The sequence below is a fragment of the Tauraco erythrolophus genome, chromosome 4 (assembly GCF_009769465.1).
Source record: "Tauraco erythrolophus isolate bTauEry1 chromosome 4, bTauEry1.pri, whole genome shotgun sequence".
Taxonomy (NCBI): domain Eukaryota; kingdom Metazoa; phylum Chordata; class Aves; order Musophagiformes; family Musophagidae; genus Tauraco; species Tauraco erythrolophus.
In genome coordinates this window covers 2,861,369-3,438,084 of record NC_141468.1, presented here as the reverse complement: position 1 = coordinate 3,438,084, position 576,716 = coordinate 2,861,369, and the positions used below count along the sequence as shown (strand labels likewise).

The 576,716-nt window shown below is 46.5% G+C and overlaps 1 protein-coding gene across 1 annotated transcript; it reads right to left on the bottom strand.

The window, feature by feature from the left end:
- Positions 1 to 90,193: 90,193 nt before the first annotated feature.
- Positions 90,194 to 541,796, bottom strand: PLXNA4 (plexin A4). The gene is made up of 31 exons (XM_086611134.1): positions 540,618 to 541,796; positions 519,719 to 519,901; positions 329,602 to 329,733; positions 253,478 to 253,578; positions 210,620 to 210,743; positions 207,108 to 207,261; positions 203,831 to 203,930; positions 201,506 to 201,620; positions 184,178 to 184,378; positions 176,116 to 176,212; positions 172,581 to 172,771; positions 166,445 to 166,596; positions 165,679 to 165,796; positions 159,632 to 159,768; positions 157,788 to 157,955; positions 151,411 to 151,504; positions 146,171 to 146,410; positions 145,485 to 145,631; positions 138,639 to 138,873; positions 138,090 to 138,232; positions 134,851 to 135,119; positions 131,451 to 131,517; positions 128,641 to 128,787; positions 121,320 to 121,479; positions 112,931 to 113,034; positions 111,079 to 111,178; positions 108,153 to 108,343; positions 104,332 to 104,501; positions 101,507 to 101,719; positions 91,036 to 91,186; positions 90,194 to 90,289 (listed from the first exon to the last, which is right to left on the bottom strand). Exons 1-31 carry the CDS (start codon positions 541,794 to 541,796, stop codon positions 90,194 to 90,196), a joined length of 5,679 nt encoding a protein of 1,892 aa, XP_086467260.1.
- Positions 541,797 to 576,716: the final 34,920 nt, after the last annotated feature.

The following is a 576,716-nucleotide window of genomic DNA, read 5'->3' as shown; positions in this document are numbered from 1 at the left end:
TTGGTTCTGACTTTTTTAAAGAGGCAATGGCTTTAAACTGAGAGTAGATTTAGATTAGATATAAGGAAGAAATTTTTTACAACGAGGGTGGTGAGGCACAGGCCCAGAGAAATTGTGGCTGCCCCATCCCTGCAAGTGTTCAAGGCCAGGTTGGATGAGGCTTTGAGCAAGCTGATCTAGTGGATAGTGTCCCCGTCTGTGGCAGGAGGGGTTGGAACTAGATGATCTTTAAGGTCTCTTCTGACCCAAACTATTCTATGATTCTATGATTCCAATATCTCACCAGGCAGAAAAAAATTTAAGCATTGCTTTTTCTTTCTCTTGTGCAGTGTCAGTGGCACTTCTCTGAACTAAGGTCCCTCAGGGCTGCTGAGAATTTGCCTCTCCTCTATCAAATTCACCTGACTTCTTATTTCAGAGCTTCTCTTATTAGAACTGGCTTCGACAGCAGCTGTCAATGGTTCTTGTTTAACTACAGGGGAGGGCGAAGAGGGGAGGTCCTGGGAGAGTTTAGGGTACAGAGGCTTACCAAAATCTGAATGAAAGGAAAGAATAAAAGAAACAAGATGTACTGAGCTTGGCATGAAGTTGGGCAATAGTTACCCTGGCACAGAGTGTGCCTAAACATTGTAAAGCAGCAGTCTGTTAAACTGTCAGCATGCATTTCTGTGATCCAGGATGATATGAAACATTTCCTTGCAGCCTGGAATTCGAGAGAAAGGAGTATTTGAAGTGTTGAAGAGATCCTTAGAAATCAGAGATTTCACATCCATTGTGTTGTCTAAAGTCACTGTGATTATCTTCAGACAGTGGTATTGCCAAGTGGCCTGTCCCCCCATGAACTTTGGACTCCATCAAAGTGAAGAAACCTGAGTCTCTCACGTCAGACCATGGTTCAGCTCCTGCCTGGATCCTGGCTCAGGGTTATATTCCGTGCAATGTCCTAGAGGGACCTGACTTGGGGAATAACATCTTCAAGCAAGCTTCACGCTCCTACCTTATCACTCTGCCACAAACCAGGACCTCTCCTATTGATTTTTAAGCTATCCCTTTTCCTCATCAAAACCCAGACCCCATGCCTGCCACCTCCTCCAGCCTTCCTACATCACCATGTGCTCACTCCAAATGCTATCCCAGCACAGGACTTACTGGTGTGCTTGGGAGACTTCATTTAGGTGTCTCCTGGGGTACTCATCATGACCTAGAGCTCTCCAGAGTCCTGGGGGTAGCCTAGGAGCTGCTACATGGTCACAACTTAGTTGTACCAACATCCTTGCCATTCTTTCTGGCTTCTCTGATCCCTGAGCATCTGTCTTAGGGAAGGTGAGAACATCCAATTTTGCTTTCCCATGTCCCTGTGGGAGAAAAGATATCAGTACCATGGTGGGCCTGGGGAAAACCCCTATCCAGGGAAATTCTTGTACCCTAGAAAGCCACAGACCCCAGAGCTAAAGCAGATAAACACCATGGTGGTCGTGCATCAGGGCACCTCCTGTCTCCTTCTGTAGACCCTTCAAAAACACAATTCCCAGCTGCAAAAAATATTTTTCTCTGTGACGTGATCTGCCCCCAGGCTCCTCTGCTGTTCGCTGATCACATGTAGGGTTTCCAGCACGTATCAGTTGAGACAAGCCATGAGGAATCTCTGCAAAATATATGAGCATCAGCTGTCTTGTCTATTTAGCCCAGAAGCTCTTTTGGCCTCAAATCTCACTCAATGCCTGTGTAGCACCTAGTACAGGCAGCACAGCTCTGCTTTTGGCCAAGAACGTTACCATACTGATAATGATTAATAATAGTATGGGGCTAAGCCCAGCACCCTAGCAGAGCATTGACTGCAAAGCCAGCCACACAGCCAAGAATGAAGATTAAAAGAGGGGAAGAAATCTGGCAGAGAATTACTTAATTTAGTACATTTGAAATCCAATAATTATTTCTTTAAAAATAGAATTTGCTGAAGCAACTACTAGCTTCTCATTCTTTCCTCTTTCTTTTTTTTTTTTTAATCACTGCATAATAAAGTAATTAGTAATTTGTGTCACTTCTGTAATTTTTTTTCCTTAGTGTAATCACAAGGGGTGACACATTTCCACAGCACACTTAAAAAAATTCTAATAAAGAGAGGGAAAAATCAGAGCTGGTGTTTGAACCCTATCAAAGTAAGTAATACATGTTATGCTTCCTCAAAACGATGATTACATCACCACCGACAACTTATTAATTATAGAAACCCTGGATGGTGGAGCAAGACAAATACTTTGCGACAGATTCTGGTCTCAACCTAACCCAAGGAAATCCAACGACTTCCCCAGGGTGAGGCCAGCAGATGCATGGCTCCACACTGATAATGGTTTCTTGACTGTATTTTATTTGGATGTACAAGACTCATCTAAAGTGTCCCTGTTGTGCTAGTTGTTGGTGTTTGCAACCAAAGTGAAGAAGGAAGGGAGAAAGAGAGAAAAGTTTGGAGTGAGAGATGGGGAATGTGATCTCCTTTGCAGAAGACCATGGAGGTGAGCCTCAGCCACCTGCCTCCTCATCTCAACCAACTTGGAAGATCCACAGACTTCTCTCGACCTAGTGCCTCACTTGGGCAGATGCATTTGTGTGGCAGAAAAGATGATCTGCTGTTCACCTTCCTTCAGCCCATGGCTTAGAAAGACCCTGCTTAGGGGTCTCAGAGGGATTTTGCAAAAGTTTAGTAAGACCCTTCATCTTCTCCATGCAAGTCGTGCGAGCTGCTCGTCCTATGCATTCTGATGTCCTCTTAATTCAGTATATATCAGCAGTTGGACAAGGGGCAAGAGGATTTTCTTTATGTGACTTTGTGGCCACTCCAGGCTCCCTGGTGATTCAGGACTTGCTAATTACTCGTCCCCGCTATTGGGCATATCTACTTTGCTTCCTGGTGCTCTGCAAAGCCTCAAAGGCAGCTGGAACTGTTAAACTGAAATCGAAATAGTTAAAAATTTTCTTAATAACCAGTGCTGTTAAAATGACGTCTGTAAAGCCCCATCCTTTAGAACAAGTTAATAATTTACCTAGAATAGAAAAGTAAATAGCAGAACACCTGGCAATGTGGTTTGTACCAAACAATGTGATTTGTTTAATACACAGTTTCCCTGAGTGATGAATATCAAGTGTAGTCAAGAAACCAGAAAGAAGAGCCTGGAACTGCCAAGGTAAAAGAAAGGTAATTCCAGCAAGGGGAGATTGTGACCACCGACTCGTTGACCCAAATGATACCACCTACTCAAAAGAGAACAATAGAAGGAAACTGAGCATGTGTTCTAATTTGCATCCTAGGAGAAGAAATTTTAACCAATCATTTAATAGAATAACAATGTATATGTATTAGAATAATGCATATGTTAATGTTTTATGTATAAATTGATTTGGAACTGCAGTGTGCTGTCTCTGGACAGGCACCCATATATATGTAATAAAAGAAAATACCTTCACTCTGTGCGTGGATTGGCGCATTGCACACCAAGCGAACAAACCCCAGGTTTTGGGACAACAGAACAAACCCCACAGCTGGACCCTGACTGACTGCAGACACAGAAGCAGGTCTGTCAACCCAGGGTTTGTAGTACCCTGCCAAAAAAAGTTTGCAGGGTATCCCCAGGTGCACACTCCCTCCCTGGCCTGAGGTGGCTATAGGTCCTATTGCTCCTTTTCCCCAATATGACACCAGGCTGAAGGCTGATGTGGGACCCTTTTCCACAGGGAGGGACATGGGACCCAAAATCGGAGTATTCTGGCTTTGTGACACAGCGGCAAAGCAAGATTCACTCCTGGTTCCTTTTCCAAACTATGCTTATGTTTTTTTCCAATGACTCACTCATGCAAAATGCATAAGCAGTGGATGGAGCAAAAGTGACCCCTCTGGATTTACCCCTTGCCCCAAAATGGGTGTGAGAGAGACTCCTGAGCACTACAGAACCAAAATAACGCTGACACTCTCCTCTCTTTCTGAGCCCGGCTCGTCTGCAGACCAAGGCTGAAGCCCTTCAACGCTGATGGAGTAGAATTCATTCAGCATCCTACCTCTCTTAAGACCAGTCTTATTACGTACAGCTTAAACTATGGTCTCCACAGCTTTTTAGACTGCTTTTGTCTGGCTGAGACCTCCCTGAGTCCTCTTACCCCTGCCAAGGAGGCAAAAACACAGAGCTGAGAACCCCTGCCGAAAGGAGGTACCCCTTGCTCACACCCAGGTCAATGCTTATCCCTCCAGTTTCTCTCCATAATGGTCACTGTCCTCCCTTTCTTCTCATCCTGGCACGATTTTAGAAGATAGGGCAATAATACCAACAAGCAGATAAACCCTGAGAGACAGCTTTTTCTCTCCAGCAATCCAGCTTTTCCAAAATTATCAGAGCCAGGAGATCATGAAGGAGCAGCATCCTGCTACATACATATTATAGCTGCCTTTAATCCCTCTCAGTCAATTTGGAGGAGCTAAGTGGGAAGTTTGATACCCTCAGGCTGATGGGTTGCTTATTCCTATCCCTCTGTGCCGAGTCCCCATGTTTGTACTATCACCTACAGGTTCCCCCAGCTGCCAGACATCTTCAGGTAACCTTCTTGCCCATTCCCTGGCCTGATTTCTTCCCTATCATCACGCAATAGCCACCACGTTTTCCTTCCATCAGAATCTCAGATGGACAAGTCAGACTCCTTTTCACCTGGAATGTCCACATTGGGAACACACAGTTTGGACATATGTGGTAACCACGTGTTTTTGACCCTACTTGTTGCGGAGAGCAAGAGAAGAATCTTCCTATCCTTCCCTCTGCCAGAGTGAAGCACATCAACTTTTCACTTCAGTGACTGTTTTTTGGGTTGTGGTGGGTGCTGCCACTCATATGTAGATCGCTTAATAATCCAATGTATGAATGTTTATTCTGAGTGTCAAGGATTATTTCAGAACCAGCCTTGTGGAAAACGGTGTCAAAGGGAGAGAGGGAGAGAGGTAGATCGGGAAGGGAGAGATACTTTGGAACAAGAAACTAGAGAACGATAGATTTTCTTTTTTTTCATCAAAATTGCTGGAGGCAACTGGCTTTGTCCCACCCCATGAGCTGCCATCACCAGCGCTCCTCTGTTCCTCAGAGTAGCTTTGGTGGATAAGCACAGAGGCAGGTGCATCTTATAGGCTGCACTTTTGAGTTTCTTCTGAGGATAAGCACCATTAGCACCAGTTGGAAGGTAATCCCACAGTGGAATCCTTTTTGTGTTGTCCTTACAGTGTTTACTAAGTGCACACATTTCTGTGTGAGTCTTTTATATTGCAATGCTCTGGATTTCTTTCTCACTCAGTTATACCAACAGTCCAAGAACTCCTCTGTCTCCTGCAGGGACCCGTGTGAAAGGCAAAGGATGCACAGCCATGTTTTGGTACATGGCCTGCACCCTTATCGCACTCTGGGTGACTTGTCAGCTCAGATGTAAAACAACCTTCATCCACCTTACATTTGGCTCAGGCTTTTCTTGATGACTCCATTGGGGGTTCGATTTAAACCCCAGGGAGGGATTTTGCTTAGCTGTGTAAGCACACAGAGCTCTCCTGGCTTCCCTACTGCTGCCTCTCAGTCCGTGCTTCAATGCCCTTCCCCTTTACAGTCTGTAGTCATGCTCAGAAATATGGTATATTGAGTATTTCGTGGAGGAGAAGAGCTGAAGGAAAGGGAAGTTTCTCTCTCACACTATGCACATATCATCCCTCTCCACTGTTGGCCAAACTTAAGTCCAAGTCAGTTCTGAAATCCAGATATGTGATGCTCTGGGCTACTTACAGCCAAGGGCTCCTCAGGCTAAGCATGGATGGTTGGGCAGGGTCAGGTCTCTCTGTGCCACATCTTCATTAAGCAGCGACTGTCCTGAGGTCAGTTCTTGGTCCAATTTCAGGCTGACCCAAATTGCCAACAGCAGTGTGGACTGCAAGGGGGATGAAGGCAGCCAGTTTGAGTGAAGGCACCCATCAGCTGGGATCCCCTTCACTACGCTTTCTTGTACAAATTTCTCACCTCAAAGGTAATGCAGACCAAACATGGATAATTTAGCTTTGGGGGATTGCTGGGGGAGAAGGAGAGCAATTTGTGTAGCTAATGAAGGAATCTGATGCCTGTTTCTATGCTGTGTGAACTTTGTGGCAGAAATCTGAACCATTTCAAACAGAATACTCACTTTCTTCCTACAAGCTTCACTGCCGACAGTTGCCATGGGAACTCAGCCCACTCACCAGCCAATCACGTGAATAGATTTGTTTTGTTAGTAGTAGTAGTATTAGCATTATTTTTGGTACAAGAGACTGATCATTGCTACCACTTATGTTCAAATAACCCTTTACTGTAATATCTTTGATGGGATGTGTGCACGTGCCCGGTGCTGTCTGGATAAAGAACTGCTGGTAAATGTGCCATTGGTGCTCAGTGGCTAAGAGAAACCTTTCCTTCATTAGGAGATGATCTATTTGCCTGTTCCTGCTAGGTCCTGAATCCCTGTGCTAGGAGGGAGGGGAGCGAGCTATGAATCTCGGATTGTCATTTGAGCAAATCTGATACCAGAGCCACAAGAAAAGGCAAAACGAGAGCAGTGGGGAGGTAAAAGTGGGAGTGAGTATTGTAAGAGCAATAGAGCTAATGGGGAGAGTCGAGGGACTGAGGAGGAGAAGATTAATACTGAAGGGAAGGAGCCCGCACCGAAGTGCAGTTTGTCATGCTGTTTGCAGATCTGGTCATGCAATTTGCAGATCTGCTCATTGGCCATAATAAATTGAGCATGCAATACATCATGTCTGGAAGAGCAGATCCCTTTGCAAGTGACAGCCACAGAGACCCCTTGTTAGCAGAGGAGGGCTTGAGTAAAAAAGGCAAGTTGGAAGCAAAGGATGATAAACGAACAGTCTCTAAGCAGCAGAATAAAGGTTTATGCCATGTTGGACTGTGTGCTTCCTACAGAGAGGCAGAGGACAGGTGGGTATCTGAGCACTCGCAATCTCTTTAACTATGCTAATATGCTGTCACGAGGGCTACTTCTGTGCATGAAAGAGGTGGGTAGTACAGTCTACATTTACAGGAAAACTAAAGAGCAGCATTCAGGATGAATTCACCTTGCGTGAATTATTCCATGTTTACAAGCGATGCCTCTTCCAAAGTATCCAGAGGTCTGCAGCATCATGGCCGGGAAAAAAGGGTTCAGGAATGAGAAGTCAGAAATTTATGAGTCTGCTGCATTTTGTGGTCATCAGGATCTGATGTGATAGACTTGTGATCCAACCTGTGCCTCCCAGGTCTCTTTGTAGTACTTTCCATTTTCACATGGGAAAATCTTCCTCTGTTGTGAGAAACATCTATAAGTGTGCATGTGGATGAGTGGTGTATGTATATATGGGATGAGAAAGCAAGCACCAGTGAGTTGACATACGTGCCTTCCCCATCTCTCTTGCCAGCCAGAAAGCAGAAGGAATATATCCTTAGTCCAAAGACTCAAAGCAAAATGGGACTGCTACAGTAATAGTGCAGGCAAAGATAAGCTGTTCTTCGTAGCTGCCAATGATTCCTGAGCTCATGCTCAGGCACAACAGCATGATGTTTTGGGAGATGGGATGTGTTTTCAGGCTTCACCAGACCAGTTATGAGTCTCTTATCCTGCAACAACTTTTCCTGTTGTTTACAAACCATTTTGATATCATCAGTGTGACAGCTATGAAGATAACATCACTCATGAAATGTGTCTTACTGCTTTGCCAAAGTCTTCCCAAGCAGAAGCGCAAGATCTCTCAAAATATTTGTCAGGCCATTAACCCATGAAAACGCCACAGATAGATCCCAAATACTCTCTGCTTTTTTTATGGAAATAGAATAGTCTGTGATAGTGACGTGTTGATTCAAAAATTCTGGTAGCATCAATGTTATGGGATACATAGGCTGGTGACTTACCTCCTTTGGATTTTTCTCCTTCATTTGTTAGCCATCACAGCATCATGTCTGTTATTCTCATGCTTGGTAGAGTTCCCAGTGTTGTCAGACTTCCTAGCTGAGATTGAAGCGGTGTCGCATACATTCTGCCATCCAGAACATGGGATGCTCCAGAAGAACCTCACTTTCAGAAAGCCTGACTGGACCTCTGCACTGCTCCAAGGTAGCTAGATGTGACTTCAAGGTCGCCGGCTGCTGTAAGGGTCTCTGAAGGACTTTTTGCCAGTGGCTGTTTATAAGGACAGCAGAGGGGATCAAAGACCTGGACATCAGCAGCATGAATCCTGCTCTAGATCGTGCATCCTGCAATGAGATCATTCAGTTACCCCTTGTATCAAATCTGTATTAGTGCTTCTTAGAGCTTTGCCATAGTTACTAATCGATAGCAATACTAACAAACATCTCCTCTGTCTGACTAGAGTATACTGTCATTGTTTTCCTTTTTTAACCCACAAACCAGATTATTAAAGTATTTTTTTTTCTTGTAACAGGGGAGCTTTCATACATAATTATACCCACTATTTAATTTGTGTCAAGTGATATTCCCAGGTATAAATCTCCTCTTTTAAATTTATTCCTGCAGAATGAAAAAGAAACCTCAGTCGGGTCAATGTGGTGTTGAGATATAAAGTACAAAATGCTTTGGTTTCCTGGAGGAGCTGCTTGCCAAATTTGATGCTGTTTGATGCTCTCTTTCTAACAGCCTGTTGTTTGATGCAGATGATTCCTCTGGTACGAATTTTTTCACAGGGAAATGTGGGAACCTAATTTACTAGAGACCTTGTGTAGTACACTATTGAGCAGAAATATTTTTAATCAGATTCCTAAAAACAAAGGTTGTGTGATCGGCCCAGATGGAAGGGTGGAGCTCATCTCAACTAACTACAGGTATCTACAGCTGGACATTATCATCTGAACTTGTAATCCAACTCTTTTTCTCCCACAGGAGAAAAGCTACTTCGAGGGAAACATTCATCTGACTTATTCTAGGTATCTGCTTTAGAAGACAAGGTCATGCCTGAAGCACTTTTTTCTTTCCATAGACTATAATCTAGACCACTAGATCACAAGGAAAGGTCTACTCTGCAGACATCCAACGGGAGGTGAAGTGAGTAGCTATTCCGAGACCAGAGAGGATCATTAATAACTATCTCACCTATTAATAACTGTCTCACTCAATCACAGTTTCATCCAATTTGACCTTGATCAACTTTGCTGCAAATCACAACATTTGATTAGATGTTGGCTCCAGTCACACTAGATGAACTTTGTCTTCAACGTAGTATGATCATGTTATTTGATAGAAAACTGGAAATGCTTATAGGAGGTAATTTTTTTTTAATTAAAAAAAGAGAAAAAGCATTGTTTAAGAATGACTGAAGGATGCATGGCTCTTCTAACTGTTCATCTAGTCAAGTGACATAGATAACTATTGGCACGTGTCAACATACAAAATGATGAACAGCTGAAACTGTTACTCATGGAGATGGTCCTGAAGAAGCCATATCTCTTAAAGAGGCTGAAAGACAAATAATTATCATCCAGTAAGCCTAACTGGAACCTTCCATAAAGCAAGGCTATAGGGAAAGGCTATAGAAACTTCTTTAATTAATCAAGTGATCCACATGATAATTAAACCAAAAGCAGAAAAACAATTATCTGGGTAACTGCTATTTAGAGGACTGACTTTGTTCTGTTCCATTTTTAGTTGCGATGCACTAGATGAGATGAGCTAGATATAAGGCTTTCCTACGTAATTCTAAGCGAAAGAGTGCTGGATCGTCTCCGCTTAATGGTGAAAATTACAGGGAGAGTGAGAAAGATAAGTGTGTGCAAAGCTGTATTCCCACATATGCACACTTTTTATTCTCCATCCCCTGCGTATGCCATTAAAACAAAGTGCTCCAAGTGTAAAACAGTGGAGCATTAAAAAGCCATTAATCATTGCTTTGTATTCCTTGCTGCTAGATGTTAATTTCAATTTACAGTCACCTATTCAGTTCCCCTTCAGCGGAGTGGCTGGCTCTATTCTAAAGGCCGGGACAATGAGGGAAGGGGGACGAAGTCACCTCAGGCAGAGATGGGGGGACGTGGAGAGGCTCCCTTGGGACACCATTCTTCTCTTCCCTCTTTTCTCTCTATTTACATTTGTCCAGATGGAGGAGCTTTCAAACTCTACTGAAGGAGACAATGACATTTCCCAGCTGTTCTTAAAAAAAAAAAAAAAAAAAAAAAGGAAGGAAGAAGAAAATTGCTGATTAATCATGTCTGGCCCATGGGTTAGCAATTATCATCATGATAATTGGGGAAGATTCAATAGTGAGGAAATAAGGACAAGATAGCCTTGTCTCTTGTCAGACAGTTTCCACCTTTTGTGGAACTACAGCCAGTTGTGGGGACAGAGTCATGTGTCAGCCATGTAGAGAGGGTCACAACTAGAACCACCCCACCAGACTTGCAGGTGAGAGAATGGAGAGCTTCAGTGGGTTGTGCTTTATGTTGGGGCCCACCTTATCCCTCCTGGGATGTTGGAAAATCTGGAAGTGACAACGGTCCTGGTTGAAACACCTCACTGCAGTGCTTGAAAGAAGCTGTGGTGATGGATCACTCCGGGTCCACGAGGTGAGGTGTTAACAGATGTTTCAGCTTGCTTTCTCCCAGTATATGACATCACTCATATTAAGTCACAGGGTAAGGGTTTTTAACGTCTGGTCATTACATGAAGGAATTGTGGCAATGGGCTATAACAGGAGGAAGAAAACACCATCAGACTGTATTTCTTTAATACCAAAGCCCAGTTTTGGTTATTATTAGAGTATCTACAAGTTCTGTTGCCTGTCCCCCCTGTCCCTCATTCCCCTGGGGACACTTTATTCAGAGGATTCCTTTTTTCTTGAAGTTATAGGGTCTTATGATGGGGTTCAGGGTTACTCCAGTTTTCCCAAAGAAGGCATCCTGTTTTTCTCAACACTGCAGGATGAAACCCAGGCTTGCAAGCAAGCAGGAACACCAGGAGTTGTATGAGACCTCCCCTCCACATTACTGGTTCCAGCCTGTCCATAGCATGACCATACAGCATCCACTCTGTGTTTAGGAAGGCATGAACATGGCACTGAGATGTATCATCGAATCATAGAATGGTTTGGGCTGGAAGGGGTCTTAAAGATCATCTAGTTCCAACCCCCCTGACATGGCCAGGGACACCCTTCATGACACCAGGTTGCCCAAAGCCTCATCCAACCTGGCCTTGAACACTGCCAGGGATGGGGCATCCACAACATCTCTGGGCAACCTGTTCCAGTGCCTCACCACCCTCAGAGCGAAGAATTTCTTGCTTATATGTAATCGAAATCTCCCCTCTTTCAGTTTAAAGCCATTGCCCCTTGTCTTATCACTATATACCCCTGTAAAAAGTCTCTCTCCAGCTTTCCTGTAGGCCCCCTTTAAGTACTGGAAGGCTGCAATAAGATCACCCTGGAGCCTTCTCTTCTCCAGGCTGAACAGCCCCAACTCTCTCAGCCTATCTTCATAGCAGAGGTGCTCCAGTATCTCACTATACCTCATTGCAGAAGAAGCAAAACCCTTCTATGTCTTCTGGGATCCCAGAATATATTCAGAATATATGTCATCTCATATTAATAAATATAAATATATATATATATATAAAATCCATCTAGCACAAATGGATGAGGTGAATAGCAGCAGGGTGAGATGCTGAGAGTCCTAAGCCTCTTGTATTGTAGATGGATTGGTGGGTCTCATCTCAAAAGTAAAAGTGACAGTGCAGCGAGCAGGCAGACCAAGGAGGACAAGATCCGTGTGTTCAGGGGATATGAGCATGTTCAGAGGCAACATTCCTTTAGGAGGAAGAAAACTTCCCTGTGATCCAGCTCTGACTTCTGCTGGGCCATGTGTAGGAATAGCCACGACATTGCCAAAATATTTGATCCTGGTGAATCTATGCTGCTTGGCAGCAAGGTATGTCATGCCCCTCAACATGTTATTTTCAAAACTTGGTGCCAGTGTATGTGTTTTATGACCTGGAGTGTGACAGAAACTTGTCTGAGTGAGCAAGGCTTGTTGGGACAGCATTGGACCCAGGTAGTGCAGCATGAGCATCGTGTCTTTCTGGACAGGATCCCAGTGAAATTGTCCTGTCAGGTTGCCCAGATTTCTGCCTGCAGTGAGCCACAGGTTCACTCTGGAAGGGAGCCCGTGAGCACACGTGCAGGATGGATGCCCAAGAGACCAGGCACTTCGAGAAGTGAGGCAGAGTCCCCACTTGGCTGTGTGCATGCTCTGCTCAAGAAGAAAGAGCTGAAGCACGTCCCTATCTCCAGTGCCTCCTCCTGTGAGCATCTCTTCAGATCCAGCAGATGGGTCCAGCATGGCGCAAAAACAATCAGGAATAGTTTTGGCACAGCTCCCTGAGTGATTTCAGACTGTGCCTTCTCTGGCCGTGTCGCCAAGCTGGAAGAAGTGTTGGAAAAAGTCAACTCTCAGCCTGCAGAGCCAAGATCTCATTAGGCATGGCAGAGAGGAGCATGGAAAACAAATACCTGGCACCACGATTTCTCTTTAGTAAGAAGGAAATAGATTCTGGGCTAGAGGCAAACATAGTATTTGCAACAGATCCTCCCACCTGTCATGCCCTGGTGCTGATAGAAGGTCTCATTAAAGTAATCAGCTGTTGAGATGACAGTATTTGTGCTCTCAGCTTAGGCTCTGAATTGGTATCAGGGTCTCTGAAATAGGCAGGCTGGTGTGCATGAGCCATAAGAGGGGTCTGCTATTAGCAGAGACATTTGGGGAAATGAAAGTGAAGAGAGTGGAGAAGAAATAAAAAATATTAAGCCCAAGCCAGTGGAATGTCTCTTGCTTTGCCTGGTGCTGAGGTTTAATCCAGCAGGCAGCTAAAAACCGCACGGCCATTCGCTCACTCTCCTTCCTCCCAGTGGGACGGGGGAGAGATTGGGGAAAAAAAGTAAAATTCACAGGTTGAGATAAAGGCAGTTTAATAGGACAGGAAAGGAAGGGAAAATAATAATAATAATAATAATAATAATAATAATAATAATAATAATAATAATGATAAAAGAATATACGAAACGTGATGCATAATGCAATTGCTCACCACCCAATGACCGATGCCCAGCCAGTTCTTGAGCAGTGGCTCCCCACACCCCCGCTAACTTTCCCCCTAGTTTATATACAGAGCATGACATCATATGGTATGGATTATCCTTTTGTCCAGTTTGGGGTCAGCTGTCCTGGCTGTGTCTCCTCCCAGCTTCTTGTGCCCCCCCAGCCTCCTCGCTGGCATGGCAGCATGAGAAGCTGAGAAGTCCTTGACTTGCTGCGAGAAGTGCTCAGCAACAACTGAAACATCAGTGTGTTATCAACGTTATTCTCATCCTAGATCCGAAACACAGCTCTATACCAGCTACTAGGAGGAAAATTAACTCTCTCCCAGCCAAAACCAGGGCACCTGTTTTTTTCATTGCTGCCTGCTTCCTTATTTACTGTTTATTTACTTGGAGATGAGGTGACCTTCAAAGCTGCTGCTTGTCACTAGCAGCCTCTTGGTTGCAAGTCGCATGTTAATTTTGGCTTAGACACTCAAGCTGAGCGTTCTAGACATACTGAGGTGGAATCTGTGTCTCTCATTTTCTATGCTATTTAAAAGCAGGGGTCCAGTTTGGGTAGCCAGGCTGGATTTGCAGGCCTAAACAATAAAAGGCTGTAGGAAACGTGAGGGCCTGAAGATGTAAACTTTCATCATTCCACCTCAGCCCACCCATATAAGTGATGATATGACTGCCTGACATAGAGAGACTTTTTGCAGGTCTCGTAGCAGATGTGGAAATGTTTTCTGCCTCCAAACTCCACCTTCGCAGGGAGCAATCATCCGTCTTCAGTGCAACAGGGTTTATTTTCCTTTTTAATGGTCTGTAAAACCAGGCATCTTTCCTCCATCCTTTTCCACCTATCCACACAAGTCTTCAAGATGAGTTTATAGCTTTCAGAGCAGCAAGGTCACCGCAACGACAACCACAAACTCATCCAAATTGTGTCCGCGGAGGCTGATCGACCAAGTGACTATACTCATAGTGGCATGATGAAAGGAGGGACTTCCAGGGCAGGAGCCAAAGGAAAATATCAGATGTCTGTGGGTTTTGTATCACTGCCAAAACGAGAGCAAGGATTTGTCGGTAACCATATACGTCAAGCCAGGAACTTGCAAGCTGGGCATCTTGTGGCAGGGTCTATAATGTGCCCTGGGTATGTCCCATTTGGGACCCTTCTCTATTTCTTTATTATTCCAAATAAATATAGTCCTCCGCTTAGTGTCCTAATTAATGCAGCCTTCTCTGAAGCAAGGGCTGACTCGGGGCTATTCTGAGCAAATAATAACATTTCCCTGTGCTGTTAGACAGATGCCATACTTCACCCAGAGACAGATTTTTTTTTTTTCTGGGAGTGAAAACTTATCACCCTGGGTCTCACTTGCACAAACAGAAAATTTTGCTTCTTTGAAAAGCAGAGGAAATGAAGGAAGGTAAAAAAAAAAATAAAGACAGGAAACTGGTTTCTTGAAGGGGAGGGGTGTGAATGGTATTAAGTCTTCCTTTTCTAACCTTCAAAAATAATTACGGAGAAAATTGTCCATAATTGGAGAAAACGGTGGAAATATTTCATTCAAGATATAGGTGCCTGTTGCAAACATGCAACCTTAACTTGGTGAATCTTACCCAAATTTTAGGATGAACAGTCCTCTAGGAGGAGCTATTTCTTTTCCTTGGCAACTGGGTCTGCTTCAAAGATAAGAACAGACAGATGTAATAAGGGAAAAGGAGCTCTACACCAAATATTAGAAAAATGCATTACAACAGATGAATGGCAACACAGACACAGGTTGATTTCAGCTAAGCTCTGATTTCTAACCAATATCTTGAGAGCCTACTGCTGATACAGAGAAAGAGGGAATCTCCGGCAGAAAATCGGGCTATTTTGGGTGTCTCTGGTGACTACAGGACAATCTTAGAGACTGGGCTCCAACGAGAGACACTTCAGCTCCATGCCTTGATTTAGACAGATGATGCCAGGACACAGAGATAGCTGGCTGCAAAGGTTTGCTTTTCTGAGCAAAGAAAGCTTGGAGCACGGGCAGGAGGGGGAGAGCCTGTGCTGGAAAACAGCAACTCCAAGAGAGTGAAGTAGGTCCAATATTTTGAAACAATGTCTTAGAGCAATGCTCTAAATTCATCAGGAGAGCTAATGCAATCCTTGGATGCATAAGCTGGGGCATGTTGAGTTAGATGAGGCAAGTCATTTTTTCTCTGGGTATGCAGGAAACAAGGAGACCCAGTTCTGATGTCCATGCCTGCAAGGGAACATTCAATGCTTGAAGAGACATCAGAAGACAGCAGTAAAAATGACTAAAAAGTCTGGAGGGAAATCTCTGACCAAGAACGTTTCAAACACCCTGCTCAGTTTGTAAGAATGAAGTCTGAGAGGTTGTCTCCTTGTGGAGATGGGGGAGTTTCAGAAAGGAGAATGAAGAAAAGCGTGACTGAAGCCAGGCTAGAGGAAACAAAGACTAAGGTGAAAGAGGGAGAGGAATTAATGCTCCAGAACGAGCTCCCAAGGAAACTGGTGACTTTTCAGTCCTTCAGAACAAAGTCTAGAAGTTATGCTTTTATTCAACAAGGCACTGGACACTTGATGAGAGCAAGTTGGAGGGAAAACTAGTGAGTTACCATACAAAGATACGATTAAGTAAACTTAAAATCACTAGTTACTTTTGAGTATATACATCTGCGAAATGAAGTGGATGTTCAGGCCAACAGAACGATGGTGGAGACGTTTCCGGGTTTTGGAGCAAGGTCTCCAAATGTACTCAACCTAAATTGTCTGAGTACATTTAAGGCTCCATCACTCTGCAAAATTTAATTTTGCAGCCCTATTCTGATAAAACAGGGGATAAATGGTTCTAGTCATGTAAAGTGAATAGGATGGAGCAAGAAGTGGAGGAAAGTCCTGCAGACTAAGCTGTGCTGCTACTGCTATCAGGAAGAAGGACAACAGTTGTTTTGTCAGGAGCAGATACACTGATTCCAGGAGTTCCCAGCACCCAAATCTGAGTGAAGGACCTGACTTCCTAGAGCCCTGGCTTGAGCAATGCAGACAGTGGTCTGGTTTTCTCTGCTACGCAGCTGCCTCTTTCACCGATTCCTAGGGATGGTCCTGGCAGTCAAGAGCTGAGCTTAGTTTTCACCTCTTTCCTTTCCCAGATTTCAACATGGGGGTTTTCAGCCTGGGCCTTCCTGTATTTTTTTTTTGCCAAATCACCAGCTCCTCTCTCCCACAGATACATATTCTTCTCTGACCCCAACTGGCTTGCAAAGATCTTGTCCGACCTCTGCAGCCCTGCCAGGCTCATCTAAGGCTTCATGATCTGCTGTCAGAAATTATAAAGACATTCCCAATTTCCAGGCTGAGCAGCCAGGATCACATTTGCAATCAGTTTTAATCACAAGTGTAACTGAGTGGATTGCAAGTGATAAGCCCTGTCTGCAGACAGCTGTGATGTAATGAATATGACAGTTCAGAATTGGGTCTGAAGGTTATTTTTGGGGAAGGCAGAGAACCACAAAATTAGACTCAGTGCAGGGGAAAAAGAGAAAGATGAAAAGAGAGCCAGTGTTTCAAACTCACACTGCTAAGAGATCCCCTTTCCGCCAGAGAGGACAAGCTTAAATAATCAAAATTAATTTGTGGAGGAAAGCAGCCACTCACAGAGAAATCAAACAGGTGATCACAGCTGGCATGAAATTTCACAGGATGAGAAGGCAAGAGGGCTGAAAAGAAATAGCTACCAGCTGTCCCTGCCTTCATGAGCCTAGAGGAATAGAGCCCCCCTTTCTCAAAATACTCAGATGCTGAATACATGAGAAACAGCCCTTTGGAAGAAGGACCAGGAAAAATCACCTGGGAGCAAACTTGGTGTCTTCAAACCTGTTCTTGATTTTTGCTAAATGCGAGTTACAGGTTGGCCAAGTGGCACATGTCGAGTGGCAGATACCTTGGGCTCCTGCCTCTGTTTGTCTTTTCCATGGCCACAGATCTGCAGACCAGAGTCCTTGCCACTGCTTCTCTCCTGCTCTGATGGCCACGTGCTAGATCCAGCCTGGTCTGAGGTCCAACAGTGCCCTGCATCTTTAGACTGAGAATTGTCATAGAATCACAGAACAGTTTGGGTTGGAAGGGACCTTAAAGATCGTCTAGTTCCAACTCCCCTGTCACAGGCTGGGATACTTTCCACTAGATCAGGTTGCTCAAAGCCTCATCCAACCTGGCCTTGAACACTCCCAGGGATCAGGCATCCATAACTTCTCTGGGCAACCTGTTCTAATGTTTCACCACCCTCATTGTAAAAAAATTCTTCCTTAGATCTAATCTAAATCTCCCCTCTTTCAGTTTAAAGCCATTGCCCCTTGTCCTATCACTACACTGCCTTGTGGAAAGTCCCTCTCCAGCTTTCTTGTAGGTCCCCTTTAGATACTGGAAGGTTGCAATAGGATCACCCCGGAGCCTTCTCCTCTCCGGGCTGAACAACCCCAACTCTGTCAGCCTATCTCCATAGCAGAGGTGTTCCAGCCCTCAGATCATCCTCGTGGCCCTCCTCTGGATGTGCTCCAACAGCTCCATGTCCAGGGCTCCAGAGCTGAACGCAGTATTCCAGGTGTGGTCTCACAGGAGCAGAGTAGAGGGGCACAATCCCCTCCCTCAACCTGCTGGCCACACTGCTTTGGATGCAGCCCAGGACGCCAAAGATACAGTTGGCTTAGAAGTGCAACAGAGCACTGTGGGGCAGATGGTGCCTGCTGGGGAGTTTCTTTCCCATCACAAGGCTTGGCTCAGCCATGAACTTAGTCATCTCACCAGCTGTGCTCCATTGCCCTGCACCAGGCACAATGTTTTTCCTGAGGCTTTGAGTCATGCAATAATAAGTGTTCTTTGCTGAAGCAGAGATTGGAGTAACGGGAAGGAGTTTCCTGATTTGCAACAGAGGGGAGGAGAGATGTTAGTCCATCAATTAAGTGCTGTCTTCTGGTCACAGAATCCATGGACTTGGGAAAAGGAGGGACTCGATTCCTGATGTCATAAGATCTCACACAACAAATCTGCAATCACATCATTAGCTAAGGAAGGTTACTTTGGATTCATCCCTTTGAAGCTGGAACAGACACAGACCAAAGGTTTTTACCTCCATCTATCCTGCCCTTGCTGGGTCATTTCAGGCCATTGGTCCATCCATCCGAAACTCTCCTCTTGTCACAATGGATCATGGCATCACCCATTTCTGCATCCTGTGTCCTGCTGTACCGCTGGTGTGCTAGCTCCTGGCCTGTCAGATCAAATCAATGGCTTCTCCCGCCTCTAGCCATTGCTAATATTCAATGAGTCAGAAAGGAGCTAAGATCAACTTGACCTTCATCAATAGAATGATGTCGCATACTGAAAGAAAGACATGATAAAGGTAAAAGCAGGCAGTCTGATATCCCTCCTGATTTCTGTGTCCAGAATTGTAAAACACAATAGAAGTATCTGTTTCTAATGAAAATTCAGCTGCCTCTGCTGACCTCAGTCTGCATGCTGCATGCTTGGATACAGGTATCAGTCTGGAGAACAGCAACCTTCAGCGTGTTCACTCCTTATGTAAGCTCTTCTCTAAAGCTGAATTGAGTGAAGGTCAATCTGAGCGGAGGGAAGGAGAAAAGCAGTCAACAAATTTCAGTTCAATCTGTTTTTATTAAAAATGTACCTGGTGCCTTTTTGTCCTAAAATCTCAGGAATTTGGGAAGTAAATCCAATCAAACTGTTAATGTGGATTAGCGGAACTGCAAGAAAGCATAGGTATTTTTATTTAGAGTTACAGCATCCTTAGTCTGACTCATTCTGATCCCTTTGGGAAGTTATTTTCCCCACAGATGATAATGCTGTTTGACTAGTCCACCAGTCCATAGGTTATATTAACCATAGATTGTCTCTTCCAAACTTATGTGTCCAACCCCAGCTTGCATGTTGCTTGTGCTGCTCTCCAGCCAAGGGCTGAGGGATGCATTAAGAAAGAAGGGCAGGTCTGATGGACTGTCATGCAGGACACATGGATTGAATTTCCACAGGATGAGTTACCTTAAAGTTATTGAATCAACCTGCGCCGCCTTGTCTCATGTGTCTAAACACAGCATTGACGACCATCTGTTCTGCCTTCACACCCAACCCACATGTTTCTAAGATGCTTTTGGCACAAGCCTGGGTGGTTCAGACTCTCTAGTGCACGTGGCCCCTCATCACCACTGCAGGACTGAAGATAAGGAGTTCTTCCACTGTTATGGTGATGGTGTCCTGGCTTGCAAACGGACACCGTGAATCCATCGTAACAGCTGGCCTCTATCTCAGCCAATGCTTCATGTGAGATAGAGAGGGAACGAGATGGGGAATTTGTAGGACACTAAGACAAAGACCTGTCCACAGTTATTCCATGACCCAGTTGGATTACAGGACTTGAGCTCCAGCATTTCTATTCATTAAAAAAGGCTCTGCCTTCTTCAAACTATCTTCTGCCTCACCAATAAAAGTGTCCAGCTCTGTCCTTAGCAGACAAGCTTCCCTTTGATTCTTTTGCCACTGGATGCCAGTGAAATATTTCTGAATCTTCTGCCTGCCTATGTTTCCTCAGACTAGTTCACTAATAGCCCACAAGTGAGTGCTTTTTTTCCCCTAGATTAAAAGAAAAGAAACAAAAACATGACAACAATTCTCCTTAGGGACAGCAGTATGGAAAAAATGGGCTGGCACTTTTTTAAATCCCTCCAGAGCAAGAATGTTTCAGCACCAGGATTTGTGTCTGATGACTTTGGGCTAAGTTAGCTCTCCTGGTTCAACTGGCGTTTTAAAGACATTTTCAGTGAATAGGAACAAGCAGTTGATGAAACGTCATCCACTGGAAGCTTGTTTGTCATTCATGAAAATCTGAGCAAATGCAGACATCTTCTGTGCAAGAAATGCAGTGTGACGTCAGACTGATGGTCTAGCTAGCCTGTCTACCTCAGTGGCCATATGAGAAGCCAGTAAGGAGCGTGTATAAGCCAAACTACTTCTCATAGTTCATTTCCTTTGTAAGCCTCCATCATCAATATCTGCTACATTCTTGATTTTAGATGATTTCCCTTTGCATATCCTATTTATGAGAGTGGCCATGTGAAGTGATCATTCACATTTAAAGCCAGCAGATAAATACTAATATTTTCAGGAATTTATTTTGGGGTCTTTCTCCTGAAATGGATGCCTTAGGCTAGACGGACTATGCCCTTTTAGTCCTCTGACTGTGAGGCGAGTGCAGGGTAACTAGTACATACGTTGACAACTACCTTGAAGTTGATCAAACTGTGGTGAGATCTCCCAGTCCTGGCAGAGGTGAGCCCTTTTGGCTCCTAATCAATGGCTCATTCACTCTGTGGGGGTGTAAGCTGTTGTTGGATGGAGTGGTGACAGTGCTTCTTAGATGCTTCAATCAAGTGATAAATGATAGCTGAGATAAATTAAGAACTCAGAGTTTTCCTGACCGGTCCCATTCCAAGCATTTTTTGCTTCTGAAACCTCTCTTCTCTTGTATTGTGTTTACTCTGGAGGAGTTATAAATCCTCAACGATCCTGGTCTGCATCTGCACAGACAGCTTCAGCTACTGCCAGATTTCAGAAGAGATCCTAAAACCCTTAACACTAGCACAAAAAACAGTCTCCAGCTGTTTCCAGCCCTCCAAGAATAACCATCTGGAGTTGGAGATCAGAGCCCTGGCATGTCACCCAATAGCATATGGACTTTAAAAATAAGGCCTCAAGGCATAAACAAGGTCAACTCCTGAATTTTCACTTTCACATGAATGTCTGGTCCAGAAGCTGAAGATCTGTCAGCAAATACTTTCTCCTACTATTTAGCCAGACTTTGCACATCCACCAAGTGCCATCAAGTGATATGTGCTGCTCTGCTCTGTGCCCCTGGATTTCTCCTTCTGTGATCCAGATCATACCCTTTGTGACCCTACGCCTTGGAGACCCAACAAATCCCTTTTCAGACTGATCATCCACCAGATGCTGGTGCTGTGAATTGTCAAAAAATGTTGATCTCCTCTGATCTCCTGGTAGGACCAAGCTGCTAAGTTTTTTGAACTAGTCTGGACTGAAACTGAGAGACTATAATGACTGTCCTTGTGGGTATTATTGGTATTGCATTTGACATGTGTGGATGTGAGCCATACTTAAGCTAAAATGGTCATGACATTATCAGTTTTGGCCATCTTTTAACTCAATTCTCCTGAAAGAGGGACAGTTTCACCATAAATAAGAAAGCTTTGCTATATATAGGGAAGCTGAAATACAAGATGTTGTGTCATGGATAAGGTCATACAGAAAAGGCAGCAGTGCAGATCTCATGCCCTTTCCACTGTGACTTTATGTCTGATGGAGCCTTATATGGTCCTTTGTAGAGCTGAATTCTGGCGTGGTCAGTGCTCTGTTGTGCTGTTAAATCCTTTTCTTTCCTGATCTGACCATAATACTGAAAGGCAATGCCAACTGCATAGCACAACTGCAAAGCAGTGAGGTTCGATTCATGGTGATACCTCTAAGAACTTCAGAAAATGTCTAGGGGTTCAAATTCTGCCTAACACCACACAGTAAATGTGAAGAATCAGTGTATAAAAACCTCTTCAGGAGGCTTGAAGCTGATCCAGAAAAGATGTCAGAGTCCTGCCTTCCTGAAGAGCCACTATGGATTCCCAAGTCCTTAAACATAAGCACTGAGGTGCCATCAGGAACACAGGGGACATAGGTACAAGGTAATGAAAAAAAGAACACTAGGCAAGCTGTTCTGTGTAACAGTCTACCACAGAATGTGATGGAGCATCCCAAGAAATTTGTGCTATAAGGAGGATGGACATCTGTCCTGGGTTTGGCTGGGATAGAGTTAATTTTCACAAGAAGCTGAAAGGGGACACAGCCAGGACAGCTGACCCAAACTAGCCAAGGGGATATTTGTCATATCATGACCATATGACGTCATGCTCAGTATGAGAGCTGGCTGAGGGAAAGGGCTGGGCATTGGGTGCTGGGTGGTGAGCAATTGCATTTTGCATCACTCGCTTTGTATTGTTCTTTTGTTACCTCCCCTTCTTCAGGGGAAGGACTCCTTACACTCTTTCCTTGCTCCGACATGGAGTCCTTTCCCACAGGACACAACACTCCAGAAACTTCTCTGATGTGAGCCCTCCCTGTTCTGGAGCAGTCTGATGAGTAAGGTCTGATTCCCATGGAAAGGACTCACATTGGAGAAGTTCGTGGACAGCTGTCTCCCTAGGGAAGGGACTCCATGCTGGAGCAGGGGAAAAGTGCAAGGAATCCTCCCCCTCAAGAGATGAGCATAGCTGAGAGAGTGGGGCTGACTATGCCAATGACAGAACGGAGATTCCATCCTTCAGAGAACCTAGGAAATCAACGTGATGGTCATTAACGTAATGTAAGCGCTGATAACATCCATGGTGGATCACACTGTAGGTCTACCTAGCCCAGTACAGGGAAGAGTGTAAGATCAAGGCTGGGCAGAGAATGGATTGAGAGCAGCCCTGAGGAGAAGGACTTGAGAGTGCTGGTGGATGAGAAGCTCAACATGAGCCAGCAATGTGTGCTGGCAGCCCAGAAAGCCAACCGTGTCCTGGGCTGCATCGAAAGCAGTGTGGCCAGCAGGTTGAGGGAGGGGATTCTGCCCCTCTGCTCAGCTCTTGTGAGACCCCACCTGGAATACTGTGTTCAGCTCTGAAGTCCCCAACACAAGAAGGACATGGAGCTACTGGAACGAGTCCAGAGGAAGGCCACGAAGATGGTCAGAGGGCTGGAGCACCTCTGCTATGAAGACAGGCTGAGAGAGTTGGGGCTGTTCAGCCTGGAGAAGAGAAGGCTCCGGGGTGATCTTATTGCAGCCTTCTAGTACCTGAAGAGGGCCTACAGGAAAGCTGGAGAGGGACTTATGACAAGGGCATGGAGTGATAGGACAAGGGGCAATGGCTTTAAACTGAAAGAGGGGAGATTTAGATTGGATATAAGGAAGAAATTCTTCACTGTGAGGGTGGTGAGGCGCTGGACCAGGTTGCCCAGAAAAGTTGTAGATGCCCCATCCCTGGGGGTGTTCAAGGCCAAGTTGGATGAGGCTTTGAGCAACCTGGTGTAGCAAGGGTGTCCCTGCCCATATCAGAGGGGTTGGAACTAGATGATCTTTGAGGTCCCTTCCAACCCAAACCGTTCTATGATTGTATGATTCTATGATTCTATGATCAAGCACAGAGTAATGCTTATATTTTTACAGCCTCTGATTTTATCAAATCATAAATATTCCTAAAGTATTTTTCTATTTACTAGGAATTCCATGAATCTTTTTCCCATTTAGTTGGTTAAAATTTTTAGATCAACTAAACTTTTAGCCCTTGCAGTATCCCTTGGCAAGGGGGGATTAACTGCAGATTAACTGCACATTATGTGAAGCAGGTTCTTGGTTCTGACCTGCTATCATCTCAAGCATCTTTTTTGTCTTTTCAAAGAAACAAAAAATAGTTTCTCCCTTTCATCCTCTTCATGCCACTCATAATCTGATAGACCATTATCATACTCTGCTTCTGTCATCTCTTATTCAGATGAAATATTCCTGGAGTACTTTGTTGCTCTATACCTTTGATCAGTCTATTGCCCTTCTACATATCTTTTCCAGTTCTGCTGCATCCTTTCTGGGAGGGGGGACACCAGAGCTACCCAAAACGTTCAAGAAGAAGGCACACATTGAATTTACCCAGGGACATAATAATGCTTTCTATTTTGATCTCTATGCCTTTTCTATTAATTCTTAACATTCAATTTGCTTTTTGTCACTACCATTGAGCACTGAGGTGACATATTCATAGAACTACCTATTATAAACACCAACTCATTCCTGAGTAAGTAATAATCCATTCAAAGCTCATCACTGTATGTAAAGTTAGGATTGCTTTTTTCCCCCATGTGTACCACCCTATACTTATTTCCACTGAATTTCAGCTGCTGTTCTATCATAAAATCACTCAGCAGTGTGATGTCCCTCTGCAATTCTTCCACATCATCCCTCATCATTACTACCTTGTATAGCATCACCAGAGGATTTAAGTCACCTTATTACATCACTCAGCACCAACACACCTGAGTTAAGTCTCCCTGAGGGGTATTTGCCCACCTCTCCATTTTGATGAGCAGTCTCTGCTGGAGGTAGCAGTAATGCAAACTCCTGCAGAGAAGACACACTTATGTTATTTGTTTCTCTAAGTTCTTGAGCACAGGCAGGTAGCACTGACACAAGTAATGGCTTTGCCTTTATCTGTGACTGGTGAGTGCATGTACTGAATTCAGAGCAAGCTGTTTTGAATAGGCTGCGAAACGGGAGCCTCTGTGTGTGCTCGCCTGTGTATCTTTTCATCTTCTTCTTTTCACTGGTGCGCATGTGACTTTGTGTGTGGCCTTCCTCTGAATTTATTTTACTTGCTTTTCGATTGCAATAATAATACTAGTGTTAAAAAGAAACCTTCTCCTTTAAATTCCCCGATGCCAAGAAATGAACTTTGAAATATGAAGGTTAGCAAAGACTTTGGGAACAACTTTGAAAGCAGCTAAGCTGTAAGCGATCGCCTTGTCTTTTAATCAGATGCTCGGCTTTGCAGCTCCAGCCATCTTCACGGATTAACTCCCATGAACTTTCTGAACTGCTTTCATGGAAAAGCACATCAAACAGATGACTCTGCTAAGAAGGAATTAATCAATTAAGCAGAAGCAGAGAAGCCTACTCTCTGCTGAGAAACTGGTCTACTGCCACCTTCCCCCTTCCCACCTCCTCCCTTTCACCTTGCTCTAAAACTTGTTTTCTTTATAGTAGATGAAGGAGACTGAAATTTAGATGTAGGCTCACCCCACACATAGCTTCCCTTCCTGCCATTTTTCTTCTAAGATAAATAAATTTTGTCTAGTCTGTAGTTGTGAGCTCTGTAGGAACCAGTGGTCTCCAGTTGTGCCAGTATCACTGATGTGCATCTCCTATTGAGCCAGGATGAGTAGACTGAATGATCTTGTGATGCCTTGGGTCATGAGCATTTGTGTCTCTGTGGTGGAGGGCTGCAGATTTTCTGTCTGTATCTCCAACAGGAACTATTTAGGATCTGGAATTTCCATAGCTATCTCAGAGGCCAGCTGCGTGCCCCAGTAAATCAGTGGGGTAGTATCAACAGTGTGGCTAGTACCCCTCAGTCTGAGTGGGAACCAGGTGGATGCTAAAGCGGTAATGGGGTCTCCTAGCAGATTATCAAATGTCATGCCTAGGGGAGGACAAAATGAGCTCAACCATATTGCTGCTGCCAGGCATGGGAGGAAGCTATAGGACAAGGAGATTCAAACAGTGCTATTCGCCAGCACTGCTTGGGCAATTCCCTGCTAAAGACTGCTAAGTTCTTCCTGAAAATCTCAGGGTTTAGCCTCCAGAGGCAGCTATGAGCTCATGTGTTCTCGTTTCTGGTGACTGAGAAGCTATGGGCATTGTTGAGGAAGCTGACCGTGGTGGCTGGGGGGCTTGAGATGGCATCAGCCAGCTGGGATGCAGCTCAGTTCTCCACTTCTGTGTGGTCTTGGGTGGATTGAGTAGGCTTGTAGGCTTAGACTCAAGGTGCAGCTTTAACCAAATAATGGGCATCTGGTCTTCTAGGGCCTTTCTATTGTCAATGGAGAGAGCGAGAATAACTTCCTAAGAGGAAGTTGTCCCGTCTTGAATTAAGTGTGCAAATCAAGTAGTATGAAGTGGTCATTGCAGGTATGAAGGAAGGAACCCAAGTGACTTGCCAGCCATCATGCTCCTACATGCCATCATAAGTATCTGTACCTATGTAGGGCACCCACCAGTGTTCTAAAATTGAATTCACAGTATTTAGCTCCCCTTTGTATGTCAATATAGAGACACTAGGGATGCAGGCTCAGATTTCCTTTTTTCTCCTTCGGATCAGGCTTTTTTTGACTTGAAAAAGGATGATCTTTCATGACAGAAAGAGTTACGAAATTATAGCGTTGCTGCAGATGGCATTTAAGAGAGGTTCCTCCCATCTGTTTGCTCTTGAGAGTGTCAAATTTGTGGTGTTATGGATTTTTGTAAAAGACAAAGCATATTTCCAACAACATGAAGTCTGAGCTACCATGTCAGTCTTCACAGACACCTGGACAATAAGCATGGATGCAGTCTGCAGAAACTTGGCTGTATGACCTCTGTAAAAGCAATTCTGCCTTTCTTCTGCAAGATGAAGTGACCTCGTCCCAGGATGAATCTATCTACAGCTTCAGGGGTACTTGGAGTCCGAGTCATAGCTTTTGTTAACCAGAGAGTTGGAGTTTCTCTTGCAGAAATGAGATCATTCCTGTAGTTCTTTTTAAAATAATCCTTGTAATCTGGACTAGGATAGATTGTGTCATCAGACCCTTCTCTCCTGTGTCACATTCACTCCATCATACCAAATGATTAGGAGACATCTTAATACTTCTGGTTTTGTCTGTACTGGTCCCACAGGGAGGCTGATCTACAGGAGACAGTGAGAGGTTTTCGTTTAATTCCCACCCTAAAACAATTCCTGGTCTATTAATCCTCATTTTAACTCATGTTAGCAATGTCATTTTTCTTAAATACTTTTTCATCCTTCCTATTGCTTACCCTAGGTATATTTAGAAAAGTATTTTTATAAATGGAAAAGATCTGCTGGTTTTCAACTTATTTCCAGCTGGGTAGGTGTTTGAAGAATGGCTGTGCATATCTCAGGTGGTAGAAAGACAGAAATGTATCAAAGAACTAGTTAACATCAAAGCAACTCCTTCACAGAGAGATCTTTCCTTCTTCCTAACACTACCTCATTAGATACTGTAAAATATCTCTTATCTCTGGATACCACAAGAATGCCAATGGTTTAATAACTTCTACTAGCCACGCATGGCTACTTTCCTCTTGTCACCTACCTGGCTCTATAGATGACTCAGCCTTTAGGATACGATTTGGGATATAACTCTAGTTTTTCAACTCAACCATTCCCCAGTGAATATAGAGGTGCTGGACCTTCCTTACAAGACTGATAATCTCATTTCAAACATGGGTGATTTCCACGTTTATGTCTAGACCTTGGTATATACTATGAATGTGACTTTGTGCCACCGTCTCCAAGGCAGCTGGGAAACCAAACACCTTCTCCTGATGGGATTTTTCTTGGTAATTGTCTCAAATGAATAAACTGACATCTGCAGACAAACTGCACTGTCTGAACAGGTAATTGTGAGCTTCAGATTAAGCAGAGTGTGAGCATTACTCTTCCACCCCAAGAGCCCATGGCATACACAGCCTTCCAGCATAGAATCATAGAATGGTTAGGGCTGGAAGGGACCTTCAAAGGTCATCGGTGGAGGAGGACAGAACCACAGAACAGTTGAGGTTGGCAGCACCTCTGGAGATCATCTCGATCAACCATTCTGCTCAAAGCAGGGTCATCTAGAGCAGGTTGATCAGGCCCTTGGCTGGTTGGGTTTTAAGTATTTCCTGAGATGGAAACTCCACAGCGTCTGAGAGTAACCTGCTCCAGTGTGCAAACACCCTCACAAGAAAAAGTTTTTTTAATTATTTTAAACATAATTTTTGTATTTTAATTTGTGCCCGTTGCCTGTTGTCTGTTCGCTGGGCACCACTGAGAAAAGTCTGCCTCTATCTTCTTTACGCCCTCCCATCAGGCATTTATACTCAATGATAATATACCCTTCTTAAGATGAGCCTTCTCTTCTCCAGGCTGCAGTCCCAGCTCTCTTGACTTCTTCTCATATACCAGATGTTCCAATTCATTCATCATCTTTATAGTCCTTTACCGGACTCTGTCCAGTATGTCCATGTCTCTCTTGTACTGGGGAGCCCAGACTGGAGATAACCCTCCAGATGTGGCCTCACCAGGCTTGGGCAAAGGGGAAGGATCACACCCCCTCAACCAGCTGGCGATACTCTTCCTTAAAAAAGTCCTTCTGTTTTCAAAAACTGAGATCTGAAAGCAAATCTGTGCTGTCTGTTTGAGAGCTACAGCACACAGCTGAGTGGTTTCAATGCCCAGCACATTTAGTCTTCAGCTAAGATATTTTTGTAACAGGGAATTCCGAGAAAGTTAGGGTATCTGCAGCATTTTTAAGGTTTGTCAAGATCTCTCCTGCAGCAGTAAGCACTGATGCAATGGCTTGTGAAGAAGCAAAAGGGAGAGGAAAAGGCACCTTTTATTTTTGGATCGAGAGTTAAGTCCTTTCAGATAGTACTATTTCCTGACTTTAATGAGCAGAGTATCTTGATCCGATCTTTTTCATTGCATTTTTGTCCCCCAGTCGTATGATTTTTATTTTAAAGGACACAAACTTGAAAAAAAATGTACCCAGCTCTGCTTAAGCCTTCTGGAAAATAATATCCCAGTTTTGGAGAGGATTGAAGAGATCAACTCACAACAAGACTGGGAGAGTGATTTGTATTTTCATGTCACTTGGAAAAAGAGAAAGTGACTGATCACAGAGAGGAGGCTCTGCAGGCTCAGTGCCCCTCCATTTTGTGGCACTTAAAATCTTGTTACCTACAAAAAGGACACGCTGTATCTTGTAGGAAAAAAACCACCCTCTTGTTAGCCTAATTACATTCTCAACAGCTGGATCAAAATATAACACTTATTATTGGTCCAGTTACACTAATACTAACACTCACAGTCCAACGTAGCGCAGAAAGCATCATTAGTAATAAAGGCAAAATCATTATGAAAAATAACTTCCCTTTTCTCTGGTGTGATGCTTACCCTGCTAGCATCCCTCCAGGCCCTACAGCCGAAGGCACCAGTGTGCTACAGCAGAAACTTGAGAGCTGTCACTGTAGGTTTCACCACCCTGAGGTCTTCTCTGGCAGGAGTGTGCAGTTCTTGGTGGGGTTTCTTCCTCCTCACTCTTGGGTCTCCCCAGGAGTATCTTCATCTCTCCTCTCCCCACTGCTCTCTCTATTCAACCTGGTCCTCAGTGGCAGAGCTGCCCAGTGCCCAGCTTGAGCACGCAAAGGGCTGGTGTTTGCCAGGCAGTGTCTGCCCAAGTGGTAGCCCTTGGCTATGCAGGGTGTCCCCAGTGCTGAGCTCAAGCACGTCAGGCATGAGTCTTTGGCCATGGGTCAATTGTGATCACAGGGACACCCGGCTCAGGGCATGGCAAGCCCAGAGACATCCTGAGACCTTGCAGAGTTGGGTCAGTGCAAAGTCCATGGCCTTCTGCTAGTGATGGTCAAAACCATACTGAATGGGCTGCAAATCATTCATGGCTTCTAGGAGGAAGTGGGTTTAGGACCTTAGCTGTACTGTGCAACAAATCAGATTAAAAGACTCGCTTAAAGGATACTCTTCCTTAGCTGCTGGTGTCATAAGGATACATTGCCATGCAATATTGGTCCCCTCTCCCCAGCAGAACAGAGGAGACTCTACAACTAAGCAAGAGTCTGTGCTCGATCAATCATGACACTAAAATTGAACACAGAAGGGTCTGAAAACCAACATGTGTTTGTCTGGAAAAATCCTCTCCCTCTTTGAGCAGAGTGTTGGACTGGATGATCTCTGGAAGTCCCTTCCAACCTAAGTTATTTTATTATTCTATGAATGAAGCCTTATTATATGGATGACATCAGTACCTAGAAAGGAGCATGCACATGCCTGAAGTGAGTGGAAAACAATCACCTCTATAGGGGACAGTGCCAGGATCTGCACTGGAACATTCAGGTCTGATGGAAGAGAGCAGTTGATCTAGAAACAGACACACATACATGTCTCTATCACGATTGCAAGGCATTGCTGACACCTAAGCATGGTGGGAAAGGTCCACAACCAGCTATCCAGACTGAAGAAGCTCCACTTGAGCCAATCCCATGGGGACAGCGAGGGCTCAAGATGGGAAATCCAGGCTTCTGCAGGTACCAGCACAGCAAGACTGGAAATGAGATATGAGCTTTTTCTGCCTTATGGCTATGCAGACGATGCCAATCCCTGTGCTTGGTTGTAATGATGAAGGAGAGCACAGCCATGTCAGCACATAGTCCACTCTTGTCTCCAGCAGGACCTCAAGTTCTTCTGCATCACCATTTCTTCCACACCCCATACTGCAGTAGAGGCAAGATCAGCTATCCTATTGCTGGGACAGAAGAATGGAGGAAATAGATGAAGATGGATGAAGGCTTACACTGAGACAACCAGCTGTGCTTTAGCATGGCTGTAATGCAGTGGGTGGGATCCAGTTGCCTACACAGACATTGAGTATCATTTGAGATGTCCCAGGGTGTCCTGCCTGGCCTCTACTACCAGCCCAGAAGGGCACAGCTCTCCAGTTGGTCCTGTGCCATATCTACCAGCCTCAGGCACTCCAGGGCATCTCAGATGGCACATGCTGATACATTTAGAAAAGTGCTTCACAACTCCTCTGACCTCCAGGCCGGGTGGGCTGTCTGACATCTACTGCTTTTCTAAATATAGGCAGGTACCGGAGGAGCTGTCTGAACTCTACTGGGTCTGTTGTCTCCAAACTGTTCCAAAGTCAGAAATTAAAGAAGAAAGAACATTTCTCATTAACTGTTGGCCTCAGAGGCCTGTTCATCTCGGTTTCGTGAGAACATAATTGAAAGCCAGGCTGTTTTTCACTTCACTTTGTGTTTGGGCTCATCCCCTTTGCCACAACTTCCCACAGCCCTTTTTAATGATGACCACAAAAGTCTGTTTTCAAAAAACATTTTTTCCTGTGGTTTTGGTCTTGTGATGTCCTGATGACAGGAGGCACGAAGCAGCACATAACACATCAGTGTTTGCCACGTGGTAACGGCCTCCTCCTACTCTCTTCCTTAGTTTAACAATTTCTTAAGCCTCCTTTCCCTTTCAGGTATCTTATAGAAGAACAGTACATAGGATCTGTGCTTGCTGTCCTCCTATAAAGCCCAGAGGATGCCCTGTAGAGGTCTATGATCAATGAGATGTCATGCTAGCATGTATAGCTGAGGTTTACTACCAAAACATATCCTGCAGATATTTATCAGTAGGATTCCATCTCTTAATGGAGGTGCAAGACTCCAGCACTTGTTTCTGAGCTGGTGGATGGTATAATACTTTCCCTGCCATCCCTCACCCAGGGAACTGGTGCCACTTGGTGTTTTCAAGGGGTTTGACTTGTCTAAGTAGTTGTAAAGTTGTTCTTATTTTCAGCTGTTTGTTTTTGTTTTTGTTTTTTTGTTGTGATCTCACCTCTGACAGCGTTACAGTTTCCCTCAGCAGCATGGTAGGCAAACAGGAAAGTCCATCTTGTTCTTAGTGGCTGGGATAAGCTTCGAGCTGGAAATAAAACTGCACCATAAAACATGCTGTCCCCAGAGTACAATCCTGGATAGACCTTCTGAATCTGTCCCCAGAGTGAAATTCAGCTTTTCTGAGTCCACAAATCTTCCTGTGCCTTGCAAATAAACATGAGACTGAGCCTCCCTGAATCTGTTATAGCTGATGTGCTGGTCTGGTTGCTGAAGCACTCACCTAGCTTCTGCCATACAGCCTATTTACACACGAGATGGGGAACCCTTCCTGTGTTTACAGGGCTTACATTTTGACTGGATTAGAAAGGTCTAATTACAGCATGTTTTACAAGTGCTGCTCAGTTCAACGACTCCAGAAACACAGAGACGATCTGTTACATCACCTCATCTCTCACTAACGAGCTTTGCTTCACTCTAGACATTAGGCCTGACGATTTGCAGTGGTCATTGCCATACTCTCCTAGCTGAAGCACGGCATACATCAAGACCTGTTGACAAAAAGGACTTCTTGCTTGTCGGCAACTTCTCAGCCTTCTCTGAGTTGATGAAGCAACAAGTTGTCATGGTTCAACCATGAAGTGCCTCCAGCCGGGCTGCACCATCCATCTGCTCTGGAGTAGTGAGAAGGACAATTACCTGTATCTACTGTTGACCTCTGAAAGCCCATCAGCTGGAGTAGGATAGAAAGTCATGGTCAGGGCACTTGCATACCCAGTGGAGAAGTAGAGAAGAGGGAAGAAAGTGAAGAAGATGTGCCACTGACCCTTATTTGCAGATGGATCCTCTGCACTTCTGGTTTCTCTAATTCAGGTGTGGACGTGTTGAGACATCTGGTCTGCATAGGTGTGCGTGGGGAGGGTTGAGACATCCTAGTGAGACCTTTCTTGATTGACTCACACGTCAGCAGGGAGGACAGCAGCTGGTAGGTCAGCAAAGGCTGCAAGGAAGATAAACTGCCTGTAGTGTAAAAAATTAGGAGAAAACCAGTGTTGAGGGAGGTTGCATGACCTCAGCTCCCTCTCTCAGCCCTGAGGGGATGTGATACAACTGCAGCTTGATGAGGCATTAGTTAAGGAACCGAAGGCATCTCTTTTAACACCTGCTTTATCCCATCTTGAAGCCTTTAAGAAAGTTTTTCTGGTTTTCACTTGCAGGGTATTACTTCTGGTCCAGTCTCTTGTATCTCTCCCTGCCTTATTCCCCTGCTGATGGTGCTGGCTGCCCTGTCATGTAGCCCCTCTTCTCACAAGCTGCATTCTGAGACCATCTCCCATTCCCATATCGCTTTCCTGCACCAATGGTCTCTTTACATTCCAGATTTCACCTTAATGGTGTTGGAGTCTACTATGCAGATTTGATCTGGATGGATTAGGGACTGATGGGCTTTATTCCCTGATGGATTAACTGCTTTCTACCCTTCCGTACTGGAGTAATTGTGAACCACAACCCTGGTGGAAGGGCAGGTGAGTTTGGGTTGATTTTTCCCTTCCCCCCTGCTTCTTCCTTCTAGTGACAAGAGAAAGGAGGGAACCGCAGAGGGAATAATAAGTTCCTCATCTGACAGTACCCCTGGAAGGTCATGAAAACACCAAACTGTGATGAGACTGGCACATTTTTAATTCTCTCTCATTACAGACTCTGTTAAAGCTACATTACAATAATTGCTTTAGTTCTGCTATGGTATTTTCAGGTCTCTTAATGTAGCTGTCAGCTCAGTGTGCAGGGAATTAACACCAGCAAAAAGGAGAGGAGAGGAGAGGAGAGGGAGAGGAGAGGAGAGGGAGAGGAGAGGCTCAAAGGAAAGTCTGGTAGACTAGCAGAGAGGGTCCAGGACCGGGCCAAAGTTTTTGGTGAGACGTAGGAGGAGGTGAAGTCCAGGCTTGCTGGGAATGCTGCTTAGATCCTGCTGCTGAGAGACCTCTGCGGGCTGGAGACAAGGTCTGGGTTCTCACATGTCATGCAACAGTTTCCCAAAACCAATTTCTGGTCAGACAAATAATGGGGTTTTACACTCCACAAGGTCTGGCAGAATGGGAAGGGGACACTGCAGTGGCATTTCGCATTTACTTGCAGTGTTTTGAAGCACCCCTCTGTACCTGGGCCACTATGGGGCACTCAGTCTAACAGCCTTCTCTTTTGGGCAGCAATCTGGGATTAAGACACCTCTATGGATTCAGTGCAGGATAGAGATTTAATCACAAGACACAAACCCCAAGTGTCAGTGCATGGACAGGGAGGGTTCCTCATCCACTCTGAGGTGCTTGCTTAGCTCAGCAGCCCTCCCAGTAGCTGTGCTCTCCATCATTTCAGCCTTGGTCTCTTCTGCAGCTGCTCCTGGCTTTTTTATTGCCATTCTCAGTCAAGTGGATCAGCTCTGGCTGCTCTCTCCAGGTTTGCACTGCCTTGGTCACCCCACAGCCCCTCTCCTTGCAGCCAGCCAGCTTTGCCTCCCAACTTCTCATTCTCCTCCACATCTGCAGCAACACCCACACCTCGACCCTCAACTCATCAGCTCGTTGTGCAAACCCTCTCTCCCATCACAAGAGACACACATCAACCTCCCCACCCTTAAAAATGCTGCCTTAACTTCCACTCACTTCAGAAAATCACGAATACAACATAGACACATCCTTGAAAAAGCAAGTATTCCTCCCCTCCCATACAACCATGCTGCAGCTGTGGGCAGCACTCTCTTTGCTTCCAAGTGTACTTTCCTCCCCACATGTGCTGTGCATTCAAAAATAAGTCCACCATGAAGACATGCCCCTTTCTCAAACCCTTCTGCACACAACACAAACACACGGTCTTGCACTTTCTCCATTCCCACAGCCATCCCTTATTCATTAAGGTCTCCATAGGAATTTTTGACTATGTGAAGAATTGTTCATAATTAGTTAAAAAGAAAGAAAAATAAAGTCTCCTAAGCCGTCAGCAATCCTCCAGAAAACCAGCAACAGATCTGAGCACCATTTGGTCTAATTATTCTTGATATTTCACACAGCGTATTTCTCAATTTTTGGTGAAGGGGATAAAAAAAAAAATCCTATGAGGAGAACAAAGGGTGTATTTTTGTAGAAGGATTCAGTGGCAAAGCCAAAGGGAACTCTTCATAAACAAACATGCATTTATATTCCTTTACTGAATCTTTCACAACAGCTGCTTCATCTTCCGCTTCTATGGGGCATGTGCAGGCCTGGGGTGGAGCCAATCTGCAGCTGACATGAAGCAAAATAGTTCTTTCCTTTATATATACTTCTTAATTTTCTCTCCTATGGTGAGGTTGAAAGTCATTGGTAATCAGCCTGCACCTCTCATCCTGCAGGATGGTGGTTCTGTTGGTGGAACGGTGCTGAGATACACTGCAGAGGATCCAGCTGGGTCGTGCTCATGTCAACACCTTCATTGACCTCCATAGTCTGCAGCAAGAGTTGGGCTCTGATGCATCTGAACAAAACTATACAGAGTATGTGAAATCTGCCTCTACAGACAGGTACTTCTCAATCCACACACAGCCCCTCCAGGTTTGCTCGCATACTTGCAGGAGTCATTGGCAGAAAGCCAGTTTTTGTGGATAACCAGCTCTAATTGGCCATGGCAATGGTGATGTCCCATGGCTTGAAGCAAATTAATAGGTTGTCTATTTGAGGTGTGCAAGAGCAGAGTGTCTGCGTCCCCTCTGCAGTCAGTAAAAAGAGGATGGGTGTCCTCATGGTGTGAGGCATCTAAGATGGAGGTGTGGACTCACCTCCCATAGGTGTTGGTCTCACCAGTGATTGTGGAAGGAGTCTAGACAATCACAGAATCATAGAATCATAGAACGGCATAGGCTGGAAGGGACCTTAGAGATCATCTAATCCAACCTCCCTGTCATGGGCAGGGATGCCTCTCAATTAGATCAGGCTACTCAAGGCTCCATCCAACCTGGCCTTGAACACCTCCAGGGAGGGGGCATCCACAACTTCTCTGGGCAATTTATTGCAAAGTCTTACCACCCTCGTACTGAAGAATTTCTTCCTAAGATCTAATCTAAATCTGTTCTCCTTCAACTTAAACTCATTTCCCCTTGTCCTATCAGTGGACACTCTTGTAAAAAGTCCCTCCCCATGGACTTGTGCACCTTCAATCATCTAGGGATAGTAGTCAACGATTACAACGCAGAATCTGTCTCTGAGCATGTCATCTTCAGCTCTCTTTATCAGAAGAGATAGCCATTGTGGGCAATGAAATTCAGTGTGATTCATCTCTTCCAGAGATGACATCCACTTTTCATCTGTTGAATGACAGCTTAAACACCACTGATGGTATTGATTCAATCTCAACTGTTTGCAAGTGGAGCTGGGACACCTAGCTCAGGCACAGGCTTGTGCATTAAAAATACCCAAGGAGAGGACAGGGATTTAGGTTGTAAACAAAGATGTTCAGTGGCATTTGCAATGATGTAGACCAGGGCTGATATACAAACAAGCCCGCACGTATGTTCATGACCCTCTCATCACTAAAGTCAATGAAGCCTAGAGCTTGTGAAATGCTGGAATCTACTGTGGGATGAGATAAAGTGCTTTTTAGTGGGTTTAGGTTTTTGGTGGATTTGGCAGGAGAATGAACACCTAGATCTTCTGGAGACCCATGCCTCACAGACTCCAAAGCTTAGGTGTTTGCGGCTGAAGCTGACTTCTACCCTGAAAGTTAAGTGAGACAAAGCCCACCCATAGGAGCTGTCTTAGGTGGAAAAAGTCATCTGAGATGAACCTAGGACTCAATGTGCACCACAGAGGTGGAGGGTTAGAGTTCAGTGAACTGCAGACTCCAGATTGTCTAAACATTGGTCATAAGAATACAACGGATGGTTTGGGAAAGTAATACACGGAGATATAATGTGAGCATCCAAGGTGTATGCTGATAAACATCCTGGCAGCCTAAAAACATCCTAAAGTAACTGACAGTTCTGATGAACTTTTAGCTAAGGAGCTGTACAAAGGTTCCCCCAAAAAACAACCTTTGAAGGAAGTCTAAGTAAGATCTACAGACCTCACAGATCTTATTCTGGGGGCTTCAAAAGGAGTTGAATTATACTCCCAAAATATTTTCAATTGATTTTTCAGTGATTTTTCAAAATAGTAAAAAAAAAATAAATCAAACCGTGCCGTTACTTGAACCCTTGTCAGCTCCCGAAAAACTGTGACATGGGTTATGCCAAACCTTGGGAAATCTGGGAGAAAATCAGTCCTAGGATTAACTCTGCAACTTGACCCTCTGCAGTGTGAGGTCTGAAAGAAGCAATAGATCTACAAGTAAGTAATGGGCAGCCTTTGACATAACTGCTGAAAAATAAACCTTTTCCATCCTAGAGGGATGGTAGGTCTCATAGGACTTTGAAAACAGAAGCAACACAAATTTATTTCTCCAGACAGAACAACTGAGACCCAGACATGAGAAGCCACCAGTAAGGAATGATGTTGATGTCCTCCCATCCCTTGGCCACCTGATGAGCCCAGCACTCAGCATGCCAGGTTGCAGAAGCAGACTAGCCCCCAGCCTGTGAATACTCGTGACAGTCTTCTATTCCCTCATGAAGTAAGCACTGGAATAAGGTCTTCTACCATCAAATCAAATCGTGTATCCTGCCTTGGGATCTTCGGATACTGCAGTTTTTAGATAGCAGGTGGAAAAGACAAAAGTTACAAACTGGCAAAGTCACATTTTCCAAAGGGTTTTCAGTCCTATTTTTAAGCGTATTTCAATAGTTAAGAGTAAAGATGATCACTCAGTGGTATTTTCAAGGTGTTTGGGCTGTTTTAAAAATCTCAACCTTAAACTCTTAAGACTTATTACCACCTTAGGATTCCACTGTCTCCTGATAGACTAATAATCATCAGTTCAAGAAGCAGGGTCACAGGGTGAGTGAGATGGAGACAAATCTAAAGATTTCTCCATTCGACCTTAAATATGGGAGAGCAAAGAGGAGCTGACTGTTCTATTCAGAGCCTTCTACATGGCACTGGGGAAGAAGGAGAGGGTTTTTGTGAAAGCAGAGGCATTAGCAAGCATCTGGGTTGGAACCTGACTGCAAGTTTAGCAGCTGTTCTTACCAAATGGGAGCAAACTTCTCCCAGAACAAATCAGCCTTGGCATATGCAATGTTCAATCCTGAAGGAAAAATAAAAGAAGATAGGTGAGATTTAAAACCAGCCTGCTCTCACCATCAATGATACTGTAGGAAATTTTGCAGTTGTTGAGAGGTTAATCTGGGTACTGACTGTCCACCTGACTCAATCTCCCCGTTCCTCTGCAGTGGATACAGTAAACTTTTCCATTTTCTGTCCTCAAGTATGGTATAGCACAGCTAGAGACCAGTAATGGATCTCAGCAGGAAACAGCTGTGTTCATCTATTGTTTCGTGGAAGAAAAAATATTGCCTAAAATGCACAGAAGAAACCTAATCCTTCCTCACTGAAAACTCTTTGTGATACCCTATGCAAGGCAACTTTTCTGGCTCCAGTTGGGAAGACCCTGAGGTTGTAAGAGGAGAGATAGAGCAGTAGAAGAGACACCACACAACCATTGGTTGAAGGTATCACCCAGAAATGCCATCACTACACTTTTACTCACTCCATCCTCTGGCAGAAAAGCCAAAGGTAGTCCCTAAACATCAATTGGTGTTGCTGTCCAATACCGGAGGTGGTAAATGAAGCCTCAGACGTGCAAGTGTCTGAGATGCGTTAGGGGCTGGACGCAGCATCAGCCACCACCTCTGCTCTGGTACCTGGGGTGGCTAAACCATAGCAATACGTGACTGCACTTAGCTGCATAGCCTCATCTGCTAGCCATTGTTTAGGCCAATACTGGGAGAACTATGCCTTTGTGGCTTCTCTGAGACCACAGAGTGGTTTCTGCTCCTGGCCAGAAGACTCAACAATATGGTTTTGGCCTTGCTGCATTTGGTCTTGAATGGTTCAGGGACATAGAAGAACTGAGGGACTGAAGGCAGGTAGTTGTGCCTCATTTTGGATGAGGCACATGGATGAGGCCAGGATGAGGCACATGGATGAGGCCCTGAGCAACCTGATCTAGTTGGAGATATCCCTTTTCCTTGCAGGGGGGTTGGACTAGATGATCTTTGAAGGTCCTTCCAGCCCTAACGATTCTATGATTCTATGATTTTGTTTGCACGGGCACATGTTTTTGAAGCAGTCCTCTCGAAAGTTGCACTCATAAAACCAAAACTGCTCCCCAGTGCTCCATGCATCTTCATCAGCTTTGCCTGTGCAGCTCTGAAGCTATATCATCTGCCTATTCACTCTCATGAATGGAGTCCACCTGGGTTGGGCTGTCATGGTATCTGAGCTGTATCTCCTTGGCGTTCCTCCCTTGCAGTTTGACAAGCAGCAGGTGCTTGGAAAGATCTGCAGAGGCTTTACTCTGTCTGAATGGGATCTTCTGTGCTACAGCTCTAGGTATGAAAGGGAGTCTGACCAAACAGCACAGCAAAGAAAAGCTCTTCACTTGGTTTCACACCTGCTTCTAGGATTCAGATCTCCTCTACTGGAGCAGAAAGTATATTTTTATAGTTACATTTATCATTTCGTGCCGTCCAAGCACTAGAGAGAGATGTGACGCACTCTGGACCGGACTGGGCCACAGAAGGCCTGGCTGTGGCAGGATCAGTCCCTGATGCAGTCTTGGGAGCCAGTCACAAAAAAACACTTGAGCACAGGACTTCCAAGAACCCGAGACTGCTTTTCAGTACAAAATGCATACTGTCCTTTTTCTCCTCTTGTTCCAGTTAGCCATCTGCATATGGGGAGAGTCCTTTTTACTTTTTCTTCTTCATCTTCCTCTTCTTCTTCTTCTTCTTCTTCTTCTTCTTCTTCTTCTTCTTCTTCTTCTTCTTCTCCTTCTCCTTCTTCTTCTTCTTCCTCCTGTTATGATTATTATTGCTATTACTATTGATATTATTATTATTGTTATTGTTCTTACCTTATTCATTAAGAACAATTCAGAATAATTCAGAAACAGGTAACAATTAAAACAGAGATGGCAACCAGGAAGAAGAGACGGTGATAGCGGAGAATGGACAAGGGGGGGAAAAGAAAGAGTTCAGATATTCCCAGGGGAGAATACAAAAAAAAGACTATTTAATGGACTTTTGAAAGTCAATCTTACGTTGCTTTCCAAGACCACCTGGAAAATGCAAGCATTCATTTCTTTTGGAGAAATTCAAACCCACAGGATCTGTGGGACAGACACCCCAGCCTGGGGAAGTGAAATTCTGGTGCCAGACTTCCTTGGGATGCTGGCGCCTGCTTGGGTCTCCTGTAGAGGACAAATCAAGCAGAAAGGAGATGAGGGTGAGATGGAGATGTCTCTCTGTGCCCTTCTGCTCCCGTCTCTCTGGGAATCGGTTGTGCTCCACAGTGGATGGATCCCTGCTGAGGGCATAAAAGCTTCAGGTAGCCCAGGCCAGACCTGGTGTAAACAAAGGACTGGCGAGGAAAGGAGCGAGAGTGAGGACTATGGTGCTGATGAAAAGCTATATTTTCTGATTTTTAGGTCGTCAGGGCCAAAACTTCCTTTACTGTCCCTCCAGCTCAGGACACATCCCTTCTTCATCCTCAATGACAGGCTTAACGCACTACATGAGAATTGTCCATCTCTTTCCACTTTCCATGGGAGCAGCATCAAGAAACCCAACCTGAGAACTCATCTAGTATTTCATCCGGGTCTGCAGCCTGGTGGCTGTCCACCCACAGCAACACCATGCGATGGCAGCTGGTGCAGCAGCACCACCCGTGCGCACAGCTCCAGCCCAGAAGAGTCAGGCTGCTGAAGGCAAATGCAGGAGGCCATAGAGAGAAGGCATTCATCCCACATGGCTGTGGAATGATGTTACCAGAGCAAATGCCATGGGAACAGCCTGGAGCCTGAGAGTCTGAAAGGGCTTTTCCATGTTTCTGCCACGCGTCTAGTAGCTGTAACTCAATTTATACAAGGAGACAGCTTTCTGATAGAGGCATTTCCTTCTACAGTCATCCAGAACTGTAAAAAAAAACAAAACCATTGCATGGGGAAAATGTTCTTTCTTTCCTTCTTTCCTTCTTTCCTTTTCTCTTTCTTCCTTCCTCTCTCTCTTTCTCTCTTTCTCTCTTTCTTTCTGTTATTTTATGTTTTATTTAATCTTTTTCTATCCCTTGTCCCTTTTTTTCCCTATCCTTCTTACATGTCCCATAAAGTCAACTCTGCCAGAGGATGTGTCGACAGTCAACAGGGCACACCAGCCATGGTCTTACCCAAGGATTTACCTACCACAGGGGCTGTCTGTCTCCAACACAGCTTCCCACATCACTGCTGCCTCCTTCCCCGAGGAGGGGGAGATGGACCGAGTGCTTTATGTGCTCTTGTCACCAGCAGATTAATGAAAGCTGGGAGGACAGAGGGGGGTGGCAGCACACTGAACCGTGACCAGATCCCACTGCCACCCACCCCTCCGACACAGCAGTGATTTCTAGCTCAATCTCTCACCCTGCCAAGATGCACAACAAATGGTGGAGACTGGTGATAAAAATAACCCTGTTCATTAAACAAAGGGCTATCGTAGTCTGTATCTGTAAGATGGACTCATCTCCCTGGCTTTTTCTCCACAATGGGGTTGTGGTGCCGAAGAGGGCTGGGTATGATTTGGGCTTTCCACACCTTTAGGCCAGCACAGCCTGGCTTTATTTTACAGCCTCCTTTCATATAATCTTAGAAAATAGATCTTCATTTCTAGCCAGACAAGTATGATGTGTTTCCTTGCACACAGGCATTTTGTGCCGTTTGAGATGATCGAAGCTAGCAGATGTGACACAGCCTATGAGACTCCCAAACCCTTCAGAAATGATACTGGGACCAGGTAGGGAATGGGATATCTAAAATAGAACCCAGCACCTATTTGTAGACAACCCAAGGGCCTGGCTGCTCCCATGCTCAGCAGGGGCCCTGTGAATTCTTCCCTCTGCTGGAAAATCTCCCACAATTTTGATTTGCACAATATCACTTCAGATTTCACAGTGCCTTGCAGGAGAGAGACCTGAAGCCAGCCATGAAAGTCACAACAACTTTATTCGCTGAAAAAGTGCCATCACCATGGCTATTTTCAAGACTTTCTGACAATGAAGAAATGAAAATATCAGGGAGTAAGAAGTTATTCTAAATCACTAAGATCCTTACTGACATGGAAATTGATATAGTAAACTAGGATGAAGTTGTGATGCTTGTCCAGATTCTCTAGGCTGTTTTGAGGCGTTGCCTATACCCCTTCACAGCATTTTTAGATTCAACCAAAATTTATGCAGAAAAAACAATCTGTACTGTGACACAGTGGAAGAGCACAGAGAGAGGAGGGAAAAGCTTGACATTTAGGGGTTTGTTTGGGTAAAATGATGCATGTTTGACTTTCCCTTGGAAATCTGCAATTTATTGTCTCTGTCCCAGATGTTAGCTGTCTGGAAACTTGAGAAGGGATTTAGATGTCTTGCACCTGGGGAACAGGTGGGTTTTGGAAAGGGCATTGAGGTGACTGAGGTGCTCCCAGGACTCAGCCCAGTCTCCCAGGAGCAACTGATCACACAGTACAAGACTGAAATTTCAGTGGAGATGGAAGCAGTAGTGGAACTGAAGAATGAGGAATTGCAACAGAAATTAGATGAGGAGGAGGAAAAAAAGATAATCACCAAAGACATTTTCAATTTGCACACCTGTTACGAGGGAATGTGGAAAAGATAATAATAATTGCAATAATAATAATGATGATGATGATGGTGATGAAGAAGATGATGATGAAGAAGACGATGATGGGCATGAGAGGATTTATTGTGAATTCTTTCCTCAGCACCAAGCGAGGAGGCAGTTACCCAAAGCGGCTGCACTGTGACTCTGTTGCTACTTGACTGAGCTGGGCAATGGCATGCTGCTGGTCCTGGAAGGAGAGCAGGTACCACTGTCCCTACCACTCCTGTTTGCTGGTGGTATCGGGAACAACCCTCCTACCATCTCCTGCCTGGCTCCAAATCCCTCCTTTTCACCCTTTTCCTTCTGGCAGAAATAAATTGGCTGATGCTCTGCTTCCTGCCACATCCCAAGCTCTCTGTAAGGAAGGGAAAGATTACTGGTGACTCAGAGGTTTGCAGAGAGCAGCCAGGGTGACAGATGCAACAGGAGAGTTGAAAGAATGAAACAATTTGCTCAGCAGAGCATCAAAGGCAAATATTCCTTCTCCTCTCTCATTGATTCCACACCTTCTCCAAAAGTTACTTACCGTCATTTAAATCACTTTATCCTACTAACCCACCAAAGGCAGGTGAGATCAGGATGAGTTAGCACGCAATTGCAAATATATTATTGGGATATTTTCTGTGAAGACAAATAGACCTTAAAGCACCTTAGTGTGTAATGCCAGAATGCTGTGCTTAATTAAGCAGCTACAGGGGCCATTTACAAATGTGATTTCTGGATTGATTATCTATAACTCTCTTTGCAGCCCCTATTAACAGCCTCCTATGAATAGACTTGTTTCCTATAAGTGCCTCATCCAGGAAGATGGGGTGACTGCATTGGCCAAGCATCTTATTCCAAAGGATCAACTTGAAAATATCGACTAATCAGCAATAAGCGTTGATAAGGGCAGAGAAGGAGGTATAAATCTTCTCGACTGCTTGTAGGGGGAGGACAACAGTGATGAATCTGCAGATTAAAAGGCTGTTGCACTACTGTTGAGGAAAGGTGCAACGTGTGTGTGTGTGTGTGTGTGTGTGTGTGCATTATGCCAGATCCAAAGCTTGTCCTGTGCGTTTGTGTAGGAGGCTTGATAAAAAGCGTGTCCAAAGTAACAGAGTGAGATTGGTGCCCTGTTGAAATGGTCAGAGTCGTTAAAGTGTCCAAACGGGAGGCTGAAGCAGAGGAAACTAGCAGAGGGAGGACAGGCTGGTTGTAAAACATTTCCCAGGAGGATCTCAGAACAACATGCAACACCTTCTAGTGTAACTTTGCATTGATTTTTATGGAGCTATTCTGCTATAAACCACCTGTTTTCTGCCCTTAAATAACCAAGGTTCATAACCCCCCTGTGAAGAGGGATAGCCAGGAATAGAGCTTGTTCTTTGTCTTTCCATCAGCAGCTCCTGGCTACCTCTGGTTACGTGCATTTTGAAGAACAAGATTTAGACAAAATTGTGCAAAAGCTTGTTTCCAGCATGGCAAGAGCACTCAACCAAATGGAGAATCCAGCAGATACCTGTCCAAAGGATGACGACAGACACAGTTATGTGGGAATACAAACAACTCAACTTTGTGTTGTGCCATCCATGTTTCCAGAGTTTTCTCAAAAATGCACGCTAACTGGCAGAGTGACTGAAGTCCTGAGGTGTTGCAATGCAAATTTAGCTGATATTCCTGCCATGTCAGCTCATCACTCATCTGCATTGCATAGTCTGTTCATAGCACGGAGCTGCTGAGCAAGAGAGAGCTGTTAGCAAGGGTGTTGTGACAACGAGGTGCAGCATCAGGTTTTATGGCAGAAGCAGACCAGCATCATTAGGAGAAACTTCACAGCAACGTGGCATTTGGGCTTCACTCCTACTCCAGGATCCCACAGGATAGCTCAAACTGGCTTTACAATGTGTGCAGGCAAGAAATCATGGCTTTGCACACATGCCGCCCTGCTAATTACAGGATGGCCATCATCTCTAGCAATGAAAATACCATGAATCATGCAGAGAAAAGCCTCCAGACCTCCAAAGGTAGTTTCCAGAGGGGAAAAAAAGGGGCATACTCTGCTCTGGAAGAAACAGCTTTGTGTCCACCTGGGTCAGTGCAGCAAAGGCATCATCTCACAGCTGAAGGATGGCACCAGCCCCTCTCTTTTGGCTTCTCCTGGCTATAAGGTAAGAAGGACCGGGGAGCTGCCTGGGGATGGGATCTGCTGCTTCCTGGCTCCGCGTGTGCCCTGGGGAGGAGGGAGAAACAGCAGCACACACACAGACACACAGAAGGAGAAGAAAGGGAGGGAAAAAAAAAAGAGAAGAAAAAAAAGAAGAAAAAAAGAAAAAAGATTTCAATAATTTAGGAGACAAAAGCTTCTGCTGTGAAACCCAATCTATTTCAGGCGCCTGCAGCAGGTTTTGGACACCTTGATTAATCATAACTCGCTACATATTATTTCCCTATAAACAAACTACAATGTTACCGATATAAACAGCTTTATCTTGACAGCTGCAAAATGCCAGGATTTAATGTCGAACGAACAGAGTTTCACCATATGGTACCACTTCAGGCCTGAAACGTTATAATCCTCAGCATATTGTCTTTTGGAAACAGCCATTACAAGGAAGGCCTCTCTCCCCTCTCCTTTTAATTGCATTCGTCGTCTCTAGTTCACATTGTCTCCTCTTTTTCCTAATAGCTTTGAATAAATCAGTCTCTCAGGGAGGACTTGGGTTGGGTTCTTTTTTTTTCTCAGTTTCTGTTCTTTGAGGAGGCACTGAGGGTTTGGGTAGTGTTTCGTAGGGCTCAGGGTTGCAACACCCATCCTAGCTGATCTCATCTCCCATCCCGCCAACCCACAGGCTGGAGTATCAGAAAGGGCTTCGTGATTATGTCTACATTAACTGGAATTGCCAGATGGCTCATGCAGTGGAGACTTTTCATCTCCTACTTGCTAATCCCCTTTTCTTTGATAAAATAACATGGAATGGTAATAGTAACTTTCGATTTTTCTTGCTTTCTGTCTGAAACTAGAGGACCTGAATCAAATTCTCAACTCCTGGGGACTCACTGTTTGTGTTTTCCCTGTAAGGAGATGCAAAGGTAGATGTGAACACAGACAGGGTGGCTAGGAGACAATCCCTGGGTGCAAGAGGGTACAAGCTGTGATGCTCTAATGAGAGCTTAGTTTTTCCTTGGGCTCAGGAGAGGAGAAATTGGTTGTTTTACATGTGTCCCTGCCATGATAAAACTTCTGCTTTGGCTGTCACAGACCCAGACTTGTGCTCTCTCTCAAGACCTAGCCCCATTAGTGGAGTGTGTGGAAAATGCAACAGTGCTGCTCTTTGGTCTTGGGCAGGAATCAGATGATACAGGCACCATCTGGTGTGTTGCTGGGCAATAAGTGAGGGAAATCCACTATTTTCTTCGTCTTTCAGCATCAGGTAAGACAAGTCTGGAATTCTAAGTCAATCCCAGCTCTGAAGCAGTACCCAGGGAACACATGACTGTACTAAAGAGACCCAGGCTAAGTGGAAACCAGCCAGGCAGCTACCTTCCATGCCAAATCTGACATAGAATCACAGAAACATAGAACCATTTACGTTGGAAAAGACCTTGAACATCATCGAGTCCAACCGTAAACCTGACACTGCCAAGTTCCACTAAACCATGTCATAGAATCGTAGAATCATAGAATGGTTTGGGTTGGAAGGGACCTCAAAGATCATCTAGTTCAAACCCCCCTGACATGGCCAGGGAAACCCTCCACTACACCAGGTTGCTCAAAGCCACATCCAACCTGGCCTTGAACACTTCTAGGAATGGGGCATCTACAACTTCTCTGGGCAACCTGTTCCAGTGCCTCACCACCCTCAGAGTGAAAAATTTCTTCCTTAGATCTAATCGAAATCTCCCCTCTTTCAGTTCAAAGCCATTTCCCCTTGTCTTATCACTGCGTGGTCTTGTAAAAAATCCCTCTCCAGCTTTGCTGTAGGCCCACCTTAAATACTGGAAGGCTGATATAAGATCACCCCGGAGCCTTCTCTTCTCCAGGCTGAACAGCCCCAACTCTCTCAGCCTGTCTTCAGAGGAGAGGTGCTCCAGTCCTTGAATCATCTTTGTGGCCTCCTCTGGACTCGCTCCGGCAGCTCCATTTTCTTCTTGTGTTGGGGACCCCAGAGCTGAAAACAGTACTGCAGGGGAGGTCTCACAAGAGCAAAGTAGAAGGACAATGTCCTAGATGTTTCTGCCTGTACATCTGTATTTACTGTCCCTGGGTTTTGTGCAGGTTTCAGGAGGGCAAGGGAGGGAACTTTCTGTAGTTTTGTACTTTTTGCAAATGTTTTATTTATTTGAATGTTTGATTGTCGTTTGCAGCTGCCAGAAAGGAAGGAAGTTTTTACAACTAATCCATTACAACTCCTCTAGGCTCTCCGAAGAATTGGATGCAGTTTCTGGTTCTGTTGCAGAATTCCTATGTGACCCAACTCATGCAATTTTTATAAGTTTCTGTTTTTCCCATCTGGAAAAGGAAAATAAATGAGATATACCTGTTTTTCTCTCTCTTCCATTGCTCTTCATGCGTACCTGTGCTGGTTCCTACGTATTGCTCTGACAATGGCAATGTTACATCCCTTTGGGGTGGATATAACCCCAAAATTCAGGTCCATTTCTGTGGCAGTGATGTCCACCTTACAGTCCCTTCTAATGCTATAAAAGTAGGAATCTGCATGACCATTGGAGGAAGGACAGGAAAGCCATGGGGTCAAATTGCAGCCTTGATATAAGGAAAAACTTGCTAAGCGTAAGGAGAAATTAAGAAGGTTACTCTGATCCTTGCAGAAGTCCTGGTCACTGCTTTGACAGGGAGCATAACCATCACCGGGAACAGTGCATGGACAGGTAGGTGGGAAAATCCATCCTGGTGCCGGCAACTGACAGTGGATCAGAGACAGTCAATAGCTTTTGCGTTTCAGCAGGAAGCACCTTGTTCATGAAACAAAGCCAGACATTAGCAACATGCACAAAATTCAAGGAATCATTGAGAATAGGGTTGAGCAGGCACCCACAAGGTCATCTAGACTCCTCTTGACTTGAGCCATGCTCTTAACCATTGTTTGTCCAGCTTCTTTCTGGAACTCTGGTGATAAAGGCGCCTTACTCAGTTCCATCACCCTGATGCCCTTGTCCTTAACTAGTCTTTCCTCATCCACTAAACCTCCCCTGCTGCAATGTAAGCCTAGGCTTTGCTCTCTCATCCCCAGTCTCCATGAAAAGGGTCCACATTGCTCACATGAAGGTGCCTGAGAGCAGACTGATATATGGCACATTTTGTAAGTCAGATCTAAGTCATGAGTCAAGCAATGGAAAGGCAGATGTTAATACCTTGGGCTAAATAGGGGGAAAGAAGGTGAATTGTCCACTTGCCCAAGTGGAATAGTGGTGGTATTCATCTTCCTGCATTTCAGATGTCTAACAGAAGTTAGTATTTAGAAGACATGTATTCACAACTCAAATACATGTCTTTTATGCAAAGGTGTTGCTGCACAGCTCATATTAGGAACACAGGCACAAACATAAAGAACTGGAAAATCGCTGGGACCATTTTCCTACCTTAAAAGAAATGACATCTTGTTATTCTCCTGCCTCCAGATGTGGTGCAATGGCTTTATCTGTACCCAGAGTGTGAGCTGCTGGGGTGGGTGTAGGGTGTGAGTTATGACAGCTCATAATGTAGAATCTAATCTGCACAACTGCTAAGGAGTGTTTACTTCAAGACCAGTGAGGTACCTCCAGGTCCTGGCCCTCCATGAAGCATCACATTTGCTGATGCCTACTCTGCCAAGGGAGCAGCAGAAAGCCAGAAATGGACAGGTAACAGCACAGATCCAAACAGAAACATTTCAAAAGTGAAATATGGCAGGTTTGTGAGACCAGCCACATTGAGATTCAAAACAGCCAATCCCACAGGCTGCAACCGTGAAATTCATGCTGGGATGCAACCAAAACATCGAGTTTATGGATAGCCATTACACTGGATTTATGTTTCATCTGCAGGATGGTGCACTAGAAACCTGGCTGGACCCTGGTCCAGCACTGACGTTAAAAGCCTTCAAGCACTACAGCAGCTAGGAGCTTCACCACTGAAGAGATAAGTGCCACTTTTCTCTCAACACTCTTAAAAACATTGAACAAAACAGTTCTGCTTGGCTAAAGTCTCCCTACATCACTGTGGCATTCCTTCCTTCCTCATCTCTTTTGATCTAATTTATGAAGAGTAATTAAAATCCACAGTGAAAACATGAATTGTATGACAGCCACGTGTACTAGCAGGTAAGAGCAGAGATTTGAGTGCTCACCAGCAGCCACAGCTGATGAGACCACCTTGCCCATATGCTTTATAACCCTTGTAGCTCACTCTTTAGCCATCCCAATCTAACCAGCCCTGGGTAGATCCCCCAAAATACCTAGCTTGGAAGGGTGTTGAGCACCCCAACACCAGCTCAGCACCAGGGTAAAGCAAGCCCTGAACGTGGCTGCTGCTGCGCTTCTTGGGGAACTTCCATTTGCCCATCAGTTCCGGTTTAATTAACAAGTGACTCTTAACAAAGCCAATCCTTGCCTGGTTACTTGGACTACCCTTGTAAGCAGTGGGAGAAAGGAACACTTTCAGACACCTTTCACCTCATCCTGCAGTGACTGCCTCAAGGGGAAATGATGCATTTTGCCTAATATGCTGGAAGGTCTGGGGGTGACTCGTTCAGGCATAGGCTCTACTTTTTGGACAGATGATGTCTAAGGTTAGACAAATGAATTCCAGCTGTAATAACCATGCTGGGCTACATCCACCCTCAGCTGCACTCAACACCTGAGCTGCTGCCCAGCCTTGCCAGACAGGTTGTGGATAATTGTCCAGGACTATTTTCAACAATTTTTATGCTCTTTCCTCTCTTCCTGGCAAGAAGTAAAGTTGTTATCTTAAGCATAACACATTTGCACACAAATGGAGGTCCATGTTATGAGCAACAAATCATGTCTTGGCTTAACAAGAGTAAATATACACATGCCTTGTAACTGCTGTCCCTGGGGTATCCACAAATCAACGACTGCCAGCTATGTAAAAGTGCCTGTATTTGAGCACATTGTGGGAAAAATACTGCCTGTGACCCACATGTAGGCAATTCTTGTTCAATGGCATGAAACAACGTTCAATAAAGTTCATCCCTCTCCCCCAATTCACTTGCCTGCAAGCAATATACTTCACCATCATTGAGAATGTTAAGAGCCACAGCAGCCTACAAACTGTTAAACTTTAATTAAAATTGAAAAAAAGTTTCTTTGAAATGTATAAAACTTTAAATGTAGAATCCATAGATGCTATAAATTATACAAAATATTGTGTGTCTAGGTACGTATATTTAACAGAAGCATTATTATAGCAAATTACCTCACAAATCTTTTAATATAGCAGGTAAACTATTTATACATTTTATGCATAATATACCATTAATTCAGCATCAACTCAGTCTGCACACATGCCTTCAGATTTGCTTTCATTTGCATGTTCTTGAATTTACACAGTAAGTCTTGCTAATTAATTTTTATCAGGAACCCTATAAAGCAATGCTGTATCCTCACTCCTCCAAGGATGCTTTGTGCAGTTGTCCCCTCCCAGGGAATGATTTAATAAGAGTGAACACTTTTCCTGGGAAAGCTAATGGGGCTCATAAATTCAAAGCTAAGAGCCTTCCTTACGGCTTGGGTGGCTTAAACAATGCAAAAGATGTTCTCTAGCCTTGACTTAACACAAGGAGTGAATAGATAGCTCTCTAAAGAGCTTCCTATGAACAACAGAATCTCATCTGATTGCAACATCACCATTATGAAGTCTGAAATTTTGTTCTGATGTTTGGTAAAGCATTAAAAGTAGCAGTAGTCCAGGCAGAAAGGTAAAATAATCCTCCAGGTTCTTTGAATCTTTTTATTGTATTTGGAAACTCTTAATCCCATTGTAGACTCTCAAGGTTGAACATTCAAAAGAAGTTGCTTGTGTGTTAGCTTGTAGAGGCCAACGTTGTAATCCTGTGGTATTCAGCTTCGAATTCATCATAAAATCTAGGGGAAAAAATTGCTTTAACTGCCAGAAGAGTTCCCATTATTCTCTTCATAACCAGTTTAGTACAGTTATGCAATCAACTTACACTTTAATGCAAGCTTTTAATAGTAATTTCATCCTTAAAACTTCAGCAAAATCAGCTGAAATCCTTGTGAATTAGAACAGTGCAGCTTTTGGAGAAGGATTCTCCTTCTTTTATGATTGCAGTTAATTAACATAAGGCACTTTCTTCCTTCCAAAATGTTCATTTTATCCACCCCCCTGAATTTTGCAACAATTCACCAAATATTAATCACTAAAAGTAGAATTTCTATTTAAAACTAAATAAGCCGGTGTCATTACAGCTTCCCAAACACTACTGTTAACAGTCAATACACACCAGTGAATCTTGAGCTGAGTCTCACCATGGGACTCAATTCATAGACGCTTACATGAGAGTAACTTGAGTCAAGCTCTTACTGCCATTAACTTCAGCTGAGCTAAACATTCCTCTTACAGGCAGTGGAGTAACAACATCTGCCCTAATCTGTAACTGCATTCAAGTGAGATGAATCATGCCCTGGAAGTGCCAGGGTCTCTCCAAAGACTACAAAGGTAGTCTAGAGAACTGACTTACCTGTGATCTTCTATAGTTCAGATGTCTACATTCAGTCAAATGAATCCCATCTTGGTCTTCAAAGGAGATTTGTCCTCATTTTTCTCTATCTGAAATTACAGGAGGACCTATAAGTCTTGCAAGATTTCATCCGGAGATGATGGGCATCCTGGGAGATAAGTTTTGAGCAATGTGAGTAATGCCACGTTGATGACAGAAATGCAGTCTTATAGAATCATAGAATGGTTTGGGTTGGAAGAGACCTTCAAGATCAACTAGTTCCAACACCCTGCCACAGGTAGGGACACCTTCTACTAGACCAGGTTGCTCAAAGCCTCATCCAACATGGCCTTGAACATTTCCAGAGACAGGACTGGCACAACTTCTCTCGGCAACCTGTGCCAGTGCCTCATCACCTTCACAGTGAAGAATTTCTTCCTTAGATCTGATAAAAATCTCCCTTCTTTCAGGTTAAAGCCATTTCCCCTTGTCCTATCACTGCGTGCGCTTGTAAAAAATCCCTCTCCAGCTTTCTCGTAGGCCTTCTTGAAGTACTGGAAGGCTGCTAGAAGCTGTCCCCGGAGCCTTCTCTTCTCCAGGCTGAACAACCCTAACTGTTTCAGCCTGTCTTCAGAGGAGAGGTGCTCCAGCCCTTGGATCATCTTCGTGGCCCTCCTCTGCTTCAACAGGTCCATCTTCTTCTTGTGCTGAGAACCCCAGAGCTGAATGCAGTATGTCTTCTTCATGCTGTCTGAGCTGCACTGAAGAGCTCAAAGTAAAAAGGGAAGCAAAAAGCTGACCTGTCCCAGTCCCTGATCCAGATAAAGCTACTCGATGCTCCCTTTGTCATGCCGAGCATGATCATGCTGTGAAACGCCAGTGTTTTCATCACAACCAATCTCTGTAGTTGTCAGGTGGCATGAGATAGACACCTCGATGCCTGCTCCTTCTTCCCGGACTCCTCCCTCTCAACTTTGTTCTTTTCCATGCTTTCTGACTGATGTTTCTCCTTGGTTGATCACTGATAGGAATTTTGAATTGGAGCTTTTTAACTCAGAGCACTATGGAGCACAGCAGCGGGTGACCCATTTTTGGCTGTGGTGGAACTATGGATAGATGATACTAGGCTTAAATTTGGATCAGGAATTGGGAAGTAAAGGTTATTTCTTTAGATGTCAGTGAGGAGAATGAATCAGTCACAATTGCTTAAGGAACCTCAGGGAGCAGTTCAAGCATATGCGATGCATGAAGGCAGATCTAATTGGGGTGATGTTTTGGGGAAGAAGTTCATAAAAACGTGCCTGTCTCCATGGTAACCGAACACGAAGGAGTGCACTTGGTCTGGCTGATCACTGGAGTCCTCAGCATGTGACTGTCCATCTCTTAAATAAGGCTTAATTGGTTGTTTCTGATCTTTTTTCTTAGGCAGACGTCCGACTCTCTTCTACGAATGTTACACATGAATGATTTCTTCCACCAAAATGCAAAAATCTGTGCTTTCCAGAACAGATCCGGTCTGCTGAAAGAAGTTCTGTGAGGATAGCCTTAGACATTCAACCCCTTGGTCTCCAAAGAAAACTCTATCTCACATGTTTATCATGCACTAAATCTTGTCCAGATGTGGCATATTTTCTAAAAATCATTGGACCAATACATACAGGGCGTGAAGCAAGCAAAGCAATCACAACCTTGCATTGATCTGAGTACTACATGCATGTTTTTCATTAGTTAATTGAATTATATCTCCTCATGGATCACGACCATGACTGCATTAGTCTCCATCAATCAGCAAGTCAAAACACACTCAGCCAGTATCCTTTCGAAACGAACGGAAATAGATCAATAAAGAAAGCAGAAGGCTAACTTCTGCTTTTGCAGATATTGTTTCCCAGTTTCTTGATGTGGACTGGCAAATACAGAAAAGCTTGGAAATATAAAAGATGATAAAAATAATTCTATCGCAGTTTCTAAAAACAAAACTCTTGAAACATTTTTGTTCTGGAGGAGCAACAGAGGTGCATTAAAGTATTACTCATAGCTCTTCTTATAGATCACTGGATTGTGGCAGTTAATTATTTTTCAAGATTAGCCCATAGATAAAATCATAAAGATTTAGAGGACGATGCTTTGTGTATTGCCGACAATATATTAGTTCCTCTTTCAATTGATAAATTAATTAAGGGGTTGGTTGAAAAGGGCATCTTTCTCTCTGTGGCCAGTGGTGCCTGAAAGCATGAAATTTCAAAATGTTTCCAATAGTTGTTCATAGAAAGGAGAATAATCCATTTTCTGCCTAATTATTTTCAAGAGAGCAATAAAAACTGTATTAGGAATATTTAAAAATGTAAAAAGTGCACTACATTCAAATGGTTTGAACTTTGGCAAGGGATCATCATTTGCAGATGATAATGAAAATGTTAACCTTGGGAAGAACCATTTTGTCTACAAATTAATGACAAATAAGAGGAATATTAGCTTCAGACTAATTGCCAAATTCTTATACTGCTTCATACAGCAAAGTATGCTATATATAAGTTGTCATTTGGTTCTGCAGGTTATATAACTAAGTTTTAAACCACTTTTCATCATCTGGCAAAGGTTTTCAAAATGACAGAAGCTCTGACTGTAGAATATATGAAAACACTGAGGAATGCCACTATTAAATGGATGGCTATAAAATCTGAGTGGATCTTAAGATGTTTTCTAATTATTAGAAATTAACTATTATGGCAGAAGAAGATTGCTCAGTTATAATTTTCAAATTCCTGAAGGATGTTGAAGATGGGGATGATACTTTCAGGAACAGAAAACTAACTCCTTTTATTTCCTTGCACAAAAAGTTAAAAAGTTTTTTGGTTGTGAGTTTTTTCGTGATTTTTTTTTCTTTAATGGCACAGTCATAAAAGTAAAACAATCTAATCTTGTATAAAAAGAAATTTATGATATAAAAAGTTCGCTGAAGAGTAAAGTTAAAACAAAAAATGGTGAATCCTTTAGTCACACTAGTAACTCCTATCAGAAAACAAACCATGACAAAGTAGAAAATATAGAAAAGGATTTTACTTCTCTAATGCTTGACTTCACAATTTGATTTCAGCAAGTAAAATCACATTAATCAAGAACGTATCTTTAAATCACATTACTCTCCAGCTATTTTTAAATCTAAGTTCTCTCTGCTGCTCAGTTATATCCTAAATGCAGCATGGAAAGAGTGGGTTTTGTGTGCAAAAAGCCCTGCTCTGGGCTTGCCGTGCCCTGAGCTGGATGTCCCTGTGATCTAGTTAGACTAACTATAGACTCTTGGCTCCAGAGATATGGTGTGTCCCTTCAGCCCATGATAAGATCTTGAGCGTAGCACTCCCTGACTCTGCTCTGGACCACCTTGTCTTGCTCTTTTCAAGATTTGCTATCTCTACTCTAGAAGCAGTTAGCCCCAAGCAATGTGACCAAACCAGTTAATGCCACCTTTGCAGGGCAAGAATTGATATGTGGTTGTCTTTTATTTATGAGCATAAATTTGGAAGGTTTCTGGATAAGTTTGTGGGTGCAACGGAGTCTACGCATTTGTCTTGCACTCTAAGCTTCTCCTCTACTTTGATGTTAGTGTATCTTATGTGTGAAACCCATCTCAACACATGGTAACATTTAAATGGCGACCAGCAGTCAGCTGTCCAGTGCATGGCTGGATGAGAACTGATGCTGACTTGAATTAAATGTATGCTAGATGTTATCAAAACATAAGGCAGCAGCCCAGTGCCAACAGTGCCAAGCCATGAGGCTCTCCTGTAGATGTTTTCTGCAAGGGCAGAGAAGGAGCTGGAGTCCAGCAGCCTAGCGATGGGCATGCAAGCTGACACGCCAAGCTCAGCTGAGGTTGGTGCTTGTTGGCAGTGCCAGGAGGATGGACAACTTGCTTTTGTTTCACTAGCACTGAGACAGAGTTAGCTGTCCTGCTCAGCAGCTGCCTCAATGCAGAACATCTCCTTAGCCTGAAATAGGAGAGACCCAAGTCAACTCTATGGTGAAGACCCACCTGGCCGGAGAAACACACTCCTCTTGCCTAATGGCTTAAACAAATGGACTACAAGCCCAGACTATGGCAAATGAGTAGCAAAAAGCATTGGAATTAATCTTCTACAGTGAATGATCAACACAGGTACTGTAAGAACAGTCCCCAGCCGCTGAAATGACTCCTGCTAGGATGTGAACACAGCACCATTTGGGAACCTGGAAAAGTTTTTGTCCCTTGTCTTGCCCTTTGCATCTCAACAAGCACCTTTTTGAATGGCATTACTGACCAAAGCAGCTCTCCTATGGATTTGTGTTTCATAGCGGTTTATTTTGTAACAGAAGGCTGCACTGTGAGTTGATCATTAGTCAGCTAGTAGGGCATCTACTCAGGCCAGACCCTCTCTGCCTCCTTTAGACTTAGGAGTGGAATCTCTGGTGCTAAATAGCTGCAAATTGTGACTAATGCTTCTCACACAGCTGGGGCATCAATTGCTCCATAGAATCATAGAATCATAGAATGGTTAGGGCTGGAAGGGACCTTCAAAGGTCATCTAGTCCAACCCCCCTGCAACAAACAGGGATATCTCCAACTAGATCAGGTTGCTCAGGGCCTCATCCAACCTGGCCTTGAACGTCTCCAGGGATGGAGCATCCACCACCTCTCTGGGCAACCTGTTCCAGTGTTCTACAACTCTCATGGTAAAAAATTTTTTCCTAATATCCAATCTGAATCTACCTCCCTCTATTTTAAAACCATTACCCCTTGTCCTATCACAACAGGCCCTCCTGAACAGCCTCTCCCCATCTTTCTTGTAGGCCCCCTTGAGGTACTGGAAGACCGCTATAAGGTCACCCCGGAGCCTCCTCTTCTCCAGGCTGAACAGCCCCAACTCTTTCAGCCTGTCCTCATAGGAAAGGTGCTCCAGCCCTCTTATCATCTTCGTGGCCCTCCTCTGGACCCTCTCCAGCTGGTCCATGTCCTTCTTGTGTTGGGGGCTCCAGAACTGGACGCAGTACTCCAGGTGAGGTCTCACGAGGGCAGAGTAGAGGGGAAGAATCACCTCTCTCGACCTGCTGGCCATGCTCCTCTTGATGCAGCCCAGGATGCGGTTGGCCTTCTGGGCCGCAAGAGCACATTGCCGGCTCATATTGAGCTTCTCGTCCACCAGTACTCCCAAGTCCTTCTCCTCAGGGCTGCTCTCGATCCATTCTCCGCCCAGTCTGTATTTGTGCCTGGGATTGCCATGACCCAGATGTAGGACCTTGCACTTGGCCTGGTTGAACTTCATGAGGTTGGCACGGGCCCACCTCTCCAGCCTGTCGAGGTCCCTCTGGATGGCATCCCTCCCTTCCAGCGTGTCGACGGCACCACACAGCTTGGTGTCATCAGCGAACTTGCTGAGGGTGCACTCCATGCCACTGTCCACGTCACCGACAAAGATGTTGAAGAGGGCCGGGCCCAACACGGACCCCTGAGGGACGCCACTCGTGACCGGTCTCCACTTGGACATCGAGCCGTTGACCACTACTCTCCGAGTGCGGCCATTGAACCAATTCCTTATCCACCGAGTGGTCCATCCATCAAACCCATGCCTCTCTAGTTTAGAGAGAAGAATGTTGTGCGGGACAGTGTCAAAAGCTTTGCACAAGTCCAGGTAGATGATATCTGTTGGTCGACCCTTGTCCACCGATGCTGTCACCCCATCATAAAAGGCCACCAAGTTGGTCAGGCACGATCTGCCTTCGGTGAAGCCATGCTGGCTGTCACCCACCACCTCCTTGCTCTCCATGTGCCTTAACATGGTTCCCAGGAGAATCTGCTCCATGGGAGCAGATCCATCCTTCATATGGATTATATTTGAGGGTCTCACAAGGATCAAGCTCATATTGCTGTAACAAACTTTCTCCTGCCTGTGCAGCAATGTGTTTCCACAAAACCATTCGTGATATAATGCCTGCAGGACCTGAGTGTTTGAGTTGAGGACACCAGTATTCTCCAAGTGAGACAAAGGTGAGTAGATTTGGTGCTTCAGCTGATGGATGAAAGAGGTGGTAGTTGGTAGGAAAATTTTGAATTTTAATATCCCCAAGGATAGATATGGGCTTCAGCGCTAAACTGTCTTCTGTCAAGGCACCTCCAAGAAGTAAAGACTGTGTAGAAAGCCAGGAAAATATCTGTCCTTTTGCTAATTGAGCCATTCAGTGAAAAAGAAGACTTTCCACATAATTTAAATTCTAGGTAAATAAGTGGTTTGGGGTTTTTTGTTTGTTTCTTTTCCCTGTTCATTTTTTTTGCTAGTTGTGTTATCTAGTTTAGATTTTGTAAATGAATATCTTTATTTATCTTCTTCTGGAGGTTAGTGTAGTTGTAAGATAACATCCCAGCACTTTCTCCTTAGAGGAATTGTGATCCTAAAATTGGGTACAAACTACGAAGAGCTCAAAGCTTTAACATTGGCTATAAAATACTTCAAGAGATAATAAGATATGCATCCAATTTCTCTGCATGAACGAGCTGGTACTGCAGAGGTCAGAAGAAGGAGAAACGTTTTCTAATAACCAGGAATAAGCAGGAACGCTCTCTGTCATGTTGCAAGGTAGACAGGAGCATGCCTAAAACGTTAGGGTGCCGAGAAAAGGCTTGACAGGAAGGCATGAAATCACATTTACTCTTCAAGCAGAAAAGGGCAGTAGAAATGGGGCTGTGGGCTGGACTGGACGATGAATTCAATGGCACAGCAAGAGAGAAGCTGACTCATAAAGTTAATTGATAGCTGGTTGGTTTGTCACTTACATTTTTCAGCCAGATCCCCTCATGGAAAAAGAAGGATTCTTTCTCTCATAGACATTAAATGATTGTGAGATTAGTGGCCTAGGAATTATGAAGTCCTCCCTTTGACTCCCTCTGGCTCTAAGCATTAATCAGATAATTGTCTGGGATGTGAGACACTTCCATCTGCTTCTTCCTCCCAAACCTTGGTACTAAATCTTACCTCCGCATTGGGCTGACTTCAACAAGGCTTTGTTCTGCTGCTGTAGATTTTGTGCCTCCTTTACTGTGCATAATTACATGGAAGAAGAAGATGGAGCAGAGAGAAGAGGAGTGGTTTAGGAACACAAGACCAAGTGAGATGCCTTGGTCCACTGCTAGTATAAAAGCTATGCTAGATCATCTCTCAAACAAGAGCATCAAGCTGCATCCAGCTTGACTTCTTGTCTCATTTCCTCCTTTGACCACATACTCTAAACCTTCTGGTTCTGACAGTTTGATTCTTTTTTCCTAATTTTCAGCCTAAATGTAGTTGCAGATTCTCTGATCTTTCTCATTACGTGTCCTTGGTCTCTGCAGTCCTGCCCTTCTTTTCAGCTAGTTGAAGAGGTTTTGCCACCTTCCCTAGTTTTTATGCTGTCCAGTGAAATTTTTCTGAGTGATAATTTGCTTCAGGAAATGAAATGTGGTGAGTCTTCTCTCCTAAAATAGGTTTTGCAGCTCCTCAATCATCTGATCAGCCCTTAGTAGTGCTTGTTCCAAGATAAGTTAATTTATAGAACATGAGTGTCTCAAATTGCACATTGCATTTGCCTCCCTACCAACTCGAGACAAGATTGTGCTGACCTGCAAAGAAACTCGATTTCACATCAGTTATAGCGGAAGAGGTAGGTACCAGGGTATATATGGGAGGGGAAAACAGATGGAAGATGTTGGATATTATTCCCAAGATCATGCATAAGACAGGATCCATTGCTTCTCATATCATAATGAAGCATTGCTAGCACAACTTTAGCTCGCAGAAGTCCCTTTTATGCATTTTTTAATCAGCATAGAAACAACTGGCAATCATGACATGTAGCACAGCTTAGAGTTAACAACCCCTTGAGATGAGTGAAGGCAGCTGTGCCTCAGAGATGTGTATTCATGCCCTCTGCAGATGCTGCTGTCTCTGTTTTCATCTGCTTCACAATTGCAGTTTCTCTGCCACCGCAATACCTGCCTGAAATTTCTCTGGCTGGATGTGGGCACCCATGGGATGGGCATCTCTCTTTGGTCTAGTCACCCTCATCTGCTTTTAGAGCTGGTGGAGTGAATGAGGCTTCTCAATTTATGACCCAAAAGTGCTTGCTGTTGACTATGAAGAGTGCCAAGGATGACATTCAGTCATGTGTCCTGGATCTGGCTAAAGACAGTTTCGATGAAGCCTGTTGTTATTTTCCTCTTTAAATGAGAGCTAAGAGTGAAATGAAAGGTAACAACATCCACAGAAAAGGACTGTCTTCCAGAGACTCAGTAAACAAGACCTGCTGGAGCCCTTATTCTTCACAGCTGCCTTTCTCCATATCCGTGTACTATCCATAGATCCCGGAAATAATTTATATGCACATGACATTTCATAGAATCCCAGAATGGTTTGGGTTGGAAGGGACCTTCAAGATCATCCAGTCCCAATTCCCCTGCCATGAGCAGGAACACCTTTCACTATACCAGGTTGCTCAAAGCCTCATCCAACCTGGCCTTGAACACTTCCAGGGATGGAGCAGCCACAACTTCTCTGGGTAACCTAGTTCAGTGCCTCACCAACTTCACAGTGAAGAAGTTCTTCGTAATAGCTAATCTCAAACTCCCCTCTTTCAGTTTAAAGCCATTACCCCTTGTCCTATCACTACACACCCTTGTCAAAAGTCCCTCTCCAGCTTTCTTGTAGGCCTCCTTGAAGTACTGGAAGGCTACTAGAAGGTGTCCCCGGAGCCTTCTCCTCTCCAGACTGAACAACTCCAACTCTCTCAGCGTGTCTTCAGAGCAGAGGTGCTCCAGCCCTTGGATCATCTTTGTGACCTCCTCTGGACTTTTTCCAACAGTTCCATGTCCTCTTTGTTTTGGGTACCCCAGAGCTGAACACAGTACTGCAGCTGGGATCTCACAAGAGCAGAGCAGAGGGAGATAATCCCCTCTCTCGACCTGCTGGCCACACTTCTTTGGATGCAGCCCAGGACACGGTTGGCTTTCTGGGCTGCCAGCGCACATTGCCAGCTCATGGTGAGCTTCTTATCAACCAACACTCCCAAGTCTTTTTCCTCAGGGCTGCTCTCAATCCATTCTCCACCCAGCCTGTACTTGTGCTTGGGATTGCCCTGACCCACGTGCAGGACCTTGCACTTGGCCTTGTTGAACTTCATTAGAATCTCACAGGCCCACCTTTCCAGGCTGACAAGGTCCCTCTGGATGGCATTCTTTTCCTCCAATTTGTTGACCACACACCTTGGTGTCATCAGAAAACTTGCTGAGGGTGCACTCGATCCCACTGTCTATGTCACCAATAAAGATGTTAAACAGCACCGGCCCCAGTACTGACCCCTGAGGAACACCGCTCATCACTGATCTCCACTTGGACATCGAGTCGTTGACCACAATTCTTTGAGTGTGACCATCCAGCCAATTCCTCATCCACCGAGCGGTCTATCTGTTAAATCCATGTCTCTCCAGTTTAGAGACAAGGATGCTGTGTGGGACAGTGTCAAATGCTTTGCATACATCCAGGCAGATGATGACAGTTGCTTTTCCCTTATCCACCAATGCTGTAACTTCTTTAAAGAAGGACACGAAATTTGCCAGGCACAATTTGCCCTTACTGAAGCCATGTTGGCTGTCACCAATCACCTCCTTGTTTTCTATGTGCCTTAGTATAGTTTCCAGGAGTATCTGCTCCATGATCTTGCCAGGCACAAAGCTGAGACTGGCCTGTAGTTCCCTCGGTTTTCCTTTTTTCCCATTTTAAAAATGGGGTTATATTTCTCTTTTTCGAGTCTGTGGGAACTTCACCAAACTGCCACAACTTCTCAGATATAATGGGTAGTGGCTTAGCAACTTCATCCACCACTTCCCTCAGGACCTGCAGATGCACCTCATCAGGTTCCATGGACTTCACAGTCCATGGAGGAATTGGACTAGATGATCCTTTGAGGTCCCTTTCAATCCCTAACATTCTGTGATTCTGTGTGTGACTTGTGCACCTTCGGGTTCTTTAGATGGTCTCAAACCTGATCTTCTCCTACAGCGGGTGGTTTTTCATTCTCCCAGTCTCTGCCTTTGCCTTTTGTGACTTGAGTGGTGTGGCTAGAGCATTTGCTAGTGGAGACCGAGACAAAATTTTTTTGAGTACCTCAGCTACATAAATGAGTTCATTGCTGATTTGTAAGCAGAGTGCATTTGCGGAGGAGGAGCTGTAGGATTTTCCACTGAAGGCTCTTGACAGCTATGTCTGAACGCAGCTGGCAGACAAAGAAAAATGAAATCCAGTGCTAGGAAGGAGAAGGTGGAAGGATTTAAAATGAAAATAAGAAACAAACTTGTAATGCTTTTCTGATGGGATGGATCACCAACAAAACAAATCATCTTGGGGGGCTGTAGCTTCTCCCTTTGAGATCCGTACAAGCAGAGTGATCTAAAAACTTTACCCTGCCTCACGTGCTAGCTCCTGGGCTAAGAGTGAGTGGTCAGATTTCCCTGGAGATCAGACAGGATCAGAATCTTCCTCTGGTCTTAATGCCGAGGCATCTAGCCTTGCAGAGCAGAGTTAGCATCCGTGTTTATAAACAAGGAAAGCAAGATAGAGGAGCAGTAAGTGGTGTACTGAGAACTTACTGACCCTGCGGTGCTGGTCACTGCCCCTTTTTAGGGAATGGCTTCTCCCACTGCTTGCTTGGTGTATGGTGGTCACAGCCCCCCAGTGGGTGCAGGCTCAGTCCTGCTGCCAGTGTTCAACTGTGCTCGGATGTCCATAGGGGCAACGCGAGGAAAGCTGCCTGCTTGCCTGTCAGTGCAGGAGTGATGGTGAGCTCACTCTTCTGCTGTGAAATAAAATATACGGTCAGAGGTAGAACACGGGTCCTTTGCTCCCATCCTCGTGTATCTGTCATATCACGTGAAGCATGCTTCACTGGCCTGTTTTATACACCAGCCACAGGTCCTGTTGCTCTGGTGTAACCTTCCTCCTGCTCCTCCACCGGGAAGATCCAGGTTGAGATGCTCAGAAAGGAGAATGTTTTCCCCAACTCTCTGATCCATCCATGTGAATTCTGGGACTGACTCGATGTGGGATTCAAACACATCATATCTCATAAAAGAAACTTCCCAGAAAATACGCAGAACTTTCCAGAGGGGAAAAAAAAAGAAAGAAATTCTGGCTGACACAGCCCTGGGAATCTGTGAATGTTATCATTACTTGCCTGGTAAGGAGTCAGGACCATGCGGGGATCTGTCACTGCCAGAAGGCTCTTGAACATCTGTTGCAACCGCAACAGCATCAGAATGAGGAGGAAAAGATTAATCATGCTCTGGACGTCACTGGTTAATGCCTCTTCCCTGCTAGCCTGCAGCCAGTGGCAGGGGTGTCCTGAACTATGTTTTGCAGTGGGCTCAGCAGGGACACCTAGACAGCTGGGAGGCTCTGGCCTTAAATGGCTTCATTTAAAAGTTGCTCTCTGGTTACATTGCTTTTGAGTGTTTCCAACTTCTCCCATGTTTTTTCCCCCTCAATCCCAACTTTAAGAGGGAGGACTGAGCCTGGAAGTGGATGTGAACAGAATTTGGAGCTGAGATGAAGGCTGGCTTCCTTTGAACAAAGCAATCATCACGGCCTGTGCAGCTGCTGTGGCTTTTGGGAATGGAAAAGGGGGATGCAGGTGCGGTTCTGACACACATAAAAGGCCTGTTTAGAAAAAGGTGAAAGTAGAAAGCAGTTACAGCCACTACAAACTCTCCCATGGCTGGATCAGCCAATGCACGTTTGTTCAGGGGGAAATATTTCTAACACAGAATCACAGAAAAGATTGAGTTGGAAAGGACCTTAAAGATCATCTAGTTCCAACACCCCTGCCATGAGCAGGGACACCTTCACAGGGAGCAAATCCCCTCTCCTGCCATCAGAACCCCTTTACATCAACCCACCACACACCAGACCAGGTTGCTCGAGGCGTGCTCTCACCATGCCTTCAGGGGCTATCATGTGGAGGGAAAGGCTGCTTCTGTGCTCAGTGATGTGCTTCTGCTCACAGCAAATTTGTCTGCTACATGTCTGCCTCCTCCACGGGTCATGGCTGTCGCCCATACATCAGTAAAGGAAAATGGAAGGGAATGAACTAAGTCCAACTGGCTTTTCTGCATGCAGGGTGTAGGTAAACATCATCACCATGATACTTAGGCCACTGCTTGTATGGCTGAGAGCCTTATTGAGCTGTCTTCATAGAAGGATTTACTGCCTATGGCTAAATTCTCTTATTGGTTCACAGGTCTTTTCTGTTCCCCTTTTTTTAAGTTGGTGCATTACGGGCTTTTAATGTCACCTGAAGGTACTGGGGAGTCTTCTGTGGCTCATCCTAAGTTAAATGGATGGTTGTTTTGTGGACCCTTCTGTTAAATTGCTGCTGGACACCGGCAATGATGGCTCCATGATGCAGAAGACCTCCTACAGACCCAGTCCCATTCAGATAGTTTTATGCTATATCAGAGCAATTGGGTTTTGCTAGACAAGGGCTGCCTGGAAGGCCAAGGTAACCTCCATAGTTTCATCTCACACCTGTAAGATGCACTCAGTTCTCAGCATCCCTTAAAGACTTCTCCTTTCTGAGCCCTCTGAAGAGGATGCAATTGCACAGATCAATCCCAACCCCATGTTAGGAATAATCAATCTGTCCGTGCAAGTGAGGAGCAGCAAATAATTCTGTGAAGACGTCAGGGTAAGTGCCAGTAATGATGATTAGATAAACTCCCAGGTGCTGAGATGATGGAGGGCAGAGTCATCTTGCCGAGCGCAGGAACAGACTGTGAAGGCAGTACATTTCGGTACCACGGCATTCCACAGCTCCCTCACATTTTTGTTACCTCACAGATTCGTGGTGAAAATGGGTTTTTATTCAGTTTTGACAAGATCATTTCTCCCTCTGCAAGACAGGCCATTTAAGAAATAAACGCTGTATAACAGTATTTATTTGAAGGCTGTGGAAGAAGGAAATAAAATAGAAAAGAAGCTCTGTCTGACTCTCCAGGAAGACAAAGCTACAGAAAGCAAAGACCAGATTCAGCCAGCGGTGTCTGCTTAGTCCTGTTGGTGTCTCCCACTACCTTCAGAGGCCTCCAGAGGTGAATAGGCAACCAGAACCAGTGAGAAACATTGCGAGGTGTTCGACAGAATTTAGATCAGTGAAGTCTGACCTCATGGAGAAGAGATATTTCCAGATCTAGAGTAAGATCTAGATATTTTTATTCCAGACCTTATGCCACGTTTGCTCCATCTCCTTTGATGAACCAGAACAAAGAGTCTGTCCAGCTGCTTGGCCATCCCACCACTGGACGGGACACGGTCATCCAGCAAAAAGTCCTGGGCTCTGGATAGGAGCATCACCCCAAACCACAGCTCTCATGGAGCACCCAGGAGAGATTTCAAAGTCATTGAATCTTGGTTGTGCAACGACTGAAGAGCTGTTGGCAGTTTCGTGACTGAGCTCCACCATTAAAAATCTCCCTGCTCCCTTGAATGACCTCCCTCCTTTCTTCACAGAGGCAGACTGAACTGCAATTAGCATCTCTGCCTGCTCTCCGAAGCAGCTCAGCGCGAGAGCGAGCAGCGTCTCAGGCCATTAGCCCTGGCGTCATGCCACGGAGCCCTTCCGCAGCACGTCTGCCACCGTGATGGATGGCGGCACGTTTCAGAGCTCAGCTTGCTCCCAGTCAGTGACTTACGGTAACTTACTCCGGGGGCTGAGGGTAAAGGAGGAATAAATGGTGCATGAAACATCCATGGGGGAAGGAGACAACTCCAGGAGGAAACTCCACCACTGCACGGATGTATAACATCCCTCCCTGACCACCCACGGACACCAGCTACCACATATTGTGGAGCTGGAGGAATGACAACTAGAGGTGGTAGCCAGGAGAAGGACCATTCCCTGGAGGCTGGAGACACAGGCTAGAGGTGTGGAGCATGTTTGTGGCACAGGGGAAAGTCACTGGAGGTGCTGGGATGAAACGGAGCTGGGAAAGGACTGCAGTCAGGTAGATGCTGGGGATAGTGCAAGGCAAGAAGGAAAGTGGTGTTGGAGTAGGGCTAAAATGATGGGTCTGACCCTATCTCAGCCTCATAGAAGGGAGAGGTGGCCAGGTGACTATCACAGCCTGATAAAGGCAATTGCTGCAAGGTGCCAATACCTTGCTAAGCCAGAATCCCAAATAAATGCAGCTGCATTTGCAGTGCTGAAGGTATTTGCCCCAGGGAGTGGTGGCCATGGTGCAGAAAGGTCATGTTCACCTTGTTTGGGGAGGACCTTTCCAGGCCATCACTTAGCATAGCACTTGGCTATGGTACACTGTGGCCGTAAGATAGAATTATTCTTTTTACTGTGCTTTTTCCAGTTCAAAGTGCCTGACACACCACGTGTAAGTGTACAGGAGCCTTTTATGGGATCAAGAGCTGTGGGGATAGTTTAGGGCTGTGTGGTGAAGGCAGACAAACTTGGGGAAATTTTGGGTATAAGAGTTATCCTGAGTGAACAACCCTTGGATTCTTCATTTATGAGGAAACTGAGACTGATCTAACATACACACTGGGCACAGTTTGGGGAACCAGGACCTGGAAATGATCTTAGCAAACGCAGAAACACAAAGGTTTGACATTTCCTCATACCAAGCTAACTTGCTTAAAGATGGCCACGAAAATCCTATGCTTCTTCAACTGCTTATTGAATACAGATCGACAAAATCCTCACGGTGAGACGTGATTGCATCATCCTGTGAATCATTTTTCCTTCTCTTTCCTATGAGGAACCCTGTACAAGCAACTGCGGTGCAACAGCAGTCTCGTTACGCCTCCGTTTCAGTGATCCTGATTGTTATTAATGATAATAACAGCACTTACGGGTCCTAATCAGGACCAGCACTAGATGCCATATACGGGATGGTTCCTGAAACGCCATACAAGCAGTATATAGACCTCTTATACATCCCTGTTCTTTTGTGAAACTATGGGAAGGTGTAATTAATCTGACATCAGCAAGAAAGCGGCTTCTTGTTACGTTCCCAAATTTGTCATTTTCCAAACAATATGTCCTTAATTTTCCGTATACCATGCATTTCTCTAGAGACCAAAAAGCTGTTACTCCCTTGAAATACTACTAATGCTACTCCAAACACCAGAAATTTTGGTTTTGTCAACTTTTATAAATTGCTACCCAGTATTTCAGCACCCACTTGATTTGTGTAATTCTATCAATTTTATTCTAGTTTAAGCCCTGTGAGTTATAAAACCAAATGCCTGTGATGTGCCGTAAATTTGAAAGCACATGAAACATTTGTGCCCAATTTAAGAGCACGATAAAAGATCAAAACAGTTTGCTGCACTGGAAATTCATGAAAACTGCACAAAATGCACTTAGTGAAGAAAACTGTAAATGGAGAAACTACATATACATTATAATTTTGCATATATATGGGGTGACGTGTTTCAGAGGTAAAGAAAGTGCCTTGCAAAATTGTCAGAGGCTATGTGAGTTTATCAGATCGTGAAATTAGGCTGTCAGAGTCCTCTTGGCTACTGAAAATACTGTATAATTCAGCATCTCCAAGAATCCAATGTTGCAGGGAGTGAGCCCTGTAGGCTGCTTGCGGTATACAACGGGCAAGTTAATGGCCACGAATCCAGAGCAGCCCTTTGCAGCTGCCTTGCTGAGAGATGACTAGGAAACCTAATGAAGCTGCATGAAAGATCATAGAATCATAGAGCGGTTCAAAGATGCTCCCAGGTGACCAGCAAAAGGAAAACGCTCTAGATCCACTGCTAGAAGTGCACTGAACATGAAATGCCTTCCATTAAGTTTGATTCTGATACTGATATCCAGAAGACCCAGCTTGTAGCATCCAAGAAATTATTGTCTGCCCAGTTAGTGAAGACCATGTGTCATCCCATCACCTGCGCTGTGATTTCACCTTCCTCCCACCTAGCCTTGCCTCGCTCTGCTAGATTGGAGGACTCAAAGCCCACGAGCTCTGCTTCTGTAAGCTGATGTTCCCAAGAGCTAATGAACATGTTTCAAGCAATCAGTCATTATGAGCCTGTTTGCTTCCACTTGTGCTACAGCTGAGTCCGGGGTCCTTGGGGAAACTGTCTCGCTTGATTGCCACGGAGTGCACGGGTGTTATGTGACCTTGCTAATATTGTGGATCTACCTAAAAAGTGTATAATCATTCTGCAGGCAAACTTCCTAGGCGATTTCTTAGCAAAAGCTGAAACATTTCTATGTTGGTCTTAAATTGCTTCCTTTCCTTTTCCCATCTGGGAAATAAACAGATTTTTTTCTGTTTGTGAGGGGAAAGCAGTCTACTTCTCGAAGCTGAACTGGGAAGCCAAACATACCCTCTTCAGTATTACTGCTGTCATCTCTGTTGTCCCCATGGGGCTTCTCTCTGCCATCGCCCATCCCTGGCAATTTTTCTGGACCGTGAGCACGGAGCTAGGACAGATCCCTTAGCACAAGTGCAGTTTCCAATATACAAAACACTGCAGTGCGAAAAGTAAGATCCCTGCTGCAGTGCACGTTCCCTGGGCAGAGAGCAAAGCTGTGTGGGAAGCTGAAGAAGAGAGGACCTGGCAAAGTTTGAAGGAGAAATTTTTACCACAGAATTTTATGTCCTATAGCCTTCTGGATTCCATATATTTTGGTTTTTGTTCTGCTTCCAAAAGGTGCTGTTCATCCCCTGTTTTTCAGTGTATATAGTGCTGAGTATTATGAACTGTATTTGCCTTCTTTTTTGTTGTTGTTTTTTGTTTTGTTTTGTTTTGTTTCTCGTTGTAAAGCCATTCACAGCAGAGGAACGTAGAAGAGGATAACACTTCCCTGGAGGTGTTCAAGGCCAGGTTGGATGAGGCTTTGGGCAACTTGGCGTAGTGGAGGATTTCCCTGCCTATGGCAGGGGGGTTGGAAGTAGATGATCTTTGAGGTCCCTTCCAGTCCTAACCATTCTATGATTCTACGATTCTACGATTCTATGATAATTCTTGGAATTCACTTGCTTATCCATTTTTAACACCCTAAATAGTCTGCCTGGCCTCCAGGTGTGACTGCAGAGAATCACAGATTGCGGCTTCCTGTATATCCCATGTCACCTTTACCAGTCCTATGTGGGACTGTTGGCATTAAAATATCACTGTTGAATGCAGCTGAAGCATCAGCCTCGCTGAACTGAACATCATTGTTTCTTGTGTTCAGGAGAAGGTGATTGGGGTGTCAAAACAATCAGAGAACTTCCTTGTTCACTTGCAATAACTGACCCTCTGCTTCAGGATCCAGGGCAAGACCAAGGACACATTGCATTTCACTTCATAATGACATAAGAGGATGGAGAGCTGAGGAGATGGGAGAAAGGGCAAGCAAACACCAGGAGAGGTCTGAAGCAAAGAAATCCACCAAAGAACGTGGGATAGTCTGGGTACCAGAGCACACCATATCCCTTTTCTGCTGGCTTGAGACGGTCTCTGGGAAGGTGAAGATGGACTTCAGGAGGTGTTATCAGGTGTAGGTTTCCACCACTGCAGGATAAATAGCTTGTACTTGTGTGCTACGGGCAGCTGCGGGAGTGCAGGCAGGCAGAGATACATCACAGTCAGGACAGGCTTGCCTGTGATCTCAGGGCACTTTGGAGGATCATTGAAATTAGCTGCAGATGGATGCTGTGTGATAAGGTGTACAGGTTCCTCTGAATCAAAAAAAAAAAAAGCAGTGGAGCAATGGGATGTGCAACAAGAAGAAAGAATTTCCCCTTAGTCTCTTGCTGACCATGCATCTGAAACTGATGTGGCTCAGGTACTTATGGGAACAAGGAGAAGGCAGATCATCTGCCCTACCTGACTTCAAGGTGCCGGGCATATCTAGGAACAGCCAAGTCAAGAAAGCACCCCTTCCCCTGGACCTGTGGAGGAATATTTTTAATTCTCTTCCAGCACCTCATGTACAGGGGCCATGGGAGAGAAAAGAGATCAGTTTACAGGACAGGGAAGAGGAGAAAAGCGGCATGTCCCAGCATGCCATGGACTCAGCATAAGGAAGAGTAAGCCCTGGAGCAGTACCCTAACATAAACTATTCCCACTTCTCTATTCTTCTCTCTTTTCCTAATTTTCTTCTCTTTGATCTTGCTTTGTTACTTCTGAGACTTGCATAATTTCACCCTTGGGCAAGTGGAACAGATGCAAAGCTTCTCTTTCCTTCCCTAAGACACAACCCACAGGCAGTTTCTGAATTTGGGTGCCTGCAAACTAGATCTGCCTTCCATCGTCAGGTCACCTCTGATCTGAGTTTTTCTAGGGTGGACCAGGGAAATTGCTTCCAGTGAAGTTGACCTCAGAGGATCGGCCGTGACAAGCACAATGTGTCCACCCCACAATTGGTGTGGATCTAAGTGCCTTCTGCAGGGTAGTCATCCTCTTTACTTCAGAGGCCATGTGCAGTGCTGTGTCTTTATGCTGCTGATGGTTAGCAAGTTTGGACATAGCCAAGACAGTGTAGTCATGGTATCTGAGGTTTAAGATCCCATTTCAGTTCCTTCCTCATATACCCAAAAGTATCTGCTGATGTCTTAGAGCAAAGTAATCCATCAAGGTTACTTGGGCTTGAAATTAATTGAGTTTGAAAGGTATTTCCACGCATTGCTGAGCTCATGGCATCATGGAAAGGAGCAGAGCTGAGGTACTTCGGTTCTGCAGGGCTCATACTGCAGATGACCCGTAGTGATTTCCGTAAGACTTTTCTAGAGCGACTCTAGGAAGCATTAGTACAGAAGGATAAAGGCAGACAACAGGAATTCTTTCCTGGGATCATGCTGTGACTGGAAAAGCAAATACTGCTCCGCTAACACTTATTGTCCTCCCAGTGTTAAGAGTTTTGGGATTTTCACCTTCTCTCATGTCATTGAGAAAGGACAGAATGAGACTTTTTTCTCAGCAAGAGGGAGTGGCCAGCAGCAATAATGAATAATGATGGCTGAGCTGAGCTCTCTTTGCAGTGCCTGAAGGGTTAATGTTGAGCTTAAGCCTACCCATGGATCCTAATAACCGGCTCAGCAGGCCTATGGGTAGCTCCAAAATCTTCCTCGTCTTCAATCTTCTCCTGCTGACAGCATCTCTCCAGGTCAATACATTCTCTCTGTGTGACAGAAGACAGTGGTTTCCTTTCCTTTGATGACACTATTTTTAGTTACACATTGTCCCCTCTCTTCTGAGATGAAGATGAAGAGGGATTCCCACCCCATGACAAGGAAATACCTGCTGTTCTTAAAGAACCCAGAATCTAATGCTGAGAAAAGTCTCAGGAAAGAGTTCAACCTTCAAAAACTGCTGCCAGCCCCGTGCAGGCTTGATGTCTGTGACTAGGCAGATTATTTTGGAGGTTTAATTCATCCCACAGACTGAGCATTTGTCATTCTTTTCGTGAATTATTTCGTATTCCCAACCAACTATTTGTTAGTCACATGCTTTCCAGCACTTCTGTGAACAAGATTTTTAGGCTCTGAATTGCTAGGAAAAGTGATGACTCTTTGTTCTGCATGTTTTAATTATGATTGTTGTTTCTGCCTTCCAACTGGACAGATTTTTTTTCTCTCTTCTCTTTGCTGGTTATGAATGCTAATAGATACCGGCCAGGTGGCTGGAGCTGTGCATCCACAGATTTTTCTGTTGCAGATATCTATCCTGCAGGAATTTAGCAAAGGAGATGTTGGCAATAGTACAAACATTCAAGTTAACGTAGACCTACTCTCAATTAAGTTGATTAATAAAAAAGAGAGAGAGGGAGTTGACTACCAGAACAATGTTTTCAGTGTCAGAATGCCCATTCGCTTGCTACAGTGATTTAGGAAATATGATTTTGAAGTTCAAATCTGTCATAAACTGGCTGTGTAAGATGTCTCATTATCAGCTCATGCCTTAAAAATAGATATATTATTTTCTTCATCACTTTTATCTAGATTTAGATGGCAAATGCTGAACGGAAAAACCTTGTTGGAGAATAAACTATGCGTAGTCTCCTGCAGAGCTGGAGTTCAGACCTCCAGTTCTACCTCCTGATGAGTTCTAACAGTATGTCACAAAACATGCCCATATATACCCTTCTTCATTGGAGTCAGGGTCTGCAGTGGTTTCATTGGTGGTATCAACCCTTTCTCCTAGAATATTCGCTTCCTGCTGCCAGATCGTTTTGGCCGCATGATGGCATCTTTCACTTTGCATGATCCAAGCTCGTCTGAAATCATTGCCGAGGAGCATTCACGGCTCCTTTGAGCCTCTGGAATAAATTAGCAGGGGCTTTCTCAGCATCTCCCTAACCCCAACACTGCTGAGGCCACTCTGCAATTAACCAGCAATTGTGACAAAGCAAACCGATGGCATTGAAGATAACCAGATGTGAGCAGATAAAGGTGATGGTGGAATTCGGGCCATGTGTGTCTTATCTCTGAAAGCCTTCAATAGCTTCTCCAGCCCCCAAGTTCAAACAGCAGTCACAGGCCTGCAGTGCCTCATGCCAGCATGTTTATTAGGGATCATTCCTGGTGATCTAAGCCCTCTCAACTTGATAGGTGACTGAGAAAGGTCAGCAGCGTGAAGGTGAAGGCAGAGTTGTGTACTGTCAGATTCTTCTAGTCAGAGGACATCTGCTCTGGCTCATTCTTCTGAAGGAATCAAAGCACTCACAATGCAGGACCACCAGGACCTGAGATAAGGATCACAGCAGCCATCTTGGCCAACCGTTGCGTGCTCATTTGCCTCTGGTCACATCAGGTATGGGGGCTAGGAATGGATATGGCACTGCAAGATGGCGCTGAGTAGACCCAGACAGACCTTCTCTCAAGTGGATTTTCATTCCTCACTGCTGAGGAGTGACACTACCACTCCAGCCTGGCACGTGCTGCTCAGGTGGGTTGGGGCTAATCATGTTGTCCCTTCATCTGTGGCTGTGAGGGAGGGGAAATGTAGCTCATGAGAAAAGACCCCATCACATCAGTTCCCCCAATTATTTTTGTAATTATTCCTGACGTCTTTTCCTAGGAAGTATCCATGCTGAAGGCCACAAACACATCTTAAACTCCATACAACTCTACATACAACTCTACATACAACTCTACATACAACTCTACTGATGCAGAAATTTCAGCAATGTGGTCTTTCCCCCAACCTCCCACAGACCAAACATCAACAGTAGTACCAGCAATGCAGCATACTTCTGATTAACTACCAAGATGAATCCTAGCCTTTCAGTGGAAGGGAATTTCATTGAGGATTAAAATGAAGAGCTGTCCAACACATCGGATAGTTTAGAGGCATCAGGTAGAATTGAAATCCCATACAAATTTTGAAAACTATCCTCCTATATCTAGATATAATCAATCAGCAATGATGTGTTGGTGCTTCTAACACCCTTCACAAGTGAGCCATCAACAGGGTCAGATGCAAAAAGGGGGAAGTCTGTCTTACCTTGAAACTCTTGATTTTTAAGAATCAGAAAAGACCAAATGAACACTCCTGTGTGCTCAGGGCATGGCTGCTCTAGAGCAAATCTCAGTGTCCTTTGCTTCACCTGGGTTTCTGTAGCTTTCATGGTTCTCTTTCAACCCTTTCATCCCTCTCATGAGTGAAGGTTCAACATAAAACTCTTTCAGTCATCTGATGAAAACATCCACCAGGCTTAAAGGTGGCTATAGACTACACCTAGAAGTTTATTTAGACATTTTCTCAGTCAGATCCAACAGTTTTGGTGTCCTTAATATACTGTCTCTTTTCTTTTATCATCCTCTTTTGCAGTTGAACATAGCAATTCAATAAGCAACCTCCTTCCCACCCCTTTCATTCCCTCTCTGAAAGGCAAACTGATTTTTTTTTTTTTTGAAGAGTAATCTAAGCTTTATAAGACCTCTACTGTCAGGCTATTTCAGATATTCCATTGACAACTCCCAGCTAGATTTATCTCCAAGGATATTCAGTACCTCCTGATAGCATTATTCTTCTGCTAATTGAAATTCTGTCCTAAGGAAGAAAAATGAAAGATTTCCAATGGGGGTAAGAAATAACAAAGCAAAAAAATAAACTTAAGGAATCCTCTGAGGCAATTCCCTCGACTAGAAATCTGGAACAATATTTCATGCCTTTCTCTTACAATCAACTTCCCAAAGGGGCAGAACTATCAAATATTACATGGGATAATCTTTGTAATTAAAGAATTCTTATACATATATGAAACACCACAATGGTGAACAGAGGGTACAATCCAGTTTGCAAAGTATTTTTCTGCTGGGATTCACCCAGACGCTTGCTATTTTATTATGAGTTGACTTCTTTAAAAGATTGGCATGTTTTAAATCTATTTTTTCAAGATGTTTTGCCTCGTAACATTTCAGATTTTACTATACGGCTCTTATTTGTTTGCCCAGTCAATTTCTTTCTCTGTCTCCCTCTTGCCCGGCTCCTTCTCCCTGTATTTTAGTATGTGACTTTTGGAATGTGATTGCAGCAGAACCTTGCACAGTAGACCGCTACTACAGTAATCTCCAGGAGACTGCTTGGAAGAACATCAAAGAAACCTCAAGTGAAGAGCAGAAAGATCGGAGTTAGTCATGTGAGGCAACTTTCACAGATGAACAGAAAACAAAGAACCAACAAACCCAACAAAACCCAACTCTTGAGGATTCAATCTGACTGAGAAAGCAGAAGTTCAGATGACAAACCTTGCCATCCTGGTTGGCCAAACTAGAAGGAAAAGTCTGTAGGAGGATATTTCAAAACAAGCAGTCAGAAGCTGTCTTTATCTGTTGTTGGAAATCTCCCTTCTTATGGAGTCCATGTCCCTGACTTAAAGTCCATGTATGACCCTATGTGTATTTTTGCATTGGAATATTTTTCCTTGATGAAACAACTTTCTCCAGTGTGCTAAGACTGTGTTATCACAGTGAATAATGGAAGACACCGTCAAAATTGGCACTGCTTGTTAGGAAAAGCTTTTCCAAGGCTTCTGGAGCTGCTACCTAAGTCAGAGCAGCATGAACCTTTTGGTTTTTAAGCTTTAAACTCACATAAGTATGTAAGTCATCTCGGCTTAAATAAACATGACAAGTATGCTAGGGATTTCGCTGTGGTTTGACATTGGTACAACTCCCTCCTGACTTAAAGGGAGTTTGTGATCATTTATATCATAAAATATATGAAGAATAATGAAAATGACAGATAAGACCCAGAAATCTCTGAGCTAGTGAGAAAAGGTGCCCTCCCATTTCTCGTATATGGATGTCCAGCACTTCCAGGTTGTGCTTCTTGATCTATCATATCAAATTCCTAAATTCAGTGAGCTGCAAAAGTTGTGGTGGAAGGAGAAGAGGAGATATTGACATAACGTAAAGTGCTCCATCCCATTTTTTTCTTATTTATGCGCACTGACCAGCTGGTCTGTTAGAAGAGGTGATGTGATCTAACGCATCACCCAAGCTTTGGACTAGCAGGTTCTAGTCCCAACTTTCTGTCTGACTCTAGAAAATGGCTTCCTTTGTGGAAGATCCAACCTTTGAGTCGGCTTTAGTTGCCTCTTTCTGAACTTGTGCTGAGGGTATGTTATGATGCCTGCCAGCTTTACATTACAAGGGATTCACAGTCTGACTGTTTATCAACCACTGAAGGCAAGCTTTGGGAAGCATGGATCACCTCTGAAGTTCAGGCTACCCAAAATGACTCACAAACAGACCGAGGTTGGAATCACTTAACCTTGTCTAATATGTAATGCTGAAATATTCCAGACTGGCTTTCTGTTTTGCAGGCTGAATGTCTGCATGTACATGCCAGCAAAAATATAAAGGGATGGAGTGCCCCCTTATCCCCTAAACTACCAAAAAATGTAATTAAGGGAAACTACCTAGTTCAACTTGAAAAGAACCAGGATAGCCCTGTCATTCATAAGGTTTAACATGGGTCAAATGTTTGCAATATGGCTTGTGCTAGGGAATGGTTTGTGGATAAAAATAAGTGAGAAGCAGCCTGAGTGTTGCATTTACTCTGCAGAATGAAGGAAAGGGGATTGGATGTGAGTGGTTGACTGGCAGATTGGTCTGCAAGACAGTGACTGCTTTTATGTCTCTGTTAAGCAGGAGAGAAAGGGGGAAGGAGATGAAAGGAAGAAGATAGGATGGGTGGGGAAAGTGAGGAGACGTGGGTGCAGCCTGGAAGCATCATGCTGCGAAGTAGGAAATGGAAGAATGGCAGGAAAATGAATGGATTTACAGCCTGACACCCCCACAGATGGCTCCTTGCATTTGTCCTTTTGCAGACAAACAGACCCCACTTGAATTATGGGGCTATAATTCTATTTGTGGATGGTGGACGGGAAGAAGGGGGGAGGTTGTGAGAGCTGTTTGGTGGTTTATGACCTCCCCAGAAGCCCTTGATGGAATTCCAGCCCCATAACTCACAGCCACCTCTTCTGGATCTAATTCACCGGAGGTCTCTGATGTGGTAGTTGAGATTGAGTTTGATGTTGTGTCTTGCCCCTGCTGGGGAGTTAATCAGATTGCCTTTGCTAATCCAAAGCAGGTCAGTTTTATGAGGCAGTCACCCTGGCGAGTGCATTCTGATTTGGCTTGGGTGCTGTGAAAGCAGAGAGCAGACTTAGGTACATTTAATGTAGTCGACTCAGTGTCTGCAGCTGTATTTCTTTCAGAGTCATTCATCAGAAAGAAAGAAGAGCATAGGACCAGAGCCGTGGCATGGCCATCAAGGCAACCCTGGTGTCTTGAACCCTAGAGGTTTTCCATTTGGCTCTCTGTAGTGACACCAAAAGGTTGTAAGCTGCCTGCAGGTCTGCCCTGCACTGCAGCTGATGAGTGAGACCTAACTCAGAACATGAGATCCAGCTTGTGTTCATGCCTGTAGACCCGACCCATAACATCACAAAGAAGAGGTCTTGAGAGTATCTCAGGGACTTTACTTTGGCACCCTGGTGCTCCTCCAGCAAAGGGTTAATCTAATTCGACAGGGCAGTATTTACAAGACGGACTCGATGCCGGTCAGCAGTGTCTGAGAGACAAAGCTGGGATGTCCTGAGATGTACCACTTGCTGCACTTGATAGATTTCTCTCTGGCATCATCTCTCTTCCCTCAAAAGGCCTTGTTTCAAAATTCAAATCTAACTTCAAAGCCAACCACAAGCATTTCTTAGGACATTCTCCTATCCCCATGTACAAGCCCTGAACAATTAAGTGTCACACTCTCACAGTCATAACAGGCTGAACTTTTAAAGCAGCTTCTTTCCAGTATTTTATTACAATCATCTCCTGACCCAGTAGACCCTTTTCCCAATATGCCTTTCTTCATAGAATCATAGAATGGTTAGGGTTGGAAGGGACCTCAAAGATCATCTAGTTCCAACCCCCCTACCATGGACAGGGAAACCCTCCACTACACCAGGTTGCTCAAAGCCTCATCCAACCTGGCCTTGAACACTGCCAGGGATGGGGCAGCCACAGCTTCACTGGGCAACCTGTTCCAGTGCCTCACCACCCTCAATGTAAAGAATTTCTTTCTTATATCTAACCTAAATCTCCCCTCTTTCAGTTTAAATCCATTGCCCCTTTTCCTATCACTACACACCCTTGTAAAAAGTCCCTCTCCAGCTTTCCTGTAGGCCCCCTGTAGGTACTGGAAAGCTGCTATAAGATCACCCCGGAGCCTTCTCTTCTCCAGACTGAACAGCCCCAACTCTCTCAGCCTGTCTCCATAGCAGAGGTGCTCCAGCCCTCTGACCATCTTTGTGGCCCTCCTCTGGACTCGTTCCAGTAGCTCTATGTCCTTCTTGCGTTGGGGACTCCAGAGCTGAACACAGTATTCCAGGTGGGGTCTCACGAGAGTTGAGTAGAGAGGCAGAATCACTTCCCTTCGCTCTAGCTCTGTATATTGGGCCCAGTGAAGCAACTGTGTCTGAGAGCCCATAGGGCTGAGGGAGACAGGCTGGATGCAGTTTTATCCACGAAGGTAAAAAATCCCTGGTACTTGCTCTTCCCAAACTGTGCCTGGGCATTATCTGGAGGAGAGTTAGCTGGCACTGTCCAAAATTGTGCTGGAGAGCATGCTAACAGCTAAGCATCACAGATCATTTCAACATAGTGCTTGATGCTCCACCTTGCCCTTCTTTTATTTACTAGCACAGATGTAGCCAGGAAAAATATAATGTCTCATGGTGTCATGTACTTGTCATGCTCCTGCCCATGAAATGGTTTTGTGTCATGAATTGTGACTAACTGGTGATCTGCTTGCCTGTGTTGTAGGAACAAGGGCTGCGTCCCATATGGCGTATGGAAAGAAAACTGGCCTGTGAATATGTCTTGGCATCATGTTTGGTTTTGGGAGTTGAAAGGTCACTGAGTACATTTCCCATTAGAATTTGTGAGAAGGCAGGAAATTCAATAATAATAATAATAATAGAGTTTTTCTCCTTCTTTTTTTTTTTCTCCTTGAACATCTTAGCTGAAGGAAAAGGACCAAACTGATTCCTGCTTTCCTCCCAAGTGCCTGCTGGCTTGTGAGAACATGCAGCACATCACAGAGGAGTTCAGGTCTCTGCTGCATATACAGCAAGAAACATTCTCTTTTCTAAAACAATTACAGCAAGAAAGGTCAAAGCAGAACCACTGTTGGGATTCATCCCACCTGGCTTTAGAAAGGGCTAGTGCAACCATCTGCAGCTGGGAAAGCTCCCCCCATCCTCCCTGGGGTCAGCAAGAGGAAACAAGCATTTACCTTCGTCATTCACTGATCTATTTTAGCCATCGAGGTTGCAATGAGATGAATCGTATCCTGAAAAGACCCATTTTTCACTGGTGACTGTGCAGGGATACAGGACCACTAGCACAAAAGAAAAAACCCACAGCCACTGGGATAACTCCCCAGCACAGGGAGAGGTGATTTTTGCAGAGATCCTGCTAGGATGGCTCTGAATAAAACCTCGTTGATCCCAGAATCACTTTTTTTTGGTGCCATGCAGTGTGCTGGCACACCTTGATACTGAAGCCATCAGGTCCCTGCAGGGCAAGTGACTCAGAGTTATGGTCCCCATCGCTCTCACTGCCTTGGTGAGGATAAAGAACCGGAGGCCAAACGCAAGTGTCGTGGTTTTTGGACTAAGAGTCGAGACAAGAACCGAGAGGGAGCACCCACCAACCATGGTCCCGGGCAAAACATGACTCAGGCTTTCTTCTTAAAACAAAAACAATTTATTAACAGTTACTTAACAGGAGACACAAGGGAACGAAACTGGTTACTTGAGAGGAGAAAAGAGAAAACAAGGCCAGATCTTAAAACAACACCTCCCCACCCCCTATTTCCTTTTGTTCCTGGCTCTACCTCCCCCCCGGCGGCACAGGGGGACAGGGAATGGGGAGTGCAGGTCAGTTCATCCATGCTGTTACTGCCGCTCCTTACTTAAAGGAGGAGGAGTCTTTACACCATTTTTCCCTTGCTTCGGTGGATCCTCCACTCACGAGGAAAAAAAATCCCCAAACTTTTCCAGCGTGAGTCCTGCCTGCAGGATTGCAATCCTTCCCCATGGATGCACCAGTTCGGGCTTTACCAGTCTCGGCCTCTTAGGGAGCTGCTGCCACTCGCGTCGGCGTGGGTCATCCCACGGATTCCAGATGCCTCCACAACCTCGTCGTGCATTCCATGCCCATTATTCACAGTACCTGGTCGCGCATCCCCTGCTCCACGACCTCTCCTGGGCTCAGGCATCTCTTCCCCGACGTGGGTTTCTCCACGGGCCACAAGTGGGTCTCTGCTCCGCCGAGTACACCCTGGCTGCAGGGGGGCCACCTGCCATCTCACACCGATTGCAAGGGAAACCTCAGCTCCAGCACACCTCCTCCTGCTCCATCTTGACTGACCTGGTCGCTGTGGTTGTTTTCTCTTAGATCTTAATCCTCTCTGGGGGAGCTCGGCCTGGCGGGCACCCCGGGAGCGAGGTGCTTCCCGAGTCCCCCATGCGGCTCCCCCGGAGCCATCTTGTGCACGTGGCGCCGGCCCGGGCCCGAGCGGCCGCCTGGCCAGGAGCGAGGGCAGCGCCCTCCTGCTCTCTCGTCGCTCCTGAGCAAAAGCCCCTTTCCCGTCCCTTTGTCCCAACTTAAATAGGGCAATTCGCAGAGGCGCCGATTTGGCGCAACCCCCCGGGGGGGGATGGGACTCAGATCTGGTGGCACAGGGAGCAAATCCCCTCCCCTGCCACCAGAACACCCCCCCCATCAAACTATCACTGCAAGGAAGGGAGAGTCTGTCGGTTCCCTTGTACAAGTGATACCCAGTGGGCACAAGAGAGCTGATGCTGGAGTTATGTGCTCTGCTGAACCAGAAAAACCTCCAGGAAGGGGGCTGGTGGGCGACAGGAGGAGAAGCTTAATACAATGCAGGCAGCCGAACCTGCAAAACATCAGAAAGCAGGTGAGGGAACCAGGAAATAATAAAGGCAAATGGAATTCTCTCCACATTGCTGGAAATAATCCTTCTCAGCTGACAGCTGGGATTGCTTTGGCAAGCTGAGCTGCAGACCAGCTTCTAGCTTTCCTTTGAGAGCTGAAGACTAGCTCCTAGCTTTGCCCTGCCCTCTCCCCTGCCAGGTTTTTGAGGGGCACTTGGGGGATGTTATTTACACTGGGGATGTCACAGAGCTGGATTGAGATGCAGGAAGTGGACATCACCTTTTTCAAATCAATAGACAAATGGGCATCACCTCTTGTGGACAGTATGTACAGGCAAGTTTTGAAAAACCTCTTTTCTGTAGTTTGGGGGTGGGACATCCCAACAGGGAGAGAGAAACATCAGTGGGCTTGTGACGAGATGGGAAAATGGCTCCTGTTTGCTTTGTAAATAACTGGTTGGCCTTGAATAGCCAGCTTACCTCATTTGGGAGCTGAGAGTCATTTTGGAGGCTGAAACTGGGAGAAGTGGGTGGTGCCTCCAGCATAGTTGTATTGTCTCTGTCATGCGCTTGCAAACACAACCAACAGGACCTGAACTGAGGTCTCTCAGGATCTCCAGAGTGCCCCAGAAGGCACTAGACTGATGATGCCCCGTCCTGTTGTAGACATATCCATGTCAGAGGTTTTCCTCCTCACGCCTACTCTTGCAGCTCTCATTGGGTCAATAGGTGAAGTCTCCACTAAATAGTAGCAAGCCCATACATGTAACCCCCTTGAAAGCAAATATTTTGAGCTTACAGCTGAGAACAAGGAGTTACCACAAGCCTGGAATGTTTGTTCAACTGTGCTAAGTAATTGCAGCCCCATTTAATGCTTGGAAGTGTGTTTTTACAGCAATAGTTGGTGGTGTATTGTTTCTCACTCTTGGCACAGAAGACAAGAGGAAGCTGTGGTCCAGTACGTATCACACATGAAGTTTAGTTACTGGATTACAGTGTAAGTCTCAACCATGCCCTGCCCTATGGATTCTCACAAACATGCAATACACTGTGGTGTACAACTGCAAAAATAGTGACTGAGTTGATGGGTACTGGGCAAAAACAGGTTGCAGAGACCTCAGCTTAGCCTCTGAGCTGCTGGGTGACTGTGGGCAGCTCCTTTTGCCTCTTTGTGCCTCAGCTTCCTCCCCACCTCTTCCTTTTCCTGTCTGGTCTCACTGACATGGAAGCTGTTATTTCTACAGGGACACGCTCTCTCTAGTTATGCAACGTCTGGCAGAGTCTCAGCCTAAAACTACTCTGGTGCAAATGTTAAGTACAACCACTTGGTCTGGAAGGAAACTTTCGTGAGATAATTTGGTTTAAAAAGGCCCCGAAAAACAAAAGCCTTCATAACTCTTTTTTTTAGAGGTGTGTTTTGTTGTTTTTTTTTTTTTTTCCCCCTAAATACACCGATAATTCAGAACAGCTGATATCTGAAGCACTTCTTCACACACAAAATTTTCTAGTGTCGGTTCATGAAATTCACCCTTCTGGCCCAAAGGGGTCTGATGGTGATACCTACACAGGCAACGCACTGCTGAGACTGATTGACCTGCTGCTAGGATGTGCTGGCAGACCTTTTGAGTGACAAGGACTTTTCCTCTTCTGTGTCCCAAGGAGCAGGTGGGCAGAGATGTCTCATTTCCATGTCATTCTGTTGGTGTACGTACGCTGTTCATCTGTAGATACCCAGACACTTGCTAAGCGACATCATGTTGAAGCCTATTGCAAAAGCTGCCAGAGCTTCATCTGACTCCCTTCCCTTTTTGAAACTCATTTCCTTACTTCCTTTCCATGCTCTCCATGGATCCACCGAATTCAGCAAAAAGGTGTTTGCTTTCCACAAACCTGATATTGGCACCGTGGTTTGCAACTCCTATAAAACCTGCCAGCTATTTCATTGCTCAGTGAGCAACAGAGGCTTAACCCTTCAGAGCATGGCAGGAGTTGCACCAGCTCCGAGCATGCAACCCTGACTACGTTCTCCTCTCTGCTGAGTGAAACAGAGAGCAGTGGCACTGGGCGAGGAGAAAGGGAGCAACAAGAAATTCTGGGGACATACGCAGGCAGAGCAGGCTGGTTAGGATGCTGCTGCTGCTGCCCAGCTCTTGGGATGACAGTGAGAGTAAGAGCTTTGTCCCCACTTTGCGGGGAGAGGGGTCTGGTGGCTATGTGCAGAGTCTGCTGCACATGCGGGACATGAGGAGGGAGCAGGTACACGGCTCTGCTCTCCTCTGCCATGTCTCATCACTGTGAGAGCAGTGAATTATGAAAGGTGGCAGTTCCCATAGTCTCCACCACTATATCCCCTTTCCATCTCTGAAGGGACCTGGCTGTGCTTGTATCAGTTTGGCTTTTCAGGAGCAGAGGCAGCGAAAAGCACCTATGGATCTTTTATCTCCAGTTTGCCTCTGGCTGAGATGTCTCAGGTCAAGTTTCCTGTCCTTTGGGGTATGTGATGAGGCTGATATGTTAAACCATGGAGACCTGTGTCAAGGCAGTGCAAACCCAGCTCAGGCTTGGCCAAACCCGTCATCAGTCCCAGGGAATCTGACCTGCTTCATTAAAGATTTAGTCTTTGCAGCAGATAGTATCATGAGCTATTAACCATAAGATAAGGGGAGAACAGAGGTTGGGGAGCAAACGTGGGAAAGGGAAAAAGGATTTTCCCCTCTTGCTTTGAGCTAAGCCATCTAGAACCTGGAGTGTCCATCAGCTGCTCCTTCTTGCCATGTGTGGGAGGAGAATAGGGGTAGGAGGCAGGAGAAGAAGGGATGCTGCATTTCTCACTGCCAGGAGAACGTTTCCAGCTTTGAACATAGATGCAGAGAAGAGAGACCATGCCTGGCGGTGAGAGGGCTGCAGATCTGCCCACAGGCAGTTGATCCTTACCTCCACCTTGGAAAGACATCCATCTTCTGCCTCCAGCCAAGGATATAGATGTTGAGGACAGATGATTCCTCCTTGTTTGTATGGCCAACCACAAGTGCTGCCCCAGTAGCAGCCTCAGGCCTGGCATGACATCCTGGGAAAAAAGGAAGTGGGAAGGGGTGTTTGCTTGTCCACTTAAGGCTGTCTATGACTCTTTCAGGTTTGAAACCTGGTGTGATGACTGCTACTCTACTGTAATGGCCAAGGAGTCAGAGGCTCCCACTGAGAACTTTCAAGAGCCATAGGATACGGGTCCTTCAACAGCATTCTTAAATTCATGGTCTTGTCAATCAATCATCTTCAAAATGCACAGGCGACGACACTCCAAAGGCAGATGGAAAGGCATAACCTGTCTGGATCCTGCCTTTCCAAAAAAATTTCAAACAACCCAATAAATGGGTTCTTGCATGAGAGAGAAGTAGAGGAGGGAGGCTGAGGTGAGATGGAGGGAAAATAGAAGAAAGGAAGGAAGGAAGGATGGATGGAGGGAAGGAAAGGAGTAGATTGGTGGAAGAAAGCTTTTCACAGTTGTTTGCCCGCATAAGCATGCTGATCTCCAAGCTTTAGCTCTCTCTGTACACAGAGCTGGGGTCTGTTTAGCTGGGATGCACTTCCCACCACAATTCACCAGCCCAGCCCAGCCCATGGGCATGACTCTCTGGAGCACTACGGAAACTCTAGAGCATGTACTGCGGATGGTGGGGGAGCCTGAACCTGGGAGAGGGCTCTGATGGTGTAGATGTGAACTTGCTTTGAGTGCTTACATGGTCTCCAGTCTCATGCTTCCCCATTTCTCGAATCCCCTCTCTCTGGCTTCATTTGGCTACAGGAAGCAGCAATCACAGTCTGGGGCATTTTTATTTCTTTATTTTTTTTTAATAAACTTTATTCTATATTACAAATAGGTTTTTTTTTTCTTTTTTTTTTTTGTTCTGGACTGCAAAATAGGAATGCCTTATATTTACATACACAGGTATACAATTAATTATAACAAAGGTACAGAAGCTTTGCCTTTACCAAGTAACAACGGGATTCCAATTTAAATAGTATAGATTTTATTTATTTTTTTAACTAGAATCAATTCAAAATAAAATCAAACCAACAACAACAACAACCTAAGAAAAAGGATCCCAACCTCCTTTCTAATGCTGTCTTGACATCTCTTTGAGGCTGTTAGTAACACTGTAGTGAAAGGATATGTCTTTACATTGATTTTGTATTTAAAGTGGAAGCTTTAGCAAAACAGAGAATGAGACTTCTGGGCTCACGAGTATGTCCAAGACACAGGGTCAGACACTAGGAAGGGCCTGTCTTGTGATGTTGAATAATCCAGTCACCTCTCATCTTGATTCCTTGGGGAAAAACACTGGGAACATTTAGCTAGCACCTAATCTCTCTGCTTCCTTACCCTACTCTGGGTTGGATAGTGGGTTTTCTCCAGGGACTGGAGAAAGCAGCGTAAACATTTTAAATAACACCAAGTTTCTCTTAAGATACTTCAGAAATAACCAAAAGCCTGGGCATGTGCCTTGATTCCTCCAACTGGCTCTATCTGAAAGTCAACAGCAACCTCTCCTTGACTCTTGACTCGTCTCTTGTCTCTTGACTCTTGACTCTCTCCAGAGTCAAGGAGCCACACCAGACCACACCAGCAAGAGAAGGGAATGCTGAAAAAGCCTAAATGTCCTGGTTTCCCCCTCGTTTTCCACACCCAGGTTCTCTTTACTGAGCTTCCCTGCCCACTGCTCTCTGCTGCGAGTGTCTTTGAGGTGATCTGTTTCCAAGCAGAAAGAATTTCTTGAGGTAAACTCTCCATTTTTAGAACAGAAGATTAGCACACAAAAAAAAATTAAAAAAAAAAAGCCAATGAACAAACAACGACAACAACAGAAATCACACACGTGACAGATTGATTAGACTAAGCAGCTTTATATCCTCGCTGGGGTTTTTTTGGTGGTTTTATTTTTTCCAAGTGTAAATCTTTTTTTTTTTTCTCTTTTTTTTGACATCCTTCTACAAATTAATTCATTACTGTAAGCCTGTGTCCCATTGAGTGAGTGAACTGAGCCATTTCAAATAAAACATGGCTGATAAGCTCCGTTTTCCAAGTATTCTCCACAAAATGGTGTTTTAGAGGAAGGGGCATTGCACAGTGACAGAGGTGAGGGAAAACTGCAGGACTGCATGGACCCAATGATACCCTGAAACGGGAACTGCATCAGGGGCAAAGTAGGAAAACTCAGGCTGTGAAGGGCCAGAAGGCTGAGGTTCACACCATGACGTTGAGGTTCATTCACTTCCTCAGTTGCCTGCTCCACAGCATACCAAGTTCAGATGGTAAGAGCTAGGACATCCCAAGACCTCCATCTGCCCTGGAGGACAACTCTTTTGCTACTTGTCAGATGCACAGAGAAAATTGTACTGGCATCACTGAGGCTATGCCATACTTCTCTACCCAACAGCTGTCATGGTGAGACATCTGTCAACAGAAACACAATCTACTATGATTGTGTAAATGATCATAGCTCCCTAGTTTGGAAAAAGAGATCCATTCCTGGGCTCCCATGGTCATTCTAGAAGAACTTTTCAGAGGCTCAGAGAAATTCAGACAACAGCACTGCTTCAAGAGCTGGATTTTTATACTGATTTCTTAATTCAAGGTGAAGGATATGCAAACTGGGATTCCTCGATGTAATTCTTGATGAGCACTCAAAACCACACAAGCCTGGTGGGGCCAACATGCACGTTTCTATACGTTGCCCTCTGGCTTCTTCAGCTAAATGCTCAACCAAGGAGAAGAAAGGGACTAAACCCACCTTGTTGAGACTGATGAGGTTACAGTAAAGTGCTTATCTGATCATGGCATCTTTCCACATCAGCAACGGCCACCGCAGAAAGCAACAGATTTCTGTGGAGGAGCAAACCTCTTACATGCAAGACACGCTAGAGCCTGTCCCAGGAGTCTGGGAAGCAGGATGAGTTTTCTTCTTCTCTCTCATTCCTTTTACAGCGCCAAGCAATATCTCACACTATCAGATATCTCTACTTCATGAACAATTTTTCTACAGGCTGCTGGGAAGGGTGAAGTATGACTTGTCTTACTGATGCCTTGGTGGTGTGAGAGAGTAGTCCCGGTCATTTCCAACAGCTCAGACTTTTCTTTTTGGTGTGAAATTGTTCTTGGACTTGAGGGTCCTTTGTGGAGACACAAAAGTATGCCTCACTAAGAGGAGCCCTGGGACTTAGTCCTTTCAGGTTTCCAATCTTCCTTTGGAAGAGTTTTCTATATAACAGTATCTCTTTTCAAAGCAATTCACTAAAGCCTTGGGGAAGGACAGATCTACATTTTGTGTTTTGGCTTACTTTTCAATAATTTTCCTCTTGATACTAGCTGGTTTGTGTCTGGGTTGTTACATCATAGAAATCCTGGCCTTAGGAAATGTGGAAGGATGAGTAATCTCTGTGTTGGCTGATTCAACAGTGAGAGTAGCCAATGGACTCTTAATACTCAATATCTACCAGTTTTCAGCAGCATTATTGACAATAATGACAATTACATGATTTGCTTGGTCCTTCTCCCTTCACGGTAAACACTTCCCTGTGGACTAATGCACAATATCTGGAAACTTTGGTAATCACTTTTCAGTTAAAGCAAACACCAACCAAAATACTACTGGTAAATCTTCTTCACGTCATAACAATTTTTTATGGTCTCCAGTGTCAAAAAGGTATGATAAGACAACTCTAGATGAGAAAAGTGGCGTAGCCCTCTTACCTAACTGGTGTTAGGTACCAAGCTACCAAGGCTGGTGTATGCTGGATTGGACCAAACCTTCAGTTATGTTCAGGACGGAATGAAGAGTGGGCAGACAAGGACTGGGACATGTTGGGAGAGGAAGGTGCCCTTGGGTGGCTTCATTTCTCCTTTTGATCATTCTTCTGTGGTGTCTGTTTAAGCTCTAAAAATTTCTACCACCTTCTTCCAGATAATATGCAACTTTTCCCACGACAGTGTTTACCCGAAGGCTCAGTCTGTAAAAGCGCATGACGTGATGGATTATGTCTCAGATCACTGTGACATTGATAGGTGAGCACACTCACAGGGAGGATACGATGTGTATGCAGAGGGACTCTTCTCCTTTTCTTCCTCTAACCCAGATGCAAAGTCCCAGAGCAAACTGCAGTGAAGAAATAATCAGCTCTCTCAGTAGGACCACAGAGAGTCTTCATGAGTTCCCTTCCTCTGTTCCTGATGGTGCTGCAAGTGTCAGCATTCATTATCTTGATTGCAGTGTTTGAGAAATACCCATAAAGACCAGCCTATCATCTGTCATATTCTGGATATTAGGAGCTTGTCCATTGACTTCTAGGGACTTTGGCTTCAATTTTCTTTGAGTGGCTTGAAAAACAGTGTGGAATACCACCTTTTGGGCATTTTTAGTCAAGTGCGGAAAGGGAGGTTGGGGGAAACAAGTCAAAGGAAGAGGAAAAGAACGCATCCTTGTTGTAGTAGGGCTCATTCTTCTGCTTGTGTCTTTGTTTTTAGTTGTGTTTTACATGCACTTAAAAAATAGTTAGCTCAACAGGTGAAGCTGGGAAGAAAGATGCCAAGACCTCTCATAGACTGGGGGATGCTGGGACAGTGGTTGGAAATGAGGAGGGCATTGAAGGGGACAGGGGAGGGAAGCCCACGCATTTACATCACGATTCTGGCACATTCTCCAAGCAAAAAACAAAACCAGCTCAAGCACAAAATAAAAGGGAAAAAAAAAAAAAAAGAATAAGGAGGAGATGAAAGAGAAGCAAAATACAGATTTTCTTTCAAATCCTGGGGACGGGGGAAGGAAGAAGGTGGAAAGAAAACGGAAATGCCTAAATAGGAACTTGGGAAGGGTTAAGACACCAATCTCATGGCACTTCCTATTTCCCAAGTGTTTCATTCTCAGTGTCTCTGAGGTGTTCAAGTTTTTCTAGAAATATATATATATAAAACAGATGAAAAACTCCGTACCAGCAAGAAGAAATAAAATAATAACAATGGAAAACAACCGTAATAAAATGAAAACAAAGCCCTGAAAACATCAAAAAGAAACAAGGTGAGTCTCAGATTTCCCCTGTGGTGTTTCTCTGACTTCAGTAACAGTGCAGGATTACACCAGTTCATTTTGACACTTTTTTTTTTTTTAACAGCTTCTTCATCCTTTCATGTGCGCATGTCCAGGCAGTATAGCCCATCACTCATAACAACTTCCCTCCAAGCCAGCTATTTGTCCTTAGACTCCTACCATCCAGCTGTGAGTACAAGGCATGACAATAGGGTCCATATTTATCTTTTGTGGCACTTTGTTTGTCAAAACCTTTGGTTTCTTCCTTTTTTTTTTTTTTTAATTTTCCTTTTTTATGTACTTTTATAAAAAATATTGTGTTTGTGTTGTTGTAATTTTCTTACCACTGGCTCTGGTGGGACTTCCACCCCACTTTCACAGCCATAATCAATGGATCTGGAACATGCGCCGACATTACTAAAAGGATCAACAAAACCATGGCAGAACCAACCAAACCCAAACCATCCCCAATGCGCAGGCCTCTTAAAAATGCTGAGATGTCCATAAGGTGCATGATGAGTCCATCAGCTCAGCAATCAAACAGAAAGCAAGCAAAATTAAAAAGGAAATAACGCACACGCGCACACAGATACGCACACGCACACACGCACACGCACAAAATAATAATAATTATAATCAAGAGAGAAATGTCTGGGGTTTTAAAACCAAGACGTGTCCCTAAGTTTGCTGTTTCAATATGAATCTTGTGATATTCTCCCCACAGACACATCCAGTTTTGGACTGCTGTTCTTTAAATGGTGTTTAGAAAGACTTGCCTACATGTGTATCTGCTTGGCTCAACAAACCCCACACGCTGACCGACTCCTGTTTGCACCACATCCCCCGTTAGATGCGCTCGTGACCCGTCACTCTGGAGAGGTTCTGGTTTGCTAGCAAGAGGCATGAGTGAAACCAAACGCACTCGTTCTGTCATCATTTTACACACCCTGTCTTTACCCCTTCCTCCCTCCAGGTGCAAAGTAGATCCAGGCTGTAGTTCCGAGGATGGCGTGAGAAGGATGTGGGCTGATACTCTGTGGCGTCATGCCGCTCCTCCAGCTGTTAGTGAGCACTGTTCATTTCTGGTGAGATGAATGCAGACCCAGCTCTTTCCTCTATGATGTACAAGATGAAAGGTTCTCCAGATCCTGAGGGTCTCCCACTGCACCGAACCATGGTGTTATCCAGGCTGGCAGCTGTATTAAACAAATAGAGAAATGCAGACAAGACACAGGAGCTCACTCCTCTTTGGTCGGCCGTGAAACAGGTTAAGATGTTGTTCTGGAGGAGCTGAGCAGAGGTTAGGATAGAGTAATCACCCACAATTGTCCTATGGTGACAGTGATCTCTGAAGGGATAGGAAGTGCAAAGAGAGATTAAATCCTTCCCAGGCAGCAGCTGTGCCTTCAGCAAGGCCTGTTGGTTCCAGAAATGCAGAAGAGGAAAGGCCAGGAGTTGGCACCAAAAGGCATATGAGCTTACAGCAGTTCAGAGACCTCCAGAAGACATGCAGTTTGGCTGGGCGTATCTAGGTAGAAGAATATCTTGCAGTGTTTCATTTGGATTTCCTTCCAAAATGTGTGGTGACATTTCCTCTCAGGAGTGGCTTTGAAGGAAGCTTTTACCGTCAGTCCCATATACCACCTTGCTTCATGGCATGCCCTTCGGTATTCTTCTGATATTCCACCATATTCCACAACAGCTTTGTTCCGCTTGAGGAAACAAAATGGAAAGAATTAACAGCTTTAAAAAAATCCCTCTGGTTGGTTTTTGAGGCTGAGCTCCTTGCCAGGAACAAAATGAAACTTGCAGCTTTTGCTTTCCAAGCTGAGGTGGGAACAAGGGAGATACTGTGCTGTCCATTGCCAGAAGGAACAGAACTACCACCGACGGGATGCCACTGAGCAGAGAGAGCACTTCTGCCGCAGCGCTATGACCAACAGGACACAATGGGAAAGACGGAAGGGGACACAGGTCTCTTTGAAAAATAAGAATAACCATATGAAACACATGGGCAGGGGAGCTTCGGTCCCCTCCTCCCCTCTTGGCCCAAGAGAGCAGCTACACTGTGGTTTGCCCAGGCAGGTAAGAGCCACAACCATCTCACTCTGGATGGAGCCGTGGCATTTTTCAGAGAGCTTTGGGGTTCCTCTCCCAGTGGGTCGCTATCAAGAGATAGATAGAGTTGCAATGGCTCTGCAGGAGAGGATCTCGATTTGCTCCTGCCCTCCAGGATCCCTGCAGGCAAGCTGCCTTCCCCTTGGGGAGACTTTTAGTAATACTGAGTTCATTTCGACGTCCACTCCAGAGGCTACAGCCCGTGGAAGGCAGTTAAAGCAGCATGACAGAAGTTACCTCCCAATTTCCCATCTGCAGAGTGACGAGGTGATGTTGTGGGGAGGGAGTTTGTGTGTAATAGTTTTTTTCTCTAGGGCAAAGGCAGAGGGGAAGCTGTGAAAAGGAGAGCTCCACCCAAACGTCTTGATGCTCCCAGAGTCAAGATTCCTCTGCAGTCTTTTATTTTAACCCCTGGGGCTTGGTAGCCTCGTCCATAGATTTTGAAAGAGAAAGAAATGAGAGAGAGAGAGAGAGAGGAGCGCTGTTCAGGTGACTCTGCTTACAGCCCATCAAAACTTGCACTTGGTAAAGATGATGATCTTGAGTGAGGCACGACTTGGTTTATCCCTCCCAGGATGTCCCTGGCAGGACAGTTCTCAGCTGTCTATGCTCATGAGGGTTATGACTTGTTCAAGTTTGTAGGCAAGTTTCTGTTTACCAGCCTGGTCATCTTGATCAAGGGCTCCAAGAATCTGGAAAAGGAGAGAGAAAGAAACAATAGGGATTTTTTTTTTTTTTCCCCAAAAGGGCTGAGTTCAGCATCTTACAGCAGCAGATGAGGGTTAGTTTTCTCTAAAGTAGGTCCCAAGCTTAGCTTAGATCATGTAAAGCAGGTCAGTCAGACATCAGGGAACTAAGCAGACAGTTTGCAGTTGATCTGACTAAATGCAGACCTCTAGACTGGAACTAGTCAAATGGGTTCTTATCTTGGAGATCAGTTATTTTGTAGCTTTGTTCATCACCTTGCCATGCCACTTCAGATGCCCTAAGGTATCTCACCTGGTCTTTAACACACAGAACCATGCTGGTCACCTTTAAGTCCTGTGTCATGTTTGCTGGACCATTCTTGGGTGCTTTAGGGTATCTGAAATGGCAGTTGGCATATATGCTTAAAGAATTTTTGGCCACATGTGATGCAGAGCTCATGCAGGGCTCCCCTGTAGCAAGCTAACATTCAACTGTTGACTACTGTAAGCCACCTAAATGATTGATAAATAATAGGAGATAAAAATAGCGGATCCAGATGGAAAAGTATTGGGGACACCAATAATTCCAGACCTTCCCTTTCCAGACTCCAGGCTTTGCTTTTCATTCCTTAAATCCATCATCTCCCTAGCCAGGATGAAGATAGGTAACTGTGACACGTACTGGGACCTGGGAATAGGTTGGCTGTCCCATGGTCCTGCAGAACTCCTCTTCCCCTCTCCAAGACTCTTACCTCCTCGCTGTACTTGCCAACGTAGGAATATATCTCTGAGAGCGCACTCATGGTGTTGAACTCATTCATATGCATACGAGACTGCTCAGCCAAGTATGCATTCATGTCCTGGTCACTGATTGCTGGCATTTTGGCGATGTCTGAATAGTACCTGAGAGAGAGAAATATAGGTGTTTCTTGAGGGGAGAAGTAGGGAGTCAAGAGATGAAAGCCATCAACAATAAGGAGAAAGGGCACACTTAGCACTCTTGGGCTCTTCTAATGCATCAACGATATACCTGGTCATGCTTTTCTTTTACAGGAAGGAAGATGACTTAGCCAAAAGTGGAAATTACTGAAGCACTATTCTTGGATACCAAATGTGTGTTGTATTCACTCAACCCTGTTCTGAGACTGAAACCCCAAAGAACATCCCGTAAGCTTTCGCCATGCCATCAAAGAGGTAGGCAGTACCTATTGATGCTATATTCCTTTGTCAGATCTTTAAAGGCTCCGAGAACTACCTCCAATCCCACAGAGAAGTCCTATTGATATTGCTGCCCACTGAGAGCTCAGGATTTCAATCCCGTAGATTAAAAGCTATGGGAGTAAAATCCTGAGCTAATCCCTGAGAGGGTAGATTTAGATTAGATCTAAGGAAGAAATTTTTTACAATGAGGGTGGTGATGCACTGGACCAGGTTGCCCAGAGAAGTTGTGGCTGCCCCATCCCTGGAAGTGTTCAAGGCCAGATTGGATGAGGCTTTAAGCAACCTGGTGTAGTGGAGGGTGTCCCTGCCCATGGCAGGGGGGGTGGAACTAGATGATCTTTGAGGTTCCTTCCAACCCAAACCATTCTATGGTTCTATGATTCCATGAAAAACCTTTACATGATTCCTTGCACCATTCACACTAGTACACCTGCATCCATTGCTGACACCATCCACCTCCCACACTGAATCCAGTCTATCTCAGAAACTCCTCTGATGCTCAACACCTTCCTTTTGCCCCAAATTTTAGGCTGGCCTGAAGTCACAGTTTGTGGCAACAGCATTCAAAACACTCCCATCCCACTCTGACTGAGGAAAATCTGCTTCCCTTAGGAGTCAACAACATTCCCCTTGACCTCAAGAGAACTGGATTTATCCGTTGGATATGGAGCCCCCAGAACCATTGCCCATCAGGCTTCATCAGCAGAGCAATGTCTCTTTAAGGAAGTTGCTATTTTCGATGTCCTTCGTCCCCAGGGTAAGGCAGGTCTTGGAGGACAAGGTTTGCGGAAGGTAATCAGTCACTGTCACTCGCAGCTGTGCTCTGCTGTCAACTGGTTAATTAGACGCCATCATTTACATTTTTAATTTCTGCAATTTGACATTTTGTGCACAAGGAAAAAAAAAAAAAACAACCAGAAAAAAAAGCTCATAGCTGCAGCAATCCACAATTTTATAATTAGGAGGCAGAGGGGACAGGGAGCCAAAAGAGCTGACAGGTGTCCTGCAAACAGCGTTGAGACACCTGCTGAGATGGAGGCTGTTTTCCACTGCAGAGAAATTGGACGCTGAAGTGCTGTATGATAAGGATCCTTCAGACAGACAAGTGGGAAAATACTCTTTATGACAGAGTGGGACAAGCAGCTGCCGAAGTCTCCTATGAAAGACAGCACAGTGCAAGAGCGCTGGGAGGAAACCCCTCCGCACCAGAAGGCTCCAATTTTGCCTCAGTCTGGGATTTTTTTTGTGCCATATTCCCATCCTGATTTATTGCAATGGGTTGGTCTCTGTTGCTGTCTTGGTTTTGAAGAGAGAGCTTGATGTAACCCTTGGGAGAGAAAGGTATAGGAGGTAGAGGTCCTTCTCCCAGCTCTGTGCATAGTCTTCCAGCCTGACTGCTTCCAGAGCTAGACTCTGGCTCGTCATAAAAACTCATGCAAACCTCATTAACTTCACTGCAACTTCTAGTATGCACAATAATGTTAATCTCCCTGGAGTCCTAGCATCTTGTCTTCTGGGCTCAGGACCAGCCAAAAATCCTGGTCTAACTCAGTCCCATGGTCTAAATATTGCCCATTCTCAGTACTCCAGTGATGAGTGGTCTGGGCTTGATTTTGCTTTATGCTCTGCCTAACCCTCAATCCCCAAGTGGACCTGAACAGTCGTCTATGAATAAAGCAGGCATCTGGAAACCCCATGAGGACCTGTCCTGCAGAACTACCTCCAAGGAAAGATGGTGAGCAGGATGAATAAATATTTCTAGACATTTGCCATTCCCAGAAAACTCAAACCGATCTCAGCACCAGCAGCTGGACAAAATCAGACCTGCGCTGCACAGAATTCTGACAAGAGAAACTGTCAGGGACTGGTGGCATCCATGACAGTGCTCTTGCAGGCTCCCCAGAACCAAAGCACATTGTTGAGAAACAAGAAGTCTTAAGCAAAAAAAAAAAAAAAGTCATGCCTTGGCACCCAGAGAAAACTACATCCATGTGCAACCAGCACAGTTCAGAGACTTGTAGGGAAAAAGAGCCTGCAGTGCAGTGAAATGCATTGATTTATGGTGCCGGAGAAGAACCCATGGAGAAGAGCCCAGCTCCTTATGAATATTGCATAGGCACCTTCCTGCTGGGCGGAATGAAAAGTGAAGCGAAAGTTACATCACGGCAAAAATAAATGAGGCCGGTGGAGGAAAGTAAGGGTACTGCGTTGTATTTGCCAGTCTGGCTCTGACAACCAGTTCAAATGCTCCTTTTCCTCCTTGATTTGGCTCGTCATCAAACGGTGGCAGGATGGTGGGTGCAGGGATGGGACGTTTCTAAAAAGTAAAACACTGACACACGTATCGTCTGCTTCTCCGAGGTTTTCCTGTCTCCTTCACCTGTTAGCAATGCTCTCCTGGGTCTGTGACTCACAAGGGTCTGAAAGCTCCCTGGTCTCTTTCCAGCCCTGCAGAGATGTTTTCCCAGCAGCATAACACTCCCACGACTCATCTGAACAAGGAAAAGCAACATGTGATGGTCCCCGGAGCAAAGGACAGGATACAAGAATCTGAGTTTCGGGGCTTGGAGGTCTCTCCAGCCATGACAAACTCTCAAGCTGTGATCTCAGTAAGCTGGGTTCATGGGCCATCACCCACTGCCACGCCAAAGTGTCCTGGTCTCCCCCAGGCTCAATTCCCCGGCCATCATACACCTGAGCACTCATTTCCCATTAAGACTGCAAACCAAGATACTGTGGAATTGTGTTTTGCAGGAAAATTAAAAGCAAAAGAAGGAAAAAAAAAAAAAAGCATGTACAGATAATCAAACGTAGCTGCTAGTACAGGGAGAAGACATATAATATCTCCTTCCATCAGAACTCTGCCATGGCCAAATGACTTATTTATACAGAAGTGTTTCTAATGAAGCCATCATCGCACCATCTAAAGAAATTATGAATGTGTATATTAAAGCATCTTAGCAGGGAGATGACAACATCCCTGCTGAGTCTTTATTTACCTTCGATTTGAGCCCAGATCCTCAGAGCTACTTAGGGCCTCTCTGCCATTTACATATCCCTAATGTTTTCAAAAGCCACTGTGAAGCTGTCACGGAATCCCAGAGGTCTTTACATTCTCACTGCTGGCATTTGCGAGGCTGCCGGTGTATCACTTCCCTTCATCCCTGTAGCCGACAGGTCTTACTTGCACCACAGCTGAACTGTGAGTCCACGGAGGGGGAGCGAGATGCTCCTGCACTGCCCTCCAAAGCTGAGGGCTGCCAGGTGTCACCTGGGCGGATCATCACCCTTCCATGGCTCCAGAGGCTGCATTAGCCAGCAGGAGGTTGGGAATAGAAGTCTAAGCTAGATTCCCTCTGAGTGAGATAGAAAGGGAGCAAAGTGGCAAATTGAGCTTAGCCAGCCTGCAAAGGTTCAAGACTGGGAGTCCAATGTAGAAGATGGTGACTATTTGGTCAGACATGGACCACTTGCTGTCCTGCTGCTGCGGATTTGCTTCTTCTTCTGTACTCTAGTTTTGGTTATTTCCAGTGGGTCCTTTCTCAGCTGTTTCCAGGAGATCCTTAGAAGCACATCAAAAGATCCTGTCTGATGTGCTTGAGTTTCTCCTGAATCATGGGAGGAGACTGAGTCCATACCTCAAAGCTTCTCATTCTCTGTTGTGGCAGGAAGTTTATTAGACATCCGAAGCAATAAACCCCTTGTGAAATTTGGGTAAATCCCTCACTCAATCACCTCAGCAACTCAGATGGAGGATGTGAGGATTCCTAGACTATAGGATGTGACTTTATAGGTATCAACAGAGCAGCTCACCCCAGCCTGGCTTGAACAGGAGAGCCTGTGAGACCATCCACTGCCACTATTGTGTGGGGAAGGATTTTGGATGCATCAGCATGTAGTAGTGCTCCCTCTTATTCTCAAGAAATAATTATTCTTATTGCTTTCACGTCCTCCCCTTTCCTTGGGTTGCCTGTATTTTGTTTTGTTTCGGTTTGTTTGGTTTGTTTTCCCAAGGAAAGCAGTCCAACTGTGACTTGGTTGGACATCTTGCCCTCTGTTTAGCCAGGGGTAAGTGCTCTTGCCTTCTTTACCAACCAGGAAAGGCTCCTTAGTGGAGCTGCTTCACCAGACTGACTGTGCCTGCTGCCACTCACTAACTCATTAACTCATCAAAAGAGAAGAGAAGAGAAAAGCCGCGTTGCCAGTGCTTCCTCTCCAGTCTAAAATTTTCCAGCACAGCCTGTGGTGGAGGCAGCTTAGCGTGGAGCTAATTGCCTTCCAAAAGATCTTTTTGTCATGGCTGTTGTTGTGCCGTTGCTGGGTTGGGACTACACTCATTAATAATCATTTTAGCATATGAAAAGCTTGTAACGAATCCATGTGCTGCAGACGGCAGACGCAATTACAGCAATAACATAATTAGGGTTATGCAATAGCCGGCTGTATCCAGACCACTGAAGGAGGAAGAGATGTATGAAAGGGATACCAGGGACTGCTATAGCAGAGAAGGGCTGAAGGAAAGCTTGAGAGGAACCCAGCAGCCAGCTTTTTTATGGGATGAAGTGAAACCATGCAAGGACATGCTGTCAGTTCTTCTGTTGACACGGTGTGGCAGTTTTAGTTTGCTGGGAGGCACCTGAGCTGCAAAATTTGCTTTTTTGCTGATTCAGCTACAAACAGCCGCAAGACTCCGTCACTCCAGACTGATCCTATTTTGGAGAGAGGTTCAAGGCCAGGCAGTGGGACGCTGATTGGGCTTTGGCAGTAATAGCATGACAACTAAGCAAAAGGTACCGGCTGTAAAGTTAGCTGAAGATTTGTCAGTTCTTCCAGAGATTTGCCTTGAAGAGCTTGAGAGAACAATTGTGTCTTTGTATTTATCCCCTAGCCAGGGCAATGATTTTATTTTGCATGTGTATGGCTTTTCCTGCTGCTTTTCATCTCAGAAAAAGACGGGCGGGCAGCACTGAGTCAATATCTGAAGAGTGAATCAGTGCACAGGTGGTTTCTTGGTGAGAAGATACTGTTCAGCATCATCTCAGTGCAGAAGATGTGAGGTTCTGAGGCTGTACCCTCTGAATATAGACATGTTTTCATCTTGCCTGCTGAAAACTGCACTATATAAATATAGTGATTTTGGAGACTAAAGGTGAAGACAAGTGAACAGTCTTCAGACACACCAAAAGATGGAGCAGAGAGACAGGGAATGAGCCGTACCCCACGCCTCTGGGGAGGTCATGAGACAGCGTGGGCTTTAATTACAGCCAGGGAGATTTTGGCTGGCCATGAGGGAAAACACTCGGATGGGAAGGACAGGGAAGCACAGGAAAGGATTGCTTGAGGAGAGCAGAGACTCAGTCATTGGAGGCCTTTAAGAAAGGGGTAGACAAGCATCTGTCAGGAAGGCTTTAGGCAGAGCTGATCCTGCCTTGAGGCAGGAGATGGTTGGATTGACCTCTTGAGGCCCCTTCCAGCACCAGTTTTTATCTCTACTGAAAACATTCCCTTACCTTGACCCTTGGCATGCTGTACCTTGAGCCTTGTTTCTGGCAGGGAAAGGAGACACAGAAAACTGCATTTTTTGAAGTAGAGCCAGGACTTCGACCTGCTGCTCTCTTTTAGAGCCCTCGGATTCACAGCAATGTTTCTGGTTACAACCTCAGTAACTGACAAGGTTAGGGTGCACGCAGCTTATAATCTTTATCGCACTAAACTAGTCCAATTTGTCTTTCTTTCTAAAGCTGGCTGCAAGGTGGTCAACAGACATCACAAGCACCGCACTGCAAGAGACCATCTATTGACTACAGAGTCCTGGAACCACAGGCTGATGAGTTACGTAGGCTGGATCCCAAATGAGGGCAGACTATCCATTCCACATATTCCAAATATACTCTCGCAGCATTTTCTAACAAGCAGAAGACCTCAACATCTAGAGGCTAACGCCATGCAAATCATACTTGCTTCAGGAAAAGGAAAGAGGTGAGATCACAGACCCAGGACTTGGGTCCCAACAGTTTGTACTCAGATTAACATAATAAACTGCAGATGTCATAATTTTGAATCCCACAGATCAGGTCATTTTAAACCTCTTTTAGTCCCAAACCTGGCAAGACTATTTTGAATGGTCTTCATTGAAAGATTCTCGAGGTGTTAAGAATATTTTCAATGTCTCCGTTGACTTTCAGCTTTACTTTGAGGGGCTTTTTTTAATGCACAATAAGCAGTCATAAGGAGACTAGGTCCCTGCAGGGATGAGAAAAAAGCACCAGTTCCTCTCCTTGCAGCACTGCAGGTATTTTGGGCACCAGTGTGCAATGGAAAAAGTCTTTGGCTTCTGCTTTTTGTGCTCTGCCCCTTTTCGGTCTCTCATATCCCTGCCTCCATGCCAGGCTTCGGTAGGGAAACATCGTATTGATTGTGATGCAGGCAATTAAACGGTGTTAATGAAGTTCAAACAAGTGTTATCATAAGCTTGGCAGCATGGAGAGAAATGAAAGGTCAGCCACAGCCCTTTGTCATCTTTTCAGTGTGGTGTTGAATGCTAATGAGACAGTCCCAATTAGAACAGGCTCCCCTTTGTATTGCTTGGGGATTGCATCAAATGCTCCCAAGTTCTCCAGATTTCTAGGCTCAAAGGGGACATTTGAAGTAAACTTGAAAAGATGCAGATCTGAAGCGACTCTAATGTAAATTCAGCAAAGCCTATGGAGTTTTACTAAGAGAAGTCAGATGAGAATCTGGTCTACTGTTCCGATTCTTTTCCTCTTTTTTCAATAGACTCAGATAATGATAATTGAAAAGCCTCCACCTTGTTTTAGAACTACGGTCTGGCTCTTCACAGCTTCAACAAAAGCCAAAAAGTCTGTCCCCATTTCCTGGGTTAATTCTCCTGCCTCAGTCAGGCCTCATCTTCTGCCACAGGAAATCCAAGTCGTGGCTGATCCTCGGTACTTTTCAGCCATGTGTTTTCACAGTGAAAGAGCCCTGGGTGTATAATTTGAATGCTGAACCTGGTTTTCTCCAAAAGTCAGGATTTCTCAGTGGGATTGTCTCAGCAGGCAGAGTCCACCTCTGCTTCTAACAGCGTTAAAAAAGACTGTTGAAATCACTGGCAGTTGACTACCACGTGGTGATAGACCATTGATCAGGCTGGAACCTGTAGCTATTACCTTCCCACCAAACATTCACACTCCGAAGAGGTGGAAAACTAATCTTTGAAGGATTGGAGTTATGCACTTTCACCCATGCTGACTTCTCATGCCAAGGTCATTCCCTGTTTTGAGTTTTGTTGAGTCCTAAAGTCACACTCTACACCGAGAAACCAGGAGTTGCAAAGGGAAAACTTGGAGTAACCCAGCTCAGCTACCATTTCAACAGGTCTGCTAATAGACAGGAGCTTGTCTTTACTCCAGAGTGCCTTCAAGTAGGGTTACAGTCTACCACTGCCTGATTGCCCTCTTAGAGATTCTTCTTCATCAAAGAAGTTCATTTGATTTCAGGTTCTTCTGATTTACTCAACTGCTTCTTAAACCCCACAACTGAAAGTCTTTTTATCTTATGATTTGCTCTTTGAAGAAGTCTAGTGGTCTTGAAGTGTACTGTTTTCAACTGATGCTGACAGAAATAGCACCAACCAGTACTGGAAGCCATTGGAGTTGGAATAACTCCTTCAAAGTACAGTTGCAGAATGGAGAAAAGGAATTCATTAACTCAGAGTAGAATTGAAATTATATTCTATTCATCCTTGATATGTTTTTTCTTTGATCTACCACAGCATCCAGGTGCTACTGCCTTGAGTCAGTGGAACTGACACACAAAAATATAAGCAGGGCAGAAGCTCTAACCATATTCCAAAACCCACAGCCTCGCCTTAGGCTTCAATTCAAGTTGTCAGACATCAGTGTAGATAACAACCCAGCACATGCTGGGCACAGAAATCCAGTGCTGTTTACCAGCAGCAGGAAGTGTTGTGTACCTCGTTTGCAAACTCAGTTGTTCAGGAAAACTTCCAGGGAAATGCAGCACCTATTGCTGAAGATCTCTGGGCAAAAGGATTTAGCTCTAAAAAATTGTAAAGTGAAATCAATACTGAAAAAAAAAAACCAACCCTGGAAACTGCAGCCTTCTGTTTATCCAGAAAAAAAAAAAAAGATATGTTGATTGAGGAAATATCTTGTTCTCCACCTACGTACCTCAGTTTGTCACTCAAAGGTACCATGCCCAAAGATAAAAAACCAACCAGGGTCATATGTAAAACACAGTATTTGTCCATAGAAACCACCCACCCACTATACACAAGGTCGCTAAAGTGTCAATAGAGTTGACATCAATGACACCTTTGCGTCGCTGTTGCTGCAAACTTCGATTTCTAAACAAATCTCAAACACCTCTTTCCCCCTATCCAGGTCAATCCAGCAATAAACCTCAATATATACTAAGGAACTTGGACACAGTACCAGAAGTAGGTCATAATTAAGCAAGGTAGCTTGTAAGAGCCTCACAGGTTGCCTAGAAACGACATTTGCAGAAGTGTTTAACCACATCTAAAAATAATTGTCCAGACAAATCAGAGACCAATGGGAGCATTATTGTAAAATATGTCACCTCATGCTGTCTAGGGGACAGAGTGCGTTGATCAGCCGTGCTCCCCTTCCACAAAATGAGAGAAAACCATCCCCACCAAAGGAAATTCCGTGGTTTGCAGCACAGTGTACCTATAGTAGCAGAGGTCTCATATAACCTGCATGACGTGGTATCAATTTTAGATGGTGTTTATGAAGTCATTCAGACAAATCATTGCTTAAAACTGGATGGCATTGCACAGGAATGATCTGTAAAATAAACCCATCTTTGTATGTACAGAGTGGTAATCATTCTCCATCTATGCAGTTCCCAAAGCTGTCAATAACGCCAAGCAAGCAGAGCATATTGGAAAACAAAGCACGGATCAACTTCTGCAAGGCTTGCTCCAGTGGACAGGCTCCTGCTGAATGGAGTGCAAGAGAGGGACTTTTGACAAGGGTGTGTAGTGATAGGACAAGGGTTAATCGGTTTAAATTGAAAGAGGGGAGATGTCAATTAGATCTAAGGAAGAAATTCTTCACTGTGACAGTAGTGAAACATGGAGAAGGTTGCCCAGAGAAGTTGTGTCTGCCCCGTCCCTGAAAGTGTTCAAGGCCAGGTTGGATGAGGCATTGAGCAACCTGATCTAGTGGAAGGTGTCCCTGTCCATAGCAGGGGGATTGGAACCAGATGATCTTTAAGGTCCATTCCAATCCAAACCATTCTATGATTCTATGTGCTATTTTCTTGTCCTTAAGAAAATCTTACAGAAACTGAAGCCCCGAGGTACCGCGGCAATAGTTGCCTTGGTTATATTCCCTGCAGAGTAGGTTTGCCAGATATCGACCTTCAGCATGGCAGATTGAAGAGAACAGTTACAAGTCTTGCAGATGTGGATAACATACTCAGAAAGACCTCTGACCTTTCAGAAAATACCTGCAGAGCTTTAGTCACCATCGTGTCAATCTTATGGCATCTCATTCAAAGCACAGAAGAGCCTCCAAGGAAAGCTACTGGACTGGCAATAAGAGGAGATAATTGTATGACCCTTGGGATCTAGGCAGTGTGGGGACTGTCACAAAGATGCTGAGAACAGCAAACCACTTCTGGTCTGCATGGAAAGACTTAGAAGCCTACACACTTCACAGGGCTCAAACACATCACCTCCCCTTCCTTCCTCCCTCTATCACTTCTCAACACTTTCTTCTCAAGAGAAACAATGATGGCAAACACCTTTAGTTCACACCTCTAATTAAATTTCCATCTCTGCTGCAAGGCATGTGAGAACAAAAGGATACCATGAAGCCTTCTACTTTGGCAATAACCAAAAAAAATAGGTACTAAAAGTAATACTGATGATGGCTTCTACCTCCATCCATGAAGCAGAACCTCATTGTATCACTTGCTTAGGTCATTCCTATTTCTAGAACTAAAACTCACCTTTCCACCCAGTTCTTGTAGCTGGGGATGTCCTTGGCATAGAGAAGCTTGTTGGAGGGTGAGTCTTTGCCCAGACGGTGCTCTGAGGTTGAACAGGAGTCCATGAAAGTCTGAGCCACTACAGAGAGGCAGGCATCTGTGATGCTGTTCTTGTGGATGTCGAAGACAAACTGCGGGTTCTTGATCATGTTAACCCAGAACCGTAATGGCAGGCTGCAAGAGAGGTGGGAGGGGTGGAAGAGATGAGTCCGTCATTGCACGGTTCATGCACTTTGTTATGTGAGGTTACAATGGTAAATGGTAGATGGGAATCAAAGATCATGATGTGGAGATAAGGATTCTGGGGTAAGCTTTGATACACAACAAATTCCTCCCCTACAGGACTCTAGGGACAGCAGCGGAGTCACCTTGGGAGTGACTTTTGTCCCTATTATCCTTACAAGCCAGATTTTGTCAGTCTTAAAGCCAAGGCCATGGTATTGGAGTTGCACATAAATTGATAGGATTATAATTGAGGTGATGAAAATGGCTCCTAACTTCTCTACGTTAGGTTGTAACGTGAAGTTCCACCTGTTGGCTGCTTCGTCAGACAAGGACAAGCATTGCATACACAAAACTTATGGTGAACATTTGTCATTGAGGGACTTGGCTTTTAGCCCTTATAGCAAGCCCATGGGAAGAGAGGTAGGTAGAGTTCCCAGGTTGAGCCTAGGAGTGTTAATGGCATGGTCTCTGTGCTGTGGACAACGTGCACTGTCATGCTCCACAGCTCAAGCCCAAGCTCGCATACGATCCCAGCACATTGTTCATGAAGCAGTCGTGACGTGACAGGGGAAACCCTGTTGCCTCAAGGAAAAAAAAGGAACTGGGGAACAAGCCTTGCAACCTTTGAAATGAAAATATATCTGCCCTAACCAAGGAAATGTTATTCCAATTCCAATCCAAAGCCCTTTTTTCCTCCTACCTTTTTCTCCAAAGAGCGGCTCATTTGTATGAGATGCCCTGAGGTATCTACCTCCAGCCTTTGCCCCAAGTCTTTTTTGTCAGGGCAAATGCATTCATAGGATTGTGACCGAGGAGCTGAGATGTGCCACCGATCACAGAGTCAAACTCTTATCTCTCTGTCAGGTAGACTGTTGAGTCTACCTTCAGTGTCTGCACCTTCCCAAGAGGAGGTTATTCTTCAGCTTAACAAATTCCCCTGAAGTTCAGGCTAAACTGCCCAATTCCTCCCACCTGCTCATTACCCCCATGTGTTCACAGCACCCCAAAAAATTCATCTCCAAGTCCGATGCATTTCAGGTAACAAAAGGTACTTTATTTAGCATGTCCTGACAGAGGGATGATGCCACATTTCCTAAACCACTGTATGTTCTCCTGAGCCAGTGAAATTACAGAACGAATGTCAGGGAAGGCTCACACAGGTAATCCTATCTGCCAAGTTCAGGAGAAGTGGTGGACGCCGGCAATGAGACCTGACAGAGTCGTGGAAGGGGAATATTTTAGGCTGGGGATGGAGGTTCATCTGCTGGGGGACAAGGTGGATGAGTGAACTTGAAGAACTTCTGCTGCAGGTGTTTGGATGGTAAACACAGCCATGGCGAGGACGAGCGGAGAGCGCACTTACGTGCGCCGGAGTGCGCGGCCGGGCGCGGGGAGGGGCTGGGGGGACGATGTCCCTCGCTGGGAATAATGAAGCCCGTGATGTGACTTTGAGTTAATTTAATCTGATTGAACAGATTTCTCCATACTGCCCCTTTTCCCACGTACACACCCGCTCTGCCATCCCCCCTCCCCCCTTAAATAAACCTCCTGCTCGTTTAGTCTGAGTGGCTGCAATCAGCCTTAGATTAGTGCCACAGATAATGTTAATAATATGCTAATGTTTCATTAGTTGAAAGCCTCTTTGGTGCATGGGGTTTCTTTTTTTATGTCACCGCGCTGTGACGATCTGCCATCAGCATGGCTGCTAAAAGGAAAAAATGCATGAGCTGGGAGCCCCATGGCTCTCCTCTGCTCTTCCTTTTATAGTCCCTGTATTTGCACAGGAAAAGGGGAGGGAGTCATTCCCCAGGGAACTCTTCCCAACAGGGAGACTCAGCGGAGAGAAACCACAGAGATCTTTTCTTTCCACCGATCCTGGCTTCTCTCCGCAGCCCCATTCCGTGTTGGAAGGAGGGCTGATGCCTGGCAGCCAGAGCAGGGGGCTGATGTCAGACTTTGTCACTCGCTCCGAAGGAGACTCACATCCAGCTCCAGAGCCTTTAAGTGCTTAGTACTATTTGAGATGCTCTCCTGGCCTCCAGCTGCCAGCCCAGGAGGGTACAAGTCTCCTGTACGTGCTGCACATCCCCTGTGGATGTCTGGGATACCTTGAAATATCTCAGATGGCACTACATGCCCTATGTGTGGGCAAATAAATGGAGCCTTAACCCTCCTCTGACTATAGTGGGAATTCAGACACCCAATTTAGATGAAGACAGTGATGCTGAATCCTCTCCTGTGCCTCCCTAGATATTCCAATGGGCCTAGGCACTGCAGCAGTTAAACACTTCACCATTTTTCCTCATGAGATCCCTCAGAAATACTGCCATCCCCATGTAATATAGGGACTTGTTTAGCCAAAGCGTTCCATCCTTGAGAGCATCCTTTAGATTCTGGGCACTTCTGACTTGCCCATCATCTTGGGAAGACTCAGCCTGGTGCTCAAAGCCCCTTGCCAGGCTCCTCAGCTTCCCCAGCAGCCAGATCCCAAATCACGTGTCCCTCTCCTCTCTTTCCAGTCTAGGACCTGGTGCTGGACTGTACTGTGGTGTCTCACTCACCAATTGCTCTTCCAGGTGTGCCGCACGTGGGGGTCATGGATGTTGTGCTTGTCAGCCTGCTCATCCAAGAAATCAAACATGTATTTGATAGCCAGGGGAAGCGCGCTGCCACGGTGGGCAGTGCTGAAGATGGTCTCAAAGAGGTCATCTACAAACTTCTGGAGGGTGCCCTGTTGGGAGAAGGAAAGAAAGAAAAACATGAGAAGTGGATGTTGAATTTTGGTACTTGACTGAAAACAGAGTATGTCTGTGGATCAGGCCCTGGAAGTGTGATTGAAAAGCTGGAGCCATCTAATATCTGTTAAATGTAACATGTTTGGAAATTTCAATACGGATGTCTTTAAGCAGGCACGTGCATCTTCACAATATCCACTACATCTGGTTAGCAGCCAGGTGGGGTAGGTGAAGATGTTACCTGTCCTCTCTGCTACCAGCACCCCTGCCAGGGATAGTAGCTGAGCTGTGGTGGGATACCTTCCTCCATCTCAGGTATATCGTGATAGAGAGGCCCTGATCTGTTCCCATCAAGATTCCTCTCCTCTGCATCCTATTCTCGACTGCTTTAGTGCATGCATGAGACAAAACCTAACAATTTTCTATGCTGGCTTTCATCCAGGACCGATTCTTAATCTGGAAATAGAAGTCAGATGACTGTAGAGCAGAGCAGAAGGTGTCATTGAGACAAATGGGACAAGAGTACCTGGAGAGAGATGGCTGTTTTATAAGTGTGAGTAGTATAATAAATACCACAAACTTCATCTTAATTCCCAAAAGGCCTCCTCATTTATTACTACCCATAGGCATGGGACTGAGGCAAACTGAAGCAACATATAGATATGCCAGGTACTGCTCTGCAGACCTCAGTATCGTCCACTGTAGAGACTGCAGAGGTCTCCTTATGCTCTTCTGGAGGAGAATCACAGATCCTGTGCTTGATGAACTCCCCTGGACAAGCCGGTGAGGACAGTTGACCTTGAGCAAGAAGGTGAAGAGCTGGAATATCAGAGGGTGACCAGGCCTGGAGAAGGGGACAGTTGAGGAGCTGTGATAACCAGATGAGATGCAGGCTGGGTTTGGGGGGGAACCAGGCAAGGCACGTTTTCTCTGCTGGATGAGGAGCTCTAGACCACATTTGAACCTCTGCTCTTCCACCAGAGCTGCACAGGCATTTATATGTGAACAAACTATATGGCTGCTAAAATAACCAAAAAAGCAACATTTCCTGATATGTAAAAATTTCCTCTTCTGAAAAATAAACCCCTCCTCTTTCTCTGCAGACCCAAGAAAGAAATTCTCCATACTAGAAATGAAGCACCAGGTTCCACCAGTGCGGCTCAAGTTTACATAGCACTAACAAATACTTAATTAGAAAGCTGGTGTCTCTTGCTGATTCACCACTTGATTTATTCTTTGGGAAGCAAACGGAGGTACCTTTTGCTTGTGAGAATGGCTCCAGGGTGGATAAAGCCCCGCAGCACATGTCTGACTCAGAAAGGGTCCCCGAAGGAAAATCTTGTTGGGCTGACATGGAAGAGCTGCCCTCAGGTTCAGCTTCTGGAGGGAATTAGTTCTCTACATGCTCACCCACACAAACACAAAGAAAACCTCTGAGGCTTTTCGGCAAGAGACTCTAGGTCTCAGAGGTCAGGGATTTACCAGAATAAAAATCCTTGTCGGTTTAACTAAGTATTCCCTGGGATTGTATTACCAGCAATTGCTCTCTCTCCTCTTTCCCTCCCTCAAATGGTCATGATGAGAAAAGAAAATTGCTCAGCCCAAGAGGGGAAACAATAAACCCTCAGCCTTTCTACCCTCTCTGTTGCTGTGCAAGTTTAGCAGCTGCTTTCCTGCCATCTCCACAAAAAAAAAACCCAAACTAGTGTTGAGTTTGTGATCTGGAACAGAAAGCAAAAGCGATTCAGTGGCAGGGTAGGGGACACATCCCCAGACAGCGTAAATCAGCAGCGGTCCAAGGCTTGCTGGTTTACACCAGCTGGGGCATGAGCCCTAGGGAGCATCATTTTCTTTTTACGTTGTGTGATCCGTGAAAGCATCTTGATGCCAGGGAGCTGGGTATGTTCCAGGGGCTAAAGACAAAGCCACTTTATCTCCAAATCCCACTGCAACATAGACAGAAGCTGCAGGGAGAGTCAGACATCAGAGACAAAACGATTTGAGGAACAAATGAGCAGGTAAAACTGTATGGTAGGACTTAAGCATGCGATGGAGACCTGTCTGATGGGCGAACACAGATGGTGTTTGCATGAACGCACGAAATTGTGTTCGTGCTTATGAAAACCCTGGAAAGAAATGATAGTAGTCAAAACTTCAGAGAAGAGAGGAAGTTTGGGCTGTTTGATCCCTGCTTGGTATAACCTTGCTCAGAACCAGGTGAGATAACACCGTGATCAGCTGCACCTGAGCCTACAGTTTCCATTTCTGGGATGTGTTGAGATAACTCTTATGTTAGAGAGATTTGAGCACAGAGAGGACAGTAGAGCTGCACAGGGAGCCTGTCTCTGATTATACTGCCTTTCTCCCCACCTGCCCTAGTCCCTGCTGGGGTGCAAAAGATCGTTGCAGTTTCTTTATTTATGCAGGCTTCTCCAGGGAGACCACCATCCACAGGGTGGAAGAGCAAATAAATGTAAACTCAGACATGTGCTTTTGCCCACACTGCTGCAGAGACTTTAGAGATGAGTTAAGTGGAGAGTATTCTCGGTCAGAGATGAAAGAAGGTGAAAGACCTGAGATCTTTTGTCAACCACAGAGTGAACCAGCTACAGAAATAATCAGCCACCCCCTTCGCAGGGAAGGGACATCGTGGTGGTGAGTGACAGCGAGTTCTTTCTGTGCAGACAGCTACAATTAAACCACTTTCTGTGGCTGTCCCAGAGCCAAAGTCCACTGTAGTAAGTTTTAGACCTGTCAGTTAAAGTGATCTCCATTTGTGCAAGTGTCCTCCCCACAATGCTGCATCCCCAGTTACACTAAACACATATTGCTCCACTAAAGAAGTTCTGCAGGCTCTGGCAGACACTCACATAGTAGGCTGGTTTCCAGCATATTGGGGAATATAGATTGAGCAGATAGGATCTTACCAACTTCCTAACACAGTCTTCACTCTCTCTGCAGAGACTTGCCGTGGGCCACCTGTGATGTGTGAGACATGTCTGGAGATTCAGTTCAGGATGTCCCTGCTCTGCCTCCACCTGACTTAATCAGTATTTTCTCTTTGGAGAACCTGAGCTTCCTATGTCTCAGTGGGGATGGGCATCTAGCTGTGTTTGCTCTCCTTGGAGCTGGCCACCTGTTAGCCACATCACATTCAACTTAACCTCCTGCCAAGTCATCAGCACAAGAGTCTTTATGGGCCATGGAGAAAGGTGGAGAAGAAGGACTTGTACCACAAAAATCAGGGTTCTGTGGCAAAGCCTATTTCAGACTGAGGCTTGACACATCTTTGGAACATGATTTGGGCACATTTACTCCCTGGCTCTTCATTTGCTCAATTTTGGTACAAGTTACAAGCCAATATAATCAACAACCCCAACACACACCTACCTGAGTGCTGACTTTCTCCACCAGTTTCATGTCCCTCAGTGCTTTACTCCTCATTGCTCTCCAGTGTCCCTTTTCTGACTCTGCTTTCTATATTCGAGCTCCTTCCCTCCATGGTTAGAGCACTCTTATTGCTCTATTTTCCCTCTTTATTGCCCTTTGGTATCCTTTGAGCAGTCTCTCATTTCTTGTATGAAAGAAGTTCCACTGCAGCCTTTAAAAACCCATTTCTTACCCTCTTCCCCCCACAATTCATGTACCTTGGTGGCAAGTAGCCTTGTCAAGTAGATCTCAGAAACCATCTTGCTACCCCGATCACCCTCTTTTTGGTCACCATGCTCATGGTTCTTCACCAAATGCCACATCTTGACTCCACTCTCAAGGTCAGGGGTGATCATGGGTGTGCGGGAACGGAGGCTATCCGGGCTGCCCGTGTAACGGATCATGTTTTCTGCAAAGAGAGATGCAAGTGTCTCAGTCCTAGTAGCATTCATACTGGGATTAATGGGTTTCACCAAGGAAACAAGCTAATGACATTCCACCTGATAGAAGTTTGTCATCAGACAGGCAAGAAGTAGACCTCTTCTGTTTTGGTTCGGTAGCAGGTACATGGAGTGGATGCTCATATAGATTCTGATGTGGGGCTGAGACAATTACAACTGGTGAGTCCACCCTGGGGAGACATTGCTTTGAGTCTCCAAAGTGGGAAGGCTCCAGCAATACTGCGATGTCCCTGCTCTCACAAGCTCAACATTTCTATATTAGTATTAAATAAATTTCCATCAATAAATTTGTAACAATAGGCAGCAAGGGCGTATCTCCGGGCGCAGCTACAGTGTGAGGCAGAGAAGCCCCCAAAGCAGCTGTATGGACCAGACCTTATTATCAAAGCATTATTTTATGACTGAGTGATTTGCCCAGCAAAGACAAGGGATGCCAGCCAAGCCAGATGTGATGTCAATGTCTACATTACTAAATGTCTCTTCTCTCATGTTATGGTCTCTTCATAACGTGGTCATGTCATTCATAAAGTGGCCTCTTCTCCCATGTTATGAATGACAGGACAAGAGGGAATGGCCTCAAGTTGCACCAGGGGAAATTTAGGTTAGATATCAGGAAGAATCTCTTTCCAGAGAGGGTTGTGAAGTATTGGAACAGGCTGCCCAGGGAGGTGGTGGAGTCCCTATCTCTGGAGGTGTTTAAAAACTGTGTGGATTTGGTGTTGAGCAATATGGTTTAGGGACCCTGACAGTGCAGGGTGAATGGTTGGAATTGATGATCTTAAAGGTCTCTTCCAACCAGAAGATTGTATGATTTTATGATTCTATGAAATGAGGCTCAAGCACTGACTTTCAGTTGCCCATGCTCTTCACCTCTTATCCTCTTCCTTGGCAAAGCTTCAGCTTGGGACAACTAGTGCTGTCAATGTCACACACTGCCCAGGACTAGTTCAGGTGATAGTACCAGCTACTCATTGTAACCATTATGGACAAGTACAACTTGTTTTGCCTGTAGGGATGTTAGTCATACCATGCCATGCTGCTTGGCATTATGGCCAGAGAACAGATCATCGCCTTTTTGAGTAGTAACACTGGTGTAGATAATGTGAGCTCTTGCCCAGCTCCCCAGTCCCAGACTTCGGAGAAGCTGCCACTCTTCCGCCCTTTGGCACCAAAGCAATCCAATAACTCCTGCCCAATCATCTTCTTCACACCCTGCTCCAAAATCTTGTTTTGGCAGAAAGTAAACCAGAACCCTGGATGGGCCTGCACAAATTTCCTCTCCGGGGACACCTTTAGCCTCCAAATTTTACCTCCCTTTGCCTCTGAGTGATGGCATGAGGCATTCCCCTCTCCCTGACCTTCCAGCAATGCTGCAGATAGTCTTTTCCAACCATAATTAACAGTGTTGCACCTTTCTGTAGCAAGATCTGAATCAGCCTCATTAATGCATTACCAATCTCTACATATTAATTATTAGATGGAATATCCTTTTTCTCTCTGGATGCTGTTTTCTTAATTGCAATTAGCAATCACTTCTGACCCACTGCATCTTCTCCTCCCCCTGCATTCTTCCCCACTCCCTCTGCCTGAAAAATCAAATGGCAAAAGAATTAAAGAAATCCAACAGAAATTAACCCCCCTCAAGTCTTCCTTTTCAAAGGTCACTGTGTCTTTCGGTAATTGCAACAACATGGCAAAGAGGGTGAATATTAATAAGGTCTGGTGGACTGCTTGTGCCCTTGGAGATAGAGGAAGGGGGCTCCTCTGGACATTGAACGATTGTACTTTCCCTCAAGCTAAAGGGAATAAGAAGGATAGGAGACGCTTTCAGAAATTAAAAAACACTAATAAACTGATACGACAGCTGCAACCAGGTTGGAGGGTGGTTTTGCAGCACTCTGGTTACACACTAGAGATGTTTAGCTTTACCCTTTGGCCTCACCGTAGTGTGACATGTCCTGGGCTGCAATTCTAGCACAGGGGAAAAAGGTGTATGATGGTGTGAGGGGCACTCAGGAGGTCTCCGTTTGGCTCTACAGAAGAATTTCCACCTGGTCTCTACTTCACAGCTCTCTCATTCTTAGTTGTCTTATGGGTAAGGTGGGAACAACAATCCACTGCCTTGAGATATACCGATGTAAGACCTCAGCAAGCCATTTTTATTATTATTCCAGGTGCAAATTCCCTTGGGATAATAAGATAGCTGGGTGGGACACACAACACCCACACCGAAGTATAACATGCTATGTCCTACGTAGATTGTGGTTGCTTATAGCCCCAGAGGCTTCTCACCTGTGCCACAGATTCATCTTCACAACAAACTGTGCTCCAAGGACTTTGCCCACCAGAACGACTGAGCCCTTGCCTCTCCCCGTGCAAACCCTAAGAGTGAGATTAAACAACCCGAAACATAGGCAGCTAATTATATAGGCTTCTCCTTTTGTTAATGAGGGAGGAGAAGTACTTCCTAAGAGCAATCCAACCACTTGGATCAACAGCTTGGACTGGATGCTAAATTTTTAGGTGGCTAAATCCTCTCCTTCTGACATTTCTCAAGTAATCATATCAACTAGTCACCTGCCTATCATTCTCTCTGCTGGTGCTCAGTATGTTGTAACCACCATGATGTTTGGGATCTTGCCTCCAGTGTTCTCTCAATCCATATCAGCACACAGGCCCTTACCGTACTTGCTGGCTGAGGTCCGTGAGACTGTGGAGTTGTTGACTGCGTTGTAGGCAGTGACTTGCTTGGAGACTAAAGCTACCACAGATCCATCTGGCACCTGCAGGGAAAAAGAGACTTTGTCAATAAGCTTTTGAGAACTGAGTGAGGAGCATGCCAAGGGCAGCAGAAACTCAAGCAGCAGAAACTGAGCTGTAAACCAGTGTCACTGTAGGTAGGACACTAGTTTTGGCCCGGAGCTTCAAATGCTTTCTTCAGTGGGTCTATGAACAAAAAGGGACAGAACCTCCTGTTATACTGTTATTGCCTGGACCTGGGCAATGAGACAACTGATGACAAAGTAGATTCTGCTCCATTCAGGTCCTGATTCAAAGCCCAGTCACGACAAAGTGAGTCTTTGCATTAACCTCAGTAAAGTTGGCAGTAGCATCTTCACAAGGAAGCTCTTATGCAGGACAGGAGCATGAGAAGAATAAAATCATCTGAGCTATTTCAAACATCAAAGATAGGATGTCCCATAAGGATGATAAAACTGATGTGAAATTTTCTATTCCTTCCACCTCAATTGCAGGTGATATCTAAGTGTCTAGCTCAGATATGGATATCTACATTTTCCACCTTGACAGATGCTGTCAAACTCTCCATGCACAGTCTCATTCTTCCATGTGACAAAAAAAAATTCTGGACTGAAGTGACTACCACAACTTCTTTCTCTTTGCTGTGTCAGAGGGTCTCAGAGAAGTGAAAGCAGTAGGTTTGGAGTGGCTATGCTCCATGATGTCATGGCGTAATGTTAAAACAAACAACAGAGCTTTCTAAAATGAGCCAGACTTTCCATTTCTATAGGTAGGTGATTCATGTGGGTCCTGTATCAGAAATATTAGCAAGTCAGTGGCTCAGAGGAGCCGTATCAGGAATATCTGTCATAAATAAGACATCATAAAAAGGAGATGGCTGAAAAAAAACCTGCTAACAACGTCTAACTCTTGTCTGTGTAATAATAATAATTAGCACTTGCATAGAGTTTTTAATCTTCAAAGCACTGCAGAGGCTAATTAAATAGCCCCTGAGCAATCATGGAAGGCAATAATTGGCTCTTTGTAGTTTTACCCGCACATTACAGATGGGGAAACTGAGGCAACAGGAATATCAGTGTCTGTCCCAGCACGCTCCGTGTCTGCCCTCAGGATAGCTGGGGTGAATGGTGTAGAGCTCAACACCCTGGCAGCTGAGACCTGTTCTGCTCCAGCTCATCACATAGCTGGGAGCTCATTGCCTGAAGCAGACAACTGGAAAAAGCACAGAAGGGAAAGAAAATTGTGCCTGGTTTGTTGGTGAAATAAAATAGAAAACATCCCTGCTCCCCCTGAAAAAAAGTGTTCTGGAGTCAGCCAGCAATGCTTCACTCAATCTGAAGTGAAAAGTTTTGTTTCCTTTTCAAATTATTGCTTGCTGCCTCCTCAGGTCAGCTCTTAAATGAAAAAAAAATCTTGTTATGAAACATAGATTGCTAAGGTGTGATTGAGGAAATGACAAAATTGTCAGCATCGGGTTTAACTTAACGAGGTGCTCTTTTTTGGTGAGGATGGAAAAGAGTGGGGACTCAATTTTTCATGAAATCTATCACTTGCGTAAGATATTTTTGGACATCTTTAGCCCTCTCTTATGCATCTCAAGGTTATGGAGAGATGGATGTCAACAGGATGGACGCATTCAAAGCAAGGGCTCTGCCCAGTTATTGCCCACTCAACCATTGTTTACCTCTGTGTCTTAGAGAATAACACTTTGCCCTTCTGCTTTTCACTTTCTTAGCTGATCTACCTTCTACTTTCCCATCCTCTCACACAGTTACCTGATAGTGTGCCAGTGTGTTGAGTCTCTTCCAGTCATTCTCTATCTTTGTTGTGATGTCTTCATCCTGAAGGATCATCCTTGCCCCGCTTGCTTGCCGCCACTCTGCAAGGAGAACAGGGACACTGAACTCTGCTGTGAAGAGCCTCTGAGATAGAGGACAGAGCCCTGGTAATCCTTGTCCCCACAACCCATGTGTCACATAGGTAGAGGCTGCATCCATGTAGCAGCATGTCAGTCATTGCCATTACGCTCTCTCAGATGCCTCCAACTATGTACAGATGCACAAATGTCCAGAGCCCATGAGAGAGGGAAAGAGGAGGCAGATGAATCATCTTTACCCTTGATAAAATGATACGGCTATCATGAAACAACTTTTGCACAGGAAACACCCACTCCTTTAAAACACAGATCAGAACATGGAGTAGTTTCCTACAAAGATGAGAAGTCCAAGGATAGGGCACAGCAGCACACAATGGTGAGCTCTGTACAGATAAATAAAGTGATGACCAGAGAGCTGTTGATCCGTTGGCAGAGCTGAACAGGGTAAGGCCTGGTGCCTTAACACCCTGATTATTCACAGTGCTTAACTCTAGGCTGGCTCCCTGGCTCTGTTCTTGCTCCAACGTGGTTGTTTCCAAGACCAACCTGTCCTTGTGTATATTAACCATCACCATGGGACAGGAGTAAATGAATGTCACTTGCGTCGAGGATATAAATGAGTCCCTGGCCCTCTTTTCTTTAGCAGCATAGACACAACCTTCATCAATACCTGAGACATGTCTAACTGCCAAGCCCTAGTCACAGACAGGATTCTCCTGGGCAGAGCAGTGTCTTGTTGAGCACAGCACTGGACCCTGTGCTGGGCTTGGTTCATCTCCATTGCTGGTCGCACAACACTTCTTGACACTCAAATTAAGAGAGCAGGAAACCCTTAGCTTTGGGCACAGTAGAGGCACAACAGGGAGAAGATCGAGAGATAGAACTAACACCCTGCTCCATGGAGCACATAATCTCTACCAGCTTTTAACAGCATGCCTGTGGGCGGAAGGGCTCCAGTTTCTGAACACATCCAGTTCTCCAGCCTCCACCCTGATATGAGGAATGCTTCTCTCCTTCTGCAGGACTGGAGCACCTCATCACTTCCCAGGGTACCATCCTTTGCTCACATCTTGAGGGATGCTCCATGTGGAGGGTTGGCATGGCTTTCCCCACAGAGGACTCACAGACTTGCCTATCAGCAAGGAACACAAGAGCAGGACTGAAAAGAGAGAAATGTACTACAACTTGGTGGCACCAGGGAAAGCTATGACTTAACCACAGATAACCTGGACCATCCGAAGCTTCCTTTTTAGTTGTCATGCCTCAGTCACATACAGTTTAGTCAGAGTCACAGCAGAAAGTCTTTTCATTTGAAGGAGTTAATTAGAATGAACTCTTTGATACAGAGACATCACCTGCCACCCCTGCTTATTTCTGCTAATACAAAAATGCAAGGACCGTTGCAAATTTCTTTTGGTTTCAGCAGTTTTCTTATCACATAATTAAAATGTATTGGGAAAGCCGTCCTTGCCTTTATTATTCATTTAAATTAACAGGAAGAGGTCAACTGCTGTGTTTATTGTTGTGTGTTGCTTTCACTGGAGTCAAAGTAACTTCAGAGTCAAAGTTACTTCGGAGAGGAAGCCAAGGTTATGTTGGCTAAGCCTGATCCTGAACTGCCCTTCATTTACTCCAGCTCCTTACATCCTCACCTACATTATCCTTGTGATGTCCAAGGATGATGCTCTTCGTTCATTCCCACCTGGACCAGATTCCCAGAAGCTAACTGATTCCAGAAGTTGTTTGGAAGAGCACAAAACGCTGAAATTTGGGGCTGGACTGGGAAAGGATACTCTTATAAAGTTTCCTACAGAGTGCCAAAGCCACTGCTACTGTCTCTTACATGCCATCCTCATGGTCCCTCATGGACAGCGTCTCTGACCTCTTTCCTTCAGGGCTCTGCATGTTCCTATGGTCCTCCTCTCTCCTGACTCACCTTTGGGGAGCGACACACACCCACGGAGTGTATCGAGAGGTACACACAGGTTTTCAGAGTTGCACTTGGCTCTGATATGAAGGGTAGGCACAGCTTTCCTCATTCTGTGCTTTATTTGTATTCCAGGGCTGGACAGAGTCCTCAAACCAGCAGAAACTTTCCCTCTGCTCCAGGGGAGCTGAGGACATCATGGGATGTCCCCTTGAGCCTTTGATGCTCCTGCAGACTCAGAGGATTGCCAAGCCCTTTCCCCTTGGCCTTCCTGCAGAAAGGGACCACGTGAGGAAGAGGAAGGGCGAGTCTGACTCGGCACAAGACCCACTCCTGAGCAAAAGAAGGGGGAAAACACTCTTCAGGGCAGGTTCAGAGCATTTGGCTTCAGTTTTGCAGCCCGTTTGCCCTGCCCCAATATGAAGCACTTCATCGTGCATCTGAGCAACGACAGGGAAAGGACCCCTAGTTATGGTCCCCCAACTCTCTGTAGTCTCGCTTCCCTTCTCCACCAGCACCAGCTGAGGTAATCCCACACCTATCTGGAAGGAAATGTGATGGCAGCAAGCAAGGGAAAGGGAAGGGCGGGCACAGAGGAGAAAAAGGTGACCCTGACATCCATATTCACAGCACTAAGTGAAAACCGTTGGCTTTGTCCTCGCTGGCAGCACTCTGTCCCCTCTCTCATCAGATCTGTGCGCTCCTCTGCGAGCTGGCACAAAGAAGAGACATACTCCAATCCAATTTGTTACACTTCCACCTTCCGGAGAGAGGGAGGGAGAGGGGGAGGGAGGTAAAAAAAATCCCATTATCTTTATCAAGCCTTCCAATCAGGACCAGCGGTAAATGCAAACTCAGGAGACAGCTGCTGTGAAGCCTTTATATTTCATTCAGTAGATAGTGTATCTTTTTATTGCACGAAGGAATTACTTCGTCTTCTTTTTTTTTTCCTTTCTTTTCTTTTTTTTTTTTTTTTAAGAAACAACCTTTCTGTTCAACTTGACTGGGAAAAAGGAGATTCCAGGGGCCTTTGACAAAGAGGTGCTTCTTTGAGCTGTAGCAGTGCCTGGCTAGGGAATGACTCTACAGGGACATGAAAGGTGGGGAGATGTCCTCCTGCACCTCAAATCCTACAGAAAATGTTGCACCTCCCTTGTGCCTCCCTCTAATCCAGGTCACCCTGAAGACGCCCGTTGAACAAGGGAGAAAAGTGTAGCAGAGAAAACATTTTTTCAGGGGCAATTGAAATAGCCAGGTAGATGGAAGACCTGCCAGCTCACTCCAGGTGCCTTCATCTGAGCTAGTCATCATCATAGAATCATAGAATCATAGAATCATAGAATCATAGAATGGTTAGGGCTGGAAGGGACCTTCAAAGGTCATCTAGTCCAACCCCCCTGCAACAAACAGGGATATCTCCAACTAGATCAGGTTGCTCAGGGCCTCGTCCAACCTGGCCTTGAACATCTCCAGGGATGAAGCATCCACCACCTCTCTGGGCAACCTGTTCCAGTGTTCTACAACTCTCATGGTAAAAAATTTTTTCCTAATATCCAACCTGAATCTACCTCCCTCTATTTTAAAACCATTACCCCTTGTCCTATCACAACTGGCCCTCCTGAACAGCCTCTCCCCATCTTTCCTGTAGGCCCCCTTGAGGTACTGGAAGACCACTATAAGGTCACCCCAGAGCCTCCTCTTCTCCAGGCTGAACAGCCCCAACTCTTTCAGCCTGTCCTCATAGGAAAGGTGCTCCAGCCCTCTTATCATCTTCGTGGCCCTCCTCTGGACTCTCTCCAACTGGTCCATGTCCTTCTTATGTTGGGGGCTCCAGAACTGGACGCAATACTCCAGGTGAGGTCTCACGAGGGGAGAGTAGAGGGGAAGAATCACCTCCCTTGACCTGCTGGCCACGCTCCTCTTGATGCAGCCCAGGACGCGGTTGGCCTTCTGGGCCGCAAGAGCACATTGCCGGCTCATATTGAGCTTCTCGTCCACCAGTACTCCCAAGTCCTTCTCCTCAGGGCTGCTCTCGATCCATTCTCCGCCCAGTCTGTATTTGTGCCTGGATGTTATCAGTTACCCCATCCTTCACAGGCACTTCTAGGTCATGAAGCACAAAATCTATTTCAGTCAACTGTTCATGCCATATATTGTGCTTCCCACCCTTTTCCTAAAGACCTTAAATCTCCCATGAAGCACTGTGAAACTGTGGTGGACTGGGCACACCAATGGCACATGGAACAAATGCACATGGCTTACCCAGGCTTGATGCCTATTTCATGACCACTTGTGCTCATGAAGGATTTATCCAAAGAACTGGGGAGCAGCCTTTAGTTCTACGAGCATTTTTTCGCTTCCCAATAATTACCACGTGAGAGACAGATTGGCACAGGAAATAGAGGAATAAATCCTTTGTCTTTATGCTGCCCACACCAGTACAAACAGGAGGGTAGGAAACAAAAATGGGTAAATGTCTAGTATGGGATGACCTCTAGGAAGAGAGGAGAAACTCAGCTCTGCTTCTGGGGTGGAGAAAGGATCACTGTGGTTGGGAGAAAAAAAGTTCATAATAAAACTGTATATATACTTGAGTTAGACACAGTTTAAATGGCTCCTAAAGGTTGAACCCATCACCCTAGAAAAGCAATCTTGCCCTGACGTGGTCCACAATGGTCCTGAGACAGCATCACTATGTGCAAGACAGTCCACCTAGCAGCTCCCATCACCTCAGCAGTCCATTTCAAAAAGCAACCGAAACACAAGGAAGAGTGAATGCCTCAGCAGGAAGCCAAATTCCTGTTTCGTGATCCTCACACCCTAATGCTTTCCCCAAGATGAGATATTTTATTTATGTCGAGGGCTTTACAAAATAATAATAATAACAAAAATAGCCACCACAGAAAGAAGCCTTTACTCAGAGGGCTGCAATTTGGGCTTTGGACTAAAATGTAACCTCAGGGTGTCCAAAATAAGTGCTTTCAGCTGACAACCCCCTCCATGAGTTGTCTGGGTAACTGCAAAACATTATGACATTTGTGACACGTACAAGTCACTCTGCCTGCGGCTAGGCTGCATTTAACAACTCCAAATAACTCATTAGCTTGTTTGCTTTCTTCCATGTGAGCACTCTGGCCTTGGTATGGCCAGAAAGCCCAGAAAATTGTAATGGTAATAGAAAACCGGTGTTGCTGTTCAAAAAACCATCGATTTCAAGGCCAGATGACAGTCATCTGCTCTGACCTACTGTTCAGCACGGGCTGACGGAGGTGAGCCAGCTGCCTTTGCAGTTCTGAGCGTTCAGCCTGGGGCAGGTTGATCCTGAGAGCCCTGTGCTGCTTTCTAATGGCCAGCAGTGCTTTCTGCTCTCCCCTTGCTGCCTTTGCTGTCACCGAAGGATGCCAGGTGCCAACAAACATCTTTTCCTGCAAAGAGGCTGGGCTGGAGCTGCGGCTGGATGTGCGTATCTTCTTGTTCCTGCTTCACCCATGCCAGTCCTGCTCCTCCCACCTTGTTAGCTTCTGTGCTAAAGGAGCCTGCAACTATATTGCTGCTGGCAAGATTCTTCTACAAGAAAGATGGGGAGAGGCTGTTCAGGAGGGCCTGTTGTGATAGAACAAGGGGTAATGGTTTTAAAATAGAGGGAGGTAGATTCAGGTTGGATATTAGGAAAAAATTTTTTACCATGAGAGTTGTAGAACACTGGAACAGGTTGCCCAGAGAGGTGGTGCATGCTCCATCCCTGGAGATGTTCAAGGCCAGGTTGGATGAGGCCCTGAGCAACCTGATCTAGTTGAAGATATCCCTGTTCCTTGCAGGGGGGTTGGACTAGATGACCTTTGAAGATCCCTTCCAGACCTAACCATTCTATGATTCTATGATTCTATGATTCTACTAGATGAGGGCTTTTTTTTTGTGGTTTATTTTATTGTTTTGATTTTTTCTACCCAACTGCATCACCAATGCTATTGACCAAACAGCTGCTCATTAAGCAGTTTCCCGTCAGTATGGACGAGTTGGTCCTGTGAAGGGTGTACAGGCTAATAAATACCTTCTGGAATGTGCTGGTCCTCAGCACCACTCAGCAGGTCAATATTTCTTAAAACAGCAACAGTTCTGGATGCAAAACTGTCAGGCTCCAGCTGGGACCTTGCACACATACACAGTTCTGTATCTGTCAGTCGTCAGAGCTACAGTAAAATCTGTGGACTCCAATTTATCCCTTGTATTTGCAACACACAGGTAAAATTCCTGCCTCCCACTACAGACCAATCGTCTATCCCCACAGCAGAACAAAGTACTTTCCACTCATACTCAGTACGAAATTCAAATGTAATGGGCTCTATGGCCACCATCCAGTATCACATAGGTGAAGATGCAGAATCATAGAATCATAGAATGGTTAGGGTTGGAAGGAACCTCAAAGATCATCTAGTTCCAACTCCCCTGCCATGGGCAGGGACACCTTCCACTACACCAGGTTGCTCAAAGCCTCATCCAACCTGGCCTTGAACACTTCCAGGGATGGGGCAGCCACAGCTTCTCTGGGCAACCTGGTCCAGTGCCTCACCACCCTCAATGTAAAAATTTTTTTTCTTGTATCTAATCTAAATCCACCCTCTTTCAGGTCAAAGCCATTGCCCCTTGTCTTATCATTATATAACCTTGTAAAAGGTCCCTCTCCAGCTTTCTTGTAGCCCCTTCAGGTACTGGAAGACTGCTATAAGATCACTCTGGAGCCTTCTCTTCTCCAGACTGAACAGCCCCAACTCTCGCAGCCTGTCTTCAGAGGAGAGGTTCTCCAGCTCTCAGATCATCTTCGTGGCCCTCCTCTGGACCTGCTCTAGCAGCTCCATGTCCTTCTTGTTTTGGGGACTCCAGAGCTGAACACAGTACTCAGGTGGGGTTTCACTGTAAACTCCACTGCTCTGCTCTGCTGTGCCCTGGCACCCTGCCCTAACTGCCCCCATGCTCACCCTGGCACTCACCATCCTCTGCTGACTCGCAGCAGCTCCAAAATCATCTTGGGTCCTTTCTTGATGATGTATATGACCTGTTCTTTATTGCTGCTCATTTTAACAGCTTGTTTCGTTATTCTAAGTGCCTTTTATGAGCAGGAATCTTGCTGCAATTTCTGTCAGGGATCCCCCTCCTCCCCTACACATACACATACAGACACTTAACTTTAATCCCTGACCTCTCATTCCTGCCTCCATTATTGCTGTGATTTTTTTTCTTAGTGTCAGTCCCTTCCTTCTCCTTTTGGTTCCTCTTCTACTTTGCTGGGTTTTATAGACTCCATCATTTTCCACTCAAGTCTCTTTCACTGAAGGTCACTGGGGGCAAATTCTGGCAGATACAGCCACAGCACAATCCCCAGCTCCCTACCAGACACCTCAGCAATGCTCCAAGCAGATTTTTCTACATCCTTTCATAGTAGCCTCCAGGTGCAGTATCTCATCTATCTCTGGACCCCAACTTCCGACATCTCACTCCTCCCAGCATCCTTGCTCCAGATTTTGGGCAGAAATAGATTTTAACCTCAGAAGCACCCTTGCACTGGGCTGTACAACTCCCTGTGTGTCCCAGAGCTTGACAGCACAACTGCCCAGAAATGAAAGTGAAGCCGGTGCTGCTCTTTCGAAACTCCAAGCAGAGCAATGCACAAAGGAGCAAACCACTAAGAAAAAAAGCATGAATTCATAAACAGAAGGACTAATCTTTCCTTAAGGCTTCCTAGTCCTCTGCAGCACAGCAGCTCCCAGCCCTGCTGGTGGTGGTTGGGTGCTGGCAGGAGAGGGAAGCAGTCAGGGGTGAGATGGACGCAGCCCACTGAACGGAGGATGCTTCATCCCCTTTCCCCTGCCCACATGAGTAATTAATACAGCTTGGGCTGTGACAGTCTCAGCGAGAAGATACATATAATCCAAAGCCTCACTATTCAGGCAAGAGCTAGAAATAAATCTCTGCAGCCTGAAAACTGCTGGCAACATCACCCTGGGCATTTGGTACTCTTTTTCTGGGGGTCTTTGGCAGGACAGTGAGAATAGCCCCAGTCATGCCTTTCCCATACCCTTGTCCAAGCTGAATTCTGTGGGCAGAAAAGCAGGATGTCTACTGGTCTTTTAAATCCCCAGGGACAAAGATTTCATAAGCCAGGAGCATACGCATCAACTTCATCAGTCTCTTCTGCTCTCTCACCATTGCTGCGGCTCTGTCTTGCACAAGCACCAAGGGTACACTTGGTCTGGAGAGGTGGCACCTGTCCCAGCAAACACTGTCTGGATTGAGTCTGGCTGCCTCTTATCTCCCCTCTCCCCTCTGTCTGGTGGCAATTGGGGCCCTTTGTGCACTCACATACCCAAATCCATATCAGCAGCTTTGGGTCGGTGGGAGCAGGGCACGTTCTTGAAGATGGCATCGAGGATCTTCTCCTTGACCTGCGTGATGGTGTCACAATTCAGGATCTTCACCGGGATCTCGGGGCTGTTCACGTTGTCGGGGTTCACGCAGCTCAGTACCTGAGAGAGAGACAGTGAGACCCACCACACATTTCACAGCAGCATTGGTACCCTGCGTCTTCCCTTCTTGCAGGTCCCTGTATCCTACAAGCCAGAGGGATCTAGGGTGCAATAAGAGGAAAAACGTGTACCAAGAGTATTCCTTCCTAAAAGAGGGCACCAAGATCTGCTGTCACGGAGGGGGATTCCATACATCCACACCTGTGCTGCTCTCAACCCCTTACCACTCTCTGTGCCCAGTGAATTAAAGGTAACTCAGCATTTGGCTCTCAGCTAAATGCTGTGGGCTCCCAGATGTTGCAGTCAGTGGCTTTGGGCTGAAGGGAAGGTTTTTCTGAACTTGTGTCTCACACTGCTTGTTTCTGTGAGGTGAAACTACTATACCTGTGGGAACAGCCCCTTAGATTTGAGCCTCACATCCCTAGCATCTTCACTACACTTAATAACAGAAAGCCCATGGATACAAGCTCAGGTTCTGGTGCTTTCTCTAAAAATGTCATTCCCTCAAATGGTACCAGACAATGGTCATTGACACCCTCTTTTCACTAAAACAATTAAAAATGCAAGCAGATCTGACCCTGATTGGAGCTCAATTGATACCCAAAAGGCTCTCCAGAGCTTTCCTTGGCCTCTGGTCCATTCCATACTGGCAAGGTGACCTAATTCTGCAGTGGCCTCCTTACATTACCACCTGACTTTGACAATTCAGGTAAAAGTGCTCTTTAATCAGCCTTAAGCTTGTCCATCTTCTGCACAGCCACAGGACTGACCCAGACCCCTCTCAGAAGAATCTTACTGATTTGAAATGCGGAGCTGATTAAAAAATGAAACACAAATCAACTTCTGCTTTCACACATAAAACAAGAAAATTGACCCAACTAGAGGCCTCTCATTTTTCACAAGGAAAATATAATTTTCTCCAAAGACTCTGTCCAAGAATAAATGCAAAGCATATGAGGTGTTGAGGGAGGGATACCTTAAACACACACACAGCCTTTAACAGCAATCTGCCTGCTAACTCTTGGCCATTAACTGAGCATTCTGCTCTCTTCTGGTTGTAGGAGTCTGAAGTCTATAAACTTTTACAAACTTAGCACACCTTGCACTTGGAAGGAGTGTTCGGTGATGCTCCTGGCTATGTACGGTCATTAAAGGTTCCTGTGCCACCTTTACAAGCACAGATGTGTTAGTTTTGGTGCCTTCGACAAATTCTACCTAGGCTGTAATTCCCTTCTGTAGTACACAACAGGTACTGGACTCTCCATCACTTTCTGTCTCAGCCTATTAAGATGCAGTGGGATCTCAAAGCGGCTCGAAACTGGGTGAAAACATATCAGTATAATTATATATTGGCTCATCAGGCTCCCTTTGGTGCTGTTACGTTCAACAAAGAGGGGCTTGTGAAGATACTGCTTACAAAGAGCTCTGTGATCTTTCTGGATGAAAGGGGAGATGTAAATATGAGATATTGATTAGATCATAATGCTATTATTTATATGTCACTTCCAGGAGTATTGAAGAAGCATCAATTCAGATAATAATAACAACGGCACAGATTTACAGTTCTGTGGCATCTTTCATCTCAAAGGATCACAGGACTACACATAAAAAGCACTGTTGAAGTGCATCCAATGTTCAGGTTATTAGTTGACCCCCTCCCATTACACATCTGTAGGGAAATGAAGTGGTGATGGCAGGCTAGGACAGCTCTTTTGAGAGTGCTATGGTTCTGGAGACCAAGTTACTCTGAGGGTCTCTCTCAGTGATCTGAGATCAGCTAAGGCAGACTGAGCTGGTGCCAGTCAGAGCAAGCTCTGTGGGGTGGTTCAGCTCTGATGCAAATACCTGGGATTCACTTCATCTCCCCACATGAAGGCACTACAAGCTATTTGAAATATTTTGATCTGCATTACCAGGCATCTAGCTCCTAGTCCAGAAGGGTCAACATCTCCTGCAGATGTTGACCAGTGCCCCATTGACAGCAATACCCATCATGCAGTATGGACCATCATCTGCCTGGAAGCTGACAACAGTGATTTGCTCTTAGAACTTGTTTGTCCTTAAAATTCACAAGGTGCCAACTTTGGAAAGCTTGAATGAGACATGATCATTCACATCCTGACTACAGTAGACCTTGCTTTCCTCTTTTCCAGCTCAGTTGGAAGAGGAAGGAGCAGGGAGGGGAATATTTCAAAGAGCTGCGCAGAGAGGTTTGCTCTTGGTGGTCTCAAGCACAGAGTGACACAGCTGGTAGTAGCTGCCAAGCCCTGGACACCAGTATGTTCATTTCAATGATAGCCAAGAGGCTCCTTTCAACATTTTTGGTAATTCAATCATCGTTTATAGAAAACAAGACCCTTCCTAGAGCACAGGGGCTTTGATGTATATGGCCCATGCTTCACAGCAACTCTCAGTGTTTTCCAACTATCCTCTTCTGGAGCACTACATTTTTCTCCGTACACAGACCTCAGGAATTCTGCAGGGTGTATCTGTGTATTGCACACACTAAGTGGCAATTCTTTGGAGATTGCCATGGGCCCTATAGAAGTCATCTTTACAACACAAATTGAAAATCTTTGCTCTTCTTCCAGCAGACTGAAGCTCCTAATCATAATGAAGTGCTGGAATTGGAGAGAGGGATTCCTACCACTTCTGTGGGAATCCTCCTAAAGTTTACCTCTGTTGTCACTCCAGGCTTCTCTAGATTGTCCCTCATAGGGGATGACCAGGAGAAAAAAATCTAAGCATTGACTTCACCCATTTAGCAGAGTTCAGATGCTCCAGTCTCACTGGAAGATGCCCTGTGCTTCCATCAGAGCTGTCCTCATAACAATCAAAATAAGACAGAGAACTAATCCTATTGTTCCTGCAGTGCTTGTCAGCTCTGTCCATGCAATCTTTGGTGTCAACTGGAGAGGAAGAGACCCCTAAGATGGCCTGCGTTGTATTCCTACATGATTAGTCACTCTGAGGGAGGTTTTGTGATGCTGATCTCCTGAATGCACTCACTGCTATTGCTCCATCAGCCACCACCTGCCTTGGAGCCCTGTGGGGCAGAGCTACCAAGGTAGATCTCAATGTCACTCAAGGAGAAGCTGAATGTTTTGCCACTGAGAAGACACCAGCATTTGGCACCTCTGTTCTGCCATGCATTGAGTTCTGTGCAGCATAGCATAAGGACGATGCCAGTTGTGGAATTAACATGGAAAGGTATGGGACTGGGAGCAAGTGAAGTAGTAATCTCTGAGCTCTGCTGTCCCACTGACTGTGTATGACCCTGGGGCATGTCCTCTCACTGGATTTGTGTTTATTGACCTTCTTCTACATCCTTGGGCTTTTTTCATCTGCCAGCCCCTCCAGCCATGAGCTGTCTCTCAGTGTACATATACACTCAATGCTTAGCACAGCTAAGCCCTGATCTCCTCTACAGATTACTGGTATTTAAATAATAAAGGCACAGCTTGTGATTAATCATATGGCGACCCTGGCTCTGAGTTCTCTGCAGCGTTGGAGTGATCTGTCCTGAGACCAGGATGTTACTACAGTTTCTGTCCCAGAGACAGACATCTTTCTCTCCCTTCTAAATTGGGCTAAGGAAGGTTCAAGGGGAATAGCATACAGTGAGGCTTTACAGTGAACAAGGAGGATAAGAACCCCCAAAAAAGCCAAGCACAGGAGAGTTTTCTCATATCTTGGTAGTGACTTCCTCTCTGCCACCAAAATTCCCTGAAAATCCTTATCCAAGGGCAACCTAAAGTATCTTTATCCATCTTGAATATGTTGTCAGGAGAGATGATCCAATTAGGGTCTCAGCACTGGAGCTGCCGAAGTGTGCAGGGACCACGCAGGGCATGTCACTGCCCAAAATGTACCGGGCAGCAACCACCTACTACCCCCAAGCACTAATTAGCCAATTCTCTTGACAACTTCTGACACACATCAAGGTCTTTGCTCCCCTGCATTATTTGCATCAAGAGAAATGAAGCTGATGCAGGGGATTGATGGTCTTTCATCTCCCAGGGACAGCGGAGCAGTGGCAGTAGGGAGTGAAGTTTTTGCGTCTGGACTCTGGTTTGGTGAAAGGTTAAACAATCATGGATTCTTGCAAAGAGAGACGGCAGTCAGCAGGGATGAGATCTTCTTGTCTCTCATAGACAGAATAATCTGGCTGGGTTTTTAATAATGCTGCAGACCACAGACGATGAGCACTGACTGCTCGTGAAGACATTAACGCAAGAGGGTGTTTCTATGAGGTGTAAAACTTAGGAGAAGACCTACTGTTTAGTTGTGACGTATTTATTCCAGCAAATCACATCTGTAACTTAGTTTCTACTGTACCAAAAAATCCCTTGTAAGTACAGAAATTTTTATAGACTGCAAAGACCCTGGGACATTGACACTGCTTCCCTGGAGAACCGTAGGACCTGGCAGATGGCAAATCGGAGCTATCTGATTTGGAAAGAAATCAGACCAAAATAATGTAACTTCAGCAAGATCAGTAATTCCAGATGTCTGAAAGTGCTGTGTCTTCTTTTTTCTCCCTGGATAAGTCAATTTCTTTGGATCTGCTTTTCACTCAAACCATATTCGAAACCATGACTTAAAATATTTGGTCATGATTAATGAAGGCTAAAGAACAAACACCTTCCAAAAGAACCTCTGGCCTTGTCTTCCCAGAAAAAAGACAACAAACAGCCTGTTTCAATGTGCCACACTGCTGGAATCATGATTTAACTCACTCAAGCGGTCATCTAGCACTCGTGAAACAACCCAATGGATATCAGCCACACACATTGCGAACTCACAGTGGTGACCAGGTGCGTTCGGTAGAGAGCAGGAGACATTGGGGGCATTCCTATATCAAAAACACTGAATCAGTTCTTACTTTATTTCATTAGTATACATTTTTAATAAAAGATGACAGACTGCTTAAGGAAGGTAAGCAGTTTTTTTCTTAAGAAATAAAGAGAAACAGAAAGGAAGAACAATCCTATTCATATTCTGCTTCTTCTTAATCTCCTTCACCGAAGCTGATCTCTGTAAATCTGCTGAGATTCCTATCGGGATATATTTGTCTGCTCTTGAGATGTAAGAGGGAGAGCTGATTAACATCAAACGACACAAAGCAAATGGAGAAGAGCTTTGTTCAGGCTGATGTATAATTACTACCCTTTGCTGGCTGCTTTATATCAAGCCTAAAAGGATCGGAGGGATTTCCTTTGGTGAAAGCGATCACTCTGTGTTTGTATTTTTCCTTCTTTTACTTACTCTCTCCGTGTGAGAGCAGGTCTCCAAATTGCTAGACAGCCACACATAATAGAAAAGAAACACTATGCTTCTGTTTTAACAGGAAAGTCATGTTTTTAATATCGGATCGTAGAATCATAGAATCACAGAATGGTTTGGGTTGGAAGGGACCTCAAAGATCACCTAGTTCCAAGCCCCCTGCCATGGGCAGGGAAACCCTCCACTACACCAGGTTGCTCAAAGCCTCGTCCAACCTGGCCTTGAACACCTCCAGATGCAAAATAAAATTGTGCTCTTATTTAAGAATAAAGACTACCCCCTCATCAAACTTGGAATCAATCAAAGCTCAGCTCTAATCTGATAAATTCAGGGCACCTTCTGATCATTCTAAAATTTGGGGTTGGGGTTTACCAAGAACAAAGATGGGAAAAAAAGAAATTACAAGGATCATTGAAGACTTGGAAAGTGTTCTTCATCCTGTAGAGACTTAGAAGGTCAGTGGATTTGGTTTATCCAGGAAAATGTGAAGGCCCACAAACACACTAAGAACAGATATCTAATGCTCTTTAATTGATGCTTTTTAATTAAGCAGGAAAAGGGTGTAATCTCAGAGTAGAAGCTAAAGCTGGACATACACAATGTATACCTTCCACCACTCAGACAATCACATTTTGAAGCAAACGACTCAGTGACAAGGATTAATTTTCTTATCCTTGAAATCTTTAAATCAAGTTCACTTTTCTTTGACTTGCACTTGCTCAAAAGGAATGGCTGCATTAGCCCTAGGGAAGACCTAATAAGTCCCTCCACTTTGTGCCTCCAACATATTCCTTGATGCTGAAACCTTCATACGAGTAATAGATTTTTTTATTATTTCTTTTTTTCTGGTGAGGATTATTCTAGAGAAGATCCTTGCAATATAGCCTCATAAAAACTATTTTTGCCATCACTAGCAGAAGACCATGGACTTTGCACTGACCCAACACCACAAGGTCTCAGGACAGCTTTGGGATTGCCATGCCTTGAGCTGGGTGTCCCTGTGATCACAAGTGTCCCGTGGCCAAGGACTCGTGCCTGACCTGCCTGAGCTCAGCACTGGGGACACTCCACATGGCCAAGAGCTGCTGCCCTGATCAGGCACTGACCAGCAAACACCAAATCTTTGTGTGCCCAGGCTGGGTGCTGGGCAGCTCTGCCACTGGTGCTGGAGACTGGGGAGAGGCAGCAGGCTTTGGGGAGAGGAGGGATCAAAATACTCTCAGATGGTCCCAAGAGTGAGGAGGAAGAAACCCCACCATGAACGTCACACTGCTCCCAGGGAAGGGCTCAGATTGGTGACAACTTGCAGTGACAACCCCACCTTTGTTACTTTTGACTGAAAAGTCAGAGGGACATCGGAAGGGTGAGCATCACTCCATGGAAAAAGAGTAGATACTAGGAAGTATTTTGTCTAAGAGAACAGACAAAATTGCCCCTATTGTCTTCACATTCGCAGGTATGTATATTCATGACACAAGGTTCACACTTGTCTTCCAATGCTCCCAGATCTCACCTAATCCAAGCAATGGTAGAGGATTGGCACTGTCACCCTACCCTGCAGTAGTTCAGATGCTTTCAGAGAACAGGCAATGCCTTTGGGAGCTGGAGATGCTCTGGGCATGGGGCAGGGCACAACGGAAGTAACTTGGAAGCAGCTGTCCTTGCAAACATGCTTTGAAAGCAGATGCTTCAGCCACAAACCTTACTGTGTCAGGGGATGCAACTAGTCAGTCTTCACAAGGGTGACTCTGCTGATTTGTGAGAATAAATTGTCCCAGAGGGTCAGCATGCCCATCACTGGCTTCTTTTCTCTAAATCGCCTTTTGTTAGAAGAGGCTGAACAAGCCTACAAGAAGGTGTGCTCAGAGCACTCACCAATGTCTTGTAATCGATCTGCTGTCGGATAAGCTTGTCCTCACTCAGTGAGTACCGGGCCTCCCCAGTGATCGAGTCGATGGGACCCTTTTCCATCTGCTGCTTGATGGCACAGAAAAGGGAGAACAGCGGTTCGCCAGCACACTCCTGCAGGGGAGAGAGACAACCATGAGGTGAAACAGGTGGAGCAGAGGTGAGAACTCAACTTACGTAGCATCTCAATGACTGCCATGGCTTGCCATCTCCAACCACTTGGGACAGATGAGTCAGTGGGAATAAGTCTATTTCATACAGCCCTGGAAAAAAGGTGACCTTCCACTTCCACAGAGTGCAACCAGCCCTCTCGAGTGTCATACAATCATAGAATGGTTTGGGTTGGAAGGGACCTCCAAGATCATCTAGTTCCAACCCCCCTGACATGGGCAGGGACACCCTCCACTACACCAGGTTGCTCAAAGCCCCATCCAACCTGGCCTTGAACACTTCCAGGGATGGGGCAACTGCAACTTCTCTGGGCAACCTGGTCCAGTGCCTCACCATCCTCAATGTAAAAAATTTCTTCCTTATATCCAATCTAAATCTCCCCTCTTTCAGTTTAAAGCCATTGCCCCTTGTCCTATCACTACACACCCTTGTAAAAAGTCCCTCTCCAGCTTTCCTGTAGGCCCCCTTTAGGTACTGGAAGGCTGCAATAAGATCACCCCGGAGCCTTCTCTTCTCCAGGCTGAACAGCCCCAACTCTCTCAGCCTGTCTTCATAGCAGAGATGCTCCAGCCCTCGAATCATATTTGTGGCCTCCTCTGGACCTGCTCCAGCAGCTCCATGTCCTTCTTGTGCTGGGGACTCCAGAGCTGAATGCAATATTCCACGTTAAGGGACAAAGGTGTCAGTGCTCCCTGGCAATGTAGCAGAGCCTTGTAGGAGCTGTTCCAGTGATTGCCACCAGGCCAGACTTTTACACTGAAGTAGGTGGTGAGATGGGTCCCGGAAAACCTGGAGACAGGTCTGAAAGGGAGATGGACTGCTGCTGTCCCATCCTGGGTGTCTGGGCAGAGTCCACAGCCTCCCTGAGCACTCTCATGCTGGAGGCAAATAGGCATGCTCAGGCAGGAGCAGCTCCGTGATCCAGGGGAGATGTGCCCCTGGGTCCGTACGGTTGCATTGCTGACGTCAGATGAGTGAGGCCCAGCAGGGCCAACAAAGCACACCTCTCCCTAGTTTCTTTTTCCCATCATTTGCACTCACTGCACTCCTCTTCTCACACTTTTCCCAGCCTCTCCTCCCTTTGCACATTCACTGCCAGGCACTCCTCCTTGTGCTTTCTTCAGTTGCCTACCTTCCCCTTCATCTCTCCATCCTCCCTCCCTCCTCCCCACCTTGCCCTCTCCTCTTGCAGCGTGTCCCAACTCAACGAGCAAGGTCATTTTTTCTCTGGTGTAAATCCCAGTAAAAACAACTTAATAATCTGAAGTGAAGTGGCCCCTTTCTCAGTTCCTACACCTGTCTCCCACTTAATTAGCTTATCTACCAGCAGCATATTGCTTCCGTGTGCTTGTCTCTTGCCCTTATCAGGCCTCTGTTCAGGCTAAGGCAAGAAGACAAGTAGCTTGGGGGGGGCGGGGGGAGAAGCCTATTACAAAAACAGTTCTTTAGAAAGTCACCTCCTTATAGCCTTTCCTTTCAGCTGAAAGCAGGAATCTGATACTGGTCACCGAAATCACCTTCCAGGGACCTTCAAACCTTTTCCATGCCTTCATCCTTGGACTGGTGGTTCCTGGGGAAGGCTCAGTCAGGGGAATGGATTGATTTGTAAAGCCTTGAATTGCCAGGCAGAGGCTGGCTAGTGTGTCCCAACGGGGTTGTAAGGTGTAAGGATATCTAGCAACTGCATCAGGAGTGGGAGAGAGGTGCAGAGACCACCAGCTCCTTCCAAAAAGGCTGGCTCTGAGTTTGATGCCTTGGCAATCAGCACGCTTGAAGCTCAGTGTGGGTCCCCAAGAGGCAATTGTCACCACCTAGCAGTCTGTAGCTGGTGTCAAAGGCTGAAAGCTTCTTTTTTTTTTACTACATACTACCCCAAGGAGGTCCTCCAGGAGGAACCAGAGGGCTCAGGGGTGTCTCATCAAGTCTTTTCATTGTTTTGCTGATGAGCATCCTGCAAAGCCAGTGCTATTTCCTACTAGGATACAAAGCAGCAACAGCCTCAGCCTGTGCTTGGCTCTGGATGCAGCAGTCAGGTGTACATGGCGTATTGCACCCACCCCTCTGCACTCAGAGGGCTCATGGCCATGCCCAGGGTAGGCTTGAGGCAGCCTTATGCAAAGAAGAGCTTGGTCTCAGCCCTAAGTTAAACTAAGCAAGGATTTGGTTACGATGTGGGTAAGGCAGGTTAAGTGTGATGGAGGCACTGGGCACGATGGACTTCAGTACTGCCTCTGAACTGGGGTGGCAGGAGATGTCCAGTCACTACACACTGAAAATACGGGTCACCACGCGATGGAGATCTGAGTCTGCTAGTAAAAGGAAAGCACTTTCCATATAGGTCTCCACCGGGCTCTGAAATCCTTTCACGTTTCAGCACTGACCCTTAGATCCCACCTCTGTACAGGAGTAAGACTGGCAAGTAGTGCCCCTTTAACAAACTGTTCCTCTTTGTTCTCCTGGGAGCAGAAAACAGCCCCTCTCCTACAGGGCAGTGAGCTCTCTCCTGGGAAAAAAGCCTTTTCCTTTATACCCAGGAAGTTTTTGTCCCAACTAAACTTTGTCAAGAAGAAATGAATCAGAGCAGCTTTTCATGGTGCTTCTCTTACCTTGAGGAACTTGTACAGCAGGAAGGTGAACCAGTTGGTGAGCATTTTCTCAGCCACAGACTCTGTCCTAAAATCAGCCCAGGAGAAAAAGGAAATTGGAAATGAGTTAGTCATGCTGGTCATATCAAAGGGCTAGTCAAAAGATTGCCTTTGTCCGTCTTATTGCCCAGATCTCTGAGCCCATGCTACCATCAGGATTAAGCGTGTCCTAGCTTCTCTGGTTTAGCTTTGGATTTAGGAAAATTGCAGGCAAATCCTTACTTGCCTGTTGATTCTCCTGGAACTAGGGAAGTCCTCATACATCTGTTTCTCAGTTTCTTCATCAATGAAATGGTGATGACAACATTTCAGGGAACCTTCTCAGAGGAGATCAGGAAGGACAAATCCATCAAATATGAAGAGCTCAGAGTTGAGCCATATGACAAAGTAGGCTACATAAATACTTAAGACAGACAGATCTAAATCACTAGAGAATAGTTATCTGGCACTGATTATCTCCCTGGCATTTGGGAGTGATTATACTCCTCAATATGTCAATGTGGCACATTCACAAAGCTCGTCCTGTTGCCCTTGAACACTCTGTCCTCAATCAGACAAAAATCCATCTCTGGTCTTCAGTGTGAACTTTTCCTACAGAAGGTCCAACTCAGACTTGTAAATGTGGCATGGACACCAGAAGAACCTGTGTTAGCTCCAGTACATGCACTGCTGTTGCTCAAGAGGGAAAGAAGAGTCCCTGCCAGGATGAATCTATGAGTCTTCCTTGTCCTGGCTATCACCCAAGGCATGCAGGGGTTCTCACTGAGGGCTTCAGCTTGCCTTTTAGGTTCTCCAGTCCTTCAGCATAAAGTTGATCTTGCTTCCCCTTGCAAGGGGAAGGGTTTGCATCACTGGAGCTGTATGCTTGGAACCACCCAGCAACCTTGCCTGAAAACTGTCCTGTTACACCAACACAGAGTAAGTGACAGTTCCTTCCCTAGCTAAATCCAGTTGATCTTTAGCCTAGTGTCCATAGGGATTTGTCTGTTCTCACGGGCACATCTCACTTAGATGGTGGGGATGGTGGGGGAAGGAGTGATAATAAGAGTTTGTTGTTTCTACTCTTCTCTTGCTTGCAACCAGAGAAAGAGGTGACAAGGTCCCAGGTTGCTACCAGATTAATCTTGTATTTTCTTTGTCTACAGTGATCATTGCTGTGCCTCTGCCTAGAGACTGCCTCTGTCCAAACCAGCCTGTTTGTCCTTTATTCCCTTCAGTCAACGTCATCTAGCTGCTGTCCTCCATTGGTCAAGGTATGACATTCAGTTCCACCATTCCTCATGCTTATCATGGTCTCAGCTCCTCGCAGCGAATGTCATCCAGAAGAGTTCTTTTTCTGATGCTCCCTGATGTGATACTGAGACCCCTCACATGATGCAAACTTGTCATTACCATGAGAAAAAAGAACTGAAATCCCTGTTGTGCTGTTGCTCTCTGCCCTGATGACTTTGGTCTCTTTGAGGCCGTAGATGTCATGTGGGATGAACACTGGACACAGGAGAGGTGGGAAAATCATTCCAGCCAGCTCTTTCCTCCTATCAAATACCCGCAAAACCAACACTGCAGAAGGGTGTTGGAAGATCCCCTTCCACCCAGAGTCACAGGGAAGGAGGGGGAGCAACAAGTTGAATCCAAATGCTCCAAATAATTGTCTGGGGACATCAACCAACATCTGAATCTCAAGGCACTGGGCTATTTGCATGTTCATCAGTAGACTCTGTTCTGTTGCTGCTCAGTACGGGATCTCCATCTCAGAGTACAAACCACACCTCTGACTTCTCCTTGTATTCTCAGAGCTTGGAACAGTGGATGTGTCTTCTTCGTTCACTGGATCTCCTTCTAAAGGACACATTTAATTTCCAACAAAGGCAACTAGAGTTAGAAAAGAGCTGGAAGAAAGAGGAAAGATGGGATGCTGAGGACAAGACAGGAATGAACAACCATGGAAGATAAAGAGACGGAGAAAGGGGAAGAAAAAAGAGAAGATGAAGGTAGGAGACGTTAGGAAGGAGGCCGTGCCATCCAGCATCAGACGATAAGCACAGAGAGGAAGCCTGGGGACAACTGGAGGGAGGTCACCAGCCAAGCTGTAGGGCTTGAATCACATCAGGGAGGCAAATGACACCAAAGCAATGTCCAGTCTCTGCCCCTGGCTTTACTACCCTGCATGACAGAAAGTGCCTTCTCCTCCTTTTTTTTTCCTGGTTCTCCATAGTGGGCTGTGTGCCAGATGAAAACCCTCCCAGCAGGCAACACAGATCTCTTCCCTGCCCAAGCCATCCACTGTAATCAGCTGAGGTGTCCTCAAAGTTGGCTCTGAGCAGTGGCAAAGGCCATTCATCTCCAGAAGACTCCCCCTGATTTTGTTTAGGGTCCTTGAACCAGAAAGGTTGATTCAGACTGTGAAAAGGAGATGAATATGATCCTAAAGGGAGAAGAGGCAGTTTTTCCCTAGGCAGGGAAAGCACATTAATTACAGAGCAGTAGATTTCTAATTCAAGGGTTGCCACACAACTGTGGAGTTTAGACCTGTCCAAGAAGCATCAACCCAAACTTGTGCCCGATGTGAAACCGGTTCAGCTCAGCTCTTCTGGCTTCAACAAGCTCCCAGCACCATTGCTCAGGGAGAGACAGGAGATCCCACAATGCAGCTGAAGAAGACTCTCCATGTATCCATAGTTAACTTATGAAGAAGAAACAAAGCAAGGCAGTCCACGTCCCAGGCAGGAGAAGGCAGCAGCCCACTTACCAGGGATATAATACCACTTGTTCTATGTGATATACTCACCGGTCCTACACAACACAATTGGAATTTTCTAGTTAAAACGAAACATAAGCATAAATGAATGTCTTAAGCACACGAAGAGTCCAAAATAAGGATTAGGAAGCATGAGCTCTTGCTGGTCTCGTGAAGCTTTCTGGAAGATCCACGTTAAAATCCAGAGGTAGTTAAGTTCTGTAACTTTTAATCACTGACTACTTTTGGGTCAGGGAGGAGATGGAGAAAGATCGACAGATGCACTTGCTGAAAGGGAAGGAAATACCAAGGATGCTGGAAGGAAGAGAAGAGTCCTCTAAGAGAAGGCATACTCTGTCAGGAAGTCTTAAATGAGCAAGAAACCAGAAAGGGAGAGCAATTCAGTCTCCATTCAGCCCTACCTGCCTTATTCACCCCTCTCTGCAAACAGCTTCATGCCAACCCTATGGGGTCACATGAACTGTGGTTGTATACCATCTTGATTTCACATCCTGCTGCACAAAAAAAATCAAGCAAATTCCTCCAAAGATGACTAGCATGCTTATGTTAGACAGCGGGCACAGCCTGCCCAGCCCAGCTCACTCCAGCCCCAGGCATCCTTACCTTCGGAGCAGCAGCTTGGGGTGGTTCTTACTCTCCAGATTTTTGTCTATGAGGTCGGCTAAGAGCTGTTTGAGGACATCAGTAGCGTATTCCAGCTTGCTCTGCAGCACCGTCATGATCAGCGAGGCCACATTACCACGGTCCCGCATGGAGAAGCTGCGCTGGGACTCCAGCGTGCGGATGAAGGACAGCAGAAAAACCTTGTTGTTGATGAGCTGGGCAAAGAGCTTCAGGCCTTTCTCCACCCGTTCCTGCCTATAGCCAGGGACCTGCACCAGAAGAAAGGGAGTTTAAACCTTTCCCTCATTGCCCACTGTCAGACCTCTCCCAAATGGGTCACACACACCTTGTACCTCTCTGCCTTCATCCCTCCAGCTTCTCCAGCTATACATATACATTTTGACATCAAGCAGAAGTCAGTTCTGAGACAAGGGAAAGGGAAAAGCTACTTGAAAGAGCACAGTTAAAAAAAAAATAATCTTAATCTAGCAGGCAGGTAAGTCCCTCTTTCTGTGTCATGGGAGAATCTTGTAAAAAGGAGAGAGTACATACATCATCTGATGACTAGGAAGCCTGAGAGACCTCCTAGCCACAGCCAGATGATTACTTTCCAACTCTGTATTTCCCTCTCTAAGCAGTACATCAAAAAGAGGTTGCTAATGCCGCGATGTGGTACCATACCACATTGTACTTTTGTTGTGGTCAGACTGAAGTCTCACTCTATCTCCACCTAACATCTCTTTTTCATCCCTGCAAGAAACCTGCTTGCAGAGATTTGGGGTTCAGCTTTAAGAAGCTGGGGGAGGCAGTAAGAAAGTGAATGATGAAGACAGCTTGTGGTTAGGTTTTGAGAAGAAGACATGAAGTGAGGCAGTGGCTAAGATGCTAAGCATGGAGCTGGGCCTTGGTTTGAAGAACTAGAAAGAAGAAGATGTGAGAGGACACCCTGAGTTAGGATCTGTGTTGGAGGTCCCACTGCAGTAGGACCCCAAGGGCTTGGGAGGTGAGATGGTTTGGAGACAGAGAGGTTCAAAAGTCTCTAACATATTTCCCAGCTATGAGAGGCTGATGAATTAGTTTCCACACAGAACAATTTAGGACCTCAACACTGGACCCTGGACTCCACAGTCTACAGTGGGCTTTACCCTTTTTGGTCCTTCTGGCTCTAGATGAAAACGAAGCCTAAATAGAGAACCTCAAACTCATTCCTCCATGGTGTTGAAGCCGTTCCAGTCCTTGAAATATCTTCCCTGGAAGATAGAGGGTCTCAACACAGAGCAACACATGTCACCGAGGCATGTATGTATCAATAACCAACCAGATTTGGCACTTTAATCCAAAACAAGCTGGCATGCTTCAACAACCAAGTAATGCAAGGCCCCTTAAAGAGTCATTACTTTTTCATTCTGGAAATTAGAGCTCTTAACTCTTTTTGCATACAGCAAATAAATTACTTGGTAAATAGCTTGAGACAACCAACCAGCCAACCACTACCACCCATCCCGCCAATAATTATTTTTAACTCACTTGCTTGAACATTTAATATTGTCTATCCCCGGGTTATTATGGAGAATTTAAAAAATAACAAGAAAAGTATTTTGTACTGCATCTGGAAGCAGTTAATTAGCAAATTAACTGCAAATAAGTAAGACCTGCTCACTGTGGGATCTATGCTGGGGCCTTTTCCAATAAATAGCAGCTCCTTCTAGGTGTTAGAGAGAAGGGAGCAGAGTGGGAGCTGCCTTCCCTGATATGTCGGGAGCCAAAGATATTGACACTGAAAGAGTTGTTGAAGCTTTACAGAGGATTAAGGGAAAAAAAAGATGGATGAAATGAAAGGAAGAAGAGATCAAAGGTGGCAGACTGAAACATTAACTCCGTGTCTCTCTGCAGTATCTGCACACGGGAGCATCTGTGCTAAAAATTCTACAGGGGTCAGATGCTATTCGGTGGTCAGCCGGCTGAGGTTAACGAATATAGGGATTCAAATTGGCTGTGGGTGTGACAAAAGTGTCTGTGTGTGTGTTTATGCACGTGAGAGAGAGATTCATCACCCCTCGTCTCCTGTGCTCATTTGTTGAAGCTGCTGAGCTGCTCTTCCTGAGGGAAAGCAGCTCGAGGCCACTCTACCTGCACCCCAAAGGCAAATATCTACAGTACTCAATGTGTAACTCGGCCTCCTACCCATTCCCACATGTCCTCATTGCTGACAGATTGGGGGTTTTTAATGATTCTCTCTATATAGCTTGATGAATTTTGGCTCTCCTGATGGAAAGGAGCAAAGACACGCAGGCACCTCTGATTACACAGTCAGCCAAGCACGGTATTGCCTGCGCCAGCTCCTGTTCCTCCTCTCTGCCAACTAACCCCAGTCTTGGCCTCCAGCAATCTCATCAGCCCGTGCCAGATTCTTTCTGAAGCTCAGAGCTTGCCAAAGACTTTGTAGAGAGCTCAGCCAACAACCTCCCTGGCCTTGGCCATGGTGCATCCCTTGCTTCTCCAGCCCAGGTATACCTAGAGTAGAGCCTGTCCATCTGTCAAAGCCTAAAGGAGTTTTGCAGCACGGGCAGACCTCACCTGGGTCAAACTCATTGTTGCCAGTGTGGTAACACAGGCTGTGTACAGAACTCAACAGTGCTGGGCAACGTCTTACTGTCCTCCCACCACTGCCATCCAGTGAGTTGGGGTGGAGGAGGCATATGTGGGCAGGGTATGGGCAGACTGATGCTGTGGTTTTCTGACCTCGCTGCAAACCACAGAGCGCAGCAAAAGTGAACTTCCTCCAGTGACTGCAGGTTATTTCTATAAGTGCTGCCAGGAAAAAAAGGCTTCTGGGTAGCGTTAATGTTGTGCAAAGCTGGAGTGGCACAAGCAAGGATGCTGCTCTGCCATACAACATTTTTCCCATGGCCTCTGCATATCTGTAACTAATCAATCCAGTCTGAAAAACAAATCCCAGCAAGATGAAGAAAAGGAGAAGCTTAATACAGTAGACCTAGTGTGCAAAGATCTATGAGACTCTTCCAAACAGGTGAGTGATCAAATAGAATTTAACAAGTAAGATAGCAGCAACCATCTTCCCCTTTCAACCAGGATTTTTAATGAAGTACTGTTTTGTCCCTGGTAGGACACAGCATTTTAAGCCATCACATCCCCACCACTGACACAACATCTTTTGCATTCAGGGCAGAATAGGAAAGTACGAGAGGAGCCAGAAGCAGGAGATGTTGATTTCTTACCTCCAGATCCCTCAGGACTGGATGATCTTCAATGCCAGGGAAAAGCACCCTCATGGTATAGGTTCGGTAATCGAGGAAGGGGATCCCGGCTCCATCCAGATCACTTGTCAGCTCGTGGATGTCCGTCTGTAGCTCTGCAAAGGCTGAGACAAAAAAGGAACGACTCATGTAGCAATGACAGTCCAGATCTCCTCTACTGTGATGGGAAAAGCCCTCAGACCCATGTTCACGAGACTAAAGTACAAGTAGAGAAGCAACACGTGGAGAAGAAGGTGGTGGACAAGAGCAGTCTCACCTTTCCTACAACACAGCCTTTCCCAAGGGACACATGTCAAGGCTCTCTCTGGACTGTGAGTTAGTAAATACAACTTGGACAGAATGGAGGAAGGTTGGACTTAAGGAAAACAGGCAAAGTCACGTTAGATCCAGGCTTAAGCCAGACCCACAGGATTCAACCCTCCTGTTCCTTAGTAATATTTTGGCTCAAAGCTTTGTGGCTCTCTCTCCTGCTAACACCGACACAGTGTCAGCCTTCCATCCTCATCCTACCTTCTTTGCACTCCAGTGCCACTCTGGACTCCAAGTTGTCCATCTGCATCTGCAGACGCTTGAGGGTGAGGTCGCTTTCTCTGGATTTGCGCTTGTACGCAATCAACACAGCCACGATGAAGATGATGAGCAGGCCACCAGCTACTGCAATGCTGACAATAGCTGGCAAGCTGAGAGGGCTGTCTGGAGAGATGTAGACCATCCCTGGGGAGAACTCCATCCCTCCTACACGAGCCTAGAGGGAAGACGGGAAAAAGTCACACTGAAGCTGCCAAACAAGCAGGAACATAGAGGAACATCATCATCTCCTCGACTAAGACTCATGACCTCCCCTTGTCTCTCAAGCTAAAAAGAGTTTAAAGGGGATATAAGGGAGCCTACAAGAAGGCTGGAGAGGGGCTTTTACAAGGGTATATAGTGATAGGACAAGGGGCAATGGCTTTAAAATGGAAGACGGGAGATTTAGATTAGATCTAAGGAAGAAATTTTTTACAATGAGAGTGGTGAAACACTGGAACAGGTTGCCCAGAGAAGTTGTGGATGTGCCATCCATGTAGGTATTCAAGGCCAGGTTGGATAAGGCTTTGAGCAAGCTGATCTAGTGGAAAGTGTCCCCGTCTGTGGCAGGCGGGTTGGAACGAGATGATCTTGAAGGTCCTTTCCAACCCAAACTATTCTATGATTCCATGAATTACTTGAATAGAGAACGGCTAAAAAACACCTAAAATGTCATGTAAAAGCACCTCTGTTGACACAGTGACCATGAACCCAACCAACAAAGGATTTTGGTGAGACAAATCTCACCATTTCCAATGACCTGGCTATATTGCAGTTTAGGGTTCATTATGGGTTTTCCATTCCCTGTCCCAAACAGTTTTATTGTGCTGTACTGCCTTGATGACACTTAGTCTTCAAATGCACACAGAATACATAGCTCACGGTTATGGTCTGATGGGTCCTAACCTCATAACAGGACAGGGGACATCTGACCCAGACAGCTGGCATAGCAGCAGTCAGGACAGTGGGAATGCAGAAATCAGAGTCACAATTTGCTTTTGACTCTTCAAGTGGAGAAAACTGTATTTGGAAGCCACTGGGAGAGGGGAAAAAAAAGGCGACACAAAACCCACAGAGCCTGGCCCATGCTCTTTACAGCCTCTTTCCTATCCACACGTTGGCAGAGTGGCTGCAGATGCTCTCCAACGTTACAGGATGCTGAAACACAGCCTTCTGCTCTCCATGCACTTCCAGAGGTTCCCACAGCTGCTGCCAACCTCTGGAACAAGCTGCTGTGCGAGGACCTTGCTTTTAACAGCCAGAAAGAAACCCTGCAAGCAGTACCGCTGCAAGCCCAACAAAATGCTCTGCTGAAGCAAGTCTGTTAGGAGGCCATTTTTACATCATAAACATCACTCCCAACAGTAATCCCACAGGGTACTACTCACTCAAGGCTGCTACAAGGTTTTTCAAGGCTATTTGTAGAGTAGGATAAATTTGAGTGGCAAGGGGAAAAGCGTTGCTGTCTAGCTTGATGTATAAAAAAGAAGGCTTCTAGGACTGTGCTGTGCTAGGGGAACACCGGTTATAGCTCAACATAAAGCTAGGAAGATGCCATGCAAAGAGCTTGAAGGATCGTGACATGGTTACGAGCCCCATCACTTCACCCCAGCTGAGCTTTGTCCCAGAGAGGCGTAGTAGGCCTTGCAGAAACTGCAAAGTCTTGCTGCTGGGCAGAAATGCAGTCAAGACCCCACAGCTACGTGCTTTCCCCTCCCACTGCAACTGGGACCGTTGCAGCATCTAGTTGAACCTTTTTCTTTCTCCTTTATGAGGAGCTCTCCCTCATCTTTCCAGCTCCCATAGCAGCCAGTGAAAACATCCCCCACATCTGTGATGGGTGTGCTTGACCTCTTGACCAGTGGTGGTCAAGAGACCAAGTGATGGTCCAGGCTCTGGAGAAGGTGAAGGCCTGAGATGTAGCCAGGCTGTGAGCTTCTCTTGTTTCAATCTGTTCTCTAGAATCCCACAAAGGAGCAGAGTGACACTGTGAGCATCAATGCATATGAGCTTGGAACACTAATTATCTGATCAACACACGAATCACGAGTGGCGTTTCCAAGACTCATTGGGTTGTGGGTAGGAGGAGTCTCATGCGTACCTTTTCCATTGCATGTAATTTGACTATGAGCCAATCACTTTATTCCATAAATATGACAGCCTAAGTGAGTCTTCTTTGAGCTCTCCCTGCTAGGCAGCATGGCTGCATGGCAGTGATCTCCCCTTGAGCTGGGACACCTCCCGACGATGCTCCTCGAGGCAGAGAGACCTTTTACCAATGGCAGATCTTTGGTAAGTGACTAATACCGTGCATAATCTCGTAGTACGTAATTTTAATTTTGCTTTGGTAACTTTCATTGCGTGCTGAACTGATGCTCATGAAACGTTATAAACCTTTCATATATGATCCTTTAGACATACACCATTGACCAAGTCTATGACTAAGTCTGGATCCAGCCACACCTAGACTCCTCTCTGGGAAGGAGTTTAGAAAGCAAGAGGGTCCACTCTGAACCTCGTGACTCAACAAGAGGGTCTTCCTTACCCTTTTATGTCTCCAGTTTCTCTGTGAATCATCCTAACTCAAGTCTATCTCAATTTTCCTTTGTATGTTTCTTCTCTGTCGTCATTAATAGAGTGAACCTTGCCATCAAACTTAGCATGTTGAGTCGCACTTTTACAACATCGTGTTAAACCCATTTTTGCTAATAGCTTTGATGGTGATTCTTTAAGCAATCTAACTCGCCCATTCGCGACAAATTGGTGTATTTGGTAGGATCCTAAATCAGGATCCATGACAACATCCCAGCCTGGTCGCTAGCCTTGTCCTTCATCCCACCAGCTCTCAGTTAATCAGTCTGTCTCCAACCTGCCTGCATACACACTAATCCCAGGCCTCCCATGCCTCAGCTCAAGCACCTACTCAGGTTTCCTCTCTAGGTTGCAGGAGGAAGAAACTGGAGGGAGAGGAAGGATTGGAGCCGGCAGAAGAGATTTCACAGCAGAGAGTCATGTGTTAATGAAAAATTTCCTAGCTGCTCCGGCACCTTATCACCACAGCCCTCGGGGACAGGGATCTCTGTGACGCCACCACCTCCTAGAAATTAATATGACCTCAGTTACAACCTCCAAGATGTCTGGTTTGCTCTAGCACCAGATATAGGCTGTTTTTTTAGGGAGTCTTGGGAAAAGACGCCGAACTGGAACATTATGTCTTGGACAGGACAAAGGTGAATGTCTAGAAATATGTCATTTTCCATCCAGAAGATCCTCTCATGCCCTGAATACTCGTAAGCATTTTGGGATGGGCTATAGAAAGTTATCAATGTCCATGATGAGAAAAAACCCAAACCTAAGCTCATCTGACCAGGTAATAGAGTTTCAAGATGACCATTCCTGTAGCATGACATTGATGACTCATAAAACATCTTCAGTGGCCAAGGAACAACCTAGCACCCATGTAAGCTGAGGACACAGCACTAAGTAGTTTTCTCATGTATTCCAAGATACAAGGCCCCCCTCACTTACAAAGCCTGCAAAGGGTGGAGATTTGTCACTAATATGTGGCATGCCCAACTGAGAAGAAAAACTGCCAAACTCACAAGCTAATCTGCGCACTGAAAGATATTGCCTTTTGCCCTAGACCACTGTCTCAAATCCTCCCAGGAAAATTTCCTCACCAGTTTGCACAATTTCCTCCTTGTCACAGTGAATCAATAAATAGATTCATTTTATTTCGTTTCTGTTTCTGACAGTGGCCTTTTTCGTCTAAGCGCTGCAGTCAGGCGAGTCCATTCGAGGACTATCAGACAAGAATCAAACAACCCTGTCCCAATCCTCAGTGCAGATCCGTCCTCAAAGCTCGCAGAACAGCCCGTCCCCATGGGTGGGATTCCTCTCACCAAACATTCAACATGCACATCTGAGTGAGACATGACAGCATGCTCTCGGAGTCAATACAGAGAAAAAGCACATTCAGAGAGTGATTTATGTGAGCTGCTTTTGACACCTCCTTTGACGTTAGGATGAGACGTTTTATTCAGTGGAAGTTCTCATTTCTCTCCACTAACTATAAGGGATCTAGACTCCTAGAGGTAGGTGTCGAACAAAGTTAGTCCTAGTCTGTTCCTCTCTAAAGGTGGTTTCAACGCTGGGAAGATCTCACAGCCCATGAATCAAACTGTCATGATCTGAGAGGATCTGTCTCTTGAAGAAGAAAGCTTGTAAGACTGTCATACTAGTCTGAGAATTTAAAAGAAAAACAAGCAAATATATAGATATAGCCCTACTTTATTTCTTGGGCCACTGAGTGTTTTTGAAGGAAGCCATTTATACCTTCCAGAAGACTGAACATGAGCCCTCTCTATTACCAAACAACAACCTGGCCACCTGTTAAGCTTATTAATCATGAATTTGTTCTAAATGGCACTATGGCAGAGCCCAGTTTTCTCCAGCAAAGTCTTAGGGGCCATCTGTAGGAGTTTAATAGTTCCTGTTGTGTAAAAGTCATCTATGGTAGTGTCTTTCCTAGTGTAAGTTTGCCTTGGCCAAATATAAGTGTCTACCTTAGGATGACAGGAATTGTGCCCTGAACTTTGATTGCTATATTTGACTGTTTCTCCATTCACTACACAAAGAGTCCAGTGTGAATTTCTGTACGTAAGTGCCCGCATTAGACACCAGCTACCCTTCAAAAGTACTCCACTTCTTCATTGCAGACCTTCTCCAACACAGTTACACATGGATCTTCCTCATGTCTCTTTCTTTTCCTTGGAAAAGAGCTTGCTTCTGAGTTTTAGTCAATCTTCTATAACTATTGCTTTAGTTCTTTTCTATTATTTCAAATATTTAACTGTCATTGTACAAAAGATAGCTGAAATAGATCAAAAACATGTTGACATCAATGTGTGTCATTGTCATTGTTACTTCCCTTAGAAATAATCAGTGTTGCAAAGGTTGATTCAGTCCCACGGTCCCCTCTCAGATCTAGGCCACCTCACTTTGCAAGAAAAGGTTCGTTCAGCAATTTACTCAAGGTCACACAGTAAATTGTTGGCAGAAATAGGAGGAGGACCTGGGAGAGCTACCTGTCACTTATCCTGATCATCAAAGTGACATTCCTGTGAAACATGGGGATATATTTTGTACCAACCCATGCAACAGAGATGCTGTGCCATGCTGGAGGAGGCATTTCCCAGCCCAGCTGTCCCCCTGGTAAGTTCCAGATGCAAAGTCCATCCTTGAGCACGGGCCTCCATCGCAAGTGACCTTCTGTATTTGGTTCCCAGCCCAGACACTGTCAAAGGGTTGCCTCAGTGTTGGCAGTTGAACAAGAAATCTGTAACTTGCCTCTAACACTGATGCTCATTAACAAGCTTCAACGTGATCATCTTCCTATGTTTCCAACAGCATCTCTTGTTTGATCAGCAGCCTCAAAAAGGGATTATTTTTTCCTCTGTGGCTTTGCTTAAGCTGTCCTAAGATGCAGGAGCAGGGGAGGCTTCCCAATTAGTAAGACCTGACCAGATGTTCATCCTCACTGATCCCCAGGGACTGATTATTGCTCACCTGACTTTGAGTTTTCGCTCTCTAGGATTGGCTTTGTCCATCTCTGACTAACCGTATGTTTAATTATATTCATGGAAATGACAGGGAACATACATTGCCTTGTTCAAAAGCTTTGGTATTCACACAGAGAAAATCTCTCACTTCATTATTGCTCCTCTTGGAGTGTCTTAATGTACTTCACAATGAATCGAGAGCCACGGTATATTTGGATGGCTGAAAAGGATTATTACCTCTATTTTCCAGATGACAAACTTTGGCACAGAGAAGTTAAGTAGCCAGTATGAGGTCTCCCAGCAGCAGTCACAAATGAGACCCAAAATGGTCACCACAAACTCCGTTTTCTAAAAGTCCTCAGAAAACTCTCTTTTTAAAGAGCTATGCAGTGTGTCTCCATCAACCTTTATGAGTCTCACTGCGTTGAAATAAATAAATATGTGACAGATACAAATTTGGAAGAGCAACAGAGAAGTGGAAAAAAGTTGATCGCAAGGAATGCGAAACATTGATCATCCGTAAGTCTGATGTCAGCCGTTAGCTTTTGGTGTGTTTCCACCCACAGCTCGGTACAAGTCAGATGAGTTTGCTGATGTGCTGTTTATCAAGCAGTAGCATTGAGGAATGCAAATTACTGAGAAGAAAGTAAAGAAGGAGTGAATAAATCAATGGTGAGAGGAGAAGAAGCTCCCTCTGATGTAATCACTAGGTCCATTTTTCACAGGTTCCAGGAGGGAAGTATACTAAGTTGTGGAAATGTCAAAACCTCAAAGTCCAGTCACGCTATCATCCATATCCTGCTTTTTTTTTCTCCTACATAAATGTAAATTTTAGCCATCAGCATGTGAGTAATTGCTGGGGACTGTGCTGAATTCAACAAAGTAGGTAATGTAGGGAACATGTTACATATATGAACTCGCATAAGCATCTGGGATTCATACGGTCAGTACAAAAAGCAGAAGAGAGACAAACTTTCCTAAAGGGTTTTGATTATGAAAGATTTCTCACTGTCCAGAAAGATCTCCAGGTTACTGTTCTACTCTTCTACTTCTCCAATTTACTCTTAATGGGAATATTGTATCAAGAAGGGGCCTTGATGTTTATGGGATCTACGGAAGGCAAATGGTGATGCAAACTCCTTGGAGATCTCTGCCAGCTCTTCAGCATTGATGTGCCCTCCCAACCCACCTAGAGAGAAAAGAATGATGAGGTTCAAGCAACACTTACCATCACCTTGTGCCGTCCTATGAGGTTTGGGGACTCACACAGTAGCTGTACATCTGATACGGTCACCACACAGGGCTTCTCACCAACCAAAACAGTGTAATTCAGCTTGGCATTCCCTCCTGCCACTGGTGGGATCAGGTTCTTACCCTGGACAGAAAGCAATAGCACCAAATAACGTCTGAACATGCAAGAAGGTATTCCACAGGCACAATCATTTCTTTGCATACGCACCACGTACAAGTGCTGATACGGAAATGCTCAGTCATAAAATTCCTTCTCTTTATAGCAGTCCGGATTACAGAAATGACAAAGGACTAGTGTAGGATCTAACCAGGGGTGAGATGAAGGTCTTGAAAAACCCAGAAAGAACTAGATGTGAGTATTTAATTGCCAGCCTGCTGCAGTGATAGAAAATGTTATCTGGTGAGCAGCAGTGGGTACAAATGTAGGCTGCATGCAGCAGGGGTTTATATTTTTTGGTTATGGGTATTGGCAGATACTGAGCGGTGATTGGTGTTTGCAGATGGTGCCTCTGATATGATGTGATATATATATGCAATGAATGAAGTAAATTTCTAGGATGGAGTTGGGATGCCACTGTGATTTGTGGGGTGCTGGCAGACACAGAGAGGCATTAGGCAGCATGTGTTTGTTCTTCCTCATCCAGGACTTGGTCCTCATCTCACCTTCAGTATGATGGGACTTCCTGGCTTCAGCTCCAGGATCCCTGATGGATTGAAAACCTCAAAGATAGGGTTTGGGTAGTAGGTGAAGTTGGTTTTGTTGAGGATCAGCAGGGACTGCACATTGTCAAGAATGAAGCCAAACTCCTCTGGACGCTCGGCAAGCTCAGACTGGTGATTGGGGTCAACAGCCAGTGCTGGAGCCTGGCAGGTCATCTCTGTGCTGTTCTGCACCTCACAGTTCTGGAAAAAGAAACCCAAAACAAGGAGAGTTTATGGAAAATCATAGAATCATAGAATCATAGAATGGCATAGGCTGGAAGGGACCTCAGAGATCATCTAATCCAACCTCTCTGTCATGGGCAGGAACGCCTCTCAACTAGACCAGGCTACTCAAGGCTCCACCCAACCTGGCCTTGAACACCTCCAGAGAGGGGGCATCCACAACTTCTCTGGGCAATTTATTCCAAAGTCTTACCACCCTCGTACTGAAGAATTTCTTCCTAAGATCTAATCTAAATCTGTTCTCCTTACACTTAAACCCATTTCCTCTTGTCCTATCAGTGGACACTCTTGTAAAAAGTCCCTCCCCAGACTTCCTGTAGGTTCCCTTCAGGTGTTGGAAGGCAGCTATTAGGTCCTCCCAAAGTCTTCTCTTTTCAAGGCTGACCAATCCCAGCTCCTGCAACCTGTCCTCGTAGCAGAGGTGCTCCAGCCCCTGGACCATCTTTGTGGCCCTCCTCTGAACACGCTCCAACAGATCTATGTCTCTCTTATGGTGGGGACACCAGAACTGGATGCAGTATTCGAGGTGGGGTCTCACAAGAGCAGAGTAGAGGGGGAGAATCACCTCTCTCCCAGTGCTTCCAAATGCCCTCAGCCTTCCTGGTGGGCAGAAACCTCCCAGTCAAATGCTAGTCTACCTATTATCAGAGGACAGGGAGGAGCAGACCTCCTTGGTTATGGTGAGACAGGCTCAACTGCTTCAAAACTTACCCCACATCCATCACACAGTCAAGGCTGGAAAGAGATTAGGAAAGCTTTGCGGGGGCAGGTGTGTGAAGCAGTTTGTACTACAACTGGGCATCCTGTGCCTCTTCCCTGAGGGAGCTCAGCCTCTGGGATTTCCAGTGTCAGCATCTTCCCCTAATCTCACTTCCTTCTGGAAACAGAAAGTTCTTACTCTTTTTGTACGGCAGAGACTACTCAAAGCCTCAATACCACCCTGCAATTAGCTATCACACTCTGGGGATCGCTCCAAAAGTGTATGAGCAGTGCATGCTCAGTTGTGCCCAAGATTCCTGTTTGAACATCAGGTTATCTGAAATGAAGCTGTGATGGATACACTTGATTCCTAGATGTACTTTGGTTCAGGCTGACTAAGGAGCAACAGGTCTCGTGCCCTGTGGTGAACCTGTGAGCTGGAAAGTTCTCAGCTCACGTACAAGGGAGTGAAGATGCCTCAGAAAAATATTTCTAAAGGTGGTCTCAAAGACCAAAAATGTAAGATAACCAAAGTACAGAACAAGATACCAGAGCTAAAATGAAGACATCTTGTCTATACTATTGACCAGCAGTCAACTACTTCACTCTATAAATATTACCATCAGGATGAGCCCAGTGGATCTATCCCTGAGTTGCAGCTGGATTGCGTGCCGGGTGACTCTCCCCTTGAGCAGGGATGCCTCTCTAGGTGTGAGATCTCTTACATGAGACTTAAGAGATCCTTCCTTGCCTAAGGCAGAGAGATCCCTTACTCGCAACAGGTCCTCGGTGAGTGACTGGTAGCATGTTGAATTGATACTAATGAAACATTACTAATCCCTGTAGCTACTCAATATTATTATAAACTTTGTATAGATAATTCCATTTGGCATAAACCATTGTCCATGTCTGAGACTAAGATTGAATCTGGCTGCACCTAGGCTTCATAAGGAGTTTAGAGAGCAAGAGGGTACACTCTGAACCTCAAGACTCAACAGGAGGGTCTTCCTTATCCTTCACATCTCCGGCCTCTGTGTGAATCATTCTAACTCGATTATAACTTAATTTTCCTTTGTATGTTTCTTCCATGCAGTAATTAATAAGATGAACCTTGCCATCAGACTTACTGAACCTTGGTAAACCACTGTTAAACTTTGTTAAATTCCATCGAATTTATTGAATTCTGTCAAATTATTCTTTTACCTCAATAAAACATACTGCTGCTTCTCTCTTTTGAGAGAGGTGCATTCCACTCATCCGCAACAGGAAGCCCAGGAAGCTGGAGCGGTGAAGGCAGTAAGGTAGGTCTCAGAAGACCCTGGAGTTTTGTACCAGCCCTGCCCAAGACTTGCTTTTTTGTGTAGTTGAGAAATGAGTAATAGATTGTGAAAGGCATTGTTGTATCCCAACTTTCATTTTAAATGACTAGGACTTAGATAATCTGGTTTTCCTTCAGGATCTGAGCCTTCATCTTTCTACATTGTGGTTGCTAGCACAATGCACCCTGGTCTCACCAGGAACGAACGGGCTCCATGGGGAAACAGTACCAGCTTTGTGGGATCCCATCTGTGCTTGATATGAGAATCTCCTCCAAACTAGTATGATACCTCCAGCATTGAGAGCACACTCATTATCACAGCTAGCGTAGCTCCAGTGTTAATACTGCTTTGACTCAGAAATAGAGAGATAAGTGACTCGGACCAGCCAGTTTCATATTGTAAAGCAAGTCAGATGGTCTTTGCTGTAACAGCTCCTTCAAGGAAGAAAAGGCACCGGAGTACTTCGCAGCACAAAACTGATGGGCAGTTCCGCATGAGCATGTGTGAGATGATGAACAGGCTTCATCAATCTGCACAGTGGCATGATTGTTTGAGACCACTGTGTCAGGAAAGAGCTGGAGTCTGCTGGAAGAATAAGATGAAGTCATGCAGGCTTCTAATTCTGCAGGATAGTTAGAGAAGTGTTTGACTTATACCCAGTCTGAATCCACCCTCCTTTAGTTTAAAACCATTATTCCTTGTCCTATCACAACAGGCCCTGCTAAAATGTTTGTCCCCATCTTTTTTGTAGGTCCCCTTTAAGCACTGAAAGGTTGCAATGAAGTCTCCTTGGAGCCTTCTCTTCTCCAGGCTGAACAACCCCACTGTCTCAACCTGTCTGCACAGAAGAGGCTTTCCACCCTTCTGATCATTTTTGTGGCCCTCCTCTGGACCTACTCCAACAGGTCCATCTCTTTCCTGTGCTGAGGATTCCAGAGCTGGACTCACTACTGCAGGTGGGTTCTCACCAGAGCAGAGTAGAGGGGCAGAATCATCTCTCTTGACCTGCTGGTCACACTTCTTTGATGCAGCCCAGGATACAGTTGGCTTTCTGAGCTGCCAGTGCACATTGCCGGCTCATGTTGAGTTTCTCATCAGCCAACACCCCTGTCCTTCTCCGCAGGGCTGCTCCCAATCCCTTCATCCCCTAGCCTGCATTGATACCAGAGCCTTCTTGAACTTCATGAAGTTCACATAGGCCCACTTCTTGAGCATGTTCAGGTCTCGCTGGATGACATCCGGTTCTTCCAGTGTGTCAACTGCACCACTCAGCTTGATGTCATCTGCAAACTTGCTGAGGGTACACTCAATCCCACTATTTATGTTATTGATGAAGATATTAAACAGTACTGGTCCCAGTATGGACCCCTGAGGGACACCACTTGTCACCAATCTCCATACGGACATTGAGCAATTGACCACTACCCTCTGGATGCGACCATTCAACCAATTTATCATTCATCGAACAGTCCACCCATCAAATTCACCTCTTTCTAATTTAGAGAGAAGGATGTTGTAGAGGACCATGTCAAAGGCCTTATGGAAGTCCAGATAGACAACATCCGTAGCTCTTCCCTTGGCCACTGGTGTAGTCACTCTGTCACAGAAGGTCACTATGTGGTTGGTCAGGCGGGACTTACCCTTGGTGAAGTCATGCTGGCTGTCTCGAATCACCTGCCTGTCCTCCATGTGTCTTAGCACAGCTTCTAGGAGGATCTGGGAAGGATCTGGGAAGATCTACATGATCTTCCCAGGCACGGAGGTGAGGCTGACAGGTAGTTCCAGGGTTCTCCTTTCTACCCTTTTTAAAAATTGATGCAATATTTCCCTTTTTCCAGTCACCAGGGACTTCATCTGACTGCCATGGCTTTTCAAATATCACAGAGAGTGGCCTGGCAACTATATCAGCCAATTCCCTCAGGACTCTAGGATGCATCTTGTCAGGTCTCATAGACTTATATCTATTCAGATTCTTCAGGTGGTCACAAACCTGATCTCTTACAGTGGTAGAGACTTTGCTCTCCCAGTCCCTGCCTTGCAGTCCATCCACTAGCAAGATGTGGGAAGAGAGGTTGCCAGTGAAGATTGAGGCAAAAATGTGGTTCAGTACCTCAGCCTTCTCCTCGTTTGTTGTTACCAGTGTGCCAGTCATGAAATGCAGAGGATCTGGACTTTCTGCCCCCATTCCAATTAGTTCCTCTGCATTTTTTCTCTTTGGGTGCTCCCAGAAAGTCCCCATACACAGTCAACACCTTTTCAGATGCTGTTGCATGGTCCCATCCTCCAATCTGCTGTAGGTACCAGTAGGTGTTACCTGCTCCTGAGTTTCCTAATTGCAGGTGCTAAAATCACCCATTTTACAGCTCTATCTGGAGCTGTTCAGCAGCTACTGGTAGTTGGCTCCTTCTAAGTGAATTGTCCTCCCAGACCTTGGTAAAGCTCTGCTGGTTTCCACAGAGCTGCTTCTGGTTCCTCAGGGGTCACTGAGAGTTGAATTAGGCTGTAAATCTATCTGGTTAAACCTGGATACATTCTTGCAGGATCCCAAATAGTCCGGGGAGTGGCCACAGTAGTACCAAAGAATACTTTTCACAATCTTGTCTGACTCCAACACACTCAGCTAATAAGCTGAATTTGGGCATACTTATGCACAGACATGGCTGGCAATGGTCCAAGAGAGAGGACAGAGCCAACGGAAGAAACAGGCTCAGCAGAGACCAGGAGCTGAACGACCCTTCATGACATCTCCCTCGGTCTTCTCTTTGGTCCAATGCTCCTTCATGGAAAGAGGACTGGGTCATCTTTCTGAAAGCAAGTCATACCCTCTTTTCTGGATGCAATAGGAGATTTCAGCCTCCAGAGATGTTAGCCAGCCTCTATCACCACCTTGGACATGTCCCCTTCTGTGACTGATCCCCACCTTACAGCAGCCATACTCACGTTGACATGTTCCTTTCCACCGTGCTTTGCCCGGATCTGAGGGTTTTGGATCAGGTCCAGGTGAGTTCCCCACACTGCAATCGGTGTGTTGCCACTAGAGAAAAAGAAATGGAAGAAAAGCATGAACCCAGCTAATAGATATCAGGACTGCTTGCACCAGCGATGGGTGATCTGTATTCCTAAATGTTGATTGCAAAGTGTCTGACCATATCTCACCGTCCAATAGGAAGGGAAGGAAAAACAAAACAAAGCAAATAATTTTTCATTCATTCACAAGGGGAGAAAGAAGTAAAACCACACATTTGCTAAAACCATCCCATCAAGCAGCATCTGGGTGTTTTTCATTGTTAGGACTCAGCAATCATAAGCTTCATTAATGAGAAGAAGAGCAGGAAATCTAATAGGAGCTCTTCAGAATGGTCCATAGACGGTATCTCCTATATCTCTTAAGGAAGGGATCCTAAAAATCCCTCATAGATACTATCCTGTGCAAGCAGCTCTTGAGGATCCAGTGTCACCTTGCCTGGTGGCTGTAGACCCATCTTGCATGTTAAACTTGCTACAATAACATCACCCTAAATAAGACACTGCCACTTCAGTGCTGTCAGGAGCCCAGTCCTGTAGAGTCTAGAAGAAACAGAGTCAAAGTCTTCAGCCTTGGTGTGCATAAGGCATCTGCTCAGTTTCCATTTGGTGACCCAGGTAGAGAAGCTCTGCCACATGTTTTAGATTCAACATGGGACAGAAGAGAGATTTGCAGTCACTGTGTCCTCTTGCTCAGGCACAGACTGATTTCCTGAGAAAGCCGATCCATACCAGCCGCAACCCTGCACCTGGTAGATTTTCTTGCTTTTTTAACATCTCTCTCAGCCCAGTTTAAGATGGGAAAATGTAGATGGAGCCTTTCTCACTCCCTGCAATCACTGTCACCACAAGGAAGGAGCTTTCAGAAACACCCTTCTTTCCTTTCCTTTGCCTCTTCCAGCTGCAGCCAGTGGTGCCGTTTGTGGGACTTTGGGGAGCAGAGGAGAGGGAGGAAAGAAACTGCAAAGGAGTGTTCCCAGGCTTCAGCAGGAGCTGATACGTGGGCTGGCTTTGAATATTGTGTTGAGGGGAAGGGTTGACCATAGGTAGCTTTGACCATCCCAAATCAAACCAACATTGCTCTGCCAGAGTGAGCTCTCCCTTTGCAACGCTGTGGTGGAGGCAACATGATGCAAGGGCTGAAAGGGTAAAAGTCAGCTGAGAAAGCAAAAAACCTCAGCTGTCAGGGCTCACACAGCCGGGCAGGATGAGGAAATGTCATCAACGGACAGTCCCATCTCTGAGGGTTTCCCAGGGTGAGGAGTGTTCTCAGTTTCGGCACCTGCCTCCGTAACTCCTCCTTGGAAACTGTCCAGGCTACAATTTCTTTCCTGGAGTGCTCTGTTGAGAATGGGAGGAGAGGCCATGTGGAAATCAGTAGGATTGGGAAAAGAAAGCTCAGAATCCATTTCCTGTCTGCAGCTAAACCTGCACGTTCATGAAAGGTGAAACAAATGCATTATAGATGAGAAGACACCGGAGAATAAACACCCTGTAAGGAAGAAACTTGTATCGGCCAACAGATCTCCTGCACTTCTGACCTTTGTTTTCCATGTTCCTCATTTATCTTTATTAATCTAACGAGGCAGGGAGGAATGAATGCAAATACACATCTCTGCTCAGCACTAGAGCTATCGAGTTGCAGTGAGCTGCTCACAGCTCTCTGGGACTGTGCTTCAGCCCCTCCAGTTACACCCACACCAATGAACCAAACTTGGCCAAGGTACCAGCTCAGACACTGGCTGGTGGCCATCGATGCTGATAAGCTGCTAGCAGCAGCCCAAGCAATGCCTGGACATGGTTCAAGGGATAGCAAGGGCCAGGGAGCACTCCCAACAAGCAGGACAGATGAAGCTGAACTGCCTTAGAAGGAGGAAATATCACCGGTGGTATGGATGAGGGTTATGCACGATCGTTGGCTTCAGGACAAAAGAATAGACCTGGATTAAGTACTTACTAGTTTAAACATAGCCTGAGTGACCAAGAAGCCTGTAAAGTTGCAGTCGTGAGCCAAGAGCGCTGCCAAAAAGCATTGTCACGACTGTATCTTCCAGCAGGCACTCCTGTGACACTTCTCTGCAAGGTTCCTTATGGTCTTTCATTCAAGTAACCCCTGTACGGACTGATCCATGGTTAGGACAACGGTTGACCTTGAATTTTGCAGAGTACCTCAAGTTCTTGCTCTCTGAAAGCATCAGCTCTGATGGGAAATTTCTAATGGGAAATGTTATGGGGTGAAAACACATTTTGCCAATTCCATAAGATCTGCTTGGTTAGAGGAGCTCTCTTGAACACACAGGGGATCTCTACTGAAGTCATACATCCACTTACAAGAGAGTTCTCTCTCCCTGCCCTACAGAAAACATACCCCCTCCCCAAAATTCAGCTTCACATTAAGTATTCCTGATATCACCCAGGGAGAGCTCACTCACCAGAAACGAGAAGTGTATAAACCAAATTGTTCTTTCTCCACTGTCTTGGTTCTTCTGGATTTTTGGCAATAAGCCTTTATAATATTTATTATTATTTATTATTATTATTATGAATCTCTGCTGATTCAAACTAGAAGGGATTTTGTATCTTTACTCAGCTGAAAATTTTACATGTTTCAAATTTATCAAATGTGTGTGCATATGTACATAAATTCTTTTATTTAATCAACCAAGTCTGTGCACACAGTTTTAAACCCACGTGTTAAAAATTCTGTGTTTGGTTTGGAAACCAAGCTTGCAGGCTCAGACCACAGTTATTGAGCACAGCCACAGCACTGGATCAGAGAGGGATCTTTGCTTTGAGAAAAAAAAAAAGAGTGGTTGCTGAATATACAAAATCACCCCCAAACTCTCTCTGGCTTGTAAATCAGGCAAATAAAACTGTTGCTTGCCTTTGCATGAAAACCACAAGCCATTGCCTTGTGTGTCTGCAGGTGAGTGCCCTGGTCATGGTCACCTCTCCCCCAGGTCGGATCAGAGCCTGGAGACATTCTGCTGCCCGATAAAATAACAGAGGTGCCAAGATCACAAACTTTCTTAATTTAACTCCTTATTACCCCTGAAACTTTCAGCATAATTTTCTATCTGCAGACTCCGATAATTGCTGGCTGTCACTCAAATCAAACCCAGATCGAAAGCATTAATGGAGCCTCATAAAACTCTCGTTACCTGCCAGCCCAGTGCAACTCTTTTTTTTTTTTTTTTGGCTATGGGAGTAAATTAGCAGTAATCTTTTCTTTATTGTCTTGGAAAATGGCACTTGAGAAGGTGTTAAGCCAGGCTGGGTACATTCATTCACTAATTTTGCAAAGCTGGTTTAGTAGCAATCATCTATCCCTCAAAACAGCTTAGCCCCACAGCCAGGAGTGATGAATCAGAGAAGCGCGGTGGATTTGCCGTAATGAATCACACCACACAACAAACATACTGAGGAACAGCATCCTCGGTTTGTCTCCAGGTCCACGTGTCCTGACTAACTCATTTTTTGCTTGATTTTCAGCACTGGAGTTGGCAGCACTTCCATCCAGCTCTGTGTGGAGGCCTTATCCTGATGTTTATTCCCATTATGACCTGATGGATGGAGCTCCACAGCTGAACAGTTATAGGGCTTAAAACACCCTGACACCCTGAAACACAGCGGTAGTCCTGGATATTGCACCTTGTGTCTCTGCGCCCTCCTCCAAGGTTATGTCCCTTTGGAGTGATTCAAAAGGGCACAAGAAAAAGGATGAGGTGGAGGTGGGTAGGTCTGGTCAAAATTAGGCACCTGCTGCCACTCAAGTGGATGTTTTTGGATTTCAGAAACACTGAAAAGAGCAAAGGTTAGAGGTCGTACCTGAATGATGAGGCACGTAGAGTGCCAGACATCCATCCTGGCAGCTGCACACCCTGCAAGTAAGCTGGCACCCACTAAACAAGTAGCTCTTCTTAGTTGCCTATATGCTAGGAGATGTGACAGGAGATCCAGGGCAGCAAGCAACGGGTGGCAGAGTCTCTGCACCTCCAGGCTGGGCAAAGCTTTGCCGATATGTCTGAAGCATCTCCTTGGTTGTTTCTTCATTTCTTGCTGGCAGCTTCAGCAGGGAAACCAAGGAGCAAACGGGCTCTGGAGAACTTCTGCTTCTCACCTCCCAGCCAGACCTGAAGCCAGGCAGAGGAAGGTCCCTATGCTGCAACTTTCCTGGAGATAATAGGGGAATTCACTCCCCTGGGCTGTCAATCTGGCACCTTTTAACTGGCACCTTTTAGCTCCCACTTTAATAAGGAAGGGAGAAAAACGATTTCTCATTTCACTGATAACCTGAACTCTGACTGAAAATAAAACCCCCAAATGGAAAATCCAGACACTAGAGCTTCAAGTCCAATGTGCGAAGATTCAATCTGGCTAAAATGGTAAATTCCCTCACGGTAATTAAAGGCACTAATTGATTTGTGAAAACATCTTCTGGATGGGAGCTGAACTAGGGGGATTTACAAGCCCTGCTCCTAATCCCTGGATACTCCAATCAGTCCGGTTTGACAGGGGAGCAGAGAGCTGCCGTGGATGAGGGGAGACTAAGATTTCTTATTTTGTATCTTTTCAAGGAAGTACCAGTGCATTTAACAACCAATTTCTCTCTTCCCAAGGCCATTTCTGCAGGTTTCTGAGAGGGTTTGAGTATTGCTTTGATGCTTTCCACAACCAGGGCAAATGCTCCTCTCCGGCACCTTCACATGAACCCTCTGAATTCAACATCAAGGGGGTGAAGAGAAAAAGGGAAGCCTAACGAGGAGGAAGGCTGTTTGACAGGGTAGGGATGAGGATTCCCTTTGTGTTTCATCACAGGAGACAGCCCTGGGGCTTTCAGGTATGACAGCCAAACAAGTAGTGCTTAGTCCTAAGCCAACAAGGACATGAAGGCTGCAGGAAAGGCAGGAATTGCTGCTTTCAAACCCAAGGGAGATTCACTTCTCTAAGAACAGTTATGACATTTATGCCTGGGTTTAACAGATCAGTGACTGGTCCTGCTGCCATGCAAAGCTGTGGACCCCGTCCAATGGGGCCCGAAACACAGTCATGACCAGAAACAGTAGGAGTTGCAGCTTTTAGGGATACAATAGTGTAGTTAAACCAGCCCCAGTGGTCTGTAATATTCATAGAATCATAGATTGATTTGGGTTAGAAGGGACCTTCAAGATCATCTAGTTCCAACCCCCCTGCCATGGGCAGGGACACCCTCCACTACACCAGGTTGCCCAAAGCCTCATCCAACCTGGCCTTGAACACTTCCAGGGATGGGGTAGCCATAACTTCTCCGGGCAACCTGTGCCAGTGCTTCACCACCCTCATTGTAAAAAATTTCTTCCTTACATCTAATCGAAACCTACTCTCTTCCAGTTTAAAGCCATTGCTGTTAGTCCTATCACTACACGCCCTTGTCAAAAGTCCCTCTCTGGCTTTCTTATAGACCCCCTTTAGGCACTGGAAGGCTGCTAGAAAGTGTTCCCAGAGCCTTCTTTTCTCCATGCTGAACAACCCCAACTCTCTCAGCCTGTCTTCACGGGAGAGGTGCTCCAGTCCTTGGATCATCTTCATGGCCTCCTCTGGACCTGTTCCAACAGCTCCATGTCCTTCTTGTGTTGGGCACCTCAGAGCTGAACCCAGTACTGCAGATGGGGTCTCACAAGAACAAAGTAGAGGGGCTGAATCTCCACCCTCGATCTGCTGCCCACACTGCTTTGGATGCAGCCCAGTATTACTCAGACAGGGACCATCCTGAACCTGGAGATAAACCTCAGGCTGAGAGGTTTATCAAGGGAGAAATCTTCAACACTAGGTTGGAGACCTGCTGCACCCGCCTGTGTAATTAAAGTCTCCAAGCAAGCTTCTGGTGAGCACGGGCAGCTGGATTTTTCTGCATTAAGCCAGGAAGCTTTGCTCTGCTAGTGAAGATGGGATGCAGGATCATTTAGACTTGGACCATGCAGGGTTTCTTTGGAAAAAGGCTCATGCTTCTGTCCATCCCTCACTAGACTATGGAAATTTTGTCCCAGGGGTACGACATGAGCACAGACATACATTGAGCATCCAAGCCGTTACAATGAATGCACAATGGACTGCTGGCCAGTTAGATCTTCTGAGGACGCAAGTTCACCAGCACTTGTGGTTCTTGGGCTCTGTGAAGCAGCTCTGCACAATTCTATACCTTAGTGAATACAATGCTTGAAAAGTACCTTTCCATATCAAGGACCAACACGAACACACCAGTGCTGCATTAGAAGATAAGGGGAGGTGGTAGGAGGTGTCCATGGGCTGCTTACCTGAAGATGCTCCACTCAGGCTCAATCCTCAGGATAGTTGGATCCTCCACATATTCATACTGCAACTCTTGATGTATCTTGGCCTTGTCCACTCTCACGGACACCTTCACCTTCTCAAAGCCTTCATCTGAGGCAGTGGTGTTACAGACGATGTGCTTGGTGGATCTCCTGTGAGCAGAAGCAAGTCAATATAAACCAGATGGTACCAGTAGCAAATCAATGGTAGCAAAAAGAGCCCAGCTACTTACTCCTCTGTCCTGTGACCTTAACCTATGCATTGGGAAGCAGTGAAATGCACTGCCACAGGAATGTGCTGTGAATTGTGTTAAACATTTATCTCAGGAAGTGACACTCCCTTTTCCCTACTTTAAGTAAAACCACAAAAGTCATCGTTTCTCAGGTCTCAGAGTGAAAACAGAACCCCAAGGGAAGTGCAAAGCAGACCTTTCTCCAGAAGTATTTCTGTATGATTAAACACTCGATTGATTTTTCCTTCCTGACTGCAGACATACGCAGCAGCAGCTCATAAAAAGGGATGTTTGGACCTCAGCTTTCCCGTCTGGGATAATAAAGCTTACTTTGCACCAGGACTGTAAGCCTTGTTTAAGTGCAGTTTGCAGCGTGCCTGGGACCTTTGCAGGTAAGGTGCTAATATAGTTGGAAGCATGTTATGGTTATGTTGAAAGAGGACTCTGCATAAACCTTCTCTTTTGGGCAGGGCTTAAAGCCAGCTCCAAGTCTGAATTTTGCAGTAGCCCTTAACTTCCATAAAGAGCCAAAAATCCAGGCTCCAAACACCCTCAATCTCCCCAGCCCTGTGATTTGGGATACAGTCTCATCTTACACCCTAGAAAGGATAAAGCAGGGTGCATCCTTCCCTTGCAGAATGGCACTCGCCTTCACTGACTGCATCTTCCAAGTGCTCTCCAAATTCTCCTGAAAGACCACACTCAATCCCTCCTAAAACTCCCCAATCTCTTCAATGAGCATCTCCAAGCAGCTGTGGTTCCCACTTGGCCTTTTAAATCACAAGCTGTGACTTCACCCTCCTGAACTATAGATGCTGAATCACACCACAGTCATGACAGGCAGCTAAACAGGATCCCCCAAGCCAGGAGAGGGAAGGGCATTGCCCCAAGACAGTGGTCCCAGGTCTCCTGTGAACAAGCCCTTCTTCTGCCAAGGACATGCTGGGAGAAATGTGCCAACTTCATCTTCAGCCTCCAACAATATTGGCAGCGAAATGTGTTGCACTGAGTAGTTTCGAGCTGTGGGAGCCCCTGGGAATAGGATTCAGGCTCATTCTCACAGGGATCAGGGAACATTCAGCAGGTAACATCGACATTAAGCCTCTCTGAACGGCAATTGAACAGAAGCCAACCCGGAGCTGAAATGTTGCAAATCATCCATTTCTTAGCACTACAGGACTATTCTGGGATAAAAGGGAGGTGTTCTAATACTTAGAACTGATGTTGTCAGATTTTCTTTGTCACCTCCGCTAAAGCAGGGACATGAAAATGAATCTTTTAACCGACGTACTCCCAGAGCAAGTAGCAAAGCACAGGACCGTGGAGAATTGTAGTGAAATTTGACAAGGGACCATGGAAAAAAACACATCAAATACCAATCAAAACAATGAAATAAATCCTATTCTCTCACTCCAAAACATGCACAGTAAGGTTGCACACAGTGCAAAATGCAGAAGTCCCATTGCTGAATAGATGTGGCCACAGGCAAAAGAGGCACATGAGGGACAGGGCTTCTGGGCTGCAGAAGTCTCTTGACTGCTAATTCCTCACCTCTTTCAGAATCAAGCATGTAGAGTAGGAAGGACTCATTTGTACCTGTAGAAAAGGCAGGGTTGTCGCCCAAAGGTCACGATGACATTGCTGCCTGCATTAAGGTTGTTGCCCGTAATTGTCACCTGGGTGCCACCCGACACTGGTCCCCGCTTCGGCTTCAGATCAGAGAGTGTCAGAGTCTGTGAAGGCAAAGGGTTGTGTTGAAAGCACAGCAGAGGAGCATAGGTACCTTCCCTCTCTCATTTGAATGATGGAGAGAGGTAGGTACCTCCAATGGGGTTCTTCCCTTCAGAAGATGACCGTATCTTTTGGCCAACAGACGAGCCTAGAGTGACTCCAGTCTTATCACAGACACCCTGCTTGAATGGCAAGTTTGGTGGGATGAGTTCAGACCTAACCTCAATATGTTCTCCTCATTTCTTCAAAATCAGACCTGACCTGGTACCCATTCAGAAATACTCTGCTTGTAAAGTCAATTCCATACCTGGAGCAGCTGGACCTACAATCTTCCATCTCTGCTGCTTGTTTGACACAGCTCAGGTGTCTTTTTGCTGTCATGCAACACCACCTCTGGAAGATAAACTGGATCTTGAGCTGGTTGATCGGATCTTACTGAGGACTCTTCACCTCCAAACTGTGGAGCTCACAAGTGATGAAAATGATCAAGTCCTCAAAGGATTACTCTAAAGCCTACACATCTGACAAGGGAACAGAACCTGCTGTGTAACTCCAGAGACATGCCTGAAAACTCCCGCTGTGCTCACAGGCTCTTTCCCTGGGAAGGAGGAGAGCTGTTCAGCAGAGCATCTGAGCTCGTGTCTTGCCTCTCCCACATGCCCACCGCATGAACACAGACCTTTCTCTTTCCCTTATCAGACTTAGATGCTGAGACAGTCTACTGGAGTGTCCTTCACCGATACAGCACAGCGATGCTCATGTCGAGATGTACTCTGAAATACTACAGCCACAAAAAGAGTACTGTCCAGACAACCCTTTTTTTTTTTTTTTTTCTATTTCTACAGCCTTTTTTCCAAACATAACACCACGTTGATATATCAAAAAGGGGCACAATTCCTTCAGGGACCCCAAATCTCAAACGTCTTTTTCTTACCCTCCTGCTCTCCCTTCCCAAAATCAAGATAAAATACTTGCACTCTGAAGGTACAGATCACCCTGTTACCACAATGCAGAGAGGAGACATTCATTTTCAGGGAGAAATTTGGAGTTACAGTTTATTCTTTCATTTGCATTTTAATAGAAAAACTTTCCACTCAGTCCCAAGTGAAAAGCTACTATATGCATTTAAATGAAGATTATTTTTTTCCCCTCTCTTTAAGAATGATGACACAAATGCTCGAAGCTCTCCTCAGCTCCTCTGAATGAGCAGGTACATCACGCAGTCACCTCATTGAGCTTTGGAGACCATTAATCCGTGTTTATAAAACCACCTGACACACACCACAGCTCCCACTTTCGCAGACACAGAGCCCTCTCTGTCCCTGTCCCCCATCTGGGTAATCGTTTTGAAAAACAGCGACAGGGTTTCCACTTTGCTTTTGTTCAAAACGAAGCTACCACTTGGAGAAAGAGCTGAACATGATAATCTGACATACAGCTCTGCAGAAAAATCTGTTGTCAGAGCTGGATGGTTCTTGTGTTTGAACTTGACTGGTTTTGACTAGATGGTTTGGAAACTGTTTTTTTACTTTTCTGGAAATATTCTCTGACAGCTTTTATTGGGATAAAAGATGCAGGAAGAGTATGTAGATGCAAAAGACCCACTTTAGCAGGTAGCAGTCCTCTTTTCAAGGCCAGGTTGGACGAGGCCCTGAGCAACCTGATCTAGTTGGAGATATCCCTGTTCCTTGCAGGGGGGTTGGACTAGATGACCTTTGAAGGTCCCTTCCAGCCCTAACCATTCTATGATTCTATGATTCTATTTTTAGGGTACCGCCTCAAGATCTGATGGCAACTCCTCTTTAACCCCTTATTGATGGCCACTCACACCAGTGCAAATTACTGCTGACCATGATGGCTGCTGCTGGGAGGTGACCTGCCACCTGGGAGAAAATGGGTTGAGAATGGCCAACTTGGTGCACGTAGCCTACACAACAGCATGGCAGTAGCAGCTACTTTACAAACCAGAGAGGGACATTTGAGTTAAAGACCCAAAGCCCTTATCCCACGTTTCGGTGGGTAAATAACCTGGCTGTGGCCTTTTGAGGAGCCCTGCAGACCAGAACTACATCAGCACCACTCCTTGGCAAAGCGTTGCTGTGTCTCATGCCAATCTTGCAAAAGGGTCTGTGGCGAAGATTTCAAAGTTGCGATAAACCATTAATTATTCACGGTGGCCTTCATAAATATTGCACAGCATGATTGCAGTAAAAGGCAGCCTCCAGAGTGTTTATTGTTTCCTTGCTGGGGAAAGGGGATGGAAAATGCTAGTGGACCCCTAGATCGAGTGGATGTCTAATGGGCTGAAGTGGACAGTGATAATGAGGGAAAGAGGCCAGGAAATCTCCTGTACCTTTTTAGGGTCTTGCCTACTTTCCTCTGCTCCCCAAACCTTTACTTTCCTCCAGTACCTCCCCGACACAGGCTGTCCACAGAGAAGCTGCCATCAGAGTTGTATCTAAACAGACCTCATGGCGCACGTCAAGACCTTGGTTCCCATTTTTTTCCGCCCACAGCCAAGAGTAGAGCGAGACACGACTCAGATACAGCTTGTGCACCCTTCTGTAGGTTCAACAGTAGCAGCAGGAGGGGAAAGATGGAAGGGAGACCAGTTGCAAATGCTCTTCTGGGACAAGGATCTTAGGAGTAGACCCAGAAGAGATGCAATCAGTAGCCCACATCGCCTGCACTGAGCCACAAAATCCTCACCCAAAGTCAGAATAAAGGCAAACTTGCTTCAGTGAATTAAAAAGTGAAAGGATTTTTTTTCTTTTTCATTGAAAGACCATGCAATAACCATAGTAACAAAATGAATGCCTTAAAAAAAAAGAAAAAAGATATTATTTTCATTTAGATAATATTAAATTTTATTTCAGCCTGCAACCAAATGCGTTGTTTCCCTTTTGGCTTATTGTACTCTCTAATGCAATGGGCATTTTTGACCACAGCTGAGTTTAAAACAAAGTAACAGCATTTTGGATTTAAAAGTTCTGTTTAGGAATGTGGAGGAGAACCGTTCTGGCATCTCTAAACTAAGCTACCTCTTTTTTAAAACACTGAAATTAAATACTCTATTGAGTTCTAAATATCACCTCTTCCAATTCTTGCAGGAGAAGGGACGGCTGAACCTATTGGTCAGATTCAACCTTGTTTTGTTTGAAACATTTTGAAAAGCACTTTTCCAGAGGGTTTACTATGCATCAGAAAGAGAGATGTTTCTCTCATGTGATGCCCTTCCTTAGTTTTTAAACATCTTCTTTCCCTTAAAGCTGCCACCCACCATTGCAGGATGCCAAGGCATCTTGTGATGCCTGCAGTAACATCTATCTCCTGGCAGAAGTATCAGAGGGAAGCCAAGCTGTGCCAACAAACACGGCTCCTGCTGTGAAAGCAGTGAACACGGGAGAGGGTATATGATGGGCAGGCTGGAGAGCATCTGTATTTTTTTCTGTCTAGCACAAAGGTATCGAGGTATTCAGCACAGAAAACCCTGTTGACTTCATGCTTGTGCACAGCTGGGACAGCTGGCAGCCGGGAAACCAACAAGCAGAGGGAAGAACTGTCATAGACGGACACGGATGATCAAAATCGGAGAGTAATTCCAGGAGTAGCAAAGGTGACATGCTGAAGTGTAATGTCCTGGAAAGTGCCCTTCTGTCTGCCTAGTGTGGGCTATCTCTCAAGGTCTTTCTCTGCCCCCACCACCACAGCACCTGAGTGACATCAGAAAATACAGAGAATAGAGATATTTCTGTAGCTCAAGGAGGCGATCTAAGATATTTACATTAATTACCAGCTTCCTTTACCACAAAAAAGTGCTCGGGCACGTGAATACTTTCAGAAAAGACCCATTCCCTTGCAGGAGACAAGAGCTTTTGATGGGAACAAAGAGACCCTCTCATCTCAAACCTGTGCAGATCTGCACAGATCAAGGCCAGGCAATGCTTGCATGTCCCCAGCAAGGCGCCTTAGAGGAACTAGCAGGTCTCTTGGACAAGGAGCGTCAGTAGAAAGGAGCAGAGTGAAGCAAAAAATCGAGTAGAGTATGCAAAATGGGGTGGGCTCTGCACAACTCTTCCTTGGCAAAGCGACAGTCTGAGGCTGAACTCGCACCAGCGGTGGTGCAGAATCGGGCCCAGAGCCCCTCTGACTGCTTTGCAAGCTGATGTCCCAGTCAGACGTTGCCACCAGCCCATTTGCCAGCCCCAGCAGTCTCTTGAAAGGGAGGAGTGTGGCTGCTCTCTGAGCATCGTCAGCACACGTTGCTGACTCCAGACGGGATCCTTTTCCTCCACTTCTTTGGACATATCTAACATTTGAGGCCGGAGATGCAGGAAATTCCCGGTTTCAGGGGGACTGCCTGCTGCGGGGAAGTGAGTGGAAGTCGTGTATGTGATCCCACCGCTCACCACCCCTGGGGACTTTCGACTTCATCCACAAATTCCTCATGGCTAAGTCCTCTCTCCAAACCACCTACCCTTCCCACTGCCAGGCATGTGATTTTCTGTGACAAGAGGACGCTACATAAAACCAACGAAGGTGTTGGTATTTACGGCATGCAGTCCCATGGAGGGCTGTGCACTCAGAGGAACACCTTGGATTTATGTCTGGCCTGTATCTGAGACTTGAGAGAGACCTGGGCTGAGCTGAGGGTAACAATCCAAGAGCTGCTGGGCTGTTCCAACCACAGCTCTAAGAGCAGACATTTGCCATCTCTCCAAGAATGAGCGCTGGGGTGTGATCCCACTCTTACTCATGTGTGTAGGCATCACCCTTAAAAGCTAACTGAAGTTCAAGCTTGCTTGAACCATGGAGCATCCAAAACAGTTGCCCACTTGCACTGAGTCCCAGTCATAGTCTACAGCTCACCTGCAGTTCACCTGACTGGTGAACTGGTCCCTCCTGATCTAGTGCTGCTGGAGTGCACCATTGTTTCTCCTGGATGCCCAGAAGACCACCTAAAGCAAAGACCCCTTGAATGCCAGATCTTGCGGAAACACCTGACACTGCTATAGTGACTGTCTCTAGCCCAGTAAATGGGAATTTTTGTCCTTGCTAGCAGAAGGCCATGGGCTTTGCAGTGACGTAACACTGCAGGGTCTCAGGACAGCTCTACGTTTGCCATGCCCTGAGATGGGTGTCCCTGTGATCACAAGTGTCTCATGGCTGAGGACCTCATACCTGACCTGCCTGAGCTCAGTGCTGTAGACACCCTGGATGGCCAAGGGCTGCTGCCCCAGGCAGGCACTGCCCAGCAAACACCAGTCCTTTGTGTGCCTGGGCTGGGCACTGGGCAGCTCTGACACTGGTTCTGGGGACCAGGGAGAAGGGAGCAGGAGGTGGGGAGAGGGAAGATGAAGATACCCCTGGGGGAGACCCAAGAGCAAGGAGGAAGAAACCTCACCACGAACATCACACTCCTCCTGCTGAAGACCTCAGGGTGGTAATGACTAGTGGCAACCCCCATGTTTCTGCTGTAGGACACTGGTGCCTTCAACTGTAGGGCCTGGAGGGATGATGGTGGGGTGAGCATCACTCCTGGGAAAAGTGAGATACCAGGAAAGATTTTTTCCTTTTTCTTCTTTTTTTCCCCCCTTTTTCTTTTTTCTTACTTGTATAGCATTTTTAACTATTAATGAGGATTTTCTGCATTAATTTGGACTGTGACTGTATGTAACTGAAAGTGGACTAATAAGTTGGACTATTATTAGATTGTTAAAACATTAATTAGGCAGGCTATTTTTGCTCATAACAAGATTTTGAAAGGCAATGGAAGGAACAACTTAGTGTGCTCAGGACTGCAGTCAAGTGCTCAGAGGCTGAATATGCTCAAGGACAATGGATAGATGTAGCAAAGGGAATCAGGGCCTGAGGACCTTCAGGGCCAAGGAGAACTTCTCACGGGAGCTTACCATAAAGTAGTAGAGCTGTGAAGACCTGGCCATGAACTCTGGTTTGCACTCAGCCACGCAGATTTCCACGAATCCAGCATGCTGGCTGGGCTTGGCCTCCCCCATCTCACATACTATCCTGTGGAGAAAATATGAACCAGAAGCAAGGTTTGAGGGATGTTTTGGTAGTCTGGGTAAGATGGAATGGGAGCAAACAGCCCACACTGCTGGGAAATGGACTGTAGACTTCACCTATCCTCTTCTTTCCAATCCAGGATCCAAATTGTGCACTAAGTTATTCTTTAAAGAGTGGCAGCTTTTGGCTGTTGGCACTCACTGGGACAAATGCTCAGCTGGTGCAAATCAACATAGCTTCACTTCAATATACACAGATGCTGGGCTGAGGTTTGACCCTAGGTGCCCCTCTGTCCTCCAGCCTTGCATGGTGGACAGCTTTGCAGCTGTAAGGTTTAATGATTACTCCCACATGGGATCCTACACTCTTCCGGGACTGCTGCCCTACAAGCTGCAATTGACTACCCTTCTGGTGGCTGTTACGTGAAAGATGAAGGATAACTTTAAGGTATATGCCATGAGGATTACCTAAATACGCAATTCAAACACAGTAATAACTGGATTATTAGCTCCTGAGCTGTAAGTGAGGAATGGCATCTTCCATTCCTTACTTCCAAGTCTGGGAGGAATGGACTCCTCAGAAGACCCTACAGGTAGCAATGACTGTTATAAGGTGTGCTGTGGCCCACTGTCTGCCGCACATCCAACTTACTGCTCCGCTGGGATGTACCCTTCCACCAGTGGTTTGCACTCCACTCCGGCCACTTTGACGTGAGATGCGATATCTCTGAACTCCAGCCCCAGATTCTCCCCACGGATGGTCACTTTGGTCCCTCCTTCGCGAGGGCCCGTCACCGGATTGATCTGGAGAAACAAGCCAAGAAGGAGGAGAAATAATCAAACCACCTGTGTAAAGACATCGGCATCCTCTCAGGTGAAAGAAGAGGCAAGTCAGGTCTCTTAGTGACCACTAGAGACACTCATAATTATGAACGCTGAACAACTGAGGGAACAAGACTACTCCAGATACATCACTAGGACCAGCCCGTTGCAAATGTATTATATATCACACATGCCCCAACCTCAGAGTATCCAAAATTCTGCCCCAGATCTCTTTTGCTCTCTTTTGACTACTTGCAAAACATTCAGAGATGAGTAGGAGATGTTTTCTAGGTAGGAGCAGGGGTTTCTGACGGTGCAGCTGAGCTCTGCACTTTATAGACATGAGCCATGGAAAGGCAGGAGTGGGACATGGTGGAAAGAAATAGGAGAAAGAACAAGAAAAGGACTCAAATGGCTTCAGCCAGTCACTTTAAATTCTAAATTCCCAGCCCAAAGCACATGGAGTCTTTTCTGGAAGGAGACATTGGTCATGCATCACAAACTCAGCTGAAAATGTCCATCTGAAAAAAAAAAGCTGAGACACAACAGAAACAGCATGTCACATTAGACACAGAGTAGGCGGACGGTGACTGAGAAAGTACCAGCAGTTGCTGTGTGCCAGCACATATTTCTGCAAGAGCTCCAGCTGCCCTCATGGGAGAGCTGGGGCCAGGGGAAGGGCAGACATGGGAGCATGGATGGCTTACTTGTGGGATGGAGACCCTTGTCTGAGCCCCAGCTTGAGATGAGTGGCTATTACAGCAGTCCTGGTGGCTGGTGGCATGATGTTCGCATCCCTGGCTGGACCTTCACCAGACCCTAGGAGGGGCAGGATCGCTTCATCTTGCTCAGCAGTAGCTGCGCTGGGCAGCAGAGCCAAAGCACCACCTGCACTCCAGAGTTCACCTCTCCCTCTTGTTGCAGAGCCTCAACCTGCACTCACAGCTGTCCATGTCTCTGAAATATTTCTGGCCCATGCAACGCATCCATTATCCTTGTTCAGAGCCAGGTGGAAATTAGCGTTGGAGTTGTCTCCTCAACATTGAAACAGCACAGAAATCATGGGGCTGGCCCTTAATTATCTCAGTTCTGCCCTTCCAATTATTCATCGTGCCCAAACTCTTTGCCGTACAACTGGCTAGTTGAAAGGGTCTTCAAATGTTGCTTTCAAAGGGTGTTCCCTGCTGCCCATTCAGGATGCCATGGCTGCCATCTGCCAGCATTGGCAAGGCTCTCTTTGCAGTGAGGAAGGGGGAATTCCCTGTCTGAGGTCCGTACCCACTGGCTGGTGGCTCTGCCAACTGGGAATCTAGGGCTGGCAGCAAGACCCTTGCATAGCAGTTGGACTGGCAGGGAAAGTCGAGGCACTGGCAGGAGCAGGTTTGCCCTTGACCGCTTCCCAGTGCTGAGTCTGGCACCAGGGTTATCCTAATTTCTGCCCAGAGTTTAATTTTTATAAGGTACATCTTTAATGAAAGAAGAGAGACCCTGTCACCTTTAGGGGATATTTTATTTTAGAATGTTTAATTTTAGGTGCCGTGAACCACTTCCTGAATGAGTGCGGTTTTGCTCTGACTATACAGGGAACCAACAGAAGTTAACAAATTAATAGCACAGATGATGGGAAAATGTCCTTGCCCGTGGCAGGGGGGTTGGAACTGGATGATCTTTAAGTTCCCTTCCAACCTAAATCATTCTACATTCTATGATTCTATGATCACAGACAAGTGCTTGGACCTGTAGGGTTGTGTAGCGTAGACACAACCTCTAGAGCACAACGCTCCTGCAATAGCCCAGTCTCAGGTCCAAATACCACTTGAGCCAACAAATCAGAACCGTGGCAGGCTTATTCCTGCTCCAAAAGTCAACAAGATATTTAAGTCCTAAAAAGAAAATATCACAACATTCAAAAATCTGACAGGTGAAATGACTATTTGGGTTGGCTGGAGATTTGACCTTTGGATGGTCTGTGGTGATGAGATTGATAGACAAGTAGAAAATGAATTAAAAAAGAAAGAGAGAGGCATTTGTGGTTATTTTCCAAGAAACAAGGGAAGTATCTTAAAAAATGAGAATGAAAATGAAATTTCTGTTCCAGGAGAAACTAATACTGATTGTCTCAGCTGGGAACTCAACACTGAAAACTTGAACTGTTTTCCAAAAATGACAGTTCCAAAATATTTTTGTTCTGAATCATTAATAAATATCTACTGAAGCAGTTTTCTGTTTGAAATATTTCTTTTACTGATGTCATTTAGTCCTCTCTTGATAAAGCACTATACAAATGATGCTGGAAGGCTAGAATGTATCATCATACCAAATGCAGCCTCATATGTACTCAAAATGAAAAAAGAAAGATAAACTAAAGTTCCCATATTTTATTTTGTTATGTTATGCATTAAACACACTTTGTAAGAGAACTGAGCTCCCCCTGGAATATTTTCGTTCTCTTTTGTGGTATTCAAGTTGCTGTCAAATGATTTTTGTTCTAGAAAGGTAGGTGTCCAGTAAGCCATGGTTAATGAGGGCTCACCTATGTTAGCATGGGCAGGACATCTCATAAAGGTCAAGAGAGGATTTTTTTTTTCTCCTATAACTAATGTTGTTACCCTGAATAAAAGAAGGTGTAGTGGTGAAAAGGAACATCTTGCTAGAAAAGACCTTTTCTTTAGAACCAGGGGTGAGTTTGAGACAAAAGTTCCCCTGCAGAAGTCATGAAAAACTCAGTGGAAACTTTATCATCCTCCTTCCATCTCTGTTGAGAGCATGAGATTTTAAAAATTCTTTCTTATCTCGAAATGTATCAATAGGAAACCTCCCGCAGTGAAGCCAGCACAGCACCTCTGAACCCCTCCCTGTGGGATTTTTAAGTTGTAAAGGTCATCTTCAAAACCCACTTATTTCCTTAAAACAGGAGGGCCTGGGATTCTCCAAGGAGCACGTGGGGGATTTTTTAACCCCAACTCATCACAATCCCACAGACACGTACAAGAAGAAGGTGTTACCGCGCTGTTTCCACAGCGAGGAAGAATGAGCCCGTTTCTATCACAGGTGCAAAAACGTGGACTGAGACCTGCCAGTTTTGGAGAGGAAAACGCAGGCAGGGAAAAAAAAAGCTGCCAGGAAGCCTCAGCTTTCCCTTGAAGACCCCGAGCTGGGACGTTGCATCGCAATTTACGCCCATTGCTTGCAGCTTGTCAGCCTTAGAGGAGGTTTTGTGGCTCAGCGAGTCTCCAAGTCCTTTAATTTCACTGAGTGGCGACATAAATGCAAGAGCGAGTAAATAAGCACAGGTTACGAGAAGCTCCACGCTGGGTGCATGTGTGTGTCTGTGCAAGTGTGAGTACAAGTGGTGTTTCTCCTCCGTCGCCTGCACAGACACTGCCCTGGCTCCTGGCCAGAATACGCCGGCTCTTCCCAACCACTCCAGACCTACCGTTAGCTGCGATACAGACCCAGTCACCTGAGACTACTTCCATGCTAATGGCTCAGAAAAAGACTTTCCAAGAGCTACTTATGGTTGCGCCAGACAGTTGGAATATTTCGTGAGCCAATATTGAAATTATCTGTTCAAGCTTTCATAGATTCCATAGATTTCTAGGTTGGAAAAGACCTTAGAGATCATCCAGTCCAACCGTCCCTAATCCCCATTAAACCATATCCCTAAGTAGTTCGTCCACCCTATTCTTAAACACATCCAGGGATGGGGACTCAACCACCTCCCTGGGCAGCCTATTCCAGTGGCTGACAACCCTTTCAGAGAAGAAATACTTTCTAATATCCAACCTGAATCTCCCCTGACTAAGCTTATACCCATTTCCTCTTGTTCTATCACCCATCACTAATGTAAAGAGCCCTTCCCCCACCTCACCACCATCCCTTCTCAAGCATTTTTAGGCTGTAATCAGGTCTCCTCCTCAGCCTCCTCTTCTCCAGGCTAAACAGCCCCAACTCCCTTAGCCGCCTTTGGGAGGCGTTGGAGGAGATGCCAGCAGAATTAGAAGTATGTCCCCTCTAGAGCTGTAGGGTGGAGAATGAGAGCTTTGGACTTCATAAAGAGACTGTAGATGGAAGGTTGGGGTCAAAGCATAGCAGAGAAATGTGAATGAACTTTCAGAACATCATACTACTGCATTGTCAGGTCTTTGTGTTTTGGACTTCTGCTTTAGTTGGTCATCTGTCAGCTTCTCAATACCAAATTCTACGAATCTGTGCAAAATTTCTGAATCTTTCTCAAGGTATGAGAATTTGAAAAGATTCAAAAAAGATTTCCTCCATTTCTCTATAATTTTCAAGGCTTCAAAGCTGAACTTTCAGATGTAGCTGCTCATTTTGGTTTTCTCTGGGCTTGGTTTCACAGCTCCAGATGTGAACCCACACCCACAGTTCAGGTGGGTTCAGAATTACCAGCCCCAGACAAAACCCAGTGCGATGGAGGCTTCCATCTTGGAAACACCAGAAAGAGTCTGGCACTCCAGCAGTCCAACTGACTCAGTACTTCGGGGACTGATGGATGGCAGGAAGATGGATTGAAACACAGTGCGAGGGGCTCCTTTCTATGGCATCTGGGAAAAACAGTTTCTAACCAGCCTTTGCTTTCATAAAAATTTCACATATGGGCATTGGTTTAGGGCTCGTCCATAACACCCACTCTTCTTGATTCTTAACTGAATACAATTAAAAAAGCCTTTCTTGCTTTCTAGGAAAATGATTCACCTAAGGTTTCATATTAAACCACAACCACAGAGGTTGGATTTTCCTCCTTTGCAGTTCCCTTCCTCTTCTCTTGTTTTCCTCCTTACTTTTCTCATTCACAGAATAAGGCCCTAGTCACCCTGAAAGGGTACTCATGTCAACTAAGGCACGGTGACCAAGAAATGCTTAAGGAAGAGGCAGTTGGTAAGGATGTAGCCCTCATCGTCAAGGCTCAGATTTGACCCTAAGAATGATGCCCGTCATTACAGCAAAGGCTTCCTAAGACAGCAGACAAAAATCACTTTAGACTGGAGGCCTGACTTCCTTGCCTTATCTTCTTTCCCTTCCTCTGCTCCCTCTCTCTCTGTTTTTTGTATTCTCTTATCTCCTCTTTGCACCTTTGCCCCAGCTCTTTTTTTGGCCCAGTCAACACATTCAATAGGAAACCTTCTAAAGAACACCGTTATGCTGCAGGTCCTTCCTCCAACCTTGCCCTCATTCTCTCTTTATCACTTAATAGGACAGGTCCAAGCTTTGTTGAGTCCAGGCTTGATCCTGTCTCCTCCTTGAGCCTTCAAAGAGGGGGAAAGCTGACAACTGCACAGAGCTTTGTTTGCTCTATGGGGACTTCTTTCACCATGCAAAGTCAGCCAGGCAAACAGAAAAATGTTACTTCGCTGGAGTCAGTGGAGTTATGTTTTTTTTCTGGACATTGAGTTTGTCCATCTCACGCTGCCAGGAAGCACGGACTGCAGGAATCTGCCCTCTTCCTTGACCTCCTGTCAACAAAGCTCAAAACACTCTGGGATCACTCTATATCTCCTTCTCAACCAGGCTGGCCAGAAAGTCTGTTTCAAGAGACAGCTGGGCTCATTTCATTACCCTCACACTATCCATTCGAGATGCCCCAGACTATCTTGTCTCACCTTCAGCAGCTCCTAAAGGCTTCATATCACATCCGCCAGCCTTGTGTGGGCAGACTGGATGCTCCAGTGTTCCTCAGATTGTACTATCAGGCTGTGTTTGTGCAACTGACTCATGTCCACATTGACTATGGTGGGAATTCTGACACCCTGCTCATCCCTGTGTTGTAGATACTTGAAGCTGTGTGCCTGCCTTTGAAGGTCACCATGGCCTCCAATGCCCAAAGGTACCTGGAGCTTTGCCTTACCCAGCAGAGCTCATCCCTGACCTTCCCATCACCAACCAAAGACAAACCAGGCAGGGGTACGAAAGGGAATACTCCAGCTTTCTGCAGATCCATAACTTACATCCGTGATCTTGGGGTTGGTGCATTTGCCCTTGGTGCTGGATAACTCCAGCCACTGGCTGTCCTGGGCTGGGCAGTGCTGCTTCAAGGTGCACTGGTTTTGCCCCTCACACCAGCCGCACTCGAAGTCCGGGTCGGCTTTCAGGCACAGTCCACAGCTGTCTCTCATGGCCCCACACTTGTACAGGTGAACTGCAGGGACAGGAAAACAGAGAGGACTTGAGAGATGCACACAGCACGGGAGAGTGGTGGGATGTCAGAGGGCAGAATGAGGAGCGAGAAACAGGAAGGTGTTCTGGGCTGCTCATCCCTGAGACCTCTCCAGAGGGGGCGGGGGAAATGTTTACATCCTTCTTAAAATAAATTGCACCTGTCAGAGTTAATCCCTCGTGATATTTTTGGAAGCTGACAGCAGAAGGAAGGATGCTGTGCTCAGTAGGGTGATGGGCTGCAAGCAGGAGGTCAGAGGGGAAAGGTGCTTGAGTGGTGACTTGGTGTCAGTCCCTTCCTTTTTCAGAGACTTTTTGAATGCCATGAAGTGCCACCTATAACCAATCTCAGCCTCAGCTTTTCATCCTAAAATTATTTTCTAGACTTGGTCTACCCACCACTTAAACTTGGGGATTTGCCTGGTGTGAAACTATCCAGAACTGAGTGCTAAGGTGATGTCACTCAGGTTTCCCCCTTAACACAAATCCTAAGAGATAATAGCAAATCCACAATGGTTCACTATAAGGCTGAATCCAGGGATTCACAATCAGCCTTTCCCCCTTCTGCTCCAGAAATTCAGTCTGCTTTACACTTTGAAGTACTAAGTTGATCCTCCTTTAATACAAACAGTGATGGTTAATGCTTAGCTCCATCTTGGGCTTCTGTGATGGTTAATGCTTAGCTCCATCTTGGGCTTCTAAGTGATTAGAAGCAAAGCTTTTTCCAAATAAAGTCTAAAACCACAGCAGCCCTTCCATGAAATAAGATCATGTTATTTATCCTTATTTTACAGATGTGTAAACTGAGGCCTGGGTTGCACAGAGGGCTGAGAGCAAAAGTCTCCTCCCTGAAGATGAAGACAGCAGAATCGAGGCTTTCACACTTGCTTTTTTTCTGTATTTTTGGGCATGTTGGTGGATTTCTTTGTAAGACGGAGGATTTTCCCTTTGTGCTTCTGTTTTGCTGTGTCAGTAGGTGACTAAAGTCTTGTCTGTGGTTATTACTGTACACAAACCCAAAGCTCAAAGGCTTTGGATATGTGTGCTGAAAAGCTCTGGCTCTCTCTTCATACCTGCACCACAGAAGTCAGCAAGTATTGACCAATGCAAGGAAAAGCTCAGAAACTTTTTATCTTTCCGGATTGCATGCAAGAAAAGTTGGCAAAGCAGCTGTCAATCAGTGTGTTACAAGCCTCCTGGGATACAGCCTTTTCCTTATTTTTCTGTTAGATTTCCTCAAATTTGTTGAGCTGCTCTGCTTGCAATGCTATCAGCGAGTATCTCTGCAGGCACATCAGCAGGCTTGGTTCAGGCTTGGTTTAGTTAACCTCAGCCTACCAGCCCAGCCCATGTGATACCAGCTGTGAAAGTCGTGGCATCTCGACTGTTTGAAGGCAGCGTACTCCAGTGCAACTGCACTTAGAAAGGCACTGGGTCTAATCCTGTCTCTGCCTTTCCCTCTCTAGTTTTCCAGAGAAGAAGGTCTTCCTTTTTGTGGCACCGTCCAAAGCCCTGCTAGGGTTTTGTGTTTGCTTGTAGCCACTAAAAACCTCTCAGTGTCCTCAAAAACATCTGCCATGCCTCCATGTGGTATCTCCATGTGCACATGTCTAAGCTCTCCTCCTGACCCAAAACATCATGGTGTCATCCAAACTACTCATGTGGGATAGCCATGAGCCAATGCCACTCCCCAAATTTTTCTTTGTCATTACTTACAAGCTTTGGGTTTGAATAACTCAAGAACTTGTAAGGGACCACGCTAAAGACTGAGCACCACAGATGTTTCTTGAGTTCACCCCCCTGTCTGGTTCACATTACCAGCGCAGACATGCCTAAAGACACAACCATCACGATTATGAGATTGATTTTACTCCTACATCGCCTAATACAGCTCAACATGCCCAAAAACATGTTCACACTCTTGGTGTGCACCGTGTTGCATCAGGAATGCTCAGGTTATAATGGTAGAGGGAAACCGAGCAGGAGTGAGGCAAGTGCCCAAACACAGAGCTCCAACCCACACCATTAAAGGTTAGCACAGTCCATGGCACTGTTTGGGCCCATGAAAATTAGCACTGTCCTGCCAATGCCTTGGCACAGTTTGTAGAGCAGGAGGGGGCGCAGACAGCTTTAGGGTGGACAGAGGTTGGCAGTGTGAATATGCGCTGTGCCATGCTGCTGGATGCCAGGGCTAGACAAGGGTGTCCAGTCTGTTATGTTTACTGGGTGGATTTAATGTCCAAGAGTCAGTTTTGGGGAGGATAGTGCAAGACCTTTTGCATTTAGACTGGGTATTAAAACCAGTGGTTATTCAAGCCAGCAGAGAAAGACATCACAGAGGTGGGTACAGCGAGAGAAGGATGAGAAAGGGTCATGCTGTGGGGAGAAGATTTGTCTTCTGCATTGCTCTCCAGCTTTAATGTGGCTTTGGTGGAAACCTCACCCACCACCCCTCAGCATAAGGGTGGGTATGAAGTGGAGGAGCATGGGAGTACCTGACAGGGAGAGATGGAGTGGGAGAAGATGTGGAAAGTGTCCAAGAAAAGGGAAGGTAAAGCAAGGGAGGGAGAAACTTCTGATAGGTGGTGATTTGAGAAGGAGAGAGTCTGCGGATCTGAGCTGTAAGTGCAGAGCAGAGGAGAGGTTGCCCAAGGGAAAGGCATCAGGGCGGCTGAGGGTAAGGAGCAAGAAGGAAGAAGATGTGAATGGACCATCCATCTCCAGCAAAAATGCCTGCCCCAGGGTTGTGAATGGATGTGCAATATCCCTCTGTCAGGGGCACATCCATCCCGTGACGTTGGTGGCAGATAAACCAGAGCCAGGCTCTGGGCAGGAGGTAGTTTTCAGTCCTTTGCTATTATCATTTGATTTCGTTCAGACTTTTCCCACTGGTGAGCCGCAGCCTTTCTCCTCCCCCTCTCCCTTCCCCTGCTCATTCCTACATTGCCTCTGAGCAGAGAGCACCCCATCTTCTGGCATGTTAACTTGAAGAGCATCACTGCAGGAGAAATAGGGAGAAAGCTGGAGAAGGAGGGGCATAAAAACAAGAGGCAAAATCGTGGGGAGAAGCGGGAGGCAAAGATGATGAAGGAAGAGGGAAGGCAACACAAGTGGGAGGGAGAATCGTATTTCTCAGGTGCAAAGAGAGAAGGGGGGGGCAAAACACAAAGCCCACAAAAAAAAAAAAAAAGGCAATTTGCAGAGTGCAGAGAACAAGTATGCACCAGACAGCACAGGGAGACGGTGGCGGTTTTGTTAAGTGTAGGGAGCGATGTGGCCCGTTGCTAAGGTTACCGCTTCCAAGGACAAGTTGAAATAACTCTTTACCTTTGTTCTGCGCTGGGTTGTCAATGTTGAAATTCCCGTTCCACACAACCGTCAGCTCCACCGGCAGGCTGTTAATCTCCATCCCTTCGTACGAATACTGGAAGTGAGAGAGAAAAAAAAAAAAAGAAACACACCCAAACTCACATGGTGCCCAGAGGTAGATGGGACGAGGCAAGAGGTGGTACTGCAAGTTGTGAACAAGGGAAATGGAGCTGTCACCTACCTCCCTAATCACCATTACCTGCCAGAAAGCCACGGGATGCTCTCAAAGTTGTAGTTCTCAACAGAGCAAGCCATGCTCTTCTCAATGGTCTACTTACCCTTTAGGTGAATATTCCGTGATTTAAGTGTATTTGCATGTGATGGGGCTTACCTTGGAAATCTACCTTCTAGGTGTTGAGCACAGCTTTGAAGAGTATTTTCCCAACTCTTGGGTGTACATTACACATTGTGGGTCTACCATCCAAATATACCTCTGCTGCATACTCCATAGACGTTTGAGTGCATAAGTAAGGTTATCTACACTAGTGATATTTTGAAGAACTCTTGGAAGCTGAGTGAGGTCTCAGAAAGCGGGGAACAGACACATCATGGAAATACCTCAAAAAAAGGGGAAAATTGACGTTTTGTGTGATTATAGACCTGTCAGCCTAACTTGGCTTCCCAGAAAGAAAGTACATCAAATTATTAAACAATCAATTTATAAGCACCTGCAAGATGATAAGGTGATAAAAATCAGCCAGCACAGATTTGTCAAGAACAAATTGTGTCAGCCCAATCTAATTTCCTTTTTTGACAAGCTTAATGGCTTCGCAGATAAAGGGAAGGCAGCAGATGTGCTTTATCTTGATTTCAGTAGAGTATTTGCTACTCTCCTACAGGAGATTCCCATAAACAAACTAGGGAAATATGATCTAAAAGAAGCCACCATAAAGGTATATGCAAAAGCTGCCCCAAAAAAGAAAATAGTTGTCAAATAATTCAATGTCAGGCTGGGAGGGTGTTCCAAATGAAGTATTGTCCTGCGTCTGGCATTATTCAATATTTTCACTATTGACTTGGATGACAGACTACAGATTTCATGAATGACACTGTTGGGAGAGAGGGTGCAAGAACATCTAAAAGCAGGGTTAAGAATTCAAAACAAACTTGACAAATTGCAGAACCCAGCCAAAATCAACAAAGTGAAATTCAATACAGGCAAGCACCGGCTATTCTTCAGCAGGAGAAATCAATGCGAACAAACATGAAACTGGAGTGACTGGCCAGTGCTGCAGGAAAGGGTCTGGGGACTGCTGAAGATCACAAACAGATTGCAAATCAACAATGCCATATTGTTGCCAAAAAAACAAGCAAATCTCATTTGGAGATGTACTAGATAGAGTTTGTTACATACGTAAGACCCAGGAGGCAATTATTTTTCCTTACTCAGAATCAGAAAGGCTTCAGCTGGAGTAGGGGGTATCCAGTTTCCAGAAAATATGTATTATGAAAGCCGTAGAAATCTTCTGAGAGAGTTGGACAGACTCAAACAAACACTTGTCAGGCACAGTCGAGGCACACAGATCTGGCCTTAACGAGGGAAATGGAAGCCTATCTCTGTTGGCCCTCTCCACTCAGGGAGCTCTGACACATGGTGCTCAGTGTATTTTTTCAGTTAGATTTTGGGTTATCGTAAGCCAGTTCATAGAGGGTTCACTCAGTTGCCCATCAGGTCCCACTGCCCACCTCCATTGACAGCTCCCGTCCAACACCTTCACCAAAAGGCAAAAGCCTTGCAATGGGAGAGGAGGTGGTTGCTTAAAGGACAGAATGGGAACAAGGCAAGAAGAGGAGAGACATTTCATAACTGCTGCTATTTCTGATCGCAGGGCACATAAGGATTTACCCTCCTGAGATCAGGAATCTCCAACTGCAATGGGATCTCTAGTGGGATAAGCTCTCATTTTTAAAGAAAAATATCTTTCCCCCACTGCAAGGTTAAATATAATTCAGTAAGCTGTCTGGTTTGTTTGGGTATGTCTTAGAGACCACTAAAGAGTTCCCCATCGCTCAAAGCCTCCGTGTGGTTTTCCACAGAGATGCCAAAGTTCTGAGCTTTCAGGGGTAGGTTTTTCTGCGTCCGTTAATTGCCGTATAATTGCAGAGTAAATCGTATATAGTGATTTCTGTCCATTATAGCAGAGTGAGTGTTAGTTGCACGGTGATTTCTCTTTGGACAAACTAAACACAATTAGCCACTAATCTGCCAGCCCCTGTGATTACCATCTAGTTGTAGGGTATTTCTGGGTGTAAGCTTTGTGGTTACCATGGAAGTGAAGAGCAGCAGGTTAGCAGAGTCCTTTGCAGGAGGGCTGTACCCGCCAGTCTCGTTCAGTATTAGCATTTTTATGACACTTCTCGGTGTCACTGCCAGCGAGATGCAAGATGATGCAGAGCCACTTGGACTCACAACGCTGGCTTTTCACAGCTTTTTGGAGCTAGGAGTAAGGATGGGGAGACAGGAGAGAGAAGGAGAGCGCCTGAAAAGTAGAGAATAATTAATCTTCTGCCACTCGGGAGCTTTGCAAACTCCTGCTTTGCGGAGCACTTTGCAAATGATAATTGAGAATGGGAAAGAGCATCTCTACAGAACCACTGGTCATCCTTAAGTCAGAAGTTGGGTCTGTAGGTGCCTGAGAAAGGGCTACTTTCTGCCTCAGCAGAGCTCTGTGTGTGTGTGTGTGTGTGTGTGTGTGTGTTTTGGGATTTTATCTGTTAGCTGAGCCCAGACAGGGCTGCCAAGGGACAGGCAGCTGGAGTCCCCCAGAGCCTTTCATCCCACTGTGGATCCCAGCGCCAGCAGCAGGAGCCCAGCTGGGATTTTAGAACTTCTCTGTCTGCGGCACCGGGGGCAAACATATATTAGACTTGTTAATTCAGCAGACTTGATCCAGAACTGGAAGCGGATGCGAGGGAATAAACAACAGGATTCTCATGGAAGAACTCCAAGGATGAAGCCAGCTGGGGGCTGGAATGAGGATGCTCTCCGTGCCCGATCTGCTCGGACAGCTCATGGGCTGCACTGCAGTGAAACAGAGCAATTTGCAAAGTAACAGCGAGTAAATGCTCCGTCCCCTTCGGACCACAGGAGCTGCTAACTGGTTGTGACCCCTGTTCAAAGCCCACTGAACTCAACAGGAGTCTTTGCAAAGGATTCGCTTTGCTGTAACAATACGATTGAAATATGTTTCTGAGAAGAAAAGAAGAGATGGTGTATCGATCTCCAGGACCAACAGCAGAGCTTCCCGGATACTCCTGCTAAGAGCATTCATTCCATTAGGGCTTGTATGCGTGCGTTGCCTTGCACGACTTTCTCTAGCAGAGGAAAAACTGCTGAAAAGGTGTAAATCTGACCCCTAAGTCTGCAAAATCTGGATTCCCACCATGCAAATCAAATCAAAGCAGAAAATTACAAGCAATTTAGAGGCTCAAACTGAGAAAGAGAGGCTGCTCTTCCAAAAAGGCAGACTGGCTCTCATCAGGAAAAGCCAAAATGCTGCTAGAAGGAGCTGTTGTAATTCACAGGAGTAACACAGCGTGTTTTGAACTCACAAATACCAGCTCTTTGTCTCTTAAACTCTTTGCTAGTATCAAATACTCCTGCAACATGAGCCCACCGCATCGCCTGGCCGTTCTGCCGTGTCGTGAGCAGTTTAACATATTGTAGACAAGCTACTACAAACACACTGACTGTTTGTCTACTGGAAGTTCACTATCCTCGGGCCAAGAGGGTGGCTGCAAAATCACAGCTATCAGTTCTGCAATGGCTATGCAAACATTAGCTGCCTTCGTGGGAAGATGCTTTGCATTTCAGAAATCTGCAAATTCCTGACGCTTTTGGGCATTTTGTTCCTGCATTAGAGGAACTCAGCTTCACAGAGCTCTGAGCCATGAAGTTTGTGCAAATCTACACACCGGGTAAAGCCCTTTGGTAGTTTGGCTTGGGCACACTTAGGACAATAAAATAAGAGTGGTGGCACGATGTTTCCCCTTTGTATCTCAAGCATGTCCAACAGGAGGGAAACATCTTCAGATAAACAGCATTTTAGCAGTTTTTTAGTGTTAGTCTGTTTTCCCTGGCACCACATTTGTGATTAGAGCTCAGGCCCGGGGATTGATTCCTGTACCTGGCTCTGCCATCAACTCCTTGTGTGATCCTGTGCAAATCATTTAATCCCTCTTTGCATCAATTTTCCAGGCAGAAACTGGAGGCAGAAAACTTCTTGGCCACAGTCATCTCGTCTCCTTGGACTCTTTGCTTCCTGGAGCTGGGACTCAATTTTTATGTCTGGGTATCACCCACGACCATAGAGCCCACATCATGATCGCAGTTTCTCTGTGATACTTGAATGTATATAAATAATAATAATGCATTGTAATAATTGAGAAGTGGATGTAAAACTCACAGCCCTGTGCTTGTCTTCCTTTAGCCACCCATAAGTGTGTTTTCCCATGATTTCTGTGAATAGCTCATTTTTCCCCAGTTCTGTTTTTCGGGTTTGTTTTCTTTTTTTCCCTCCCTCCACTGTGTGAGCCACACCACAGAATCGAATGCCGCTGAGATCTTTTGCTCAAGTGCAATGGTGTGACAAATACGACATATTTGCTTTTTTTATCCCTAAGTTACACAGCACTTTCAGCTGTACCATCCCAGGTCTCATGACGCCATAGACCTGTGAAGGACTTGAGGCAAAGTATCAGCAGAGATTTTGCTGCTAGAAATCAGTGTGTGCTGCCTGTGCGTGCCAAGGGCAGGCAATGGGCAGGCTCACACCAAGCAAGAATGTGGGCTTAGTCATTGAAGCAGGTAATGGCAATGATCATGGCATGGTCAGGTGGGTCGTCTCTCACCCATCTCGCAGTTCCTTATGCCAAAAGTTGCTAATATTGAGCTGATTGCAAGTGCTCGGGCTCCTGCTGTTTCTCACTAAGGAGAGTGCTCTCTGCCCTAATAGAACCAGCAATTTCAGCCATTCCTGCTGACGTTTTTACTTACTTATTTATATGCCTCCTTAGCTCTCCTTCTTTTCATTTCCTCCCATCACTCTGTGTCCAGACTGTCGGCAGAGCTATCATAAGTGCAATAAGGAATGGCAGGCACGCTCTTTCTGAGTGGTAATTGCGTGCCTTGGGTGGTGTGATAGAGGACAAAGCCCAGAGCTGAGAGTCTCAAACCACTTGACAAGAACAATTGTCCCGAAGCGTGATGCTTGCAGTGACTTATTGCTGTTATCAAATGAAACATCTCCAGGAAAGACAGGAGGAGAGATAGAGTTGGCTACAGACTGGACTGAGCACCCAGGCACCATCAGCGCTGGATATGACATTTATTGACACACTGTCAGATAGGCTGGTCCCACCTGGGTGTCCTTACGACATCCTTTAACTGAAGTTGGAGACACTTAGGGAAGTACCTCCTTAAGATGGTTCTGATCCTTGGTGTAAATCTGGAGAGGACTAGGCAGTGGAAAGCAAGAGTTAAGGCTTTTTCCCGATCCTGTCTTGTGTAAAAGCAAGAAAAAAACCTGCATTTTGCAGAAGCTATTCTGCAAGAGCTGAGTTTGAGTTCAATGGTGCCTCGTGGCAGGGAGGGGTTAGATCTTGATGCTTATAAAGAAAACAAGCCAAGAATGATTGCTTAGTCTAGCATGCATCACCAACAGAAAGATCTGCTGGCAGGATAGCATCCCTTCAGGGACACGCCATCACAACACATCCTCCCACCCTCCTTTGGACCTTCTCCAAGCCTGCAATGCAGGTGCTACATTCAGTGTCTCTCATCCAGCAACTCTGCTGAGTAAAAAGCTCTGTCGAAGGGGGCTGATTCAATTTGCAAACAAGCTCATACGGCTGTTTCTAAAGCCAGGTGACCCTTGGAGCAGAGGCTCATTGTATGGCCATGGCTCCAGACTGAATGCTAATTCTGACAGGGAAGGAAATAATCATGATAGAGACGTATCTACAGCACTCCTTCCCTATTGTCCGTGTCCTCTGCCACCTGCTCAAACAGAGCCTGGGCTTCTCTATTTCCTTTTTGTATCTGTTTGAATGTTTCTTTCTTTTGTCTGGCTCTCCCTTCCACATCTCTTTCTCTCAGTGTCTGGCAAATTCAGAGCAACAATGAAACAACATTTCTCAGGGGAAAAAAAAAAAAAAAAAAGCCAAGAAAATAACTCAAATCAGAGAGTCATAGTGCCTTCAAAAGAAAAGAGAAGAAAAGGAAAGAAAAGAGAAGGAAAGAGAGGGAGAGGGGAGGTGGAAAACAGGATAGAGAAGAGTGGAGTTTATTCCAAAATAAGCCTCTCTTCCTGGAGAAGAAAGAGGTCCACCTGAGCCACCACCAAACACAGGACAGGTGTCCTACAGACAGCACACAGCAGCAAGGTCTTCGAGTGCCTCGGCATTAGCCTGGGACTCAGCCTTGCCACCCCGCGCAGCTCAGGAGCAGCCTTGAGTGTTCTGGCAGGAAACCAAACACTAAAATCAACACGGTGCTGTCGCAGAACTCAGCCAACCCATGAGCAAATGCATGGGGGGACTCATCGAAGTCCACTTCTCCAGACCTAGGCACTAGCAACTTCTTCAAGCATGCAGGTAGTATGGGAATAATATTGGAGCATGCAGGTAGTATAGGAATAACAACCATTATCTCTCAAGACCACGCTCATTTATCGGATATCACAAACTCGGATGCTGAGAAGGACCCTCGAGGACTACTGAGGCAGTCAGTCCCCCGCTCAGCCCCACTATGCTTAAAATCATCCTGAGATAATTCTTGCTGGTGCCTATGTGGGCCAGAGAATTCATGACTCTATAGGGTGGCTGTTCTCTTCCCTGCTAAGACTCTTTGGACAGATATGTAGGCTCTGCCCAAGTCCATACAATATCCCTTTAGCCACAGGCTTTCACCACTGTGGAAAAAAAAAAATTTTTTTCAAAAAATGTAACGCCTTATTAATTTCTCAAGTCACCCATTGCTGTGAACCTCAAACGTGGCTGCTCACAGGTCACTAACCAGTAATGAAAATCAGGGGGAGGGAGAGGGACAAAGAAACAAAAACAAGAGTGTCATTGGGAAGCTGCTTGTTTGCAACAGATCGTAAAACGTGTTAACTGCCTATAATCTTCCGCACGCTGCTTAATGCAGCAGAATATGTTGTGACGGATTTTAACAAGTGCTGCCCAGCGTGGAGTGGCAGAGCTGCAGTGAAGTGGCTAAAGCCTGTAATTAGCTCTTTGACTAATAAATCATCTCGCAGTAGCAGCAACGAGAATGACTCAAATGCATGTCTTGGAGACATGAATCTCGTGGAGAAGCAGCCGGAAAAGCAGAGATCGCTGTTACACGTACACACAGCTCCTGGCAGATGCCACTGTTTGCTCCCAGAACTGGCACTGCTGTGGTGACAACACCATCATGACTCACACAGGCTCCCTGGGAGGGGGGTTACTGCTCCTGCACTGCAGATGGGGAAGCGGAGGTGGGCAGAGGCAAAGAGACTAACCAAAGGTTATGTACTGAGTCAGTGGCTGGAGGAAGGTCTGACTCAACCATTCAGCATCTTGCCTTTCTTTTGACCCATTACATGCTGCCGTCCACCGGACGGTTCATATGGGGTTTTATATGTCCCATCACCAAAACCCCACATAATAACCTCAAGTCTCAGTGTTGACACGAACATCTGTCCCTTTGAAAACCCTTTTGAACACAGACAAGGTTGGGGCAGTGAGGATATGGGCAGGTTAAGCTGATAATAATGCCTATGGGTCATGACTAAGGTTCTCCAGCATGGCCAAATGCTGGGATCCAAGGACAGAACACGATGCCAGCCAAACCAAAGAGCAAAAAGAGATGTTTGTAAGCTACCAACTAGCCTCTCCTTGACTGTGGCTGGAATTGAGTAGATAATAAGGTAAAAAAGGCTGCGACACAACCCTAGATCCCATTGGGACAGTGCCGTAGGCACTTCTGGTCCTCCTTGGCCACTGTATCTCTCCCGAGCACACAGGGCTTGCTCACCGAAGTGTTCTGGCACTGCACGCTGGAGCTGTTGAACCTCAAGGCGGGCACCCGCTGCTCATTGCCCTGGATGTTCAAGATGCACTCGTAGCCTCGCTGGCCTGACTGCGGCTGGGGCAGGTTCTTGGCCTTCAGCGTGATGGGCTTGATCACCTCCACCGGCACCAGGATCTTCTCTGCTTGCAGAAGCTGGGGACAGTCCTAGGGAGAGAGAAGACAAGGCGTCAAGTCAGCACATGGGTTTCCCAGCCCCAGGTGGAGTCCTCTGATGCTTCTCAACCTTCTCACTTCACGCTTCGCTTCAACCAATTACAAAGCCTTGGCATCTCCCTGGGCCTCAGCCTACTACAAGGGTATTCAAGGAGTATTACTGGAAGGCTCAGATAAACAGGTGAGGAAGGATTTCTTTTACAGACCATCCTTTTCTATCTCCCTTGTTCTCACTACGGACTTTCAACTTGCAGGACCCAAGGAATCTACTTCTGGTGCTTTTTAATATCTACTCCTTTAACCAGGTAGTGCAAAAGCAATCATGTTCCCTCCAGGAACTTAGCCCAGTCACAATGCCATGACATGAGAAGTGACTAAAGCAAAAATGTGAGCACAATTCCTTGCCTCCTGAACAGCCAACACACCATCGTACAAAAGGTTCAGCTCCAGTTAGCTCCAGCAAGACATGTTATAAGCTACGGAGTCTGGGCTGTTAAAAAGAGAGTTTGTCTTGGCTTAGAAGGGGGCAGAATATCTATTACAGACAGATCCAGAAACGACTGTTACACAATTTGTGGAGATCTCTCGGAAAAGCTTGCCACCATTTCCCAAAAGCAGCAACGCCAAGTGGATGTGGCTCATCCAGTGCCTCCTGGTGGGTCCCCAGCACAGGTAGAGGTCTGGGCACCCAAAGCTGCAATGCAGAAGGATGTATCCAAAGTCTCATTAATTTGCACAGCTTTAGCTAGAGTAGCAATGCATTGCTTCTTCATAGTACAATCAAACAACTCCAAGCTGTCAAATTCATGCATTCTAGGAAGCTATCAACTCTTCAGGAAATTACTGCAGCCTTCGCCTGGCTAATCCAAGGCAGCTTTATACAAAAGAGGTTCCTTAAAAAGATGCTACAACAGGCTACAAAACATAAGCATGCTGTACGCATAGACCATGTTGTCTTGATCATTTGTGAGTGCCTGGCCGTCCCCTCTTTTAAATCTTTTCAACTCCTAGATGCCAAGGGAAAGCCTGTTCCCTCTTTTTCTTCTCTGTGCTTCATTTGGCACGCTGCCTGCTCTCTGTAGAGCACCATGGTGTCGTGGTGGTGCAGTCACCCAGTTCAGTCCAGAGGGCAACACCGTTTCTGCCTGTCCTGCCCAACGTTAAAACCAGGTCCAGTCGGTGCAAGCAGAGTCTGGGAACTTACATAAAGAGGTGCAAGCTTAATCTGTAGGTGTGGGCAAGGGATGGTAGGAGGAAAATGATTGATCCGGGGCTGGAAAGTAGGAAAAGGGACTGAAAGGCTCAGAAGTGGAATTTATGGCTTATGAGAGCCCGTGAGCTTGTTAGAGCAGATGGTAGAAGCATCTTACTGAAGCAAATAGCTTAGGAAGATAAAGAAATGGATTAGACGTGTAACATCTGCAGTTACACCAACAAGGAATAGAATTACAAGAGCCATCAATCATCACACTGCGGGTGTGAGCCTATCCATGGCCAGGGGCAGGAACAAAACCCAGTAACCACTCAGTGCGTCACTGCAGTGAAGCTCAGAAGCCTTCTTCAGTCCCCAGAGAGGGTCTGTCTGTCCTAGCAGGGATGCCAGACTGGAGAACCCTTTGGGGCAAGCTGGTTTCTCATCTACACTTATAGGGTGATGCTACTGGTGCAAGTACTTGACAGATGCTGATGGACTTCAGTTGGCTTTGCCCAGGCTAACACTAGAACTGGGACAGCCAAGCACACAGTCACTGGATGTCATGGCTTAGGCCGCTCCGGCAACTAAACTCCACACAGCCGCTCGCTCACCCTGTCCCACGCCCTGGGAATGAGGAAGGGAATTAAAGGAGAAAAGGGAGAGAGACCCGGGGGTTGAGATAAGAACAATTTAATACTACTACTACTACTAATATATGAATATATACATATATGTACAATGATAAATATATACAAACGAGTGATGTACGGTGTAATCGCTCACCACCCGTTGACCAAGTCCCGTCTCGTCCCGAATTAACAATCCCGAAACAGATTAAGTCCTGATACTGCAATCCCAGACAAGTGAGAGGCCCAAAAATAGAGAGCGAGACAGAGAGAGCACTCTGAGAGTCCGAGTGAGAGCCCCGGAAAAGCAAAGGCCTTTCTTTCCGGCTGACCCTCACTTTATACTGGGCATGATGCTGCATGATATGGAATACTTCGTTGGCCAATTTGGCCCTCAATCCTAAGTACAAATCATAGAGTCGTGGACCTTCTGTCCTGGCCATGCTCCCCCCCATATCCTGTTGTGCTCCTGCACACTGGCAAGAACACGGCAGCTGAAAAGTCCTTGAGGCCTCAGTGCCAACTATAAACATCAGTTTGGTATCAACATTCTTCTCATAGTGAATCCCAGACTAAATCCAAACCACGGAGCTCTTCTAGCTGCTAAAAAAAGAGCTGACTCTGTCCCCGCTGAAACCAGGACACTGGAGCTGGATGGAGGTGAACCATCTTGGGTCTGGAGGCAATTTGTCTGTGCTAATCTGACACAAGGTCTGGCTTAATATGTGCTACCAACGACTGAGCCTTAATACGCCACCACATTAACCTGGCTCAATGGCGGAAGGATTGGGGGCGGCAAGTCCATGTGGTACTGCATTACAGTGATGGGCTTTACCACTAAGATTCTCTGTAGTCTTGGAGATTTTGGTGTTGAGCAGCACTTTAACAAGCAGACATGAGTAAGGAGGCTCCAGGAAGCTGAGTATATGAGCAGTGGAAGTTGCCTTATGGCTCATCATGCACAAGACACAGCCAGTGTAGAAAGAGGCTATGTCTGACCCTCAAGAGTGCTTGAGAAGCTACACCATGTTCCAACACGAGTTGTAGAACACTGGAAGAACAACTTAAGTTGTAGAACACTGGAACAGGTTGCCCAGAGAGGTGGTGGATGCTCCATCCCTGGAGACGTTCAAGGCCAGGTTGGACGAGGCCTTGAGCAACCTGATCTAGTTGGAGATATCCCTGTTCCTTGCAGGGGGTTGGACTAGATGACCTTTGAAGGTCCCTTCCAGCCCTAACCATTCTATGATTCTATGAACACTCTCTGCTCTTGCTGTTTTCCAGTCCCATGATGAAATGTCTCCAGGGAACTACTGATGCTGAAACACAACGGTTAAAGTGTCATAGAAGTGTTTATCTTGACAAAAGGGCAAGGCTTGACAGTCTAGAAAGTCTTTTCAACCTTGAGTCCAATGGTCCTACCCTATCAAGGCACACCAGCGTTAAGGTTAGTTGCAGGGTTAAGTAGCTACTCAGCATGGGAAACTGAAGCATAATTTAACCCTGGGTGACACAGACCTACAAAAACCCAGAGGGCAGGGGAAGGAGCTGGTCTAAGCTAAATTAAAACATAAGTGAGAGTTTCCAGTTCTGATCACGCCAGCAGATGCCATGTGGAAATACTGTTTGGGATTGCGTGGCTTCAACACCCCCTGAATCTTCTCCATCACCTGCCCAACACGCCCTGAGGCCTCTGAATCAGCTCCCCCTCTCTCTGCTGGCATAAAACAAGACCTTGGCAACATCTTCTTCATTTTTTTTCTTCCCCATCTATAGGAGTTGAGAGAGAGATGCATTGGCAGAGTGAATCAGTGGGACAGGAGGATGGGAAAGCCCTATCTGCTGCTGAGCAGCCGTTTCCCAAGAGTGGGCATTTTGCTTGATGTCTGTCAAACAGAAAAGCCTCTGAAGGGGGTTGGAGGATGGGGGTTGGAGATAGTCCACTATGTTACCTGCAGGCCAATCCCAGCTCTGCAGGCTGGTCTTTCTTGTCTAGTTTTATCCCCTTCCCCCCCCACCACTGGTGCTGTAACCTTTCCGATAACACTTGTTTCAAGTTCATTAACAAGCAGTGATTGCAGCAGCCCCAAAACAGGATTCGTTTGCATATAAAAAGCTTTGCAGTGCTGTGAGGAAGTTCATTATAGATAATTGAAGAGGCAAGCGCCATAAAGAGGAAATCCTCCCAATGTGGCTTTATCTGATTGACCTAATGTTCTTTCTAATTGAAACGGGGGGGAGGAAAAAGGCAATTTCATTGGGCGATGTACCGCATAAAACCTCAGAGCTTGGACTAGGTACGGGGTTCAAATTCAAACGTAATATTTGTTTTGCAGCCTGTGGCAAGCCCTACCCTGTCAGCTTTGGGTACCTGGTCAGGTTTGTATTTTTGAGGGTAAAACATCAACCTGCTCAGAGCAGACCCTGCAGCAGGACCCAAGCAGAGGCGTCCTTAAAAAAAAGAGTTATCTTGGGCATTTTCCAGCTTCTCTTCGCCCTTCTTCAGCAATGGGCATCGCCTAGGTTGGAAGAGCACAGTTTTCACAAGATGTAGGGGAAATAAAAACATTTGCTGCCAACAACCATACCAAGGAAGGGCACAATCCCATCCCTTTTGTCTTTGGTATACAATAAATTAAGCCTTTTCCCTGGCTCTAAACGAAGCTGGTTCAGATTCCAGAGGAGTTAAATCCAGTTTAATCTGTACTAGGGCAACACATTTGAAAGCGGACTCTTGTTGATTCATTTTGTGTGTGTAGCTTCATTCTGTTCCTTAAATACTTTCAAATGAGTCAGTCTCTTTAAAATAATATCCTCCACCTTTGCCAATTACTCGTATCAGCAGCGATGCACACATCAAATCACCAAATTCTGCCAGTTATCAAGTCAGAAAGCTTTTGCCGTGAAAACACCACATGAAATGGGCTGCACTCATTGGGTCGATGGTAGTTTAATTTCCCTTATTTATAACTCCTCGTAGAATGCCTGCAAATGTGTTTTGCTGTAGCTTGCAGAAATAATGAAGCCTCAGAAATATGAGAACCCTGTCTCTCCTCTCACATATGTGTTATGACCCTCATCACAGCAATACCTGAGCGAATCCCCAGTGAGAGCCATCACAAGAATTCTGCTAAAGAGGGCGATGAAATCTCTCTGAGGCTGTGTGGTCTTAGCCCTGAACTAATTAGTTTGGTTCCTTTATGGTACTTCATACATACATAGTTACGATTTCATGGGGATTTCACCATGCTATTGTCCAGTCAAAGCTGAAGACTGTCCAGAGACTCTGAGTTACCATTCTCTCCTAGGTATGAAGCTTGTAGGGATCCTTCAAAGTCTTGTGATATTGCACAGGCTTTGTCCTAACCTTATTTTGTACAGTTTCACATTCTGTTTATGGCTGGGATCACGTGCCCAAGTCTCACCAAAGGATTTTCCATTTCCCAAAGGAAAATGGGTCTCCTTGGTTTTGAATGGTTGGCATCCTACATGGTAAGAGGTAGAACGTCCCTGAGGGTTTAATACTATGACCCATCCACCTATCAACAGTCTCCACCTTATACTGGTGTCCCTGTTCACCTGTCTTCCCCTGTGCATCTCTTGTCATCCAGAGGAGGGAATCCTTCCTATTTTTCTTTTATACTGGTAACATTGGCTGGATCTCCACTTTCTAGAGAAGGAAACTAGAGCTCATCTATTGCTGACTGCATTGTAGGCAGGTTTGGCAGGATAAACTCAACTCTTGGCAACAAATTCTCACTCTTCCTTTCCCAGAAGAGTAGGAGACATCTCCACTCAGGACCAGACACAGCTGCCACCACCAATTCCTCCACTACTCATCTCAAAGCATCCAGCTCCCCTTTTTTTTCTGCCATCAAAATATATTTCTTTATCCTCAATGTCAGGGTTTTTTTTTTAAGACTTTCAACATCCCTCATTCTTCAACCATCTTTGTGCCTTATCCAAGCCATCTTGTCCGGAAGGAACATGATCACAAAGTGAACTTAAGTGGGGACCATAACTTACTCACTCAAGCCCTTCAGGACCCCATAAGAAATGATATTCAGACTGTTATTTACTCACATATTACGTAAACACAATACATCCTTGTTTGTCTGCTCTGCTGAGATGCAGCGTAGCATTTTCTGTGTTCCCTATGGCTTTCTCACCCTCCCACTCTGTGCTGTAATCAGGTCAAGAGGGCGAGATTCCAGAGACAGGGATTGAATTTATATAAAGATATCTAGACCACAGCATCTGGATGTTCTGTTAGTTAGATTAGAAAACATTAAAACCCAAAATGAATTAGGGAAAGAGAAAGAAAAAGAAGGGGAGGAAGGAGAAAAAAGAGAGGGGAAACAAGCAAGCAAACAAACAAAACCCACTTTTCCTTTTTGTCATTGACTTTAGAGGAATCAGGTTTCACTTGGATAAAAAGCAGGAAAACTGCAGGTTGGCAGATGAGAGGCAGCAGGGACAGCCTGGAATATGTTGCCTGAACTTCTCTCTCACACCTCAGAACGGTCACCCCACATCAGGGCTGGGACAGCACTCCAGCGAAATCAGATGCTTGTTCTGCTGCAAACAGAGGGCTCTGGGCTCCAGGGCTGACAAGCTGGTTCCTTCCATGAATCACTTTTAAACTCTTGCACAACTTCCCAGCCTCAGGATAATCCGGAGAAGGAAGTAGCAAGGAGCTTGGCATTCCCAGTGCAGGAGGGGAAGGGGTGAGTTACAGTCCACGTTGTGTTTACATTATTACATCACTAATTCTTGGCATCATAAAATTATATTTAAAATTTACACGAACAGTGCCGGGGAACGTTATTAGGGTATAAAGTGGAATCAGGTCAACGCTTTGTAGGCAGGATTCCAAGCTCCATAAATTTCTGGATATACTTTCCCTAAATTTACATCGGCACCAGCAGCAATCAAACCAGCTACAAAAAAGCTCACCCGGTCAAAGAATTTTTTAATGCACCATATATTTTATCTGCACTTCCTAAGTTTACAATGTTGTTAGTTTGGTTGATGGCGTGCTTATTTATTGGCAGAGCAAAAGTAATAATACATGAAGAAAACGCTCAGAACTTTAAAGGCAGCTGATGAGGAGAAAGCAAAAGGATTTATAGGAAGTGTAAACATCTGCAGAGACAACAAAGGAATAATTGAGTCCTTGCATTGCTGTCATTTCTGGTGGCCCCTTTCTAGTTAAGAGTCTTCCATGCATCCAGGATCAATACCAGCTCTCTTTTGTCAGATACCACAAGAGATCCTGGTACATGGGAAAAGGTGTTTGCCCTGGATGCTGGTGCTCAGTCTGTAGAAGAGATTTGGCCTCGTTTAAGCTCCATGCACTCTAGCAGCTACATACCTCAACGGTGGCTTGCACAGATTTGTGTACAGATACCACTGCTAGAGGAAGGGAGACCAACAGATCAATAGGAGATCATTAGCTTAGCTACCACAGCCTCTTGGGTCCCTGGCTTCAGTGTTGTGAAGGCTAGAGAGCAATGAGCGATGCTGATGGCCAGAGAGTGGGGACTCGAAAAGCAGAAGCTAAATGAAGACAACTAACCTCCTCTCACATGACTCGCTGCTGAAGCTCGTTGATTGGGAGCAAAGTGACTCCCCCAAGGCCATGCAGGCAGCGCTGGGAAATGACCCAGGTCTGCCGAGAGCTTGACACCAGCCTAGGACTATTCTGCCTCTGAAGTCGGTCCACACATCTCTGCTGATCAACATTAATGATTTTACCCTCCTTTAATTCTTTATTAATAGAGTCATTCTGAGCTGGTCCATTATTTCACAAGGATCAAGGTCAGGCTGGCATAATTATCCAAGCACCACATTTATCCTTTTTAAATAGAGACGCAACGTTCGCTTTTTTTCAGCCCTTTGCTGCTTTGACACGTGCTCAGAGGGAAAAGTAATGATCCAGAGAGCAGGAGCCTTCTGGTCACCGGATGAAGGGAGTGGACTAGTGACAAAAATAGAAGATGATTGTGTCATTAGGTACATCTGCTCAAAGGAGAGGAGCTACTGGAGATGTGCAAGTAGTCTGAGTTCTGGTGTTTCCTGAGTAACTGCTTGGTTTTGAAATTATAAGTAATATGAATGTGTGCATTGAGGAAGGTGGTGTATGTGCAAGAGACAGATTACTCCGTATTTACTTGGACTGAGTCTGTCCTTTGTTAAAAAAAAACCCTGGTTAAGTAAGAGAGCCCTTCAGAATAACACACGTAGTAAAACAGGATTGGGCAAAGCCATGGAAAGCACAGGACAGAGCACAGGCAGCTTATACAGCAGTAATTAATTTCTTCTCTAATTCATACAATATAAATCTGCATCCTTCTGCCTAACCAGCCTTCTGTCTTTCTGTAAGGACTTCAATTTGAACTTCACAGGACCTTTCATGTACATCAAAGCACTGTACACTTATGCATGACATCCCAATAGTCCAATGAGGCTGAAAATTTTCAGCATTGGAATAATACCCCTTACTGCTCATCCACATAGGTACCAATGACACTGATGTGTCATTCCTCAACAAAGCAGGGTTTCCTATACATCTGTGCCAACAAATGAGATTTGCATGTGTAAGGGACATTCTCCAACAAAGGCTCCCTCAGAAGCAACAGCGGGTCTCATGACGACACTCTCACATGAGTATTTCTGGTGTCTAGCAAGGGTTGAGCCCAAACTGTAGCACTTCCTTCCTAAGAGACGACCAAAAGTCTATTTCTCCTCTAAAGTTGCCTATTTTTACAAAGTTAGTAGGAACTTGGCATCTTCGAAAGCACCAGATTTTGTCCCAACCAGGCCAAGAATGACCAATGAGTTCAGAAGTCAACAGAGGTGACAGAGTAACAGATGGACAGGAGGTGCACACACAGGCCACACTGATGCAATCCCGCTTCCTTCAGAAACCAGGACAGAAGCCCAGTCAGTCGTAATAGTTTGGCTTCCACAGTGGGAAGGTCAGGACCAAGATATCATGGCTCTTGTCTCCCTCCCCCTCATTGAGATCTGTGACAGCACGAGATAATGTCCAAGCCAAAGCAAATGGACTCATGCTCAAAGACAAGGCAGGGAAGGAGGGTCTGGGCTCAGCCTCCTGGAGATGCCCCAAGCAGGGCAAGAGACACATTCCAGCCTCACCTCTTATCTGCAGCTTCAACATCCTGAGAATGTTTCTCCTTGGCCAGGTCCCAAACCCTCAGATGTCCCAAATCAGTGAATTCAGCTGATGCTACAATGGAGAAAAGCAAAATCTTCGTGCTTCAGAGCCAGGCCATCATCCTGGACTAAGTCTGAATAGGGAATTGCCTTTCCTCCCTCAAACTTCAGGGTGCCATATAGATTCTAGCAGTCCTAACAGATGTCCAGATAGCTGGAAAATCCTGTAGCCACTGGAGGCATTACAATGCCATTGCAGTGAGCCAGGCTACCAAAACAACATAAGCTCTTCCTGATGTTATTTCAACGGTGCTGTGTTGGCAGGGACAGATGAAAACTATCTTGTTCCATTCTGAGATCACTCTATCCTGTGGGATAAATAATCTTGCATTACAAATATGATCAGCCCAACTGTTACGAGTAACATTTAGCAGGGACACAGTATTGAGTGTCAGATGTTTCTTACATCTCCATTCAAACTAATGTCCCTGATTTGCTCCTAGAAATTACATGAACAGGTCCTTCATTAGTCACTCACATGGTGGCTGGAAGAAGCCAAGCTCTAAGAAAACAAGAGGTGTATTGAGGTAGGATGAACCACTCATAGGAGGCCTTTTTCCATCAGCTGTCCATTCCCATTGTGATTTGGTTGGAGGTCTCAACAAGGAGAGGCGTGATGGAGCTGCCCCGCACCAGGACAGCTTTCCTGCAGGTCCACCACCATAATAATCAGAAATCCTGCTAGAAGTTACTGCAGAAATTGAACAAGTTACCAGCCTTTTCCCCTGCCAGCTGGGTGACTGCAGGGCAGAAAGGCTCAGAAATGACAAAAGGTACCCAAAAATAACAGAAGCAGCCACTTCACACACAGGCTCTCCCTTGCAAATAACAGCAAATTATCTAATTGTTTGTACATGCTCAAAGACTTCTTATGAACACCCCCCACTGCAAGATCACAGCTCCAGGTCCTAAGTACCGTACGAGCACCTATTAACAGAAAGTGCTTACCCAAATCAGAAGATGTGAGAGAAACAGGGACACAGAATGGTGAATATGTCCAAGCCAACTCAGAGCCTGGGATAAAATTCTCACCTGCTGAAATAAAACCCGTGGCCTCAAGCACTACCTGATCCTGTCTCTGAGCAGTATTTTCATGCTCTAACAGGACCCCATGAACAAGGAGAACTCTTTCTGCCTGGCCTCTAATTTCTGTGCTCAATTTTCTCTTATTATTATCTGAAGCATCCCCTCTGAAGGGGACGTATCCACTACACGACACATTTCCATTTCTGGGAAAGGCCTGAAACGATGGATGAGGGATGAAATACCACAGCCTGAAATGCCAGACCACCAGGAGCCTCAAGGCATGGCTGGATCCAAACCATCAGCTATAGCCTCCTCCCAAATTACCCCTGCCTCTCCCTGGCCAGGATGCCGATAAGACTGAACTCCATCACACGTGCTTGGAAGCACTTTGAAGAGCTAAATAGATGATAAACACCAAACCCCCATGCTGCTTAAAAGCAGGTGCCGTGAAATGTATGCATCACTACTCCAGATCCCATCTGCATGGGGTGGCTGCTGCTGCCCGCAGCAGCTGCCTGTCTAAAGCTGCTCCTGATGCCCTCGCCTCTTCTGCCTGTCCCCCCCGCCTGCTCACAGCACTCAAAGGCAGCAGGTTGCCTGCAGTTGCCATAGAAACTACACCTCGCACCCTCCCCTTAATGATAGACAGGTGCCAGGATAAGTGAGTGGATAATCGACAAGCGGGGAAGAATTCGGTGCTCTGGTATTGGCCTGGCTGCAACTGTCATTTGAGTCCCTGGGAAATAAGAGAGACATTAATTTGAGTAAAGATGGGTTTTCTCTCCTCCCCATGCTGACAATTCCAGAAACTGCCTCTCTGGCCAGGTTAAGGGAGGCTGGAAGCAGGAGCGGGAGGAAAACCGAGCTGTTGCCACAGCAACAGCTGAAGACGCATCACCAGAAGGTTTGTCCATGCAAGGGAGTAAGGTATTGACCATGCTCACCTGATGGCCCAGCAGGTCCTCTACTCCCTCCTCAGTGCAGCCACCCAGGCACTTCCACTGGGTTGCATTTCGAGAGGAGGTGAGCACCGTGCCTTCCTTCTGCACCTTGCAAAGAGGGCAAAGCAGGACATTTGGGGGCCCTGAAAACCTGTCTGGTTTTGGAGACCCTTAGAGCGAAGCCTTTTCTGAACCATACTGAGATGCACCAGAAGGATGGAGAAGGGCACTGCTGAGTTTACTACAGACAAAATCCATGAGGAGGAGACACGAGCATTATCACTTAGAACAGAATAGAACAGAAGAGAATAGAAGAGAAGAGAATAGAAGAGAAGAGAATCAAGTATTTTCAGTTGGAAGGGACCTACAATGATCATTTAGTCCTACTGCCTGACCGCTTCAGGGCTGATCAAAAGTCAAAACATGTTATTTAGGGCATTGTCCAAATATCTCTTAGATGGTTACCAGTTCAGGTTGAGCTGTCATTGTCACTCCCTGCCTTCTTTTTTCTCCTCCCTTCTTCTTTGTTCCCCCAAAACCCCATCCCCAAGCAGGACAAGTGGCTGGTCAGAGTGAAATCAGTGCACTCCACTGCAGAGGCTGCTGGGACAGGTCTTTATTGAGCTCAAGGCATGAGCAAGCACAAGGCATGAGCAAGCACTCAGCGAAGCAGCGCTCAGCTCCTCGGCAGCTGCTCACCAGCATGCCGCTCACACGGCTTCCTATCGCTTTTGACAAATTAATATTTGAAGCCGTTGTTTCTTTTATGTGGGCTTTACTGTCATTAGCACGTACAACTCGACATAAAACACTTTGGTGCGAGATCTTTTCTTCTGTTCTCTTTTGAGGCAGCAGATGAAAATCCTTTTAATAAAAAGCTTGTTTGGGGGAGGAAGGAAAACACATGCGCAGGCAAATCGGCTGAGCAGGGAGAGATGAAAACCTCCTTCAAGGTAATTAAACGATTATGTATCTTTTAAACACAGCGGATAACAGATTTGTTATCGAGGCTTGCTTTTGGCTTTTGCCACTTTTTTCCCCCCCCACGAAGCCAAAACCCTTGCAAGGCTCAGAACAAGATAGTGTTCATCTTCGAGAAGAAGGCGGCACAAAAGAAGACTTAATCCTTTATCCCACCAACTCAGGTAGGCTGCCCCAGCTTACCCAGCCTTGTACAGATGTCTGCGGAGCACTGACATGAAAACCATCCCGCTGGATCACAGACAAAGACAGAAAGGACCACGCAATCAGGAGCATCGAGTAATAGATATCAAAAGAGACAGGTGATGTTTCTGCAGCTCCTATCACACTGCAGACACTCAGATCCATTATTTTGTTCCTCCATGCCTCTGTCTTCCTCCATGACTTTCCAGTACCTAAAGGGGGCCTACAGGAAAGCTGGAGAGAGACTTTTTACAAGGGTGTGTAGTGATAGGACAAGGGGCAACAGATTTAAACTGAAAGAGGGCAGATTTAGGTTAGATATAAGAAAGAAATTCTTTACATTGAGGGTGGTGAGGTACTGGAACAGGTTGCCCAGAGAAGTTGTGGCTGCCCCATCCCTGGAAGTGTTCAAGGCCAGGTTGGATGAGGCTTTGGGCAACCTGGTGTAGTGGAGGATTTCCCTGCCCATGGCAGGGGGGTTGGAACTAGATGATCTTTGAGGTCCCTTCCAACCCTAACCATTCTGTGATTCTATGATTCTATGACTTGTTGACTGTCTTGCCCGTTTGCAGAAGAAAATGACTGAGCTCCCTTACTCGGTGATTGCGTCGAGTAAGGGTTGATTGCACAGTGTGTTAGTCGGTGCAATGCTAAGCTCGCACCACAGTTTTTGCTACGGTCAACAACAAACGTCGAAAGCAGAGGCAGGATGGCCAACAAAACCACAGCAACTTGCCCTGCTCCCCTCTATCTTTGAGATTGATTCTCTCCACTTTTGTCACCAGTTATCTTTGTGAAAAAAAAAAACAACAAACCAACAACAAACCACCACCAACAATCCACTCCAGTATTAAAATGTTTTTTTTTCCCTCATTCTTTCCCTTCCTGCCCTCAATAGCAATAATATCAGCCTCCCTTTATACAGTAAGAAGTCACTCAGTATATTTCAAGCGAGTGGACCTGGCTTTCAAAAATCTGCTGTAAAGGGAAATCATACACCCAGGTGAAGTATTTCTGCCACAAATCATCTGGAGACATCATCAACCCTATTTGATTGAGTTCAGTGCCATAATCATAAATACTCTTGCTTTATGACCACGCTGGAGTACTTGCCAGGAGCAAACACAGGCTTTCCCAAGTCTCCCAGACTAGTTGATTCAGCTCTATTATGGGCAGAGCTGATTCACTGAGCACCTGACAAGTGACAGGTAAGAAAATCGTGGCTCCTTGTTGACAGTGAGGGATGTGACTTTTCTGTCCTTTTTCTATTTCTGGTTTAATTTTGCCTGGTGGTGGTAGGACAGCTGCCCTGTTCCAGCTTATGGCTGGCTGATCACAGCTATCCTCCGTGCAATTCTAAGGCACCCCTGGATGGTAGATCATGGACTATACACACAGAAACAGCGTTTTGCCTTCTGGACAGTGTGGGTGATGGCGAAGACCTTTCTGCTGCCCCACTGGATCAGTCTCAAATTCATCCTGTGCTCTGCATTAATCAACAATTCCTACTATGAGGGGAAAAAAAAAAAAGGTAAAAAAAACAGGATCCTCTCAGAGCACATGAAGAAGATCTGAAAGGAACGCAGCTGATCCCATGGGAATTGATAAACTTGTGAGATGTGTTGAGGAAATGAAAGCATTGGATGTACACAAGGGCACAAGTCTCCCTTAAAAGTGCTCCAGGCTGGTCCATGGGTGATGGGTACCAGCCCAGTCAGTCCATTTGCAGCCCAGGCCATCTGGAGAGTGGGAAGCCTCAGCCCACATGATGGCAAGATGCTGTACAGGCAAAGAGAGAAAAAAAAAGAAAATCACCTGGAGGTGGGTGTATCAGCAAAGAGAAGGTAAAGGCCACAGTGCAGGGGAGGGGAGCAGGCTTGGCATGCCAGCAACAATGATTACAGAGGGAGAGAGCTTCTGGCACCAGCCCATATGACAGAGTAACACCGGTATTTGTTTGCTTGGCAAAGAGTCTCTTGGTGCAATCAGACCATACGATCCTGGAAGCTGGCCATGCTCATCTGCTCAGCAGACTCATGGAAGGACTACAAATAGGATGGTCCAAACAGCCCATGTTGGTAGCAAAGTTTCCCACCAGTACCTGCTCAAGACTCATTGATTTAGCAGGTTCTCATGCCTGGATGGTAGTGAACACATCCCATCCTCATCCTCCTGGTGTCCAAGTGCTTGTAGAGGAAAGGATGGAAAGAAGCATTGCAGATGGCAATGAAAGGCTGGTAAAATAGGCCCACTCAAGGTGATGGCATGTTTTGAGCACTACTGAAGATGGCATTGGGAAGGCTGGAAATGAATCTCAGTCCTGTCAGCCTTTTGAGTCATGTTAGGTCATTGGGAACTGGGTGGAAGTCTGGACGGGCAGTGAAGAGCTGGGCTTGGCTTCAAGATACCAAATAGTTTCCATTGTCCAAAGAACCCACTCAATGAATAGGCATGAGTACAGGACAGAAAAAGAAAGAATTAAAGGTGGAAGTTAAAAATAGACAGTAGAAACTTGTGAGAGAGATGAGTCAGTGAGAAGATGGCTTCTCTAGAGAAACACGGCAAATACGTGCAGCATTTGTTCAAAGTGCCATTTGACAAAAATCTTTCTGGCCACGGAGTGAATGTAAATCTGTGTTTGTCACAACACACTCGTGACGCCATCCTTCCCCAGCCTGGGTGTCCTCAAGGGCCACAAACACACAGACGGCAGTGAGAAGGACCCTGAAGCTCCAGGGCATTTCTCACACTGGCAGGCAGAAAGCTACCTCTGAAAGTCTTGGGTTTTGCAAGGCTGTTATCCTTGCAGATATTATCCAGTTGTTCCAGTGCTGAGAAGTGTTTCTTCTGTGCAGCGGACAACAAAACCAGCTCCTGAGCTGAACAGTGGACTGTCAAATGTTGTCTCCCGTGGGAAAGAGGTTTGTGGCCAGAGATGGTCTTGCTGCAGAAGCCAAGAGGCTGCTCAGAGCAGCTCTGCAAGATCAGAGGGGGAGAATTTGAAGCTCAGCAGGAAATCCTCTGTCAAAGGGGACAGAAGAGAGGAAGAGCAATCTGTACCGACAGACAAAGCCCCTCTAGTCTGGAGCTGTCTCCTAGTCTGAAGATTGATACCCTTTGGAAACAAACCCAATGACAGTTGATAAAGCACGATGGAAAAGATGTGCTAAAATGGGCAGATCTGGAGAGGACAATGAGTCCACCATCTCCTCCTTGGTTCTGCAGATCAGGACCTTGGCAGAGATAAGTAAAGACTGAGGGCTGTGCCATCCCCAGTCCCTTCCCTAAGGAATTGGGATGACACAGAGCTTCTCAAGATCTGCTTTCTGATGGGAGCAAGTGCCAGAAATACCAGGGGTGTGATAGGAGTTGAGGGAGGAGGAGATATGATCTGATTTGTAGGCCCTTCATTTTTGGGCAGGGGGCTGGAAGAGAGAAGAGGTGAGAACTGGGAAAGTGAGTCCTGTGCTTGGCACGAGAGACACATCAGAGGAGTCTACCAGAGGAGATAAATGATGGCGGCACTGTACAGCAGGAAACTGAGCCAGAGTGTCCCAGGGAATGCCACCTGAGCAAGAGGTTGAGGTCCCTCCAGTTCCTGAAGTGGAAGGCACAGAGACCTGTGGCCAGCAGGACTGGCCAAACTCTGCCAAGGCTCCGAGAGGCAAAAAGGTCTGTCTGATTGGGATAGCCCACCAGAAGGGCTGAACCCTGGGCTGCCTTCCTGCCCCACTTCACCACCGAGCAGAGGGCACTGAGCCCTCCAGCTCCTCAGCAAGTTTTCCAGTAGGTTCACAGCAAATTCTGAATCCTGGTAGATGCAACACTGGCAGCCTCCCCGCTCATGAATATTTATGGCTTGTCTCAGTGCCACAACAGTTCAGGATGTCTGCTCCAGGACACCTCACCCAGCACATATATGACATCTCAACCAGCACATAACGAAGGGGTGGGGGGGAACAGGGGATGCCATGGGAGTGTGAAGACAGTACACGTGTGTCATTTGGTCCAGTAAACTGGCTTGCCTGGAACATGGGCTGGGGGTAGGTGGGAGAACATGCTGGAGACACCAGACCCAGCAAGCAGCACAGGGATCCATGGGGATTTCATCCTCCAAATGCAACACACATTGCTGGATACTCCGGCAGCTGCCTCTGTGCCAGGTGGTTCAGCAGATATCAGGTCTCTTAACAGGTACTGGTCCCTTGGGCCAGGCAAACAATGAGCCATCTCAGGTCATTTACCAGACAGGCCAGGATGCTTTCAGACCGTTCCTGACCAGGAAGCAATTAAGTGGCTTCCTATTTGTATTCTCCCGAGCTCTGCCTGTCTGCCAGTGCTCATTAGTTACAAAACGAGCCAGACAGCATTTCCACCGCAGCAGCCAGCTCTGTATTAAGCCCCAAGGTCCAGTTCAGCTCAATGACTGGCAACGAGGCATTCCCCGGTCTCGTCTGGAAGCATTTCGATGCTCTGGCCATTAGGCATCAAACCCACAAAGCCACTGAGGTGCTCCAAGCACGACTGAAATCCATTGAAGCTGTGGACATAGCCCTAAATCCTCCCTAGATCCCAGCAGACTGGGGTGTCTGCTTAGAGACCACCTCCTTCTCTCCTGGAGGAGATGCACTCCCAGTGTTATCCATCCGTCCCAGTCCCTCGGTACTGGGAGCTTGCAATGGCTTTTTGAGTTGATGCACTCTTTGTAGAGTATAGGAGGGAGAGGGCAGCTCACTCAAGGTCTGGTGGAGTAGACAAGAGAGGAGTTATCTGCAGAGGGAAAGGTGAGGGTCTCCTGCATGGTGAGCAGAAGAGGAAGAGGTGGAGGTGGAGAAGGCTTCCTGCCTGTTGGTCTGACCCAGGCCAAAAGGCAATATCAGCCCTGAGGAGCCCATGTACACAATGCATGCCCCGTGCCCCTGCCTACCTCGGGCAGCTTGACTCGTCCCTCCTGGAAGGAGCAGGAGCTGGGGTCGTGGGTGCAGACGTGGCGGTACTTGCACCAGTGACACCGGTAAGGGCTCTCCACGCACGACAGACACCTGGAGATGGAGAGAAAGAGCAGTCACTTGGCCAGTCGGGTCCTGTCAGCCAACAGGACAGACCTTGAGGCCAACAGTGTTTCTCTGAGGGAAACAGAGCCCAGCAAACATTGCTTTTGCCATCACTAGCAGAAGGCCACGGGCTTTGCATTGACTCAACAACATCAGGTCTCAGGACAATGAGATATCCTGAGCTGGTTGCTACTGTGATCACAAGTATCTTGTACTAATTAGATAATTTAGATTGCATTAATATCACTGTAACTAGAGTAATAATAAACATTTGTTGTATTTTGGTTGCCCTGTTACAGCTTTTAATCAGACTATCAACAAGTTCTCAGCTTCATACATAAGGAACATTCTTTTTTTTGTCCATAACAAGATCCTGACTTTAACAAAAAATACAAGATATGGGGATGGGTGGAAACTGCTACAGCCTCCAGTGCCCTGGGAGCTGCAAACACATGGGAAGGTGGATGGAGTGGTGCCCATGGAGGACAGTTCCTGTACACCAGCAGTCCCCTCTGGATAATCCTCCCACTTTTCAAGCGTGATACGGGGGCCAAACACAAACCAGGATGCACCAAGGTCAGAAAGCCAAGGACAAAGAAGTGTCCCATAGGCTTATTAGTGTGGATTCTGCCCAGTGTGACGAGGATGCTGCAAGTATCTTAACTCTACTCTTCTTCATCTCAGAAGAGATGTAAAGACAATTGTAGCGGCTGCCAGGGAAGCAGAGGGCATATTAGGAAGTCACCTACTCAGGGTGTAGGAAGCAGTCATTACCTCCATCTTGCCAGATTTTACTCTCCTGTGCCCCATAGACCTTTAGAGTAAGAGCTGCAAACACCTCACCTGGCTGTCACAGCACTGACTTATACATACATCATACTTTTTTTTTTTTTTTTTTTAATTTAATACGATGTTTGCTCACCAGAAACCAAACAGAGCCCTAACAAGCTCTCTGCACAAAACAAGCAGTGGATGGTAGTGACTCCCACTCTCACACTGTTGGAGATCTTCGTGTAGCTGCAAGCTCTGAAGTACCTGGAGGGGACCTGACGGGGAAATTTTCCTGGCCCTTATGTGCTGCTGAGTTTTTAATGGGCAGGAGTGAAAAAATTGCCTCCAGTCGAGCTTGGCTGAGCCCCACGGGCAGACACACCCCCTCTCTCCTGTCTCCATGAAATCTTGCTCAACTCCCATCCACTTTCAGCTCGGGTACAGTGAGCTGTTCTTCAAATTGGTAACAAGTGCTTGCTCTGATACATCAAATTAAAAATGGATAGTGTATTATAGTTTGTCAAGTAAGAAACCAAAACATGCCATAAATATTTAACACCGCCGTCTCTCCTGCTCTCCCCCTTTCCTGCTTTCTGACACTGTTTGTCAAAGCAGCGGGAACACGGAAATAGGATTTGCCTTTCCTTGTGAATTGCTGAGCCGCGGTAATTATCTGCTCTTGGCACTTCTGATGGCTCGGTGGTGGGGACAGAGCCGTTCAGCCTTGCTCAGGGGTGGATCAACCTGCTGGAACAGCATCTTTCTGCAGGAAAGATTTAGACCAGCTCCAGTGGAGCAGCTCCTCAGCAGCCCTGGGTGCCAGCTAGACCCCAGAAGAACGGGGTGCAGGGTAGGAAAGGAGCTCGCAGGATGGAAAAGACGGTCTTGAGGGCATCAGCTGGTGTTCCCTGCTTAGTTCACATCATGCAGGAACCAGCAACTCCTGTCTTTCCAGATCTGAGGGCTCAAAACCATGCTAAGCACCTGGGGAAGACTTCTACTGGCGAGACAGACAACAGAAGAGGGTTGGAGGTGTGCATGTGTGGGCAGGATCCAGTCATTATCAAAAAACTGCTTCATAGCAAGATGAGGAGGCTGCTTGATGAGGTCATGACTGGCTTTCAACTCCCTTCTCTGGCAAACTCCCACTGATGTGATGTTTCTCTGCCTGAGGGACACATGAGGGTGTACCACTCCCCAAGGCGATACTTGCCTGCAAAGAACGCTCATCAGCAGAACAAATGGTCACTGTACTACTCTGGGTCTTCCCAGGAGAGACCCCTCCATGCTGACCATCAACCAAGTGACCCTGTGTCAGGGGTCACACCCTGACCCCTGGTCACCTCCACACCTAACCAGCTTCCCAAGGGATATGTGCCCCAGCCAGGAGTGGAATGGAAAGCAGGTAGCAAAAGAAATGAACATACGAGTTGTGGACGCTGCAGTTGTAGAAGACGAAGCTGGTGCTGGCAAAGGTCATACCCGTTTCCTTGGACTTGAGCTGAAGCTGGACAATGTGATGGTCTCCTGGGGAAAAAAATAGACACGTCAGTGTGTGACTGCTTTGTTAGCCTAGTTAAATCCTGTTGGCCATGCCACCAGTCTGAACCTGGAGCTGTCCCACAGTGCCTTGGCTAGTCTAGCCTCAATAGCTGTAGAAATTGCAATAAAATCCTTCTAGAGCCTGGTTCTCCAACAAGTACATCTCCCCCCTCTTACGGTACTGGTGTGATGGAGTACGTCTTCATCACTGGAAATTATAGTACCTGAGAGCAGAGTCTGGGCTGGATGATGACGACAAGTCTAGACCATACCTCATTAATTTCAAAACTATCGTGACTGAAGTCATCAAGTAAGGTCAAAGAGAGAATGCAGATGTCTGGAATTGGGAGGCCATTAAAACAGAGCACTGTCCTTAAAGTTCTTCCTTGCTGCTGGTTCATTTGATGTCCCCAGAAGGAAGGGACCTGTGGAAGATTTGACTGCTGGACCCAAACATTGGTGGCCTGTGCATACACAGCTCAAAGGACAAACATACTTGCTTTCCTGAGGGGATAAAGAAAAGTCTACTTTCTCCTCACCTTCATTATTTAACATCTCTGAATAGGGCCCAATATCCAGGACAGTGACGCCTGAAGGAGGTCACCTCCAGATCCTGTCCCCAAAGAGAGGTTATACCACGATAAAGCAGGATGGCGGAATGAGCGAGGAGGATAGATACCATGGCAGTGAGGACAGGGTAGAGGCTCCCTACCTACAGCCTGGGAAATGCTAAAGAACAGGGAGATTCCCACATGAAGAGTTCCTCCAAGTTCACTCACCCCATTCACCCCAAGGTCCGTTCATCCAAGCCTTTGGCTGCAAAGAACCCAGCTCAGCGTGAGGGACACCCACAAGCCATTGCACCTCCAGAAGGACTAACCCATTTCCATGGTCCATAGCAGACCACTCCACGGCAAGGCCTGCACCTCAGCTCCTACACACCATCTCCTCATTCCCTTTCCCACCGCTTCCATGCTGGGTGGTCAACTGTTACCTCTTCCAACAATGCCAAAAGCCCTATTCAGAGCCCATCAGCTGTGGGTAATGAGTGGGTGCAGTAATTGCAATAATTTGGTGGGGAAGGGACCCATCTTTAATTCAAGACTTCAACCTGGCTGGCCTTTTCACCTCTATTATTTCTCTCCTCACCTAAAAGACTCATTAATCAATCAGGCCAAAGCAAACTTGACAATCCGTGGCAGTGCGCGCCCGTGTGCCCGCTCACCTGCCTGCGGGCACACACGCACACAGACCCCACACACTCCACTAAACACGTTTTGCTGCCAGTGCTCGACTCTGCTGCCCATCTGCTGCCGCCGGCTTTGACAGCTCTGTTAACTGCTCCGTATTTAACGACTTTGCCGGCGTCTTGCATGTATTTTAAAACAGGACGCGAGGATTGGATGGCTCCAGGGATCAGATGTGCTACAGAGCCACAGATCCTTTGGTTCAAATCCAGCTTCTGGCACTATGCGTGGAGGGCTTGGTCTTTGCAGAGGTGCAGAGCAGCAGCTGCTGAAGTTGATACAAGGCGCAGGTGCCCAGCGTCTCTGGAAACCATGCTTCATGGAAATGCCTCTCTTCTTGTCCTGCCTCCAGCTTCCACTGCAGTTTTTGTTTGCTGGTTGATTATAGCCTGGTCTGGGACAGATTCATAGAATCATAGAATGGTTTGAGTTGGAAGGAACCTTAAAGATCATGTAGTTCCAACCCCCCTGCCATGGGCAGGGAAACCCTCCACTACACCAGGTTCTCAAAGCCCCATCCAACCTGGCCTTGAACACTTCCAGGGATGAGGCATCTACAACTTCTCTGGGCAACCTGTGCCAGTGCCTCATCACCCTCAATGTAAAAAATTTCTTCCTTATATCTAATCGAAATCTCCCCTCTTTCAGTTTAAATCCATCGCCCCTTGTCCTGTCACTCCATGCCCTTGTAAAAAGTCCCTCTCCAGCTTTCTTGTAGGCCCTTTAAGTACTGGAAGGCTGCTAGAAGATCACCTCAGAGCCTTCTCTTCTTCAGGCTGAACAGCCCCAACTTTCTCAGCCTGTCTTCACAGGAAACGTGCTCCAGCCCTCGGATCATCTTTGTGACCCTCCTTTGGACTCGCTCCACGTCCATATCAAGGAAACAGTTTCTGGCACCTATCTTGGTAGGCAAACACGACTGATAACTTGGTGGGACCTGAAAACGGTGACAGCCCTTTGGGGTTTGTTTCGGGGCTGCAACGGAGAGCAGGTGTGGCTGCGAGCAGCTTGGTGAGAGAAGGGAGGAGATGACAGGGACAGTTCGTGTCACTTCATCTTCTGTGGCCTGAAGATTCCCAGAGACAAACTTTACAGTAAAATTTCACAAGAAGCCAAGGACAAAAATGGCAGGGTCCTCTCTGTGCCTCTTGGGGTGATCAGCAGGCTCTATCTTCTCATATTAAGTCCCTGCAAAGAGCCGCAGGTGCTCTTGAAAGTACCTGGAAAAGTTGTTAGAAAAGGGAAACAAAAAAAGGCAGGAAGTTGTGGGTGGGGGGACCATCCTCGGAGACAAGGTATTTTTCTGTGCTGGATCGCTTTGGGAGAGGGAGCTAGTAACAAACCTGGAACAGCTGAAGGCAGTAAAGACCAGGAGCAGAGACAAGGAATTGAGCACACAGACCTAAATCTGGGAGGACTAGGATGACATTAATGATGAGATGGTTTGGGTCTGCAGGACTTTCTGGCTGCTGCAGGGGATGGGATGTGTTGAGAGCATCTACAGCCCCATTCCCTGGGTTGCATGACACCAGCCTGGGCAAAAAGGGAGCGAATATCCCACATCCATCTGATGCCTTTGATAGATATATGCAACTGCCACTCGGTGGCAGTCTGAAAACACGTACTGTCACACGTATAAGCACCTTAACGTAGGTACCACTATTGCAGCACGCTTGCACGCGTGTGCACACATACACACACACATTCAGACAGCTCATGGTACGATGTGCTGCTGTGCAGCTCCACCAGCAAGCACCAGCACAGTGTCCCACCTACTTCCTGTGCTTTGCGTACTCTCTTCTCAGGCTCCCATGAGCCCAACACTACTTTGGGAGAAAGCAGGAGAGACACAGGGGTGTGGGGCGAGGCAAGGGAGGGAGAAGTGGTACAGATGAAGGACCTGTGGGATACCCACCGTTCTCTGTGATGATCTGGGGCACCTCTTTGGCAGCTGGCGAGATGCATTGGATCTGACTGCCCACCACCAAGCCATCCATCTCCGAAAGGTCCTCGAAGGTGCAATTGACTCCTGCTGACAGCTCGGGGACATTGTAGGTCTCCAAGACTAGCTGCAAGCAAAGATGGAGGGTGGGAAGAAGAGATAGAAAAAAAAAAAAGAGAAGAGAGAATACTAAGCCAAACTACAGAGCTGGGCCAGCAGGAGAGAATTACACTGGAGAGGTTGGACAAAGAGCCTCTTGCTAGAGAGAGCATCCTCCTTCAACAGAAAGCAGCGACTCAGGAGAGGGATGTGTGTGCGGAGGGGGAAAGGGATGAGATGCCGATGCCGACACAAGTGGTAGGTGGCTATGCAGGGACAACTGCACTGCATCCCAGTGCTGGCTGGGTCAGTGGAGAGGGGGAAGTGCTCACTATCTGTCATGCAAGTGTAAGGTTAGGCAGGGAGTCTTTGGAGCCAGCTGTGAGGACCAGGGCTTTGGTGGCCCCAAGGCACGCGGTTTCTGAGGAAGGTGACTACTACTCACAAGAGGCACTCTGCAGACTACAGAGAAACTGTAGCGCTCCAGTCTAACTCTCTACGGCCTGCTCTCCTAGCATCAGCAGATGGGGAGCGCTCTGTCACCAAGGTCCTGTGTAAGGAGAGTCTAGTTACAGCCTTCAGTCCACCACAAAAAAAAAACCACTCCTAGAGGCACAGCAAACCTCTCCTGCCCATCCCACCAAAGAAGCAATTGGCCCTGGGAACATACTGTATTGGGCTGCCATATGTAAAAAAAGCTGTGAAGGAGAAATTGCCCATGTGTTTAGGGTTCACAACACTCACTGGCATTGCTATCTCATTGCCCATGGTCATGAAGAAAAGGAATCCCATGGCTGCTTTCCACTTTGTTTTTTCTCTGGAGAAGGACCCTCGTGCTGCTAACTTCCCAGACCAGCTAAGGTCCTGCACCACTACTTTCCATCACTGAGGATCCTGCCCAACCCACTAGAGCATGTCTGAACACAGAGAGGCATCCCAGGGTACTTCTAGCACCTGCTGATGACCTACTAGTTAGTATAAATGACGAAGTTTTGTGACCAGCAGCTAGTGCCAACCACCTAATGCAGGCACAAATGCAGATGCTCTCCACACCTTCCTCCTCTGTGAGCTAGCTGAGGCCCCATCTGAGGTGACAGTCAATGAAAGGAGACAAAAATGCATGCTGTAGTGTTGTTTCTACCAGTATAAAGAACAGAGGAGGTCAGTCCTGATGACAAAGCAGGAGAGGACAATAACATAACATAATGTTTACTGCTGCCCACACTGTGTTTTCTGCACTTAGAGAAGGCTTGGAGCTATTTCTTCACACTAAGCACCATCAGGGAGAAAGGCTGAGCAGATAGACCTTAGCCCTGTCTGACATAAAGATTTTGTCAGAGTACGTTCATTCTCGGGCAATGACAATGGCATTGGGAAAGACAATTTTTTTTTTTGTCTTGGATGGGAATAGGAAAAAGCTTTGGTTATTTGGATGGATTTGGCACTTAGGCTAAATCCATTCTCCCTGCTGATTAATACATTGCTAGCAATGGAGAAGGGAAAACTATTCTGCTTAACAAATATTTCTCTTGGAGCATGGGCAAAGCAGAATGAAGGTGTGCCATGCAGAAGATGCCACCAATGGACAGACCAGTAGGGCTTGGTAACAAACATCATGAGTCAGTGCACACTCTGAACAGATAAGAAGTCCTGTATCCCACGTGCCTGCTCTGGAGCTGCTGCGATGAGGGAAGAACAGAGTCTTCCCCCAGCAAGTATCTCTTCTCAGAGGTCCCAGAGTAGCAGCCCTGGCTTGAAACAGACTCATATATAATTTTCAAGCCCCTGTTAGCACCTAAAGTCTAAAATAATACTGTCTGGCCACACAGAAATCTTCTCTGCCTTTGTGGGCAAGAACTCAATATCACTAACCCTTTGCCAGAACCCAAGTGAGATGCAGTAAGGCCACCACCAGCTACTGGTTTGTAGGTACTCCCCTCCTGATTTGCCAAGAGACTATCTGTGGTGACTGTGGATGAGCTGGGACACCAGTATGTCGGGAACTGGGCTGGACTTCCATGGAAATGTTCATGCAGATTGTTGGGCAACAGACAGACAATGGTAGCTTCTGATCCCAGCAGCTCTGGGTTGATTTGCCCTGCCAGAGTAACCTGGAGGTAAAGGTCTTTTATTCTGTTATCAATTTCAATCACCCTGAGCCAGCTAGTCCCCCAGGATTTATTCCAACATGACAGAATTCAATGACTACTGAGGAAATAAGAAAAAGAAACCTTGAACTCCCAGAAGAACAAAGGACTCAAGTTGCCTCAGATCAGTTTTGTTTGAAGCCTAGGAAAGTAAAGTCACAGTAAAGTTAAGAGGCTGAAACAAAGCAGCAATGGTTGGACATGCAGGCTTTGAAAGGCTGATTTCATTATCACTGAAGAAACCCTAGCACTCCAAAACCTGTCACCTGGAAGACACCTGACAGCTGTACCTTGAGCAACACCATTTGGACCTTTCAGGGTGTGGGGCTAGTGAACAATTCATCCAGAGATTGAGCTTTCAAGGCTTGGGTTATAAACCCAATTCCAGCCCAAACTAGTAGCCAAAAGGACAGTGCCATAATAGCCTGAATGAAATAGGTCTCTGCCTCCTTCTCGGAGGGTGTTGGGATCTTACCACACAAGATACTGCTGTCATGAGTCAGGAGAGAAACCACAAACTGGTTAGATATTCTACAGAGATTTCTTGCCTCAAGTCCAGAAAATGATCAGGATCATCTACTGCTCCACCAGCATTCACTGTCTGGCTTTGTTGGCTGCTGACTTGAGTAGCTTGAGGCCATAAAGGCTAAACTTTGTGCCAAGGAAGGTCACAAGACAACATGAACCTTGGCAGCCTTAGGTTCCTCTGCACAGCATCCTGCCTCTCTGCTCTGCATGCTCAGTGCTGGAGCTGCAGCAGGGTGGAGTTCTCAGTGGCTTAAGAAAGACACGCTTCCATTCAAGATGATGGCAAATTGGAGGGATACACGGTATCTCTCACTTGTCCTTATTCTAGAAAGTAATTTCATTATTTCATGATGATGTCCATTGCCTGAAGACCATGCCCAGCCATACACAACATCCTCTCCCAAAGAAGTAAACAACGACGCTGTACGCACGCAACACTTGCAGGGCACAAAGTCCCTTCAGACCTGCCCTCAGCTCCTCACAACAAACAGGGAAACCTCTTCCAAGCTTCTAGATGGGGAATAACCGAAGCTAAAATATCCTCCCATGGAGAACCTTTCTCTGTGCCAGGAAAGTTGCTGGACTTTGGAGAACCTCATGCATGGAGCCGTCAGTCCTTCCTACTCATGCTGAACCCAGGTTGCACATACCTGAGACTCAAACTGCATTGGCAGATTAAACCCGAGGGGGACAAGGATTAACATTCCTCACCAATACGTTGTACTGGGAAACGGAGATGTTGTTGGGATGCACGGTAAGCCGGACGCACTGCTTCATTTCCGAGGCAAATCTCCGAGGCTCGCTGGAGCGTTCACATCGCTCCTTCCTTGTGCACCTGAGCAAACGGGAACAGAAAAGAACAGAGTTAACACAAAGTCAGACTGGGAGGGTGAGGACAACCCTGGGACATGGAAGAAGCAATCATTCTGGAAAGTCATCAGTGTACCCTTTGAGACCACTGTAGCTGTAAAACCACACTCATGCCCTGGAGCACTCTGACTCCATTCCTGGATGTGTTCAAGACCAGGTTGGATGAGGCTTTGAGCAACCTGGTGTAGTGGAAAGTGTCCCTGCCCACGACAGGAGGGTTGGATTTAAGGTCCCTTCCACTCTAAACCATTCTATGATTTATGACTCCAGTGCTAGAAGCCATGGGATTGCTCAGCAGGCTGGTGAGTTGCAAGGACACCGTGAAAGCAGGAAGGGTGATGGGTGAAAGCCCCATTCCTTGGGTAGAAGGCACAGCTCTAGAGATGCTCTGTCTCTTTACCCACACAGCTGGCACAGCCTAATCTTCCCCTGGGAAAACCCGCAGCCCTGAAAACCGTCCTGTCCAAGGGCAGTGGGACATCTTAGGCAAGGATGTCCTTTTAGAGCAGCTTTACATAGCCCCACACTCATTGGCCCTGCTGAGGAGACTGCAAATCTGTGGTACTTCTGGGCTGCTAGTACCTCTCTGCTGGGAAGGGACAGCCCTTTAATCCTTTGCCCAGCAGCTGCTAAGTAGTCCCAGGCAAGTTGAGGACTTTTTGGCACCTGGTTTGAAAGTGCCTGACTAGAGGTGCTCAGGGTTGACTCTTAAAAATTCAGGTGCTTCCAATTAGTGAGGGTTCGGTGAAATTGTTGGGTGCACGGCACCTGGGCTGCACAAGCCTACAAAGCTTACACCGTGCACCGATTGCTGCCAGTGTTTTCAGCGCTGTCACCGGCTCTTGTCTCGTCTGTCCGCTGTCAATACAAGCCAGCAACGTGAATCGGTAGCGGTGCGCTCTGTTTCAATCCAGATTTGCATTTGCTTAGCATAAAACACATCTGTATTTTACTCCACGTGTGCTGCCGAGGCCGTCGCTTCAAGGAAGATGTCTGCCTAGAAATCCACAGGGTTAATACAAAAGGACAGCTCCAACTGCATGCCAATTACCTTTTGCCATTAAGCTAATGTTATGGACTTGCACAGGGTGTCTTCGATGGATTTTGTTATTAGCAGTGCTATTACCCCCCATTAAAATCAGCTGTAAAGACTAAGTGCAGATGTTAAATTATTCACCCGCTCCCAGACTTGACTTCGGAGTCTTAGTGGTGAGAGCACACAGGGGTTGCTGGAGGGTCAGCTCCAAGATCACCCCTCAGTGTCTTTGCTTTGTGGAGCAGAGATTGTGCCTACCTGCCTGGGGATTTGCAGACAGGGATCTAAGGCAACGCGTGAAAAAGCAACCCAATATATGGCTGAACCCAAATATGACAAAGCTTGGGGTCTGGCCTAAAACTTTAGGGCTTGGCTTCTCTCTAGTGGCTTACACTACATAAAATGAGCACCTCAATTCCAAACTCAAATTACTCCATCTTTCTGGTAGAGGAAAGTTTTGTCTTTCCAGTGGCAGTAATAATAAAGACAGATCTCTGCCATTCTCAGCACACTCTCGATTCACTTTGCAGGTCTGAGAGCAAGAGCAGCACTGCAGCTCCCACTCTGTTCCGTAGGAGTCTTCATCCCATGAAGTCTCCTTTAGAGCTGCTGCTTGCTGGATCAGGAATTTTAAACGTGCAGTCTCCAGAGGGCTGGCCCATTAACTACTCCCAAAACTGTAAGTCTCCTCTCGCGGAACAAAAACCACGGCAAAATGCTGACCCGATATTTTTGTAAGCACTTCTATAAAACAAATAGACACGGCGATCCCATCAAAGATCGGCCGGGCGTGGGAACTCCTCTCCTGAGAATAGCTTGGAAGGAAACCCTTTTGTGCCCAGTGTTAAAACACAAGCATCTGAATTCTTCAAGACATCCTGCCACCTCCCATTTATTTCCCCCAGCCGCAGCATGACAGAAATATCTGGATTTTCTAAAATTAAATGGGCAGATACCCAGGCTCAAGTGTAACACCACGGTAGGTCACAAACACATCCAGCACAGGAGGACAACACATGGGTACAGGTTAAGCATCTAGGAATGAGGTTTGTATTTCCAGCCCCACCACTGAGCTGGAATATAATAATCAGCATCTTGTCTTGCTGTTTACTGGTCATACACATTTAAGACACGTAACTCTTCAGATCAAGAACTCACTCTGATGTGTCTTGCAGCCCAGATATCTTTTGTAAGGTGTGTTGCCGTTCAAATAATGAAACAATGAAAAACTTCAATCAAATTAAGCCTGGTTTTAATATAATGTCAAGGTTGGAGTGTCAGGCTCTCAGGAATTAGGTACTGTCAGACTGAAAGTAGCTTCTGTCCTCCTAAATCTGCTCCCTGCACTGACACACTGCGAGCCAGACTTTAATTACAGGATCACACATTATTGTTCCTTTTTTCCACGGGTGACCTCAGTTCTGCCACTTCCTAATTTTTGATTTTGACTGTCTGACTTTTTCGATGCAATTTCTCAATTTAAAACAAAGATAGGGGGGAAAAACCCCAAAACATCCAACTGCGTCTGGTGCTTGAGTCTGATGATGAGGGAGCTCTGCCAAGTTGAATCAAACCAAGCTGATATCTGGGTCACCAGTGGCGTTCAGGCTCTTGAGTCAACATCACAGACCCCTTCCTTGAGCCAGCAGCACAATTTATCCCAGAAAACTGATCCCAGCTTCTGCATAAATAAAGACTAAAGGGATGAAGTCACTCACTAGTGGGTTTTGCAGGTTTGTCCATGCAGAAAGGAGTGAGGGGGTTCTGCTCCAAACCCTTTTGGTTTCACCCATCTCCTCTTCCTTGACCACTTTATCTATCCCAAGCTGGAGCACGTGGAGCATCCTGTGGGTTTACACACCACGCTCTCCCCAGTGTCTGCCCAGAATCTGCAACTGATGTTCTTCAGAAGGAAAACATGGTGGGCTTTCGGAGGAGCAGAAAAAGGTACAAGCCTGTCATAAAGTAACCTCCTCCCTCCAGTCTTCCTCTGCACTGCCAAAAAGATCCTGCTCTTCCTCAAGAGAGGGGAGGAAACAGCAGAGAAAATTGTTTCAGTGTGTGCAGAGCAAAGTTTTGCCCTCTAGCATCAACCTCTCAAGTCCCTGAGTGGTGTTGGCTGAAAAGAAGAAGCAAACATGGCAAAGCACCTGGCTTTGGTGCCCAGAGGGGATGTTGCAGCCTAAAAAGTAACTTCAGCAAATTATAAATGAAGGTGAATGGGACTTTTAATAAATAAGTACTTCCAGACACAAGTGCCTGCCTTGGAGAGTGGTCACCTGGAAGGCAGCTGCCTGCACACGGCAGCTGGACTGTGAAAGGGATAACGAAATATCCCAACCCCAACTCATCATTTCTGTTGTCTCCGTTGGGAGTCGGTGTGTACTTTGGGCCCTGGGAGATGGCTGTGACTCTGCCACGCTCTCATCTGGTGCATCTATTATGGCTTAAGCCGAAAAAAAGCACCTTGGACTTCCAATAGCTGTTGTGTGTGAATAAAATACCAGTAACTCCAACATGCTGGGTCTGTCAATACGCCGAGATCACTTTCTACTGCCGTCTGACCTAATTCAGTTCTATTCATGCCGTAATTAGCCGGTGCGTAACTCCCACCCAGTGGCATCACGTTACACTCAAGACACCTAAAAGAGCATATTCCACTCTGGAACTTATTTGCATAAGATTATGGTGTAGACACGGCAGGCGCTTCTCCGTACGTCTTAATAACACCTGCGATTTCATTATCAGCTGCATCTTTAACAATTGCAAGTGTCCTGCTTCTGTCCAAACCATTAGTACAAACACTAAGAAACTGGTCCTACCGGTGAACCATGAGGGATGTTATTTCCTCCTCATCTCCCATTAAGAATAAATACCGCGAACGCAAACCCTCTGTTCACCATCCACTAACCAATTATTTTAATAATGTTAAATTAATACTTTGCGCTTCTATAGCATCTCTCATCTGAGGATCTCAAAGGGCTTTGCCTGGAGCTAATTAAACTTCACAGCAGAACCTGTGAGGTTGAAAAATTACCGTACAGAGACAGGAAAGTGAGGCATAGACACATGCGTGTCACAGAGCAGAGCAAAGCGCAGGTCTCCTGAGGATGAGATGAAGGCCCTGGTTTGGGACCCAAAAGATCATGGTTTAAATCCCAGGTCTGCCATCTGGGACCTAAAGCAACCTGCTGGGGCCACATTCTGCAAACATCAGGTGCAGAGGGGTAAGGTGCTATTCCACCTCTGCAAGGAGGTGCTAAGGGCTCTTCTGCTTTGCTAGAGTTTGGTCAAACCAAGTCCAGACTCACTTCACCACCTCCAGGGTTTGTCCCTAAATGTCCAAGGTTAGGAGGGTTAATCTGAAGCCCAGAAATTATTGTAAAGGCTGAGCCGCAGCTCCAAGAGCTCCATGCACCTAGATAGATCAGGTACAAGAAGGGCCAAGTGGGACACTCCTCTACCTGCAAGCCCTTTGTTTTCCCTATGAACAGCACAGAAACCAGATCATGCGACTGCAGGGTTGCCAGCCTGACAGAAGGTACGTGTGCCCTCTGTGTGCTTTCACCTGCCTTTGCCTCTCAGTGAAGACACATCTCCACCATCTAGTTGTAGAAAAAAACAATAACGAAAACAAACAAAAACCACAAAAAAAAAATCCTGACAAGCAAGAAACCATTATCTTCATTTTTCATCTTGTCTCTTTTTGGCTGCATCTTTGTTTCCTCCATGCCCAATATAGTGGGGTCCTGAACCTCGCTGCACCCTCACCATACAGTCCTGCAGACCCTCCTCACCATCCTATCGGTTTACCCTGAAGAGTGGCTCTCATCCTGCTCTGCAGCATTGCACCTCCCCTTCCTCCCACTTTGGGGCTGTCTTTGCCATCCAGACCTCGTAGGATCTGGACTAGCGGTGATAAAGTGGCTGTGGTCATAACATCTGCAGGAGATGCAACTTGATTCAGGAGGCTGAAGGCAGAAGGAAGATCTCTTTTGACTGTGTAGAGATTGAGGATGGGGAGAAAGCTGAGGAAAAGATGCTGTTTGCAGAGGGAAGGGAGCAGCGGAGGTGCAATGCCAAGAAATGCTGAGTACATCCCTCATGAGAGCAGTGGGGTGAGACAAGTGCCTCCAGTGGTAGAGAATCTCTGCCTTTCCTGTGCATCTTCTTGTCCATCTCTCCATCCCACCACTGCCTGAAATGCCTGAATTTGCTTTGGGCAACTCCTGCTTTCTTAGCAGAGGGAAACGAGAAGAAGGTGCTGGTGTGCTCTCCCCTCCCAAGCAGGGTGCTCAGAGGTTGGCAGAGCTGCAGATGCTCTTAGGACTTGAGCCAGAGAATCCCTGCAGCTCCCATTTCTTGCACCAGGTTGGAGACACATGCTGCACAGAGAGCTCTACAGATCTGGTTATTCATTAGGGACAAACTACTTCACAGCCCCATGAGGTATGGACCTGAGCCATGGACCTGGTGGCCCTTCTGCCTGGCCTTTCTGGTGGTAATTATTTTCTAAAACATGTAAAACTCTGATAAGATGGTGCTGTGAGTTTCTCTTATCATTTGAGCTTGCAAGGCGGAAGGTGCTCAGCTGCTCCACAGACCCATGTGGTGACCTGGGGCCACAGGGCTTCGGGGAGAGTCGAAAGTCGTTCTGTCCATTCACCCCATTAGCCAGATCTGCTGGTCCCTGCTGGAGACCTAACTCACATCCTGAGTGAACAAAATAGACAGAAATAAATAGTCCTAGGGGGACAAAGCCGGAGAAGATTCTGTAAATGTCTTTTTTCTTTTTTTTTTTTTTGTGGAAAGGTGGAAATTGTGCAGTCAGAAAACCAGTATATAGTCTTGACTGAGTCTTTCTTGTTTATATCCATAGCTGTTGAAAAAGGAGATTTTGATTCTTTGTTTTATTTTTCCCTTAATTTTCCCAGAAGCAGACTGAAATATCCAACTTCTCTCATATGAGACCAAAAAAAAAAAAAAAAATCATTTTTCTGGCAATGGAAAAGGTCTTGTCTGCAATTTTGTCAATTAAAAACAATTTTCAAGACAAAAGAGTGGTGATTGGATCTGATCAGACATTGCTACTCAGAACAGAGGGGCTTTTTTTTTACAAATGGCAATTAGCACATGATACAATTGATTTAGGGAAAAAAAATCTTGCCTTTAAAAAAAAAAAAAAAGAATTCCCAGAAATAAAATCCAAACAAATTAATCCTTTTTGGAGAAGCCTTGCCATTTGATACATAGCAGTTATCTTCGACTGCTTTTGCATTGCAAGGCTCATCATCTGTCCAGCGAGGTGGGCTTGCAGGGAAGAGGAGAGACATGAAGCGTCCGTATTTGATGCCAAAGGTGGGGGGGAGCAGCATGAGAGACAGTTTGATGGTTTGGGTCATCTCAGCGAACTGAAATGACACCCTTCCACCACCTTCAAGCAGGTAATTTGCGGGCATCGCTGTTTTGCAAAAGGTTTTGACATTTCAGCTTTCCTTTCTGATTCCAAACAGTGACATTTCCCGCGGGGGACAAATTCACTCACCCTTTGACAGAATAATCACAGCCACCCTTTCCTTACACCTTCCCACCACTGTTGGTAAACTCGAGGTGGCAGGTGGGAACCAGTGCACACCCCATTCACACCAGCAAGGACAGGCCAGCAGGGCAGGATGGGACATTTTGATGGGACCCAGGTTTCATGTTGGTATCCCCAACCTGTTCATTGACAGATATTTTGTCACGGTGTGGGGTCACTCACACTGGGGTCCTCAGCTTCTGCAAGTTGGAGATGTCGTCCCATCCCATTGCTCACCCCTTCCTAGTTCTATGGTTTTGTGCTTGGACACAGTTGCCCATGATTCTCTCATGTCTCTTTGACTCTTTTCCTTAAATTCACCCAGCCTTTTGGTCCTGCCTTGTTCTCTTAAGGTTGTTTGTCTGTCTCCTTGACTCATATCACAAGGGTTGTCATGTGTGTCCTAATCTTCTCATACCCAACCAAGAGAAAATAAGAGATGAGGAAAGAGATGACAGGCCTGAGTGGGATGGGGATGTGAGGAGAGGGGATGAAGGTGGAGATGAAGGGTCCAGCAGCCAGCTTGCACATCCCAGACTCTCTGTGAGGACAGCGATGTGCAGGGCTGGTGTGAACACCCCCATAGTCTGAGCCACAAGCACTCCCATCCTTTCTCATACTTCATGGTCTGACCTTTCTGCCACCTCCACTGGTCTCTTTTCCCAGGTGTGTTTGATAGATATGTCCAAGGAGAAAGTTCAGAAAAATTCCCATGCAGAAGGGTAGAAGGGGATAAAGGGAAACTTTCAGGGAAATCTTATTTAGGTCTCAATTTGAAGACCCTAAGAAGTCCACATGGTCCCAGCTGTCCTGGAGCAAGACAAGGCAAGAGCCGATGATTTTCCATTTATTTGATCTCTCCATCTCCAAGGGCTTTTCTTGGATTTTCAGTGTGAGATTTCCCAGCCCAGCAAGAGCCCATGGTGAGGCAGGCTATGCTTGTATGTGGCTGCCAAGGGTTGAACTGAGGAGGCTTTCCCATCCCCAGATCCACACAGACGAACAAACTGGGAATCCAAAATCCAGCACGAGGTGTCAAATGGCCTAGTAGCAGCTCCCTCTCCTCTGAAATGAAACGACAGAAAGGATGGCTGTTCCTCAAAGTCTTCGGCTTTGCACCACACCGGCATTCGCGTTCCAGGCAACGCTGGGGCAGGCTACAGAGCCTGGGAGGCAACAGGGAGCCTTTTGGCATCACTCCGTCACCTACACAAAGCTAGGCAGCTCCTGGTAGAGGGTCATGTTCCTCAGATGAGCACCAGCCAATGTCCTACCAGTCTCCCCAGCCTGCCTTCCCAACATCACCCAAGACTGCCTGCCCCTTCTCTGCCCAACGTCCTTGCTCAGAAGCTGGTGGAGATGTCTACTCGAAGAGCAGCCGGGTAGGTCGGTGATGCCTTTTGCAAGGTTGTCAGCAGAGGGAGCTCAGTGGAAGCCAAGCGCACACCCTCCTAATGACATTTTCAGCCAGGGCTGGGGACAGGAGTCTGGGAAAGGGATCGCAGGACACAGAGATTCGTGGCTCTGGGAGGCTCTGGAGATTCAAGCTATCTGGCTGTGATGGTCTGAATCAGTCTCATTAGTTTGGTGTTTCTTTCAGGATGAGATGTAATATGACAGCTTTATTTTTTATTGGGGAAAAGTTTTTGATTTCCCAGTTGGAAAGAAGGATGAGACAGGAACAGAGCAATTAAAGGGATCTGGGGACATAATAAGAGCTGAAACAAACTTTCAGCCAAAGTCTGACCAACACGTAGAGCCAGCTTTCTGTCTCCTGAGATGGCTTTATCACAAGGGGGGAGCAAGACTGGGGAAGGAGGGAGCAGCTGAAATTTGCCTTTCCTTCTGCTGGAGCCAAAGCAATTTTCCAGCTGGAGTCAGGAAAAGGAAGGAGATTCAATCCCACTCACATGCAAAGTTTAAGGTCAGTTTTAGCAACGTTTTGACATTTCCAGGTTTCCTCGGAGTCCGGAGAATAGGAATACCATAAATGTCGAGATGCAGATAAAATTGACCTTAAGCTTTACGTGGTGATGTGGTGAATAGCCATCCCTCCCTCTCTATTCCTTCTGCCCTCCAGGTTGCCCTCCATCCCTGTCAGAGAATAGCTGAAATTTAGCTCTCCCTGGTAGGAAGGAGTTAAATTTTACCCACACTCCGTTCTGGACAGAAAGGCAGACTCCACAGGGAAAGAAGGACAAATCCAAGCTGAGATCATGCACAGGATTATTCCTGGGGAATCTGTCCTGGTGGTGGTGAGAGAAAGGGAAGCTTTCTCAGCAAATCCATATGCATCTGAGGAAGGAGTTAGACCCTTGTTTTCAACTTTGGCTCTAAGCACAAACAGGCTCATCTGCCCAAAAATCCTGTGTTTTGGGCATCAAAGATGAGCATGGGCAAAGAAAAGGCCTGGGGAAGCTAAAGCAGTGGTGGTATTTTGGAACCCAGCGGCCTGTGGATTCTCTCAGAGACATGGAAAACATAACTCAAGAAAGCTGAAATTCACTTTTTGGAGCTTTGCATCTCCCCAGGGCAATTTTTGAGGGACCACGAGCCACGGAAAATTGCAGACCACTAACCAAAGCTCATTCCCACCCTTGCTTTTTTCAATGTCCCAGCAGGGACAGCCCTGTGGGGGAAAAATCAGAAGTCCCCTCCTCCATCCTCGGGCTGCAGGTTGGGGAGGGAAACGCTGCTCTGCCAACAAATAGAGGGAGGATGCTAATTGCTCTGCTTGCTAATCTATTCTAATGCATGGTAATAGAAGCTGAGTTTCTGCCCTGATAACTCTCGGCTTATGCTGCAGAACGGCAATCCCACCGCCTGCCCGTTATCTCTGTCCCCAGGTGGGCTCCTCCTTCTATCACAGCAATTGAATGAGCCCACCCTGGGAGCCCCGCGGGGCGTGGGTGCAAGGGATTTACTCCTCCATCTCCCACCCTACAAAGCCAAGCGTTCCATGAGCAGCATTCCTCCTCCCTGCTTTGGGAGGGGGGATTTCATGCTCCTTCTCCTTCCCCTCACTCCCCTCCCCAAGTTTCCAGAGCTGCAGATTGTCTTGTCTGTGATAATCTTGCCCGGGGGAGGGTAGTGTCCTGGGTTGGCCCATCACATGCGGCCTGTGAACAAAGGTTCAGAGGTGGCCCAAGGACTACACTAGCTCATGTGCTGCTGGGGTGCAGCCACGGACAAGAGATTTGTGTGTACGCGTGTGTGCCTCCGTAGGTAGATCCCTGATGAGCATTTTGATGGCTCATTCAAGCCTGAGATGAACGGGATCATTTAACATGCAAATCCCTGGAAACTTGGAGCCTTTGTCCGATGAAGAATTGGAAATTGTTTGCTGGTACAGAGGGAGGAGAGTGTGGAAATGAGGGAGGAGGTCTGTGGAAGGTGGTGTGGAAATACATCCCTCAGCTGGTCTTGCTCAGCATTACAGAAAGACTGTGTTCCTCCCATGACAGCCGTCGTGTTCAGAGAGACCTCAAAAAGCTCCAGTAAGCTCTGCAGCATCAATTGATGGCCAGGACTGAACAACTTTGGGGTGGGGACACGGCTCCAGGTGGGTCCCAGCCTCAGCCTGCAGGTGATGGGGGCATTTCAGTCTGGGCAACTTTACTTTCCTTGTCTTCAGTTTCCAGGGAGACCTGGGCCATGAAGCTAGGCTGCCCTGATGAGCCCTGGCATTTGTTGATTCCTACCTAATATTGCAAACTCACTTGAAGCAGTGACTAGCAGCAATCGTGCTGGGAATGCACAGGTCCCTGGAAGGAACCTATTTGCCACTGTAGAAGCAGTCTGAAAAAAGCCAACACGCGTGTTTGACATCTGGGAGGATGGATATCACCTGCCTTCATCCACTGACCCTTTCCAACCTCCTGCAAGGGTCAAATACACAAGGAAAGGACATCTGTGAAGCTGCGGGGACTCTGCTATGCTGTCCGTTAAATCACAGCCCTCTGACTCCCTTTGTTGCTGAACTAACCAGGAACAACACAAGCCTGGAAGCTACAGGCAGGAGCAGAATCTCAGAGCACAAAATCCCAAGCAGCAGGCAGAACTCAAGCCAAAGGCAGGCGGATGAACCACAGTCAGTCCGAAGCACCGAGGTGGTCCACAAGAAAGGAATCACAGGAATCTGCCTGGAACCATCTTTTGCCATCTGCCCATAAAAGACTAGGCTTCAAATGAAGATGGAAAAACCCCCTGAAGATTCAGCTGAAGGCTACCTGAGTAATACAAGCTTCTGTCTCTGAGGAGGCAGAAAAATAACTTTCCCAGCACTGAATTCACTTACAGTCATTTTAAAGAAAATTAAAAAAGAAGAAAGCGAGAGAAAGGGAACAAGGTAGCTAGATAAGGCAAGTAATTAATGAACAAAATTACTTTTCCCAGAGAGCATCCTATCATGGCGCTTCCTATTCATGCTAATAATATTTGCGAGTGTCTTCCCCAGAACCTGAGTAGATAACACCTACGCTCTCCCGCGCACCTACATGCTCTCCTCTGCAAGGATTGATGCAAATAATTCGTTCAAAGGGGCTGAAGTTCTTTGTTCATGGCCTGATTCAGATGCCTCGGAACATCATCCCGGAATTCTTCATGGGAGCTTCTCTTGAGTAACTCTAGAGAAATCTATTTCGCCTTTTCCCTATCACCGTGGCCCAAATGCCAAGCATCTGTGGGTGAAGACAATGTGAGGTGTCCCTGCCTGCAGAAAGGTAAAATTTGGAGCGTGTTGCTCAGAGATCAGAGCGAATCCAAATCAGTGGTCCTGAGGTCTCCCCATGAATCACTGCTCAGACCGCAGTGAGACGCAGGAGTCCTAAAAGATGGGTGGGAGGCTTTGGTGCCACTTCAGCCTCATCTCCTAAAGGACAAACAGGGCAGGAAAACTGCCACAGAGAAGCACAGCATCTGTGTTCAAGGAGGTTTGCAGGCGGGTTTGGGGAGTCATGACAAGTACACTGTAAGGGGTCCCCCACTTATGCAGAAACAGAATCACTGCCAGGCTCAGCCAGCATGTGATTTAATTGCTCTTTTGCTGTTAGCATCTGCTGTCCTGACTCGGGGAAGCATAGCAAGAAGAGAGAAAACATTTCCACAGGATGGACCGATTGGGTTTGAACACTGTTTATCAAAATCCCTCCCCTCTAGAAAATCCTTGCTCCAAGCAGTTTTACCCAGAAAGGCGCAGGACATAGGGGATCTGATAGTTTCTCAAACCATGCTCTTTCTCCCCACTGCTCCTTTCAACCTTTATCAATATCTCCTTTTTCACGTCACTCTTCAGCTCCTTCGCTTCCCTCCCGCCCGTGTGCATCCATCCATCTGCCCATGGCCCCCGGCAGCAGAGCCAACAGACAATGACGTGTGCTGTAGCTCCAGTATTTGCTGCTGGCAGAGACAGTTCATCCCTCCGGGCCCAAACTTTCCCCATGCTTTGCAGTGGGAAAATTAGAAGCCTGAAAAAACCACAGGATAGCACAGAGAGAATTGCACTGAGTCTCCAGCTGCCCTGTGGCTCTGGTTGGAGAGGAGAGGCATTCCATGCAAAGACTTAAGCCTCACTGGGGAAAAATAAGCCAAGGAACCTCTTAGCCCAAGCTTGGCTTTCTCCATGTGATGAGAAATCACTGTGATGGGATTTGCTGCCTGAAGAAGACAGGTACCCATGCAGTCTCACCAATGCCACTCAGACTGTGTCTGAAGTTCCAAATCCACCTCTTGGGCATTCGTCTCTTCAGAGCAAGGAAAAAGCATGAGTTGAGCCAGCTGCCCAGCCTTCAACAGGTGAACCATTTCATAGGCCATCAGTAACGGATAACATGTGCTTACATGGTAGTTTTCAGGCCCTCACATGACTAATGCACGAGCTTTTGGTCAGAGCTAGAGATCTCCAACTACCTAAGTCAGCATTTCACCCCAACTCTGACACAAATAACTACAAAAACCCTGCTCAAAGTATACCTCATCCTGATTTTCACAGCTTGGCTCCTTCACAACGTACAGTAGGAAAGGGAATCTGGGGGGCAGAGGAAATACAGAGCACGAAGGATTTTAATCTTAGTCTCACTGCCCTTCTCTGCCCAAACATGCTCCAGCCAAAAAGTCAGAGCTCAGTTCCCTTCTTGCTAAGCCTCTCCTCTCTGCTAAACACTAATGGGTACATCAGGCAGCCTGAGCTCCCTCTTCAGTGACTGTCTAACCAGTAAGAAGAGTAAGTTGGCTCTGGAGAGAGGTTTGGAGTTGAACAAGGGTCCACCCAGAGCCAATCCACAAGAAACAAAAGGTCCAGGGCTTCAGATGACCCTAGAAATGATCCCTACCTCATCCTTCTGCTGCTCTAACCATTCGGCCAAAAGGATGTCCTCAAGTGTTACTCCCCTAAAATGCAAGAGGAGCTCCTAGTCCAGTCTGGTACGCCACGAGGTGCAGGAAAACACTCCCCGACCTGCGGCTTTGCTGGCGATCTCAGCTAATGCTCCAGCTGCAAGGAAAAGGCTGTCAGCACGTGATGTATGAATTTCCCCTCATCTGTGCATGGCTGGAAGGGATGGGTTAAATGCTAAAAAATTGCTGTGGCACTGTGAATGACCTCCGGCAGGCTGAGTTGTCAGATGCATGGCAATAAAGCCATTTATTATACATTCCAGGTGTCCATCTCCCACACAGGTTTTCCTGGTTTCCTTTCCTTTAAAAGCATGTCGTTTCTGAAGAAAACTTGCACAGTGGTCCTCTCTGGGCAATTCTGAGACTATTGGGTGTGCAGGATGTCCAGGTTGCTGTGATGGAAGTCACCACGAGAAGTTATTATTTCTTCTGGGTGCGACCGTGCACAGCAATGCTCCGACATAGGCTGGTGAAGTTGTGACAGTGTGGATTCAGTGTGGGTAGGTGGTGAGAAAGGGCTGAGCATGCTGAAAGAGGTAGGAATTCAAGTGCAGTGCCATGATGTTTCACGTCCCTGCCCATGGCAGAGGCGTAGGAACTAGATGATCTTTGAGGTCCCTTCCAACTCAAACCATTCTATGATTCTGTGATGTTGACTCTCATGCATGATCCACCTGTATGAGGCACATCTTCCAACATGGTAATATGTGATGAACAAATGCCCAACTATGCCTGCAAAGAGCAAGAGAGTCCTGCTAGACTTGGAGTCCTTCACATTTAACCCTATAATGTCAAATCCAGAATCTTGGATTCAAACCATCCATCTCATGGGTTGGTTGCAGGACTCAGGTTCTCAGTTACATCTGGAAGGGAGACAATACTCTGGCACTGGTCACTGAGGAAAAGGCCAGGCAGCAGAAATGGAGCCCATGGTGTGTTTTGCTCTCAGATGGGTTATAAAACAGGCTGAGAACTCTTTAAGACAGCCTGGTTGGATCCAGTCAGGCCTATGCTTTGCATGTAGCAAGATGGTGCCATGAGAAGGTCTAGGGTACAATCCGAGGGCTGGAACACCTCTGCTATGAAGACAGGCTGAGAGAGTTGGGGCTGTTCAGCCTGGAGAAGAGAAGGCTCCGGGGTGATCTTATAGCAGCTTTCCAGTACCTAAAGGGGGCCTACAGGAAAGCTGGAGAGGGACTTTTGACAAGGACATGTAGTGACAGGACAAGGGGCAATGGCTTTAAACTGAAAGAGGGGAGATTTTGATTAGATATAAGGAAGAAATTTTTTACATTGAGGGTGGTGAGGCAGTGGAACAGGTTGCCCAGAGAAGTTGTGGCTGCCCCATCCCTGGAAGTGTTCAAGGCCAGGTTGGATGAGGCTTTGGGCAACCTGGTGTAGTGGAGGGTTTCCCTGCCCATGGCAGGGGGGTTGGAACTAGATGATCTTTAAGGTCCCTTCCAACCCAAACCATTCTATGATTCTATGATTCTATGTTGTGAAGGTAAAGGGCAGATTGGGCAATAGCCTGGCATGTATTAAGCCCCACTTAAATGATCCTGCTCCAACCTGCAAAACTTGCTGAGGGAAAGCAGAAGTCAGGACATCAGCTGGTGGGACAGGTTGCAGTGTGCTCATCCTCACTCAACCCTGAGCCATCAAGACAGCAAAAACCTTCATCACCCAGGTACAGGCTGAGTCTGGACTCCATTTGTGCGCAGAGCTGCCAAGGTCAGGATGCCTCTTCTCCTGACGGTGCGGATGTCTTGGCATCTGAGGAGGCTTGGACCAGCTTTTATCTCAGACTGCAGACATGTCCTCGGGAGCGTGGGTAGGTTGGCAGAGCCGGGAGACAAAGGCGCTTGGTGCAGGCTCCGACCCACCCCTTCCCCTTCCCCAGCCGTCCCCGCAGCCTGGGATGTTAAGCCTCATTTGAATCTGGTGCAGCGTGTGAGGTGGAGGTGTTATTATTCAAGCCACTGGTTCCAATGAGATTATCCAGTCTAATGGAGCAGCTTGCATGGACCTCCTCTAAGCCTGAATTTTTACTGTCAGAGAATCCCCAGTCAAGTGGAAAATTAGAAGGAGAAGGGAAAAGGGGGTTGTGGAGGGGAGAAGGGAGGGGATGATTAAGTTCTCTAGAAATTAATTCATAACTAGAGAAATGGAAATAATAACTCCCCAAGCCGATGGACAATCCCCAGCAAACACATTTCAATTTGGAAGCCAGCTTTGCTGCCGTTGCATCGTTTGCTTTCTGGCTCATGCTGCTTCATTGATTTAATTTTCCACCCAAGGTGTTGACTTTGTCCTCGGATTGTGGCTCCTGCTTTTTCCCTGCCAAGGCTTGAGCAGTTCAGAGCCCTCTCGATACCCCTGGCTGCCCAACTCACAGCACCCAGTGATAGGCAGGTCCAGTGGAGAGCACTGGCTGGAAGTGAGGGTAGAGCTGGAGTAATGAGCTGGGGAAGGAACAGGAGGAAATGAAAGGGAAAAAAAAAAGAAGGAAAGGAAGGGAAAGTCTCACTTTTTAGCTGGTTTTAGATTTGTTTTTTTTCTTTCCCCCAGGAAGTGATCCCAACACTCAGCAGGTTTAGAAGCTCTTGTGCAAAGGACACACACATGCGTGATGGAGCTCCCAGGCAACAGCAGCCTGTCCAAGGGCAGGACAGGACTTGGTCAAAGCTTCTAGACTGCCAAAGCTGCCACAAGCAGTTTGGTGGGTGAAAGAGCTTCTAAACACAGTTGGATACCCAATTCAGAGACCGAAGGGCTCACCTCCAGGGCATCGTTTAACAGCAGTGCCATATCCAGCAGCTTTGTCTACAGTCGTGTGAGATATCACACTATAGGCTCATAAATGGTGTCCTCAGCCTGACTCTGCACAAACCACGTCCTCAGCTGTCAGACCTATTGCCCAACTACTGCATGGACCTGAGAAATGGCAAAATGGCAATGCAGAGCTTTTGGCCCCGAGATGCCAGGACCATGGGTTCAACTGAATGCCAGTTAATGAACAAAGAGATGGGACATGCAGGCCGAATTGCAGCAGGGGACAGTGGATCTCCATCAGCAAGGAGTTCCTGGCCACAGAGCTCTGCTCAGCTACTTGGCAAGGTTTGCACACACATGCACATACAGCCGCCCCAAAACGGCCTTAAAATGGGGCTGGAGAGAGTTAACAATTGTTTACCTGATTCCCCAGTGCAGCTCGGTAAAATGTTACTGCTTCCCAGAGGCACAAAATATAATTTTGCCTTAAAGGTTAATAGTATTCTACTCACTGAGGAAAGAAAGGAGTGCTTGAAGAGCTCTTTCATTAGGATCCCTGCACTTCAGATGGTATCCAGGGCTCCGAGCACCAAGGGGAGCTGGCCTCTCCCAGCCAAAGCCTGCTCTCCCTCTCCTGCTGCCTGCTCAGCCAGCATCAGCAGCTCTGTTTGCAAGAAAGATTCTCTTCCCAGGGATTCAGAAGTTTCTAGTACGGAATTTAAATTAAAGGCACTACTCATGACCTTGGGCAAGAGTGAGTCCCTTACTCATGAAATGCAAAGTGGTACCTCCCTGTTCTTCGTGGGGATTTATTATCCTTACTACTAATAAATGCACCAAAACAGAGAAAAAAAAACACCTAATCCTTGTGGCAGGGAGAAAATTGCCCTGGAAGAACTCCTCGCTGAGTTGCTGACCCTTTCCAAGCACACCATCAGTGGCATTTGTGGGTACGGTGCCCTCCTGTTGCAGAGCAGAAGATGCACCCACACCTGCCAGGTGGTTGGTGACTGGGAAGATGCTCTGACAAGGAAGCTGTGACCTTTATATGCTTTAAGGCTCTCCCAGAAGAAGAGGACTCTGGAAAACAAGGCTGCTCCTGGTTTATGTGTAAATACACCAGGTGCTATGACCCACTTGCTTTCTGCAACCACTGTGACTTTAACTCAGCTCTGATCAGACAGACACTGCCTAGGTCCTCCTGGGGTGTGAGTGGCATCTCACAGTGCCTTGCTATATTGTCCATGAAACCTGTTTCAGGATGGATTGTTCTGGTCCTTGGCTGGATCAGGTTGTGCTGTGCATGAGTTTGTTCACATTCAGTTCTCCCAGGCTGCCTCCACATGTGAACTGGGACCAACACTCGCATGCTGAGGGATATTGGTGTGTATATATTGGGGCATATATATACATATTGGGATATTGAGGGCTTTTGGTGTAGATCTCTTCAGACTTTCTTCCCAACACAGACTGGCAGGTTAGCTGTGGGGCCATCAGGCTGACCTGCATGGATTCAAGCTTGTGCTTAATTGCCAGTGTGTGAGTCAGCAACACACATAAGACTCAGAAGCCTTCTGCTTCGGTCTTGTTCCTGGTCTCTGCTGCACAGCACCTCCCGAAGCCCTGCCATGGCCTTAGCATTACTCATGAAACAGTCTGACGGTTGCCCTTTGCTCAGGTGTTAGCAATGGACATGAAGACAGAATAGTCACTGAGACAACTGTAAAATATGGGGCTCTTCTCCAAGCTCCATGTCTCCTAGACTGACACGGGATGCAACACCAGCACGGTGTCTCCTGAGCCTCCCAGCAGATCCATCACCTCCCCCGACGGCTCAGCAGAGGATGTGAGCCACAAAAGGCAGCAGAAAGCTAATCCATTTGCTATATAAAACAGCCAATAATATACAGGACATTTCCTATTAACCACCACACATCCAGACAATTACTCTGATTGATTCCAATCTGGTTTTACACCGCGCTTTATCCATCAGCACAAAGCTTCGCTGCCTGTTAATATCATGGGGCAAACCATTCTTAATGGAGGCTGCCAAACAGAACAGCGTCAGCATTAGCAGTCACAAGAATTGATGAAGTAAACGCAGCGTTAGGATGGCTGAGATTTTGCAATCTCTGCGTGGAAAGCGCAATAAAAAATCTATTAGAGCATCCACACAACAGCAAGCTCACCAATAACTCTCCCTGTGTTCCGAATAAATTTCTAATGTGATGGAAAAGACTGAAGAGATACCTTGAGATATATGTCTTCTGCAACCAGGATTATTACCATGCATGGTGTGATGGATGGATGGATAGATAGATATATAGACAGACAGACAGATGGACAGAAAGACAGATTATCTGGTTCATTCTCTGCCTGCCTTTTGTCTGGCACTGAGAACTTTTCCCCTCTCTCAACTCAAGCAGAAAGGCTGTCATCTTCATGGTTCCTCTTTTAACACGTTTGCAGTAGGCACAATGATCAAAAAAGGAGTCTGTTGGAGCACTTTAGGAAAGTGAACGTCCCTGTACTCAGCACTGGTGAGGCCACACCTCGAATCCTGTGTTCAGTTTTGGGCCCCTCAACACAAGAAAGACCTCAAGGTGCTGGAGCATGTCCAAAGAAGGACAACAAAGCTGGTGAAGGGTCTGGAGCACAAGTGTTATGAGGAGCAGCTGAGGGAACTGGGTTGGTTTAGCCTGGAGAAAAGGAGGCTGAGGGGAGACCTTATCGTTCTCTACAACTACCTGAAAGGAGGTTGTAGCGAGGTGGGAGTTGGTCTCTTCTCCCAAGCAAGATGCGATAAGATGAGAGGAAATGGCCTCAAGTTGCACTGGGGGAGGTTTAGATTGGATTTAGGAAAAATTTCTTCACCAAAAGGGTTGTCAGGCATTGGAACAGGCTGCCCAGGGAAGTGGTGGAGTCACCATCCCTGGAGGTATTTAAAAGACGTGTAGATGTGGTGCTTAGGGACATGGTTTGTTTAGTGGTGGACTTAGCAGTGTCAGGTTACCGGTTGGACTCGATGATCTTCGAGTTCTTTTCCAACCTAAATGATTCTCTGGTTCTATGAATGTAAAAAACATAGAGGTGTATATGAAATTTAGAGACATTAACCAACTATTACCTTCCCAGAAAAGACACTAGAGCCCTTCCAACCCCAGCGAACACAGCCACTACGTCTCCTCACGAAACCAGAAAATTGGTGACACAATAGGTCTAGCCCAAAAGTTTTGACTGCAAGTGCCGGTTCCACCACCATAGGCATCTCTTACCTATTCAATCAGAAAATCTAAAATCCAGACATGTGTCCCAAGTCACTCTCTCTGCTCTGTGTATGTTTTTCAGGCATCTTCTACAGACTGTTTTCTCCTCTCTTACACGCCTTATTGATGTGTTTCTACCTCTTCTATTAGGAAGAGTACTCCACAAGCAAAAGAATCTCCGTGTCAGGGATTTCCCTGGTGACAGTCTCAGGTGATAGGTCATTGCCAGTTTACTTCCTACGAGCCATACTGCAGAATCCCTGTCCCACACTGGTCCTCCCTCACTAATCTGTTAATTGCTTTACCTGCTATATGTGGATTTAGCTACTTTGGCCGTAATGATGACATGTTCCTGCATGAACAGCCAGCTATTAAATAGGACTTAATTCAGACTCATGGGCAAATGGTTAGTCGCTGAGGAGTTGTTCTTGCTCATCATCTGGAAGTGTTCAAGACCAGGCTGGATAAGGCTTTGAGCAACCTGGTGTAGTGGAGGGTGTCCCTGCCCATGACAGGAGGTTGGAACTGGATGATCTTTGAGGTCCCTTCCAACCCAAACCATTCTGTGATTCTATGATTCCATGACCTCATGGCTAAATGGTTTCCAATATGGGTTAAAATCTTAGTAGCACTATATCTACTTGTATTTTGAGTTCATTAGAACTGCAAATTACCAGCATTACCATAAACTAGACCTTGATTTCCAGTGGACGCTTGCAATTCTCTTTAGAAACTGTCTTCCTCCAACATTAACTTTCCGACTACCTTCTTCCCTGACTCGATCAGTTTTCCACATCTTTTTTTCTTTCTCGGTAGCCAAAAAAAAAAAAAAAAAGAAAACACTTTCCAAAGTGCTATCAATAGCATGCATGCAAAATATCTTTGACCAAAGCCCTGGGTTATTTTATCAGATGTCGAGGAGAAAGAGGAATGGCAAACAGCCCAGAGCACTGATCGGAAAACCTGGTTCAGCTTATTAATTTGAACACCTGGCATTGGCTGTCTTGTGCAGCAAGGTCCATAATATGGATTCCAAATAATTAGAAGAAGGTCATGGGCAGGTACAGACTTTCTGCCTTCACTGAAGCAGCCAGCACACTGGGTGGGGGATGCTGACCTCAGATATATGTGGAGGCCTCATTTCTAGACAATGATTCAACATTTAATTAAAGTATGCGCAGCACCCATGTAGTGATTTGTTGGTGTTGCTCTGAAGAAGCATCAGTTGGACCAGCACTTTGTGAGAGAGCAAATCCCTATTCCCACCCAGCAATCTCCTAATCTGCAAACAGCCCCTGAAATAAAAATGTTTCTCTTGTGTTTTTATAATAACTTTGAATTATTCCCTCTGATTTCATGGATACACCGATGTTTAGAGGAAAGAATTAGGGACTTCTGTCCATGGCCTTGCAAAGGAGGAAGTGGATGAACTTTGAAGATTAGTCAAGACACAGGGAGCCCTAGCACCTTCCCTAGACACAAGATACGTACTCTGCAAAATTCAGAGCAGAAATCGGTGTATCAGGGGAGTGATAGTGCCAGTTTGCAATGACATATATATGGACTCAAGTGGAGGCAAGGAAGAGAGTCAGAGAGCTTCAAAGATGTTTAAAAACTTAGCTTAGCTCCTTTGGAGCAATAATCATGGTGCATCTTGAAAAACACACTCCAGCTAGGGAGCTTTTCATAGAATCATAGAATGGTTTGGATTGGAAGGAACCTCAAAGGTCATCTAGTTCCAGCCCCCCTGCCATGGACAGGGACACCTTCCACTACACCAGGTCGCTCAAAGCCTCATCCAACCCGGCCTTGAACACGGGATGAAAGTCTGTGCTACCAGTTACAAGGACTGTAGGGTGCTGGGTGACGCAGGCAGTCAGTGCCTATTTCTATCCTGCCACCAGGTTGGATGGGGTTTTTTCTTCCAACTTTCCTCCACCCCTTCAGACACAGCTCAATCTCAGTTTGTGTTTACTTTATAGATTTCTTTCCTTACTTTCACACTCCAATCATTAGCAATTATCACATGCAAAGAAAAGGGATCCTCAGTACCAAGAAGTCGATGTCTAGAGGTAGCTGTGAAAGAGGAGCCAGCAGCAGCTGCAGCAAGTCACATGCCTCTTTGGCACAAGAAAATTATCTTGTTAAAATAAGTCTTCCTCTCTTCCCAGTCTGACCAGAATGGATATCCACCAACTCAACCAGTCTATCCATCCCAGAGCTCACAACAGGCACAGCTCTCACATGACAAGGTGAGATGCACTAACATCTATATTCATATATTTCTCAAATCCAGGAGGAAATAAGTCTCAGATCCAGGCGGATCCATTCAGTAATTCCCTGAAGACTGTGTGTAGCTCAGGGATTTCTCCACTCTCCTACCTCTCACGACCTTGTCACAGTGACTGGCAGGTTGGATTTTAGACCAGCTTGTGGCTGTGACATTGACACACCTCACGCTGGAATCGTTTAGATGAGCGGATAAAGTTGTCATTCAAAATTCATCCTTAAAGCATCACCCATCACACATCCAAAGGAAATCAATAAATCCAGTACATGTCCTCCCTGTATGCCCGGAGGAAGTAAAAGTTTTGAGTCACCATTTTTCAGAATGGAGAACCTGAGGCCTACAGGAGAAACATCACTTGCTCATCGTGCCTCAGTGGCAGAGTCTTAAAAGGAAATCAGGAATCCTGATGCCTGGTCCCTGGAGAAAAGACCACTTCATAATAGACTTGCCATGACAACACTGATGCAAACTCCAACTGCAATCAAAGGCAAGGAAACAAAGGACGAGACGGAGGGAGACAGCAAAAATGACTGACTTGAGATGAGCTGAGCACACATTTTAATGGGTATTTGGACTCCCCGCTGTTGCTGCTGAAAGGCTTCTGCAACGATCTTGGCTTCCCCTTCATGCAGTTACTGAGCTAATCAAACACAATTCTGCCCGGGCTGGACTGCTGTCCAACAAAAGCTGCGGCTGGTGAGAGGGAGATGGAGTTTCTGAGCAAGACCACGGGGTGGCTGAATTGAAGAGAAGTCTCTCTCCAGGCACCATGAGGCAATTGCCAAACGTTGTCTTGTTCCAACACCGTGCCAAAGAGCCAAGCCAGCCAACCATGCCAACACCAACTCCAAGGCATGCCAGACAGGGTGAAGAGCAGTTTAGCAACTATATGTCTGCAAAGAGCTTCCAGACACGTCCTGGCTGGATGAGCATGACAGAGATGCTCATCACACTCTTCATCAACTATGCTGTGACTACTTGGTGTTGAGCTAATAAGGCCACAGGTTAGGTGAATTTTACTTAAGAGCTGTTTAACTCATGGTGAAAGGCCTTTGAAAACATAGAGACATAGAAATGGCTGCAACAGCTCAGCCCAAATATCCATATAGCCATTCATTCCATCTGACTTAGCAGATATTCTGGTGGAAAAAGAAAATAAAACAGAGATTATAGAGTGAAACTTCTCCTGGTTTAAACTCCCAGCTTCCAGCAAGCAATGACATGGAGACTACCTGATCTGGAGCCTGCAGTGATGTCATTGTATTGTACAGCTCTCAACAGATCTTTCTTTCATTAATTTGTCTAATTGCTTTCCAGACAGTTGTATTTCTGGCCTCCATAATGTGCTTCACAATGTTGCACAGATGAATGCTACATTATATGAAAATGTCCTTTCTTCTGTTTGTTTTAATATTCCACTTGATAATCTCATATAACATTCCCTAGATCTTGTGTTATGAGAAATGGTGAGTAATCATCCCCTATTCACTTCCTTCATTACACTCATGATTGTCTGGAGGTATTATAGCCTTCTCAGTCATCTCTCTTTTAAGATTAAAATCGCCAAGTCATACAATCTCTCCTTGTATAAAGCTGGTTAGAAACCTGTGCTCCTGCTTCCCACACTTCCCACCGCCTTCCTGGTTCGACTATATTCCTTTTAACTCAACGTGATCACAAGTGCCCAGTGTAGGCAGCATGGCAGAGCATCATGGATGGCCACGTAATGCTACTCTCTGTTATGTTCTCCGTTCATTTCCAAAACATGCCTGGCATTATACACCTTGTTTGAGGTTTGCAGAGAATTACCCAGGCTGACCTCACCACCTCCTTCCCTACAGTTGGTCACTGAACACCCAAGGTACAGCCACCTGCTGCCTCTCCTGGTTAACCCTGCTTGCATCAGCCCTGAGCTACACTTGCCACTTCATTACCCTGACACTCGGTTTCGTATATTCTTTCTGCAACTCCTTGCAGACTTTTTTACTTTTGATAACCCTTAAAAACCCTCTATCACCAGTTACCTTTTCTGTTTCACTCTTTATCCATTTTTCATAGAATCACAGAATCATAGAATGGTTTGGGTTGGAAGGGACCTCAAAGATCATCCATTTCCAACCTGCCTGCCATGGGCAGGGACACCCTCCACTACACCAGGTTGCCCAAAGCCTCATCCAACCTGGCCTTGAACACCTCCAGGGATGGGGCATCTGCAGGTTCTTTGGGCAACCTGTGCCAGTGCCTCACCACCCTCCAAGTGAAGAATTTGTTCCTTATTTCTAATCTAAATCTCCCCTTTCAGTTTAAAGCCATTACCCCTTGTCTTATAACTATATACTATATATAGTTAAAAATATATATTTTTAACTAACTTATAAATACACCAAACACACGTGGTCCCATGGGACCCCCCTCCATAAGTCTTTATTCCTGTTCTTTGTTTCCCATCTTTGAACTGGTTACTAATGTATCAGGAGACTCTTCTTCCTGTCCCATGACAACATAGTTTAAATTCTTCTCTATGGGAAAAGTATTAATTCCTCTGTATTAACCACATCATCCATATCACATAGACTTTAATTTATTTAAAGAATAATAGACTTGTGACACCCACCCCTCTCCCCCAGCATGTCATATGCTCTTTTTTTCAGTCTATTCTTAATCATGGTTCAACCAAATTGACAGGTAAAAAAAGTCAAATTCCTAGATTCTAGTTCTTGGACCTTTCATGAGTCCAAGTGAAAAAAATAAAAAAAAGAAAAAGATAATATGTTTATTATTTTAAATAATAATATTTATTCCTCCAATATCAAGGGCAGTGTAAACAATGAGGTGTATAACAGATTAAATAACGTGGCAATTTCGTATCAGGTATTCTGAAAGATCTTTCAGTGAATATCACTTTTACGCTGTAAAAGCATTTTTTACTAAACCTTTAGTGGCAACACTTCAGACACCTAATGCCTTTTAGAAAGTAAACTTCCGGGGGAATCTTGTTAAATTTTAATCATTCACGTTTACGAGGTTAGCAATGTGTTTCCTATGTGCGCTGCCTCACGATCGTTTTGCAATTCACACCATCGATTTACTGATCTTTTTTATTATTTTTTCCTTTGGGTACAACTTCCAGTTTTGAATACTGTCTCCTTACCTTGCTGTTTAAGTAGGTACTTTTAATTTTTTTTTTTTTTCATTTGCTTTTACCATCTTTCAGGTCTTTTTACAGGTCATATAACATCACAATAAGCCTCTTATATGATGTCTTTAAGCAGTCTCCAGGATACCATGAAGCACTTTACCCTCGTGCCTGCTCCTTTTAACAAGTTTCCTCATTTTTATGTTGTCGCCGCTTTGAAGTTGAACTTTACTGTAATTTTTATTTCTTTATTTTATTTCGCTCCTATTGAATTTGAGGACCATGTGGTCACTCTTACAGAGCAAAGCCGTGTCCTGCAGCACATCCTGCAAGGAAATCTTAAGAGTAAATCCAGACTCGTTTCTCTTTAGGAGGGTTTACAGGGTGTGAGCTCCAAGTGCTGTGACATTTGCTCAGTGCATACGAGGCCACTTGAAGTCTCTCATTACCACATTTTCTGCCCTCCCAACCTTTTGGATTTCTCTCAGCATGTCACAGTCACTTTTGCCATCTTCAAGTGGTCAATAAACCAGCCTTAACACCATTCCCTTCCCTAGGGATACCTTGTCACTTGTGCACAGATTGACTCTATTTTTTTTTCTTTGATTTTACATTTTCTTTAACATAAAAGCCCTTTCTTCACCATTTTTGGCCCCTTCTATTGTTCCTGTTTGATTTATGCCACAGATGAGCTGCTTTCTATCAAGGTTTTGGACTGCATATCGTATTAGCATCTTCATTTAAAGCAGACTACTAGCATGTGCACAGGAGCAAGTACATATTTAGTTTTGTCTGATTGCCTATTTTCATGTGCCCTGATTAAAAGGCGCATTTGTTGGGATTGCTTTTTGCTGTTTCTTACCTGAATTTTATCAAGTTCCAATCCAATCACTTTTCAAGGATAAAGGCATATTATAACTTCGCCTTTAGACAATGAGTGTCAACCTTCAAAACCTCTTTCTTGACTGATTTCTATTTAACTGGCAACAGCCAGGGTCCTTCCTGTGTCAGCTTCCATTCTTTGAAAAGGTTTCCTTATTCCTTATAAACTTTTCCTACTCTGTTTTCTTAACTATGCTTTGAAACACTGTCTCTGTGCCTGGTTTTGCAGTTGAGAAAATGCTTCTGTAAAAGTCTTGATTTTTAGCCTGTTATCTTAACAGCTCGTGTCTTTCCTCCAGGATTTCCCTGTCTCCTTGCAATTGGGAGCTGTGGCTACATCCCATTAGTATATAAAACAATACTAGGAAACTTTCTCTGGTCCTGGGGCCAAATGACATAGTCTGATCACATTCTTGCTATTAAACTCTATTAACTTCCAAAACACCTAGTGGAAATCCTCTCTGACCCATTTAATTCCAAAATATGTCCAGGAATTGTTTGAAGGAGTGATAGTTGGCCCAAGCCAAACTATATTCTAATAACTTTGCAGCATAGGTAGCTGTCTTCCAGTGCCAAATAACATTCCCTGGAGTTATTTTATTTACTACTACAAATATGCATTATACAGACCAGGACCCCAGGATTCTTCCCATTGGCATCCATCTGGATCTGTCATGTCTCTACCTTGCAGGCAAATCTCCGTCATTCCTTGTTGTCCTCAGAAGCACAGCTATATGTTTACCTGCTGATTGTATCTGCTACCATTCAGCTTGTTTCTCTCTGTCACCTGTGATCTCTACCCTTGAAGAAGAATCCTTGGTGTGAGGGTCCACACAGATATCTTCTTCTGGGAGATCTTATTTATGTGGTTCTTCATCCCTTCTCCAACTAATAACCAGAAGGCATTCCTTCCTCTGAAATTTGCCTCAAGAGAGCATCCCTTCTTCTAACCTGATGGAGAGATTGCTCTATCATGTAGTTTGTAGCAACATGAATTTCACTGTCACCTCAAGCCCTTCCAATCTGACTACCTTGATCCCAAAAAACACTTCTTCCTAAGGACCATGAGCTGCCAACACCACTTACCCCTACCTAACATCTGCCATGGGGCAAAAACTGATGTTCTGTGCCATGACCCAAAGCCCCACTGTCTTCCTGGAGACTTAGCAAACCATTAGGATTGTGATATCAGCTGGAAAATCTGAGGTCCAGAGGTAGTAGGGGTGGGATTCGGATGGTAGATAGAGGCTCTTAAATTTATGTGTCTCTATCTTTAGGTGTGTGAACTGACATCTGAGCTCCCTAGACAAGGGATTTATTCAGTACAGTCAACAGAGCCCAGAGAACTGATTCACGTGCTCTTAACACAAGGGCTGTGTTCTCTTGACTACATAGAGGGTATCCAAGACAGCCACCTAGGGTTGGCAACTGTGACACAGGACCTATGGAGAACTTGGTCAAAGCAAAAAAAGGCCACCAAATGCCTACGTTCTGGTAACTGAATGGAGCCTCATATCTACCTTAGGGTAAGCTGTGTCTCTTTTAAGACTCTGTTGACAGTACTGATGGGCAGCAGGATCTCCTTGGTCTGTAATGAAGTCTCAGCATCCAGGACGTATGGAGACACATGTACATGCAGACTTGGTAGGTCACAGTCAGAGTCCTAAGGAGAGCTGAAAAAGGACTCCAGCTCTCCCACACACAAAGCACAGAGATGGAAAGGACCTCCTGATTCACTCAGAGCCTCTGCAGGCAACTCCTCCACAGCAGCTTATACAGAAATATTATCAAGTTTTAACATAAAACCAGCTATATTTTTAGCACTCACTAATCCCCGTGGAAGATTACTTCAGACACTCATTCTCAGCCCAGCCAGAAACCTTCTTCTAACTTACACACTACCTATCCAGTTTATGTCCATTCTCTCTTGGGCCAAGACTAGTCACATCTTAAACGCCCTTTCTCTTGCGTAGGCATTTAGTCCCTAAATCCACACAAGCAGCAGTCCTACCTCTGCCCAACTTTGTTGTTTACACGCAGTAGGACTCATGCCAGTCTCTTTTTGCCCAAGCAGCCCTTCTGAACGCCTGTCCTGGCTCCATTTCTTTTTTATTTTTTTTTCCCCCAAGGCAGGCAGAAGAGTTGCAGTGTCCTATCCTGGTACTTTAATCAAAAGAAACTCCATGATATTAACACTATAAAATGTAAATCAAGTCAACAAGAGAAGACACCTCATCCACATCCACGTCACCACCCCACAGGGATACATCTGTCTGTCTACCAACACAGTAACCCTGTGCCTGCTCTGGAGCCCCTCCAGGGTTATGCCAATGTAACCCTGATCAGATTTTCTGCTCTGTTTGCGTCCATACTGTTGGAAAAAGTGAGCTAACCTTCATGCCAAGTATCCCAAGGGGATAGTCGGAGGAGTGACAGGAGAGCCAGCAAATTCCTATCTACTTTCTGAGAGATGTTTCATCTGCAAATAGCTCTGACATGACAGAGACAAGTTGCTATTTCAGATATTTAAAGATATGGTATAACACTGCTTGGCCTTAATTTTGGGCTTCAGCAAGCTATTGATTTTGTTATTCTTTATATTATGTTAATGATGTCATGATCATATCAGAGCAGCAGTGTACTCCCGTAAAGCTCAAGAGTGCAATATTTAATAGATACTGTTAGTATTAATTGATTTTGCTATAATTCATTCTACACGTTTTCACTCTTAAGGTTTGGTTTTTGTTTTTTTTTTAAGTAATGGTAAATTCCCTAAACATCCAGGCAGAGTGAAAAGTCAAAACATTTACTTCTCTTTCTATTTTTTAATTTAGGAATGAGGGTAGTGGGAAAGGCTGTCCTCTCCAACTTACCCCAATCAATATCAGATTAAGTATAACATTCAATAACTGGACTGATGTGCTCCTGAGCAGCTCAAGAGGCAGTCAAATGATATTTTGTCAATTGGCCAGATGAGCTTATGCTATAAGTCTGCTCTCCTTCCTTTCTCACCAACCCCTCCGTATCCTCCAGCACTTAAAGCGGGGAGGAAATCCTCAAAGTCAGTGTTTTGCCTTCGTTCCTTGAAAGCAGAGAGGAACAGAGAGCAGAGACTCACTGTTGCCCTGACAGTACTAGTAAGAATTAAGCTCCTTCCATGCAGAAAATCACATTTATATCTAGGTATGCTGAAACTCTACCCAGAGAGACTGTAGAGTTCAGATCTATACCTGAAAATAAATTTTATGAGACAATAGGCTTAAGAGAGAAAAATCATCCTACTTTCTGGGTTACTCATATACTCAAAGTTACCTGTAAGTTTGTTTGCAAGATTGAGACTGGGTGAAATGAGGAAGGGATCAGATTGATTCGCTCTCATCCACGTTTGCAGTTTCTCTTCTCCCTGAGAAAAGCACAGAGCTAAAGGTCTTGGCAAGCATCCCAACATCATTCTCCTACCGTTATTAATCAGCTGGCTCTTTAGAGGCTCTGGTGGAAGAGGGCCAGGGAAGCCTACAAGGAGCCCAGAAAAGCCACCTCTGGCCCAGCCACATTTCAGTGGTGGCTCCGACAGAGATGCTCTCCTCTGATAACACCTTATCAGGCCAGGCATGCTCTAAGAGACAAGGAACAGACAAAATATGAAGGTGTTATCAGAACTGAAATCCTGCCGCCTTGCCCTGCACAAAATAATCCGGTGCTCATTTGGTGGGGCTGCCTGGAAAAAATGTCCTTTCCAAGAGGACATTGGAGACAGGGGGTGTTTGGCTGTCTATTCCCAGCTCAGGGGTTGCCAAGGGAAAGCAGAGCTCATGGGGTGTCTTGTCTCTGCTGCAGCTAGGAGTCTGCAGGCAAAACTTGCACCTCTCTGTGGTGAAGGTCTGCATCTGCAACAGAACGAAAGGTGTCGGGTTGTCTTGTGGTCACGTCCCTACCTCTGCCCAGAGCCGTTAATACAAGCGAGAGACTAATGAGGCCTCACTTCACCCCCTTTCCTTCTCCATCCATCTGCAGACAAGGCTGCGTTTCAAACATCTGAAGCATCTTGACCCCCTTTCTACTCCTGCTGCTGAGGATCGGAGTAGAGAGAATGCAACTGCAACCAGAGGACAGCCTCTTGCAAAGACTCGGTTCCCCAGGTCCCCAAGGACGTGTGCCCAGTACTGCCAAGTACCTCACAATGTGTCGGTTCATACCATGGCTGGGTTTTGCATGTCACTCCTACTCGTGAGAGAGGAAGAAGGTCTAAACAAGGTTCTGCCATTTTCTGATCTACTTTGTATTGACTGCTCCAGCCTTCTGCCCTCCTCCCCAGACCTAGGAATCAAGAAGGAATGGAAATAGAAGAGAAAAAGATTTGGAACAAACACCCCTGCTTACCTCCCCAAAACGTGCACTTAGCATCTGCACCAAGTTACCAAGGTAGGAGCCTTCCAGGCATGGGTGAGGTAGACTGAGATTATTTCCTCAACATGTCTCAATTAAAATGTAGATCTCCTTTACTGCCTGGGGCCAGAGGGGCAGAAGGCATTGGGAATGAGATATGGGAGGGAAAAACAAGATACAGAGGGTTTGCTTCATACCTCGCTGTCCTGCCTACCTTAACCCCTCTGGTACCACTTCTGCTCTAACAGTCAGAGGAGGGCACAGGGCAATTTGGGTATGTTCATTGGGTTAAGCAAGGAACTACATGTGTGTTTGCACCTTGCCATGTCTGCTAAGGCTCCTTCTGCTTTAATTAAACAAACTCAAAACTTATTCAGCCACTGGTGAGATGAAATAATTATTGTCATGCTTTATAGCCAGTACTGTCCGGGAGCCTGCAGTCATCAAATCCAGCTCCCTATAGGACTTCTGCAAGCTACTCATTGTCCAAGGTGCTTTAAGGCTTTGGACCCCACAGCTGCCTGAGAGGTGAGGAACTGTTACTCCTCCCCTACAAATGAGGGGCTAAAACACAAGGAAATTCAGGATCAGAGTCGTTGTAAGTTGGGCATTGTTTGATATAGTCATTTAAGTTCCCTCAGTAGCTACTAAAAGAAACTAGCACTTCCAGAGGGCAATTCACCCCATGGCCTTAAACATCTCAGGGTTGCAATGAATGAGTTTAGATAAAACCTCTCTATTCACTAGTTTCTGAGACAAGAAACCAAGTAGTAGATGAGATAAATCCTGTCTTAAGTAACTTGTTCAAAATCATGCAAGGTATCTACAGCAGAGCAGGGAAATTAATATTGCCTATGGAAAATTTTATAACCAGGGAATCATGCTGGCATCCCTTCCTAAATGTACCAAGGGGTCCAGAACTTGTTTTCCTGGTCAGAAACTGTTCTAGATCTTGTCTTACAACAGTGCCTCAGACCTTCAGCCCACACCAATTCCCACGTCCTCATGTTATTCACAACCCATCAAATCCTTTTAGCCAAGTTAGGCAGAATCATCCTCCAGCTCCACCTCAGCAGACTCTTCAGCACTTCTGCTCCTCCTCAATGTAATTCTCTGCCCTCAACATTCTCCTTAGTCTTTGCGACATGATAATCAACAAAAAGATGTGCTATTTAGTGGTGCTTCCTAGGCAAGGAAGCAAAAAGTGGAGGAAAATAATCAGAAACCTGCCCTTCCTTCCATGAGCAGGGGCTGGTGCATGCTGTGTTACAGGACACAGCCATGCCTGCTCGCAGTGGGGCTGCCCCATGTCCCTGCAGAGCATAAAGAACCCATAGCCAGTGGCAGAAGAAATTCACAACCAACACATCAGTTCTTCACTGTGAATTTGGCCTCTCTTGCGAGAAGATGACAAGAAAACACATTTTCTTTGAATATCCTGGTTTCTTGCATCCAGCTGTGTTAGCCACTGGTTCCAGAGATGAGACTCTATTAAAAATGCACCCATTACCCCAGCAGAAATTAATTTGGTCCAATCTATTTCTTGAAACAGGAGGCAAGAAATATTGTTTCATGTCCAGAACTGCCACTTGTCTCTCACATAACCTGGCAACGGGCTGGTTTTTCCCTGCTCTCCTCTGTAGCTGACCTGCACTGGTGAGCCCAGCAGAAAGCTGCAGCCAACTGACACTCAGGCTTGTTCTTTACTGCTGGGGCAATTGGGGAGGTTCATTTGCAAGACGTTTTACTTGCATGTCATGTTGTACTCGAGGGAAGGACTTCTATATCTCCCCACAAGGCCAGAGATCTGTCTCCTGTAGTTCATGGAGCTAAAATATCTGCGTCTGTCTTGGTAGATGGTTCCTCCTATTAATGGCATGCTATTCAAAAGCAGCTGAAGGACATATCTGAAGTGGAAAATGATAGAAGGCAAGATGTTCAAGAAAACAGAAGGATGAGTTGCTCAGACCCACTCACCAAACAAAAGAAAAGAAAAAGTCCTGCAGCAGGATGAGATAATTAGCTTCAACCTCAGAAGCTCTTGTGAACTCATACAACCTGCCTCTAGGACCACAGTACTATGGGGGAGATGAAGTCTGCCTGATACAAAAGCCAATTGTGAAAACATCAGCCTCTGCACCTTTGCTTGGAGGAACGAGTGCAGAGGGGTATGGGAGCAGTAGGGAGAATTAGAGGCTGGAGGCACACATGCTGGTGACACAGAATGTGGAAGTGTGCAACGGAAGATCATAGAATCATAGCATGGTTAGGGTTGGAAGGAACCTTAAACATAATCTAGTTCCAACCTCCCCGCCATGGGCAAGGACACCTTCCACTAGACCAGGTTGCTCAAAGTCTCATGTAAGATGATGAACTTACATTTATGGGTAGGAGTACATGTGTGCAGATCCATGGAGAAGGTGAGGCTGGACAAAGACGTACCTTAAAGGTTAACTGTGCTTTTTCTTAAGAGGAAGAGCTTCCTGATCCTCCGCCCCCACCATTCCCTTCTGAGATCAGTGAGAGGCTGAGAATGCTGAAATGTCACAGAAGAAAGGGTGGAAGGCAGACGTGCCTCTGCCCTGGGGAGGGCTCATTTGGCATGCCATTTTCCCTCATGGACAGATCATTGGCTGCAGAGGCACCAGGGAGCATCCAACAGCAAGACAGAGAGAAATTCCCTACAAACAGCCCAGTGACTGAGACTGAGTTTCCCGAACCATCCATATATCATGACACTTTCTAGGTCTGCTCTGGAGTGAGGCACAACCTTGCAGGAAACCCTAGTCCTGCTTTATTTCAAATTAGGACCATGAAGGACTTTAAAACTCATGGGAGGAGTGAGACTGGGTAGACCCAAGACCTGGATCTTGGCCACCCCAAGAATATGTGCAGAGCGGACATCCCAGGCTGGGGTTGGGTTCTATTTTGTTGCCCACACACAGAATTCTAATGCCACTTGAAATGTCCTTAGGGCTCCAGTTGGTCCTCATCTTATCCTCCAGAGGAAACAGGTCTCCAGTAGAATCTGTGTCATATTTGCCAGCCCCAGGTGAACATCTCAGATACTCAAGGCATTCCAGTTGCAGCAGACAGCACAGCTGGGCAACTGAATTGAGTTCCTTGCACAAATAAAACCACCTATATTTCAAATTCTCCTTGTACGTTCTCCATACATCTGTGTTTAGGCACCTGAATTAAGTCCTTATATTACCACTCCTTATCTAGGTCTCCTTGCTGACTCTGTCAACCTCCACTTTTTAACCTAAGTCAGGGTACACTCCTCCTCTGTGGCAGCCCCTGTAACTCCAGCTCAACTCCAGTGCACATCTGAGAAGCTTTCTAAGCTGAGCAAGGTGGTCATACAGCTTTACCCTGTCCCTGTTCCATCCCTAGCTGTTATTCTAGATGTGTCCTGTTGGATATCTAGATATACCACCCACCAGTGTCTGGTGTCTCAGAGCAAGGGCAATGCTGAGAGGATGAAAGTGTGTTCCCTGTCAGAGAACTAACACACAGAAGTTCCTCTAGAAGCCCCCCAGAAACCACTGAGCCGCATTATTCCTTTCTCATTGCATGTCCTAGCACGAGACACACCTCCTAGCCCATAGCAGACTGCGCGACTGTGTTTCACATCAGAGAAGAAGAAACCCCCGAGATCTTCCTCTGCAAGGGCCAAACTTTCCGCAGTGCTAAACCTGAGCAGCTAACGTGTCTGTGACGGAGACAAATTCCAAGTAGGACACCTGACTCACAAGGCTGCATCAGCAGAAAGCTTCTGCTGGAACTCACTGCATAAACTAATTATCTTCCCACCCCTCCCCACTGCCCTCTAGCAAAATAAGCTAATCAAGGAAGAAGGTTGTTATCAAAACACATTTACCACACTCCTGTGTCTTACAGTCCGCAGTGCCCAGCGCTGTCCCCGAGTTGCCTCAGGCAGGCACGGCCACCGAGATAATCAACCTGTGAAGGGCACAGCTCTGCCCTGAACTGCTAGGTAGACTGGAGCAGCAAAAGTGCTCTCAAAAGGGATACAATGGCTCTAGGGAATGGAAGGACATCAGAGGCACTGGACGTAAAACATGAGGGTACAGCGATGGGTCAGCTCTCCAGGGCTCGTGATCGTCTCATCTGTTGAAAGGTGCTGGTTCATAGTTTATTGTTCAATGCCGTCGCCCATCTGTAGCAAAATGGGATTCCCAGGAGCCTCCGTTTCACTCGGGGCTTTATCACCATCAATAGGCATGCTCCCCATCCCAAGAATTTCCTCCTGCTCTCTGGACTAAGAGCCCCGATCTCATTTCAAAAGGCCATTGGAGAGCTGTCACATTTGGGGCTATTTCCTCTGCTCCAAAGGAGAGGCAACGCCTAGGTGTGAAATGATGGGTACTTTAGCTATACCTCAGCAGACAGATTAAAGATCATCCAGGCTCAATGCAGAACGCTTAATGGGCCAATGTCACTCTACGGAGCCCCCCTGCTGTGCCCATCCCTCTGTGCCAAGGCTGAAATGCCGTCTCCAGTTTCGATAACTACCTGAGAAGAAGTGGGAATCACTCTGTGCCAAGGCCAATTGTGGGAAGATGACTCCACTTTCCCTTGCTATCAGATGGAGAGGTTCACAGGCCATGTGCATGGCTGTCTGAGCACCAGCTGTGACCGGAGAGGAGTCAAACCAAACACTGTTTGGAGACAAGGCATCTTGACAGCTGGTTCACTCCTACCTTTACCACCATTGACTGGCAGTGCTAACACTGCCAATCAACTGATTGGAGACTTTCAAACCGAATGAAAGATTTCAAATTTCCTGTGATTATTTTCCCCGCCCTGTCATTTATGTTTTTCTCCCCATTGTGTGCCAACAGCATGTATCTGGCAATCTCCTGTTGCAATGAGAAATGCCTCCAAATACTTCAGACACACAGCAATTAAACAGCAATTGCAATAGCTCTGAGCTTCCCCTTTGATGGGGAAGATCAGCCCAGTCAGCTACAAGTTTCCAAGGCAATGCAGGATTTGATTGAGAGCAGCCCTCAGAAGGACTTGGGGGTGTTGGTTGATGAGAAGCTCAACATGAGCCGGCAATGTGTGCTGGCAGCCCAGAAAGCCAAGGGAGATGATTCTGCCCCTCTACTCTGCTCTCGTGAGACCCCACCTGCAGCACTGCGTTCAGCTCTGGGGTCCACAAAACCAGAAAAAGGACATGGAGCTGTAGGAATAAGTCCAGAGGAGGGTCATGAAGATGATCAGAGGGTAAAGCACCTGTTCTATGAAGACAGGCTGAGAGACTTGGCGTTGTTCAGGCCGGAGAGGAGAAGGCTCCAAAGAGACCTTCTAGCAGCCTTCCAGTACCTGAAGGGACCCTACAAGAAAGCTGGAGAGGGACTTTTGGCAAGGGCATGTAGTGACAGGACAAGGGGCAATGGCTTTAAACTGAAAGAGGTGATATTTAGATTAGATCTAAGGAAGAAATTTTTTACAAGGGTGGTGAGACACTGGACCAAGTTGCCCAGAGAAGTTGTGGATGCCCCATCCCTGGAAGTGTTCAAGGCCAGGTTGGATGGGGTTTTGAGCAACCTGATCTAGGGGAAGGTGTCCCTGTCCATGGCAGGGGGGCTGGAACTAGAAGATCTTTAAGGTTCCTTCCAACTCAAATAATTCTATGATTCTATGGAAATCTTTCACTCATTATGTGACTGATCCACATTTAGGAAGATTGGGACAATCGTCATGTACCTCTGGCATGTAGAGATCTCCCAGGTACTTGAAAGCACCAAGAGCTGACCCACGGAAAGATGATGCTAAAGTAGGAAAAGATACAGAAAGCTTTTCCTGTTAAAGAAAAGACACCAGCCATGATTGTGAAGACATTCGTGGTGCCAGGCAAACACAAAACCTGCAAATTTCTACGTTACTGAACGGACCCCAGTTTGCACCTTGGGACAAAGCAGCATGGGGAATATGAAGTAGAGATAGCTGAGGCCATGGTTTCTTGCAGTGGATGCTGAGAGTTTATAGGATCACAAGCCCCTGCAGGAATCAGTAAATCACTCTTTTTTTACTATCTGTTAGACCTTGAAGTAGCACAGGACTGGGTGTGACATTCTACCCTCCTGCCCTGCTTGGTCGCTGAAGGTGGATCCGTACAGCCCTTCCCAGGGCCCCTTCCCCACGCAGCATTTGCGACATCCTCCCTCCCCTGCGCAAGCGGAGGAAAAGGCTGGGAAGGAAAAGAGAGGAGGTGAAGGGGAAAAGAAAGAAAAAACCTCAGCCTGAAAGACAGTCGCAGTCTTTCAGACGGCAGAAAGTCAAGCAGAAAAAGACCCTTCAAAAAAGGTCTTATTGCAGCAGCTTAGGTTACTCGAGACTCTCTAGTGATTCAGAAGACTTTGACCAAGAAAGTTAAAGCCAGGGACGATCAATGAGCCTCTGCAAGCCGTATCGCATTGGGTTACCTGCTGAGACCAGACAGCAGGAGCTGCACTTTGTAACTTTTTCTTTTTTTTTTTTCACTGCTCTGGCAATGAGTCTCAGCATGGATAACAAACCTCCCTCCCCCTCCACACTAATCCCTCACTCCCTAGAAAACAACTTGTTTAAGTGTCTTTTTCCCTCCATATCGTGTTAGAAATTATAGCTGTGATTTCTGGGTACACGAGGATCCTGCAGCTACAAGGCAGATGGGAAGAGCAGGAGCACATGGAGGGCAACTTCCCAGATACTGGGGTAAGTATCTGCTGCCAGAGGACAACATAAAAACCTTGTGAACAGGGCTGTGCTCTTGTGGGGAAATCAAAAAACTCTCATATGGCTTCTCAAGTTTCTCATAAACTGCAGCAACCCAGTTAATCCACGGTGAACTCAACCTGAGTAACCGTGCATACCAGACTTTGGTCATCCCTTGACCAACCCAGAGCCCACCAAAGGGATGCAGGAAGGTGACAGGTATGGCCCATGTCTAAGACCCCTCTGTTGTTGCTTCATCCATGGGGTTAGGATGCCTGCTAGAAGCCACTCCATCCTACCCCAAGGAGTAGGGGAGCATCTCCTGGCACATGCTCTTCAAACTGGGGTGCAAAGCCAACAGAGCCAGCTCAGGTCCCCAAGTGAGGTTCTTGGGTGCCAGAAGGACCCATAAAGTATGTGTGTAACTACTCATAGAAGAGCAGAGGAGTGCAGAGGGCAGAGCCAACCCGTGGCTCTGCTACCTCCACAGTAGGACAGACTGGGGATGCTTAAACAAACTTTCTTCCCTCCAAACAGTGTTTGTTGATGGCCTGCTTTGCTATGTCTCTATGGTCAAGATTTCTGGGGGAGAAAGAAGTCACAGATGCTCAAATGCTTCATTTTAATAAAAAAAAAAAAAGTTTTAAAAAAAAGTGGTGCTTCAGAATGACTTTTTATTTCAAAATTTTAAGCAGTTTCCCAAAACCTGCAATAAAATCCCAAAATAAGAACTTCTGAGGTCTTAATGAATCATTCTCCAATTGCCAAACAGTATCAGCCCCTTCTAAAAAGGCTTTCAAGAACATTTCTTATTAAAAAAATAGTTGTCCCACTGCAAGCTGGAAAAAAAAGTTTTGAAGTATCACAAATCCTCCCAGAAAATTGGACTATTTTCCTCTGTGATTGCAACTTATGACCTGCTGGCCAAGACGTCTCCATAACAGCGAGGGCAGATCTCAGAAGCAGACGGAGACTGGTGCCAAGGGGCTGCAACCTCCCTTCAGGACATGTTGGATTTGTGCTTGTGCATGTTGGATTATTAAACCCGGAATTAAACAGAGGCTACGTGAGGATGGAAAAAAAATCTAGGAGTCACAGCTAACGGAACAGAGCCTGGGACAGGTCCCTTCTGCACCCAGCAGTATTTCTGCTTTATAAAATGTTGCCCTTGCCTATGGGATTGCTGATGCTCTTGTGCCCCAAACATCCGTTCTGCTGGCGGATGGGGAGTTAAGAACAACCCAGAGACATCGTGCAGGGCTGAAAACTTGCGAGGTCACCACGTGCACATGGATCAGGGCTTGTGCATGTCTGCTCCAGAGCCAGTGCTGGGCCAGGCAGGGGTAGCGAGGGCTCATCCAGCTGCAGAAGGGTTTGTCCTTCCTCCGGAGGCAAAGACCCTCAGCTATCTCTGCAGGTGAGGGGGAAAGGAGGTCAGGGAGGGTAATAGTTTGGATATGGATGGAGAGAGAAGAAACATGCTGGGAGGTTTAGAGGGGTCATCAGATATTGGATGGCATCTTTGGACACTTCAGCCCCAGTTTGGGCTGCTGACATTGCGCCGACCTTGTGAGCACTCTGTGCCAGCTATCAGCATTTCAGTCCCATTCTTCCCCCCGCCTGCTCCCATCCCGGCCCCTCGCCCTCCCCTGGAGACCCACGCAGCAACCGAGCGCCGCATTTTCAATTTACACCAACTAAATGATTCATCGCCGCCTAAAGAGACCTGAGCAGAGCCCGGGAGGGAGCTGAGCTATGGGAGGGAAAGGGAGGGGGAGGACAAGATCGGGGCTAAAGATACAGAGATGAAAAGCTCTGGTGACCTGCTCCGTATCATCTGTCCCCTTCTCGGGGCAGAAGTCAATCAATCCTCCCCCCCTCCTTTCTCCTGCGGCCGTCTGTGGGTCTGTCTGTCTCTTTTTCTCTCAGCGGACTCGAGTTTCTCGGTGTAAGGTTAGGACAGAGGAGCCGTGGAAATCGATTCCTGAGGCCTGGCACACTGCCCTCCGCGCAGACAGCCCAGCTCCGCCACGAGACGATGGATGGAGAGCTGTCCCCAGGCGTCCCCAGACCTCTCTCGTGGCGGGAGCTGAGGATAGTTTGGAAATGGGGGGCTGGGGAAAAGGGTCTGCATCAGCCCTTGAAGTGCAAACCCCAAAATAAGAGAGATTTGCATGGGAGCGACAAAAACACAGATGTTGTACTCCATCTGGCTGTTTTCACCTGTCTCCCAGTGTTCCTCTTGATGGTTTATACTGGAGAAGAATGATGAGGGAAAGGCATGGCTTTGCCCACAGGCGATCTGGTTTCCAGTACCACTCTACCTCAGATCTTTCACAGCCCGACTGCCTCTCCCATCCCTCCCACAATACAAATCCCGCATCAGCATCACTGGATTCAGCCGCGCACTGCGAAGCCCCTGGGATTCCCAACTGGGAGGGAAGAGGGAAGGGTGAGCACTCACGCAGGGAAATGTTTACAGCACATTTCCCCAGAGATCCTCGTGCAGGAGTTGTTGACCATGCACCCCACTTGAGGAAAAGTCTGTTAACGAATCTTAAGGGCTTCTGATGTGCAAAAAGTGCTAATAAGGGCCTCTTACCCTGAACATCCTGCCCAGACAAAATTTGTTGAATGGGATGTAATTGGCTCCTCTGCTCTCAGGGCTGCTTAAAAGGAGGAGGAAGCTGAGACCCAAAGAGGAACACCTGAGGTTGCACTGAAAAGCCCTTCCAAACCAGTACTGGAAATCAGATCTCTTGTCTGCAATGGAAACTACGGGGAAGGAACAGACTGGTGTGGGGTTTGATAACATTTGCCTTCCAACTGCTTCAAAAAAATCCACAGGGAATTAATCTCAGTGGCCCTGCTGCAATGTACGTAAATAAGAGGTGATTCTTTTTTGGGTAAAGAACAGAGTTTAAGTGACCAGAGGGAGGAGATCATGAGGATCCCGTTGTCAACCAGGTCTAGACTGCCAGGCCAAATTTCTCCTTGAAGGACCAAGTTTGTACGGGGGTTTCTGCACTGTCACTCGCCGCCAGCCATCACATTTCTGACACTCCTTCACGATGAGCTGCTGGGCAATCTGCAATCATCTCTGCCCCTTTTCTTGCCTTTTGAGGATTTATTGCTGGATGTATTGATTGCTTGTTGCCACTGACCCTGGTTGGAAGGAGATGAAATATCTAGCATTGCTGTGGCACAATCAACGGCCAAATTAATGCTTCCCCATACTGCTTGTGCATAGTCTGTGCTGTCCCTGCGTTGACAATAAAACACACAGTGCTCTGTAGAGTGGATGCAGGATAAGAGATGGAAACTCTACAGATCTATATCATTTGGAAATATTCTCAGGTCAACAGGGTGAAAGTTTCATGGGTTCATGCCTACCAGACCTCAACTGAGGCCTGTTTTGTCAAGGATTGCTTAAGGGATTAAGGATCCCAAGGACTCCAGACCTCAAGTTGTTTTTGCACACATTTTGGGATGGGTCACCTAGATCCGATCTGAAATTAAGACAACTGTTGTGGCTTTGCATGAGGGCCGCACAAGCTAAAGAGCATCCATAGATGGTTGGAATATGATACAGGTTTGTTCCCTTTTCTTCTGTTCTGGAAAGGAGAAGTAGCAAAGAGAATCACTTCAACTGGATCATAGAATGGTCTGGGACCTTAAAGATCATCTAGTTACAACCTCTCTGCCATGGGTAGGGACACCTTGCACTACATCAGACTGCTCAAAGCCTCATCCAACCTGGCCTTGAACACTTCCAGGGATGGGACAGCCACAATCTCTCTGGGCAACCTATGTCAGTGCTTCAGCACCCCCACAGTAAAAAATGTCTTCCTTATCTGTAATCTAAATCTCCCCTCTTTCAGTTTAAAGCCATTACCTCTTGTCTTATCACTACACACCCTTGTAAAAAGCCCCTCTCCAGCTTTTCTGTAGGCCCCCTTTAGGTACTGGAAGGCTGCAATAAGATCACCCCGGAGCCTTCTCTTCTCCAGGCTGAACAGCCCCAACTCTCTCAGCCCATCTTTAGAGGAGAGGTATTCCAGCCCTTAGATCAACTTCATGGCCCTCCTCTGGGCTTGTTCCAGCAGTTCCATTTCCTTCTTATTTTGGGGGTCCCACAGCTAAACGCAGTACTGCAGGGGGGGTCTCATGAGAGCAGAGCAGAGGGGTAGAATCACCTCCCTCGACCTGCTGGCCACACTTTGTTTGATGCAGCCCAGTACATGGATGGCTTTCTGGGCTGCCAGCGCACAGTGCCGGCTCATGTTGAGCTTCTCCTCAACCAACACCCCCAAGTCCTTCTCCTCCAGGCTGCTCTCAATCCATTCTCTGTCCAGCCTGTACTTGTGCTTGAGATTGCCCCAACCCACATGCAGGACCTTGCACTTGGCCTTGTTGAACTTCATGAGGTTCTCACAGGCCCACCTCTCCAGTCTGTCAAGCTCCCTCTGGATGGCATCCCTTCCCTCCAGCGTGTCCCCAACACCACACAGCTTGGTGTCGTCAGCAAACTTGCTGAGGGTGCACTTGATCCCACTGTCCATGTCACCAGCAAAGTCATTAAACAGCACCCAAAACAGTTGACCACAACTCTTTGAGTGCGACCATCCAGCCGATTCCTTATCCACCAAGTGGTCCATCTGTCAAATCCATGTCTCTCCAGTTTAGAGACAAAGATGTTGCGTGGGACAGTGTCAAATGCTTTGGACAGGTCCAGGTAGATGATGTCAGTTGCTCTTCCCCTATCCACCAACTGTGTAACCCTATCAAAGAAGGCCACCAAATTTGTCAGGCAAGATTTGCCCTTAGTGAAGCCATGTTGGCTGTCACCAATCACCTCCTTATTTTCCATGTGTTTTAGCATAGTTGCCAGGAGGATCTGCTCCATGCTCTTGCTGGGCACAGAGGTGAGACTGATTGACCTGTAGTTCCCTGGGTCTTCCTTTTTTTCCTTTTTAAAAACAGAGATCACTGCCTTCACCAGGAGAGTTTGCAATGCAACAGGAAGAATTCAGAGGTGAACTCAGTGGGAGAAGACGGACACACTGCAATAGCAAGGTCCATCAGAAAAACTCTCCATCGCTGCCAAGGACATTGTGAGACTTGGAGTGACAGCACCCTGCAGAGCCACACTCAGCTGGAGATGTTTGGTTAGACAGATCCAATGTACTTTCCAGACACTGTCTCTGCTGAGAGGTTCTTGGCAAATGAGACCACCCTGCCACTCACAGCCAGGAGCTCAGCCAACCTGACACCTCCCTCTTCACAGCTTTGGCAGAGGCCTCTCTGCAGGAGGAGATCACTGGCAGCGAAGGCTGCAGGGAGGAAACTTCAAGATCAATAGTATCATTAAAAAGCCTACAGAAAACAAAGCCAATGAACTAATCGCCCAGTCCTGAGGACACCCAGATCCGGTGCTCCTTGCAAGACACTGGATAAGTCAGAACTGTAGAATAACAAAATGGTGAAATGAGGTCCCCTTTTGACCTGTAATATAGAAGCCCAAGAATGTGGATATAGACAAATTTGCTCAGCATCCTGGCCAGATAAGCCAAATGAGCAGTTTGGCTTATTTGTGCTCATTTGGCACAGTTGAGTTGACCCACACAGGACAAACGCTCAACCTCAGGGTCAACGTTTTTCCACAGTGAGCATACAAACTATAAAGTCCCCTGGAAATCTAACTTAGAGTGGACCCCGTGATGCTTACGGGGATCTGATTCCTCTCTAAGGGCAACGGAGATCATCACAAGTCTGAGGTTCAGGTCAGCAGTGGAAAGTTGGAAGTACTGACACAAGTGTCTGAGCCAGGTTGCTGGTCAGAGCCAAACTGCCTTAAGAAATGGAAACAAGAGGGTCATTGTCACCTAGACAAGAGCTGCTGGAGGGTTTGATTCAAAGTGCATCAGGGTAGACAGGTGCTTTTTTGGTGCAGTCAGCAGACTGCGGATCAGGAGGTTGAGGAGATCTGACCACTCTCTATCACTCTTTTCTTCCCTTGTCTTCCAAGAATTATTCTTAGTTAAACAAAGCCTCCCCCAGCAAGTCCCAGAAACGTTGCTGGAGGTACCTGGGTGACTCATTGACTCACCTGTCTCAGCCAGGGACTGGGACAGCATTTTGCATTTCTGCCATGTGTTACCACAGTCATTGAGGGAAGATGGTTGGGGGAAAAGTGGGGCTGGGAGGTGGCAAACATCAGCAGGTACTTACGTGTTGTGAAGAACACACCATCCACAGTGAGGGTCGCCTGAGCCCAAGCACTCGCTGCAGGTCTCGTACTGGCTACATGATTCCACGGGCACCCGAGTGAGCTGCAGGAGGAAAGGGGACAACCTGTCAGGATTTTCACCGGGCTCAGCAACGTCCATAATGACTCGATGGATGTACCACCCTCGTTGTTCTCTTCTCCTGGTGCCTCTCATGACAGAGGAACAACCCTATAGAGCTTGGCAGGCCTGGGGCAGACAAGGATGTGACTACAGATTGCTCCAGAGTTCAACCAGGTGCAACCTCTGTCCAGATCAGCACTCTACTTGGTGTAACCTCTGCTGAGATGAGCACCTTCCCTTTGGCCTTGCCTCTTCCCCATGGCCTTTCACACTTCATTGCTAGATGACCTCACTCTCACAGTTTCACAGGGAATCAGCAAGTCAGGCAGGCTGTGTGTAGCCTGTGGTGACCTGGTACCATGAGAGAGTTAAACAAGGTGTGATTTTCTGCAGCAAGTTAAACTCAGTGGATCTCAACGCTCTCCTACACTCTGGTTGCGGATCCTGTTGCTTTCTGGCTTCCTGTGAGAACTGAGGTCTCATGACATCTTTATCTCCGTCCCATGACCTCCCACACCACCACCAGTCACAGGAAAGCGTTAGCTCCACTCCCCGTTGCCCGTGCACCTTTTCAACCATCAGTTGTGCCATCCCCGGAGAAGTTGCTCCCAGCAGGAGAAGAACAAAGGCTACCAGCCTGGGTGTTGAATGAGCTTGCTGTCACCCTGACTTCGCAGCTCAGAAGACATTGGAGGGTGACCTGAAACACCCATCTACTTCCAAAACACTGCATTTTATTATCTTTTTTTTTTTTTTCACTTCTTCCTTTTTAATTAAAGTATTTCAGCCAGAGATTTCAAAGACAGAAGGGACTGCCTAACCTGACCCCCTGTCTAACGGACCAGAGCCTTTTCATTCCTATTAGGTTTTGTAAGCCCCTGACATCTTTTGAAGCCAAAGCATACAATTTGGGTCCAATGACCTGATAGTCTCTTTCCCATTGAACAAGCTTCAGAGAGCTTCTATAATATACAGTCAATTGCCAGTGCCTTCACCCCAGCTCATGTCAGCAGGGAGAGTTTATTCCTTCAGATGATATAGTGTGGTATTATCCTGATGAAACACCACTGAGAACTGCCAACGATAAACTGCAGAGCAGTTACTTGTGACAAATGACAATGACAATTTTTTTACTTGGTGCAACATTCAAGAGGGTTTGAGCTGTGAAGTGATAGATGAAGATTCATTCTGATTGTGTCTGTAGATGAACCAAGAACTGGCTTTTATGTATCAATACATATCAGGAAAAATTCCAGCTACTTATGAAGACCTTTTCTGTTTGTATCAGAAATTGTCTTCCTAACCTCTATACAGACACCCTGCATGGCTGTAGATAGTCTATGAGCAAAAGCCAAAAATCTGTATTTTTACCTCTAGCAGGCTGCAGCTTTAGAAAACTTCTAATAGAAATATGATTGCCATTGCACCATTGTCTGTGTCAAGTCACCCAAAGAAACCAACTGTGGCTACTGAAAGCTTTTGATGAAAAAGGGAGAATGTCAAAAAAAAAACCAACCACAAAAACATCTTTCTCAAATTGAATCTATTGCCATGAGCATAAGAGCACAATCAGGACAGACCACAAAGCAACGAAAATGGGAAGATCAAAACAGGGAGTGAGTCATTCAAACTTCTGTAAGTATCAAGAAGTTTCAAAGGTAAGATGGCTTGGCCACGAATGCAATTGTTACATCTTTCTTAAGCTTAAGGTCAAGAAAGTACCAACTGTTCATCAAATATAAATTGCATGTTCCAGAATTTCACCCAACTAGACTTACGTTGAACCCAATAGTCTGTGTTATATCCAACTTCCAAAAAGACATACAACTTTTTCAAGAAGACGTCAGGGGATGGACACCTTATAATTTCTTATGTCAGCCATTCCCACTTGTTATTTCCACCTGAGAAAAATTTATTGTGAGTTGTTTTTCCTTGATCACATCTGGCTTGACCATGTCTGCACTGCGAACATCAGAGTATTTCCAGAAGAGGCAGATAATTCTGTTTTGAAATACTGTAAATCTGTCATTCCTCAATCCAAATGCAATCCAGATGTAATCGCCACCTTGTAATTAAAAATTTGTGAACACAGTAGGGATTAGCTCTGCAGTTCCTACCCAGACTACCCCCAGTTTAACCTATGGTGCTGTTCAGTTTATCCCCATTAGCTGTAGATAGTTTTTCTGAACCTCAGTTTCTGAGCTAGTTTACATCTGTCTTATAGAAGTGAGCCTTGGTTGAGAAGTTTAGATCAGCACACGCACTCTTCCAACATCTAGTAACGTTGGGTTTGAATGTTCTGAGTCAAAATCCACTTGTGACTATGATCTATGTACAAGTAAGAAGTCCTAGAGGACTGAAATTTGCTATTTCTTCACAAATTGCTACAAAAAGGGTAGATAAAAAACGATCTCTGTAGGTTCTATTATTATTTTTATTTAATTAGCCATCAAACGATATCCAAGCTCCTTTCAGAGGCAGGAGGAACCTACTGGGAATTCAGATCTTCATCTTTGCAGAAATGCTTTCTTGTCAGTGTATTTTGGGTACTCGGTCTCTATAGGGTATAGTTTGTATGTTGTGTAGGAGCACACCTTGCTTGTGTCACTGTCCCAAAGAGCACAGCTTTGCAGTATGAGCTTGCACCAAGCTATATCCCACATCCTGTCAAGCACACCAAACTAGCAGGTGTCCTGTGTCACCATTCACAGTGCTAAGTGTTATTCCTGCTATATGAGACCTTTTATGAGTTCACCTCAAGTAGCTTTGTTGAGAGATTAATTAAAATTCTACCATGCTGATAAATGTCTTGGGCTGTAAGTGTCAGAACTTCTAATTAATAAAGAAAGAAGCTACAAAAAACAAAGGAGCTGTGACTGAAAGGAAAGCCACCCAGGGGTCATCAGCCAAAAAGAAAAAGAACATCAAGCAAATAAGGTACATCAGAGGTCTTATTTTCCTTTGGAACATAAACTGTAATTAATTCAGCTCAGCTTTCCAAGTTGAAAGTTTTGAGAACTGACCGTGCCCCCTGGGAGCAGTCAGCTTTTTATGCTGCCCCTATAAAATATCTGAAAAAGAAAAGTCCATGCAACCTCCCAATTACAGTGCCTTGCCATTATTCACGACAATGAAGAGACCAGGCAGCGCTGAAGGTTGAAATCTCCATTATAAACCAGACTGTGATCCCTCCTTCCACCCCTTCTCCATCCCTGGGAAGTCTGACAAACCTTTCAAGGACATTTCCCAACCTCATTGAGGCTCACTGTTGCTGGTCTTTCATTGGGGTGGAACTTGGAGTCAACATTTTGCAGCAAATATAACCAGGGTTTCAGCAGACAGAGGATTAACAAAAGCAAGGTGTCCTTCATTTTGGGCACTATCAGCCAGGTTAGAGTCATTTATATTCCTGCAGTGGTCACGGCTTAACTGGTATTTTGGCCTCGCTGTGCTAGAGCAATATATGGGTGTAAGAAGAGTCTGCTGTTGTTTTAAGGGCTTACATGTCATATGTGATGAAGCATATATCTCCATTTTATCAATAAAAGCTGAGGCTGAAAGTGAGGTCTCCTGCAGCTGAAGTAGGTGCTATCTAAATGTCTTTGAAGATGTAGGGTTAAGGCACCTGAGCAAGTCCATGCAAGAAATCCAGGAAAGAGTTGATTATTGAACATGAAGTTATTAAGTATTTATTAAGTTATTAGACTTTGGATTCATTGAAATATTGAAGAATTGAAAGTAAAGTTCCTATGGATCCCTGTCCACACACCTGACGGACGTCTAGGAGCTGCTGTGCTTCCAAGGCTCTGTCCATAGCAGACCAGAAGGATAGATGATCTCTGATCATCTCCGAGGTAGGCAGCATTTCCAGAGCACCCAGCCCACCACAGGATTTCCAAAATCATTGCTGTGCGGTGGAGGGTGTGAAAAACCCAGGAGCCTCATCACTAGCACCTTGCTTGATCAGGGGAGATCAAAGGGTCAGGATCTGTAACCCTCAGGCAGCTTCACCATCTTACTATCCCCTACTTACTGCTATTGAGAGTAAGATGCAATCCCAGAGCCGACGTTGGACAAGTGGTGAGTAAATCTGATGTCCTTCTCAAGGGCAGCAAGAAAATGATGAGCAGGTCCAGCTGCCGTAGGTGCAGCAGGATTTGAAAAGATGTCTCACTTCATCAACACATGCATTCACTGGTCCCCAAAGAAATCATTCATGAGTTTCTGGCTCACAAGGACATCTTGAAAAACCTGGCAAAATCTGTAAACTGCTGGACAGTTCAGAGTTCACCTGCTACATACAACTTCAGGGCTTTTCACACAACACTGGGGCCGTTCTCACCTCTGATCCAGCCTAAACTCCCAACTGCAGCTTCTTCAGCTCCCAACCTCACTTCCACCTATTTCTAGTATGAATGAGTTACAGAAAGTCATTTGAAACAAAATGATTGAGGTTTTTGGATCTGATAGACAGTAACAGCTAATCCTGTTAGAAATTTGGCTCCCGCTTCTGCCATTATATATTCACAAAAGCTCCTGCTATGTGCTCAGTCGTAATTTTCTGGCTCCCATTTTTGACTTTTTTATTTCAATATACATTACTTTTTTTTCCCCCTTAAACTGCCAACATTCTGGTCAAAACGTGAATCATTGCTCAATCTCTGCTGTTATAATTGGATGTTAATACAGTGGCAGGATTTATTCAGTCTGATGGACTAAGTTAATTTAAATGTACAAAAAGGCATCTTAAGTAGCCAATTTCCTTCCCACCAGTCAAAAGATACATTTCCAAAACACTGAGCTGTGACTCTGTCAAGCCATGTGGGTTCTGTGAATGCTGCTATCTTTCAAGGCTCAGCCAGCCCCGAAAAACTGCAGAAAGATTAAGAGAGGAGCTTATTTGATTTCAAAACCTTGAATAGAGGGTTCATGATAACACAGTTTATTAAATAGAGCATGGCAAAAAACACCTAAGAGACTACTGCTGGAACCAGATTCTGCACCCTTAACAGAGTCAGTGAAGATGTTCGGTCATCTGCATGGCATCCCAGGACGCCGATTTTAATTTGGCCTGAATTATGGACAAAGAGACCTTGAATTCCTCTGTCATGTTTGAGATCCTGTGCCTCATCCACTCGACCTACAAACTCAGCAAAAAGCAGGAATGCAGAAAAGCAAAGCCCAGGGAGCTGAAATGCGTCTTAGTTAGACTGGAAGGAAACAGGACTCGCACACATGTAGATGGCTGTAAAACTGGTGGGAGAGGAGATGCTCCTGTGGGGACAGACATGAGGATCTGGGTTTGATTCCAGCCTGCCACTCCAGCACAATAAATAAATAACTTGCCAGTCCCACTGGGACAAGGCATGTCATTTCTCATCAGACACCCCCAAGCTCTTCCTCTTCATTGTAGCACTCTTCCCAGTAAATCCAGGCTTATATACTTGGAAAACTGGAGGTTTTAATTAAGGAGAGTTAAATGGAAACAGCAGTAGCTGTCAGGGACAAATGACACAATAATTAAACTGGAGGTCAATGTCCCACTGCATGGCAAGCTAAATTACCTGTCCAAATAGACTTGTTCATAAAGGGCTTCCTACCTACAGCTGTGTATGTGCTGCTTCTCCTCCTCCTCTCCTCTTCGCTGCCCTGATCTCTCCTGCATGTCTTTGATGAGAGGTATCTTTGCTCTGGTGTTGCCAGAGAAAATTCCCAGCCAGCACCGCATGCTACTCACATGAACAGAGGTAAAGCAAGAAGAGATATGGAGAGATTTGATGCTCACAGTCTCTGTGGCAATAGATTCACAGAATCATAGAACCATTTGGGTTGGAAGGGACCTTAAAGATCATCTAGTTCCAACCCCTCTGCCATGGGCAGGGACACCCTCCACTACACCATGTTGCTCAAAGCCTCATCCAACCTGGCCTTGAGCACTTCCAGGGATGGGGCAGCCACAACTTCTCTGAGCAACCTGTTCCAGTGCCTCATCACTCTCGGTGTAAAAAAATTCTTCCCTAGATCTAATCTAAATCTCCCCTCTTTCAGTTTAAAACCATTGCCCCTTGTCTTATCACTATATACCTGACACTCACCAGAAGAAGGCTGCAGCCCTAAAGCAGGTTGTCACTTCTCCCACAGCCAGGAGGAAATTGCCTGCCTTTTGTAGGAAGGGCCTTAACTTCAAGGTAGCTGATTAATTGATTACAATTTCCACAATTCCTAGCAGCTACAATTCCTAGCAGCTGGATCAGCTGGATCCAAATATACCCTTGTAAAAAGCCCCTCTCCAGCTTTCCTGTAGGCCCTTTTAAGTACTGGAAGGCTGCTGTAAGATCACCCTGGAGCCTTCTCTTCTCCAGGCTGAACAGCCCCAACTCTCTCAGCCTGTCTTTAGAGGAGAGGTACCCCAGCTCTCGGATCATCTTTGTAGCCCTCCTCTGGACTTGCTTCAACATTCCCATTTCCTTCTTCAGTTGGGGCCCCAGAGCTGAACGCAGTACAATAGTCCCAGAAGCTTTTGGGATAAGGCTGAGAGATCTCAGTTCCCATCAGGTGCTCTCACAACGAGATCGCTATTGGTGCTCCTACTGCAGTGCAATTTTCTTTGCACTCCTTGCAGTGCAATTCTCTTGTACATGCCTCCCTTGGCACGATCCTGCTTTACAGATGGCTCAGAAAAGCCAGGTTAGGTGTCTTGTCTGTAGAACATGCTGGGCTTAATTTCTGATCCATCAAGCCTGTAAGTCTTGCAGCTTGAGGGGAACAACAGGTCTATCATGGGAGGTATGCAAAGCAAGGGTTTTGCCCTCCCACCAAAGTCTATCTTCAACATCAGAGTCTAAGTCTAAGCTAGAAACACAGGCTCTGTTGAAGGAGAGACCTTTTGCAGGGCAGGATTTGTCTGCTTTCTGTTTTAGATGTCTACCCAGGGATGAGATAAATCACACCCTGGATGTGCCTATGTCTATCGACTGAATATAAAGGAGTCTGGACAGCCAGGTCAGACGGAGACGTTTACAACGTACACGGTGAACAGTGGGTGAGGTGAATCCCACATCAATGCCATACTTAATTTTCCTCTATTCCTCTAATCTTGCCACTGCAAACAATCCCCAAACACGCTAAGCTCCCCCCTCTTCCTAACTGTAGCATCAGAAGAACCAGCCACAATACAAAATGCATTTTCTTTAACCACTGGGAGAGCGGTCGAGGAAATCCGCTGTGTTGCATAGCTAGAAGACTGTTCCAGGAACTCAAAGGAGCTTGTGTGATGACACGGACTGTGTTTGAACAAGTGCCTTTCACCATCTGCTCTGTAAATACAGCCCTCGTGCTTTGCTGCCTCCAAGCTTATTCCTGCTCTCTGTTCTGGCTTTATTTACAAAGGAAGAGACACTGAGATAACAAAGAATATCTCAGTCCTTTTCTTGAAGGCTTGGCGGCTTCCCAGGTTCGCCCTTCACAACTGCTCAGCCTACATCCTGCGCTGTCCCTTCTTCAAAGAAGTCTACCACGCTATAATGACTCTTCTGCCAAAAGCATCAATGAACGAGGAGAAGCCTCTCTCTCTACGAGTAAGGCTGGCAACCTGGAGTTTGAAGACCATGTGTCCAGAGGTTTCAGGGTTGAATCTCATTCAACTTTCCTCTGCATTCACTCTTGTTTTTTCCTTACCACGAATGAAAAACTCTTCCTCATTTGGGATAGGAACAATGCATTCCATCGTCACACCAATGTGCTCTCTGGACAAGGCAGGAAATTTATTAGGAATCCTCATCCCTTGTAAAAATCACAGTTCAGCAGCTCAGAGGTGCGAACGGAGTGTTGAGTGACTTTACCCAAGCCTGATGAAACCAACCACATTCTTACCCACCCCTCAAACCATCAGCTCTGGCCAACTTTCTCTGCCTGTAGTCTTCAATCTGTGTTTCTGCCTGCCAGGTCCAGGTAGGTTCAGATCCCCCCTGCTAAATCCTTATCCCTAAGTGTTTCAGTCTGTAAACTGTAAAACAAATGAGGTTTGGTGAAATGTTTGTATTCAAAAGCCTCCAAAACAGAGAGTCGCATGTCACAATTAACTCAGGGCCAGCCCAGGCTTAATGAGAGCCGGCGCCTGCGTGGTCACTGAAGCAGGGCTGCTGAGCAAGGCACAGATTGTTACCCAGGCTCTGTGAAGAGTATATATAGATTTAATTGGGATCTGTAACGGAATTTGTCACTGCAATGGGCTTCCTGAAAGTCCAACATCACTTGAAGGCTGCCGGTGGAGACGTGAACAGCTAAAGCACGCAGGGAGAAGTTAATAGTTGTTTCTAATGGTGATGGCTACTTTCTGGGTCACCTTGTTCCACAGGCTTTCCAGATGTTCCCATCTCATCCTCAGTTATGGAGGAACACCCTCCTGCAGATTCATTTACCTCAGCAGCCTCCTCAGGTAGCCTATCGTGTCTCCTTGTTGTCAACTTCTATTGATTTAATCCTATCACCACTCCAAATCTCACCTTTATACTCTCATCATCTCCCTGGGTTAAGATGTCTTCATCCCATGGCCTGGAGGATCTTTGCCTCAGTTCTGTGCCCAGCTACTCTCACTCCCTCTTGGATTTCTAGCTCCATCACTTGATAAGCCATGCGGTTCAGGAAGTATCCATCATGTTAATCTAACTCCCTTGTGCAGGATTCTGTGACCCCTACAAGTATTGTCAAGCTGTGGAAATCATGGCGGAGAGTTTAAAAAATGCCCTTTTCTTCAGTTGTGCTCGAACTTAAAATTACCTGTAGTAGCACGTAAAAACAACTGTAGTGGTTGGGATCAACACTCCACATATCCCAGTTCCTTGTCTTCAGCCATGGCCTTATGGCACTAAGGAAAGCTTAAGAACAGGGTGAGAACACATGATATGTCCCCAGTATCTGACCAGCCTTTGGCTATTTTCACTGGGGGAACTTCTGAGTCTTACGTGTCTCTATTCCATCGCCTGAACAGATCTTTCTTTAATTTTCCGGTTTCTCCCTGAAATCGTATTGACTTTTTGTGTCCACAGCATGCTTTGGCAGGGAGTTTCACAATTCCAGAGCCCACTGCTTGAAGGAATCACCTCCTCTGGCTTGTTCAGGACTGGCTTTTCAACAGTTTAATTTCATGCCCTGTAATTCTTGTATTTGCAGAGGTGGTGAACAGTCACTTCCTATCCATCCTCTTCTGCCATTCATAATTTCACCAGTCTAAACCAACCATACACCCCAGCTGACCTTTTCCCAGGCTGAGTTCCTGCTTCTTCAGTCATACCCCACATAGAAATAATTTCATACCTCTGGTCATCCTGGTTCCCTTTCTCTTTTGACCATTTGTTTACCCTTGTTCACCAAATGTTGGGCAAAAGGAGAGACTATCTGCTGGCCTAAGTCATCTTTTTAAGCCTTCTCTGCCTCTCTCCTCCCTGGGCTCTCAGACGCTGACCACATAGTCACATAGAATCATAGAATCATAGAATGGTTAGGGCTGGAAGGGACTTTCAAAGGTCATCTAGTCCAACCCCCCTGCAACAAACAGGGATATCTCCAACTAGATCAGGTTGCTCAGGGCCTCGTCCAACCTGGCCTTGAATGTCTCCAGGGATGGAGCATCCACCACCTCTCTGGGCAACATCCTATTAAGCTACTGCCTTTAACAGAGTGCCACCTCTCAGCTTGAGGCACATGACCATGCATATCCTTCAGGCTGCGAAAGAAAAACACATCAGCTTAAACTGTGATTAAGACTGCTTTATCCTGGGCTTAGAGAATGGCAGGTGACTCGTAAAGCTGCGTGCACTTGATTGCTTTCAGTGGTACTGAGCTCCTCAGAGGACACACTTCTCCTTGCCACAACAAGGGCCATGGATTTGGTTCCCAGATACCCTCAGATGTACGCCTGTCTTCAGTGTCTCTCCTCTCATCACCACCTCCTCTCCTTTTATAAGTCATTTTCCATGCGGTGCCGTCAAATCTCGGCTGACACAAGCTCCTCAGCTTGCCACAGGCAGCATCAATCGGAGCGATAACATCAGCTGAAGAGTTATGAGGTCACGCCAGTTAATCTGCAAACCAAAAACTTAAGATCTGAGGCAGGGCGACCCATAGAATCATAGAATCATAGAATGGTTAGGGCTGGAAAGGACCTTCAAAGGGCATCTAGTCCAACCCCCCTGCAAGGAACAGGGATATCTCCAACTAGATCAGGTTGCTCAGGGCCTCGTCCAACCTGGCCTTGAACGTCTCCAGGGATGGAGCGTCCACCACCTCTCTGGGCAATGGGCATGATCACCTTTGCTTGCAGTTGATCCTAACCTGCAGCAAACATAGGCTAACCCAACCTAGAGATGCAAAACTGGGACTTTCCAGGGCTATTACAACACCTCTGCCTCTCCGGAGCACTCACCACCAACAGCCTTCCTGAGTGTTTCTGTCAAGAGTTAACCAAGATCCAGGGAGAAAATGTGAAGCAGGCTCTTCTCCAGCCCTTAAATACATGTCTCAGTTTATTAAAGGAGAGAAAACCAGACAGAACTTACTGCTCAGCTGATGCCTGTGAAAGCTCAGAGCGCTCTCAAGGTTTGGGTGGTAATTAGCGCTGCCAAAAAGACAACAAGCAGGCAGAGATGCAGGCAACTATTTTGGGGCATATCTATTTGCCTTTAAATATCTCTGCTGTTTGTTTCAGCGGGGAATATGTGAGAAGTTCCTCGCAAAGCCCAGCTCCCTCTCTGCAGCACTTTAATTCACGGAGGGCTTGAAATGCAGAATTCCTACTGAGTGCAATGAGGGTTGCTCCATCCCAGCCCCCAGTGCCTATATTTCAACGGATGAAGGGCATAACCTAGTGCAGCAAGCACTACACATGTTTTCCCAGTTTTCTCAGACATCCATCTTGCCATAAAATGAAAGTTCAAGGACATTTAATTCAGGGATCATATAAATACATAGCATTTAAGGTCAGAAGGGACCTTTAGATCATCTCTTCTCACCTCCTATACATCACAGGCCACTAAATTTCTCCCGTCTATCCTTATACTGAACCAAATAATCTGATTTTAGCTAACGCATGTTGCCTAGGAAGACCTCCCATTTTGATGTGAAGATACCAAGAAACGGAGAATCCTCCGTTTCACGGGCAGTTTGTTCCAGTGGTTAATCACTCACACCATAAAAACCTTGCACATGCCTTACTTTTCATGCGAATTCATCAGGCTTTGGCTTCCAACCACTGATTCTTGCTCTGTTTCTCTTTAAACTTAAGAGCCCCTTTAGCCTGCTGTTTCCACTCCGCGAAGATGCTCAGACATGCTGATCAAGTCATTCCTCAATCCTCCTTCTGACAAATTAACAGTCTGGGATTCTTTCAATCCCTTTGAGGAAATCGTACCTACAAATATTTTTTGTGGGTCTTTAGTGCTCCTTTTCTTATTTTTCAGTGCTTTTTCACAAAAGGAGACTCCAGAGCTCTCTGCAGAGTATGACTACTGCTCACCCACTCTCTTGCACTCCTCCAAGGATGCAAGATGGTGTCAACCTGTTTCTACTACGGGCTCGACTCGGAGAAACCCTTTGCAAGGATGTAAAGAAATGACTCGCTCATCCATTTCAGTCACTGCTTTCTAGGACACATCTCCCACTTTCCAGCCTGACCTACATTCCTTCTTAGGAGACAGAGAAGTTTGTGTTTGCTTTGTTTGAGAGAGCCAAAGTCACCCAACCACTCTGCCCTTACCATTGCTAATGCTGAGCTAATCACTGCACCACTGAATATTTTATCCGCAGGATTTAATATCAACTTCCCGCTCATTCATGAAATTTTTCAATAGCTTTGGGCCCAATATCGATCCCTGGAGAATACTACGAGGAAAACCCTCAGGCCCTTTGAGAGCTGCCAAGTATTAAGCCATTTCAGAGATGACTTCATGTTATTTTTAGCTGGGTTTTTTTCGTTTTAATGGGAACAGGCTGTGGTATTGACTCAAGTGCTGTATGAAAAGGTAACGAAAGGGCATTCACACAATAAAACTTCGTTATTTCCTTAAAGAATGAATCACTTATTTCCCAAAAGAATGAAAAATGTCTTATTTTTCATAAAAAATATGCTACCCAGCTATCATTTGGCCCGATTCAGGAGTAAGCATCAGGAGCTTCAGACTTTTCCTGGGACTTTACTACTTAATATTACCCCTTCTAGCCACCATGAATCACTAAAACAAGGGTCTCACTGATGCACCTAAATTATGAATATATTCCCCAGGATATTTGAAGCAGGGCATTTCAGGTCTCAGGTGTGCAAAGTGACCCTCAGAGGGGCCCTGCACTATCCAGTGTGTGTATATTGTAGCTTTACACCCGGCTAAAACGTCTTGGTGAATAGCCCAAAGTTAGATAGGATTAATCTGGGCACTGGAAGCTTGTGGGAGTGTTAGGAGATGTGGTTCCTGAGGCTGAGATGATCACCAAAGTTGTGGTGGCCCGCAGGCACCACGGCGGTGCAGGAGCATTGATAGAGCTGGTTTTGCTGGCATTCAAAAGCATGCATGGGCCACCCATTCTCCTGGATGCTGGTGATGATAACTCTGAATTCAGGCCTTTGCATGGATCCCTAAGCTCATGCAGCAGCACACAAGGTGCTTCATTTCTCCAATCAGTGCCTCTTTCCCTTGCACTCATGTCATTTTTTCGTATTTTTCTCCAGCCAAAGCAGAAGGCTGACACTCCCACTGCACCTTTCTCTTTATGGAAAGACATACACGGCACCCAGATTTCTTGAGGAAAAACAGCTGGCATGAGGATCTGTAGAGAAACAGATCTTTTGTCCCTGTAGGTAACTGATTCAAACCTGATTTAAGGGCTTCAACACTCCCCGGTACCTCTCTGGTAGTGTATGAGACAGGGAGATCTCATTTCAGCTCCTTGTTCTCAGGCACTGAACTCACAAAAGCGGCTGCTGAGATGGAGCACAGCCCGAGGGGGCCAATGACCACGTCTGGAGGGGGGTGACAGTGTTGGACGACTGCAAGATGAACACTGCCAGCTGGCCCGTGCTTAAAGCACGGAGACCCATGGGACCCCACAAAGCCTTTGCCAACTCCATCCAGGTGGTTTCCAAACTGGCATCTTGAAAGAGAACAGGATTAACCCACTGAAGCACCTTAAAGGAGCCCTCCACCTCAAAGATCAGAGCCACACTTGCTCCACGTCTCTTATTACACCTGCCTCCCTTGTGGGCATCCCTTACAAAAGCCCACAATCTGATTTGGATCGGGGGATTTGCTCAGGTGCATTTCACAGTGCAAATCACACCGTGTTAAATAAAAAAAATAAAATAAAAGGAAAAGAATACCAATCCAAAAATACCCTTTTGTCCCTGGCCACAAAGATGAAGAGAGCCTCTTTTGGCACATGATGTAAGAAACGAGAACAAGGAGAGCCAAGCCTTCAGAGATCCCCTCTGAAATACAAGCCATGCCATGCAGCTCAAAAGACTCCTGCCCAACTCCAGCAGCTGGGACAGTGAAGCTCTCTTGCTCTCCAGACAGCCCCAGTGCCTCCCAGCAAGTGACCATGCCTCTTGGAAGGACTCTGCTGACCATCCTGGACCCTTTTATCCAGGTCTCACCCACATCCCAAAAAGAAGCCAGAGGCTTCAAAGAGTTTGGAGTCTCCTTGCAGAGCTCAGGGTATCTGACTTCCTCGTCTCAGTAGCAGCAGCAGTGACCTCCTCATTGCTCCTCTTTACTCTTCCTTTTCTCCAGCTAATGCAAACATATTGCAATACAGGTTATCCAGAGAAGTTGTGGCTGCCCCATCCCTGGAAGTGTTCAAGGTCAGGTTGGATGGGGCTCTGAGCAACCTGGTGTAGTGGAAGGTGTCCCAGCCCATGGCAGGGGGATTGAAACTAAGTGATCTTTGATGTTCCTTCCAACCCAAACCATTCTATGATTCTATGTGCACAAAAGGGCCGGCACTCTTCACCTGTGGTCCTAAGAGTTGTTCACGAAGGGGACGGGGAACAAAAAGTATCAAAGATTAGAAGATCAGGCACAGCACTGAAGCAGCTGTCCGAAGGTCAAGCACATTTATGCTTTTAGTGGTATGAGAATTGACACCAGTTTTATTAAAGCAACCTACCTAAATGCTGCTGTGGCCATGTATATCTTGATTTAAGAAAAGGTTGACCCTCTGATGGTCAAAGTGGAGTGAAGCTGAGGTAGCTGAAATCCCCTCTCCTGAGGTCTATGCACTGGTTTTTTCTTCCTTTCAGCCACAACAGGCTCAGAGCACCCACAGGATCAACAGAGGGGACAGGGAATTGATTAGGGTTTGATCACCCAGCATGATGCTCCTTCTCACACGTGCCAACACGTGCGTGTGCGCTCCCACGCACGCCTGGGAGCCAGCAACAGCATTTGCAAGCCCTGGTAGATTTGTACTGTACAAAAAGGGGCTGTGAGGAACATTTTTTTTATTTACAGGCTTCCATTTCACACTGATGAACCGTAAAATTGTAACTACAGCTTTTCTCAGTCTTTGACCGATCTATGATATCTGTCTGTCTGTCTCTTACCTATCCACATGCAGTGTGGTGGCAATAATGTACGTCCTGAAGGAACAATATCACCTCTGCTTCCCGAGGATTACAGCCTGCCTCTTCCAGAAACAGCAATCCCTGCCCCAGGTTTATTAACTGAACAGCAAGAGTTGAGAAAAACCCTCACCTGCACAATCAGGAGAGTGGTTTTCTCAGCACTGATGGAGAGCAGGAAATTAGGAACATATAATAAAACCGGAGGACAGCTGCGGATTGGTTTCAAATCTCACCAAAATAATAGGTGAGGAGGAAAGTTTCCTTCCAGTTGCCTGAGATTTTACCTGAGGAGAGCTGTATATCTCCTGGTTTAACTTCATGAGTTATAATATCACCTTTTTGGCTCATGCTTTAGAAAAACACAAGAGCTCATGCCCCTGTTCCTTTACCTTCTCTGAAGACATACAGATTTTAAAGGTATCTGTCTCAAGGCAGGTGAAGGACAAGTGATGTTTTGTACTTATTTTATTTCTTGTTTCAGCCATTGCTCCCAAATCAGCATCTCCAAACATCCTTCCCTTATTTATACCTTTGGAGACAGAAATAGCCAGTGAAGGAGGGAAATCCAGCTAGGTAGGAGCACAGCTGAAGTCCCTCTCTGGCCAGCTACCCATATCTGCACAAGTTAATCTCCAATTCACTTTATCTAACCAAAGCATCTCTGAAAGGGACATAAATAACATTTAAGGAGGGCCACGAAGATGATCCGAGGGCTGAAGCACCTCTCCCATGAAGACAGGCTGAGAGAGTTGCGGTTATTCAGCCTGGAGAACAGAAGGCTCCAGGGAGAACTTCTAGCAGCCTTCCAGTACCTGAAGGGGCTACAAGAAAGCTGAAGAGGGGCTTTTAACAAGGGCGTGTAGTGACAGGACAAGGGGCAATGACTTTAAACTGAAAGAGGGGAGATGTAGATTGGATATAAGGAAGAAATTCTTCACTCTGAGGGTGGTGAGGCACTGGACCAAGTTGCCCAGAGAAGTTGTGTCTGCCCCATCCCTGAAAGTGTTGAAAGTCAGGTTGGATGGGGCTCTGAGCAACGTGATGTGGTGGAAGGTGTCCCTGCCCATGGCAGGTGGGTTGACACTAGGTGATCTTTAAGATCCCTTCCAACCCAAACTATTCCATGATTCTATGATTTCTCTCCACTGCTTATGAAGGGAGCCCATATAGGAGATGGGATGAATCTGGAGCACATTTTTTTCCACGTGCACAGTAAGGGTTCGAGCATGTCTTCAGCTCAAAGGATGTTGCAAAGCTCCGGGACTACAGGGATCGCCTGGTGCTAAAGGTGGATGTTTAGAAAGGCATGTACTGAATCCCTGGAAACATTTAGCTCAGACAGTCTGTTTTCCTAAAAGATACACAGTCTTGCTGAGCTGAGGGCTCAGAGCAAACATCTCCCTGAGGAGTTCTGTGACCTGAGTTATGCAGATCGCATTAGACGATCACGCTGGTCTCTTTTGGCTTTCAATTCCATGAATTTAAATGTAGTGGCCAAATAGTTTCAATGATAATTGTCAGCCTGCGCTGAAAAGAGCTTAGCTAGGCAGATAGACCTTGTGTGAAGTTAAAACTTTTTATTACTGTTATTATTATTATTGCAGATGGGTTTCGTCTTGCTCAGCTTTAAACTGCATTTTCTCTATCAGGATATAGATTTCAGAAGACAAGTTGCCTGACCCAGTGACCAGGGCTATAATGGGACTGCTCCAGTAATTGCCGTATTTGCAAGACAAGTACGAATTGCTACGTCTAGATTAGCCACACAGACAGTGGAAACAAAGTTTATCATCACCCTAAATGTGTTTTGTTTTCTGCTGATGCATGAATGTTCCAGCATTTACTTTGCTTTGTTAGGGCCTCCTTTTCCATACACTTTTCCTGAGCTTTTATATCGGAGCTTTTGAGAACTATTAGCAGTATAGGTTTTTAAGATAATTCATAGAATCACAGAATCATAGAACGGTTTGGGTTGGAAGGGACCTCAAAGATCATCCAGTTCCAATCCCCCTGCCATGGGCAGGGACACCTTCCACTACACCAGGTTGCTCAAAGCCTCATCCAACCTGGCCTTGAACACTTCCAGGGATGGAGCATCTACAACTTCTCTGGGCAACCTGTTCCAGTGCCTCACCACCCTCACAGTGAAGCATTTCTTCCCTAGATCTAATCTAAATCTGCCCTCTTTCAGTTTAAAGCCATTGCCCCTTGTCCTGTCACTACATGCCCTTGTAAAAAGTCCCTCTCCAGCTTTCCTGTAGGCCCCTTTAAGTACTGGAAGGCTGCAATAAGATCACCCTGGAGCCTTCTCTTCTCCAGGTTGAACAGCCCCAACTCTCTCAGCCTGTCTCCAGAGCAGAGGTGCTCCAGCCCTCGGATCATCTTCGTGGCCTCCTCTGGACCCTCTCCAGCAGCTCCATGTCCTTCATGTGTTGGGGACTCCAGAGCTGAATGCAGTATTCCAGGTGGGGTCTCACAAGAGCAGAGGGGCAGAATCCCCTCCCTTGACCTGCTGGCCACACTTCTTTGGATGCAGCCCAGGACACGGTTGGCTTTCTGGGCTGCCAGCGCACGGTGTTGGCTCGTGTTGAGCTTCTCATCCACCAGCACTCCCAAGTCCTTCTCCTCTGTGCTGCTCTAAATCCATTCTCTGCCCAGCCTGTACTTGTGCTTGGGATTTCCCTGATCCATGTGCAGGACCTTGCACTTGGCCTTGTTAAATTCACAGTGAAATGACCATTCCAGTAACCTCAAGTGTTAGTGCATGAATCTGAATTTTCTGCTCTTTTGCAGCACATTACATACTTAGAGCATCTGTGATACTGGCAACACTGGGAAAGAGGAGGATGTTGATTGGTGGTGTAAGACATATTTACCAAGTTGAGATCAACTAATTGAATTCACATCTGATCAGAGCACGTAGTAGGGCTTAAAAAAGCCCCTGATCCTCTCCTACTGATTTGCTCCAAGATATTGGAGAGATGTCCTGGAAAACTGTGATATTTGTAAATAAAAGAAACTAAGGGGAATGTAAAAAGGAACATGTCAACAAGGTTTTGAACAGAGGACTGATCATCCAAACCCCCAGCCCTGATCGCCATCCTCAGAAGAAGTCCATACAACCGAAACCAAGTCACATCCTCACTGCTTGCCCTGCCCCAAGTGTGTTAACATGAACAGCACAAGAGGGATTCTCACCTGTGCTTCCAGCTATTACGGTGAGATCTGGAAGATGATGAAAGCCAAAGAATTTATGATCTTCTTTTTGCTATTTTGCAATTTTCTACCACTAATTCCTCAACTCACAAGAATCCTAAACATTCTTGTATAGAAAATTATGGAAAGGGGTTTTATATTTTAATACCCTGTAGTATCAGTGTGACTATCACTGGTAGTACCTACTGCTTGCTCTCTTCTGAATTCCCACATTTTAATTCAGAGTATCCCACTAAAATTCATCAAACTTGGGTTTTTTTGAATGAAAAATTAGATTGGCTCAACAGTTTCCCCCAAACATTGTCTGTTTTCTGCAGAAATCTTAGTCTTTTTGCAAAATAATCTCAATTATTAATTTTCCTATGACTTGTCACAGGTCTGATTTACTGGTCAGATCTCAGGTCTAATCTCAGTAAAATTCCATTTCAAGTGAGTATTTAGTCATAGTTTAATATTAGCTTCTCCATTTCCTTGGCTTTGTTTGTGATTTTTTTTTTCTTTTTCGTACAATTTGTCAAGCAGAAGTTGATGCATGGCTCTTCTTGAGAAGGATAGCCTGGAGACCAATTAGTCAACCTAGAAACTGGCAAACTCCTCCTAATATGACTGCATGACTGCCACAAAATGGCAGCTAAATAAAGATCTATCTAGCTTTTAAAAATATTAACCTTTTTATTGACACTGCCATTTATCAGAAGGTTTATTCTTTGAATGACAAGATGGATCAGCAAAAAGCAGAGCTAAAGGCCACCAGCTACCCCATCATCACACAGATGGGGAGCAGATGCCCAGAGGTGCTTTTAAGCATAAAGACTCACTAAGAAACCATTTTGACAAAATAACTGATATTAAAGCATGGGTTAGAAATTCAGGTTGTATAAAATGCTTCCTTAATTACTTAGGAATTGACAGACTTAATAAAGCCTAATATCCATTCCTCTCTGTCTCCTATTTATGCTGTCAGGTTGAGGCAGATGTTTCATGAAAGATGGAAGCATCCTACAAAAGGTAGGGTCTTGTATTAGGTATCTTTGTATTTTCTAATCCTTAGAGACTGGTTTATAATCTGAAGAACTGCAGTTAAGGCTTCTTCTAAACTTCAAGGTTATTTTTTTTTTTTTTTAATTAAAAATCACTTTAAAACACTAAGCTCCAAAAAAACTTTTTTTTTTTTTCTTCTACCTTTGCTTGCAAATGCATCTCCATAGGTGCTCTTTAGAAAGAAAGCTTGCAGGGAAAAAAATAAATAACCACCTTATTCATTGTCGTGGTGAAATTGTCACCCGCAATGAACTTGCAGAATCACTGCCAGTGCCCACTGCATGGACTGAACTGCAGGACAGGTTGTGGTTGGGGCTGGTTGGGAAAGTGCCAGCAGAAGAAACTTCCATGGGAAGATGCTGGTTCACTGAATTCAATTCATCGAGCACTGACGGATTGCAATGAGCTCTTATTAGGCTCAGCACATCAGAGAGGGAGTAGAAAACTTCCAGTAATTTGCAAGTTATGCACTTGAACTTAGAAATGCTGAGCTGGTTTTGGAGCAAAAAGAATAATCTTTTCCAAATAAACCTTTCCCCAGAAAGGAATTAAAGGATGAGGTGTTATGCTCAAAATACCTGTGGTAGCAGTTTATCTGGGAGAGTTGCAGGAGTAGGAGGTGAGCAGGAGCTCAGACTCAAAGCACTGAAGATGGAGGGTCTGAGGCAGAACCGTCTTTAGTAGATCATCACTTGGATAAACATATATTGTTGACAAGCATTAATAACCCATTAACGAGCAGAAGTCTGGGAGATCTCTCTGCAGCACCAGCTATTCTGCTCCTGCTTGGGAAATCATTGTCTCTGTTATAACAGCCCTCTGAAAGCCAAGGCAGCTTCCTGTTTTCAGTGGCACAAACGGTGAGCAAGGACAATTAATTTTCACCCTTCGGGAATTCAGCAGGCAAGGAGAAGAAAAGGTGAGATTGAGAGATGCTCTTCAAGCTGTCCACCAAAGGGAAAGAAATTAAAACAACATCTACTGGTAGTTAGACAAGCAGTCCCAAGCTTGGTAAACAAAGCTGAATTCCCAGAGCATCCTTGAGCTCCTCTAGCTGCCGGCTGTTGATAAGCTCAGGACAAAACCCACAGACAATCTATCGGGAAAGGAACAGGGTCCGAGTGCCTTTAACAAACTGGTTTTCATTTTTACCTTTTCTGCTTTGCTTTCCCCAGGTCCCTGCAATCACTATTTCTTTGTCCGGCAGGACTGGGAACTCGAATCTCCGCGACGGTGCTTGTGTCGCAGGAGCTCACCCGGTCTGCGGGAGCTGAGGCTGGGGGACACACCAACCACGGGCACCCTGCAAACCAGTCCTGCTTGTAAAGCACCACTTTGGCATATCCTACTGCTGTAAAGTGAGGACAGCGTCCTCTTCCAGGGGCAGAGCGCAGCAGAAAACACCAAGTTGGTAAGGCCCAGTTGCCACTGGGGCAAGTGACCTACTCGTTTCCAGTAAAAATGTCCGGATTTGGGGTTGTTCAGCCTGGAGAACAGAAGGTTCCGGGGCGATCGTCTAACAGTCTTCCAGTACCTAAAGGGGGTCTACAAGAAAGCTGGAGAGGGACTTTTGACAAAGGCATGTAGTGATAGGACAAGGGGCAATGGCTTTAAACTGAAAGAGGGGAGATTTCAATTAGATCTAAGGCAGACATCTTTTACATGGAGGGTGGTGAGGCACTGGAACAGGTTGCCCAGAGAATTTGTGGCTACCCGATCCCTGGAAGTGTTCAAGGCCAGGTTGGATGAGGCTTTGAGCAATCTGGTGTAGTGGAGGGTGTCCCTGCTCATGGCAGGGGGGTTGGAACTAGATGATCTTTAAGGTCTCTTCCAACTCAAACCATTCTATGATTCTATGATTTAATAGCTCACCTGCAGGAAGGAGCTGGGAAGGACAGGAGATTGGATCGTACAAAAGAGGTGGGTCTATCAAACGGCACTCTGAAGGCACTGTGCAGCCTAATAGCTCTGATTTTATCTACTGACAACTTTGAAAGGCTAAAAGAAAATCTCTATGGTCACCTCTCTTCAGTTCCCCTGGGAGTTTCCAAGTTCATAGGTTGCATCAAGAAGAGAATAGACCAATTTCTGCATAGGTGGTTGGTCAAGGCAACACACAGACTGGCAAGGAAAATAAAGCAGCAGAGGTGGGTAGCTTATACGAAATGCAAAGAGTCCATCTGTGCCTCCTGAAGTCCTGAGCCACAGGTTACTGGAAATGGAGAGTGTATCACTGTTTTCTGTCTCTTTTGAAGCTCTCTGCTATGTACTCATCACTGACTCTTATTAGAAAAAGTTTTCTGGGCTGGAGACATCTCAGTCTGACCAGTGCAGCCAGGCAAGGAAAGCTGTACCCCGACCATCTCTGTGCCACTGAAGAAGGAACAGATCAACAGCAGTATTCCTTCCTGGAGATGTAAATCTGAAGAATGATGCAACGAGGGATGTGAGATGAGGAAAGGGAAGACAAAGTCAGCATTGAAGATGCATTAGAAATTTCAGAGAAAACTGTTAATTTGCCAGGCAACTTTGCATTGTGGAGTTGCCTTAACAGGCAGGATCAGACACCTCGATCAGAGATGGTCCCATCTCAGTGGGAAGCTCCTCTGTTACATGATAAGAGAAAGTGATGGCATGAAGAAACTGGTCTGTGGAACATGTGTAGCTGGGGACCAAGCAAGAGCAGGCTTCTGTCACCAGCATCTGCCTTTTCCCCAGTAATGCTACAGATGAGCTTCTCTGTGTCATAGTTAAGGGTCACTTGGTTTCCATTATGAACCTCATGTTCAGGAGGCCATAATTCATGTATTTTACACTGCATATAACTGGGAAAGACACACACACACACAAAAAAAAAAAAGCTCCAAACAAAACCTCAACAAACCCACAAAAAAATCCAACACAAAAAAAATCCACTTGAAAATAACCAAAACAATGGTTCCAGCTATCCTAAACTTGCTTCTCCAACATGAAGGCTGGTTAGGGGAGATGTTGTTTAATCTTTTCTAGAGGTTAAAAACCTGGGCCTTGAGACGAGGTATTTGTTAGAGAAGCTGTTCTGCTCTTTTTTTTGGTTTTTTTTTTTGATTTCAGTTAAACTTTAAGGAAAGGCTGAGGATTGCAAATGTGATATTTGGCTAGGAAGGATTCCAGCATGAGGAATCACCGCTCTTCCTCTTCGTTTTAAAAGATCAGTCTATTTAAGGTTCAAAAGCATATGTTGCTCCCCGCTTAAATTCCATCCCTTTTGTTGCCTGGCTGCAAGCGAGAGGATGCCACTTTTTTTCATCTGGCTCCAAACCATCGTGTTGCTAGATTGTACATCACGGATTATTCACTAAATCTTGGTTGTGTGACGATGTGACATCTCAACAGAACTCCCTGCCAGTACTGTGGGAAAATATTCTCAACTGATCCCACCGTCAAAGACAGAGTCATTTGCACGTGAAATTGCTACTGTCTTTGAAAACAGAAAAAAGGGCAAGAAAATAAACCTCTGGCATTGCTTCTCCCTCCTCTGATATTGCCTATTACGTGCTAGTGTCCTCTAAATATGCACCCATCTTCCCAGGTCAGGTGTATTATGACCTTGACCTGCTGAATCTGAAAAAATTCCTGACTTTGGTGGCAAGACCCTCACATTGTGAGGTGAGAGAGACCACTTCTTTGTTCCTTATACCTCCTTACTGACAGTAAGATCCTTGTTCAAGACTCCCCATACCTTAATTAAATCCTACCTCTCCCTGTGCTCGTACTCAGAAGCAGGACTACTACTGTGAGTAGGACTCATATTAGATCTAAGGAAGAAATTTTTTGCATTGAGGGTGGTGAGGCACTGGAACAGGTTGCCCAGAGAAGTTGTAGCTGCTCCATCTCTTGAAGCGTTCAAGGCCAGGTTGGATGAGGTTTTGGGCAACCTGGTGTAGGGGAGGGTGTCCCTGCCCATGGCAGGGGGGTTGGAACTAGATGATCTTTGAGGTCCCTTCCAACCCAAACCATTCTATGATTCTTCATCTCCATTTCTTGCCCATTCTTAGCCAAAAAGGGGGTTCAGCTGACAAGTGCACATTAATGACAACAAAAGCCTTGCACGGCATCGCTGCAGACTTGCTTCAGTCAGCTGAACTCCACCAGCTTCGGAAGCAAGGAGCGCGCAACTGAGTGAAGTCTTAAGTAATAATATTTTAGCCGTTCTCAGATGACACAGGAGCACTGCAAAAATGTCAAACCTAACACCATTATTCAAAAATAGGAGCATGCGATTAGACAAGCAATTATACACCGAGTAGCTTAACATAAATTGTGGGTAAAAATATCAGAAACAATTTTTCAGGATTTAGTGAGGGAGCACCTTGTAAAGCATAATTGGATTAGAGGAGACAGCCAGAATGGATTTACAAGCAGGAGGTCTTTTGCTTAACTAACTTGTTGGAGTTCTTTGAAGCTGCAGTATTACTGCCAAGGTAGGCAAGGGAAATGTAATAGATGTTATGCACTTAGATTTCCCAAAAGCAATCGGTGAGGTTGTACAGTGAGATTATCGGCTAATGGAAGAAGCCGTGCTCTAAAAGCGAGCTGGCTCAGAAAAATGGCTCAGAAGCAGAAAACAGCCAGTGCGTGGGCTGCCTTGCCATGTTCGTTCTCAACCTCAAAAGTGAGTTATTTAAGTGCTTGGCCTGGGGAAGAAGGAGGTGGAGGGGATGGAGCTTGGAGATCTCTTCTGCTGGGATTTCAGAGAGCTCCCAGCCTCTCGCAACGTGCAAATCTCCCACAACAGCTCAGTTTATTAGCCCCGAGGACGAGAACAGCCCAGGGAGATCATTCCTGCCCCAGAAAAGAGCACAATTCAAAGGCAGCCCAGCTGGACAGGCTGGCACCTGCCATCCTTCCAGCTGCTTGAAGAAGGAAAACAAAACTTGGCTTCTGCTGAACAAGCGAGGAAACTGAGGCACAAGCAGGAAGGAAAATGGGTTTGATCTCCCCCAAGTCACTGCCAAAAGGAGCGCAGATCCTACAGGGTTAGGATTTACCCTCTGGCTGATGCTGCCACGGAGCAGATTCAAAGCAGAGGACATTTTGTGCATGTGCAGGGTGAGCAGAGCCAGCCTCAGCACGACACCTACGTTTGCCACGGGAAGATCCCATCCTCACAGGGAAAGGGGGCAGGTTTTTGGGGAGATAGGTGCTTTGAGGAATGGGCAGATGGGGAGCTGGCAGCGGGCACAGAGCCCTCCAGCAAGCAGATGCTACACTTTCAGCCCCCCATCTGCAGCCAGCAGACTAATTTCTGTGGATTTACATCAAAAAGCAGGCTAAGGAGAAGATCTGAGTGGCCAGATTCATATCACAGTCCCCAAAGCTCTCCCAAGAAGCCAGTTGCTCCTTCTGTTTCTTTTCCATATCATGTCTCAGTAGCAAGCAACATTTCACTCCCAGCTCCAACTGCTTTTCTTGGCTGCCCTCGGAGCTGCCGGAGCCGATAACGTTGGAATTCAGGTTCTATGCAGCCCCATTGCCGTCCAACAACAACGGTGACTGGGTCGGGGATCAGCAGCATTCCCAGGCACCATGCAAGGCTTTTGTTGGATGTCCTGCAGACTCCACTCCAGCTCGCAGACCGCCGGCCGCCTGCTCCCATAATCTCATCCTGCCTTTCTCCTCCAAAACACTATGGCTGTCATCCACACCACTCCTCCTGGCATCCCTGTTCCCTTATTCCTCTTCCCCCCCCCCACCTCCAGAACATGACCCAAGTTTGTTATGGATCAGTGTATTTACAAAGCTTAAGCTGAAAATCAATTTTAATTACCAAAATCAGATTGGCGTATCGATAAATCACTGGAGACTTCTCAAAGACACAGACAGAGGGTTGCACCTGGAAGTGGAGGGAGGGAGAGATAATGACTCATTTTCCCATCGGGCCCCACTCTGCATTCACTGGACAATAGTCATTAACATCATTATCTTTTGTATTATTGATGGTATAAAAGGGAGATGAATGGAACTGGAGTCAGTTTTAAACAAATAGCATTTGTTGAATCTTGATTTCCCAGTGACCTCTTGACAAGAGCTTTTATTTTTTATATGTAGGATAGTGGTGAGGAAAGTGGTTGGAAAACCTTTCACAATGTCCCCTTCGTTGGGGTAAACGACTGACCAAAATGCATCCTGGAAAGCTAACTAATCCTTCACAACTGAAATGAAAGGAGACTACATAGAGCATCAGTCTTCTTATTGCAACAATCCTACCTAAATATATGATTATTCACCACCATTATTCATAGAATCATAGAATCATAGAATCATAGAATCATAGAATCATAGAATCGTTAGGGCTGGAAGGGACCTTCAAAGGTCATCTAGTCCAACCCCCCTGCAACAAACAGGGATATCTCCAACTAGATCAGGTTGCTCAGGGCCTCATCCAACCGGGCCTTGAACGTCTCCAGGGATGGAGCATCCACCACCTCTCTGGGCAACCTGTTCCAGTGTTCTACAACTCTCGTGGTAAAAAATTTTTTCCTAATATCCAACCTGAATCTACCTCCCTCTATTTTAAAACCATTACCCCTTGTCCTATCACAACTGGCCCTCCTGAACAGCCTCTCCCCATCTTTCTTGTAGGCCCCCTTGAGGTACTGGAAGACCGCTATAAGGTCACCCCGGAGCCTCCTCTTCTCCAGGCTGAACAGCCCCAACTCTTTCAGCCTGTCCTCATAGGAAAGGTGCTCCAGCCCTCTTATCATCTTCGTGGCCCTCCTCTGGACCCTCTCCAACTGGTCCATGTCCTTCTTATGTTGGGGACTCCAGAACTGGAGTTGGATGGTTTGAGTTGGAAGGGGCCTCAAAGATCATCCAGTTCCAATTCCCCTGCAATGGACAGGGACACCCTCCTCTACACCAGGTTGCTCAAAGCCTCATCCAACCTGGCCTTGAACACTTCCAGGGATGGGGCATCCACAGATTCTCTGGGCAACCTGTTCCAGTGCCTCACCACCCTCAATGTAAAAAATTTCTTCCCTAGATCTAATTGAAATTGACCCAATTATTACCAGAGGCACTCTTACTGGGATGTGTGTTACTTCAGAGTGTTCAATGGTTTGGGTCTGGGAAGAGTCACAGCAACACACACTACCCTGTTTCTTCTTTCCACCCTTGGGTCAGAGGGCTTGCCATGAACTCCAACATTTTTCAGGACAGGCCCAAGGTCAGAAGAGGGAAGGGGCTGCAATCCAGATGGAGGTGACATGCAAGATGAAGTTTGAGCAGGTCTCTGCTCTGTGGGCCGGAGGTACGGTGAGTAGGGAAAGTATCTTCAAGCTCTCAACACAGAGACACGACACCCCTCTGCTGTAGCCAGCACTCATGCAAAGAAATAGGATTTCTTATGTTTCAGACCATTGAAATTGCTGCTGGCCTGGGTAAGTCCTTCTGTTCTCTGCTTCCTCCAGCTCTGACACACTGACCAGAGGGAGCTGACCAAGTCAAAAGCAGGGGAGAAGTCGTGGCAGGTCTAAATTGGCATCTTCCACTGCAAAACAACCAAGCAGCTCCACTGTGTCTAATGCTATTCACTGCGGAGTCATAACTCACTCCCCAACAGATGGTGGGGCAAAGATATGTGGATACCTCAGTTCAGGGACAAGACGCCCACAGCAAGACATATCCTCAAGTACAACTGGGTTCTGATGGTCACCACTGAGCACAGGTGCCAGATCCATAAAGTGCTTGGCTTCTGCACCATGATGGAGAAACATTTTTTCCAGAAGAAATCCAAGCCCTGCCAAATGCCAAACTTCAGGCACTTTTGGAGAGGCCACCATAGTCAAATCAAGCCAAATCTGACAATTGCTTAGGCACCTTCATGTCCAGATCCACAAAGCGACATAGAGGGTTGCTGCCACTGTCATCAAAGGGAAGAAAAAGCTTAAATGATCAGAGATCCAGCCCACAGCAAAAATCCATCATCACATAGACTATCTGAGGTAGAAACAAGTATGACACTCTGCTCCAGTCAACTCCAGACCTTTTCCCTGTTCTACATCACATTGTACATAGGGCTGAGCCCTTTGAGAATCTACCCCTACATCATTACTGAGCCAAACCCTGGGGATTTATGTAGATTTGCCCCTCCTGAGAAATGTCTAATTCAGATAAAAGCCTGGTTTTGTCTCTTCTTCTAATACATAACCATCAAGGGCTTGTGCTAGGAACTTTCTGTATCTTCCCTTGCAAGCCTAGACCAAGACTTGCAAGAGCAAGAGCAAGAGACATGTAAAAAATGTAAAAAAGCACCTAGGAACAGACGTACACAGTCTTAGAAATCAAAATTGTTCTCCCTTGTTCTCATTCCTCTCTGGTTAATATGTCAGACAAGGTACCGAAGAGCAGCCTTTGCAAGTGAAAGCTAACCCCCACTTTGGACTGCCTGGAAAGATCCAGGAGAAACATATAGAGCAGTTCCAAAAAGAGAGAGGTGAGAGATGGTGACTTTGGGAAAAAGATACAGCCCAGAGAATTCCTCTATCCACTCTCCTCCATCCACTCTCCTCCATCCTAGACCCAGCAGCTGCATCCAAACCTGAGGGAGTCAGCCAAAATCAGACTCAGATGGAGAAAACAAAGCACTGTCCATTGCCAGTGAAGAAAAAGAGCTTCCTTGGCAGTCAACAGAGATATTTCTTGCAAAGATACTTCTTTCATCTTCCTGATACATTATGAGCACCCAGATGAATACAAGGAGACGCTGCCAGAGACACAGGGTCAGCAAGGGATGAACAAGACCTTCCCGCTGGAGGTGATAACAGCTCCTTGCTGGAGCTCTGGCAGTTTCTTCTAGTGCTAAATCCTCAGGAGTTCTCTATTAGAGGTGATAACTTTCCCCTCATGGTCCTTCTATTCCTGCTGTGTCTTCTCCTATTCATTCTGCATCTATGGCACGCAGCTGATCCCTTGGTGGATGAGGTTTACAGAATCTGTATCATTTTTGCTGTAACCTCAGAAGGCCAACTTAGTTCTCTGCTGCTATAAGGCACAAGGTGTGTGACCAGCTGTGTCTCCATTTGGAGCAGAAACCTCTGCATACACTCCCCAAGTGAATCAGGACCCAAGAAGACTGGGAAGACCCAGACCTGTGCCATGAGAACCCAGTGGAGACATGTTGACCACAGGACCAAGGTGCCTTCTTGGTGTGATGTAGTCTCTGGTGGGACCAGTGTTTTTTCAAACACAACTATTCTGCCCTTTTTCTGTGTGGGTGGGAGCAGGACTGCCAGCTGCTGGAAGTCTCTGTGTTCTACACCCACCCACAGCCTTGCTGTGTCCTGTAACAACACTTTAGCCTGATACACAAGGAGGATTTTTCCCAGAATTTGAGCATCCGAGTGATTGCATGGGAGAATAATGCTGCTCTTTCACAGATGGTCCCTACTGCCATGGTCTGGTTTCGAGAGGAGCGGAGTGGATTTCTGTGCCCAGTGCCCTTCCAAGATGCTAATATTAGCTGGACACTTCTTTCTCATGCCTGCCTTGAAAGTTCTACTGTAGGCATTTTCAGGAAGCAGGTAAAGGGTTTGCTAGATTGTTGAAAAGAGCTTTGGACCAGGAATTTGAGCTCTCAAACACTCCTCCCACACACATAGACTCAGGAGTGAGAGCAATTTTCTCTTTTATCTTTCTAATATCCCTAATACCTTGCAAGGGAATAGCAGGCAGAATAATGGGTCTTTTGCTCTGTGTTCAAGGAAGGTAAGAGCAGGCACTCACCTGAGTGGGCAGGTGGGATGTGAAATAATTTTACTTGGTTGTTTTGAATGTCCATCTCTTACTCCACTGAACGAGACAGGGGCAAATAAAACTATCTTTCAGATATGGCCAAGGAAGGCACATCTAAACTATCACTGCACCAATAGAACATGTGTAGAAACTCTCAGTTATGGTTGGAGTGGGGTTGCAGTGGCATTACTGATACAGCGCCCACAGCATGAGCAGGGTTAGGTGCAAACGTATGCCCACACTTGGTGTTAAATAGTACACTTTAATACACACCTGTTTCATCAAAGATTCTCCTTTGTGGCAGACACAAGGTGGTGATAGTGTACCAAGGTGGTATCTTGAACATCTCTTTCACAATATGGACTCAAGGTACCTTCCTGAGGTGTAGGACAACTCTATGCTTCACATATCCTACCTGCGGCTACATCCCCTGGCAACAATCATAGAATCATAGAATCATAGAATCATAGAATCATAGAATCATAGAATTATAGAATCATAGAATGGTTTGGGTTGGAAGGGACCTTCAAGATCATCTAGTTCCAATTTCCCTGCCATGGACAAGGACACCTTCCACTACATCATGTTGCTCTTCCAACCTGGCCTTGAACACCTCCAGGGATAGGACACCCACAACTTCTCTGGGTAACCTGATCCAGTGCCTCACCATCCTCAGAGTGAAGAATTTCTTCCTTAGATCGAATCTAAATTGACCTTTTTTCAGTTTAAAGTCTTTGTCCCTTGTCCTGTCACTGCCTGCCCTTGCAAAAAATCCCTCTCCAGTTTTCTTGTAAGTCCTCTTTAAGTACTGGAAGGCTGCTACAAGGTGTCCTGGGACCCTTCTCTTCTCCAAGCTGAACAACTCCATCCAACTCTCTCATCCTGTCTTCATAAGAGAGGTGCTCCACCCTCTGATCATCTTCATGGCCCTCCTCTGGACTCGATTCAACAGGTCCAGACAACAACAGTAGACTTTTACTCTTGGTTCTCAAAAACAAACCTTGAGCCACAGCAGGATGAATAATGATGCTCATGTGCAAGCGCCAGGGACAAATAATGAATACTTTTTCCATGTTTTTAAGTGGAAAAACAGTTTTTCCACACAGAAGGTGGGTTTTATTTTTCAAATGTACACCTTTGTTTGGCTTTTAAAAAGAAGATGGCTTTTGTTTCTTTTGGTAGATAGAAAAAAATCTCATGCAATGACAGTTAATTTTTGTGTACAAATGAAATGTTGATATTAATAGGAAGATGAATGTATTCATGAAAAAGTTTGAATGATGTAAAAAAAGTACAATAGCGTCTATGACCAGAAATACATGCCTTTGTTGGTGCCTCATAGAGATGGCCTTCACAGTCTCCTTCTGTATATCTATGCTGGTTCCTTGCATATGTAACTCATCACCCAGTAATTGCTTTCTCAGCACATACGTGTATTTTCCTGTACATATTTTTTTAAGTGGCTGAACATTTGACCCCAAGATTCATTATGAGGGCAGGGTGGTTGTTTGTTGTGTGTTTTTTTTTAATGGTAATGATGCAAAAAGGAAAAAAAAAAAGAAAAAGAAACAAAAAATGGGGAAAAACCCCCGTTTGACTCAAAAGTCAGCTCTTCCATCCTTCTGAGGGAGGTTATCATCACTGCTGAAGCAGGCAGGTCAGAATAGTGATCCTTGCAGGAATGGAGTCCGAATAATGAGAGTCCAATTAATGACTTCTTTCCTCTTTGCTTTTGCCAAAGTATAATAGTTCAGTTTCCATTTTGACTTCCTGCTTCAGTTGAAGGATATATCCTAGTTATTTGTTAGAGAAACTTGACTTATGGATGGTATATTTTACCATTTTTAGACATTTTTCTCGTTATCAGCACGGGGACTATGTTTTACTATCCACAGGCCAAATCCATACCTGAACAGCCACAATGTATGGCAGTGTCAGTAAAGCCTCTTCTAAGAAACCTTAAAACATCTTTAGAGTTCCTTGATCCAAGATGTTACGGTCTCTTACATGCTGACCGTCCTCTCCAGGATGCTTTTGAATTCAGAGTTCAAACCTCACTCCAAGAGTTGGCTACCAAGGCAAGAACTGTGCTGGCCTTCAGTACTCAGGTACGTGTTTTCTAGCCTCAAATGGACGGCTTAACGTGTCACCTCGGTGGAGACACACTTTGCTGTCATTAAAAAGATCTGAGAGTCTCTTAGCCCTTTGCTCTGTTTCAAAGAGGAGTTAATTCGGGGAAGTCCCTGGTTTAATTTGGGTTTTATTTCGCAAGAGATCAGAGAAAGTGATTAGGCAATTACGACAGCCCGCTCTCACCTTGCAGTATGAAATCTCATCAGATAATCCAAATCTTCTTAGGAAAAATGGATGATCAGGCTAAGCTGTCTCAACTGGGGTCCAAAAAGAAGGTCTTTTCAAATACATTTCTCTGACGTATTGCACATTCAAATCTTGGTGGGATGCGCTAGGAAATTAATTCTGCAGAAGTGGGTGAATGCAATGCCCACTCCTTTCTGCTTACTGGCAAGCAGGGGAAAAATAACTGAAAGGAAATCTGTTGTGTAGGGACAGAGAGGGGAGATCAACAAGACGTGACACTCCAGTCCTGACTTTAAGAGAGATGTTGAGCTCCTGGAGCGAGTCCAAAGAAGGTCGACTAAACTGGTCAAGGGGCTGGAAAATAAAACTTATGGGGAGTGGCTAAGGGAGTTGGGGCTGTTTAGCCTGGAGAAGAGGAGGCTGAGGGGAGACCTGATTACAGCCTACAAATATTTGAGAAGGGATGGTGGGGAGGTAGGGGAAGGTCTCTTTACATTAGTGATGGGCGATAGAACAAGAGGAAATGGGTATAAGCTTAGTCAGGGGAGATTCAGGTTGGATGTTAGGAAGTATTTCTTCTCTGAAAGGGTTGTCAGCCACTGGAATAGGCTGCCCAGGGAGGTGGTTGAGTCCCCATCCCTGGATGTGTTTAAGAATAGGGTGGATGATCTACTTAGGGATATGGTTTAATGGGGATTAGGGACGGTTGGACTGGATGATCTCTAAGGTCTTTTCCAACCTAGAAATCTATGAAATCTATGAAAAAAACATATCTAGTGTCGCATTGCACATAACTCCCTCTCGCTTGCGCGGTGCTACAGCCATCTGGTCCTTATCCTGGCTCCATTTTAGTGGCAGGTCAGTTAATTTTTACTTCTGGCTGTGATCAGAAGCAAGACACAGGCATAGCTGGGCTGCAGATCTGATTTGGCAAAGAGACGCCTGTCGTCTTCAAAACAATCCCTCTAAGCAGTCTGAGATCCTCATGAACGAGCGGGTTGTCTGACAGCTGATGCTATTTTATGCAGTGAGCTATCCTTTCATTCACTAGAAATATATTACATTAAGATTTATTAAATTACAGTTATTAAATTAAGAAATAAACTTTAAGCAAGCTTCCTTCATTTGCATAATGGGAGGCTGTGCAGCAGATGGAGAATGGAGACTGTAGGCAGGCAACATAACGCAGGAGCCTGCATGTTTTGTAGATGACTATCCTCCCGAACACTCTCCCAGTTGCCACTGAATGGAAAATAACCAGAATTTCCATGTACTAGCTGGTGACAGTGGGGTCAAAAGCAGAGGACAGTGCGTGAAACTCTTGGACTCCAGTTGCTTGATATAACCTTTTATGTTCAGCATGTTCATCTGGACCCAACTCATATTCCCAAAGAAACCTTTGGAGGACTTGTGGAAAACCATAACAAATATGAACAAATGTAATTTTCCAAGGAGGGCAAACGCTGCCCAGACATTCATACAACTTTGCATAAATGAGCTGGCAGAGATTTTAGTTCAAATTCAGTTAAGTGAAGGAGAGCTGCTTGCCAAAGAAAGTCCTAGGTCTTCTTTTAATTAATTGATATGGTTCTGTTCATTCCGATACCTAGACCTTAACCCACCATCCACCTGATCCATATCTGCTGCTTAAATAACAAAGTCTGGAAGACAAATACGGATGCACCAAGGAATGACTCTTAAGGCAGCAGAGAAAGTCAAGGAAATGGAGAGCACCTTATGGTTCATAATCCTGATCCTGCTATATTTTACAGTTTCATGCCAGGTAGGGATCCCATTGGCGACATGAATTGGTCTGTCTCAAGAAAAAGGCAAACTCAGCAAGAACTCCAAGACTCCTCGGCATTAGTCAATTTATTACACGATTATCTGATTCCCTGGTAGCCGCATATCAGTTATTCATGATTGATTATTTTTATAGTTTGCTAATACTCTAATGGCTAACTGCCTAGGTTATAAAGGCAATTACATTAAATACCAAGCAACAAGTGCGTCAGCATTTAGCCAGAAAATGCCTCGTCTGCTTGAAAAATTAAAAACCTAAAGCCACAAAGATGAGAAGGAACTAATTTGCCATCAGACCAGCAAGAAAGAGCTTAACTTAGAGAAGCGAGTGCGTAAAGGAAGAGAATTGCTCAAAGACAGCTGGAGAGATGAGGAATGGTCCCTTACGACATGCTACTTAGAAAAGACATCTGTAAACCAGCTTCTCCTGGATTTATTTTTGTGCAGCTGATCCCATTCTAGAACTCAAGAGGACCAAGCTTAGTGGATTGGTCGTGCTGAGCCATAGGTGGGTTATATAGGTAACCTTTAGGTACTAGAGCCAGTAGCACAATGAGGAAGGGAAGAGGGGACATTGCAGGCAGAGGGAAAAGAAGAAAGATGAGCATCAGATGAGGGTAAACAGTTCAAGACAGTAACAGCAAGCCCTGAAGATCAGGAGGTCAATGTGGAGGTTGCAGGTAGTGAGGTCCAAGGATGCAAATTAACTATTGACCTGATTTTCTGTGTTTCTTCCAAGGTCACTTAGCACATTGAGAAACTGGGCCATGTCTGTTTCACTGACATTAGGGTTTTTTGTGTTTTTCATTTTGTGGTGTATTTTTTCTGTGCTAAATAAAGCTGAAGACTTCCTTCTCCCATGGGAGAGAGTTTTTAACTGTCTACTACCTATTGCTGATTTCCAGAGCTCACTGATTATTAAACAGCCCTTCCCCCACAAAAAGCTATCCCTTAATGATCTCTAGGAGAAAGAAATCTGATCTTGCTCATGGAAGCCAGTTTCCAATACGATTGATTTGACCTGAACCTAAGCTGACCACAAAGCTAGAATAGATATTAGATGCAGAGAAGTGGCCAGACCCACATCAGCAAATATTTAGTCAAGTGTAGTCAAGTCCTGGACTGGGACAACTGCAGATCCACAGTGGTGAGACGCTGCAGAGAACTTCAACCGACACGTCTGTGCCACAAAGGGACACACAGAGATGATATCGGGTGGACTATAGAGTTAAAACTCCCAGCCCTGGACTATGTGCCAGAGCATCTGGTTTACAGACCTCCCCGGTGCTAACTTCCCAGAGATCAACCTTCATTAGAGAAAATACCTGACAAGTTACAGCTCGTGCGTTCCGTCTTTGGAGTTATATATAGATCCCCAGTTTGGCTGTATCCTTGTGTTTATTCCCCCAGGCATGTGTTACAGCTAATTCCAAAATGCTGACGTACTCTAGGTGTTGGTGACAAGCATGAAGGACTGCTTTGGTGAATGCTGTTTGCAGAAGTGATCCCAACCCCCATCCCAGGACAAACTTTGTCTGCAGTTTTTTCCTTTCATTTTCATTTATTCATTCTGTTTAGTAAAAATAAAACAAACCACTAAAATCAAAGGAAAACTGCATTGCTCTGTGCACTAGACCTCAAACCTCAATTTTCGTTAGTTTGCCCTCTTACAACATGGTAGAAATGCAACTTTCATCACAGTTTACACAACACAGGACAAAACTTTAGCACTGTAAGTCATTTATTTGAGTTCAGTGATACAATGCTCATGTAAAAACATTGATGAGCCCTTCTTATGTGTCCATAGAAACAGCTAAGTTGTAATATTTTGGATTTGTCTACACATCACAGTTATGTGAATTTGAATTAAATTGCCATAGTTACACCAGAGCATTTTGTTTGTTGACTTGTATTTCAGTTCAAAATTTCTATGTTTTTTTTTTTTAGCTAGACTAGTACTCAGGATCATCTAACATCAACTAAACAGATACAGAAACTATGATTAAGTAGATGTAACGGCATCCACATAAAATCCTGGGCAGATCTAAACACATCAGTTTAAAAATGCCCGCTGGAATAAATCAGTGTCTGGGGACGTCTAGATTTTAGTGTGGTACCCAGAAGCGATTTGAACATCTCTTACCCTACTTTCTCATGAGAAAACGATGGAAAGCTCAAGTCAACCCTTAGTCAGAGCTGCCTGACACTGGTTTCCTGTGAAATTGAGGGAGAGAAGGGGCTGCGAGGCCAAGTTCACCACTATGGGGTCAGACTACTTTCAAATCAATACTGGGCATCAACAGAGGAAGCCAGTTCTCTTCTTCTTAAAGGAAAAGACTGGGTATCAGAAGAGATAAGCAAAGCAACATGATTCTTTGGACAAGTCAGGCATTTCTGGCCATACTGGAAGCACTGGCATGTGCATGTTGTCTCGTACTATTAAAATGAAAACCCCAACTTCCAGCATATTTTAATGCATGATTCACCATTTGCCTTATGATTTATTTTCATGTGTTCCCATTCAGGCTTATCATCTCCGGTTCTGCGTAAAAACACCTCCAGGACAAATTATTTTTTTTAGGGGCAGTTATTTAAGAAAAGGCAAGGAATGTGCCTTACAACATGAGCTGACATCTCTAATGCATGGCCTTTCCCAGAAAACTAATAAAAGAGAACCAAGCTGACGTGGAGAAGGCACTTCCTCTGCAGATAGACGAAAAGAGCCAGCGCTTTCCTTATGCCCAGCCTAACATGCCCATTCTGTATGTGTGTTGTGCTTGTGATATACATCCATATGTACCGGGCATCTGTTCGTGCGCCTGCCGTAAAAATATGTTATGGATACAGCTTTCTAAACGTACATGCTGTACGAGTGCGTGAGACACGCATTATGGGCGTTGGATGTACACGTGTGATGCGTCTCTCCCATCACGTAATGAAGCACGTGGTACATTTATGTGTACACAAACAAGTGTTTTAGTTGTAAGAAGCTGCGTTTCTGTCCAGCCGCTCGTGCGTGGATGCGTGTGAAGATGGGATGTTGGCGTGCATCTGTGGACCATGTACTCAGGAGTTCACATGCCAGTCACGTGAAGAAATGAGGTGCACACAGCCTTGTGATGCCTGGTGAGACGTAGCTCTATCAACGCTATATTTGCATTGCATCTACTGCATTATGCAATCCCGTGCGTGCTGCACATTTGTGCAACTTCTGTGCTGTGTATGTCGTGAGCACGTGCCCTGTGTCGTGCACTCATCCTCTGTTCGCAATCTAGATTGAGGTGTGGATTCCAGATCACACGAATTTTGGGATGATAATGTTCATTACAGGTACTGCTGGGTATCACACACTGTGCCATGCACGTGTGTGCAGTGTGCTTCGGATCCCACGCAGTGCCCAATGTGGGAGGACACAGGGGGACTTGATAGGAGAGAGATCCCTCAAAAAGAAGTTCCCTGTGTAAATATGCCCATGTCACCAGCAGAAACACAGTGCAACATTTCCACTGCCTGGAGGCAAAATAATTCATGTGGCTGCACATTAAGTTTGCCAAACACGTCAGAGAAAGGCAGATCCACCTTGCCTCTGATCTCCAGGACGTGGATGGCAAAAGCAGCAGTCTGGAAAGCTCTGCATCCATGAACCACGCTGAGCCTTCCCTCGCTGTCTCACTCCTTCGAAAAATGTTATGAGTAATGAGGGGGAAGAGGACAGGGAAAAGGAATAAATGGGTAAAAAGGAAATTATGAGTATAAATAAAAGAAAAATAGAAAAAAATATTAAATTGTAGGTCCCCTTTTTACAAAAGATATAGCTGTGAATGTGATCAGAGCAGCTGGGTGGTCATCCTACCCTGGCAATGTAGGTTGCTTCACTTCCACCTCATCTCTCACCTCCTGGGTGTTTTCTTTTCCTAGAGTGACTGAAGGAGCAATGCTCTACTGCTGGAAACACCTACTAACTTTTTTAGCATAGACTACAGGAACCCCCATGAGAAATTAGGCTATGTAAGTCCAGCTCCCATCTCAACGATGAGCTCACCACCAGTTCCAACCCATTTCTTGCTCCTCTAGATCTGTGTCTCTCGGTATAAAATGTTAACAGAAAAGAACAGGATGGATTGAACTGCCACCTTTCATGAGATCAACTCAAAATTGAATAAATCAGGCACAGTTTTGGGTCAGACTTGAATATCCAGAATGTTTCCATTTCTAAATGCATTCCATTTCTTTCCCTGACGTATTAGCTGATTATCAGATCTACTACAGGATGATACTTCTATTCAACTTGTTTTCTCTAAACACATTAGCTTACTTGCAGATATAGAAAAAATCCCACACACTTTCCTTGTGGTACACAGGCTATTTTTTCCTTTTTGCTTAATTATTATTAACTGTAAACACATGCTGCATTGCATTTTATCATGTGCTTCTGGATGGGCTTGTCCAGCAACAGCAGAATTAAAACTCTTCCATAGGTGCAGCATCAATCGACTTAAGACCTCTGTGTTGTGGCAGATTGAGCAGTTTCACTGCCACTCTTTAAGTCTGACAATATCCCTGGAACATGTCTCTTTTCCTCTGCTGATGCCACCAACTACCAACACTTCAGCCTTGTGCCTTACAGAAACCTACCATATTTTTTCTGCAGCCCATCACGGTGGTTTTCGAGGTAAAAGCTGTAGCTCCAGGCAACATCTTGGTAGCAAGATGAAGAAAGACAAATCAGAAGTTAAGTAGTCTGTATGGGAATACGTTGGTTATAATGTTTGTGGATGATGAGCTTCGGGCTAGTATAGAGCTATGGCTCTGAACGTATGGCTCTGAACCTATGCAAGATGACCCACAGCTGTCCCACAAGAATGTAGCACCTCTCCACTTGAAAGCCACATCGTGGATGGCCAGGGTAACCCATAGGAAAATGCTGAAGCTTGTTAGCAAATGATGTCTGGAATCATCTTGCTACTGGGCAAGAGCAGGGTTCTCTCCTATAGGGTCTGTCACTGCACATCCCTGTGTTCCAGCAAGATTCCCAGGAGAGGGGAAAAAACAGAGGAAGGTGGAAAATGGTGACCAAGAACTGAAGACTGTTTCATACACCTTGTTTGGTAAATGGTGACAATGCTACCAGGGAAGTTAAGTTATGGATATCACCAGGTACGCCATGGATGGTACTTCATTCACTAAAATAAGATCATCTTATGGCCTTATGGCATCCTATGGTCCATGACATAAGTCCATCTCACGGTCTACGTCATCTCTGTGCCATCTTAGAGGGTGGTGGAGCAACTGTAGGATATCAGCCCAATAACTGTGGTGCCTGAGCCACAGTTAGACACCTAACATCCAGCGGATGACAGTGATGACCCAATGAGATGTCCTGTTACCCAGGAGTACCAGACTTTAGCTCCCTATATGGCGAATGGAGAGAAACAGTCATGAAACATGTATTTGGCATGTGTATATAGTAGGTGGCTTGAAGACAATTCTTACATTTCTCTGCTGGTCGTAGAGACAGCCAGGGTCTGGCAGTGCTGAGGAGCAGCAGGCTGGATTGTTTACTGTCCCTTTAAAGTTATCACAGTTGGTATGTCAAATGTGGTTTGGAGCTACAGAAGGATTTGAGAAATTCCTGCAGGGTTTGTTCAAGAAAACTGCCTGCCAGACTGGACACGTCTGTCCAGCCCACAGCAGACTGCTCTCTCTGGGACAGCTGTCCTGCCATGACTTGTGGAAGGCAGAGTTTGTTGGAAAGTGAACCAGGACTGCTCAGCTCCGTGTGAAATCTCTGGCATTATACAACACAGGCGACACACTCGCTGCTTCTGAAACAGATGGAATTAATTCCGGGCCAGCGTCTGCTTTGCAAATACTCTCAGGAACAGCCGCCCCGATCGGTAGCACTGCTGCTATGGACTGACTCATCGCAGCATCCGATTATTCCATGGCATGGCCAAGCACAGTGCACCGAGAATGTCCTTGTCCCCCATCCCCACCAGCTCATGGCTGCTTCCCTAAGGGTCAAAGAGCTGAGTCTGTGTGATGTGTGAGATAAATGCAGCCCTGCTTCTGCACTCAGACTGTCTGAGATCAAAAATGGTCTGGGCCACCACTCCTGGGAAGCTGGTAGGGAAATGTTGGATTTGAAAGCTCCTGCCTGATTATAGCTCTTGGCTATAGCTGGTACTTTGTCGGCTGCATGAATCCCTCAGCACTTTGAGGTCAGAGCATCTTTCCTCCAGACAAGATGCAAGACTTCCCTGAAGACCTATCATCCAGCCACACACAAGTGCCTCTAGCCCTCTCCTTCCACCCTCGTGTCACTTTCACCACTATGTGAGGACTCCCTGAACCACGACATGGACTAAGCAATCATGACAGTCAATGAAGACATGCCCTGGGAACCTCCCCATCACAGAAAGTTATCATGTCTCACCTGAGGACTTCTTCCTCTACCTCTTTGCTGAGAAGATCAGAGCTTCTCCTCCTTTCTGAAGTGTCTTCTATAGGAATAAGATACAGCTCTAGACAACTTCATCACTACCCATCCCTCTCTGATCACAGTAAGGCAGGGATGAAAATTGGGACTTCAAGATGATGATAAAAACTAGTCAGGGGACCAAACAGTTTGGTAGAGGAATGAGATTTCATCCCGAAACAGCCTCAGAGTGAGGACATCAGTCCCACATCACACAAGGACAGTAAAAGAGGTCAAGTTAAAGTAGGCTCTGAATTGGGCCCTATAGCTTCCCAAAACAACCAGGATGTCTCAGCTTCCTTCACCCTCCGATATAATCCAATACCTGCTCCTGAAAACATCTGCCCACGCACACCATCGTTCATTTTTACTAATGGATTTTCACTGAAGAATTTAAGGAGGGGGTTAAATGGGAAAAGTGTTTTGCACTACTGTAACATTTTTTTAAGCTATTCTCATCTTTTCTGTTTAAATAGGAACCTTGATAATTTTTTAAAAAGGTTCTAAGGAAAAATAAAAATAGTGCTCCAAGCTTGCAGGTGGCCAATGTAGCATTGCTTAATAGCGCAAGACCCTTCTTCCTTTCTTCCTTTCAATTTGACTCAGTTTCTCAGATTTGGGGCTTTCCCCAGATGTGGCCTATGTGGCTATACAGACAAGGCTCTAATAATTCAGTTTCAGATTAGAGAAACTCTGTGGTCAGAGTTTCAGTTGCCAGATATGGTTCTTTTATTTTTTTCTAATAAAATAAAAAAGCATAGGAAACTAAATTATCAATTCCTACCTCAAAATACCTGTTGTAACAATTTCCTGCTTAACCAGGTGTCTGTACACACATGTCAAGACCCAAACAAGTGCATGCACACAGGTACCCAAGCTCCTATCCCCTCCAGGTCTCTTTCTGCACCAGTCTTCTGATCAAACACACTTCAGCCATCACCAGTTTCATCTTTCCTCATTTCCATCAACCTTTTTCCCTGTTTCCATGATCATTGCAGGATCATTACAGGCTTTTTACTACCTCTAGTTTCCTCTTCAAAGCCAGTCCTTTCATTCCTCACTCCATTGTTGTAGAAGATCTCATGATTTTTGACAAACGACAAATTTTATTGCAATTCATCTCGTCCCTCTCCAAGATGACCTCCTTTTTCCTCCCTACCCACTGGTACGTAATCTGGCAGAGTTGGCAGGACCAGAGCAGGGTGTGATGGTGCAGGTCAGCTGCCTGCCCTCCAGTTTACCTGAACGTTGTATGACATTAATACCATTGTCACAGGAAGAACAAAGTGCATCACTGCATCAAGGGAACATTGTAAAAATCAGACATTCAGTTCTTGTTGGAAAATCCACCTTTCTTTTTTTGTGGGGAAATCAGTAGTACTTACAAATGGTCCATCCATCCACATAGATATATTAAGGAACTACTCTTCACTCTCAAATAAGTCTCTTTGCTGAGCGTACAACCACCTGAGGATACATGGTAGTTTGTAATAATCTTGTAAATATGAGGTGCTTTTGCTTCCTTATCATTATTCATCTCCTGGTGCCATGAAAGCACATAGTAAAAGTAACCGTAAAAAAAAAGCTTAGTGAGAACTTTATTTAGAAGAACATGGATAATTCAAAAGTGCTCGCTCTCCAGAATACAATGAAGATCTTCACTGCTTCCCAGAGAGAGCAGAAAAAGGTAGAGTCTCCTCAGAGGGAAAAATCCCTTTTCACTCAAAGACTAGAGCTGATGATTCGCATGCTGGAAGCAGAATGAAAGAGTATTGCAAACTGGACAGAGTTTCTGCTCTGGATTTGTCTAAGTTAGCTCTTTCCCATATTCAGGAGTCCCAAAGGACACGTGCAGCAGCAGCAAAGCAAACGCTGAGCCCACGCATGCCTGAAATTCATCTAATTAGTCCACGTTTTCAGCCTGCTAATGTTGCTCTCCGAGCTGAATCACGAGCTGGCTTTCCCAACAATTAGGCTTTCTGAGGTGACTACTCTCTGCTCTCACTGTCCTTGGTTGGGAGAAAGTCCAGACAGTCCACTTCAAGAAGTGACAAACTGTTGCTGCAAGGATATGTCCTCGTTACCTAAGTTGAGTCCAGAGAGAGGAAACTTAGATCCCATTTGTCTGTTCCTGCAGCTTGTCAGACCATCATTCCCCCTCTCCTTAGCTGGAGAGTGTTACCTTTTCTCTATCCACAACACTGTCCTCCATATAGAATCATAGAATGGTTTGAGTTGGAAGGGACCTCAAAGATCATCTAGTTCCAACCCCCCTGCCATGGGCAGGGACACCCTCCACTACACCAGGGTGCTCAAAGCCTCATCCAACCTGGTCTTGAACACTTCCAGGAATGGGGCATCTACAACTTCTCTGGGCAACCTGGTCCAGTGCCTCACCACCCTCTGAGTGAAAAATTTCTTCCTTATATCTAATCTAAATCTGCCCTCTTGCAGTTTAAATCCATTGCCCCTTGTCCTATCACTACACGCCCTTGTAAAAAGTCCCTCTCCAGCTTTCCTGTAGGCCCTCTTTAGGTACTGGAAAGCTGCTATAAGATCACCCCAGAGCCTTCTCTTCTCCAGGCTGAACAGCCCCAACTCTCTCAGCCTATCTTCATAGCAGAGGTGTTCCAGCCCTTGGATCATCTTCGTGGCCCTCCTCTGGACCCACTCCAGCAGCTCCATGTCCTTCTTGTGTTGGGGACTCCAGAGCTGAACACAGTATTCCAGGTGGGGTCTCATGAGAGCAGAGCAGAGGGGCAGAATCCCCTCCCTCGACCTGCTGCCCACGCTGCTTTTGATGCAGCCCAGGATACAGTTGGCTTTCTGGGCTGCCAGCGCACATTGCCGGCTCATGTCAAGTTTCTATACAACCCACCAAAGAAAGAGTCATGGGTAGACTGTACCCCTTCAGGATAAGGAGAAATGGGAAAATAATCAACCATAGGATTATGGGGTTTGCCCAGGAAAATGTGAAGTATCAGCAGCTCTAAGAAGAACGCACCCAGCTGCCCTTGCTTCAGAAATACCTATGCAATGACTTGGTTTTGTTATCTTGGAGCTGGACACTCAGCAGTGATGTCCACTTGGCTTTTTTCTTCTCCATGCTACAAACACACACTTACAGGCACAGACAGACACAAACATGGACATGCAGTTGTGGATAAAATTCAATGGGGGAAATGTCGATGGCTAAATGTAAGCAAGCTCTCTAGGCCTCCTCCTTGGACAGCAGAGAGACACAGAAACTTCTGGGGAAGGATTAGTCTAATCCTAGTATAGACATGATGGATCACAGAGTAAAAATAACTATCTCTCCATCAACTCACAATGGAGTCTCACGTAACAAGTCAGATGGAGATGTCTCCATGGTAGACATAGTTTAGTTAAGTCTTGCTTGCTATGTCTCAGTCTCCGGAGAGATCTTTCCATGTAAGCACAGGACACCAGAAGAACGCCAAAGTCTGAGATTTGCTGAGCGCTGCCAAAATTCCCAATTTCTTACATAGCTGCAGGCTCTGAGCAAAATATGGGATGGATTCATGAATGACTGGTCATTTCTTTGTCTAGTGTTAAGCCTTGAGTAGGACTCCAGAGGAGATATCCCAGAACACCACCTAGATATCCAAACAACATGCTGTCAAAGCAACACTTGACATTCACACATCCCTGTAGTTTCCGAAATTCCATCACAACAGTTCTTGTAAGCCCACAGTTGCCCACTGAGAGTGTCATCATGGCTTCTGCAACACCATCTTAACCCTACAAAATCAGTGGGCTGAGACCAGTGACAAACAAAGCTATGAAGACTGATATTTTAGCTCTTCCCATCTATTTCTGACAGCTCTATCTTCACATGGCCTTTCTTACTCCAGGTTATGGAACAATGCCAAATATTTGACAATTTCTTTTCGGTACTGGGGTTTTGCTACATGCTGAGCAAACACACCACTTGTTCTGCAGGTAGGTTGCCAACGTACCTCACCTGTGTATATTCTCCATATTGCTTCTAAGGTGAGATTTTTTAATCTTTTCCCAAGCGGAGAACACTGTCCTCCATCAGTCATCACAACACACATATCTTTAGCTGTGCCTTATTTTACTGAAATTTGGGAATAAATCTCAAAATTACTGAGGGATCAGCAGGAAGAGTAGTGCAGAAACTTTGTTTTCTTTCTTAGTTTCTCTGGCTTAAAACTGAGAGGTTTAACCCAAAATAAGGTATAAACCAATCAGAAGGCAGGAGACAGCTGATGGAAAGCAGTGATGCTTCATGAGACACAAGGTAACCCTAAGATAAGGCTAGGAAGAACCAGAACCAGGGCAAGATCATGAGCATTGAGTATTAGTCAATGCCCAGGTTTCCCCTGAACATTTCATTTAGTCCTGCTGAGGCTGTGAATTGTCAATATGTTTCGAAGTCCAAAATCCAATAAAGTACTTAACCTCCTCCCTACGGATTTTCCCATTCAGGGTGGTACTTCAGTACCTGTTTACATTTAAGCAGGTGCTTAACTGCTCTCCTCAACAGGAGCCTAATTGCATTGTGATTTGTCACCCTTAATCTACAGGTAGCCACATCTCCACAGGTGAGATTTACTCAGGGATTTGAAGGACCACAACTGTTTTAGCTCTCTTTCTCTTCTACCTATGGAGCCTGGGGATCCAGTTAAAGAGGTGAAGCCATTAAAATTACAGGCATTTTAATTCACTTCTAAGCAATTATATAAGCCCTATCTGCTTGTAGAGAAAGCCTCCTTGTGTCAGAGCTAATATTAATTTTAAATCTCCAACCTTTTCAAATTAATGTGAAACTGTAAGTTTCCACATTCTTTGATTAAACATTCTGCTGTGTAATGACTACTTTATTATTTCCCCCCTCCAAATTACTGATTGTTGTCTTACATTACAGCCTCATCGGTACTTATTAAATTAACAAGACTGTGAAACACTTAATGAATCAAAACTCATCAAGTGTTTCCAAAGTTAATAACTAATCTAAAGATTTTATTTTTTTTTTTACACTATATCTGCATGTGAAATTTATACATTCACCACACAATCGCTGAAGTTCAGATGGTCCTAATCTCATGAAAGATTTATTACCGCATAGCTCGCTGATTTATTCAACGTTTGCTGAAGCAACACGTAGCATGTGTCGGGAAGGGAAGAGTGTCTTTATTTATTATTTAATTTCCAAGGCTTATTCCAAGTTCTCCGTGTGTGTGTGTGTGCAGACTTTCGCCAAACAGCAAATCTGCAGTTGTAAATTGGAAGTGGAAACCAGGGTGCACAAAGGATGGCCTAAATCCAGAGAAGAGTGACTGTGCAATGGCAGGGACAAAATAACAGAGGATTTACTATCCCACCATCCGAAATGTGAGATCAAAAGGAAAAGGTTTTTCCAGGATTATGAAAAAGCAGACAAGCCTTCCCATCAGATACTAGGAGGAAAATTAATGGATATAGCAAGGGATATGCTCTGTAGATTGTCTAGAAGGGTATGGAGGTACGGTACGGTAACCCAGCAAGAACCAGTATGACAGCACATGCATCCCCAGTAAATCCGTCTCTGGACAGGCAGTACCACGTTTCACAACAGTCATATCTTAATCTAAAAGGGCCAAAGCATCCCTGAAAGCAACCGTTGTGCCCAAAAAACACCAGCATGAAGACAGTGACACACAGAGACAAATGCCTTTGGGGGTACGTAAGGTAGGGTACGGTGGAGACCCGTGCGGGTGCAAGTGCAACCACCAGCCCACGGGACCCCACGTCCTTGAGACATGAGCACAGCGATGACTTCTGGGGCTCAGGAAATGCAATTACATCCTCCCTGTATGAAAGGCTGAGAGCAGGTGGACCTGTGGCCAGCGCTGATGAGGCACATGTGCACCCACTGCCATGGTGCATGGCATGGGGTTGTCAGTGGGACAGCTAAGGAGAGAAGAGATGCCCTCCATGGTCTGGGGATAAGCAAAACCAGATCATTTCCAAGGTCTTTGCTGGAACATGTTATTGATGCTGCCCATTGTGACATCTTCGCAACCATGAAGTCTTTTGGGAGCAATCCCTAGAGCAGAACGTGCTCCAGGTAAATAGCTTGGTGAGAAGAAAGCAGAGGTTTTTCCAGTGGATTCAGTAACTCCAGTAGAAATGTCTCACAGCATGCAAAGCTCAGGGAAATGCCCTTCCCGCTCACCAGCGTCCTCCTCGACAGAGCCAGCACCACTACACCAGCCTGGGAGAGGGGCTGACTCTTACATGGGCAGAGGATGAGGGATCCCAAAAGGTAAAAGGGAAGAGGCAGTGCAAAGAAGACAAGGAGAAGGGCCAGAGAGCTGGTGGGATGACCACGGTAGCACCATCTCAGGCCCCAGCTTCCAGCATCGCAGCTGACCCAGGTGCTCAGCTGCCCATATGGAGTCTGGTGCAACTTGAACAGGATTTATGCTCCGTCCATATAAATTGCATCTCGCTGCCAAGAGTGTGATAAATGTACCCTACAAAGCTCCCTCAGGCCCCACTCCCCTTTCGCCCCTGCCCTGCACCATCTCTGTTCTCAGCTACCTCGGGGCAGCTGGATTTGTGATTACCCACTCCTACACCCCATCAATCTCGGGCTCCCTTTTACACGTGTAGGAAGAGATATCCCTCTGTAACGACGCTGCTGTAAAACACGGAGCCTGAAGTACGGCTTTGCTCGGAAAGGGCTCCCAAGCCACGAGCGGGGGGCTGTGATGAGAGACCAAGGCGAGAGAAGAAACGCAACGCGGCCATATGGGGCTGGATGACAAAACCTGTCAGGCGTATACAGGAGAGGAAAAATTCATCCGCAATTTATGCCGCAGCAGCTGAGACCTGAGAGTGGCCTTTTAACTGGATTTTACACCAATTCTCTATGATGCATTGTGAGGAGAGAGACAGGCGCAGAAGGGCCTTGGCTTAGCCCCGGGGGCAATTGTGGAGGAAAATGCAATTACATCTGGCTGCTGAACTTGCCCTTGCCTTCCCCAGCTGTATATGCTGCATTCTCGTCTGGGAAAACTCGTATGCAAAAGAAAGAAATCGGAATAAATGGCCCTGCCATTGCCATCAGTGACCCTGTGCCCCTGCTCCTCATTCCCTGGAAAAATTTTCACGCCATCCCAAGCACGATGTGATTGCAACCAGGGGAGACGGACCTTGGCTCAGCCCTCACTGCCTGCTGCACCTTTCCTCATCTCACAGAGGACTCTTGTCTCACCCTTTGGTGGACACCAGAGACATTCAAGACCGGTTTCTCCATAGGCTGCACTGGATTTCCACCCTTTTTCTGCTCACTTCTCCTCTATAGCCAGTCTGCTCTCTGTTGCAATGTGTTCCCAGGCTCTGAGAGGGGCTGCAGGAAGTGATCCCACATCCAGGTGTTCATCAAGGTGTGAGGAGATAAACATCATCTGGCCAGGGCATTGTAAGAGCCCCCACTGATGGAGAACACCACAAAGCAGGGGGAAGACAAATCCCTTATGACAATTCACCCAGCCAGGCTTCCTCCCACAAGAGAAAGAATCTGCCTTAGGAGATGGCTGGGACCAAGCTCATCCCCAGGATCCCACCATGTCTGCAGCATACACTTCCCTCAGCTGGCCATGAAAACTTCCCCTGCCTCCTTTCCCTCTTCATCACAATGGCAATTGCATTACTTACCTCACAGTGGGGATAAGCTAATTAATTAATTCATGCAGGTGACATAAATTAATATTATTACCTTCCCTACTCCATTTATACCTATCGATCCAGAGCATTCACTTGCCTTGAAAGGCCAAGATCTGGACTGAAACAGGGACAAACTGGAGTTAAGCTGCATCTCAATCGTTTATTTCTATTTGCTTACAGATTTCTAAACAAGAGCAAATTCCTCTCGTGTCTGGCGTTGTATAGTTTCCCCAAACCATGGCATTTGGTGATTTTCTTAAGGTCCTAAATGAAGCGTCCTGTCTTTCTGACACAGTGTCCCACTACTGGGGGGAAATGTGAAACCAGATGTCCTGACCCCCTACGGTTGTGTCTCACCCCAGAGATTAGACCCCTTCAAGCCTAAAGCTATCATAGTGAGGGATGAGGAGGAATTTGGATATGGAGCCCGCCAAAGAGGCAATTTCGAGCCAGGGACCACACGGAGCCCTCTGAAATACCCCAACCTGCCTGCGGTGTCAAGTAGTCCATAAATTATCCCTGAAGCCTTCTGGTTTTAATCAGTCCCACTCCCTGATTACTCTTAAAAACGTGACTCCAGGCCCCAACATGGAGTATTTATCTTGCATTAATTAGATTAGAAAAGCAGGGGTATTCGATACGCCGAGTGATCAAGTCAAGGGATCAATACGGCATGTGGCAGAGCCTTACATTGTCCTCACTCTGCAAGACGACAAGTAATGAATCACCTCTGGAAGGTGCCCAAAATAACACTTTGTGACCTAACACAGGGGAAACATGAACTTTCATCTGTTTCCCCACTGTAGAAGAAAGCGACGGTGCCAGCATGTATATACCAGTATGTATATACCATTCCTGCAAAGCAGAACTGGCGAGGTTGAGAAGTAAAACACAACTCCGGGTTATTGGCCAATATGGAAGAGTATACTGGACTTCGGGGGCATTAATTATAGCAAACCAAGGTGCAATATCATTGCACCCTGCTGAACCTTCTCATAGAATCACAGAATGGTTTGGGTTGGAAGGGACCTCAAAGATCATCTAGTTCCAACCCCCCTGCCATGGGCAGGGACACCCTCCACTACACCAGGTTGCCCAAAGCCCCATCCAACTTGGCCTTGAACACTTCCAGGGATGGGGCATCTACAACTTCTCTGGGCAACCTGTTCCAGTGCCTCACCACCCTCATTGTAAAAAAATTCTTCCTTAGATCCAATCTAAATCTGCCCTCTTTCAGTTTAAAGTCATTGCCCCTTGTCCTGTCACTGCACGCTCTTGTCCAAAGCCCCTCTCCAGCTTTCCTGTAGGCCCTCTTTAAGTACTGGAAGACTGCAATAAGATCACCCCGGAGCCTTCTCTTCTCCAGGCTGAACTCAGCCTGTCTTTGTAGCAGAGGTGCTCCAGCCCTCGGATCATCTGGAGCATCTCCTGCCATTTCAGCTGAGCTCTGTGTCCTTCAGCTGGCTGTCCCACATGTGTTGCTGCTGTGAACAAGCCTCCTTGGAGATGACTGCATTTTAACCTGTTTGCAATCTCTGCTGCATGCATTGTGGTCGCGCTTCAGCAAGAGGCACAAGGTCAGTTTGGGTGGCTTATAGATACCATTTTCAGACAGACTGAGTTATCTAAATCCTGATGCAGCAAGCCTAGGTCTTCTTCTCAGTGGGGATTTCCCATGGTCTTTGGTTCTCTGCGGTTTGGTTACTGGGCCACGACAATAGTGAGTTATTTTATGAGTAATGCAAAAAGAAAAACAGAAAAAAAAAGACTTTGCAGCAGCCGTCAGTAGATGATGAACATGCAGACTTCTTTGTTTCAGGCAACAATGACTTACCCATGGAGGAATGGGCTTACTGATCATTTTTTAAGGACTGAAAGGGGGAGGAAGTTCTAGCCTGAAAGACAGGAACACAGAGAAAGGTGACGCTGAGTTCATGTCAGCATTGACCAGGGGTGAGACCCTGTCTGGTGGCTCTGTGGGCTACTCAGGACGTATAAGAACAGTCTGCAGAGCTGTTTCCACCCACAAGCTGTCTGACCAGGATGAGTAGAGCAGGGCCCCTGAGTTACAAACACAGCTTTACTGTGAAAGACTGTCCAGGCAACCTTTTAACCTCCTTCTCTTCTCTCCTCCCCTCGAGAGCTGTCCTCATTGGGAGAAAAGAGGTTGTTACGAAGCCACATATGGTTTCTAAACCAGTAGCTGCTCTCTTGCTATAATGTCTCTGATAATCCATATCATATTAAATTGTCCTGTTGGGTAGACGGATGCTTCTTCCTTATTTACAGCAACAATCAGCTGAGAATGGAGAACGCTCATCTGATGCTGTCGCGTGTTTCTGCACATGCTCTCCACTTGCAGGTTTCACCAGCTCTCGTAATTAGTCCAACACGACTTCCCAACCCAGAACACTCATTTTACCAATCAAACCAATGCCCTTAACCTAACCCAGAGATTGGTCTTAGAAGGCAAATGCACGCAAAGGTGAAGACTCTGCCTCCTTGCTCAATAAGATGAGGACATAGCTTGCTCCTCACACCAGCAATGCTGCGCTCAGTGTCTGGAGGGATGGGGAATTTCTGAGTAATTAGAGTCTTTGTAAAAGAATCAATTCCGCTCCTCCCATTCTGAGCATTTGTCTTACATGAATCCTGAACAAACAGGCTCCATTAAGGGAACTAGATGATCTTTGAGGTCCCTTCCAACCCTAACCATTCTATAAGGGAAGGCACAAGAGCAAGACAATCGGTATGACACACCACCTCTGTCTTCTCAGCAGCTGTCTCCTCCATCTTCCAGGCTGGAGCTCCATCCTGAGACCTGCAGCAGTTGTCCTGGAGAGCAGAGGTCTTCTCTTCTCCCGCTCATCTGTCACGCACGAAAGTTGTGCAGCACTTCTGCAGATTGGGCTCCTACTCCGGTTAATTTTCTCTCTCCCTGTGCAGCCCGAAGCAGTTGGAGTCTGCGCTGAGATGTAATGATCTCCTGATTTTGTTCTTGTGAGTCAGTCTCTGCTCAGTACAAACCTCGGAGCTAATCCCAGCATGAACAGCTGTTCCTGGCAAAATGAGGGACGACAGGCAGGCAAAGCTGCTCCGGGTGTTTGTTTCCTTCTTCTTTGGGAACTAAATCTTCCCAGTTAAAGTTCTTGAGGATGTCCATTAAGTTTATTGAGCTTGCAGGAGGTCTCAACTACAGCTCACTGTTTCGTGCTCAGCTGTTTAGATCAATGCAGCAAACATTTAACAGTTTAACAGCCTGGTGGGAGGGGAGAGGCGAGGAATGTGATTGCAATTAGAAGGGTGGGTTTTTTTCAGGAGTTTTCATTAAATAGCAAATGCTCTGCAACTGGAAATATGGTGAATGTCAGAAAAGCAATTCCAACAGGCACAGTCATCCCAGGCTCTGTCCCTGCTTGTCCTTATGAGGGAGATGGAGGTGGTAGGTACGGTTACTGCAGTCCCAGGAGCTGGTTTCCTGTTGGGTGAGGAGTGAAGCTCAGATACGCTTTGATTACTACCTCTTCTCTCTCTCTGTAGCTGAGAGATGAGATGACTTCTGTGCCCATCACACTGAATGCCATTCACTGAAGCCCTAGGTCCCTCATCTGACCTTAGCTGGTGGGCAAGGCTAGACATTGGCCTCAACCTCTGACAGCACTCCTGCCAAGCATGGTTTCCTTGCTAAACAAAGACGTGAGCCTGCTTCCATTGGCTTTCATGAGAATAACTTATCAGAAAAAGCTGGATTAACATGATTTGGTGTGCCCAGGGATTTATGGGCATTGAGAAAGAAGGTGGTCTTACTGGAGCTCCTTTACAAACACCATTTCCCTTTACTCACTGTGTGGATCGCATTAGTGTACAAGGTTACAGATGAGATGAAAACCCCACAGCTGGCATGTTCTTTACAGTATGCTTCATGAAAGACTTCTCCAGGTCTGTTCTCAACCTACAGCCTTGAAGATGAGACAATGAAGAGGCAGAGTGATGTGCCCAAGATCCCCAGCAAGTGTGTGCCTAAGGCAGAAATCTCTAGTGCCTCAGTCCCCTCTCCTCTTTACCTTTCCCTGTCAAAGTCCCCAAGAAGTAGAAGAAATGCAAACATTGAGATGAAAGGGATGATGAGGACCAGGCACTTGCCAGGATCACTTCATGGTGTAGCCTTCTAACTCACTCTGTTGTTACTTCATCTTTCCTTCCTGGGAGCAGCTGATTTATCTTTATTATCCTCCTCTATTGTCACTGTCATTAAATTTTGTTGAGCCAAGAGACTCCACTGTGTGCTTTAGTAATTCGATCAGAAAGGAGGGGAAGCGGAGCTGAGGTAATAGGCAGCGTGAAAGAGGTCAGGAGAAGCAGCCGTGGCACATTAAGGAAAATACAGATCCGGGCTCACGTGGAAATGGTAATTATATAGAGCAAGCCTGAGCAACTGGAAGCAATAATCTAGAGCAACAGTGACCCAGAGCCCTGCTTTTCCCCTCTTTTTTTGTTTCCCCTACCTGCAGTCTCATCTCCCTAAGACCTGATCTTGCAGGGATGCCACATCTCAGGCTCCTTTCTCAACTTTTAGTCTGTTTTTACCAATGCAAACCAGCTGCTGGAATTAGCAAGGGAAGAGCTCAGGCATAGCTCTTCCCAACTGGCTGTTTTGCATGCTCCTCTGTGCGAATTTGTGGGTTGTTTCGTTTAAGCATCAGCCGTTGAATAAGCCCAGTGGCAAAGTAATCATTTATCTGTGCTATTTTATTTATATGGCAAGAGTCCCCTGCTGAGAGTAGAATCCCACTGTGTTGTGCCCTGCTGCAGACAAGTAGTAAAAGACATTTTAGCCCAAGTCTAAATGGACAAGAGTGGCAGAAAATGCAGGGAGAAAGGAGCTTCAAGGCATTGGAGATGAAATTCATTGATCTCCTAGAGATCAGAATAACAACGAGAAAAAAATAGGAATTATTTACCTTGGGAGTCAGCCCTGTTTCTTAAAGCCTAAGCCAGCATCCTGGTTGCTAATGCATTTGTACTTGTACATCTCCTGCCCTTGTGTGTAAATCATGTACCTGTGAGTCATCTCACTGAGGACCGTGGGACCCTTTCCACGACCAAGTCCCAACATCAGGTAGGAACTTCACCAAGATGCAAACACCGATATTGCAACAGCCTTATCAGCACTGACATGGGTAGGGCTTCACGAAAAGAGCAAAAAGCCACTTTTAGCTGTGGCCACGTGGATCAGAGCCTTACAGCTCAAACCATGTAACACCGAGCGAGATGTTAGCACGTAGGTAACCTTAGCTCCTCAACAGGCACAACAAGCTGGAAAGATCACCCTGGATGTCACTTTTTTGCTACTTCCAAGACACATCCTTAAGAGAGATACACAGATTCATTCTCTTTTCCTTTCCTTCTGTTTTTTTTTCCTAGTGCCTTATTACACTGTGTAACGTAACGCCAGTAGAGTCATGAGTCTTGTGGTTAGACACGTGCATGGACCTATAGCACCCCCACCCCATATACACATCTATCTATACGTGCACAACAAGCAAAACAAACACACAAAACTGCATTATTACAGTCAACTCCACAAAAACCACACATGTTTACACTGTATGCATATGTGTACACAAAGAGGACACAATTCATCTGGCGTCTTCTAAATGCCTTTTTAGGATGAAAAGAAAAGCTCCCCAGGAAGTCTACTGACCAGCAGTGACCAGCCCTGTTCTGAAGAGAGGTGTCCATCGTTTGTGTAGCATTATAAATGGAGCCTGGACGTCTGAAACAGAGGGTGAGATCTCTTTTTTACACACATGTAGAAAGCATGTACAGATAGAAAGAAAATGTGGCTCTTTTAACCTGTTTCTTGCCTTCACGTACGCATGCTCTCACATGTATGTATATACACACACAGAGACTTCATGAATTCCCTGAAAAAAATACAGAAATAAGGAGAAATAATATAGAGAAGATGTCCCGGATCCCATGTGCTGACCAGGCTAGCTAAGGTCCAACATGCAGCGTAGTAAGCAGCAATTTCATTGGAATAAATTATTTATTCATTTTTGAGGGTTTTTTTCCTTGAAGCTCATAAAGGCAACAATGAAAAATTACTCCAGAATTTATTCATTCTGCACGCTGGGAGAAACATTGTGCATCTGCGTATATATACAGATATAAAGCAGAGCACGCTGTGATCTTACATTTTTACGAACAGACTGCAAGTTTATGCACACCACAGAAATAAGCAGAACGCCATAAAAATTAAAGGAGCAGTGCAGAAATCCAGTATCTTTGTGGGCACAGAAAATGACAGAAATATAGTTTCCTTTAGATATTATAGAGGGCTGTTCACGTTCCGCTTAGCTAGGCTGGAGCCAATCTTTGCCAGATGATCACTTCCATACCTTCAGGCACTGAGATGCCATGCTGGACTTGGGCCACTGCCCTGGGCTGTCACAGTAAATGTATATATGTTGTCATTAGGGCTGTCCTGTAAGGTCTCTACGCACTCAAATTCAGTGAAGACCCCTAGATGCTCTTAATTTTTCACTGCAGTTTCCTGTCTGGCCGCAATCCTAACACTGTCCATAGGCTTCCAGTGGTCTTATGCTGATTGGTAGCAACACCACGCTGGGCATGCCAAAAACTCAACCATTTTGAAGTTATTTTTCATTTTTTACTGCTCCCTTGCAGTTCTTTGTTATTCCATTCATAGGCTATTCCCAGCCTTCCCATTGTACCTCTACCAAGACTTGACAACACCTTTGAGGTTTCAGTCATGATGATACGTGTAGATAGATCATAGAATAGAATCACAGAATGGTTTGGGTTGGAAGAGATCTTAAAGACCATCTAGTTCCAAACCCCTGCCATGGACAGAGACACCTTCCACTACATTGTGTTGCTCAAAGCCTCATTCAACCTGACCTTGAACACTTCCAGGGATGGGGCATCCACAGCTTCTCTGGGCAACCTGGTCCAGTGCCTCACCACCCTCAAAGGGAAAAATTTCTTCCTTAGATCTCATCTAAATCTCCCCTCTTTCTGTTTAAAGCCATTGCCCCGTGTCCTATCACTACATGCCCTTGTAAAAAGTGAACAGGTCCCTTGTAATACACATACAACACACAGAGATTAGTTTGGTGAGGTTGATCCTGGTGGCCTGTGCTTTGCTGAGTGAGGACAGGAACCACCATGCCATGGTTTGCAGTAGATGGTGCAAGAAGCCTTCAATAGCCACTACTGCAGTCCATGAACTAAGGGATATTGTTTAACACTGTCTGTCACTGCGAGAGGTTAGTTCAACCCATCTTTCACATCGTGGTAGCCAAGGCACGCAGAGATAACTGTTTCACCCAACTTGGCTTAGAACATGAGCAGCTCAGCAAGGAGTCAGACTCAGAAGAGTGGAACTCCCCAACTGCCTCTCTCTTGAGCGATAACTTAAGGCAGAAGTTGAAAATGCTGCCTGCTGCCCTTTTGGCAGGGAATTCAGAGCTGCTGGTCTGTTGTGCTCCTCTCTCATTGATAAAAGGTCTCCCTGCTCAGAGAGAGAGCTAAGTACTTGACGGATGCCCCTGGTGTGTTTGCGGCTTTGCCCCAGTAGTTTTATGGTTATCGGCTATTGCTCCAGCTTTCTCAAAGGAAGCCAGCAGTAAAACAGCTTTCTATATTCCTTGAGTAGCTTCCATCATCCCTTGGCAGCAGTCATCCCTTCACATCCTCTCAATGATGTTACTGGCATCAAGCACAGGGCCCCACCAATCCCAGCTCTCTGATGCACTTAATTAAAGAAGAATCACTCAATAATTCTGTTGTGCTTTCCTGGGCATCTGGTCACTCACCTCTCATGTGCACAGGCAATTAATTTTTAAGTTGTCAGTAGAAAAGAATTGAAAGAAGAATATTAATTCCAGCCCAGCGGGAGGAAAGGAGAGAGTTTTGCTAGTGTGTGAGTCTGTCTGCAGGGCTCTGCCCTCGGACACCGAGTGCTTGTGGTGCCTAAAGGCCTCCCAGAGTGTTGAAAGTTGGAAGGGAGGGAAGGTTTTTGAGATAAAACAGTTCCCCCCTCCTGCCCAATTCCATTAATACTGTGGATAAATTAATAAGCATGTTCCTGCCTGGAAACCTCATCAAAATCAGTGGCCCAGGGTACTACATAAAAATAAATGTCAGACCCTGCTGCAAGGAGCTGTATGTGGCTGTTAGTGACTTGTGCAGAATCATGCAGAAAACATGTAGAAATCTCAACGTTGAAACTCCTGATTCATGGGCTAGGGCATTTCTCATTAGTTTATTCCCTTTCTCTCAACGTTAAAAAAAAAAAAAAAAGAAGAAGAAAGGCAGTACAGAATCATCATTTTCCCCTGGCATTTATTGAAATGTCATTTGAATGAGACCAAACAATGCTTTATGTTCCTTTGGATAACTGATATGGACAAAAGTCCATAAGAACAGGAAAATTGCAACTCTGATCTAGTTAATGGATATTAGAGGCACAAAATGCTTTCAAATGCACACAATTATTTTTTTCTGCTAATTGAGGGAGTGAAAGCATCTTTCGAGGAAATATGGTAATATATATTGATCAGAAAAATGAAGCTTCTATACCAAACCCTGAGCACGATGCAAGGTTAAGGGATTTTAATTAATGAAAAAGCTTTTTTATGAAATGATGCCACCACTCAAGGAGAGTATACACTATGACCTCCAGTTAAGTGGAGGCACCTTTTAAATATGACACTGCTCATACGAGCATCACTCACTCTCTTTCTTGGCCAGACAAATATTGAACAGACCTGCTGCCAGACCAGGCTGTCCTATTCTGCCTTGCTTGGGCGGTGGGTATCCACTGTTGAGGTGACCATCACAAAAATACCAATCCCAGATACGGAGGTCTTTCAGGCATGCCACAGATCTGTGAAGGCATCAACCAGCAGTCTATGCATCTGGATGGGACAATACCAGCACCAGGGAGTGAAGGAACACAAGGGATTCACAAGATGTGTCCAAAGAGCACATCTCAAACACCCCACGGCATAGAATCACAGAACCATAGAATGGTTTGAGTTGGAAGAGACCTTAAAGATCATCTAGTTCCAACCCCCCTGCCATGGGCAGGGACACCCTCCACTACACCAGGTTGCTCAAAGCCTCATCCAAGTTGGCCTTGAACACCTCCAGGGATGGGGCAGCCACAGCTTCTCTGGGCAACCTGTTCCAGTACTTCATCAACGGCCTATGAGCACTAGACTAAGAACAGGTGAGGATTGTAAGACCACGTGCACATATGCAAGTAGCAAGGTGGAGTAGGAGAAGATCTGTAGATACAAAGGAGCTGGGGACCCAGTGTGCACACTACATATGTTTCCAATGCACATATTGCATACGTTCCAGGAGAGTTACCTCAAGCTATAACCAATTTGTCCCCTGGACTGAACACGTATGAGCACTGGCTGTGGTCCTGGAGCACATCTGCTGGTTTAACCTGTTCAAAAAGAGTTTGGGTCATACAGTTTGAGCCATTGTGAGATGGAAAGAAACGCCAGTAAACAGGGACAAGTGGGAGATTTGTTTTCAGAACTTCAGACCTGATCTGAATAAATATAAAACAGCAATGAAGATGTGCCCATAAGTCCTGTGCCTTTTACTCCTGAAAACAATTCCTTTGCATTTATTTTAAGCCCAGACTCCTACAGTTATCAGACACCCAAACTGCCATTGAAATTAAAGGCTTCTACTTCTCCTTGTGCACCTGGATTTATTTTCTAACTCATACAAGCACGAACAGAAATATAAATTAACTCTCTCTAGCACTTATTTTGAAATCAGCCTTGCTCGCCTTGCAAATGGAAATACAATGAATTTCGACTTCAAACAGAAACAACTGTTTTAATTGTTCAATATATTAGTGCTACATTGTTTACAGGATTATGCTTTTTCAGGAGGCACAGTCAACTTAGACTGAATCCCAAATGGATGGTAAACTGGCAAAATCTAACCTGCAGTGGTGTTTTTGCTACCTGAAAGGTAATATATTTACTTTCACCCCACTGGGATTCTTCTGCATCTCAGACCTGTACAAGACAGATGCTAAATTGCCCAAGATGGCAGAATTATCATACCACAGGGGCAGAATGGAGTCTTTGCTGCAGAATTTTTCCAGTACCTAAAGGGGGCCTACAGGAAAGCTGGAGAGGGACTTTTTACAAGGGCGTGTACTGATAGGACAAGGGGCAATGAGAGAAAGAGGGCTGATTTAGGTCAGATATAAGAAAGAAATTTTTCACTCTGAGAGTGTTGAGGCACTGGCACAGGTTGCCCAGAGAAGTTGTGGATGCCCCATCCCTGGCAGTGTTCAAGGCCAGGTTGGATGAGGCTTTGGGCAACCCGGTGTAGCGGAGGGTGTCCCTGCCCATGGCAGGGGGGTTGGAACTAGATGATCTTTAAGGTCCCTTCCAACCCTAACCATTCTATGATTCTATTCTATGATTCTATGAATTTAACTGGTTAGCTTGAGTATAGCAAGGCATCTACACGTATGTCTTCCATTAACAATACATGGCTACAGCTCTACCTAAAATCTAACCTAGAGTTTCTTTACTGTCTTTACCTTGTGGGACAGACAAGACCCACTCATGTCAGCTCGTAATGGAGCGACAAGATTGTTCTGCCATTATCTCCAGTGGGAAGAAGAACAACGCTCATGCAAAATGTTGCCCAGAGAAGTTGTGGCTGCCCTATCCTTGGAAATGTTCAAGGCCAGGCGTTGAGAAACCTGGTGTAGTGGAGGGTGTCCCTGCCCGCGACAGGGGGGTTGGAACTGGATGATCTTTGAGATCCTTTCCAACCCAAACCATTCTATGATTCTATGATTCTATAAAATCACAGATGTGTTCGCATTTATTACGACGTTTCTGCCGCCTTCGTCACTGGTGGTACATGAGCACCTAAGTTTTGGCTGTATATATTCCTTAGCAGAGCCACGGAAAGCCAAATGGAAAAGGATTGCTCTGTGCTGAAAGTGATTGCACCCAGGTACGGGGCTCAGATGCGCTGCTGAGTTGAGCGGGGTGTGTTAAGGCAGGGAGAAGCAGACAACACTTAACAACCCTCCGAAGGGAACGCTTCCTTCTGATCACATGTTTGCATCTCGCCTCGGATACTGTGCCATGAGTTTGGGAGAGGCCAGCGGATTCTAATGGAAATTCAGAGAAAAGCAACATTATCCACTGAAACGTCAGATAAATATCGACTTCTCCACAAAAGGCTCGCTCAGATGCCCTCGGAGAGTCAATATTTGGTGGGGAGCATTAAAATTTCACAGACCCTTGGCCAAGGTGACTTTCTACAAGTAGGACTGATGTCTCCCATAGCAAACGTGCCCACCAAGCTTGCCATGTGTGGGGAGAGGCAGTCCAGCTTCCAGCAGCCCCTGATCTTCCCCTCACTGACAATAAAGCAATATTCCTCTGCCTTTTACTCTGCTACAGATGAAAATCCTCCTGCCTGGGGGAGGTGTCTAAGTGACAAGTCCAAGGTCTCAATAAATCCATAGCAAAGGAGGAAAAGAAAGGTTAAGCCCAGAGACCACGATGATGGGCACTTCATAAACACAATTGACAGGTCAGAGAGATTGGTAGGTGTATTTCTGGCATTTTAGCCCATGAAGGCACGTTCTGTAAAGGCTGGACTCACTTCCAGCTGCAGTAAAAGGGAGATTTCATGCTCTGTGGGAATTGTCCGTCCCCAAAAGCTTTCAGAAGCTCGTGACTGCATTTCCTGTGCATTATATCCCATTATGCAGACGCCTCAGAGTAAATGTAAATCACATCAAAACTAATTGTAAAGGGCTTTTGCTTGAGAGAAGCAAAGTGCTTTGAGACGGCTTCTGACGGTCCAACAGCCACATGTCTTCGCCCTCTTCCCCTTTCACTCTGCACCCTGCCTCCACTCATCCACACATCATGATGTCCTGAGCTCTCATAGACAAGACCAGCAGGGCTCACCGGGTTAATTAAATCAGTGTCGTTCGCTGTCTGGAGCTCAAGTGACAAATGCATTTCCAACCTTGCCCCTTTCGAGGGAAGGGTGGTTTGTGAAGCGTGACGGTGGCTCAGGACTCCTAAAGTCTGTGCTCAGACGTCCAAGTGAAGGCATCACCACCCAGTGACTTGGTTTCCTTCCCTCTTCTTTACTGGGACAGAAAGCACCAGCGCTGTGTTAGTGCAATAAGCACATTTTCACTGCGCTTTAAGACTCTCCCTTTCCTGCTTCCCTTCCTGGGCTGTCATGGGGGAATAAGATGTCAGGAAATAATTGGGAAGACTGAAAGGGACATTTCCCCTCCTCCCAGCTCTGGCTGTGAATGGGAGGCTAATTCTATTAGCCCAGCCACTCCATTATCCAAACAGCCCCTCGCCAGCCTCCTGGTGCATTTGCAGATGCATTAGTGTAACGGTACTGTGCACTGCCAAACACATGCTGCCTTCCATCCCAGATGTGCTTCCCAGGCAGATAAGGTGATTCTCCTGTTTTTCTGCATGTGTGTAATATAGATGAAGTACATACTGGAGCATCCAAGGAGGTCAGCAATTTCAGAGGATATTGAGCACACAGAGGGGTTACAGAACAAGACTCAACGTTTTGTAACGCCCATTGAGGTCCTACATAAACACAGATATATATTTACAGAAGGCTGCATGTTGGTTCATCATATGACAGTGAGGCTATACACTTTATCATTTGTGAATTTGCTGTTCAACAAAAATAAGCCTGATTCCCTGCTTTCTATCTTCTATACTTTAAGGTTTGCAGAATTCGGTCTAACCCATGCAAGTGATGAATTTCTTACATCAGCGCAATGCTGACTCTTCTTTTAAGGTGGAGGGGGAGGGATGTAACTCCGAGGAGTGCTGGGTAATGTCTGCGTGGCATGGCTTTCCTTTTGCCGTGTGACCTGGCATGAACGTTACAGCAGATCCACGTATGTGCAGTAGGTCCAGGTTTTCTGTCTGTCCTACATACGCTGAACTGAAGCATCATCCTTCCAGTCACCCATGTCATCTCACAACAGACCTGCTGCATGATGGGGGAAGGATGCAACGAGGCTCCTGCCACTAAAGGAACTCGTTTGCCCACAACCTGCTCCGAGACCCACCCCAGAGAGATGGTATTTGGGAAAAGGCTGCATATTTTTGTGAAATCTTTCAAGAAATCACTAAGGAGTCAATAAATAACTACATCAAGTCTATGTTGCACATGACCATTCTCATGGCCAACAGGAGAAACAGCAGCATCCCGGGCTAAGAGCAAATCACAGAGCCAGAACAAATATCTTTTTCCCACAAATGGAGCACTAAATTCAGAGTGACTTTTCACTTGGTGAAATAAAATAAACAAAGTTAATATCTTGGAGGGGTAGGATGGCAGGAAAAAAAAAAAAAAACAAGCCAAAAAAGAATAAAATTGTCTCATTGAAATGCACAGGGTATTTCCTGACCCAGCTGACAGAGCTAAGCAAGAAAATTTCATCTGCCCAATAAAGAAGCTTGCTATTTTTCTAGGACCCTGGGGCAAAACTGTCGATTCTAAAACCTACAAATAGTCTCTTTGCTTTAAGAAAAAATGATTCAAATCTGCAGTTCTTTCTCAGGTTTGAACTCTCATTCCTTCTCTTAAACAGCTGCGTGAGCAAGCAGAGGCTCACAGAAACTCGAGCACATACTTCAAATACAAATACCTCAGTATTTCAAAGATCTTTTGCACTGCAACCACTACTGCTGTTCCTCTAAGTGGAAGGAATAACACCCCAAAGCTGTCTGAGCACTGAAGACAGGGCAAGGAGTCAGTGCAAACTGTTGATTCTGTAAACTTTGTGCCACAATCAGTAGTAGGTGGATTGATCATCAGTTTAAAAAGAAAGTCTAGAAAAGAGAAAGGAGGACTGTTTGGCTTGTGCGGGAGCAGGGAGAGCCTACCATATTTGCCACAAGCACTTTTGTCTGTTTAGCTATGAACATCAATGAAAATAAATGATCAGAAGGCAATAAATGGGTCTGCAGTTACCCTCACGAAGGAATGCTGATACACTGTTTACACATCTAATGTTTGTTTTGAGACTCCGCAATCTCCGCAGGATGCTTCAGTGCATATGGTGTTGTCACTGTATTGTTTTTTCCCCTTTTTAATTTATTGATCCAGGGTATAAAAGTCTCCCTGAAGCCCTGACTTGGTTTTTGGAGGCTCCCTTTGCTGGGAGGAGGTGGTGAACCTCAAGCAAACCATTCCTGAAGGAGCTTGGATGCACAGAGGCAGGTAAACTTCTGGTGTCTAAAGAGCACCAGGAGACACCAGTGGGTTGTGAAACCCACATCAATACACTGATTTCTATTGCATTAGCAAATGGAGAGTCTTCACGGCATGATAGCTGCACCAAACTGTTACCCTCCCAGGTTGTATCCATGTTATCAAATAAAACCAGCCAAAGACCCTTCTAAAGCCTTGCTGGCAAGCGACAGAGTGTCTACATCCCTAAATTTTCTTTTCTTCCTTTTTTTCCTGAAGTCATGGTTAATATGTCCCTACTGCCAGGGAGCTGCCCGTGGCATTTCCCTGAGCCTTGCCTTGGCACTGCCTGGAGGAGAGCTGCCTGGCATAGGATAAACCCAGGGCAGGAACTGTGATAATAATTACGTGCTAGTGGTGTTCGGTGTTGGAGCTTGTGCTAGATGTGTTTCCCTGGTGATGTCGGCACAGCCCAGGAGATCAGCACATAAAGAAGAGTGAAAGACAGCCTGCTACTGTGTCCAACTGCTGTTTGGACAGCACCACTGATAGGTCTTGAGGACATCACAGCTGACCTTCCCAGCCCCTCCTAGACCTCTTACCACACAGAGACTTGTCTTGCATCATGAAAACACGAGGTCCTTGTGGTCAGGCATGTGCCTGAGGTCACCAACAAGCAGCTATCCCTTCAGCATCGACAGCCACCTCCAGGGATGCTCATGCATCCACAGACAACCTTAACCAGAGGATGCTGCCAGCTCAGCGACCCAGCTGCACACAGCAAGTCTGTTCCATTGGGCTGTGTGTGTGGGCTTTTCCCAAACGTACCCACTTTTCATAGAATCATAGAACGATTTGGGTTGGAAGGGATCTCAAAGATCATCTCATTCCAACACCCCTGCCATGGGCAGCGACACCTTCCACTACACCAGATTGCTCAAAGCCTCATCTGACCTGTCCTTGAACACTTCCAGGGATGGGGCAGCCACAACATCTCTGAGCAACCTGTTCCAGTGCCTCACCACCCTCAATGTAAAAATTTCTTCCTTAGATCTAATCGAAATCTCCCCTCTTTCAGTTTAAATCCATTGCCCCTTGTCCTGTCACTACATGCCCTTGTAAAAAGTCCCTCTCCAGCTTTCCCATAGGCCCCCTGCTGCCCTGTTTGTAGGATAGACTTCCATTCTTAACCAGTATTTCAAATGTTTACTGAGAAGTGCAAGCTAAAACCATCAATTGGTCAAGCTGACGGCTTGCAATAGCTCCCATCCTGTGAAGTGGTGCAGAGACCCTACCCACCTGCACAAATCACGTAACACTGTGTTTGTACTGCTCCGTGAAGTTGTATCTGCACTGGTGAATTTAATGTGCCCTACATTACTCTCTGGTCCTAAGGCCAGCGAGTATAGAATAGCAGATGTACACATCACTAAATTCCATTACCTTGCAGCTGCAACCAAACTGCTTCTCACAATCAGTCGCTGGCCATGGTTGTCCCTGAACCATGTCCAGGAGAGTCTGGGAGACAGCTCATCAGCCCCACAGTGAGGATGTGCCAAGTGCCATCGCACCAATTTAATGAACGAGACAATCCACCTCCAATGCTTGGTCACGCTCCCTAGTACTGATACACATGTAACCTAAAGTCCACGTGGCCACCAGGTCACTGCTTGCAGAAGTCAGGAAAACGATGATTAAAAAAAAAAAAAAAGCAGGAACAGCAGATGAAGGCAATCCCTCCTCCACTCCCAGGCCATTCCTAGTCCCATGTCACAGAGCACCATCCTCCAAGGTGTGCACACAACTGGTCTTGAGGCTGTGGCATGAAACAGGGCAGTGAATTGGCCAGCTTTAAGCACAAACCAATAAATTAATTTTAAATGTTTTCTTTTTTTCAACTCTCATCAACCTAGAAGCACAAATGCAGGGCCTGGGAATGGCTATCACAGATCCATACTGACGCGGAAGAGAAAGGTATCATCAGCCCACGCCATGGAAAAGACAATGTTCTTCCAAACAAGACCCATACCTGCCTCCTTGGTGGGACACAAACTGCTGGATTTTGGAATGAGGATCACAGAAGGTGTTTTTCTTTTTGTAAGCACACGGCTAAGATGGACTGTGAAGAGATGAGGTGTGTTTTCCCAAAAGTGTGAGCTCAACCTTGGGAAAGTGCTGAGTAAAGGGATAAGCAATTAGTGATGGATAGCATGTTCACCAAGCCCATTAGCTGGAAAGAAAAGCAAACCTGCCGCATGCTCAGCTGGAAAGAAAAGCAAACCTACAACATGCTCCACATTCCTTCTCTGCATTTTCCTGCCTCCTGACAGCATCCCAATGACCCCCTTCACAGCCCACGCCGCTGCTGGTCAGGTGCCTTCCCCCAGCACAGCTTCGCATCTCAACGGGGACCGGCATTTCCAATCAATTATACATGTCACCGCTGAATTTCTCTGCTAATTACTGGAGTTTATTATGTCTGAAGCCAGGTTAAATGCAGAATTCCTGAGGTCAAATGGGGTCAACCCAGACAATCAGTTCCACATTTTCTGGAGCAAAAGAGATCCCCACAATCAGTCACTGCCAAGTGGTTTATAATGACCAACCTGCCAGTTAATGGCCCGAGGTGAAAGTCTCGGGGATAGATAATGCTTTTGGAGAGAGAGAGGAAAAAAAAATCTGAAGCAGCAAAGAAAAACCCTTTTGGAAGCGATTATAGCACAGATGCGTGAACACACAAACCTTAGTGTCTTAGTGTGGAAGGAGATGGCTTCCCTTTACACACCAGCAGCTCACAGAGAGCAAGAGCCTTCGTTCACACTAGTTTCTGTGTCAGACCCAGTTGCCAAACGCCTTTTAGTTTCAAGGGTGTCAGTTGAGGGCACAATGAAAGAAAAGGTGCTCGGGTAAGGACTCATAAGCCATATCCTACGAGTTGCTAAAAAATGTGCCATGGGTCTCCTAACTGCTTCTTCAGCCCTCCTTGCCCAGCAGCAGAGGCGATGGTTGTTAAGAGGGTTGCAAGACAAGGAGAGTCTGGGAGGGCTGTTCTTGAAAAACAGAGCACACAGCTCGCTCCAAAAGGAAAAGAAAAACATCTCCCCAGCTCCCTCCAGAAGGAAAAGAAAAACATCTCCCCATCTGTTTTGGAGACGAAAGAGTTTTCAAATCTCTCTTGGCTCATTTTGACGCTGCATTCGGCGGGTGAAAGACGTCCTGTCCCTTACCAGCGTTCTGCTCGGAGCCGGCTGTAGCAAAGCACGGAACACTTCAGCCCAGCCAGAGCACATGGGGAGGCTCCAAGCGCTCAGTGTTTGCAGTAGCAGCTGCCTGAAGAGCCTTGCCTAAATGTCAACACTGTTTTCAGAAACAATTACAGGGAATGCAAAAACAGCAATCAGGGAGTTACGTACCTCTTCTCCATCCAACGGCTGGCAGATGAGTTTATATCATGAGGAAGCCAAAAGAGGATCCCTCTAACTGCTGGTCCTGAAAACTCTCTGTAGAAGATAACACTACACAGGCTTCCCTTCCCAGGGTTAAAGGCTTCAGGATGATCAGTGGTGTGAAGGAAAAACAGAGTCCCATGGATCCTCCTACAGCTGGAGAGGTTCTGCGGAGCCATGAGAGTCCACATCGTCAAATTCTTCATGGTCTCTTGTGTGGATTTGGCTATTCAAATCGCAATCTCTCAAACAATGTCTTGGGATGGCTTGGGTTTATGCCTTACATGATCTGGATGGAGCTCTGGGCCACACCATGCTGTTTGGTCTCAGCACTAGACAGCGCGCCCTGGTTTACTGCATTTATTAGTATAGTTGCTGGGGAAAAAAGGATACTTTGTCCTGATGGAGGCTAGGTCAATGCAAAGGTCTGCCTGTCTCCTTTATGCCAGTGCTCTGTGAATGCAATATTAATTATGTGAATCATCCTGGAGTTGATACTCCATCAAAACACATTCCTGACGCGATGCTTGAAGGAAACGCATGGGTTACCTTTGCTCTTTGAGGCAGAAACTACTGACACGTGAACTTCAAAAGTTCTTGGAAGGTTCCTTCCAAAGAAAGCTTCCTAAATGACGTCATGGGAGCAGGGATCTTGTACAAACACTTTCATCCTCAAGAAATCCAAAGGGCTTTACAAGTTCATAAATACATAACAAAGGCATCCGTGGATCCAAGCTCTCAGAAGAGGGACACAAGAACAGGTTTTTATATAGGAGTTCAAGACTAGATGAAAATAAGTGAATTCATTAGGAGAATTAAAGAAAGGATTTCCAGGGAGTCAGAATGAGGTGAAAAGTGCTGAGGTTGGGATGAGACAGCAGAACTAAGAGTTTAAGGACCATTATTTCAAAAAGTCCCAACCTTAGCCTGACTCTTATTAAGGCAATGACACATGGGGCGTTTGGTAGAGAAATTGTCCCGTCCATGTAGAACATCCACGGAATGGGCAGGCAAACACCTACTGATCTGTCCACACAACTTTCTGAATTGATTTTTCTGTCCCTTCAAATCTTCCCAACCACCCCAAAACGCTGACCTTGATATGTTTATCATACAGACACAACCACAAGCGTGTGCCCGGACTGTGGGGAATGTCCTTCCAGCACTGGGTGTCTTCCTGGGCTGCACTGTCCATCTACACAACTGGCTACGCAGGTCAAGCCTGTATTACAAACAAAACCATAGATATACCCTATGCAACAGAGTATTGACCAAGTGCTCAGTTCACTGGTCCTAAATATCTTTCTAAAGGAATAAACCAAACCAAGACAAACTAAATGAGGTCTCAAGGATTCCCATTGCTTCCTCATCCGGTTAGGAGATAAAGCAAGAAAATAATTTTCAGGATACTTGAGTACACTTGTCTGCAATCACAAACTGGAATATAACAAAAACTGGGAAAAAAAAAAAAACTCTGAAAAAAAAATGGAAAAAACTTTAATGTCACAGTATGACATTGAAGTTGGTTTTTTTTAATAGAAAAGAACATAAAAGCCAGTTTGTCTTTCAAGGACAGGTGCTGGAATGGATCTCATTTTCTGGTTCCTACTACACACGTCTGTGATGATAATGACTATATCAATTAATATAAAGTGATGAGAGACATTTAGCAGGGACCTAAAGCAAGAAAGACTCAGAGCCAAAAATGCAGACAACACAGGAAATTCTGGGCCACTTAAAAAAGTTTTCCCTGAATCTGACAACAAAATGCCAATTAATCCCCACTAGCAAGAAGCATGCTTGGGAGTTCAGAGGTATCACATGAAAGATAGAAAAGACATTAGCAAATGGTAACTCTGTGCATTTATGGTGTCAGGAAATGTCCCAAGAGAGCAAATACTGGCTTCAAAGACAGTAATAAGATACCTGAGCCTGCAATAGAAACAACTTTTGAAGCATATTTAAAATGTGATGATTAAGACAATGGTCCCCAACAGCCACCGGGCACCGATCTGGGAAAGCACTCAAGCATGTGTTGGACTTAAAAGCTTAAACCCAAGAGGTATGGAAGTGCTTCTACCTCTGAGTCAGGGTCTCTGTCTTGCCCAAATCCTCCCTCCCTGGGAGCACTGGTGCCCAGGCTTGGCTGGAGTGGAATACCAAAGCAGGGGGATGATTAACTACTGGTGCTTTCAAGTGGCCTGCAAATGTAAGGTCCGTGCGAGGCAATGGAGAGGAGGAGACCTGGCTGTCAGTGGGATTGGAGGAGACAGATGTTTAATGGAGTCCAGGATTACAGATCTGCCAGGCTTCACATGTAATCACCAGCTTCTTAGGTTTCCTCTTTCTTCTCTCCTTCTTCTGGGTCTATTACAGGGTCAGGGGCTGGGGGAGGGGAGAATGGAGATTTTCAGATTTCCAGCTAAATTCCTTGAGCTGCCCTTAATACTCTGACCTATTCCCAGCTGAAACCACAACCTGCCAGTCTGCCGGGACTCAGAAAGACAGCAGTTGACTTTTTGTTGAAAATAAGAGGAGGGATCCACGGATCCACCTCCTTTCGCTCAAACAGCGTGGTACCTCTGCCGAACAGTCTGTGTTTGCCTCGGAGAGGTCACACCACAAAGGAACAACACCGCAATCAATAGCACCAGATGACCCGCACGCGGTGTGACGGGTAGCAGTGTGCCCCAGGGGACACATCTGCACAGCTTCCCACCCATCACCCGCTCCTGAGGATCAATAGTCCCTGCCGCTTCTCACCCGGGGAGTGACTCTACAAATGCTTTTTGCATTTATGGGCATTGCTCACTCTTTCCTCCAGTCTTACTCATTTTTTGTCCTCTGTGCAAGGCAGGGGGCAGCTATTACTTTGTGAAAGCAGAGCCCCGTGAGTTAGAAGGATCGATGTTCTCACTTAAAAACACAGAGTAGAGGAGGAGGGAGACATGGCTGTTTATTAGACTGACCAACCCAACTCATTCCTCATGCCACGTCTCCAGGCAACCTCCCTACAATTGTGTCCAACACATGGACACCTTAAGGCAAAGAATCTCGAAGACAAATCAAACCATCCTCTACAGGAACACAGCACCTTCAAAAGCCTTGGTGCATCCTCCAGCTCCTGCGCTGCGTCTTTGAGCAGCCTGTAGAGGAAGTATCTTGGCATGGGGATGACTCTTTGGCAAGCTAAGAGATGAATGCTAACATTAGGCGTTGCTGAAGTTCAAGCCAAATGCAGATCCACAGATGGCAGCGTGAAAGCCATAGCTCTTCCCCTAACGTTGGACACATAGAAGAGAGCATAACTGTAGAGTTCAGGCACAAATATGCCACCGCCGTGATGGCACATAGGTTTTTTCATGAGAAAGACTGTGTCAGGCACAGAATTGTGTTAATCTGTATGGACATAAGTGCACCCCAAATGCTGGCCCAGGGGTGATTGGGAGACTCAGCTCCGATGCAATACTCTGTCATGGGCATGTGTCGTGACCAAGGATGTACCACCACTCAGCCATCTCTGCTCATCAGCTGTAAAATGTCACCAGCAGTGCTCCAACTCAGATGGAAGCTAGATGAATTCACATCTTGCCAGCAAGCAGGGCTTAGTCTCTACCCATGGCTAAGATACTTGTACTCAAAAGTACTTGAGCAGTTGCATTGATACACTCTCTCCCAGCTGGATCCCAGTAATCAATGCAATGGACTGCAGAGAAATCATTTCTCTGGGACAAGCAGGTCTGGAAGAGACAGAGTTCTGGCATGGATAAGCGAGGCCAAGCATGAAACAAAAGGATACTGACCTGCATTTTGTATTAAATCCTTCCCTCCAGTGAAAGACTGCCAAATTCTTCCTCTAGATGGGATCAAGAAAGCTATAACTTAGTGTCGTCTATAGGATGGATACAAAGAGAAGAAAAATTCTCCCAAGAAACAGTTCCCTCTCCAACACCTGCCACAGAGCTCAGACTAGATACTTAATGGTAGCATAGCAAAAGTCCCTCTGAACTTTGGGATCCAGCAAAGCTTTCCCACTTTCATCAGGGCACGCACACCAGCCTCAGGTGTCAGGAGCAGACCTCAGTGTTCAACAGCCGGTGGTGAGAGTTGCAGAGAGCTCCAAAAGACGTCCTGATCTTGGGAAATATCTTCTGTACCTTCAGGACACGGAGTCGCAGTGGTTTGCACATAGCCATACAAGGACTCTGTGAGCAAGTCTAGGTCTCCCAAATCCTGGACTGCCTCACAACTGCAAGGATTTCTCCTTTACAGTGCACTTAGCTTAGTACTTGTTTTAGGGCAAAGTGGAGCACTTGAATACAGCATGAAACTGGCTTACAAAAGCATTTCCAAAGCAGAAAAAGAGCTTAATTCAAGTGTGAAAAGCCCAAGGCTGAGGGATACCAGGAAATGAAACTCCGGATCCCCATGCATCTCATGGGATGGAGACAGCTCTCAACAGAATTTCCCTTGTCACAAATGGCTCATGTGGAGCACCTCCAAGACCTTGAATTGCTTCCTCACCTGCTCACCCCAGTTTTATGAGTTATTTACGTCTCTGCTGGAGCACACAACCAGCCCTACAGGAGGTTAAGGGACTCCTCACTCCCTTAATTTTCCCACAGCTACTTACTCCTAGGATACCCATGTGCTAGCAGCAAACGAGTTAAAACCAAGCTAAACTATGACTTTTTGCAATAATATGCCTTTTGCTGATAAAGAATTATTTCAAAAGAGTCAGCAGCACAATGTGCTGCAGTTTTGCCAGTGGGCCAAATCGCTTTTATCCTTCTTGGCTGAGGAACACAAGGCACTCATGCAGTCTTTTCCATCCTTAGCTGAGCATCCATGGATTTTCCATCCATGCAGTCATTCCTCAGAGGGCATCTGACCTTATTTAACAGGCCCTTAATTAGGTGAAAACAAATGCAAGGGAGAGCAGAATTCAGCTTCTGATTTTGCTGAGGGTGATGAGTGGTATTTTAGGGGCAGAGAAGAACAGTCAAAGAGAACAAAAGTTGTCCTCACTGCCAACTGGGATTACACTGGCTGCTTGCTAGAGATTGCCTGAACTCTAGGAACTCTTCTTCCCTGTTTTATGCAGGACTTCTCAAGAGCAGGGCAGCTGGGCAAGGAAATGGGCAGCTTGGAGTTTTCTTCTTTTGAGGATTTAGAGAGAGTCTAACACATCTTTGCAAAGAGAGCATGCATTTCAACTCTTGACTTGGGCCTCTTAGAAGCTCTGATGACCCAGTTCTTACCTAGGATGTCAGTCTGGTCTAGGAGCAGCCAACTAATCCAAGCAAGAAATATACTGTCAACACTCTTCCTTCTTTCCTGGGTTTCCTAAGTTGAACAGCGGAGTCCTGCAGAAGATCTGACCATCTCCAAAGAGTGGACGTGCACAGAGTGGTCACCTTCCACACTATGTGCAGTAGTCCCTTCTACAAGTTGACAGTCAGTTGTCCAAGAGCCTACAACACAGCAGAGTCGAATGATCGAAATCTGCAACAGCACTGCCAAAATATACAGTTTATGGGTGTCTCTGCTACTTTTAAATCCCCAGGTCAAAAAGTCACACTTATTAGACAACCTCAGCTTTCTATTTTCAAACAAGATCATTTCCGTCTTTTCTGGTTCTGGGCCAATGATGAAAAGCATGGACTGCACACAACCTGATGGCTTACAAGCAAACAAATGCAAATTAAAAGGAAAAACTCTTGAGTTATTTTTAAAACCTGTGATCTTGAGCCAGTGTTTCTGGGGACAGACTCAAACTGATAATCCCCTGGAAAGAGCCACTCCAAACCGAGGAGTTAATGCTGATTAAAATCTTGTACAAAGCCCACATTTGAAGAAATTAAGCTACAATTAAGTAAAGTTATTAATGATTGCTTTAACTAATTGATATGATTACATAAGCAGCAGACAAGATTTTAGTCAGTGGTCATGAAATCAGAAGTAAACTGGCCAGTCACCACCTCTTCTTTTGCAGCTCATTTGCACACAATAATTCTGGTGCAGATAGTGACTCAGCGGCAAAGGGAAGAAGAATAAATCTCAGGAGACATATGGGTATAAACCTTCCCCATTTTAATGAGAAACAGACACAGAAAGGCCAAAAAGACCCTGTCAACATGATTTGCAATACTGTTACTTAATCTTTACCAAATGTGGTTTCTGCCATGCTTTAGTTGAAGTACATATTTATTTGATATTGCATTGGCAAAGTTTAAAAGAGCCCCCCAAATACCTATCTGCTCCTGCTACGCATGACCCTACCAGTCTCACCTTCGACATGCTGTAATGGTTTCAGGGAATGATAACACTGCACAGATGGGATTTATTCTCAGATCATGGATTACTCTCCGCTGGTTTACAGGGAAGAAGCACAACTTGCCGCTGGAGCGTGAAGCTGACTCACCTGCACGAAGCAAAACTGCCTGTGCAGAGATGGAGAGCAAATCTCCTTCCTTGAGTCAAACGTAGGGTTACTCACAACTCGTTTGCAGAACAGAGGCTTTCCTAGCCATTAGCAAACCAGAAGTAGGAGGCAGCTCAAAACCTTAGGATTTTAATAATACAAAGGTGAGGCCTCCTGCTGTTCGCCTTCTGTTTTTTGAGCCTTTAAGTCTATTTTCTCTAGATCTTGCCTTTAATGTCTCTATATCAAAGGGAAAAGCTGAGATTCTCGTGTCTTGGAGTTGCTTCCAGGTTCTGCATCAGCTTTGCAAAACACACCTAGCACTGGGAGAGACCCAGGATCCAACATGCTGAAACAGAGTTATTTTAGGGGGTGGTGGAGGTGACCTTCCAAATACTAGTCCAAAGCCACAACAGGAAAATGAGCATCCTGCACCTCCTGGCATGTAGAGCTGGGCTGCGTGTGCATGTCAACACTGAAGCGTCAAGGAAGCAAGCAGGCATGGTCAGCCAGCAGCGTGGGGACAGGTGGAAGAGGAGAGCACAAAGGAACAGGCGTACCAGAAGTGAAGGAGCGATGAAAAAGCAAGTGCAAGCTTGCAAAGGAGAGGACAGGGCCATAAAGAGAGATGGGATCAGAGAGAGAGGCAGGGATAGTGAGAAACAGGTCAAAGAAACATCTCAACTCCTGCAGAGGGCTCCAAGATGCTTGTGGACTCAGGCTTCTCACCTGGGAGGAGAAAGAGATTCTGAGGGAGGGTTAGAGAAGGAAGAGGAACTTGAGGAGGCATGTGCATGTGTGATGAGGAGCAGAGGTGATGCAGAGACATGGCAGGCCTCCTTCCTCTGCCCCTCCAGCACCATTCCCCATCTGCTCCTTATCCCCCTAGATCAGCGCATGAGGCAGAGGGCTCCCAGGTGTCTGCACATCAGAAACGAAAAAAAAAAAGAAAAAGAAACAGCCAGGCCTCTGATATATCAACATTCCTGTGACCATCAGGAAACAACTCGATAGACGGCCAAGTGCCATTCGGATAGATCAGTGAGGAAAGGACACCTGGAGCAGCCCTCTCCCTGCCTCTGCCACCCCAGATCCCGTTCAGTGGGAGGCACCATCTGGCTCGTATCTCACTCAGAGCCTTTGTGAAGGCTAGGAGGTCTCCTGATAAATCATGGCACATCCCATGTGTGCACCAATCCTTCTCCTCTCTGTCTATAGGGACTCGAAACGCACGTTTGCGTTTGAAACACGCTTATGCCCACACCTCCGTGAAATGATGGGACTTTTGTATATTGCGCCTCTGGGTTTCAGTGACAAATCTTCCCATCTCTCTTGTTCAATCAATCTTCCTATAAAATATGTATTTATATGTAATGGAGCTCCTCTGATGGTGAAAAGCTGTTGCATCCTGCTCCTGAGAGCACAGCACATCTGACAGCACCGGCAAGTGCTGCTTGTCACCTCTCAGCGTTTAGAAGAGCTGCAGGACCCGTTCCAGCCACAGAGCTGAGCTGGGTTCCCTGTTTCCCTTGGAGCCCAAGGAATTCAGCTCCAGACAAAAACCCCCACGTGCAACCCAAGGACCCTCCAGTGCACTAAGGAAAGTGCTCCCACGCACATGTTGACCTTAAAATGCCCAACATTTTTTTTTTTTTTGGCAGAATGAGAAAGCCCCTTCTTGTAGCCAGATTTATAGTAAAAACTCTTTGAAGGTGTTTCAAGCTAAAGGGTGCCTTGCTGAGCTGAGTCCAAACACCTCATTGCAGAACAGTTTGGGGCACAGCATGAGCAATACTTGCAGGGTCTGCCAGAGCCACAATAGGACTGGGACAAGCTGGAGAAACTGGCTTTATCATTGAGGCATCCATTCCCATTGAGGACTGGTGACTGATGGAGCCAAGCCTGGCAAAACTGCTTTTGATGGAGCAGCTACACACCCAACAGAATCACTCTTATCTCCAGGGCACAGTCAAGGTTGATCTCAGTAGATGGAAGGAGGAGAAACCTCCTTCTTCCCTGGGGTTAGGATCAGCCCTGGTGCCTGTCTGCCTTTGAAAAGGTCAGGTCAAGCCCTCACTCTCCTGTCCCTCATCTCCACAGACCTCACAACACCAGCGGATTTCTGTGGGCAGTGAAAACCTCTGATAAGTCAGATCTTCATCCATTTATGAAAAGAACTGTACGACGTGGCTTGTATAGTGGGTGGGATCTACGATCCCCTTTGTTCATAGTCCTGCCTCCAGCAAAGGCAACCCCCTGCGCCCACTTCCAGCCACCGAGGCCCTATAAATGTTAATTACTTGGAGCACTTGAAGTGGGTCATATCATGAGCACCCAGATAGCGACTGCATTGCCGTGACGGCAGAGCTGTCATTCGTGTCGTGTGCTACGTTGCAGATAAAATCAGAGACAGTCAAAGGCTTCTGTAGTGTTGAGTGTTTCACGAAATTGGATCAGATTTTAAATACTAACAGCCCATGCCCTTTTCACTAACCTCTCTCATAGAGACACTCTTGGGTTTCAAAGATGGGTGAGAGGAGATGATCGAATAAATCACAGGGGTCTCAGGGGTCTGAGTTCTCTATAGGGCTCCATCAACAACTTTGGGCTCCTAAAAAAATGTGCCCAAGCTTGTGCTTCGTAATAGACAACCACAAAATGAATCTGCTCATGTTGTAACGGTCAGGGGAGTGGAAGTGAGAATATTTTCAGCAAGAATATGTTCTTGGAAGTTTCTGGAGGAAAAACAATTTGTTCCTCTTGTTCTGGATCTCATTTTTTAAGGAAATAAGTAAATGAACAGTGCTGTCCCATTGCCTTCTCCTAGAGAGAATCAAGGCAGCTCCTGGGTGTGTTACGAGACCAACCAGCCCAAAGGAGCCAAAAGTATTGTTTCTCTAAACCTGAAGGGCTGTAGCGATATCTGAGGTGACCTGTTGTCAAATGGGCCTGCACAAAAAGGATGCTCTGGGCAAACCTGGAATCAATGGGTTGATTATTGGCATATTGTCACGCTTAAGGTCATTGACCATGCAGGGAGCCCTGTTCTGCTCAAAGAAAAGAAAGGACCCGCACACTAAAAGGATGAGAAAGAAGAACCATGTCTTGACCAAAGTCTTGCAAAAGCTCACAAGCATCACCTGCCTCCAGCTTCCCACCCCATCCCAACAGGAAACTGGGACTGTTTTTACTTCAGTACTGGAGGTGACATCCCATCCTTGACCAGCATGGAGCAGATGAGAAAGTAATCCCAGCTCTGTCATCACACCTTTTCTTCTGAGTTATCATCATCTCTCAGCCTCTTTATTAAAGATGAATGTATAGAGTTGCTGCCCTCCCCACTCTGAATTTGAGGTATAAATATCCATAGCTTAGGGAGACGGTTGGAGACATCACAGAGACACAAAACATTTAAAATAAAATTATTCAAGCAGAAGAAATGAGTGTCATAGATTGGAAACTATAATGCTCTGACTTTGCATAGGGAGAAGGATTGTCAACATGACACATCTGAGCTCTTGGACCACAGCAACCCTGCTAAACACCTCCCCCCAAAAAACACATGTATCCCCGCTTTATGGGCCAGAAAAAAAACTTCTCCTAGTTTAAGTAAAGGCTTAATTTCAGTGTTAGCCACAGCCTGGAAAACAGTCACCTGGAGGGGATGTGAGGAGGGTCTATAAAATCATGGAGGGTGAAGAAGGAACAATTATTTAGTGTTGCTTTTTTAAAGGCAGGAATTAGTGGGTGGTAAAACCACCAGAAGAGTGGATGAAAGGATGGGAAATCATGGCCCATCTCCATCCTGGAGATTGCTGACTGTTGACCACTGCAGCACAGTGATGTGAGAGGGTTGGAGCACACTACACAACATCTAGGGGGGATCTTGGTGTCAGGGAAGTGGGCGATACTGGGAGGAAACCACACGGCTCTGAAAGTTCTGTTGGAACACAGACGTCCTCCAGGAAATTCATGAAGGCAACAGGAAGCATATCAAGTGGGTGTTTTGTTTGGTGCTACTTACATGATCCAAGGTCAGGTAGGTAATATTTGCTTAATGAGTCATTGAACCTTAATGTATGGGTAACCATGTTTCACTTGGACTGATGGCCTCCAGTTGAACTGAAGTTGCACTGTAGGGCACCTGCCATCACCCTACCACAATCCCTTATTGCTCTCTTTTTAATATGAATCTAAAGCTCCTCATGAGCCTGCATGAATCAACGAGTTACGATAATTCAAGTCCCTGCATGTTCACAAGACTAATTACAAACAATGAATTCCTTCATGCAAAACTAATTCTTCCTCCTCCCACCCCAAGAAGCAACCCTCTGCTGAAATCAGCCAGACTTCCACTTTGAACACCCAGATTGGCCCTTCCCTGGAATCTGGTTGGTAGTATTTTCAATAATAATACTAATAACACAACAGGAATGTCATGCTAAACTTGGCCTGCACCCTGGCAGGCAGCATCCTACACTCTCGATCGCTGTGCCTCAAAGAGGCTCCAGTTTTTCCAAATACTCCAGTTGGAGCCAAATGATTCAGTGTTACACTTACTTATCCATATCTCTGGCAGATGTAGCCACAGTTTGAATGGGGGTGCAGAGCAATGTGAAATGCAGCAGAGGCCACAGCAACTCCTTGTCATGTAGCCAGCAGGACACATGCTTCATAAGGCGATGCCGGGGGTGGTTTTTGCCCCCTTAGTTCTCTGCCCCAACCCCTCAAAAATTGCATCAGTGTATAAACACAACAGTTTCTAATCAAGAAAAATAATGAGATTGACAACGGAGCATGTCTTTGTAGTAGCTGTGTTCACCATCAGAACTTCATGGGCAGTTCTGATGTTCATAGCATGATCAAGCTAAAAGCTTTCAAAGCACCAAGGACTGACAGGGTTTCTTACCTGCTTCTCGGACATGATGTAGAGGTGTTCGTGATCCACTGAGAAGGCCATATCCCGTAATATGGGGCCAGTATCCACCACCTGCACAATCTCGTACTCCAGCGTGTTCTTGGCGGTGCCATCCACACGGATCTGCAGAACAAAAACGAAAGCAGGGAGAGAACATGAGTATTTTTCCTTCTTCCATCGAGACTGTAGAATAATCTTTGGAGAAATGCATTGTGGTCCAGGTCTTCTAGATAATAACCACCGTCATCACAAAGTGAACTTTTCCCTTGCCTCCTCACCTAAAGGATAATGCAGGTTTATCTGCTTCTGCTGGTCCCATCAACACAAGAGCACTGCAGAAGAACAATCCAGAGCCTGCTCGCTTTTATCTGACACTATCACTGTGTTACTATCATTGCCTGGACAAATCTACTGAGCTGAAAATGACAGCAAAAAGGGCAGAATTTGTGGTGATGATGAGCAAAAGATTAAAAAAAACCCACACAAGGATCTCCAGGACTGACTGACTCAAATGCTAGCCAGACAGTAATATTGTTCTTATTGCTAATATTCCATGGGGTAATATATTATTGCAGAGTGCACAATACAACACGGACTATTTCTCTTGTTAATTACATATATCAGATATTGAAATCAGCCCTGCACAAATACAACACCTTCTGATTCCAGCCACATCTCATAACAGGGTGTCACTTGGGAACACCAATAACTGGAATTATGAGACGGAACCAGACGCACAGTCCCAGTCTACCCTGACAGCGACCTAGCGATACAGAAGAAAGTGCACAAAACACCAGAGTTTTCTTTACCCGTCTACAATTAATTTCTAGAGATTGGGCCGAAAACCAGCTGGAGAGGGTTTCTAATCCCTTTCAAGAGTATAATCACAATTTAGGTTAATCTAGCTATCTACAGGAGCGTCAGGTACTTCTGGACCTTGTGAGGCTCTGTACTTCAGCAAACCTTATGGTCACGCGTTTCAGAGATGCATCCACATTCCTCATCTTCCTTCCTAGGTTTTCAATGCGTTGCCTTTCAGTTTCACAAAATCTTCTGTCCTGCACCAACACAAACATTACAGTACCCTTTCCTAGAAGAAACAAAGCTGTGGTAGATCTGCTTCATGCTCCACATCATGATCTCCAAGACCTTCCTGACCAAAGGCAGCCCAAAGGCACCCAGTCCCTGGTTCACACTTGTGCAGTGTCATAGCTGAGCAAAACGCACCCTTCCCACCCAAAGGAAATAACAAGCCGTGGAGAACTTGTGGTATCAAAACCCATTCCTGTTGTTCCCTGGCACACAGTCCATGGGCTTATTCCTTCTGAATCAACCTTTCAGCCAAGAAACTGAGTTTGAAACATCTATATTAGAAAGGCAACGAGAAAGGGAAGAGAGGGAATGGCAAAGGGTCTGGAAAGCCTATATGAGCAAAGGGCCACAATGATATATGGATTCTTATTTTTGTCCTTCCTCCATCTTCCCGCCTGCTGTATGACAATAGAAAAAATCTTATTCCCCTGGGAAAAATAGGGAAAATGAGGCAGAGAGGAATTAGAGGGGTTCTCTGTGACAGCAAAGGGTGCTCAAGGATGCTCAGATCCTACATGCCATCCATCAACCTCCGCAGAAGTGGGTGCACATGCAGGCATTGGCCCTTGGGCTGGTCTAGTGCCACCGAAGGATTTGCAGTTAGTTTATCATCTTGATGGATCTGGTGATGGCAGCAACACACTCCACAGCATCAACACATGAAGAGGTCACAGCCTGAAGCCCAACACTGAGCATTGTGCCTCCCAATGATTCTGACTGCCTGGGAGGAAAGGGCTTGCTCATATCCATGGTCCCTAATGGGTGAATTCAGCTGCTCAGAGTCTGTCTTCTTGAAAGTGGACACGGATGTGATTCACCCATGAGGTTACGGGCAGAGGCCAAGAGGCTCTGGATGAGTCATTTCCCTTAGGACAGTCAGGAGAAAGGAAGGAGACAGAAAGGGCTGCAGGTTGAGAAACACAGGAGTCTCCCTGTTGGGGCTTTGTCCAGGGTGGCTCAAATGTCCCCACAGCAAAAGCCTTTCTTATTTCCCACGGAGGCTTTCCTGCACCGAGTTCTCACTCTCAGGGAACAGTCACTGAGCCTTGTCTGCTCTTTCAGCTCTGCCTCCCTCTCCAGTCCCTCACAGCTGCTGGTCCCCATCAGAAGGCTGCAGAAGATCCTCGCTCTCCGCTGATCACTGCGCTAAACAAAACTTACGTCGTCGCAAGCTCTGACCTTGATTTTTCAGCATCGTCAGGGTCAGATCCGTAGGCCCCCAGATATGTAAGCAGCCAATTATCACCCCAGGGCTCAGGCACTCTCCTCAGCCTTTGCCAGGCCCCATTAGAGGAGAAGGAGCTCAGAGATGGAAGAGGCAAGGCTGGAGAAATAGTCGGCTGGAGTTAACAAACCACGCAGCCAGGAGGCACAGCCCCCCAGGGATCTCCCCTCTGCGTTTGCTGCAGGTAAAGGATTGCAGAGGTTTCACACCGGGAAAACAGAGAGACTCGGAAGTGATTTTACAGCTATTACTAGCCTAATTGCCTGCAAAATCATTATTTTGCAGAGGAGGAGGGAGGGAGGGAGAGAGGAAGGGAGGGAAGGAGGGACAGAGCTCATTCCACCGTACATGTGCAAACACACACACGTGTACTCATGCACACACAGCCCAACAACTGTAAGTGCAGAAACCTGTCTCTTTAGTTAAAGTCAATAGCTAAGGAAAAAGAAAATTCAGAAGAAGAAGGCCAGAAAGTCTGGCAGACATTAATCCATGCTGCACAGACCATGCAAGCCCAGCTGAGAAGGGGTGCAAGACCTGCACCAGCACAGAGGTGATTAGTGTAGCTTGCAGCCAGAAGTCTGGCCCTTAACTCAAGCCCTCCCTTTACCTGTCTTAAACTCTGGTTTTCTTATGTTTGACCCCAGGCATGGAGCCCAGAGGATCTCCACCTTCCCTCTACATTCTTCTCAGCCCTGAGCGTTAAACAACACAGCAGCAATTTCTCTTAGAGAGAGATTTATTCCTGGCTCTCAGACACCTACTGGAACCAGGGCTTTTGGGTTAGCAAAAAAAAAAATCAAAAAGAAGAGCCTGTGAAGGGGAAATGAGAAGATTCTCACCAAAGCCTGCAAGTGATCACCACTAAAGTCAGGGACATGGATACAATCTCTGCTCAGAAAGCTCCCTAAATTGACAATCGCAGGGATTTTGAAGCACGCGCGAGCAGTTTGCTCTGTTCCTGCTCTCCTTTGCCGGCATCAGCCACAAGCCCCACGTGGAGCTGGGGTGCTGGGACAGATAGAGTTTTCTTCTGAAAGAAGTGTGGGTATTCTTATATTCAAGAGCTTCTTATTAGGCTAGATTAGATCATAATCTCTAATCTATGAGATCAGAGCTTGAATGACGATTCAGTGGGGATTTCTCCTTGAAACTCCCTGTGAACCATGAGCATCTCCACAAGGTGAGACAGAGAGGAGCAAGAAGCCATGGAACGAAGGGACTCCAGGACCATAAATGAGTCTCAAAATGCTCGGTCCACCACAATCACCATTACCAGAGGTGTGCACACTCCTTCACAAACACGCTCATCACCTCTACTGCAGGAATACCCATTCTCACTGCCTACACGTCTGTCCTGGACAGGCAAAAAGTCCTTGGACCAGAAGATGCCTACTCAGCACCCCAAGCTCCCCTACCCTCCTTTAACCCAACACACATGGGCAGAGCTGCTGGGGACCAACGTGGTCTGGCTGCACATTAATCCTGCTTACCGGAAGGCTGTAGTCACTGGGCTTCGTTCTGCAAAGCTGGCTGCTATTAAAACATCAGCATGATGCTTCCCGAAGGTCAACTACCAGGGGACCTATTCTGGCAGCTGCTTGTTTGTTTGTCTGAACATTATCTAGGTCTGGCTGTTTATTTACATCCATTGAAGTATCAGACAATAAATATCCTCTCCCAGTAGCAAACAGATGCTTGCACTCGAATGTTCTGGCTAGCGTTGGCTTCAAAACGATCTCCTTAATGAGCAAACAACACTATTAATCTTTAAAGACATAGGCTCTGGCCTTTCCTGAGCTCCCACCCTGGCCATGGCTAGCCCTACGGGCATCTTGGCAAGTAGCCCATGGGTCTGGTAAATGAAAGCAGGTAAAAGATACCTTCCATCACTCGACTGGTGCGTTTCAGCATTATCTGGGTCTCCCCAGCTGTTGTGGGGTCCACAGGAGGGTGATGCTAGAGCACAGTCTCGCAGACAAGCCGGTGGCAGATGCCTCAATCATACTTCTAAGAGGCAGATGGGGTTTAGAGGTTGGGATCATATGGTTATTGAAGAGAGCGACACAATAAATCCCTCCAAAAGGGACCCAAAAGGGTCAAAGAAAAGCAGTGGGGCTGGACGACAAAGAAGGAATTGGTGACAGCAAACATTTAGTCCCATTGCTGAAAGACAAATCATGATGATGGCAAAAAGAAAATATCTTGAAGCTCACCAGAGCAACAGAAACACCTGCTTTCCAGACCGGAGCATCGATCCTGTCTGAGACAACCACATACCTCTTTTAGTACGTTATTCCTCCACTAAGCTGGATGGGCACGGTCCCTTTTGGAAAGCCTCATTGTGCAGATGTGGAGGGTAGGTGATGGAGAGGTGAAGGGACCAAGCACGCCAGCAGCAGAGCTGGGAAAAGCTCTCTCAAACGGTATGTCAAATAGCATAGTGTAAAAGGAGTTACCTTGAAAGGGACACTATTTCTGCTAAAATCCAGCATGCATACTAGATGTGCTTCAGGAATTTTACTTCAGACCTACCAAAGTCTGATCCCGTAGGCTGAATCAGTGTTTGGAGAACATTAACATCATCCAGTTTTGGTTCATCCCAGAAAAACCCAGTTCATACACTTTAAGACTGCTCTGCTATATGAATCACAGCAAATTAAGCACAGACAACTAATTGTCTTCAAGATTGTCCTCAGACTCACATCAAAAGCACACTCCTGAACCAGGACTCTGCTACTACCTCACCTCTATTTTATTGTCCCGGCAGCTTGGACTGGTCACTGGCAGCAAAAGAATGGATCGTTTTCACTGTGCCAATTGAGCTCAGCTGTTTCCTACTCTTCTAAAACCATCACCTCCTGCCCAGAGCATCATTCCTGGCCCACCAGAGTCACAACAAGACCCTCTCCATTAACTCCTTTGTATAAAGCATTTGAAACCCATCCAGGTCAGGAGCAGGATCATGACGGCCAGCCAGGAGGACAGCAGGAGCAGCCACTGGTTGGATGACAGTAATTACAAAAAATTAAATGAATAACTAAGTGGAGGAGGAATGGGTGAACCAAGGCTGGCTCAGCCAACCCATCCCTCCCTGCCACTCTGCTTTTGTGCAGCATCAGCACCCTCCGGGCTGATGAAGTTAAAGGGAATTCATCATCGCCATCCTTAACGCTTCCAGCCAGCACTCCAGCAGCTCCCACTCAGGTCATGCTGGTGGTTTATTTTGGCCATGAAATTGCTCCAGTTCCCAGGGGAGGGGAATACGTGGTTGCCAAGAAGATTTCAAGGGTGGATTTCAAAGGCAAAGCCCCACAGGTCACAGAATCCATCCCTGCTGCCTGCTCCTGGACGCAAGGAAGCAAACACGGCTGTGTCACCACCTCTGAAAGGAGAAATATTTTTGGGCAGGGAAAGCCAGACCTGGCAGGACAGTCTCTGTATCTCCCGTATCCTGAGGTATCCCTCCTTCTTCCTCCCTGCCTCTTTTTCTCTCAGAGATTTCTCACTGAAATCACCACCATTATTTCTCGCTATTGGATTAAGGATCTGCAAACCTCATTTCCAGGAGATCCAAGCAGCCCTGGAGCCCAGCACATCAATCCAGGCTGCTCTGAGCAGTGCCCAGCCACGCTCTTACGACTACACAGGGGCCTCTAATACTTCATTGCTTTTCCAATATCAGTTCCTCCCTGCTTTATGAACCTAATGTTCCCCAGTGGATCCTGGGACGGCTGGCTGCTGTTCCAGGCATGGCGAGGGGGCAAAGACACAGAAGACAGCACATGATCTAATGTCAGGCCGTTATGATGATCATCTATTTCTGCTTTTCCATTGATTTGGGTTACATGATGTAGCTCTATCGACCTTGGCAAAGACGGGGAAAGGGCTGGTGACATTCCACACTCCTCCTATTTCCCTCCGTTTTGGCTTGTGCTTTCCAGTTGAATAATCCGCTCTAATTTGCCTAAAGCCTATTAACAGGAGATCAATTTCTAATAAAACATGGCATTTCAATAGCTCCGTCTATCTACCGATCCAAAAGGCCTTTAGAAACACTAATTGAAAAAGCAAGGGGTGAGGTATCTCCTTCTCGTACCTCGTAGCAGCCAGCAGCCCTCTCTCTTCTCTGGCACAGATGTTCTAAGGTGCTACTTGCATGGATGATGCCAGTCCAGCCAAATACGGATCTCAGAGCACCTTCAGCCATATGGGGAGCAGGACCCTGGAAAACCAGGTGTCTAGTCTTCTCAACACTCATGCTTTCAACGCTGTCCAGACTCCAGTGTGTCGTGACGGCAGCCACTCTCGACAGAGGTGATGCTGGCTGATCTGGAGAGGAGAGTCGACCCCAGCCTTTTGCTTCTAAAGGAGACCCACCCACTAAGCATGCAAGTGCCCTCCAGCTTTTACCCTGGCAAGGCTCATCTCTAAAACTCTGTCCCAAGCTCATCGGTGTCTGTGTGATCGCTCACCCCATTATATCCACGAAGTTGTACGCACAAAAATGCCCCCGCAGAAGTCATCTACAGGCACAGCACGCTTGCTCTATAGAATGCATACATACAGCTGAGTGTGCACGTGTGCAAGCTGTGTGGTGTGGTGGACATGCTGGTGGGAAGGGATGCCATCCAGAGGGACCTAAACAGGCTGGAAAGGTGGGCCTGTGAGAGCCTCATGAAGCTCAACGAAGCCAAGTGCAAGGTCCTGCATGTGGGTCGGGGCAATCCCAAGCATAAGTACAGGCTGGGTGGAGAATGGATTGAGAGCAGCCCTGAGGAAAAAGACTTGGGGGTGTTGGTTGAGGAGAAGCTCAACATGAGCCGGCACTGTGCGCTGGCAGCCCAGAAAGCAAATCGTATCCTGGGCTGCATCCAAAGCAGTGTGGGCAGCAGGTCAAGGGAGGGGATTCTGCCCCTCTGCTCTGCTCTCATGAGAACCCACCTTGAATACTGCGTTCAGCTCTGGGGTCCCCAACACAAGAAGGACATGGAGCTGGTGGAGCAAGTCTAGAGGAGGACCATGAAGATGATCCGAGGGCTGGAACACCTCTGCTATGAAGACAGGCTGAGAGAGTTGGGGTTGTTCAGCCTGGAGAAGAGAAGGCTCTGGGGTGATCTTATTGCAGCCTTCCTGTACTTAAAAGCAGCCTACAGGAAAGCTGGAGAGGGACTTTTAACAAGGGTATATAGTGATACGACAAGGGCCAATGGGTTTAAACTGAAAGAAGGTAGATTTATATTAGATTTAAGGAAGAAATTTTTTACATTGAGGATGGTGAGGCACTGGAACAGGTTGCCCAGAGATGTTGTGGCTGCCCCATCCCTGGACGTGTTCAAGGACGCGTTGGATGAGGCTTTGTGTCACCTGGTGTAGCGGAAGGTGTCCCTGCCCATGGCAGGGGGGTTGAAACTGGATGATCTTTGAGGTCTCTTCCAACTTAAAGCATTCTATGATTTCACGATTTTATGAACCGTCTGTTTTGGGCCAGAGGGTCCTTCAAGCCAGGAGACAAACTCCTAGCTGACAAAGGTCCCCTTTTTTCCACAGTCCACAGCACTTCACTACTGTGCCATAATGCTGTGGTTCCCCACCAACACCTATAGCAAGAGATACTCCTGGCTGCAATAGATTTATGATCTAAATTAGGCATAAATAAAAGACCAACTTTTCATTCTGGGCTTGGACAGCACCTAACACAGCGGGTTTGTGGCTGTTACTGCAGCACTATAAAAATAGTATTTACAGCTTGAAGTGTGGCCAGCCAGGCTGTACCTGGACTGCAGGGCTCACTCCAGAGTGACGCAGCTACAGAGCTGGAAACAGAGGGAAAGACAAGGAGGTGACAGGGTCCTTCCTCTCCCTCACCAGGGAGAGCATGTCAGGTGTATGCAGCTTTCACATTCATGAGCCAATTGACAGATGACATCATTTTTGAAAGCATGGTTTACCCACGCTCCCCTGGCGCTCCCTGATTGATAAATTAGACACTCATGAGCCACGTGCTAATCAATGCAAATCATTAGTTTGTAACAACACAAGGCAAGCTCGGCACAGCTCATTTTTCAAGGTAATGGCCTGCCAAGTGATCAGTGCTCAGCAATGAGCCCTGCCAGGAGATCCATTAACAGGCTGCTGGCACTCACCTATGGCACGAGCCTGAGGCCTTCACTGGCCAGTCCCCACCGAGGATGGGGCTGTGCTGCTCAGTGCAAGAGCCAGAGCCCCGAACCTGCTATTCCTCCTCCTTCCTCTCCAGGAGGCATCACAGTTCCTGGCCATTGCCCTGGCTTTGTTGACAGTGGCCAACTTAGTCCCAGACATCTGGGATGCATGTGCTCTCATAGTCCCCAAACACTTGTTCTCCACTTACCCCAACCCTGATACCTAAAATAAAAGTCGTTTGAGACTGAAAAATTGTGCTTTGCCCTCTATCAGTGGAAAACAAGGAGGACACTCAAAGCATTGACCTACAGACATGTCCTAGGAAACTTCATGCTGATACCACTGGCATCTCTAAGACCTGATGAACAGCTAAAAACACATCAGGCATGTGTTTGGCCAAACAAAGAGACCCATTGACCTTTCTGCCAAAATAAAGTGAAGGATGACACTGCTCCTTTCCCAAAGGAGCCTGTACAGCCTCTGTGTCTGCTTCCCAAGCTCCACAGGATTTCAATCCTGCTGGCAACAGAGCAGAGTCTCTTCATCCATAGGTTGCCTTATCAGGCATATATCCTACCACAGGTGCTTTATAGAGCAATTCCAGGTCTTCCATGGAGAATAGGGAATCTCTATTTGATATGTGGATATTGATCTTTGTGGATGTCCCATCCCTGGAAGTGTTCAAGGCCAGGTTGGATGAGGCTTTGAGCAACCTGGTGTAGTGGAGGGTGTCCCTGCCCATGGCAGGGGGGTTGGAACTAGATGATCTTTGAGATCCCTTACAACCCAAACCATTCTGTGATTCTGTGATTCTATATTTTCAGAGGTAAAGTTCCTATGGAGAGGATCCTACTGCTGGATGCTCATATTTATGATCCCACTGGATAATCTCAAGGGTCATCCTAGTGCCACACTGCTCATGTGCACCACAATGGGGCTTTTGGATCCTGCAGCTGTTTCTCTGCAGGACACCTATGGCTATTCTATAGCAATAAAGTCATCTCCTGCTCCTTACAGCACTCTATTGCATGAGGTGAAACGGAATCTCCTGGACCTATTAGCTCTGTAGGTCTTCTGATACGTCATGGAGTTGTTCTAGTTTTCCAGGGTGCAGGAGTTTAGACGTACATAAAGCCACTGGCCATGGCAGGAAACGTACAGATCTCCAGGCACTTTCATTTCTCCTGAACTCATGGAATTTCATTTACATGGCCAACATTCTGGGGAGGGGACAACTATTTTTTTAAACATTTATCCTGTTGCTGCCTCTAGTCCTTGTTCTTCATAAAGAGAATATAAATAGATGCTTTCAGTCAGAGTGGGTTTTTATTGAGATTAAAGGAATGCAAAAAAAAAAAAAAAAACCAGGAAAAACTTTTACATACAAGAGTATGGGTGGCAGCTCGTGATGTGCACAACCCAAAACGCTTGCCTAACTCTGGTCAGCTCCTAAGCAGGGGTCAAACCATAGATCAAAACAATTCAGACAAGTAGCACTACAAGAAAGGCTCAAAGCCCTGCACGCTTTTGGTCCAGAAATACCCAGAAGTGCAGCGTGTGTGTGAACAAGACTGACCAGAGACAAAGACATCAACATAGTTGGCCTGGAGTAGAAATCCTTACATGGAATTTCTCAGAAATTGAGGCAGATAGTAATGTGGGATGGTATGAGGACAGATGGATCGCAACATGGGCTGGATCGTGAATACAAGTCCTTTGTAAGTGTCTGTTCATGGGGCTGAGGAACTAGATTCCTCCTAGGGATGAGCTCATCCCGCCGTGCCGGGAACGCAGTGACCCGGAGGGCTGGGAGCCCTGCGGCGGGGGGTACAGAGCAGCACCACAAAGGGCCCTTTGACTGCGGCTGGACGGGGTGAGCTTTGAGACACCCACGGATCCTCACGACACAGTGTCACTTGAGAGGAAGCCAGCTGCCCTTTGGCAACGGGAGGCATGCACGCGTGCGGAGACCCGTCCACTCATGGACACATGGGCAGGAGAGCAGGGAGGAGCACACAGATGGGCATGGGCAGCACAGCACACATCAACACGGTGGCATGCAACGGGATGGAAATATTGGAGCAAGCAGGAGTGTGGAGGCACTCAGCAACACATCCATGCCTGTGTGCATGCAGCCCACCGAGGCTCATCTGCCTGGGCTGAGGTTGCGCTCACCAACGCGCCACAGGGTCCTGGCCATGACAAGGGGCCACGGGGTGATGTAAAGATGAGCACAGGCATGCACGGAGTGTATGTTCACACCCAGCAGAGTCTGGGGTGGGAGTGCACGTGGCCAGTGCAGGCATCCCCACCAAAGGACCTGCTCCCTGTAGCAGACAACACAGGGCATCTGATCTGAATACGGGCATTTACACACACCTCGAGTGGCGCGGTGCCCTGCGCAGCTCCAGGCATCAGTGAGGGCAACGAGCTCAATCATAGCCTGTCACATTCAATCTTGGAGATATACAGACACATCTGCAATTTCCCTTTGCGGCGTATCAGAGGCAGACGAAAGCTTCTGCTTTGCTGAGGATTCAGGCACTTTCTCTACTTTCTCTAAACAAAACCAATCAAAAATCATATCCCAGAGATCATATCACTGGCCGAGTAAGTTTTTCTCTTGTGCACCAATATTTGTGTCAGGTGCTGGTGTTAAATGACTACAGAGAGATGCAAAGAGTGATGGGCTGTGAGTGCATAACTGAAACGAGAGAAATCTGGGGGCCGGAGCTCTCTGCTCACTCCCTTGCTAAGAGTTACGGGCTTGGACAGGCGGATGGAGTGGTGGCTTGGGAACAATTCCTATCAGCAATGCAGGGACACGTTATCTCCAAGGCCAGGGGAAAGGGGAACCTGAAAGAGAAGCTCTCCAAGGAAATCAGCTAGCCCAGACTCTCTGTCCAGTTCTTTTTGTCCGTTGACATCCCTGGGGCTAAGGTCGAGATAATGAGGTCCGACATATCTCTGGGTCCCAGCCCCACTGACAGAATTGTGCTCTGCAAAGGTTATTGTAATTCAATTGCTGATTCTTTCAGCTCCTGGGCTTCTCAATGCCAAGGTGACCTATTAAGAACTTAATATCAGATAAAAAACATCCCTTGAAGCCTTTCTAACCTTCATAATCTATGTTTATCCACAGGAAAAAAAAAAAGAGAAAAAAAAAGAGAGAATGAGTGAATGTTTATCTTCCAATATTGCCTCAGATAAAAAGGAAGTACCATCTGGGGACAAAGCTCCACATTTGCCCTTTCTCCCCTTTCATGCAAGCAGCCAGAAACTGAGCCAGTGCTGAAACAGTGGACAAAGCTTCTTCCATTCACCTCCCATAGACTGATCCTCCACTGAAAGCTGCTCTCATCTGCTGATCCATCACCAGTTCATCTCTAATGTCTGACCAAGGGACATGATTTCCCCAGGCCACTTTCAGTACAGATCACTTTTCGCACCAGCCAGTTCCAAACGAGTAGCACTGGTCCTAAAGCCAAGTCCCAGAAAGAGCTACCTCTTCCACCAGCCAACCTGCATCAAGACCAAATCCCTCAGCAGCTATCTCTGCTCAGCTATGTCTCACTGAGGCCTTCGCCTTCTCAAGGTTTCCTCTCATCTCCCATCAGCCACTCCCTCATCAGTGATCCAAAGCCATCTCTCATGCTTTTTTTTTCTTCCAAGGCTACCAGACAATTTGTTGGTCCTCTCCAACACCACTTGGCTGGATTCACCTTCGGTTTCCAGCGCTGAGCTACAACACGCTCCTAGTCACCATTGAATGGAGAGACAGTCAACTCTCCAAACTCCTGCAGAAAAGACCACACCAAACACGTTCCTGCTCAGTTCCTCCTTCTCCATCTCCTCAGTCCTTCCTGAAAGGACCAACATCCTCAGCTTGCAGCAGCTTCCCAATGGCCCTATACACTCTATGCAGCCACTTGGCTTCATCAGGTCTGTCCCCCTGGGATCTCCAAAACATCCAGCCACCTGTGCTGAGAGCTACTGCTGTGTCCTCAGCCACAGGGAACACAGCCCCTTCTGAGCATGTTGCATGAGCAAACGTGAACAATCGGAGGAAAGTATTAGCATCCATGGCCCTTGCTCCACCTTAGCTAAGAGAGTAAAGAGATGGGGGCACAGAGGCTCTCAGCTCTGGGGTGGAAGGATGAAGAGCTCTAGGAGACAGAGGGGACATGCAATGAAAGAGAAGAAAAATGGTCCCCAGCCCAGAAAGCAAAACCTTTCTCCCTCATGGTGAAAACATGGTAAAAACATGGTGCCAAGTCCAGCATGATGAATTACATCAGAAACCACCGGATATGGAGCAGTGAATATCAACAGTCCTCCTCCCTAGTAACTTCCTTTGCAGACTTTCTTGCTCCAGCCTGCACTGGTAACACCATGTTCTCTATTCTCCTTCATCCTTTTATTTGGCTCCAAGGTTAGAGCAAAGAACTTAGAAAAATCAGAATATTAAACCTTAGCTAAGCTACAAACCGGCCATATGACTTTAGAGACGTTACTTCACCTGTCAGTGCTTCAGTTTCCACATTTGTCATTGAAACACCTGTGGATTGGATGATTTTTAGGGGACAGTTTTAGTGGCTGCAGGAAAGGTTAAGTGGAAGTTCTTGAGATAAACTTGAGATAGACCCTAAAAAATACCACCAAAGCAGCGTTTATCACTGGTCAGCCCTCATACAGGGCAAACCAGCAAAATTTATGATCACAACCCCATGGCCCTCAAATCATTATCATGGATACTTCCAGAGAGGGCTGGGGAAAGGCAAAAGGGATGGTATCAGAAATTTTCAAATGGAAAGTTTTGTGTGAGGGAAGTATTTATTACCTCCAATAGCGTAAGAATAGCACGTATCTCCAGACCCTTAATCACAGGGTTTCCTTGTACATCAATCAGAATTAGCCAAATGTGCATTCAAAGCCCTTGACTGAATTATCTAAAAGTAATTCAAATGAAATTAAAAATAATGGTGCATTTTGAACACCGGTAAATCACCAGCCAGGACCATCAGTATAAACTCTCCGTGTACAAAGAGACACAAGGTGGAAATGCAGCAGTCGAGGACAGCAGGGAGTGATTTCCTCCCAGCCAAGCACACTCCGGCGTCTGCAGAACATCAGCCCGAGTCTATGGGAGCAAAGCTGACCACCCCACGAGGGAAACACAGCCCTCTCTGTGCACTTAAAAGGATTAGGAGTTCTGCTGGGAACTGTCCTAAAGGAGCTGTTTGGCACAGAGGGCAAGGCACAAGGCACGATCAAGAGAGAATTAAGAGAGCCAGAGGGATTTAGCTGGCGAGTACTGACATATTATTGCACTTAGAGAGAGGCAGGGGACTTGTGGGGGAGGAGAAAGGCTGCCTGAGCCATTCAGGTTGGAACCTGGCTGCTGAGCTGGGAATCAGATTGTAGATGAAGCTGTTGAGGAATTTGAGTTGCCCCACCAAAGGAGTGAGAATGGCTTTCTTGAGTCTAACACCATCCTGTAGCATTGAACCGGCCCCAAAACCCCTCGCCTGATGGAACTGCAGGTGAAATATGAAATGTAGAGACATTCAGAAAGCAGAGAGCCTGAGAAAGCTGAGCACAAAGCGGGTGGTGGTAGACTGTTTCCAGGGATGCTGTGGCTGAGCCAAGTGATGCACAAGGACCACAGCCCAGCCGGGAAGTCAAAGCAGAGCGAAGAAGAGGCACTGTCCTTCCAACAGGCCCAACTTGCAGGTCTGCAACTCACTTTGTGCCCCGTATCTTCCCCCAGACCGTTTATTTTACAAGTACCAGAGCAACGTCCTGTCTAAGGCAAGACAGCCAGCTACTTTTCTTCTAATGTAAGAGATTGAGGTGTCTGAGCTCTAAAAAGAACATATCATAAGAGTCCTCCATCCTCTAAAAGGTCTGTGGCTTCCTATTTACCTACACAGCTCATTACCTTGGTACAAGGGGCTCATACCTGGCCATGTATCACTGGAGACCAATAAGCAGGTCCTGCCTGAAAACTGCTGGGGACAAAGCGCAGGCGTTCCTGGGGTGATCATTAGCAGAGTAGAAACTGTACCCCAGACACTACTGCTATAGTTGTGTGTTTGGACAGCAGAATTTAGGAAATAGCCCAGGACTGCTTCCCAGAGATGTGCTCTGAAACACGTGTGTGTCTCAGGTCCCTGGGGTGCCCAAACAGGACTTTTCCCCACTACCTTGAAGATGTCAAGCAAGGCAGGGAGCATGCAGCAAACCCAGCTGAACCTTTGGTGATGGGAAGGTGATAGAATAGCCTGGGCACGATCTTCTCATGTCCCCATAGCCCTCACCTGTCTCCCATGGGCTGGGAGAGGCAGCAAGAGCGTGTCACTCATGGGAGATGAGGGATCACTTTCCTCTGGGACTTCGAGGTAACCCGGGCAATGAAACCCTACCCAAAGCCATTCTGACATAAGGTCGTGGTGGGAAACAAAGCAAGGTCAGGAGTTCAGCGTCAATACAGTAAGTGCCAGTCATGACACAAAAGACTCTGGGATCAGATATACCTGCCCTGCTTGGGAGGGAAGGAATTGAGATGCATAATTACTCCCGCTTTCATCTGTGCTGCTCTTTCCCTCGGTTCACACGGCTCTCCTGGCTTTGTCCTTGCACAGGTTGTCTCCTAGCAGGGTCCCAGCCAAGGCACCCCTCCGTAGCCACACCGCGCAGATGGTGGGACAGTAGTTGAACGATGAGGGATATAAGAGCTTAATTCCCCCTTTCACTGAAGCAATGGCTCAGGCTTCAGCAGCATCACTCCTAAGAGCAATCAGTTATTTCTGTGACCACCTCAAGATTTGTGTCGGAGTAATTCAATGAGGTTACTCCAGATTTACACACCAGTTGCAGCAGGGACTCCAGAGGAACTAATGTGGACTGGTGATGGCAAGAAAAGAAACAGGACCTCAAACCTCCAAAGAAGAAGCAACTCCTTTTCCTTGAAGTCCTGGCAGAGTGTGTTAGTGCTGGTGTCTCATATTCCCAAAGCTTGGAAGGTTGTTTAGTGAAATTCCAAGCCAGGAAGATACAATATGCAAAATCCCGTGCATTTTGAGGTACACACTGATCTTCACCCAAACAACAGCTTGAAATGTCTGAAATATTGAGGATTTGTTTGAAAACAGCCTCCTTACTGGAACTACCATTTTCTCACTCTTTCCCAGAGCCTGATCTTCTTTTGATGGAAAGTCTTCCATGTTTCCAAAGTTTTGTTGTAGTGAAATTTGATCAGTTTCATGAAACTGAAACAAAATGCAGTAACCTCAGGTTTGGAGATCTCCACACTCCCTTGAAGATGCTTCACAGAGCCCTTGGGAAAACAGATTTATAAGTGCCTGGAGCTCACTTGTTTACTCTTCTCTCTACAGATCTCCGTCATAAAACAGAAGGGGAAAAAGAAAAAAAAAGGCTTTTTAATAGTTACTTAAGCAACACTTATCAAATCGCATTGAAGGTCTTCTTCATCCGTAGAAGATGGCAAAAAAAGTAGAGGAGGTGAGCGGCAACACCTATGCATCCAGCACAAAAGGAGGGGGAAGCAGAGGGTTTGCAGGCGGGCTGTGATTATTTTGGGGCACTTCAAGCCCCAAATGCTCTTTTTTTGGCCGAAGCTTCTCTGCGTGTGCAGCAGATGGCGCAGCTGCAGTAGCTGTCCCCCTGCCACCCACTGTCCCCACTGCCACCCACTGTCCCACGCCAGCCCCAGGACCAACTGAAAGGGCATCCTTCACTAGCTGGTGGTCTCATCCTGCCCTTTTTTGGCTGGGTCCTGTGCCGTGCAGCCCCCAGCACTGGATTTTAGCACTCTTACAGCAGTTTGCAGTGATGAAAGCGGGTCACCAGTTGTCCCAAAGAGGGCGGGCACCTCCGCAAGGGATGCAGGAGGCACAGCTCCGTCATGCAGAGATGGATGTGCTGTAAAACCCCACATTGGTGCCTCCTGGGACACTGGCATCACTCGCAGCGCTGAACTCAGCCTGAGCCCTCCTCAGAACGTTTAAAACAGGGCGAGACAAAGGCCAGGCTACAAAACGGGCCGTGGGGAGCAATCCCACGGTGGCTCAGGTGCTTCATTTCCATAGCAGGAGGGAAGAGCCATGTCCCCGGCGCAGGGCTCGCCTCTGCAGGCAATGCCAGTCTGGGTGATGGAGACCAGAGCCTGCCCAGCTGCCCCAGGAGCCAGGAGCTGACCTCCTCCCGCTGTCTGCACCCTTCTGGGCCCGGCTACATTCATCGGAGCAGACTGGCGCTTCTCATTATGGTTGTAATGGTCCCCACTGGACTACTATTTCTGTCCCGGAGTGACAGAGGAAGGCAGTGTGAAGCCTTTATTTTTGGGACTCCAGGCTATCTTTGCAAGCTTTGTGGTTTAAAGGGACGTGTCTGCTCCCTTTATGACAATCGACTGCTTCTTCTCTCATCTTCAAAGGCTAAAGCTTAAACTTCTTACACTGCCAGTTTTGTCCTGGGCCAACAAATTCCTCCTATCCCTTTGTGTTGAGACGCAGAGCAGAGATGATCATGTCTCTCCTTTTTCTTATTTTTTTTTCTTCCTCTGCTCTTGTTATGCTCTTTTGGAGGAGGACTGGATGGTTGCTTATTAAAGGGAAAACCTCATGTTTGTCCACAGTTCTCTTGGCCATTAGGAAAGAAAATATTACTCTGCGTGGAAGCATCTTGCCAGTTGGTGGCAAACAAACTACAAGAGGAGGGACACGGAGTAGGAAGGAGAAAGAGTTAAAGAAGTTTTTTGGGTGAGGAGGTGGCCCTGTCCTATATCTTTGTTTACAGTCGCCTTCCCCCACCCGTCCCCTAGGCTGGGAGCCCTTCAAAGCTTTTTGCCCTTGGCCCATGGCCTTGGGAGAAGAGCGGAGACAGCCACAAGCAGGCTGCCAGCCAGCCAGCTGCCACCTTTGTCCCTGCGGTAGCACTAAAAAGCACAGCTGGGAAGTGTCTGGGGGATCTGTTTCTTTTTTTTTTTCTTTTTTTTTTTTTCTTCCGAGAACAGTGGCTTTTTTCTTTTTCCTGGAAGCACATTTTTCAAACCCAAATTTGCCCAACCCTCCTGTGAAAGTCACTGCATTTCTTCCCGACAGCCACAGGGTGTCAGCAGCTATATGGAGTGGGTCCCCTATAGGAAACCCAACTCCCTGAGACGTCCCAGCGCTGGAGCGATGCTCCGGGGTGGGTGTCATCCTGCCCTGTCCCCCCATCAGAGTTTCCAGTGAGCAAAGCAGAGCCTTGTACCACAGGCTGCTGCCCAGGCTTTGCTGTAAGCTCTCAGCACACTGACACAGGACTTTAGGACTTTAGAGAAGGCCATGGCAGTTCTTTCCAGGTGGATAAACGATCCAAAATGACCCGTGAGCTGGTGGCACAACCTGGCATAGGAGGGCTTTGAGAGGCAGCAGAGGATTTGGGAGAAGAAAAAAACCAAAGGTGACAAGGGTGATAAGAAAAAGGGTTAAATTTCCAAATTCCTGTGTCTCTGAAGGTCTGAAGCCAAGTCCTAGGAAATATAAGCAAGGAGACTTGAGTGGGATTGGGTACGGACAATTCAGACCCCAAACACCACCTTTACAGCCTCATTAGTGCATTAGTTGGGTGCTCCTGACCAGCACCAAAGAGCTTTGTCATGTCCCATCCATATGTTAAAAACTCTCCTTTGGCTTTCTGTCTTCACCTGGGGAGGGAAGCAGCAGTAAGAAGCCCCAAGTCCATGTTCGCAGCCAGCCACAATCCCTGGCATCTGAGAAGAGCATCAGGAGGTGCAGGAGGTCGAGTCCTGTGCCAGTCCAATGAGTGCCCTTTGCTGTTGCTCATCTCATTTTGTGCCTTGCGTGTCCCATCTGTAAAACGGGGACAGTGAAGTCTCCCTCCCTTTCAAAGTCTGAACATCACAGGGAAGGAGTTGCATTGAGGATGGAGCAACGTGGCAAAACCCCTTCAGATCCCATATTTCTCACAACAGTGTTCCCATCTACTCCTCAGACTGTGACAAAACGAGGTGCCACTTCTAGTAACCCAGCTCAAAGCAGGATATTTCAGATGCAAAGACTGGGGAGGGGCAAACTAAACCAACCTGGAAACAAATGGATGAGGACTGAGCAGCCCCGCTCTGTGTGGCTCCAGAGACATCTTGCTGTCACCAGTTACCTGCGTGCCTTCCAGGCATGCACTAAACATGGGATTCGTCTTGTTTAACATGGTCTTCCCGAAAATTAGACATCTCGCCTAATGAGCCAGGCAGGCTTCCCCTCTAGTCAATGGAAAGAGACAGGTTTCACCACGGGGAGATTCGTGCCATCCTAAATAGGTGTCTCAGGCAGATGGAGTGAATTGCTTTCTAGAGATGCCAGTCTCTCTCCATTATCTATAAAAGGCAACTCATTTCGATTCAGTGCTGATGACCGGCATTAGGTGAGACAAATTTCAGCCTGAGTGACTGTCTGGCATCTCTCACAGATGGGCCATCCACCCTTTCCTTGCTGTCCATGTGGGAAAACGTGTGTGGATGGTTTATTATACAAATGCTTAATATTGAGGGCAGTGTTTGTTTGCTCAACATGTCATATTACAAGAGGAGGGTTGGAGAACTGTACCTTGATCTCTGTCTATCTTGGGATGCTATGTTAATAGACAATTCTGAACAAACTCCTGCAGAGCTAGAAGAGCTGCAGATATAGAGCTGTCTCTTCTTTTAGATGAGCAGGAAACGGGCCACTGGGCAGCTTGCAGGTAGGAGCTAACAGAGCTTGCTATTAGTGCAGAGCTGCAGTAGGAAACAAAGGATTTTCCAACCACCGTCCTTGTTATATGCATGTACTCTTTGTCCAAGCTGGAGCTTCCCATGAATTCATGGTTTCCTAGTTATATCACACTAGTGCAGTATAGCAAGGTGGCCAACTCATAGTATATCAAGAGTAAAAAGAGTCTGTTCATCAGTTGGGACTGGTAAGAGTGCTGATAGACTGCTCAGACAAACCTATGTTAAGTGTCTGCCTTTAACCAGAGAAGATGATCTTTAAGGTCCCTTCCAACCCAAACCATCCAACCATACTCTGTACTCTCTAAAATCGCCTCCACCTTGTTTGTGTTAAGGTTCAACCATGAGCAGCTTGTGGCCAGTACTGAGGCATCTTATTCATATATGATGGAAGAGGTAGCCAGCTCCATAGTGTTGGAATTTGGTCTGTGAAACCACGTGGGCTTATCTGTAGCTCATGAGTTTTTGAATCCCAATGGGGTAAGTTTTAACATACTTAAACCCATTCACAGACTCCCATGACCCTGGTTTCTGCATTTCATGGCTGGAAATAAGATGCCACAGGCAACTATAAGCATCGCATTAGGTTCAAAATTGTCTCAATCAGCGATGAATGAGCCTGGAAGAACCTGGTTATGACCAAGCTCATTCAACACCAAGTGCTGTACTGTGCTTGGTTAGAAGGGAGCTTTGGCAGCACCTATTAAAAAGCATTGGGTCTGTCCATCATTTCCCATGAGTCTCTGCTTCATCTACATGCAAGGGGAGCTCTGTCTGGTTCCCTTGGGGATGTCTCTCCCCACGCTATTTCTCCCTTGTCAACGCTTTTCCCCCCATCAGTACGTACTCAGTAACAGGTTGGATCCCCGACACAACACTTAGCAACGGGTAAGGGACACTTTTCTGCACCTGGCCAGCACTGAGCTCCCCTGTCTCTCTGCAGCAGTCCAAAAAATCCCAACAAAGCATCCTCTGCTTCATGCTGTCCCATTGAGTTCCTCCGGATGGGGACCATTTCCAACACCACCGGCAGAAGCGGCGCGTACCAGGCAGCGGGTCGCCTCCGGACATCTGCCGTGCACATTTCCCATCCCCTGCAAGGGGCTTTCAAAGCAACCCTCTGCTGGGATGTTTGTACAAACAAGTGTATTTACTGTGTCAACACACATTAGAGAGCAAACACATTAAAAGGAAAAGGAAACAGTCTATGAGCTGAGGCCTCTCCAAACCTCGCTCCACCGCAGCTCTTTCCTAGGATCTCAGGTCGATGGCAAAAGCCCTCATTCACAAAATCTCACCGCTCCTCTCCCCAGCTCATGCCTGCCCAGCCAGCCACAGCAATCAAGTCTCTCTGGCCAGCAGGCATCTCTATGCTGGACACGTGCCTGAAGATGGAAAATCGAAGTGGCTTTGTGACAGAAGGCTCCTTGGACGTTTTTGGTTCAAAATCAGGAAACACAGCTGGGATGGAGCAGGGAGTGCAAGGGATGCAACGGTGCAAGGGACAGCAGCAAGCAGAGGATTACTGCAACAAACACGTTCCTGGTTCAGCCCCGAGTTGTGTCCATGTCCAGTGCTGTCCTGCCTTGCCTGCCGTAAGGATTAACTGGAAGGTATCCTCCTCAGCCGAGTCCCACCAGCCCAGTCCCTGGGGAACTCTACGGTGATACATGATCCCCAGGCAGAAGGCAAGGTCGTACAGGCAGAACCAATATTTAGCAAACCTCCATTTTTCCCAAATAGGCTGAGGATTTCTGGGGTTACTCCTTCTTGTGATGCTGCAGCCATGAAGAGCAGCACTGAGATGTACCTAAAAAGATGTTTAAAGAAAACCAATTCCTCCTGACTTGTCACTCACTGGATCCAGTTGTGGCTTGCATTCACTGCTTCCTCTTCAGCCTGGCGCACAGCTGCACGTGTGCGTGTGCAGGAACACACAGACAAGACAGACAGAGGTAATTATAAAGCTGAAGCCACCTAGCACTTCCCAGCTGTCAGTCCCAGGAAAAAAAGATCATGATTTAAATACATGGACATCTACCACTTAAGTAGAAGTAGAATCCCTGTTAGGAGATGTGAGCAGTTTAAATATATCTCGGAAAGGACAGTGATATAAACGCTTGCTGGTAAGTCCAGCAAAACCTTAGACACGAAAAGAAAAAGTGTTGAAACAAAAATCATCCGAGGACATGGGGAAAATTCCACTGTGCTATGGGAAAGCTTTGCTTGGCCCATCCCACAGCACTGGTGGCAAAATCAGCTGCTAAACTCTATCCCCTGTTAAGAAATGCCCCCAGTATCACGCAACCGAGCCTGGGCTGGTACGATGCACATTTCATGGCCAGTGCAGCAACAGCGTAGGGCGACACAGGGCGCAGGGATCGCCCCGTTTGCAGGGACCCAAGTCCAGTGCAGGTCTCTGCAGCACTTTGCAATGCACAGCCTCAAAATTCCCACGCAAGACTGCTTGTCAGCAGAAAGCCTGGTGCTCCGGAGGGGAGCAGACCTTAAAAGAAAAATCGATGCCAAATGATGTGATTGACACTTCAAAGAGTGTTTGGCACCTTGCCGAAGAAAACTCTCCATTGCTTTGCAGGAGAATTCCCTGACCCAGATCCACTTGCCAGCTTCAAAACCATCCTGCCACACTTATCCGCTGCCCCGCAGATCGCATTCATGGGGGATTCACTCTGCTCAGGACACAGTCCTGGATGCCGTAGGATGCCATAGGATGTAGATGCTGAGGGAAGTCCTTTCCAGAAAGAAATGCAGGGAAAAGTGTATGTGGATGAGCAATCTCCACAGAGGTATCACCTCTTCAGTCTGGAGAAGAGAAGGGTCCAAGGATACCCTTCTAGCAGCCTTCCAGTATCTAAAGGGGCTACAAGAAAGTTGGAGAGGGACTTTTGACAAGGGTGTGTGGTGATAGGACATGGGGTAATGACTTTAAACTGAAAGAAGGGAGATTTAGATTAGATATAAGGAAGAAATTCTTCACTCTGAGGATGGTGAGGCACTGAAACAGGTTGCCTGGAAAAATTGTGGATGTCTCATCCCTGGAATTGTTCAAGGCCAGGTCGAATGAGGCTTTGAGCAACCTGGTGTAGTGAAGGGTGTCCCTGCCCATGGCAGTGGGGTTGGAACTAGATGATCTTGGAGGACCCTTCCAACCCAAACCATTCTGTGATTCTATAATCACCCATCTGCTGCCTCTGGGAATTTAATGCCTAATTTTCAGAACACTAGGTCCAGAGTTACTCCAGAGCCACCCAAGGCAGCCTGAGCTTTTGTAGGGTGCATCCAGCTACTGGGAGCTGGGGGAAGACACGTGCAAGCCCTTTGGCCAGCATTTGTTGATATATCCCTCAATGACGACGTTAAAGGAAGAAGCTTATTAAATCAGGAAGTCTGTGAGGATGCTGGAGAGAAGAGCTTGGAATACAAAATGATCTGGATGAATTGAAGAAATGGTTCAGAAAAAGAAACGACATTGAACTGAGGGAGAACAAATACTCTCAGATGACAATAATGAAGTGCACAGTCAAAGGGTACACCATGTGCTTAAGTCAACGGTGCTGGGCTGTTGCAGCAGATACAGTTCCCCTGCTGCGAGGGACAACAGGCACATCTGCTTGTGACCATGTGTCACAGTCCAACTGCCTTGATGGTACTGCTGAGGCCATCAGTGGGGCACTCCAGGAGGCCATGTGAAGATGACAAGACTCGAGGGGAACCTGGGGAGTCTGAAATTCCATGGCAAGGCAGGAGGAACTGGGACAGTTTAGAGAACATGGAGGGGAAGCAGGATAATTATCTTCAAATGTGGTGGAGAAAAAAGGAAGAGAATACACCTTTCTCCATGTCTACTGTGGGCAGCATGGCTTTAGGCATTGGAGAAACTTTTTAACTACAGAAGTAAAACAGCTTGCCTGGGGAGCCTGGCAGTTTGATGAAGAGGCTGAAGAAGCTTCTGTTCTAGGGGATACAGGAAGAGCTGATCCTGCCTTCAGGGGGATGGGCTAGACAAGCTCTGAGGTTTCTCCCAAGCTTATTTTCCACCATTTACTGTGAGCACTCCTGTGCACAGGAGAGGTTCTGGCTGAGACTGGCTCTGCAGCTGCTGCTTTGGAAGACAGGACCTGCTCCCAACCCCGCCGAGCTGGCAGAGACCCAAAGCTGCCTCCTAGAAATGTCAAATCCCTGTTCCTCACCCCTGCTGGCTTCATTCAAAGAGTGGATACAGTTCAAATTAGCAGCCACCTGCACTGCCAGGGAGACATGGCACTCGGGAGCGCGCTTACCCACGGGCTGCACTCCCTGATACGTGCTGCTACATCCCATTGCACCGTTCTTAGTGCCACAGCAAAACGAAGCATGTTCTGCTTCTTTCCTCAGACACCATGGGACACGATGGCCATGCTTTCCCAAGCACACGGGGCAGAAACACGGCAGGGTTTTGGAGGGATAACATGGTGTCGTGTTGTCATAGGTTTGGGCTCAGTGTCACGAGTTTCTGCTTCAGTCTTGTAGGTCTGCAGCCTACCTGGCATGATGAGATAGCACCAGCGCACCAAAGGATCTTTGTGATGTGGGATGTGGATCAGGTGGAGGACATGGGGCAATGGAGACCAGTTCCTAGAGTCTATCACAAATACCACCACCAGACCTTTTTCCTAGCAAGGACCAGGACATCACAATCCATAGACGAGGTAACACCACCTACAGAAACACCCGTTTTGAGTTATCTGCCCTGCCACCACGTGCATCTTCTACAGGGACTGCAGTACAACACCCTGCAAATATTTCAACATTTCCTGCTCCCCAAACAGCACTTGGCAGCCACACAAAAGTCCTCCTAGGTCAAGTCGAAGACAGAGTGAGTCTATTTGGATTAAATTTCACTTCAGACACTTGATCTAAGGATGACCGTACAAGAACCTTGACATACAATGCATCCATCCTGACACAAGGATGGAGAAGGACTACTGGTACCCATCCCCACTCTGTACCTCCCAAACCTCCCTGGTGAGGGGTTCCTCTAAGTTGAGTTCATTGTTAATAACTGTACAATTTACCTAACAAATTCAGAGCTTGTAGTACAGCTTCGTTAATATGTTTAATTTATTGTTACATTTCCTTCAGGTTAATGGTTTGAGAGTTCGTCAGAGTTTAATCTCTTCAGTTATTATGAAGTGCATGTTTCTTGTTAAAATGCAAAATGCAAGGAGATTTTCAGATGATAAACCAGCCAGAATAAATCTCTCTCCCAGGTGAGCTGAGAGGGTGTGGATGAACACTAACCATTTTAAATACTGCAGACATAGATGATACATGTCAGAAATAAGCAGACCTTCTCAGACTATCTCTTTTGGATAGACAAAAAAAAAAAAAAAAACAGAAAGAAGACTAGTTTACCCTCAGCTCCCATCCTGGAGGGAGCAGGGCTAAGCTCCAAGACTTCAAATGAGTGAAGATCATACTCCAAAGCATGCCATAGGGTTACCTTGCTGTGCAACAAGTTCATATCAGAGCATGTTCTACCTCTCTAGACTCTGGTTGCAAGCCCTGCAAGGACTTGGAGGACTTGGAGGCAGCTCCACATACCATGTGGCCACCAAACACCTCAACAACAACCCAAAGGGAACACCAGAGAAAGAAGGAAGGGAAGCGTATCCTGATCCTCAGAGCATCTTCCTGCACAGGCCCTCTTCCCTCAGCTAGGAGAAGAGAGGAAAGTTTTGCATTCTGGCAGCAGCTTCTTTGTCCATCTGAAGGAATCTCAGCACCTTCTGTAGATAGAAGAACCAAGGAGCAGCACAGGGAAAATCGGCTTTGATCCTCAATGTCTGGGTGTAGGACACAGCTGGCCTGACCCTAGGTGGGTATAAGAAATCGCTGGCATGCAACAAAGCACCATGGGTTTGTCCAAAACAAGCCACAACTAAGCTATGCTTCCTGTGATACAAGTGGTGCTGAATGGCCAAGCTTGCACCTGCCTCTGTCCACCCTGAAGAGACCAGTCCTGCAAGTCACCGTCTCTGCATCATTTGCACTGGTCATCTGTGATAACTATTTTCCTCCTCATGGATATTTCCTTCTATTCATTGTACAAGGACAACAATGCCCATCCCTTGTGTGATTTCTCTCCCTCAGCACACAAAGGAGAACATGTTCAGATGAATGAGCTGTGCACCTGAGTATGTACAAAATTAACGTATTTAGTGCATCATGAGTCTCAGCTGACAAGCACGCTCTTCCGAGAAAACAAAGACATCACATACGAAATAAATGCTTTCAATAAGTGCAAATAAATGGATCCAGGACATGCTGGAGTTTCAACTGGTTTCACTGGCTCAGGACAACACAAATTCTGGCAGCTGGATGAGTGACGTGAGTGAGGATGTCTCTGTGCTTGCTCTGTTCGTACACTCTATCCACATTTGCTGATGGCCACTTCTAGAGTGAGGACACAAGTGTAGATGATGGACTTTATGTTTAACCATTATGGCCATTCCCGAGTCCCTGTCTGCAAGGGGTTTTGTAATTAAGGCAGCGGGAAACGGCTTGCTTCTGCAGGCTGGCAATAAGACTGCTGTTCCATGTGCTCCTGGCACAGGCAAGGCAAAAAGCAATGAGGGCATGATAGGAAATTAGGACCAATCTTCCTTGGTCGTTGGCAATCCTGACTTGAGAAATGGAGAAGATTATATCAGTAACCTTGAACATTAACAGCATGAACGTGGACACAGTCTGATCCTGCCAGTAGTTGAGGGCACATGGCACTTTGCAAGAGATGTTTAAGCATTTAACAGGCTCTTGCCTGGACTGAGCCACAGCAGACTGCGGCAGCATCAGGAGCAGAACAAGTTCCTGAATGCTGAACCCATAATTCCCCATGAAACACCCCCCACAAGCTATCTCAGATCAATGACTTGCCTTTGCAACAGCAGGAGCAGCATCTCTGTGCTCTCCTGTATCCCCCAAGCCCTTTACATCCACATGTCAAGGGGTCAGCCCCATCCATCGCTCCAACACAGAGCTGGAGGACACGCACCTTGCACAGACGCGGTGAGTTACGCTACAGCTGCTCTGCCCAGGGCCATTCAGAGAAGAAAAAAAAAAGCAAAAACAATGCTGTATTTCACAGTGCTGAGTATCTATCTGCAGATGCAGCATGAGTTGCAGTTAAATTGCAGCCCGGAGGCACACGGCCAGTGCATCCCTGTGAAAGGCAAGTGGAGGGTGAAGGAGAGCACAGGGGCGGGGATACTTAATTCATGATAAATTGGCAAGAGACTGTAGCTACCCAGAGGTGGAACAAGAGCCAAGAGGCCTTTGCAGTAATACCTGCCACCCTCCTAGGGCGAGAGCTGAGCACACACATTTATAGACATGCATTATAAAAGCTCTTTCCCAACTCTTTCCCCAAAGTGTGCTATTTTATGGAAAACTTGAGGGGGAATTTGAGTGAGAATGATTCAGGCAGGATAGTCACTAGACTAGAGGTCAGGGAAGCTGAATACATAGGACCAGGCAGCCTAAGACCTATGCTGCTCTATGTGTCTAAATCATAGAATCACAGAATGGTTTGGGTTAGAAGGGACCTCCAAGATGATCTAGTTCCAACTCCCCTGCCATGGGCAGGGACACCTTCCACTACACCAGGTTGCTCAAAGCCTCATCCAACCTGGCATTGAACACTGCCAGGGATGGGGCAGCCACAACTTCTCTGGGCAACCTGTGCCAGTGCCTCACCACCCTCAGTGTAAAAAATTTCTTCCTTAGATCTAATCTAAATCTGCCCTCTTTCAGTTTAAAGCCATTGCCCCTTGTCCTATCACTACATATCCTGGTAAAAAGCCCCTCTCCAGCTTTCCTGTAGGCCTCCTCTAAGCACAGGACGACTGCAATAAGATCACCCTGGAGCCTTCTCTTCTTCAGACTGAACAACCCCAACTCTCCCAGGTTGGATCATGGGATGGAGAAGAGTAATGATCTTATTTAATCCCTGGTAAATTTAATCCAAAGCAGAAAGTTGGCTGCAGCATAGCCTGAGCTTAGAGTTGTGGGATAATAACAGATGCGTGTGGAATCTCCAAATTAGGGCCCCAAATAGGCAGAAGACTGGAACAGCATGTCTGAGTGAAGCATGTACACATGTCCCCATTGCAATGAGTAATGTTCAGTCACGTGTTCAACCACTTTGCCAAAGAAAAGCATCCAGCAGCAAGGCTGGAACAGGCTAGCGGAGCCGGGGCAAGTTTGGCATCATTGGGAGTGCAAGAGACATGGAGCAGACGGTGCAGACGGAGGGCATCTTTGGGTCTGGGGCAGCTGTGAGGTGGGGAAGGGGAAGGTGCATCGATGGAGTCACACAGAAGGTAGATGCCGTATCTCAGGGCAGGTAAAGATAAGGTGTTTCATCATGTCTTGCTATCAGAAGCTTTCTTCAAAGCCTGCCTTCCCCACGCAGCCAGCCACCAATGCAAATCCCCTCAGCCCTGATCTGTCAAAGGTGTGTCTGGCTGAAGAGTTCGATTTTAAGGACACAGGCGTGCAGTATTGGAGCATTATCCCTCTGGGAGGTGGGTCAAGGAAGCTTCTGTAACGCTCTGTGCACAGCAAAGTCAGGATTCTTGCTATGTGACATGCTTCAGCCCAAAGGGTCCTACAGCAGACACTGAATATTTATGAGTGTAAGACAAGGATCAGCACACCTACAAGACACAGGTTGCAAGTTGGCGAAAGAAAAGGGAAAAAAAAGTTGAGGAAGGGGAGGAAATATCAATCCTGGAGCTGCCAGCCTGCGGAGAGAAGGAGACAATCCGAGCCAGAGATCTGCTAGGCCATTTATCTGCTGGCTGTTCCCATAAAGGCATGCAGTGAGTGGTACACGTATGAGCCATAAACTGCTCCTGCTAACGCAGCTGTGCACGTTAGGAGGGGCCTTGGGCTGGCGACCCTCCAAAGGATGTCTCCTCAACTCAGAAACAAGGGAGATGTGTTGGCGTTTAACTTCACACGTCTCAAAATTAGTGTTAACAAAGTGCCTCCTCTAGGCTCCCATACGGTGCAACGGTGACAGGCAGCTCTTGAAGGTCTTTTGTTCCATCAGCTCTACACACCTACTTTTGAACAAGATGAACAACCTGCTGATTAAAAAAGGAGTCCGGCCAACCAGCTCAGCCCCAGCCCAGAGCTTCTCATCACCACTGGTGTTCACTGTGGGAGAAGATGGACTGGATTTGAAGCACCTTGGTAGAGATGATTGGATGGAAGATCTCTGGTGTGACCCGTTGGGTTAGAAAATTGCTCCATAGGGCACCTTGGAGAAGTGTTGCACCCTACTAGGAAAGCAACTGTCATCCACTCTGATTTGCAGGTGACTAGGGACATCCCCAGGCTTCAAACCCTACCTCCAACTTGTTTGGGGTGAGATGTGGATTGCCAGCTGTGATAAATTCACTCCTTTGCCCAGCCTTTCCCAGGAAAGCCATCATAGGCACAGCACATGTTGCCTCCAGGTAATTCCTAGCACGTGGAAGCACAAAGCCTCCCAACTGCACAGCCACAGAGCCTTCCGTGTGGTGGCCACTTTCCCTGCTCGAGCAGCCACCGCATGTGTCCCCATAGCCTCCAACCTTGGCGTCTGCAGGAACTTGGCAGGGCTGGCCAAGCGCCGTGGAGCCGGTGCCTTTGACATCTCAGGCGACGCCACGAGATGCCGCAGGAGAAGGGGGAATGTTGGAAGGGGGACTTGGCTCCAGCACGATCCCAGCCACCAGCCGGGGAGGGGCTGGCCCCATTCCTCCTCCAAGATACCGCTTTGATTTTGTTCCCTTTTCCCAGTCAACTGGAAACCTCCCGCTAGACAGGAAGGTTTTCAGCATCCAAGGGGCACCAGATCCCTCTTCCCCCCTGGGATTTTCGGCTGGGGAAGAGGCAGAGTACTGACAGGCGAGAGTTCAGCCTCCCTTGGAAAGATGTCAATGTAGCAGGCGGAGCCCCCCCCTTCCCTCCGCCTTCCATGAAGAGCTATTTTAAGTCCCACTTGTGGCTGTCTTTGTGATTTCCCTGGCAAAGCCGCCTCCCTGACATCAGAGCAGAACAACAGGCTGCTGGAAACCCTGAGAGCAGGGAGGCACCGCTTCCCTCCCCGGTGCCCCTGCGTGGGGAACGGAGCACAGAGCCTGTCCCCTACTTGATCCCAGAAGATGATCCCTGCTGCAGGATCCAAAACCCCCTCCAAAGACCCAAGAATGTGTCACCAAGGGGGTAGGGGAATAGGCTGGACTGAAATGGGTCTCTTTTTAATGCAGATATTCGCTAGTACATGGTGGCCTCCCATATAGATCACCTGGCTGATAGATGACTTCAACCTACGTCTAGCATTCCAGTGACTCAGCTGGTCTGGGATGCTTTCAGCATCCAAACAGCCTCGGCCAGTGACAAGACACCAACTACTGAGACACATTGCGCTTACATCTATGAGTAGCCTAAAAAGCATCTTGACTCGCCTCTTGCTGGGTGCAGTCCCAGCCTGAACCTGGAGAATTGCGAGGCCTGAGTGGTAAACTCCTACAGCCCCATGAAAGACCATTGCTGGAAGGAGCTTCTGGCTCAGCTGCTGCATGTCTTGTCCTGGGTCCATCAGAGAGCAGGAAGATGGACCTGCCCAGCGAAGCAGTGCCAGAGGAACACAGCTCCGACTGCCGCAGTGCTGAAAATTTAGGCTTAGGCTGCAGTGCTTTGAGCACAACGTGATGCCACTAATTACATCAGTCTCTTTTAGCTTGCAGCTCCAAGCGACCACTGACCCCTGCCGCTGTCTTGGCTCACAGGAGCATGTTGGAGAGCCAAATCCCTTTCCCGTGGGGCATCTTCCAGAGAAACAGCTCTGGCTCATCCCTTTGTCACTGTCTGATGTCAAGATGGCCTGGAAAATGTTTGGGCTGATGTCCATGCCTCTTCCTAAGAACCGCCTTGTGCTGGGTTTATGTGGTTGGGTTTTGGTGGTGGTGGAGCTGCTAGAAGCTTCCCTGGCTCCAAGTCGGACCCACCTCTGGCCAGGGCTGAGTCAATCAGAGCCTCTGTGAACAACAGATTTAAGAAAGGACAAAGGAACTCAGGCCATGCAGGATCTGTAGTGACAACAGAGGAGAGGCGAGGGGCTGGTCCCCCTGGCGTCCTGGGTGGGCAGCAGCCCATGCTGGGCAACGACCACCCAACTGGAGATGGCCACAGCAGCGCAGCCTGGAGAGCTCTGAAGCGCCCTGCTCCCGGGGCACCTGCTGGGCAGAGTTAGTCCTGCCAGGACTGCTGAGGTTCGTTGGGCCCAGCATGGCTTAAGTGGAGAAAGGACTGAGATCTGAGAGAAATGGCTGCGCAGACACCAAAGACAGCAAAGATGGAGCAGGAGGAGGTGTGCTGGAGCTGAGATTCCCCTGCAGCTCGTGGTGAGATGGCAGGCAGCCTCCTTGCCATCCATGGAGATTAACAGTGGAGCAGAGACCCATCTGGAGCCTGTGGGGAACCCCACAATGAAACAGAGATGCCTGCACCTGAAGGAGTTCATAGAGGACTGTGTCCATGGGAAAGAACCCCACACTGCTGAGAGAAATGGTGCAGCAGAGATGCAGCTGAAGTCTGTGGAGGACTCCACACCAGAGTGGGTGGCTGTGCCTCAAGAAGCCATGACTCTGTGGAAAAAGCCCAGGCTGGAACAGTCTGACAGGTAAAGACTGAGTTCTGTGGGAAGGACTCACATTGGAGAAGCTCGTGGAGAACTGGATCCTGTGAGGAGAGGTCCCACATTGGGGCAGAGGAAGAGTGTGAGGAGTCCTCCATTTTAAGGAAGGAGCAGCAGAAACAGCGTGGGACAAACTGACCTGCAAGCCCCATTCCCCATCCCCCTGCGCTACTGGGGGAGGAGGTAGAGCCTGGAAGAAAGGAGGAGTAAGGGAAGATGTTTTTAAGATCTGCCTTTCTTTCTCATTATCCTCTGAATGAACTGATAATGGACTAAATCGATTTGTCCCCAAGCAGAGTCTGTTTTGCCCAGGGCCATGGTTGGTGGGAGATCCCCTCCTATTTTTATCTCAACCCTCAGGCTTTTCGTTACATTTTTTCTCCTCTCCACCACACCAGGGGGGTGGGAGGAGCGAGCGAGCAGCTGCGTGGTGCTTAGTTGCCACCTGGGATTTAACTGCAACACTCCTCTGGGTGATATCAGGGAAGAAGCAGAAGATGGGCTGGAAGGAGCACTAAATTCACCCCAGGGAGAGGCTACCAGTTGGCAGGCTTGGTAGCCCAGGCTTTGAGGTAGGTGTCCTACCAAGGCTTGCCATGAACCAGTTCTCAAACACACAAGAGAAGAGGTTAAGTAAAGATCTAGCACAGCTGGTGCTGGGTTTATCTTACGAGGTTTTATCACCAGTGTTGGACACAACCTTGGTTCTTTGAGTTACAAGGTTCAACGAATATGAGTGCTTGCATTTCATATATGCCCTATGGATAAGGAACCTAGAGCGCAGCTACTCCAGGTTCAACATTGCCTTTCTAACAGTCACCATTGGTCCATGAAGGCTGTACTTCTTTTTCTATATCATCAGCAAACCTGCCTGAGTTACCATCATGAGCACAAGCAAAGTCTCTGAGGTTTGGGAGAAACAAACAAAACCACTCAGAATGAGACCAGATGTGGTATGGTGGTCGTACGCCGCACGTTTGTGCAAATCTTGCTGTCACCTGTAATAACAGTTGATACTGTGAAGCATGAGGTTTTAATCATAGTGATGTGAGTGACCTGGGGCTTACCATCTGCACAATTATTCAGCCCTCCAGCAGCAGTATTTGACCCATTAGAGACAGGGAGATGTGTAGATATCGTAGTCAGGGTGTAATGCATCTATTATTTCCAACCTATGATTCAGTTTAGGGTTATATCACAGAGTTGGCCTTCCACATGCGGAAAAGCATACATCATGCATCTTGATGGAGGCCCAGGTGGTCCTGAGCTGATTGCCTCCCACTTTATGCATTAAATCAGAAACCCTGGTGCATGGACACAGGAGCCACAGACACAAAGCTGCTTCTCCCCTCTAGGTACGACTCCTTTCCATTCTGCTCGGCCTCCCCACACCCTCAGGAGGGGGCAAGGGTCCGTCAGGCTGACAGGAGTCGCAGAGAAATTTCATGCCTGCCATTGCCCCTCCAGCTCGAGGGCAGCAAGATGTAAAAGAGCTGCTGCTGACGTCTTCCCTCCTGCCCACTCACCAGGCAGCAGACAGCCTTTGCTCTGCCTGCATGACCAGGTCTAACATCTCTTCCCCACTGTTGATCAGCTCTGGGCTGAGAGCAGGACTTCCAGTCCTCCCTTTTGATCTCAGGCTTGCTCACAGACACCAAGGCTTTGGGAAGTCCTGCTGTATCTCACCTGGAAGGGGTCTGGAAAGGCAGCTCTGTGATGGTGCCTTGAAAAGCCAAGCCTGGCTGAGCCCCACGCTGATGGCAGGAAGATTACAGACAGGGAGAGGCTCAGATGTGGCTGGGGCAGCAGGAGTTAAGTGGTGGGAATGAGAAAGATGGGGAAAGGAACCACAAGGTGATAATTGAGAGACCATCACGCCTGCCTTTGCCCTCCTGGCTGGAACCATCTCCACCCCTTCTCTCTGCCTGGATGCAGCCTCACCTCCTTTGTGTCTTGTTCATAGGTTTCCCTCCCTCTGCTTCTAACCATATATTAAAGCCAGAGGACCATGGTAACTGCAACCCATGTGGCTCTTGGTCTCATGTCCCACCAGGATCTGGTCCCTCCCAGCTCCAGTCTTGGCTTCTTCTTGGCTAGGGGTTGGTCAATGATTTGTCAGCTGGTTCTGATAGCTGTACATCTGAGCAGCATCAAGCTAAACGACTGGTGATGGATCTGCTCAGCCCTATGTTGTCTCTGCAATAAGAGAACCAACCTGGCAAACATCAACAGCTCAGATCCAGTCCCAGAGGTGGACTTCACACCTTGCTCTCGCCTGCTCTGCTCTTTTCCCCTCACACCTATGTGCCTTGCTCTGGATCAGCAGGGCTTTCTGGTCTTTCAGCTCTGGGTCTCTTTTCCCACTTTCCACCTTCCTGTCCCTTTTTCTTGTCCCTCACCACTGTGCGAAGGACACATAAGTGGGTCTTCCTCAACTTATTCCAGCCATAGAGACGCTGCACCTTTTGGCAGGTTGCAGGAAGGGTTGACAAGACAGAAGATGCCAACATATTCATTTAAGGCAGGAGACCCGACCCACAGCATCTCCATCCTGGAGTGTGGGGGACAAAGCGTCAACCTCCATAACTCACCCCACCATCTCAGAGTCATGGGGAATCCCTCAACCTTGAGGCTTCCTTCTGGAGGGACTAGCCAAGCCCTTGCCCAGCTGGCAGTGGTGGGAGCTGAGTCCCTTCCCTCATGTGGCACGAGGACCTGCCCCGCAAACGTCCAACGCTGCTCTGCATGTTAATAAGCAGCTTTGTTCTGCATCACCTAACTGTATAATAGCAGCAGGAGTTTCTACGGCCGCAAATTAATAGCGCAGGAGAACAATCAGTGCAGAATGAGATACGTCCTAATGTGCTCGCTGGAAGGGGATGGGAAGACAAATGCCGGGGACACTCTGCTCACCGCGGCCTCTCAACCCTGCCAGCTGAGCTGCCTTGCCACCACTAACCAGTCGCTTCCCCTTGCCAAGGATGACGGAGCCGCTGGCACCCTACCCCTCGTCAGACGCAGAGGCACTCTGCTCTTGGCTGCCTCAGGAACCCAAGTCAGGAAGGATGTTTTTGCACTTGTCATTTCTCAAGGATGGAGGAACATCTCTCCCAGCTGCTTCGGCTGAAATCCAGTCTTTATGTAATCAAACGTGACCTCTAGCTGTCTGTGTTTGAGGCACCATCGCTGCGATATCGTTCATACAGTTAGGACGAAGTCATCCGTCTCCTCAACTATAAATAACTTCTAATCATCCCAAAGGACCTGCAGTGCTTCATAGATGAAGATGCCTGGAGGAAAGGGGTGGCTCAGCTGCAAGTATCACTTCACTCCTGAAATGCAGCTGCCTCTTAGTGTGGAATGTATGGAAGATTTTTAAGAGCTTCTGGTAACTTTGATGGGCAGAAAACCCCACAGAAATCACCAGAAGGATGCAGAGCCACCACCACCCAACCTGCAGCCAGGATAATACATCACATTAACATAACCAATTGTGCAGAAGCTATGCCCGGGCCAGCTCGGCGTGTTCCTCCCACATCACCTCCTGCTTTGCGTGGCAGGAGCAGTGCAAGACAGAGAATCACAGAATCACAGAATGTCAGGGATTGGAAGGGACCTAAAAGGATCATCTAGTCCAATCCCCCTGCCGGAGCAGGACCACCTAGATTAGATCCCACAAGAATGCATCCAGGCGAGTTTTGAACATCTCCAGAGAAGGAGACGCCACAACCTCTCTGGGCAGCCTGTTCCAGTGTTCTGTTCCCCTTACCGGGAAGAAGTTCTTCCTCATGTTTAAGCAGAACCTCCTATGTTCCAGCTTATATCCATTTCCCATCCATGCTACTTTAGGTGACACCAGGCACTCCTGCCAGGCTCTTCAACACGAGGTGGAAGGGAGATCAAAGCAGGCACAAAGCCCTTGGAATAGGAGGTTTCTACAAGAAACCGAAACTGCTGACTCTTATTTACTCCCGTTACACAGTGTGATGTTAATTTGACAATTAATGCTCAGGCTGATAATGGCTGGTCCCACCTCCTCCCAAGCATGCACCTGCTCCCCCTCCCAATCCCGCACTCCCTGGGAATCCACAATGAGGTGAGACCGCAGCAGCCGCATTGTGCAGCGGCTCCGCTTCCACAGCCCTGCATATTTTCGGGACAGAAACCCTCAAGTTTAGGCGAGACGTGTGTTAATACAAGTGCAGTTGCCGTAATCTGCAGCGTGTGACAGCAGCTGCTTTACCAACTTGGTTCATTCATAGACATCGCTCTCAGGCGCCAGACACCTCTGCTGACTAAGATCTACCGGCACAACTTGCCTTGAAAGTAATTTCCTCCTCCGCCTCCTCCTCCTCCTCCTCCAACTTCTGGGGGAGCTTTTGAGAACCTGGTGGGAGGGGAAGTGCCTCTCAAGTAGGGAATCTCTGAGCATCCTCCTCCTGCACAGAAGGAGAGTCACAGCGTGCAAGTGATCACCCTCAGCCACCGTCGCAATGAGAGGCTGATTTATTTGTTGTCTGGTTAGTGGGTGGTTTGGATTTTTGTTGGTTTGTTTTGTTGGAGGGGAGGAGAGATTGCGTCGTGGTAAATAAGTCACATCTCCCTTTTCCTATGCAGTTGCAAAGAAACCAGAGGATCTCAACTATCCTTCAGTCAGAGCAAACCTGGAACCCAGTCAAAGGGTTGTTTAGCCATCAAGCTTGACAGAAGTGCAAGGAACCTCTTCTAAGGACACAACACACCTTTCAAAGGGTGCGGATGGACAGAAAGGCTGGGCTTTTGGTTCATAACGGTGTCAGTCTGCAAAGGTATCTCCACCTTTCCTGTGCCTCAATACACCTTAAACCTCAGACCATAGCATAGCCCGAAACTGGGATACAGGATCCCTGAAAGTGTTCAAAGCAGGGTTGGTTTGAGCAACCTGGTCTAGTGGAAGGTGTCTCTGCCCACGGCAGGGAGGGTGGAACTAGATGATCTTTGAGGTCCCTTCCAACCCAAACCATTCTACAATTCTATGATACTATGGCATCCTGGGACACTATGGCATTGGAGGGTGTCGTGATGGGAAGATTGGTCCATGATGTCATGTGGTCAAGATTCCAGTAAAACTGAGATTGGAGACTCCCACCTTCCCTCAAGGAGCTCCAACACCACATCAAGCTTGAGGAAACTCTGAGTGGGACTGGAGAGTGGTAGTCAGGATGGAACCCAGATAGGACACCTTGTTCTCCCTGGGCTTCCAGATGCAGAGCCAATGGTGGTGGGAACTGAAAGCTGTTGTCCCAGCAGAAGGACGGGTAAGATTTCCCAGCCAACAGGGTCAGGACAGGAGGAGACCACCGACAGCAAGGAAAAACTCAGCTCCACTGATACTGGACAAAACCCCTTCCAGACAGGACGAGAAGTCCGGTGCACACCCTCCCCTAAAAGCTGTCTCCAACCTGTTGCAGCCGTAGTACATCCCTCAGGACTCTGGATGAGCTCTGCAAGGAGAAAAAGAGGAGCTGCCCTCCCCTGTCAGCTCCTTCCCCGAAGCTTGTTTAAGGATCAAAGGCCCTGGCTACAGAAAAAAACTAGGAAAATCATGTTCTGGAGAAATCACCTGCTCTCCATGCCTTCCTACCAGTCCAACCTCTGTTTCTTTGCACGCAGCTTAATTAGCTTCATTAGCAGTACAAAAGAGAATGCTAATGACTTTGTTTTGTTCTGAATGACAGTTATTTGCCTCCCTGGCTTTCTGCAGGTTGGGGTACAGCAGCAGGAGCCACTTCTGGACCTGTTCAAATTTGCCAAGACTGAACCAGCTCTGCCCAGGAGTGCTCCAAATATTTCCCTGGAGTAGCCTGATCTCCAGTCGAGGAGAAAGACAGCAGGTCTCCCAGCCCAAGGCCAAGCCAGGGAAGGCAGTGAGTCGATCTGCAGCTAGAAAAAGCAGTGCATACCTGCTCACGGTGGTGGTGACCAGCTTACCCACAGCTGGGAGAAAACCACAGAGCACACGTCTCTCGCCACCCACTTTTATACTGTAGTAGGAGTTTACGGCAGCGACAGCATCGGAACACTGGATAACACGTAGTGGAAAAGCTGCCACTGCGGGGCACGCGGCATCAGCGTTCATGTCAGGTCCCCGCCGCTCCACTGTGGTTTTCATTTAAATAGTAAAATAAAGGAAAAACACAAGAGACTGCGTAGGGAGAAGAAAGTGTTTTCCCAGCTTGGACAGAGACGCACTGCTGGGACACGGGAGAGCTTTTGCCGTTACGTATATACAAACTCCTGCTCACAAATGCACAAGACTCAAGGGTGCAGAATTACCCCTCGTGTCCGTGCACACTCCGACATCACGAATGGCAATTGCATACGCTACACGTGCACAAAACTACTGCACTGGTGGATGAGAAGCTCAACATGAGCCGGCAATGTGTGCTGGCAGCCCAGAAAGCCAACCGTGTCCTGGGCTGTATCAAAAGGAGAGTGGCCAGCAGGTCGAGGGAAGTGATTCTGCCCCTCTACTCAGCTCTTGTGAGACCCCACCTGGGATACTGTGTTCAGCTCTGGAGTCCCCAACACAAGAAGGACATAGAGCTCCTGGAACAAGTCCAGAGGAGAGCCACGAAGATGATCCGAGGGCTGGAGCACCTCTGCTATGAAGACAGGCTGAGAGAGTCGGGGCTGTTCAGCCTGGAGAAGAGAAGGCTCCGGGGTGATCTTATAGCAGCTTTCCAGTGCCTAAAGGGGGCCTACAGGAAAGCTGGAGAGGGGCCTTTTACAAGGGTGTGTAGTGATAGGACAAGGGGCAATGGATTTAAACTGGAAGAGGGGAGATTTAGGTTAGATATAAGAAAGAAATTCTTTACATTGAGGGTGGTGAGGTACTGGAACGGGTTGCCCAGAGAAGTTGTGGCTGTCCCATCCCTGGAAGTGTTCAAGGCCAGGTTGGATGAGGTTTTGAGTAACCTTATTTAGTGGAAGATGTCCCCGCCCATGGCAGGGGGGTTGGAACTAGATGATCTTTGAGGTCCCTTCCAACCCTAACCATTCTATGATTCTATGATTCTATGATTTAGCCTCCTGCGTCTTCTAACCTCTAGCATGCCAAGGTGGACAGAGCAGGTACTCCACACAGATACGCACACGTATAGATGCATTTTCGTGGACTCCCTATAAACAGTACTAGGTGTAATTACATCCAATACAAGTTACAGATACGTGGGTATATAAATAACTCAAGCATTTTATATCTCCAGGCACTCCTGTGTACCATAGCACATAAATGTATTATTTGCCTTGCCTAGTGAAACCCAAGACAGCTCTGTCCACATAGGTAAAGGACAGACCACGACTACTTCAGCCTGTCTACAAGCAGACATGTGCATAGAAAAAGCCCAAAACATATCTATAGGTGCTTGATTTCACATGTGAGTCTCCAGGCCTTCGCACCCACAGTGGTTTTCCCCGTGCTGTGGTTAACCATGCAGTACATAACCTTGGTGGTACAGTGTGAAATAAGGTGCTTCTCTAAGGGGCTATGCCTTTCCCGTCACCCCCTCTCGTGATGCTACAGTTGCATATCTTAATAGCAACCTTGTTGTTGTGGGTGTGCACCAGTGCAAAAGAGCCTTTCACATCTGATTTCTTCTCAAGCCGTCCTCATCTGATCCAGATACGTGCTCTGATGGGGTTCACAACACACATCAAGCAAATCAATGAGTGCTCATTCCCTGGCAGTCAGCATCCAGAGCCTGCATGTTATCCCCATACAACAGAACCACAGAGGAGTTGAGGTCAGAAGCACCTCTGAAGATCATCTAGTCCAACCCCCTGCCCACAGTAGGGTCAACTACAGCAGGTTGCTCAGGACATCGTGCAGTCAGGTTTGAATACCTCAGACCATGGAGACTCCACAAATGCTCTGGGCAGCCTATTCCAGCGTTCAATCTCCCTTACAGCCAAAAAGTTTTACAATAAGAAAGTTTTTTCCCTGCTAGCAAGGCCCGAGTACAGGAGTCAGATGGGGTGAGCCAAAGTGATGATTGATGTACAGATCTAATCAAGAGAAGCCAGACCAATTGACCAAATGTAAGTGCACTGTAAGTTCCCAAATCAAACATCATTAACTGAAATGACAATTAAACCCAAATGCAGTTGGGGAATTCTAAATGTTACAACCACATATTCCACATAAGTGAATATGGTTACAGTCCTCCCATGTTTTCCAGGTTGACAAGACTTGAAAACACCAAGATCAGCACGGGAGATGGCCCACCACAGAGAGTGCACAGACCAGGGCAAGACAGGAGAAATAAGTGCCTTTTGTTTGGATGTTTTCTTTTATTCTGTGCAGTTAACATGATGAAACACCTTTTAGCACCTAGTGCAGATGCAGTGTAACACCTCCAAGGTGGTATTAGCAGGTCAGAGTACACCCCAAGGAGGGAGCAGTGTGCTCGGGCACGTAAGCGTGTGCACGTGTGCCTCTCTGCAGGAAAAGTGCTGCTAGAGGGCTCAGGCTGCAAACGAAATCTCCATTTAAGAGGAAATTCATGGCATTTATTTTGTACCGTCTTAATATTTTTGTTTCCGTGCCATCCTGAGGACTGAAGCTGGGGGTCTGAAGATGTATCTCTACACCAGAATCCTCCAGTTGTCCCCACGTGCTGCACATCAAGTCGCAGCACGGCACATGTGAGCTGAATCGCTAATAGGTAAAACGCAACCGGAAGACAGGAACACCCTGAATAGGCTCCAAGCAACAGCGGGCGTTGGGTCATCCTCTGCTCGGGGCCACTAGATTGCAGACACAGTAAAATTCCTGAAAAATACAGGGTGAGCCTACAGGCAGGGACGGAGGGAGAAAAGCAACAGTTGGGGTCTGCATCTCCTCTCCCGCTACCCTGTCCCTTGCCGAGGGGCACGTCTGTCCCGTGACGGAGCATCTGTGCGTGCATCTGTCACGCGAGCCCGGTCCCTCCGTGCCATGTGGCCCCAGACACATGGCTCACGTGCCACGTTGCCCTGCACTGGAGAAGTCTTCCAACAGTCTTTGAAGTTTGATGCCGCACAGCATTTATCACCATTCAGGGCACCCTCCGTGGCAAAAGAATCATAGAATCATAGAATCACAGAATGGTTTGGGTTGGAAGGGACCTCAAAGATCATCTAGTTCCAACCCCCCTGCCATGGGCAGGGAAATCCTCCACTACACCAGGTTGCCCAAAGCCTCATCCAACCTGGCCTTGAACACCTGCAGGGATGGGGCATCCACAACTTCTCTGGGCAACCTGTTCCAGTACCTCACCACTCTCAATGTAAAGAATTTCTTTCTTATATCTAACCTAAATCCGCCCTCTAAAGAAATAAGGGCTGGGGCTGTCCTTGTGCCTTGCAGGACCGAGCGCTGTGTTGTCAGCCCTCCGGACACTTCTGACGTCACCAAAAGACACAGCATAGCTTTTTTTTGTGCTTATATACTCTCTTGCTGCTAAACCAGGGTGACTGCCTCACCTCTATCTACTGAGGTTGGTTCTTGGTAGATGTTAACCCTTGAGGCAGGTCTGGGCTTAATCTTGAGACATCACAAATGGGCTCAGGCCAAAAACAGACTGGAAAATGTGTTGGAAATTAAACAACGTGGTCACTCAAGGCCGGAGATGGTATTTAGCATCTTGCCACAGAGATAACCTGCAAACTGCCTACAGCAGCACGCAGCATCCTGGCTCCAGCAACAGAGATGAAGGAGACACAGCAGCCGGAGGCAATGCCAAGAAACCTGCTCCAGACTTCCAGCTCTCTTGTATGGCCAACAGCCTGGAAGATGCTTCAGACCCTCTCTGGAAGCTGGCTGAGGAGTCAGTAAAGCACAGATGAAACTCTGACAGTCTGCCACCTCCCTTCATTATGCGCAAAATGCTCCTGCAGGCTGCTGACAGGTCTGGTGATACACAGCATGAACTCCGTGTCGAGTGAGCAGCTCGGTCCGTGTGTCAGCAACCTGGCTGGGATGCTCTGGAGACCACCTCTGCGGCTGCAGAGGGGCCCCATGGGGCAAACTCGACTGGCACAGGGACATGAGATGATAGAAAACTGCACCCAGGGACTGCTGCATGTAACAGTCCATGGATAAACACACAGCCACGCTGGTACCCACGTTGAACCCTGCTCTTGGCAATGTCAATGAACTCAGGCCAGTTCGTCAGATCCATCATAATTATTATGCTTTAGGGGCATTATACTCGCCTTTAAGAGCCCCAAGAAGAGCCTGGGCCTCGCTGTGCTGGGTGCTGTCCCAACACCAAATTAGAAGGCAGAACCTCTCCCAGGAGCAACCAGCTTAGCCCAGCTCCCCTGCCAGGTAATGCACTGCTGCCCACTCCTGACTTAGAACAAGGTGAAACCCAACATGTTCATGACTTCCTTGAAGCATCTCTTGATGCTCTTGGCTCACCATCCTTCACAACCGACATATCCACTAAAGAGACAAGGTTTTGCAATGAGTTTAGCCTCTCATAGCAGCAGAGGTGGTCTCATGACATTGTCCACCTCTTTTGCCAGGAGGGGTCCTCTCTTTTCTCTACAGCCTCCAGTTGACTTGTTGTGCTGGTTTTGGCTGGAGTAGAGTTAATTTTCTTCATAGTAGCTACTATGGAGCTATGTTTTGGATTTGTGCTGGAAACAGTGTTGATAACACTGGGATTTTTTCATCATTGCTTAGCAGTGCTTACACAGCCAAGGCCTTTTCTGCTTCTCACATCGTCCCACCAGCGAGTAGGCTGAGGGGGGCAGAAGAAGTTGAGAGCGAACACAGCTGGGACAGCTGACCCCAACTGACCAAAGGCTCAGCATATAAAGCTGGGGAAGACCAAGAAAGGAAGGAAGTGTTCAAGTGTGTCCCTGCCCATGACAGGGGGGTTGGAACTAGATGATCTTTGAGGTCTCTTCCAATTCAAACCATTCTATGATTCTATGATTCTGTGATTCAGAGTGTTGGTGCTTGTCTTCCCAAGTCACTGTTATGCGTGACGGAGCTCTGCTTTCCTGGAGATGGCTGAACACCCGCCCACCGATGGGAAGGAGTGAATGAATTCCTTGTTTTGCTTTGCTTGCACGCGTGGCTTTTGTTTCACCTATTAAACTGTTTTTATCTCATCTCACGAGTTTTCTCACTTTTACCCTTCCAATTCTCTCCCCAGTCCCACCGTGGGGGAGTGAGCGAGCGGCTGCGTGGTGCTTAGTTGCCAGCTGGGGTTAAACCACGACACTTGTGAACTACCCACATGATCCATCAGACCGTGTCTGTCCTCAGCAGCCGTCTCCGCTCAGTGACTTTGCTGTTTGAGCGTGTTCCACCCAATTTTAGTTTCCATATGTCAGGCCACTGCTTAAAACGTCTGCAAGCATTTAAGAGAGCGGTGCGCAACACTTGGCTTTCAGATCTGAAAGTGGCACTGATCATAAATGCGGGGCTGTCAACGTGATGTGGGCAACATCTGCTAATCCAGCCCTTCGCCCAGCCGTTCTCCAAAGCGCTCTTCCAACTGCATAATAAAGTGTGTTGAAGGACGAACAGGATTTTTTACATTTTTAGCCTGTCTGAATGTACCAGTGCTTTGATCCCAGCTGCTGGGTCAAATTAAAAGAAATTCAGAAAGCAGCCGACGTAAAGGTCAGGCTTTACTTCTAACTACTCACAGAACATACTGACATATGGTATAGAAACAGAAAACATATATACGCCGGAATTTTGTGTTTGCATGCTTGCAAAATTTTAGTAATATTAAGGGCATTAAATGTGGCTTGTTAACTGTTATGTCCTGCAGCCATATAATGGTGTTGGTTGGGTTATTTTTTTAGTTTACCCACAGGCCTTTGCAACGAGCTCAGAGAAACAACTGTTGCTGAGCGAACTTTTGAACCTCGGCGAAAGCAAAATGTGTTGAATTGCGAGAAAAGAGGAAAACAAATGTATGATGTTTTGTGACATCCACAATCTGGGAAGCTTCACTTCTTTGGACTTCCCAAGGAGAAGAAAGGGATAACCGAAACTTTTTCTGTTTTAAATATTACGAGCCTAGTAATAAGATCAAGGCATTAAGGCTAACTGAAAGCCTTCAACAACCAGCTGTTTAAAAGAGCTACAAAACAGAGTCAATTTAATATGGCCAACGAAAGAAACGATGCTTGGACCACCCTTGTATGGAAAAAGAAAGGTCACTAACAAGGGTGGGTAGAGAAAAACCCCAGCATAAAGCCAGAAACGCCCTCAAACCCCCCAGCCCATTGGGTAGTGTCCTGCACCACCAAGTGAAGCTGCCTTGATTGTCTGTAGCCTGGAGAAGCTTTTGTGTGCTGCTTTCAATAGACTTGAATAACTCCATCGTTTGCCTATTTCACGGGGCAGAGAAAAAAACCTCTTGGGCTAAGAAAAAAAATGCCCACGCAACATCATCCTGGGGGCAGTGGGGTGGAGATGGGAGGCTGTCTGCTTCCCCACGTGGTCTCCCCAGCCTCCTGCTCCCCTCTTTGCAAACAAACCCACCCCCTTTGCCTTTCCAACAGCTGCTCCCAGTCTATCTGGCTCCCACATGGCACTGTTTTCCCCCAGCCTCGCGTGCAGCCCCCGGCATCCTGCCAGCTCCCACCAGTATCGGCATGCCTGCCGCTCCAGTTTGCCGTGTCGCTGCTGGGGTTTTGCTTGCCTGAAGAGGGAGAGGAGGGAGGATGTTTCAGCTTTTGACTGCTCGTGGATTTGTTCCATCATCATGATGCCCTCCAAGACAAATTTTGGAAGAGAAAGATTTGCTTCCTGCTCCCTCGCCGGACCCTTCAAAGCATCTGTGTATCTTCTATCCAGTTCATAAACACGTGTTTGATCCTGCAAGGTGCTGCTTGCTTTCATCTCCCACTGAACTCAACGCAGGCTTCCCGGCTCACGAGAAGAGGGGTCCCAGATGGGAAAACAATTTGACAGATGCTTGCAAAGGATTAAGAGTTTCCAGTCGCTCAGAGTGGTGCCTGCGCTGACGGAGACACGATCAGAAGGAGAAACTGCATTCACACTAAACCGAAAAACTACCTCCAGTAAGTGGATTAGATGAGTGTTATCATCCAAGAGGAGCCTCCCCCTGCCATCTCTCCTGGCGGGGACGGTAGGCGATATTATAATCATCTGTGCACCTGGTGCAGCAGCAGCTCTGCAATGAGATTAATGAACCTGCTGACTGGCAAGGAAAACTTGGGGAAACAATTTACCCTGCTGCTTCTTTCAATTCCCCCTGCTATGGCAGGGGGGTGGGGGAGAAGAAGAATAGGACTTAATTCAAGAGGAATTTAGGGCCATGCATCGGTATTTCCTATGCAAAGCAGGAGAAGCTGGAAAGGCTGGGAACCAGCTCAGAAGCACTTAACTCCAGTATTTAACTTCCCTCCCTTGATGGAGTGTGATGAGGAGCGTGTCTGTGCACACGTATGTACGGGAATGCCATGGTCGTTCCCAGGCTCAAAGGTCCTGGTTGCAAGCCAAGCAAAACTTCACTTGTTGCTCTTAGTTTCGGTCAGGGTTAATCCACACCTCTGTTTCCTGCACTTATCTTACTGAAATGACAGATTTGTAAAGGGAAATGGGTTAGGTAAAACAAATCAATTTGCTTGACCTGAAACAAAACGTCTAGATTTCGTAGATGTAGATCTCGTAGATTTTGGAGGGGAGATTTCGATTAGATATAAGGAAGAAAGTTTTTACATTCAGGGTGGTGAGGCAGTGGAACAGGTTGCCCAGAGAAGTGGTGGATGCCCCATCCCTGGAGGTGTTCAAGGCCAGGTTGGATGAGGCTTTGAGCAACGTGGTGTAGTGGAGGGTGTCCCTGCCCATGGTGGAGGGGATGGAACTAGATGATCTTTGAGGTCCCTTCCAACCCAAACCATTCTATGGTTCTATGATTCTATGATCTTTTTCTTCTTCCCTTTGCATTGGTCTTTTATTATTATAATCAAAACCAACGTCAGTACCATGCTGATATTATATAATAATATCACAGTTGGTTGCTTTATTTCACTGAATTTTGAAGATAGGCTTGGTTTCAAGAGGAATAATTCAGAACTTTCATTTCAAAGCCCTAAACCCAAAACATTTTCCAAATTCCTACCCATTTCTTGCTTGCAGATTACTTTCATTGAAAAAAAAAATTGCCCTGAATTTGATACAAGTTTTTCAGTTAGGATCCCGTTGCATTTTTCAATGACTAAAATAATGATGCAAAAGAGCTCACGGCAGCGCTTCTACGCTCTGTGAAATGAAGTGAGATCTCCCGACCCGCTTTGCAGGGGGTTGTGCAGAGCACAGTCCTTCCTGGATGAGTTGGATTTACTGTGCGTTGCTGCACAGCTGATCCGTACACGTGCCTGGGAGGTGCTCAGGGTTTTGGAGTGGATGGCAGCCAGACCAAGATGCCCTTCAGTGGTTCTGTGCACTCCCGAAGGAGAGAAACCCACAGCAGATTTATATGGACAAAAGAGAAAAAGAAGAAGAAACCACGCGTGAAAACCCCACACCTCAAATACCACCCGGACAATACTTCCAGGTAGGAAAATGAAAATATATGCCCAGAAACACAGATGCATCATAGACCTAACCAGAAAGCATCTCCCTTAATTTGTGACAGCAAATTCCTTTGTGCAGCAGTTGTGACAGCCCGTGCTGTTGCCCACCGGCTGACACACGGCGAGAGGAGAGCTGGCGTTTCAGAAGGTGGCACTATTTTCACTGAGCCATCACCATCTGGGCTGTTGGAAACACTTTTTTGGATCTGTTGTGCTTACCCATTCCAATATCTAAGCCTTGACCAGGTAAATCAATCATCAGATGCAAAGAGCAAGGACTCTAGTGGATGTTCTCCTTGAGTTTTGTTTCGGGCATTACTATCTACTCAGGGTGGGATGAACTATGAAGGGCAAATCATGATTAGTTTGTAGAATGAATGACACCAGGACACTGCTACGTAATTAGAAGCATCTTGAGCAGATGCAAGTGAAGCTAATCAAACACTGCTTCGTAAGTGTTATCATCAGCCTTGTAATTATTATTATTATTCGATTCCCAGGCGGCGGAGGCAACAGAGATCTTCCTTCACACGAGGTGCCATACAGAGGCGTATCAAAAATCACAGTCTCTCTTCAAAACCACTTCTGGCTCTGATAGTCTGCTTCATGCCACGTAGTGTCACCCTTTCCCACGCGCCACCCCAGCCCTGGCCACGCTGCCGTCCCGAGCCGCCTTGTCCCCGTCTAGAGCACGCAAGCTAATCCCTCGCAGTGGGAAAGCACCCAGGAATCCTTTCAAAGAGCAGGACGACATCAAGAAAAGGTGTTAATAAAGTGTCAGTGGCTCCTTCGCCCGCAACCCCGCGTGGCGTTGCGGCGGAGACGGTTGTGATGTCAAAAGCAGATGGCTATGTCGTCAGGGGGGAGGTAAGCTGCACAGCAGATGGGCACTTCAGATACAAAGATCCCTTTCATGCAAATTGCCCCCGATGATGATTTAAAAAAAAAAAAAAAAATTACAGAGAGAGAGAACTGGAGAAAACATCTGATGTGTGAGCAGTACAGTCTCTAAATAGAATATTTTCCCATTTTCCCATGAAGCATCAGAAGGTTTTTAAGCTCCAACGTATTCATTTAACTCCTTGAGGCTCCAGTCTTACATTTACTTTGCACCACGCTGCCCTAATGCACAACACACTCAAAAGTGCTGTCTCTCCCAGTTCATTTCTAGAAAGTCAATCGTTTCTCACCTGTTCACACACGAAACTTGAGATAGCACAGATTTTTTTTTTTTTAAGCAACTTTCATCTCAAGTGCTCCCAGTAGATTTACAGCCAACATACATACAATGCTGGAAATCAACCAGTACGCGCCAGGTTTGTACTTCAGATGGGTACATTATGATTTTAAACAGCACAACCAGACTGGTTTCCTCCTGTTGGATCATGTACAGAGACAGGCAGGCAGGAAAGTTTACTGGACACAGGAACAAGTCGCACTTGTGTACCAGATTCACACCCAATTTAGGGCGGTGTTAAGTGAGGGGAGAACTGGGTGCATATTTGAGAATATCAGGATCGCTATAAATTAGAAATTATAAAAAATCACTTAATCCACTGAAGAAAGGCATCTAATTCGGGGGCGAGACACGACAGCAACTGAAAATTTATTCAGCACCTGGAATCCTCACAGGTGTTCTCAGGAGCAGTGAGCACCAGGGAAGTAAGTCTGCAAACAAAGCTACATCTTCACAGGGAGTCTACTACAACCACAGAAATGCCATCAAAGATGTGTCCAGGTGGAGAAGAATAGGTGTATTTAAATATGCATCAAGTAAATAACATGTGTTAAACACAATCTCGAGTGCCCAGTGAGGAGAAGATCTAAATAATGGATGTGAGATCCCTTTCTCCGAAACTAGAGCAGGTTCCAAATGCTTGGTCCTTCTCCAGCTGGAGGATGTAAATGGGCAAAGCTTGGGAGAAGGCATTTTTGGGGATGGCAAAGGCACGCACACGCGGCTGGATGAAACAGGGGAGCTGCTATTCGATAAGCACTGGAGCATGGCCCTCTCTACGGGGCTCTCTGGAGGTGGTGGGAATTGAGAAGAAGGGATGGGACAGCCTCCCTCACTCAAAAGAACCCAGCTGGACAATAAATCGTCCCGACAATGACAAATACAGACATTAACTTCAGGCAAGGAACCCCAACCCTCACCGGCACGTTTGCTGTGAAAACTGGGACGATTTGCTCTCCCAGTCCTACCGCCACCGATGCTTTCGGCTCCTTCGTCCACACGCTCATCCGGCTCACGTCCCTTCGTTCTCCCTCTCTGCTGCCTGCGATGCGCGGTCAGGGATGCTGCCATCCACCTCCTGCCCAGGGCATCGTGTCATCTGCTGTGCTCAACTGGCTTCCCCCGGGACCTGGAAACTACCATCTGACTGAGGTCTGAAGATAATGAACCCTCGGCAACAAGTAAATAAATAGCGTCCTGCCCATATGCCCAGCTGCACCCAGGACCCTGGTGACAGCTCTCTGACAAGGGCAACAATGTTTTTTGATCCTTTGCCTGCAAGGTATGGTACCATCCAGCTCAAAACAGCGGGGAGTCGAGGATACACACGCCAGGGAGCATCCTGTGTTCAGAGATCCCTTTTATTCCTCTGGACATGAAATTGCTGCCCGTGTGGCAGTCTGCGACCCACTTCTACCAGCACCGAGGAGGATGAAAGGACAGGAGACTGGGAAGACGTAGGAAGCAAGATGGATAAAAACGTGTCCCATTGGGTGATGCTGAGGTTTTGGATGTTTTGCTGGCTGAATCACTTGAGCTGCTGAATGTAGAGGTAAGATCAGCCCTGGGTAGATCCCCACTGGCAAAGAGCCTGGACCATACCAAATGTTACTGGCCTGAACCACCACTTGTTTCTTTCTCTGTTGGTTCTTTTTCTGCCTCTTCCCACTGCCATCCCTCTGCCAATGAAGCCAAATTGATAGCATGTGAGGTTATGGCCAGCAGGAGCACAGGTGCATCCTACCCAGATGTTAACTATGATAGCTGGTCAAGGGGTTAATGTAATTTCAGTTAAGCCTTTTACCCCAGATGAATTAACACACGAGTGCGTAAAACCACACAAAGATCGGCCAATTGATTTAGGATATCACAACAGCCTCCTCAAAGGGAAGAATGAAATGCCCAGAGAAGTTGCGGATGCTCCATCCCTGGAAGTGTTCAAGGCCAGGTTGGATGAGGCTTTGAGCAACCTGGTATAGTGGAAGGTGTCCCTGCCCATGGCAGAGGGGTTGGAACTAGATGATCTTTGAGGTCCCTTCCAACCCAAACCATTCCATGATTCTGTGAAATCCCCTCCCAGCCCCCACTGAGCACTTGGTCTCTGCCACGACCATCCATGCTTTGGGCTCACGGTGGCAGGGATGGCCACGTGATGAGAATGAAACCATCATCACTACGGGACTTTGGATTTGTAGCAGGTCAATGTTCAGTTGACCTAGAGCATGAACAAAGTGAAGTCAGAGATGTCTGCAAAAGATGGCAAAGACGCAACCTCCATCTAGCTGGAGCAGGTCAAAGCAATGGGTCAATCAACCTGGGTGGACCTCCAGGGCACAAATCCTGTGGAGTCCCTGCACGTGTGTCCTTGCCACCAGTCCAGGCAGAGATCTCTGCTGCTGTCTCCCTTTACTGCAGCTAAATAACTTTTCATGGCAACATCCATACCTTCAACACACCTGAAGTCATCTCAAGGGCTGGCTACTCAAAAGAAAATGATCATAGCAGGTACTAAACCTTGGAAGTTCAAATCACAGACACCAGCAGATTGGTGGCAGTTTGGATGATGGATTTTGGTGCAGGACATCATCTCTGCAGTGGCTAGATAAATAGCCTAGTTCACGGTTGAAAGCTCCTCAAAACTGAAGGATAGGAAGGTTTTGGGCTCTGGTTTGAATCCATCATAGTTAATATCAAAACCAACACAGACCTTTTCTTCAAACACAAACTTGTTCTGATAGAAGACCCTGAAGAACTGTATAACTTACAAATTTTTACTTTTCTACACTTTTCTACACTCCACTCCTTTCTCTTTCTGAGATTTGACCATCTCTTTAACAAGGAATGATCCTAACACAGGAAAATGAAATCATTTTTTCATTTTGGGGGAAAAAACAAAGTTGTTGGCTTGCTTTCACCCCACTCGAGCTTTAGACAATCACTGAGGGGCTGAGTTGGGAGTTAAGTCATTTTAGGCTTCCCATCTAGTCGACAGAAAAAAACAGGCACCTTCACAAGGTAATTCAGATCTGAATTACCTTCTGGAGGTTGTAACCACAGAGTAATCGGTGCGTTGAATTAATAGTTTATTTTAAAAGCATTTCTAGCAGCGAGGCGAAGGTGAATAATTCCACCTTCATGGGATCCAACTGTACACTTTCTTGTTCCTTCTACGGTGAGAAATTGTTTGTGGGCGTCTGTTCAATGCTGCTGTCCAATGGGTCATGCTGTAAGTAGACTTAAAGAGGTCATCTCTGTAGCCTCCTCGATATGCCATATCAACAACAGCATCACATTTAAACCAAAAATCCACTGAAATGCCCACTCAGCAGTCTCATGGCAAGGAGTGCACTGAGAGCGTGCCAAGGCGGGGATGATGGAGCTATTCTTCTCACCATTCAAAGATCTGATCTCTCCAAAATTAACCCCAGAAGTGTGGAGCTAAAAATCACCTACAAACTATGAATTTTCCCCTCCTCTTCAAAATTACTTAACATTGATAGTGTTTTGGCTTTGTCTTCAGCCACACTCATCTCATGACTGGCATCAACTACAACATCTTATTAACATGAATTTATTTTCACTTATGAAAGTGAATCATCAGAGATGATTTGCACAAACCAAACTCCACCTGCACGTCTGCAAAAAGCTACCCCTATAGAAGTTTGAGAGTTGCCTTTATCCAGTTGCTAATGGTTGTTTAGCACGCGAGAATCCGTATCTTCTGAATTTTGAACATAATAAGCTTTCTGTGAGCTTTTTGTAGAAGAGATATTGACTGGAAGTAATTCAGAGAAGTTATTCAGCAATCGCTTGGAACGACAAAAGAGCTTGAAACAGATTTACTGCCAGTTGACAGCCTGCATGCCACTCTGGTACAGCTCCCCACTTCTCCAGGAGAACTCCTGACATGCCAGCTGAGCTGAGCTAGCCTACACAGCCCAGATACCTCCAGAGAGGCAAAGTAACTGTATTTACAACAGAGAAAACTAGCCCAGCTGAACCATCAAACCCAACTATCACCTCTGGAACCAAAAGCCTGATTTATTTACTAATGCATTTGTAGGATCTCATATCTCTGCAGGCTGTAGCTATTGAAAGGTGACATTCACTCGGTGAAGATGCTCTCAAAATCCAGCCAGGGAAGCCAGCAGCACTCATACACAGACAAACACACTGCAAGACAATTTATTTCTTCTCCCATCATCTGTCACTGGGATATACACGTATTATCCTCCAGGCCTGCTCCCCACATCAGTCAGTGCTCCAGCCACCTCGGTGCAAGATTTGGCTACTTTTACACCCTGTGAGGGGTATCTTATTCCAGTATCTGATTCCCTGGCAGCTTTGAAGTGCCACAGCGTACTGACTACAGTAGTTTTGAGCAGGTGCAGCTTCACTATTTCTTTACAAGGGTGCATTTTTTTTACTTTTTTTTTTTGCCTCTTTGCTCCGAAGACTTGGTGCTTCAAATCTGAAGTGGTCACGGGCTTGGTGCCAGCGCATTGCTTTCAGACTGGATCCTGGTTTAATGTCCCTCGCTTTCCTGCCTCCTGCCAGCAAGTGCCATTTTTCCTTTTGAAAGTCTCTACTGCAGCAGGTGATGGAGGGTATAGACTCAGCAAACTGTGCATGGGAAAAGGTGGAGGGGAGAGAAAAAAAAAAACGTAACAGGGGCCGCTTCCAGTCTCAGCACTTACTTTTTGTGTGAGTTAGAGATCAGAGAAAATAAAGCCAACAGAGTGGTTTCATTATCCCAGGAGTAGAGGGTAAGGATGGGGAAGATGAGAGCTGGGAGACCCCCTCCCTCACCTCCTGCAGGGCATCTCCTCTCCAGCCCCTCATCTGATCTGGAAAACCCTCCTGGTTTAGAGCAGAAGAAAAAGATTTTGTAATGACGGTGTGGCAGAGTAAAGGACCTATATCAAGAGAAGGAAGGAAAGAAAGGAAAAAAAAAAACCAGCATCAAAGAGAGGAGGGAAGAATAAAAGTGCTCCTTTGCTGATCCGCAGCTGAGCTGGGCAAAGCTTATAGAAGATAAATAACGCTGACATTACAAAGCTCTGGTTAATTCATTTTTCTACTTGTCACCGCTTCGGATAATTGGCCTACACAACCAATGTGGGGGAAGGAGGTTGGCTTTTTTGTCTTTTTTTTTTTTTCTTTTCCTTCTTGAGAGGTACAACTAGGATTAGACGGTGTGCTACACCACTGATAAAAATAAAGAGAATGATCCAAAACCCTCAAACTTTAATCCAGAGGGGTTGCTGGTGAATAGCAGAAGTGCTATAAGATGAAGTGAGACCTGGTTGTCTCTATGGTAACTAAACCATCACTAGAGCAAGGATTGACCTGGAGCCTTCAAGCAAGTTTAGCTTTGTCCAAGGCACTGCGTGGTGTGCGCTATCATCTGTCCACTCTCCTGATTTCAGGGAGATTGTCACAGTAGCTTAGAGTTTATTCAGAAATCTCCAGCTTCTGGATTCAAGTGATTAACCTGGAATCCCCATGTTCGCTTATTTGTGTAAAAGGAAGTTCTGAGTCTTCAGGTGGGTGAGAGAAAGCCTGAGAATATGACCTCACATACTCCAACACAAAGAGGACCAGTCTTGAAACAGCCACTCATTTTATATATGCTACCAAACACGGAAAACGCTGGCTCGGAGGTTTCAGAATACAAGGAGAAAACAAGATGAAAAAGAGAGAAGCTGAAAATCAGGCACAAACACAGAGCAACCATAAGACAATCAAAAAAGTTCAAATTTAAAATATTTTTTAAATCTGCTGATTTTTGATGCCTGATTCATGATTTCAGAACCTGAAGGGTTTCACAGCAGATGACCCCAGATAGCCACTGGCTTTCAGTCCTGCTTTATCATTCCATGAAAGGTTTATAGAGGCAACCATCGCTTCGTATATCTTCCCTCCTACCAACCAGAAAATCTTCTCTAAGTCACCAAGAAAAAAACCCACAACTTCTTTTCTCCCTGATCATGACAAAAGCATCTTTTCTTTAAAAGAAATCATCTTCCACCTGTGAGACGACTCGACCAGCAAATGCTATTTGCTAAATACTTAATTCCTCTCATTTTATAAATGCCACGGGTCAGTTAAATACGAAATCTATGGGGAAACATCTTTTTATCAGACAGAGCATTACACTTAAAATCTTGTTGGGGTTACAGGAGCACACCATGTGTATGAAGTTAGGAACTTGTTATTCGCCTAATTAAACCCAAATCCCAATTAGATCCAAAGCCCCTGCTAAACACATGAGTATTTCTACATTTAGATTACAATGAAATGTTTACATGACAAAAAGGCACAAAAGCAAGAGGTCCAGACAACATTTCCAGGCTGCTTAAGGTCATCAGATCCCTACCAAGCCTCAGCCTTAGCCCTGACTCTGCCTTACCAGCCAGTGGCTGCTATGAAATGCTCCAGGAGAAGGAGACGATGAAGTAGCATTTGGTTTTAAAGACAATTTCCAGAGACCAGTGAGTAGACCCTCAGGTGTCCGTTGGCCGTGGGCTTTGCCTGGGAAGCCTTCCTGGCAAGCTTCACTCAGGCTAGGAAGGGTTGCCCTGGCTCCACAGGAGAGCAAACAACAGAGGGAAATTCTTTTCTGTTTCAAAACCATCTAAGGGAAGGACTGACTTTAAATGAGAGCACTGGTATGCAATGAATGCTGTAGGAACAGAAGTATTTTGGGAGGAAGTGGATGCTGCCGTACACCAGTCGAGACAAGGCTCGGAGTGCAACCAACCAGGGTGGATTCAACCCCAACACCCATTTCTGAAAAGCGTTGCTATGAGAATGAGGTGTTTCCTCATGAGATTAGTCTCCCCGAATCAGAAGACCGTGACCCTTTGCTGGTATAAATCAATGCATTGACTTCAATGTGGTTTTTTCTGATTTATATCAGCTATACCAGGCAATGCTCTGTTGAATAGTGTGATCATGGCACTTTTACCACTGTGTGTTCCACAGGCAGGTCAGCCTTTCAGTGCACCACTTCGGAAACAAAACCATTTCTCCCCTTGCTTCTCCCATACCTCTGTCTTGCCTCTATAAGCCAGAGCCATTTAAGAAACTTTAGAAACCTTTCAGGAAGTTTGTAAAGCAATTTATTGGGACTAGTATTCTTGTCCTCTATGAAACCAGATAACTGAGTCACCCTGAGCTTAAATGTGCAGAGCACAGAAGGAGCCATAAAAACCTTAAGAAGAACCCTGAACAGCTTCACTATGCATAAAAAAAAAAAAAAATCACAATCTTATATCTAGCATTTAGGTGCTTCCAGGCTTAGAAACAAATATGACATGTCCTAATGCAGACTCAGTCCCTTGGATCAGAGAACTTCCACTTCCCCATCTCCTTGTGTCCCTGGATCTAAAAACATTTTTAGGCCCATGAGAATTTGGAAACCTGCCTGCTGCCTGTCCTGAGCTATGGGAAGGATTAGCATGAGAATTGAGACTGCAAGTTTGGGGGCAGAGAGGGAAATCTACCTTTAGCAGATTAATTTCCTTTTTCCATGGATTTGGCTGATGAGGATGCACAAGAGTTTGGGGTCTCAGAATGAATTCAGGGAGACGGATGAGTAAGAAAGGGTTGGCTGAGCATTCAATGGGCATGAAAAGCAGTGCAATTAAATACCATGTGCTCCTTGAGACCTAACTTGGCATTGCCATTAACAGGGAAGAGCATTTGGCTTTAGGGTGAAGAAGATGCCAACCGCGTGCCCTTCCCCAGCCTTTTCTTTCCTTGCTGCCTGCCACCTCCCCCTCCTCCCCAATCCCAAACGCCCAATCTCAGGCATCCATCCCCCACCCCTTCGCCTTCTGCCCCCGTCCCCGAAGGATGGATGAGCTCGCCAGAGCAATCTGGCCCTTGCTGGAGAAACTGCTCAAAGCCGGCAGCCGGAGCAAGCACAGCAATCGATTGGACACGGGACATTACGGATCTGCGAGCTCGGCCGGGGCGAGAAAGTGGCAGCTTTGTGAAGCTGAGCACACGTGAGGATTACGGCATTAACAAAGCTCCCTTAACCCATCAGCCTGCCCCTAGGTAGATGGGGGAGCGGGCTGGGGTAGGGACCGAAAGGGATAAAGATGTGGCAGCATGGAGCTGCCGTCCCCCCGCCACCCCTCTTACAAAAGAGCGGCACAAATAAGAAGTCCTGGAGACACAAACCACCACCTGGGACCGTAGAGCTGCAGCATCACTCGTCAGGGCTCTGGGCCAAATTTCCTGCCAGTGTAAATCCGTTCGATGGCAAGAGAGCAACCCAGGGATGAATCGGACCCGGTGGGGAGGGTTTAGTGCCTTCAGTAAAGGCAAAAGAGCGGAGCTGTGCCAGCTGGGGTGTCAGACTGCGCGACTCAAAAGGACTTAGGCACCTAAATCTATCAGGTACTCCAAGAAAACGTGCTCTCTCTGATTTTAAGGTCGAATCAGTCTTTTTTTTATTCTTCTCAAGGCAGCTTTGAGAACCTCCGTTTACTATTGTTCTTAATCAAAAAACAACGGTAACAACTTGCAAGTACAAAAAGCCTTTTATGTTTCCACTGAGGCTTTTATCTCAATGCATTTTAGTAAGTGCTGTATCAAAATCACTCCGCCCACCACCGAAATTCAGTCGTCTCTGGACTGCAGAGTAGCAGCTGTTTAACAGTGTGCAATAAAGCTGAGCAGCAGCTCAGGACAGCAAGTGAAGGAGAGAGGTGTATGTGGCTGAGGCCGACAGCCTCCCTTCAAATGAGGACGCTACGTCATAGCAGATGGGTTGAGCAAATAGTTGAGCAGCAAGAAGCATGCCCAAGCATCTTGGAAAAGTGTTTCTGTGACCACAGGCTGAGCCCACGCTCTTCTCCCAGACTTTGAGGGGATGCCCCTACTCAGCTGGTCCTGAAGATGCTGGCTGCTGCCCACCGTGAGCCTTGCTTATAGGCACAGGCAGCAGAACATCCTTCCCACATGGCCATGTTGTCTGCACAACTCATCTCTTGGAGAAGATCAGAAAGCCAACTGTATCCTGGGCTGCATCCAAAGCAGGTCAAGGGAGGGAATTCTGCCCCTCTACTCAGCTCTCATGAGACCTCACCTGCAGTACTGTGTTCAGCTCTGGGGTCCCCAACATGAGGACATGGAGTTGTTGGAGTGGGTCCAGAGGAGGGCCACAAAGATGATCCAACAGCTGGAGAACATCTCCTATGAAGACAGGCTGAGAGAAGTGTTCAGCCAAGAGAAGAGAAGGCTCCAGGGAGACTTTCTAGCAGCCTTCCAGTACCTAAAGGGGCTACAAGAAAGCTGGAGAGAGACTTTTGGCAAGGGCATGTAGTGCTAGGATAAAGGGTAATGGCTTTAAACTGAAAGAGGGAAGATTAAGTTTAGAACTAAGGAAGAAATTTTTTCAATGAGGGTGGCACAGGTTGCCCAGAGAAGTTGTGGCTGCTCCATCCCTGGAAATGTTCAAGGTCAGGTTGGATGAGGTTTTGAGCAACCTGGTCTAGTGGAAGGTGTCCCTGCCCGTGGCAGAGGGGTTGGAACTAGATGATCTTTAGGTCCTTTCAAACTCAAATCATTCTATGACTCTATGATTCCTGCCCAAACAAGCCCCTTTGAAGCATCCCCAGGCTGACCATTGCCTAAGCATTGCTGTGTTTATACCCATGAGAACAAAGGAAATCTCACCAAGCCTGTCAGAGTTCAAGGAGCATCTGGACAACTGTGATAGTTTGATGTGTGGGGGGGTGTTCTGGTGGCAGGGGAGGGGATTTGCTCCCTGTGCCACCAGATCTGAGTCCCATCCCCCCCCGGGGGAGGTTGAGCCAAGGCGGCGCCTCTGCGAATTGCCCTATTTAAGTTGGGACAAAGGGGCGGGAAAGGGGCTTTTTGCTCAGGAGCGAGGAGAGAGCAGGAGGGCGCTGCCCTCGCTCCCGGCTCCCGGCCGAGCGGCCGCTCGGGCCCGGGCTGGCGCCATGTGCTCAAGATGGCGCCGGGGGAGCCGCATGGGGGGCTCGGTAAGCGCCCCACTCCCGGGGTGCCCACCGGGCCGAGCTTCCCCAGAGAGGATTAAGATCTAAGAGAAGACAACCACAACGACCGGGTCAGCAAAGATGGAGCAGGAGGAGGTGTACTGGAGCTGAGGCTTCCCTTGCAATCGGTGTGAAGATGGCAGGCGGCCCCCCTGCAGCCAGGGTGTACTCGGCGGAGCAGCGACCCACTCTTGGCCCGTGGAGAAACCCACGTCGGGAAGGAGATGCCTGAGCCCAGGAGAGGTCGTGGAGCAGGGGATGCGCGACCAGGTACTGTTGATAATGGGGCATGGAATGCACGACGAGGTCGTGGAGGCATCTGGAGACCGTGGGACGACCCACGCCGACGCGAGTGGCAGCAGCTCCCTAAGAGGCCGAGACTGGTAAAGCCCGAACTGGTGCGATCCATGGGGAAGGATTTGCAATCCTGCGGGCAGGACTTACTTTGGAAAAGTTTGGGGACTTTTTCTTTGTGAGTAGGGGATCCACCGAAGCAAGGGAAAAATGGTGTAAAGACTCCTCCTCCTTTAAGAAAGAGGCGGCAGTGAACAACATGGATGAACTGACCTGTACTCCCCCATTCCCTGTCTCCCTGCGCCGCTGGGGGGAAGACAGAGCCAGGAACGAAAGGAAAATAGGGGGTGGGGAGGTTGTTGTGTTTAAGATCTGGCCTTGTTTTCTCTTTTTTTCTCCTCTCAAGTAACCGGTTTCGTTCCCCTATGTCCCTTGTTTAGTAACTGTTAATAAATTGTTTTGTTTTTTTTTAAGAAGATAAGCCTGAGTCATGTTTTGCCCGAGACCATGGTTGGTGGGTGCTCCCTTTTCGGTTCTTGTCTCGACCCTCAGTCCAAAAAAAAACCACGACAACAACGTTCTTAGTCATATGGTTTATTTTCAGGTAGTTTTATGATAAGCAGGTAGTTGGACTCAATGATACTTATGGTCCCTTCCAACTTGAGATATTCTATGATTCTGTAAAGTGTTAAGGCTGGAGGAGCAGGAAACTGTGGTCTAGCAAGCCTAAAGGACTTATGGATTTATACAGTTATCCCAGTAGAGGAAGTTCAGAGAACAATTTGTGGAACAGTAATGAGGTTTTTGAGAGACATTTTTTGAAACATCCTAAATTTATGGAAAAGAATAAAAATCTTCCAAGTGAGCAGTAGAAGAGCGCACCATGAGCTGCTCACTGACATTGCAACGGTGGAGTAGAGGGAGGGCACAGCGAGGTTTAGCGATGGAAACCCTGAAAGAGGATGGGGACAGGGGAAGCACAAAGCTAGAGCCATGGACAGCGAGAGCCGTGGGGCAGCCATGCATGAGCAACACGAGGCTGCAGCTTCCAGGGATCACGAATCATAAAATTGTTCAAGTCAGAAGAGACCTTGAAGATCAAGTCCAACTGCTAACCTAGCACTGCCAAGTCCGCACTAAACCATGTCCCTCAGAACCACATGAAGAGGATGGTGGAGTAATTGAGATACAGAGAATGAGAGCAGGGAAATCAAGTTTTAGGTGTGTGGATAGACAGGAAGGGCTGCATCTCCGAAACTGTCTGTGGAAGGCATCTGCAAAAAGCTGGCTTGTATCTGCAACTGTAGAAGAGGGTCATATCCTGCACTGGGACTGAGCGATGGTGAAGGTGATGCTTTTGTCCACAGTGGCTAAGGCAGGTCAGGCACAGAAAACCTTTGCAGGCTGGCGTTCACTGCTTTGCCTTACAGATCCCGACCTGGGATGTCTTCAGAGAGACTTCCCACGGCCAACAAATGAAGCAACTGGAAAAGAGGCAACTTGCTGAGGTGAGTCGTCTCCTGTCTGTGCTTTGGAGAAAACCTTTTTGTTCCTAAAAAGGGAGCAAGCATGTGGAGCCCCGTTAGAAAATTCCCTTTTTTAAAAAGGGGCCAATTCCCTCGTATTAAGCCTGTTATTAGGCTCAGAATCAAATTAAACCACAGGGCTTTTCACTAGCAAAGTGCTATTTTAAGGCTTATTAGACTATATTAGGATTGGCATAAATTTCCACTGACATAATATAGGCCTTTAATTGGATTTAAGGGCGAGGAGGCTGCATTAAACTAAAATCAGTCCTCGCAGGGGGAAATTGGGTATTCTCCTCACAACTCCTCTGCTTTCCCTTGGCGTGAATCCCAAGCAGCCGAGCAGGCTGGGTAACCCCTTCAAATCCAGATGCAATTGCTTATAGCCTCCAACATTCATCTGATAAGCGAGCTGGCTGCCAAAACGTAACCCGCTTCACCACCGCCTGTTAGCCAAACGTGGCCAGAGCTCTGGTTCACTTGCAGCTCGGGCAAAAAAAATGGCATTTTCTCGGGCACAGGCTGCCTGCTAGACTTCATACGAAGTATTTGCCCGTGAAAGGTTACAATAACAAAATCTCAAAGGCAAGACCTTGACTTAACTTCCAAAGAGCTGAGAGCATCAAAGCCACAGGCAATAATGAAAACATAACCTTGTTGTTCCTCCCGTGCGGGAAATGTGAGTCAGGAGGCACTCCTACGAGCTGGGCTACTTCACGTGGCCCCTGGTTAGACACGGGAGGCTTTCAGGAGCTCGGAGGTCAGGTGCTCTTTCACGGCCATGTGCAATTCCTCCTTTCCCCAAGAAACTGAGACCAGCCCTGAGCGGTGCACAGACAGGTCTTGCACCCATGTCATGAGATGCTGTGAAACATTGTGGTTTTTACACTCATCTGTCCCCAAGTCACTCTCCAGCGAAGAATCAGAGCTATTACAGGAACTGGTAATTTTTCTTTTTTGTGTGTGTGTGTGTTTCTCCAATACTGCCCACCCCACACGAGATATAGTAGCTTGAAAAGGAGAAAATAAAACCCACTTAAATATTGAGTAGGACACACTGCACCCTGGGTTTAATAAAGGCAGAGATTGAGTGATCATTCATCCTGCACGGTAAGAGATGTCCTTTATTTGGCACCTAATGGGCCATGACTGGCTTCCAGTAATAAAGCTCTACCAAAAGACATCTGAGCTCTTCTGAAGCCCCAGAGACTCAGAGAAACCTTCCACCATGCAAAAGGCTGCTTTGCACATTGGTACTTGATGTTATGAGCTTGTCTGCACTCTGTAAGATCTTGAGACAACTTTGCCATACAAATACAACCCTTTTCCTACAATACCAAGCACTTCACATCTGGCTGTGTCAAGGGTAAGGGTCTCATAATCTAACTCCTGCAAGTGGAAAGCAGTTTAAGTCTAAGTTGAGTCAAACCTATGGTTTTCCTGAGGAGATGCTTCAAGGTCCATCCTTCCAAGGTCATGGAACTCCTAGATAAGCTTCAGAGTCTTTTCTCTCCCAACCCACAGCTTCTTATGTTTTGAGGGACGTTATCAAACATTCCTTTCTGAACTTGTCCAGTCTCCTAGTCACCAGACTCACACGTTCATCATTAATGGATTATTAAGAAAAGGAAGGAGTTTGGTGCTACTCTTCAAAGAAATTTCAAAGGATGCTCCCAGGTGGAGATTAACATTTTTGAAGAGTAGATTTTAGCAGAATATGCGGGTGCATGTGTCCATGCGTGGGGTGTGTGCATTGTGTGAGTGTGTGTGTGGTTGAGATCTGATATGTGACAGCTCTGCAGCTGCATCCCATTAGCACAAACTAGCTGCCCAAGATGGCGATACTTTTCATCTGGTGAAACAAACTTTATTCCTTTCCTGATAGTTTCGGGATTACTTCAAGATGCATCTAGGAAGCTCAGACAGGCCAAATGTGGTTGATGGATTCAGGGTGGCAACATACCCCAGCAACGTTCCGTTGGTTCCATGCGGCCACTAACCTTTTGTTGTTGCTCTGCTGTCACCTCCCTTGCAAGTGACCTCAATGGGCACGGTGTATCCATGCAGTCCTGGCTCTCTGACACTTACTCAGCCCAAGTTGAAGTTTGTGGGACCTACCTGCCATTCAGGGATGACTCAGTGGCCAGCAAAAGCTACATAAGAGTAGCTGGAGCTGGACAAAACACTTTGATTATACCGAGATCTCAACCTTCATGCTTGGCTTTAACTGCATCAGTTGGAAAAGCTCAGATGACTTTATTGTGCAGCCCCTGAAGGAGCATAGCCAGGGGAGAGAAAAACAAGACTGGGAACCCCAAAGTGCTGCTGAGTGTCAGGAGTAAAGATGGCTTTGCTGGCTGAGAGTCACAATTGTGAACTGAGACCTAAAGGTCTCTCTGAGCGAATCTCCCATCTTCATTTACCTTCCCTGCAACCAACAAAGCAACCTTTGTAACACGGGCATCATGGAAACTGTGAACATGCTTTGGGGAGTTCTTTCTCAGGGGTTGTAGGAATCTCTTTCCTTCAATTCAGACTGAGAAAAGCCTGTTTGGGAGGTTTAGGAGTTCTCGATGACAAGTGCAGCTCTGCAGATGAGCCACAGACGGGCCATCGAATGGACCTGAAATGCTTTAAAGCCATTTCTGCCATAAACGCACTCCGACACGGGTCCTTTTGGAAACACACCATCATGAAAGCGTTGCTCTGCCTCCAGCCTCAGCCCTGGTTGGTCCCACATCCATTCGACCCAGTGAAAAACAGGTGATCACAATGGGAAGAGTGAGCACGAAACTTGAAGCAAGCAGGAGCTGGCTCCTCAAAGCATTCCTATTTTAAACGCTCCACGTGATTCTGCACTCTCTGGCTCCAGATGGGACCCAAATACCAACGGATCAGGGAAAATGCTGTCCTCATGATATTTCTGAAGTAGCCGAAGTCAGGGAAATTCTAGACAGAAGATGGATTTTCCAGCTGTAGAGAAACTAGGTCAAACATTTGAACTTTTGGATGCTTAGCTGCACTAAACTTCCTCCAGTGCTCTGCTGCTGCGTACGGTTCGTTACTGCCAGCTGTGCCAGGACTGGTCCAACCCTGCCAGAAAGCTAAACCAAGAGGGGGAAAATTATTTTCCAGTCCAACTGCACTAACAGACACCTTTAGAGATGCCTTACAAATGCATTTCTCTCCTCCTCTGCCCTTGGATATGATCACAAGACCTTTCTCAACACTATTTTGCAGCGGCTAATTTCTGCTTTACCAGGAAAATATAAGCTGAATATTGAGAGACGTTTCTGCTAGTCCGTGGGCAGGTCTCTCCTGAGACATAGGAGAAGTCCCATTGCTTGAGGCGTTTAGAGTTAGACTGGCCAAAGCTCCTGGGAGTCTCTACGGGGAGACAATCTCGTCCCTGCCTCTGGAGAAGGGAACAGACCTAATAAGCCTTCCCCACGTCTGATTCCTCTGATCCTCTGATTAAAGTATGTTCATATCATTTGCATTTGAATTTGCTTTTATCCACCCCCCGATGCCAATACATGTAGGCAGGCAATTCAGGGGATGATGTGTTTATGTAACTGTAAACTAGGTTTATAGCAGTTTAATTAGTAATATTAATAACGTCACCTAAGCTTAATGATACCAATTATAACACAGTAAATATTTCTTATTGGATTACAAGGAGCAATATTGAAAGATGAACTTTCATGCTCGGTCAAACTTTCTAAACATATTATTTAAAAAGAGAGATAAGACAGTTTGCTTTTCACATGTGGAGAGCTCTTTTAATCTCAAAAAGGGATAATTATTGCATCTAAATATTTGCAGATGGGAGACACTGTCCCATTTGACGTATCAGCACCTCTCCTCTCCCCGCTTTTGCTTCTATTCATTGAGATGGCAGAATGGGTTGCCCAACTGCACCAAGTGAAAAGCACCTTTTTGATGCCCCAGACAGGTGATTACGAGCTGCTGTGATGCACAGAGGAAGAGAAAGGGTCAGAGATCTGCCAGAGAGGAAGGTCAAGGTTACATTAATCTGCTTATGATGTGCTGTATTCTTTGAGGAACTGTACATGCAGAAGAGACAGTTAGCAAAGACCCTTTGGGTCATCTGCGATGGGTCTTTCGTAAGACTTCCACTTTGGCCCCAAGGCATCTTTTGAAGGTGGCAGATGGAAACAGTTAAGACAACTGAGAGCTGTTTAAAATCCTATCACAAAAGCAGCTCCATCTCTCCCCCTGTCATGTAGGATTATCCCTGGCAGTGTCTTGCTTCTCGGAACTGCACAGGTCCTGGCTCAGTATTTTCTGAGCCTAGTGAATTTGTCACACTTCTCATTCCTATGCCTACTTGACCAATACACTCCAGATTACCTTCATTTGGGTACTGGCAATGACCAAAATTAAAATCTCTGAGATGAGTTCTGTTTACTATCTTAGTATCTTTATCAATGATCTGAACGGGGAGATCGAGTGCACTCTCAGTAAGTTTGCAGATGACATCGAGTTAGGCAGAAGTGTTGATTTTCTTGAGGGAAGGAAGGCTCTACAGAGGGATCTAGACAGGGTGGGTCAATGGGCTGAGTGAAGGGTCTCAAAAACAACCATTATAAGGAGCAGCTGAGGGAACCGGGGTTGTTTAGCCTGGAGAAAAGGAGGCTGAGGGGAGACCTTATCGCTTTCAGCAACTCCCTGAAAGGAGGTTGTAGCGAGGTGGGTGTTGGTCTCTTCTCCCAAGTAACAAGCGATAGGACAAGAGGAAATGGCCTCAAGTGGCACCAGGGCAGGCTTATATTGGATATTAGGAAAAGTTTCTTCACCCAAGGGGTTGTCAGGTATTGGAACAGGCTGCCCAGGGAAGTGGTGGAGTCACCATCCCTGAAGGTGTTTAAAAGACGTGTAGATGTCGCACTTAGGGGCATGGTTTAGTGGTGGACTTGGCAGTGTTGGGTTTATGGTTGGACTTGATGATCTTAAATGTCTTTTCCAACCTAAATGATTCAATGATTCTATGATGATTCTGTGATAAGATTGTTGTTCTACAAAATAATATAATAGAAGCAGATTTGCTGTATCCTGACTATGTTTCCTCAATCCTCTCTTCCTAAACTTGGATTTATTGGAACTGCCTACAAAAGCAAAAGGCATTCCTCAGTGGTTGGTATTGGGGCTGGTGCTGTTTAACAACTTTGCTGGCGACATGGACAGTGGGATTGAGTGCACCCTCAGCAAGTTTGCTGACGACACCAAGCTGTGTGGTGTTGTGGACACGCTGGAGGGAAGGGATGCCATCCAGAGGGACCTTGACAGGCTGGAGAGGTGGGCCTGTGAGAGCCTCATGAAGTTCAACAAGGCCAAGCGCAAGGTCCTGCATGTGGGTAAGGGCAATCCCAAGCATAAGTAGAGGCTGGGCAGAGAATGGATTGAGAGCAGCCCAGAGGAGGACTTCAGGGTGCTGATTGATGAGAACCTCAACGTGAGCCAGCAATGTGAGCTGGCAGCCCAGAAAGCCAAGCATATCCTGGGCTACATCCAAAAAAGCATGGCCAGCTGGTTGAAGAAGGTGATTCTGCCCCTCTACTCTGCTCTTGTGAAACCTCACCTGCAGTGCTGCGTTCAGCTTTGGAGCACTCAACAAAAGAACAACATGGAGTTGTTGGAGCAGGTCCAGAGGAGGGCATGAAGATGATCAGAAGCCTGGAGCACCTGTCCTCTGAAGACAGGCTGAAAGAGTTGGGGCTGTTCAGCCTGGAGAAGACAAGGCTCCGGGGTGATCTTATTGCAGCCTTCCAGTACTTAAAGGGGCTACAAGAAAGCTGGGGAGGGGCTTTTGACAGGGTATGTAGTGATAGGACATGGGGTAATGGCTTTAAACTGAAAGAGGGGAGATTTAGGTTGGATCTAAGGAAGAAATTTTTTACAATGAGGGTGGTGAAGCACTGGAACAGATTGCCCAGAGAATTGTGGATGTTCCATCCCTGGAAATGATTAAGGCCAGGTTGGATGAGGTTTTGAGTAACCTTATTTAGTGGAAGATGTCCCTGCCCATGGCAGGGGGGTTGGAACTAGATGATCTTTGAGGTCCCTTCCAACCCTAACCATTCTATGAGTCTAGGATTCTAGGATTCTGTGATTCAGTTTCCAGCATGGAGGTACTCTTCAGACTTGCTGCAGAAGCAGTCCAGAATATCATCTTCCTCCTGTCACTTTGGTCCTTTTCCCATCACTTCTCTTCCCCGGGAGCTTTCACATCTGTTCTTCTTGTCTTGATCAACACTTCGGATGATATCCAGTCAAGCAATGTGAGGAGCGGACCTCACAGTAATTCAATGAAACTTTCCCCCAGGACAGGTGAGGAGAGAAGGGAAGTCCTATGTGAGGTCTGTTGTCAGTGTAGTTCTTAGAGCACTGAGGAACCAACAGCTTATGGGCCTACCTAGAAACCATGTCTTCAGGTCACCGTTTAAGATGAGGTACATCACGCTCAGGAAGTGTCATTGATCAACGAGAAAGCTGAGGTTACTGCTGTGTGAAAAGATGACAAGTTTTAGAGGTCTAAAATTTGGGGATGGGAATCTCAGCCTTAATACCACTACTATGAAAGCCAGCAGATCCTGCAAAGAAACCAAGGGATACACAGACCTCCCAGCTCTGACTTCTCATGGCAGTGCCTCCACTATTTACCTCTTGTTTTTCTCTCTCTGATTACTGAATTTTTGATCTTGCCTGCACAAAGGTGTGCAAGGAAGGAAGAACAAGAGGAACAAAACCAGCTGTGGAGAAGGAAGGGGTAAGGGAGGAGCAGGAGGAAATATGTTTCTATCCACAGCCTCACCACATAATTTACAAGAAGGGGCAACTCATCATAAATAACCCAAAGCTCCTGGGAACAGTGACCTAATCAAGATGTATAATTGCATGCCTTATCTAAATGAAAGCATCATTTCAGAAATGATAATGTGCATCACCGTGGATTCAACTGCTATAGAGTTCAGCACTGAAGAGTAATTATAATGTTTAACAAATATATTCCCTTTGGGGGCCTGTAGTTAAAGATATTATGTCCCGGTTTCCCCTCATGATGCATGTCTACTACCAAATTATGAAGGTTTCCTCTCCCTTATGCAATTTCTCATTGACTTTCCAAAAACGGTTTTCTCTTGTCCTGTCCAGGCTGGCTTTTAGGAAGGCAAGAGGCAGAGATTACAGAAAATAAAAAGCTAATTAAGAGATGAACCAAGGAAAAAAGTACGTCCTAAGAGAGAAGACGACATCAATTCACCTCTCTGCTTGCTTGGCCTCAACCTTCACAGCAAGCAGAGATCTGACAAACTTGGGTTAAAGACTGTGACCAGACTCCTACCAGCCCATGAGGAAGGATGTTCTCTCCTCTAACAGACCCTGCTGCCTGGATATTTACTATGATTCTTCAAATTCCTTTTTGTTAATTTTCTCCCCTTCCTTCTACTCATATCCAACTGAATAATGCGTGTCCGTTGTAGGAGCAAACACGCGTCAGATAGCTCCAGGTTGCCACCATGCCGAATTGATGTGCTACACGCAGCACGAGGGAAGGTGTGACACAAACAGGTACGTATCCTAAATTTATGCAGAAGCGTGGCATAAAATACGCAGAAGTACAAAACAGCTTCCAAAAAGAAGATGTTAAACAGACCAGTAGCTTTTAGCCTGGAGAAGAGACAACAGATCAGAGAAGGGGGAGAGCAAACGGCTGCTCGCTTCCCAGCACGCGAGAGGGAGCAACTGGGCAGCGGCATTAGCAGGCAGCAAGTTGAAGACAAAATAAGGGAAGTACTTTTTCATGCAGTGTGTAATTAAATTAGAGAACTACTCGGGGCAGGATGTCAGGCAGGCCAAAAAATATGAATGAAGTTAAAAAAAATAAAATATTTAAATTATATGACTTGAAGGAGGATGAGTCCATTAAGGGCTGTTAAACTCTATTCAGGATATAACCTTCACCTCAGGAAGTTCCTACACCGCTATCTGCTGGAAGTTCCAAGGATATTCAGGACAAGGATTACTCAGAACATGCTGTTTTCCATGTGCATCTCCCTGCTCCGGCCAGGACACTGCTCCAGAGGCCATAGAACGTGGTGCAGTTTATGCACATCAACTGCTCAACAGCACCGTGTTTCGGTCTCTTCAAAACAAGGTGTAGTTGCTAAAAAAGGTTCAGGGCAATAGCACAAGGCACTCGGGGAGAGCACACTGAGCATGCTGCCCAAGGTTGCTCCAGTTCTCACTCAGAGGCATAAGCAAGACTGGCTGCTCCATGGAGATGTCGTAAAAAATATCCTGCAAACAGGCTGCTCCATTGAGCCCCTACTCTGCCCTGGATCATAGAATGACAGAATCATAGAATGGTTTGGGTTGGAAGGAACCTCAAAGATCATCTAGTTCCAACCCCCCTGCCATGGGCAGGGACACCTTCCACTACACCAGGTTGCTCAAAGCCTCATCCAACCTGGCATTGAACACTTCCAGGGATGGGGCAGCCACAGCTTCTCTGGGCAACTTGTTCCAGTGCCTCACCACCCTCATTGTGAAAAATTTCTTCCTTAGATCCAATCTAGATCTCCTCTCTTTCAGTTCAAAGCCATTATCCCTTGTCCTATCACTATATACCCTGTCAAAAGCCCCTCTCCAGCTTTCTTGTAGCCCCTTTAGGCACTGGAAGGCTACAATGAGATCTCCCTAGAGCCTTCTCTTCTCCAGGCTGGACAGCCCCAACTCTCTCAGCCTGTCTTCAGAGGATGAAGCAGCCAAGCATGAAAGCAACCCCCAAAAGTGTGTGCTATTACAGCAGTGTCCTGGTTATGCCATGCTGGGAGTAGGCTTGTCATGGCATGGATGAGATCAGGTCACTGATACTGTAGGGAGTGATGAGCCCACGGAAAAAATATATATTTTTATTCTTTTTTTCTTTTTTTTTTTTTTTTCAATTCATGATGGATGAATTCAGCAAGAAAGACGATCTAGTTTAGAGGCAGATCTGTCAGCTGCAAAATAGCTGATCCTGCTCTAGGTTATTAGCTGGGAAGACAAAATTGAGCCAGCACTGTATTTTGAGGATCTTTTTTAAACCCACATTAATAAAAAAAAGAGAGACAGAAAAACAGAGAGAAAGAGAGTGAGAGAAGAACTTGGTTAGATGAATAATTTTTGTGTCGTCTCCAACACCCTGATTAAAACTGTGGGACCTAAATCAAAGATAGCAACAGAAACCTTAAAAGAAGACTGAAAACAATTTTGTGTGCTGCCATTTTTCCCTCTGCCTGTGTTTCATTATATATAAAGTTTTATTTTCTCCTCTTTTGATCTTTGAAAGCAAAGAAGCAAGAGGGAGGTAGGGGGAAAAAAAAAAAAGCCACAAAAAAAAAAAATAAAATTGACACCAATCTTGTTTTCCTCTTTCTCCTCGCCTGCATCGATAACTCAATTGGATCAGAAGTGAAGCGCCAGCAGAAATGAACTGAGCGCAGCCACCAAATGAAAAGCAAATGCTGGATTGCAAAAGCAATATTTCCAATATCGTGAAATGACTGGGCTGACTTTCCTCCCTTCCCCCAGCGCATCGCAGCCAGGCTGTTGTGGCTACCAGCGCAAACTTGATCTGCTTACGGAGGGTATGGGGATACTCTGCCTCCGAGCAGCCCTGAAGCTGCATTTATTGGCGAGAGAAGAGCATCTGCTGTGGGAGACGGAAGCAATTTATGCAGAATATGAAGCTTTCATCACAGCCTGCCTGGTGTGGATGGAAGAAGTATAGGTGCATGAGTCCACTTGCATTCCCAGCTCTGCTACCACGTGTGTTGGACAAGTCACAGCACCTTGCTCCATATACATCTCTGCCCATAAGGTAGGGACCGCAGCACCCACTTTCCTTGATTAAACCTTCAAAAACCAATGTGCATGCTGGGTAATGGTGGGAATTTTGAAAGTGTTTAGCTCGAACTCTAAAAAAAACCCAACAAACAGGGGAAGACTTCTGCTTTCAAAAGCCCTCTCTTTGCTCCCCATAGTGCCTGGTGTAGGGTCGTATGATAGGTCATCATGAGAACTTGGCTTCTCAAAACCAAGATGTTCAACCACCAACACATTAACTCACTGCAACACATCTGTCATTTAAGTGGGGCTCCCTGCCCTGGTAGCAAGGCTGTGCCGGGACAAGAGCGTCTGACGAGACACAGAGGAGGATGAGGGTGATCCTTCACCCCAACCCCATCCTCCTGTGGCTGCTGTCATCTCTCTTGCCTCCTGCTTCCGGAGCCCCCCTCCCACGATATGTGGTAGCTATCTTGTGTCTTCCAGCCATCCAGCAATCCTAATTCTAGAGATACACAGCCCATACATACATCCACCTCTTGTCTAAACTTTGAATGACAAATTGAACGCTAAAATCCAAAGGGGAGGACCTTCTTACACATCCAAGTACCTGCCTATCCAAGGGACTGTGCGAGCAGGCACTGCGGGCTAACACCTTCCTGAGTTTGAGTTTCCTGTTTCAAGATGAGCAAACTTAAATGTGAAGCTAAGCATGATGGTAGCAGAATAAGAGTCTGTGTTTCCCAAAAAATGCACATTTTGCACCAATGGCCGCTGCACTTCCTGCTCACAGAGTGAACAAAGAGTAACCCAGTGTAGAAGACTATTCACAGCCCATCATGCAACCTGCCCAGGCCTGTATCCTCCAATGATATAACCCCCTTGTGATCCATTAATGTTCAGCAGCAGAACCACAAGCTTCTGACATAGAATCATAGAATGGTTTGGGTTGGAAGGGACCTTAAAAATCCTCTAGTTCCACCCTCCACTACACCAGGTTGCTCAAAGCCTCATTCAACCTGGCCTTGAACACTTCCAGGAACAGGGCAGCCACAACTTCTCTGGGCAACCTGGTCCAGTGCCTCATCACTCTCGGTGTAAAAAATTTCTTCCTTATATCTAATCGAAATCTCCCCTCTTTCAGTTTAAAGCCATTGCCCCTTGTTCTGTCACTATAAATCCTTGTCAAAACTCCCTCTCCAGCTTTCCTGTAGCCCCTTTAGGTACTGGAAGGCTGCAATAAGATCACCCCAGAGCCTTCTCTTCTCCAGGCTGAACAGCCCCAACTCTCTCAGCCTGTCTCCAGAGCAGAGGTGTTCCAGCCCTCGGATCATCTTTGTGGCCTCCTCTGGACCCACTCCAGCAGCTCCATGTCCTTCTTGTGTTGGGGACTCAGAGCTGAACGCAGTATTCCAGGTGGGGTCTCACAAGAGCAGAGTAAAGGGGCAGAATCACCTCCCTCGACCTGCTGCCCACGCTGCTTTGGATGCCCAGGATACGGCTGGCTTTCTGGGCTGCCAGCGCACATTGCCGGCTCATGTTGAGACGTGTTGGTCTTTGCATGATCCAAGGTCTGAAATAGCAGCCACCACTTCCACGTACAAGGCGAGGGGGTGCCCTTGGATTTTTACTTCTATTAGTGATCCAGCACACGGAGTATCCTACCCCACAGTGCTCACAGCTCACAGCTTTGGCAATACTGTGTGTCATTGGGGCCCGTGTTTGTCAGGCTTGGAACTGGAAGGACTGGAGTGATTAAAATTTGGATTATGATGTAGCGACTTTTTCCTCCTAGACGGCACTGGGTTAGCAAAGCGCCTGGGCAATACGTCTGCGTGTGGGTTGTGAATAGTTTGTACATGCGTATGTGGAAGGAGGGATGTCAGTGGGAGGAATTCGTTAGCATTTTAGTTGTTACATATTTATGCTCCGAAATGAGCACATGGAACAAAGAGAAGACACATCGGGGAGCCCTGCTTTGCAAAAAGCCCTCTGACATTTGCAACTGTTTGGTATGTTGGTGGCCAAAACCAGCCTAACTCCTGTTACTCAGAACATACCAAGCCAAATCATAGAATCATAGAATCATAGAATCATAGAATCATAGAATGGTTTGGGTTGGAAAGGACCTCAAAGATCTTCCAGTTCCAACCCCCCTGCCATGGGCAGGGACACCCTCCACTACACCAGGTTGCCCAAAGCCTCATCCAACCTGGCCTTGAACACTTCCAGGGATGGGGCATCTACAACTTCTCTGGGCAACCTGTTCCAGTGTCTCACCACCCTCTGAGTGAAAAATTTCTTCCTTAGATCTAATCGAAATCTCCCTTCTTTCATTTTAAAGCCATTGCCCCTTGTCCTGTCGCTACATGCTCTTGTAAAAAGTCCCTCTCCAGCTTTCCTGTAGCCCCCTTTAGGTACTGGAAGGCTGCTAGAAGATCACCCCGGAGCCTTCTCTTCTCCAGGCTGAACAGCCCCAACTCTCTCAGCCTGTCTCCATTGCAGAGGTGCTCCAGTCCTCGGATCATCTTCGTGGCCCTCCTCTGGACTGCTCCAGCAGCTCCATGTCCTCCTTGTGTTCGGGATTTCAGAGCTGAACGCAGTATTCCGGGGAAACTCTTCACCTGCCTTTCCACGAGCCTTTCTGCAGCTCATCACCCATACACTGCTGCCACCTCAGGTGTTTTTCCCACTGTTTGAAGTACACTTTTGCCACAATTTGATTCTCTCGTTTCTCATCCCACCCAAAGTGGGCAGAGAGTAGATGACTCCCTTCCTCCATGCGGATCTTGCTGATGTGTGCAGAGATGGTCTGCTGTCTCATTCTTGGACATCTCTGAGCAAACCAGGTTCTTCCATCCTGTCCCCAGGGGGTTACATTTTAACAAAGACCTAGCCAAGCTCCACAGGGATAAGGATGCAAACAAGAAAACACACCAAAACCCAGTATCCATCTCTAATAGCCAGAGTTTATCACCATCCACTTGTTTTTTCTTAGGGACAGAACGACCATGGAATAACAGCCCAAGAGAACGATACAAGACCAGGGCAAGGAAGGTGTGCTCAGAATCCCACAAAATCCCTAAAAGCATGGCAATATATTCCCCCCACCTTTTCACCTCTGGTCTGTTAAGAAGTTTGTTAGAAAGGAAAGGGAAACGACCTTACAACCAAATAAGATCTCATGGACCATCCAAGGGAGCACTGAGGTCTCTCCAAGAGCTCTAGCGTAGGAAGAGGCAACTGTCTCACTAGTTTCAGTTGTATGTTTGTTTTTCTGACCACTACGTCTCCTTTCAACTCTCATCTTCCCCTCGGGCAAAAATCAGTTGCACAGGCTGTATTATGCTTTCCACTAAGCCTCCTCTTTGATTACAATTCCCAGCAAACCACCAGGGTGCAAGAAACATAATTAAATACCTCGCTTGCTCCGTAAACAGCCGATCCCCAGAGAAGGCAACCCGTGACTCCCCAGATGGGCTACTCAGAAAAAGTCTCCCCAACTTCAAGGTGAGACCAGCAAAGCCCTAACAGTTGCACTTTTATTCCTGAGATATTATCTCAACAAGCCATGCAAAATGCCAGCAGTGGAGTAACCCAGAGAAGGATAAAAGAAACAGTTTAAGTGATAAGTGACTTGGACTGATAAAAAGTATTAACTGTGCAAACTGTATGACCAACACACGTTGCCGGCCCTGAATGCACTTCTTTGAACACAAAGCTCATCAAAGGTGTTTAGTTTTCTTATAATTTCTTCAGAATCATAGAATCACAGAATGGTTTGGGTTGGAAGGGACCTTAAAGATCATCCAGTTCCAACCCCCCTGCCATGGGCAGGGACACCCTCCACTACACCAGGTTGCCCTAAGCCTCATCCAACCTGGCCTTGAACGCTTCCAGGGATGGGGCATCCACAAATTCTCTGGGCAACCTGTGCCAGTGCCTCACCACTCTCAAAAAATTTCTTCCTTAGATCTAATTGAAATCTCCCCTCTTCCAGTTTAAAGCCATTGCCCCTTGTCCTATCACTACACACCCTTGTCAAAAGTCCCTCTCCAGCTTTCCTGTAGGCCCCATTTATGTACTGGAAAGCTGCACTAAGATCACCCCGGAGCCTTCTCTTCTCCAGGCTGAACAGCCCCAACTCTCTCAGCCTGTCTCCAGAGCAGAATGCCGAGTCTGATGTCTGATCTGTCCACGGCAAAGCCCTGGGAATGGTCTAAGCAGCAGCACAGATGTAGCGCAGTAATGCTACGAAAATCTTCCTTGCTAGAAGGAATAGAGAATGATATTTATTAGCAAATTGTCTTCCAGCCTTCACCTGTCTGGAATCTGGGAATGCCAGGGGTTTCCCTGCCTCTGTCTCCGGAGAGCTCCTTGCTAACATGCGGCTCTCAGGAGTATAATTAAAGCAACAGACTCGGGGCAGAGTGACGCGTGGATCAGAGCGCCTATGGAAAGTGCTGGAGGGATGTTCTCTGGGGAAGGCTGAGGAGGGTCTCCAAAGACTGGGGTGATCAAGTATATGGTTTTCAGTGAATTTTGGTGACTTCTGTAATTACATGAGTGAAGGAGGTAAAAGTAGGTGGAAAAAAATGCAAGACGGAAAACCTCTTAGGCTTTGGGAAGGGGTTCATCAGGGAAGTTCTGTATTATGCTGTTGGGAAGATGAATTACAGAGATTTTTAACTTCCATCTGGAACTTTCGAGAGGGTCAGTGCCAGACTGGATTTGTCCCCCTTTGTGGTTATGTTCCACCACACTATCAGCTGAAGAAAATCTCGAGTCCAATGAGAACAATTTTTTGAGTAGAGCCAAGGCTGTCAGAGGGACCTTGACCTCCCAACAACTTCCTGCAAGAAATGCTGTCTCAAGATGTGAGCAGGTGGTTTGGCCAGTGCAGAACAGGATGCTCAGCTGTGACCATGAATGTCTGACTGTATGGAGATAAGGAGTGGAAGTCTAAAGTTCTCACCATGAAGACTACGACCTCCTCAGGTCCAACAGACTTGCATGATGAGGCTTGCTCACCTACCAGCAAGGTACCTGTTGTGCTTTCAGAGCAAACCAGCTGAGGGGCACAGCAAGCCTGACTGACCCTGAAGCCCAGGTGCTCACTGGGTCCTTCAAAACTTGCAAAAGTCTTACTACACAACATCTTCAAAGGTATGAAATCATGAAAGCAGAAGGAATTCAAGCACAATATACAAGATGGCAGAGGGGTTGGAACAAGATGATCTTTGAGATCCCTTCCAACCCAAACCATTCTGATTCTATGATTCTATGATTCTATGAACTGTTCTTCTTGACGTACAAACCCACTTTGCTCTCCCACATGGCATCTTCTTCCCTCTTGGAAGGTGGGTTACATGACCCATCAGATGCTTAGAATGCTGATGGGAATCTTTGATGCCATTGTGCTAACTTAAAAAGTCTATGGAGGCTTCGTTAAATAATAAAATATTTTGGATTATTTTGTTATTAATTGTGTTGCCTTTTTAGCCGTTGCATTAAATAACTAGACACCCATATGGAATTGGGGGAGGGGGAAGTCACAGTAGCATAAAGGAAAGGAAACCAGGGAAATGTGAAACTTTCATGTGAGATAAGAACCTCATAACACTGTTATTATATCCCTCTGCAGTCAGGCGGTCTCCTGGTTTTAATAAAATCTCATTTTCCTTAAATTTTCCCATGTGGCCAACGTATTATGTGTGGAGTTTAATGTAGCAGGATATGATCTAAACTTAGACTCAGGTGGTCTGGGCCCTCTGGAACAGACGGGGTGGATTGTCAAGCCCTGGCTGGGGGGATATAAACAGCAATAGAAAACACTTCCTTTTTTTTTTTTTTTTTTTTTTTTTTTCCCTTTTCCGAGATCTGAAAAGACCTTACTATATTCAATTAATGATCCCGCCAACCAACCCAAATCAAAGAGACATGCATGCAGCCGTGAAGGGGTGGGGGGTGAGGGAGAGAATATAATCAACACTCACTTTTCTCTGTTGAAGTAACAAAGAAAATAAAATTAAAAACTTGTTTCAAGATTTTGCACGATTGCTTGGTGTGTTTCGGTTGGATTTTTTAAACTATTTTTCATTTCGCAAGGGTATCTGTTTTTGTAAATCACTCCAGCTCTATTCCCTGCAGAACTCCTTAAGGTTTTCATTAGGATAGGGATATCACATTCATTAGGATCACTGGTCCTGATGAATTCATTTTTGTTGTCACATACAATTCCATAAGCGGACTTCACTTATAGTTCCAAGGGTGATCCTCTGTCACACAGCATCAGTCACCACATCTTTAAGAAAGAAATATTCCTGAAATGGGATGTATTTCAGTACAGAGAAACCTTCTCTGCAACAGCTCCACTCGAGAGCATCAGAGCTTTTTGGTTTTTGGTGTTGCTTGGTTTTTCATGAAGGAGATATGCCATTAAAAGGCATGTTCCTAAAAGCAGCTCATCAAGAGGCACTTCCAGAGCCGATGCAGAACCAAAGCAAATTCTTTGTTCTGCTTGTAAAGCTTAGCCCAGCCAACTTCTTATTTGATTTGCAACATTTCCTGCCCTGTGCTATTTCTCCACGTGTTTCCAGAAGGTGTAGTAAGGTTGTTGCTGCAGAAGGGAGAACGTAGGGGGCAGTTAAACAAGACATAATGGATCTGTGGTGCCCTGCTGAGCATCGATTTAGCAATTTCTGCTTGTGGCTGCAGGCTTCCAAATATAGGATCTCACAGTTAGAAATCACCAGGATTAACTGGCAGGACTTCCTGGATCCGTATTGACTGGCCATCCCAGTCAATGTCAAAACAGCCCCCTTCACGGCTTACAGACCAGGACAGTTCGCTACGTGGAAAAGGAGCCCATCCAGAGCCCAGATGGTGTGTTGGGAAAGGTTAGTGTGCAATCGTTTGGATCAAGTTGATGGATATGGGCACAAAGGAAATTCCCGAGCAGGTTGGTTTAGGCTGCAAAGGAAGACGAGAAATCCTGAGCACCCGGCTGTGCCCCATCTACTCTGACCACAAAGCATCTGGCAAACCTGAGGGAACTCCGACCTCCTCTATAAAGCCAGGAAGACCCTGGTCTATGTGTGAAGGTGAAGTAAAGAAGGGTTAAGTGACAGGGCTTTTGGCAGAGGACTCAGAAGGTTTTGCTTTTCTGCTGTCAGTGTTACTTTGCAATAGGGTATGGAGACTTGGAGAGGGAGCAGACCTCCACTGGAAATCATAGAATCATAGAATGGTTAGGGTTGAAAGGGACCTTAAAGATCATCTAGTTCCAACCCCCCTGCCATGGGCAGAGAAATCCTCCACTACACCAGGTTGTCCAAAGCCCCATCCAACCTGGCCTTGAACACTTCCAGGGATGGGGCATCCACAACATCTCTGGGCAACCTGTTCCAGTGCATAGTACAGCTCAGAAATACAGCACAGCACCTGAAATACAAGGTGCATTTTCCCCAGTGCCTCCTTTAGTAGTAAGGCCAACTTGAAAGTTCCCTACCTCCAGTTGCTTACTCCTGAGCCTTCCTCACGTCCTGGAGAAAACCACCACCTCCGTCAGTGAGCGGCTCCATGTGATTGCAAGAAGGGGAGCCCAGATGGTGCAGAAAACAACAGCCTTAAACACTGATATTCAGCAATTTCCAAAAGTAGAACCACAGCTTTAATAAGCAACTGCAGCTGCCATATATCTCTTAGTGTTTTGAAGATACTGAGTGGGCAAAGATGCAAAAAGAGAAGGATTATTTCAGGTCACAGATAAAGGACAACAGTCTCAAGAGTGAAAGCTCAATGCACTCATCGTACTCCCTGCAGAGCTGCAATAATCATTGCAAAACAGAAACCCTCTGGTTTGAGCCAGTTTACATCCACGTTGTGTTTCTGTAAATGGTCCTGGTCAGCAACAGATAGGACCTTTGGGGACATATCAAAAGCTATGGATATTTTACATTAGAGCTGGGAATTGCACCTTGATCTCCTAAATTGCAGCCCAAAGCATTAACCAAACGCTCATTCTTTTACATTAGAACAGTGGAAACATTGCCTCCCTGAAGACTTGTCCTCTGGAAAAACTCACTCCCTTTAAATTCACATTCTGTTACACTCTGGAAGAACTTTCATGTGTCAACAGCTAAGCAAAATGATTAAAGATAACTCTTTTCTATTCCCCTGATTTAAAAAAAAAAAAAAATCTTACCAGACAAAGACAACCTTAAAATCCCTTTTTCCATTTCCTAGATCAATAGACACAATGGGGTATCCCAAGCCCACAGCATCACCCATCAACCTGCTGAAACGACTCATTCAGACTTTGCTCTGCTTTCAAAATACGTCTGGAAGGAAGGAAGTCTTTTTGAATGAGTACCTTTCAAGCCGTGTCAAGTGAACACAGGCTTTGTAACCGAAGGGGCATCCAGCAAGATGCAACTCATCAAGACTCAGAATTGCATCGGTTAGATCTGAGGCCTGGGATGCAGTTGCCTTCCTGATACAATGCTCCAAAGGTTTCGATCAATCTCAGATAACGCTGAACCCCAAGAGGGAAAATTAGTGAAAACTGGTCAACTGATCTCCCAGTCTAGCAACGGCACAAGAGCTAATCTCCCTTAATCTAATTCAATGGACTCTACTTAACATCCCCTGCCCTTTCATTCTTCATATGGGAACAGCAAAGGATGAAATCAACTCCTTTCCGCTCTCTGATCCTGCAGCGAGTCGGGCAGACCTTACATTACCCCCTCCTCTCCCACCCACAAAGCAAAGTGCTACCCCAAGACACTATTCTTCCACTGCCATCGAAGATTTCTCCCCCAAGCCTAAGGCTGCCCAACTGGTAAATACGAATCTCACCTCTCGAACCCCTGCAATTGCACCCCACGCTTTGAAGTTTCCAGGAGCTAATTATATCACTTGATTTGAGCAGGAAGAGCGGAATAACAGCCTAGAGCAGTGTTTGCTTACGGAGAAACTCGTCCTGCCTGCATGCTTGCTCTTCATCAAACATGAATGTCAACAAAACCTCACTTTCCTCTTTCATGAATTTTGAAAGAGCTCTTTCTGGTTTCTATTTTTTCTAATTATTGTTTTTTACTTTCTTCATTTCTTCCTTGTCTTCCCCTGGGATTCTCGGAAGGGAAATGGTAGAGTTTTATTACAGAGGTCACTACATAAGGCCTGTGAGTTTGATGGTCCACAGCCTTCCTCGTTGCCATTTGACCCCATATAAAATTATTATAAAAGCCTTCCATGTGAGCCCAATCATATAGCAAACCCCCACGACAGAATACGAGCAGAGTCTGCATACAGACCTCAAATGCAGCAAAGAGAAGGAGATATACCAATTCCTAGGAAGAACAAAAGGGCACATTTCACTTCCAGATACTAGGAACACCCAGCTCATGTTACACCCATGGATGAGGACATCACCTGGACAAGGCACCCTCTGAATCACACTCAAATGAGCCATAAATGACGAGAAAGTTGCAAACAACCAGGCTGTGAAATTGCAAGTTTTGCATCTGAATTTCACCCTATCTGCAGTGCTGGAATTGAGTTCCTTTCGGCTCTTTGTTCTGCAGGGATGGTTAGGAGGAGGATGGCTGATTTCAGAGAGTTGCAGGGAGAGAGTTCTGATAGATCTGAGCTGTACTATTGTGAGAGTTTTCAAGACCTGCAGCAGAGGGATGTTTTATTTCCAAATAAGAAAAAAAAAAAGGGGGTGGGGAAGACTTGGGAGACTTTATAAAATCATGACTTTTCTTTAATTCATGCCAAAGTAGGTTTCTGCCTTAGAACTATCTGACAGAGCTGAGACAATATTTTTGCTGCACACAAACCCAAAAGTTCTCATTAGGAGGACTTTTATGCTTAAGAATCAGGCTCTTGCTTATTATTGCTTCTTAATGTTCCTTTACTAAAAACCATCTCTCCTTTATTCTTAATTTATAACCCCCTTCCACGACAAATATCAGTGGATCGGCTCCCCCTACACACGCACTTCTCCCAGTATCCCTTTGTTTCTATTGCCCTTTCTCGGTTTATTGATTACAGCACGAGTCAATCTATTTTTTCTTTTTTTTTCCCTTTTTTTTTTGTTGTTTTCAAATGGATATATATCACTGAGCCTTACAGCCACATTTTGAAACTGGCCTGAGCTCCACATGCTGAGTGGGCCAACAAGGATTTAATTCGAAGGCTCCTAGAATCAATACTAGCCTTTGACTTGTCCTTATTTTATCCTTGTTGATGGTTGATGTCTGTTGTCAAAACTCCTGGAAGGTGTCTGCTGTGATTTGCTATACTGGCTATGGTGAGTTTAATGAGCAGAGTCGTTCTTATATTTGAGATCACCTTCAAAATCCATTACCTAGTCTCACTAGAGAGATCTTGGAAATCTTCCACATGGAGAAGCAGCCAAAACAGCTCCTGTTGCACTATTTTCTCTTTTACTGTTAGACTTATCCTTCCTCAAATTGGCCACTTTGCAGCCCACAGCTCTCCTGACATGTCTTACCAGCCCAGGGCTTGCTCCCCACTGCAGCAGCTGTGCACAGAGTGTGGGGATACCCAGCCTCCTGCATCCCTCAGGTTCCCAAGACAAGCTGGTTGGCCACAGCTACCATAATATTTCCCATTTGTCTAATAGTTTTTACAGGAATATTTCAAAGAGCATCCCAAGCTGACAAGGAGCAATTATCCTCATTGTGCTACCCAGGAGAGGAATCAAAGGGAAAGATTTGCCCCAGGAAACACCCACCAGTGAGTCACATAAGCCACAAAACCCCATTCCCAGCTCCTGCTCTAGCAGCCACATCATGTTCCACATGAGCAAGAGGACTTATAGCTGCCCTTTAAGGAACCCACTAAACCCATTCCCTATTCTTCCTTTATCTGGACTGAACAGCTCGACCTCTGATAAAAGCCCAAGATGAGACTGGATCTTTACCATCTTATTTTCTCCTGAGGACACCGAGAAACCACATCCTTTCTGGCAGTCGTCACCAGAACTATCACACCAGCCCTGTCCACGAGCCAGCCTGCGTTGTTGAATGGGTGCGTCTCGTGTAATTTACCTTCTGCTTAATCGTTCTCATGCACACGTTAATTGTTCTCCTACATGAGCAGGATACTAATCGGAGCTCAGATAACCTCTCCATCCTACTTTACATGCTGGTTCACGCTTTCTCTTATTTTAACTGGAGCCGTTTTTAATTCCAGTTAGGAAATTGATTATTCACACTTTTATTTGCCTTCTTTAAGAAGAAAGCACGAGGAGCGCGAGAGGAATTGTAAATGCCTGGGTTAAGACCAGAAATGGAAATCTTGCATGTCAATGTGCGTGCGTGTACGTGTCGTGCGCACGAACGGACAGGCAGGAAAGTGTCCTCATCGTGTTCCCGATCAATACTTGGGATGCTTTTGGCAGCAAAGGTGCTGAGGCCAGGTCACCAGGGCAAGGAGGATATAAGTCTTTTTAGGGCAGCAGAAGGGCTGAATGCAGACAGCAAGCAATCAGAGAAAAAAAGGCTCAACCCAGCACTAAAGCCTTGACAACGTCAGGGTCTGCCTTGTTTCTTTGTGCAAAGCCTGTAAACATCTCAGGGGCTCTGAGATTTAGGATAGAAGCCCAGCTTGGGACGTTGGAGCCAGAAGAAGAAATGGAAGTGGAGCTGTGCACCAGGTGGGTCAAAGGAAACAATTCCCTGGCTTTGAGTCATAGAATCATAGAATCACAGAATGGTTTGGGTTGAAAGGGACCTCAAAGATCCTCTAGTTCCAACCCCCCTGCCATGGGCAGAGAAATCCTCCACTACACCAGGTTGCCCAAAGCCCCATCCAACCTGGCCTTGAACACCTCCAGGGATGGGGCATTCACAAGTTCTCTGGGCAACCTGGTCCAGTACCTCACCACCCTCAATGTAAAGAATTTTTTTCTTATATCTAACCCAAATCTCCCCTCTTTCAGTTTAAATCCATTGCCCCTTGTCCTATCACTACACGCCCTTGTAAAAAGTCCCTCTCCAGCAGGAAAGCATGAGGCTGCTTTGTTTCTCAGTTCTTCCTGATGGTTTGCTTACGAGCAAGCAGGTGTGCTGGTCCCAAAGCCCTCAGTGACCCCATCAGACCTCTTAGCTATGTCTACGAACACTAAACACAGACTCCACTGTGCATTTCTTCATCTGAGCTACTCAGCCTAAGCTCCCTCAACAGGCAGAAGAAAAATGGGAAATCTCTGGGCACCATCCACCTGAGCTGGTTTAGATGCCAGCATTGAGATGAGGTGGTTTGCTGTTTAGAAATTCCCATTCCTCTCCATGGACTGAAGAGGTGTGGGATGACTGAGTCCTGTGGAGCCATCACAATGTTTTTAGAGACAATCTAGGCTTCATGGACAATCTAGGCTTCTCCCAAGGCAGTGTGTTTTTTTGCAAGGACGTTACTGAAAGCAGAGGGAGATAAAGGGAGCTGCTGAAAAACACCCAGCAAGAATGGACTTCAGCTACAGCAAGCTGAAAGATGCTAGGGACGTGGTGGGGAGGCAAATGTCCAAATACATAGATGTCCAGAGAAATCCTCAAACAAAATGCTTCTCTATTGCCCAGGCGTGTTATTAAAGTGGCTCATTTAAAGCTGCAATATTAGATATCCTAAGTTTCCATGCCCCTGTGCAGGGTAAGGTCTCCAGATTAACACCATCCCGCGTGATACACCACAGTGAGTGGAGGAAATACTGCGTCATGTCATGCTCTGGCAAATGGAGAAAGAGTTTTTTGTTGTTGCTTGTTCCTGGAGTAACGAAGGACACACAACCAAACCAGAGCAATCACCATTCTCAGGTGGTATCTTTTGTTTCTCAGTATTTTTCTCCTCCTTTTTTTCTTCCTTTCTTTTTTCACTTTTGATAGAAATACCAGAAATCTTTGCACAGTACGCGTTCTTTTGAAAATAAAAACCATTCCGTAAAAAAGCTGGCTAAAAACAATAATAATAAGAAGGAATAAAGCTATTTTGGACTGATAAGGTTTGACTAGCTCTTATCAAACCCTCAAGGAAGGACCCAGAGTCTGATTCTGTGTTCACATACATGGACAGGCTTGGCTTTCTCTTGCACACTTGATTCCACTGAGGTACAACCAAATACCCAGGTTGGTTATATGATGTGGCCAAACTTCTTAACTTTAGGTTAAGAACACACCAAAAAACCTGAACTTTTCTTTCCTTTTGACCTGCTTAAGACTCAGAAACAGACTGGCAGCTATAGGAGCCAGAGGCCAGCATAGTGCATTAGCCCAGTATCCAGCGATTTCATCTCTGGCCAGACATGCTCCGATGAAGTAACAACAGCAGCAGAGTCCAGATGCATTCAAGATAGGCTGTGTGCCCCCATGCATAATGCAGCGAACCAGCTCACCAAGCCTAGCAGAGGCAGGTAGCATCTTTATTTCAATCTGGTTTCTACTTTTCCACTCGAATGCATCGGGAAGCTCCATTATCAGTCGTAAAAGGTTTGGTGCCGCTGAACTGGAACTGTGTTTCTAATACGAGCGACCATTAGGAACCAGGCTTTGCTTACGATTTCTCAGGCACTTTCAGGTCTCTATTAAGCAAGAGCAGACTACAACTGGCAAAACTCCTGGAAGCTGTGGGGGTTTGACTGCTGGCAACAGAGCTTCTGCAATGCCGGCACAGCCAAGCGAGAGCAGTCCTTCCCTGAGTATTTACGGTATGCTTTGAGTTTCAGTCTAGTAACTTGATTTTTCAAGCAAACTAGATGGGGACCCGACTAAATGCTCTTTCATCAAAGCTCTCAGCAAGGAGCAGTGCCAGGGCTATCACTTACCTCTCCTGACCTTCCACTTCTTTCCCCCTCCAGGCTGTACATTGTCAAATCCTCCTGGGATGCATTGATCAGATGTGGGCTAAAAATTCAGAATCACTAAAAATCAGATCTGTTTTCTCCAAATGACAGCTGTTTGAAAACACCAAAGCCCGAATCTGTTTTCCTCCCCTCTCCAGACTGCAAAGTCAACTGGCAAGTGTGGAGCTACTCTGATAAAAGCGGAGATAGGAGGACTGGGTCCATAAAAAAAAAACATCTGCCCTAAAATCTCCCTCAAAGTAACAGATATTTTAGATATTCTCAGCATAGAACGACCGTCTCTAAAGAACATCTGCTCTGGTGAACATCGGTTATGAGCTGGCCTCCTGGAAGCCCCTATAAATAATACTGCACTGAGGGTTGAGTGAAACCACATTAAATTTGGCAGGCTTGAGGACTGCTTTCTGCCCAGGACCCAGGCAGGGAAGGAAAAGAGAAGCAGCAATAGAAGGCAATGCCCAAAATGAAGTCCATGTGCAGAGTCAATCAGGAATAGGAGCCCCAGGGGCACAGTCCTGTTACAAGGCACATGGATTCCAACACTGGGGATTTGATGAAGAGCCAGAGTCAAACATAAAGAAAGCAGGCTGAGGTCCCCATGGACAGCTGGGAGGGTGGAGGGAAAGCTTTTAGGCAAAGTGCTAACTAGAAAAAGGAACCGCAAGCAAGTTTACTCCCGTTGCTTGATCGCCAGACATATTCAGGGAACAGAATTTTAGGCATCCTTTATATAAGAGCAGGATTTCATCAAAGGGATAATAACTGCATCATCAATTTCTCCTTGGAAATGAAACCCAAACATTGCCTGAATGCAGAAGCCAACAGCAGTAGCAATAACATTGCTGGAAAGAACTCTGTAATTGCAACTCCATAAACCATAATCTTTGTTTTAGAAATAACACCTGCTCTCCAAGTGACTTACTCTCTGTGGTACCACCTCTAGAAACTCCCTGCAAACAGTGTCAGCCAGCTTAGGAGCTCATATAAAAGGCTCAAGCACACCCGCTTTGTGAAAACATATTAACTAAATGGAGCTGCAGGCTTCATCCCCCTTTGCTAGAAGATGATTCCTGCCTCCAGCACCACTCCTCATAATTTATTTCCCCTTTTTCAGTGCTGATATGCACTCTCTTACAAAAAAAGAAATGCCTTTCTGATTACACTGGCAGGGGGAAGGCTGCAGAGCCGCCTGCTGCTCTGCATGGGAAACTTTAGTTCACTTTTCCCCAACGCAGATTTCTTTTTTTTTTTTTTTAATCTCCTTTGGGTGTTTTCTTTTTTGGTTATTTTTGTGTTGGGTATTTCCTTTCAAAAGTGTAGACACACTTCTCATCCTCTCCATCAAGACAACTCACAGCTGCAAAAGTGAGGGAAAAGTAATTACCCCAAAGAACAACAGGAACCCATTTAAAGCAAGAAGGTAAGAGGGTTTGTGCAGCTCGCTGGGGAGAAGACGTGGATGGAGCAAGTGACCTGTCTGAAGAGGGCCAGATGGATTTCATGCCACTCCATGGTTCAAGGCAAAGCGAACCAAGGGCTTGTAAAAGGTACCGGTTGATGATCTGAGCTGCAAAGGGAAAGCTGCTTTACCTGCTCATCATTCATCTACCTGTGTCCATCAGGGAAATGTAATTGCCTTTTTAATCAGGAACATGATAAATCAAGGACCTCCACGTGAATTCGCACTGGGAAGGAGCACAACCCTGTTTGATCGCCGGTGACTTTCTATTCCCCTTCCCTTCTTGCCAGAGCTGCCCATGGGAACCACCATCCTCTCCTCATCCAGTTGCTGAACACTTCACCGAGAAGGCTTGGGTGTAAGGACTGAATTTCTTTCTTGCTCTTTTCCTCTGTGAGGTCTGCCAACAAATTTCTTATCAACCAGAAGGCTTAAAATTGTGTGTTTGGAAACCCGCCTGCGGGTACCATTGGGTACCATTGGGTACCTGCGGGTACCATTGGGGGAAATTTGAGACTTTAATAGGACTCACATGGCCAATATGAAGAGAGAGTGAAAGGCACTGCGGGAGAAGGAGGGAGCGATAGGTGGATGCTGGTCTTCCCAGGAGGAGAGGATGCTTTCCGGGATCGAAATAAAACTCACCCAATGTCGCTGCAAGAAAATTACTCTGTGTATTGCCTGGAGGCTCCCGAAGTAACAGGAGTTTCCCACTGACTTCAAAGGGCTGTAGACAAAGGTCACAAAGATTTTTTCACTTCCCTGTGCTGACAGACAACTGAAAATTGCAGGAATTGAAGCAAATCTTTTCTCCTCCTTTTGTGTTAGGCAGGGATTCCCCAGATGGGCTGTTTCTGCATGATACGATTTAGTCCTTAGGAGAGGCACCAGGATAACGGCTTTGAAAGGAAGCTTGCAGTTTATCCACAGAACATGTAAAGCAAAGCAGAGGTGAGTCTGGAGCCACTAACAGGATCCAAGTTTAAGATTTGGGGTAAGTCTGGACCCCCTCTCTCCTCTGACTTATTCGATGCTTGCCTTTGGGTGGCATCAGCAATTCAAGAGAACGGTGTCAAACTCAACAGCCAAAACTGAGATGTAAAACAGACACAGGAAGCCTTTCCCCTCCTGAGGATGGAATTATGGCTTTGGCAAACCTCACATTCACATACACCCCAGTACCATCCACTAATGCTAGATACTGACACCAGCAGTGGTGGGTCCTACGAATCGTAGAATCATAGAATAGAATCCTTTAGATTGGAAAAGACCCTTCAGATCATTGAGTCTTACCATTAACCTAACACTACCAAGCCCACCACTAAACCATGTCCTATGAAACAAAACATCCAGCTGTCTGGTCCAAGCCCAGAAGGTTTCCTGCCCTGACGTAAAGGACCAAATCCAACAGTGCAACCTGGTACTCTCACTGCCCGCGGGATTGCACCACCAACCCCAAAGTCTTAACTCCAGCTTTCTCCTCCTCCTACCGCAGAGCTGATAAACCTGACATGGCCTTTATTTGCCTCCAGACCCAGTACTCTTTTCCCAGCTCCTTCTGCAGGACTTTTGTTCCCCCCAACACAGGGAGATGCTCTGTTTCCCAGCCAGGGAGCTCCCTTACTGTCTGAGTCCTGATGAAAGGAGAGACACTTGAAACCAACCCGGATGGCTCGTGCCCTGTTTCTAATTAGCACATCATCTGCTCGCTTCTAAAAACAGCCGCCTGCATGTGTGCTTGGAAGGAGAGTCGCTTGCAACAGCATCTCGCTCTCCAAGCAGCCTGGAGTCAGGCCGGCGGGACCACCTGGCCACGCACCAGGGGATATGCCACGATTTTATAGCGAGCGGGAAGGTTGGTGCCACAACCCAATCCAAGCAGAGGAATTCAAACCACAGGGCATTCATCGACGAAGAGCAGGATGTTTTCCCCAAGGGCAAGCTGAAGAGGAAGCAACAGAGCTGGCAGTCTCCTTGTCCCATCCACCCTGGGAGCTCTTCAGACCAAGTCTCCTTGGGTTTCATCTCCATGCTTTAAGACTCATGTTTGGGCCTCCAGACAGTGTCTGGATACTCCAAATTAACACCTAAATTGCTTGTTACAGAGGGGTCAGGTACCCAAATAAGCAAACCAGAATGGGATTTTATGGTGTGATTTCTAGTTGGAGGTGACTGTCTAGGTGCAGGTTCTCTCCCCTTTTTGATTCATATCTTGTCTGGACAGTGATGCCCTGAACCTTTCTTTATTTCTTTTTTTTTCTTTCTTTTCTTTTTTCCCTTTTTTTCTTTTTTTCATGTTTTCTTTATTCCCCCCCCCCTTCTATTTTGTTAATTCATCAGGCAGCACAGCAGGAGCTTAGCCACTGAGAAACTCTCTGCAATGCAAAAATCACGTGTGGTCTTGGGGAACAGATACGTGTGGGAGAGAGGTAATTACAGTTCTCCGTATCTGTCTTTCGCTCTGAAATTAATCCATTGAGAGCACTGAATTAACTTAAGACCAGAGAGATCTGAAGATTGTTTCTGGCAGTTTGTCCCAGTGATGCTGGACCTGGTGTAAGTCTTTGGACAAGAGCCAATGCTGACTGCAAGCCAAAGAGACTGCAGACATGGCAGGTCCTGTAGGAATAGATGGTCAGTCTGTGCAAGGGATGCACAGAAGAAATTAGGGAAGATTCTCTCCGTTACCCACCTTCCCAGATCATAAGGAAGCCAACAGTCAGCGGTTCTGCATGTTCAAGATCTGTCCTTAAATCTCTCTCAGTAAGAGAGAAGAGGGCAATTACAAAAACACCAGGAGGGAGGGAAGAGTCAGGTCCAGGTCAGCAAGGAAGCATGTAGGACCAAGAAAAGGATGGTATTTTCTCCTGCCTGGCTCCTATTCCAGATGTGAGCCCAGTCTAACCCAGCATCTCCCGAGCTTTAGTTCTGCAACAGCAGTGAAGAGAGAGAGAGAGTTTTTGGGTTGTGTGGTTTGTGGGTTGTTTTTTTTTTTTAACTGTGAAACAGCCACTGTGCTCAGTGAAATCTCTGTGGCTCTATCTGGAGTGAATCAGGAAGGGGACCGCAGATTGAAAAAGAAGTAAAGATTCAAAAAAGAATAGAGAGTGGATAGTGAAATTCAAGATTCACAGCCTGTTTTATCTCCAAATCTTGGGTATTTTATAGATTGAGGGATTAGGGATGGGAAGTATAAACCTGTATCTATTCTACATCTTTAGGTACACTCCTGATTTAATGATTGAGTCAATCCTAGACTTCAGGGCTGTCAGGCAAATATTAGATCTGTTCCAGCCTGGATGCAGCTTCCTACAGACAGAAAGGGCAGGCTTTGAGTTTAGGCAAGGCTCTACAATTTGCTTATGACTTCTCCACAGTTCATCTGGGTCTAAATCTGAGTTTAGCTCACAACAGAAGACACATAATCCCGATCCATTCCTGGTCCAGGCTTCATATCTCCCACTCAGCAGCATTCAGATTTGTTTGGTCTATCCCTTTTAAGGTCCCTCCTCCTCTGTCAATGTGAGATGCTCCACATAGCTGCAGAGGTTGGCTGGGCACATTCAAGGCATACTAGTCAGCTCTGCCAGCTTGCCCGCATGACACAACTGTGGCACTTTCGAAAGGTATCGGGGTTTTGCAAGCTGTGGGATTTCCTTTCCGAGCACAGCTCGTCAAAGACCAAGATGTGATTTCTCTGAAGCTTCGCCCAACCAATCTCTAGCTTGCTGTAAACCCCTGGAGGTATTCAGCTAAACGTGGGCCAGATGGCACTGGAAGACACAAGACATCAACAAGTCACGTCTATGCTAAGACAGTGACGTCTCTACAGAGGCTGCCCAAGCCCAGATGATGACAAGTAAAATCAGAGCTGACCCAAAAAGCAAACTGAGCTTTTCCTCCCCGCAACGCTGCTTCTGCTTCACAAGACCTTCTAAACCGATCCATTATCTTGCTTTTCCTTTCACAGCTTCTTCACAGCTCCACCTCAGCCAGAAGTTGAGCCATCTGAGCACATGAGCAAGACTTGTGAAATCTGGCTCAGTGGGAGACCCGAAAATCTCAGAGGTAAACTGGGCACATTTGGTTCACCAGCAAATATCCCAAAGGCTTGTGTGTCGCCAGAGAAGAGCTGAGTCTCAAACACTTAATGAACCCTCTGAGATTTGTCCATCATGGCTCAAAACCACATCACAGCTCCCCTCCTTAAATCTACGTTAAAAATCTCTCCCTTACAAAATAAATTTTCCATTCTCCCTGTTTACAAATCATCTGGCAGTGCCAGCTTGGGAGGACTCAGTCCATACAAAAGGATCTCATGGCACTTTTCAAACATTCATGAGCACCCTTGAGAAAAAGGGATACAAGAAACAGTCTCTCTTATATCTCTGGAGAATTAATGCAGAATAAAGTACACTAACTGACCTTCCCCACATACTAAGAGACCATGGCAGCATCTAACGCACAAGCTTCATCTCCCAGCCCCTGATATAGATGCTAAACAGCTCTGTCTCCATGTGACAGTACAGTAGGCACTGATTGAAAACCCCCTGGCATGAAATGCCCTCACATCACCTCCGAGCACCGCTGACATCCCTCAGTCTGCTTCATGCTGGAAAGAATCTGCTGTATCAGTTTGCAGCTATTAGTCATCAGGAGAACTGGGAGTCACCTTCGAAATGCCTCCCCCGAAGCATCCCCGTCCCCTGCCTTGAATGTAAACACAGTCCATAGCCAGAGCTTGGTTTCCACAGCTATATCCACCAGGTTATTTATATCCCTGGTCCTCTCTGCATGAACAAACCCAGGAACTTATACCTGGCAGCAGCAGCTATACCTGCGATCATTGATGGCAGAGCCCTGGGGGTGAGTTCTCAGCGGCAAAACCAGGGAAATACCAGCAAGCGGTTCACATCTGGGCCCCGCGAGATTTTCCTTCTCTAACAAGGGTGATCGCTCACCACCCGGCCATTGTGAACCCAGGGATTTGGAAAGGCTTATGCATGGAAGGGAGATTAACACGGACTTGAGCCGTCGGGCTGGAAAGCGTGGGAGGCATGAGAGTGGTATTCGCAGCGAAGAACGAGTCAGTCCAGACAGGGCAGTCGCTGCCTTTCTTCCCACCTTCTACATGGAGAGCTCAGCGAATTTTTTACATGTATTTTCATTAGATTTAGTCTTCTGAAGTCTTTTTCTTTCTTTTTTTTTTTTTTTTTTTATTCTCAAGTGGATGATGATTCCCATGGAGGGGATGGCCCTGCAGACTGCTGGGAGGAGGGTGGTTATGGTCCCTCCGCAGCTGGGGAGGGAACCGCTCGGAGGGATTACCTGTTCCCTAAGCCAGGTGAACAGAGGATGCTGGATGGTTGGAGCCCCACAGACCCAGCTCAGCACCCACCTTGTGACACACTCCCCGTGTGACCTTGAACATGCTGCTTAGAGGTTCAGCTCAGAGCCGATTAGGGGATTTAAAATAATTTTCCTTCAAACTAGCAGGAAGGGTTTGCTTGTGTTTTTTTTTTTTTTTTCCATTACTCTTAAATCTGCTAGGTGGCTTTGAATATCTCAATCATAATCTCCCTAAGTTGCAGATGCGACCATCCAGCAGATGCAACTGCTATACATGCAGCAATAATTAATGAACTCCAAGCTCTTTTGACCAAGTGCATGGTCTCCATCTTATAATTTTTCGGATTAACTGATCTTTCAGAGTCCAGCCTCACAGTAAAAATGAACATGAACTGCGGTATCTGAAAAAAAATCACCTGTAGGAGTGTTGCATCCTGCAGAAAAAAATCTTTTGCGATAGTCTTCAAACAGGGCAAATAGAAATGAGGTGTGAACACCCGAGCAGCATGTCCCTTCACATACTTTCACACCAATCATTCTGATTTGCAGGACCTGGAGTCCTCAGATGACCTGGAAGTGGACAAGACTTAACAGTTCTCTGGGGTCCTCTCATGGGGTCGGAGCTAAACTAGCTACGAGATCTCTTCTGGGCTCATCCAAAGGGAGCAACACGGGTGCAGAAAAGAATAGGAGCCATCAGATGGCCAAGAGCTATATTTAATTCTTGTCTCTTAATATTCATGTCTCTTCTGTGCCCAAATTAAACCAGACACTTGGGTGTGAATTCGTATCTGGTATGGAGATAAACTGAAACAGGGCTGTATGAGATCTCATAAGATAAAACCTGTCTCATTCCTGATCACTCCAGCTGTGACATTTTTGCCCTCTAGCTACAAGGACTGGGTGATCATAGACTTTATTTCAGCATTGCATTGTGGATGCTTGTTTTGCTCTCCTGTTAGAGGAATGCTCCAGACAGAAAAATCATCAATGGTCTTGAAGAAAAAGGATACCACCTTATGTGAACCTTACTGTGTGACCTCCCCAGAGAATGCTATGTTCTCAAGTTCAGATACTGTTCATATCCTCCATCAGTGGAGGAAAATACAGCAGCTGATCTTGTGAGACTAACTACAAAAAAAAAAATCTCCCAGCTATGGCTTCAGCATCAAGGAAACAGGGAGAGGGAAATAATATATGAGTCCAAATCACTTCAAGTTTTTGGTGGAGGTGGATGAATTTCATCCTGTTTCTCTTCAGTTCATCAAATTCAGGAATATAAATCACCGGGACACAGATGAGCGAAACAGGCTCTCAGGGTCGGTATTTAACACCAAGATGCCTCTGACACAAGTGTTTCAGGTTTTGAGATAGTTTGGAAACTGCAATTTGTTTTCAAAGGCCACTAGAAAAAGAGAGAAAAGAGGAACAGAAACGATGAGATACGTCTGCACGGTGAGGTGAAGCAGGTTTGAGAACGGCACGGAGCAACGCAACACGCAGCTTGCACGCTGTCACGCTACCCCGGTGCTTTTAGCTCACGGGTGCTGTATTTATACACAGACACAGCAGGTGCTCCACAACCCCTTGTGACAGCCATCGAGAAGACCTTCCAGGTGTAGCCACGAGCCACCTGTACCGTGGCACACCGAGACCATATGGAGGTACATGCTTCATCCAGCCGTAGGAGAGACTGAGCTTGGGTCCATGTGAAAGTATGAATCACACAGAATCACAGAATGTTAGGGATGGGAAGGGACCTCAAAGGATCATCTAGTCCAATCCTCCTGCCAGAGCAGGACCACCTAGATCAGATCACAATGAATGTGCACTGCTCTGGCAAGCTTTGTTTAGACTGATGCTCTTAGGCAACCTGCACTTTCAATGGGGATGGTAGGCAATGCTGGGCTCAAGAATGGGCTGATAACATAGACAGCCACCCTAGAGAGGGAATAAGAGAGAATAATCATCTTGAAAAAAATAGAAGAACCAATCACCAGTGCCTTTGACAGCACCCAGGATTTCCTTTATGCTGAATGCAGCACACCGTCCCCATCATCTTCTATAAGACCGCACTAGTGGTCTTAAATTTGGCAGCTGTCATCTCCAGGAGTTACGTGATCTGGAGTTAATGCAATTAGCTGTGACTTTGAAGGCACACAGCAGCTTCTTATCATTTTCAGAAGAGCCTTAGACAACTTGGGGACAGCAGCCAAGCTCAAAATGACTGCCAGGAGTGTCACGTGCTGTTCCAGAGCTGAGATAGTGTCTGCAACAGCAACGGAGCCTTGAACAGATTGGGTGAAGGATGTGGGAGGGAGGGAAGACAAGAATGAATGAAGACAAAGAGGGATCAACATCAGAGAAGGGATGGCCACACAGTTACAGGGTCAGTGCAAAGGGCAATGAAGGAAAGGAGAAGGATGGTGGGGATGAGGGAAGATGGGACACAGTATATAGGGAAGTTCCAGAAAACGAGTGGATTAAACAGGGAGAGTGGGGAGAAAGCTTATACATTTAGAGGGGGAAAGCCAGTGCGTTGAGATTGAGAAGTTGGGTTTAGTTTGTAGCAATTATTAGGGCCAGTGCTTAGGGCTTCATCAGTTTCATCTACACAGCGTGAGCACTGGCATCTCAAAGGAGACATTTCAGGCCAGGTGCTCAGCTCCAGTTACAGAACTGCCCTTGATGGTCAGTTAATGCCCTCCCATCAGTACAACTTAACCCTTGCCCAGCAGGTACCACCCAGAACCCCTTTCATCCAACACTTCTGAACGCAGCTGCCAGTATCCACAGTGCTCAGCGCTGAATTACCGCCAGGACTGAGAAGCTTTTCAAATGCTGTCACTGATGGGTTATGATTAAACATGGCCTGGCAAAAAAGGTGAGAAGATTAAAGTGCCATCAAAGGCAGAAAAGAGAGACTGGCCTGCAGGAGATCAAGCAAATAAGTCAAGAAATAGTCTCCACTGGCCCATAAAGCTGCTCCTGTTCGTGTGGTTGGGTCTTTTATTAGTCTTGACGTATTGTAAAAAGTTACAATAACTACTCCCAAAGATCAGATTTTCTGCTAGAGGTTCTTAGAGGGCATGGCCCATTCTCTCTTTCATCTCATTGCCAGAGAGGCACTATTTGTGAGAGACACCTTTACCAAGGAGACCCCATCGCTTATGGCTGGGGGAGCAGGGTCCCAGATGGACTGTGACGGTGAGTTTGTGGACTTGTGAGTCTTCTCCCTTGTATGCCTGTGGGCTGGGGGGAGAGGGAGTATTTAGGCACAGCTATACAGACAAGAGCTCTTCAGACTTGGTATAAGGCAGGAATTTTTTACTATGAGGCTGGTGAAACACTGGAACAGGTTGCCCAGAGAGGTGGTAGATGCCCCATCCCTGGAAACATTCAAGGTCAGGTTGGACGGGGCTTTGAGCAACCTGATCTAGTTGAAGATGTTCCTGCTTATTACAGGAGGGGTGGACTAGATGACCTGTAAAGGTCCCTTCCAACCCAAACTATTCCATGATTCTATGGATGGCAGGAGTCAAAAACGGCTGTGATACTACAGCAAGCCATATGGTATTTCTGAAGATTTCCAACTCTTACGCCAGTATTAACACATCTGTTGAGCCCATGGGACTTCTAGATTCCCATATTGACCCCAAGGTGCATATACATTTTCTAGGCTGATCTGGGTCACTCCTTGGCATCGCACATGCACAAACTGGCTATGACTTATGCGTGCAACCTGTGCACACACACAGATCTGACTTACTATGCCTGCCATGGGCAGCCACCATGTGCATCCGCCAGGGACATCTGGGTTTCTTGGCCATACAACTGTTCTTGATGAGAAGTCTGTGCTTGCAGACAGTTAGTATATGGCACCTGCAAAGTAGACACAGTCGGAGCCTTTCATCGTGGAGAAGCCTGCCAGAATCCAGGAGCCACCGATAAATGCGGGACTGTCTCCAGCTCTGCATTGGAAAGAACATGCCTTCGTATGCTTCCTCTATACGAAAGTTATATGCCAGTGTCTTAACATATTTCTGCTCTGAGAAAGAGTTGGTCGTTAGAGGCTGCAGCTCCACAGTCCATTGAACTCTGCACAGAGAAGGTCCCTTGTGTTATTTTGGGCTCCACAATAAGGTACACTTGAATTCCCATGTATTTTTTTTCAAGAATATAACGTGCATCTAATGTGTGCAAGGACAAACACAGCCTTTAAACAGGTGATAACCCAACCAGCATAGCCTGCTTTCTGCAGCTTAAAAGGAGACATGCCCAAGGACTGAGTTATCCCTTGGCAGTGTCATGCTCCCACTATCTGGACCATACTCCACCTTGACGTGTCCCTGATTTTACAAAGCAAAAGAAAACCCCATCCCAGAGGCTCACACTTTCCAGGAAAATGAATGCATTAGTATGAATACCTCCTTCAAGGCTAGAGGGCCTGTGGGAGGAGACTGGTGTAATTATAAATCAATCCAGCATTACACTTAGACCTCATAAGCTTAAACTCCTCCAACATCCCAGCTTCTCCACCCCTGCCAAGTTCACACACCTCAGTGCACGCCATGGTAACCAAGAGCAGATGCCGAGAAGTTATTGCTAACAGATGCCGACCTAATGAATGTGTCGAGGTTGGGGCACCCAGGCATAGAAAGATAAGCAGGTGTCAACACTGCATCACCTATGACACCATCCATCACACTGTCAGGCTGAGGCGGGCTGCCTCCAGATGGCATCTAATCCAGCAGCGTGGGACGCTGGGCCAACAAAAGGGCTTGCGTACACCACAGTGGTGCCAGCCATGTGAATCTGAAAAGGACTGGTCGGGTGAGAAAGAAAGGCATCTTTCTCTGGTTTGCAAAAGTAGTCTGCCTCTCTTCCTGCAGTGGCTCGAGGAGGCAACCTGGATGAGCATGAAAGAGAGACAGGCGGTCGCTTGAGATGTTCTGGAGAGATGTGTGGTTCACCGATGGTAAAGAACTTCCTCTCCCAGAGCAGCTCGGGCAACAAAAGCTGCACAAACACTGTCTGCAGTGCAACGGGACTGGGAAGTCAATCATTTGGAGGAAGGAAGCTTAGAAAGAAAAAGAAAGCATGGGAGTAATCATATTTTTTCCCCAGAGCAGCATCCTTATTCTGCTGGAAGAAGATGACAGCTCTGAGCCCGATCCTGTGCTGCATCAGAGATTGCAATAGGGTACCTCGGTGAGCGGTACCCACCCCAGTATAAACTAGATGGGAAGGGATGGGAAAATTGAAGCTAATATTCCCAGAAGAGCCAGGACTTGGAGATTATTAACCCTTATTTTGTTGTTAAATTCTAGCTCAGGCAAACACTTTTCACTCATCTAATGTAACCCAGAGAGCTGAGTCACTTCTGCCCATCCACAGCTGGGCTGTTACCTCGTTGCAAGGAAAGCAGCTTTTCACTCCTGAGTGTAGCAATTTATGGTAGACCAGAGCCCTCTTCCGTGCCCTTTCCCAGCCTTACCTGTTCACCCCTGCCCCCTTGCCACCCTTCCCTTTTGTCAGCAAAATCTGCCCACAGTGTCATGCAGCAAACTTGATCCAGCTGGAAATGGAATTAGTGAAAAATATGTGTATTATTTCAGTCCCTGCATTTTTTTCACCCCCATCGGTGACCTGGCTGTACAAGCAGGACAAGGGGGATGCGGTGATGTGAGCACAAGTGGATAGGAGGCTGGGGTCAGTTTATTCTGTAGTGAGTCGTGCTGCTTGGACCACACACAAAATCAGAGCAGGGCGGAGGGATGCTGCAGGTATAACCTCAGCAGAGTCAGGGACCACCCCCCACCCACTACCATGAGCAAAATCTTCCATTTTAATCCTAAAAACATCAGAAAAGATCACGTGAGGCACATCCAGCTCCCTGTCTCCACTGGGACCTTTAATGCAGGGGGTCTGCAGAGCATCTACTACGCACATCATGACACATGGTCACTGCAAAGCCTTTCTCAAGATCTACAGCATGAGGCTAAAAGCTGCAAAACGCAATATGGCACAGGAGGAGGGAGAGAAGGGCACTGCCAACACCGGCTCCTTCTAACAGATAGTTAATTTGTCAGGTAGTAATTCATTAGGTCTTAATACATTGATGGTTTTAGAGCGATGGGAACTGAGTAGCACTCAATGTACGCGTTCTGTGACATGCCAGCAACATGCTACTCTCTAGACAGCCGCAGATTTGTTATGTTAATACCCCCCGTCTCCTTCTGAGATTATTAAAAGGCAGGTGCTGTCACACAGCAAAAAAAATTACAGTTGGGGATGGATGGATGTGACTGGTGCTTATTGCTCATGCACTATTGGGAAGTCACTCAAAAGAATGTTGAAAAATTAAGGAAAAAAAAAGGATTTTATCATTTTCCTTCTGATCCATTTACGAAATCTCTCCCAGTTGGGACTCTCTGGACTGGATTCTTCCTCCAAGAGTACAATGGAGTAACTTCACGGATTTCTAGAGTGCCTCCAGCCCAGGATGGAGTAAAGACGGTGGGAATCTGACCTTCCTTCTCTAACGTAGGCTGCCCTCAAAAGCTGCAAGCCCCAGGGAACAGGTCGGTGTAGGAGTGCTTCTGAGCCTGCAGGCAGAGCCTTCGGTCCTAGACGGGTGTTCAGGAAGAGCTGCTTTAGTTTTCCAGCTCCTAATTGAACTAATTGAGCTTCTGCAATTTGCTGGAGTTAACCCTCCCCTTGCCCACCGCAGGAGGCCAAAACCTCGCTGCCGGTTTTGCGGGGCACCCGTGTCCGTCTTTTCCACAACAAAGGGGAGATGGAAACTCTTTTTGCTCCTGGACCTCTCAGGGTTTCCCTTTGATTGTTGTATTTCCTACCAGTGTCAGCACTCATGGTATTAATGATCCAGACAACAGGTCATTAAAAACCATTCGGGAGGGGGATGGCAGCCACATAAGGAAGGATTAGAGCCCCGTCGCTATTAAAGAGTGAATATTCACCCCATCCAATTAAAAAGATCTTTGCCTAATAACAGGAACACTGATTCTCCAACTCCCCTCTGGCAGGAAGGCTGTGGAATAATTTTATCACCCTCCCAAATAAAGCCGAGGAAATATCTGACAAAGAAATTGTTTTCCTGCATCTGAGGTGCCCACTCCAAAACAGTCTGACGAGGTTCACGGAGATATTTCAGCCAAGGGGGACTGGTGGCTATGGCAAGAGGGACCTCCAATTTCAGTGTCCTTTCATTTTCTTCCAATGTTAATTGGATTAAAATTTCAATCGATTGGAGGTGTGTTTTTGCGCGTGTGAGATAAAGACGCATAAATACGAGCGCCGTTGATGGGAGAGTAAATGGGAAAAGAGGAGGATGAAGAGGACACGGTGGCTGAAACAGCAGTCACATCCACGGCTTCTTCCCTGGGCTTGGGGAAAGCAAGACCTCTTTATTCAGAGCTGTGAATCTGATCTTAGCACGGGGTCTGGAGCAAGGGAAATCCCTTTTCTGTGTCAAGAAGCACCGTTAATACGCAGACAAAGTAGCAACGAGCCGTGAAGCAGCCAAAGAGGAGTTTGGTGAAATGAGTCCTGTGCAAGCAGCTCCATTTCTCATGCCTGTGCTACCTTTGGGGAAACTTAGAGGTGAGGGAAAAAGGGCTGCAATAACTATAGCCCCCATTGCCCCCTCCACCAGAACTGCTCCTAATTTACAGCATCTTCCAGTGTTGCCAACCCACGAGGTAAATAACCACCAGTTTCCCCCTGTGAGATGGTGCACAAAGAAAATAGATTCCAGTTCATTCTCTATTGCATCCTGCAAGCTTTGCTCTCCTGGCCCTCAGAACAACCCTGCTTCTCTTAATTGGACCCCTATACGACCTCCAAGCCCACCTTCACCTGCAGAGCTTCAAACAGCCTGCGTTCTCCAAATGAATTCCCTGGCAATGAGGGTCCCAAAATCTGCTCCCAGCTCACGTATCATTCTGCCACTTGCCAAGCTCCCAAATCACCTTGCCCAACCATTAAAAGAGAGCCGCCCTTCCTACCCTCTCTGGGTTATTGGCTGTAATCTCCTTGAATGAAAAGCACAATGAAAAAATCCACAATATTACTATGGCTACTTTCCCCATCAGAGCTGAATTTAAGGAAGGTAAAAAACTGGCATAAAAGAGGCTGTTGAAAAGTTGGTCTCCATACCCACGTGTTTGTGGATTTCTAGCAAACGCATCGCCGGGCTCTCCGCAGTGAACTACATCACCACCACATGGAGAGAGAGATTAGGGGGAAAAAAAAAAAAAAAGCTTCTATTTATTATAAAACTTTAATTGGCTTTAAAGAGTGAGTGTCGTGCTGTCTGACACTTTAAAGTGTTCTGTACAGTAGGAGACATAAAACATGAATCATTGCACTTGTTTTTCATCGTCTTTCCTGCCACGTTTGCTAATTATTTAATCTCCCATGTCGGAAGCGGGACTTTTGCTCCTTTTTCTGCCTAGATTTTCCTTCCAGTTTTCTCCCGCACTAGAATATGGCACAGGTATCACCCTGGTGCGGCTTGGGTGTAGATGGCACAAATCTGGAGGGGCCAAGAAGACAGAGAGATTCAAAAGAGGGCTAGACATGCATGAGTGGGAGAACATCCAGAGCAATTCAACATGACCATCCCAGCACAACTTCTTGCATGAGTCCCTCATCTTCTGCTTGATGGAAGGTGAGGGTCTAGGAACCAGCTCCACTCTCTGCTCTTCTCCCATTCCCGTAGGCATTTCCTACTGACCATGTTGGACATGGGATACTTGCCCCAAGCTGGGAAAGCTTCTCTTTGCTGTTTGCCTGTTGAAGTTTACTTAACTCTAGGCTCGTAGATCATGATGCTTGCATGGGCTCTGGTCACGAGTGACCAAGAGAACAGAGATGTTTGTGGAGAAACTCCCTGGAGCACCAGAGCCGTGCTGCTTTTTTGGGACAGAGCAGCTGCTCCTCTCCATTCAGGAGAAAGAGGATTCTCCCTGCAAAATCTTCACACAGCACTTTCTACTGCGTCCATCACCAGCTGAACACATAGACATTCTTCTCTTCATCCCTGTGACAGTGTCCTCCCCGTGGAGAGGAAACAGCTGAAAATCTTGCATCCGCTAGAAATTCTTAGATTTCAGAGAGAAAAATTTTGATTTTTCTAGTCTGCATACTGAAACCTAAAATAACGCAAGATATCCTGGGGGTAAGCCGCAGAGAAAAGCCCAGACAGATGGACAGAAGTCACAGTCACATCTTTACACACTGTAAAAGTTTACTAACAAAATCCTCCCAAAGCCAAAAACCCTACACATTTCCAGCCATCAGCTATGGATGCTGATGTGGGATCTATCTTTCGAATGGAGAACAGCAAAGTTCCACCAGCCACTCGCATAAAAGTGCAGCTCAGCCGTTTCTCCTGCCCCGCGTCGGGCTCCACCACTTCCAGCGAGTGTCCTCTCCAGCAAACCATGTCCTTAAATAACAGAAAAGAGAGAGTGAAGGACCACAGCTAGCCAGCAAATCCTCACTCCCCTTCCCATATTTCAGGGCAGGACCTGCAGGGTAAGCAGGTTGGCATGGAAAACTGGGCTTTCTCCTTTGCTCCAGAGATGACTTCCCAAGGGCTGGCATCCCGGGGTGATGCTCCCCTCTGCCAGCCTGTGTGCCCACACTGAGATTTATCTCTTGGCAGCAGAGCTACATGGCACAGCGGCTTCTGATGCACACATTGCCCTCCTGGAGAGCTGCATCTTGGAAGGGGACAAGAAAGCATCCCCTGGGATGTTCACCTGTGGTTTGGGGTTCCTGAAAGCTGCCACCGTTTTCAAGCACGGGAGCTGGGAGAGGGGGGACGAAGAAGAGTCTCAGATGTTTGCGGAGAACAAACAATAATGCCACTAATAAGGCTGCATAATTTTATGGCACTTGCTTCCTCATCTTCAAAGGGCATCCCACAGCTTTTGGCAAGCCCTTGTGAAGCAGAAGCTAGTCACCAGCCCGATGCCAGCTCAGGGTTTAGCATTAGTGGGATTTAAGGTGGCTGTTGATATCATTAATACGAACATTAGAACACAAATGCTGGCTGCCAGCCCGAAGGGAGAGCGTGGGCCCAGGGACTGCTCAGCAGGGGAATGAAACCCATGCAAGGAGCAGCCCTAATTCTGGGTGCTCTGGAGTGACAGGAAGGGATTTGCTCCCCAGGCTCATATTCATGTAATATTCATATTTATGTAATAACCGAGCACCTTGCAGTGAGAGTGACCCAAGCAAACTCCTCGGCTTCATGTGAGATGGTGGCAGAGCATCCCCTGTCCCCTGCTCCCCTGTGTGTGACAGCAGCTTTGCTGCCCCTCGTCTCTCTCCACCGACCCCCTGCCCCCTCCCTTTCAGCCAGCAGCATCCCAGCTCTCGCCGAGGTGAGAGCTTCACGTTCTACAAGCAGAAAGCCCCAGGTCATCTCTTCGCACCGAGAGAAGCCTGAGCTGAGGTTCCTCAGTCTCTCCATCACCCACCTCCAGGGATTTCAACCAGAAGAGCTGGGGATGCTTCTGTGCTGCGGGGACAAGAAACTGGCCACGCATGGGACCTTTGCTAGGCGGTCTCTTGCAATCGCAGCCCTAAGGTGTGTTCAACGTGACACTAAAAGGCTTCTGAAGAAGGGATTTCTCCACCCGTGAAGATTTTCCAGGTATTGGTGCCCTCCCCAGACACCTCCTGTGCTAACAGCACTATGAAAACAATCACAGAATCACAGAATGTTAGGGATTGGAAGGGACCTCAAAGGATCATCTAGTCCAATCCCCCTGCTGGAGCAGGACCACCTAGATCAGATCACACAAGAACACATCCAGGTGACTTTTGAACATCTCCAGAGAAGGAGACTCCACAACCTCTCTGGACAGCCTGTTCCAGTGTTCTGTTACCCTTACTGGGAAGAAGTTCTTCCTCATGTTTAAGCAGAACCTCCTATGTTCCAGCTGATATCCATTTCCCCTTGTCCTATCATTGGATGCCACTGAGAAGAGCCTGGCTCCATCCTCATGACAGTCACCCTTTACATATTTATAAACATTAATGAGGTCCCCCCTCAGTCTCCTCCAAGCTAAAGAGACCCAGCTCCCTCAGCCTTTCCTCATCAGGGAGATGCTCCACTCCCTTCATCATCTTTGTGGCCCTGTGCTGGACTCTCTCAAGCAGACCCAATGTGCAAAGCGTTATCGGAGAGGGGCTGCTGGGACAACTTACTGACCCATACAGGCAATCAGCTTATGATATGAGGGATGGGATCATGTCGGCTGAGCAGGCACAGCTGCTAATGTTATTCTTGTTCATCAGGATACTTAATCCGACTCTTTTTTTTTTTTTTTTTTTTTTTAATAAAAATAAATCCTCGATGACTATTTGCCTGAGGCTTTAGTTAGAGCAGCTAATGGGGCAGTCACGTGAACTGAACCCTCCGTATGGAGTAGCGAACAGTATCAAGATAGTAGAACTCAAGTAAGGAGGGCAGGAAAAGCTCAAATGTGGGAGAAAAAATACACGCAAAATGCTCTGCTGTGAATGCACAGCGGTGGGAAACCTCTGGATGAATAGGTGTGAGAAGGTCTAATATGCTCAAGTGCAAGAGCATACTCAGGGAGAGGTCAGGAATTGCTACAATCCTTGCAAAAAATCCCAAGCAAACATCAGGGGCACAAGCCCTGAGGATGGGAAATGTGTCAGGTTGGAGTTAAGACAGGAGCAGAGCCCAAATGACCAGTCTGCTGGGCAAGACTGGAGGCACAGCTTTCCTCTCCTGCCCCTGTGAGCAAGGTTCCACGGCTGTGGGTCACCCCATGCAAAACCAGGCAGCTCCACCAGCCCCACACCCCACAACGGTGCCAGGACATGGTGCAAAGCCAACGTGCAACCGTGTCCTGCCCCTAGACATGCACATGGCAGCAAACCTCGTTCAGGAGCACATGCAGCCCCATGCTGGTGCCAGGAGGCAACTGCTGGCACTGTCCCGCTCTGAGAAGATGCATCCTGGCACCTGCTGGGTTCCCCGCACCCTCTCAGCTTTGCGGGGTGATTGTCTGCGCTCCCAACACGGCCCACCAGCCAAAGGAACCACGGAGAGCCTTGAAAAGCATTTAAAAGGTTTAAAACCTCAGCCAGCTGATGGAGAGACCTCGGGAAGAGGAATGCCAAAGGGGCACAGCCAACCCTGTGCAGGAGGCACTACCGTGCAACGTCTTTTTGTAGGTTTTTCTTTAGCTTTGTTTACAATCCCCAATTATCCTCCTCTTCTGGGCAGCCAGAGCAGTTCACACCCGCTTTGCCCTGGGCACAGCATCCCTCTGAGCCCAGTCCTGAGCCCGTTAGTCAGTGCCACGCAAAGTCCTGCAGCCAACAAGTTTCCAAGACGCGCACGGCATACAAAGGAAAGAAAAGAAACGCCGGAAGATCAGACCCTGAGCTGAAACTAATTGTTCAATAAGCCATGAACAACACAGCGTTCGTGCGGTTTGCTTCTCTGCCTTTCATCTGCAGGAAGGCAAAACAAACACTACGGGGAGAAGGGCAGGAGGTGCCAAGAGCCAGGATGAGGTTAGAGGCAGGAGCTTGGGCAGGAGAACTGGGATAGGGTCTCTCCTAGTCCTGTAACAGCACTGCCTGCTCTCACCAGTGAGCTACTTCACCAAGACTGGCAGCGTTTTGGTCAAAAAGGGCTTGATTCAGCTCAGAGTAAATCAACAGCGTGGTTCCAAGGCCAACAACATCGGAGTCTAGTCCACAAAGCAGATGAGAAATAAGGCTATTATTCTGGGAACAGCAGCGTCTCATTCAGATTAGATTAATTGACAGGAATAAAAAAAAAAAATATGTTGATAACTCCGGACATACAGAACATTTTTATTCATGCTGGAAAGAAGCCCAGATGTAATAGACTTGTACAGACACTCCCTCACCCCGTCCCTCCCTCCTCCTCCATGCAGGAGGCACCATCAGCAATTTCTCCTGATCTTTAATAAACTAAGGGCAGGATGGGATCTGGGGCACCCGGTGAGACGGCATCCCAGCAGCCTCGGCACAAGGCAGATTGCTGGTCTTCACCCGACTGCAAAAATTAACCATCTACCCAACATATGGGTCCCAGAGAGTCTCCTGCAGAGCCCAGTCCTCCCTTCACCCCCCGCCCCCCCAAGCAGGATAATCCCCTTATTGTTCTTTAGAGACACAGAGATGGGTCTGATCCACAACCCCAAAATCCCTGTGTCTGGAAAGGGCTGAGGAAGAGAGGAGATTAGAGATTCACCTCTCACGAAGGGGGAGAACTGAAGAGTCGGATCCAGACCATCCTGAAATCTGTGAGCATCTGAAATTTGGATCCAGACCCAAATTTCTCAGATGCAGCCCGGCTCCATCAGCACGTTGTGTGCCCGTACGATGGGCTTACTGCAGCCTAGCAACTAACAGCTGACTGCCTCGATGAGCTCGAAGCTTAAGGAAGAGAAAAGATCAACTTCAAAACAAGGACAAACACCAACCAAACACCTAAGAGTTCAGGCACGTGAAACCTAGATAAAAGGAAGGCATTTTTTATGATGAGGATCATGAAACACTGGAACAAGTTGCCCAGAGAAGTGGTAGATGCCCCATCCCTGAAAGTTTCAAGGTCAGGTGTGACAGAGCTCTGAGCAACCTGATCTGGTTGAAGATGTCCCTGCTTATTGCAGGGGGGTTGGACTACATGACCTTTAAAGGGGCCTTCCAACCCAAACTATTCTCTGATTCTATAGGTAGATGGGTTTTATGGGCAGGTTGCTTGTTCTGTGTTGGCCACAGTTGCCTCAGTGAGATGGGTAGATCTGCATCCCCAGAATTGCCTGTTTTCATCCTGTAAACCAGTGGTGAGGAAGGACTAAGTCAAGACGGTTGCTCAGAAAAATGTTCTGTATTTTTCTCTGTTTAAAAAATAGTCCCTGGAACCGTTCTATGATTCCATGACATGTAGCAGTGCAAAATGTTCCTGGTCAGGGAAGCAGTACCTGGAGAACTCCAGCAGTTCTCTCTTCCCCAGCTCTGAGTTACCAACTCTGAGGTTCCTGCCTTGGTAACTCAAGGTTGAAGGTAAAGCTTCCTGTTCTGGACCCAAATTGGGGTGCTCAGCTTTTCTCCATGAGTAAACGCATAGCACAATACAGAGCAAGCGAAATCATTGCAATCATTCATCATTCAGAGAAGCTTCCCAGTGAACAGAAAGGAGGTAACTTTACACAAGCACTTGGGATTTCCTGCACTGGATCCCACAGTATCACTGGACATGATGTTGCCCAACTGGATGGAGTTCGGTCAGGGCAACTGGAAGGGCTAGGGTTCTCTAACAATCCCAACTGCACTGCCTGCTCATGTGGCATGGAGAACCCTTGAGTATAGGACCCAAAGATGGGCTACACAAGTCCGGTGCAATCCTGATGTCTCTCCTGCTCCATGCCACCATGTGCCAGACACATCCAGGAGGCAGATTCCAGCTCAGACCAACCAGCTGGGGCCCGGCAGGGAAGCAGGGGAGATCTGCAGTGCTGCAGCACGTACCTGTATGAGGCACTTCATTGCCTGAAAAGAAACCCACAGGCAACTTGATCAGTTCTAAGAAGAAGTGAGATGGCCATGATATGCTGAGACTGGATGGGGCACCAGCTCACCTTCCAAAGGTCCTGTCATTTGGGATGTTCTACTGCAGAACAGAGAGCCTCTCAAATGCTGTCTCCCACAAAATTAATCTCTCTTCCTTTCACACATGGTCTCAGTGCAACCATACAAGGACCAGGCAAAGAAAACCACCTTTTATTTCTTCTCAGAGCCTGTCATTCCTGAAAAACAAGCAATCCTGGCTTGCTTTGTTCATATTCCAAAATCAGTGCAAGATCAGATCCAGAAGGAACTGAAATCCAGTGAAATCTTTCTTTCTGTCTTCCAACTCAGAAACAATCAGAAAATCCATCAATGTGCCCTGAAGCAGCCAGGAATAGCTGGGAGGAGGAGGAGAGGTTGGGTCTGTAGGGTCTTTGGGAAATGCCTTGCAGCCGTTCGGAAGTAGGATGCTAACGCATTGCCATGTGCTGTCCCTGATTCAGTGCCCAAACCTATTCTGAGAATACATACTCCTTGCTGGAGTTAAATTTCCACGTTTTTCCAGCACTCCTGGGACTGGGCATCTGAGGCAAACCCAACTCTGTTGTCTTCCCAGGTGCCATGCTGTATCCCCAAATCCTTCCATGAATCAGCAGGAAACCTTATTGACGTGCTTGTTGTGGCAGCAGAATTAACTGCTGGGGTGATTTTACCAGAGCAACACGTCAATCCCATTTTCTATTATTAGGCATTTGTGTGTTATATTCATTGATCCTGGGCACTAAATTTCCTCAGGGGTTAACAATACTTTCAACACACAGACAAAAATCCATGGAAGCTTAAAGAATACTCAAGCGCAAGATTCCCAGAGGTCCCCAGGGCCCGTGTTTTCTTCAGTTCACACAGGCACATCAATATATCTCCTTAATTTCATTTCATTATTCCTCCTGTGAGGTACATATGTTCCCTCTAGATTAACTTGAGGGAGCTTTTTTTATGACAGACAGGAAGATACGTTGCCCCACTCCTTGCGTGTACCTTGTGTTTTGTGAGCTTGATGGTCAGTCTAATTCCTTCGCTTTCCACAGGAATAAAATGTAAGTATTAAGGCTTCTTGTGGATGCAATGTGCAATTCCAAAGGGATCCTATTATAGAAGTCTAATTAATGTCCTATTACAAAATGACATCCAATGAATATCCCCATTAGCTAAGCAAAGATGGGCAGAGATTTTCATATGCAAAATCAACAGTGAGTAGGTAAATGGAGTCTAAATGAACAGTCCAGAGTAGATGAGAAGAGCAAACAGACACCAGGTAGAGGGATGGGAGGTCACCCGGACACGTAGCTTGGCGCAACAGGGCAATGATTGACAGATGGGTCATCAGATGGAAAATTGACGTCGACAGCAATTGCACTATGTGCGGCCTAGACCTGTCCTGGCTCTTAATCCCTTGGCATTTCCCTACAAAGGGCACTTGAGCACCAGGTCAGGCTCACAAGAGGAGGCTGGAGAAGGAGGAAAGAGCAAGAGGAGTGAGTGTGTTTCCCCAGAGATGGACATCATTCCAATCACGATCCTGGTGTCTTGAATCCTAGCTCTGGGATCTCACTCATCTACCAACATCCTATGGAGAAGGTTTAAACAGGTAGTGAACAGTGTATCAGTGGTGAGGGCCCAGTTTTGCTGCCCACGGTGCTGCTCTGAACCCAAAATGACTTTCTCTTACTTCTGCAAAGTTACACCACAACGTACAAAATCAAAATCTGGCCCATTAGAGCTCACATTTACCTTCTGTGCAGAATGCAATTTCCTTACATCTGTTGTAGCTAACAAGCAGACAGAAAGGGTGAGACACTGAAGGCAGAAAAGACAGGAACAGTAGCTAAATGATGGCTAATGGGCAGCTGATCGAGTAGAAGGACAGATGCAGAGGGAGATGAATAGAATAGATAAACAGGCATCAGACCCCAATCTCCCAGCAATTACAGTCTGCTCTGGAAATCCTAATCTTCTGCAGTGTCGCTCTCCAATAATTCCCGTTAAATTAGTTATTATCCCTCATTTGTGTTTGTCCCTGGAATTATTTTGGTGGCACGGATCAAAGAAACACCACGAGCTTTAATGTGGTGGGTGCTTTTAAAAAGGCAAAGCGTTAGAAAGTGCTCCCCTCTCTAATGCATTCTTGTCTCGTGCCGGAAAGTGGATCTTTAACTTCTAATTAGCGCATCTCAGGATCTGTCCAAACAACCCTGCCACGTCCCTCCTTGCAAACACAAACAGCTGAGGTTCTCCAGGGACTTGGCATCAGCTCAACACCTCTGAGGGGTAGCAATGCTATCACAATTAATAAAGCATGAGAAGTGCTGAATCCAGCTCCGTTACTCCAACCCAGTTGTTTGTACTTTATTTTCCCTTTCCCACCTGATTCGCTAAAAAAAAAAAATCCCTTCTGCAACTGTATTTGAAAAAGAAAAAAAGGATGAAGAAGGGAAAAAAAAAAAAGATCTCATTACATGTTTAATTTAAAACTCTATCAGTGATTAGGATATTTTATGGACTGATCGTCTGCCAAGTGTTATGGTTTAAATCAAAGCTGCTCTGGGGTTCTGCATGATCCTTAAAGGAGATACAGGGTTTGGGTTTTTTTCCTCTGCTTTAGAAACAGTCACTGGCTCAGACTGTGCTGAGAACGGCCAGGAAAGCAGTGGGCAAGGGTGCAACGGTGAGATGGATCAATGAGAGAGGGTCTGACAGAATGAGGGGCTTAAACCTTTGGCTGAAAGGAGTTCTCCCTGCCAGACTTGGAGATCCACGGTGACCGGCACGTGCAAAGTATTCACTACTCATTTATACGTATTAATGATGTGAAGCAAACAGAAGTGTGCAGATGTGTTCCCCAGCATCAGCTGCTGGTTGTGGATGTATAAACGTCATGAGTCCCATCATTGCATCATGCACCAGCTGGGAATGCAACAGGGCGATGCAACCAGTGAAATGCTGGGAGACCGTGCTGGATTGTTTTCCTTATCAGCCAAACTACAGGACTGCAGAGCCAAAAGAGGCACCAGTAGCAAAGAGATCCCCAAAAAAGGGAGCCGGGGAATAGCAGCAGCCTTGAGGTCCCAAGGAAGAAGCATTATATCCATAGGTATGACAACCTCCTCTTCCACCCATATACCCCAAAAAACGTATTAGCAGCAATAAGGGTGATGTCCATCAATCCCAAAACTCAAAGCAAAAAATGGCTTTATGGGTGGAAGTGGATTAACTGCAAGAGAGGGTGATTTGGGAACAGAAGGTAGCAGGGGAGCAGGAAGGTCTGACTGGGAAGCTGAAGCCAAACAACCTACACTTCCTATTTTGTCTGGATGTGAGACCAGATCAGCCAGACCTGGAGGAACCTCTAGATCTTCAATGTCCAGAGGTTTGTCATGCAAGGAGAGCTTGGATTCCCGGATCTATTTCAGGGTTGCCACTTTAAAGGCACAAAAAATTAAAACTAGTCTTGAGCAAACAGCCTCTTCATATTTAGAATAAGTCTGCATGGAGCTCGGTATCTCCCACAAACCCAGAGGACCCAGTGCAACCAGCCAGACCCATCAGGAATTGCCCAGGGGACAGCCATAATCTGCTTTCTGACATGCAGAAGGCCCATAAACAAATGATTACGCTTCTGTGCCCGAGTTTGCCTAATTTGCAAAACGTTGATAATGATCAGGGCTAATTGAAAATTTCCCATCAAGCATTATTAAGATGGGGAACAGGGATTTTGAATGAACCATTTGCAAAAAGCCCAATTTCCCCCATATATCTCTTTTTTGACAGGAAAACAAGCAAACAAAAAAAAGCCAAACAACCCAAACCATCTTAAGTCTTCGGATAAAAGGGCAAAATTTTCCATAGACAACACCTATTATTTTCTGGATAATTCAGTGACCTCCCAGGCTTCACAAGGCTTCTGAGGCTTCTTTTATTGCTCTTTTAAACAATTGCAGATGCTTTAATGGGAGGCTCAGTAGAGCAAGCTTTATTTTAAATCTTCGTGCAACAGACCTCTGGCCAAGTCTGAGTTAAGTCTCAGACAACGATGTAGGGAGAGGGCAGTTCCTTCACTAATGAGCAGGACATCCAGATGATGAAGAAACTGCACAAAAATGGCCAAACCCTGTGGTTTTACAGCTGATCCTAGCAGTTTTCTGAATAGCAGTTGCTGGCAAGGAGAAGGGCAGGTTTAGACCTTTCCACCACTGTGTTTTTATGACGACTGGGTGGCTACATCTGTAGATAAGCAAATAAACCAGATGAGAGCTTATTCTCTTGGCCCCTATACCACCTCATATCTGCACTCCTACCAGCAAGAGGGCTGCACCTAAACTGCTGCCTGGGGACGAACTCCAGCCCAAGCTACTCCAAACTTTTTCTGGGCATCAGCTAGGAGCTGAGAATTAAGATCTTGGGACAGACATGTGCCAGAGCTTGTGCCTGGTGGACTTTCTGTCCCTGATGTAGCCTGGAAAGCCAAGCCAGGCCGGTGGCTGGGACAGTTATCCAGCCATCAATGTGGGTGGAAGACCTCAGCAAGCCATCAGCAACCTCATATTTGGAGGTCGGTGCACTTAAAGCACCCACCTCAAGTGACTCCAGCTGCTGCACCTGCCTTGATCTCTTGCCCAGCCAGGACTGGCCTTCGTTCCGCTTTAATTGTGGAGGTGACTGGAGCGCCTGGGACCAGCGGTGTCACTTCCATTAAGCAGATTGCCATGTCCCTTTATAGCCTGTGCTTTGCCTGGGAGAGCAGGGCCAGCGAAAAACACAGAGGGCAGGAGGACACATCAGTTGCCTGCATCATTGGACTAACAAATACACACACATAACAACATACAGCAGTGTTACTAAGCACTTAATAATTTGGAATAATTAACAGAGCCCTGATCAGCAAGCAGAAACCCACTGAAGGCGATGGGAAGAATTCCATCAACATAAGAAGAGATTTTGGATCAGACACCAAAAGATATATTCATGTATTAGTGAGTTTTAGACACCTACATCCTTCCCTGCAGTGTGCCTTCAAGCCTGGCCTCTAGTTTTTTTGCAACCTAAAAGAAGCAGAGAGGCTGGAAAATTCAAGAGAAGAAATATCGCTGACAAGGGCTGAGGTTTCAAGGAAAATTGGCTCCAGCAAGACTGGATTTGCTGCTGCCTGAGAACTCAGGATCCTCCTGTCAAGGATGGACCCGATCTGAAATCCCACCTCACACCTGAGTTGCAGGAAAGTTTAGGTCTGAAACCCTGAGCTGCTGGAAATCAGAGTTATGTGAGACCTGACTTCTGATTCACAGCAAATTCTACAAATTTGGGCTTCTGCTTGTGTTTGCTCAACTGGATAAAATGTCGTGCTTGGAAATTTCCTGCAAGTGAGACTGGAAGGATTGTTTAATGTCAGCAGGGAGGCTTCACTTTGATTTTCTTTTAAATGAGCATGGCAGAAAAAACACTCCTTGCAAGGCAAAAATTCATTAAAAAATTCAAACTACACGATCCTGATGGAAGACAAAGCAGTCGCTGCCTTTCTCACCTTTAGCTCGAAAGCCCCACATCAAAATCAATAAGCCCTCCCAGAAAGTTTTGACATGGAAACATGTTGCCTTGTTTCAAAAAAGAATCCACTGGAAAATTATGGATCTGCTTGAAAAAACGGTGCCACCATGTGCCCAAGGCTAAAAGGAAATTTGAAAATGCTACAGAGCAGCCACTCTCTGCTCCGGTGTCTGCATCCTGTTGAAAATCCAGCAAACATATAGGAAATTCATGTCTCCCTTTCCTTAGATGATGCTCTTATCTGGAGGAGAGAAGGAGAAGGTGAGATGCTTCTTTCTGTTGGCTGTTCCTGCTTTCCTTACACAGAAAAAAAAACTCTTTCAGATGAGAAACTTCACGGGATTGGATCTGACGGTCCATCAGAGACCCCTCAAACCTCGTTTTTTCTGTGATTTGTGGAGGTCCTGGTACATGAATATAAAGCCCTCATCCTTGGAAGTTCACAGCAACACAGTGCGCACCAGCACACTGCGAGTGATGTAAGATATGCCACCACGTTTCCAGACCGATGATGAAGTCAGGCCACAAAGATCTGGCTAAGCATTTAAATTCAGGAAAGGAGGAGCCACATATCCTGTTGTACCAGGATCTTGGCAATTTGGCCATGTAAATGTTTAACTAGTTGCAAAATTCTTGTTCTTTACTTGAACTTTACTCATTTTAATATGAAAACCAAAGCCCTGTCGTTGAAGCTACCCACCTCCTGAAGAAGACCCTCATCCACTGAGCACGTGCATTGATTTTCTACCTTTAATTGTGGATGAAGAGAACTTATACCAATCAGAAGAGGTTTTAGTAGAATGATTACCAACAGAAACATTATACCTTATACATATGTAATTATTAATCATAGAATCATAGAATGGTTTGGGTTGGAAGGGACCTCAAAGATCATCCAGTTCCAACCCCCCTGTCATGGGCAGGGACACCCTCCACTACACCAGGTTGCCCAAAGCCTCATCCAACCTGGCCTTGAACACTTCCAGGGATGGGGCAGCCACAACTTCTCTGGGCAACCTGTTCCAGTGCCTCACCACCCTCAGAGTGAAAAATGCATAAATAATGCATAAATAGCATCGTTTTGAGCACCTAGGTGTGTTAGCTTTATGGAATTACCACCTAGCACCCCTTTTCTGAGCAGAACTGGAATAAACCAAATATCTCGGCCCTGTATGCGAATCGGCTGTTTGCACACCGGGTGAAAGAACCCATATTTGGGACAACACAGGGACTGGCAAAGGGATGTCTATCCCAATCCACGCTGCCATTTGGGAGCAGTTGGTGACCGACCGTTGTTTGTGCAATGCACAGTTGCATAACACAAGCAGCTGAGCAGGATTTGTCCCCCCAGCACAAGTCACCTACAAATCTGGAGAATTATAGGACAGATTTACCGTTGCAGAAGAAATTACCAGGCAAACTTAAAAGAAAACGTGAAATTTGCAGAGGGGAATGGAGAAGAAGAGGGGAAAACGAGTCACCCAACAGAAAGGCAGAAGGGAGGAGGAGGAGGAGAGGTGAGCTGTGCTGCAGAAAGGGATTAGTTGCAGCGCAGGGCCCGCCGGGGCCGGCAGAGAGCCTGACCGAGCCCGATCCGCCGCTCCGCGACCTTCGCAAATCGATGTAGCGCTTCTGCTCTGCCTGCCTCGGAGGGAAAAGGACATCCATCCTCCTCTGCCCACCCTGCCTGCACCCCCAGTGCTGCACCACATGCTCTGGGTGACATTTCAGACACCCTATTTTTCAGGGAGAGAGCAGGGGGAGCTTACTATCGGGACCGAGCTCTAAATCCAGGGTCAAGGCTTGGCAACACGTTTGTCATGGACATCAAGTCCTGCAGGAACAGAGTTACAAGGCTCGAAGGTTTCAGGGGTTTTGCAGTGGTTTGGTGCGTTCCCATACGTGATTTGGGGAAGCCAAATGGAAAGTGCTGGAAGTTGGGCGGGAAGAAGATGGGATGAGTACAGCCGTTCTACAGCAACTTTCCGTCTACTGTGTGTCCCTTCCCCACCATCCCTTCCAGGCAATCAGAGTTGCCCTCAGCCTCAGCATCCTGAAAATCCTTGCAAGGCTGCACTGGGATGCTGGGATCATGGCAAGATCAGGAAGAGCGATGCACATTGCAGGTATGGAAAAGGAAGTCCAGGCAGAGCTCCTCTCTGTGACTGGAAGGATCTGGCTGCCCACGAGCTACAACTTCAAAGTAAAGGCTCTGGTTATGTTGTCTGCAGAGACCAAAAATCAACAACTTGTACCGCTCAGCTCAAATGCTCCCAAAGTGGAGCAGAAACATGTGTGGATTCAGCCCCTCTCTGAATTGCAGGCAGCATCCCTGCTAAGCACAGCATAGGGAAACTGAGGCACAGCTCGAGAGATCTGCACTGTGGCTCACAGTGTTCTCCTTACCATCGCTTGGCACATCCATGAAACTGTGTCCCCTCACACCATCCTCCAAGTCCCTCTGCTTTCTGCCTGTAAAACCAGCCCCAAAAGGAAGGGCTGTTGCCGTGTTTCCAGCAAGACAAGACAGCTGTAGGCGTTCCAGTGGGAATTTCCCTCTTTTCTCTGCCAGTCAGGATAAAGCAAAAAGTAACATCCATCCCATCCTTGGAAAGAGAGATCCAGCTGCTGTTGATGCCCATACATTGCTCCTCCAACTGGCCAGACCCTGTGGGCTGGGACAGAGCAGGTGTCCCCACACTCAAGACTTTAATTTTTATAAAAAACTATTTAAAATCAGTTCTTACGAGTCTCTGGAGAAGGACTCACGAACTCTCACAGTAATTCAAGGGCTTTGCACACCTCATCTCCTCCTGCTGCACGTGCAAGGGGAATTTCTTGGTCCCCGCCTTCCCAAGTGTGAACAGCTGCCCACCCATATATTAAACAAATACCTTGGCACACAGTTTAGCTCAAAAAGCCTCCTTCCTTGTGCCACACGTTTTTCTGCCAGCCTCACATTGTGCAGTCTCATAGAATCATAGAATCATAGAATGGTTAGGGCTGGAAGGGACCTTCAAAGGTCATCTAGTCCAACCCCCCTGCAAGGAACAGGTATATCTCCAACTAGATCAGGTTGCTCAGGGCCTCGTCCAACCTGGCCTTGAACGACACTGGTCTCCCCGGTGTCTGTAACATGGTTTTGCTCACACTGAGCTGTGCCCTAACCGACATCACCGATCTGACTCCCTCTCCTGTCCTCAGCCACCTGCTTCCATAAAACTCACGGGAACTGAAAATCGTGGATCTCCTTCCCTCCTGCCAGACCTGGCTGAAATAGAGATGATTTCCTAGTGCCTCTTTGCACAAAGAGCAGCCACTGGTCCATTAACGGCAAGCACTGGAAACTTCGCTGGCAGAGGGGTGGGAGATGCTGGGAGTTGGGGTGGACCAAGAGTGTCTCCAGCCAGACGTCGTGCCTCTGGCAGGGCTTCATGCCGATGCTTTAGGAAAAAGCAGCTCAACCAAAACATACCACACCTGGTCGATTGATCTGTGCTTTGCAGGGAACTAGGAGAGGGTGAGAGTTCAGCTGCCTTTCAGATGATCAGCTGAGGTTGGTAAGCCTTGTCATCCAAGGAGAAGACAGACAGTGAGGGTTCTGAGTCAGGTCTCAGCGCGATGCATGAAAAGCAGCTTCTACTGGTGGCAGAATTAGCCCATCCTCAACAGCACCAGGAAAAGGGACACCTTCAACATCAGCTGTCTACGCAGAACAAGCTTACATTGATTGTACCAGAGCAGAAACCAAACCAGGTGGGATCAAATCCTCAGTTTCTTAGAAACACCCTGTGTGATAACTCCAGAGAGGTCTCTCATGCCTCTGACAGCCAAACTCGAGGCCCTGCAACACAAGGATCCAGAGCTGATTCCCGTGGCATGAAAGCACAAAGGGCACAAATGGTATTTGACAGAGGCAGGTCAGGGCTGGAGGAAGGACACAAAAAGCTTCATTCCTCCACTGGATCTCACATGACAACGCTACAGAGTCTGGCAAAAAGGGAAAATGACTGTTTAATTCATTTAAAGGTTCCTGATGCAACTGAGCTGAAGTTGACTCACACACCAAAGAGTACAGGATAGTACCGGCTGCCAGGAGTGCAGTGGGGTGGTGACCATCACACCAGTAAATACAGTAAACTTGATATCATACACCTGCTGTCAACAAAGGAAGGTCCTTGGGGTGTTTGGGAGAGCGGGACAGTACGATGATCCTCATTGCTAAAAGTGGGGAAAGTAAGCAGAGGATCCTTCCAACATCTCCAAGTAAGCCAGGGGATTGCCCCAGGACAGTTAGGTGGTGGTGTTAGGTGGTGATGTCCTTCCTAACAACGCACTGCAACCTCTGGATTCGTATGCCCTGAGAGCATGGTATGGTTCCCTTTACTCACACTGGGTGGGATTTGCAAATTAACTCTTGTAGGGGTATTGTAGACCTTGTCCAGACACTCATCCCTGTGGTTAGTCCATGAGCTGTGCTGAGTAGAAAGCCCTGACTTCTAAAGGACCCTTAAGAGTATGAGGCTAAACAGCATGTAAAACCTAGATGCAAGTTTGCAGAACAATCATTACTGAAAATAATTATAATCGTATTATTTAGAAATAAACATTGGCGTTTTCTAGCCAAAAAGCTGCTTATCAGAAATCACTGTGTGCTTTAACTCCGAGACTTGAAACCGCGTGTAAAGAGCACATTGTCATTCTTGCAGCTAAAGAGTAGGCCAACTTCTCTTTAATAGAATAAGATCTTCCTTGGAGGAGATTGTGTGTTGCTGATAATTATCTGATGACATGTTGAGGTTTAGCAGACGGATTAATTTCGTTTTACATTATGTTATTAGTGCCACTGGAGGGGTGTGTGGCTGCATCCTTTTGGGTATTAAGCTGAAGAGCTTGTATTATACTTTACAGACAGTGGCAACTGCTGGGCTAGAAACAAGCCTCCACTGGCTTTTCGGGAAAAGGTGTCTGCAGAACACTGTGGATCATATATACATATATATAGGCTCGGGGTATATAGCGTATATGGTATATAAACCATATAGCGATATGGTTTAACGGGGATTAGGGACGGTTGGACTCGATGATCTCTAAGGTCTTTTCCAACCTAGAATCTATGAATCTATGAATCTATATGCTGTCATGCCAATCACAAAGAAAGGCCAAACTCAGCCTGTTAACTGAAGATGAAGGATGGTCCAGGTGTCCAGGTCCCAGCCCGAGTCTCAAGAGATCTAAATGTGACACCAAACCAGGCAGCAAACACAGACACCGATACGAGACCAACTGAATATTATGAGATGCGACGTCCTTGAAGGCTTCCTCCCACCTGCAGCCCTGGGAGCAGGGCAACTTTCTGCCCTCCGCAGCGCTCGCTGCCAAACAACTCAGACCTCTTGATCTGCAAGAGCAATTTTCCGTGCACTCTGCTGCAGTCTGTAGATACAGCAAATCAAATGACTCTATCCACCGTGGAGAGTGCACGTTTGTTTTAAAGATACTTCCCAATCTATCCACCCCTGCTTCCCTGAAGAGTTATTATACACAGGCACATGCAACTGGGGAACCAAAAGGCTGCTGCTCTCGGAATATTAAGCAAATAAATTGGTTGCCCTCTAACATACCTTTTTTCTCCCAAGATGACCCAGGCTACTGAAAAGCTAATCCAGCTTTCTACAGACTGGAAAAAAGAGGGTATGGAGTTCAATAGGGCTCAGCTACCGAGCTCAGCTCAGAGAAGCAGCAAAGGTGGAAAACAGGAGAATGAAATGACTCTAAAGAAAGATATTGACTGATTATCATGTGGGATGTCTGGAAGAAACTTGAATGGTATCTACAGAAAATATACTGAGAACAGCATCTATTACACTCTGAAACACTCTCCGAGGCAGGGAAAGAGGGGAGACTCCATTACTCTCAGCAGGAACAGTCAGGTTGGAGACAATGACCTTGCAGTGAAGAAATAACTTGGCATAGGCTTACATTAGGGTTCTCTACAAGCCTTGCTTCACTGTGATGGGACTCCAGGGAGCTCAGTGTTGTTCAGAGATTGCTGCCACTCTGAGACACTGAGACCAGAATCATGGGGGAGAGTCAAAGTTGTCTTTGATATCATTTTATGCCCTTCTAATGCCAGCCTGCTCTACCAAAACAACCAGAGGCAGCTCTAACACTCCCAGGTTTTACCACCTCTCTATACAATCGTGAGACAAGCCACAGCAGGCGCAGAACAAGGCTGTTTCAATAGAGGGTATCACCACCTGTTCGGATACATTTTAGAGGACATTGGCCATGCTGTGAGACCCAACATGGCTGGAAGAAGGAAAGGTGATGGGTTTGCAGCTGATGATGCTTCAGGAGACCATGGCTGCCACTGCTGTTCCCTCCCAGCCACAGCAGCTGAGCAGCAGCATCATTAGGTGGTGTAGCATGTAGTTGGCAATCTCTAATTCTTGGGTCATCGCTTGCGCACAGAGACCCTCCCTTGAGCAGCTCTGGTTAAAAACATATGTGCTTGCTTTATATTTTCTTATCTATATCCTAGAGCTGGCTGGTGCAAGACAGAAAAATCCAGCGGGTTAGTGGAGCAAATTTTAGAGGCAAGGACAAGGTGCTTGGCCATGCTGAGGGTGGCAGCTCTCCATATGGCAGCTCCTTTCCTGCTTCATTTTAAAGTTCCCAGGAGCTGAACCTCGCTGGACCTGTTCCCCAGCCCGTCTCGGCACATGGAGGCTGGGAGGTGTTTTAAGCGTTGCTCTTGAAAAAAATGACAGGTCCTGGGGCCCAGGCTTGCGATGAGAAATGGTTCTCATTTTCGTGAGTGCAGCGGGTTCAGCCAAGGTCGATGGTAGCAGCGCCGAGGGAAAGCCACTGGAAAATATAACTAACTTTCCCATCACTCACTCCCCTCCTTCGTCAGCAGGCTCTGGGCTTGCTGGAGAAAACTGAGCAGAGCCAGATGAGTGGACAGGCTCTGTCTTAGAAACAGCCTAGTTTTGGGCTGAAGGACTTGGGTTCCTCTTCAGCCAAGGGCATACCCACCAAGTGCACGTGCTGTCAAAGACACTGATACTCCAAGCCACAACACACACCAGCAAGGATGTATCCCTTCCAAGGCCTGCTCAGCTCAATCAACCACCTGTGAGGCACTGCACAAACATTACAGATGCCACAAAACATATATTCACATAAATACACACACCAACAACATAGCACAGCCTGTATCCTCTGCTTGCGCTGGGCAGAGATGCTCTGCCTGCACATGCACCTGCACATGTGCTTAGATGGGGTGCATGCTCCTTCCTTGAGTTTCTGATGCCCTAAAAAAGAGCATTTCTTTGAAGCAAGGTGATAAACCTGTGCTGTTCCCTAAACAGAGCCTCCAATGTCATGGTTGGTAAAGTATTTGGGCAGGTCACTTCTCTCGGGACCTGTCAGAATGAACTTGTGGAAAGAGGACTAGCTCAGGGAAGAAACAGTTTCACTGTGGAGCCTACTTGTTTTAATGAAACACACCTCCTGTCCTCCCTCAAAAAAGGTTCTCCTGCTATTGTGGGGTTTTTTACATTAATAATAAAGGGGAGTTGATGAGCGTGATGATTGAAGAGTGAAGTTAATTGGATTAGCCAGAATTGTCCGTTGCTGCTGCCACGGAGCCCTTAGTTACAGCTGACTTTGAACTACGGAGAGCTCATCCCTGAGCTGCGGCACTTCGGCTTCTTGGGTTCCTCTGACTTCTGGTTAGAAGGTCTGGGCAAGGCAGTCTGCTCACCTCGGGTGGGATGTCCTGGCAGCCTGTCCTGAAACACTATGGGGAAAGAGTGAAAGGGGAACAGGGATTGTTGCCAAAAGAAGCATGACAAAAGCCAGTCTCAGAAATGTGGTCCCATGCTGAAGACTAACCTTAATTCAGTGCGCGAGTAACTCAGGCGCCACATTTTGCTTTGATTTCTCTATACAGTCCAGTTGCTGCAATAAGAGAGACCATCACTAATACACAGCAATCAGGTTGGTTTTTGAACTGTGGGATCCCGATTCATAGAATCATAGAATGGTTTGGGTTGGAAGGGACCTCAAGGATCATCTAGTTCCAACCCCCCTGCCATGGGCAGGGACACCCTCCACTACACCAGGTTGCTCAAAGTCTCGTCCAACCTGGCCTTGAACACTTCCAGGGATGGGGCATCCACAACTTCTCTGAGCAAGCTGTTCCAGTGCCTCATCACCCTCAGAGTGAAAAATTTCTTCCTTATATCCAATCTAAATCTCCTCTCTTTCAATGCAAAGATTTCTTTTTTGCACCAGTGATCTCTGCATCAGGATTTAGGATTACATCTCTTGTGCTTGGGTGTCCATCAAGAAGAATATCCCTTTTTTTAAGGCTGCTGGGGTCACACCTTTAGTTCAGGACATGTGACTTCAGTGCTGAAGGTGCTCTGCTCCTCCGAGACGGTCGTTAAACCCACCCTCAGCACTAATTCAAACCATGCGCAGGGGTTGCCTTGCACACGTGGAGGCAAAATTGATTACATTTATAGGAGTTAGATATTAAACTTTAGTCCCCAAACTCCTATCATTTTCCTAACAAGTTACCACCTTGCACTTATGCAATGCAGCAGGACTTCTGAAAGGACCATCCTGGGCTTGGACATGAAACTGCCACAGAGCAATGAGAAGACAGACGACCCATCCTTCGCTGTCCAAAATTTCCCCACAGAGAGCACACCCCTCTATTAACACTAACCCTTCAGTGACATTTTACCTGGCTGCATAAACCTCCTGCCACATTCCTGGCAAGCCCTCGTCGCCCTTTCTCATTATCAGCTCCTCTCTGATGATATGATTCAGGAGGAGCAGCGCTGGGTCCTGGCCAGGTAGACTTGGCACTCGGTGCCTGGCAGAGATGCGGGACGCACTGCCTGCTGCCTTCCTCGACTCCAGCCGCATCGCAAATGGAAATATAAAAGCAATCCAGCTTGTGCCTGCACGTAACACCCATCACAGCTGCATCCCATAGAGAATTGTGTTGTACAGGTCCACGTCAGTGTTGAAAGGTTGACACCTTTGGTCCCAGGAGGAGCTGCAATTAAGTGGCACACTTCTCTTTTTTTTTTTTTTCATCTCATTTCACTGATCTGGAAACCCAGCGGTTAAACTCCAGCCCTAGTGAAGTTAACGGCAAAACTCTCCCCAGGTTCAAGCAAAACTTCCCCCCGAGATGTCAAGGAACAGAGGGAAGAGTGAGTAGACTCCAACTCCACTTTCCCCTTCAGCCATCCATCTCCCCAGATATTTATTTGATCTTCTGTCACTCGGATATCCAAGTGTTCACAGCACACCACCGTTCATGCCGAAGCTGAATGAAAATCCTCAACGGTGCTTACGTGCCGCGATGGACCGCTGATGCTCATGGTCACCTCCGGTGCATAGGAATGAAAAAGAGAGATCCTCTCATCCCTTGCACTGACAACACACGGGAGGAGAGAGATTTGCTGAGGGCTCCCTGGGTACAGATTTGTGATCTCAGATGAATAATGGTTTAGTTTATCGGAAATTCGCTTTTCATTTTGCTTCAATTAAGTGATCAGCGAAATCAATCACACACCTTCTGCAAACACTAAATCTTCCAGAGGGAAAATATTTATCAAGTCCCAGGCCACCAGCTTTAGCCCCCTTATCCCTCTAACTCTCTGGAATTGCTTCGCAATGTAGAGAGAAAAAAAAAAAAAAGCAAAAAAAAAGAAGCCAACTTGACAAACTGGACCTTCAGAGGATAAAAAGTGGATTTTGAAGCAGCAATGAGGGTGGTCAATACTGAAACGTCCTATGGACTTTAGCAGAGACAAACCCAGGTGGTTATAAGCATGCACCCAAGTCATCCATGACATCGCTGAGGATGAGCCTCTCTGCACAGAGTTGCTATATTTAGTTAGTTTTTAACATCTCCTGAGACCTCTACTGTAGACATGAAACTCCTCAGGCCAGAAGATGGTTAAAATGAAAAGTTTGCTGTTTAATTCTGCGAGACTCCTCCGTATGGCACCAGCAGGAATCTGCCATCAGGGAGCTGAAGCGGAGATGCAACAGCTTTGGCAGACTTGAAATAAACTGGGTTTGTCTCAAGCATCGGGTCATGGTAAAGTCTCATCTCATTAGATCTCACTGAGCCCAGCTCACAGTACCGTGGTCAGGGATGGGCAGGTTGTCTTTGGCAACGCCCATGTCACTATCACCGAGGATTTACACGTCTGTGCTGCCTTTTCATCCCAAATCTATTGCTTTTGCAAAGCATAGGGATCCAGTTCCTATTCCATTTGCAGTTGGCATTTTCTGAGTACTAAGACACTGCAGGATGGTCACCCACAACACAAATGGAGCTAAGTGGGGAATTTGTAGTTGCATTCTCATCCACACCCAGATTTCCTTAAAGTGGGACGAATAGAGACCTGGCTTTCCTCCTCAGGCCCATGTCTAGCTATCCTTCCTTACATAGTCTGGGATATTCTGCTGGATTTGGAAATGCCACTCATGAAACTGGTCCTCAAGAAAGTGTAGTGACTGCAGTCATCTGCCTGTCAGCAGAAAACACAGGACTTCAGTCGCTGGAGGAAGCTCTGAGGCATGGTAAGGTCAGAGGAAGGTCCTCCAAACTCCCTAGCACCATGGGGCTTAGATCCTCACTGCTAGCACCCAGGGAAGCAGCTGATTTATAATAATCCGGGCACTGGAAATCCTTTCAAAGAGCTGCAGCTTCAGCAGTTGGTTTGGCACCCTCCTCCCAAAGGTGCACCAAGAAACACTGTTGAGTAGTTTCTTGGCTGCATGGCAAAGGGCATAAATCTGAGCTGCAGATCTGTCCTAAATGAGGTAAGTGCTTTACCTTGGGCTTCCCAGGTACAGCGGTGGCATTGCGAGGTGAAAGCAAGAGCAGACGGCTCAGCAGAATCAGGGTCCCTCCTAGGACCACCAGGACTGTGCCACAATGGAGGGATCTTCTGTGTCAGATCATCCCAAAAAGTCTTTTGAGAAAACAAGCATTTTGGTGAGGCAAGTCTTTCTTAGCAGCTATGTAAGAGCTTCTAATTAAATACAGCTGAGAAAAAATGGAAACATTTGAGGAGACTAGTGTGGGCCAAGCAGAAGCATTAAAAAATAGCTGTCTCAGCAAACACCATGTGCAGACCACACTCAATTGTCCCATTGACCAATCCACAGGATATCTAAGTGAAAACACAGTTCCCGTCTCATAGGCTGACTCCTACAAGAAATCCTCCACTAAGGACTTGGCCCAAGGCAAGGAAAGTCAGAGGGAGGTTGTCCTTCAAATTTTAGTTGGCCATTTAGAATCATAGAATCATAGAATGGTTCAGGTTGGAAGGTACCTCAAAGATCATCTAGTTCCAACCCCCCTGCCATGGGCAGGGACACCTTCCGCTACACCAAGTTGCTCAAAGCCTCATCCAACCTGGCCTTGAACACTGCCAGGGATGGAGCATCCACAACTTCTCTGGGCCACCTGTTCCAGTGCCTCAACACCCTCAGAGTGAAAAATTTCTTTCTTATATCCAATCTAAATCTCCCCTCTTTCAGTTTAAAGCCATTGTCCCTTGTCTTGTCACTACACACCCTTGTAAAAAGTCCCTCTCCAGCTTTCCTGTTGGCCCCCTTTAAGTACTGGAAAGCTAGACTGGTCGCCATGCGGTCACTGTGTTGGACTGCTCACAAGGAGCTGGGGAGCACAGACCTGACCTGGGATACCCAACACGTGCCTTGGTTTCTCCTGTCTCTCCCATCTGACCCATTCCTGTGATGGGGGATGGAAATGGTCAACCTGAAAAGATCAGAGCCCTCAGGGGGACCAGCAGCCACCACCAGACAACATGCAGGCACCAAAGCTGTTTGGACATGATGGGACAGAGGCTGAATAAATCAATCCAAAACCGACGAGGAGAAGCTCGAGGGCAGGAACATGAGTTTAAAATGCTGCTCAGTGATCAGAAAGGGATTTCAGACAGGCAGAAATCAACAGTACAGTATTGGAGACAGCTGAAATGTTTTGTGACACACTGGAAGACAACGGAGCCCAGGCCTGCCAGAGCTCTTGACCCAAGGATGCAGCCTTCTGCAGCCCCACATTCCCAAGGGATCTTCGCGACTCTCCCCTTGCTTGCTTTGTCCTAAGTTTAATGCCCCATTTCCATTCCTCTGCCCCTTACAACAAACCACTGTTAACGATGACTCCTTGCTTCATATGTCAGTGTGTGACAACCATATACTCATTCCTCATCTCAAAAAAAAACTGCATCTATTTTCCTGATGCTAATACATCTGCTGCACTGGTCACCCAGCATTCCTTAATCCTTACTGCTTTCCCAGCCTTTAGCCTGCCCATGCAATCTCCAATACCACCTGGCAAACAGAGATGGTTCTGTGTCTCCTCTTAAATTATTAAAACTCAATCTTGAGCCCCTGGCATTAATATGTCAATCACAATTATGATGCCAGACGACAACCACTGGGCTAAACCCTCAATAAGTGAAAGTCCAAAAGCCATTCATAGAATCCTACCCCAAAATAGCCAACGGAGTCAGAGAGTGTTTATCATATCACGGCAAACTTTACACACAAACAGATTTTTGTTTTTTTGTGTGCAGCCATTGCAAATGCCTGCTCTAAAACTGCTGGTAATCCACCTGCCAACTGCTTTCCACTCATGGTGAGGTCCACCCATGACTGTGCGTGACTATCACCACAAGCTTCCCCACCACAATGATCTAGACTCTGTGGAAGTCCATGCAAGTCTCCATGGAGTAAGAGTAGATTTGACATTATCGGGAAACAGTGAACACCTAGACTATATTCAACTGTGCCCATGCTGCCTTCACCTCCACTCTTTCCACCTCTCCTTTCCCTCCCTGCAGCTTTATCCGAACTCTTTCCTTCTCAGGCATGGATATTTAAGCGCAGGAACAGAGAAAAGGAGTCATTTAGTGAAGATCTTAGTCTAAGTATCCTAGAAATATTCTGAATCTCAGGCCTGGTTCACATGAAGACAAACCCAAATTCTCCCAAAGAGGCTTCCACAGTTGGTCTTAAAAACCTTCACATCATCTCCATATGCTCTACTTAAAACTCCTCCATATACAACAGATGAAACACTGGAGAATGTTATGACTCAGTGTTTTCCAGGCTCTGGTTCACGGGCAACTTCTATCGACACACAAAAAGGTGGCAAAGAAAAGGAAATTCATGCATAGATCCTATAGGGAAAACTTCATGCATGACGTTCCTAATGAAAAAACGGTTAAGGTCCATAAATCCGAGAACTTTGAAAATGCCTACGGAACAGTTAATACCACTCAAGTTGTTTTGAAAGCCAAAGCTGGATTTGGCCAGGATGCTGAGGTTCATAACCTCAGTCTGCTGGCTTGGGCTGTGGGCACTATTGATTTAAAACAACTATAAGGAGGTCAGAGCTAATATTTTAACAACTCCGGCTTAACATCATGCCAAAACACCAGTGCAATCCGGACTGCCTCAATCTGAGAGGCAAATGCCATCCACCAAGTTCTTGCACAGCTCTAACTTCTCCTACTTCGGGGTTTTAAGGCTTCTGTCCAAATACTAACCTAGTCCAAACACTCTTAGCTTAAAGGTTACAGCAAAATTAATGCTTTGGGATCCCTAACTTCGGCTAAGTACACTGCTTCCAGTAAAACTGCTTGACTGAGGACCAAATAAATCCCTTGCACAACTCCAAGAAAGTAATTCCAATGGGCAGAAAGGCTTTAGAGATTTATCTGGTTTCAGGACAAGGTCATCTTTTCATGCAAAAATCAGCAACTTTCTTGTGAATCTCATTTAAGTAGCAAGAGATTAACAATTCATTTCAATTCTTTATGGATCTTCATTCATTGCTTCCTGCGGACAGAGGTTCCACCAGGCGTGTCCAGCTATGTGTTTTTATCAATGGTTATTGATGTTTTTCAATTACTTCTGTGACACTTTTTGAAATACATTTGTATGTGGAAAGCACTCGATATAATCCCATCCCAGCACTTTCCAGGCTGGTATCCTCTTATTGCCAAGCTGGGCTTGCATCTCTGCAGTTTGCACAGCAGCTCTTCGCTGCTTGGTCAACACATCCCTTAGTGCCATCCCACGGACACGCTTATTGCTCGAATAACTCCAGATCTCATTGCAGATGTAACTAATATAGATTTGGATCAGATAGCTCAAAAGCATCCCTGTAGAGTGACGTTTTCCCTGGAATAACTTGTGATAGGACAAGGGGTAATGGTTTTAAAATAGAGGGAGGTAGATTCAGGTTGGATATTAGGAAAAAATTTTTTACCATGAGAGTTGTAGAACACTGGAACAGGTTGCCCAGAGAGGTGGTGCATGCTCCATCCCTGGAGACGTTCAAGGCCAAGTTGGACGAGGCCCTGAGCAACCTGATCTAGTTGGAGATATCCCTGTTCCTTGCAGGGGGGTTGGACTAGATGACCTTTGAAGGTCCTTCCAGCCCTAATCATTCTATGATTCTATGATTCTATGATAACTGTCTTCACGTTCTTTAATTGGGACCCTTGCAATAATATTCCCAAGTGTGGGTATTCTGTGTCTTAATCCCTCTCTCCAATATTTTTTCTTTCCCAGCCTTTACTGCTTATTCTTTTTCCTAGTTTCTGAGACTGGAATTGTATTTTCTTTGAACAGCCACATCACAGCTCTAAAAGAAACCTCCTAGCATCTCTACACTTTTTGCTACCAAATGTTATCCCATGCTGGAATTTATGCAAAGAATACCAAATAATTAAAATCTGTGTTGAATGAAGACCTCGCCTGGAAAGCAATGTTCTCACAATCTATGTCCCCAGCTTCCAAGCAGTCCAGCAGTCTCACCAAAGTGATCACATCTTCCATCAAACTTTTTACACACCAAGAAATGACAAATGATCCAGACCTTGGCACTTTCCATTTTGCCTTGTTTCTCTGGGAAGAAACTCAAAATTTCTTGTAATTGCTCTACAAGATTCTATACAGACTCCTGGATCCTATGCATGAACATTCCAAATCACAATGCATTTCATCCAAAGAACCAAATGTCTTCATGGAAACTACACAGCTAGCACAAAACCACAATTTTACCACAAAATGAACTAAAACAGATCACAAACCAAACTGTTGGAAGGAATATTTTTTCACAGAAAATAATTCTTCTCTGATTTTGCATTCCTGGCCCTTACTGTAAATTTACGAAATATCTTCAAAACCAATTTGCAGAACTAAAATTTCCAGTTCCACTGAAATTAAAGACCATGAACTACACAGAGCCATTGCGTTTATGGCCATCTACGGCCACGCAGATGGCATCTCCCTTCTGCACTGGTACTAAAACCATTTTTTCTCTCTCTCCCACTACGACTACGGACCTGCCTCTTCCACTATTTCTACCACCCTTCTCGGCTTTTCAGATGCTAATTGCTTTTCTCACGAAATTGAAGGCTTAATTAGATTAAACGAAGAACAATAATTGTGTCTAACTAGTATTTAACTGGGATTTTGCTGTTTCTTTTGAGATCTCGTGCAGAGATTTCTTTACAAAACTGGGCCCCCGTTTCTTTTCACTTCTGTCTGTTGATTCAATAGAAGATATTTTACCTCTTCTTGCAGACCCGACGCACTCATATTCTTCCATCAATCTGGATACTGTGTTACCACAGCTAAACCCACAGTTTTCTAGAAGATCACACATATATTGTTATTGTACCCATCACTTTTGTCTATGGGTTGTTTCATATACAATGGAAGTGGACACAAATAAATAATACATTAGACACATAACTGTCCTTGTTGCATTCAGTATTTTATAGCACTTGTCACTTGCCGGACACCCAAAGGTCCATCAAAGGGATTTCTTTAGCAATATCAGTGAATTAAGGATATTTTTCCAATAAATTGAACAGAAACAGTTGTGGCAAAGGAGTTACTGGTGAAACAATCAAACCGTGAAGGTCAAGACAGCCATGTACCTGAGCAGACCAGTTCAAATACCTTCACCCCTCGCCTCCACGTCCGATGTCTGGATGCAGTAGGCGCCTCAGACATTTCTGCAGTTGAGATGCACACTAGCTGCAGCAGTTTTTCTAGGTAAGCCACAGCAACCCCGTCCTTGGCAAAGCCCAGCAGGATCCATCAGAAGCTAGAAGCCGCTTTCTGACTCAGACAGAGACAACCACATCCTTCTTTGATGTTGCCTCGAATTTTAATTGTTAATAAGGAAACCAGCAACTGGCTGAGGTCCTTCCTGACTCTTCTAGCATCTCACTTCTGCACACTTAGGACTACATTAAACTTGGCAGGAGCCCCTTATGGGAGGAACAGACAATGGTGAGGATCCTCCTTTAAGCAATCTGTAGGGATTAAAGGTGCCACTCTGAATAATGCAGTACATCAGCAAGATGCCAGTACTTCTCCCAGACAAAAAAGCCACAGGGGTCTTTTTCTCTGCAGAAGAAGTCAGCCATACTTCTGTGTTTGGTCTGTAACACTCTGCATAAGGCCTTCCTGCCAATCGCTCTAGAAACGGGGTACAATGGAGAAGGTGTTGTCTGCCAAAAGCGTTTGCCGAGGAATGTGAGTGAAAGGAGGTAGGAATATTATTCATGCAAGCTGAAACAGGAGCTGAAGAGGTTTAAATCCTCTGGATAATCAAAATTAGATTAAATTCTTGATGTAGGATCTGATTTTTTAAAAAAAAAAAATAATTATAATGAAATGCTGTGCAGTGAAAGCATTTTTTTACAGGACTTTTTTATCTTGAAAGATCCCCAAGTCACAAGGGGCATGTGGTTTTCTCAAGGACAGGATGCAGCAAATGCATGACAAACCTTGCACATAAACCAGATTATTTTCTAGCTGGAAAGAGGGGAAGCAAGAAACAGAAGAAGCAGAAAGAGACTGCAGTTTGGCTGGGACAGGTAGGCTTATCCTTCCCTGCTCTCGGTGCCTACAGATAAACCACCAGGTAGCTCCACAGTATCTTGGGTAAATGTATTAAAGTCAAAGAGAAATCATCTCAAGGAGACATAATGTACCCTGCCCACAGGGCAATGTAACCCACCTGGAAAGTTTAACCTCTTGCTACCCCTAGAGGCTCTTTAGGAAGATCGACAGGTATCAAGCATCCCTGACTTTGATCAGCTATGAGACCACACAGGGAAAACAGTGACTGCGACCAAAGTCTCATTCTGCTGCCCAGAGCTCTAAAATAGACATAAAAAGGATGTAAATATGATGAATATCCATCCCAGTCAATCTTCCTCCTGTTATTCACAACAGGATAAGGTGGTCTCAGTGCAATAAAGGATGAGTTGACGTAGCACACTCAAAATCAAGAATAATTTCCTCAGTAAAACTCTCATGCTCTCTTTCTTTACTTGTTTTGTACCTTTACATCTTGTCAGCTTCTTGTTTAAGTAACTCAGTGAGGCCTCTGACCCTCACGCTGGCCCAGAGGACATCTGCCTTTCCAAGACAGACTGATGGACTGGGACAACGATAGATTTTTTTTTTTTTACTTGGTGTGCCCATTTGCAAACAGGTCTCAGCAAAGTCATTTTAGGAGGCTGTGCTCCACACTGATCTCCTCCACAAGACAAACCAGACTTGCCACCTCTCCCTCCTGTGGTCTGGAGCAGCCAGTGCTTGTTTACAAAGTTTCTGCAGTTTTGCTTAATTTAAAGCAGGCTCTTCTGTTGAGTGTCACCAGTTCCACTCGGCTGGCTTTGATGAGCACAATGTGACTGCCGGGAACTGAGACAACCCTTTCAGAACACTCTGTTTCTCCATGTCTTTATCTCCCTGAAGCATCTTTTGGGTAGGAGGAAGACAGAAGAGCGAACAAACGCTGTGGGGTTGAACAGTACACAGTCATTTGCAAACTAGCCTCAGGAATGGGTCACTTCCCGAGGTCTGAGTGACTGGAGGCATTCAAGTCCTTGCTTGACAACAAATAGCTTAAAGAAAATAACATTTTCATCTTCAGAGAAATCAGTGATAAGTCCAAGTCAGATGCTTCCAGAGACAGCGATACTCCCTGTCCCTAAGACAGTTAAAACAAAAGTTTCATCTTCCCTGTTTGAAGGCGGTTTGAACCGAGGCACAGAAAATAAAAAGATTTTCCTCTGAATCACACAGACTTGGTAACCAACACTCAAACAGAAACCCCATCTCCAACTCTCTGTCTCATCCCTCATTGTTTCACATGTCTCTTTTTACGCTGTCTTTGTAAAGGCACCATCAGGCTAAACGTTTGATGTGTTGGCACTGGCGAGGTCAATGGCTCCAAATCTCATGTCTCGCACATTCTTTACACTTGTCCTTAAAGAGGGAAGGCAAGAAACTCAGCTAAAAGCAAGGATGCAAATCTTACTTTCAACACAGTGACCGGTAACAACCCACATGCCTCTATCTTCTCTAGCTATCTGTGATGCGCTGCATCAGTTGCAGACTCCTTTTGCTCTGGGATCCCGTGGATCCCACCTGGCCAACAGGATGGATTCACCTGGCTGGCCAGATCTTTGACCTGCTGCTCAGATCAGACCAGTACATGGGACCCCACTGTGGACAACAAGTCATGTTATCCTCCTGAAGATAAAGCATTATTTGGGCTCAACGAGGTCTCTCCCATCGATCTTCCTCCACCACAGGAGCTCAGGCATAGTCTCATCACATGATCATGTTTGGTCTCCTGGTCTGAAATAGAAGAAACTTCAGAGGTTTGCAAGAGTGGGTAGTTGGAAACTGCATGACGTGAACCAACTTAGGAACAGGTCTCCATGAGAACAGAGCTGGAAGCAGTGGTATGGAAGGGAAGGATGCTGGAAGGAGATAGCAGCAGCCCCCCCCCGAAGATCAAGGGAGCACTAATGAAGAGAAGAAATATGTCAAGAACCAAAGTAAAAAAGCATCAGAGCCCACAGCTGTAGGCTGGGGACCTATTTTGTTTTGAAAAGCTGTCCACCTCTGCTGGCGTGCTTAAGGAGTACTAATTAGCCAAGTGGAGAGTACCAGTGAATGTACTGGCCAAGGTTTGACTGTTGTCTACAGAAGAACAAAACCTGATGTGAATGCTTTCAGAAAAAGGGAATACAGCTGGAAAGCAACATAGTCCTGCCCTGTGGCACTTGTCTGTCTCCCTCTCCCTCTCTTCCTCTCACTAAATACTCAAGAAAACCTCAGAAAACTGGTCTCCTTTTCTTCCCTCTGGCAGACTGTATTTCCTCTTTATTCACAATGACTGTAATTGTGTTATTTCCATAACAACAGACTGTGAGATCAGAGAGCTGCAGACAATGGGTCGGAAAAGCAAATCAGCCAGGTAAATGGTCTTAACCTCTCCGTGTTTCTTGTGTGATGGATGGGACTTCTCAGGAGAAGCAACATCTAAACTACCGCACGAAATGTCACTTGATCTACACCAGTATCCTCCAATCGAGATCCCAGCTCACGCTCACAAACACCTAAGGAAGGAGCAGGAAAACGTGCAGCCTTTCTGCAGCTGATGACAGGGCCAAATGAGGAGACGGACTTTGTCATATACAAAAGTTGGTCTTTATAAAGCCCTTTCTGCACGCGCCAAACATGAAGCACAGGTTTTGATTCGTGTCTCACTGAAGTCCATCATCTTTACGTAAAAGGTGGAGCAGGTCAGTATATCCCCAGAAAGCAGCAAAGAGCCTCTTTCTCTGGAGTGGCAGGGCAGGATTTGTAGTGCGAGCAGGTGGGGAGAGTGTACGGCCCCTGAGCAGAAGCATCCACCCCAGCTGGATGGGTTGCAGAGCATCAATGCTTTTTAAGGGGATGGTAAGTGACAGCAGATGTCACCTTGCAAAGCAAAAGCTGCCTCAGTTCTCTCCTACTGTCATTTTGTCCCTTTCTATTTAAGGCTTTGAAACCACTGCACATTGCCACTGGGGGAGAAGGGAAAAGGGGAGAAGAGATGCTGGCAAGAGTAATCACCAGCCCTGGAAGAGGCAAGGAGCATTAATGAACAGAGAACATGCCAAGAGCTGAACTAAGAAGCATCAGAGCTCATAGCCAGAGGGAGGGGAGTTATTTTGTTCTGCAAAGCTGTCCACCTCTGCTGGCATGAGCAGAAACAGTTGTCACTGGCTCCATGAGCAAAAAGATAGGAGGTGCCAAGGGCCTTTTCCTGGCTTGTCCACAGTCATGCAGGACGGACACATGCAGAAAGCACAGACTACATTTGCCACGTCCCCTCTTCACCTTAATACTGAGCATGGACAGAAGCAGGACATCCCAAGGACAGATAGGTCGGGAGGAGCAGCCTGGTTGACAAAGTGTCACTAAACCAAGCATGGATATGGTTCTAGAAAGTGGTGGTCATAACAGCAAGTGCTCCTGGTTCTAAGGTGCAATCACAACATGACACCAGCATCCATGTTGCAGGGACCGGACTCACAGGGCAACCTGGGACTTCAACCAAGGTGGCTGCCCATGACATTGCCCAGCAGGAGCAGCCATGGACTGTTCATGAGCCAGTTAGTAGTAGTGTTAGTTTAGTGGATTGGACTCAATGACTCTCAGGGTCTTTTCCAACCTAAATGATTCCGTGGTTCATGCAACCGGCTGTGGCTGTGCCTAACACTTACGCAGAAGCAGAAAAGATCATTTTTCATCATACTGCATTCCCAGAGTTTTCCTCAGCAAATACCAGACACAGACAATTAGCTTGAAAAGAAAAATATCTCTAAGACACATCCGGTCAGAGAGATGACTGGCTGTTTTGTGGCTTTCATTTAGGGACTGGATAAGGGGGAGGGGGTGATGGGTGTTTTTAATAGCTAATTAGATAGCTTTCTCAAGCAGTCATTACAATCTGCTAATTATCCCATGGTCATAGTAAGAAGAAGAAAATCTCTCCCTCCGGATTATTCCGGCGCTAGTGAAAAATCTTCAAGGCCAACAAGTTGCCGCTTTCAAACTTTGAAAGTAAACCCTAGGAATCAACCTCACATTGGGATTCTCATTGCATCGTTTCTGCCTTGCAAATGGTTCCTAAGCGATCAGAGGCGAGTGGGCTTCCCAGTGAGCTACACCCGAAAGACATCTTTTTAAATGGCAAAGTGATGAAGGTTATAAGGGTTACTGGTCTTTGTGTTGGGGTTTGACGTGGGTCTGGAAGATCAGATGAAAGAATGGGCATTGTGATGGACCTTGGCATCACTTGCACTAGCACCAGCAGCATCTGCTGGAGATGTGACTATCGGCTTAGCCCATTTCAGCTGTGTTTCTGCAGTACAGGAGATGCTCAACTGAGTGGTTTGATTCAGGGGTCAGTGTTGTCCCAGCAAGATCCAAGCAGATGGATATCCTGCACCCCTGCTCTGGCAGGCAGCACTTAGGCACAGACAGCTTAACAGCAACCTTGAATAATCTATCATTTTGTGCTAGCACTTAGCACCTGAGAGCACGGATATAGCTCAGCCCCTCTCATGTAGTGCTCGTGGTAGTATTGACCTGTGTAGGCTACTTAAATCCAGCAAAATTCAGACTCCTTGAAAATATCGGCGCAGAGCCTCTTGGAAGATGGTTCTGAGCCTTCATTTTAAATGAAATTAGTCACTCAATATATCTTCATCATACGAAGAATTTCCCTTTGGAGCTTTGTGTTGTTTATAAAAGTCCATACCTTACTGCTTAAGGCACTTCTGTGAGACAAGACAACAGCTGAGCATCAGGAAGATCACGCCAGCATTTGCAGAAGAGCCTCATCCACTGCCCTGGATTTTGGATCATCGGGAGCCAAAAGGCTATGCACTCCAAGAATTATAAGATGTCAGCTGAAATCATTTTTGGCTCTGGAGAAAAAGAACATCTCCATCTGGGCAACCTCAGAGCTAGGAGCCCTCCTCAAAGCTCTCTGATACCCTTCAGACACAGAGGATGGCATCACTCAGCGTAGGGTTGGCTCAAGGCTCCTTATCAGCACATGCAAAAAATAACTCTGCTCCATCTGAATGAGGACTGGGGCTAGATGACAAACTGGTGAATGTATTGCCTCATTCACTTACACCTACAGACAGCTCTGAATGTTCATTTTAAAGGTTGTAACCTATTTGCCAGCAGTTGCAATGACGTTGTACGGAGAGACAGAGAAGAAGAAGGTCACTACTGGCTAAGGAATCCCCATATGGATTTGCAGGATGGAGTTGAGAGCAACCTACAAGGGTTGCAGGACCACTAGCAAGCGGACTGGAAACACAGAAGCAAAGCACAGAGCGTTTGGCAGGTTGTTAGGATCTTTCACAAGGACAAACTGAGCCAGTAAAGCTTATTCATCATGAAAAAATAGCATATTGACTTAGACTCCCCAAAGAGAAAGGCATTAAAACAAGCAAACAAATAAAAACATTGCTCCTGAAAAAAACCTTAGGATTTGTACTCTGTAAAATGAGTTGCAAATCCCCAGACAGTTGGGGATTCAGGTAAACGGAACAAAAGCAAGGTCCTACTTAGGAACCTGGCTGGAAGAGAGGAACTGGAATTTTCCAGCTCTGAAGAAAATTACTCCGTATTTGTTTTGAGCAGAATTCAAAACACTGATCTTTCTCACAACTGAGGACTGATCCTCCCCATATCCTCCGCAGCCTCCGTTTGCTGCACTGAAACAGGGAAGGAACAAGAATCAGCTCATTAAGACTTTTTGCAGGACCCATGAGTTCCATTTGACTGCTCAGCTCAGGAAGCCTGAGGAGATCGTGACATGAGGGGGTATGGCCGCAGGCGAGATACCACTTCGTCACCTGAGCAGCAAAGCAAGAATGGTACTCCCTCATAGACAAGGAATTGAGACAAAATGAAGAGTGAGGGTATCTCTGGGAGCAGCAAAGCAAACCCAGGGCCAACTTCAGAGAAGACTTCCAAAGCAAAGCATAAAAAGGCATTGAGCAGCTGTCACACAGATCGCCTGAGACAGAAGAGAGAGAAGGTCAATGTTCTGTGAGGCCATGGCTGCTCACCTTGCCTTCTCTCCTTCAAGCTCCCCAGCAGAACCAGGGGAGCTGCAGGAGGCGGTGCAGGCTGTCCTCAAGCAGTGTGACCTGTAGCCCTGCCATCATCTCCAAACAGGCATTTGGGGACATCATTTAGAGTGCTCCAGCCCTGGGCTTGAAATGGCCCGTTGGTTGGTTTGCAGGCAACGTGCAATGGTCCTCAGAGCAGACTAGGAGGATAAATCGGCTTTGGTCCTGCTGCTTTCTGTGGGAGAAAACGAGGTTAGCAGGGTCCTCGGGGGACAAAGGCCCTGGAAGACCTTTAACTGTGAAAGACATAGAAGATCTCAGCCAAAGAGCAGGGGGAGGGATGGAGGGACAGGAGACCAGTAGAGTGGTGTGAGGGTGCCTGAAGATGGGTGCTGATGCAAGTGGGATGGTTTCTGTTTAAATCTTTTCATTCAAGGCTGAGTCTGGACTGTAATTAACCTCCTTCATTAACATCTGTGACCAATTCATCACACCTCTGAAACGTGAATGACCCGGAAGAGTTCTTGTAGGTCCATGGACTTTGTAAAACGGGCTTGTAAGAGGAGGAAGCAAGAGAGCTTGTTGAATTCTCTCTCCCTCTCTTTTTAAAAACTCGATCAACCCGCAGGCTGAGAAAACAATAAAAAAATATAGACTCCATTAAGCTACTTAGAAGAAAAATCACTGCCTCTGGATGGTTGAAGCCTGCCAATTTTCTGCCAGTCGCACTGTATTTGTTCTAGTCTGAGAAAGAAAGGAGGAAAAAGGGGGGGGGGGGGGGGGGAAAGACTAATAACAGAAGAAAAACAACTGTGTGAAGTGCACTGAAATAACATAAGTTGCTCTGATTGTATTTCCCGGCAGCTAGTTCTTGGATTGTGTTCTGCAGAAGGGAGAAGAACGTAATGCAAATATATAATGAAAGTAAAGCAAATATGCATTTCACACACACCTTCCCCTCAAATAAATAACAAAAAAATAAATCCTGGAAATGGAGGGAGAATAATTTGCTTCTTCATGAGGTACACATGCCTGGAGGTGGTGTTTGCAGCTGGGAAGGAACTGAGATTTCCTCCCCATTCACACCAGCTCCCTCCACTGCTGTGGCACGTGAGGATTCTTCCAATGTCCTCATGTTGACAACAGCCTCTGCATCCCAGTGCCGTGTGTTGCTGAGGTCCTGGCTCAGCTCTGGTTTAGTGGTTGATATAGGGGAAAACATCTCTCTTAGCGCCGCATTTTCCAGTAGAACATCCACCAATGACTTCTTCAAGGATGGTCTTCTGCAATACAGTGTTAGGTGGTCTTCCCTGTTTGGCTGAGAGACGAGACCTTCTGACAGTGTCTGAAGTACCACGGACATGCCACCATGCACAGAATTACCACCCACTGCAAAAGGCAATGGTCTGCCTAAAGACAGTCCAGAGAATTGTGGTAAGACTGGCCAAGGTCATGGCAAACATTTGCTCATGAAGAGGGATGAGCAAAGACTCTGAGACTGTACATTTCAGAGAGGAGATGAATGTGAAGGAATGATAAAGGTATATTAGAAAATGACAGAGGGATCTTTTGTTCTTTCTGCTTCATAACACAAGAAAAAAGACAATTCCACTAGAAAAAATGGAATTAAAAATGGGCAATTATAAAGGAAATGCTTTTCCCCTGTGTTACATCATCATGGGAACTTTTGTGGCAAAGACCCTACCAAGCCAAAGGAAGAAGTTGGTGTATTTATGAAGCCTGCAACAGCCTCTGCTAAAGGAATAGCCAGTAGGTCACCCTACATGAAGATATCTGCCAGCCATCAAGTTCTGTGCCTGTCAGCACCAAGCAAATCCAGGATACATTCAGGGGACAGCAAAGGGTACTTCTTCAGCCTTTGACAAAACTGAGTTGCACTCTTCATGCAAAAGCCAATCCTTCCCCCAGACCCCCAGCAGCAGCTCATAGAATCATAGAATGGTTTGGGTTGGAAGGGATCTTAAAGACCATCTACTTCCAACCCACCTGCCATGGGCAGGGACACCTTCCACTACACCAGGTTGCTCAAAGCCCCATCTAACCTGGCCTTGAACGCTTCCAGGGATGGGGCATTCACAACTTCCAACCTGTTCCAGTGCCTCACCACCCTCAGAGTGAAGATGCCCTCATGGTGGTGCACATCTGGTAGAGTGGCACACAGGGAGGCATTTCCTGGGAGCTGTGATTCATCTGTTTGCCATTCCCTCACCCTTGGTATCATCAGAGCTGCAGAGATTATAGGAGGTAAGGCTAGAGAGTCCTGTGCCAGGGGCCACATCCAGCCTGCAAGTCACCCATCAAACCATTACGTGACATCACATTTCCAAACTTTCTCGGGCCTCTTAGTGTGTTCCCAGCACAGAAGAAAAAAGCCCATCTCCCTCTGTGAGCCAGTGGGGACAGTGACTGCTGGCGTTACGTGCCAGAAAGCATGTAATGAGTTGTACAGTGCTGCAAAGGAACCAGGGCTGCAACAGGGTAAGGTCTGCAACCTTGGATGGAGATCGGTGGACACTCAAGAGAAGAGTCAGCTGCCATTAATGTCTATCCTTTGGCTGATGCAATGACAGCTGGGGGTTTTTGTTTTTCTTTTTTTCTCCTTTTAGTTATCCTGCGTACAGCCTCCTCTGGTAGGAGAGGACAGTGGCAGGCAGGACCAGAGAAAATAACAGCACTGAGAGGTCTGAAACCTGGGCTGCAAACCACCGCTCCAAGATATTTTCTTCTAGCTCTATCCAGGCAGATTGCTTCTGCCAATTGGAAACAGATCTCTGCAGTGACCTGTCCCTCCTGTAACATGTCACCGTGGGGGTTCACGCTTTGCCTACCCTCCCAGCCCTCAGCCCCTAGGTACCTCCAGGCATGGACTGGGTGATTTCTCCCAGGAACTAAGAGGAACCAAGGGTAGAGGTAGGTGGCCACCCTTCTGTCTTTCATCTCACTGCTTTCCAACTGTGCCTTCTGGCTATTTCTCACACATTCCTGTCCAGAGGTGGCTGGAGATTGCCACAGCTCAAAACTCTCAAATTCCTACACAAGCCAGAGATGAACCACCCTGCCTGCAGCCTCCAGCTCCTGATCATTACGGCCCCATTTCCCCGACCCCGCTCAGCCACAGCAGTAAGGAAACCTCTCATCCGATATCGAGGGAAAGCCTCAGGCAGGATTTCTCCTCTCCATCCCAGAGAGCCGAGCACAGAAGCCAGAGAAGTTGGCCAGCTGGGACAGTGCTGGCAGCAGCAGCCTGCAGGCATTCAGAGAAGTCAGTGGTGATGGAAAAACAGCAGAACAGCGCTGGGTTTGGAGGAGGAGAGGACAGCTCTGATAAATTCCTTCTCCCCTCTTCAGTTGCCCCTGCTCAGTCGAGCTCCCAGCTGACAAAGCTGTCAGGACACAGAGCCCCAGATGGAGATTAAGCACCCGGAGACTGGGATGAGGAGGTCAAATCAGTGCCAGCATCCAGGGGTGACTCGAAGCCTCCTCCAGACCCTGGCGCTGATCCCACATGAAGGAACGGGGTCTGCTTTGTGTAGGTTGCCTCCTGTCCCATAAGTTAACCCCACTCATCGCAGGGGTCATGGTGCTGCTGTTTGGGGGTCCCAGTCGGTGGGATGCCACGTCAACCCACAGACATCTGTTCTCTCCCCCTAACGGGAGAAACCGATGCTCAGACTTCATGCCTGGAAGACTAGGGCTTGTTTTGGCCTTCCATAGACAAAAATAATAGCAGCAGTGCTACGCTCCCCCCTTCCCACTGTGCTGGCAAAAGAGGACTGTCAGAGAAAGAAGAGCAGAGGACTATCAGACCAGGTCTCTGCTGGATCCCCAAATACCTCCGTGATGCACATCATCATTGCAAAAAAAACCTCACCCACATGGGGAGAGTGTGGTGGGTGAAAAGCAGCAGATATTTGCCAAGAAAATGAGAATCAACATAACAACAACTGGCTTCTGGGGAATTGTACCCCACAGCTTCCCTGAAACCAGCTGCCAAATAGGAAGAAATCTCATGGCGATATTTCACCCCCTCCTTCTGCAGTCACCCCCAAATGAAACAAGCCAAACTTTCCCCCTTTTTCTTGTATTTCTCCCCCCTACAAACAAACAAACAACTCAATGCCAGGGGGAGACAACCACAGTGTCTCCTGGTGACGGCCAAAGCCCCCCCATGAGGGTTCAACCTGCGTCATTTGAGTACTGGAAAAGAGGAAAACAGCAAAGCTCTCGGGGAGGAGAGGTGTGCCGGGGATGGGGGAAGGCTTGACATTTCTTGAACGTAATACAGATCACATATGCATGAGCCTGAATGAGACATCCCCTGCCAGCACCGCCCAGCCTGGCAGTGGTTCAGGTGTCCCCTCGATTCAGGTCCTGGCATCCAAATCTCCACCGTGGATTTTTTAATTTTTTTCCTCTCTTTTTCCTTCCCTTCACTCTCTCTCTCTCCCTTTCTGGAAAGCGTTGTACTCCGCTGGCAGCCTGCCATGCTCACGTCTGCCTCCCACTTCATCCCTGTCTGCCATTGTTTCCAATCAGTTTAGGAAACAGCACTGAGAACAATTAGAAAAGATAACGAGGAAGAATTACATAATTACAGGCCACCGCATCCAAAGCATTTTCGCAGGCTGAGCTCTGCCTGAGGGAGGGAGAGGGACTTAATCACACTCTGTCTTTGCCTTAACTTGACTGTTTTACCATCATCATCACACGATACCTGGAGAGAGATCCCTTCAGCAGCCGGACTCTGCAAGCTGCTACAAGAAAGAGTTTCACCCCAAGAAATAGTCGTCCTGGGCTTGGAAGAGAGGAATATCTTTCTTTTTCCCATGCCTTATCTGTCTGGAAGAGGTTTCAGACTCAGCCCTGCCCAGCTGACTCCCTGGATGACATCTGAGCAGCACGCTTCACCGGCAGCAAGAAGGAAGATGCTCAAGGAATTAATTTGCTCTCGAGGTCCCCAGTGAGGCTTATGCAATAGTCCCCAGCTAAGCGAGGCTCCGATGTGCCAGCAGAAAGATATCATGAAACTGTGAGCAAAAGAAGACACCGAGAGCAGCTTGGCACACCGGAACAAATCTGTGCCCACAGTATCTGCACTCCCTTCCAAAACCCCTGTCCCTCCGACCAGACCTCCTCACTGCAAGGAGCTGCAGTTCTGGTTGTGTGCACGCATCTGTAGCTAACACAGGCTACACACCCGAGCTCTCCTCCACCCATCCTGTGTCAAAATCCTGCTTGATATTTCACCTGCGTGGCCAAGGCCACCCATTACTTCGGTATTTTTTCCCAATTACCTTGTACAGCGCTGCTGCGACACCAGAGTCCAGGTTTCTCCAGGTGGCTCGGAGGTGAAGCCAGGAAACCCAGCGCTGAATGGCTGCTGTTTGCTTTGCTAAACACCTGCCTAATTTCACCTATCCGATTCCCTCGCCCCTTCCTGTACAATAGGTTCACCACCTGCCACCTCTTGCATTAGAGCTACCAGAGAATATAATGCCAGGAAAGGAGACATTTACCCAGGAGAACACTGTCTTGAACGCTTTTCTTCGGAGGATTTCAAAGCAATTCATCCTCTTGTGGCTGGAGGCAGGGACTGCTATGTGAACTGATATTTGATCTGGCTTCAGAGAAGCTCTAAGCTCACTGCATCTTCCTCGCCGTACACGCCGGGGTTGATTTGCTGCTCAGCCATTATTTCTGGGAGCAGAGAAGCATCTTCAAATTTCAGAATCCACTTATTTGGCCGTAAGCGACTCTTAACAAACATCAGAGTAATTAAAAATCTCCCAAAAGCATGAGACTAGGGAAATGCCTTTGATATTTGTTCTGACTACGAATGCTCTCTCATCCTGACTCCGTGTGTCACAGGCATTAACTGTGAATTCCCCTTCATTCTTTAACCTCCTGAGCTCAGCAAATCCACCATCACCACGTCCTTCCTGATCTAGGTGTAATTCAGAGCTTTTGAAATTAAACCCCTTTCATGACACCTTTGATTGAGACGTTCCTGCAGAAGGACTCTCGGGCTTCTCCGTTCCCTTTTAAGGTGCAATGAAAGTGAGGAAGTGTCCAAGCTTTGCAGGAGGGCTTGAAATTGTAAAATTAGGCGTGGGAAGTAACGCACAAAGTGTGGAGGTGCAGATGTTCATACAATCTTGGAACAGCAGCAAAAGGGCTGGAGCTGTGGCTTCTTGGAGGTTCCTTCTCCAGCTTGGCTGATGGCCTCCTACACTGCTGACTTATCAGGTCTTGCTGGGCATGTGAAGCATTAAGAGATCCGTGTACAAAAATACTCAGGCTATCGTTCAATATAAATCAGACAGTGAAACCCAAGCTCGGGAAATTACAGAGATAAGTGACATAGACATTTCCAGATGAACTCATCTGAGACTCATCATCACAGTGAGTATTCAGACCTGGATTCATATCACATAAATTTAAGGTAACTTAGGAAACTAGTCACCCCATGCTCCTGCATCAGACAATGTGATGAAGAAGGTGTCTTTGGAGGGCAATTCAGATCTAAGATAGAGACAGACCATCCCTGGATGTACCAATGGTTCTGTATTGACAGTGAAAGCCCAAGAGTGGCCAGGCAACTCACTTAGGTATCTAAAATAGGTGGGACTATGTTTCTTGAGGACATGTATCAACGTGCAACTGTTGCAATGAGCAATATACAGGGATTGCAGAGTGCTTAACGGGGAGGGGACCAGTTCTGCTGAAAAAGTCTGGACTGGGGCATAAGATGTGGTACTCAGTGAGTAAAATTATCAGTGTCTCCATGATTTTTAGGTAGTCCATGGAGAGGGCCTAAATAACAACTCAATTTGGATACTCCACTTTGAAATGATGACATTAACCACTCTGTTCTGCTTTGCTCCCATCCAGAAACAGAGCTGGAGTAGTCACACAGGTTTGGAGATGCTAAGAAGATCGTTAGAACACAAATGAATGGAGATCCAATGTTTAGGGTTCCCCAAACTCACTCCAGATGCGGCAACATAACTCCACCTCTTGCAGCAAAGGGTTTCACATGCAGAATTTGGAGCACTTGGGATGAGCCTGGGAAAGAGCTAGAGGACTTCCCAGGGAGGGGACAAAAGCAAAAGTGGATGAAACACTCACACAGGGAGGACTCTGTGTTTATGAATACGCCTCTGCAATTGAAAAAAAAAACCAAAACCAAAAACATTAAAAAAAAATAAACCTGGAGGACAGTAAAAGCCAAAAAGCCAATGTATGAAACGTCGGCTGAATGATCTACAAGGAAAATGCTCCTCGAAGCTTCGCACCAGTCGTCAACGGCTCTTCAAGGAGGCTGCATAGTAACAGCTATCACAGGGACAGGGTTTTTCTGCATGCCCTTGAGCAAAATGAAAGCCTCTCTCCCAAGGTAGGGAGCCCAGGGATAGGTGAGGGAAGGAAGACGGGGTCCATTTTTGTCTCTCAGAAGCACTTCTCATGGCACTCGCTTGATTTCACATGGTTCAGAAGATGGCCTTCCACCATTGTCACCATTCCCAAGCGTAGTGCAGTGATAGAGACAGTCATTAGATTAGATGAATGTCCCAGGGAGGGATGCCCCAGGCGTAGAGCCCTTCAGAGGGTAAGAGCATACCAGTTGGGTGCCTTTGGGAGGAGGATTTCCCTGGGATATTCTCCACTGCTCCCTTTGGTGACCAGCACCCTGCCAACACGGTGACCCTCCGGGGTCCACTCAGACTCCTCTCTGCCAGGATCCCTACAAGCTCTGCCCTGTTGCTGGACCATCAGGGAGGGGTTCCCACTTGAATAGCCTGCCTTGAGCTGAGCTGTTCTTCTCGGTGCCTTCCTGGTCCCAAAGTCCCATCTACAACGCATCACCCCAGGAGAGCAAATCTCCAACAAAACAACAGCAAAAAAATAAAAAAGAAGCATTGAGGAAAGGAGAGGAGGGAAAAATGGTTTCAAAACCTGGACACATCAAGAGACTGTTTCCATGGCAACCTCTCATTCCTACAGCAGCTCAAGCCTGTTTTAATCAGTGGCAGCACTTGCCAATAAAGTCTGCTGGGGTCTGCACTTCCTTCCCGTGTATCTGCAATGGGATGGATGAGGCCATGCATCCCCAGAGTCATGGGATATCTTTGAGAAACTATGCTGACTATTTTCGCCATGAGGTTTTGGAGTTGGTAGATGGAGCCAAGCTGTCATGATACCTACCCCATGTCATGGAGGGAGTGCAGGGCAGTGGTCTGGGTATGCACACCCCTGCCATCATATTTACATTCGCTTCCCCTTCTAGAAAACCCCCATCTGAGCAGCTTCACAGCCTTCTCAATCTGTTATCAGCAAGCTTAGCCTTTGGTGGCTTGCAAAGCTGCCCCAAAACCCATGAGCTGCCAAGTGCTGCCTGAAGACAGCAAACCATGGTGGAGGTAGGAGCAGTGGGAAAGGTCCAGGGGCAGCTGCTGTGGTCGGTACCATAGGGTCTGTCAATGGGGCTGCACGGAGGTGACACACAGAGAAGGTGAATGGCTCAATCCTCGACAGCATCTCATGTGACCTGGTTTTAAAAAATGGTTATTGCCACTGGTCTGGTTCAAGTGGACTTTGTTCTTTGCTACCTGGAGCCTGCAAGGTGCCAAACTGCAAGGTGATACCTCATGGTAGTTTTCATATTGTTTGTAATGTTGTTATTTCTAAGGAGTCCAAGAAGAAAATGTTTAAATTCAGTTCTGGTTGAACTCCAGAACAGTAGGTCTGGTTTAGATGGCATAAATCAGCTTCCAGGTCAAGTTCACCTCAATTCCCCTGGGATTTCGCAGTGCAAATTCAAATAGTGTAACCCAAGCGATCAAAATTGCGTAATGCCTTTGGCCTCAGATCTGATGCAGCTCTGCAAAAAAAAAATTCCTCAAACAGAAACTGTCACAAATCTTTGTTAAAAATCTTCACACTCACTATTTATGCAGTGTCTGTCATACTGGGGTCTGGATTAAAACTGGACAGAGGTTTTGACTTTCATATGGTTGTCATCAATCAACACAGGGTAAGCATTACCCACAGCAAAAAAAACTTCCCAACAGTTCTGAAAAGTTTGAGAAGTTTCTTCGTAGAACTTAAAAATTAAAGATCTTGATATTTTATTTTTGAAGGAATTTTGAAATGATTTTAAAAATTACAACAAGCAGAAAATACCAAAGTGAGGAAAAAATATTTCATTGAGCTTCAAATATTTAACTGGACACTGTGTTGAAGCAGTACATTCTTTTGTTGTCTTTTTTTAATGCCTTTATTTCAACAGAAAACTGGAAGAAAATGTTTTAGGTCAACCAAAAGATTTTTCAATGTGTTTTTGCGTTCAGCCAGTGAACCTAAAATCAATTATTTGTACATGTTTAGCCCTGATCCATGACTAGGTCTTGCAGCAATTCAAATAAACACAAATTGACAGTAATCTCACTTTGTCTGGATTCGCTTTCTGCAGATAGTCTAACGGACCAGTTTGCTTTCTGCAGACGGACCAGTTTAGCACCAGGGGATTTTGCAAGCATAAACATGGAGCAGTTTTCAGAGACTGTCTTGGGAGAGAGTGAATTTTGAACACATTTACCCATCCGGCTTCTAGGAAATATCTATGACATATCGCATAAACAAGGGGTCTGTCACATCGGACCACCACAGCCCAAATTTCAGAAGGTTGCAACAAAGTTCCTGACAGAGCTCACCGCGTTTTCCAGCCGGGATCACCCAATGGAGCTGATGGGTGGTGGGCTTAAAATGATGGGGACTATTTCTTTGCACAACACGCTGTCAAACCGTGAAGCTCTCTGCCTCAGGGCATCCGCGATGCTCAAGGTCTGCACGGCTTGGAAAAGCACTCTGGAAAAGCATTTGGGGAAGAAAAATCTACCGCAGGCATTAAATGCAGTAGCAGCGTGTAAACCATTCCAGCCAGTCCTCGGGAATGTCTCTTCCCTACTGGTAAACTGTCCCCCATGCCTCCATGCACCTCCACTTCAGCTTCTGCTCACTCTAAATATTTAACAAAGCTTGCTCTCTCCAGAGACCCCTTCCTCAACACCGCCTCGACTGAACGCTGTGCATCTGAACACCAGCCAAGGTTAACAAATTGGAGTGAAATGTCATGGTTTAGCCCTTCCTTCCATCTCTGGCACCCTCCAGAGTGTAGATTCATGCTCCACCAGCCACAGGGTGCTGTTATATTTGTTTTTTCTTGCAGGGAGCTATTCCCATTTAATGCTTTGCCTGACAGCTGCTGTGATTAATAGGTGATGTGCCAAAAGCCACATACTACTACTATTATTATTATTATTATTACAGCAACATTTAGAGGTCATAACCAAGAGCAGGATCCCATTGTGCCAGGCACTGTACGCTGTTGGAAGTGGTCTCTGACTGAGAAAACCTCCATCTAAGTAGGCATTTCTGGGAACGGAGGGAAAAAATGTACAGAAATGGAAGTGTTTTGATTTTTCTCTGCAGTATCATGCACAAGGTAAGCAGCAGAAAATAATAACTCTGTCCTCCAACACCCTGACACCCAACGTGCCAGACCATGCTGCCCACCAGCTGGGGATCAACTTTCATGCGTAGTCATTCTACCATTGCACAGGGTACATGCATGGGTACAAGGCTTTTGGTCAGTGGGTTAGATTGCATCTGCAAGGTTAGACTAGCACATTCATGAGAAAACAAACAAACAGCCAGCAAAAAAAGCACCACATTTTGTTAGTTAGTGTTAGAAAGCCATCCCTTCAGTATAGACTTCCTATCCCATCTCAGAGAGCTCAACCTTTCCTCTTTGTGATGTGCCTGCTAACATAACAAACTGCCTTATTTTCTAAAAAGAGGAACCTAAACACCAGGTCAAGTGATTTGACCAAGTTTTTGGAACAAATTGGTGGCAAGGGCACAAATAAGATCCTGCAGTCATAACAGCTTGTCCAGTGTCGTGTCACCTAGATCCCACACCCAGCTCTGGAAGACATAACATCCCTCAGCTTCTGTACCATGGAACGTACTGGAAGTCTGCTGGCCTCCAAGGCAGAGACTACTGCTCCTGCTTGACTTTTGTAAGCTGGTGAGAAATGGAGGTTCAGACGCTCAACGAGAGTAGAGGAAATATTATGTGTCCTACAGATGCGCAGATGAATTCCCAAATTCATTCAGTTGCACTACATGGCTGGGTAATACACTATCTCCAGCTATTTTCTGGTCTTTGAATTCTGGTATCGATCCATCCCCCAGTAAGACATTGCTATTTAGAGGGAGAGAAACACTGACTGAAAGGATGAAAAGTACAGGAGAAGAAACACAGGCAGAAATTATGATAGAAAAGATGCACTTCCCTGCAAGCTGAAAGCTCCCTATCATCCCAAAATATTTGATTTGAAGGCTTTGTTCAGGTCTGTGTCCAGTGACTGAAATCCGAAACCTGGTATTGAGACCTCTGCCTGTATCCTACTTTTCAGCACTATTACAGAATTGATGGACTTTTCAAGTCTTCATGGACACCTGTGCTGTCAGCATTGGGAAATGTTAAAATAAGACATAAAACCAGGCTACAAACCAGTCACCCTCTTAACTGGACCCATATTAGGCAGAAAGAGACCTGGATACCTGAGGATGTGGCACATTAGTTTTAGGATTGGCCCTGCTTTCCCCTCCAAGGAAACTGCCTGTTTAAAACGGGCAGAGAAATGTTCTCCTTCTGAATCCCTGAATCCACCCTAGAGGCAGCTCACAGCTTTTCTCCAAAGCCCTGTGCAGAAGAAGAGATCACACACCCCACCCAGAACTAGTCCAAAGGCTCAAGAGGGCATGCTCACAATTTCTTCATTCAATTTAACTTCTCGAGACCCACTTCTTGTAGACCAGTTCACGCACAAACTGCTTTATTCCCAAGTACTGTTACAATACGATTCATTCATGACAAACATGAGCCCTTCCTGCCCTCTCAGCCTTGAATCTCTACTGGTAAGGGATGACAGAATCACAGAATGGTTTGTGTTAGAAGGGACCTCAAATATCATCTAGTTCCAACTCTCCTGCCGTAGGCAGGGACACCTGCCACTAGACCAGGTTGCTCAAAGCCTCATCCAATCTGGCCTTGGCCACTTCCAGGGATGGGGCATCCACAACTTCTCTGGGAAAGTGCAGCTCTGCTACCTCCTATCCTCTCCCATCATCCTCTGCAATTCCCACCTCAGGATGGCCAAGACCTAGCTCTTGATCTTAGTTCTGTGTTATCCAAGAGGAGGTCTGAGATCTCACGTAATCTTCATGTCATCTCATCCACTCCCAGGAGCAAGCAGCTCTTTTGTTCATGTGCAATGCAGAACCACAGACATATCCAGAGTAAATCCTCTACCCAGGGCTGATTCTAATCCCACACAACGGAAAAATAACCGAAAAGAGTGAAAGGGGGAAGGATTTCTGAAAATGCATATTGCAGCACATGAATGACTGGTATGTTGCTATTGACTGGTGCTCCTTTCTATACCCAACAGGAATAAATCCTCCACTATCACACAGCCCTGACATCTCAGTATGGTTTTTTATTAAGTAAGAGCCACCTTTGCTTCAAAATAGAATAAATAAGTAAATAAGAGTGAGTACCACTACGGAAAAGCCACCTTGGATCCTGGTGGGATATTACACTCATATGGGCCTGTCAAGCCATATAAGCTTGACTCCACATAGGAAATTACATTATGATACGCAACGGCCGGCTCGGGAAAGAAATAAAGTTGCCCCCCAATAAAACCCAATTGGCCTTCTGTTTGCAGTGCTGTCTCTGAACTAACCAGCCTGAAACTGCCTAAAAAGGGTCTGACATGTAATTTATACTGTAGCAGAGGATAATAATTTCACTTAAAGAGGAGAGATCGTCAACTGAATCAGAAAATAGTTACACCTGTGGAAGACAAGTTTAGTATGATCACCGTTGCGAGAGAACGAAATAAGTAATTCTCCCTTATATACTTCGACTTTGAAAAAAAACAACCAACCAAAAAAAAAATCCCAAACCTACCACAACTCCCTGCAATGCTACTGCATGGAATCAATCAAATATCTCCCACATGGACAGTTATTAACTGTCCCTTGTTTGTGCAAAGGACTATCAAATAAGAGCTGGGCCTTGGAAGTACTTCTGAGTTATTGGCTTTTCCGCGCTCATGAAAAAGTCATCATGTTTATCTCTGTAGAAGAAAAAAACTCTTCTTAAAAAAATAAAAAAGGAAAAAAATCCCGACAGCTGGAAGGCAAGAGCCTCGTGGCATGTTAGAGGAGAGGGGGAAACGGTATGCAGAGCACAAAGCCATCCCCAGCAGAACTCTAGCCAGCAACAGCCCATGGAAATCCTTTCCCTTTATTACAGATGCAGCTCAATAGCGTTGAAAGAAAATGAAAACCAACAAGAAGCAAGGATGGTTTTATCAAACCTCCACAAAAGTTGACCTGCTCCTGGGAGCTGTTTTTTTTTTCCCTTCTGAGAAATTCAGCAGAGACACAAAGGATGATTTCTCCCGTGCACACCACCCATCATTCCATCGTTGGATTGAATGTTTCAAAAGGAAGCTTCAATTCCCATGAATAACAGCAACTGTTTGAAAGAGATTATTCTCCTGCCACGTAACCTGGAGAGGAGAGAGCTGGCGGCTCACAGCGGGTTTGTGGTGGGTCAGCCTTTACCCCTTCGAGTCTAGATTCAAGTAGAGACATCAGTAATGAATTTTCACCAAGTGCTGATATGAAAGAAGGTATCTTCAGCTCTTCCTTCTCTTCGTGTCCTCCTCACACCTTGAGTATTAACTACAGCGTGCACTGTCCCTTTCTCCTATGGCTGATATGTTTTTGCTTCTTCTGAAAGAGCAAAAGAGAGCTTTGACTTGAGAGCAAGCCTCGTTTATTTTGCTCCTGCACATCACTCTCCAAAGGCAGAGCTCCATCTCACGGTTATTGGAGTCCTCTCCTCCCACTTAGATCTGAGGTCCTTTGTTGCCTACTCTGAGCTTCCTTCACATTCTCCCTGCAACTTGACTTTCCCCCAATCACCTGTGTTACAGACCTTGGAAAGAGACAAGTCAGTGATAACCTTGGAGATAGGTCCTTCATCTACTGGGAGAAGAGAATAGCTTTAAATAAAAATGGAAATTTAAAGTAGGAGGACAAGAGGTGATAACAACACCCATGTCCTGCTGTCAAATAGCTTAGTGTAGCATTTCCCCTTCATATAAACCCATAAAATAGCCAAAGGCTCTTTTATCTTGAAGAGATTCAGCAAGGAATGCAGCTTCAGCCCATCTATTTTGCTAGTGCTCTCCAAAACGTGAGTCATGGAAACAACTCTTGCCATCAGCAAATTCCTGCCTTCCCATTTTCCCTCCAGACAGCCCTACTGAAGTCACTCACTTCACCCTGCTTTCCTTCTCTCTGGGCTTGCAGGTCTTCTTTCTGGTCGCAGGGATGACGCGAGGAAGCATGGAGAAAAGAAAGGAAGAGGGCAGTTCCCACTTCCATCTTCCCAGCAGCCACCTCCATGTACCTAAGGATGCCAAGAAACCACAGCAGCCTCCCATGGAAAAAAAAAAAAAAAAAGAGGCAGAAAAACAAAGATTGCATTGAGTAAGAACAAGAATTAAGATAACGGGCCTTGGAAGATGTCTTGCCAAAAGCAGAGCTCGCACTGCACTTTGCACAAGGAAGCGATTCACCCCTATTGCACTAAAACAATGTTAACACCCTGGACTAGTCCCATGATGGGATATCCACCCCAAACTACAGGAAGCATTTCAGAAGAGGGAACAAAACCTTCACTGTGGACCACATAAAAAATGCATTGTGGAAATCAAAGATCTAAGACCAGTCTCCAACCTGAAGAGCAAAGTTTAATATTGTCTCAAAACTTTTCCTTACAACAGACACTACAGGAAGTTGGGAAAATGAAGCTGGTCCATACTCATACTTTACCCCAGGCTTCTGCTCACTGTTGGGATAGGACAGTGGGTTAGACTGGTCTTACAGTTGACCCAGGTGGGCAGCACTTACAGTAACTGTGAAAATTAAAGGCAATGCTAGCTGTTCTTGAATCTCAGTCCAGATGATGAGGATCACCAAGCACCTGGAACAGCACAACTTCCAGCGTAGACAAGAAAAGTTGTGCTTTACCATAAGTTCAGCGTACTTTAACCTGAAATCGGAGCTTGTTCCACAAGTTTTTTGGTTCTAGTGAGTAGAGGAAAGCAGAGGAAATCCCCAGGACAGCATGTGTAGCTGAAGTGTCTACTAGTGTCTTCTAGTGAAAGAGGAGATCGGGATTCCCTTGATATGCAAGAGTTTGTCTTCCTGAGTTATTTTTTCTCCCCTCTATGTTTTCTCCATACATGTTCTTTGTCATGGAGTCTGACTCTGTTGTCATCTTGAACCTGATATCCAATACATCTAGGCTAGAAATACGCATTTTGGTTTGTGCCTTTAGGGATGCAATCGGGAAAACAGAACATGGAAGAAGCTGAAAGCACTGGGAGAAGGATATAAGGAGAAAAAAAAAGATCAATAAAGAAAAAAAGAGAAAAAAAATGACAATGCGTGTGAGGAAAAATAACAATATAATTAGCAGAAACCTACCTTGACACAAATTAGTCCTGTTCTTCTAGGCAGCTTCCCATGGAGAGAAGAAGGGTCAGGGAACCCAATTTCCTGCCCTGCTTTGATGGAACTTTCCAGCGCCAAGGGAGCAGAGTGTGAGTTCGATTGTGGAGATTCTCAATGCCCACAGACCCCTAAACATCAAATTCTGCCTTCCATGTTGGACATTGCCTGAGGAAGCTGGAGGGATCTCTAAGAAAAAGCTACTTAGTGCAACTGGCACTGCTCTTCTTCCTCTTTTTTTCTGAGCCAGGCATGAAAGTCTTGGGAGAAATTCAGGAACTCATGAAACTTGCTTTGAAAGAAAATGCAGCCGCCTCTCATATGATGAGAGGAGAGAGACGACTTCTCTGACACTGAATAAGGAGTTATCCACAAAGTTTTCCCATCATCCCAACCTGTATTTAATGACACAATACACATATTGCCATGTTGGAGGAAAGAGAAGAGTACAGATATTCTGGGTCAACTCTACAAGGACTTTGTTATTCTGCTACCCAAGAGTCCTTTCAGGAAGAACACAATAGACATCCTTCTGGACCTGGAGTCAAAATGAGTAGACAGACATGTGATGGTACATCATTCCAGCACTTCAGACCTGGTTTTTACATACTAGCTGTGGGATAAATAGACTGCACAACAAGACTTCTGTCCTATTACACTGTTACTTCCAGTCTGTCACTGTGGATGTGAGCACCTTTCCATTCATAAGGAAAGTCTTGTATCCTTCCTTGAGGATATTATATTGCAGCAATTTTTGAGCAATTTCCATCATGGCTTAGACAGATGAGACTCCAGAAGAAGTAGAAGCCAGATCACCAACAACCTTACTGCTCAGAACAACCTTGCTCCTCGTCCACAACACTTTTCCCAGAAAGAGCACAAATCACAAGTGATCTTTAGGGTCACCTGGCTCATAAGTTTTATTCAGCTCCTCCATGGGTCATCCTACATCACCTATTCTTCTATGGCACCCTTATTGCTTTGTTCTGACTTAGAGGAGGACCTAGGTTTTGCTTCTCCTTGGTATTACTGAGAAATTAATAGTTTGAAAATAATTAAAACCTGCCATTCTGCTTCCTTCACCCGGAGGTGAAAATCTATCTCCTTTCAGGTCAACAGCCCGAGGCAAGCTACCCACACTCATCTTTTGGGACTGAAAAATTAAGATTCATCCCTATCCAATGACTGACAACTCCAGCAACTTCAGTTTGCTTTGGCTTAGGTCTTAACTTTACAGAAAAAGGCTGATTAATTTTGTAGGAATGCAGCAAGAGCATTTCTCAGTGCTCTTGAAAGCATACTCAGATACATTCTGAACTTGAAAAAGACATCTTACAGCCTGGACAGTCCCATTGCATTTGAGCAGAAGTTGCAAGCTACCTCCTTATACAACCTTTTCTGAGGAGGGAGATAACAACCCCAGATTTTCAGACAGTAAGAATGGCCTTACTGTGTCTAGTCAAAGATCCAGCTATAGCAAACAGCTGCCTCTGGCAATGGTCAACAGCAGATGCCAAGGGAGGAGCAGAGGAAAAGGGTAAACATACAGCAATAGGTGCCCAAAATACTCTTTCCAAGAGATTTAGGCTGAAGGATGTCCCAAGTCAAATGTAGAAAATTTACAGTTAATAGACCTCCATTGATTACTTTGATACAGATTTATCTGGCTGGTTTTTGAACCCAGAATATGTCCTTCAGCAGGAAGTTCTACCCGTCAATTAGGTTTTGTGACCAGAGAGATGGCTTTTTTCTCCCAGAACAAGTTTCCATTTGTTTTGAACCTGACATCTGCAAGTTCCCTGAGAAAGTCCCTAGTTCCTACATTGGAAAAGACAACGAACAATTGATCTCTATCCTCTTTCCATGGAAATGACTTCTCCTACCCCCAAAAGAACCCACCAGAAACCAACAAAAAAAATAAAACGGTGCAAGAAGTTGGAAAAGAAAATAGAGAATATAATGTTGAGGCTGTCTATTAGGAGACCTGTCTCAGGTTTTAGATCATCTTTAATCTATTCAGGCTTTATACCATCCTTCCATACTTGCTATTTTTACAAAACAGTTGACCCCTCCACAACAACAACTGCTTCTTTATCAAAACCTCTTCTCCCCTTGCAAAAACTTACATCTTTCACTGCCAGGCTCTCCCAGGACTTTATGGATGACAGATCCATCCCAGCTCTACCAAAACACTTTCAAATTTCAGCAGCAAAACCTGGACTCAGATCCTCCCTCTCCTCACCAGCACAGACATCTCGTCTCTCTCCCTCTTGGTTCCGCACATCTATTATGCGCATTTTCATCGGGAGCATTTTGCAAGCGATCTGTTGATTCATTGTATTAGAATTGCAAACAAATGGTATCATTTTCCCTGCACGCTCTTCTTTGAGAATTCAGCATTGATTTCCCAGCATTGTCGGGCTACTTGACTGACACTTCTGGTTGATTTGAAGCCTTTAAGATTCCTCACTGAAACTGCTCCTGCTCATCAGCTCTTCTGCTAGGACTCGAGAGCTTGTAGGAGCTCAGGCACCTGTATTAGTTTACACAAGCCCCACGTTTCCCTATTCTATACGTGATTTATAATACTCTGCCTTGAAATCATAATGTGACAGCGGAAAGTGGGGAGCAAGGGGCCAAATTCAAATCTATCCCTGATGTAATTCTATTGACTTCGGTGTTTGCTGCGTGTCATGTGGGCATGTGCATTTTTATCACATCCAGACCTTCAAAGGGCCCTTGATGCTGTAGGCAGTCAATGCACTATCTAATCCTCCCAGCGCTGAGATTCTTTCTCTTTCCTGTGTGTTTTTGTCTTTTTAATAGACAAATGTGAATTTGTCACGGTTGCCTGTTATATTTGAAACCACAACAAAATACTTTCAAATGCTGTCATATTCTTTCCTCGTGTAGAGACCCATTAATATGGGTCTCACACACCTTGACAAGTATTCACGGATCCTGACATATCTGGCTTGCGTAGCAAGGTTTAGGATCTTGTAGGGGAAAACACAGGGACAGCAGCAGTAAATAATTTGCCCACACTCTTGCATAGCAGGATCTCTGATTGCAGCGATCAATGCCAATAAAACGATCCATGAAAACGTGGCACTTTCAAAAGTCCAACTATCTTCTCATTAGAGAAGAAAACAGGATAAAAAGCCCATTCAGGATCTGTACAGTTCCCATAGAAATCAGCAGAAATTTTTACACTGCCTTCAGTGGGAGCTGCATCCTGCTGTAACGTTCTCAGGACATTCCAGGGTATTCTGCCTTAAAAGAATGAGGTTTTGGCACCTTCAGCAGTTCAGTGCCTCCACACCCCTATGAACCTGAACCATAACATCAGAGATCAACTCTCCTTGTAAATGGCCAATTAGAGATGCCAAGATCAAATCCAGCTACTAATCCAAGACTTTAAAACAAAGCACTAGAGCACCAAGACCATCCGCACATGCTACCAGTGGAGAATAAAGACTTTTGGTGGGGAAAAGGGCCTTTGGATGTCCAAGATTCAGGATGTTAGGCAGGAAACAAAAGGAAATATCTTTTAGTGCAGGAAGGAACTTCTTCAAGACAAGTGGAATGATTTCAGACCTTTAAAACCAGATTGTGCAAAGCCCTGGAAAGCACTCTGATTTGGTGCTTACCATGAGGTCTTGAAGAGGAGATGATTGACTTGTTTTCCAACCCTTCCAAATGTCCTCCCGTTTGCTGACCGGATAACTGAGACTTCATCCAGCTGAACTCAAAGTGGTCTCATGCAGAGACCTGAGGGCATCTCAGCTCAGGAATGTGAGCCCCTCTCTACTCATCTGCCTCCCACATAGATCTTCGGAAGCCTGGCCCAGTGCCATTAATAATGATATCTCCTGGGTGTGTTTCTCTTCCGACTGGCTGATTGATTTTATTGCTGTGCCAGAGAACTGCAAATATGAAGTGCTCAGTGTACCAAAATGACATTTGTGTAATTTATATTGTAAATACTTACTGACACGCTGACGTTGTTGTTAATGCAGGAATGTTAAGAGGCTATTAATTTCATTATTGCTTAATCGGCAGTGAGCATCACTGTTCTCCTCTCCAGCCCAGCTGCTTGGCTGGTGAGGTGTCCTCCAGAGAGGAGACTGGGAATGCGGGACAGTGTCGATGATGCCAAATGTTGGTGCACAGTGGCGCACAACTCCACACAACATCTGTGCACATCTGGAGTCTAGACATCTTTATGACAGCTGCCTCTATGAGCCTTAGATGGACAGTGTCTGGAAGATTTCAGTGGTGTCCCAGCCTTGGACTGACTCTAAACGGAGAAAGGACCTTCAGCCTTTTCTTGGTTCCTCAGATGAACATCAGAAGCAATCTTTCTTGTTCTGTTTTTCCTGTCTTCTCTTTCCCATCTCTTCTCATCCTTAGAAAACCCTGCTACAAATCTGAGAAACTATTTCTCAGCACCAGAATAACTCAGCCTTTCCCTATACCCCCAAAACCCATGCTCATCCAGGACAGAAAAGGCCCTATTTCACCCCTTCTTGGATACGTTTCTCAAATTTATCAGAATGTCTAAACCTGTAGAATTTATGAACACCGATGTCTTCAATGCTTATTTTATCAAACCTATTCTTTTACACACTTTGCCAGAGTTCATTGTAGGTCAGATCCAGAATCTCTCAGACTGCAAGAAGTTAGAGCAGGAGGGGAGAAAAAAAACTTGTGAAGTCATCTAGTCTGTCCCTCTTTCAGTGCAAGAAGAAAGAGGTTCCCCTGGGGAGACTGGGGCGAAAGGACACAGAGGCACAGCTCTTGTAATGGGAAAACTATTAGCCCAATGAGTTGAAAAAGTGACAGACTGATAAGAAGTAGCCTGAGTATGAGGAATAACTTCCTGACAGCAAGATCTATCAGACTGCAGGAGAGAGGCCCAGGGGAAACGTCAGGAGGACCAGCATTCAAGCCACTTGAAACAGAACAAAACACATTTGGAAGCAAACCTGCAATGACCAGGAGACTAAACTAGCTACAATATCTTAGCAGTAAGTCTTTTCCAGAGGTAATAATTCATGAGGAGATATCAGGAGACACAAACAATGTCCGAAGAGGAATGCAGTTGACTTACCCAACTTCACCGAGCGTACAACTGCTACAGTTTATTCATCCCCAGGGACCTGGTGCAGCTCAACTAGGCTGATCAGAAAGATTTGCAAAATGGGTAGAATGGAAATCCCTACCCAGTACCGGCCAGAAGCAGGAGCAATACGAGATTCACCGCTACACAAGTTCTTACAGGTAGAAATGTTGCAGCACTTAAGGCTGAAGGACTTCTAATGTACAGGTGACCCCAGGAAGGCAGTGAGTATCATCCAGTGGGTGTTTAAAATTAAGCATCAGTCTTTATCAGTAGAAAGTCATGCAGGAAAGCCTCTATCTGACCCTTTCCCACAACTTTCACCTACAATATCCAGTGACAACACAGCCAATTAGAAGCCGACCATCACCACAACTATCCCCTGGGAGTTGACACATCAAGGGTAGCCTCATGCAGGTCATGCTAATTCCAAGGATCAACCAGAGATGGTTGGGAAGACACTACCCACTTCCAGGGTTGCACACCTTCTGCCGAAACAACTGGGTTAGGAGATGCTGGGTCATCAGGCCCAGAAAGGTTGAGTGTGTCTAGCCTTGGAGATCAAAGAAGTGAGGGCTACTTGTATACATCATAGCCCCTGAACCAAGACTCGCATTCATCCACTGCTTCTGCCTCTGACTCACTGTCTGACCTTGAGAAAGTCATTTAATCTCTCTGTGCCTCAGGATCTGCATAAAAATAATTATTATAGCTGATGTTTTATGGGAAAAGACTGCTACTGTATAAAACATCATTCTAAAATGCCCTTTTCAAATCCTTCATTAGAAAAAAAAAATCTACAGGGGGGCTGAATTTCAAAATCTTATTAAGTCTTTCCCAGTGTCTCAATGTGTTTGACTAACTCTCAATACATGCTATGCTACATTTAGATCAGAATTTGAGACTATGAATTGTTCATAAAATTTTCAAACTTATTCCAGTGGCAGCTTCAAGTTCTGATGATGAATTGTATCTAATTAGTTATTTTGTCATTTGCAAAGATAGCTGGATAATAAATCACTATTTCCAGCTAGAAAACTTTGACTTAGCATCTCCCCTCCTTCTTAATCAACTTTTGAGCCATTCATTAGGTTTTCATCCAGAAATCCTTTTTCAAACAATTGTCAAGCAAACAGCATTTTTCAGGTTAAAATGAAGTTGGAGATTGGGCAGTTATTTTCTTATTTAAGGAAAAAAAATTCCCTGATTACTGTCAGCCAAAAAAAAAAATAAATTCAGCTTAAAGCTTATCTTCTGTAAAATAAACATTGCTATAATTTTTCACCCTGTTCCAAGCCCTCCGGCCAGAGAGCAAAGGCAGGGTTTTGTTGACAGAACTATTTGCAAGAAAGCTTTCCTCTCTCTGTTTCAGGTTATGATCTCTGGGGAAGATGGTAAGAGAAAGGGGGAGTTTCTGAACCTCCTTCATACCAGCATCCTTTCTCAGCTGGCCATGCATGGTCCCTCCAAGAGGAATAATCTTTAGCAACCCAATATAGAGTGCAGAAGAAAATGAAGGGAGAGACTGATCTGTTCAGAGGATCCCACTCCGACCTACCATACCATTTTTCCCCTCTCTCGTGGCACAAATTATTAAGCAGATCTTTAGCTGCCACTCATTCCTACTGCAGAGACAAAAGTCTCTTTGCATGAAGCCACCACAGCTCAATCAGTGTCACGCCGCCACCCGTCACTCACGGATTACCCACTTCATTCATATTAAAGACCTGCTCAGATCTGAGACCGTACAACACGCGTATCGTACGCATCTCACCCAGAAACAACAAAAGAAAGAGGGTTGTGTTTCATGTGGTTGTTCTGGAAGCTGCATACGACAGTGGTGGTCGCCAGTGTTTAGGGGATAAAAGATTTGTTGCTGTTACAGGACAAAAAAAAAAAAAAAGGGAGGGTTTTTTTGCATAAGTTGTACCTCCAGATATTTAAAATCAAAATACTGATGTAACAGCTCCCTGATAACAGATTGTATTTCTTTCACTGAGCTTCTAATGGGATCTCCTCTGAAAACTGCTGAAACTTTGCCCTTGTCTCCAGGCAAGGGACTGTGTAGGACAGTCAACACCCAGGCTTGGATGCCGGACCATCCCTGTGCCCTACACTGCAGAGAAGGCCAAGGTGACCAACCTTATTAGAAACTCACCTTCAGCAGAATCAAGGAAAGTCACCGCAGTGCTGAATGCAATGACCCTTGCATTGAGCTCGTCATCTGATGGCAAGAGGATATTCCACCTTCAACCCAACATCTGCCTAATAAGACCAGAGGGGATGTCAGAGAGAGCGCAGAGGAATCCAGCATTAGTGTCCAGAGAGCGCAGAGCATCCGCATGAATCCTAATGGCCTGATAGGGAGAGAAAATCAGGGCCAGGGTCATCCTCGGTGACCGCACGAGATCCCCGAGCACCCGGCGGGGAGAGAAACCTCACACGGAGGGCGATGCATTTACAAACTGTTGTGGTCTGTATGCTCAGCTCCGTTTCATAGATTTCATAGATTTTCTAGGCTGGAAAAGACCTTAGAGATCATCCAGTCCAATCATCCCTAATCTCCCATTAAACCATATCCCTAAGCAGTTCATCCACCCTTTTCTTAAGCACATCCAGGGATGGGGACTCAACCACCTCCCTGGGCAGCTTATTCCAGTGGCTGACAACCCTTTCAGAGAAGAAATACTTCCTAACATCCAACCTGAATCTCCCCTGACTAAGCTTATACCCATTTCCTCTTGTCCTATCACCCATCACTAATGTAAAGAGCCCTTCCCCCACCTCCCCACCATCCCTTCTCAAGTATTTGTAGGCCGTAATCAGGTCTCCCCTCAGCCTCCTCTTCTCCAGGCTAAACAGCCCCAACTCCCTCAGCCTCTCTTCATAAGTTTTATTTTCCAGCCCCTTGACCAGTTTAGTCGCCCTTCTCTGGACCCGCTCCAGGAGCTCAATACCTCTCTTAAAGCGAGGGGCCCAAAACTGGACACAATATTCCAGGTGCGGCCTCACCAGTGCCGAGTACAGGGGCAGGATCACTTCCCTGCTCCTGCTGGTCACACTGGTTTCCTCGTCCTAGTCCTGAGTTTAATCACGATAAAACAATTCAGGTGACAGAGTCCCAGGGCAACAAACGAAGATGAAAGCACCCTCTCAAATTCTTGAAACAGTCTTGCTGGATGCAAGGTTACTTTTAGAAGGTCTCATGCTCTTATTGTTCTCTATGCAATAGCCCCTCAAAATTAGGGATTTACACATGCACATGGATATCACCACCACTTTTTTCAAGGAGACTGATACTCAACAACAGGCAGAGACAATAAGATTCACAGCAAGCCTACCCTGTTTTTCCAAGTTCAAAACCAACTCTGGATTCATTCATATGCACTTAAGGTCTGGCATCTTTAACATGCCTGAAGGTTTTACCATCTTCTGAGATTTCCACTTGAATCACAGCAGCAGTGGGAAAAGACTGAATGAGTCACAGTCTGGAGCTCTGTCCTCCTCTCATCTCCTTGAATCGCACACAGATAACCTGATGAGAGGTTGTACATCAGAGAGCACAAGGCAGCTGTGCTTTGAAACGTGCCTGACGTCCAGTACCCACAACTCAACTTGCAAAGCAGAGAGAGGAAAATTCAGATACATCTCAGGCACAGGTCTCGCCCTTTTTCCTGCTCTCTTGTCCTGAGAAAGCCCATAAATTGTTATGCCACACTTACAAGACAACAGGACATTGCAATCCAGCCATTCCCAGGGAGGGGAGCTACCAATGGGTCCTCTACATGAATGGCAGGAACATGGGGTAACGGAGGAACATACGCAGTCTTGGATGGTCCTGAATCCTATAGAAACATTCCATGGACTGCCTCACTCCCAGTCCATGGACTTCCTTACTCATCCGCCATAGGTTCAGCTATAAGGACATCAACTGTTGAAAGGAAATACTCTCATACCGAGCTAGAGGTCTGCAAGGGACATACAGCTTCATGTTTCAAGGCATAAGCCAACCCTATATAGATGGGTCCAACGCTATTTAGGGTCAAGGAGAAATATTTCCACAGGTTGCAAAATCTCGTAACTCCTTCCTGATAGCTTTCCTGCACCTTCTTCTGAAACGAATGTCAGAACACCACCAGATGAGCTGGACTTATATCCGCTCTGATTCTCTATTTGGTCAGCAATGATTTCCCCACCGTGAAGCACTCAAGTGTCATCTTTATAATGGGAATTTTGGTCAGGGGGATGGGGAGTGGAGAAGAAGCAAGAAGCTGACACTTCTACATGCACGACATTCTAATTGGGGTCAAGGGATGCAACAGTTGGAGAGCGGCAAGTTATTTTCTGCATCACTGCCCTGTCGAAGTATGTTTCTACTCAGATATGAGGACGGAAAAGGACAGAGCCCAGGAAGAGCTCCTTGTCAAGTCAGTTCTAGGAAACACGGAATGCCAGCAGTTGCCATCACGAGCTGGGCTCAGCAAGGTGCTTCATATCCTTTATCCTGGAGGTGACATGGAGCTAGGAAGGTTAATGGAGAACCTCAACCAGTCACAAAAGAAGAGAGAAGGGCATTCAAGGCAAAATCATCCAGAAATAATTTTAAAATCATAGAATCATAGAATGGTTTGGGTTGGAACGGACCTTAAAAATCATCTAGTTCCAACCCCCCTGCCATGGGCAGGGACACCCTCCACTACACCAGGTTGCTCAAAGCCTCATCCAGCCTGGCCTTGAACACTTCCACAGATGGAGCAGCCACAACTTCTCTGGGCAACCCATGCCAGTGCCTCACCACTCTCACAGTGAAGAATTTCTTCCTTAGATCTAATCTACATCTACTCTCTTTCAGTTTAAAGCCATTGCCCCTTGTCCTATCACTATCACACACATGTTAAAAGTCCCTCTCCAGCTTTCTTGTAGGCCCCCTTTAGGTACTGAAATGTCGCTAAAAGGTCTCTCCAGAGCCTTCTCTTCTCCAGGCTGAACAACCACAACTCTCTCAGCCTGCCTTCATAGGAGAGGGTTCCAGCCCTCAGATCATCTTTGTGGCTCTCCTCTGGACCTGCCCCATGTCCTACCATGTCCATGTCCTACCTATTTTCATAGGTATCTTTGCCCATGAGGTAATATGATCCGTCTGTTGACATATGGTGGACTTGGACTTACCAAGTATGTTTACCCAGCTCCCAAGGGCATCAGGGGTGAAGGCTCATCCTTGCACAGCCAGACAAGTTTCCCAAGGCCCAGAAAATTCAACCTCACCCAAGTACAAAAACAGAGCAGTTCTCTCCCCACCCAACTCAACCCAAGAGAAAGATCGTGAGCCAGAATCCTCACTATGTGTCTGGAAAGCTAAAGACCCATGTTCCAGCTGGTTGAATACTGTGAGTCCAAACCCTAACATGAAAAAAGCTCTTCCTGATGATGGGAACAGATAGGACTTCTACAGACTCAGTGTGGACATAGAAGATGAAGGAGAGAAGACCTCTTCCTCTGATGATCACTGTGTTTCTCTGCTTTGGATGGAGAGGACGATCAGATCTCTTCCTTCACTTGCTGTGTGTCCTAAGCATGCCCATTCCAGCTAAACAGAGAAATTAGGGATATCTTCACCCAGCAAGAGTGCGACCCCTGCCCAAAGCTGCAGCCAGAACAGCAGTGCTGTCTAACTCAAGGCAAATTACCTCACCAAGGAGCTTCTCTATGAGTACTGCAGGGCTGAATTACAGGAAGTAAGCTGGGACATGGGCAGAAAGCTAAAACCCATGAGAGATAGAAGGTGGTCCTGTAACACCAAGAAAAAGCATTTCTTTGGTCACATAGCTATTTGGAAAGACAAAGAAAATTTGGGGCTATCACTCAAGTGCATATGCAAGAGAGGGGCTGAACTGGTGATTCCAGAGACGGATATGCCTGTGCATACCCATGAAGGACCCCTGCACTGCCCTGCCCTAACAGTGTGATTTAATTTTGATCCAGAAACACCATATCTCATGCTAAAAGCACAGCTCAGCGTTTGGTCAGGCTCCTCTGCTGACATTGCTACTAGACAAGCACCACAATGTGATGCTTTCCCCATTCCAGGAAATGCCCAGGTCCCCACCATGGGCCAGGAGATACCACAAGCACACTATCCAACTAGAAATGAACTCCATCCCTATCAGAGCTCACACAGAGATGTTCCCTTAGTATAGCTTTTTATAAGCCTCCCTTCCTCATAAATGAATGATGAGGCCCCTTTAATTGAATTAATTCTAAATGCTGATCTTGGGATGAATTATCAATGTAAAACAGAAGTGCAAGCACAGGGCGTTTGCACAGAGCTGCCAGCCACAGCGGCTCACCCGCTGCTCACAAGTGTTTTCAAACAATGATAGGTGAAGGGAGGGAGGGAGAGAAGGGCCAAGACCCAAGGGCTTCCTTGATGGGATCCTCAGGAGCTCCTGCTATGCTGCCTCTCACCTGCTCGAAGCGCCCAGCACCATCCAGGACAGGTCCGGGAGGTTCTTTGGATGCAAAAAGTCTCTTAAGACTGTGTGTTAAGGCATCACTTGAATAAGGTTGAAATAAGACCAGCCATATGTGAGTAAGAAAGATGATGCTGTTGACCAAAGAGACATCTAACACCACTCCAATCCATCCCATCACCCCAACCAGGAGATGAGATAATGAAGAATCAAACGTGGCCAAGAGTTTGATCACAGAGGTGTGGGGCAGGACAAGCTCAGAGCTTCCCCAGCTTGGTCCTATATCTGACCTCCAGAAACACTTACCCTCAATGGACCAGCAGCTGGTGTTCAAGCAGTTCAACCAGCGGCCCCTGAAACACTAAGTCAAGGCTCCTCCTGTCCCATCACCCTGTCTCGACACGAAAGATCTTCCCTGTCTCGCATCAACACGCCACCTTGCAAGGCTTGGAGTGGGATCACGTTGCACGAGCACAGAAAGCCACGCTGCAAGCAAAGCTGTTCCCACGTCTGCTCTTCCCAGTAGGTAGGTGCGAGAAGCCCAGCCAGGCAGGAGGAGAGCTGCAGACAGAAACGTGTCAGGCCATGCTTTATTTCCTCGGGAGCTGGCACAGTTGGTGGGGAGGAGTTCAAAGGGGGGAAAAAACCACCGTACTGGAGATAACTGAGATGGGAGCAGTGGTGCAGAAAGTGCGATGGAAGTGGGTGAGAAGGAAAGATCCATACCCCTTCTCCTACAAACGCTTTCCCAAAAACAAAGATGCTTTACTTCTCCATCACAACCTGCAAACCACTTCTCTCCCAGAGCGGGCAGACATCCCCAGTGCTGTTCACTCCTGATTTGAACAGGATCAGGATTTTACCCTTTTGATTAAAATAAACACAACTGCTACGTGCAGCTCAGACTCACATCCAAAATAAACAGCTCCGTTGTGAAGGTATTGGCACCTCAGCGGCTAAATCCCTCACTTTGAGATGGGCTCTCCATCCTGCAAATACAGCCTATCTCACCTGTTGTCTTGGAATTACCTTCCCTCTCCAATTAATCCTGGGCATAGCCATCAGCTCCTCCACAGGCTCATTCCCTTCCCCACGCACAAGCTCTGTCCCTGGCAGTATTTGTCAAAGACTTTTCCTGAATTTCCCTACACTGAGCAATCGCTCAGCTCCAGCCCTCCGTGGCCTATCAAATTTTCTTCAAACAAGAGTCGAAACAAATAAAACTGAAGCGATATTCTCAGTTGAAGTTTTAGGGTAAGATTTCAGTCCAAGGCTTGTCTCTTGTCTCCAAAAGCAATCAGAGCCAGGTTTTTATGGCACAAGGAGTGGGGTAAGTGCAGATTGATTTTTCCTCCAGTGCATCCCAGGCCCAGGCAATAAGCTTGGGAAAATCTCAGCAGACACATAACACCCCAAGACAACGAGGATGGGAATAGAGGATTCATCCTTACTAATCAAACCTAAAGGTGCCAGCAGAGCCAGCCGAGGTGGTATCAGGGAATAACGGTGGGTCACACCTTACAAAAAGGGTCCTGTACTTACACTGCACTTACTAGGAACGTAACCCCACATCAAAGACACTTCGATACAACTACTGCGGTCTGATCTTTCATTACATAACTGCCATTAATTCATATAATCAGACCATTAGTGGCAGGACTGTTTTCCCAGTCCTTGCACCCTTACTGTGCTTAATACCAGTGCTACAGAAGAGCAGATTTATTTACTATGTGTAGTTTACGATGTGTTTATTTACATCTGTGCCATGACCTCTCTGGTTGGAAAATTAGCAGTTATTAGAGGTAGCTGAAATAAAATAAGATAAAATAAAATAAAACTGCCACAGCGTAATCAAACTGTAATTATTATTGAAATGTGACCTAAAAGAGATTCCATCTGTGTAATACCCTTTCTTTAAATGCACAGATATATATAACATTTAAAAATAAACACAGACAGATCTCTTCCTCTGTAGGTGTAATTATACAGTTGTATCGTTTATACACAGCCACGCTGCGTGTATATTCCACAATGCAGATACAGTAGGCGGTATATGCATGAGAAGAAAGTTACAAACTATATTTAAAACATGATCATTACTCAGAATATTTGACACCTCAAATACCAAGAGATACATTTGCACTGAAATCCTGTTCTGTTTGCTAATCACTCAAAGGCAATTTTCCTATGAGCTTCCCCTCCTCGACAGCAGGGACCCAGCAACCGACTCAGCTATCTAAAAAATCCAAGAAACATTTCCTGTTTGTCAATTAATAGCAAAGCAGAACTGGCTGTGCTCAAAATAATAAACAAAACCAGTGCAAATTCCACTGAGCAGCGGCTGGGGGCTCAACTGCTGAATCAGCTCGTCCGTAAGGCAGCGCAAAATGCAAAGCAGCCATCAGAAAAGCACTTTAAAAAAAAGAAAAGAAAAAAATAAAAACAAACAAACCAAAAACCAGCTCGCCTCCAGAACGCAATCGGAGGAGGCAGCAGCAGGAGCACGTATGGGAGCATCTCCGCTAACAAATCCCTTCATCAAATTTGTCTGGTTCGTGCGTGTGTGTGAGGTGAGCATCTGTCTCGATCAAATATTTCTGGCGGATGCATTTATAGGAGAGACATACTTAATGCCCAGTTTTTGCTGCTTTTTAGGAAGCGGCCAGAAGAGAGGCGATTTTGAAGTGCCCTTAGCGCCGCTTCGTGAGCGCTGGTCATCACGCTTCACTCCAAGGCTGGAGTCACCTCCCATCGCAGCAAACCTGTGGGCTTTGGGGGTTATTTGCAGCCCCCTCTGAGGTTGTGTTCCCGTTAAACAGGCAGCTGCATCACCCAGACACCTTGCAAAAAGCAGCTTTTGGTGATCCTGGTCTCACCAGCTTTGTGCAGACAGATGCAATGTGGTCTGCTCACTTGCTTGAGATGACCTGCTCTTCTCACGCGGTAGAAAAGTCATAGGATCATGGAATCATAGAATGGCTTGAGTTGGAAGGGACCTTAAAGATCATCTAGTCCCAACGCCCCTGCTGTGGGTAGGGACATCTTCCCCTAGATCAGGTTGCTCAAACCCTCAAAAAAAAAAAAAACACCTCAAAATCTCTTTGGCCCAACTTCTAGAATGTCACCTCCATGCACCAGCAAGGACGCAAGCGGATGCTCCACCTCAAGCCAGTTCTTAGCTGAGATACGGTGTTGCTGGGACAAATGTCCTCAGTTTAGCATCCAGCTCAGCCCCAGTCTCTGCCATGGACCAGCTATAGCCTTGTGGGACCACCGGCCTGCCTGTCCCACCAGCAGTGACAAACCCTGGGGCTGGGCATGTAGAAGCTGCAAATGATGGTGAGGATGGAGCTTGCAAAGTTTGCAAACAGAATCGCACAATGGGATGTCAGCAATGGCAGCAGCTTGGATTTAACCCAAGAAGTCCCTTCCAGTCCTACACCTCTTTGCAGCATGGCAGAGCTCTGCTCTCTGGACCTTCGACAAGTCCTGACGTAGCAGTGCAGGGTCAGAAAAGTCATTCTGATGTGGAACGGGGCACATTTTGGAGAGGACACTGATATCCACTTCCCTGACCTGCTTTGATTTGAAATGAAGCCAAGGAAGAAATCAAGAGCTAATCCAGCAGCTCTGGAAATGAAGCAGATAGTTTTGGTTTTCATTACAAAGTCCCAACTGTGCAGAAATAACTGCAGAGAGGTGACTGGCAATGACCCTCTGGAGATAGCATGAATGAAATCATGGAGACAAGGGACTCTGAAAGCCATACAGGAAGGACGGGATAAGGGGAGAGTCATGAGAAATTATCAATAAACTGCAAAAAGGACAAAAAAGATCCTGCTGACACACCAGAGGCTGAGAGCAGAGAAAAGCGTGGCTGTCCATCAGCACAGAAGCAGCCCTGTGATCAAGAAGGCTTGGTCTTCAAAACTCAAAAAGCACAAGCACGTGAGTAGGAGCAAAGCAGAGATGTTCCCAGAAAGAGAAAAGTGGCTCCTCATTTGAGCAATGCTTTTGCAAAGATGATTTTAGGAAGAGCACAGAGGGAAATTTCATCTCAACCTTGCAGATCTTGCATCTCCTGGGAAAAATCACTACTCTTAAGAAACAGAAATAGTCACAGGGCCATGAATGTTGAGTGATTCAGGCAGCGAGATGAGATGACCACACTGTCCTCTCTGGCCTTTAAAGATGTCTGTCTTGCAGTGGAAGAACCAAAGATTCCAAGAGGAGCCTTGAGTAACGGGATGATGTGATGGCAGAAGCGTGGAGGAGACACAAAGCTGTCTCACAAGCTCTCTGGGTTGAGGATGCTGTGTTTGAGGCAAGAGATCTCTTAGACACTGGACTGTCAGGATGGTCCACCAAAATGACCACAGGTGATGCTGGAGAGATTTGCAGGCCACTCATCTGAAGCCCATCATGACAATAGAAACACAGGACTGGTGAAGAGGCAGGAAGATCAGCACCTATGTGAAAGGTCTGTTCCTCAACCAATGTGGCATGTAAAGAGGGCATAAAATGCCACTACGGAGGCACTCGAAGGGCTGTTTGAGCACCAAGCCTACTCTCTCTGCCCGCCTATGCCCTGAGCTCTGAGTACATCCTTCCTCCTAATTTATTCATGATGTTCTGGCAGTCTCGCCAAGTTCACCGCAACTCAGCTCATGCAAAAAACAAAAGCTTGGAGCGCTACAAAGGGCATTTTCACCAGCGTGGTGCAGGGAGGAAGGAGTTCACAGTGTTAACACTGCTCTTCCAGAGAGATATACAGCTCCAGGAGCTGCAAGGGGCACGAAGGGAAGGTTATGAACTCAGACCAGCTTGTAGCTGCTTCTTCTGGGAAGTCAAGACTTCCCACCGGGATCCAGAGTCAGCTACAAGCAGAAGGGTTTGATGCAGAGCCACTGCAGGAAGCTGTTTCCAACTGATACTCAATAAGCACAAAAAGGGATGGTGTAATCAAGCCGCAGCCCTTCTACCTCCATTACCCCTGCACATCCCTCCTCACATGCACGCTCGGGCGGCAAAGGAAGAAATGTGCTCTCCGCAGCCTCCCTTGCAAAAAAAAAATCATCTATTTTTCCATAATAAACTGGCCACTGGCCTCTGGTTATTGCCAACATTGCTAACACACATGATCGGAGTTTACATTCTATGGAGCTGGATTGGAGATGATTTTATGATCCTCCAGATGTTCATGTAACAGGGAGGAGTGTCACCACCTTCATCATTCTGTACGGCTCCAGGACACAGCAGAGTTGGTGTTCAGGCTGGAAAGAGTCACAGAGACTCACACGTTGGGGTTTTGCTAATTTCCTACTTTTTATCCTGTCAACAACCCTGGGAGATGTCCTCTTGTGTCATCACTGTGAGGAGGAGATATAACAAACGTGATAATGCCAGATGAGGCTGATAAGGGATGGAAAAGAAGCAGGTAGGGCTGCTTGCTCCTCCCCAGGGAGAATAAGTGAGATAAAATTGCCAGCTGAGAGCAGCCTGCTGCCTTCATCACGAGGACCTTGTTTCCATTTAACTGAGATTCTCCCCTCCTATCATTCAAGGATGCTTAGCACTTATTTGCAGCACCCCGAAAAGATCTGCTGGATGTTCGAGAAGGCAACACAGTGCCCACCCCAAAGAGGCCCTGCTTCTGCCCAGACATGATGCATAATCTTAATATCGTTAACAATAAATGGTTTTGGATTAAGGTAGGCACAAAAGGAGTAGAGGGACAAAATTGCCTTGGGGAGCACTGCCTTTAGTCCTTACAGAGGGCATCCTACAGGATATACTTCAGAGCCTGGCTGCATTTCATTCCCTGCAGGCTCTGCCCTGAGGGGAAGGAGAGGATGAGTGTCCCATGGCCAGGGGCAGCAAGGGTTCAGGGTCACCACCCCACCCCAATTTGAAATCCATCCCTACTGCACCCTCCGACGCAGCAAAGGGGAAGCGGGAAGGGAGCAGGTGATGGTAACCCAACACTGGCTCCAGCTGCCGGAGGTTATAAATAACGTAATCAGTGGCTCTCACATAAAGCCATGAAACGAACACATACATTGGTCTGGAAGCAGAAGATGGATGCATGGACAGAGACATGGTCCAGGGCAGATGAAGTTCAAGATGAGTCCAAATCTCATTAAATTGGTTCTAGCTCTTGATCAGGCTGCTGAGAATTACAATGCCTGATTTAATCATAGAACCATAGAATGGGTTGGGTTGGAAGGGACCTCAAAGATCATCTAGTTCCAGCCCCCCTGCCATGGGCAGAGACATCCTCCACTACACCAGGTTGCCCAAAGCCTCATCCAACCTGGCCTTGAACACTTCCAGGGATGGGGCAGCCACAGCTTCTCTGGGCAACCTGTTTCAGTGCCTCACCACCCTCAGAGTGAAGAATTTCTTCCTTGTATCTAATTTTTTATATTTTTTTTTTTTTCTGCAGGGAATGTGCCACAATCTCAACCTGGCTCTGTAAATTATTTAACTGCTTTGCATCTCCAACCAGGAGAATGAACACGTTGTTCCCTGGCTTTAGCAAAGGGCTGAGAGATCCAACGAGGAAAGCACTCTTGAAACGCAGAGCACGTGCATGCCCACAGCCACCTGCCCACGACAGTGGTTGGCGAACACCGACCAGTCTAACAATCAGGGAAGGAATGGTGGGAATTTTGCAACTTCAAACTTTTCATCTGCCTTCTGCTTGCTAGCCCAGCTCTGCCGGGACTACCTCTAACATGCCAGCAAGGTTCAGCACAGCTGCCATTTAAAATCAGTCTCCTCAAACAATTTAAACACACCCCATACTCATGCCAACAATAACTTTCTACCACGCCACAATAACTCTGTATTTATAGCTACAATTTCTCCACACCACACACCCATGTATTGAACTCAGCAGAAGATCCAAGGATGCCCATGCCCATAACAAGGGATTTCGTTATTTCACCAAGCTGCGGTGAAACCCATTTCTGCCCAGGAGTGAGTTTCAGCCACACGACCAGAGATCCGTGCCCGCACAGGCAACGCAGGATTTCTCCCCCCGCTCCTCGCTTGAGATGACAGGGCAAAGTCTCCTGGGGGTTAACACAAAGCTACAACCACTTCCATTTGAGCCGTAATTGAAAATCAATAGGATCGGTAGTTTGAATGCTCATGTGCTTAAAGCAGAGGTCTAGGAGCCAGAAGCAGGAGTGATTTCTTCTCCTGGCCCTGATTGGAAACAGAGATTTTTTTGAGTTCTCTGGACTTGTGATGTAGCACCAATAAAATGGAGATAATCCACTCTTGAGTTGTCTCTCACTAGAGCTTAAAAAGTGCTGAGGCACGTGGGTGCATGGGACACACTCATGGAGAGCAAGTTATTACTAAATATATTGCAGTGTGAGGCAGCGACAAATGCCAAGTTTTCCTTTTTTTTTTTTTTTTTTTGAAAAGAACATCAAATAAAACTTTGCATCCACAATCCTTGCTTCACTTGACTAATACCAAGAAGCAACATTGCCAGGACATCCAAACTGAGATCATCATCCAAGTGCTCAAGGTGCTGTGCAAGACACACGGTTCAAGCAGCCAACAAAGACTTTATCGTTCCTGTGGGGATGAGGGTGGCTCTCAGGGAGATACTGCTGGCAACATCCTAGGTGAAAGGGACTGTCCATGCTCCCCTCTCCAATGTGTATCCCAAACTCTCCAGCTCCACTGACCAACATGGGTCTTCTCACCCAACAACAAGCAGATTTCAGCCTCTTAGCTTGCTTTTCCTGCTCCCTTCTTGTTGCTGCATGACCTTGAAGCTCCAGAGAGGGAGAAGCAGCGTGCATGGCTGTCAGAGCCATATCCCACAGTGCTCAGAGCATCAGGAACATCCATCAGGAGGGACCTCACCTCTGCTGTCAAAATAATGGACCTTGCTACGTTACCCGACCTCTGCCCCGTGCTGCCTGGGTCCCCAGGAACGGCACTTTCTCATTATATATATTGCAGGCAGGCTCTGGAAAGGAGAGATTCATTTCACTAAAGGGGTGAAAGACTGTAGTGAAGGTGATGGAGGAGGAAAGTAGAATTACTGATTTGTCCTAAATCAGGATCTGTGACAAGAGGAAAGGATAAAGGCACCACCAGTTGCATCTCCTATCTCCCTTTTCAGCTCAGGGAATAGCTCCATGCACTGCTCCACAACCACCCATCAATGAGAACAGGATTTTAACCAAACCAGTGCTCAAATGTGAGCAGAGTTACACAGGATTAGGAGGACTTACTGCAGCATGACACGTTGTCCCTTTGCCATGGGAACTGCTGTACTGGTAAAAGCACTTTAATAACACCAGTGAACAGCAGGGAGAGTATCTTATTTCTTTATTAGAGTCCAAACAGCACAACTCCTACAGCAGTCAAGGTTCGTGCCATGCTGCCTGAGTTAGATCACATATGGCCTTCATCTCCGGCTGCTGAGCAGCTCCGAAGCAGCTGCCCAGTTCCTATCGGATCCAAACTTCCGCAGATCTGGAGCGATAACACAAACCTTGTTCCCAGTCACAGGCAGCCCCCGCGGAAAATTTCATTTTGCCAAGCTCCGTTCACGGCATGGCTTGGAGGTGTCATTAAGAATCCAATCAATGTGACGTCATGGGTGTAATTGAATTATATGTATGTTCAGCAGACCCTTTCCACTTGCTATTCCCATTGACTAATGTTGAATTATGATGGATCATACACCGGGTTATATGAAACATGCATGAATAACCCAAGCATGCATTTTTAATGATGCAATCCTGATAACTTCTCCCTCCTAACAAAATCAAAATGAATTAAACACAAGTAGCTGTCAGTGACATTAAGAAAAAAAAAAAAAGAAGAAAAAACCTCATCATTTAAATGGCAACATGAAATGTTCCCCCAAATTGCAGCGTGACTAGGACCGTTTGTTGTAATGATACCAATTAACATATCTATCCATTTAAAGTTTCCAGTGCAAAAAGAAAGAGCAGCTTGGGTGATATTAATGGTAGGGAAGAAAGATTACAATAATGGATCTCAGGGAGTGAATGGGACTGAACTGAATAGGGGTAATTCAGATGAATTTTCTGACAATGGCTGGACAATCCCCCAGAAGAGCATGTCCCCAGATACAGGATAGAGCTTGGGGGCTTATGACCTTTATTAAAAGAAAATACAGGCAAAACCTGCAAACCCATATCATGGTTTAACCTCAGCCGACAACTAAGCGCCACGCAGCCGCTTGGTTACTCTCTCGTGATGGGACGGAGAAGAGAATCGGAAAAATTGTAAAAGTGGGAAAACTTGTGGGTTGAGATAAAGACTGTTTAGCAGCAAAACAAGGAATTCATTCACTCCTTCCCGTGGGCAGGCAGGTGTTCAGCCATCTCCAGGAAAGCAGAGCTCCATCACATGTAACAGTGATTTGGCAAGACAAATGCTGTCACTTGGCATGCGCCCCCTTCCTCCTTCTCCCCCCAGCTTTATATGCTGAGTGTGACATCATACAGCACACAATATCTCCTTGGTCAGTTGGGGTCAGCTGTCCCAGCTGTGTCCCCTTCCAGCTTCTTGCACATCCCCAGCCTACTTGCTGGTGGGACAATGTGAGAAGTAGAAAAGGCCTTGGCTGTGTAAGCACCGCTCAGCAATAACGAAAACATCCCTGTGTTATCAGCACCGTTTCCAGCACTAATCCAGAACACAGCCTCATATCAGCTACTATGGAGAAAATTAGTTCCACCGCAGCCAAAACCAGCACGTTCCAACAGTCAGAAACAATCCAAATCAGGCAGAGACCACTGGACTCCAGAGGTCTTCCCTGAGATGCTATGATGGCCAAGTTAACCTGAACATCTCAGATGAACGATTTAGCTACAGTAGCTTTTCCTTGGGGTAGAGGGGATCAAAAAGACTTCTTGAGGTCGCTTGTCTTGGATTTGCACTCTGCTCCACTGCTGACTTCTTACAGATACAGCACAGGTTACCTTGGACATGTAAGCAACATGGGCCCAGATCTATGTGTCCTCATCTGTCAGAGCCATCAGAATACTCTTCTTTTCCCTCTAAACTTGTCAATATATTGATACCAATTACCTAACACATCCTTCCTTGTAAGAACTGTGTCCAGGGTTATAACTTCAACTGCCTGGGCTAACACTGTTCTGATTTCTAAATCCCTGGAAAAACGGGCAGCAGCATTTAAAAAAAAAAAAAAAAAAAAAGAGAGAGAGAAAAAAAGAAAAAAACTCCCATTTTAAAAAGTAAGTCCTTGGGGACTTCTAAAGATTTCAAGTCACAGAGAAGAAAAATTTGTTCTTACTCTGCGGATCACGAGTTTCTGCTATGTTCAGTGAAAATCAGACATTTTTGTCTCGTTGCAGATTTAGTATAAAGCACAATGTCACAGACCTTGTTCCTAATTGCAGACAGGCTGGACACAGTGGCAAAGGATAGAGCCACTAGAGATACCGGTATATGTCTCATAACAAGCTCATTAGCTCTAACACCAGACCCCATGTTCCTCAAAAACCGTCCCAGGGCCCCTCTCAGGATTTATGCCGAGCATGCTTAAGCAGCAAGTCTCATGGAAGACCTGTAGAGAGGACGATGATGTGCTTCACAACAGATGAGCGTAGGGTCATCCTTTGCAATTAATAGCAGGAGAGTTAAATAAATAAACGGGAGATGGTTTACCTTCTCCAGGTGGGTAGCTAGCACACCTTACTTGCCTTTCTGTCAGGATTCGGGACGTCATAGAATCACAGAATCATAGAACGGTTTGGGTTGGAAGGGACCTCAAAGATCATCCAGTTCCAACCCCCCTGCCATGGGCAGGGACACCCTCCACTACACCAGGTTGCTCAAAGCCTCATCCAACCTGGCCTTGAACACTTCCAGGGATGGGGCAGCCACAACTTCTCTGGGCAACCTGTGCCAGTGCCTCACCACCCTCATTGTAAAAAATTTCTTCCTTAGACCTAACCTAAATCTCCCCTCTTTCAGTTTAAAGCCATTACCCCTTGTCCTATCACTACACACCCTTGTCAAAAGTCCCTCTCCAGCTTTCCTGTAGGCCCTACCAGCAGATTTCGAAGAAGGCAGGATCTGTGTACAACCGTACTGGGAGTAAAACACAATTCAGGGTGGAAACAGGGTCAGAGAAAAGCCTGCTTTCCCAAGTGCAACAGGGTAACTCATTAAGGGAATTATCTTGCTGTCATCCTAGAAACTTTGAGGTTCACCCCGGTCCTGTGCCACAACTCATGCAGCTTGTGCAAGCTCAGACTTTGTGCTGCGATGTCTCAAACGCAGTCACACACCCCTGCAGCAGGTCTGCGTTGTCAGGGCGTTTCATGACTCTCCCTTTAAGTCTGTGAGTTATTTGTACAGAAAATAGATGGATATCTATGTCCAGGGAGTGGTATGAGTGATGCTTTGAACTCCGCTGTCTGTATACACAAGGACACCCTGGCTAGAAGGTGATCTGGACCACTTTCTTAAAATTAAATATCTACCTCTTTTCCAGGTAAATCCACTTTAGGCACCCAAGTACATAGCCTGAATAGTTTTGCTCTCTCTGCAACTCAGGGACAGTACCACTTCCATACCTGTCAGCAGAGCTGGGAGGATAAATACATTATTGATTTGATCTGCTGGAAAGCCACATCCTACGGCTGGAGAACCTCTGAGTGGCACATTAAGTGGCATCCACTACACCCAGCAGAGACAACCACAGTCTTGGCTGGAGCACCAAGACCTCACTTCCCTGTAAAAAACAGCCAAGATTTTTAAGGAACTGATACTCCTCAGGAGAGGACTAGTAGGAGAAGACACCTGAGAAGGGCTTGATTTCTAAGGATGCACACACGCTAAAACGCCAGCGTTTCTGCTGCAGTAAAAGTTCAGTGTCCAAAGTCACATCTCAGTTTTCATGATCGTGGCTTTTCACGACGGACAGCAGGTTGGTGAGAGAGTGGAAGCCCTCTCCCCTTGAAGGGCTCATTGGTGAGCAGAGCTGGGAACTGTTCTTTGTAAATCACACCCACCGTGTGCATGACTGCATCCCTTAGATGAGCATTACAGACTTACACTGGAAGATTTCAAGCTAAGGGGGTTGGTTTATTTTCCTTTCCCTTTTTGCTTTGCACTAAATTCTCTGTCATATGTAAATGTTAAACCGTAGTATAATTTAGAGATGAGTTTGTTTATCTTAAAGGAAGTCAATTAATCTTTCTTGAAGAAAACCAAAAAAAAAAAAAAGAGGAAAATAAAAGATGCTTCAGCTTTGTTAAATTTCAAAAACTAAAATGACTTCATAAAAGCTGCTCAAAGACGGCCCATCGCTGGGAGATATTTCAAATGCAGGCAGTGGGTTTTTAACTGTTCCTGAGAAACACTCCTGTGGAACAGAATAAGGGCCATGAGGTTAAAACACAGCCATCATAACCTTTATTGCTTCATTTTTGTGAAGCCATTAACCGCAGGAGGACCACAGATGTGCCACAGCTCCAGCAGCTGGAGTGAAATTCAATACCCACATCAGAACCTAATTTATGATCAACCTGTTGGGAGGGGGCAGGGAGGCCAAAGCGCGGCATTCCTGCGTACCGCACGGCGGGGAAATCGGAGATGCACGGGGGTCTAAGAAAAGTTGTGTGTTGAAAGAGCTCAGCCAAAGCCTTTGCACAAACACACAAGCGTGTGCCACGTGGAAGGAGCCAGCACTCGCACCAGCAGAGGAGTCTTGCAAGTGGAAATCTTGGATCTGAAAGCAGCTGGACGCCAACAACATCCAGCTTTGAACTAAGGGTTCAGCTGCCTGTGAAACCTCCAGATGAAATCAAAGCGCCGCTGTGCTCGGTGCGGGACGCGCTGGTGGCAAGTGACAGTCCATTCCCTGAAGAACTCGCAGGCTACGGAGAGAAAGGCGTAGGAGGCATGTCGAGAGGAAAGCGTTTTGCCTGAGGTCATGCTGCAATCAGCAACAGAGCCAGGAATAGATCAAGGGTTCCTGCTCTGCCATTACGTCATACCAAGTTTTTTTTCTGACTGCTCTTCGTGCCCTCGTGTTCTCCATACCACCGTCAATCTGGTCTGGCTTTTCCCATCAACCACCTGCTCCACTTCTTTCAGATCCTTCTAAGGAACTTGCTCCTTTCCACACTTTCCCCTTTTGGTGTCTGCCTGCTCCAGTTACTCGTGCCCTTCTGATTGCAAGTTCCTGGGTATAAGGTCCTCCCGCAGCTACGATCATACAGCCAAGTACTTTTGAAAGTATTTTGATTGCATCTTTCCACACCTACATACTTCCTCTCTTCTTTAATCCATCCCATCCTACTAACTTGAGTCTCCAAATCGCATGGAAGTATGTTGGACATTCCAAAACGTGTTGTTGAAATGTGCCCCATCACCCAGGTCATCATTTGGTGCTGGTGCATGACAAAGCAATGCCCTGCCCATGCGCAGCAGCAAAATTCACCCAGATAACATCACTGCGACTGTCAGATGTGTGATGCCAACAAGCGACCAGCCTGCTCATCCACTCGTAACTCTCTGAATTTGCTGGCAGTGCCCCCGGTCACTGCAGATGCCATAAATTCTGCAGGCTCCCTTTCCCTTTTAAATGAACCTAAAGTTTTTTTCCTAAGCTTTTAGCGGTTTCGGGAGCATTTGTATCAACATCAAAAAGTATCAATCACGTAGGGGTGCACGCGTGCTGGGTCTGTTGGCAGTCCCTCTTGTCTCCTAAACTATATGAGTTGACGTTGCAGCCCAGCATCCCCACTCTCAAGCCATCTTCTGTATATTCTTTGCAACCTTTAGGTGTATGGCCCACTGCCCGGGCAGGTCAGGGCACCTGAGCTTCACAGAAGAGGTTGGAGAAGTCACCTCCATTAGGATGAAGAAAATACAGGACAGCACCAAGGACCAAAAGAAACGGTCCCACCTGAGCATGTTAATCAAATGCCAGCAGGAAAATCATGCATAAGATGACCCTGCACTGAGCTTTTCTACTATCGGAATGTCAGAGCACCTTGCAACCATTAATTGTTCAGGAGACCCCTGACAAAGCAGGGAAATGCCATAACTGTCACTTCCAGACAGGGAACAGAAACATAAGGGGTGTTTACATCTGAACAAGTTGCCCTCAGCTCCCTTTATTGCTAATGGAGAGAAAAAGACGTTTTTAGGACACAAATCATCTGCCCTATTTTAGGGCGATCTCAGTCTCCTGCAGGATGAGATGAATTGTGTCCTAAAAGGTCCGATTTCCTTCGCTGGACTGGAAAGGGAGTTGACAATATCTCCCGTGGATGGAGATACCTACATTTAATGATATGAATCTTCATCCTCCAAAAGGTGGGTCTACAAAAGTCAGCAGAGCAGGAACTGAACTCAGGCTTCTTGTGTTTTAGTCTGATGCTCAGATCAAACCATAGACGGACATTGAATCTGAACAAGGCTGAAGAGCCATCCAGCAGTAACAAAATTGTGGAGGCTTGAAGGAAGCTACTTACAGGTAAGGAACAAAGGAGATGGAAGGAAAACTGAAATATCCTATACAGCAAGTTAAAAGGAGAGTCAGGTAAGGTAGCTATTGGAAGAAAGGGGCCAGATGACAAAACAGCAGAGGAAATGGGGTCATACACTGTCCATAAGATGCAGCAGATAGAATCATGGAATGGTTAGGGTTGGAAGGGACCTTAAAGATCATCTAGTTCCAACCCCCCTGCCATGGGCAGGGAAATCCTCCACTACACCAGGTTGCCCAAAGCCTCATCCAACCTGGCCTTGAACACCTCCAAGATGTGAGGAAGATCCAGGAGCAACATGCACTGACTAATCCCAGTAAGCATATATGGGGAAAACCTTACTAAGACATCATTCTCAGTCCACACAGTGTTCAAGAAGGAGCTCAGTCCTTTTTCAAACACCTTCCTCTTCCCACTCCTTTCTTCTTTGTTTTAAAAACTTCAGGAGAAATAGGAAGAGCAGACAGATAAGTCCAAGATCACCCAGAGAGCACACAGGGAACATCACTGAGAGCAGATCCCGCCACAGAACCCTAGGCTGAAACCCTGAAACTGAACTTTCTGGTAATTTGACTCCAATTCCAAATTTTGCAGCTCTATCAAAAAAAAAAAAAAAATTAAAAAACCCACAAAAGTAGGTTTGGAAAGCAGGTGACAAGGCTGATCTGTGCATCTTGGAGGAGAGAACTGCAAGGAGGCCGCCAGCACATTTTTCCATCGGGAGAGTGAAAACAAACAAGTAATAGCTAGGCTCTCTGCAAGCTATTAGAGAGCAGTTAATGAAATCACCTGCCACCAACAGAATTGACAAAACATAGAAAATAAGTCACGTCAGAGTCTGCCAGAGCATCTCTGGCACGGGCAAGGGCCCTGCTGGCTGGTGTATATTTAGTGCCAGTGATATCATCTTTCCTAGCAGGGCTTGCCTTCTGCAGCGAGGAGAAGGGCAGCACTTCCATGGCAATGTCAGTGGGAGCTTTAAGAGGAAAGCGCCTGAGATTTCCTTAACAGGGAAGAAAGGAGCACGGCGGCAGCCTGGGCTGCATCACAGAGCAGGAGACAGGCAGGGGCTGCAAAGATGAAAACCCAGGGCAGAAAAAAAAACCACCATATTATCCATATTATACCGTTCTGGTACATTAAGCACTGGCAGATGTTGACGTAATGAGTTTGTGGTTATTCAGGTCTTGTTGACCGTTGCCCCATGGTAACCTGGGACCACTCGGAGCTTTGCAGGATGGGTAGAGCTCAGATCCTCCTGGCAGGTCCCCCTGGTTCAAGCTAGAGACAAATCCTTTTTAACACGGTGGGGCGTATAACACCTCGGTGAACAGTCCTGCATCTGCACATACATGCATTATGCTGATAATTTGTTAAAAGCAGAGCATTGGAACACTAATTGCAACAGATCTGTTAATCTCTTGCCCTCCCATCAGTGCTTTGAAGCAGTGCCTGTCCCCTAAAAAAGAGTCAGATTCTCCTAAAAATGCAATTTTAGCTTAAAAGTAATGAATTAACAATCAATGCTCAGCTTTAGCATGTTGTTATAGTTACTGACAATTAGTGTCACGATGCATTTGGGATTTTCAGCATTTAGGTGTTACCTTCACCCGCATTGCCCCAGCCCAAGCAGCCCTCTGCCCTCAAAATAAGAATCTCTCAGTCATGCAGCCCAAAGCCATATGACATCTCTCAGTGAACAGATGTAATACACCAGGGTAGCCTCTCACTACTCACCATCCTAAAATCTTTTCTTTTCCCACTATATTATGATAATTTATTTCACTACTGGGGCTCCCAGGTGAGTTCAATTCTCAAGCTTCCAAGCAGACAAAAATGCTAACCCAGCAGAAGAAGTTTAACAAAGAGCCTAAATGCAGCAGTCTCCTAAGATCTTGCACCTCTCCATATATTGCATGCTAAGATAGACGTGCAAGGAAAACAGAGAGATACAAATTTGAAAACGTTTTCTTTTTCCTCCATGAATAGTAAATTAGCTAAAAATTCAGAATTTAGGTGGGATTTGGGGAATTAATTTACATCATTACAAGAGGGAGAAGGGGCTTGAAAGCATCAAAAGATTTTGACTTTTCCATCTCACGGTAGAAATACCTGTAAGAGGAGAGCTAATTAAACACCGGAAAAAAAAAAAGAGAAAAGGGGAGGTAGGGAGGTCAAACATCCATAAGTGGCTCTTTCATAGACAATAAAACTTTCAGAGCTTCAGAGGTTTCTTTGTTTTGTTAAAAAAGAGAAGGGAGAAGCAATCAGTTTTTATTTGGCACAGGTCTGGGTTTTCATTTATTTATTTATTCTTTTGGTAAAATTTTCTCCATTCTGTAAGAAAACAACAAAATGACTTATTCCCCTTGTAAGAGACAGACAAATACTCAAACCTAACAGGATGCCAAGGTCCTATCACTTGTGAAACACAGATGCTGTCTGAAGAGCAGGAGAAATGCATTAGCATGCGCTGCGTGTCCTTATCACTCAGGTTAGCTCCATCATCAGTATGTTCCCTTAGACCCTAAGGAGATAAATCGATTCCGTATGAAATCCAAGAGAAACCCACAGAAACTTGTAAGCAGTGGGGAAAACATCAAAGTGCCTGCAGCGTGCGAAACCACATCCCCCCCAGCAGATATCACGAGTCATAAACTACCCCCGACAACCCAGCCTTCATCAACCACACGACAAATGAGGCAAACACAGGGAGATTTGCACCTACGTTTAATTAGATTTCATCGGAACGGTTCTGAAAAATTCATATGGCGAGGTCTCTGCCAGTCTCAGTGATAACCTTTTCCCTGACATCGCTGGAATTTATTGCCAGCCTTGGTTAAGAAAAAAAAGTTGCATGAAGTTAAAAGGAAAGATGACTCCAGACCACAGCCATGAGCGTCCCAGCAGGGTGGGATACCAGCACGGCTAGCAGCAGAGACAGCGGTTTGCATTTCCAGGATGCCACAGATAACAACAGTGGGATGGAGTCCTTTGCCAATGTACCCCATCAGCTAGAAAAGCAACCATCAGCAAAGCTTCCAAAACCCACCAAAGACCCTTAGGAGTTGGCTTTTTGTTATCCAAAGTGACCCAGCCCTGTGAATCATCAGCAGAACATGTTCAGCACGACAGAGTGTAACCGGAGCTGAAACCCACAGATGACTGGCTCCCAACTTTCTTCTCTAGACTTTGCTTCTCTTGGCACCTCCAGGGTCCCAACCCATCTCCCATTAGAGCTTTGAGTGGTTGACTTGTTTCCAACACACTTCCCGGCTTACTGCACCAAGGGGAATCCCAGCTTGAAAGCACTGATGTGTACTTGATGCAATCCTACTAATATATAAGAACAACCCTTACCAGGAGTATCTTCTATAGGATGTGTCCCATGGGAGGGATATCTCTGTTAACACAGTCCTGCTTTCTCTAGACAAGTGCAGATACCAACCCAGGTAGCACATGGATTTCCTTTTGGGGTCTTACATTGAAATATCACTCCAACTCATCTCCTTTTAATCTAGGAGATGAATGATCATTCTTGGGATCATAGCTGGTGTAACACTGACCAGCATAAAGAAAGCCAAAAAAGGACAGAGTCAAATTAATGAAAAAAGCATCATCGACATTAACCTAGATTGGACATCATCAGGTTACAGTCAAACCTTTAGGGTTAGCTGCTGCTATCACAGCTAGCAAGATGTTTTCTGGTCGCCCTGGCCACAGCATCACAGGAGGACTTTGCTGGAGCCACAGCTTTGATTAACTGTCCTGGCCCAGCCTTCGGTTCGCATTTCTACCCTCCATCCAGCAATGATAGCTTTTCTAATTTCAGAAAGGGTCAAGGACCTGCAGCTCTTCCATATGGTTTTATTTAGGAGAGGTGAAAGGCTACTGACTGGGTTTTGGAAGGAAAAAAAAAAAAAAGGCAAGTGTCAGACCAAGCAGGAACAGATCCCTGAATCCCACATAGCAACACGTCTTCACTCCCGCAGACGCCATATGGGTTGGGGTCTACAAAAACCAGCACAACTCTCTCATGCTTCTCCCCAAGCTTCACACACATGAGCCCAACAACCAGCAATCCATCAAAGCTTGATTGCTCTGAAGCCAGGCTGCCACCAAGACGAAATGAGAGAAATGTTGAAGCGTAGCAAGCCAAAGTCGTTAAACCAAAATGAAAGAAGCACAAGGGGAAGACATCAAGTCGGAGAGGAACAGGGGAGGATTTTATCTCTTCTTTCCTTCTCTTGGCTTCACAAACACCACCAGCAGTGCTCACAAGTGGTGGACATGCAGACAGCATTGAAGCCCTCTAACAGGGGTTCTCAACCACTGCCCTGATGCCACGGGTCTGCCACACACTGGGGAATCTGGGTGTGTGCAGGGGAGAGGTGGAGAGAGGCTCTTCGAATTAGCTCAAGCCCAAAGCGGCTCATCCTGATGAAGGGAGGCACATTCCTTTTTGCCTTTTAATGAAGAGCTGGCTCATGTATCAAATCTCTCGTTCCTATCCTTTGGAAATAGGAGGGAAATAGTTGAGGGAAAGGCTCTTTTTGAATAACCAAGGCCCCCTTATGCAAGCTGTGGTCCCTCCTCCAGCTCCAGAAACACAGCTAATTACACAACTTTTGTTTGCTATTACAAACCCATCTTGCCTTTGCCAGGCCAGAATTGGGCTCTGATCACCCCCAGAAATGCCCATCTTATGAGTCACAAACTCAGCAAAGCCCTCTCCAGTTTAAGCATCAGCTATGGGGAGGAGAAAATTACTGTCAAACTAAGCATTTCCCTGTGTTTCCTCAGGGGTATCCACAACTTATTTCAAATTAAAGCGTTGCTAGAGGTGGGCTGGGAAACTATTTAAGGCAAACAGTTTTCACAGAGCAGTGGCCAGACAACAAAGCCTGAAAGTTGTGAGTTTAAATTTTTAAGCAATATCTGTTGCAAGCACATGCATATATGCAGGTATATTTTTAAATACATTTCAAAATTTAGGGAAAAAAAATATGGATCTTCTTCCATGACCATTCTGTTTTCAGCCAGTGACCTTACTCTGTTGTCTCGGCACAGCAGTCATTTCTAGCACCCAGGAGAGGAGCTAAAGGTGTCAGTCCAGGCTGCACCAAATCCATGCAGCAAATAGTCTGGCTGAGACTCTCGATAAAGCCTTGGACAACGTAAGGAGTGAACAGTGGGAATAAGCAGCTTCTATAGAATCGTAGAATTATTTAGGTTGGAAAAGACCTTGAAGATCATCAAGTCCAACCATAAACCTAACACTGCCAAGTCCACCACTAAACCATGTCCCTCAGCACCACATCTACACATCTTTTAAATCCCTCCTGGGATGGTGATTCCACCAATTCCCTGGGCAGCCTGTTCCAATGCCTGACAACCCTTTCGGTGAAGAAATTTTTCCTAATATCTAAACTAAACCTTCCCTGGTGCCACTTCAGGCCATTTCTTCTTGTCCTATCACTTGGTACCTGAGAGAAGAGAGTGATGCCCATCTCACTACAACCTCCTTTCAGGTGGTTGTAGAGAGCGACAAGGTCTCCCCTCAGCCTCCTTTTCTCCAGGCTAAAACTCCAGTTCCCTCAGCCGCTCCTATAACACTTGTGCTCCAGACCCTTCACCAGCTCCGTTGCCCTTTTCTGGACACACTCCAGCACCTCAAGGTCTTTCTTGTGTTGAGGGGCCCAAATCTGCACACAGTATTCAAGGTGCAGCCTCACCAGTGCCGAATACAGGGGGACAATCACTGCCCCAGTCCTGCTGGCCACACTATTTCCAATACAAACACTATCTCTGATACAAGACATAGTGTTTCATGCAACACAGACCCCCTAGGCACAATGAGATCTTGTGAAGGGCTTTGGAGAGAGCAGGGAACTGAACCTGGACCTCATTGTCACGGTTAGCATCTTCACCACTGCTCCATTCCCATCATGTGCACTGTTTCTGCTTCCTTCCTTAAGACAGGGGCTGTAAAATTTTGATGTCTACATCAACACCTATCTGTGGCGCAACCAGAGATCCGTCATCTGGCCAAAGGGAGAAGAAGTAGGTGAGACAGACTGCAGAGGTGATTTTTAGGCACAGATACGGCTGCAGGATGGTGAGGGGGATAGTGTGGAGGATGGTGAAAGGAGGAGATGGATGCACAGTGCCTTATCAGGGACTTGCTGTTCTTTCAACTGCCTCCCTGATAACATATGGAGCTTAATCAAATATGCAAATGATGTCCTATCTAGAAACAAGGGAAACAGAGAAATAAACCCAGAGACCATGCATGAAAACAAGCTGATGAAATGAGGGAGCGGGTAGAAGGTTTCCTCTTTTTGATAAAATTATTTCAAAAGATTAAACTAAAGCAAAACTAATTAGGAGAACCGCACTTAAGCCGACTTCCCGTAAGAAGGGTCAGCAGGCAAGAGGCATTCAAATCAAAGGCAGATGCAAGAGGCACTTCAAGGGCTCCCTGAAAAGTCATTATCCCAGTCAAAAGGGAAGGGGATAGAGAGGAGGAAGGAAAGACAAGAGCTATTTTGGCTGGGCATCCATCCGGGCATTAGATGAAGTGTCCGAGGAGTTAGACAGCCTCGTTGTCACCCTGGAGATCAGAAGTGGCAGGTGAAGACCGAAGCTGATCACCTAATGTCCCATCCAGAGTGTTTCTTGGAGAACAGAGGGACAAAGACAAAGAGAAGTGGATAGACCAGGGGGACACAGGGATGTATCTGCTTATCCTTGTATCCCACCCCTGGACAGTTTCCATCAACAGCACAGCCACACCAGGTATTGCAGCCTCAATGCTCCACGTCTTGCACAGAGCTGCTGACGCCATGCAGAAAACCGCCTGCCACAACAAGGCAAGTGACAACCAGCATCACTGCAAACTGCGCCCCAAGAGGCTCTAGATCCCTTGGATTCCAGCAAGGCCACCTGCAGCAAGACATTGTCATCCGTCCCTTTGTGTCTGCTTTTGTCACTAACATCCCCCTGCCTGCACAGCGCGCGTCCTCAGTCCACTGTAGGGACATCCAGCTCCGCTGCTTTGGGACTGGAAAGTTGTCAAATTCAAGCTGTAGCTTCCTAGGAGAAGAGTTTGAAGAGATGACGGTACAACCTGCTACCATGAGTCCACCGAAGGCCACTATTTCTCCTGGAGTCAGAAATAAAAACACACAGTGCAGCACCACCAGTGCAGAATCTGGAGGGATTAGACAATCATTTGCAAATCTCATTGCACGATCACAAGATCCCACCTCCGACAAAGCTCTGAGGCACTGTTGAACCAGAACCTCCAAAAAAAAAAAAAAAGAGCAGCACTCAACACAAGTATGCACGGCACCCAGCAACAGCAAAGCTCAGCCAAACCCTGCACACCGGCACGGAGATCCCTGAGTAGTCAGAAAGCAGAGAGGGGAACTTGAGGGAGAGACATTGAAAATTAATTGCTCTCTACCAAAAAGTAAGTTCTAACTCTTGCTGGGAACAGCAACCTTCCTAGCAGAAAAAAGGGAATTTTCCTACTGCAGTCAAACACTGCAAGGATGAAGGAGCTAACTGCGGTGTGCTACACTGACAAGTTGTAGCTGGAAGTCTCAAGACAATGGAAAAGAGAGGTATGGAAGTCCAAGCACCCACCTGCAGTGACGGAGAAATTAGTGAGTATTTAAAAGAAGCATCAGCTGCACTGAGTTAAGCAGCAGAGTCTGGATACGGGCCACCTGATGCAGTTTAGGGCCTGGGGTTTTGCAGCAGAGGATGGATCACAGGGCAACCCAGGCTAGAAAGGACCTCAGGAGGTTTCTAATTCAACTTCCTGTTCAAAGCAAGGTCAGCTGTGAGATCAGACCAGGTTGTTTTGTCCATTCAGGCCTTGAAAACCTCCAAGGATGGAAACGACACAACTGCCACGGGCAACCTGCTCCAGCGTTTGCCTGTCCTTATGGGAAAAAGCTTTTCCTTATATCCTGTTGAAAAGGCTCTCTTATCAACTTATGCCTGCTGTCTCACATCCTCCCACCACTCATCAATATGAAGAGCCTGTCTCTGTCTTCTTGATAACCTCCTTGTAGGCATGGGAACGCTGCCGTTCAGTCCCTCCAAATTTTCTCTTCCCCAGCCTGAATAAGTTCATTTCTCTCATCTTCTGTTCTCAGCGCACGTTCTCCAGCTCCTGGCCCGTCTCTTCACCCTCTCCTGAACTTGCTCTGGTTGACCAATGCCTTTTTTGTGCTGAGAGGCCTAAAACTGGGCACAGTATCTAGATATGGTCTAACAATTGAGTTCAAGATGATCGCCTTCCCCTCAATCTACTAGCAGTACCCCTGTTTGTATAGCTGAGGATATTGTTGGCCTCTTTTGTTGCATAGGCACACTGATGGCTCATGTGCAACTCGCTGTCTACTAGGATCTTCAGGTCTTTTCAGAAGAGCTGCTCCCCAGCCAGGCAGTTGTCAACCTGCATCATTACAAGAGGTCGCTCTTTTTCCAGGTGCAGGACTTCACACTTCTTAAATGAGTTCCTGTCAACCTCATTGCTCCATCCTGTCTAGGTCCCTCTGGATGGTAGCCCTGCTGTTCAGGCAGATCATAGAATGGTTTGGGTTGGAAGGGACCTCAAAGATCATCTAGTTCCAATCCCCTGTCATGGGCAGGGACATATTCCACTAGATCAGGTTGCTCAAAGCCTCATCCAACTCAGCCTTGAACACTTCCAGGGATGGGGCAGCCACAACTTTTCCAGGCAATCTGTTCCAGTGCCTCACCACTCTGACAGTGAAGAATTTCTTCCTTACATCTAATCTAAATCCACTCTTTCAGTTTAAAAACATTACCCCTTGTCTTATCATTACAGGTCCTTGTCAAAAGTCCTTCTCCAGATTTCTTGTAGGTCCCCTTTAGGTACTGGAAGGCTTCTAGAAGATCTCCCCAGAGCCTTCTCTTCTTCAGGATGAACAGCCCCAACTCTCAGCCTGTCTTCATAGGAGAGGTGTTCCAGCCCTCTGATCATCTTCCCAACTGGCTGCAGCTCGGAGACGAAGAGATGCACAGGGGAATCTGTTTCCCATCTAGTTTGACCTCTAGCTGGTGAAAAGCATAGTGCAACAGAAAGAGGTCCACCCACCCACAAGGCTTCAGAGCAGCAGAGGAAGAGAGATGGCACAACACAGCAGCCTACGACTGGGATGCCCAAGTCCTGCATCTTTGATTTCACCCATGGAGACATTATCCGATCATCCAGCACTTTTAGGTCATGTTGAACTCCAGTATCACCAGTCAATGACTTTTACATGACCCGGTACTGCCTAATGTCCATATAGATCAGCATCACCACCCCTTTCAGGGCTGCGTGCTGGTACACCTAATACGAGCATGGAGTGCACAGCACACCACAGCTACCAAATCACAGCTTTTCTGATACTACAGCCAGAAAACTGAACTGCTCTTAAGGCATCTAAGCTGACAAGGACCTCTCAAAGAGGGACTGTGTATCAGTGTAGGACACAGACAACTGCAGCCTTCACAGACGTCAAATACAGATGGGAAGCAGCATCGTTCCATCATAACTGAGTGAAGCACTTGGACTCCTGCTGATTTAGGAAGCTGCGAGGAGAGGCCAGGGTGAACAAGCCTCTCTTGCAGAAACCAGCTTCCCAGCAGGAGCCAGAGTCTCTATAGCATGTTTTCAGAGCAGTCAAGTCCACTTGCCAAACGGTTGAGGAAAAAAAATTAAAATTAAAAAAAAACCACTCTGACTCTTTCAAAGCAGCAGAGGGAAGGAGAAGGAAGCCGAGTTTCCCTGCTGACATTTGCACAGAGCTGTCAGCAGCAGAATATCCTCCAGGGAACATCAAACTCAAGCAGGGTTTCTTGTCTTGTGCATATTCAGAAACCCCCTTGTCTGGAGAAATGGTGAGGAACTGTATCATTTCCTGCAGTTATCACAAGACTGTAAACCCATGCATGGCAAACCCAGGGTGCTCTCATTATCTCCAGCTCCTTGGATGGAAGGTGATGCATCAAAGGAAAAAAGGAAGATACTTCTCTCCATGTCAGTACGTCACAATATCACTAACCCACCCAGAGATCTATCACCTGTGGGTGTCAGCCCATCTCTTGACTCTTTTATCTTGCTCTTTTTTTTTTTGCATAAAAACTACATTTCATTCCTCTGTTGCCCACTCGTGGCACTTGAGAGCAATCCAGCTTTGTGGAAGGACCTGACACGCTGCCAGTCCCACCAGAATTCAGCTCATCTCTCCTGCTAAACAGGATGAACTCTGCTCTGGGAAAGGATCTCGCCCCACACGTGAGGGGGCAATGACTGTAAGCAAGAAGACCCATCATAGCAATCAGCGATGATAACAGAGCTGCAGGTTTGGGTGTCATAGAATCATAGAATGGTTAGGGCTGGAAGGGACCTTCAAAGGTCATCTAGTCCAACCCCCCTGCAAGGAACAGGGATATCTCCAACTAGATCAGGTTGCTCAGGGCCTCATCCAACCCAGCCTTGAACGTCTCCAGGGATGGAGCACTCCTGGAGTGTCCTTCAGGGTTACCCTACTGAAGCAGTCCTGACACTACTGTAGACCAAGGTGCATCTTCTCCAAGCCACAGGCTGACTCCTTCAACAGCTGCCAGTGGTTCCCACTCCCTCTTCAAGGCAGACAGGCTGTAAACAGCACTGTAGCATCCAACCAGGAGAGCTGTCGGCCGAATGATGGGATGGGATAGCCACAGTCACGTGGCCAGAAACCAGCAGGAGCTCAGACTTCCATGTGTTTTCCAATCCAGTTATCTATCCGAGAAAGCCAACCTTCCCCAATGCAACTGTGAGATGGGCCAAAATGAGAATAGCAAATCCCAGCTCTCAGACCCAAAAATCTCCCTATGGTGTTTTGTCTCTGGATCCAAAGAAAGCAGAGTCTCGAGGGTTCAGGGTAGTCTGGAGGGTGGTTCATGAAACTGGTTGATATTGAGAATTTTCTGCTAAATAGAGGTGATACCTGTTGGGAAGTGCTGGCCAGATTTCAGAGCTGTCTGATCTGAATGAAAACCTTCACCCTGAGCAACAGCTCAAACCTAAAAATCCCTTCAAAGACCTCAAACTTACAGGATTTTATGAAAAATGAAATACAGGCCATGGAGTGAAAGAACTCGTTTTTAAGCCAAATTTCTTTCTCTGCAGGAATTTAGCATAGAAAAGGCTTTGAGTGAAATATTTTGATGGAATAAAAAAAATTATTTCTTGTGGAGAAGTTTCAAATAAATGTAAATTACTACTGCTTCATTTTCAAATAAACCTTTCAAAATGGACAAAGAGCTTTGTTTTGTTAGAAGTGCAGCTCCTAGGGCTGTTCCTGTGTTGACATTTGTAAACTCAAATCGCCCTTTGTACCTGCATCTACACACAGAATAATTGCAGGAAAGCTGTATTTCTTTGTCTGGAAACTATCTGCACAAAAACATTAAAAAAAAAACCACCAAAATACCGTAAATTAAATACCTAGGAAAGGAACACAGGGAATACCGAATACCGCTACGCTTCCTTAGTGATGACAGGTATTAGTGGCACATAATTTGGCCAAACATACTCGAAAAAAATCCAAAACAGGCGTACAAAACCGTGCAAAGCATCTCCACGGGTACATCTCCAGCTTTCTCTTGCCACCGGAGTGAAGAACTAAACGTGTAATGAGAGAGTGTGCAAAGATAAAAAAAAGCCAGTGGATTTTAGCACCTGGCTGTTTTACAGGAAAATGGTTTGTAGGAAGCACATACCCAGGAATAACTCCTGTTCTGGATGGGTTACTGCGCTGCTGTTTGCAGAGAGACAAAAGAGACCTCTGTTAACCTCAAGTCTTTTTTTATCTCCTGGGAAAAAGAAAAAATCACTAAAAACTCAGAGGTGCTGATTGACTTTCAGCCACAGCTTCTGTCCTAAACACTTCCCATCGTATGTAGGGGCTCACTCTGCCAACTAAGCCCACCAGGCACCCTGGAGTATAGTAAAGCTGTGGTAACATTTACCAGTGTGGCACAGAAGTACCACGTTGGGGTAGGGAACATCACGGGCCAGCCAGCACCGGAGGGAATTACAGATACTGGGATCAGACCAAAGCGCTGCGCGATAAAATATTTCTCATTAAAAAGTACCGCAGGATCTTTAATGCCCACAAGTGGTCAGGAGCTGGTTTTCCATCCCATCTGATCTGCCTAGTTCAGCTGTTTGATATGATCACACCTCACAACCTTTAGTGCATTCATTTTCCCCAACGCTTCTTTAAGCAAGCAAAATATTTCCTACCCTTTGCAGGAGGGAAAATGAGATATGGAAGCACACCAAGGGTTTCTGGTAAAGACCTGAACCTGGCTGTCTCCCAACTCGCTCATCCCTAGAGCACCTTTATCCACCCCCAAGATGGCACCAGCCCCCATCAAGCCTTTAATCCACAGCCCACACTTCTCCATCCCCAAGACACCACCAGCACCCATCAGGTCTTTAATTGAAGGGCACTGGTTTCTACACACGATATCTGCACAGGGACTATTTTTCTTTTCCATAGCTCTGCATTTTTATCCTACTTATGTCTCCATTCTGCAGGGCCTGGCTGTGCTGTGGACAAGCCTGCAGAATTGGAGGGCTTATTTCTACAGCACGTTATTCAGTGCCTTCCCGTTGGTCTGCACGTGTGGCTGTGTGAATGAGCAGGGACTGCAAAATGGATTTTGCCTGGGGCAGTGAAATAGCTGGGGCCAACCTTGTCATTCTGTTTCACTCACTCTTTTCCTACCCTATCTCTATCTTGTTTTTTCCTTTTCTTTCTCTCTTTGTTGTCTTGGTTACACGGGCAGACTCCTGATATGCTGCTAGTTTTCATTTTAATGATACGTTCCTGTAAAGTACAATATTTTACTTCAGTTGTGTGTGCCACTGGATAAATTCCTTTGACATATGTGACATTTGTATATCAACTAACAGATATTGCTTTATGACTGTGGGTATTTTTGCAGAGTATTCACGGATTGCATACATCAAAATCTGATACACAGTCTGCATCTTTCATATAAAAATACACAGAGAAAAAGACTGAAACTGCAGGAAAAATAAGGAAAGTTTCTCCAAAACCATCTTGTCATTTCTTACAGCGAGTCTCTCAACAATTGAGTAGATCCTGCTGTCCTGAAGATAATCTTGTAACTCCTCTCTTCATGCTATCCGAAATACTTCAGTGTAGCTTCACTGAGTAGCTGCACCACACAAGAAGCAGCAGTACGTACTATGCATGGTAGGACCCAGAAAGCAGGGGAAAAAAAAAAAAAGACAGCTCCTGGGCTTTGCCCACTGGTACATGAAGTTTCATCTAATCCTATAAAGCTTATTCCAATTTATCCATAGGCATTTTTTTTAAAACATAAATCAAACTTCATGCTAACATAACGGATTACGCTGGAGTTGCAATACCAATGCAGTGTTTCACTTGCTTCCTATTCAAAAGCACCTGACTGATGAGCCAAGATGGAAAATAAAGTTTCAAAAGGCCCGTGACGTCTTGGCAGGGACCAAAGGGTACCAAGTGAAAATCCTGAGTGCCAAACTGGCCGTATGTGGCACCCAGAGGGGAAAACAGGCTGGTATCCTGAGCTCAGATAACTTCAGGAGCCCTGGAGAAAGGCAGCTTGTGGAGGAGAGCCAGTGATTGCAGAAGTCATAGCACGAACGGGGCTGAACCTGCAGGAGCCTGGATCAACTGGTCCAAAACAACCACACGTGCTCAGGGGAGCCCTGTTTTTCTTTGCATTCTACCTCTCTGATGGAGACTTATTCAGCCAAGGAAGATCTCAGCCCGAGACTCCAGCTCTGCCGACACACAGACCCAACACACTAACTTACTGCAGGCAGAATACTCAGCACGTTAGGAAAAAGAGAATAAAACGCAGCTTTCTCCAATTACATCAGCCAGTTTAGCTCCCTTCTTCTCATTCTTTACCCTATAAGGCTGTCCCCACTCTCCACCACGCTCTGTAAAGCACTAAAAAGCTTTCTCACTCCTGTTTTCCCCCTATTAAAAGGAATCAGATCTTGGATTGTGCAATGTGACCTGCAAAGGCAAAGACAGAGCTGTGTCTGAGTTTGCTTCTCCTGAAGCCAAAAAAAAAAAGCAAAAGCTTGCGAGCACGGGGAAGCAACAGTCATTCTTAACTGCTTAAGTCTTTTGGATATTTAACACTCAGATCTGAGCTACCCCATTTTTCCCCCTTCCAGAGAATGACTGGAGAACTAAACAGTTTGTTATGATATCACAGATGACAGGGAAGCAAAACCTAATTAGTCAGAGGAGGAGATTATTTTTATTACAACTGTTTAAAGAAGAATTTGGCTCCTTTTTCACATGTCTGAGTAGACTGTTAAAAAAAAAACAAACCACACAACACAAAACCCCACCACACTATCTTTTCAAAAGCACCAGCAGCCTTTCCAATGTCAAACAAAGCTGGAGACATTTGCCAGTGGGCAGGATCCTGTTCCCCTTGCAGACCTCCCTCAGCATAGGAGCAATGTCATCTGAACTTGCAAAACTGATTTTCTATTTAAGTGAAGAAACAGCTAGAGGAATAAAACCAGAGATTTCAGACCTTCCTTAAGGATTCGTGAACAAATGACTCCTTCCCTTCTCCCTGTCTGCCCTGTCCATCCTAGACACAAGCAATAGTGGGCCACCTTTTCATAGGACCTTCCTTTCCACAATCTGGAAGTTTTTATTTGCAATAGGAATTCAAAAAGGAATCAACACTCAACCCAACCCCCAAGGCTCTGCCCAGACTCCTTTCCCAGCTTCTCACCCATCTCCATTACTATCACAAAGCCACAATCTCCTCGCACACATAATATTTTGCAACAATCCTGGGCTGGGCGTTCAGACAAACACTGCCAGACTGGAATACAGCAGTTGAAATGGATGCAGTGCCCACCAGCAGCATGAGAAGGTCACTCTTAATACCTCTTGTTGCCTTGAGGAAACCACAGGTAGATGATTCCCAGCTTCCAACTCTCAAGCCTTTCTACTATCACCTTACACGGCAAACTACAGAGCTACAGCCATGCAATAGGAATATTTTTAGTGAGAATGCACGGTGAGGGACATAAATACACTCTTTATTGTATTTGGCTTTATGTGGCACCAACTATAAACATAATGCTCATTATTGTTCAAGACACAGCTTTCTTTTGATGGCAACACGCTTCCTTCAGTACAAACATCCAGCCTGACCTAAACGGAGCAACCGCTAATCCCGTGCTGGGCTCGTGGTGAAATCACAGTCGAGTCACATTGCTCTGAAGAAAGATCTCCAGAGCATGAATCGCCTTTCTTAACAACTTTCAGACCCGTTCAGTTTTTCTCCAGTATGCACAGATACCCTGTGATCAGCTACTTAATTACAGATGGTCTGAACACAAAAATCTTCTGTTGGATGTCAACTGCATTGAGTCTGTGGTTTGACCTCAAAAACATTCGTTTGCTGAAGAACAACAATTTGGCAGAAGGATTTTATCCTTTCCCACATCAGCTCTATCCTCCAAGGGTGAAAAACAGTTTTTTGCCAACTGAAAGAATAGCAAAAAGAACATTTCCTATCCTCAAAACAGGTGCTGCACCTTAGGATAAGGACTGCACGCACTCACTCTCAGCGCAACACTACAAATGTCCATAAGAACATGAAAATCTGAGTTAGAAAACCGTGTTAGGTCTTACCTTCTTCAGCTTCCCACTCTTGGTGCCCACAAAAGCCAGGGAGTGGTTCTTGTAGACGTAGGCAATCACAGACGTCATTCTGTCTCCATCCTCAGTGAAAATGGGGAGCCCTCGCACCATGGATGATACTCCCAAGGGGGCATTCATATCCAGGCCACAGAAATTGTCATCAATTGTTAACAGCTATAAAGAAAAAATGAAAGAAGAGCGTTAAAAAACAAAGCCACCGATTCTTTAGCCATTTGGAAAATATCCATCGAAGCTGGGACACCGTTGCATAACACACCTATAATTTATGCAGGCTGGCAAATCAATGACAAAGGCAGGACTGGAGAAATACAGAGGTGGAAAAAATCTGACCGAAGTTGCATGGTGAGCTACAGACAGAAGGAGAACTGGAAACTTGCTTCTCTTGAATGACAGCCCAGCAGGATACATTACGTTAAGCCTTTTTCCTACTGCTCTCCCAGTCAGTTCTACCAGTCAAGACCTAGCAATCAAAGGGAAAGTCTGCTGAAAATGTCTGAAACATATCTAGTTCTGTCAAAAAAAAAAAAAAGTATGTACATCATTCCCATGGGATCCAGAATGAAAGCCACTGAGCTGAATCTGCACTGGCAAATAAACTCTGACCTGCCCTCTGGGCCTAAGGCCCAATAGTAAGGCTCACATCTATGAAACCTAAATAATCACTCCCATCCCATCACCAAATCCTGTAGCACTACCCACACTACATCTTTGAAATTACAGGTGTGTTCAGGCATTGTCTGGGAGAGAACTGGTCAGCCCAGGCCAAATCTGCAGTAGGGACCATGCTAAAATTTAAACATTATAGACAGTGACTGCACACACTGCCCATTCCTGGGGTTAGTTTTATCATACAGTCCTGGGTTCTTCTTTCACTCTGTTTAGCCTGGGCACTTTATCCTCCTGAGTCTCCATTTCTTCCCCATGAAATGGAGGTTATCCATATTTATCCATCTTACTGAGGCACTGTAACCCACTGAAGTTCTTTGGACAGGAGGGAAGGTTTCACAGCTATCATGGGAGCTTTCCAGCATTTATTGGAGATGATACCCATGAACTCCTATAAAAACAAGAGAAAAGGTCCTGTTCATTAATTCTACTGCTTAAGCTCTAACATCTATTGCATTTCAACTCAACAGACTTGTCATCACACAGGTGCTCCACTGGGATCCCTACGTATGAATGTATGTTATCTCTCAGGGTGTTCCTTTGGACTTCAGGGAGTAGCAGAAGCGCAGCAGCAGAACAGTACGGACAACTCTTATCTTAAGGCACCACCTAGACAGTAGGTGAGGCTAATACAGGTTGCCAATATGAAGATCTCCATAGAATAAGTCAAAGATGAGGCTCCAAATATCACAGTACCTGATTGCTGATGCAGTTAGACTTTATTAATTTCAATGGGACCACTCATAGATTTGAAGTTAAGCACCTGCTTAAAGTGTTTTGCTGGACTAAGGTCTAGAAAAATCAATAATTAATTGTACAGGAGGGTTGCCTAGTTTTCATATATTAGTAACAAAGGATGATGACAATTTTTTCTGTCTGAGCTCACATCTTCCTGGAAGCATGGCTGGAATACGTGATGCTCCTTCCTTGAGTTCATGAGCAGTAAAAGCGTGATAGTGGATTCATTTTATCCTCACCCAGCAATTACAGGGAATAATTACAGATGGTTTTACTGAATGGAAGAATAATGTGTCCTAAATGTATTTATAAATGCATGAAACCTATGAGGAATTCAAACAGCCATTAGCAAGGAACAGCTAGCCTGAGCTCTGGCCTGCAAGAGGCATTAGTGTTTGCAGACTGCCCTTTCAGAGCTAAAACACCAGCTCGAAGAGCAATTACAGATCAGATCAACAGCCTCCACGAGCAGCAGACAGGATGTGTTGCTCATCTACAATGCCAGCACAAAGTGTAAGATAAATCTGCATCCCAGATCCAAAGGCTAAATTCATTTGAGGTCTAGTACCACCATGCTGATGGCCACACTTCAGAGGCAGGACACCCCCGCTGACAGCACGACTCGCAAAAAAACGAGCGTTTCTGTGGATAATGAGAACACGTACGGCTTCATTACACAGGTCAGGATGGAAAAACTGCAGCTTGATTACTCAGGAAGTACAAAAGTGTTTGAAGCAGCAACGCTACCCAGATCCTTCTGCGAGGCATGAGGCACTGACTGTCAGAGATGAACTAACGAGAGGAGCAGTGTGTTGGTCTGATGCTGTGTGACAAGCCTTCTGCCCACCAATTCACTATCTGACACATCACCTGGTATGGGATCCATCTCACCTAGCTTTAGCTATGTGAAATTTTAGTAAGTAGCCTATAGTGGTCATCTAAACTGCCTCTATAATCAACAGAGGAAAGGAGGTATGTCAGAGAGCCAACCAATCAACCTTGTAATGCACTTCTGATAGAGCCAGTTGATTGCAAAAGGACTCCAGATGATTCACTTAGCCTAAGCATCTAACCTTGAGATGTATCATGCTTGGAACAGGAGGCTGAGCTACGCGATCTTTTGAGGTCCCTTCCAACCTGAATTATTCTATGAATGTAGAATCTGAGAAGAACCCAGGTCTTCAAGTCAAGCCCACTTTGACCAGAAGCTCTTAAGCTCTGAAGTTAAGATGATCTGTGTTTTAAGGCTGTAGTAAAACTGTGTATATGTCATTCTCAAACTGACAGCCTGACAGGCTGCAAGAAGAATCATTTCAGACCGAAAGCAAGAAATTCCCAAACCTCCTACAAAAAGCAGAAAGAGGAGCAAGAGAAAGCCCCACTTTGTCGCAGTTTCAAAGGAAAACAAGAAACGGTAAACAGCTTGCTTTACCACCAAGAGAATGAAGGACTCCATAGTGCCAGCAGACATCTTACCTAGGGCGCAGCATGTGAAGCTCCATCTCAAACAACAGGAAATTACACCAACAAGCAGTGAAACAATAGCAATCAAGCAGAGCTGGCACAGCCCGAGACATCCTCCTTGGTATAGCACAACCTCCCACACGCTCCCCTCTCAAAGCACAGCCAAAACCAACTACTCTAGCTGAAGCACTTGGAGACCAGAAAGGACCCATACAATCATCTGGTCTGCTTTCCTGCATGACCCAGGACGTTGAATCTCAGGCAGAAGCTACCTGTGCTGTTTTGCACCCCAAACTGGCCTCAGTCTGCATGGCTATAAGAACACAGCACTGAGCCCTCTGTAACACACTCTATCAACATCTTTTTCCTGCAAAACCCTAAACAGATATAGACCCACAGATGCCAACATCAACCACAATAACCTGTGGCTGATCTGCAGCACATCTCCAACCTGTTGAGACTTAATTAATCCAATTGCCACAGGTTAGTTCCTTCTCCATCACACTGTGCCCAGCTACAGCTGAACTCAGACCTACCCTTAATGGGGCTGATATCATGGTTTTCCCCCATACAGACACAAAACTAAATTTAAGCCCATTTATTTCATCTTATTTCCCTGAGATTACTGACAGAAGGACATATCCTTATAAGAAGGGCTTACAAGAAAATTGAAGACAGTTTTTAGTAGGGCTTATTGTGATAGGATAAGGGGTAATGGTTTTAAACTAAAAGAGGGTAGATTCAGACTAGATCTAAGGAAGAATTTTTTTACAATGAGAATGGTGAAGCACTGGAACAGGTTGCCCAGAGAGGTGGTAGATGCCTCATCCATGGAAACATTCAAGGCCAGGCTGTATGGGGCTTTGAGCAACCTGATTTAGTTGAAGATGTCCCTGCTCATTGCATGGGTTTTGACAAGATGACCTTTAAAGACCCCTTCCAACTCAAACCGTTCTATGATCCAAGCATCAGGGCAAGGTTGAAGAGCAAAACCAGCACTTTCTTTTACGTGATATGGCTCAGATGAGCTCTAGGACCATCACAGCACACCCTAGCCTCTGAGACACACAAATGAGTGTGTGAGGGCAGATGAGGCCATGATGTTCGCTCACTTGCTGTTGCGTAGGTGCCGGAGAAGCAATCGCAGAGTTGTGGTTTGCCATATGGGCAACTGCCCCCCCAGAATAGGAGCACAGCCAGCAAGCCGCACGCCACATGAAAACTATTTTCATTTAACACATTTGGGTTATTTCCTCTGGGGATCATCTGCAAAAAAAATGCCAGCAAGCGAAACCCTACAAATAAACATCACCCGGCTTCTGTGCAGCTGTGGCTCTCAGCTGCACACACGCTTCTGTAAAGACAGAAATACAGTCATCTGCTTCAGCAGAGAGAAACACGTAAGGAAGTTTGGATTTATGATGAAAGGGTCAGGAGTTGCAAGCACAGGTTTATTTTCAATTCCAGACACTCCTAGCAGCAATATAAAGTAGCCACGTTAAACTCTCTGGAGCTTCTCTGCTTGGCAATTTCACGTTAACGACTTTCCAGAATGAAAGTGGAGGTGAGGACATGAATTCACTCTGCTCGCAACGCTGCTGCCGCACCAGCTGGGCTATCAGGGAGGGCCAAAGGGAAGATCTAAAGAGGCAAGAACAGGATCAGCAATTCTTGCATCCTGAGCAGTTAAAATCTAACCCAGAAACCCACGGTGCAGTCCGTAGGTAAATCGGAAGGGAAGGGGGGCCTTGCGGTTGAAATGCTGGACTGGAGTCAATCAGTTCATCATCCCACACCAGGTTCCCACCTGCAAAAGAGGGAATATTACTCACCACCCCTCTGCCCCAGGGAAGCTGCTAAACACAGCTTTATAAGGTGCTCTACATATCCAAAATATCTTCATGTGAGAATGATTGGCAGCTCCCAGGACATAAATGCCCTCCCAGGTCTCACCAGCTGCCTCTCCAGCTTGGGTTGATGTGCAGGGGGAGCCAGCTGGTGAGAGGCTGTGGTCTGCTCCTGCCGCCGCTCCCTGCGTCGGCAACCAGAGGGTTCATCTGCAGCCGTGACACCACGGCCAAGTGTCACATTCACCAGTGAAACAGGAAGGATGTGCAAAAGAATGGGCCTGATTTACAGGAGGATCCTGGCAGGCATTTGCCTTCTCCAGGATTAAGCCTATCAAATAAATAATTAAGACATCCAAACCCTCCCAAAGAGGACGGTTTTACAAGGCTGGCGCTGGCTCAGTCCCCAAGGGATTTGATGAGCCCCAAAAACCCCCAAACTCAGCAGAAGGGTTAGAGGTCTGATTACACCATCTCCTTCCCCATCCTCACCTGATTCCCCAGCAGAAGCGAGCGCTTTGGCATTGCACGAACGGCTGAAGCACCAGCTGTTAGGGGGCCAGCACAAACAGTGCTCATAATAAACCACAATTGTCCCTTAAACATCTGCTTTAGCTATTTGCCTCTGAAACAGCCCCTGATAATCAAGTACAGCCTAATCCATATTTTGGGAAAAGCTTCGCTAAAGGATTAGCCATCCCGCATTCCTCCTTGCTTTCACTCCGGTGAAATCTTCCTCCCCAATCAAAGCACCGAGGCCTTTTTCCAGATATCTCAGCAGGCTCCAAAGCAATTCCACAGACTCGCTGGGGATAAGGGCTGTCCCAACGGCCAAGTCTCGCCTTTGATTTACAGCTAATACCTAACAGCCCTGTCTTCACACGGTGGCAGGTACTTGGCTTCTCACTCTTGTTATCTCAGGCTTGGCTACGCCAGACGATGGAAGGAACACATACATTACGGCTGTCTGTGCTGCCAGCAGGGCCAGGGAGCCAACAGCAATAAGAAATCATCAGTAATATGCATTTGAGTCTTTACAAGGAGATATCCAAGGTCTTTTCCATCACCTGGCTGCAAGACCTTCTCTCCTTCCTGACTGCAAGGACTGAGTGAGAGTGAGGGTGGGTATGTATCCTACTCGATAGGATATTTTTGATATCACTTGATAGGTGATTCTGTCTTTCTACACTGCTCTTGTCAGATCCCACCTGGAATACTGCGTTCAGCTCTGGAGTCCCCAACACAAGAAGGACATGGAGCTGCTGGAGCAGGTCCAGGGGAGGGCCACAAAGATGATCAGAGGGCTGGAGCACCTCTCCTGTGAAGACAGGCTGAGAGAGTTGGGGTTGTTCAGCCTGGAGAAGAGAAGGCTCTGGGGTGATCTTATAGCAGCCTTTAGTACCTAAAGGGGCTACAAGAAAGCTGGAGAGGAACTTTTGACACAGGCATGGAGTGATAAGTCAAGGGGCAATGGCTTTAAACTGAAAGGGTGCATTTAGATTACATCCAAGGAAGAAATTTTTCCCTCAGAGGGTGATGAGGCACTGGAACAGGTTGCCTAGAGAAGCTGTGGCTGCCCCATCCCTGGAAGTGTTCAAGGCCAGGTTGGATGAGACTTTGAGCAACCTGGTGTAGTGGAGGGTGTCCCTGCCCATGGCAGAGGGGCTGGAACTGGATGATCTTTGAGGTCCCTTCCAACCCAAACCGTTCTATGATTCTGTAATTTAAAAATCTAGAAAGATGGAAGCCCTGGGAAAATCTGTCACAAGGAACTTCATGGTACCTGAAGAGATACAAGCTAGGAAATTTAGCACCTAGATCACCTGATGCAGGGGTGAACCACAAATCCCCACCCAGCGGAGTTGTAAATGATGGAAACCATCTCCCTGCAAACCACAGGTCTTTAAACTCCAACAGCAGCAGTACGGTACACAAGGTTTGTGCTTCTCCTGTTTGCTCGTCCATGTTCTCTTCATGGTATCAGCATGGGCTTCACTGCTTGATAAACTATTCGTTAGATGCTAGTTTGCCCTACCCCTGGGATTAGCACCTTGCCTTTCTTAAGCCGGATCAGCTCTTCCTCTGACCTCCTGTAGTGTCTCTGTTTCTGGTCACGCTGCCTCCGAATCTCTCTTCTGACTCCGAGACTAGTGCACTTTGGTTCATCTGACCTCCTCCCCACCATCTGTGCTGTGAACTTTGGTGGAACCATCACGTTTCAGCCTGTTGACTGTGTCTAGCTATGAGGTCCTGCTGCAGGATGGAGATGGCCTCTCTGACCTTCACCTCTTGCCACGTCATTCACGTAATTTGATGCCTCCCCATCACATGCATTCCTGACAGCAGGTCAGGAAAAGGCTGCGGGCTTGCCCAGTGAGCATCACTGGCTGTAGACCGTGCCATCTGCCACGGGGACAAAAACTCTGGGCCACCAACCAAAGATAGCATAGATCACCAACCAACCCTCTCTTCAGCGGTTAGCCTGCACCGTAATGACACACAAAAATACCCAGTATCGTTTCCCCAGGGTGCTCTGTGATATAATGGAAGCTGGATAAAGAGCCAGCATTTGGAAATACATTATAATTGCACGCTGCTTTTCACTTGTGCAACCACAACAATGGTTACCACGCAATTACATGTCACCGTATACAAATGACAGTGCAGTTACAGTAACTTTACCAATTACAGGGAAATTGTGCCCACTACGCTAAGAGGTTTTCATTCAAACGTAATTCAGGAATGCAAGAACAGAGGGGAGAGTTACTCAAACTGACTAGAACTGGTACAGGCTTTTGGTTTTTAGGTCTGTAGTTTAAGCATCAGTTCAAGGACTGGTGTCGAGTTTCCAGAGTGCTGCAGAATCTTAATGTAGTACAGACCTTTTATGTCTGCGTTTACGGTCCTGCTGTACTGTGAGCATAAGGCTTCCCAACAGTCTGTACCATGTACCTCCACGTCGTAAAATTTGCAATTTCCTGAAGAGGAGGCTGCCTTTCTTACAGCGACCAACAGGTTTCTTTAGTCTTCAGGCCTTTTGCTCAGCAAAGCTGGCTGATTATTAATAAGAAGTAATTGTTGCTATAAATTTAGCATCCTCTGAGTCCCGACCTTCTGAATGATTAGCATGCCATAAGATGCAGACAATGCTCATTGATTAGTGAACACTTAAAAATTTTCTAGACCTTAAGATTGCAAAATTTAAGCAATATTGGCAGTAAATTTTCTTTTCTTATTTCCTGTGGCAGACCTTGGAGGTGCAGACCACAGCTTTCAGGGTCTGCTGACCCCGTGTCACGAACAGAGAGCTAGTGAGCCGCAACTGGAACAGGTTGCCCAGAGAGGTGGTGGATGCTCCATCCCTGGAGACGTTCAAGGCCAGGTTGGACGAGGCCCTGAGCAACCTGATCTAGTTGGAGATATCCCTGTTCCTTGCAGGGGGGTTGGACTAGATGACCTTTGAAGGTCCCTTCCAGCCCTAACCATTCTATGATTCCATGATTCTAACTGCAAATGCTTTTCAGCCCGTGGCTTGTTCTCAAACTCTTGTTCCCAATTTGGCTACACACGTTGCCTTACTGCTGGCATGGGACTGGTCAGCAGCAGCATTTCTGCTCTGGAAGCAGCATCAGGCTATCAGAGAGAAACAGTTCATGCCCCCAGGAAGGAAAGTCCAAGATGGACTATTAGAATCATAGAATCATAGAATGGTTAGGGTTGGAAGGGACCTTAAAGATCATCTAGTTCCAACCTCCCTGCCATGGGCAGGGAAACCCTCCACTACACCAGGTTGCCCAAAACTTCAGAGGAGTATGTCATACATATCAAGTGTGCAATACTGTGCTCAGAAAAACAACACACTTGCTTCTGGGCCACTTGCATAGAAGACACTCCTACCTGTAATAAGTGAAGATGCAATTAAGGATCCAGCCTGAAACACCAGCAGATTAATGGCAGATGGTGTACTGATATCAGCTTCACCATACCAACTTTGCCAGGTTCAATGGGGTTTTGGGCAATCTGATTGAGAGGAAGCTGTCCCTGCCCATGGCAGGGACGTTGGAACTAGATGATCTTTAAGGTTCCTGCCAATCCAAACCATTCTATGATTCTACATCTCTCAGTTCCTACATAAACTTCAACTCCAAACGTCTGCCAGAAGAAACAGTCACACTATGTTAAGATAAACAAGGCAAGGTGCAGAACAAGCTCAGATACCTCGGAATATTTTTCAGTGGGATATTTACACTCTCTGTGTTTGGATATTGTAACTTAAGTGATATGTCAAGTGCCTTGGTTAGAGCCCAAGGGTCTGATATAGGCAGGGAAGAGGGACAGTACCTTTAGCAGCAATGCAGAGTGTCAGACCAAGGTAGGACAAACACTCTTATTTATGGAGGTCTTCACATCCCACATCCCAAACACCACTGCTGTGTCAGCCAAATCTCCCTTTTGCATAAGTTGTTTTCACTCCCTACAAATATTTCCAGCGTTACAATTCCAAATCTCAGCCTTAGCACACCAAGCCATGCAGCTGGGGTGAAAATCAGATCCCAGAGATGTGTGGTCACTGAGGTTCATCACCTCACAGGTAGCAACTGTACCTACAAACAAGAAGGACAGATGGGACCTGAAAAGCAACAAGTGTGACTGTAAAATGAAGCTGAGCTCTTCTGCAGTTCCATAAACTTCCCCGTGCTGACTCAGAGGCTGGAGGATCCTATGGATGAGGCACTGAAGGATAAACAGAGGAATATGATCTCTGTGGCTCTCAGCTTGGTGCTTTCCATGAGCTTTAAAAAATTCACTTAAAATTTTTCACACCCTAAAAAAAAGAGATTATTGAGTGTGGAGACTCTGCCTTTGAAACTGCCATGGTCTATTGGGTAAATAAGCATTTAGGGATTTTTCAAAAGTGAAGTATTGATCAAATAAGCTGCTAGAGCTCTTCTGTAAGAACATATTCCAGCAGCAAAGCTGTTACGCACCTGAAACACAGCAGCACTGACTTCCCCTGGTGATACAGTAGCTGAGATGGGGAGTAAGAGTCCCAGAGAGAGAAAATCTTAGGTGAAAAGAGTTTTCTGTGAAGGCAGAAAGACATCTTTGAGAAAAGGAGAAGCGCTCGCCAGCTGCTGCATTTTATCCTAAAGGATGTTTCATTTCCACAATCAGCCAAAGGCTGTCTATATACCAAAGTCCTGGAAACATCAACTGCAGTGAGGAAAGAGGCATAAGAAGAGTCCAGGGCGTTATCCTCCATCAGCTGTGCTCCATAATCCTAAGCATCCTTGCTGTAACATGAGTTTCATAAAATCATAGAATGGTTTGGGTTGGAAGAGACCTCAAAGATCATCTAGTTCCAACCCCCCTGCCATGGGCAGGGACACCCTCCACTACACCAGGTTGCCCAAAGCCTCATCCAACCTGGCCTTGAACACCTCCAGGGATGGGGCAGCCGCAGCTTCTCTGGGCAACCTGTTCCAGTGCTTTCCCACCCTCAGAAGGAAGAATTTCGTCCTTATATCTAATCCAAAGCCACCTTTTCAGTTTAAAGCCATTGCCCCTTGTCCTATCACTACATGCCCTTTCAGACACAACATGCCTGACCCATTATCTCCCAATACTTGCTGGCAGCAGAATGGTTAAACCAGGATTTCTGAAGCATTTCTGGCAGCTGCCAGGCACCCCTCATTCCTATTCCAGTGACGCACACCAGCACCTTGCCGGATAGAGTCCAGCTGCCTCCCCTATGCCGGCACCACCACGGATTCTCCACTGAATCACAATTACTATAATTATTATTTTGTTACACAGACAAAATTATCATTTGGGCTGCAAAATGCCACACGCACCAACAGCGCGATATAAATTAAACAACACGGCTGCTTTGCATGCAAGTGACACCTTCACCCGGAGATCCCAGAGCCGCTTAAAAGCATTAATTAAGCCTCACCGCGGTCCTGCGAAGGTAGGCTAAGTGTTGTCATGAACAACATCTACATGTTGTTGCTCTTCAGCACGGGGAAATCAAGTGAGCTTGGTTGCCTACAAGTGTCCTCAGCTTGCTCATCAAATAACGACGGGTCGTACCGAGCTCCAGGGCTGTTAATCTGGATCAGGGAGAATCATAGAATCATGGAATGGTTTGGGTTGAAAGGGACCTCAAAGATCATCTAGTTCCAACCCCCCTGCCATGGGCAGGGACACCCTCCACTACACCAGGTTGCTCAAAGCCCCATCCAACCTGGCCTTGAACACTCCCAGGGATGGGGCTTCCACAACTTCTCTAGGCAACCTGTTCCAGTGTTCCACCACCCTCTGAGTGAAGAATTTCTTCCTTAGATCTAATTTAAATCTACCTTCAAGACCAAGTCGTGTCCGGTCCTATCATCTCACGGAAATTAAATTTAAAGAAGCCTGATTATGAGTTTAAACAACAAACTAAAGCACTTGAGCCCTGAAAAGAAAAATCTCCCACTTGCTGGCTCTACCTGTGCAGATCTCGGTACCTGAGGAATTCGGAACACTCGCGTTAGCCGAGTATAAATTCACTCCAGCCATTGAGCTCAAACTCCTCCTGCATCTGCAAGCGGGACTGTGCAAGCGGCCGGCCCTCGGAAGCAGGGACACCGTGACAATTACAGCCCTGCGTTTCTTGGCGCGGGATCCTGAGCAACGGCCCCAACCCGTTGGTAAGTGCTGGGTCATTCCCTCATTAGGAGGAGCACATTTTTATTATTCCCTTCTGCACGCTCCCTCACTCGGCCTCTCCCACTCTCTCTCTCTGTCTAAATACGCGCCTGGCTAATATCGCTTGTTTACAGGATAAATCAGCTGAACCAATCCTATTATATTTTGGAACACTGACAACGACGGGGTAATGACATTGAAACAGGGAAAATACAATGTTGTTCCTACTGATCTAATGTCACCCGCACGCTCTATCAGCTATGCCAGCTCCAATACTGCATGGAAGAAACAGAGGTGTCTCTGTCTTTCTGCAGTGCTACCATTTAATTGCGTACCCATCTGGGTGTCTTGCTTTTCCTGCCTTTCAAGTACTTTAAATATTTCAAGTATTGTTAGAATCTGCACCATAGAGCAGAAAATATTGGGGCTGCAATGTTTGCTAGCTCCTACACTTAAGCAACTGGGTGCTGGTGGCACAGGGAAGACGTTAGGTCTTACGTATGGTGTAGCTCTCTGCAGGAGAAAGATGCAACAAAGATCTGTGTTTCAGCAAACCGCCTTCCTCCACTTGCTGACGCTTATCTGTGCAATAAAGCAGAGTTGAAGAGAAGGGCAGTTCAGAGGTAGATGTGTGCAGGACACTCAGGTCCCCAGCTCCATCTTTAACTTGGACATACCTACCCAGGTCCATGCTGGCTCTGCAAACACCACGTTTTGTCCCAAAGCTGTTGTCACGTTAACCAAAGACTGGGTCAGCACTGATAAACTGCTCTCTCATGAAAACTTACAGGAAAATCACATCCCACACTAGCACAGCCACGCAGACGCCAGGCTGGGAGTGTCTGGGGTAGAAATACAGTCAGATGAGACTTGGACATCTCTCTGTAGGAACAACGGCCTTTCTCGTGTCTATCTTCATATTGGCCAGTCTTCAGGGTGAACACTTCCAACATCTATTAATCCTACCTAGTATAACAGAGACCCATGTTTCTGTGCAATCTGAATAAATAGAGAAACATGCTTATTTCAGAGGGAAAAAAGTTTTGTCATGTATATCCTGGAATACAGAATAAATACAGACACGTGCATCAGATTGTTCCTCGGGGGCTGAACATCTTAGCTAATTCTCCAAGTACTAAGACAGACCCCGCACTGTTTTTCACCCCAACAGCTACACTTGCATCAGGCACGCGAGAAAGGGTCTGTGCAGGATTTGGCCCAGAAAGCAATGCTGAACCCAGCATACCCTCGACCCCCTCCTCAACAGAACGGTTATTGTACAAACTCCCGTGCCCAGTTGCCCCCAGTCCGGAGGTGCTTTAAATAGCATCAGGCTCAGGCAGAGAGCTGGAGTCCCTTTGCTTCTGGCTCTTCCAGGACGGCTGGGTTTTGCTTGCTGTTTTTTTTTATCAAAAAAAAAAAAGCTGTTGCACAAGCATTCCCCTTGGCCTGCAAGGCGACCTCCTGGAGGGGCAATATGAGGTCAGGTTTGTGAAGAAGCTGATCTCCCAGTGTGGAAGAGAATGTGAAGAGATCACAAGGAGCTTTCTGAAAATGCAAGGCTGAGCCATGAGCAACCGCAGGGCTCAACCACAGAAGAAAACAGCCTGAGTCTCTGGCAGGGGAAGCAGAAAAATCACTTCCCAGAAACAAATCTCACTGTCCATGTTGCAAGGAGCACAGGCAAATGGCAGAAGCAGTGATGGAGAAGCTGGCACCTTGTTCACCTGCAGAAGCAGCTACGGGAGGACCACCAGGATCCGGGGCTGATGCTGAGAGATGCTGAGCTGCTCAGGCAGAGCCAGCATGGTCCAGAGATGGGACTGATGGTGGGGGAGGGAGCCACGCCTGAAATATATCTCAGACACAACAGCGACTCAGCAGCCTTGGGCTCTGCTCCATCCTCAATGAACATTTTGTGTGAACAGGGTCAACCAGACACGAGGAGCCGGGAAAGAAGAGCGCTGAGCACGGGTTTGGCACCCAGCCACTTAAAGGCGTAGGGTTTCCTCTTGCTTTGTGCTCAGCAAGTAAATAGTTTGGAGAAGGAGGCTGTTACCAAAGCATGCTTGTTTGTTTAGTTGGTTTTTTCCTCCAGGACAAACAATGAGGATTTTGGAAAGAGAGGTTGCAGGGTGGGGGTGCGATAAAGAGGCAATTAATTACAGCCAGCGTTATTTCTGCATGCACACTGATCTGGAAGTATCCTTTCAAGGGCAGGTGTTTAATACTGGGGAACATACTTAATACCTCAAATGCAATCATCTTCTCCATGCAATTAGTCCCTGGTTTATAGCCCTTAAGTGCAAGCTTCAGTTGATGTAGGTGCTTAAGAGTTTTTGTTTTTCTCTCCCCCAGGGCCTCTAAAGCCACTTTTTTGCCTGCCTGGAGTGCAGAGCACTTTGCAAAGGCAGGGAAGCGTCCTTATCCCAGCTGGCTGAAAGCAGAAAGGTGACATGTGGGAGGAAGGACCACCACTGAGGAAAAAGTAAAGATGAACCCACGCGGTGCCTGAGAAGCCCCTGCAAATGAGCTCTCACCACGTTAGCAGATACATGCCCACCTGAATAAGCAGTGGGCTTTTGAGGATGCCCAGAGGACTGGGATGTTGCCAGCACCTGTAGCCAGACTGAACTAAGGGCTCATGCAGATGCTGGAGAAGTTCTGTAGTTCTCACCCAGCACTGTTCAGCCATAGGCATGTACGTCGATGGAAAAGCCAGGAGGGTCTCGTTCCCGCAGCTCCATTAGACCCTGACTGTCATGTCCTTGGCATGAATGCTGGGCATGCTAATCAATAAATTAGTGCTAATTAGTTAATGAGCCTGCCTGCTCACCTCACAGAGGAAGAGTTGAGGAGACACTCCTAATTCCAGTTACAGAGGGGCCAGGACCTTGCTCAGAGCAGTGGAGATTTGAACTCAGCTGCTCTCCATTAGCCTGAGGAGCACGGCCCCAGACATCTCTGGTTACTTCCACCACTGACAATAATCATGAGAAATACCAGCTGTGTCACTGGAGAGAGCTCCCTGCTCCACTTTCACCTGAGCTGCCTCACCTAGAAAGGTAATATGTCATTTCTCCCCGATGAAGTGTCTTGCATCCCCGACCATAGCCAGCTTTGCAGGGCAGGTGACGGTCAGGCGCGCTGGAGATGGTGAAATGAGGACTGGGAAGGTGCATGGGAGAGTTCTGCAAATCACAGAGCTCAGCTGCAGAAGCCCTAAGCCAGTGCCATACCCCTTGGCCATATTCCCTCTCCCATTAAACCCTCCATCCACTCCAGCTCCCAGCACTGGAGGAGGATGCTTGTCCCCTCTCATCAAAGTTGCTGGGCTCAGCAAGTCTGTCCGACAACACGCTCTGCACACATGCACGCACACTCCCATCCAACACAAACTGATGTGACTAATTATACAAATACAGATCTGGCAGTAACAAGCCTGTTTGCTCCATCTCTGAGTCTCCAGTGAGCATTCCCAGAGAGGCATTACCGTATTTATGAGGCTACTGCCTTTGCACAGACTGAGCTGTGTCATTTTTTTCCCTTTGGTTCCTGCTCTTGCTTGCATCTTCAGAGGAAGAAGAGGGAAGGACTGTTAAAAGTTGACCAAGAACTGACCTCCACTGACTGTGAGCCCTTTGGATCAGAAACACTAGCCTGTATAATTTGGAGTAATGACATGTACACAAAATCCTTGTGCATGGTCTATCCAGTGGAGATGAACAAAAAGACCTATTGTGCAAGCACGAGTGGCACTGACCCCCACAGATATTTACTTAGGATAGCCCGACTGGCAAGCAGGGACACTACGAGGTCTAATGAAACCGATAGCTCATTCCTGTGACTCTGAGTCATTACCCTGGGAAAGCGACAGCCTCACGTACTGGCCAACCCAGCCAGGAGAAACGGGCAGGGGCTGCGTGTGCAAATGTCAAAGCAGCAGTATCGCATGGACTTCCTTCCATGCATTCCTCTTCCCAAGGGCTGAGCAAAAGGTAACACTCCCTTTCACCCAACCTTTCCCTTCTAAGGGAAAACGATGGGAGAAATGGCAGATAGAGATGACAATTCTCACTTTTTAGTTGTTAAAGTGATTTTTTTCCTTGAAAGGCCCTTTCCTTCCATCAACTCCAGCCCATGTCCTTCTTTCTAATAGACTCTATTTTGCTGTCCCCCATACTAGAGAGAAACACAACAGCAAGGATGATATTCCCTCTTCCAACAGTTGGGAATGTTGGGCACAGCACTAAGATCCAGGAGTCCCTGAGCTGCAACTACACTGCAAGTCAAGTTTTACTGTGAAACAGGAGTGATACTGCTCTTCATCTTAGTGTCTCAGAGGTGCTCTGCCAGATCTGTGTGCTGTTAACACCAGCAATGAAAAACTGCAAGCCCTGAGATGAAGATGAGAATCATGAAACAGACTGTTTATAGAAAAATTGTGGCCACCTCATCACCAACAGTGGCTTTGCCAGAAATCAAATTGACTGCTGCTTGAGCTAGAAATGGCCCTTCCCAATCTGGTGGCACGGAGCAGAAGATATTCCATGGATCATCCCCAAGGACCAAGCAGCATTCATCCTGGGGTGAAGTGCTCGTGCCGCCAAAGCAAAATGGCTGTGCACCCAACTGGCATCCTGACAGCCGTCCATGGAAGGATTAATCAGAAATATGCCCTCCACAACCTCCTCCCACACCCAGCTAAACCTCACAGGTACAGCACTGCTTGCTTGCTGGACATCAAGCATCTAGGATGGGTAGAGGGGATGCAGGGAAAGCAGAGAGAGTAGGACAGCAGAGTCCACTTGAAGAACAGATGTATGGAAGAGATGCAGGATTCTCAGGGATCTGGGCATTGGTAACTGCAAAGATGTCTTGGGGAGTTACTGACTTAGGTGTGCCTTGAAGCGTTAGGACAGGAAGCCTTTATAGCCAAGTCACTCATCAGACAATGACTCTGGTCTCAAACTCCCACCTCGCCTGCCCTCTGTTAGCAAAGTGTTGGAAAAATATTGTCCAGCTCTTTACACGAGGCCTTTTGTTGGCTGGTCAGCTTCAAAAACATTTCTTTTCTCCCCCAAGTGACAGCTCTGCCATGAAAAACAGGAAGAGATTGAATACAGTAATTTAAACAGTCAAACTCCATTTCCTACCACAAGGAAAAGAAAATACCGGCAAAAGGCAGAAGCCAGGCGATAGTTGGGGACAGACACTTTGATTATCTTGGACAGATATTTGCACTGTGTATCTGGTGAAAGCTACTGCGATGGAGGTGACACCTTTGCATTTCAGGGACTGGAGTCTGTCAGGCTGCAGAGTGGCAGATGATGCTGTGAGGCAAATCAAGCTGATGAGGAGACCAGGATCTCCCAAGTAGCAGCCCTGGGTTGCAACCAGCTCCTAAGCCAACAGCAGGGATAGCATTCCAGCAACATGGCCAAGGCTCCAGCAAGGATCCCTGTTCCTCTCACATCTCCCCTGGCATGCTCATGCTGCTTTGGGGGCAGTCTTCAATACCATCTCTCTTCTTCATCCGTGCTTGCATGTCCCACATAAAAGTTCACTTGCCTGCTCCCGGAGGCAGAGGAGAAGGCTCCCCAGCCTCCACTACTGAGCATCCCAGTAGTGCAATTTTCACTGGGCTTCATAATTCACCTACGGTTAATTCTGTTCCATGTTACTGAAAATCAACAAATATCCCAATAATCAAGCCTTGCACTGAAATGACCCATTTACATCTCCATCCTCTCCCAAATGGCCTTTAGAAAAAAAAAAAAAAACAAACAACAAACTCAAACCCACATTTCCCAACTGTATCAACAGTTAATCACAAAGTTTACGAAGCGTATTTAAACATTTATCCAACATGAAGATTGTTTTCTGTTTTAAGAAGCCTATTTTTCTTTTCCTTCCAGAACAACCCTTCCTTCTGCCAACGTCCTGCATGTCCGTACAGCCTCGCTCCCTCTGCTCCCTGCACTGATGCACCACACTGCACCACAGAAGTGGTCATGTTTTGGTGGCACGTGATGCTCTTGCCAGGTAGCCGAAGGGGATGAAGGTGCTCTCTGTGGCTGTGCAAGTGGGAATGGCTTCAGTACCAGGAAAGGAGATTTAGATTAGCCATGAGGGAAAGCTTCCTAGCAGCAAAGACAGATCATGTAGGGAGAGAGAGGAATCTCCATTGCTGGAGGTTAAGAACAGGTGAGACAAACATCTGTCAGAAATGTTATAAGTAGGACAGAAGGGCAAATCAGATGACCTCATAAGACTCCTTTTTTTTCCCAGCCTCATTTTTCTCTGATTATATGAATTTCTAAGCGTTTGGGGTCAAGTGTACTGTTTAAATATAAGTTATTACCCTGTACTTGCAGAGAGGAAAACCAGAGAGGTATTACCTGGAACTGTTCATCACCTGAGTGAACATCACCAATTTGCAAATCAACTGCCCAGACATAAAAATTCATCATTTCACCCTGATTTATGCTGAAGATTAATAGGAGGACAGCTATAACACAGGGACAGGGGAGGAATGAACATGGAGGATCCTCCATTCACCTCTGGACTTTTGCATTTCCCATTCTGGAAATTCTACCACACTGCTAACATCTGCAACACGCACACGCGGTTGGCACGAGAGCAGCACAGTCTCATTGCACGGTTGTGTCTCCATCCTTGGCCTTCACATCGGGTTTGCAAACCAGACCAGGGCGAGTCCCCAGGACATCCAACCCATCTGGACACCCAATGCCTCCCACTGCATGTTGACCATGAGACACAGCATGTCCAGTCCAGCTTGCTGCCACATCCTACCTGACCTCAACTTTCCCAGCTCCAGCTGCACCAACAAAGCTGCCTGACCAGAGAGGCTACAAACTCAGCACCATACTACTCCGGCCAAGTGCACCATTCCCTCGCATCCCTGTAATCATTTGTGTGCATACTGCAGGTTAGGAGAGCTGTGCTGGGAATGGTCCCTAAGAGACTTCTCTTGCCCTAAAGTAGCCTTGAGCAAGGATTACACCAAGGCAGGAGCTGAAGCATCCAAGCACATGGATTCTGTTTGAGTCAGTTATTGCCCTATTAGAAAAATATTTGCTAAAAAAAGCCAGACCTGACCATGCACCAAGATGCGAGGAGAGTGCGGTGAGCCCAGCTCCATAATCCATAGTGCTACAGTTAATACCACAAAGAAGAGCTGCAATATGTCTTCTAACAGTGTTTCTCTGCAATGCTCGGTGAGGGTTTCCCACAGCTCATCTTTACCCATCTGCTCAATGCCAGGCACGTCAGCTAGATCTGTTCACATGCAGGAGTTCCACTGCTGAAGGCAGAGCAGCAGAGCTGAAGTTCAGGTCCAGCCTTGATCACAGGCAGGTTAAGCCTCTATTTGCACCAGCAGAGAAATAGTTGACATCCACACAAAACCAGGGAAAATCTCCCTGATGGCTTCCTAATTGGTTTTCGAGCTGCTTCAAACACATGTGCTAAGAGGCAGAGCAGAAGTGCTGGTGGATGGCTGGCAAGCAGGACATCAGCAAAGGAGACAAGGCCCTCACAGACATATATCCAGGCTCCAAAATACTTCACCAACCATCAAATATTTTCCAAGCTTAGCGGCTGGACGCTGCAACCCTTACAGCAGCCAAGTCACTAATACCTCTTCCCTCGGGCAGCACAGCTGATCTCAGACAGGGCTTGCCAGCAGCTCTAAGTAGACTCATTTAAGGAGAGCACAGCCCACTTAGTTACACTTTTCAGACTCCTGGTTTTCTCTTCCAGGTTCTCCAGGCTCCTTCTCCAGCTGGGAAGCATTAGCATCTCTGATTCACAGTGAAGAAATGCAGTTGCAAATATGCTTTAACAGTTTTTCCCACTGTGTCACCCAGTTCCTGGCTCCTTGTCCTCTCCTGAACCTCTGCATTTCTGTCCCTCCAAATTCAGTTTGATATATCAGTCTTCTCGTTCCAGGACTCACCCCAAGGGACACAAGAAGGCTGTTGGCCTTTTGCTTCTGTCTACAGCCACAGAAGCCAGGTGACTGGGAGGTTTCAAACCTTCTGATTTCAGAGGTCCAGTGTTGCAAACATTAGTATGGAGCACAAGCAAAGCAGATTTGCAAATGCATGGAGAGCCTTAATAGCCCAGGAAAGAAACTCCAGTGGGAAGCTCCCAGCTTAAATCTAAAGTCAGCTCTTTGAATGTGCAGAGGCCTTGAGGCTAAACAAAAAAATCAAAGTCAGATTTGGGCACAGCCTTTCTCCCTGGGCAATACCCCACAGGGAGCTTTGCAGGTCTAGGCAGAAGAGATCCCGACTAAAAGGAAGGACCCATCCCTCTGCACGTTGGGTGTGAGAGTATGAGAGCAGTACAAGGTCAAGCAATGATGCTGAGGGCAGAGCAAGGCAGGATCAGTCTCCCTGCAATTAAATTTCCAACTGCGTTCCTCTTGGTCCATCCTTGTCCTGCAGCAGGGATCCCCCAGCAAAGGAGGCTTGAGTACAAATGAAAGCTGGAGCAATCCCATACCCCAAGCCCTGACTTCCTTCAGATTACGGGGCAGGAAAACGCTCTGGTGTTTCTCCGTATTCCCTTAGCTCAGACTCGAACTTGCCTCTCACTTGAAAGAGCTAATTAAGGAAGGAAATCAAAGCCCGGAGAAGCTGTTCCAGCAGCCCGAGTGCCGTGCCGGCTGTGATGCTGTTCCTGCACACGGTATCAAAGGCAGCCGCACGCCGGTGGGGCTGACGCGGATTTCTGCAACGACACTTTAGTGAACCCACAGAATAAACTAAGACAATTTCTTAAGACCATTTGTAGGTAAGGTAGACCAGCCTCTTCCCCAGTCCTGCCCTTAAATCTTGCAGCATTTAATCCTTGATCTGTACCCAGGCCTTAATTTTTCAGGACAGAGGCAACACAGAGCTGGCTGGAAACCAGAAGACAAGGACTTTGATAGTTAATGACCAGTGCTCCTCAGCCCTAGAAGAAACGAAGCCCTGGCTTCACAAAGCTCCCTGAACAAATCCTGCTCTGACTGCAGCCCAGGGAAATAAAATTACACCAGCAGACACAGAAACCAGTCCTCTTTTGGTTTAGGTTTGAGCCAAAACTGCACGAGGAAATGTGCAGTCTTGCACATTTCACTCCTAATGAATTGCACAGTGAAGTAACTACAACAGGCAAACTCCTCCTAAAGATTTCAAGGCCCCTTGGCTTAGTTCATCAGCAAACATAGCATGCCTGGGGAGGTCAGAAAGTGATACCTTCCTCTGCTCATCCATGAGCAAACCAAGGACAACCAGCAAATTGGTTAAATTAGGTGATGGGGGACACAGAGCCCGGACTGGGACGAGGCAGTCTCAGTTCCTTGGTCCCTGTTCTAATGGTTGAGCCATGCTTTAAGATCTGTGAGGAGATGAAGAGGTTAAGGTTGGGTGCTTAGGGGCTTCACTTACCGCACTGCTACAGGGAATGTCCTTGACTTTGAGCCAGGCCAGATCTAACGTCCCCTCTCCCCTGTAGCAGGACTGCAGTCTGTCCTTGATGCGATCGTTGATCTTTTTCAGGACAAAGATGCAAAGGGCAGACTCATCCAAGGACTTCATCTTCCTTTTCTGTCCCTTGGAGAAGACTGTGAAGAGAATATCATCCTCAGGGCCAACACCCAAAGACCTCGCTAAGATGGATCCAGCCTTAGACAAGTAGGCTGCCTGGAGCAACCGGTACTCCACTCCGTTCTTCTCACAGCCAACGGGCACCTCAACATAGGAGTTAAAGGCTGTGTCCTCCTTACAAAGCCGGACCAACTTGGAGGTATAAACCTGCTCCTTCGTGGTGGAGCCAGGTGGTGAGATCATCTCAGGCTGCAGAGTCAGGAAATAGACGAAGTTACCACTGCTGAAGCCGTAGATGTAGTAGATATCAAAGTCAGGGATAATGGTAAAGGTGTCTGAGGGGATCTTGATCATAGAGGCCACAAACTCATCATGAAAGACATATGCAAACATCCCATCTGCCTCGGAATTCTTGGTGAGCTTTCTGCTGGAAATAGTGGGGAAATACTCAGGTTTGCCGTCCACGGCAGTGGCAATGAACAACTTGTCATCCATGTTGCTGTAAGAAACAATGACTCCAAAAACAGAGCCACTCTCATTCACCCCAGAGAGATAATGCTCCTTCTTGTGGTAGGGCTCTCCTAGCTTGAAGAGGTCATCTAGCCTCAAAAGCTTGCAGATGCCCTGGTAAAGACTCCCACAGGCTATCAACCGATTCTCCTTGTAGTCTATGAGGAGCATTTTGTTTATGTTGTTCGTGCGCGTCAAGGGTTCGTTGCAGGTTTGGACTACGCTGGGAGGATAACATTTGGGATTATCTTCCTCAGGACCAGTCTGGTGGGTCACCATGACCTTCAAGTCACTGGAGAGTTTGTAGATCCTGTTGACAGCTCCCAAGTAAATGAGTCCAGTTCTTTCATCAACCACCAAGTGGTTGAAGTTTCCCTCTGCTTGGTCTCTAGTGAAAGTGATGAAGGACCTCTTTGGATGGAGTGGCTGCTGCCTACCAAGAGGCGACACTGTGGTGGATAGCAGGAGGTGTGAAACCAGGCAAGTCCATTTCCACATGGCCGGTGACATGATTAGAAAGGTTTGTATTCCCAAGGGAACGAGGATTAAAAGCTGTAAGTGTCTTCAAAACACCGATTCCCTGGCAGATTTTGTCCTACAAGCAAAGAGAAAAGAAAACAAAAGTACATTACTATGGAGCATTCCTTCCTCCTCCTTCCTTCACAACCATGCCATCATCAGAGCGTATTTAATTGCTAATCCTCCCTTTCTCCTCTCTGAGCTCGCTACTTAAAACCAGCACAAAGGGAACCCTCCTGAAAGAAAAGATGCTGGTGGAAAGAGCAGAGATCACGTAGCAGAGTAATAAATCAGCACCCTTTTACTCTCCGTTACACACACATGTGCCCCATGGCGTGGCACAAAAGTTCACCGGAAGCCAGAGCAGCACAGAGGCTAATGGTAGAAACATCAAGCAGTATCGCTGTTCGCACTGCCAACTTTGACCCAACTGTGTATTTGCTATCTAAAAAGACAGGACAGGAGGAGGATTATTATCCTGCTCTTCTGGACGAGGGACTGAAGCCTAGAGAACGTTAGGGACCTGCCTACAGGGACAGGTCCAAATGGATGCTGAGCTCCTTTGCAACCCTTGAAGTTTGCCAGGAAGAAGCCAGTTCTGGTCTGACATGAACGTCCTTTCAGGGAGACCTTGGTCCAGAATGGACCTGTTTGAACAGGCTTTCTGTGGCTTCCACATCAAAGCTGCCTCATGTTGGTCCAGCTTGGAGTACAGACGTAGCAGTTGCGATGTGCCAGCCTTCACAGCCACATCTACAAAGGCATGCAGCCAAGCACAGAGCAAACAGAGCACCAGGTCTCCTCCCTTCCCTGGGCTCTCACCACAAGACTGTTCTCCACCCCAAGAAAACATTGTCTAAAGGAGAGAGAGACAGTTCCCCTGGGCATCTCAGAGGACTGAGTAGAAAGGGATTGCCTGACTATTGACAGTAATAAAATCTAAAGGCCCATGAAGTAGGAAAACTAAAAACGCAGGGACCAGCCTGGTGACTTTCCAAAGAGTGGGAAGAGGGCTTCCTTGCACCACTCAATCTTTTACAATCTCCCAGGTTTTAACCAGGGTGGTGGGGGCAGTATGGGGTTCAAACAGCTTCTATAATTTGGTGAGCACATCGCCCAGCCCAGCCCCATGCCATGGAAATGCATCTTCCTACTCAAGACATTCATCTGCTCCCTGCTCCTCCACCTTTCCATGGCTGTTTCTGTACCAAGAGCAGCTTTGGTCCCCTATGGCCCCACAGAGCATGTGGGAGATGGAGTCCTACCAGCTCAGGTCTCACCAGCCAAACTCCTTGCTGAATGCTGACTGTACAACCCTTGTTACTGGTGGCCAGGCTGAAGCACACGAATCTTTCTTCTATCCCTCTTTAACAGGCATATTAGAATTTCATGAAACTGTTCTTGATTTTTAAAAGGGCACAAGCCAAACCCCAGCTCCACTCCTGCAGGCCAGTGTCCTATCACCCTTCTTGCAGATTTTCTTTGCTGAAATCAGGGGTGTAACTATCTGAACAAAGGCGATGACAGCCAGCCCTGTGCGAGCAGGAGGCCAGGAAAAATCACCGTTAGCAGATCCCAGCAGGGAGGAAGATGTGGCAGTGACACAGGTCTGGATTCGCAGCTTCTTGAAATTTGTGCCACTCTGCTAACGCCAGTGGAACTGAAAAATTTACTTCAAGAAATAATAAACAGAATAAATCCTGTCTTCTTTTGACCTGTAGGATGATTAGATCTGATAGTGGAAAGGGTAAGTCTGGGCTTGCAGACCATCCACCACACTTATGCCACCCCAAATATTTCAAAATTCTCACAGTAGCCTGAATTTCAAAGCTGTTGTATGATCACCTTCACCTTCCACTGCCCTCCCTACCGCAGCAACCGCAGGCGTTGGGTAGATGACGGACAAAGGTCATTTCACATTTACTTTGGGCATGTTTACTCTGTTCTGCTTTGCCTTTCTGGTCAAGCAAATATTTAATAAAATCAAGCTTATACTGCAGAGTTTGCAAGACTGTCGTGCGAGCGGGCGAGGATTCACTCTGCAGGGATACGCAGGCTGGTCACGTAGGCTTTTAATAACCTTTATTATGATAGATAGAGCGGCGATGGGATGAGCTCTCCCTGCACAACCATTCCTCTTTCAAAAGAGGCCATCCTTGAGAGAGCAGCAGAAGAGGGAAGCTGTCCCTGTTTGAGTCCTGTGTTCAGAAACATCACGTGGTGACCCTGAACACCGGCTCCCGTCACTTATGAGTTATGAACCATATTTCGAGCAGACGCTGGTTTGATCGTGCACTAGACAGATCTAGGAAGAAATTATTCTTTTCAAGTACTAAAAAGATATCTATTTTACCCCCATATTTTGCTCTATTTTGCTCCTCTTAGCCCTGCAGAGCCAGCACAGCTGCAGGACAGGGAAATGGGAACTGCCATGACCCAGAGACTGAAGAGGCAATGAACAGACCCTCTTCTACCACAAGAGCCATCTCCCTGAAGGTCATGACAACTTCCAGGAGTAGATTTGCAGCAACAGGAGGAAATTTGTCCATTAAAATAAGTGGTCAACACAATACCAGAGGAAGTACACTCCAGATGTGGAATCTTTAAGGTGAAGCAGGAGAGAATCATAATTGACTTTGAGGTGAGACCACCACGTGTAGAGGGAAGAGGTGGCAAGAGGAACCCTCCTCTAGGCAAAGACACTAAATCTTCTCTGGAAACCAGAGAGACCCCAATGAGAAGCTCCAGGAAGGCTGGATGAGGAGTCCCTTTTGCAGCAAACGACTGCATTTCAAAATGGTGAACCTCATGGGAGAAGATGCTCACCTGCAGAGAAAAGAGCCTCAACAGTCTGCCAGCACTGGTGGCCACCAAGCAAACACAGGAGCCGCCTTTTGGGACAAAGAAGGGAGAGCAGGAGCCCGAGGCTATATCTTGCCATCTTCCATCAGCCATCTGAGTGACCCCAGGGGCAGGATTTTCTCTCTGTACACTGCTGGCACTCACTCCTCCTCTCCCATCTGCTCATGTTGTTTGCCCTGCATCCTCTGTCCTGGAGTCCCAATCAGTACTTGAGCCTCTGAGGGCTATAATTTACAATTTGGCTTAATTAATAAATAACAGCCGAGGGCAGAGGCAAGGAAGACTGGTTGTTTAGCTCGCAGAATAGAGCAGGGTTTGTACTACCCCTTAGAGGATACATCAAGGAGAAGGGGGTTATGCATGTCTTTTTATTACCTATGTCTGGCTAGCAGAAATCATAGCAGCTGGGAAGACAAATAACACACCACCATAGACATCCTCAGTCTCTTAGGCTGCTCGGTCTGCAAGAGGCTAATTATACTGTAAGAAAAAAAACAAATAAACTAAAGGCCAAAGTGAGCAGGCAGTCAGGTCTGGGCTTAGGCTCTGAGATGGATATTTCCAAAATAAACCCAAACTGCCTTCCCACAATGGCCAGGCTCACTCGTCTTTCCCCCCAGAGACGTGGCCAGCAGCGATGCCATCACCCAGCACGCCGGGCTCCTGTGTGAGACCAGGCTGTCCCTCCGAGCAGCTCTATGTGGCTCCTGCCACAACAGCCTCTTCACCAGCACATTCAAGATCTCTGTGAATATCACACAACCTCTACAGCCCCAGGGATCTGTAGGGAAAGACCTTTTGGTAGAAAACCACCTTCTTTGTCTTCCTCTTCCAGGAACACCTGCCCCTCTGCTCTGCTGCACCCTTCACCTTCAGTGGCCATGCTGAGGGGATGCCACAGGTCATAACAACACTCTAAAAACTTTTATTTAAGACTGGATCTGCTGGGAGAGTCTCTTCATCACCCTACAGTACAAAATGGCTGAGACCCTGCCTATCTCCTTCTCTCACCACGGTTAGTTAGGCTGTGGTGTGACACAACCTGTGTGACATGCAGCAACCCCAAAGGAAGATATCATTCTTTTTTCTAGAAGCAGAGCTAAACCAGATTTGAACCTAACCTGGACATGAAATGGGAGCAGAAGAAGCCTTCTCACAAATCCAGATGTTTCAGACAGGGCTCCATTGATTGTCAGAGGAAGGTCTCAAAGTCAGCTCCTGCATAAAGTCTCACACCACAGTTCTGCTTCTGGATCTGGAACTAAGGTCTCTACTCTGTGGCTTTCAAACAACACATCCCCCATAAGATCTCTTGAATTCACACAATTTGATTTAAGGACTTTTTTCCTTCTGAAGGACACCAAGTTATGACGCTACCAGATAGCACGTCTACTTGTTTAGTATTGTTGACCATTTCCTGCAAAGGTTAGAGACCGCTGACTTGGAAGATGCAGCTTGGTTCTACTCTGGGCTCTCCAGGAAACAATCCCAAGACTTTACAACACACAATCCTATGGTCAAGAGACAGGGCCCTGGACAAGAAAAGTTTGCGTGCAAAACAGTCTAAGAGGAAGAAACTTATTTTAACTTCTTTTCACTCAGATGGTGGCTATTATTAGATGGGAAAGCTAAGGAATGTTCAATACATCCTCAAAACCCAGCAAGTTTCAAGGGGAGAAAGTGAAGAAGGATGCACTGTGGCTGAGGAAGTGGGAATAGATCAGGCACAAAGAGGACGCAAAGAACTGGTCTGTGAATTGAGAGAGAGGAAAGGGCTTGGGAGGGAAAGGGAAGAGGGAGGGAAATGAGAGAGCTGGGGCATTCAGTTTTGATTGACAATCTCACAGAAGCCATGGTCATGTCGCTGTACTGGAGACAGGCACGAATCCACCCCACTGCAATGACAGCTCCTCAAAGGAACACGTCACTGGGTAAACATGGGAGACGACAGCATCTCCCCATTTGCCTCACTCACACACAACCCTCCTGCCATCAAAGGTGGCAGACAGATTCCCATCACGAGGGCCCTGCCACAGCCAAGTGTTGGCAGCAGGGACACTGCACGGTCAGATGCAAGAGGAGTCACGCATGTGAGCCTGGCTGCAAAGAGCCATGGAAGCAATCCTGTCCTGGGTCCAGCTCCAACCAGTGGTTCAGAGCAAAAGTTCACATTAAAATCTCTAACAAGACCAAAACGTGCTGAAAAACAGCACTGGGAGGGGGAGAAAGTTCACCACCTCCTCCTGCAGAGTGGGTCTGACACCACCCCGGGGTCCTGGCGGCTGGCGGGATGGGCTCAGTGAGTCCTTCACCAGGCAGCACCTGGCCAGGAGGAAGCCAACAGCACCCAGGGCTCCTGGGCAACGCCAAGAGCACGGGCTCGGTGGTTAACGAAGCCCAGTGTTAATCAGGCGGCACGCTCCTCTGTTTACTTTTGCTCTGCTCAAGCACAGCTATTCATTTCCCGGGATTCGGGAGGCCGGGCACAGATGCTGACGAGGCAGACGCCCAGCGACGGAGCCAGCACACAGCGATTCAGCACCAAGCACAGCTACACAATCCCTTTAATCTCAACTAAAAGTTTGTGTTTTTTTTTTTTTTTTTCCTGGCTTCCTTTAATAAACTCTGATTACCATGGATAGAAGCTTTTCTTTGGGAGTCGACATGGTGAGAAAAACTTCAGACAGAGACATTGTCGGTGGTTCGCCCAACAAAGACCAGCTTCTAACTCCAGCTAAATCCTTTCTCCCTGAACTTACAACCTGTCCAATGCCTGACGGATACTGAAGGCAAGTCTCTCTTGGAGGGCATCCCATGCCAGATGATTGTTTCTTTGGAGCTGGCTGCAATGAACAGATCCCAACACAGGCTGCAGCTTGTCCCAAATAAAGAGCTTAATTTCAGGAGCAGTTTGTTTGCAAGGCACTTAAGCCACAGCAGCACAAGATGGCCTTCCCTCCTCGCACAGATTATTCTATTCAAGCACTCAGACGGTGCTCATCGCCTTGTTACCTGTGCATCTTCCAGAAGTGTATTAAGCAATGGGATCAACACTTGCCCCGAGCAGGACTTTCTTCCTTTTTTCCTGATTCCCCCATATGATAAAACTGCATGTTTCTGCCTGTGTTCCAATCTTAGTTTCCTACCAGAGAAAGCAGGTCAGAGCTGTGCTCCTTTGTGCTTGGAAAAGAGAGCAGAGAGGTTTGTAACCGTTTCTCAGTTCCTCCAGGAATTTGCTACACAGAGACTTGAACGAAAAGACATATACTCAGTGCCACAGAAACAATAATGGAGTTTTGAGGTCATGGAAATAACCTACAAATCCAGAGACCGGGGTTAAACGCTCTTTTCTGGAGCAGACTTGCCTGTGAGTCTCCGTGGCTGAGTGCCACCCGCCACGACACAGGTAACAGTATTTCCCAGTCTCCTGACAGTATTCTGAGGATAAATCTATTAAAATTACTCTTTATCACAGTAACTGGGGAAATGTAAACCCCCAGACAAACAAACTATCGTAGCAAGAGCTTGTAAGAGCACACAAGGGCATTGATTTTAGGCAAACCATGTCACAACAGTGCCTAACTTTGTTGATCCTACCACAAGGGATGTGTGTATGAGACCATATAGGTCCAAAGCACTGAAAAAAGAGAAGAATTGCCAAAAGCCGGGGTGCCAGGTTGATTTCTGTTCCAAAGTCTCATTCTCGTCCCCCTAATGAAGCCATCGTACACGGCTGGGACTCTATTCTCCCCGCTACAAAGTGTTTCTTTACTGTACTTCACCGCAGTGCAGCTCTTACAGGGTTGGCAGTGCCAAGTTGGCCAAGAAATTAAAAGGTGCTTCACATGTAAGGAGATCCTGATCAGACTGTGGCTCTAGACACTAAGAGGAATAAACACAGCCCCTGCTCCTAAAGGGATAATGAATATCAAAAAAAAAAAATGAACTGGGTTTCGTCCCAGCAGGTCTCCCCAGTTTGTATATCAATTACAGCATTTTAGGACAGCCTTGAGGAAGAAAGTGTTTCCTTCCTCAGAAGTCAAGCCTATGCTCAAAAATTCCCTTCAAGGTTTTCGGGGGGTCTGAAGAATATCTGAACGAAAACTTTATATTTTCTGGACCTGGTCCGGATGGGAGCCCTAAAACACCACTTTGATTCTCAAACAGCAAGGAAGAGGTTCTGACCCCAGGTTTCTCCATGAGTCAGTTGGCAGCTATTTTCTCGTTGGCCAAGGCTGTTTAGCACAGTTTGTGTTGCACTGAATGCCAGTGGGTGGATGTTTCCCCCTGCTTTGCAATCTTAGGAAGATCTGTGAGACACAAGACCTCTCTCTCAGGCTGAAGTCTTGTAATTAGCACTGTATAAATCCATGAGGAGCCAAATCTCATAAGACAGAGACCGTACTTCAGATGTCTCCAGAAAGCCTGGCACACAGAGTAACTCCGTATTCACAGTTACTTTGTGATCCGTGGCTATTTCACTCTCAAAATCCACAAGAGACACCAGCAAGGATAAAACATGGGACTTAAAGGAAAAAAAAACCAAAACCTTTAGACCTTGAACTACTGGTTGTTGAAGCACCAAGGTCTATATTTGGAGGTGGGGAAACCACTTGCGAAGAAGCCAGGAGCGAATCCCCAGTCTTCAAAGTCTGAGATTTCACTACATATTCAAAAGACAGCTGGAGCAGAGCAGCCTGAGAGACACAGGGTAAAAGCAACAGGACTAGGAAAATCAGAGATGATACCAGGATGGGAAATAAAGCTTCATAGGGACGTAGAGCCGGTGGATTTGCTGCATAGGATCAAGCTATCTGCAAACCAGATAAGCTTCAGTTACTAGTGACCAGTACTTGATGGTTCAGAGAATATGAGAAGTTCTCTCCAATGAAGAGTGTGTAACTGGTCAGCCCAATGGGATTAATGCAGAGCACAGCTCCGTACTCAGAGATCAGGGATCCTCTAGAGTAAGGACCATCAATCCTCCAACTATGCCAAACCTCACAGTCGGAAACGGGCTGAACACATGGCAGGAATAGGAACATAAAGAAAATGCTGTTAACAATACTAAATTACTGGGAGGAAGGAGACAGGTAGAGGTGTGATGATTTCTCTTCAGTGAGGCAGGGTTTGCAGCAGAGGCGAGAATGGAGTCTCCCTTTATGCTTTATTCATCATAAAATTTCCTCCTTTCATTTACAGCAGGTATCCAGCTTGTTTTGGAGCACCAACCACTAGCCATGGATGGGGCCAGTGAAAATACCTGACATAGCAAATCCTTCATCTTCAGTTTCCCATGTGAGTGGCTAAAGAGAGCAGATGAGCTAGTACAGTCCCATAAAACAGGGATGGCTGGACCATCTCGATTCTTAGCCAGGTCTTGAGTCCAACACACACGTTACCACTAGCAGGAAAGAGCAGTGCTGACTGGCATTTGCTCTCCCAAACCTAAAGGAAAGCTCCAGTTTACTGCAACCACTAGCAATATTTTTATAGTGATATCTGTACTGGAGATCATGGGGAAAAAAATTACACATCTCCTTGTTTCACACTTTCTCTGCACTTACTAATTCTGACCAAATTCCTAAAAGCTGCTGGGTGGGTCTTTATCCATCCATGAACCTCCTAGGCAGATATATGCCATTATTTTAACACTCTGCCTTTTACGTGACAGCTCTTACAGCAACTGTCCTCTCTCTTTTAGCCCTTGAGCAGGTCAGATGAGGGACAGTTTTTCCATGTTTCTGTAGCACCTGGGGCAATTAGATCTCAATCTGGTTAGTTCACAACCTGCATGTGTTAGCTGAAGTAATCTATTTCTGCTGACTCCGTGGGCTTGAAAAGAGAACTTTAAAAGATGTTGGAAGGCTGACTAGTCCGTATTTCTGCCCCAAAGTTCACCAGCCCTAAATTCCAGGCATCTTCTGCAGATATGAGATTGCTACAGAGCACGACGTCTTCTTTCCAAATGAAGCAACACAGCACAAAATAGATATTTTTGGAACAATACTAATCTACTGCATGCCTTACTGGGCTTTCCCTCACAAATATAATAAAAACTGCATTAAAATTTTTATACCTTTTAACCATTCTGGCATAAAAGTACTTTTTGTCAAATTCAAAACGAAGCAGGGCTCAGTGTAGCAGCTGTGTTCAGAGTGAGATTCCCCTGGGAGAAAAAATACCCAAATTCAGCCCAAACAAGAGATGTTCTCTTCAGACAACTTCCACTTCACAACGCTTTGGCTGAAACGTTCTATCTTCACTTGACTTGGAATTTTTCAACAGGCTGAAGGGCGGTTGAGATGCCACCTATCCAAAAGGCAAACGAAGGGACAGGACTTTGATGGAGAGCTCCATACTTGCACTAGCAGAGATGTCCAGCTGAGACACAATTTCAAGGGGAGCAGCAGCAAGAGGAAGATTGAATCTATTCATTCTGGTGATAGCTGTAGCAAGGCAATGTGGTCACAGCCCTGATAAGCAGCAGCTTTGAGAGCATTCCAGGGATAAAAAAAAAAAAAAAAGAAAAAAGCACTCTGACATCTATCCCACCACAGCCTCATGCTGTCCCATTTTACAGACAACACAGGAAGACCACAACAGGTACTTTCAGGAGAGAATCCACAGCAAAACTCAACCTCCCCTTCCAAAAAAACATATCTGGATGAACTATTACTAATTTGCTATTAAATTTCCCTTCCAGTGACTTTGGTACCGCAAGGCAGAGGACAAGCCTAGGTGCTGCCAACACATACAAAGGCCAATGGGAAGTTATTCTTAGAGCCCTGCCCTGCTCTTGCTGCAGAATAACCAGCTCCAAATCCTGTCTGACAGTCTCAAGATACTGCTGAGCTAGACAGGACCCCTATGGCCGGGATCAGGTACAGACAAGAGCCAGAATCGTGCTAATATGGGTAAAAAGATAATCACATGCTCTGTTTGTTAACGAGAAGATTAAAGAGAGCTGATGTTGTATACACACACAGAGGCTGCATTTGCAACGAGATACACAAATCTATTCTGTACGGCATACAGACACGTTTATTTTTGCACAAAATTCTGCAATTCCTCTACTCCCGGTGCAGGGCAGTGTGTGCATGCATAATTACAGCGAGCATTAGCAGCAACACCTATAGCTCAGGTTGTCTGACATGTTCTGTACTAAGACTCTGTTTTAAGGTCCTCGTTACTTTGACAGACCCGGACCGCTCGGGGGACAACTTCCTCAGCTCCGTGTCTGCCTCGGGCTAACGTTACCGTAGAAAGTTGCATTCAGAATGGCTTGGGCAATTCTGAGAACTAAATTAGGAGAAAAGTTTTTGCAAGTTACTGATTTTAATCTTTTTTCAGTGTTTGACCTTGGTTATATTCTTTCCACTGTCTTATCAAAAAGCTTGCATGCTTTGGAGCAGGTAGTAAAAACTGGGAGGGTGCTTCCCTGTGGTCATGGGGATCTTCTGGCCATGCCTGAAAGTCTAAATTGGGCCAAGTTACAGCATCTAATAACACACATATTGTAAGTAAAGGTTTTGCCTTTTCCACTGCTCCCAGGATGGATCAGACAGCGCTTGGGTTATCACCACAGGAGGAGTAAAACATGCTCAACATCAGAGATGGAGGGACTAAGCAGGTTTTCCCAACACTTATTTGCTGCATCAGCTGCTGAGGAAAACTCTTCTGTGCTCCCTGATGGACACTGCAGCTTAATTAACCCAATCGAAAGGCAAAAGAGGAGGATGCTGTGACACAAGGAAGGAAAAGATGGAAAGTGGAGAAGGGGGAGAAAATGGGGCAGAAACAGCAGTTTAGGAAAAGGGATATGACAAAGACTGGGAAACTCAAGCATGTTGCAGATTTGCAAGTTCCGTAATCATTGAAACATCCCTTCGTTATGAATGGGGCATTGATCCCACAGCTCCCGAGTCTCCTGATTCCCCTACAATGGGTTTCCTCCAGCTGCTGAAAAATCTGGAGGTCAAGTCAGTTCCACAAGATTAAAGTTCTGGGGAGAAATCTCCATTTTGTCTTACTCAAGAGCTTGAAAAATGCAAAAAGGAAAGGAGCAAGTAGTTGCTGAACTGTTGCAGACTTCTCCAGCCTCTTCCCTAACCCTCCTATGTGCATTGAGAAGAGGTTGCAGGAGGTCTTGGACAGCACTACCCCCTTCCAATTCCTTCTCAACACCAATATTTAATGCCAAACCTGGAGTGAATTACCAAATCATAAGACTTTATAGAACTAAGAGCAGCAGCCCTTATTTACAGACTATTCCTATATAAGTTAAAACCACACAAATTATGTGGGAGGATGGGGTGGCACAGTGCCTGGTGACATGATGCTGCTGTTACTTTGCCGTCCTGCCGTAGCTCACACCAGCACTTCACACATTGTCCTGAAGGACCTTTCCAGCTCCCCCAGTAAAATAGCACATTGCTGCTTGTGAGGGCAACCATCGGCTGTAATCAAGATGTTCCTACTAAGAGCAGGCCCCCACCTCCAGAAATTTCAATCTAGAAACACCCCAGGGAGACAGAGCTTCAAGGAGGTGAAGACTTGGCCAAGGTCACACACAGTCAGCATGGCCAAGACAGAGACACAGCCCATGTATTTAATCCTCAGCTCTGCCGCAGCGACTATTCTGCAGAGCTGTGAGTGCAGCACCAGGGGAACCTCCTTTATAGCTGATTTTCTCTGTTATCGCCTCCTTTGGTGCATGTTTTAGGAACACACACACCCTCCCTAATAGCTCTGGAGCAGTAAATTCCCATCAGTCTTAAACCCATTCGCTCTGCCAGCACTTTGCCAGCATCAGCAGAATAGGTGCATTACACATTCCAGTGTCATTGTTGAAGCTACTTTAAATAGTTCAGTGGCCACCGTGTTCAGCTGTGAGTCTGCATGGATGCGTCCAGGGTGTCCTGAAACGATGCAGTGTGGAGTCCTGCTGCTGGCACCCAGCCTGCGGAGCCGAGGGGTGGAAGGGAGGAGGCACCTGCTCCAACTGCTTTGCTGCTAAAGCTTTCTGCAATCTATACATGTGCTTCCCCACACACTGACATGCCTTGAGAGGAGACACTGTCAGGCTGCCATCAGCAATGGCACTTCGTAGACAGCTTGTTGCTGCTGCAAAGCACACCTGCAAAAGATAAAATCTCTCTTTCTCCTTCCATAAGTATCTTCCCCGGGCCAGACACCCAGACATGGGTGGAAGCTACAAATGCTCTGCACTTTGCAGGATCTGACCCTTCTTTTTCATGAACAAATGCTATCAACAAATCACTCCAGAGCAGCCACAAGGAGGGTGATGCAATTGGTTTAGCTGTTTGCACAGTCTCATAATTGCAGATGCATCATCACAAAGCGTTAGCTGTGATAGGATAGGTGTTACAGAGAAAACACAGCACCAAAAACAGGCATATGAGCCCGTTCAGTCTACAAAAGATAGTTTTATGAGTTCGCAATAACCATTGGTTTCAGTTCTGGGTCGTACTACCCAGAAGAAAGTTACTCGTTTGCTTAGAATCAACTGCAAGCAAAATGTCACCCCAAAACTCTAATTTAATCCAGATCCAAACACCATCTGCTTTGTTCACCTCTGCTCACACAATCTAAAGGCACCTGTGCCTGAGACCAGGGGCATTTTTAATGTAGGGGCGTGGGAATGTCAACCCTGTTCATAAAATCCTGCTCATAAGAGACGGAGACCTTGATAACACAGGCTGTGAGACCTGAAGAAACACTACAAAACAGATGCACAGGTGCTGAAAAAGTAAGACACACAGAGGACTGTTTTCCACATGCCCTACACCCTCCCGAGTTGCACTGCAGAGGGCAAGCCTGCCCTCATTTTCCCACTGCCTCCATCTCTCCACTCATATCTCTTTCCCAAACAGGATTTGCTGATCACACGGGATCATAAAGCTGTGCTTCGAGTACTGCACAAGTCTCAAATATTATAAAAACCATGTAAGCCTGTGCCCTTGCACCCCTGCCCTTTGGAGGTGCAGTCACAACTGCTTCGACTTAAGGCAGGAGCATCCTTCCTGCTCGTGGAGAACGTCATTAGATGTAAGGAAGAAATTCTTCACTGTGAGGGTGGTGAGGCACTGGCACAGGTTGCCCAAAGAAGTTGTGGCTGCCACATCCCTGGAAGTGTTCAAGGCCAGGTTGGATGAGGCTTTGAGCAACTTGGTCTAGTGCAAGGTGTCCCTGCCCATGGCAGGGGTGCATGTCCCTCCCATGGCAGGGCAGTTGCAACTAGGTAATCTTTAAGGTCCCTCCCAACCCAAACCATTCTATGATTCTATAATCATCTGTGCTCCAAGCCCTGGAGGCCTCAGGTAAGGGGCTGGAGCATGCAGTGCCTTGCCCTGGCTCCTGCACGGCTGGGACACGCAGCTTTGGGGTCGGCTCGGGGGGCTTGGGTGGCTGCAGATGGATTTTAATGACATGAGGCATTCACTCAGATAGAAGGTTGGGCTGAAATTTGCCCTTCGCTTCAGAAGTTAGAGTCTGTAATCATTTGCTTTGACTAGAGGAAAAAGGTGGGAGGAGGAGAAGAAGGGAAATGTAAGTTGGTGACATTCTGCTGAATGCAGCCTTGCTTTGTACTAGGTGCTGTTGAGCTTATCAGGACAGACCTGGGAAGCACATCCAAGTGCCCCTTCTGGGCTTTTTTTTTTTTTTTTTTAACTTAATAAACCAAAAGCATAGTGATAAGTAGAGACACAGGCTTCTCCAAAAAGCAGCAAGCTCATCTAGCAACTCCCTTTGCCAGACTGACCCTTGTGTCAGCAAACACACTCAGGAAACAGAGGACTTGCCATGTGAACCAAACCACGCTCCAGCAAGTCCATGGCCATGGCTCAATACCGTGGGGCCCATCAAACTCCGAATTGTCCTCTGTCTCTACAGTAAATAGGAAATCCTCATCAGCTGCCTGCAGAAGGGAGCCCACAGCTCGCAGCTGTGGTCCTGCCAGACGTCGGAGAGCTGGGATAAAAACTGTAGGCAGCGTACACAGGTGTAAAAATGCTATCAGAGTTCAACGGGTTATTAATAACAAGATATTTCTCCTCTGCTGCCATCTGCATCCCATACACCCCCACAAATCCGGCACTTTCCTTTTCCAGCTACAACACTCTCTCGTTTAGGGCAGATAATTCCCTTTTTTTTCCCTTTGCTTTCAAATCATGCACAAAGGTAGCGCTCAACAGGCAGTTTCTCTGGTACAGTCCATGCAGACTAACATTGTGCCAAGCACCACGAACTCAGAACAGAGGTTTTTCTACCAAGGTGCCAGAAATAATACAAATAAACTCTTCTTCTCTCCCTGGCTTTATATCTACAGCTCCCACACATCACTACCAGCAGGGCTTTAAAACTAAAACAGACTGGGCCTACGTGGCTTGAATTTATTCTGGAAATTTATCTCTTCTTGCTGAAAGCTCTGTGTTTGCTTGATCTTCCTGCCTTCCAAGTCCTACAAGTGCCACATGTTGCACAGCTGGATTCCTGACAAAGAAAGAAAGCAGGAGGGAAGAGAGAACAGATTTTATATACATATATATATATATATATGTACACACACGAATGCAATGGCCAACGTTTTCAAAAGTCACCTGTGAACTTCAGCAAAGTAGCTTCAGATATCTCCAAGGGACCTACACGCAGGAAACACAGAGCTCTTGAGCTTCCAAAGTCTGCTCTCCATGGGCAGAAGAGGAAGAAAAAGGAAACGGGGGCCTCCAAAGGACTTGATACTCTGAAGATTCTCAAGACCAGCTCTTGCAGGAAAGGATTTGCAGAAAAAGCTGTATCGGGAAAGGCTGGAGATAAGACAGCCGGGAGGAAGAAGGATAGATCTGTGTGGCAGTAAGGAAATGTTGACTACTTTTAATTCTCAGACTCGCTGAGCTGTGACTACTAAAATAATGTGTTTGTCCAGCACCAGGAGAATTCGTTCACCCTCAGCAGCTGTGACAGGGGAACGTCCCCAGGCTCCAGCACAGCTAATGGTCCCACACAGTCATGGGCAGCAGCATCCGCTTCCAGTGTGCCGAACCAACTATAAAGCAAGAAAAGCTAAGGGTAAGAAAGCCTGTTCATCTTGAGTAGCTTTTTTTTAAAAAAAAATCACACCAACAGAGAAAATGAAGAAAATGTTATTTCCTGTGAAATAAGTATTGCACTCTGTAACAGGAGGGAGGGAAAAAAAAAAATCAAAACCAAAGAAAACTAGAGATTCAGTTCATAAATTCAGGAGAAGGTCAGCTTCCTCCTCACCAATAACTCAATCCCGCAGGAATCAAGCATGATATTTGATATAGGGCAGATATTTGGTTCCTTCCTCTGCGTGGGAAGGCCGACACGCGCATCCTCCACCCCTCTGTCCACCTTCCCCACCACGTAATGGCATCGCCGCGGGCTGGTTTCGGTCCTTTCTGCCGACCACCCCACTTCAGCAGCAACATAAACCAGTTTAAAATCTGCTCCCTCTTCCCACTGAGCTGAGGAAGGGATTTATTTTTCTCTGTGTTTGAGAACAGGCAGTTGCTGTAAAACCTTCTGCCTCAGCCCAGCAACAACAAGACCTTGGAAGAGGCTAATTATGGGTGGCAAAGTAAGTCACCCACTGGCAGAGAGCAGTGGAGAAGAGACAGGCGAGCACAAACATGCACCTGGAGACCTTTTTGCTTATTATAAAATAAAGCTGCTTCTGCTGCCTGTGTTACCGGGGAAGGAGAAGCAAGAGAGGAGAGAGGACAACCACCAAGTGAAACTGCTGCATGGAAGGGGCCATGTTTCTCTCTTCCAACTCACTATTGCAAGTCTAAGGAGCACGGTCTTCAAGCACCACACTGTAACTTTTGCATATCCTTGTGCAAGTATGGAAAAACCTCGAATTAGTCCTACACACACACACATATATGCAGAAGGAGGGGAGGCAGAGCAGGAAAGCAGCCTGCACGGACACACAGGCCACTTTTGGGGGAAAACGTGGCTTGAAGCACCCCATGCATCGACCAGCGGGAGCCACAGACACGTCTGCATGAGCACGAGTGCATGAACGACCACGAACTGAGAAAGCAGATTGTCCCCGAGCTGCAATCTGCTCGGGATCTCCTCCAGGCTGGTGGCACCTGGTGCTGCCCCACTCGAGTGCTCACGGCCGAGCTCCAGCCGAGTCACTTTTGCAGGGACGAAAAGTGATGCACAACCTTCATCCTCCGCCCCTGGCAGTCCCTCCCGGTGGTGTTCAGCGCCGCGGGGCTCAGCCACGGCTCAGCCTTTCGCTCACCGCTCCGCTCGGCGCGGGGAGGGGAGAGAAACGGAACGAAGTGCTGCGGGTGGGACGGGAACAGGGGGAGCACCCACCGACCGCGGCCCGGGGCAAAAGGGCAAATCAACTCAACTTAGTAACAGTTACTCGAGAGGATAACATGAAACAAAGTCAGAGCTCAGAAACAACACCTCCCCCCTCCCGCCTTGCCCTTCTTCCCGCCTCTCCCTCCTCCCCAGCGGTGCAGGGGACGGGAATGGGGCTGCAGGGCAGCTCCTCGCACGTTGCTTCTGCCGCTCCTTTCGCAAAGGAGAAGGACTCCCCACGCTCTTTCCCTGCTCCCGTGAGTCCCCTCCTCACGGGACAGTCCACAGACTGCTCCACCGTGAGCCCTTCCCGCAGGATGCGACCCTGATCCATCGGATCGCTCCGGCACGGGCTGTTACCGCAGTCACGGTGCTCAGGGAGCTGCCGCCGGCTCCGGAGTGGGTCTTTCCACGGACTTTGGATGCGTCTCTGCTCCGTCATCACTCCCATTCTCCACGCCCTCCCTCAGGCTCAGCATCTCCGCTCCCGCGCGGGCTCTCCCCAGGCTGCGGTGGGTCTGTGCCCCACAGCCTGCCATGGCTGCACGGCACTCCCCGCTCCGGCACCTCCGCGGTCCGTGGGGCCGTTTCTCTCCGGATCCCTCGGCCCAGCGGCACCGGCCCGGGGCGCTCCCGCGCTCCCCCCGCGCCGCCGCGGCCATCTCCGGCCGGTGCCGCCGGACCAGCATGGGCAGCACCGCCCGGGGGTGGGGAAGGGGCAGCCCGCGCCTCCCCCTCCTCACTGCAGCTCCAAAACCACCTTTCCCGCTCTTTTGTCCCCGACTTAAATGGGGCATTCGCAGAGGCTCGACCCTGGCCTGAGGGGGTCCGAGCGGTTTTGGAGCCCGGGAAGTTGCAGGGGGTGAAGCCCCTCTCCCGCTGCCAGACCCCTTTTCCCTCGGTGACCCGCTTTGCAATCAGCGGAGCCTGGAGCAGCACCTCTGGAAAAGCATTGCAGCAACCAAGTTCACAGGGAGCAGCATTCCCAAACAGCAAAGGCTTTTCCAAGATTGCACCGTTTATTTCTTGTTCTGCAGCAGAGCAAAACCTCAAACTTTTTCCTCCCTTCTCTACAAGTTAGAAAAAAATACCCTCTCCCACCAGCACCTGATCGAGCAATGTCGAAGGAAAAAGGAGAACAGGACTTGCACTGAATCCCTCCTAAAATCTGGCTGTGCAGCAAGGCTGCTGCTCTTCCTTCTCCAGAAATCTCATCCTTGACCTACAAGACCTTTCCTGAACTGTGGGCAAAATTAGCAATGATCTGTGAAAACTGCAGGGTGAACAGGTTGGCACTCTCTAACCACGTGTACTTTGCCTTCGTGTGCAGAAATGTGCATATCAATGTGTATTTTTATGTATATGTGTAAAACATACACACAGACAGACATATAGAGATATATATATATAGATGCATGCGTATAGCTGTATTTGAGCAAAAAGGGACCCCAGCTGTGACTGCAAATGAATGAGAGAGCTGGGCACGTGCTACTAGTACGATGCAACCCGAATCTCTTTCTTACGCTGTAGGACAATCAAGACTTCTTCTCTGAAATGAATGCAAAAAAAAAGGGCCCAAACAGCTGGAAAAGGGGTGATGCATATGAGAAACTGACTTTTCTCTAGTTTATGCACAACAGAGAGCGTGTGTGTGTGTGTGTGTGAGAGCTGCAGATGAGTCAAAGTCTGAGGGTTGCCTTGTGTCAAGCCTTGACTGTGCCAACGACAGCATTTCCCGGCAGCCTTTAATAACAGCACTTACAGACTCCAGAGCTGGGAGGCAGGCAAGGGGGGAGGAGAGCGCTTCTCTTGGAGAATGGTGCACAAGACATCCCATATCCTTGCCAAAATGTGTTATAGGTACCCGCTGATGGCTCCGTAATTACAGCCCACGCTACGACGTGTTATCCTAAGAGGTAACGGAGGGTAAAGGTGGGAGAACAACCTCAGGTACACGGGAGTCAACAGGGGGGTTCCACAGCCAGGAGGACATAGAGACATGCTGGAGTCAGGCAGGGGTGGACCAGGTGGTGGCTTGGAGGGACTCAGCCCTACCACGCTTTCCAATGCAAAGTACCTCCATGTGTTCACACTGCGAACACGCAGGCTTACACTGGGAAGCAACCAGGAGACCAGGAGTCATCTCTATTTCCACGCAGAACAGGTAAAACAGAGAGAAATGTGTGTAGACAAGCAGCTCACAATGAGAAGACACAAGCCCTCTGCCTTGGTTCCCCAACGTGAAGGTGGGAAATAAGTCCCTACCAGGTTTCACGGATGCTGAAAAGCTCAGACTTGTGAAGATGGTAAGAATCCTCAGCTCAGTCCAGATTTGGAAAGCTTTGGGAAGAGCTTCTGAGAGCATCATGATCTGATTATTTACTTCTCCAAGCTAAGGAGAGACCTACTTCACACACTGCCTCCTGGAGAGGCGTTAAAATCAGGCATGTAAAATAAGAAGGAAATGGAAATCGACTTGATAGCTCCTTCCCCTTCTTAATGGGTAATACTTACCTAATTATACCCGCCTGCCATTTCCTTTTCCTGCTTTCTTTGAGATATTATGCAAAGAGAAATTTGTCCTAAAAGTTGTTACTTTCATTCAGAGGTATCCCTTTGAGCCGCTTGCCTTGCTAAGGCAGGCAAGGGCGGCAACTCCCTTATAAAGGAGGAAAAAAACCCTCCTGAATGGCTCTGACAAGCATTTGATTTTAGTATCCAGCTCCTGCTGCATGCAGCTTGCTTATCTCCCCTCTCTTCTCCATCCTCCACCCGGGCAGAGGGATGCGGCTCCAAGGATGTCCCATGCCTCCTGCCCTCGCTGGGCCAAGGTGAGAAGCTCCTGGTCTCTTGGAGCCACTGCAGAGGCCAGGCAGGGAAAGACGGAGGCTGCAAAGATGCTCCTGGTCCAGCAGCCAAAATGACAGTGCTTTTGGCAGGGATTTGGAGAGAAACCCGAGGCTTGATGGTCTCACAGCTGGTGGGATCCAAGGGGGCATCCCACATCAGTGTCAAGTCCATGCCATCTCTTGCATGACTTCTTTCCAAATGCATCAGTGTCACAACACGATACCCAAGAAGCTGGCTGCAGCTCAGGGTAGAGAAAAAAAGGGTCATAGAAGCAAAACATGGCCCCTCCAGGCCCACATCAACATGAGTGACCCTACCAAAACATAGCAAGCTTTTGTTTGTCGTAGCCAGCTTCCCTCCTTTAGGGAAGGTCCCATATAGTTCTGTGCTTCATCGCACCAGAAATAGGGGAGGGGTTGGCACATGCAGGACATGCAGGAGCCTCTCCCACCCTAGCAGGGTGCTCCCAACCATCAGTACCACAGCGACGGGCTGGATGCGACCCTATACTAACAACTCAATACCACACTTGTGGGATGGGTTGCAGGGCTTTGCTGTCAGCCCTCCAGTGGACCTCCCCCATCTGCCCCTCCACCTCCAACCTACACTTTCCAGGAAGGGCCCCCCTGCCAATCTCCACACCCCCCCTCCCCAAGCACTGCTCTTGCACCTCGGGTGTTTTTTTCTCTCCTCTGCAGGGACCACAGCTTCCAAGAAGGAAAACACAAAGCCCAAAGGGATTGACTGCAAGCGATGAAACGGGCTCTGAAAAAGAAGGTGTTTTATTCCTGCTCGAGGAGGTGCTTTAAAAAGCCTCCTTTTGTTTCCTCAAAGGCTGGGAAGGATGTTTCCCAGTCCCAGCCTGGCACGCTGGGGAAGGTGGAGACCAGGAGGAATTCAGGAAACTTCAAGGGCAATACTCTGCAAGCAACAGCAGAGATTTCGCCATGCCTGAGTCCCTCCATATCCAGCATCCTGCACTGGTCCAGCCATCCCTGCATCCCTCCCCATCCTGCAGAGGCTCGTTTCCCCAGGGGAGTATCTGCAGCCGCTACACGGAGAGCAGCAACTGTGCAAGGAGGGGCTGAGCAATCCCCCCTGCAGCTACACCAGCCAGCCCTGAAACTTCACCTCCAAGTTGTTAATTTTGCATCAAGAAAAGCTGTGTTGATTTCTTCTTTTCTTTTTTTTTTTCCCCCCCTCCAGGCATTTTCCAGGGAGTCCTTTAGAGCTAGGAGGGGAAGAAGGAAGAACTGCACAGCTAATCCCTGCTGCAAGCAAAGCCAAGCCCTTCAACTCCAGGCTGCATCACACCTGCCCCAGCCAGAGAGGGAAAGCAGCCCCCCACTCCTCCCAGTGCCTCCAAAAGTGCCTCCATCTTCCCAGCCGTTCACCTCCTGGCCCCACCGAGCCACCCATCTGCAGTGGTTGCAGCATCCTCAGGGCTGCTGGGGCGTGAAGGACAGCAGGATGGAGGGAGGTTTCCTTGCAGAACCACCTCTGCAGCACTGCCAGCTTCGAGGGGAAGTCGTGAACCTGGTGGCTGCAGGCAAGGGATCCTGGCAACCGACTTTGCATCCCTGTTGTACCTCCCCAGCTGTGCATTCCCAAAACCAACGGATATGTCCAGAAAGATGTATAAATGAGATCCTGCAAGGAGCGGATCTCTCAGCCAAAGCATTGCTCAGCAGCCAGCCTACAGAAGATACCTGCTACTACCCCTCACACCCACTCCTGGGGAGCAAGAGGAGCCCCCAAAGCAGGTTTTGTCCCACCAACAGCAGCTGGAGAGCGATAGTTAGGGCAGGCAGAGCGATACCCTGAGCAGGGTTTCCTCTGCTTGGCATCTTGCAGGCTGCAGCCGGCCCTGGGTGGGGGGACCTCCCCTGCACAGCCTGGCTGGGTGCCCAGCTGCAGGGGCGGTTCACGTAGAGCAGGAGCCCGGGACGGGAACACCAGAGGAGATTCCCTGCCTCCCAGTGCGGAGGGATGGGTTTGCAGAGACGGGGGAGGACTTCAGCAAACAACAAGGAGCAGAGCATGCGAAGAGATAAGAGAAGGTATTTACCAGGCAATCACTACAAGGTCCTGTGAATATAGTATTTGTGATGGATGAATAGACATATTATTACAGAACTTAATGCAAACCCTTTGCACCAAATGGTGACATGCGATTACTAGTTTGGAAATAACTAAGCTCATTATAATGAAACGCTTCACTCAAATCTCCCTCCAAAGGATGGATCTGACGAAGGAAGGAACCTGTGACGGGAACATACTGGGGGGATTTGTTTAACCAGATCAGCCCGCTGGGCCAGCACAGCACGGTTGCTTGCCTCCAGCGTGGCTAAATCCTGGCTCGCCGGGAAGCATGACCCACCAACCTGTGTGGACAGGGTGGGCAGTACCCCACAGCCAGCATCGAGCTCTTCCTGGCACGATTCTGCATTTAAGAGATGAAAAGGAGCACCTTTCAATAATAAATAATAATGCTAACTATGTGTTTCTATAGCAACTCATCACCATAGCAGCTAAGCGCAGGAGGGAAACTCAGAGCTGATCCTGCCGTCTTCAGGGTGAAGAGGCAATTGCCTTCCTGGAGGTGGTTTTGGTGGTGGCAGAGCAGGGACTTAAACCAACAAGTCACCCTCCAGGTTGCCCCTGAGCACTGCCCTCCCCACAGTAGCTGTCTGGGAGGGGGCTGGATGTCCTGGAGAGGTGAAACCTGGGGTCCAAAGGGTGATGGGGTGTGCAGCCTCAAAAGCACCAGGCATCGAGGTCATTGCAACCCTCCAAATGAATTCTGGGTCTCCAGGGTGGCTGGAAGGAAAGAGGACTGTGGCATGGGACAACTTCCCCATCCAGCCAGGGCAACACCACGAAAGTGAGAGTAAAAAGGGTGAGACATAACCAAAAAGAAGGCATTCCCCAAATTAGCCATGCAAGTACTTCCATCCACCCCAAAGACACACACATCTCAGGGTAACAGCTCACAAAACTCTGCATGTTTCTCTGCTTTTAGCAAGAACCAGAAATTTGCACCAAAACCCTGACAAATAAAAAGGAGTTCTCAAAAAGCCCAGAAACTCCCTTTTTTTTAAGCTAGCAAGTCAAGCAGAAATGCCCATCCTAATTAGGGTGTGGAGTTCAGCATTTTTTCTCCCCCTAAATTACCCATTAAAGAAAAATCCAAGCAAAAACCTTTGATTAGCTCCACAACTGGCATGGTTGTATTCCCAGCTCACCTCCTGTCTCCTTTCCCTGGCAGGGCCATGGTGACAGAGCTCCTCACCACCTCTGAAAGCCTCTTGCCAGCCAGCAGAAGAAGGTGATGCTACCCAGGGATGGGACAGTGACCATCAGTGGCTATTAGCCGTGTACATGATGCTATTCCTCAGGCTGGTGAGTGAGTTCTCAACCAGAACCTCCTGGTTTTATCATCTCACTTACAAAAAGTGAGTCATTTGTAAAGGGCATTAGAGCAAAACAACTATTAGATGATGGCTAAAGAGACAGACACTTCTACAAGACCACCCCCATTTGATAGATGGGGAAAGAAGAAGACACGGGACTTGCTCAGGGCTATGGGGCATCCCTCCAGCAAATCAAAGTCTCCCTTTGGCAGCCCAGAATAAGCTTCCCTAAAGTAAAACAAAGCTGTGTTTCACACCAAGCACTTGCTATTCCATCGACGGGCAATTGTAACAGGATACACCTCCTTAGTCTCTAAATGAGTTCTCTTTCCAGCACTACATTACAGACAAATCCCCGATTACAAAAAAAAAAAAATAATAAATCCCTTTTCACAATCAAATATGCTCTAACCAAGTCAAAAAAGGGCCACACGCACGTGAAGCGAATCTGCAAACCTTTTCCCAACTTCCCAGCACGCCCACCTTCCCTTCGGAGTTGGGGAGGAAGGTGAAAAGGAAAGAAAAGGAAGAACATTCAACAGAAAAAAAGCCAAGTGGCAATTTCCCAGTTCAGCTGGGGATCAATACATGGGCTCCTCGTGGTTTCTGTTTCAACGGGGCTGAGCTCTCGCCGCCAAAGCCCAGACTGACACAACGCCAGCGCTTGACTTATGAGTACTTCATCTCGGCGAGATATTTTTAATTTAAATCTTGCCGCAGCTGAGTGCGAAGCCATCCGGCCTTTGATTTACTGCTAATTCATCGCTCCGATCCCTATAACTCTAAACTCAAGTCACCAAACAGTTTAACGCCGAGACGCTCACCATGAATGAGCGTCGAGGGGCTGCTGGTGGCAAGTGCACCGTTCCTCACTTCAGAATAAACAAGTATATAAATATTAACCATCTACACCCTGTCCCCGAGCCCAGCATCGCTTCATTATTTCAAACAAAACCAATATTGGGATTAAAAAAACCTCCACCGCCCTCACCTTTCCTCTCCCACGTAGTGTTTTATGCTCAAGGAGAGACAACAAGTGGGTCGGGGTGGCTCATTTTGCAAACATTTCCATGCATTTGGTGCAGCGTTGGCTGCGAGGGTTCACCAAGCATCTTGCACGAGCTCAGAGGAGGAGGAAGGGTGTGAGTATATATCATGCAAACGCCTGTAATGGAAACCTATCCCATATTATCTGCGTTAGATCCACACATTCGTCCTGGCAGAAGGACAAGGCAAATTCAGGTGCCAGTCAGCTCCCGTGAATTTATTGCCAATGGCTTGGTGGGAAAGGCTCGATAGGGCACTTGTGTGTGGATAATATGGCTGGAAGGAAACTCAGAGATCAGGCATGAAAGCCGAGAGAGGTGGCGATGGAAGATGTCCCTTCTGGGTCACCAGTGCAAATCCAGCCACGCTCACTGGCCATTTTTGTTTATTCCTATGCCAAAAGGAGCCTGTGAATCTCAGCCTCTTGACTTTTGGGTTTGGATTTCTGTTTCACAGCACGCACTATGTAAGAAACACTGGAAAGCCTTCTAGGCAGCAAAGCCTGGAGTAAAAGCAAATCACTAAAAATGACTTCTCTTTTTCTAGTGGAATCCCCCCCCCCCAAGTAAGGTCAAAGCCACCTGCTGATAAGCAGCGTAGTGGGGTTGGAGGTTTCACCCCAAACATTGCTCCTGCTCAGGTCTTCAGGGTCTCCTCCAGCCCTGAGAAGTTGCTATCTTCTACAAACATTAGTATTTGAGATAGAAACAGCTGGGAACGCTATACTTCGTCAAAGAATTTACTTCCTCCATGGCTCCAAAAATCACCACCGAAGAGCATGTGTCGGCCCCAGCAAGGTCCACGTTAGCTGGAGCACTGAACTGCATGGACTAGAATTGTCTAGAATGAAATGAGCATTGGGTTTCCGAACCAAAGGATGCCCATTCAAAGCCTTCAGAGAAGCTCTAAGGGCTCACAGAGGGGTTATTTTTTTGCAAAGGACAGATGCCACATGACGCTGGTTTGCATTGCAGGGGATGCATGGCAGAGACTTGGCACCTCCTACTGTGTGGCTGCGCAGCACCTTACAAGATGCAACCAAGCCAGGATGAGGCAAACTTAGCAGAGCACATGAACCATGAAAGAACAAAGAAAACCAGGTAGTTCCAGTAGGATGAGTCAAAAAAAAAACCAAAGAGGAATGCCAGTTCCAGAAAATCACCACCCAGACCATTGGTATCACAACACATCTCATTTTTGCAATGATCTCTCCATTCCCAAAAGTGATTAAAAGCATTTTGTACCCAATTTTAAAGACAGAGGAACCAAGGTTCATGAGAGCACATCTGCCCTTTGGTCAATGCACTAACCCAAGACTATATTTTCTCATTTTAAAGCACTCATCTGTCATTTTAACTGGAAAAATTTCAATCTTGATAGTGTCCTGTTCTGACCAAGCGCTGTTCTTGGCTGTTGAAGCACAGGCTCAAGGGCAGGGGACCCTCACTGCTCTCATCTCCAAGTACCACTTGGGGTTCAGTTAGTATTTCATGATGGTCAGTGAGGATTTCCATCAATAAATGCAGGCTGAGCCTTTTGCCTCTCTGTGCCTCAGTTTCCCAGTCTGTACCAGAAGAATGAGAACACTTCCTCACTGGTTAAAAATACTTTAGAGTTTGAGTGAAGAACATCTAGCGAGCCCTATGCATTTATTTTTGTATTTTTTGCCGCAGGCTCCTTGAGAGCTCAAACCTAAGGGATATAAAGTCCTTTTCACCCGAAGACAGTCGTGCAGGGAAGCACGCTCACGGCTGATATCCTACAGTAAGTCAGTGGGTTGCGCAGACTCTTGGCACGGACGGGAAGTCTCATTGCCTTGGGCACTTGGAGTGGTTGGTGTCCATTAACTGAGCCTGGCAAGCAAGAAGGAAGGAGTAAGAAAGAGCCCTCTGAAGCCTTTCATCACACTGGTGGGGACCAGAAAGGGCTTTTTATTTGAGCATCAAGGGGTTCTAGGGCTTTACTATGGGAAAGACTCATTATCCAAATTGCATCCCTAGCTGGGGAGGGGGATTCATGGGCAGGACATGAGACTTTTGAGTCCCAGCGCTGCAGCTGCAAAGGGTTGAGGTTGGGTCTCAGCCTCGGCAATGCAGGATCTCACTTTTGGGGGGTATTGTGAATAATAAATCAAGAAGATCCAAGTGACTCCCAGGACAGCAAGCCATTTTGCTTGAAAACACCTGTAGGCAATGCCAGGCAGCAAACTTTGGCACCGCTAGCTCCAAAACTCAAACGCCTTACCTCTGACACCCTCCCCACGTAGAATCCCAACACGGAGTGCAAGCCTACCGCCCCAGCATCATTCTCAGCTTTTTAGGAAGCTTTAGAGAATTCCCTTCCAAACAAGAAATTAATTCCTACACAGCGTTAACTCTCAGCACACCCGAGTTATCGTAAGACCTTGCAAGGCTGCTCACCCTGGGGCGTGTGAGCGCGCAAATCAAACCGCGGCACTCGGGGAAGGAGGTAGGTTTTATTGCAACCGCTCAACATCGAGGAAATTGGGAGACAGAGACAAAGCAATTCAATAAAAGGAAAAAAAGATGCAACACAAAAGGGGCTCCAGCATCCCTCCTCCCCTCCTCACCCTGCAAAAACAGGAGTCAACACTAAATCGGTTCCGGCAACCCGCTGCCCCCCGGGGATCTGGCTGCCAAAGAGGGTTTCTGCCTCCTCAGTGGTGGATCTCAGCCGCTCTCATGCCCGTGCTGAGCCCTTTGCTTTGCCACATCTCCAGGCTGTCTGGCACTAGGCTGGCTGGGTGTGCAGAGAGGGATGCCGGCAGGTGAATGCACGAGGAAAGGCTCAAATATTTCCTCTCCCCTTGGAGAAGTTCAGCATTTCTCTTAGGATTTGCAACAGCACTCATCCCTCTGCTAGCCAGGTGCCGGATCGCACGCTCAAAGGATTTAACACCGGTCTTCAGCGCCTACGAGGCAGTTCCGATCATCAAGTGAAAGCTTCCCAACAGCACCGTGATTGATCATCAGCCTGTATTTTTAAAACACCCATCTTGGACATAAACAACACTTGGATCGTGCGGCTGACATTTATTTTGCATCTGATCAAGAGCGCCGAGCGCCGAGCGCCGCGCATTTAATACGGGACTGAAAGGAAAAGCCTGGGACTGGTCCTTTAGGAAAGGAGACACCCCCATGGAGGATGGGTCTGGGCAGAGGAGGGAAAAAAAACCCAGGCTTTCGTGATGGGGCTGGGGTTGCATGTTTAAACCGGGCTGCACACACGAAAAGCAGACACACATCTGTTGCACCGCTTGAAGCCCAGCTCTGGTAAAGGGTCCCACACACAAACAAACAAACACACACTTCCCAAGGCAATTAAACCACAAATAAAACGCTGCTTGCATCCCCGAGACCTTAAGACAGTGGCTTAGCCAGGGGGTGGAAGCACCTAATCTCACACTGGGAGGCACACGCTGTAATTAAAATCGTAGAGACGGCAAAGGCAAAGCAAGCCCATGCTCCACTGGTCCTACCCGCTCGCGGATTTAACCGGTTTCTATAAACACGACCCGGGTGAAACAGAGGACAGATAAAGAAATGAAGTTAGCACGCTTTATGCCTTCCAAAATATTTGTGCAGGGCTGGTGCACGCTCAAGATAAGTCCCTAGAAGGCTGCGAGCGATTGCATCGGCTGTAAAAATCCCCTGACACCGTCATTGTTCCCTCTGAATAAGAGCATCCCCTGGCAGTCCCAGGGGTCCCGGTCCAAACCTCCCCTCTCTGCACCACTCACCCTGGCGACCTGGGAAGCCTCAGATCTCCTTTTTTTCTCCCAAAATCTCACGTCGTGGGCATCTCACGCCAGCGGCGGAGGGAAGCCATGAAAAATCAGGTGCGTTTCCAGCGAGCTCTTTGGCAGGGCTGCCCGGCGGCAGGGCTGCCCGGCGGCAGGGCTGGAAAGCGAAGCGGAGCAGAAGCAGGGTGGAAGTTTTACGGGAGAGGAGCGCAGCCACGCACTTTCCACCTGGTCCCTTCCACGAAGGCAAGTCCTGCGGGTCCTACCCCCGGCTCCGACACGGCGAAGGCTGCATCCCTTCCCAACACGGGGAGCAGATGGGGCCCCAGGAGGAGGGTTTCCTCTGGGCTGGGTATGTAACAGCCACATGCAGCCGCTACAAACCCAAACAGCACTTAGCCCTGCTGGGGCTGAGCAAGTGGGTTTGTTTATCTGGGAGGAACTCATCTGCTGCCGGAGTATTATATTTCCACCAAAACCATGTGCGGCTCGGTGTTTAGATCACTTCTCCCTGTCTACATAATTTAAGGGCATATGTCTGATAAATGAAGAGCATCAATACGCAGGTTTCGGGTGCAGCACACACATGGACGGAGGGAGGGAGGTTTATCGGTGCTGACTCCGCAGCCGGGATTTGGGCAGTCAAACTCTCCAGCACCTTGCAGGAAGGGAAACGACGAGGGGGTCCCCCCTTCCCTCCTAGGTGTTCCTCGCCGGGGGTGGCCCCTGTCCCCATTCACCAGTCACCCGGGAGGCACGGATCCTCTCTGGGAAAAGGGCTCTGCCTCCAGCCCCGTCCAGCTGCAACATCGTCGGGAGAAGGAAAAGTTTGCAAATGCCTCCAGCCCCTCGCCCAGGGAAGGCTCTGGGGCACCGAGGTAGGGAAAATAACCCCCCGAGGGGAGGAAAACCAGCAGCCGGGGATGGTCGGGAGTGATTAGGGACAGACTGCGACGCTGGAGCCGCTACCGCTGGGGAGAAAAGTTGAGCCCCGTGCATGGGGAAAAAGCCATCGGGGACTCAGGGTGGGGGGGAACACGACACCAGGCACCGCGTCCCCTCCGCGCTGGGGATGTGGAGTAGGGGGGGATGCAGGGGGTCCCCTCTGCCAATCCCCCCAGCATCCTTCCCAAGCCTGCCCGGGAGGGGCGGAGGGGCCGCGCCCGCCCACCCCCGGCTCAGACCGCTGCCCGCGGGGGTCCCTGCCCGCCAGCCCCGACCCCCTCCCCACCACCCGGGAGTGGGCAGAAGCGATGCGAGGGGCGCCTCCCAGGCCCCCCCCCCAAGTCCTGCCAGGTGTGGAGGGCAGGTACCGCTGCAGCCCCGCCGGCCCTCCCGGGGCATCCTCCGGGGCATCCTCCGGGCATCCTCCCGCCAGCCCCCGCTGCCCGGGCGGGGCGGGGGGGCTCCTTACCTGGGAAGGCTTCTCGCTTGCTTTGGTGGGTTTTGGTGTCTATATATATATATAATTTTTTTTTTTCCTCCTCTCCTTTCCCCCCACTTCAGTCTTCAGAGCAGGCGCCGCATTGACACTGCAGATGGTCTCTGTGTGTGTGTGCGTGTGTGTGTGTCTCTCTCCAATCCCAAATACTCCACGGAGGCGGAACACGGAGCCCCTCTCTCTGCACTGGGCAAACCGTGTCTGGCTCGCGCAGAGCGGCGGGGGGGGTGGGGGGGTGGGGTTGGGGGGGGGGAACGCAGCTCCAGTTTTCACTCCCCCCCCAAATCACCCTTTCCCTCCCTCCCTCCCTCCCCCAGCCCTTCCCCCCCCGCCTCTAAATCAGCAAGGAGGGGGGGGGCAGAGACAGGCAGCCGAGCTGGCAGGCGGGGTGCAGGCAGGGGATGCTCTACGGAGCCATGCCCGGCTCCGCGCCCGGCTCCGCGGCCGCCGCGCCGCTGCCTGCCCGCCGGGGAGGGCTCGCACTGCGGCTGTCTCGCCAGCCCTTCCTCCCCGGCCCTCCTCTCCAATGGTGGCTGCGGAGCGGGCTTTGACACCCAGGCTCTTTTGCAAACACAGACACACGCACAGACACACACCCCTCTTCCAAAAAAAAAAAAAAAAAAAAAAAAAAAAAAGCCGGAGAGGTGTGGAAGTGCGGTGGCAACGCGAGCCCAGCACACCGAGAAGGAATAATAATAATAATAATAATAATAATAATAATAATAATAATAATAATAATAATAATAATAATAATAATATAATAATAACAACGATAATAAAATGCCTTTCTGTTCTTTTTTCTTTCTTCCCCCCTTTTTTTTTTTTTTTCAGAGAGAGTGGCCAGTCGCTCCTCCTTTCGCCAGCCCACCCACCTCTGGGAGAGGGGAGAAGGCGGAGGGGCGCAGCTTGTCTCTGGAGGGGGACCCCCGAGCCGCTTTTCGTCGTCCGAAAGTTTGCAGGGGATGGGGATGGGGACGGGGACGGGGATGGGGACGGAGCCGCCGCCTCCGAGCGCGCCCGGGGCTGCGAGCGCCGCCGCCGCCGCCGCTCTCCCACGGCTGCAACTCCCGTTGCCTTGATTTCTCCTCCGGGTGCCTTCCCTCGCTCCTACTCACTACTGACACCTAGGATCTCCAGTCTGATTGGGCTAATTGGGAAATGTCGCTGCCCACACCACCCCCCCTTCCTCCCCCCCTCCCCCCCCCAAAAAAAAAAGAAAAAAAGTAAAAAAAAAAATCAACCCTCAAGGAATCAAACGCATCTTGCTGGCTCCCTGCATCACCTCCGCAGAAAAGCTCTTCCCGGCATCGTGGCTCTGGCTGGCATCCGTTTTCCCCTTCCCTCTCCAGCGTGTGCCCCTCTGCTCTCCTCCGACTAGGACGAAACGAGGAGGGGAGCGGATCAGAGTGGGAGTGGGGGGGCTCAGAGGAAGATCAATCTCTCAGCTTGGGTGAGCAGTAATCCTAGAGAGCGGCTGCAAGCTGCTCTGCTCTCCGGGTCTTCATTTAATTCCTGCCAGCTGCAGGAATACCAGTATTTTTTTAAAAGCTGGTAGTGCTCACTTGCCTGAGTTTCGTGTCCAGAACGGCCTGGCTGGCTGGGCTGCCCCACGGAGCAGACCCTGCTCTGCAACTTTGTTCCCTCAACCTGTGCAGAGACCTGAACTCTTCTCTGCAGGTAATATTTGGGCTCTGCTCGAGCCGAAAGCAGAGGAGGCAGCAGATGGTGGGAAGGAAAGCGGTGCTGTTGGGGTGTTGATAGCGGCACGTAGCAACAGGGTTGGTTCCCCGTAGAGACGTGGGGATCCCCGATGCCACGAGGATGGGCTCCTCGCAGAGGTTTGGGGAAGAGGGGAATGCAAAAGGGAAACAACTCTGTTTCCAGGGGTGTTGGTCATGCTCACTTCAGGGCAGGGAGGGGAAAATCCTGGGGGTGGTCCTGCAGCTTCCCCCCACCCCACGCACGATGAAGGCATCCAGCGGAGAGGCAGGGGGTGGCTGGTAAAGTGGAGTCCCACTGCTTACAGTGAGCAATAGCCATGATCAGAGGCAGGGATTGCCTCTCAGGAGGTACGTTGTACAGCACCAAGCACAGCAGGACTCCCTCTCCTCCCCACAGCCTTTACCATTCACAGAAAATCAGGCTTAATCCAAGCTTTGTATTTTTAATTATCTTAAATTTATGCCACAGAACACGGGGGCCGAGGGCTGTCTATTTGCATCCTCTAAGATATTTATTTTTAAACAATATCATGTTTTCCTTAAAACAAGTTTTATCTCCCTGGCGTGTGCCTGTGTGCGAGTGTGTGTTTTGCCTGAGCTCTGGTTTACATTTCCTGATGGATGGATGGGGATTCAGAGCCCTTTTTTTAAGGTGGTGCATAAAATGTATTTATTATTCTTTATCTCCTGCCTCTTGCAAGGAGTCATTTGTTTTCATTCAGAGAAATGAATACTATGTGAAGCCTGAAGAGTAATAACACAGCAAAATGACAACGGAAGAGCGAGACGGAAATCTGAGAGATACAATGGCAGGTTAGTAACCTCTAAAGATCACTGCTGTTGTGAGCAGTACAGTATTATTTAATGTCCAGTCTGGCTTGCAGCTCCATTTAATAAAACATATGAAAATCTCTGGGAAATTTGGTCTTGCATTTAAAACTGGGCTGTTCTGCTAAAAAGAGATAATCTGGATACACCGAGATTACTCCCCACTATCTGGCGGCGAGGAAGAAATTAATACAAATTCTTTCTGCTTCTTAAGACAATGGCATGAGTCAATATATCCCTGCGCTGTTTGGGTTCATAAAGGAGTGAGTGACAAATGAGACTTTATTTATAGGCCTTTTCATGAACTAGGCAGTGGGGGCGGAAAAGGGTTAGGGCTGGAAAACCCAAATGACCTCCCCTGACCTGTGAATAGCTGCAGTAAAAGGGCCCAAGGACAAGGAGGGCTCAGGCTCACCCTGTTGTCATCGAGTGGATATTTTGCCCCTGGCTACGGTGACAGCAGAGATCATGGGTCCCTCTGGAGAGGCACTGGACAACCCCCCCCCCTCCACGCTCCCAGGAGGATACCCACCAGGGCTCAGCACCAAATGACATCGAAGCCGCTCTCAGCATCATCTGAGAAGAGGTAAAATCATGTTTTCTCCATCCAAACGACCTCCCATGCTCTATTCCCCCCCCACTGTCCCAAAACACTCCCTTTGGTCCCCATTGCTTGTGAAGTCCTGGATACTGCCAGCATCACCACAGCCCTCTGCGGTTCCTGCTGGCGAGTGGGACGGCAGCAAACAGCACACGTATCCTTTTGTTTCATGTCTTGTTGTCTGAGCTACGCACAGGGATCACTTCCAACAGCACCCGAAGAACAGAATACACTTATTTTTCTGAGGACGTACATCTGCAAGCTTTAAGACCCAACTCCTCCCAGCGACAAAGCAGAGGAGCCAATTAAAACAACAAAAAAAAAAGAAAAATGAGACAATAAGAAGTTAGATGGGTTGGGGGTTTTAATTTACCTTATTTTTCCCTCGCCATTTTACAAGTTTGTTAAACCAACCTTGGTATTTTAGTTGCTAAAAGCAGGAGCTGCTTGTTACCAGCTCCGGGCTTGCGCCGAGCGAAGGCACCGCTAAAAACCTACATTGCAGCGCCATCTGCAGCGACCGCGCTTGGTGGCAGCTCTGGAAATCCCTGAAACTAAGGGAAATCTTCAAAAAAATCTCCCCAAAAAGTCCCAGGAAAAGGCTACTAGCTTATGACCTTGTTCCTCCAAGTCTCCTTTTCACCCTCTCGTACCCATCAGTCTTCCAGGGGTTGGAGGTTTAAACGACTTGTCTCGCTTTGCTGAGACCTGAAAGAAAATCGGCTGCTCCTGAGTAGCTGTCGCCGTCCCCGCTGCTGACAAAAGATGTCTTTATCATGCTTTTGGAGGGTGGAAAAATAATTGTGAGCTGTTTTAAAGCTGGTCTGGGGCTTTGCTTTGTCACACTCGACACCCTGGGAAGGGACAGGATGAGCTCTGCCCCGAATGGCAGTTTTTGCTCTCAGTGTTAGCTCCTGGGGTTGTCACGCTATCAGCTTTTCAGCAGTTTTACCAGCTTCAAGAAGGGTCATGTTGATGGAAAATGAGACAAATATGCCACAAAAAAAACCTGCAAGAGAAGAAGAGGTACGCAAGGAAGAGCAGGATTGAGTCATTTGGTCACCAGGCGCTGTCTTCCCCTTTGGTCAGAGCCTCTCTGCAACCAATTTCTAATGACAGGTGGAGAAAAAGCCTTTGAGAGAGTCTACCAAACCTTCCTCTATTTATTCCTTGTCCAGTACATCCTTAGAATCTCAGGGGTTTGCACATTGATTTATCTGGGACACTTGGGCTGTCCTGGCATGGGGCAGAGCTGTGCAAGATGCTCTTTCTCCTCCACCACTGATTCACTGCACAACTTCTGGCAACTCCCTTAACTGCCCCACCAGTCCTTGCAGGTGTATTTTTTTTGGCAGATATCTTAGTTAGATATTTATTAAATAACATTTGCATCAGTTATCTAACATCTCCCCCTTCTGCTAGCCCTTTAGCAGCTACGATGCAGTGTCAACCAGAGGTGAGACTTGCCTTCACTTTTTTTTTGCCACTTGTTTGGATGTTTTTCTCAGGAAGCAAAATCCCCTCTCACTGTCCCAGGGAACAAAGCCAGTAGCTGGCAGGAACCACAGACCTGCAGGGTCTGAGTGTTCCCTGCCTTGGCTTTATCCCCAGGGCTCCTTCCTATCAGTATATATTCCAGTTCGTCTTAGCACCTGGATTCAAACACTAGATCACCAACTCAGGAAGCTTTTCAGAGTTATTCAGCCCGAATTTCCTCTCTTTGTTGGAATTTCAATACCCTTGCCTCCCTTCCAATTCCATCTTCTCTGTCTCTCTGCTTCCATTCATTCCTCCTTGTCTCCACCTCACCAGCAAGGTGCCTGTGCCAGGTAGAGTCTGTCCTTCCAAGCAGATCCAGGTACAAGAGAGAGGCTTGTTCCACATCCCCTGTCCACCCAGAGGGGATTTATGATGTAATTATGTTGACAGCATCATCTGCACATCTTCCCAACCCATCCACCCTCTCCCTGTCCCAACCTCCCTCCACCAACTCAGGAGCCGTCCCTCCGCTCACCCCCTGCCCTCCCCCTTGAAACTCCCCAATGAACAATTTTTCTCCTTCTCCTTTCAAATATTTGTCGACCATTATCGCCGCCGCTGTCATTTGTCCAAACAAAACAGAAGGGGGACGGCCGCAGAAGAGGGGCAGATGGACGCAGGCAGGGTGAAACGAGAGCCAGGGGAGCAGTCAGGCCATAATGATAAGGAGAGTATGAAACACAGGCTGGGCTGTCGAATTCAATGAGGGGATGCCTGAGAGAGGTGACTTCAAACCTCAGGAGACGAGGGAAAAGGAATATATTGGAAGCAGGCAGGTGGAGCGATAAGATACAACCGGAGAAAGTCGGATAAATTCATTGTTTTTTAATTTCGGAGGACAATGCAAGTGGGAAGAGCAATCCATCCCTGCTCAGGAGGGCCAGAGAGCACTGGGGGGGAGATAAGGAGCGGGGAGGTTTTGGAGACAGAGGGTTGAGGTGGACAAATGGGTAGAGAGGCAGAGGAAAGAGGGACAGAGACATGCAGGAGGAGCTGGAGACTATCTGGGAGGAGAGAGGAGGAGACTGGATGCCGATACGTGAGGCACATGGCATCGAAAGGGGCTGCTGGATTCAGCCAGGGAGAAGCAGCACTTAAAATAGAAGAAATCTAAAGGGAAATAAAACAGTCTAAAGAGGGGAAGGGCCTAATCCAGAGATTAGGACTTTAATTTGGGATTTGAGAGCCTGAGTCGAACTCATTGCTGTGATGCAGCTCCTGGGTGATGCTCCAGTGGTACCACAAACGCAGGAGAGAGGATAGGAGCAAGGCTGGACCTGCAGGGATTTTCCCCAGGAAGATCCAGAACTGCCCAGCCCTTGCAATTGGTAATAAATCTGGAAAGGTGTTTTGGGAAGTTTTCCTCCCTCGGATTGAGGGAAAAGGAAATGCAAAATATACTTTACAGAAAAATATACTTTACAGCCTACCAAATCTCGCAGCTAATTGCGGGTGTCAATCGAAGCTACTTCTGA

Excerpts from the sequence above, each read along its gene's own strand:
- PLXNA4 (XM_086611134.1), bottom strand. The coding sequence starts at position 541,796 with ATGTCACCGGCCATGTGGAAATGGACTTGCCTGGTTTCACACCTCCTG. Across the intron at positions 131,518-134,850 it reads CCCAAGCTGCTGCTCCGAAG|GACAGAGTCTGTGGCTGAGA; the intron begins GTAAGGATGCCT and ends GGCTGATTTTAG. Across the intron at positions 128,788-131,450 it reads TGCTGTACAAGTTCCTCAAG|GAGTGTGCTGGCGAACCGCT; the intron begins GTAAGAGAAGCA and ends TCTCCCCTGCAG.